The sequence below is a fragment of the Agelaius phoeniceus genome, chromosome 5 (assembly GCF_051311805.1).
Source record: "Agelaius phoeniceus isolate bAgePho1 chromosome 5, bAgePho1.hap1, whole genome shotgun sequence".
In the NCBI taxonomy this organism is placed as follows: domain Eukaryota; kingdom Metazoa; phylum Chordata; class Aves; order Passeriformes; family Icteridae; genus Agelaius; species Agelaius phoeniceus.
The window spans coordinates 11,555,173-12,090,103 of record NC_135269.1 but is presented as its reverse complement, the minus strand read 5'-3'; the positions used below and the strand labels follow the sequence as shown (position 1 = coordinate 12,090,103).

At 40.0% G+C, this 534,931-nt stretch overlaps 5 protein-coding genes across 25 annotated transcripts; 2 read left to right on the top strand and 3 right to left on the bottom strand.

Annotated features, from left to right (window-relative positions):
• The first annotated feature begins 118,790 nt into the window (after positions 1-118,790).
• Positions 118,791-158,908, top strand: PKP2 (plakophilin 2). The gene is made up of 13 exons (XM_054631866.2): positions 118,791-119,285; positions 126,171-126,283; positions 128,704-129,398; positions 134,397-134,535; positions 137,147-137,354; positions 141,517-141,694; positions 148,126-148,243; positions 149,839-150,000; positions 150,410-150,583; positions 152,139-152,292; positions 154,224-154,413; positions 156,295-156,382; positions 157,937-158,908. Exons 1-13 carry the CDS (start codon positions 119,078-119,080, stop codon positions 158,003-158,005), a joined length of 2,496 nt encoding a protein of 831 aa, XP_054487841.2. The 5' UTR covers positions 118,791-119,077; the 3' UTR covers positions 158,006-158,908.
• Positions 158,909-193,645: 34,737 nt separating this feature from the next.
• Positions 193,646-199,101, top strand: YARS2 (tyrosyl-tRNA synthetase 2). The gene is made up of 5 exons (XM_054632188.2): positions 193,646-194,469; positions 195,418-195,585; positions 196,721-196,876; positions 197,202-197,372; positions 197,707-199,101. The coding sequence occupies exons 1-5, from the start codon at positions 193,661-193,663 to the stop codon at positions 197,864-197,866; spliced, it is 1,464 nt and encodes a 487-aa protein (XP_054488163.2). The 5' UTR covers positions 193,646-193,660; the 3' UTR covers positions 197,867-199,101.
• Positions 199,102-201,204: 2,103 nt separating this feature from the next.
• Positions 201,205-237,639, bottom strand: DNM1L (dynamin 1 like). Of its 4 annotated transcripts, XM_054631362.2 has the most exons (20): positions 237,395-237,639; positions 226,044-226,191; positions 220,852-220,890; positions 219,617-219,663; positions 218,465-218,536; positions 217,897-217,983; positions 217,123-217,285; positions 215,707-215,827; positions 214,962-215,093; positions 214,489-214,695; positions 214,168-214,288; positions 213,138-213,293; positions 212,934-213,023; positions 212,093-212,185; positions 210,247-210,303; positions 208,956-209,033; positions 206,619-206,786; positions 205,873-205,982; positions 204,570-204,729; positions 201,205-203,485 (listed from the first exon to the last, which is right to left on the bottom strand). In XM_054631362.2, the coding sequence occupies exons 1-20, from the start codon at positions 237,494-237,496 to the stop codon at positions 203,429-203,431; spliced, it is 2,208 nt and encodes a 735-aa protein (XP_054487337.1). In that variant the 5' UTR covers positions 237,497-237,639; the 3' UTR covers positions 201,205-203,428. The 4 variants fall into 4 exon arrangements, with proteins under 4 accessions (XP_054487337.1, XP_054487339.1, XP_054487338.1 ...); XM_054631364.2 differs by lacking the exon at positions 208,956-209,033; XM_054631363.2 differs by lacking the exon at positions 220,852-220,890.
• Positions 237,640-245,648: 8,009 nt separating this feature from the next.
• Positions 245,649-352,152, bottom strand: FGD4 (FYVE, RhoGEF and PH domain containing 4). Of its 5 annotated transcripts, none has more exons than XM_054631984.2 (17): positions 352,134-352,152; positions 288,324-288,488; positions 279,956-280,127; positions 275,680-276,157; positions 270,105-270,194; positions 268,000-268,145; positions 264,514-264,670; positions 263,289-263,427; positions 262,297-262,355; positions 261,523-261,669; positions 260,098-260,270; positions 257,899-257,929; positions 257,637-257,732; positions 256,628-256,753; positions 253,966-254,106; positions 252,692-252,832; positions 245,649-252,516 (listed from the first exon to the last, which is right to left on the bottom strand). In XM_054631984.2, the coding sequence occupies exons 3-17, from the start codon at positions 280,045-280,047 to the stop codon at positions 252,259-252,261; spliced, it is 2,274 nt and encodes a 757-aa protein (XP_054487959.2). In that variant the 5' UTR covers positions 280,048-280,127; positions 288,324-288,488; positions 352,134-352,152; the 3' UTR covers positions 245,649-252,258. The 5 variants fall into 5 exon arrangements, with proteins under 5 accessions (XP_054487959.2, XP_077034430.1, XP_077034432.1 ...); XM_077178315.1 differs by lacking the exon at positions 352,134-352,152 and adding an exon at positions 315,153-315,518; XM_077178317.1 differs by lacking the exon at positions 352,134-352,152 and adding an exon at positions 313,423-313,562.
• Positions 352,153-361,677: 9,525 nt separating this feature from the next.
• On the bottom strand, positions 361,678-533,238 carry BICD1 (BICD cargo adaptor 1). 14 transcript variants are annotated; one of them, XM_077178301.1, is made up of 10 exons: positions 532,447-533,238; positions 447,737-447,949; positions 411,529-411,681; positions 407,970-408,440; positions 400,798-401,892; positions 394,990-395,141; positions 388,012-388,329; positions 386,863-387,053; positions 373,203-373,278; positions 367,232-367,461 (listed from the first exon to the last, which is right to left on the bottom strand). In XM_077178301.1, the coding sequence occupies exons 1-10, from the start codon at positions 532,657-532,659 to the stop codon at positions 367,374-367,376; spliced, it is 2,970 nt and encodes a 989-aa protein (XP_077034416.1). In that variant the 5' UTR covers positions 532,660-533,238; the 3' UTR covers positions 367,232-367,373. The 14 variants fall into 14 exon arrangements, with proteins under 14 accessions (XP_077034415.1, XP_077034417.1, XP_054487647.1 ...); XM_054631673.2 differs by having other exon boundaries at positions 407,970-408,407; positions 532,447-533,235; XM_077178305.1 differs by having other exon boundaries at positions 386,863-387,025; positions 388,122-388,329; positions 407,970-408,407; positions 532,447-533,234.
• Between the last annotated feature and the right edge of the window lie 1,693 nt (positions 533,239-534,931).

The window sequence follows — 534,931 nt, the reverse complement described above, 5'->3', positions numbered from 1 at the left end:
ATATTTAAAAAAGACAAGAAAAATCAAAGAGTTCATTTGAAATAATTTTATTCTAATTGTTTCATATGTATTTTGAACAAGAAATAAAGTGATTAAAATTATTCACTTTTTTCTGTCATTCTTACAAAAGAACACTTTTCAAAGGTCTACAAAGATCCGTGGATTACAATTCCCCCAAGTTGAGCAGCCCTGTCAACATCCAAGGTCTTTTCTTCTCATGAACCTGTTACTTTAAAATTCTACACCTTGAAGAAGCAAAGGATACTTTTGCCACCAGATTTGCAAGGTTCAAGAGAGAATGCCCTTGAGTGAAAACAATTAAATCAAACGGCTCCATTATTACTTTGTGTAATTCTCTCCACATTATCTTCCATTTCCTGCTATGATATTGTTTACTGTAATCTTCAAAGTCATTAGACCATGTTTTAAATAATGGATTAACTATTAAATTTAATATTTTTAAAGTATTTAAGAACATTGAAGTATCTCACTAAAGAGACACAAGCCTAATTTCCATCTTCCTTTTTTCTAGTTGCACAATCATACAGATCAAATAGGCAAGAACTTTACCACTGTTAAATGGAAAAGAATGGCCAGATTTGAATAGGATTTATGTTTGAACTGAATTGGTGTTGATGACAACACCTTATGAAGCAATGATTATTCAGGGTAGATAGGCTCAAGCATAGCAGATTTTTGCTGGCACTTAACAAGGGCTGTTTAAAGAGGAAAACTAAGCTGAAAGTGTTCAGTATCAGCTGAATGTGATCTATTTCCATTCTACCAGATGCTTAAATTCCATATTACAAACACTGGGGGGGAAAAGCAGCATACAAGCAATTGACCTTCAGCAGAAATATTTAATTCTCCTGAAGAGAAATTAGATATATATATATATATATATATATATATATATATATATATATGTGAGGTTCCCATCCTCTTTCTGATCTCTAATGGCTGAACATTAATTTATCCCAACTCAAGTTTTTGCTAAGATATTAAATACAATTCTGTTCTCTGCTTCAATTCAAAATCTTGGTCCCCATTCGTGATTGAAAGATTCTGTTTCCTTTGGAAAACTGCTTGTCTTTCTCTAGCAAGGGTAATGTCCTTCCAGTTTGCCACTGCTTTTAATCTTAATATTCTCTCTCTCACATATAAAATGCTGATTGTCATTAGAGTGATGGGTTCTGAGGGTTATGAATATTATAGTTTATTTTGAAAACCTGTCTGTAATTTGCGTAGAAGCAACACAATTATCTTTAAGATTTCACTGCAGTCTGTGAAATATAATTTCTGCATGAAGTCCTAATCCTTTTGCTTCAGTCACTTCTGAATATATCTTCATTCCTTACAATAATGAAATTTACTAGCCCATAGAGAAGCTAAGCAATGTGCAGCTTAAAATGGTACAAGAACCAGAAGGAAGCAGATTTGTCAGGAAGAGAGGAGAAGAAAGAAAGGCAAACAAAGCCCAGTAAAAAGTATATATGATAAAATCTTGCAAATTATTGATTATTCTTGCACACATAGAAGAGCACTACCTTTCAGTCACTGCGCAAAATATACCACACCTTTAAAAGTGATGCAGAGAAAATCAGGGATCAGAAGTGGATCCATATCTCCCATCTTCTAGACCATAAAACTCCCATTCCTCTACTTGGATTTGTACTTTGCATGGAATATGTGAGAGTCTCCCAAAGGAAAAGCTGTGATGCATAAGGAGGCAGCAAATGAATTAAAAATACATGTGTAGTAACCTCTTATCCTGCTAAAACACATTGGTTGAGATAAGGAGACAGAAATATGATTTTCACACAGTATTGTTTATATGTCATTCTGAAAGTTGAATAAATGCCCTCCTGCTGCTACTGTTGTAGATAACAGAACCTGTTTTTCAACTCAGAAGACAGACACACATATTTTCAGAACAAAAGGTCCTGAAAGAACTCCCTCCTCTGTGCTGCTTGGATGCAGCTCAGCTGATCACAATGCTGGTTACAGTAATACAAAATATTTTAAAAGCTTTAAGTCTGTGGCATAATGAAGACAGAAATCTTTATTGCTTGTCACATTCTGAATTGTGGCATTTTGGGAGCAGTGCAAGTGCTCTGATTTGCACATGCATTGATTTCGCTTAGCATACCCACCGTGCTTAAATTGATCTATTACTCTCCCCTTGGAATTTCAAAATGCAGCAATCACAGCCTGAACTCTTCTGCTGAAGTGATGAGCATACTCACTCACACTTAGGTGCTTCATTTGCCTTCTCCAGAATATTTCCTCAGCCTTCAAAAAATAGCAATTCTCTCTGTGTCTGTGTTATACATCTCATGGAGTGCATTTCCAGTTAAGGTCACCAGCCACAGTTTCCCATTTTAATTTCTTTCATAGCTGTTCTGTGTAAATTCTCTTTGCTCTAGTGCTGTTTGTCAAGAAAAATGGTCAACACAATTGCCTTGCTCCAAAGAGTGAGACTGACAAGACTTTGTTTTGTGTCCCAACTCTAACAATTTCAAGCCCAGAGCATTTGAGGATCAAAATTGGAGTGACTGAAGACTTTCTATGAGGTTTTCTGTTCTCACATGCTCACTGACTTTCAGGAACCAAGCCAACATATTAAATGCTATATGTGATGTTATATAAATATAAAATATTTGTAAAGTCCTAACAGTCGTGGGATTGTGCAGACATGTTTTATGCAGAATTGATAGTGTTTCACTCATTGAATATTAATTTTGTCGGTATTACGAAAAAAAAATCCCCAAAAATATTGAAATACAAAAATGGTTTTGTACCTAATTATAGATGAAACTAACAGAACAAAATTTACATTTGGGAATTCTTGATTTTTCAACTCTTTATTTCTGAACTCTGAGCCCATTAATTCCACAAAGAACCTGCCTAATAAGTTTCTCTGGCCTTTAGCCTTGCCCTTTAGAATGTGTTTGCTAAATCCCTCTGGTTAAAACCAAGTCGTAACTATCAGTTTTGGACACCTCTACATCATATAGTCATGAAATAGTTTTTTTTAAGGAAACATCCTACTCAAAATCCCTGTGATACCAAGTCTGAAGCAAGCTGGATCACCATCCTAGCCACCCAGCACCTTCCTCATCATTAACAAATTACAGCCAAACAAAGTACCACCCATGCCCAGGTTCTTAAGGTCAGGGGCCTGCCCAGCACAGCAGCCAACCTCACAAACCTGGAAGGCATCCACAGGGACAGCATCAAGCAATTCTTTGCTTTTCTGTTGTAGCTTGTGCCTCTGACTTAAACATGCTGAGGTTTAGACTGTGCCAGGTCTTCTAACTGCTGAGGAAACACCTGGCTGGAGAGCATCACCTCCAGGCAGCACACTAGGACAGGGAATCAGCTGCCCTCTTCACTGGAAGAAGTTGGAGCAAAATTTTGGTTAGGAGTTGTGGCCACTGGCTAAAAGTTGAAAGTAGGTGTTCCTGGAAATGTATGTCTATTTTTTATTGTTAAAATTTTATTCCTAAACTACTGATCAGTTCTTTATTCCTGAAACCTGATAAATTCAATCCACTAAGGTTAAAGGTTGGGAACTGAACCTGTCACCCAAGCATGAAACAGTAGCAAGCATCAGAAGAAACATTTGCTTATCTTCTTCCCAAGCTCCATGAAATCACTTTTGTATTCAAAAGACCTGTCCACTGCAATAACACAAGGGATCATTCTTGTTGTCTCACAAATGTTTTTGTTGGCAGCAGAAACTGAGTCTTGTGCCCTAGCTGTGGCACAAAGGCTCTTAATGAGATCAGCATAACCATAAATTCAACCACTATTCAGGAGGTCTCAGAGAAGAAGCCTTTGAGGTGAGACAGAAGGAAGAAATCCAGGGTAGATAAGAAAAAGAAAATGAAATATATTGTCAAACTATACCATGTTTGGCTGCTTTCAGCTTGCTCCCATTATTCCCTTGGCCTGATTTTAAAGTGGTTTTAAATAAATATCTCTAGCAGGAAAACAAATGTCATTCAGGCATATAAAACCATTTATCTGAGCAGCAGTAGTGCTTGGTTCTAATTCTTTCAAATGAGAGAAGGAAAGCTGACACTGCCCAGCCATGGTGCCACACGGGGTCTTAGCTGGAGGATTGTATTAATCTGCCTACAGCATGGTAATGCAAGCTAATTTTCATATCCATTTAATTGCATAAAGCACTCACAAGCTCATATAAATTCTGATTGATTTGCAAGTGCACTGAATTATGTGTAATTTTGACTGACATTGTAGTCTGATAATATTTATGTGTGTGCTTGTCAGCTGGTAAAAATTAGATTTAAATATTTACATTGAATTCTTATTGAATTTTGGATATCTAAGTTCTATTATGCAGACAAATGCAGGCTGCATACTCAAGTAAAATGATACCAAGCATAGCTTTCAGAAAACTAATTGAACATCTGCAAGTAATGTTTTATAAGTGCATGCTATATGAATAGCTTAGTCAGCATATTAAGAAATTAAAATCTTTTTGGGTCTATTTTTTCTCCTACCTCAAGAACTATATATGTAACCAGGAAACATCTAGATTCTTTCCCATTTGCCAAAGAATCTAAGTTTCTATTTTGTTCCAGCTAGAGACCATACCTCAGCAAGGTGTGGGATTGAAAGGAAAAGTTGTAATGTTCCCTTCTAGGCATGCCACCTCTGCACCAATCAGCTCCTGTACTCCCCCCTTCATGGGGGACATTTAGGGGACTGGATTGAGCCTCACTTCTCCCTCCAGAGACAGAACTTGCAAAGTCCAGGATCAGCCTGGAGCAGTGTGATCTGTGACATTTCATTGTCTTCATGGCGTCTCTCTTTTGCTTCAGAAAGGAAAGCACATGTGACTCTTCTCATAACAAGTTATTGTCTTCTCACAACAAGTTATTATCTTCTCACATCCAGGTCATTTCCATTTGAAATGATGCTTTGAAAAGGCCAAGCTGAGCGCTTTCCCCACCTTCTCTACTTCACCACCTGCATGGAGAGCAAGAACTTGACATGAAAACCACCCCACTCTGCTCTGAATGACCACACACATAACAGAGAGCAGTTGTAGAAGATGCTGTGGGATTCTGCTCTTTCTCCACTGTGTAAGCAAGAGCATGTCCTGTCCTCAGAGCAAGTGGCTGCCCCAGCTCCTCTGTTCCTGCAAAAACATAGTCCCACCAGAACAGCTTGTTTCCTACCAACACAATTCTCAGTTGCAAGGGTGACTCTCTGCCTTGCCCATCAGTATCTGCTCTTATTAAACTCTACTTCCATCCTAACTAGATTGATGAAAAGTTGACAAAAAAGAGGAAAAGGAAGGCAAAGGGAAGCAAAGGGAACATACTAAATTGAAGTGAAAGTCATGTGGTTTTTATTCTCTAAGTGCACCGTGGCTCGTGTTGCTTGGTTTTGTTTATAAAATTCTGCACTCAAATCAGCTCTGCAGATTGCCAGATATGTCTAAATAACTGGTCTGTCCAAAGAAGTTGAATTTTAAAATGGAGCTATCTTTAAACTGATTGTGCAAGGTGAAATGCTAAAGGGTAAGAATATATTGTTTCATATCTTCAAACGCTTTCAAAGTTCCTGCTGATTGTCTGGTGAATGATGACACTTGCCAAGGGCTGGTTTCAGTCCTAGACTCATGAGAGATCCACTAAAAATATTTTTCTATGTTGAATTCAGGCTGCTTGCTGCTGTTGGTATTGAATTAGTCACCAGAATGTGCTATTCTTCTTTCGGTCCACTGGCACAGGGCTTGGTGATGTCAGTACTAATCCAAATGCCCTTGGGCAAGATTAGAGCTACACAGACACATTTCCTTCAGCTGTTTACCTAGGAAACAGAAAATCTCAAGCAGTTTTATCTTCTATCTTCAGAAGCAATGCTTGGTGACAGCAGTCAGACAAATTACTCTGAGTGCTCAGTGTCACTTTGTATTGTTTAGATTTAATACATCAATAAGGCATCTTCCTTTGGAACATCCATTCAAATTGCAAGCATTTTGATTCAAATATAACTATGCATTCCAGAGAAACAAATGAGATATATAGATAGATACAGCATGTCTCTGCATACAAAGGTAGATTTTTCCCAGGAAGAAGAATATTCTTACTCCCTGCATCCAAAGGAAAGTTCCTGAATATGCAGGTGGATTCATTGCAGCTCACAGTCCTGTTTCTGGAACAATCCTATTGCCCTCTGTGATGATTAAGGCCAAGGTAGCACTGTTCAGCTCCTGTTTCTGAGGCACACTGGCTGCTGTATACAATCTGTAAAGGGTTTTCAAATTCACAGATTTATTTATTGCCTATCAAGATTACTGCAGCTTTGGTTTTAATCTTGGATAGGGCTTTTTGTCTGTATAAGGGACAAATGAAAACACAGACCTGCTCCCTTTGACCAGGGAATTGCCAGATAGCTCATGTTTCTTAGAACATACAGTAGTTGTTCTGAGGGATTTGGGGTTTTTTCCCCCCAAAACTTCAGCCTTTGGCCCCACAAGAAGGTACTAGGTCTTAAGCCAAAAAAATTGAAAAATATGCAAATGAATCTGAAAATTGATAATTTGAAAAGTGCAGCTGTAGCATACCTGGAAGGCTACAAATTCAGGCACATGTAAATGTTGACATAACCCATAATTAAGTACCACTTCCATTTTTAGATAGTCCTGTGAATTTGGAACTGTTGGAGCATGACATTTACTCTTGTGAAAAGTCTGTAGTTTCCTTCACCTTTGAAGTTATTTGGCCACCAAAGCTAAGGATTTCCTGTGTGGATTACTGAGGAGATGATGGGCAAGAATTTGCAAAGTAGCCTCTTCTTTCTATGAAAAGCCAAATTAACATCCCTGAACTGTAGAGAGTGTGAACAGACATCAAGTTTAGATATTCATCCCCTCTCCTACCCGTCTTCATGGACAAATATTTTTGCTCATCCCTGAGAATACTTGGTACCCTTCAAACCCCCTCAGTCTCCCCCTGTCTCCCCCAGCTTCATAAACCTCATCCTGCTGCACATCTTTTTATTTTAAAAATAAAAGTAGTATCTTCCTTTTTTGTCACAGCGAATGGAAGAATTTTCCTTTCCCTTTGCTGCATTTTCCCTTGTATGCAAACCTTGGAACACTACAAGGTCTGTCTGGTATATTTCCTCCTGCACTGAAGCCATATGTAAATGAAGTTAATTTATGTCACTGACAAATTTCACCTGCTAAGTTTCCCCAAAACTATATGTGAAAGTAAAGTAGATTACAAATTATAAGATCATCTTCTTAGGCAACAAAACCAGAAAAAAAGCAACCTCAAAAGAAGCCCAGAACAAAACCAAAAATCTTAAATCAGCACAATTTAACACTAGCCACATGTAACAAACATTTTGGTAATGTGGCATCTAAACCACAAAAAAAAATTGAGAATTGCCCATTTATTACTTTAAAAAGTTTTAAATTCTAAAGGCTAAAAAATATATATAAATAGGGAAGGCAAGATAACTCTTAAACCTGCCTCATTCTTATATTGCAGATTGTACAGGCAATTGTAAGGCAGTGGGGAAAGCAAAGTGAATATGAACAGGTCCCAGTGGCAGCACCCAAATCACTTATTTCAGGAGCCCAGCTCTCATCTTCCAGTCAAGTCAAGCTCTGTCAGGGCAGACCTTGGACACAAGCACCATACACAGCTGTGCATGTGCCAATATTCACATCAGGTCATGATCTTACTTCTGTATGTGTCACTAATAAAGAGCTGGATAGTTCAGTTCACAGTGGTTACCTGGGCTAGGAATAGGAGTCTAACTGTATTCCAGATGCAGGATTAATTCCTGAATGAGCAATGAGAACATTTGCAGTAGTGAGAATTTGGAAGCATTCAGTATTCCCACTGCCAATTTATAAAAGCATAAACTGCAGCCAAGAGCCAAAAAAGAATCAAAATAAAAGCAGCAGGATGGAAGAAGTTCTTGAGAAATAAAAGAGAATGCAATCCTTTCTGTTGAGAATTTTTCCCCTGAAGAGAATTAAATTTCCCCTGTGGTTCCTCCTCACATATAAACTGCAATTCCACCTGCAAGTCTGGAGTTCTATGTCTGTGTTTCTCCACCAAAGATGCCAACATTTGTGCAAGCAAGGGCTATACAGAGAGATTCCCAATGGCTGAGTCCTCCAAGAACACTGCATCTAAAACCACTGAAGTTCAATTTGATTTGGTCAATAAAATGAAAATGAGTCCTCTGACAAAGAGCTAAACTGATTTGGTGCCTTTTGAGGCTTTTAAGAAAAGCAAACATATCCCTCTTGGATGTCTTCTTCAGAGCCCCTTGTATACCCAGAGTTTCTCATGTAATCAATAATAGATGCAGGTAATATGCTGCTTTATCTGTTGTCCACAACTGGCCTATGGATATCTGCCTAGGGTAGTAATCTTGATAATCACAGCTGACATTTCACTGTGTGCCTAAAATCAGATGTTTTTCCTAGGTGAAAAAAGAAATCTCTGCCTTGCCATGTGTGGGATTGTTTGATAGGTCCTTTCTGTCACTTAGTCCATGGTGAGTTTTTTTCTAAGATTAGCATCTTGTAAAAGGTGATGTGCAGGTTTTACAGCCACACACCAATGTCAAGGCCAGTGCACAGTTTAGCAAAGAGCTTTGGTTACCATTCCCAATGCACTGAGATCTGCTATGCAGCTGTGACCTCACTTTTACAAAGACTCATCTGGTGAGTGGTTATGGATAATTGAATTCTGAACTCGCTGTCACATGGGAGCTGACAAATACTTATTGTATCAGATCTGCCATTCATATTGTGTCAGCTGAGCATGTGACAGCCTTGAGTGTGCAGGGACACTCAGACTTTCTGCAGACCCAAATAACTACCCCAGTGGAAATTTTGTGGAGAGCATACTTGGAAAGAGGACTAAATTTCCTTTCTATGGTATGGCTTTTGTTGTATTTTGTTTTGCTTCTGTCAGAAAAACAAATAATGTGGTTATCCTTGATCTTGGCCTATGCAGTGTGAGAACAGAGGCTGATTTATTTCCCATCTGACACTGACATTTTGGGCCCAAGTGCAGTTCCTTACAACAATTTCCTTCCTTACCTTGGCATTGCTCTGCAATGTCTTGTATTATACTTGCATTTTCATGATTACCTGATTCAGGTGAATTGGTTTTTGACTCACCCGAGGAACATAGAGTCCTACACAAAGAAAGTTACATCTGATGTTACTGTATTTGTCTATATCACTACTGCAAATAATGGACTCAGCTAGAACAATCCCCACCTCTGCTGCTCTTAGAGCCAATGTGCTAATGCACAGGCTGGAGGATCTCTGATTGCCTGCTGTCTCCAGCCCATTTAGTCTTAAAAATGCACCAGCCAACGTGAGGCAAGCATGTAAAATTTATGACAATAAATTTAATCCTGTTCTCAAAAGGAAGGCACAAATGTAATTTTGCATTCTAATTTATTTGCATGCTCCTTCTCCTCAAATAAATGGTGTCAAACAAGCATCCGTGTAATTTACTTTAGTCACAAACTGCAGCTATTTGCAGTGACTAATATCTTGTTGCCCATCAGGTGGGCTATTACAATGCCAGATATGCTAATTACTTCCTTGAATGTGCAGTACAAAATGTGCTTGGCTTGAAACCATTCTTTAGACAAGTAAAGCACGTTGGTTTTCTTTCCTGGCAGTTTAATTGCACGACTGTCAGCTGCATCAGAGCAAACATCTTTTCTTCCCTCATCCTTCATGCCTTGGTCTGTCTTCTTGCAGTGTGCTTGCAATTTCTAAGTGAGTAAAAAAACACTAAACAAACAAAAAAACCCAAGAAAAATGAAAGAACATTTACAGTTTATAAAGCCACATATGTTGTCTAAATATATATAAATACAGTTGAGTAACACAGTCTTCAGGAAAAATAAAGAAATGAGAAATCATTTAGAATAAGCAAAATTTCTGGAAGTATTTTTGGTATTTCCATACTATGGAGTTTACAAAGCCACTGAACACTTACACAACAGAGGGAGTGTTTGATCTGCCTGCATCACATTGCAGCCACCTGTGTGAAGGCTTTGCAGAGAATTTAAAATCTCCTTCACAAGCAAGTAGGGATGGAGGTCAACTGACTGGCTGACTGCTCAGGTGTGACCAATAAATACCCAAAGGCTGGAGCAGCAATGTGGATCATGGAAGGACATGGATAAATGTCATCTCAAAAGCTCCTGCTTTTTATAAATACCACAAAATATAGATTCATGCATCTAAACTGGCTAGAAATACCTAGCTTTTATAATTTTAGATGCTCAGAATAAGAGTTTTGGCTCTAATCAATGCACTTCCACTATTTTAAAAGTAGTTGTGCTTTAAAGAAGTTTTTCCCCTGCTCCCTATCTCCCTTGTTCTCCAGAAAAAAAATAGGGAATTCTGAGTTCAACCTTAAGATTTCTGCGTTAGAAAACTACCAAGATCAAGGCCAAGTTTTTCGTCCACCTTATTTACCCCCAGGGTTACCCCTTGTCCACAGAAAAAAACTCTTCATGTATGAAATACCCAAAAAGGTTTTAACTCTTCGTCTGTCCCCACAGCCCCCATCCAAACTCTGTGTGCTGATGTCCTGTGATCATGGCAGGTGCACAAAATAGTCTGTCCTGCCTTCCTGCTTGAAAAAAATGGTGGTGAGGGGTGAAAGGGGTGAAAAAATGGTGAAAAGACAGCTGGGTCTGTATTCTCTTGAAATTCCAGCTGAGCATCAGCTGCCAATAAGGTCAATATTGACATGAGATGCCAGATATCCAGAGCATTCTGGGTGTTGAAATAGCTTTTGTTGTCACCAATTGTTGTGGTGTTGTGAGGATCCCCAGGACTAGGTGAGAGATGAGGGTTTGAATCCAAGTTCTCCGAAGGCTGATTTATATTATATTATATTATATTATATTATATTATATTATATTATATTATATTATATTATATTATATTATATTATATTATATTATATTATATTATATTATATTATATTATATTATATTATATTACATTACATCATATCATATTTACTATATTATATTTATTATGTTTAATATATTATATTAAATGCTATACTAAAACCATACTAAAGAAAGAGAAAGGAGACATCAGAAGGCCAGACAAGAATGAATAATAAAAACCCGTGGCAGACCAGAGTCCTGACATAGCTGGCTGTGATTGGTCATTAAACTAAAACAATTCACATGCTGGGTAAACTATTCTCCAAATCAGATTCCAAAGCAGCAAAACACAGAGAAGCTGAAGCTTCCCAGCTTCCCAGGAGAAGAAATCCTGGCAAGAGGATTTTTCATAAAATATCATGGTGACAAGCTCTGAAGGACAGCTATCTCAGATGCAATGTTAACATAGACCTGACTCTTTTTGGATTGTTCATGCATACAGAGCCCAAGAAATGCCCTAATATTTATCCTTAAGAAAATGAATACTTTAAAGTATATAATTTTCTTCATTTCATTCTGCTGCTATGTTGAGATAGGAAGGATCTCTGAACTTTGCTTCTTAAGAGTGTTAGCATCTCTGCAGCCAGACTGAATCCTCTCTGACGTTGCTCAGATCCTCTGTACAGGCTTGTAGATGTCTTCTGAAGTGTTTCTTTCTTTGAAGTTTGTGTTCTTTCACATACCCTCCATGCTGATAGGTTGATAGTGCACATCTTGCCTCTGGCACATTAAGCTGCCTTCAGGTAGCCAACAGCTTAACAGTGCTCCAGCAGTCTAGCATAGCCAGAAAAAAAAAACACAAAATGAAGGCACTACATAACTACTATGGTTCAATAGGGAGAGGGAGAATGGTGGGAAATGGCTTTTGTCACTGCTTTTTTGTCCCACATCCAGCTGCCATGCCCTGCAAACCACATGAGCAGTTGCCAGTGAGGCCACTGTGGTATTTCAGAGTAGTTATGACCACTACGGGTGCAGCAAAAACTCTGTAAATGAAAACTGTGCCCAGCCAAGGAATCCACATTTTAAAAACTTCCTGTTTCACCTAGAATCTTAATTTTAATGTAAAATGGTAGAAGATCTTAAAAGGAGAAAGAAAAAAAGCCTCTAAAAGGAGGTTATAGGATGTGTTCCTTGTTCACTTAAAATTAATTAGACTTCAGACTTCTGTGTGTCTCTCTCATGCTCCTGAATTCCAAAAATAAAATGCTGAGTTAATAGGCACAAAAACAAGAAATAAAGAGAGAAAAGGTATTGTAAAGTGTGGTTGCCGTGATGCATTTTGTCCTGTAAATGAAGAGTTGTCAATCAGGATAAAAGGTTGTTATTTCTTCTTCTGCCATTGTTAAATTGTGCTAAGACTGGAAGTGTGAGCCCTGTGCATTCAGCACTGGAGATGTAACTCATTAAAGGCACATTTGTCACTTTTGCTTATTACAGTGTCATCATGGGTCATTTCCCACTGTGTACTTTGAAAAAGGTGATTGTCAGATCCAGAAAGAATAAGCATCAGCTAATTGACTGTTCACGCAGCCAAATAATTGGCTTCACTGGAAAAGGTAAAAAGAAATAAACTTGAATGAATATAATTTCTAAAGTTCTGCAGAGGGCTGATCTATGTAGAACTGAAGTTTTGTGCTTACATGAAGGCCCATGTCTCAGGAAAAGCCAGTCACTGCACCAGTGAGTCAGTGGTGAGCTAAGCCAGCCCCCCATGGATTTGGGAGCAATGTGTTGCCACGTGTCAAAGGAAATCCTTGCCTGCATCCAAGTGCTGTTCAAGTGTAAAATTCTGGGAGTCAATTCTGTTTGTCTTAGTTTGCTCCACAGTGATATTAAAGCAGCCAGAAACACTGGAACAGATAAGGCATCTTTTCCTCACAAACTCTGGCCTCTTCTTGAGTGCCTTCCTCCCTGATATGTATGAGACTGAGTGGCAAGCAGCTACAAGGTTTTATAGCTGTGATAAACTTCTCTTCCATCAAGGCAGCTCTGCTTAGCAGGCAAATCTGGGCCCTTTGCTGTTTCTGAATGGTACAAAGGGTGTGTTAGCATTGAGGTCCTGTCTGTCTTTCCCATCTCCACTGTAAACACTTATAGCATGCAAAATCTGTGCTAGCTAGCAGATGTTACCTGATTCTCCTTCAAGTGGACGAGGTGTTTGACTTTTGCATAGTTTTGTTTCTATCCTCATAGATCAAAGGTCAACCCATATCTGAATCTCTTATGTGTACCATGATAACATGGTGTAGATTTCACTGAGAGTAACAGTTATGATAATAAATGAGGAATGAAGAGGTCAAGAAACCAGTAAGAAAAAATTCTATGAATCAACACTGGGAGGGGGTGGAAAATAAAGAGCGTAGAAGAATGGACAAGTAAAATGCAACTATGTCATATAGGAAGGCTTTCATGATGTGAAAGAAGTGCCCAAATCAGGTGAACCAAATTCTCTTATCAAGAGAGGTTCTTTGTACCTCTCCTCAGCAGCTGTCTCCCTGCCAGACCTCAGGGAGCCAAGACACAGAAGGGTCCTCTCCACTCCTGGGACTCTGCAACACTGTGCCAGCCTGGGGGGTTTAATGGAACATGGATTACTTTCCAAAACAAAATTTGAAAGGGAAGAGGAGACTTGCTTATGAGCAGCACAGGTTTATCATGGACAGTGGATGACCCTCAAGAGGACCTTTCCTAAAACTATGATTTGAATTCAGTGCTGTTCTACATCTATCATAAGTTTTTTTCTATTTCTCCTCTTCTCTAGAGAAAAACACTAGCAATAATTTTTTTAATAAAGTTTTGAGTCATAGCAGTTCCAGTCCAGTCTTGCCCTTCTAGCAGATTGATGAGGAACATTTTAACATCCTTCCCTGCTGGTTTGCTGTAGATTCCTTTATTTTCTGTTTATTACTATTTTGCTTTCAAATGAAATGGTAATGGTAGGAACTCAGCACCAGTTTTATGACCTCAGTTTCTTCTGGTTTCTGTGTTGTCAGTTTTACTGTTAGATTGTTGTGAGGCTGCAAATAATCCTGGAGTTTGGGGTTGGGCTTTTCATTTTCATTTATGAACAAAGTCATGAAACTGAGCTGTATTCCATAGCCAACTCAAATCCACTGACTACAGTGAACATTTGGCCAGAAGTCATGGCAGAATCTAATGCACTAAGTTGAAGACCACATACTATGTATCTTAGCTAAAATGTTTTCATTTGACAGCTCTGCAGAAAATGTCTTTGCTAGAGGTCAAACAATTCATTTGGTAAACAAGTGATCTGAAAATTAACTGCATAATTATCAGTTTGGGTGCATTGTAAATAATGTCTAACTTCAGACAAAAATAGCTTTAATTGACATGAATTTCCCAAATCCTCAGACAAGACTGGAAACTGACAAGTGACTGAGAGGAAAGGGCAGAAAAATCTAAGAGGTATTTACTAATGTTCTTTTATTTATTAACAGTTTGGGAGTGCTAATCACACAAACCTTCAGTTTGACAGTCTGGGGACTACCAGACATGGACTTCATTCATTTTCTGTCTTTTTACAGTCACCTCTCAGTTACTGGGATCTCTAAGTATCCTCCAACATGCAGAACCTAAAAGTCTTCCATTGGAGGGGGACATCTTTACATAGAAATTTTAAGCTGGAAGACTCACTTTTCTTACCTTATTTATGTCTTTACAGTCAATTTCTTTTCTTACATAACTGTAAAAAATAAAAATTTATCTGATCTTTGCAGGAAGACAAAAGAAGGCCCCAGACTCATCCCAGAATGCCTTCAACTTTCTCTGCAAAGCACAAGGAGAATTTGAACCTCAAAGGAATAGATATGAAAATTATAGGTCCAGGATGTTTTAAATTATTTGATTAGGATATAAATCAATAAACCAAAAAGCTTGCCTAAAGACTAAACACTGGAAAAAATAGTGACAGAAGCTGGAGTTTAATACAAGAGAACCCAAAGTTGCAGCTTTCAAAACATGGAAACATGGATGTTGAAATTTTAATTGTCAGATAGAAGCTTTCTTTCATAACTCTGATACCAGTTTAATTTTTTTTTCCTAAGTCCTGATTTCTGTGTGGCAGAAGTTCCATGAGAAACAGTATTTTCTTAAAAAGTTGATAAAGTTTATAGAAAGATGTCCTGAGTTGATCTTTTACTTTCCTAACAGCAGGGACAGAAATTTTGAAAAATAGGGACCTCAACACCAAAGTCTAAATTTTATTAGGCTGTGATTTTTAGATCTCAACTGTGCAAATGTGGATTCTAACATTGCTTTCTTAGACCTGCATTTGGCAATTGCTTGACCAGACTCTCTGGCAGAACAAATATGCAAACACAGCTGAAGTTGGTGATACTATGCAGGGTGACACCAAGAAAAACTTCCTGGCAGCACTAAAGCTGCTCTTGACTGCCTATATTTTCCAAAAAACCTGAAAATCAAGAAAAAGTGGATATACGATGGCATAAGGTATCTATATTTTCCCTTGGACAAATCAGCAGCTTTTCTAAGATAGAAGCAAAAAATGACAAAATACAAAAATGAAATCACACAAGGGAAGAAAAAACAATGAAAAAATACCTCTGTCCAAGTGCTTAGATATTTATAAAGTGTGTATATATATATATATATATATATATATATAAATTCTTTACATTTTTTGTTTATTATGTATGGAGTTTTGATATTCTTTGAAGTTTTGTCAGTTGTTTTCTCTTGTTTTCCATTTAAAGTGTCAAACTTTCTTCAAGAGGTCCCTAATTTTTAAGTGAGACAGCAATATTGCAGTAGGTTCCTTGACTATTTGTGTAATAAATTAAATAAATATTATATGCACCTTATATAAAACAAACATTTCAAACACAGGACCCAGAGGTACATGCATAATAGCAAGTCAGTTTTTCTAAACAACTCTCTCTTTGAGTCAACCACTTTCAAGCAGAGTGGTTTAATTTACACACAGAAGGACCCTTTAGGGAAGGAAAATCTTGTAGAAGCTGTCTGGATAGATACTTTCTTCTTTCATTTACTTCCCCATGGAATAACACACTTCTTTTCTGCACAGTCAATAGGCTTTTTATGAAGTTTCCTTGAGTTAAATTGATTTCTTTAGCACTAATCAGCAGGTTTTTTAGAGACCAGGCTTTGAAATACATCTTTTCTTCTCTCAGCAGGACATCTTATATTTGTGTTACTTCACTTTAGGAAAATATATTTGGTCTACTCTGATAACCTGTTCAGTGGGATCAATGCCAGCTGCTTGCCTGTGCTTTGTTAAGCTCTGCATATGATGGATGAAGCCTCCCAACAGCTACATGAATTATACATAAGTATAGATCTGTCCCCATATGTGCAAATCCATACCTGCTTATATGCTCACATGTATATGTATGTGCAACTGAAAAAAGTAGACAATTTTCTTATGATTTTGGATTTTTTTCATGCCAGGAGTGTCTTGATGATTGTAAGAGAGTTAATTAGAAGCAGAGGAGAGCTCTGGCATAAGATTTTTTATCCCACCTGCCTGGTCCCATCTGACAACTCTAGCTGAGACACTTGTGCTCAGTGCATCAGGACAAATTCCTGAGTAACCCTAAACACATCTTTGCAGGTCACCAGCTAACATTACACAGGCAGACCTAGGCCATTTTGCTGTTTTATTTTGAAGATTATTCTAATATCTGCAGGGAAAAAAAAGGTTTTATTTTGCCTGCCTTCTTGCTGAACAATAAACTAATTTAAAGGCTTTTTATTGTCTTTGTGCTTGCAATCCATGCAGGTGAGCAATTGTATGGCAGACACTAAGTTTTCCTATAATGTGACTTTGTATTCTTCCACTGTCTCTTGATAAATACTAAAAATTTTAACAGCTTTAATTTTACTCTGTAATAGCTGAAATCTCTAGAATCCTTGAAATTCCTCTATGTTTCCTGAATGGCATGTAGTTTTGGAGTCTATTATTGAATTATGTCTGGAATAAATATGTATGATTTTTATTTTGCTTGATCTGCAAGTGAGCACTCTCTTATACATAAGCAATTGAATTGAATTCTGTCTTCACTAGTAGCCAGCACCCCAAAGTTCACTGAGATCTACAGGAAACCAGGGAAAATTCCTATTAAGAAGTGCTATTCTCTATTAATACTTACAGATCCTTTGAGGTACAATCAATGTTACACATCCACTTGATAGCCAAGGACCATGGCTGAAGTTATGTGATGAATACGTATCCAACTCCATGCTTCTCTGATGACTGCCTACCTGGAATATTTCCAAAGCTCTTGCAGACTGTTTTATTTTCCTCTATCTGCTTGTTAGTTCTTTCTATATGAACACTGTTAGAAAAGTCCACAATGCTACCTTGTTTTCTCTAGCTGTGATTGTCTTTGTGTGAACAATATTTAAGCATGCTAGAGCTGTGTGTGATGTCTTCTACACAAAATGATATCATGACCTTCTGGAAGGACTGGAGACAGTCTGAACTTTGGCCATATTACCCTGCTTCTCTGAGACATAAAATAAATAGGCAGCAATAAATAATGGGATATATAACATTGAATACTTGGTACATTAAGAATGAAATAAGCACATGACCAGGCATTTTAGGCAATGATAAATGATGTGCAATTATATGTTAGATAGGATGGTTTGGATCACTGTATAGTATGATAAGATAAACCAGTATGTGTAAGCCACAGAATTGAAGCAATTCCTTTAAAAATATTTCATTTCAGGGGAAAAAATTAATTATTGGTCAAGCCCATCATCTCTTTCTAATTTTAAAATAGACCAGAAATTATTTACTCCTGAATGATATCAGTGAAATTCTGTGAAAATAGTGTGATATTTCAGTGTCATTTTTGTCATTCTGACATTAAGGTGATTAAACTTATATCTTCACTTTAAAGCAGTGTACTGCAATTAAGCAGTGTTGTATTAAATACAAAGAGAAATACATCAAATACATTCTGGTTTGATTTTTTTTTTAAGGAATCTATCCACATCCCTACAAAATGAAATTTTAGGGAAGGTTTCACTCTTCTAATAGTCATTATAACATCCTTCTGGGTTTTTGTTGAGTCACTGCGACTTCCATCACTTGCTCAGTTCCAGTTACACATCAATTATGCAATTATGCATTCTGCCCCTGATCCATGGAAATTGCTTGTCCTAAGATGCTGCTTTCATGCTTTGCTTTCCTCTTGAGTTGCAGAAGTTCACGTTTTGAGCTGTGAAGATTCAAACCCCTGTCACAGCCAAGATGGCTACAATTACAGATAGTCAGGAATAGCATGGTAGAGGAATTCAGGTAATATATTTCAGTAAATAATTTAGACTGCTTAATTCATTCATAAATGCAGCCTCTTTTCCTCCTTCTACCACCTCCTACTTGGAATATTCTCTTCTGTATGCACTAAAGTAGTTTCTGCCTCTACAGGAGACCAGCAACAGCATAAATAAATAAATAGCCAGAAATGTTCATGTGGAGATTGTTTAAGAGTTATTAACTTGAGGTCTTGGATGCACAAAGTGCAGTTATATAACAGGAAAGCATCAGAAAAAATCAAACTCGTAAAGTGGAAATGCAGCATAATCTGGCAGACTGAACACACCCAAATCAAGCCCAGGTTCCCCCCAGGCCATGTATTCTGCTGGGTTGTCAGGAATGTTGCCTTCAGCTTCTCAGTTCCCCACAAAACATATGAGGAGTATCACTTATACCTCTCCTTTTTCAATCACTGCTTTTGGGACTTGATAGTTTCATCAAGTTATGGCCATGCCCCCAAATAAACTGACTGAACCAAAGAGCCTTTCTTGCTCTCAGTAACAGCTAAGCCTCCCACTGACTTCATCACAAGTAAAGAGCTCCTAAAGATTTATCACACTAATGGCCACACCTTAGCTATTCAATATCCATTTTCTAATTCTCTAAGACCTCAGAAATCTCAGAGGGTACCAAGTTACTCACTCTTATAAAATGAAGTCTTTCTGATATGTCAGACAGGATGGCAGCAGCTTCAAAGTTGTCTTGCCCATCACCTTTTCCCACAATGTGACTAACCATACCCATCAGGTATCTGTCTAGCCTATTTTTAAAAGATTCCAGGGTAGGATTTAGGATTTTTTCAAACAATTTTCTCCAAAGCTTCCCTATCCTTGCAATTATATTATTCTAATGTTTATCCTAAATCTCCCTTTCCATAAATTGGCAGATTCTTCTTGTCCAATTTAAAATGGACACAGAAGAAAATATCTGTATTCAATATTCTCAGCAGTCTTTTTTGCAGATATTTAAGACTCTCACAGTTTCTCTGGTTTGCTTTGCTTCGCTCTAGGCTCAGCAGCACACTTTTTCCAGTCTTTCTTCACAGGTCATACATCCTGAACTTTCCTCACTCTCACTGTTCTTGGTGGTCTGTATTTCAGTTTGCCAAGAAAACCAGGTGGTGCCACAAGCAGTTTCCTCCTGGAGCTCCTACCAGCACTGCTGAGCTGACACAGAGCTGTTGGGTGCACCAGGAGAAATCAATCATGGTGTGATTCCAGATTTCTGTGGGAGCAAGGTGGCAACTGAGCAAGAGCCCTAAAATGACCAAGTGTGCGTTAACAACCAGTAGAGTGCCTTAGGAGAGAATCTGGAATTGAGAACCCAGTGTTCCAACCTCTGTGGGTTTAGGGGTATTACTTTAGGTTAGCTCCAGTCTGTTCCCAGGCACTAAGCCAGTAATTGTAGAAAATTACAAACTCAAAGCAGATTTCCTGGTTTAGTGTCACCCAAAAGTCACCCAGTTCTCCTGCTCTGAAAGTGCTCCATGATGCCACCAGTAACTAAAGATGTCTGGGACATGTGACTGGGACATCTGAACAAAAAATGTAATGTTAAATGCCTCCAGTGTTATTTTTTGGATATGTATTATGGGTTTCATAATAAATGTGCACTATGGTTTTCAAAACCAAAATGGGTCTAGCCAGACCTCAGCAAGGGGGCTGATCACCCCTTGCTGAAAACCCTGAAGCAGGTGAATCAAACCCACCCCACAGCATGCTCAGGGAAGTACATACAAAATGTTAGATTTCCACTTGTTTTCACGAGTGAAGGAGGACTGGAAGAAGAAATTGGGCTCATTGGCAGCTTTTTTTATATTTATGGTTGTTTCTGTGTTTTCTGCTAGATTTCTTTTAAACATCAGAAAGCCAAAAGTTACCTACAATCAAAAACAAAATGTGTCATGTGCATTTTTAATCAGTGGTATTCTGAAATTCTAGTGTAGCTTTAGAAGACTTAAAGGCATAGTCTTCTAGTAATATAGTATTCAATTTCTTGTCTTGGACATTCAAAGACAGCAATTTAATTTGAAGAAGAAATCAGCAAATTCTGGAAACATGAAGGAAGCCTTTCTTGGAGAGAAAGGATGCTATCTTTTGAGATACCACTTGCAACTCAAAAAAAAGGGCACAACACACATTTGATTTTATGGCTTGGCAATAGGGAGTAATTCTTTCTCAGCTTTCTCTTGAGATTCTTCTCACTACTTTATTGATTAAAGAATAGCTGTCTTCCATATCCAGGCTGCTTCTCAAGCTGAATGAAAATTAGCCACCTAGGAAACAAATTTGGTGTTCAACTGGTTTTCTGCTCTGATTCTCTGAAACCTAAGAGACAACCGAGGTTGAAAGGTAGTTGTTTGTTTAAACAAAAAAAAATAGCCTTGTTCTCCTGGTTTTCAGTTATGTTCTTCAAAGTATGGATATGCTATGGCCAAATTAGTAAATTTGGTTACTGGGATTTGTATGAATTGGCTTTTATAGAAATGTCCATTTCAAATGCTAAAAAGGATCAAGACATTTTTCCTTAGTTTACAGGACAAGGTAAATAGAATTAATTCCCTGCATGTCCCATATCCTCAATCTCCCAGAATCACCAAGAATAGAGGGTAGAAGACAAGACTTCAAAAAACAAGTCCTGGACCCAGGACTACTCATCCTGATAGTTCAAACAGATGTTATAAAAGATACTAAAGTACTACAGAATCTGTGTATTTAATTTATATGGTCTATTCAATAAACATTAAATACCCTGAATTTGGTTACAGAGGGACAATGAACATGCATTAAATCAGTTCAAAACCAAAAATTGCGATGATAATAATAAGTACAAGAAAAATAAGAGGCTACAAACAATTTTTCTTTTCCCTTCTCATTGCTCCTGCTCTGCAGCTGCAATGTGTACATCCCTCCCTTTATTTGCAGTTATTGCATGTCATACTGTGACGTGCTAACCCTGTTCATTTGCAGGTTTGTTCTTTAAGTATATGGGACTTCTCCATCACAACATAAGCTCTGCAGAAATAGCCATATGTTAGAAACCTGAGCTTGTGAATATTTAAGTGCTGAAAAACATATTGCTATATTTTTAAACAAACTTGCTGCAAAAGCTCTAATGTTCCAGTGCTTTGAAGCACTTTTACTTCTGAAGACATCCAAGAGGAGAGAAGAGAAAGGAAGGGAAGCAAGCATCACCTTTTACACAATATTAGTGGAATAGTTTGGTGTTCTGAAGATGTATTTTCTAGATTTCTACCACAATGAGCAAATGCTCTGCATGAGCATGCACAGACAGCCAAATAGGTTGTAAGATGTGCTGCAGTAATTTCTTCTTTGATTCTTCTCAATCTGGTCTAAAATGTTAGGAGTGCTGACATAACCATGTCACTGTTCATATTTTCCTTTTTCTGTTCCTTCAGAAGTTCATACCAATACTTCTGATTGTCATGAAAAAGCTTGGCATGACACTGTTTTTCCTCTTGGTTGAGATTTCCAGGACATTGTTTTAGATATAGAGTGATTCCATCCTGGGTGAAGTTATCACAAAAGATCTAAATCAAATACTAATTAAATATTCAATCATTCGATGTGATGGAAGGAGTCAAGTTAAAGAACAGCTGATAGACCAAACCTAATGGTGGAAATATGCCTAAGCATTGCTAAATTTCGGTGATATCACTCAGTATCCATCCAATACAGTTGTGGTAACATTTTTCTACAGTCACACTTAATGGGGAATGTGAAATAGCTCAAAACCTGAATGCTCCACAACATTGATTATATTGTACAGACATTTCTATTTTGCCAACTTGTTAACTTCATTAACCTTCTTAACCTTCATCTTCATTTTTCTAAATTTGGATGGCAAACTTATGCTTTCAGTTTAGCTAAACTGAGTGCAGTTTATGATAGTTCATAATATAAAATAAGCCAAGGTTATAGTCAAGATTATACAAAAATTCATATGCTACGCAGATTTTCTGTAATTCCTGTAGCAATTTCTGGGACCATTTGCTGTGCTTCCTACTGAGACTGTAACAGAGAAAGTGTCTGTGGATGATATTTGAAGTTGTGCTTATGCTGGCACAAGTATTGACAGAACCTATGGGTATTAGAGAAGGATGCTTGCATTTCTCTTATATCCCTTTTATTTTAAACATAGGTTTTCACTGAATATGTCTCTGTCATCTGAAAAATGACAGTCAAATGAATCTTCACCTTTAATAAAAAAAAGTTAGAGCTTATCTCAGAATAATAGTCTTGTAGTTTGTAGGAGAGTTCCAGGGGTTTTTATTACCCAGCCTTTTCCTTGCCGTATTTGGATTAATTATTCCTTCCATAAGAGAGAAGTCATTTTGTTCACCACTGGAGTGCAGCAGCCCTTACAGACCAGTTGTATTTCCAAAACTGACCTAAATACAGGTCAGGATCTGATATCTGCCACACACAATTATCAAACACAAGAAACCGTCTCTCTGAAAATGGTGTTTCTCAAAATGACATTAACACAAACTGGGAGATATCAGTAGAAGCAGGACTGAAATAAAAATGTGGTTCTCACAGAGGAGTGCTCCCTAATAACATAGCCAATATCTTTTATCATTAGTTTCTACCATGTACTGCTAATCTCAGGCAGTGAAAAGCTATTTATTGAGCCAAGCTGCCTTTGGTTTATGAGCCTTTAGGAGGTTTTTGTTTCACAGTTTTGAGCTTTACTCCAAAAACATGATGTCTAGAGACTTTCTGCTAAAACTCAAGATTCCCACTCGGTCTCCTAATTTTAGAGATTGATAAAATGTGGCTTGCAAAAGGGCTAATTCTCTCCTAGACTGAAGTAAATCAGTCTACTGGAGTAGGCAGGAGTGGCAAGAGCAGTTCTTGATTACAGTCCTCCTCTTCCTTTCCTCAAATCTGATGAGCAGGACATAGTGGGTAGCTCATTTCCCACTAAACTCTCCTGCAGGTGAGAAGCTGATGCCTCTGTGTTGAAGAGCTCCAAAAGCATTTAATGTCTTGTAAATTTGAACAGCACTTAGATGATACTTTATTTATAAGATACATTTGGGACATTGTGTCTCATAGACACTGATGGAAGAGGTGAGTGAGTGCCTTTTGAAGAGCTCAGTACAAGTGTCAAAACAGTACATCAGAATATGCAGAAGTTGTTAATGGATCAGTCTTGAAAATCCACATTGCAAGTCAAATATTCATACTTGCATCCAAAACCTTCCTCAAATACTGACAGGTGTGTATATCTTGAAATTACTATTCCATGACTCATTCTCCTTTCTCTTCTTTCAGGAATGTTATTTCTAGTGGAGAGCAGCTGATGTGAAGTGATGAGGTCATATTAAAGCTAGCACATGTCAAGCACAAGAGACTCGGTACATAGCACCAGTCCTATTCCTGGTGTGAATCCTCATCTATTATTTGAGGATGATTGCTGGAAAGGTTTTCATCATGGAGTTAACTGCCTACTGTCAACATATCCTTCATTCCAAGGATATGTTGACAGTAGGCAGTTAACTCCATGATGAAAACCTTTGCATTAACTTCCATTGCATTGAACATCTCCCAAAGACAAAGCAAATTCTTTCCCAGAATCCAAATCCTGAAGATACAAGTATATCAAGACAGAAGTCCCACCAGTTGTCAGCCTACTGGAATTTCCAGATGGTCACTGACCAGTGAACAGTGCTTGGATAGAGTTTCCATCTACTGCCTACCACCGCAGCACAGGATTTTCTAAAATAAACTGAAATAAATTATGCAGATCGACCAAATGTGGAAATTCAGGAATGTGCTACAATCTTAGTTGTGACTATTGACACTTTGTTTAATGAGGAAGCAAAAATGCAGTAGTAATCTCTCTGAGGCAAGGACTTGGTATTAAATCACAATTTAATACCAAAATGTCTGTGTTCCTCCAACTAATAATTTGTCAAATCTATACAAACCAATTCACAGAGAGCAGAAGTCTAGAACTAATATGACACTAGCATAAAGGAAGTCTTGTCAGAAATTTTAATATCTGCTTTTCCACTTAGACATGCAGTGTTGACAAGCTTTCTGTCTCAGCTTGTATGGAAAAAATATGCCTTTGGGGATAAACACAAAACCAGTATGAAATATGAATAGAAGACCTTGTGAAAATATCAAATCAGAATAAGCATTTGGGACAACCATTTTTTTTTTCCCTCTGACTGGAAAATTCTATTCCTGTTGAGCAAATCTACAAGGCACCTAGCAGCTTTTCCTCATTTAAGGCACTTTTTATAATCTGTTAAAGACCATGTCAAAAGCTGGGTCATCATCTCAGATGGTGGTGCCAATCTTCCATGCATGCAGATTCATCATAAACTTTCAGTCTCCTGCAAACAATTGTCAGAAAGGTCCTTTTACATTTGGGAGAGGACTTCTGACCTTGCCACAGCCATCTCAATTTCTCTCTTTTTTTCTATGTTATGAAATCAGTGTTTCCTTAGTATTTATTGTGACAAACTCATTTCTTATTCCAACTTCTCTTTCTGGCAGACAAAAAATTCAGTGCAATTATCTATTATCAGTACATCAGTAAATTCTTAGCCTTTTCAAGCTTTGCATCCATATTGTATATTGAGAGAAATAGTTCTTGTCTTGAAGTACACTGAAGGTCTTTTTTTAAGAACAGCAAATCCTAAACAAAAAAGTTTTGGGTCATAATTACCAGTTGTAAATCAAACAGTCAAAGGTTAAAAAATTACAAAGAGCAGATCTATACACAGCTAAGCTGTGTAGAATCCCAAAATAAGGGATAATATTGTTTTTTTATAAAAAAGATGAGATTCTGTAGGTATTTCTTTGTTTAGCAAGTCAAAACTACTTATTATATATTTACTCTGAATGACATTTTAGGAACCTCTCATGGTATCAGGGGAAGAAAAGGAGGCAACAGAAGGCAGTTTAGAAATCAGTACTTTGAGCATTCTTCATCATGTCCTTTATTTCCTTTAATAAGTAAAGGAAGGCTCATGTAAAAAGTTTTAAATGCAGTTTCTTATTCCCATTATCCAGGATTTGCCATTGGTTTCAGGTATTGTAGGTTTCACATTTTACAGGATAAATCTTAAACTTAACTACAGTGATTATACCTTCAAGTATGCTATAGATATTGAGTACCCCTGAAATAATTGAATTAAGGAGACTGTGGCATTTGAATTTGCTTAGCAAAATGTTCACTACAGCTTGGAAGATGAATTTTATCATAAAACTTTTCCTTCATCCATAACCTTTAGTGGCTCAAGTGTGCCAGAAATCTTGATTTGTCAGCCTAGTTGACACTGTGGTTCATACAGTTTGAGATGATCTATATTGTCCATAAGGGAGCATCTCCTGATGCTGAGCACATCTAAGAAAGTTGGTTTTGGTGGCATAAAATTATGATAACTTATCTGTCACTCTGTGCAATTACATTATGTAATTTTCCTTTTTTTCCCCAGGAGAAAAACTGCCTTACAATTGAGATAGTCTGACAGGTTTAGAGTTATACATGTTCTCTGTAGTGCACTATTCCTGATGAATTTATCAGAAAATTACTTTGTTACTGCAGCAACCATGAAGAGACGCTGAAGCAATGAAAGAGAAAAATAGTTTTGCCAAGATACAAGAGAGAAGGAATATTACTGCAATCAGTTAAATTCCTATTAGTGTTTATTGTTTCGTGTGTATATACATATAAATGGGATGCCCTCTCTATTAATAAATATGATAACAAGGATGAAAAATGAGATTGTAGAGCACCAATTATCTTGGAATTAAGCTTTTCTTAGTTCAACAAAAATTACATTTTTTTAACATTGTAAAATTTAATTTCTGAAGAAATTCTAAAAAATATGTCTCCTTTTCTTGTTTGTTGGTTGGTTAGCTTTGGGTTTGGGTTTTTTTAGTTGATTTAAACACAACGCCATGATCTATCATTTTCTCTACAGAGGCTCCCAGCTCTCATGACCTCACATCTAGATGCATTTTGGGCCTGTTGAAATTAGTTTAGTAAAGCAGGAAGGGCATTTTCTACAACCAGTCTGGGGATGAACTTTGAAACTGCCCCTAGGGTACAATATATGCACAATTTTTATTATCCCTTCACAGAGAAATTTCAGAGCATTTCCTTGACTTAAACAAGACTTGTTTTCAATAAACTTTCATGCTGGACAATATACATAGACCGAACCCTGGGCATATTAAAAACTAAGTATTTTTTATGCTATGTTATCTTATTTGGAAACCATTCTCTGGCATATAAAACCTCTTTTTTTCACCTTGTGTTTTGTGTCCTTTTCTGATTTAACTTTTGCTTCTGCATAGCAGTTGTTTGAGTTTACCGTGATGGCAAAGGTTTCTTGATCATTGTGGTGCTCACTTCATCCTTTAGAAAACATGGAATGAAAAAATAAATGAAGAAATTAAATAATTTCACTCCGGACTTCATTAATTTATCCCTTCATCAATGAGAAATCCAAATTTATGTGGTCTACTTTTCCCAAACCATATTTTTGTGTGTTCATCCAAAAAGAGCAGCAGTCACTCCCTAAAGCAGAGAATATCCCAGACAAGCCTGCAAATGAAGGCAGCTTGTTCAAGTGCCTCATTTTCTTGAGCCTTTTTCACCTAGAACATGCATGGTCCAGATATATCTAAATTAAAGCTGGAAGCTATTGTGCTGGGAGATACAGCTGGGAAACGGCTCCTAAAAGTTGTAAGAAAAAATGGGACATTTTCCCAGGATAAGTTGGAGTGTTGTTCATTATTTAAAGAAGAAAATAATGACTTATGAAAGATCTATTCTCATATATTTGATTCATTTCACATTTTAAATTCACTGCAACAGCTGAGATGCCTTGGAAAATGGCCAAGGACAAATGTACCTGCTAAATTTTCACTTCTTTCATTTAAAATACTGGGGCTTCTGTACATGGGTTGCAACACTTGAGACTCACTGCTTTTTCATTTAAATCATTATTTAATCATTTAAAGAAAATGATTTAACCTTTTAATATCTTGTTGAGGTAGCTCTTTCCTTGGTAAAGTACAGTTAACCATGGCTGACAGTTCAGGCTGTGCAGACATGGAGGTAGGAGGTGGTGTTCCAGTTTCTGTTTTCTTTCCCCTATTCCAGTACCTTGGACTTGCCCAACTTTGTGTCAACAGGAGCTGACAGATGGCACTTGAATTCCTTTTGGGAGGAGGAGTAGGGTCATGCCAGGAAAACCTGGTTTTGCTCTTTGTTTCATAAATGGCCAACATGTCATCACTTGCAGGGAGTAATTGCCCAAACAAGAAATGGAATAGCATAATTTACCTGCATCTCTGCTCTTCTCTGGGTGGGATGGAAAGTGTCTGTGTCTTTTTGCCTCAACTCCACACCTCTGCACTTAGGCTACTGAATGATGCTCCTTGCCCTGCATTCTGCTGAACTGAGTAGATGTGCTGCCTGAGGAAGGGTAGCCACTTGGTCCTGGGGCCCTGCAGGACCTTCACTGACCAGAATCTACGTCCTGGGTGAGTACCCCAGTGATGGAGGAAACCCTTTTCTCTCCTCTTATAACCAGATAGCTGCCAGACTAGTGTAGCTGGGGTTTTTAACATCATTCTTCAACAGATACTCATTTTTCCTTATCCTATAATTCATGTTGTGATTTTTGCATGTAACACTGCAAGTACTTTTGAAAGGAGAAGTACACACGGGGAGGGTTCTTAACCAGATCAAATCTTTGGTGTTAAAGTTGAAGACCATATAACTTCTTGTGCTTAATTTTTGAGTAAGTGGTTGCAAATATTTATCGGCTTGAGATGGCTCTCACAGGCTGAATATAGATTTTGTAGATTTAGTGTCAGCACCAGGGGCACCACAATACCAAGGTTCTGCTGAAAATATAGTAGCACAAGATGGAAATAATCTCCCTGGTGCATGCTCTGAAACTAAAAATATTTTCTATTTATACTGAGAGGATTTTAAAATCTATCCTCTCTATCAATCTCTCCCAAAACCCAATCTAGGGTTTAGCCCAGCCTATCAAATGTTAATTGAGTGAATTTTTCCTCATCCAAGTATGTACAAGAGTCAAGGAAGGAAGAGGAAAAGTAACACAAATAGAACACATGTTTAAAGGTGAACAGAGTGGTCTGTCATTCTGAATGTTTCAAATCACAGAAAAAAATATAGGTTATGCTTCTATTTGAGTATATTATGCAAAATATTTGCCTGTTTTCAAAACTTCCAGGACAAAAGTAAATACAAATCTTACAATGTGCTAACAAAGCTGCAGGAATATAATTAAAGCCAAGCCCTCTCTTTTGAGGCTTATAACTCTGGGCAGAGTGAAAAGCAGATTCTTTAAATTACCAATTGACAGTGGAAGCTTTGGAATCTGAGTCTCCTCCAAGACCTCCTTCATCCTGAGCTCCCAATGTGATTCCAGCAGGAGGTGTCACGGGAAAGAGTAGAGGTACCCTAAAAGTGCCTGAGAGGAGAAACATGACTCCTCTTTGCCTTGCTTCCTGCAACAGTATGTTCAAGTTCAAAGGAATTTCTACTCTGCAGGGGGGGAAAGAAGCACATACGGCCTTTCATAACTAGCAAGGTTAAGTAAAAGGATGAGGTACCTCACAACAAATTGGGAGTTAAGTCAACAGGGAAGCTACCTTTAGATCACAGGACCAAAAACTTCCTGATGGTGATTAAACACAAAAAGGCAATTTAGTCTACTCTGTGTTCATTAAGCAAGCCTGTGTGTGCTGAGGTTTGAGATTTGCTATAGCTGTTAGGTCATACATTATGGCAAAGGAGATTCAATTAACAAGTAATGAGACAAAGCCTGCGCTGGAGATGCAAAGCTGCTCTCAGCCAAATGCATTAAGGGTCTAGCCCAAACTGGGTGGCTGCTGCTGTGTTGAAGTAGTGAGATCAGACAGGTGTAAGTTCCAGGCAGTGGGTATCCAAGCAAGAGCAATGCCAATGGCTGACAGAGTGCTGCTGAGTGCAGCTTTCCAACGCTAATAGAAATTCTCATTAACACAGCAGACAGCACTCACAGCAATGATGCAGCTGAACCTTGAGGGAATGAACTGAAAAGTAAAAATAAATTTAAAATATCTTTACTGTTTGGACAACAAAAGTCTGTATGAAAACCTTTGACTCCCTTAAGTGCCCAAGGAAAATAGGAAATACTTTTAGGCATTGCATATAAAGAGCAGATTACTTTTCCCATTTTCATGGCTATTGTAGCTCTCCTTGGGCCAGTATAATTTCTGCCCTTTCCTGTTTAACTTGTGGTCTGTCTTTACCTCCTCTGACTATGGTAGGGGCAGCAGCAATTTGGTGTTCAGCAAAGAGCAGTAATGCAGATTTTAAACAGGTGAATGAAATAAAATGTGCTAGAATATTACTTGGGTAGACCAAATTTCTGCTGGTAAAGGCAGTAGCATTGACCACATCAGGTAGCTTTTTTAAAAACCAGTACTTATCTCTAAGCCACTGGAATAACAATCAGCATCCCTCTTTTTCATCTAATTAACTTTTTGCATAAATTCAACACCACTGGGTTTTTGTCCTTACTTTGCTGAGTTGCATTCTGAGTCAATCCATAAAAATTCAGAACAAATTGTCCCATGAGCTTCAGAAGAAAAATATTCTGAAATTCAACTGGCCTGTGTTCAGGGTAACACATTGCATGAATGGAAATAAGAATATTAGTGGAGGATGGTCACTTTACTGAGCACAGTGAACTTTTTTTGTGGTTTGCTAATCACCTTACCTACTTTTGTCAGGATTTCTTATGCTTAAGAAAAATATTTCTTTTCTTCCTAAACACAAGCTGGGGGTAAGGTAAGGATAGATCTGTACAAGATAGGGAAAGTGGTATTTGCCTGATGGGGACGAGCAAAATGTTTCATTGAACAGAATCAGAAGATAAGGAAAAGTTGATAATTAACACAGTGAACAAAATATTTTCTTACTGTCATTTTAGAAAAGCAATAAATGAAGCCAGGACTGAAATTTCAGCAGAATATTGCATGACTTTGACATTGTTTTTCAGCACAGCCTGTATCTGCCTTCCTTCAATCACTCCGTAGGGTTTTTTTTCCCTTCTGGACATTTCTCTCCAAAGTAAAAAAAAAATATATAAAAAAATATGTTTTAACATGACTTGGTACTTTGATGTGCTAATTTGTTTCAAAGTCAGAATTTCTAGGACTGGGCATATTTGGTTTCAATGCAAGGGCAAGCCAGAAGATCAGTCTTTCCTGGGGCAGTATTGCCATTACATACATGCCATGGCACACATTTGTGACTCATTTTTATGAGTCACATTTTTTATTATTTTTCTTATAATATTCATCATGTAGAGGAGGAAAAATGCATGCAAAGTAGCAGCTGCTCATGACAGTGATGCCTGTTCTTGAGTTTCTTCCTTTTCCTTTTACAATATGGTAATTGAGGACCTATAGTTTTTTCCAGTCAGCAGGCTGCAATAACCTGTAGTAAATGGGAATTTTGGACAGGCCTGGTGCTGAAGGGGTTTAAGGGCATTTTAAAATGTTGAGACAATTTACATCAAGTCCTCTCAAGGGTCTGGAACTTCCCCTTGGTGCACCACAGTTACTGCTGACTGCCCATCCTGCAGTGTTTCAGCCACGTATCTCAGGCTCTTACTTTGTGCCATGGTGATAAATACCAGACAGAATATCCTGTAATAATGGTAGAAATTACCGAGATTAGGAGCCACATTTGTGTGTGTTGAGAGCATCCAGGGTCCCAGCAGTTGTTAACCATGCAGTCAGTGCTATGGTTTCATGAGGGAATTGTGTTCCTTTCAGGAAGCCCGTGAAGGTTTCAATTAATTGGATCCTTCTGTGCTGAGGTTCCTGTGGCTCATCTGGTAACTTGAAGGACCTTAAGTAATGAGTCTCTTCAGGGGTCAGATAATCTGGGCTCTACCATGAGTGGGATCATCCGGCAGGGAGTTGCGCTGTGCGGGACATGAGCTGTCTGCTTCTGCTGCACATGGACATTGCAGCTCGTCCATTCTGCATCGGTAACACCTCACTCTCCCCGTGTCACTCCACATGCACAGCACATTTGAGGTGACATCTTCTGAGAAAAAGGTCATGAGCTGTGTTGGGAGCAGTCTGGTTTTGTGATGGATCCATCAGATTCTGCCCACTTGAGATGCAATATAGCCCTTGAGTTAGGTGGTGCCGTGGAGGCCACATCCAAAAAATGTGGTGAGGTTCTATGACCCAAAGAAGACCCTGCACACCAAATGAGACTTTGCAAGCTGTTGTGGCAGATTCAGTCCTCATTCCAGTATGGTGTAATTATTTTATAAGCCAAGATATATTGCATGCAGTGTATTTCTTCCACAGCTCAAAGTTATTTATAGGGAAATCAGTAAAACACTTCAAGTCAGCTGTCATTGTGACAATTATGGAAAAAATATTAGCCTTCATTTGCTGGTGGAATATTTAAGTGTTTTCCAAATTAATTATTCCTCTGAGAATGTAAATGATCCAACTTCAAATAAAACAACTGTGAGATCATTTTTATAAGGTATGCAATCTTTAGAAAAATCCATTAGTGTGCTTAAGTATCCATTTTTATGTTGCACTGCCCAACATTTTTATCTGGTATGGACTTTGTACACTGACAGATCCAATACCTCCAAAATTACAGCATATATTCTGTTGAGCATCTAAATGTATAGAAAATAAATACTTTTTATTTTTAGTTCTCAATGCATTCCTTAGCCAGAGTGCCTGGTTTCCAGTTCATAATGATGATGAAGGTAGGCAATGAAACTGAGATCCTGCCCTGAACCCTGCAGTAGCAGTCCACCTGTTTTCCAAGTGAATTATATCTGTCATGTTTCCAAAGCCAATTCTTTCAGCAGGTAAATAATTTTTCACAGCATCCTGCTTGCAGATATGCTGCCAGTGGGGAAGGTCCATGGAATGAGCAGGGTCAGATCAGGTTGGCAGGCAGGAGCAAAGACATCCTGGGGGACCCCCAATGCCACAGGAGCAGAGTCCTGCTCCAAGCTACTCCTAATATAGTGACACAATGTGATTTTGCATTATACCAAGTAAACAGGGTTTGCCTCTTTATTCAGTGTATATTTCACCTGTGGTTAATTCTTTGTTGTCACAACAAATGTAAATTTAAGTGGTTGCCTTCCTGGATTCCCTTTGCTTTCTTATGGATACAGTATTGCTATTTCTGCTCTCTTGCATGCACTAAGTCAGCTTTGGATGCTTCCAAAGAGGGAGAGAATCACATGAAAATGTTGTGTGTTGGGAAAAAAATAGATTTTATTGTAGTGGGTATATTGTTTCAAATGTAGATAATTCTTTGATCACAGTGAGAGTGAAAGAAGTGAGGAACCAACAACACTTGGAGGAATTTAATGAAGGAGAACAAATATGATGCAGGACTTTCAAATGCACTAGAAGAAGAGAAAAAAAAATTGCTCAATACATATGGAGAAAAGATGATAAATGATTTAAATAATTTTAGAAGAAAAAGGAGTAGAATTATGTTCTCAGCAAAATTATAAAAACTTCCCTACTTATCTATTTTTTAAATTTAATTTTAAAAAAAGATACATTAAAAACCATAATTCCTACAGAAAATGATCCTAAGGTGTCAGGGAGCTGAAATAAATGAGACATTGGAAATCAACAGCATTTTCTGATTTTTGTGACTCTAACTTTTATGATGGCTAATAGTGTTCTATTTTCAAATTTTTGCTTCTGTATCATGCTTCTACATAATCAGTTCAGTATACATTTAACAGTGTGCCTAATTTCCCCACCTCAAATTCAACAGTTTAAATAAAATGCAAACAGAAACATTTATCATAACTCCTCAAAACTACTTCTCTGAAAAGGTGATAATGTCTGACAGAGGAGATAACTCTAAGTGCCTTATCTGTGCTTGAAGAAAAAGGTCAAAATAACTGCATTAAAAATTCAGACAAAACTATTTTCTTTGCCAGGCAAATTCATCACATCTCAAAGATAATTTCTGAGGATGGGCAAGGAATTGAAAATAGAAAGTGAGCTAAAACCCTAGTGGGGGTTATAACTTTAAATAAGTAGATCCATAAATAAGTTCTACTTGATCACTGCAGTTTATCAGACTTCAAGGGTAAAGTGTGAAAACAGGGAGTATGACCTTCATCCAAAGCCAGGCTGGACATTATTCATGTGCTAAGACCTTTAGGATGTGATTAGTCAAGTCCCAAAAGAAACATAGAGTTTTGAAAAGTGCAGCCTGTTCCAGAGTGGCTTAGAAGTGATAAAGGCACCCATATCTCACCAGGCTCGCTCCCTCATCACTCCTCCTCCTTTGCCTCACTTGACTGTTCTCCTGGGATGGTGACCCCTAGCCTGGTCTTTCTGGTGGTCTAAGCCTGCCTTCCTTGGAGCCCAGTGGTCAATCATCATGGAAACAGACTGATCTCATTCAACATCTTGGAAGAAAAATCATCCTTGTGGTCCCAGTGCCATTTTCCCCATTCATTTCTGGCTGGATGCTTTCCTGCCCTTGGCCTGGTAATTTTCATTCAGACAGGTACAGAAGGCCAATGTCTCATATCTAAAATTTGGGCCAAGATTGTGTTGGTTTCCAGTACTGTGGACTTTGCTGCCCACTACCTGGGATCAGTAGCACATGGCATGTCCAATGGAACTCCAGTATTTCCTCACAGGCAACCTGCCTTCCTCCACATCTCTGCCCTTCCCTCCTCCTCCTCCTCCTTTCCCCAGAAAATCTGACACCCACACAACAAAAGCTGTTGTGGACACACAACTTCTGAAAGTTTCTACCTTGGGAAAGACAGGGATGACCTGAGTTTGAAATGAATGATGTTTGTTTCATTGATCCTGTAAAGTGCAGGGAGTTTTCAGGCATTCAGGGATGTGAATTCCTCACACTGGTGCTGTGGATGTGGCTGTCAGACCATCTTGCACCTGAAAGTGCAGCAGGTTGCAAAGATATCCAAGCCATTGCCACAATCATCATAGGTTAGAGATATGGAGTTTAACTACAGGTTGTTATGGTGCTGCTTCTTTTATTATTAATAGTAATGAAAATCCAAATGGTATCTGTTGACCTTTTTTGTAAAATTTTACCTCAGAAAACTCCCAGTAACAGTGAAGTAAATGTGTGAAGCACAGCCCTTCCCCCAGAAAAGCTTCAGTAAGGTACTGCTGTGAAAATAAGCTGAATCCTTTTGAAAAAAGAGCTTTGGGCAACAAATCTCACTACTAAAAGCAACAAGAGAAACCACTGCCCCACAGATTTCCAGTCAGGACTCTTTATTTCAGTTACTTTCTGCATTAAATGCTTAGATCCACATATCTGAGAACAGAAAGATAATCTGCATGGTGTCTCTGTAGTTAAAGCCTCTCTTGGAGATTTCATTGGGTCAGTGGCCTGAAGGAGGATTCTCTCTTCACACAAAATTTGTGGAGAGGGAGATCAATTTTCAGCTGAAGAACAGAACATAAATACATATTTATTTTTCAGAGTAAAAAAAAAGTATGGCTGTAAGACTTCACTATAAATCAACTAAATAAATCACTGGCTTCATATTTTAGTTATACTCTAAATTAAAGGAATGCTTGACATGTTTATTTCTTTAAAAGATATTGAGAGCATTTTATTTTAAAATGGTTATATTCATTGTTTTCAGACTACACCTAGGGTGGCAAATGCACTGAAAACCAAACTCCAGTTTTGTTCAAGGTGGAAGGGGAAATTTTCTTATACATGCTTAAAATATTTTCAGTCCTTTGGCAACTGCCATAAAAGACTTATCACATTTTGATCTTGGAGGAGATTTCACTGCCTGGAAATTTCCAGACACAGAAAGTGGGTTAAAAAAGACTTGACTATATAATTGATTATATTGGCTTAGCATTTTTTTAAATTTCATTGCCAAAGTCCTTGAGATTGGCTTAAAGAGAATTCCTATTGCATAGTTTATATATTTCTACATGTGTGCAAGACAAACCTGTCGCATTATGGGGCTTGTTTTCTGTTTAGAGTATAAAATCTTCTCAATCTTACCTAGTGTATGTTGATTTTACAAAGATGATTTAATTTCATACTAAACTTCTGTCTTTGTACTTTTTTCAAGAGGACTTCTTATTGCTTTGGCATTTTCCAATTGTTTTGCCAAAAATATCTGGGCTTTTAGGCTGCTTGCATCTTCTACTGAGATGTCATATACCCTGGCACACTGGAGTGTTTTGCTTGTTTCTAATGTAAATGGAAAGGCTGAAAGCTTGGAAAGCAATGCAATGCCCAAGGTCAGCTCAGTTTGGTAGGAACAGCTTCCAAAATAACAAGTCACTCTTGAATTGTTTCTTTTAGGAAGAAAAAAAAAAAGAGTTCTGTTTTTTCACTTCCTCAGAGCCCTTCTTAGGGACCACTTTAGCTGTGCTTATCAGCAGGGCTGTCCCTCCTCTTGCTGCCAGCTCAGGCTGGAATATCTGTGAGATAAGAATAGATCATACCTGCTGCTCCCTGCCAGCCTAAACCTTCCTTGGTGATTGGCCCTGAGAGCAGACACTGCTTTGGCATCACGCTCCTGATTGTTAGAGAGGCCATAGAGCTTTTGGGCTGTTTGATGGATATAAAGCTGGGGAGATGGATATGAAGGGTGGGGAGAGGAAGAGGAGGATGAGGAGGAATCACAGTCCTCTGAAGCACAGCATCTGTGGGAGAGAGAAGAGAGGGGAGCAGCTGCAGAGCAGAGCACAGGGCAGAATGAAAGTGCAGCTCCAGGACAGCTGTGTGGGACAATGAATAATCAGTCACACACATCAAGCCCCGGTGCTTCTGGCTGGGCTTTTCAGAAAGTCCTCAGTGATTTAAGAGCACAACTGCCATTGACTTTCAACTGGGCTTAAGCACTTTCCAAAATTCACCTCCTTACACATCAAGCTGTTAGCTGTTGTTCTTTGCACCCTTTTAAAGCCCTGTTCTTTTCTTGATTTGGCTGCCTTGGAAACCTACTGACAGTTTCCATGGAGCAGTGCACTACAGTTTATATCTATAATTTTGGCCTTATCTTTATATTTGCTGCTTTTACAGCATGGCCATCCCCAATGGTCATCCCCAAATCTCTGAGAAGCTGAAGGATAACCTTATCCTGGAAAAAGGCTGTGAACTATGGAAAATGTTCATATGTCAGTGAAAACACTGTCCTCTCACTCTTGTCTTGCTTTATCCAGCTCCTCATCAATGTCATATTTGAGGCCATGCTAATTGTACCAGCTCTAAAGCAGACTTCCTTTAACTAAGTGCAGAAATAAAATTTGGCGTTTAGCAATTGCCTTCAACACTCTCCTGCCATGTTGAGGTTTAAGGCCATGCTGGACCAGAGGAGGACAGAGTGTGATTTGCACTCTGATGAATTTGGGTATGGCAGAGAAGCTGGAGAGCAGCTTCTGAGGGCTCAGGATGGAGAGCTGGAAATGTTCTTGTTATTGATATCATGCACCAGCAACCTATGTAAGGAGAATGGGGTTTTTTGCCTACCAAATTATTTTATGATCCTTGAGCAGGTATTGCAATCAGCTAAATAAGGTTCTGAACTCCAAGGCAGAAATGAACTCAGTGAGCTCCTCTCTTGTCTGACAGCAAGAGAAAATGCATGTATAATATCCTTACTTCATTTGAGGTAGTTATATGCTATGGCTTCTACTTAGTATTCTTAAATTCTCATTTATTCCCACATGAATTTGATAGTGTATTTAGCATCAGGTCCATGAAGAAAGGAGTTCATAGATGCTTTTAAAGAGCATTTGAAGTGCTCTTTATTTAGACTATAAAGTTCTTGTGTTATTTCTTTGTGAAATTGTAAAGTGCTTTTGCACCCAAAACAGTACACAAGATCATAATTTTAAGTACTGAAAATGCAAAATTACACAGTTTAACCTGAATAGTAACTTTACAAGTTCTAATGACATTGATTAAAAGATAATGGTTGGGTGTTTTTCTCTTTAGAGAAAAATAGCTACAGGTTGGAGAACTCTGAAAGTGTTATGATGCCGTGAATTATCTTAATTTTTCAATAAAATGTTCTTTAAAATGTGGGAGAGGTAGACTCAGGCATTGTAGATGGATCTGGCAGTGAAGGAATAACATCATCATGAATGTTCAGTAAGGAATAATCCTGTAGATAAAACAGGTATAACACTTTAAAGCCACACTTTATCATATTTTTCAGTGTGTTCTCATCTTGAAGAATTTCTTGCAGGGAGAGGTGCTGTGTCCAAGAGGGCATTCACAGTCTCTGAATTTGTTAGCTCTCATGAGCAGCTCAGTGGTGGGGATGTCTGATATGCTAGAATCAACTCATGGGAGCCAGTATAGGGTAGAAAGTAATTTGCTGGAAGGCCAGGTACTGAATAAAGTACATTGTAAAAAATCTCTTTTAATAGCAATGTTTTATTTTCAAATGAAAAGTTTCATTTGGAAAATTTTGATTGCACAGTGATTTCCTAGCAACAAAACTTGTCTCCTGGGGCAAAGCAGTAACTAAAGGCAGAAAAGTGAAGACTGGGTTGGAATGCATCACATTATATCTTTATTATTAAAAAATGCTTGCAAAATATATTGCTTGTAAAATTACAAAAGCACAGCTGACATAGGCAAGGTATCCATATGTTCTTTCCCAAGAAGTGAAGAACAGAACTTGAAAAGCTTGCTGGTTTACAGCCATCTGCTGGGTCTCCCCCAAACCCACTCCTGTCTTTCCCTGCAAGAGAATGATTTAGATTCATGCACTCATAGACAGATCAGATACAGCCTGACAAAAAACCTCTGTGATGCACAGGCATGTAATGGCCTGTGTTTTGAATGCAGGTTTCAACAGACCTAAATGCTGTCCCTGCAGTACAATTGCTGTATGTGTTACTTGGCTTTGATGGGGTCAGGCTGTCACAGGCTATCAAGAGTTTGTATTTATGTTTTCTCTTCTGCCCAGAGGTAAAGGCAAGATGTAACATTTCTATCAATATTTGGAGTGGATAGCCTGGTTTAGCTTCTAGTTTCTTCCTAGTGGTATTTGGACTGATGCTGTTTGGCTTATTCTGATTTAAGGTAAATAAATATTTCCTCTTTATTTTTTCCATTTAATATTGTAGTTACCCATCTGTCCCTGTAGCTACTTGTGCTCATAAGTGCTTGAGCCCAACTTTCAGCTGCCTCTGCCTTTTTCAGAAACATTGGTTAGCTCCAGCAAAAAAAACCCCAGGTTTTCAATATTCTTTAATGACCCTCAACTCTGATATCACCCCCATCCTCCCCACTTGCCCATTCAGCTGTTGGAAAATCAAGACCTAGTTCAAATGAAGGCTGGAACATGGGATCCACTCAGCAGAGGCAAGGGAGGCAGCAAGGCAGTGCTGGCAGTGGTGTTTTGTGTCTATTCCCAGTCAATGGAGCTGTTCCACAGAAAGCTCACTTGCTGTGTTAATGGAACCTGCTTGGGTGTTATTTTGGTGTCTATCTCCTACTGATTCTCTGACTGCTGAGTACAGTTCAATACCTCCCCCAAAATGCTGTAGTACCTGCTTTTAGTAGCACTTTTAGAGTTTTTGGTAGCTTTTCTCAAAATCAGATTGTACCTAACTTATTTTTCCCATGTAATGCCCGGCATATCCACTTGTGACCTGGATCCATATTTCTCCTTATCTAAAAGAAATGTATCTATGATCACTCCCCAGAGGAAGTCCTAAGCTGTGCCAGCCAAAGTTGTGCATGCTCTTGGCACAAGAGTGAACTGAACAGGTTTATTCTGAATTGACTGCTCTTCCATGACATCCTGCTGTACCACGGAGATCAGATTCTGAGATCAGTTTGAATTATTTGTTTTGCTAGTGTATTTTCAGCCAAAATGACATTTTTATGAATGCAAAAAACATTCAACTCTGGAAGCCTTTGGTACTGTCAAAATCTGCATAGTTTTGTGAAGTTTATTTATTTTTTTTTACCTCTATAGGCAAAAACTTGTGCTCACTGGACAGAAGTTTCACTCCAGTTCTTCCTGCCAAGAATAATATAGGTAGAATTCCAGGCACTCCAAGCTTCTGGTCAGTGTTAGGAAGGGAGCAAGGGCCAAGTGTGTACACACAGGAGGATCCCTACACTGCACATGGAAGAAGAGATGGCTGCACTTGGACTGAGCAATCAAAATGTGTTTGTGTGTGTTGTGCTCATAACATGGGGGAGGTTTCTTGAGAAAACAGCCCTCCTTTTTCCCAAGTGAATTATTATGGTCATATGTTTAGATTTGTGCTGCTCTGTGTGACAGAATTGATGGGATAGAATTTAAGATGCATCTCTGGCTGGCATGCCTTGTCAGAGGCACAGAGTCAGTAAGTTTCCATCAGTTTGTGCCCTACCATATATCCCAGTATGGATCCCTCTCAATCTCCCTGTTTTTTTGGGAACTAAAACTTTTCATGGTGAGAGTCCTCAGGGTTCACCTTGCCTCATGTTATCAGGTTAGACTGAAATAAAGTTTTATCCTTGATACTTATCCTGAATTTCCCAGACAAAGCAGACATGAATTTAAACTACTCAAGCATTTACCCAGATCACCGACTGTGATTTCAGAATTCTTTTTCCTAGGCTGATCATCAATTAAAATGAATATTTTAATATTCATTTTAAAAACAAGTGAATTTTGTGAGCCCTGTTTAGCACAGGTTTAGTGGATGAATTTCTTAATTCTTGAAGGATGGTCCTTGTCCCTAAGATCCAGCAGAAAGGCCCTACTAATTTTCTGCATTTGTTTACTCAGTTTTCAGAGAATATCTACCATGACTCCTAACTGGTAATATTTCATTTTAAGCTTATCATCATCTGTTTTTGTATAAAGTTAGGACTGTATTTTCCTTGCGTGCATGACTCTGCATTTATTGAATAGAAATTTCATCAGATGCTTTATGTCTCGATCAAAAGCCTCCTGCAACTCTTTGCAGTCAATTTAGTTTTGACAGCTGTGAATAATATTACATCACTAGCAAACCTTGATATCTTATGTATGTCTCCACTTTCTGGATTTTTCAGGAGAATGCTGAAAAACAGCAGTGTAAGAACAATCCTCCCCATGGTAATTTCTCTCTATTACAACAACTGAACAATTATTTCTACTCTTTCCTTCCCACCTAACTGCTGATAACTTCAATTGTCTGTGAGAAAAAACTTCCTCTTATTTCTCCTCTTTCTGTACAGTTCAAGTTGTTTAAAATACTCTCATGGTTGTCCTCCAGCCCAAGGACAGAGTCCCACAGGATGTGCCCACACTTCTGCACTGCTGGCCAGCCCTCTGGGCTCCCCTGCTTCCCACAGGACAGCAAAGACAGAATTTGGCTCTTTCTGGACGCTTCCTTTTCTTTCTCCCCTAGCTAGATGACCTATGAGACAAAATTTTCCTCCACAACCCTCCTCCTAACATGAATAACACAACACATTTATTTTTGTTTACTATTTTGTCAACTACTATGTTTATCTTTTGTTTTAGTAGCATGTCAATTTTTGGTTGCAGGCACCACACTTGTGGTGATACAAACAATAAAAGGCAGTAAAGTCTTTAGACATTTGCAGCTTGCTAAGCACAAACCAGACAGGTGTATTTAGCAGAGATTTGGCCTGGAACCATTTTACCTTAGCTCATGATAATTATTATCAGGATGCAGGATTAATTTGGACTTAAAAGTTTCTGCTGCACTTTTAATTATATCTGTCCTAGAAGTTTGTGTTCACACAGTTGATGAGAAGTAACACTTAGCTCTCTGGAGAGAGATTTTAAGAGCTCTCAGTAGCTCTTGGGGCTCTTATGTGTTATGTGTGTGCCATGTGGCACCTCAAAGACTCTGTGGTGTGGGTCACAAACAGGTTGTGCATCAAGCTGTGCACTGCTGGGCTGTAACACTGATCCAACCATGGAATATCTGTCCCAAAAGCAGAGCTGCTGATGAACAGATAGGGAAATGAGCATGTGCTGGAATAGCTGCATTGGATGTAACAGAAAGACTGAAGAAAGAATGGAAGATGCCATATTAAAGCTTGTCACAGTATTATTGGTGTTAATTTTAATGAGCTCAGTTATCTGTGTTTGATTTTACTTCTTTGCATGGCTATATCTCCACAACCTTTTCTGTGAGATCTGTGAAGATCCCTTTTATTACTTTTACTGATTTTAAGTATTTTACTCTTTTTCGAGTATCTTTTCTGAAGTTTTATTTTGTTTCTAAATTTTACCTGCCATGTTTTCACTAAGAAAATGTAAATTGCTTTTGAAAAGGATGTGTCTTGCCTGAGAACCTGCTTTTGGTTTTAGATTCACCTGCCCTTGAAACAGCCTATAAATCAGCCCATAATATGGATCACATACAATCAAGTTAAGTGGTGTAATGACGTTATCTGTAGTCTTAAAAACTGAAGTAAAACAATTCAAAGAATAAAGTTTCCTGATCTGATGCGGAGTTTGACAGATCTGACTCAGTGCTGAATAACTCTGGTTGGCAGGTACATCTTCTGCTAATGCTCTTCTTCTTTAGCTGGATGATTGCAGAAGCATTTTTGATCTGAATAGCCAAACAGATGTAAAATCAATGCCTGTTATTGCTTGGCCACTTCTATCTTAAAAAAAAAAGGAATCTTCAAATATTTGCTGTGTGGAATTCAGCTGCTCAAATGCCAGCAGAATAAAATTCTCTGGCCAAGGTGTCATGAAGAAAGTAGTCCTACAAATCTAAGAATTTTTATTACCTTTAAAGCATTGTATGAATTTGAGTGTAGAAAAATGCCTTCCTCCAAGCTGCTGTCTTCGGGGCTAGTTTTCCAAATTGCAAAAGAGATCTATATATTGGATTTGTCCTCCTGAGAAGAAATATCTTTAGTCATCTATACAACCAAATTTTCTTTCTATTCCTACTGTAACATAGATGTGCCTGTCATACACTGATCATACACGATCATTGTGTATATACTCCAAAAACACAAGGATAAATTTATCAACAGAGCCGAGGTAACTCCCAGTTGTACCCTGCTCTCCCAATTACATGTTAGGGAATTTTTTCTGTTCATTTTCACCACCACCCCTTAAACCAGCCTAGGTAATATGTTTGTGTTATGATCTGAAAACAGATGTCCTGGTAGAAAAATCTGTAGTTACCCTCCCATGTTATTATTATTAATTCTCCTCTTCCATTTCTCCCTTTTTCCCTCAGTTATCTCTTAACTGATCTAGATTTTTCTTGTTCACTTCTATTTTACTTTTGGAGAAGAAAAAGAGACAGACTAAGAGGAAGACAATAGGGACAGAACCATCAGTAGGAACAGCAGCATTAGGCAATATCTGGAGGGCAGGGCAAGCATCTTTGATACTGGCCCTAAATACTGTCCCAGGTGCTAACAACTCCAGGGACTTCTTGACCCTAATGCAGTTTATCTATTTTGTCTAGGCTGCAATGGATCTTCCAAATGTTTAAGCAGTTTCTCTCTTTTAATGTATCTCTGCTTGCTATGTTATTCATAAAATAAAATCTTTTAAGCTTGGCTATGTATGATGACCTTAAATCATTGAAAATGGAGAGATGTCTCTCTTCAATCATGGGATTAAAAGGGCCACAGTTTTATCAGTCAGGGAAAAAAGACTACAAATATCCAATTTGGATTCATGGCAAATGAATTGAGTAATTGGGAAGGATGTGCAGTTACTTTTTCTTTTGTTTTTAGCTGAGAGATGGCATCAAATGAATCTGCTTATGAATATGTATCAACCATAATACAAACTCTTCTGCATAGGAAATTTGACTTAACTGTGTGTTAGGAGACAGGTTGCCTATGTAATTATATCACCACTTAATATTGTGTAAAACTCCACTCTGTACTAATAACACTCAACTAACAGAGTACTCAGTGTTATTATTCCAGGGACACATGCAAAACAAAAGACATTTTCTAATTTCTTGGTAGACAGTAGTAAGGAAATATCATGTGGTTATCTGAATCATACTGGAAATCAAATGTTCAATGCAGATTAGACGTCACATGCATGATATTTAGTTTTCAGATTCAGACAAACATAAAGTGTATTTCCTGACACGTGTTTTCAGCCCTGTTTTTCTAGTAATGTGTTTTTCCTTGGCATTCCGATTCTGTTCTAAAAGGGACAACATGGCCTAAATACTGCAAAGGAGCATATGGGGTTTTTTCGATTTATGACATGTAGAAATCAAGGTCTGAATAGACACCATCTATTTTTTCTTATCTTAATGATATTAATATTGAACATGGATATGTTATAGTTTATTAAGACGTTTATTCAGGGGTAGGTTGGTTCACCTTTCTCTTTGTAGGACAACTACCCGATTTTTTTAAGATTAATATATGCAGCTTTGCTCAACGGGTCAAGAAGTCCAGATTTTGGGCTGGTGGAGAGAGAGAGGCCACAGTCACCCATTTCTTTCCATTCATTGCAAACGGTAGAGGGGCCACAGCTACTCTGAGCCATCGTGTGTGTCTGGAGGAGCACCAGGACCAGTCCTGCGCGATGGCTCCCGGGCAGTGCTGGCTGCAGGAGCCGGCTGGGCCGGGATCCTGGATGTCCCTGGAGCTGCCCCCTGCCCCTGGGAGCTCCTGGTGGCCCTGGAATCTCTCTGGCCAGGCGCGGGCGGCTCGGCGGCCGGCCGCCGGCGCAGGTTGTAGCGGCGCTGCGGGCAGCGGCTGCGGGACCTGTCGGCGGCCATCCTCCTGCGCAGGCGGGTGGGCAGGCCCACCACAAACAGCTCGTAGTCGTCGTCGCCTCGCACGGAGTGCAGCACCTGCTCCAGAGACTGCCGGCACACGGGGCAGTCCTCCCTGGCCCGGGCCCAGTGCTGGATGCACCGAAAGCAGAACTGGTGCATGCAGTAGGCCACGAAGGCCGGCTTCCTCACGGCGCCCAGGCAGATGGGGCACTCTGAGCCCACTGCTGCCTTCAGCGGCCCTGCCCCGGCAGCAGAGCCGCTGTCCCCTGTGTCTTCTTTGTCACCGCCTGCCATGTGCTGCCAAGAGAGACGTGGAAGGTGCTGGAAGTTGCAGACGGGCTTGCTTGGGATGTTGAGTTGCTCCCTCTCATTAGCGCTGCAGCTGCGGGTGTTGAGCAAGCAGAGGGAGAAAGGCCACGGTTGTTGCCTGGCCTGGGGACAGGTGGAACAGATGCTCAGGTCCCCCTGGAAGGAAACCTTCCCAGCTTGTCAGGGTAAGGTTCCCCCTCCCAGACCATCTCTATGGCTATGAGACATCATAATCCTTCACTAGGTCTGTTCTCACTGGTGCCAAAATCCAGCCCTGTGAGATCACAATGGGCTGTCCTCAGCCACAGCTCACATGCCTGGGAGCAGAACAACTACTCACTGTGTCCCACCTTGTCTTGTGCAAAGAAAAGAAAGAAAGACAGAAAGGAAGAGAGAAAGAGAAAAAAGAGAGAGAGAGAGAGAGAGAGAGAGAGAGAGAGAGAGAGAAAGAAAGAAAGAAAGAAAGAAAGAAAGAAAGAAAGAAAGAAAGAAAGAAAGAAAGAAAGAAAGAAAGAAAGAAAGAAAGAAAGAAAGAAAGAAAGAAAGAAAGAAAGAAAGAAAGAAAGAAAGAAAGAAAGAAAGAAAGAAAGAAAGAAAAAGAAAGAATACTTGCAGTCACTTTTGTGGGATCAAATGGTTTCTTTTTAGATGTTTTCTTTACTGATAGAAATGACCTTGGTTCCCCCTCCATTTTAAAAGTTAATCATGCTGGTATTTTGGTGGCGGAAATATAAATGAAGCCTCATTACAACCAACTACATGCAGGGTCAGTAAATTCTTTCTGTTGGAAAACTAGTGAGATGAAAATGAGACTGTTAATAGAATATCCATCACATTGATGAAACTGTTGATTGAAATTCACCCTCACATATAACCTATTTGTAATTTCTCTGTAACAATGTATATCAATGGGGTCTTGTTACTTTCTTATTAGTGTTAAAATGATAGCAGGAAATGTTTTCAATTCAAAACCTTTTTGTTACTGGGTTTTGCAAGAGCAAACCTTAGCTCTTGTATAAAAGTCAATTGCTTTATTGTCTGAATATAACTGAAAAATGCATTGTATAGGAAAAACAAAGGAGGCTTATTTACTTTGCTTGATGTTGTGCTTACATGTGAATTTTCCAGACCTAAAAAAGTCTAAACTAAATTTTTGTTACCAAACAGGAATCTATAGTATTTAAAGGTAGGTCTAAGGAAGAATTTCAATAATGTATTTGAATTCTAATCTAAGACTGAATTCAGTATGATTTTCCAGTTCGTCCCACTTTCTAGGTGACAATTGCTCATTTCAGTATGATTTTTACAAAGACCATATAAAAAAAAGAATTAATCTCTCCTCATTCCTTCTTCAAAACGCTATACAAAATTAATTATACTGGTCTTTTTTCTGACTTTAAAAAAATATAAAGCATGGAAAAGCTAAATTGTCTGAGGCATGGATCTATATGTGGCTGTCATGAAACTTAGTTGAGCCTAAGTTACAGTCAGATGACTTTTGACTTAAGCTATGTAGCACCTTATTAGTTAGGTATTCTTTTTGCAAAATTTTAAACTATTTTAAATCCAAATCTCATTTTTTCTTCCACTGTATCTCAAGGGTTTGGAAATACCCTGCTCATTTTGCCATCTCAAAACCAAGTTCTTTGTTTTAATTTGCTGCTGCATGAAGAAAAGTTCCCTAATTATTGGCAGTGCTAAGTTGTTCCAAAAAGTCTTCTTTATTCATTATCTATTCCCATTTCATTCTGGCCTTCAGTGTTTCAGAAGGTAAACTGTGAAGAGAGTATCTTGATAGATGACAGTATCCAAATGAATAAAGAAGCCATGTTAATTCCTCAGGTGGCATCACTGAAGCAACAAGAAAATGAACATGGATTATTTTGGACCTTTTCTCCTGTGCAGAGCTCTGTGCTCTCCCCCTTTAGTCCTCTGAACAACAGAAACATGGGGATGAAGAGAACAGCTTCTTGTTTCCTCATTTTCTTGCCCTGCTAATCAATCTTGTAGCCAAGTGGCCCGGAACGGGTGCTTGTTAAAAAGCAGGCATCCAGACTTTCTCTGAGTCCTGTTGTTTTCTTTCCACAGGTAACAATGGGAAAGAAACATCAAAGTTGGCTAGACTGAGTTTCTCAGTCTAGAAGAGCAGAGCACACATAAAGTTAAAACAAGGGCAGACAGCAAATCTGAAAGATCAATGCTCATATCTCTAACTCAAACTGTGTGGTGGCTGTGTCTGGCATTACAAACAGCACTGGATTTTTCTAATAGCAGTTTGTTCTAAGGAATTAAATCTGGCATTCTGTACTGCCATAGTAGGGCAGTTAGGGTGTGATCTTCTATTGACTTCACACTCAAATGAGCTGTATTTTTTTATAAATCATCACTTTCTTGGCATGAAGAGCATGCATAAGGAAGGTCTGAGATTCAAGGCATTAGAGAAATGTTATGAAGATCGATTGGAAGCAGTGATTAACTACTTTGTGCATCACAAAGCAGAATTTCCTCATTCTACAAAAGGGCAATACATAGTTACAGGCCACAAAGCGAAAATTATTCTTCATTTGTAAAGTTTCACAGGCTACATTCTCAGGCATTTAAAATATGCTACTTTTTACACTTATGGTAAGATCAACTCCATGCACTTTCCATACCCTGAAGAAGCAATAGGTTACTGTTTTTTCTTGGGAGACTGTGTTATGGCAGATGTTTAGCAGAGTGTTAAGAACTCCAGCAGGAGCTATTGGATGAGTACATGTGCTATGAGTCTGAGTTTGCAGATCTCAACAGTCAATGGCATCTTGTACTGCTGCATCCTTGCTTAAATTGTGCTGTGTAGCAAAATATCAGCAAATGGCCTAGCTGACAAAATGTCATTCATAAACCTCAGCATTTTGCACCTGGCCATGGAACAATCTGCAGTAATGGCACAGTCAACAAAATTGTTTACTGAACTTGCACCCTGCTGCTAATGAGCAACATAAATAAGTGGTCAATACACCTGGCATGAGGAGCTTATCTGAGTGGACAGCTTGTGTTCCACTTTTTGAGTTGAAAATTAAACTATTGTGTCAAAAATCATTAATTTGATAAAAACATAGAGTGCTTCCTTCATGCCCAGAATCAGTATTTTAGAGGAGCTAATTTAGTCTGATATTCAGCCACTCTCAAAATTCCTGCCAACAAAACAGAAACAAGACTGGTATGGAAACAGTAAAGTGTAGATCTGGTGTCTAGAGAAATACACTGCAGGAACTCATGAATTCTAAAAGTGGGGCTGACCCAAAAAGATTGCAATCAAACAAATCTGCATTCAGACAACTGGCAACTTCTGTTTGAGGACTGTAACTCTACAGAAGATTTAAGCTTTTCTTGAGTGAAACCTAGCTGCACCAGCAGATGCCTTAGAAAGCTGAGAGATTTTTCTCGGATTGCACAATCAGGGATCAGAAAAATAATCACAAATGGAACAGAAATCTGACCACCAAGTGAAGATGCAAAAAAACACAGTACAGCTGACTGACTGAAATTGCAGAAAGCTGTCTTGCCACAAAGCAGCTGTTGCCAAACTTCAACTTGCAGCTGCAGGACTGTTTCAAACAAAATGGAAACACTTGAATTGATTTTGAATGTGTTGTGTGACAACAGATACTATGCAGAAGCAGGATGTTATGCATTAAATAAAAATAAAATTTCAGTTCTCCTCCATAAAACCAGAATTTGATCCATTAAGTCTGTTTACAATTTTTATTTTTTATTTTCCTCTGCTCTGAGAAATAATTGGTTGGCCTACCATCTTCCAGTTGGAAACTCAGTCTAAACACATCCTATCATTTTCTCTTTCCTTTATATCACTGGTACCATTCTACAGAATTCCTCCTGTTTGTTTAGGGTATGAACCTTTACAAAATATTTGAAATATTATAATGAAATAAGCATCCTGGTAGTCACTTAACCAAACCAGTTTCAATTTCTTGGTTATCCATGCTGACATCAAGTTAATAGCTTTTGTTCTCTTTTCTCAGACTGCATACATCTTTGGTATTTGAAGTACCAAGAATAATACTAGTTCAGCTCAAATTCCCAACAAACTAGCAGAGACAGGCAATATGTTTTCTCCTACATGATGTGCTCCTGCATAAACAGACCTTGTCTTTTTGTCACATTTATAAAAGGTCTTAAAGTGGTCACCACAATCACCTTCATGATATTTTCTGCAGACAGTTTTCTATTTCTTTTTATTGTTTTTTCATTAACTCTTCCCTTGCCATCTCATTTAGGATAGATCTTGCCCAATTTTAGTTCCTCATATTCTAAAATCCAAATATCTTTCATTTTGTTCTATCTTCCCTTCTAAGTATAGTTCATAACTAGCTGATATCTGCTCCAGTTTTCATTCTTTTCAGGTTTTTTCCTTCTTCTTTCCCTCTTGCCATTGGAAGGTCAAAACCCATTGGAATTAAGACCTCCTCATTTAAGCCCTTTTGTCCCAATAAATATATTTGCATTTACCATTACTTTTAAACTTCTCTGGGCTGAAAAGCACAAGTATTCAATACTTCTTCCCAGGAAGACTGTTTGGGACCACCCTAAACCAGGACTGAATGTTCCTCTGTGAATACAATGTGCTTAATCAGTGCATTTGATCAAGGTTTGATTGTTAGGGTTGCTACATATCATGGTATCTCTGAAAAGAAAAATGGAAACATATTTTCTATCCAATGTTTTTAGGTATTATGCCTATGAATTTTCTTTTCCTGCACCAAGTTGTTCTCCCACAAAGGCACACATTTGCCTAAAGTTTCTCTACAAACTCACTTTCTTGGTACTCAGAGAGGAAAAACAATCTGTGTAAAGTTCTGCCACAGACTGCTTGTTAATTGTGGACTAGCCAATGGATCAGTTTGTACCAACCCCTAAAGAAAGATAATAATCTCATCATTGCCTCATTCACACATCTGTTTAGATTATAAACTCAATAAACAGGACTTTCTCTTACTATCTTGTTTAGCAAAAAGAAGAAAGCCAGGCCTACCACAAAACCAAAATGTACTGTTGGCATAATTCCCCCATTAAAAAAAAAAAAATTCTTTCTTTTTAGGGGATAGTGCATATTAATGCAAGTATAATTATGATAATCCTCTAATTCCTAATCTACCTTTTCAGAAAGGATGAAGACTTCGGCATTCACCCTCTGAGTTTCTCATTGTTTCCTCTTGTTCTGAGGGCTGTCGGGCTGCTGATAACTGAAATCATAGCACACCTTCTGCATCTGCATCCAGAGCATCCAAAGGAGCTTTCAAAACTGGTTTTGAAGAGATGCTTTAATTCTCGATTGCACCGACTCCTGCGCACCTTTGACTCCGGTGATCAAAGACTCAACACCACATCTGCAAACACAATGTCCTTATTCATCTAGCAGTGCTCAGCCCTTGCTGGTTGTGTTGATTATCTGCTGTACCTTTTCCATCGTATTGAGTTTCTGCTTATTAGTAGACATTGATTTTTGGTCTGTTAAAAAAGGGGATGCATTCCTTTTCTTTCTTTCTCCTCTTATCTCCAGCTCTTTCGACTATTCCAGATATGCATCTGGAAACGCAAAAAAACCTGTGATCTTTCCTTTGCCCCATGATTGAATTTTGCTATAATAAATTTCCCTTGGAGTCCTGCCTTTCCCTCTGGCTGTTGCAACCAAATTCAGGTCCAGGTACCAGCTGCTAGCCTTTCTGAATCTTTCAAGCAGGGAGTTTTCACTTATCAGGCAGTGAGACAACAGGACCTGTTATTTTCTTTGGCAGCCCTAGTTAGAGGGAATTTTGGTCATATTTTTTAATCTCAAATCTGTAGTGTTTGCAAGTTTCTCTTGTGACTTGTCCCTGCAGTTGGTAAAGCAAAAATAAAGTGTTCTCAAGACATGTTGTGAGAGAGCAAACATGCCTTTCTTCCAATGGCAATGCTTGAAACAGTGGCCTTGGACTCAAAGCAAAGTCACCTTAATAAACTTACAATTATGATGTGCCCTCAGAATTGCTTTTGCTATGGTATTGGTACCTTCCTAGTACCCAACTATATATATATATATATATATATATATATATATATATATATATATACACATTTATATCCCTGTTTTGTACCATTTCTTCCAAATTCAGTTCTTCCAAAAGCAAACAGGTAGCAAAGCTACTGGTCATATGGTGCTCTATCATTTCTTCATTAACGTTATTTTACTTTGAGTAGAAAAAACTGTCCTGATATATTGAACTGAGGCAGAAGGAGGAAATCACTGGAAAAGAAAGGTAGAAGTAGTCTATTAAATAAGAGGAGGAAGAGGAAAATTGAGCTAAATCAAATGAAAGAATTGTAAAGGATGAGAGACACTTGAAAAGAATAGGCTTATTTTAGAAAGATGAGGGAAAGGCAGAAGAAGAAATGAAACAAAGAATTTAGTGTAGTGGTAAGCAAAGAAATTATGTAGACAGCAAAAATTTCATTTGATGTTAAGTGGAGGGCTAGATTTACTGCAAGATCTAATTCATGCATCAAGGTCATTCTAAGAGAAAGCATTTTAACATCTCATTTGCCATCCTTTCCTTCTTCATCTTCAATCTAACATTAAAGTATGCACATATTTTTTAACGTTCCGTTTCTCTAGAAAATGGTGGGGACAGAAACCACTGGATGTAAATAGCTCCAACTATAACAGAAATTAAAGTGAAATCTGTAACATTTTTTAGTTTAAATACATCATAATTGTTTAACTCATAACAGCTTCTTTTATGCTTTCAAACCCTAGCCCAATGCAAGCTTTTTTTGTCATGATTATTTTCTGTACACTGAAGCAGAGATGGACCTCTTCTGTTTTTTCTTGTAATAACTGGGTGTCAAAAGTGACAAAATTATTCTTTCTTACTGTTCTCTTTGGATAGGTCACAACATATTGAAGCAAGGTGAAAAGAAAAACTTCTGGAGAGTGAGACATTCTCTGGTAAGGCATCTAAAATTTCTTCATTAGTTTTTTCTTTGTATTTGTTTAAGAGGGAGGTGTTTCCATTCAAATTTTGATTTGTCTGCTTTTTAACTTGCACTTATATCTATTTTTCCTTACAACATTAGCTTCTGTATATGATATATAATTTTGTACCCCAGAAGCATCTATCTTACCAAAATCTTACCAAAATTATTCCAGTATTGTCTTGATGGTCAATGAAAGTTAATCTGAAAACAGACATTGAAGTCTTCATTAAAGTTAGTTTTGTGTATCTTTAAAATAAGGAAGAAAACAAATCTGGATAGTAGTTATACCTGTCAAAGATATCTGAACTGGCCAGCTTGCAGTTTTGGATGGGAAGAGACAAAATAGCACTTAATACAAGTTTAAAATACTCTTCTAGAATAATTTAAGATGACCTTTGAGATGTCACAATGCTTGTAACTAATACAATACAATTTATTTTCAGGAGAAAAATTCCTTCTATGTAAAAAAAAAAAAAAATGTTTCTCCCAATTATAATGGTTTGTCTCACTCTGGAAGTCTTGTGAGAAAAGCTTTTTATCCTTTGTACCTCTGTCCAGCCTGAAGAAGCTGGATGCACAGATACACCTTCAGGGCAGGATTACATCCACTTCAGAGAATTTAGAATTACAGAGACAATAGCGCATCTGCTTTCAGCCTCATTCACTACCACAGAAAGAAACACACTCTCTTTTCTACAAGATGGGAAACTAAGATAGTCTCTGAACACTTTAAAAAAAAAAAAAAGAAAACAGAAAAATTAAGAACTTCAAAACATAGTCTAGTTTCTGGGTTTATTCTTGGAACAGACAAGCCACATGCTGCTCCCTGTTCACAGCTTGAAGAAAACACCCAATTTAGTCCTTACTGTGTAACAAAGAAACTGTAGTTTCTACTAGGAAACTGAGGACTGCACACTGACCACATTTCCTGGTTATAAATAACAGATCACAGACTAGAAGAACTGTCTTTCTCAGATTATATTTTTATCTCCATTGTGCATTCCTGATCAAACATCTCATCCTCTGAGTGATTTTTATATCACCTTGCGATACGTTGCCTTTAAAATTTAATGCTTCCAAGTTGTTATTTTCCCCTTCAACTTCTGTCTAACTTCTGGTACTCAGTTTGCAATTCTAGAAACTTAGTTTCTTTTTAAGTAAGCAAAGTAGTAGAAGCCCCCAAACTGAGTGCTGTTATCATAGAATCATAGAATATTTTGTGTGGGAAGGGACCTTTAAAGGTCATCTGATCTGACTGCCCAGGCAGAAACAACTTTCACTAGACCACACTGCTCAAAGCAAATTCCATCTTAAATTATCAATGGCAAAGATACATGCACAAACCAAATCAAGAGCCTGGAATAAATAAAAACAGTACTAGTAAACAAAGCTATTTTTGTTCTCTCCATTTCCAGGTACTATATAAACAACCATCAACTAAGAGAATTGTAGCATGTTGCTGAGCCATCACTGGCTCAGCCTGAATGATGAATAAAACAAAATAAATGTGCTTCAAAATCCAAATTCAAATGGGCACTCCACTAGTAAAAATTGGGAAAGGGAGGCTTTGTAATTATTTATAGCTGCTAGCAAAAGGATATAAAATTTGTAGCTCCTCCCTAGAACTTGCCTTGTACATAGCCAGAAGAGATTTTTGGTAGAAAATGTTCTTTATATAACGCTCAGTTCTTCAAAATACTGAGACGCAAGCTATATTTTAGTGGTTAGACTTAATGATAAATGCACTAGAAATGGAGCAGGTGAATCAATTTCTCACCCCTTGGTACTGTCAGCATGATCTTCTGAAATGGGGAAATGCAATGGAAAAATCTTTGCATCTGGCTATTAACTTCCAAGCCATGAGGGACATGTAACAAGGCTGCATGCTAACAGATGTTCAGCTGCTAGAAATACACTTATTTTGAAGTTAAATCCAATACATGAATTATGTTCTCTGGACACAGTGCTGCATTGATTCAAGGGACATTTTGCTATTGTTTAAGTAGTCGAGGTTATAAAATTGATGGAGAAAGATCCAACATATCAGACAGGTTTCAGATACTGGGAGATCCTCAGCTGTCTCAGGCTGTTCTCTTCTGACAAAATGTGCCTCAAATCAGCCTCAGTGAAGCTGCACCACACATTTGAAGCACATCTTGTGTACCCCACACGACTTCACAAAATATCTGATACCCCTTCAGTGTCTGGTAACTCAAGATGATGGCATGGATTTCTTGTCCTCAGCAGCTCACATATGATTAAACCAACTGCTGCCCTTGAAAAAAGTAACCAACCACATGTTTTCAGTATATTAAGTTCTGCTTAAAATAGAGTACTGAAATTTTCCTACTTTGGAAACAGCTGGAAATGAGACCACTGCTAATCCAGATTTCTCTTTTCTGTCACAAAGCTTGCCAAGAATCATCTGCTAGGTTTGCATGTGTCAGGCTGAGAACTTTTACTTGAATTTGTTATACTTCTTGAAAAATTTTAGAAGAACGCTGATACTCAAGAGCCCATCTTCCATGTTAAGTGTCCTGCTCCAATGTATTACCAAGAAAGAAAAGTGTTTAGGTTATTAAAGATACCTTAAATACAAAAAATTTGACTCTAACATTAAACAGAAACTTCTAGAAAGGGTTAATCATGACATAATGACTAGATACAACTAAACCAGAAGGATCTATTTATGGTTTGTTTGGGGATTTTTTTGCAAGAACAAGTGGTAAATTTTGGAAGCGTAAATTTAGATTTTTTGTCTTTGATAAAGACTAAAAATCTTATTATGAAGCAAATATTCTAGCCAAAGTAAAAATTAATATAACCCAATGAAGACTGTTTATATGTTATTGCAGCTTAGCGTTGTTCAGCTGTTGGCCCTTTTTAACCTTTCTGTACCAAATGTTTAATAAAATGCACAAACTTTGCCAAGCTGTGAAAAACCTGAAAAAGTTTAAAAGTCTTTTGACAGAAGTGTGACAAGGCATTGGGAAGTAGATGCTATGGCTCTAGAGAAAGTGTATACAGGAATTTCTTTTTGTACATGCTTTTATTATGGAAGATCTAGGCAAAATCGAGAAAAATGCACATGACAAAAAGACCTGAATTCAAGACAAAAATTAAAAAGGTGTTGAACCTGTAATCCTTAATAGTTCATCTAACCTGATGTGTGACTTGCTGTTCTTTGAAGTATGAAGACGTTTTTTTCATCTGTTGCAAACAAAATCTGCCATTGAATGAAGTTGGTTTTATCTTATTGTTACTGCATTTATTTTTCACAGTTACTAAAATTAAATTGTTTGTTCTAACATCCCTTGACCACATAGTTTTATGATGAGTAATGCATCATTAACAGAGAAACTGAAAAAAAATTGATACTCAGAGGGTTCCCATAACCAGGGGAAAAAACAATTTTGAACATTTTTACTGTTCTTTCTTGTAATTCATGGATTTCCCAAAACAAACAAAAGAAAAAAAGAAGTCCTCTTTAGGAATACAGTACACACATAAAGCTAACTGTGAAGCTTTCATTAGTGACAGTTATTTAATTAAATAAGTACGTGTCATTTTAATAACCCACAGAAAGTCCCCCAACTAAGACTTTGAAGTGATATATCTGCTAAATCTTTAAGCCTTATTTACCTTGCACTAATCATCTAGCCTCTAATTTATTTTATAAATAGGTAAAGCAAATTTGAAATATTCATTTGAATTACAGTTTTAGCAAGCATAAGTCAGATTGGATGCAACCTTTATCAACTCTCAACTTGTAGTTTGTTATCATTCATCATATCTCTTGAAATTAACATATTAATTTAGCAGAATCATAACTATTACAGGAAAGGTGACTCTAGATTTTTCACCAATACATATGTCATTCACATACATAGCAATCAGTCTCTGCAGACACAAAGTATGTTTTTAATATTCCTCTGGAGTCACCCTAGCCAATGACAAACAACCTTAATGGAAGGCTTCCAGAGGACAAAACAATGTCCATCCTTTTGGCTGACTGAGGTAATGTTTCACATTCAACTGTCTGGCATTTCTTTGTACCATGATAAATGCTCAATGCTGCAGCTAATCCATTCTGAAATTTCATAGTGTTCTCATGGTATCACAGAGCAGATTTTTTTGTGACAGATGCAAACATTAAAGAAATAAATAGGGGAAGAAAAGCAATGAAAAAGTACCTAGGTTCACCTTCCTCTCTAATTTCTGACCAAAGACATAGTGGACTGTGGTTCATGAACCTCTGGGGTAAAACAAAACTCCTGTGCCTGCTCAGTCTTCTCTTCTATTAAAATTTAAAGGTAGAGAAATCTCAAATAATTTCCATTAACTATAGAGAATGGAAAAGGAATACTTTATGATAGGATTGGTAGAGTGAAGACACACAGGCAGGTCTGGATACAGAGAGTGAGAGCATTGCACAGGAAAAATCCTGACTGAACCACTTTTCTAAGAGCTATATTGAATTCAGAGACCAATCTGCCATGGGGAAAATGAGTGTCCCAGAAGAGAAGAGGAAAAACTCAATGAGAGACTGGGAAAATTAAACACATGAAACTTCAAACATCAGAGGAGGAGATGAAGGCAAGTAAAGGGAGATTGATGCATGGAGAACAGGAGTTTATGGAGTGATGTAGAGGAATTTAGTTCAAGAGTGTGCAATAATTTTGTTATCTGCCACTTTCAAAATGGACAAAGAAACATAAGGAAGAAGAAGGAGAACTGGTATAATTAGTAGAGGAGAAAAAAAACTGTATTCCTTGAAAATAGTCTCTTTTGTAATGAAATGTTGTATTTTCAAGGCAAGATAATATGACAAGTCAATCTCCTCTTCAGAGTTTGAGTATAGCTGATTAAATAATAAATCAATGGGGATTTGAGGCTCCAAGAAAAGCAAGTGCTTCTGCACTCAGTCCAATGTCAATCTGTCTGCTTAAGTCCATTATTATTTTAAGTGTGTCTCATCATTTCTTGCTTTATCACTCCTAGAAAGAATACATCTGCAAAATTCATATTTGGGTATGCAAATGCTTAGTTTGCATTCTAAGATGAGGGCAGACTGCACCTGAAAAATCACAACACTCCTATCCTTCAAGCTTGATGTGAATTCTAAGTCTTGGTATCATCTTCAAAACAACCAGAGGCTCACACCCTTACGGTATGTCAATCTTTACTTAGCTGAGTAGCAATCATTTTAGAGGAAAATCATTACATTTTTATTCAAATAACTATGTTCATTAAAGTGGTCCTGCTTGAATTTTCTGTTGCTGGGGACTGTGTAAGAAGCACGAGGATGGAGACATCTTCTCACAATCTTATATTGTTGCAGTGATAACACAACAGACAATACGGAGGTTAATCTAGCAACTCAACAGCTATAAACATAGGGCTTAACAGGTTTATTTAGTAAATCTCTAAAAGATCCAGGCCTGAAGGGATGGATATAATCATTGAAGTCTTGTTTTTTCCATTATGGTATACCAAGATAATTTGCCAAAATATCTAAAAATTTTTAATAAAAGGTTTCACAAATGTGGTGGTGTTCTTGATACTCCAAGACACTCAATATCACAACTCAGCTACACTGCTCACAAATGTGGTATAAAATAAGAAATATTATAGGACCTTTCTAAAGGCAGATTAATCTTTCAAAAACTGACAAGGAAGCTCTGTATAATTAACAAACATAAACATTTCTGCCTCTCTGCTTGATAATAAGTGCATAATATGGCTACTTAAATGTCAACAGCTATTTTTTGTATCATTAACTCACACAAGAGCCAGATGCTAAATAGCCATTTCAGTAGCATAAATGATGGAGCAAACTTTTGAGTAGGAAATAAAAATTTTAATACACAAGCAGAATTTTACATCCCTAGCAGCCAGCAGCCATTTGGAGTTGACAGATCAGCTACGTGCTTCAAAACCTTTGTGACAAAACAACTTACAAAACAAAATGCACAGATAAAATTCATAATGTGTCACATACTAAGAGTTTTCCAAATGTGTGCTAACAGACATATCATTATGGTAAAGGTTAGAAGACCTTCAATATACTCAGCTTTTATTTTGTCAGATAGGAAAAGAGAGGTTGAGGGGTCTTGTTTACAGAGATTTACTTTTCACTGTGTTTGGATGAACTATTCATTGCATATTTAACAATTCATGATTCTTTGTCTCTATAGACTGGCTGTATCCTACTGCAATCTGTTATTATTTTAACAAAACAGAAACTTTCTCCATATATTTAAGCATTTTGGAAGATAATATTGCTCATCTTGATACTCCAATGGATCCTGCTGGACTGTGCACTTTCCTGTGGGGTGTGATGTGTTGGGCATCATCAATCCATCAGACCCACCTCAGATTCTGGATCTGAATTCACAAATTCTCTTTGTCTGCCTCTTCCAACCCCATGAGTCTTCTCCTTCTGACACATAACATATCACTCCTAGCCAGAACACCACTCCAGAGCTGCTCTGGGCCAGTTGTTAGCACAGGCTCATGGAGGAGCCTTAGTCCAGGGGGCTTCTGCTCTGTCAGTCAGCTGTGAAGAGACAGAGCATCAGTTTTGGCAGTGGTAACATCAGTTCTGGTGCCAGGCAAAGCAGGAAGAAGAGTGGAGCAAAGCAGCAGAGTGTGGAGACCCCAACCAGTTGCTCTGTGATCTGATTGAGTGTCACACCTCTTGTGACACTAATTCCTGTCTCAGTGAATTGGTGCAGGCAGACACAACACACCCCAGACATGGGCTGGCCAACAATGGCAGCACAGTTTTGAACAGAGAAATATATTCTGTATGGATACCTGCACACAGCTCATCTTTAGCTGTAGTGACAGTGTACAGTTCAAGGGCTTTTATTAACTTTTTTCATTTCCTTTTAAACCCATTTTTGTTAATTGAAAATTAATTAATTACAAGCAAGATTTTATCACATGCAGCTGGTATTGGTAAAAAGCAACCAACTGCTGTGAGCAGTCCAAGGATGCTGGAAAGGGTCACTCGTAAGTTATGGTTAGTGGTGTTGAGTCCAGGGTTTGTTGCTATGGTTTTGCATCCATTAGTGTTCCAGCATTACCAAAAGAGCTGTGGATGGCACAGCCTCATCCATTGTTGTTTCTACCAAGGCTCTTAATTCTCAGTGCCTTGTAGTCCAAGGTGGGGCTGTTTATTAGGGAGCAGATCTGCGGAGTTTCATCAGTCTGTTACTTAATAGGAAAAGAAAGGTTGTTTCCATGGCCATTACTGCAGACTTCAGAGATCCTTTCTATTTCCTGAGTCTGCAATTCCAGATTTATCTTCTATTTCCTTTGGTAATTAAGTGTCTTGGTAGATATTTACAAGTTCATGCTGTACTGCATTATGTCCAAAAAACGAAAGTCTACTTTTCAGTGAAATGCTGAACTTTTTATCAGGTAAACTTATTTAGCAACTACTTTTGGATTTATTTTATATACTGCTATGACAAAATGCTACAGAAAATATTTTAAAATGAATTTTACAATTACAAATCATATGATATTGATCAAACTGTGAAGCACAATAATTTTGACTTAGTGGATTTCTCTTATCATTCCAAGAACACAGCTACATGAGAATTGCTCATGCTGAAGTACAAGAGGAAGGGCAGCAAGGGATGTGAGAGCCTAAGATCATGTCTGGGAGTAATGAGGGTACTGTAGGAACTTTTCAAGACAGTCTTTTATGAAGAATATCTTTCTTTGTTCCCTGTATCACAGAAGGAAGAGCCAATAATTCCAGGAAGCCCTTTATTTGACCTCGTTAAATCACCCAGCTAGTTGGGTCTACAAACTACAATCAAACTACAATTCAGAAGTTTCATTTCTGAATTATAAATATATTCTTGTTATGCCTTTGTTTTTATAAAAGCAAATAATTGACTATCAAACTACATTTCCTGGTCAGCTATGTATTTCTAGCCCTTGCTCTGCAACATCACACACTCTTTTCATTGTGTCCACATTTTTCTTTTTGACTGAGGTTCTCTTGATCATTTTCTTGCTCTGCTTGCACTTGGCTAAGGAAGATGACACGTGTTTGAAAAGAGCAACTCTCCACATTATTTTTAATCTTGAAATCATGCTTGTATTTTAGTGAAAAGTTTCACTAAATCACTTTAACCTTGCTGATTATAGTGCCCACTACCTTCTTTAATAACCAATTTAATATTGCTTGCTGCCAAATCTGCCCCTTGAGCCACATACATGTGTTAAATAAACTCATAATGCAGAGGGCTCATAGGTGAAGTTCACTTAAAAAATCCCTAAGCAGTTTAAATGATGTTAATATCTAAATCTCCTTGGTAAAAACTAGTTTTCCCATCCTAATATGAGTTTAGATTGTTTACAGTTGGGACTTCAGACATAAATATTTTCATTAATCAAGTCAGAATAACACTGGAAGAAAATTGATGAGGAGATAAATCAGTTAAATGGAGGGAAGATCCTTTAATCAAGGTTGCAAAATATTAATTTTTACCAATATCTTTGTACAACCAAGCCATTATATTGACAATATATCATAGCTTGCTTATTCTGGACTATTGCTGTTTAATTGCAGTCACAAGTTCAATCATTTATGTTGACAGATTCAAACCATTTGATTTAACATCCTAAATTAAAAAATGTTGGCCTAGCTGATGTCACAAAATGCTGTACCACAAATGCTACTAGTTACTAAACTATCTTTGTGTGACCAGACTGTTCCAGAATCAAAAAGAAATCACATTAATTTAGAAGGAATCACTCTTTTACTGATTTCATTCTGTTCAGTAACGAAAACAAAGCAAAAAAAAAAAAAAATGAACAAAAAGCCAACCAAACAAAAAATTCACACAAATTCATATTGTTTAGAAACTGGTTTTTTTTTTCCAATAGGCTGACAAAAAGAAACAAACCCACAAATTGTTTTTAATTGTAACCTGTCAAAAAAAATCTTTAAAAATATTTTGAAACAGCATTCAAATGCAATGTGGAAGGTTTGATCTTGGGGAGCTAAATTCATGGCTTTACAATGGATTTTCTTTCTGGGTTTTCCTTTAAAAGTTTTTCATGTCATAAAGTGAAACACTGAGGGACAGGAGGACCACTTCAATCACATTGTCTAACCCATGAGAAGGGATATGAGCACATTAATGTAGTTATCTGAACACAAATGCTCATGTTGGACAGAGTCTCTTCTTGTCCTGTTGAAAAAAAAATTGACCAAACTAACTTTGAAGTTTTTCTTTAGGAAGCCACCTTGGATTCTGAGTTTGGAGATGACCACTGAAAGAGAAAAGGAGAAAAAAATATGTGTTCCTTAAACTTTGTGTCTATTTTCTGTCTATTTGTTTCAATACAGTATACTCAAATTTCACACTTTTTTACTGGAAGAAAGCAGATACATTCTAAAATTATCAAACCTAATATGATAAAGGATTTTCAATGAGAAAAGGTAAGAAAGTCCTAAGTACAGCCTATGATATTCTCAATTATACCAGTTAACAGAAAAAAACCCATGACATTTAGCCATGGATAATCCAATTTGGATGAGTATAAGACTATAGTACTATATTTTAGTCTAGACTCTAATTATCTAGACTATGATTTATAGGACAAGTCTATAGAAATGAGAGGAAGAGCTATCTAACAACCAATTGTTATTCCAACTTGTTCTTTCCTGATCATACAAAGACTAGATCTGGGAATTTCCATGGGGGGAAAAAAAGACAAGTTAATACTATTCATGAAACCCATGAACAAGGTCTAGCTCAATACAAAACGTCTCCCAGCTAGCCCAAGAGGCACCAGTTATTCATCAAAAAGAGCTCATTAAAAACTGCTGCATAATTAGCTGCATTTTGGAACACTTTTGATTCCCAAGAGTCCCTTTTTTGTGTAGAGCAACAAATTTCTGAGTGATTCCAAACAAGACTCCAAAATTAGTTTGGGAGAAAAGAGGGTTCAATTTTTAGCAAATTGTCTCCTCTGCTCCATCATTACATCTCATGAATCCTGAAAAGATTTACACAAAATTATCACTGTTTTTCCTAGGAGTCTTATAGCAGCACCCTTCTAAAATGAAAATCTATACGTTTTGCTTGCTCGGGCTTTATTAATAAATACAACCCATTTAACATCTTCATTAATGATCTGGATGATGGGACAAAGCACACCCTCATTAATGATCTGCATGATGGGACAAAGCACACCCTCAGCAAAGTTGCCAATAGCACAAAGGAGGGGAGGGTGCAAAGAAGGCAGAGCCAGGCTTTGTCCAGTGGTGCCCAGTGATAGGACCAGAGGCAGTGGGCACAAACTGAAGCACATAGGTTCCCACTGAACATCAGGAAACACTTTTTTACTCTAAGAGTGGCTGAGCACTGGCAGAGGTTGCCCAGAGAAGTTGTAGAGTCTCCACACTTGGAGATATTCAAAAGATCTGGTCCTGTGCAACCTGCTTTAGGTGGTTCTGCTGGAGCAGGGATTTGGGGAAGATGGACCTCTAGAGGCCTCTTCAACCTCAACCCTTCCATGAATCTGTAAAAGCTGGGGAACTGTTCCTAAGGGCCAGTACAAGCAAAAAGTCATCCAAATTCCTGTCACACACTTTAGAAAGCACATCTGGAGAAAAACTTGCACGAAGACCGTAGAATGCTGGCACACTGCAGGAAAATATAAATAACTTCCATAAATTCTACAGAGTACAATTCTCTTTCTGTTTCTAAAGGAAGAATGTGACTTTTTTCTGATGTTAATCATATGGGTGTAGTCAGTAAGGACTGTAAGGTGACAAAGGCAATACAGATATTAATTGGCACATCTCATTAAGAAGTCTAGAGAGAATACGCTGCATGGAATCCTCTGATGCCATCATCTAGAAAACTTGACTTTTCAATCAATAAAATAACCCTCTTCTTCAGGGTTATTTCATTTGAAGAAGTAGTCTAATTAGAAAGTTAAAACAAAGAACCTGGCTTTTCAGATCACAAAGTAGCACTTAACATTTTTCAATTTTTATTACACTATTATTATGGGTGTTGTCCAAATTGGTTTTGAAAGGGCTTTCATGTTTTGTCAACATATTAGAGTACCGGAATATGATCTAAAACTCTATACTAAAACACCAATCTCATGTAAAGGAATGCAGTGCAAAACTGATCCTTTTCCCTGATGTTCTCAGCACCTTTCTCAGCTGTACCACAGGTGCCAATAGACATTTTCTCCAGCTTGTGCTGTGGATTCCCAGACACAGCCAGACTATGAGAGTCAGCAGTGCCATCTGGAAGTTATCAGTGCTAACAAGACATGTGGAGATGTGCCTGTTTTTAACAGAAAGGGATTTCAGTCTCTGCATTGTCCTTCATGATCAAAAAATACTGTCTTTTGGAAAAAAGGCTTAATGTTCACTGTGTTTCTATGCTCCCCATTTAAACTGTAAAGCAAAGGAAGACTACACCTGTTTCAAAGGCAATGGAATGTGCTTGTGCCTAAGGAGATTTGAATTAAATGTTTGATTTCAAACTTTTTCAGCTCCTTGCTCTTTGTCAAGAAGGCAAATCTTGACAATGAAAGGGAATTTAACAGCACCTTAGCAAGACTGTCCTCTCTAAGTCACTGGTTTAAAAATAGTTCAAGTCAGTGTAGAGGAGGATTTAGTGTCTGATAATTGTTTTACAATCTTCATGAACTGAGTTGATCTGAACTCAGAGACACAGAATTTGTGACTTTTACCCTGTGGTCAAAAAAACTCCCTTTAAAATTGGCATTTTACAAGTCTATAACTGAAGCAAAAAAAAAAGCTAGAGAAGCTTTAAAGTGATTAATTTGATGAGCAATTTCCCAGATGCTTTCACTTCCTCAAACCTGCTGTTTAAGGCCAAACTTTCCTAGTCATGCTGATCAAAGAGCTCTTCCTGATCTCCTGTATAGCCAACTCCTGAGCTCTCCTGAGGATCTGGAAGATGCATCTCACTCTTTGGATGCCCTAGAAAAACACACCGTGTTCTGGCCACAGAAAGTCTGAGCCAGGACCCTGCTTTTAAAATGAGACACCACACAGATGAAATGTGAGATGCCAACCAACTAACTGAAGATTTCCATAGACAAAGCATGAATAAAATTACAGCAAATACAAAACATTGATTTCTAAAAGAAACTATAACTGACAACTTACGTGCAAAGATTTATGGAGTCCAGTGTCAGGTATAGAAGCAAATTTGGTCATCTTAGCTTCAGACCAAATTTGAACAGAGTCCCCCTTTCTGTACCTATCCAAGAAGCTGTTTGGAATGTGTGGAGTGAAAAACTTGTTCTGTATGCAATATGCTGTGTTTTGTGATTCAGCTCAAAGCAGTAAACTTCAGTGTGGATAAGCAGACTTGCCTCCATTCCCCACTTCCTCTTCAGAATTCCCCTGCTGTACAATTAAATTGTCAAACAATAATTAGCCCATTGTAAGTAAAAAGATTTTTTCTTCCTGGATGGACAGTTTGACAATCCACATTCAGGCTTTTGCAAAGCACATAATTTGACAGCCAGAGATTATTCAATCATATAAATTGAATTAATACATTCAGTTCATTACTGGTTTTTGTTTGTGACCAGGCAAAACAGTAGCTTGTGAGCTGGCATTCAGATATGGGGTACATTGTCTTACCCCTTTCTTCTCCATCACCCCCTCACTCTGAACCTGATCTCACTCCTGCAATTCAAGTCAGTTATTCCAAATGTCAGAAAACTACCACATGAGAATTTAATGTAGAAAATTGTAAAGAAAGTAACAAATTGATTGTCATCAGAGCTTTTTAATGGAAAATTCAAAATATTCTTGCTTTTAAAAATTAAGATAAAAGCATAATATCCTCTAGTTGGGTAACAGATTTTAGAGATGGCAAAATAATTACAGGAAGTGGCAAGAACCAATAGGTTCTGAAAGTTGACAAGTTTAACATTAAAAAGAGATTATTGTGCTCCTTCATAAAAGAGTGAGTCCACACCTCAAAAGCTCATATTCTCATCCTTAGATTGACATTTTTTCTCTCCTTCAACATTGGTTCTTCCACATGACTAGTAATGAATCCTATCTAACATCATTTCAGACATTGTTCTGTGGTTGCTGGACTCAAAGAGCACCCCAGGGATCATTTAAAGTGATTTCCCCACCAAAACCAGGATCATACAGGCTTTGACCACCCTTCATAATTTGTACCGTGCCCCAATCTTGAGAATTTCTCCCAAAAGCAAGCTCTCTGTATCTTCAGGTTATCCAGTCTTATGCTTCACCATCCTCCCAAGTTTCCCAAGCTTTTGCATCCAAAATCATCATCATCTGTGATAAAGGACAAAATGATTTCTCCAGTCCTTGGAAAACATTTAGTGATCGTTGATATTGCAATGACCACTAAATGATCAACCATATATGATAAAGTCACCCTCTGGCACATCTCAGTGAGCCAGGTGCCTCCTGGGTGGTGCTTTCTGAACCCATCATTCACACTGCTGGATTCTCTTCACTTTGCCTTAAAAATGCATTTCCCAAACAGAGATGATGTACATTCCAAGGCTCCTCTGGAGTTAAGTGAAGAGTGTAACTATAGATGTTTTATGTATAAATTTCTGCTTCATGAATCTAAAATGAAAAATACTTTCCTACTATATCTTTTTCCACTGCAGTCTTTGTTTTCCTTAAGGAAAAGAATATCCTGTTTCAAATTTTAATTTACTTTCTTTTTTCTCACTTTGCTTCATAAATACTTTCAGGTTGCTGACCAACTCTCCAAACTGCCACAAGCATTTTTAGCATTTTCCCCAAAATACTTAAAACTCTTTTCATTTTTGCACAAGCCATAAATTAAAAGGCATAGTCTCCATTGCACTATTCACATTTTTCATGAATATAACAAGTAGAATTTGACCAAATGCTTAAGGGGATTTAGTCAGCATGTCTTCCATGTTTGATGTGGTTTTACTGATTATGAAGTTTTCAACTACTTTTATAGCTACCCAAAGGCAAATCCATGCACACCATATTTCCTAAACTTATAAGATTCTGCTGTTGAAAAAACTTTTAAGGACACTATCAGAGTTAATTTACATCTATATCTACTGCTTTCTCCTTTCTACACCAGGCTGCCACCGTTCTTAAGAAAGTAATCAGAAAAATTTGATATGATTCTTTCTTGACAGTTCCATGTTGCCTGATGTTACAACCCTGATATTTTATAGGTACATAAAATTACCTCAATAATTTGTTCCATATTGTTTCCAGGAACTGAAACCTGACTGCTTGATTTATAATCCCTTGGCTCCTTTTAGAAAAAGTTATGAAAGGTTTTATTTTCCTTCATTCTCTAGGATTTTTCCTGTCTGCATCTTCCAGGAGATAATCACTAATCATTCAGAGATTACTTTGGCTCATTTCTTGGAATGAATTTCATCAAATCCTCAGAATTTTAATGTAACAATTTTACATAAATATTCCCTGAACTATCCTCTTCTCTACTCCAGCCTGAATTCCGAGCAACTTGTTAAAATTAATGTTAAGGTATCCAGCACAATCTACCTTTTCCACAAAGATTAAAGCCAACAATTAATTTCCGTTTCCCCCGATGAAAGAAAATTATCCTTTTCCTCTGAACACTTTGTTCAATATCTTTCTCCTTTTCCATCTTATTTCTAATGTATATAAAAAAGCTTAATAAAAGAAAGGTTTCAGATGCATTTATATACATGGAGCAGTAAAAAAAAAAAAAAAAAGAAAAAGAAAACAAGAGGAATTGAGAAATTGGACATAAACACTTATAAAAAGTCCCATCACAGGGATGTTTCTTCCCAGACTCCCCTCCAGGGCAACAACTCAGAAAGCATCTGACTTCTTGGGGAACAAGGAGATGTGGTCTTGACAGTTTTCTTCCCTCCTATGGCTTTTACCCTGGAGACTGGCCATTTGGTTAACATCAAAGTTATTCTGTTAAATGGAAGTAGTAAATGTATATGGTAGGTAAAATTCATTCTAGATATTCTGACCTTGGTTATGAGGTATAAATTGGGAAGGAATTTAATAAAATAAAAAATCACCAAGGTTGTCTGCCAGGTTGCAAAGGATTAGCATCTAGATCAGAATATGTGACCTGTGCTCTTTTATTTGTCCCTGGCACAAGGGTTTTTATTTATGCAGATTATCCTTGTTCCCTTTTATAACTTATTTGGGCTTGATTAATTTTTTTTTTTTTTTTTTTTTTTTTGGTAGGCAGCACTTGAAACATGTAAATTACTTTTCTTCTTCAGGACTATTACTTTAATGGGGACCTACAAAAGCTCTGTCCCCTAGCAACAGCTCTCTGCAAGCTCTCCTTATAAATCAATGCCAGATAGGTGGAACACATAGAAGGGACAAAGATATTAAATGGATTTTGTTGGTCAAGGTCACTTTTTTGTCCATGTTGAATTCAATTTCATTCATTAATTAATTTTAAAAATCAAAACAAAAGAGAGAAAAATGTGTTCCATCTTCCTCAGGAGGTCTGAACAGTTTTGTAATAATGAAATTATATACAATATTATATTAAATGACTACTTTTTGAAGACTTGATGAAATCTCAGCATTTCATTAGCCGCAATAATAATGATAGATTATTTCAATAACTGTAAAATTTGCTTATCATGGAGAACTGATATCTATATTTTAAAGGTCTTGTTCAGCGCAGTCCAGCTCATCTCTCTATTTAGTTTCCAAAATAATTTGAGCAAGTAATATATTTCAACCTGAATTTCAACTATAAGTGTAAGGATAAGTACACCTATTCTGAAAAATTTTGACTTAATTTAAATATCACATTTAGAATTGTCACATTCACAATTGAGAATATTACATTTTCTCCTTGCTTTCCATACAATGTTCTTTCCTTTTGGTGAAAATTGTTAGGACAAGGAAAAAGAGCATCTGTAAAAGAAAATTCATTTTGCCATCACTCAGATGCAAGAATTTAAAAATGAATCAATAAACTAAGCAAGGTGAAGAAATACTTATAATACAGTTGTGTTATCTCTCTGCATTTGCATAGATTATCAACAGGTGATTATCAACAATTTCAAATGTATTTGCATAGTGAGGATGAAAGAAACTGCTCTGGCTTGACCTTGTTGAATTTCACATTTCTTATCTTAATTCTTGAAGAAGCATTGCCATTCAAAATAATTGGAAAAAAACAACCCATTTTTATATTTCATTCTTAAAAGTAAATAAATTGGTTTTGAGTCAAACTCTCCAGAAAACTTCTAAGAAACATTCCAAGAACAGAGGGCTTTAGCCCTCAAATGGATGGATAAAACTGCAATAAATTCCAAGGTGATGGATAGAAAGCATTGAGTATTATGCCTCAATGCAGCACTGGGTGTAATTTAACTTAGAATTTGTTGGGCCATCTGTAAGTCATTTACACTTTGGAAAAGTGAAAGAACACAAAGATGGAAGAAATCTGCCATGGAGAAAAGCAAAGTCCGGTCTGAGAAAGAGGCAGAAAATTTTCTAGCACCATAAAGGGTCCCATTAACATCTCTATAATTTGATCTTATATCCAATTCTGGTAGAAAACTGATTACCCATTCTGCACTCCCTTCAGCTGTAAATATTTCAAACCTGACTGCTTTATGTCCCTTCCCTATAACAAAGTTACAATCTCTAAAATGTTTGTAACTTATACAGCTTGTTGTAAAGACCGAATGTCATTGGCTGAAGGAAGAAATTGTACTCCAGAAAACCGCTTTGTTGCATTTTGGCAGATTAAATTCAAAAGAAATACAGTATTAGTATCCAAGCAATGCAGTCTGTCAAAATAAAAGGCAGGCAAGAACTGTTAGAGCTGAAGTAATGGGTAATAAAAGCCAAGGGACCAACAGCAAAGTAGCTGAGCTTAATATGAGCAACTTAGAGCCATGAGTGTCTTTCTGAGCTGGGAAAAGAAAATCTGAGAGAGCCTCCACAGTGAGTTGGTGCCAAATGACCCCTTCTGTGCTTCATCTTATTCACCAAACCAGCAACAACATTTTTAACAGTACCACTTTTAAATGTTGGTTTTGCATCTCTAGAGAAAGGAAAGTTCAGGATGGCTGGTCAATAATTTTCTTCATATTTTCAGTAATTACAAAGTAGTAGAAGCAAATATAAGTCCCTATATTTCCCATATCTATGTGTCCCTCCTTTTAGGAATTGTTTTTAGCCACAAGCAAGGTGATCAGTATCAAAAGCAAATCAGTCCTCGCCTTCCCTGCAAACAACCATTTCCTTAAGCCAAACAGTTTTGGTTTATTGTAGTTTAAGTGACATCCCCATGCCTATTTTAATAGCCTGCAGAGACATTCAAAGCATCTTATATAGCTGAAGAGATGAAAATTCAAATAAACACCTGCCTGCAGGACATTTATGTTTGTCTGGAACTGTCTCTGAAATGCTGGCACTAAGCAAGTGGGCAACACCTGACTGAAAGAGCAGCTGAGCTGTTGGAGACCTTCTCCTGCCCAGTCAGCCTGACCTCAGGCAGGGCACAGTCCTTTTGTTGACAGGCTAAATTATCCCTATGACTGGAGTAAAGTCATCTTGGGTGGTTGTGTTTCCTACTACCTCCCACTAATGCCAGCAAGAGTTACAGCACACTTGAAGAAGATCACAGGCTTTGGATAATTTCCCCCTCTGTGGTAGGAGTGCAGCAGTGGCTCTGTGGCAAGGGTTAGAATTGAGCTGCAGTTGTGAGATTTGATTGTGGAGTCACTGGGTATCAGGGCTGTGCCTGTGGGAATGGCTTAATTTAATTTTTTCCAGAGGGTTCTGTGAATCCCCTAACAGTCACATGCATGGATGGAACAGTGAATTGGTTTGCAGCAGCCAACCAGCTTCAAATTTTGTGATTTGCAGAACTTGGAACCACCTTCATAACTAGACAGACCTCAGAGGTCTCACCTTTATAACCCAGAGAACTCTAGGGAGAATTTAGGGCAGTTCTTGTTATTCCCTTAGGCAGATCCAGTTGTATCAGTTCAGTCTTAAGCTAGTATGGATGATGATATGCAAGTAACTGCCATGGCAATATTTACTCAGAAAGTAAAGACATTTTCCCTAAAAATCAAAGCATCATTACTTTCTGGAGCAAGTGAGGGAATGGTTTGGGTCAGAGCATCAAAGTTACCAATAGTTTTATCATAAGACCATGTTGTGTGAAGAGAAAGTTTTACAATCCTTGTGGATTGTCAAATGTTGGGTTGCAAACAGAACATAAAAAAATCTCATAAAAATTCATCTCATAAAAAATATTAATATTATTTCTGGAACAACAATCGTAAGACCTTTCCTTTTGCTGACAACTGTCAAAATATGGAAAATACATTTGCTTCTACAAAAGTGAAAAAAGGTATATAATCCTTAATGTAGGACACTTTGACAGCAAATGAAATTGCTCCATTTTCTGAAATTTATCCTCAGCTGAGATACATTCCAGAAAGACAAAACCTTTGTGTTTTTCCAATAATACACTGGCTCCTGTTACAATAAAAAAGAAAAAGAAGAAGAAGAAAGCTCAGGTAGAAACAGCCTTTCTTGTGCCTCTGATGCTTCAAAGTATAAAAATTTCAAAATGTTCCCATGAAGATTTTAAGCTCCTCTGTAGAACTGGATATTTCCTTTCTGTGCTCTGGACATTGTCTGAGCCTATTTTTCATCTTTCTTTCATGTGGTGTGAAGCAAAGCCCACAGTGCCTGGGTGGTCAATTAACCTCAACTGCACTTGCTGGTCCCTGTGCATCAGCAAATGGCAGTGACATTTCTGGAGACTTTCTCTCAGAAAGCAGATTCCAAATATTAACTGAGCTGCACAGGATATCCATGAGCTTAGAAATAGGGTATATGGAACTGTGAGCAGGATTTCTCAGCAGAATGACAGACAAAAAGACTTCAGCAGCAGTGCCCTGAGGGGCTGCTGTGGCTGGAGATCCTCAGGGAATATCTGTGAAGGCTCAGGCAAAGCAAGCCAGATATATTCAAAGGACTGCCAAGGCCATTCACCAGGGATGGAGACAACCAAATGCAGTTGCTATGCTCTGGTCATCTCTCCCTGTTCCTCTAAAAACCATTTTCCACTTATTTCTGGTCTCCTGAGCCTTATGGAGGTCTTACAGTACAGAGTTCCAGTGAAACCTCAGAGGAAAAGGTCAAAAGGGGAGCTATGAAATAGGCCCACACATTTTTGACCATAGAGGAGATGTACCCTGACTTATCCTGAGGGGAAACAGCCTTTCAAAGATAATAGAGAGAAGAAAACTTCAGGATGCAACAGAGACACAAGGCTTTGGAAAGGTCATTTCCAGCAGAGATTCAGGAACAGTTCAGTATTGCAAAGTCCTTTGCCTTTTCCAGATATAGGGCAAATGCCACTTTTCATAGGAACAGGTTTGATGAAGGGCTGTCTTAAGTTTCTTGGTTGTTTGAGGTTTTTTGGTAAACAAACTAAATTAAATACAGTCCTTAATTCAACTTAGATCCCATTAGCCTGCCTACAGTAATATTAGTAAACTATTGATAAGGCCTTTGAATCTAACAAAAGCAGAAATAAATGCTTGGACTGCATCTTCTGGAGGATGGGAAAGAAAAATGGAGGGGTTTGTTGTTTTTTGCTTTAACTTTACCTCAAATGAAGACATCCTTTCACTTTTCTGAGCAGTTTGGAGCCAGAAGGGGATTTGCACACCCTTACCCAAGGGCAGAGCTCCTGCCCTTCCTTGATCCATTTATAGGGAAAATTTGTTTGCAAGAACATTGAGCAGAGCCATACAGTGAAATTCTATTGCTTTCATAGTATCCTCACTGTTGTCATTTAAATGATTAGAATAATGTTGACTGGGATTACATTGAGCACTGATAGCACAAGATATTGATGTATGATTCAATTACAACATAATTAGGTATGCATCACTTGTTGAGCTGCCTGTATTGCTGATCTGAGTCTGGAGTGACACAAATGTCCTGTGTGATCCAATATGCTTAGAATAACTGAGCTGGGGCTGGGAGAGAGGAGGCTGGTTCCTACAGATGAAAAGACATTAGTGCAACTGTTAGTGGGTTTATGCTTTTGGTTTTTCTTCTGGGGTTCCTCTCCCACACTGGAACTCTTTGTCAACACAGATTCACAAATAATACATATTGTGAAAAAGGGCATTCTGAAAATCCACAAAAATCCACTGTGTATTTCCATAAATTAAGTATGTTCAGATCAAAAGGCCACATTGTAAATTTTTTCTCACTGATCTGCTTCATGTTTCATTTGATCTTGTGGAAGCTCCAATGTATGTTCAGAATGCTTCAGCAGCAGCTTGCCCCCCTGTTCTGGCAGGGAACTGTACTCCTCAAATACAGGCACGCAAAGAGCACCTCATCACACCACTTATAGGACTGACTTCTTAAAAAAAAATCTTACCTTAGCTTTTGCTAGCTTATGTGAAAAATGTCTCCAAATGGATTTCAAAAATCAAATGGCTCTTCTATCCTTTATTTCTCTAGCCTGTTTTACACTACCTTAAGTGGCTAACAAATTGAAGAATAAGCCATAAGTCATTTGGGCAGAGGTAAAACTCTTGAAAAAGTGACATACTAATGATTTACACATGAAATTTGAAATATGAAATTTAAACAAGAAAATGAATTACCAAGCAACATTTTTCATTGTTGACTTTGCTTTAGAATACTTTTCTTTGAAATAAAACTTACAAAGAAATTACATACAAATTTTATCTAGAAAACTCTGGAGGAAGACTTTTTAAATTTGCCACAATTTCTCTGTTCCAAAACGAAACTGGCAAAGTCATACCATTTGCAAAATATTTACACCTGGATGGAGCTAATTAGTCTATAGTTTCTAGGGCCTTTTTTCATATTACAAGTCCTGTATTAGGGAATAATGAGATTTTTATTAGCCCATCATAAGTCTTTCCCTAAATAAGGCAATAGATTCAGTCCTCCTAAATATCATAGAATTCTTTTGTACATCTTTCTGCAGTGACACTATTCCCACTGAGACTGCACTGAAATAATGCATTTGAAGTGTGCAGAAATGACTGAATATGCACAAAGTGATTTAAAAAAAAAAGTCCCAGAAGAATCTTTTTAGAAAGTGATTAAAACATCAATGAAGTCTTTTGGTAGATATATATTAATATCTTCTATTACCTTTATATGGGGTACCACATGTTAGATGTGGTACCCCATATAAAGGTAATAGAAGATATTAATATATATCTACCAAAAGATTTGATATCACCTCTATTAACTGACATTTTATGAGCAGTCACTAAGGCAAGTCTGTCACAGCTCTTCTAAAGGGTTGCAGCCAAACATCTTTGATTGCAGAAGTTAAATCTAAAAGTCAGTTTGGGTAATATCATTATAATCTCAAAATTACAGATAATCTGGACCACAAAAAATCAAAAACCTTTGCAGTGCATGTAGTATTCCTAAGCAATATTAAGGAGACAGGTAACATTTCATACATAGAAAATCTTATAAAGAGGCAGAGGAAAAAAAGAGCATGCACCACATCACCTAGACTACCTATGGCAGAGCCAGGGGTAATTTCTGCAGAGCTAAATCCTGATGTGCTTAATCCTATTGAAGTACTCCATCTGTTTGGCCATAACAGGACTTTTTATTTGAAGAAACAAATCAGAACACTTAAAACACAATCTGGCAATGAAATCTCTGCAGAGAGAGACCAATGTCCCAGCAGAGATCCACTGGCATAAGTGAATTTGCATACAAGTAAAGGGGCTCTCATTGCAATACCAGCTCTCATTGCTTAAATCATAAATCACAGTCTTAAACTGAGACATTTTAACATCTTCCCTCATAATCCTGCTAAATGGTAGCTAAATGGAGAGGACATATCATTTCTTCCCTTTTTATCAGTTAAGGATGCAGGGCTTTGCAATCCTAACAGGTGTGCCTCTTTTATAACTTTGGGGTAAGCTGCAGCCATAAACAGACAAAATTTGGTCCAAACCTCACGTACATGATTCTCCAAGCTTGACCAATTCGTGGTAATGAGGAGCAGACATATTCAACTTCAGCTGCACTGTTACTATTTTTCCTTTGGAGATTCACAGCTCATTACAGAATGTCAGAAGTCTCTTAACTGCTTGTTTCTTCAGTCCAGACCTCCGTGCTTGAGGAAGCGCTTATAAATTACTTTTTCCAGGTATTTTACTCTAGTGACTGGAATCTGTTCTGAGTCAACCAAGAGCCACAGTGCAGAGGAATAAGTGCTCATTAGGATGAGCAGCTCACAGAAAGGAGAAGTCTAAGATATGCAGGACTGGCATTTCTTAATGTTTATTTATGAGATACTCATTCAGAGCACCATCTTTTGCAAGAATATGACAGATATATTTCTAGAGCTTTAGGCTCTCTTATGCCCACATTTTCCATATGAGAATTTAAGCAAGGTCAACTCTGCTACCACTGACCAGTTTTCCTACAATTTCATCTGTGTTTTTTTAATGGCTGTTTTTCCGAAACCCACATGATCAGACACACCTTTGCTATGAATTCTCAGCATGGTCAGGTCTCCCTTCTATTTAAATTTAGAGTATGTGTGGGCAGGAAAGTGAAAATAGCCTTTATGTATTGGCTGCCTTGGATTTGCAGCAGGAGAAGCAGAGGATGCTGTGTTGTTGGGAAGGCAAGGAAAGGTAAAAAGGTCTTCATTTCCCTGTATGCACATAGCTCAGGCCCTAAACTTCCACCCACATCTCTCTCTGCCACTTGGCAACACACAAATAGATGCAGCAGATGTACAAACTCGCAGCCAAAGCTGGAAGCAATGAGATGTTTCTAGATGGTATCTTTGAAGGAAGAGTTTTTAACTTCTAAAAAAGTGTTTCTGCAGCAGCACTGGAGTCACATCTGCAGAAGCAATGCTGAAGCACTAACTTCTGGAATCCCTCCTGTGTCCCTTTCTCTTGAGGAATTTGTTTGAAAGGGAGTGAGATTTGCTTCTGAGAGTTGCCTCTTCACACTGAGTTCAGGAGGTGATGATATTTAATTGCTGTCTGATAACAGCTCCTCATTGTTATTTTCACTCCCTACATTTTCACTCCAAACAACAAGCGGTGTTCCTTCCAACCGCTGGCTTAAACATTTATCCTTGTAAGCTCTTTCCTTGTAGCTCTAAATCCCTTTTTCTCTCTACTGTGCAGAAGGAAGAAAATGTGTACTTTTGTGAGTGTAAACACATCAGTTGCCATGGGAGCAGGTGCTGGAGCTATGATTATTTGCCTGCAGCTGCCACATTTGCTAGGTGCCCAATTACCTTACCTGGTTACTCTAATTGAAGGGAGAACGAACACAATGCACATAATTTAAACAAAATGTTTCTTGAGTGGAAAGTGCAAGATGAGAGGTTCATGATCTGTGGCTTGGAGCAGTTTGTGTCATGTATTTTCATTACAGTCTATGTTACATAAGGAGCAGTTGATTAACAGAGATGAGTGCAAAAGAAAAAACAATGATGAAGAAATGTGTTTATAGAATATGAGGTAGCTTAACAGCTTGAGATAAGCAGCACTTAAAATAGTAAGTGTAACAGGCAGTCTTAGTTTTGACTATTAAAAAAAAAAAAAGAGAAAAGTAAATTTCTCCTCTAGAACCAAGTAGCTTCAGAGGCAGTTTGAAGGAGGACAAATAAGCATCAGTGTAGGATGTTTGTGGGTGTCAGACCAGACCCTGCCTTCCCCTAACCCTCCTCCCCACTTTCCTCATTTTAAATCCATTTTGTTTCTATCATTAAAATTTTCACACAAGGCTGAACCTACTCTAATTAGCCGACACAATAACACCCAAAATCCAAAATAGATATCCATAAAGGGTTTATCTGAGTAGAAAGATTTCCATGTATGCATCAGTCAGAGTGAGAACTGACAGAGAAAGCAGAGGGTCAACAAGAAAGAATGAGCTGCACTCACAGCAAGAAAAAAGCTTTTGAACCAAGCTTTTAGCAAGGCCTTGAAAGTGTAAGCATGTAAACAGTCTTGGTTTTCTCTGAATAGAACAGAGAGAAATATTCCAAGTCTGCTCTTTGTAAAAGTGCAGAGCTGCACGTAATATGTGACTGAACCAAATGTTTGTTTTCTATAGAAAATTGATCCCTCTAGACACCAAGCTCTGACTAGCAAAAGGTCTACACTGCCAGTGTAAATTAATGCTAAATAGATCAGTGTGTAAGGACTGAGACTCTTGAATTTTTCCCAATTGATCTGTGAAAAGCAAAGGACTACATCTGAGCTGCTGCACTCAAGTCTTGCTGGTGACAGGGCACCAGTCCTGGCAGGGCACATCTTGGAGAATTAATCCTTTCCAGCAGGTCTTGTCCATTCAGTCAGACTTTCAGAATTGTTAGCATAAACACACATGGACAAATTAGATGAAATGAATTGCAGGGTGGTTGTAAGTGGCTTAGCCTCTTCTAGGGGGTGCAGTCAATTATTGATACTCACACTTAGATGAGGATATCTCACCCTGAAGGTTAAACATGTGCTTAAGGGCTTTGCCAAATTGGGACAGAAGCTTGTACTTATTTCTGAGGTGTGAGCAGAAGTGCATACATTTAAAAAACAAAAATGTGAATGCCATTTTATGTATTTATCTATTTTAAACTTAAGTAATAAGGTATACCTTCTTATTTTAGGAAAATTGATACCCAAAATATTTCTTCTTTTATTTATTGGTTTTTAAAACTCTCTAGTTTACCGGATTGAAAAGCTAAAGTGAAACTGTGAATATACAAAGTAGAAAATGTATTTAAGCTTCCTATTATACTTTTTAATATCTATATCTTTGAGGGCACAATGAAGTATCCATCAATATTTTTGACCAATACACAGAAAAGTTAGGAAAGTAAATCTGAGATGTGAATGCAAAACTAATACCTAAGTATCTCTTAAAGTCAGCTCTGGATATTAGGCAAATAATTTATATGATAAAGAGCAGCAGAGCTCTCTAAGGCCAATATTGAAGGCATATTGATGATATAAGGTAAGTCTCTGTGCTTGGAAATAAGATCTCATGTGAATAGAGGTAGAAGCTTTGCTACAATAAATCCTTTGTATTTTTTCAAGTAATTGAGCTCATAAAACATTTTTTAAAACCCAAACAATGCCTATTTCATTGTTCTTAACACAGTGAAATAATTACAATACATCCAAACCCACACTTCAGGAAAAAGAAATATAAATTCTTTCATATGCTGCTAATTTAAACAATTTACAATATATAGTACCTAAGTAATTAGCTGGGCAAGGAGCTGTGATAATTTAATCTGAGATAGAGCTAATAAAATTTAAATTTTCCCTAATTACTTTATCAGAGAAGAACTGGAATTAGTTTTAAAACAAACATGAAAAAAGGTCTTTGAATTCCAGGAAAATATTTTGAATATATTTAATTTCTAAAGCTGTGCAAATCACAACAGCTATAGTGTGAAATCTATAGCCTTAGTCAAAAAAATTACTCATTTAGGACTTCTGTTTTACCTTTTATCACCAATTAATGATTAATCAGGTATTTTTGTTGGCAGGGAAGATAGATCTGTGTTCCAAATTTAGGGCAGAACTCTAATGTATGAGACGTTTGTGTTTGTTGTAAATATGAATTAAGTCTGTGATGTTCCATCTCTACTGTACGGAACACCATCGTTTCATCCTTATTTTTTCCTTGACTTTTGTGGAATTTTTTTAACTGAATGGTGCTAATGATGTTTTCCCCAGAATGCAGCTTCTAAGTGCCTCAGACCAGAACAGGCAGTGTCCTGCAGGAGTCCTGCACTGCCAGGCATGGTTTGCACAGCTGGTGCTTCCCTGCCCTTGCCTGGTTACCCACCACAGCCTGCCATGGAAGGGCTGCACACATTCCCTCACAGTGGATGGTCTGGCTGGAAAGGGGCAGGCTGGGGCTGACTCACAGCACTCTGTGGCCACAGCATGGCAGTAGGGAAAGGATTGAACTAAATCAGCTGCCCAAGAGCAATTTACAGCAGTTGCTTTCTAACCTCAAGTTCCCCAGCCCTGCACTGTGATGGGTCTTAAGATGAGGGAAGAGATGAGGATCTGACTCCATGTTTCAGGAGGCTTGATTTATTATTTTATGATATATATTACATTAAAACTATACTAAAAGAATAGAAGAAAGGATTTCATCAGAAGGCTAGCTAAGAATAGAAAAATAATGATAAAAAAGGCTTGTGACTGACCAAGACAGTCCAGACAGCTGGACTGTGATTGGCCGTTAATTAGAAACAACCACACGAGACCAATCCCAGATCCACCTGTTCCATTCCACAGAAGTAGATAACCATTGTTTACATTTTGTTCCTGAGGCCTCTCAGCTTCTCAGGAGAAAAAATCCCAAGGAAAGGATTTTTTAGAAAATATCATGGCTACACTGCACCTCTACATGGAGCATACATGTACATATACATGTTCATTAACCTCCAGAACTCAGGACAAACCTTGTTTTGGCTGTTTCTTCCTCCTCACAATTATGCACATCTAGAAGGCAAAGAATTTTGTTAAATTGTTATAATTCAGAAAGAAATATAGGAAGGAGCAGGCTCCTTCCTATTATGTTCCCAAACAAACTTGCATATCTACAGGACATTCAGCAGCATCTCTTTCCTTCTCACCACTCAGCAACAGATTTCATTTTGTTCTGATTACAATCAAAGGAGAAATCATCTCAAATTCTTTAACCAGACACATCCATAGAGTGGTTTTATGCAGGCTTCTTTCAAGTGATATCAATTGCCTTCACATTCAGCTGTGTAGTCACAAAGCTGATTTCAAATCATACTCTCAACCCAGCAATGGAAACCAACTGAAAATTAAGAAGTCATTTAATTGGCTGAAAGCAATTGAAAGCTACCTGTTACCAAGGCAATGCAAAGCTTCTGTGTCTGAAAAATTGCATGATATTGTGATTCTTCAATCACCAAAAAACTTTATTGTACCTCATGTCCAACTACTGCTTAAATTACAATTTTTTTTAATATCTTAAATGCCTGGTTGTATCCATACACATGTATTGAAATCTGCAGGTATTAAAGGAGATGTTTTTAAAGCACTGGCTTGAAATACAAGGGAACTGAGATTTAGTACCCTCTGTTTTTCCCATGCTATCTTGGGCAGTTGACTGACAACCACATTTATAACAGTATCTGACATTTGAAGATGCAGACAGTTGCCTAGTGAGGTTTGAAAAAGCCCCCATATTGGGTGCATAACTTCCACAGCTTTTTTTTTTTACTTCAGCAGGCACTGGAATCAATGGACAGCACCCTTCCAACCTCAGTGGATTTTAAGTCATTGCTTTCTTTGCCTGTCCAGGAAAAAAAAAAAAAAGAAGAAAAGGTCTCCATTTGGGCTGCTTTATCCCACTGCAGCATAGCAATTAAACAACTGTGATTCACATGAAATGTATTATTTCAGTGATCCCAAATAAGTAAAGGTAATTGCAAGCAGGCAGCAGGAGGGAATAACATGTTATCTTTTGCACTGTGCAATTCACAGCAAAGAGAGTGGGCTCCTGATAAACTGTGGTTGAAATTACTCATACCTGAGGAGAAGGAGGTATTAAAAATCATTTCGTACACATCTCAGCATTGAGTGTACACTAAAATTTACCTATGTAAGCTGATACAGCTGTGGTAGCTCTTTTTGCTACCTTCTCACTAAATAAATCTTTTGGTACTGTACACATTAAGTTTTTTTTACATATTTTTTTAAATATTTTTTACATAACAAGTCCTATTTGCCATTCTTTGGCAAAGGACATGGTTTCCAGGCGCTAAAAACATCATTATTTCTGCTAAGTGGACAGGTTTTAATCTCTACAAAAGTGGCATTTAACTATGGAAGCTTTCACTTCTGGACCAAATCATTTGGTTTTAAACCATGCTGCACACTAATTTGCTGAATCAAATTGCTTCCCTTTCACAGACTTGTGAATAAGAATCTACTTTTATTTAAAACTTGTCTATGCTCCCCTGCATTTCTTACATTTATGACCTTGCCTTTTTGTTTCTTCCATCACTAGATGCAAAAGGAAGGAATGTGCAGTCTCCTCAATTCCTCAGGTTTGCTACAGTGCCAGGTTTTCAATTAGGCACTTAGAGGGATTCTAGCTAACAGAAAATGAAGTTTTGTAATCTGGCCACTAAAACAAAGCAGAAGCAAGAAACATTCACCAGAAAATCCTTATTTCTGTTCAAGTGCCTGCTGAAGTGTGTTTTCTCTGTGGTCTGGTATGTTCTTGAGACAAAATCCTGTCTTTTCTATCAACCTCCAAGGTCCACCAAGAGATTAGCCAGAAGTGACCCTTCTAGCTCCCCTGCACTATTTGCCATGAAGAGGAAAACCATTTGCTGCCATTCTTCCTAAAGCTTAGCCCACAGGTCTGGGAAAGAAGGAAGCTTAAAGAAGCTATGTAGTTCAAATTCCACCTGGTTTTGCTTGGCAATTAATCCAAGCCATGGGAGGGAGGCGGAAGGTTGGCCAAGCACTCAGAGAAGGTCCAGATCTATGTCCCACTGTATCCCTGTAATCAATCTTGTGATGTTTTTCCCTTCAGTGAAGCTTTTCCAGTGTATCTCTAATTTTAAAACTGGATCATATGCCATCTCTAATGAAAATATTCTTTTTGTATTGTTCAGACCTTTTCGTGGAAGTAACAAAGTATTTTGTTTGGGATTTAAAATATCTTCCTCAAACTGAGCAATGACATCTTCACAGCCCTTTTCTTAGAAAACCAGAAGCATTTTTGAGGTTACATGAGGACAAAATGGAAGATGACTCAGACACCTACTGCTTCTCCTCATCTGACTTCTAGCAGCCTGTCTTCTTGTGTTTTTTTCTAGACTTATCTATGCAATATGAAATTTTCTTTAACAACTTCCAACAAACAAGGAGTCTCTATTACTAACACAAGCTCATCTGAAACATCTTATAAAATTTGGAGTAAGGGGTCTCAGGTGTGATTTTTCAGTACTGCAAAGAAATTTAGTTGCAAATGAATTTATACAGGGATATGCAAGTGATCTAGGAAATTTAAATCCTTCCTATGCCATGCTTTCTAACATCAACAAAGTCTTCATTTTCAGGCATCTTGGTACCACTGTAAAATTCTGCTTCTGTTCAAAGGAATGGACAACGTCTCTGAGAGGCACATCACAGTAAAAGCCACTCAGTGTAGCTGATGCTGCCTCTGTCTCCTTCATGTATACAAATTCCCCTGAGCAGTGACTTTCAAACCAACCCTGCATGATCAATCAGCTCTGATGATCCACAATTTCCCAGAAACACTTCTTTAGAAGAGCTGTATTAGCTGAAAATAATTTTGCCCCATACTCCAAGAAACAAACTGTTATCATATTTTCTTGGTAAACTCTAGAGGTTTGTAACAGAAAGACTTCACTTTTTTTCTTTTGCTTTCATCTGTCATAGCCCTCTCGCTCCTCTTAGAAAAGCTTCTTTTGAAGATCCACAAGTGATTTCTTTGTACTGCTACATGGACACAATTATTCATGGTGGATGCAGAGATTACAAGAAAGATATTTATACTGTGCTTCTCTGTCACCATCATATTTTCTGAAAAATCCCTTCACCAGGATTTCTTTTCCTGGGAAGCTGAGAAGCCTCAGAGAAAAAGGAAAACAATAATTATCTAATTGCTTCTCCTGTGTTTTGCTGCTTTGGAATGTGGTTGGAGATTGTTTATCCAACATGTGAATTGTTTTTACTTAATAACCAATCATGATCCAGCTGTGTCAGATTCTAGAGAGTCGCAAGTTTTTCATTAGTAACTTGTTAAGCCTTCTGCAAGCATCCTTTCTCTATTCTTACTATAGTTTAGTATAGTATTCTTTAATATAATATCATATCATAAAATAATAAATTAGCCTTCTAAGAACATGGAGTCAGATTCATCATTTCCTTCCTGCCACGGAGGACCCGGAAAATACCACCCTTCTCTCTCTCTCCTTCTGGTTTCAAAGAAGAAATGAGAATATTTTGAAAGCCTAAATTTTGCCTACTTCCATGGACAAAGTAATTCACAGGGTGAGAGGGATTGAATTAGGAGCTTTCAAGATCAAGCCTGTCAGAAACACTAGATTTAGAGGGTAAGGCAGAATTTAGGCTGACTGAATATGGCCAATAATCTTCAGCAACATAAAGCAATTCTTACAAGCTAACTAAGCCCTAAATCACCAGCAATGTGTTCTCAGTGATAAAGGAGTAAGATTAAATGTTTCCTGCATACCAATAAAATTCAGCTGACATTTTAAATATAAACTAGAATTGAAGATTAAATCTACAAGGCTTGAAAGCCAGATCACCTGTGAAGACATATTACTCTATGCACAACCAATGCTCAGATGATGGCTTTTGGTACTTTGGGACTGAATGTCTCTCCTGTGCTCAGCCCATTAATCCCATCCAGATTATTCCAAGCACTGAAGGCTCTGGCCAGCTCTTAACCACTACTTCGAAACAACATCTAAATTCCAGCTAAACTTTCTAAAACAAATATTGATTAGAGGCATTGGACTGAGTATCATGTAGGTCTTCTGTACCCAAACAAGATTCTTTGAGGCTGAACAAATCTTTAAGCTGCTGTAGAATGGGGTGAGCCAGCTTGACATTGAGACACAGAGTACTGAAGGTTTTAGTTTGAACATTTTCAGATTTGACATTAAGTGACTACAGAAAGAACAGCTCCCCTGGGGAGTTCCCAAACCCCTCAAAAGCCTGTTTCAGTGGTATCTCTGCAGCTCTGATGGGGAGACCAAAAACCAAGATGTCTTTACCATGAACATTGTTGGTAGTACTGTCAAAAAAGGACCTGAAAACCTGTTAGGCAATAAACACATGATGCAATAACACTACCACCCTCTAAGAACCCTGACTTAAAGTTTCTCACTGATAACAAAACTAGCCATACAGAGGTTGGTCAAACTTTAACAAGGCTGTCACACAAAATTAGCAGGAGTGACAGATGTGAAGCTCAGTCATAAAAGGTCCAACCACTCATTATTACTTGACTTTTTAAGGTGGACTTTTAAAGGAGAGAGCAAGTTGGATCAAAGAGAAATGAAGAACAAACATATGTCCTCTCCCATCTGGGTTATGTACAGCAGGGAAATGATTGATTGGTTATTCCACAGATTTATTTTCTGGGTGGTTAACACAAAAATCAACCCTAATGAGAAGCCTTGAAAAATGAATGCCTGAATCTGGATTTTGCTTTGGCAGTTATTGAAGCTGCCAACAGTTCACCATGTGGGTTTGCCTTTCCCCAGCAGTGGCATCATGCCAATGTTTTGCTCAGTATCTGCAGCAGGCCCAGCACAGGGGACTGCAGGGAAGGGGAAGATAAGAAAAGCTCCACTGACCAGCAGCTGACCCAGCTGCCTGGGAGGATGAGCTGCTGCCCAGCTTTACAGGGGAAAACTGATCCGCTAATGGAAATAATTTAAAACTGGGCATTTAAGGCAAGAACCAGGAAGAACACACACAGCTTAATACTTCAGTGGACTTCATCAGGCTTGTTTTTGGGGTATTGTCAGGGGTTCCCTGTGGCAGGAAGGAATGAACCTGACTCCATGTTCTTAGAAGGCTAATTTATTATTATATTATATTATATTATATTATATTATATTATATTATATTATACTAAAACTATACTAGAGAATAGAGAAAGGATACTTACAGAAGGCCAACAAGATACTAACTAAAAACTCATGACTGACTCCTCAGAGTCCGACAGTGATTGGTCATTAAGTAAAAAAATTCACACGTTGGATAAACAATCTCCAACCACATTCCAAAGCAGCAAAACACAGGAGAAGCAATCAGATAATTATTGTTTTCCTTTTTCTCTGAGGCTTCTCAGCTTCCCAGGAGAAGAAATACTGGTGAAGGGATTTTTCAGAAAATATGGCAGTGACATGTTTTGAATAATTTTACACAACCTTGTTGGGGTGTATCCTGAATGGAACAGGGGCTTTGCTTAATTTGTATTGTCTTCACCTTTTAAGGGTGTTCACTGTCTTTTCTTACTGAGAGGACACATAGTTTAGCTCAGGCACACCTTTCATGACCTTACTTACAAACTTCTGTTTATAGTATTTTCAACATTAATACCAATGGCAATATTAAGAGGGCCAAAACAACAACCTTAACAATTTCATAACCAAATCAACAGAGTAATATACATTTGTAGCTAGCTAAAATTTAGAAAAATTTACATAGTAATGTACCTTTTCAGTTGGTTAAACTATATTCTCCTTCTTTCCTAACATCCACTTTACAGAGACTAGAATTTGAGTGGGGTAAGATAGAGTTCTGCTTAGCCTCTGACAGTCTGTCAATAATCCTTGTGTCATTTTTTGCCCAGAAATATTTCTGAGATACAACTTCATGCCATGGCAGTGATGCAATCAATGACAATCTGCTCATGGGCTCCAGCAAGGTCAATGTGTCTTCTTCAACCTTGAGATGAATGGTTAACCTGGGGTAAAGGGACAAGGGACAAAGTCTCATCTATTTAACTAGCTCTTCATGCTTTTCTTGCTTTTTAGTAACATCTCTTCTATAACCATAGTATCATTTACAAAGTGGGTGTGGCAGTGCCTTATTTGACCCAGCTGTCAGCTGTTTGCGTACTCCTACACAGTGACCAGATAAAATTGTACCTAACTGTTTCGTGGGGCTGGGTTTTGCTTTTGTCAGGAAAAAATCTTTTTCCTGGAAGTAAATAAACTGAGTAGCTGCCCTTTTACAGGAATTCCATCATGCAAAGATATGATACTGCAGCACTAAGTGCTTTGTTGTTTTGTTTTTTTTTTTTCTAATTTAATTGTGTTTTGTGCCCTCAGAACTCCATTACAGAGATCAGAAAAACTATTAGCAGCACGGTATGTAAAGTGGAAATTGTCTCTTGCCCTATGGCCATGTTTTAGTGAAGTACTTAAGCCACTTACCCAGCATCATGCAAATTTTTTTGAAAGTGCATTGGCCAGTACTGATGTTGCCACTAAATGTGTGCTTCAGCACCTAGCTGAAGAGGAAAGTAATTACTCATCTCTTCAGAATTAAGCACACCAGGAGCTCTCGTGGTGTAGCAGGTCCTCGTCTTACCTGCCAGAGATGCCTCAGTTATTCTTTTCTTTCTGTCACTGTTTTCTAAGCAGCTACAACCCTACTCTTTAGAAAGCTGAATATTTCGACACACCAGGCAGCCTGGGCCTTCTGTGATTTCAAGTCTGGCTCTTCAGGGTGTCTGGATGCTGGCTGTGCCTGGCTAGGAAATCACCAGCCAGTGTAGGCTTCATCTTGTCCAACTCAGCCATCTACAGGACTTATGTCTTCATTTTTACTGAGGTCCCTTACAGTCAGCAGAGAGAAACAAAGATATCTAAGCAGCCAATGGATCCATGAATAGAGGCACACGGCCCTAGACTGCTGCTCCGATGAAATAAAACTGTTTCATGAGTACCTCTAGTTAACTTCTACACCAGACACACAAATATCTAAAATAGGAAATAAATCACAGCTGCTAAAGTATTTTCTTCCTCATAAATCAATGTATTCCTAGTAAGCAGCTTGGGTTCTTCAAACCCACCCATGTGCATTTGATTTTTATTGAAGCTGAAATAAGGATCTGAGATGCCAAAACACTTTCTCCTACTGCCAGATAAATAACAGGACAAAGCCAAGAAGCCTGTTTTCAGAAATTGTTATTAGAGCACAAATCTCCATTGTCTGCATAGCACTTGTACTAGCACACCAGAAAGGGCCAGGTCCACAGGTAGCACCACAAAGTGTCCCACCACTGTCAGTTCTCATCATGGCCAACCTGGGAAGGAAACCAAAATGTTCTGCATTGAGCAGATCACCCATGTTCCTCCTTTAAAGGCCTGCTGCCCAAGGGAACTTGACATCTAAACAGCATTTTGGCCTTTAATGGTTCTTCTGTAGATGCAGCCTATTTTCTCAGTATCAACACAAGTGGGTTTATGAATAACTATCTTTTGAATGGATCTGGATTATGAAGTGGCTGAGATTGCATGCAGACTTGCCTGTTTTATTTTTTTAAGAATATCTGGAATTTTCAGTTGCCAAAGTGTAAAGCTATAGTGTTTAAAGATTTCTTTAAAAAGACTTATCATTCCAGGATTCACTGGAGCTGCCTAGGAGAGAAATTCTCCATAAACAATTAAAATTTAGCGTATCTGACTTGGGCAATCATTTGATCTGTGTTACAGTGACTTTGTATTATTCATGCTCCTTGATAACCAGGTAAAACAACCCTGCAGAAGCCCTGGTACAGGGCACAGACATAATTATTTCCATGAAATAAGTCATAATAAAAGATGCCAAGTTAATTGAGTCACACGAGATCAGTTGTTCATAAGTTCATATCGATCGACATTAATTATTCTATTTTTACTTAAATTTGTTATGAAACCACTCCATTATTTCAACTGACACTATATCAAATAGACTATAATGAGCCACTTATCCCTTTAATGCTCTTACATTTTGACATCAGCATCAAGCCTTCTAGAACATCCCCTGTATTTCAGTGGAGTTGAACCAGGGCTCACTGTCATGCTTTAGCCCTAGCAGGCAGCCAAGCACCACTCAGGTTTTGTCCCTGCTCACCTTTAGGGCACTGGGAGGAGCAGAAAAGTCCCTGAGACTGTGCAAGCACTGCTTTGGTCAAGGTCAGCATTAGCTAAAACATTGTTTATCAGAGATAGATTTGTACTTCAGAGCAGCAAGTTTGATAATTTTATATTTGTGATAAATTTGGGGTTTACTTTAATTATTCCGTGTGTATTTAACTTCTGAGAGACAGATTTGGTAACAATACAAGGACTGAATTTTACTTAAGGTTGGCAATATAGTATATGCAGAAAAACTGAAATCTCAGTTATGGTTATTGTTATAAAATTGGATGTATTTTGTTAAATTGTTATAATCAGAACTCATTTGTGTTTAAGCCTGTGCTTCACAAACACCTCTAATAAGTAAGCAGATTTAGTTCAAAAGTAAGACTAATCATTTTAACAGGCTAATCAGCATGCAAATATAACTCCATTTTTTGTAATCAAAATTTCTGTTCTGTTTTGTTATCATTTTGGAATCAATTTTGTTGCAATGAAACTAATTTAGATGATCTATACAACTATTAACATATTTCTGTTTTACAAAAATGAAATCAGCATGGAAACAGAGAGTTTCCTGTATTAGCTGATTTCACAGCATTGTTGTTTACACAGCACTAATAGCATTTCTTTCAGATCTCTAAATAACAATTTGGTTTTTCTCACTCTGGCCATCCATATTTTGAAAACCACCTAAATACTATAGCAGCTGCTCACATTGTCAATTCATCTGACTGCTGAACACAGACAGCCCATGGGTCTGTTAATAATTTAATTTATTTCTGTCAAAACCAGGACATCATCACTCTTGTTTCAATACAACTCATTGTCTTCCATTTTTAAAAGCGTAACATTTCAGTTTTCCTATTGATCTGTTAAAATACAATGAGGATTGATTGGTTTTGAGACAGAAATTGGGCCCATAAGTATTTCTGTTTCAAGCAGACCCTGTTGCTATTCTCAACAACTCTGTCCTTTCCAGGAGCCCTTCTGATCAGCCCCCTGACTTAGGAACTCATCTTAGGACCTCTCCTGATGTTATGGAAAATGTTAGAAGAAAAATTAAGGGGCAATACATGGCACAGGCCTGCAAATAGCAAATGTAGCACTATAAAACCATCTCATCCAAATTCTCAGTTCGCAATAAATACATCAAATCTGAGCTTAGGTAAGAATAGAAGGATATCAAAAAGGAAGTGTGGAAGTCATTATGTGTAATGAAGCAGAAGATGTGATGAGACCTGAGCAGGAATTGTTGATGGAGTTAGAGAAAGAGATGAGTTAATTAGAGGTGATTTTATTCAGCAAAATACTGTCCTTTGGCTTTTTCCCTGGAGAAAAAAAAAAAAAAGACGACCTGCTATTTTGATATATTCATCACCATTAGTTTTAACCAAGGAAGGTAGGAGCACTTGGAAAAAATATTTCAATTTGTCCAATCTTTGAAGAATAAAAACAAAACAATGACACAGTAAAAATAACATTTCTCAGTGTGTGCTCAGATAATATTCTCTAATACATGTGTTTTAAACACATACTTTTTAATTGATGACTGGAGCTAACATGCAAAAATATAAAGGGTTAAAACCAATCTTCTGTGCATGGCCCTCCTGGGAAATTTTCAATGAGAAACAAACAGTATTCAGCTGCTGTCTTGCATTTTGTATTCACTTCCCCACATTATTAAATGGATCCTGAGTCTAAGAACACTGTAAAACAATTATTTTGTCAGTGGTTCTAGGGGAAAAAAAATGATGATGAAATAGCATTAAAAATTTTATCACTGCAGTTGAAAAATATCTCATAAAATATGCAGCAGCATCTCTTTCACTTTCAATATTCAGATGGCTTCTGACAAACCTTATTAAATCTTTAAAATATTTGTGAGATGGTGACTTTGTCTGGAAGATCTTACAGGAATGTGTATGGTTATTCCCATTCCAGCAGATCTGCCTTGAAACCTATGCCCAGATACTTTGCCTCTTTGAACTCCCTCTCTCTGATCCAGAAAGAACATGTGTTAAAAATCCAGAGCAGAAAGGTTCTCAGGCAGAATTTTTACCATATTTCTCCTTGTAAATGTGGAGATCTGCTTCATTCTTGGGGAAATCTGAGTTCTCTGGGGTCAAAAGCCATTCATTCCTTATTTTGTAGGATATGAGGGAACCATTTTCACCACGTGTGAGCTCCATAGCAACTCACTGGCTCTTAAGCAACTTTTCAGCTGTGCTCTTCCTGTTCCACTCATGCACAAAGTTCTGGATTTCCAAGCTGGCTCTGGGAACAATCACATTGCATTTGTGAGTACAGCAGAGAACACAAAATTATGTGTCATTTTATTTCTTATTTTTCACGTAACAGATTTTCTCACTTAGGACTTCCTGCTCCAATGAGGCATTTTTAGTAATCCCTATAGGGATTATTTTGTGTTAGTTCCCATTTCAACAGGAAAGGAACTGTGAGTTCATGAAAGTCCATATTTGTAAGGGTATAAAGTTTCCAAAGTATCACACTTCTATGCATTTTTGTGCACAATATAAAATAGCATTTTGAGTTTGCAAGAGTTAAAGATGGAGTTAACATCACAAGAAGCCTTTTTCAACCTGTTCATAGATTTTGAGAGACATTTCCTATTTCATTCAGTTTTTCCTGAGAAAGATCCTTTCAAAATAAACACGGACAAAACTTTCCTGAAGTTTCACTATTTGTTTTGTTCTGATTGCTACTACAATGATCACTCTTGTTGTAATGACAGTATTATTCATATTGATAGTAGTATTAGTAACAATAGTAAGAAGGATTTGCTCTCCCAATTTTACTATTTTTTTTGCTGTCCCATAATCTTATAAAAGCAACTCTTTGCATATTGGTCAATCTGCTGCTGTACAGATTCATTTAGCACTGAGAATGCCCAGCTGATGCAAAAATCATTATGATTTCATCACCCCTCTGTAAGGTTTCACATGCAATATGCTCAGGGAGGTGTCAGGTGGGAACATGAATCCTGTTTCCTCTTCTGCAGGGGTGGCTCTCTTGAGATCACCTGCAAGCAGATAGCAGGGCCCAGGAACTGCAATGAATAGAGTGTGAAACGACTGGGGACAACAGCAATGCAATCTGTTCTTAAAAATCCACTGCCAGAGTCCTGAAGCATCGCCAAGGGGTAACCCAAGTTATGTTTCCTGCATTAACACTTCCTCAGAAATTTGCTGGTGAAGGAAATACAAAGCATTAAGGAAAATGAAGATCCTGAGTTGGGGTTGCTTTCCAAAATCTGGTGTCCTGTCCCGTAGGAAGAGGAGACCACAGCTGCATTTTGATGTGGAGGCTGCTGCCACTTGTCTTCATTAGGATTTAGTTTAATCTTAGCCCTGTTTCCTGAGTGGCCTAACTAGTTAACCTCCATCCTTTGTAAGTTTAATTTCCTGAGCAGCCTGCAGGACAAGAAGTCCATTTAGCTTCATCCTTGCAAATGCACATGAGCTGTCCAGGGCTGCCACACTCTCTGCCAGCATAATAAACCTGTGTGCTTTTATCAGGCTTTACTTTAATGTGTATAATTAAGAATCTGCCCTTTTCAGTAAGGCTGGTTATTGAATTTGAAAATTATTCTATGAAAGCCAATCCTGAAGAATTTTGTGGACCCTTCTATTTTTAAGCATCCCAAAACAGCTTCTTGTCTTGTTTATATCTCAAGATATATTTGAAACCTATTTCAACTTCTTATAAAACTATTTATTTATTAAAAAAAAAAAACTGAATAATTTTCAGAGCAAAGTTTAAGGGAAGATTCAAATTTCAATGCCATCATTGCAAATTTCTTCAGAATTTTTTTTATATTTACAGTATTTCAACGGCATAAGTTTTGTTTATCCCAAAGTTTCACTTATAATTAAAAAGAGATGGGGTTGTCCTTTTATTTTTTTTTTAAGTAGTTATTCCAATGCACTCAAACGTTTTTGTACAGGCCACTGTCTTTTTACAGAGGTTTTAAAAGAGAAAAACATCCTATGCCTAAGTCTTGCTCCAAGCTCAGTGGGAGAGAGGCTCCCTCCTGTGGAATATGAAGTCTCCATAACTTTTCACTTCCACATTAAAAATCCCCTAAGGAAGTAAGCTGGGCTTAATTTTGTTATAAATTAGTTAAATTTTGAAGGAAATCAAGAAAGTAAGGTATTTGGGCAAAAAGCTGTTATCAAATATTTTGAGATTAAAAGATTTGGGCATTAAACACTCAGTGAAATCTCAGCAGCATCTCTTGCTGAATTTATCTCCACAGAGCTGAAATTTCTTTTTCATTTGAAAAGCTTGGTCTGGAACTCTTACTAAAGCTTGCTGCTTTCAAATTTTCTAAGAGAAGGTTAAGCAGCTTTGAAAAAACTCATGAAAAAACAGAGTGATGCAGGAATTTCCATTTAAGAAGAGCACTATTCAATAGTTAAGAGGCAAAATAACTGAAGAATGCCAGAAAGCTCCCCTGATGGCACCCTCTTTTTACCCTCTTCTGTTTAAAGAAAGGAAAGATGCAGACTTTGTGTATTTGAAGATCTGAAAAAATGATTTGTAGATGGATTATGCTGACTTAAGTTAAAATTTTCTCTTTTATTTCAGTGAAAAGGACTTTGGCTTAAATAAGGAATATTTCCTAGGTACACATCTAAAGCACTATATTAAGGGTTTTTTTAAACTTTTTATAAAAATTTTATAGATTAAAATGCTTATTCAACATCATCTCTCTCTCAATTTTCTTCTTTTATCCTTGCATACTTGAAAAATGCTCAGAGCATTTTTCAAGTGTGTGTAACATTCATTGAAGAAAAGGAAATGATGCTGGAATAATACCATTAAATAATGCATTTTTAAATACATTTTGCTTTTGGGTTCTTTTTTGGTGCTTTGTAATGAATGGTACATATGTGATATCATTGCTGCATTTCCAGTGCTCCATTTATTAAAGTGCATCTCATTTTTAAAGAGCCTAGTGTGTTCAGGTTACATAGAATAATCAGAAAATTCAGTCAAGGAGAAATATTGTCTGAGTTTTTGATTAGTGTCGTTAGATTTTTGTGTGTGTGTGTTTCAGTGCAACATTACCTAGGCATTAAAATAAAAAATAGAAAACAAACAAACCCAACACAACAAATAACCAAGATGCTACATCCCTTATATTGTTTCAATTCTTAACAACATATTTCAGCTTACATGAGCAAATTTCTGTGCATTTTATCTTAGATAAATAGGAGCTACCCTAATGAAGATAAGCAAAACTCTCCCTTTCATTAGGAATAGAGTTTATCAATAATTGTAGACAATGGGATTTTGGTTACAAAAGGCTTGTAAAGAACTTGTTTAGCAATTTGAAATAAGTAAACTGCAGTGGATGTTGCTTTTAAAAGGTGATTAATTGCTTTCATTCTCAGGCCAGTTGCTGTTTCTGAATAGGTTGGTTGTGTTCAGGTGTTACTGGTTTATAGAGCAAACACCCCCCAGGACAGTAAGTTCAGTTTCTATTCTCAGTGGCTATGTTCCATTAATTTTGTCACTGGTGCACAGTAGGCACTGGCCAATTTATTCTTTATTCTTTATTCTTTATTCTTTATTCTTTATTCTTTATTCTTTATTCTTAGAGAATTACTCCTTAATAAAGTAATCATACTTTATCTTTGCCTCTTGTCTCTCAACCAGAATGAGTGGGAAACGTGCATGGGGGGGATAATGGAGCCTCCACGCCATTCTTCACCTGAGCTTTGCTGGGCTGCACTTGAGCAGCTCATCCAATACTTCCTTCATTCTTTTTCTTTCTGTTGGAACCCTGGATGCTGAGAATTTTAAACTTTCTGTGCTGAAAGGCACAGACTTGCAAGAGAACACTGCAATTGACCTGAGGCTGTGGGGAAGGCTTCCAAAATTGATTGATAGCACTGGGATTATGGGTGTGTAGTTGGTTAGAAGTGTGTAATATCACAGGGTGGAAAACTTAGAGTTTGGGGTTTTAGAATATAGAAGTAAATATGAAGCAAGATGGAGGTTTTAGGGTGGAGGCAGGTTGTTCTTCTTTACCCTCTTCTTCCTTCTTCTTCATAGGTTTGTGTGATGTTTTGTAATTGAGCAAAAAAGTCTGCATTGGGGGCTCTGTGGGATCAGTTATTGGGTTAAAAGGGAAAATAATCCAGGTGTCCTTTCTTAATTGGATAGTTTAGTCTTAAAAGACCTTGTAACAAGAGAGAGTTAGCCATTTTGTGTCTTGCCAATGAAAGGCTGCAGAACTCATGGTTGTGAAGTTGTTTCAATTATAAGAAATAATAAACACCTGAGTCAGAGCATGAACTACCGTCTCGACTGGCCTCAATCCCGACCTTGAGAAACCAATACCTTTCCACCACCACAATTTTATCAAAACACATCTCCATCACTGGGATGTCAGTCTCATCCTGCAAGATGAGGCTGATGTGTAAATTAGAAGACTTTCTTATAATTTTCAGAGCTTTTAATTTCTATTTGTCACCATTAATTGTAAGAAGAAAATTTATATTTTCATTGAGATAGAAAAATCTATTTTTGTCTTCCAGATAAAGTGTTGAACCTGCTTCATTTAGGCAAACCATGTCTTATTTTTAAACCATTAAGACTTTTAATGAAATATATGCCAGATATTTATAAATAGACATAAACAAAATGTTGTATTAGTAGGAGCACACCACTTCCTTGCATGAAACATGATGAAGCCATCCCCACTGATTTCAATCTTGCAATTTCTAAATGTCCTTTTTTTAAACTGAAGAGTTATTTCTCTATTTGCCCACCGTAAGCCAGTGGTGCACATATATGTTCAAAAAATGACTATTATAATTCTATTCAGAGAAAGAACAGTAACTTAACTAAGCATATATATCCAACACAGCAATCTCCTCAGCTTAAATTCCATCTTTCCATGGTAAAGTGGAAAATTATCTCACTCTCAACCACAATGACTCTTGAAAGCCCCAGTAATCACACATGACATAAGTAATTTCATTTTAGAAACTGCAAGAAGATGAGCATCCACATATTAAAATCCAATACTGCAAAATCAGATACAGCTGTAAAATTAGAACTCAAGTAAATAATCTGCTCAGTGTAGCAATCTGACTGCAAGCATAATTACTCCTCTTGTAATTAATTTTAATTAGATGAGATGAAAATAGGTAGATCAGTTTAGTAAACAAATCTTAATAAACATAATCAAGAATGGCACTGCATCAAAATCTCCTGATAGCACTTTATTTTCTGCTACTAGCTTCTTACAGTCATTTATTTTTTTAAAAGTATATATATTTAACAGAGTTTCTACAAAAATAAGAGTGTTTGTAAAATGTGATTTGTGTTACAGACCTAACTTTTTTCAATTACAATTGCAATATGAATTTGCCCATGCCTTAAGCAGGTGGATCACAAATTAAATTACAGACTGGTTACATATAGCAATTAGACAATATTATTTCAATTCCATTTTGGAGTTTGGCCTGGACAGTCTCACAGAATAGTTGAGCTGGGAAGGGATCTTGGGAGACCATCTAGTGCAAGCCCAGAGGAGGTTGCTCAGAGCTGTGTCAAGCCAGGTTTTGTGTATCCCCAAGTATGGACTCCCCACAAGACCTCTGGGCAACCTGTTCCAGTGAATAACCCCCTTTTTCCCTTAAATTAGCCCATGTTCCCTTTCCTTTTCCCTTTTAATTAGGGAAATTATTGTCTTATTCATGGAGCAGGTGATTATCTGTGCTCACACAGTAGATCACCCTTGGAAAATACAATCCATAGTGAAATGATGGACAGGAGTAGCTCATGAATATGATGAAAGACCATATTCCAACTGGGTTGGCACAAATCAAAGGCAGTCTTGATAAAATGGAAGGAAAATGTCTGTCCAGACCGTACTCATTTACTTACAAATGAATGCTAAGCCAATTTGGAAGTTGCATTTTTGAGCCCTAGGGAGCTCTGCTTTTCTTACTCAGGTGAGGATAAATGCATTTGAGAAAATATACCAATCCTGATACCAGCTTTGAGGCAATGTAAAGCTGGATTTATTTGATCATTGAAATCTTGTGGTTTTCATTTTTCCAAGTACTCATGGCAGTGATGAGAAGTTTGGTTCCAAAGAAAAAAGTGCAAGTAGAACTGCAATGGTTCATTGTATATTGTGTGTGCTGAGGCTGAAAGCAAAGCTCACTTAAAATGATTTGTGAAAATCATTGTTCAATTAAAAATTGGCCTCTTGGCCTCATCTTATCTCACACAAACAGCCCAACACAGCAGAGTGATAAATTCCAGTCCCTGAGAGTCATCCAGCACTGGGATTTTAACAGGGGCTATAAATTCCTTAAATTGTTGGCCCTAGACAGCTTTGATTTCCCCCTTCTTTTGCCTCATGAAAGTCACCACAGTTTGGAGGACACATGCAATATCTCCAACTCTTGACTCAGCATCTATAACAGCAAAAATGAAAACCCTTTCCTCAGCCTTGGCCATCTCCTTGCTTTACCTCAGGTATAAGGTGGAACATCTGAGGTGTCCGTTTTGGAAAGTCTATGGTAGTAGAGCTGTGACTGACTTCTGAGCCTCAAAAATATCTATATCACCTTTTTTACTATATCCTTGGACAGCAAATTACAATATTTTACTGATCTTAAGCCTTCCATGGAAAAAAAATATTAAAAAGGCTCGCACAGAGGAATCTTGAAAACCATCTAACCTTTCTCCCAGAGAACCTTTTGTGACATGTTCACCATATAGACCAATATTGACTAAAAAAGCTGTTTTCCTTTGCTCAGGAGTACAATGGGTTTTGGTTTTTTACTACAGTTGTGTTGACAACCACAGCCCTGCATGTGTTGACCAAACTCTCTGACAGCTAGCTGAGATTTTGTATTAGCATGTTTTGGATTGTATGCTTCAGTTCTTTTTAACTTGAAATTTATGAAGTTAATTAAACAACTCTGAACACAATTAAAAATTCTAACTTGGCAACCTATTAATTGATATCAGCTTGTACATCCCACATAATATTTGTAAAATGCCTATTTATTTGTCAGCTGCAGGGAAGTTAGAGTACTTTGTCAGATGATAGTTTAATAAACTTTGAGCATGAGAAAAATTGCTATTCAAATCAGTCATGTTTTGGTTTGGTTTTTTAACACAGTGCCATTTATCTTTCTCAACAAAAATTTTCCTGTGTAGGTTTGAAACACAAATCAATTTTCAAAAATAGTACAAATATGGCTTCAGAAAGATCTAATTTAACCTAGGATATGAGATTTAGAGCTAATTACACACATACACACAAAAAGTATATGGTAGGAAAAGCCTGTTCTTATAAGGTACCTGGTTTTCTGCCTTCTCAAGTTTCTTTATGCTCATCACCTATGTATGTGATTCAGCTCTGGGACAAAAAATATTCCCTGCTTCACAAGCATAAAAGTTTTGTCAGAGTACACACCATGGCTCATATTGAAGGCAGCTGTTAAAGGAAAAGGGAGAAAGAGAGAAAGAGAGAGAGAAAGAGAGAGAGAAAAAGAAAGAAAGAAAGAAAGAAAGAAAGAAAGAAAGAAAGAAAGAAAGAAAGAAAGAAAGAAAGAAAGAAAGAAAGAAAGAAAGAAAGAAAGAAAGAAAGAAAGAAAGAAAGAAAGAAAGAAAGAAAGAAAGAAAGAAAGAAAGAAAGAAAGAAAGAAAGAAAGAAAGAAAGAAAGAAAGAAAGAAAGAAAGAAAGAAAGAAAGAAGTGAGAAGGAGAGAAAGAGAGAAAAGGAAAAGAGAGAGAAAAAAGAAAAAAAGAGAGAAAAGATATGGCTGCAGCAGTCCCTTAATTTTATCATTCATCGCCACCAAGATCCTATCTATGCCTTTACCAGCAAAATTCATCTGGAAGAGAGATAATGTATTACTTTTGCTGTCTTTAAAAGACTACAGGATTCAACTATCATTCAAAACTACAGAGCATCTTATTGGAAGTACAAAAAACCAATAATTTGTTTGATATCAAAGGAAAGACCTAAGTTATCAATCTTTTAAACACTATGAATCTTCTGAAATTAAAAGAACCTGCATGTTTTTATGCTGCAAATCAGAACATGAAGGCATAGCTGACAACACAAGAGTGGCTGGACTTGAGAAGTCTGATTTCAGCTAATATCACAATCCAACCAAAGCAGAACTATGTGGAACAGACAAAATAAAGTGTTATACTAAGAATGCTGATAGCAGATATTGAGAAAGAATGTAGTCAAATGACCTCTTTTTGGCACTGCTCCTAGTAAATGTTACATACAATATTGAACAGTGGATAGAAATGAATATGCACACTGTATAGAAATGGCTCCTTTAAGGTTTCACACATGTAAGAACACAGAATTGTGTCTCCACTTTATACTTCATTCCCAAAATAATGCTGTGAGATTACATAGAACTACTACAGGTCAGTTTTTACCCATAGGAATAATTTTGTGGTTTATAATTTCTAGGTGATGGCCAAGGCACATACTGAGAAAAGCCCCTTGAGCAGTGTTACCTCCAGATGACATGGAAAATACACACAGAATGTTCATACTCAGCATTTTTTGGCAAAGTCATTTAATTCTTCAGTTCCAATGTCTTCATATTGTAGTTTCTTTCCTTCTTTCTAGTTTTATTTGGGGAGTAAAAATATGCTTGCAAGATTAATATCACAGCACTAAAGTCTTATTTCCAAAAGAAGCTGGAGTTTATTGCTAAAGTTGGCCTATCCTTTATTTGAGTCATTTTGAAAATTCAGTTTAATGCAGCCAGGTTCATATAAAGTTCCTTCAGTGTATTTACTGATCAAAATCCAAAGTTCTTATCATATCAAAAGTCATTTAAACAACAGATGACTCATTTTCCTTTTGTTTACTCTGACCCTTTCCACTGCAAATTTTCCTATAATTTATTTATTGCCAGATTTTTGCTGGCCAGGCTAGAACTGTATATATTTTATGTGTGTCTAAATTCCCACATTTCTTAACTCAAAATCCTTGAATTCATAACCTTAGTGTTCTCTTCTTGAAGTTCTCTTAATTAAAGCTGCAAGCTTTAATTTATATTGTGTGTCAGTGGTTTGAGGGCTTTTGTGCCATGTATACTCCTTTCCAGGGAAAGAATACTCATTCTAGATAGTTATACTCATTTCCAGATAGTTACCAGTGATAGGATATAGAGATTTCAGGCCCTCTCTGCCCTGAAAGATTCACAGAAAACTCTCTAGAGGGAGAAGCAAAATCCACTCAGTGCGGTTATTCTTCTGTTGTTTTTCCTTCAGGAGATGGCATCTGCATGGCTGATGAACACCAACACAAGTGCCCAAGCAGCCATTCCTCACAGTCCCTGTCACTCTGCTGCTCCTTTTGATGCTTCTCATCCTTGCTGCTCTTCTGTCATATTTTCAGGGACCCCCGATGAAGGGAGGAAGGAATGATGAATCTGAATCCATGTTCTCAGAAGGCTAATTTATTATTTTATGATCTATATTATATTAAAGAATATAAACTATAACTATACTAAACCATACTAAAGAATACAGACAGAAGGCTAGAAAGATACTAATGAAAAACTTGTAACTCTCTCCAGAGTCCAACACAGCTTGGCACTGATTGGCCAATAAGTCAAAACCATTCACAGCAGAAACCAGTGAAACAACCACCTGTTGGTAGACAATGTCCAAACACATTCCAAAGCAGCAAAACACAGGAGAAGCAAATCAGATAATTATTGTTTTCATTTTTTTCTCTGAGGCTTCTCAGCTTCCCAGGAGAAAATCCTGGGCAAAGAGATTTTTCAGAAAGTATGCCAGTGACACTCTTCCTTGAACAAAATAAAGCTACTGAAATCACTGCATCCTGACCTCCTGGTTTGATACAGACCTTCAAAGTTGGAAAAGTCACATGCAAGCTATGCAATATTCTTTTGAACTGCACTGCAGACACAAAGAAAAAAAAATTTTTAAACAGCCTGTAAGAACTTGCTTTCCTGCATTGCCTTTCTGGGAAGCAGAATGCCATCCTGTGGTTGACATTGTACTGACTGGAGAGGGGTAAAATCTGACAAAAGATAGCTGGTCAACAACTCCCAGGGAAGAAATTTCATTTTTCACAAAGATCCAAGAGAGTGGGGAAAATCAGGCACTGTGCAGCAGCACAGGAACAACAAAGAGCAGCAGAGCAGAAGGTCCTGGGTGGCATCTGTGTATACAACACTACTATCCCAGAACTGAAATATTTGTGTGATGGTTTAGCCTGTTTCTTCTTAAATGTGCCTGACAATATAATGCAGTAGTTCCCCTGGTTTCCAAGACAGGACTCTGAGCAACCAGAATGAGGTGAAGATGTCCCAGTTCATTGCAGGGGGTTGGATTACGTGGTCTTTAAAGCTCCTTTCCAACACAAATTATTCAATTTTTTTTTTTCAGGATTCATTCAAGTATCTTAAATGGGGTCTTCCATATTTTCCATCACTATCCCACAAAAGGCAGTACCTTCCAATCTTGAAAGCTATCACTGACTTAGCTTAATTTAGCTTGCCTCTGGCACAGAACAGGTGATTTCTGTGAACTGAAGCCTCTCTGACAGATGAATGCCCAAAGTGATCCTTTCATTTTTTCTCTGTAGGAGATTTTTGAACTCCTAATGATTATCACATCTCAGATGCATCTCATAGAGGCTAAATTAAAAGCTAAAGTCTCTCCTGATGGTCATAGTTAAAGTTCACACCTTTCAATATATCATTTTGTTGGACATGCAAGAAGTGTCTTTATTTCAGCCATGACTTATCACTGCTATTTCAATGTAAAATTTACAAAAACAAAAAACAAAGATGACTTTGTTGCTCAGAATAAGTCTTTCCACCTTCAGTGGCCTCTAGGTTGCACAAAGCAGTCATCAATTTATAGCCATCATACTTTACCCTTGTTTCTCCTAAAGTGTTGTACTTGTGCAAATATCCCTTTCTAGAGCTCTGAGGTCCTGGATGGGTTATAATATCCTTGAGTGGAATTGTCTTTTTTAACTTCCAGGTCATTTCAAAAGGCTACTATATTCTATCTAATTTTCAGGCCTCAACCCATAGTTGCAATTCCTTATGTGTGGGATCTCAGCACATCGTTCCCGATGTCCAGAGATGCCAGGAGAACCCTTGGGGGTCTCGAAAACCCTGGAATGTTGCCAAGAGTGTTTGGTGGCTTGATTTTGATCCATCCACAGAAGTAACAAGAGTCTGAGGACAAGAGAATCACTTTAGAGTACAAGGTGTAAAAGAGACACATTTAGAGGGTGAGATATAGACTTTAAGGTTTTTGGTACAGGGGGGTTATGGAGACAAGATGGAGAGATCGGGGCGTGTCTTGTCCTTCTTCTTTCTTCTTCTTGTCCTCCATCTCCTGTGATGATGTTGGCACTTAGAGATTGGTTTCTAGTGAAGGTGCACTTGCCAACATGAGCGAAAAGCATTGGGAAATAAAGGTAAATATTGTATACGTAGGTTTTAGTATAAAAAGACATGACCGCCCCGTGGGTGGTCAGAGAGTGCCTGTGACTGCTTGCAGATCAGACCTCTGTTGGGCAGACAGAAAAATTTTGTAGATAAGAAATAATAAACAACCTGAAGACCGAAAACTGAAGAGTCCAGACTCGTCCTTTGCATCGCGTGCCACCCAAGAACCACTCTACCCGTGTCGGGGCAGAGACAGACAGCCGGACCCGACATTTGGCGTCCCTGGGTGGGCACCCCGTGGGCACCGGCACCGGTGGGCACCCGACGGCGACCCGGGAGCAGCTCGGCAGCAACCGGCGATCCAGCAGCATCCAGCAGCCTTCGCTGAGCCACGGTGAGCTCTGCTGTGCACCTCTTGCACAGGGACAGCCTTGAAGCACCGAGTGGGCAGCTCCCGAGTTGGACTCATTCCCAGGAGAGCCTGATAACTCCTTGGGAAAACAGCCAGAAAGCAGCCAGGAGACTCTGAAGACGCAGCAGCCGCAGAAAACATCGCACTCCACCTCAGCCGAAGAAAGTTCGTAGCAGAACAGCCCGGATCGGAATCGGAAAGGCGCCTCCGGATCCATCTCCTGTGACCTGCAGGCAGAGACCAGGAGCCTCCGGACTGCTCTGACGACAGGAATTCGGTGAGAAGGTCAAGAATTAAGAACATGGGGGGTACACTTTCCCAGGAACAAATAGAAATTCTGTCCGACCTACAAGGCGTGGCAGACACACACACTAAGGGGATCCCAAAGAAAAAGCTTAGAGAATTATTGCTATGGGTGCGGTGTAATTACCCGTACTCCGAAACAAGGCTGTTATTTGAAGTAGGCTTTTGGCAAGAAGTTAACAGACACCTATATTTTCTAGCCATCAATGAGGATAAAACAGCCTTAAAGTTGCTGTCCTCAGCAAGAATTATGTTAGAGGCGACCTCAACTCAATTTAGGGGGTCAGCCAGGCAACAAGTTGTTGCAGGTCCCAGAGGGGCGGAGGGAGCAGAGCAAGGTTCCAAGCAGAAATTGGCTCTGATCTCAATTAGCCCGGGGGAAAAGGTGCCCGAGAAAAGGGTACAGGGGAAAATGTCATTGCCCTCAGTCCCACCATCCCGAAAACCCAAGGGAACCCTAAAGTACCCTGAAACCACAGAGAATACAGGGATTTCAGACTCCGACTCAGACACTGATGATACCATTCCTCTTCCTGATGAAATAAAGTTTTCTCCCAGCGACATCGAGGAGACAGGCCACCCTTCCGGAGTGTACTGTCCCGATTCGCAGGAATCAGGGGGGGAGGAGGTGGAAAACGTGGCAGAGTCGGGGAGGGGGGTTCAAAGGGAACAAGCGGGGAGGGGGGATGCGCTCTCTCGCGGCAGGCGCGGCGGCGCGGAAGCGGCGGCGGCCGGCGGGGGGGGCGGGGAGGCAATGGGAGACACGGGTTTCCATATGGCTCTTGCGAGCGCAACGCCGAAAGTGACAGTCGCCTTTGGAGCGGTGCCAAAGACGCGCGGGTCGAGCAAGGCTCAGGAGACAGCCGGGGAGAGCTCTCAAACCAGCGCGGGAGCGTCAGACACGGGCAGCAAGGACGGAGCAGCTGCAGAGCTCCGGAGAGCTGCTGTGAAGGGACGCAGGAGACGCGCGGTGGTGACGTCAGACCCGGAAGTCTGGACCCGGAGATCGGCTCGAATCGCAGCGAGAAAGGGGGCACCCGCGGGGAGGGGGCTGCGCGCTTCAGCGGGGGGTGTGGATACAGCGTCAGAGGAGGAGGAGAGAGGGGCAGGAACAGACAATAGGGAGGAGACTTCGGAGGTGGAGCGGGACGGAGACAGTGACGTCAGTACAGGGGAGGCAGGGGGCGTCCCCGAAGGCACGCATGCGCGGGAAGTGCCGGCGGAGCGAGGTCGGGGGTGGGTCCGATCCTCTGTGACGTCTGGGGCGAAAAGGAGGGGCCACACTCGGGGTTCGGCATCCCGGGGCTCCATCCCCTCTCTGAGCCCGATGCCTCTAGCCTCAAATCCTATGGTTCAAACCCCTTCCACTCAAAAGAAACGCTCAAGTACTCAACCCTCAATGCCAGCTCAGTCAGTCAGCCGAAACAAAATGTTTGGGAAACGTTAGCCCAGGCAGCAAATTTAGAAAGTATCTGCCTGACACATTCGAAACCAGGGAAACCATTCACGGCATGCATGGTTGGGTTGCCAGTGGGCGAATGGCCAATTCCAGGGCATCCTCCAATGGAGATTTCACAGGTCATCAAAGATCCTGTGAATGAATGGTGTGCGTGGACACATCTTTTACCTGTGGCCTCTACTGAACCGCAGGAATTGGAAATTTTTGGGTCCACAACAATGGAGCTATGCATGAAATTTGAAAATTCGAATGTGTCAAGGACAAACAATAGCATTGATGTCACACCAAATCATGAATATTATAGAAATGCATCAGCTTGGTGCAATCACACTGTGACGACAGCCAAAGGATCAATCCAGGTCCCAGTGCAATTGCCACGTGGGTTGTTTTTAATTTGTGGGGACAGAATTTGGCACGGCATTCCTGCAAATGCCAAGGGAGGTCCATGCAGCATTGGGAGGATTTCAATGTTGTCACCAGATTTAAAAGTGTTGAGAGAGCAAAAACACAAAGAGAAAAGGTCCTTGCAACATTACAGTGCAGACTGTGATGATGAAGTATACACCTGGGACAAGGCAAGGAGAATTGCAGCAGCAATTTTCTCACCTCAGACAGCATCGGGGGTGGCCTTGACTCAACTGGACCACATGGGTTGTTGGTTGAGCAAGCATGCTCAATCAGTTTCTCTCGCTTTGAGTGACATGTTAAAAGATGTAAGCAGTGTGAGAGAGGCAACTCTTCAAAATAGAGCAGCAATCGATTATCTATTGCTCGCTCATGGACATGGATGTGAAGAGTTTGAGGGGATGTGCTGCATGAATCTCTCAGATCATTCGAGATCAATTCATGAAAGCATTCAAAATATAAAAGACAGTATAAAGAAATTAGGCGAGATCACTGGGTCATGGATTGATGATGTGGCGGGATTTTTTGATCTTTCTCCCTTATGGAGAGGGTTTTTAAAAATGGGATTTTATATTTTAATGATACTCTTAGTCCTCATGCTCATCGTCCCATGCATCTTTATGTGTGTGAGACGTGTCATGAGTCAAGTTGCCAAAGAAGTCTTCTTGGTGCAAACAGAAGGGGGAGATGTGGGATCTCAGCACATCGTTCCCGATGTCCAGAGATGCCAGGAGAACCCTTGGGGGTCTCGAAAACCCTGGAATGTTGCCAAGAGTGTTTGGTGGCTTGATTTTGATCCATCCACAGAAGTAACAAGAGTCTGAGGACAAGAGAATCACTTTAGAGTACAAGGTGTAAAAGAGACACATTTAGAGGGTGAGATATAGACTTTAAGGTTTTTGGTACAGGGGGGTTATGGAGACAAGATGGAGAGATCGGGGCGTGTCTTGTCCTTCTTCTTTCTTCTTCTTGTCCTCCATCTCCTGTGATGATGTTGGCACTTAGAGATTGGTTTCTAGTGAAGGTGCACTTGCCAACATGAGCGAAAAGCATTGGGAAATAAAGGTAAATATTGTATACGTAGGTTTTAGTATAAAAAGACATGACCGCCCCGTGGGTGGTCAGAGAGTGCCTGTGACTGCTTGCAGATCAGACCTCTGTTGGGCAGACAGAAAAATTTTGTAGATAAGAAATAATAAACAACCTGAAGACCGAAAACTGAAGAGTCCAGACTCGTCCTTTGCATCGCGTGCCACCCAAGAACCACTCTACCCGTGTCGGGGCAGAGACAGACAGCCGGACCCGACACTTATGGACATCATGTCAGTTTGGTCCCAACAGAGAGGATATCCCAAAATGTGGGAAAATATCCCCCAAATCTTCACTTTCTGCAGATTATAATATGATGGGTATGAAACATGCAGGCTCATTAGTACTTTATGAATCCCCATTTTGGTTTATAGTGTGATAAATTCAACCCACCCTTCCTTCTCTCTTGCATAAAATAACTTCCTTAAAACTTTTACTGGCCTGTGTGACCAAACAGAAATTGTCATTTTTCTTTATTATTTGTCTCAGTAAAAAGTTTAGAAGTATAAATTATAAAATAAATCATTCAAATTTTTAATGAGACATTTTATGATATCCCAACATATTCTACTTTCAGAAATTTGTTTTACATTTTCAGACTTATTTTTATTACAACAATTTAGCATATTTATAGTCTCATTACTATGCTTCTTGTAACATGCAACTTGCCTATATTTCCAATCTTTTATTATTTTCCATTAAAAAGACACTAACAATACAGAGACACAATTCAAAGTTCATTAAAGTTTGGAGTAGATTGATTCAACCCCAAGTCCAAATACTTTCTTGCTATTATTACTCAATTCATGAAGGCTCTATTCTCAGTGTGAATAAATCTAACATCATTTCCCATCTCTTTTTATTATTCTTTCTTCATCATTTCCTACTTATTTCCTCTTGATGAAAAAAGAAAATGTGGCTCTTTCTCCATCTCTGTGCTGGAAGCAGATTTTACCTTGCTCAAGGTAAGCCACAGTCTTTAGCTCCCCATCTTTCCTCCTGCCTGCAACATTTCCTGCAAAGTGTGCACATAGAGAAACCAAAGAGTTCAGTGAGTCTCACAGAACTTAATTGCAATGTTTTCATGTGACTTTGAAGTCAAGTATTATATATGCACATTTTCCTATAACTCCTTCAAAATTGTCATTAGCTATATTCCAAGCAACCTTTTACTAAGTTTGAAAAAGGAAAATAGCACCTTGAGCAATTGCAACTTTAATTGCAATTTAATTCAAAGATTAAATCTCTATGCTTTTTAATTTCTTTCTCAGTATGCTACAAGAGTACATAAATTCTGAAAAGTAATAACACTGTGTAGGAAAAGTGGCTGACAAGTGCAGTCACACTCTTCTTCTATGTACAGTAACCAAGAAATAATGTCAGTAATTAAAAATCAGCTTTTGGAGAACACAGAGAAGATCATATGTTTGACAAATGTAGTTAAGTTTCAGCAAAACAGCCCAGTTTAATACACAAAATCTTTATTTTTCTCAATCACTTTTATTTCACACTGAAGCCCTAATATATAGTTATCCTTTATAAGATGGAATACAAATATAAAATTTGTCTTTTTGAGTACTTTTCCTTCTGGAAGAGATAAAAGCAGGGATAGAAGGCTCTTAACTACCTGAACAGCATTATTGCCATTTGATGATTAATACAAGAGATATGGCTCAAAGAACCATTAAATTCATACTTAGAACAAAGAAATTGCCAGCAAAAGGGTCAAAGTCCAGACTGGATCTCAGGATTCAAGACTTGTGTGACTTTAGGCAAAGTGGAGATCTCCTGGGGTTTTCTATTGTCTCCATTTTCCAGCTGGCAAGCTTGGATTTGTCATGCAGCTTTTTGCTGTCCCGTCTGTTAGCCTGATTTACTGAGGTTATTTTTTAAAAGATAGATTCAGAGTGTTCTTGAAGTGGACACAGGCTGTGACATGGACAAATCTCACCTCATACAAGGATGCAAGTCTCACTTTTTTTCTTTTTTTTTCACCTTTTTTCACTCCCCCTTTGTCACACCTTGGCTTTCAGAGGAAAGAAGTGTGGCTACATGAAGCCAAACATTATATAGTGCAGCCATGTTATTTTATTTATATGACCAAATCCCATTTTTCTTTTATTTTATATAGTCAAATTGCCATGAATATGACGGCAGAAGCCCAAGGCATTTTTGTCCCCAACTTCTATTGCAAACAGCATGAAAAGATACAATGAGCTCTGTACTGATACAGCTTGGGAAATCTGTTGATGGAAAAGGCTCAAACTTCTACTCTGGTTTGGATGAAACATGCATTCCTTGGTCCCACATACAACCACTGAATGCACAGATCTATGCTCTTCATGTTGTAAGTTATTTGCTCTTGGATTTTTTTGTCCAGCTGAAATTGCAACTGATTAAAACCTCGACATCCCTAGAAAACAATTTGCAGTCCTATTTCATAGCCATGAGTAGACAAGAAATGCAGAGTTTCTTCCTCTCCAGTGAGCTCCCCTGGACAGAGGAATGAGAGCATTGGTCTGTGCTTGTCTGTGCATTCCTCTGTGCGCTCATACACAAAAAATGAAGAGCCACATCACCCGTTACTAATAGACTGCCAAAGCTCAGAGCAGAGCACAGCCCAGCACTCAACAGGGGCTCAAAAAGCCCAGAGCAGCTTTCACAAGGGGGAAGGAGAGGAAACTGAGGGAAAAAAAAACCAATCCTAGGAAGCTGATACAACATAAAGAGATCTATATTGACAGTATTCAATTTTCTTGATTTGGGCTATTGCTAAGATGTTGTTTCAGAGCTATGGAATACAGCATAGAAGACAGAGTCTTTCTTCAGCCATGTCCCTATGATGGAGAAAAGAGGAGCTAAATTACTCAGTCCAGGAGGGAATAAACAAACTGTTACTGATGGATCCCAGTAGTGAGAGGAAAGCTGATGGAAAGTAGCTCATGCATGTTTTCCAACTGACTGTAATTTCTACAGACACAAATTTTCATCTTCTTTTCCATTTAAAATGCATAAAATTGGATGTATGCATTTTACATGTATGTTTGCCTATATATATTTGATGAAACAACCTAATTTCCTTTCCATACTGTGGATTTTTATTTTTTTTTAGCATCTTGCAAGAGAGCGCGGTCTGTCTCATCTGGGCCACTGAAGTCTGAGTTGTACTGAACACTGTAGAGAGAGGGAGAAAGGAGAAAAAGGCATAAAGCAGTGACAGGAGAGACCCCCAAGAGAAGTGAGGGGCAGCCTGAAAGAGAGAACAAACCTGTCCAACTTGAGTCACCTGCCAGCCACTGCCAGCAGATTTGGTGCTGCTCCTTCACCTGCCAATCTCACAGAAAACCAACCCAATAAAAGAGAAATTTCTCATTTTCCAGCAGCTGCAGCAAGGCAAGCCTGGAATCTCACCCTGTGACCAAGCTGCTGCTACACCCCCACAAAGGAAAGAACAAAAGCATTTATTGAAAGTGCAAAAAAAAAAAGAGGTGGAACCTATCATTTTGGCAACAACTATGTAAAAGTTGGCATTGCAGAGCACCCTTAGCAAAGGAGAGGAGGCTGCAGGAGTTTCTGCAGTGTCCTCTTGGTGGGCAAGGGGAAACAAACAGACCTGCAAGGATCAGAGTGGTCAAGAAGGAGATTTATTGTAGTTCATCCACTTTAGCTGTAAAAATGTCCTAAAACAACTGTGATGCCCTAATTGATTAATTTACATTCTAAATGAAACAGTGATTTAGCAACTGAAGGCCTTTGGTGCTCTTTCCTTGTTAAAAAAACAGAGTTTGGGAATGAAATTCCCACCTTTCTCTACACATGATTCCAGATCTAGTGGGGAAAACTTTCAGCAGGGCTTTCAGAGAGGGCTGGAAAGGAATCTGTCAGTAACAGAAGATGTCCACAGTTTTCCAGTTAAGATTTTCCAGTTAAATTACTGGCCACTGTGTATTGTGCACTCCCTTCTTCCAAATAAGATCTAAACAAAAAAGAAATGTCCTTGCTGCTTAGACTGCTTTTGGGTTGAATATTCCAGTTTAAATTGCCTGTTGAGATAAGGGCTTTTTGCAGCTGCAGGAAATAAATTAGTATCAACAGCATGTCTAGGGATCAATTAATTTTCATCAATGTCAAAAAAAAAGTAAAACTTGAACAAGATCAGCCAGACTGGATTCAGATTGTGGAGAGACTTACAGATTCATTTTAAAAAATCTCATGTGTGTTGCCAAAACCAAATGAAACAGATTCAGTGGAGGCCAAGACAATATCCATCCATGCTGTATCTGCATTACTGACAGTGGCTTCACATCAGGGAGGTATTTGGAAGCATTACTTCAGATTTTCAGGAAGCACTTTATCCCATTCTGTCATTTGGAATGATGGCCTGGAGTTGCCAAAGGGGAGTGAAATAGAGTGTCTGCTGGCACAGAGAAGGAAATTCCTAGTTACAGTCTTCATGAATCTAAAAATGAATCAGGATACTACAGAGAGCACAATGGGTCTGCACATATTCCTATAATTTATCTAAAAGATTCCACAAACTGGCAAAAAAAGCAGCAGCATCCAAATCTCCTGCTAGCATGACAATGATAGCTGACTTCAGGAGAAGCAACACATAGCAAGGAACAATTGACTGGCACAGAGAACTTCCACTGTCCACATTTAACACCTGGATCAACAGATGGCAGGTGCTGTGATCCAGATAAGTATACATGAATTTATTATGCAACAGGGGAGCAAAGGGGAGGCATGAGAGTGTTTGAGTATATTGATCAAGCCACAGCTAGAGAATGTTTGTAAGAAACCCCCCTCAAGGTTTTGCAGATGGCTGGAAGGCTTTAGGTGCCAAACTCTCTGTTTGGGTGATGCTGTCAAGTTTGGTTCATGAACACAAGTGAAACACTTTGCAGTCTTTGGAACAAAGCAAGCAATTTCATCCATTGCTTCCTCTCTACAGATTAGAAATCTGTTTCTAAAAAATATTTTGGTTTACTCCTTTATACCGTCACAATTTTAAACTGTGTTTACACACTTGACCTTCATCATCAAAGCTGATGTGTAAAGCCCCATGGACATTGTGCAAGACCATCAAAACTACAGCAGTGGTTTGATGTCCAACTGCAAATCTCAAATCTCCTACAGCTGTGTCAGGCAAAATATTTAAAAGCAATCTCAAGCAAAGTCTACACATTAGCACTAATCCAGGTCAAGATCAGGACAGTTAACCACAGGGACAAACTAAGAAAAAATCCCTTTCAGAGAGTCTGCCAGGACTGGAAATACCATCATAATAGTAGAATTTAATTACTCCTATGTACATTTAAATGTCACTCTGGTATTTTTAGACACTCTGCAGGAATGTTTCATGGATAAGCTAGTCAGGCAACTCAAGGGGGAGCATCTGATTTTGTCTCCCTTCCCAGTGGCATTTTTGGCTCGTGTCACAATGTTACTATCAAGGACTATCTCTGTAATAACCACTAAAATGTGTTTATATTCAACATTCTTCAAGGAATGTGAAGGTCAAAAAAAAAAATCCTCTGCATTAGTGTTTGACTTCAAAATGTCTGTTTAGAAGCAGCCAAAAATGCTAACTGAACATAAAGGAATTATTAGGTACAGAATAGAAAGAAAACAAGGAAAGAAAGGAAATAATGACTATATCACTGTGTAAGTCCAAGGTGTCTCAGCACCTTAAATGCTGTGTGCAGTTCTGGCATCCCATCTTAAAAATTGTAGAGTTGAGCAAGAAAAATGAAGGTTGATAAAGGTGACCTACAATCTGAAACAATTTGCATAGAAAGGGAGATGAAAAGGTTAGAGGACTTTTCAGCCTGGAAAACCAATTTCAGAGGAACATAACAATGAACTGTATAATCAGTAGAACAGACAGGATGAATAAGAAACTCTAATTCCTTTCTTTTTTTTTTTTTTTTGTCATAATACCAAAAATAGATTACATCAAATGAAATTATCATCCAGCATTTTGGAGCAACACAAAAGGGAATGTATCTCCCCATACCCTGTAATTAAGCTGTATAACCTGTTACAGAGGGGCAATAGTCATGCAAAAAGGCATCATTCAAACGAATGGGGGAAAATCATTAAAGACAATTAAACACAAAGGTACTGCCTCTGGCTGGAGACACCCCTGAACTGCACATTTCTGTAAGCTGCAGAAGGGTGCTCAGGGAGTACTGTTCCACCCTTGTGCTGGTTTTATACCAGACATCCACTGCTGGCCACCATGACAGCATGGTAGGCTAGTAGGGTAGCCATGGCTCTTGTGCACTCCCCAAACCCTGCTGGAAATGCCTAGGGTATTAACTTTTTCCTTGTATTATACCCACCACTCATTGTGCTAACAGCAAAACCTAGAAAGAGTTATAAACCTTAAACAGTTTAGGAAACCAGGCAAGTTTTTACTGCAAACCTGTTTGCATTTATTTTGAGCCAGGATCAGATTGGACTGTGCGTTTCCTGACCTCACTTACAAAAAATGTGCCCATAAAATGAGGATCAACCTGATTGATCCAAAAAAAAAAAAACCCACCCCCAAAAAAATCTCCCTAAACCGCTGGGAAGTCGTTGTGTCATGGAGCAGCTCCTGACAGCAGTCCTTGCTGGCCAGATGGATCTGCTGGCCTTACACACAGATTGCTTATAAGCTCTTCTGATTGCTTATAAAGTCTTCTGGCAAGCTGGAGCCTAACTGAGGTTTTCCTTCCCCAGGAACAGAGGCCAGGCAGCTTTGTGCCTGCTTTGTGCAGTTAGGAATTCCACAGTGAACAGGCATGTGCACTTCAGTGCCCTTCCAGCTTCACCTCCTGTAAGTTTTAGTGCATTCTGTCATTCTCTGGTGGTGGCTGGGGAGGATGGATGCATTACCTGGTATTATGCAGATGAGTGTCTTTTATAACAAATCTTTCATGTGTGCATCCTCAGGTCGTGAATCAACAGAATGATACAGAAATAGTCTCCCATCACGCATTAAATATATTAAAAGTAGATTAGGAAGATATCTGTTATTTTAGATACAGTTAATCCTGTTTTACAGCAGAAAATGAGCAGATATACTCCTCAAGCCCCCTTAGCATTTATTTCTACAACTTTGCTAAATATAAAAGGAAAATAAATTAGGATATTTTAACGAAAATACAAATTTTCATTTTGCCTGGAGGACAGCTGTTGATAGTTCTTATTTTTTTAAAAAATGTAGTTTTATCTCAAAGTTTTATGATCTTTTTGATGGAGGAAATATGGCCAATGGAAACTCTTTTACTAACACTAGGGAAATAAAAGTGTTTTAAAATTTAACTCTAATACTTTCCTCAATAACCCCATCTCATACATTTCAAAATTAGGAGCCAAAAAATAAGAGATGGTTTTCAGTCTCTGAGATACCACATTTCTTGAGGAAAAACATTTAATTTCTCCATCCCTGCCTTGTATATAAAGATGAGACACCAGCCATTTGGATGCTATTGTTTCCTTGTAGCACAAGGTGAAGCCAAAACACTCACACATGCAGCACCCAGTGAAAGAGGGCCTTGATAAAATTCAGAGCCTCTAGGTGTTACTGCATTCAATAACCGCTCAAATAAACACAAATAAACCCCAGTATCCTTGCTTTCAGAATATTTATACCTCCACCTACATATGCAGCACATTCTTTTACCAAAATGCTAATGCCTGGCAAAGTATCCCCACCTGAGACAACAGAATAAGAGTGCTACCCAAAGCAGTGATTGCAGCTTCCTGGAATTAGCCCCACTCCATCCCTTTCATTCCAAGCCCTGCAGACAGTCAGGATTGCTGCTCTTTATAGCACAGGATCTGATAGCACCATTTGAATGTGTCTTCCCACATCTTTCCTGGCTGTCTGCCCAGCTCCCAGATGACTCAAGGACTGACAGATGCAGGGCATAAGCTTTGTTCCAAAAACTGCTTATGTGCATCTCTGAGGCAGAAAAAGGAGAATGAAAAAAGAAAACACATTCTTTTAAATATTACACTTGATTGTTAAAGTGAGAGTCTTAAAATGATGGGATGAAACAGAGCACAGGGATTTGGAAAGGAAAGAAATGAGGACAAGAGAGCAAGTCTTAGGCACAGGCAATTGCCTGAGTCAGCAGGACAACAGTCCAACACACGGACAGGGCCATGCTGTTACTTTATTGATGCTTAAATGCACCATTACCAGCTTTGCCTGTATTTCCCTGCTGGTCAGTTTTGTCTGCTTTGCCAGCAAGCCTTGAGCCTGCTGTGATAAACTGGGCAAGAAGAGCACAGCCAGGGGAGTTACCCACAAGATATTGACTGGCTGGGACAGAAGGGGCTTTGCCACCTTCCCCCAGGACTTGCTGAGCACCCCACTGTGACAGTGCTCCCAGGGGCCTCAGGTTGAGGGAAGAGTTGAGGATCTGACTCCATGTTTCAGAAGGCTTGATTTATTATTTTATGATATATATTACATTAAAACTATGCTAAAAGAATAGAAGAAAGCATTTCCTCAGAAAGCTAGCTAAGAATAGAATAGGAAGGAATGATAAGAAAGGCTTGTGTCTCGGACTCTCTGTCTGAGCCAGCTGGGCTGTGATTGGCCATTAACCAGAAACAACCAACATGGACCAATCACAGATGCACCTGTTGCATTCCACAGCAGCAGATAACCAATGTTTACATTTTGTTCCTGAGGCCTCTCAGCTTCTCAGGAAGAAAAATCCTAAGGAAAGGATTTTTCATAAAAGATGTCTGTGACACCCCACCTCCAGATCACAGCATGCAGGTGGTCCTGCCACACAGAAAGGATCAGCTGGGAGACAGAAAATTTAGATTAATGCTGTCTCCTCCATTCTTAATCTCTGGAAAATATCTTCCCAATGGGGCTGTGCAGCCAGACTGTCCCCTACCCACAGTGCAGAGGAGCCTACTATCAACTAAAACATTCCCCATATATCTGGGGAAGCTCCACAGGGATTATTCACAGTCAGGCATGTTAAAAACTTTGTCTCAGCTCCCTCTGTTGCTGCTGCCTCCTTCACTGTGACAAACCCCTTTTACAGCATCACAGAGGACAGATGTCACTGTACACGAGGGCAGTCACCCTTTCTCTTGGAGACTGCAATCTAACCCCACAACTTGTGCTGGGCACAGCCTTCAAAAACATCCCTTGGCTGAAAGCAGCCCAGCAAAGCTCTCCAGCAGATCTCTGGCAGCACCAATCACCCCATTGCCATCAGATCTGTCACTCTGTGGCAGTGACACCACACAAAGCTCTCCTCAGACTGTGGCTCAGGCAGAGGTTTTACCTGGGGGCTACACCTGCCTCCCTGCTCCAGGTGGGATAGACACCAACACCCCCAGCTGCAGGGAGAAACAAATCGAGGCCTGAGTGATGAAATGAACTTTGTTAAAGAGGGCAGGATGCAGGCAAGTCCTGTCCTACTGCACAATAAAAAAGAGAAGCCTGAGGAGCCACTGTTATCTGCAGTCCTTGGCTCTCCTGAGACATAAAGCAAAGCTCATGGCCATGCAGCAGTTCTGGTATTGCTCAAGTCACTTAGTCAGCTCTGGGCTATGGCCTGGAATTTCAAAGCCAGCAGTTCCACACCCACCTCATGGAACTGAGAGAAGGTGTGTGACATCTCAGTGAGAATAATTTTCATAATGTGTGTGTGACTGTGCTTTCCCTTTCCTCAGGCAATTTGCTGCTCCTTTGAACTCTGTCTAGGTCAGGGAGAGAGACTTGTGAGAGACAACTGCTCACTTTGAAAATTTAAAGAGGTTTATTAAACCTTAACAAAAATACAACAAAGGACTACATAAGGAAAAAGCTGCAGCACTGGGACCTGCCCCTCATAGATACCACATGGCCAGTTCCTCTTCAAGATGGATGCTCAGTCTTTTATACCCCTGGGGTGGCATCAGCCAGCCCTGGCCCCTCCCAGAGTCTGTCAGTCAGCTCCTCTTTGCCATTGATCAGTGGAGATGCTTGCTTGTAACTGGATTGGAGCTCAGGTGTTGCCATGCTGCCCCCCTAAGCACCCCCAAGCTTTTCCATTCCCCACTGCCCCATGCCAGGGACACCTGTGCAGCCTCTTTGTACCTGTCCTGGACAGCCCAGGCTGTCTGATGGCAACAATACAGGGGGGAAAGGGAACTGTGGGGAGAACAGAGGACATCTAAACTGCAATAACATAACTATACATCACTAAAGCTTTTCTTAATATTCACACAATAGTGATCTTTTAATTGTGAGAGCCAATCATCTCATCATCCATCTATAACAGCCTCAATCACAGCCCATTTATTGCAAAATCTCATTGCAATAAATGGGCTGTGATTTCTTGCAATATCTCTTTCAATTATTGCAATATCTCTTACAGGCAGAGAACCCCTATCACACTCATTTTACCAATGTAAAAATAGCACTTTTCCTCTAGGTGTCTCAGAAAAAAAAATATATATATATTTACTTTAAATTATCCTCCAGGACCAAATAGATCATATTCTTCTTTTCTGTTTCCAAAAACGATGCTAGAGTGAAAAAAAAAAAAAAAAAAAAAAAAAAAAAAGTTACTGGAAGAAGATCCAAACAAAACTGCAACAAAATGCGGTTTTAAAGCACGCAGTTAACTCTTTCCAAGCGCTCTCTGCCGGGGGCTCGGCCGTGCCGTTCCAGCGAGGGGACACGCGGTGGCACTGTGGCCTCTCGCTCCTCCGAGCGCTTCTCCCGGCCGGGAGGAGCGGGTCCCTTCCCTTTCCCTCGGCGGGATCACCAAATCCAACCAGAGGGAAGAGGACACGGGTAGGGGAAAAAATCCTGCTCTTCCTGACTAGCCGGTACTTATGTTAAAAATGGGTTAGAAACTGCTGTAAAATATTTGATAATTGTTAAACAAGTTAGTTTGGTTGTTATATTGTAAAAGGGGTTTAAAGGATAGTTATAAGAAATACAGTACCCAATGTACCATAACACACCTCAGTAAAGTGCAGCAGTCCCCGAGCCAGCCTGGACAGAGCTGTAATGGGCCAATCCAGTGCCTTAAACCTTCATGCAAATGAAGGATCCAAAAAGAAACCAATCCAAAGGGACAAAAACCAGGATAGAAAGGGGCTCCTGGCCCACTGAATGTGCGCTGCTCCATCGGGGCCGGCGCTGCAGCATCCTCAGCAGGAGCGCTCCTGCTCAGCCCGGGCCCCTTGCTTTAGGCCTTTCTTTTCTTATAATAAACACTGAAATCACTTTAGTAGCGGGAGCCTGCTCTCGTTTTTAACACTTTGATACAACACCTTCAGCCACGGGATCCAAATTGAAAACGGGGGTAAAAGCAAACCTTGAGTGAATGGCAATCTGGTTTTCTCTGCGGTCCTACACATTATTCCTGGGTGTATTTAAGACGCTGTTTCACATTTAAATGAGCACATCAGTGTTCATACACACACCCGTTTTTCCTGCAGCTGAAAATCAGCTGTTTCCAGGGCACAAACCTGGCTGCTTCCATAAGTTCTAACAGAGAGAGGGGGGGACTGGGAAGGAAAAAAAAAGTGAAAGCACAAATCACCACAACTTTCATATAAATATCACTTGTGGGAAACTTCTGATGGAGAGATGTTTTTGGTTTAGGCCAAGAACATCTGGTAAGAATAAGAAATATGTCTTATAAAAAAAACTAGGTTTCCTAATCTGCTTGACTGCATCAGACACTGGGCTGAAAGCAAATGTTTTTATATGGTGTTTCACATCCCTCAATCAGCACTTACATTGCAATAAACTCTCTTTTTCAAAAATCTAATGAGCAAACATGCACCACAAGTTGCAATCTTTTAGGGATAGTCCTAGCTATGTTTTTTTCTGCCTGCAGATGACACTACTAAAGTATTTCACTCTCAAAAGACTTGGGGTTTTTATTTTTAATTCAGTTGAGATGTGGGATATTAATCCAAAATGAATCCACTTCAAGGAACTGATGGGGCAATCAGTTACATGATATTTGTTTATTTCCTTCAGCTAAGAAAAAACCTTAATTCATTTCTATTTCAGATCTTGGCTAAGCATTTTCTGAATTGCTGTGCAGGCAAAATTCTTTCTTTCTCCTCTCTCTCCCTGCCCCCAACTTTCCAGTCAGCACTCCTAGTTACAAGGAGAGAAATCTATCTCAGAAATATAATTAAAGATTTTAAAGCCTAGAGCAAACTGCTATTTCTTTTGCCACAGATCTCACAAGCACAAATAAATGCACATACTTGCTAAATAAAGTTAATAACAATTCAACAGAGGTTATGCCACCGTGCCAAGAGCTTGTAAACCTCTCTGTGGTGTCAGCAGCATCTGAGGGCACCCTCTGCAAGTTTTTTCTAAATATTAAATCCATTTCAGGTGCATTAGTTTGTGTTAAAGCAAATTTGTTTTGACTATAAAAACTATCTAGAATTCGTGTTTGTGCTGGAGTTCGGGAATGGAGAAGAGGGCAGGGAAAAGGAGGAGGGGAGGAAATGTTTCACATTTTTTAGACTATTTCTAATCTCCTCACTCATACTGCCTGAGAATGAAGTATCTATTGTTTACTGGAAATGCTTTTGTGACTGTCTGCATGTCAGCAAAAGGGTCTAACATAGCTTCTGACATAGTTTACATTCCTTTCTAGCTGTGATGTGTCTTCCCCATTGTTTTTCCTGCCCTATCCTCTCCATTCTTTCTTTTTTCCACCCTGGCACTTTTCTGTTACAATTATTTCCTGTCCATCCCAATTCTGCCCATATTCATCAGGAGTGTATGATTGACTGATGACATGAACACAGCTTTATTAACAGGTCAGGGTGCAAGTTAGTCCTGTCCTACTGCACAACAAAAAGAGCTGTATGCCTGAGAAACCACTGTTATCTGTCATTCTGCCACATACCTCCAATTTCCCCCTCTCCACAAATTCCTGCTCCTCTTTCCCAGCTGGTTCCCCCCTCCACCCCACCATCTCCAACCTTTCTGCTCCAATATATAATTTTTCCCCATTTATAAGGAAAGGAGTGTGTCACTCATTTATTTTCCCTCAGCCAGTGAAACTATTCTCATGTATCACTAGCAGGACCTCTCCTGTGGGTGCCACATTAGAACAAAGGGGAGTGACTTTAATTCAGAGAAGGGCCAGAGCCCCCTCCTCCTTTTAATGAAAAAACAGAAGAGAGACAAAGAGTAAAAATCAGGGGTAAAAGGATTCTGGACTCAGAAGTGCAGAGCCAGTTCTTCCTCCCCATCCTGATTTTTGTGAGAAGGTTCCCAGTTTCTTATGTTGCAGTGAACTCTAAGTCAAAGATCACCCCAGCTCCTTCCCAGCCATGTGTACCCCCCCTGCTGTCTGAAATTTGGCTAAAAAAAAGCTTCAACAGCTCATTTTGAGTCCCTTGTCTCTGAAATAGCAGTACATGAAGTTAAAAGCCACATTAGTTATACCTACATCTAGTTTGGTGGAATTTGGGAGTTTTTTTAATTGTGTAACTCTGGATCGCCCAGTTCTTTTTCTAAAACCCAAATTTTCCTTTCCCCAAAGCACTGTACCTTCCCTTGTTCCTCCTCCTTTGAACCCACCGTTGGGTAGAGTGTTTGAACATAAACCCAAGCTATGTCCTGAGATGGTGTGAGAATTTCAGCCTTCCCCCAGCAGTACTTCAGGGGGACAAACCCCCGCTCGCTCACGACAGCAGGGGCAGAGCCAGCCGGGGTTTTTCCGAGCTTTAATTGAGCAATTCCCTCATCGCCTCTTTACAACCAAACGGAGAGAAGGCGGCTGTAACTCACCTCTCTGCAATCCCTTAGGGCAGCCTGGAAAAAACCCAGACAGCAGGAAAACCTCCCAAACCAGCAGCCCGCCTGAAAGTTTGGTCTGCACAGCACGGAGCACCGCGCGTACAGCATCTTCTACTTCCAGGCTGAAACTTAGGTACACAATGTGTAAAGGCACAAGAACACAGAATTCCCTCATATATACCGTGATGCAAAGCATCTGTGAGGGACAGCACGCGAGGAGAGCGGATATTTATGTGTTTAAAATGGGTCCGTGTGTTTGTTCACAGGGGGTGCATGTGCCACGGGAACCTGGAGTCCCGGCGGGTGCGACACAAAGACACACAAAAACAGAAACACAAACACAAGCATGCAAACACAAACACACACACAAACACAAACTCACACACAAACACACGCTCACACAAACACACAAACAGAAACGCACACACAAACAGAAACACACGCAAACACACACACACAAACACAAATTCACACAAACACTCACACACACACTCACACACCCGTACGCAAATGCAAGCACACACACAAATAGAAACACTCACACACACACACACAGAAACACACACTCACACACAAACACACACACAAATACAAACACACACACAAATAGAAACACACACACACGCATATTCACACACTCACACAAACACATACACAAACAGCAACACTCAAACACACACACAGAAACACACACACAAACACACATTCACACAAACACAAACACGCACACACAAACACAAATTCACACAAACACACACATACGCAAACACACAAATAGAAACACACACACAGAAACACACATTCACATACTCACACAAACACACACACAAATAGAAACACTCACACACAGAAACACACACTCACATACACTCACACACACACACAAACACAAACACAGCTCACACACTCACACACACCCAAACACACACACACAAACACACACACAAACACACACAAACACAACTCACACACTCACACACACCCAAACACACACTCACACACACAAACACACACTCACACACACTCACACACACACAAACACACATAAACACAACTCACACACACACACACACACACACACAAACACACACAAACACAACTCACACACTCACACACCCAAACACACACTCACACATACAAACACACACTCACACACACTCACACAAACACGCACGATCGCGGCCCCAGCCGCTCCGGGACTGCCCCGGCGGGAGGACGGGGACAGGCGGCGCTTCCCGGAGGCGGCGGCCGCTCCCCGCTGGCGAAGGCCGGGCTGGGCTGTGACAGGGAGCGCTGTGCCGGGCTGGGCTGGGCTGGGCTGGGCTGTGCCGGGGAGCGCTGTGCCGGCCTGGGCTGGGCTGGGCTGTGACAGGGAGCGCTGTGCCGGCCTGGGCTGGGCTGGGCTGGGCTGTGACAGGGAGCGCTGTGCCGGCCTGGGCTGTGCCGGCCTGGGCTGTGCCGGGGAGCGCTGTGCCCTGCCTGGGCTGGGCTGGGCTGTGCCGGGCTGGGCTGGGCTGCGGCCGGGCTGGGCTGTGCTGGGCTGTGCCGGGCTGTGCTGTGCCGGGGAGCGCTGTGCCGTGCCTGGGCTGGGCTGGGCTGTGCCGGCCTGGGCTGGGGAGCGCTGTGCCGGCCTGGGCTGGGCTCTGCCGGGCTGGGCTGGGCTGGGCTGGGCTGTGCCGTGCCGGGCAGCCCCGCCGGACCCTTTCCCCCCGTGGGCAGGTCAGGGGAGCGGAATAGCGGCGCGGGGCCGAGCGGGGCAGGGCAGAACCGGTCCCCGCGGGCCGGGGCGGGGCGGACAGGGGGCCGTGCCTGGCACCTGTGCGGCGGGCGGGGCGCGGCTCGGCCCCGGCGCTGGGGAAGCGGCGGAGGCGCAACAGGTCCGCGGAGCTGAGCCGAGCCCATGGCCCGAGCAGGGCCCGAGCAGGGCTACATCCGCACCGTGCTGGGCCAGCAGATCCTGGGCGAGCTGGACAGCTCCAGCCTGGCGCTGCCCTCCGAGGAGCGGCTGAAGCTGTCGGGAGATCGCGCCGGGGAGGAGAAAGCGCTGCGGATCCAGCGGCAGGTCCAGCAGACGCTGGCCAGGAAGAGCCGGGGCTCGCTGTACAATGGTGAGTGCCCGCCCGGGACGGGAGGGATCCGGGACACGGCTCCGGGATGGGACCCGGCTGGCCCCGTGGCTGCCCGGCCCTGGGGCGTGCGGATTGCTCCGGCAGGAAATCAAAATCGTGGCTCTGTCGCCTCTGCTTTTACTCTTTTCCCACCGCAGGAGTTTCTCCCTCCCAACCTCCGCCGTACTCGATGTGTGCCGGGGCCGCTCCAGGCTCTCCGCTGCCCGAGACGGGAACCGAGTTGAAATTCTGTGCTGAAATTCTCCTAATCCAACAGCCGCTTCACGTGCTTATTTTAGTGCCTTTAGCTTTACCCACCGCTCCGGATTGGGAAGTAAAATGGGAAGATTCGTAGGAAAAGTTCTGCCTTGTTTAACCATGAAATTAAAAAAAAAAAAAAAAAAAAAAAAAAAAGTTTGGAAAAGTAACTCTAGGAAAGGCATGAATGGGGAGCACAGAACGATAACGCTATCAGACATTATTTACCCAGCTCTTTGACATGCGTGCTGCAAATTGACGTCAATCATCCCTCCCTTCCCAGATCTTGTAGCCAGGAGGCCAAACCCGTCAGGAAACCCGCGGCCACACCTTGTGCCCAAGCAGAGCCCGATCGCAGCACCAGGCACCCACAGGGTGACTGCCAGCTGCTGAGGCTAAAGGCAAGGTACTCGAGGGGTTTGGTCTTAACTATTCCTCAAAACTTTATATGCCATGGAACTTTAATTCTGTTTTTGAATGGGAAGGTATGACTGACTCACAGGCTACATGCCCTGTTGCTCCATTGTCCTTAAAAAAGTTGTCACCTTTCGTTTGCTAAAAGCTGTGAGACAAAATTCTTTATAACCATGCTTCACTCATCTATCTTAAGAGTCAGGCAGATGAATATTTTCTTGTTCTTTGTCTGGCCTCTATTTTTAAAAACAACTCATGGCAAAAATGGGCATATTCTGCTTGTAAAAATCAGTTTTACAAATCAAAAAAATGGGTGTGCAATGTGCAGATAAACATGCAAGTCCTTAGCGTGGCTGCTGTAATTTAAATACGGATTCTAAACACTTTTAGGGTAGCTTAATTTCTTTTCCTCTCAGCAGAGAGCCTGCAAAAAGCTTTTTAAGAGTAGTTTATAAATGTTACAGTGTAGTGAACCTGAGCTCATGCCTCTAAACCATGGATAAAACATTATGAAAACAGAGTTCCCCTGCTCTCAAGTCATCCTGGCTTCTCTGGAGTACATTAACAGACCTGATGTATCTGGGGGATAGTTATCTTGGTTTGCTTTGTTTTTCTAAAGGTCAAGTATTTGATGCCCTTTCATTTCTGAGACACCAAAGCTTTTAAACTTCAGGATAAGGGGTGGAAAATGGCATGTCTGTAACATGTCTTGTTCATGCGAAAAAATGAACTTTTCTTCTTTCAAACTTATTTTTACGGGCAAGTTGCTGTACAATTTTTAGTCCCACTGTAAAGCTCAGAAAAAAATAATGAAAACTGAAATGCATTCCATTAATTTATACATATGTCTAATACATGTATATCTGCCTAGATCTTAAATATATATAATGTGAATAATAGCCAGTCTTGTATTTAACATGTTGGCTTTCCTGAAAAATACACATAAACTTGCATGTGTGTCCCAATGTGCTTTCTAGACAGACTTGCTCAAAAATTGACCATGCTTTCAGAAACATTAGAGTTCTGATGTGTAGGGAACTTTTTAAAAATATGCCCCTTTTTACATGCAAAATCATCCCTTTCTGTGAATTACAGCCCTTTCCTGGCTACATTCATCAAGGCTCTTAAATGGTTTGCAGTTTCAGGGAGGATTACACAGGTTCAGAGGGAGCAGGAGCAGCCCCCTGTGACATAACTGTCCTGTCTGCAGGAGTATTTCAGACTCTGCTCAACAAGGCACTTGGTGCATACCGAGCCACAGGGTTCACATGCATGCCTAAAATTAGCCAAGCACATAACCACTGGGTGTGAAAAATCAGTGGTAGGAAAAGGTCTTGCCCAGTGTTAGCAGTGCACACCCATTTTCTACTGACTGTACTCTGACTATACTCTATTGAAACTTTGAAGCCACAAGAAGCAATTTGTCAGCCAGCATAATTTCTCCCTGGAGTTTCAAATTAGAGGTGTAATAGCGTAGCCTTCAGCGCTACTTTTATAAGGAACTTTTTTTATTCCTCCTACCCCCATACTGTTTGTTGTGTCATGCCCTTTCCCACCTTTTGGTAGGCGTGTTTCTTTCTGATAATAGAAATTCAGTAATCTCCAGATTTGAGGATTCCACCTGCTGCCAAAGGAATGAAGTTACATATGTGCTCAACTCTTTTCAAGATGTTCTCAAGCATTGTTAATAGCTTTTCAAGCAGTTCAACAGCAGCTGCAGCTTGTCCAGTTTACCCACTGTTGAGCCTTTATAAATTAAATCACTGCACTTAAAAGTTTTGAACAACTAAAGCAGTCATATCAAATTTCTGGATGCTATTTAGGAATGGAAGTACAATGGTAGGTAGTTCCACCTATCAAAGTAAAAGTGGCATTTGGAATCAGAGATTTTAATGACTGGGGTTTTGTTGCCCAGGCTGATTTTATTTCATGTACATTATAGGAATCTTTTAAACTTCATTCTGTTGATGAGTCCACTTGCCTCTGCTCTTGTTCCTTTTGGATTTTGATTGGCTCTTTAAGGCATCCTTATCAGGATGTAAATCAGGATGCCTTATCTGACTGTAAAAAATGAGGGCAGAATTGACTAATGCATCACACAAAACCATATGGCCTGATGAACTGCTGTCTTGATTCTTTTTCTAACAAGTTTTATAAACACAGCCTGTTTATTAAAAACAAAACAAACAAAAAAATAAAAGCAGAATTCAATCTTACGTGATTTCCAAATAAACAGCATCAGATATAAGATGATGGAAATCAGAGACTTATTTATTCCTCACATTTAATAATTTCTAAAATTCCTAGTATTTTCTTGTTAGAGTTGCTTTTAGGGACTCGGGGCACTTTTCTATCCTTAGCTTTCTATTTTGCAGAATGCTGGCATGTTAACTGTTCCATAGTAAGTTTCTGTTTCTGTCTGTCTGGGATAAGGAAGTAGAAAAAATATCTGGGTTGACTTTCTATTTTTGTTGGTGTTGTTACATTCCTCTGCTTTCTGAGACAGAAGAAATCTTTTTCTTGTGTAAATATCTTCTAACCAAATGTTAGAAGAACTCCTCTGGGACCAGGCACGTGCTGGCAGAGTCATGAAGGAGCACAATCAAAAGGAAGGCTCTTTGATCTGGAGATGAAGGGATTCAGTGATGGTTTTGATATGCCATCATTAAATGTCATCCTCTCAGTCCATCCTGAGTGCTGAAGTACAAAAAGGGATGGGAGGAGGTGACCACCCAGGTGCCCTGAGCAGGAGTGGGCAATGAGCACTGGGCAGGGGGGCACTCTGCGGGTGTGACAGTCCCTCAGGTCCTCTTACACTGATGTGTTCAGGTGCAGCTACATTGATCACTGCACTGAGAAGTTCAAAGCCAAAATTTGGCTTTCATGGTATCCATTCAAATATGAAGACTCGCATCAGAGAGTTCCCCCTGTCTGTGATTTAAGGGGGATTTGATACACCCAGCCCCGTAGTGGAGATAATTGTCTTTTTCATCTTCCAGATATCTTAGAGATGCCTCTTGTCATGGTTGTTTCTGAAAGCAAAGCAAACTTTACATTAGGGTGGTCTGTCTGCAGCCATAGGCAGTGATTCAGTGACTGCTGGGGAGGAATTCCCAAAGCCTTGGGAGGTGTTGGGCTTGTCACCTCCAGGGGGACAAAGGGAACTTGAGAAGAGCCTCTCTGGAGACAGATGGGATTTCTGCTCTGTCATCTGTACAGCCTGCTCCTGCCTCCTGACACTGGAATTATTTTTTCCGGTCTCAGAATTTTCCTGTAACTGTTGCAGAATCAGGTGACTTGTGCACAGTTTTTATTTTAGGCGTGGAGAAGAGCAGAGGGGTTCAGTTTGCCTCCTCTACTGACCACATCCAAGGTGTTCCTCAGCTGTTTTAGTTCACACTGACAGCAGAGAGGGAGCTGATAAGCAGTTCCACTCAGTTGCCCACACATGGGTGTCTGATGCTGTCTGAGATGCCTGGGTTGTCCAAAATACCCTTATGGGTTGACAGACATGATGCAGGGCCTGCAGCAAACCCATTTTTTCCTGACTGGCTGCTGGAAATCAAGTGTGGTGTCCTATGGCCTCTCAAACAGTGTTTGTCCCCTGTGGATGAGGAACTGAACCATGTGCTTATTTCCTGAGGAGAGAGTTTTTGTGAAAGACTGAGAACCACAGTCAGAGAGTACTAGTCCTAACAGAAAATAAGAACATAATATAAATTTTAAAAATAATAATTCTTGGCTTTTTAAAATCAAACAACAAAACATTGCACTGGGTGTGTAAGGGTTTTGCAGTACAGTGAAAATAAACTGAGGGAAGCCTTGCTGGCAAGCTCTGATCAGGTCACCTATTCTGCATCTCATAACTCTTGGAAAGGCACAGCACTTCAGTTCCCACTTTCTCCTTTACCACACTGACTTTTGGCACAAGAAACTAACCAGCACACAGTAAAAACCATGTCTTTTATGTCTGCCTAATAAATCTACAGGTAAAAGACCAGCAGAATAATTTACTGATGTGATAAGAGCAAGCAAGACACAACTGCAAGGTGAAATTCCATGGGTTGACAAGTACTGTGTTTGTCTGTGAAAGAGAAAAAATTTTACTGATGGATAATTTCACAGGGTAAAAAAAGGGGTCTGCTTGAAAGATAACTGCATGGTACAATTTTTGATTTACTGTGTTTTGTTTTTCTAAGAGGGAACTATTAGATATGTTGTTTATCAGCCAGTTAATGGACAGCCTTGTTATTTTTCACTTGTTCTCTTTTTTGTATTTTTATTTTTAGTAAAGACAAGTTTAGAGTTATCTAAAATATGCAAAAATTACTTGCTGAAAGGGCCTTTGTGCCCTAAGTAGGTAACTGAGAATACTTTCTCACTAAGTACAGTAAACTGGAAAAAAATACAAACTGTAAAGAAACAGAAATTTATGGGCATTTATATTTAATGATTTATTGTATTAAAGTCCTTTAATATGCAGCAATGAAGAAAGTGAATCTTTAAAAAGCCAGCACTTAGCTGAGATGGGCTCTTACTGGGCACCTGAAATAGTACATTGCTGTGGGAATTACATGACACAAATGAGACATCCATATAAATCTGTAGATCTGGGATGTTGGTGCACATTTCTGTGAATTTCTTGCAGTAAAAGAGAAGAATTTACTCCTGCCTGTTTCTCATGTGCTCAGGTAACCCTTGGGCTATGGTAACCTTGTAATGTCAGGAAGGAATTATTACAATCCAAATCATGAGCCTGACCAAGCTGCACCATTCCACTCTCATGACACAAAGTTGCTGTGAATGTGTCCTAACAAACCACCTCATACATGTTTAAATTTGCCAAAATGAGAGAACTGGAAAGTATGATTATACAAGTAAAATTATTGCAAGTTCTGTTTGAATTAGGCCTCAAATTATCCCATTCTGCCATTATATTGTATTGTATTTTACTGTATTGTGGGACACACAAATTTGATCTTCAGCAGTTTGGGCAAGGCAGCGATTGGTTCTTCAGATTTCTTCTCTGTAGTACCTCAGGTAATATTTGCTGTTTTGAAAATTGATGGCCAGTTAACTTCTTTATTGACCACTGTTACCTGTTCAGCCTAGTAGGGCCATTTATGACTGATTTGAGGTCCTGCTTCCAGCTTCTATTTCAGCTCTTTAAACCCATGTTAACTACATTCCTATGTGCAGATTCTTGTAGTAGCATCTCATAAATAATTATTTCATTAATATCTGTTGCTTTCAAAAGTTTCATTAATAGAAGCATTCACTCTTTGAAAATGAAGAGAGTGAAAAAAAGGAACAGCCCAAAGGTTTTGTGGGCCTGTTTGGGGTTTTACTGGAAGAAATAATCACGATGTGCTGCTCTGCTTTCAGAGCTGGGTCATGGAAAAAAAGAGAGCAGATAACCAGATAAGATGTGCATCTTTGATATTATTTGTAGGATTAGTGAACCTTTCAGGTGCAGATTAGAAGTGCCACTGGACAGCCCAGCTTTACAGCACCACGAGCCACAGAGTTTGTTCACAGACTCTTTGTGCTGCTTGGGTGGAGCACTGAGACCAGTGAAGCATTATTTGCTCCAATACTCTGTCATTAAATTGGCACCTGAGGGAGAGGAAACAGCAGCAGCTGAGGCAGACAGCTGTGAAATAAAGAGTCTATTCTCAGTGGGTGCTGTTTGTTTACAACTGTACGTGGTGAAATCTGCATCTCTAGCGTGCACAGTAACAGATACAGACATCAACCTGTGTTTCTCAGCTCCAATCTACAGCTGCAATATTTTCATCTCTTGTGTACATAGTCAGCCAGGGTAAACCATGCATTTATATATTTGCATGTACATTCACAGTGGTTACAGTGAAAAATAAGTGTTCTTAGTTCAGTGATAGTGTTTTTCAGCACTTAATCAGTTTGTTATCTGGGATATTTAAAGTATCAGCTTGCTTTGCTAAAACATTTTTCATAGCTGCAGGAGTCACTGGACTCCTAAAAGCTAAAAATAACTCTTAAGCAAAGTACATAGGGAACTGAAAAAAAAATGGCTTGTATCCTTGGGAAAATGCAAATATCCCTCCACGATTTCCCTGTTCAATTTTCAGCTTACATAAATGTCAGTGCTGACTGCTGCCAGTATTATGTATCACCCTTTATCAGAATGCCATGTTTTGGTAAGATCTCACTAATATTAGTTTTTGGTTCCAGGCAGCCTGCACCGTGCATCCAGTGTACCAGAGCGTGTCTACAACATGGGGATCACCGAGAATGATTCTGCACCAAGGTCTCCCTACAGCTTCTCATATTACCAGGCAAACCAGGTGAGGCAAGGAAGACAATGAGTAGAAATGAAAATAGCATCACACACATAGTTTAATCGTTTTGTTGCCACAAATAATAGCATTTAGGTGGTGTTATGAGGTTTGTTTGCTTGGTTTTTTTTCTTCTTAAAACCTGATTTTTAGAAAATGAGGGTTTTACCATGAAATCTCTTAATGTTCTCCCTTCCTTCCAATGACTTCAGTAGCCAGATTCAAGCCAATCATACAGATGGGCTGTTTGCAGTCCTGTTGGGTTTGTGAGAATTGGCATCAGGGTAGAAAATGAAAAATCATATTTACACTCCACTGAGGCAAAGGCTGTGACAAGTCAGATTTTCATCCCTCCCACCAGACAGCAGCTCAGTCAGCACATCTGTACCTCAGGGTGGCCAGAGGCCAGGCTGCCCAGGCAAACAGAATTGAGCATCCAAAACCAAAGGAAAACATATTGCTTTAGTTTCACAAATACTTTAGTTTTCACAATGTGGTTCCTTATAATTTTAAATACTCCTGTTGTTACTTGTTTTATCATTATAAGAATTCCAGCAGTAGAGTCCTTGAAATACAATGGTGTTTCTAAACCATCTAATCATAAAGTCTCTTGTTATTTTGACCAGGTTTTCTTGGGGTCATGGCCTGAACGCTGAGATAAATAATTGGTTTTCTGCAGGGTTTTTGACACAGTTCATAATTGGCTTTGGATCTATTTGAAGGAGTGACTGGGAAATTAACACAGCTCAATAGCAATGCTCCTGCACGATCAGTTTAGTAAACTGAAAGCATTTTGGCTTGAGAACAGAAACATTTATTTGTAAATAACTGTGTATGAAGGGGGCAATTCTTTCCTAATTTTAGTCTACTTGAGAATGGCATTTTGTCATTAAAAGCAATAGCCCATCTTTTGACCAGGCAGTGGAGCAGCTCTGGCTCTGTACAGGGAGAGACAGAAGCATTTACCTAAACACATTTCATTCTCTGTCCTCCCATCCTCTATTCTCACTTGTCCTGCAGTCCATAATATTTGACTTGAATTCATTCCTTCCAGAAGACAGCAACAAGAGGAAAGCTGGAGGTGACATAGGAATCACAAGAAAATAATACAGTTTAGCAGGCAGGGGGTGGGGAGAAAAGAGAAAAAAGGGTAAAGGTTGGGAAAAGCCACAAGCTCTAGTACTTAAAAAAAAATGTTAATTATCCCCAAACAACAGATAAAGATATCCTTGATAACTTCTGTAGAATAAACAGATATATCCAATGATATTTTCCTGAGCCTGCTAGTTTCTATAACCTTTACTCCTTTTGTGAGTCATCTGTCACCCTCAGGATCTCCTCAACAGTGAAATAAAGGGAATTCAGTCTGGCATCTATCTGCTAAGCACTGTTTCTTCAATTAAAAGCTTGTGTAAACTTCTCAGTTTACCTTAAAAAATGCCTTTAATATTTCTAAACTTTAACACAATGTGGAGATATGGAGCTTTCTTTTATGGTTGTATGCCCCTATGCTTACTGATTTTTTAAAAATTGGTCTATGACTCCTCTATTTCAAGGCCAAATAGTTGATTTAGTTCGGGAAGGTTTTGAATGGAGAATGCAAGAAAAAAGGATAAGAATCAAGAGGCCTCAAATGGTACCCAAAAGTCAGAATCTTGAAGATACGTTCTACAGAGAAAGGTTGACGGCCATGGATTTGTTTAGTTTAGAAAAGAGAGAATTGTAAAGATTCTGATCTAATACAGTCTTTCCCCATTAGGTATAGGACGAAAAAATAATCTAAAATTGCAACTGTAGAAATAGGGAAGTCGTTGAGATGGTGAAATGGTAATTTTAATTTTCTTGGAATGTTATACAGTCTCCTTAATTTTTTTAGAAGCTAAACAATGAGAGAAGGGACTATCTCTTTTTACTAGATCCTACCACAAATGAACACAAGTGCTAAATAACTTTATATTAATAAGCTTATTACCAATATCAAAACACTTCAGTATAAAATTTTTTATATCTGATGAATTAATTTTCTTCTGTCTATTAGACAGCCTTGAATTTAGCTTTAGTAGCAGATGTTGGTGTTAATCCCCAAGGAGTTTCAACAGAAGAATCTCCATTAATAATCAATCTGTTCATTACCTGGCTTAATTATGCAACTGGTTTGAGTTCATGACAAAAGACAGGATGCTTAGCCTTTGCCTCCTGATGTTTAGACTGTACTTCTTCCTGCCTCCATGAGGGAGGTACCAAGAAGTGTGGCAGAATCCCATTTGATGCACAATTTTGGCAACGTTGACGTATTTTTTTGCGATTCTGAGAGCAGACTGTAGAATTTTTGCCTTTGATTTGGTTTCTCTTGGTTTGGTTTCTCTGCTGCTAATCCCAAATGCAGTGACCTTACTGTGGCTCCTGTTGTTTCGTGCCCCCTGGAGCAGGTTGCCTCCCCATCCTCCTACACCAACGGCTGGGGGACAAGGATTGCCTACAGGACGATGGAGGAGAGAGCTCAAAGGCAGCCTCTGAAGAGACTGGAGGTGTCACCCCAGAGAAACCCGGACAGGTTGGCCTACATACCCAAGGATTTTCACTACGATGGAGGGATCCCAGCTGGGCTGTCCCTGAGGCACGGAGGAGATGGCCTGAGGTGCAGCGGGACCGTGCCGCCGCGGTACGCCCGCTCCGAGATCGTCGGCTACAGCCTCCATGACTCCGTGCACCGGGGCCGCTCCTTCAGGGGCCGCTCCCGCCTGGGGGCTGCCAGCGACGCTCTCCTCGATGGGGCCTACCCCAGCCCTGCTGCCCCTCTGCAGCACCAGCCTGGCAACAGCCACAGCATGAGCAACCTCCTGGAGAAGGAGAACTACCTGGCCTCGGAGAGCGCCGTGGGACAAGTGAGGTCCCCGGCCGCGTCCCGCTTGTCTCAGAACAGGCACTCCGTGAGGTCCAGCTTCTACCAAACCTCCTTCAGAACCACCCAGAGCAGGAGGGGGGTTTCCCAGCCAGCTTCCATAGGCAGTGTCACTGCAGAAACGGATGGGAAGAGGATGCCAGTGACAGCTGCCGTGGCCGCAGCAGGGAGGAATGGGTTCCTGCAGAGCGAGCAAGCGACCCTCAATGGATCTCAGCTGGGGTAAGCACAGTGCAGGACCTGCTTTGGCTCTGGCCTCTCACAGCTGACAAGAACGTGCTTGTTAGAAAGGGAACTGATAGCCTTTGGTTCAGCAGCCAGCATCATGCATGAAATATCAGTGCAGAGCAGGCAGAAAGTAGATTGGCTTTTAAAAAGCCATATCCAGTGCAACGGAGGAAAGGGGAGAAAAAATGTATGTGTATGTACAGTGCAAGGTGTACACCTCCTGCTGAAGTTTGGGACCCCCTTTTGCCAAGAGTTAACTTTATCAGGAGACATGAAACAGTCACTGAGTAATTTACAACCTAAGTCACAATACACAATTAGCAAATTTTGTGCTCACAAGAGCCTGTACAATATCAGCACCGGTTCTCATGGGAACAGGTCAGAAAAGTACCAGTGGGACATTTTGGCAATTGACAATTTCCAGTTAAAAATCCTCCATGGTTTCAAGGACACCTCTCAGTTTTTATAAACTTTATCAGGAGACATAAAACAGTCACTGAGTAACTTACAATCTAAGTCACAATACACCAAATTGTATTGGCAGATTTTGTGCTCACAAGAATCCGTACGATATCAGCACTGGTTCTCACGGGAACAGGTTAGGAAAATACCAGTGGGACAGTTTTTGGCAGATTGACAATTTCCAGTTAAAAATCCTGCATGGTTTCAAGGACACCTCTTAGTTTTTATAAACTTCAGGTAAAACATGAGCAGAAATTTTTCTTAGCTCTGTAGCACCATCCTTTCCTAGAACAAATGCAAACTGCTCTGAATCCCAAGACCCCACAGCTTCCCACCACCATGAGATCCTACATTCTCTGAGGGAGTTATCTTAATTTGAAACTCTATTAGCTCCATGCCAAAAAGTCTCAAATCTGCCCCCAGACTTCATAAAAATTGTTTAAAATACTGGAAAGGGTCATTTGAGTTTTTTCCCAAAATTACTTCCCCCACCAAAAATTCCTTTCCAAAGAAGATTTCAGAATGTTTAAAATCTCTTCCATTTTCAAAAGAGAAATTTTATTATTTCTGAATTTCCTCTCAGGAGTGAATATCTTTTCATTTTATAATAATTCTGAATGTTTCCAGAGCTGTTACATTTCAGTGGACAGAACAAGCCACTTGGTATACAGGAGAAGGTTGCATATTTATTCTGGTTTTTGCTGCTGTTTCAGAATTCAAATAAAGGTCCTAAAATTTCTGTTTAAGTTAATCATAGTGTCATTTACAACACTGTTATTAAGAAATGGCTTATTCCCATAACTGTGTAGCTCTTAAGTTCATTTTTCTGAAGACCTATCTTTCTTCTTTTTCTGAGTTTCTTGCTTTGTGAGAAAAGGCATCACCTGATATCACTGCCATGTGCAGATCAGGTATATTTTGTTGTCAAGTACATGCTGTATGTTAGGATTATATTTGCAAACATATATTTTATGCTCACTTCTGCTCTCAACAGAAGTTTTCACCTCTGAGTGATGCAGGACTTAGGAGATCTGACATTACTTATGTTGACTTGTAAGAATTCAGAAGAACCAGCTGAGAGCTCACAACAGCTAAAGATTTTGGAGGAGTAATACTGAAAATAGGTATCTGGCTTTGTTTTTCAGTAGGGAGGACTTTGTTTTTCAGTAAGACAATTTACAAACATGAATCCCATTGATTTTATAATCTGCTTAACTTTTGGCACATTCTAAAATGCACTTCTGAGCCACAACCAACAATTTTTATCTTGAATTACATGTAGGAGCAATTTTGGCTTTTCTTTTGCAGGTGCAGACAGTGGAGTCTGGTTGGCTATCTGTACAAACATCAACTAAAATATTTTAAGACCTTCAGATGTAAAAATCAGTCTTGAATCATTATGCAAGAGGCTTTAATGTGACCATGTTAACTCAAATGGAAGATTAGTGATCCGCTGGAAATCTTTGTGATGTCATAATTCCTTAAGGGCCAGTTTTTAGGTTCAGCATTTGCCAGAAGTTCTCTCAGTTCAAAGAATTTGTAGACACTGCTAGTTTTCTTGTTATTTCTCATTCTCTTATTTGAAGGTTGCATTTATCTGACATATTGCTACCTTACTTGTTATTCCCTTAGTAATGTAAATAGGAGAAAAAAGATAAGCTTGTTTTTGGAGTAATTTCATTTTTCCAGAAATCTATACTTCTTTTTTTTTTTTTTTAATTCAGGCCACAGTTTAAGTCTTTCCAGGTGAATTAAGAGAATGTAAAATAGTTGTGTAAGTTTAAATCCGTGTACAGCATTTGAAACCTACTACAAATGCATTTTCAAACTTCCTGTAGAAGAATTAGCTCATGCTATGAAAGCAAAGTAGAAAAAATCAAAGTACAGAGATGCTATCTCTGTATCTTCTGGTCAAGTGAATCAGTTAAGAGCATCCTTATGATTAAGAGCTTAGAAAAGAGAGAGACTCAACCTGAAGCTGTCTGAGAAATGGCTGCTTGCAGAATCTGACCTCTAAATGTGCTGAAAGCTGCCACAAAATGTATTTGTCTCAAAACTGGTATACTTTGGCAATTAAGCTGAAGTCAGAATCTTTCAAATCATTGTTCTGTTGAACAACCTCTGCCTGGCTGACCATTTGTTTGGTGTCTCTTCATGTGTCAGTCAGCCACAGAGCTAATTAAGTTCGCCTGTAATACTTTGAGGGTGGGAATGGAATCTTTGCATCAAATTCTATTTTGCCAAGAGTTAGGGTGCTGCAGCTTTATGAATACCACTGAGGGTCAGAGATGGTATTGCATCCCTTACTGCTGCCAGATAAAATGTTAGGGAATGTTATTTTTGTCCAGTGGAGAGCAATCCAAGTATGGCACTGCACAAGAGGAGAGAAATCCTCTGGCTGCTGCATGAAGGGGTAACTGTGACTGGGGAGCTGCATTGTGTTTGCAGGCACCCCTGTGGCAGGGAGGAATGATGCATCTGACTCCATGCTCTCAGAAGGGTAATTTAGTATTTTATGACACTATATTATATTAAAGAATACTATACTATACTAAAAAATACAGAAAGGATACTTACTGAATGCTAAAATAATGAAAACTTGTGACTCTTTCCAGAGTCCTGACACAGCTTGGCACTGATTGGTCAAAGAGTCAAAACAACTCACGCCAGAAATCCAATGAAACCGTCCCCATGTGGGTAAACAATCTCCAAACACATTCCACATGAGCAAAACACAGGAGAAGCAAATGAGATAAGAATTGTTTTCCTTTTCTCTGAGGCTTCTCAGCTTCCCAAGAGAAAAATCCTGGGCGAAGAGATTTTTTTTAGAGAATGTGAATGCCACAGAGCTGCTGTCAGTCTCAGGGCAGAGCTGTGCCCCAGCACCTAGAAATGCACTGTCTGCGTGTCCATGTGTCCATCTCAGCCTGGCAGTGGCTCCTGGTGGACTTTTACTCCCCTGGGACACCCCTGGCATCCTGAGGTTGAGTTCCCACATAAATTTCTCTGGTGTGCCCTGAGGGATAAGCTCATGCTTGACCTTGGAAAGCCCATGGTGCTATTCCTCTTCAGCTGCTGGTCAGTGAAATGCCACCATTTAGTACATCAGAGATGTCTGCTGCTCACAGAAGGTGACTGAATTTGGCCACAATGCTCCAAAATTATTGCTGTGTCATGGTAGACATGGTTGGTCACATCGGCGGGTTTATAACATGGTCTCAAAAGCTTTGCTGATTTAAGACACAGATAACTAAAACCAAAGTTTGAAAAGCCTGTTTTTCAGTTCCACTACAAAGTAAAAAGAAGGAGTATCATCTGGCTAATTTTCCATATCCCACTTTTTTGAGCATTTTTAATTATTATTTAATATTTCTGCTTAGTTTAAAGAAAAATTTTAAAGTTTCAATTCCAGTTAATCTACTTCCCAGGTGCTAATTTTAATGTAAAAGGCAATTGAGTTAAAATGTCTAACTGCAGATTCATTTACTGAGATGATTATGAAATAAACCATTCTGATTCTGGTAGCTCTGCAGTAGGGAGTAATTGCCAATTACTGCTTACTTTGCTGTGGGTCACAGACTGCCCTCTCATCCCTTTCTGGCTGGTGGCACATCTGCTACTACAAAATGTTCTGAATTAAAAAAAAATATATATATTCTTGTCAACTTTTCTCTCCCCATTTTTTTTTATCTGGGTGCAGCATATTTGAAACCAAAAGTAAATAAAAAGTCTGGGGAGCATAACCACCTGTCCCAGAGCTAATGCACCTGATTGTGCCATTAATTGTTTCATGTTCCATTTACTGGGGGAAAATATGTGTTCGGTGACCTCTCTTTGCATTTTTTTATATGGTTGTCTAACACAATCAATCATTTAAGCAAACATGTTGGAAGGGAGGTGGTGGCACATATTTTGAATATTCTCTACATTGGCTTTCTACCAATCTCTACAATACTCAGTTTAATGAGTGGTATTCTTATTTTTCCTACCTGAAAAATAGCTTTGCCCTTCTATTTCAAACAAGAACAACTTCCTTTTTTGGAAAAATGAGGTTCTGAATCCTGCATAGATGTAGTCTGGGAACTAAGACACTGATGAAAGGCATAAGGACAAATATAAAAAAAACAATCCTCTCACTATTGAGGAGAACATCAAATTATCTTCACAGTCACTCTGGCATGGTTATGGCCTTCTTTTGATCCTCATCCACTTCTTCATCCTTCCTTTCACATTCTTCATTCATCCACTGGATGGAAACACTGATACAAACATCTACTGATATTTCCATTTTGTTATTAGAACTTAAAGCATGACTTGCTTTCTCCAGAACACACTTCTATTTATGGCTTTCTCTTCCCCCTGAATGTCAGTATCTCTTAAAGCCATTATGATATTTTCTGCTACTGGAAAGGAAAAAAAATTTCTAAGAAAAGCTAGAGTGACATGAAAAACACAAAAATCCTAGTTTTACAAGACTGGTAATTTTTCTGCAGTCTTTCTTCACTAGAACTCTCTGTCTGTACTTTCAAGGAGCCCAGAAGTGGAGATGACCCTGGAGCGTGCAGTGAGCATTCTGAAGAGTGAAAACACACAGTCCACCCCCAGGATCCTTGCTGCAGTGACTTTCATTCAGCATGAGTGCTTCCAAAAAGCAGATGCCAGGAGAAAAGTAAGTAATTATTCTTTTGCCAGTTACAATCAGGCAGAGAAAATCAGATTCTATACTGTTCTGTGCTTTATTCTATTCTATTCTGTACTGTGTGGCACTGTGTGTCAACGTGAAAATAAGGAAGGCAGTCTGAGTAACCATATAGGATACTGATGGTAGATATTTTCTCTAAAATGCATTGATGTGTTTTGCTGCAGATTCTTTTGAACCTACTCATTGTACACCCACTCATTTTCCCCTTTTTCAGCCGAACAAACTTAATGCTTTCCGCCTTTATAAATAATGGAATCTGAACTTTTTGTCAGTATAGCAGTTCCTGTCTCCCATTTTTGACTTGCATGCAGAAATATCCCAAAAAAGAAAATTCTAAATACAGTGCAAACTTATCCAAGCTTCAGGGTTTGTTAGGACTGCACAAATGTGTTTAAAAAGTACATGGATTAGCAGAAATGTTAAGGGTTCACTGGAACTGTGCATATGCATTAGTACATTGTTTAGATTTACCAGATTTTCAAGATTTGAAATTTTCTCCTACAAGAAACTTGTTAAGTCTCTTAGAAGTTTTTTGAAAGGGTCTATTAAAAATATTCTCCCTTTTCTTTAAATGTCACTAGTGAACACAAATATGTCTCTCCTGCTGAAGAGTTCTGTACAATAAAGTGTGATTGTTTATTTTAACCATTAATAGACATTATTACACATGTTTTGGTTAGTAGCATGCTCAGTAATCCCAGCCTTACTTTCATAATTATGTGCATGCAGTCCAGTTCAGTGACAGCCAAATGTGTCTCTGTCCTTTTTACTTGCTTTAGGGTACATCAGAGTCAGTTTTGGGAGAAAATAACAGTACAGGTGTCAACCTTAACTTCAAACTGAGGACAGAGCTTCAGAATTGAATGTTTGAAAGTGGATTCTTACACAGACCTCTCTCAGGCAGCTTCCCAGAAAAACAATGGCTCAGTAGTGTCCAGGTTGGAGCAGTCAGCCTGAAGCTGCCTTTCATTTTCCTGTCTATCCCACATATCCTGTAATGAGCTTTTCTGTTTGGTGCCCATCGGATTTGTTCACATTGGCATGGTCTTGTGTCCCCTCTTTAGCCTTTCAGCCTGCATTCTTTGTCTATTGTTCCCTGATACTTGAGAGTTTGTGGGTCTAGCGGTTTTTCTGTTTCTGTGAACTTCTCAGCATTTTGGTGAATTTTGTCTACTAATGAAAATTTAGAAGGACCAGTCAATAGCTGTTGTAAATTCTCGGCAAATTAGGTTGAAATAGCACTCCTTTTACAAGAGCTATAAATGCCTTAAAATTATTGACAGAAAGTCTGCAGAAATATTTTTAAAAACCAAACAATTACAGTGTTGGTGTCAAAAGGGCTGATCTACTGCAATGAAAGGGGTTGATGTGCCTTCAGCATGCTCTGTGCACCACTGCCCTCGCCACAGATATTCCTGTATTCCACTCTGCTGCCATTTAGGTGATTGCTGAGAGATTGCAGGGGGAATCAGCTCAGCAGAGCAGGATAAAGAAACTGTGCCTTCTGTACAGGTGGATCAGAGGAGAGGCTGCCAGGCTGTGCAGTTTACTCCATGAAGGACAAAAGGCTTTGTTGCATTCCATTTCTTCGTGTTGCCAACACCCGCTGGTTGTACTGAATTCTTTTTATCATTAAACTCTGGGCTGTTTAAGACACTTGTATCAGATTTCTGAGTCTTTCATGTGCTGTTGGTTCTGCACAAGGGTGAGTTTGTCCACAAAGCCATATGGCATTTTGAGATGCTGGAGGAGACCCTTGGCAATGGTACATTAATGTAAGGTACTTTCCATGGTAAATTCATTCCTGAGTCAGCTCAGGCTTGCTTGTGTCATGTCACAGTTTGTATGGGATTCTTCATTCACCACAACAAACTATTTGTTTCCATACAGCTACTGTAACATAACATCCTTTAAGTCCTTCATTCATTTGGGGCCAAAAGCTCATTTTCTGAAGATTTAAACACTGAAAAGTAGTCATTCTTAATGTGGGTAGTTTGGTAGATAGCTGGCTAACAATGCTTAATGCTCTACATTTGGATGCTTACTTTTACTATTCTTCCTCTGTGTGGCATAGTTAAGAAGTATTAAGTATAATGTATTGGTTTTTAATACACTTTCAATACATGCATTGGGAAGAACGCTGTCTTTTCATCAGGCTGGTTGCTGAGAAAAAAAAAAAAAAAAACCAAAAAAAACCAACAAAAACCTGTTTATAAATGTTCCAGAATTAAATCTCTAATATTCATTTCACCAACATGGAAGCTAAAGAGCAGAGTGATTAAATGTCTTGTCAGAGAGTACAAATCTGTGGCAAAACTAGAAGAGATTTAGTAGCATTCTCTGATATTAATTATGAAAACAGGTTGCCTCTTCTAGTTGTGGATTTTAAGTATTAGTCATACAAAAGCCCAGAGGTTAATAGTCATGTCCAAATGATTAATGATCTGTGCTTCAAGTCTCTCAAATAGGAGCAAATGAGAGGAGTCCCTATAAATATTTAAACGTTTGCTGGGGCAGGGGGAAAGGGGAGTTTGTCATTTACAGCATCTATCTCTGCTGTGCTCTGTTTTCCTCACAGGTTTTCTCACTTGGTGGTATCCCCAAGCTTTTGCAGCTCCTTGAGGTTCAGAATGAGGACATTCAGCGGGCGGCATGTGGTGCTCTGAGGAACTTGGTGTTTGAGGACAATGACAACAAGCTGGAAGTGTCGGAGCAGAAGGGGATCCCGCTGCTGCTCCGCCTGCTCCGGCACACCAGGGACATAGAGACCAAGAAGCAAATCACAGGTAGTGTTTGCTCTGCAGCCGAGCGTGAAGTGCTTCAAGCGGTGCAAAAGCTTTCAGGGAGAGGTACAGGATTGTTTAGTGACTAAATACAAAAACATTGTCACCTACTCTAAGCAATTCCCGGAGGGTAAAATTCCAAGGTCATTACTCAAGACCAGTCTTTCAGTCAGTAACAAGAGATTGGGAACTGCAGCTTCCTCTCTTACAGCCTCTTCAGAGATGAAGTGAGTGTGCTTGCAGGAAGCTTTAATTCCTTGATATTCCAGGAAAGAAAGTCAGGCTCCCTAGGGGTGCTGGGGACCATAATAAATGCCTGCTACTTACACAGCAGCTCAGCTTTAATTTTTTGACTCTGTGCTGACAGCACTTACTGGAAGTTGAACACCCAGAGCTGTCCTGTGCCCTGGACAGAAAGTGCTTGTTCTGTTCCCCACAAACCCCACTGCCCCAGATTGCTGCTTCATCCCTGCAGTCCCTAGTGTGTCTCTTGGAATTCCACTGCTTGTGACCCACATTCTTTCTAATTAACATGCAAAGGAAGAGCAGGCTTATATTTTATAAATGGAAAACACGAATAAATGAATGGGGCTTTATTTCAAGCGAGCTTTAAAGACACCAGGAACAAAATCCATTAAGAGAACAGTGCGTGAAAAGATACTGAAATTGCCAAACAGCCCTGTCCTGAAGCAAAGACATGTTGAGACTTTCTGCAATTCTGCATTCTTTAAAGTATTTTAAATACTCCACCCCCTAAGCTTGAGAACAAAGCTTTGTATTGTTGGCTCTTTTTTAGCTCAGTTCTGCATCGGTTTTTTTTTTTTTTAGCTGCAGCTCTACAACGTTAAAATGTTTTGAAGTTGTTCACACTCATCAGTTGCAGAACTGGGTCACACAGTAATTTACTGCACAGTGCCTTAACTCTCAGTGCTGTCACAGACCAGTGAGGGAAGCAGTGACAGTGGTGGCAGAGAGGCCAGAAAGCCAATGCTCTTTTCTTGCTAGCAGTTCCATAATTTCTGACAAAAATATTGAATGTGCCTGATAATTCACATGTATATTGTGAATATTACTGTCTTCCCCTTCACCAGTGTGGAAATGGATAAAGGAACATTTTCTTTCAGCAATTACTGCTGTCACTGAATGTGAATATTTACTCACAAAACAAAGAAGACACCAAAAAATATTTATGCCAAGCAGTATGATGTACTTTGTGTAAAGCAAAATATTATGATGTGCTTTCATGCCTATCAGTTGCAAAGGACAACTTTAAAAATACACCAAGAGAGAAATGTTTCTTACTTTGCTCAAGACCAAATGTGCAGCCAGGAGGAAATGCACTGGGTACCTTAGTGAAAATGCCACCAGGGCATACTTTTTGCCATTGCTTGAACAGTTCTTCCAGCCCCTTAGCAAGCTGCAAGGAGCCTACAAGAGCAAAGGGCAGACTGGATGAATAATTTTACCTCTTGCATTGCCTTTGACTTCATACAGGACTAGTGGAATATCATATCTATGCATGCAATCTCTCTAAAATGTGCACTTCCAGGAAAAGGTTACACCAGTCAGCACCAGAAGTCCATGTGTCTTTCCTCACCCTGCTTTGACTATAAATTAGGGACTTCCAAATGTATGGCATCATATTCAGCTAAATGTCTTTGCCCATAAAAGGTTTGTAAAATCATCTTGGTACCTGATAATACCTCATTGAACTATAGTGAAAAATTCCTGGCCAAGGATTGAAAGCATGCAATAGATAATAAAGATGTCTAAGCTCAGCAGAGGGAAGTTTTTTGTTTCTACTGCTGTGCGGGAAGCATGGTACCAAAGCACTCCACCTGACAAAAGTATATGAAATAAGGAAGTTTTAGGAGAGAAGGAAATCAAAACTCTGAGATGGCAGTTTTCTGATACTGTACTTCACTACCTGTCAGAAATACAGTCCTGGTGCACTTGGGATAAGTCAATCTCAGCCTTAGAAGCTTATCTTTAAAGGTCACTGGTTTATGAGGACCATCAGTGTTGATACAGACAAGCACTTGCCTAACATTAATCCATATTTTATCATATGTTCTCGAGGAATACTTTGATGGCCTGGGTTTTCTTCAGGACCCAGGCTTAGGAACACAGAGTGAGCCACTGTGCCTTGCATTGTGCTGTGAAAAGACTGAGAGCATCCCAAGTGTGTGGAGATAAATGCAGATTACAGCATGTGCCTCACAGTCTGTGAGCACACAAAAACCACCAAACCAAAGCAGCTTTGTGCTGAAGACAGGGGTTTGAAAGCTGCTGTGGGCCAACCTGCCCAATGCCCCCCTAATGCAGAAAAGAGCTGCCCAGTTCCTCTGCAGTTTCTGTGCTCATATGATCTCTTCACAAGGGGAATCAGACCTGCCCAAGATCACTGAATTTGACTGAATTTGGGAGCTTCACAAAAGCATTGATACAGATAAAGTAAAGAGAGGCTCTGTCCTTGCTTTGGCACACAAGCTACTTAGAAAACTCTTAGAGAAGGAGTGAGGTTCCTCCTAAATTGTAGGAGAGAATTTCATTTGCAGGACCTAAGATGGGATTGGAGTTGTGTAGTATTTGGAGAGCATACTGAAAATAAAATGGCTGTGGCATGAAAGAACCAAAAGATTTTAGCTTTTAAAGGTAAGCCAGATGAGCCTCCAGGGAGCAGCTAACCTCCTGATCCTGTTATCATGCAGCATAAATATAAGAAATGAAAGAAAATTTTTCCTGCGGGGAAGATTACAGCATGAGCAGAACTGTCATTAAAAGAAATGTAAATCTAAAGGCAGACCCCACCCATTTTTCCAAATAACCATCTAAGGGAAAACTGTGCTCCTCAGAACATAGCAAAGGTGCAAGGAAACAATCCACTCCTAAAGACATTTCCTAATGTGCACAAATTCATCCACACCCAGAATACCACTGAGAGAATCCTTCTGAGCCCAGGGAGACAGTGCCTGTGGGTAAAGGTAGGGTTTTTGTTGGAAAATTTACAGTGAGAGCACTATCTCAAATTCTCTTCTGACAATTCTAAGTATCTGCCTGTAATTCCAAATGTATATTTTTCTTTTTAAACGTATATTCTGTCCTTGTGCCATTCCTTGCATTTGTGCCCTTCTGTCTTAACTTGCTTAGCTTAGCAATGCCCTTTGGACTGCTTGTCTGTTTTCCTGTAAGCCTTACCTATCCTTCAGAAATGCACATTCTTCCTTTCATCCCCTGATTCAGAGGCTGAAGAGCTGATCCCAGAAGAAGGAATGGGCTGCTGCTGGCTGGCTTTTGTTTTCATTTTACTGTTGCTCACAATAACTGAAATTAAATTCAAAGTGTAAGGAGATACAAAAGAAACATTTTTGTTGTTGTTCTTGTTGTGAGCTGATGAAAGGAACATTCACTAATACTCTGCCAGTGTGTGGAGGAGGAGGTTTGTGAAACTTAGAGCAGCAAGCTGGGGGAACAATGAATGTCTTTGTGGTGAAAAGCAGAAATACGTGTTGTTTTCCAAGGGAAGAGGACTTGAAAAAAGAATTGTTGTCTGTTGGAATAGAACATAATGGAAGCTGTTAAGTTCAACAAGTTTATATTTGAAATTAGTCTTGGAGATTGTGAGTGGACAAGGTTTGTAGCATTGCTGAATGGTTTGTTTAGTGACTAATGCCTGGACAGTAGCAGCCAACCAGTGTTGACAGCTTTCCCTCTTAGGAGAAATTTTGCTATCAAGTGTTTGTTAGAGAAACTTGGTAAGGGGCATTTCCTGCCTTCCAGCAGATCTCCTGGAAACTCTCTGCACCTCCCATCTACCCCATTTTTGAGTTTGTTTTCCCTTAGCTTGTGCTGCTTTGCTATAGAGAAGGTGATTGCAGCAGATGGACAATGCAGAGCCATGGAAAGCTGCACTTCTTGGCTGGGCATTAGACTGACTGTGTAGAGATTTTACTTTATTCACACAGGTAACTGTGCCCCCTTTTTTTGCCCTGCTTCCATGTCCCTGGATCAGGGCTGGTGAGCATTCACCAATCCCTTCTGCTTCTCTCCAGATGATCAGTGCCAGGCAGGCTCTTCACTCATCGACACCAAGGGGTGTGAGATTAAGTCTTTCAAAGTGCAGAGCAGTATTTTTGCCTCTCTGATTTCCTTGTGGCTGTTACAGGTTTGCTGTGGAACCTGTCCTCCAATGACCAGCTGAAGCACCTGTTGGTCAGAGAAGCCCTGCAGACCCTGACTGAAGCCGTCCTCATCCCCCACTCAGGCTGGCCAGACAGAGATTACCCAAAATCAAGTGTTCTGCCTGACCCTGATATCTTCTACAATGCCACAGGATGCCTGAGGTGAGCACTCTGTCTACAGCTGCCCAAAGCAATGGTGATGACAAAACAGCTCTGCTCAGTTATTTTTGGATAAATACACAGAGTCCATCTCAAGCCACAATCACCTCTCATGCAAACAGATGACTCAGAAAGGGGACATGGTACCTACAAGCACATAAATATCTTCTGTTTCCAGCTGCTACCAAAGATGCTTACTTGAAGATATCATAATCTGTGCCTAAACTGATTAGAAAGTGATTCAACTTAAATTATGGGACAGCCATGTTTTAAACCGGAGTAAGCCCTGTGCAGCCTTTTGCACAAGTTCAAGCAAGTTGCAGCCATGGGGTGGAGGAATAGATTTATAGTTGTGTATTTAGTACTGCAATCTGCTAATAGACTGTGGGCACAGTAGCAGTTACTACAGAGAAACACCCAAGGCCTCAGTGAACACACCTCTAAATGGCTGAAGTATAAAAATCACATCTTCAATAAAAATATCTTTAACAGCCTATAAACTGGGGGCCCTTTGTGAGTTCAAAGTCATTGCACATTATGTAAGTTTACACATTTTAAAAATGCACAAAAGGACACAGTTTGAACTGCCTAAGGAGTAATGTACAACTGCAAAGGCATGACCTGAGGTTTAAACTCCTTCTAGGAGAGTACAAGGAATGAAGTTTGGAATTTGGAGGCTGGAAAGGTGCCCATTTTGCCTCAAACATACCTGCTATGCTGACATGTCCTATAGCACAGTGTTTGTATGTGTATGGCACTGATTTTTCCTGTGCAACAGCTCTGTACCTGACTTGTGTGGTTTCAGAAGACAAATGAATTTTAAGCTATACAAAATACTCAACAGCAATATACTTTTTCTGCAGGAACTCCTGTCAGCCCACTAACTGCTAATTAACTTCATCTCTAAGTAATAATTAACTTCTATTTACTCTGATGACTCAAAACCAAATACAAATAAATACTGACCACCCATAATAAAACCTCTCTAGCTAAGCCTTAGTGCTGCTGTCTAGGAAATGAAGGAAGTTTTCTTTTTTTATATTAATTAGCCCGAGCTGCATTTGTGCAGAAACCAGTCTGGCTGCTCCTCTCTTCATGTTTGGACTCTGGAACTGTCTCTTCCCTATGAGGCAGCTGATGGTGGCACAGATAATCTCAGGTTTAGCTGGTGTTGCTCTTCCTGAGCTTGTTTTAGCAGATTGACAGGACTTGTTCTGTGACAAATAAGGTGTAACAGTACCTGGGTTCTTTTAAATGAAAGTGTATTCCTGGGTTAACCTTACTCTGGACACAAAGTCAGTGCTTGGGACTGCTCCAGAATTGCTGTGAGCTTTCCAGCCTTAGTTAAAAGTCTCTGCAACTGCCCTTATGTAGGTGCTTAAGGATACATTACCTATTTTAAAAATATGACATCCACATTCTAATCCTTCTCATTTTTAAGAGCTTCAACACTGAAAATTAGAAATAGAAAAAGAAGGGCTTGAAAACTCCCAGGTAAAGATGATCTGCAGGATTGTCACATCCTTTCTAGCACAGAATAGTTTTTAATGAGGCTTACCTATTTGTACAGACTAAATAGCTGAAATCTTTAAGATTAATCACTTTGCATCTCTTCTCTGGAAACTGACTCACCTCCCAGATTAGATCACTAGATTTATTCCTTCCTTATGTATTAGGAAAACAGAAAATCTCTGCATCAATAAAAAGAGCACACCATGGAGTAATGAAAGCGTGCACTGAGGGAATGATGTTACTTATGAATATGTTAAAAGACTCCACTTATTTGCCAGAATATAAATCTGTAATTAGTCTTCCCTTTTGTGATGCTAACGTGTTTGTTGGGTGTGTTGGTAGAGTCTATAGCCTGCAGCTCCTATTAGAGGGTAAAAACACTGCTTTGAAGTGCAATACATTATGCACAGTACTGTATTTAGTTACAGGAGAATGCCAGAACTTCTTTTCAAAAATTCCCATAAAACTGTTGACTGAAAAGGACAAGCACAGCCCAAACCAACCCCAGAACCTGGTGGGGGTATGTGCACTGCACCACACCATTACCAGATTATAAATCAAAGCTTCCTTCATCCTTTGTGAGAAAACAGCAGCAGGAGAAGTGAATCCATGTCTAGCAGATAATATTGCAGGTACTTCAAGCACTGGAATGAGAGCATGACCAGACCAGTCCCCAGCTCCTGCCAGAAGCAGTGGGGTCCTGAATCTCTGTGTCACTGATAAGGAAGTCTGACCTTAGAAGGATTTGTTAATCCCATTCTTTAGGTCTGCATTTTGTCTTAAGACCCTGGGAGAAGCAAAGCCTTACAGAAACCACAGGTCACGAGCTTTATGTAGTAAAAAGAAGCTGTGTAAACCATGGAGTTCTGAATTGGCAGTGAAAATAAGTAATAGTGTTCTTTGGTTGTGAAATATGAGAAAATGCACTCTGCTTGGACCCACAGAGTAAGCCAAATCAGCAGACTTCACTGCCTGCCTGACAATAAGCTGAACAAGTAAAACTGGTGTATTAAACTATCTAGAGGAGTGTTACAGACAATTGTAGACAAGTCCTGTAGGATTTTAAAGGTAAAGTCTCTTTTTCTTGGCCTGAAAGTCTTACACATAAAAGTTCTGCTTCTAGTTCCAATGCAAAGGATAAAAATCTTACTTCCCCATACTCCTGAGTCTGAAAGGATAAGATCCCAGCAGCATGTAGAATGCATGGTTTTGAATATTATCTATATACATAAGTGAACCTCTGGCTTGGTTTTTCCTCTGAAAGGAAGCCAAAAGTAGAAGGCTGTTGGATCACACCTTGAAAGCTGATAATGAACTGGTTCCATTTTTATCTTGAAACACCTTTTCCCAGAACTTCTGCAATGCTGAACTTTCCCAAATTTATACACAGTTATCACATTCTCCCCTGCAAAACATTTAATTTAAGTGCTGAAGCTGCTGTACTTCACTACAGAGCCTTCCTTTTTATCTGCCCTGTAACTGAAGCATCCTCTGCCCCTACGTATTCTAGTTTTTCAAAACTTTCTAGACAACTATTTCCAGGACAGTCAGCTAACCTCTCTCTTCTCACCCAGGAAAACAAAAGTCATCCTTCCTTTTTCATTATTATTTTTCACAGTTTGTCTGTCCCAGCCCCTGTCTGAGCCCCCTGTGAATTACACAAGGACAGTGGAGAGCTGTGTTTGGAGGGAATGGTGTCACTGCAACCCAGGAGGCTGCAGAAACATCTGCTTCTATTTACCCTGGAGAGAAGTGAGGCCAAAGCTCTCCCCATGTGTTGAAAAGCTTGGACTCACAGTGGCAGTTTCTAAGAGAGAAAGTAAAACAAGTGACTGATGATAATAAGTCTTTGAACCAAGGCCTCTTGCATAGCATTGCCATTCCTTTAGGTTTATTTCCATCCATTCTTATCTCCTCTTGCCTCCTCTTCAGTTTATCTGCTCCCCCAATTCCTGAAAGGAATTTTGTTCCTTCCAACAAGCAGTTGGAAGCCTGGCACATCTAGTTACCAAGTGGATACCTTTACCTCCTTGGTGAATTTTTGAACTGTGCAAGGTATGAAGGGAAAAGAATTTCCAAAAATGCTGTCTGGAAATTGAATTAAATTCCTATTACCAGTTTTAGCAGGATGAGTCCCAGGAGCAAAATCCTTCTTCTTATCAGTTACGTGGACCATTGAGAGCAGTTCAAGAACCTTCTCCAACAGTCAGTGCATGACTCAGTGTTGGCTTAGAGGGAGTATCCCTTTCATTTGCTGCCATTTATCAGCTAATTGAACATTTATTATCATCATTCCATTTACTTCAAAGTCACCCTTGGTTTAACTGTGTCGAATGTCTTTGTATCTACCTCACAACTCTCGATCAAAATAACATTTCCCAACAGGAAATTAGCTGATCCTCACCCCAGGACTGTGGGCAAAGAGCTATTTTATATCTGATTACAGTTGCACCATGCATGTGTGCAGGAGGGGATGGAAGCAGAAATGCAAGATGAGATAAAGGAGGCGTGCAGACAGATCAGCAAATGTCACAGTTTGGGCACGTCACCAGGATTACCACAGCCAAGCATGCCCAAAGTCAGGCATTTTTCATAAGTGGGTGCTGCCAAATTGTAAGGTCTGAGTCATTTAGATGACAGCATCCCCACAAAGTGGCAATCTCCCCAAGGCTGTGTTCTCCTCCATTTTACAAGCACTGAGTATTTCAGGGCCTCCTGGAGCTCCACTACAATCAAATCCAGCTCCCGAGCTCAGAGGGTGGCATTTCAATTGTCAGGAACCTCAAATCTTAGGAAGCCAAGATGAAGTCAGTTTTTAAATTCTCTAAGCAAAATGTCTCCATTGTTTCAATATATATATATATTTAAATTTACATTTCTGTGACATTTCTTAGAAATTATTTTTTTTTTTTTTTACAAATTGGATGATATTTATATCTCCTGGAATTTCTCAAGCTTCAGTCAGCAAACAAATTTAAGCTGTCAGCTGAGGTTTTGCCTGAAATGCTCTTGTCTGACCCTGTTTTGAGTAAGGTGGGTACAGCAGTGTTTGGAGGGGTGGGAGAGCAGAAGCTCTTCCCTTCCCAGTCCATGATGTCACCCTAAGGACACAGGGAAAGGGGAAAAAGGAGGAGCCACCTGTGTACAGGTGTGCACAGGGGCACTCACTGATACCTGAATCTGGATGAGCATCAGCTTCTTAATGAAACAGAGCCCAGGAATTCATTTCCCTTGCAGAAAAGGACAGTGCCCCTAACTCAGGCTCTTCTCTGCCTCCTGAGCTAGAAAAGCTCTTTGCTCTGCTCCTGCTGACAGCAAAGCCAGGGCATGGGCTCTCCTTGCACAGGCATTCAGCAGGAGCAGTTGTGAAAAGTTCGGGGGATTTTAGAATATGTGGGACAAAACCAAACACTGCATCAGCTGAAGTGTCTTTGGCAAGGGAAATTCCACACTTATCTTGAACAGTATTTTTAGTCTGTGTGCCCCAGAAACTATTTTTGCTATGCACCAGGAGGGCTGTACACTTCTGTCAGCATAAACATAGGAAAGGGTGACATGCCTTGACTGTGACACATATAGGTGAAATTAAATTCCAAAGGGATTTATATGGCAGGCCATGTTGTGGGATCTGGATATTGATTCTGTGATACATAATTCCATGAGAGAATAAATGAACTCATAAATAGAGACATCATTAACATCATGACCTAAAGTAAAATTGTAATTACAGTATGTAATTACATGTAAAAAATTACAGTAAAAAATTACATGTAAAAAATGTAATATTACAGGTATGTAACCTGAACATGTACTTCCCAGAGGAAAAAAAAAAATTAGTAGAAGTAAAATGACAGTGTATAAAATGCTACATTCATTTTACAGTCATAAGCCACAGGAAAGCTTAAACCTTACTAGCTTTGTCATTAATAAAATTGTAAACATTGTAATTTTTAATGGGCAAAGCATGGAAAATAAGCAACCTGAAACTATCTAAAGAAACACATCCCTCTGTGTTTTGATGGATGCTAAGATTGGCATGGGCTAATATTTAATGTTATTTCAAACAAAGAAGCTTGAATGTCCTTTGTCCAGCAGAGCTGCAGGAGTCAAAAAAAAAAAAAAAAACCACCTGGATTTACAATTCTGGTATTCCGTAATTCAGACTTTGCTGAGTTGTAAAAATAATTATACCTCAAAAGTGGAAGTATTGTTTCTTCCATCAGTAGCTCATTTAGAGCCAAGCAGCTTCAAGCAGAAAGTGTGTGTTTGGTGTGTCAAGAGTTTTTAAATCAGTTTTGTAATTCATTTGTAAGTTGTACTTGGTTTACTACAAAACCCAGGAAATGTTACTTGAAAGGCAGGCAAAGGGTGGGTCTGTGCATGTGGATGTGGAGATGCTGCTGGAACTCTCAGACCATGTGCCTGTAGATGGGTCAGCTTGGATCAAAAACCAGCTCAGTGTAAGTAAATTAATTCTAATTTACTTTCCATTTCCATTCTGTGCATGGAAATTTTTACAGGCATCTCTCCTCTGATATTTTCACCATCCTAGACATTAAAATTATAACCGAAAATGGAATATAGAAAACAAGTCCAAGTTTTGGGTTGGTGTTTTTTTTTTTTTTTTGACTCCTGCAGCTTTTTTTGACTGCTTAAAAAGGATTGACTCAACTTTGAGATGAAAATTTGAGCCAGATCTTACCTTACCCATCCAACCACAGTGGTTTGTTTCCCTGGAGTATTTATTTTTGTCTGAAAGTTTTATCTAGAGGAGGCTCAGATTGTCTTACACCTCTGAAGAAAAGACACAGTCAACCTGAACTTCAGTATCTTTAAGTTCTGGCTGGAAAAGTTTGTGAGAGGAGCACAAGAAAATACCTTTGACTAAATCTCTTCTCCCCAACATTTTCTTTCCCGCACAGAAACATGAGCTCTGCTGGCCCAGAAGGAAGGAAGAAGATGAGAGAATGTGAGGGCTTGATTGATTCTCTTGTGTATTATATCCAAGGAGCTATTGCAGACCATGAGCCCAATGACAAGGTACTCTTTGAGATGAAATGTGTTTTCCTAGAGGAAATTGCCAAGTGAACATTTTTCTGTTGTTGTTTAGAAACCAATGTTCAGAAACAGCTGTGATGCAATTGCAAAACTTCTTTCCAAGGCTTTTAAAACTGCCACCAAAGGTGAAAGTCCAGTAAGAATCTTTTTGAAGTATTTTTACCCTGCAATCAAAAAGAATAGTATAACTCAGCACTGGGAAAACATTTTCAGAATATCTAGAGAGAAAGGTAGAAACTTCTGGGTTTTTTGGGTGGGTTTTTTTGGGTAGGTTTTTTTGGGTTGTCTGTTTGTTTCTGTTTGTTTTGGGGTTTTGGTTTTTTTTTTTTTTTTAAGTGAGATAAAATCACAGCTTTCAGAAGTGCTGGAACACAAAAGAGTCAGATGTTGCCTTTTTGGTTGTCTCAAGGTGCTAGCTAGCTAGAAGCTTAAAAAATCAATCTGCTTACTCTCCTATATATTTAATGCTACTCTCCTATATATTTAATGCTACATAACCTTTAGGAAATGAAGAACCCAAATCCCTTTCGGTGGCAGTGTGATTAAGGAGCTTGCATCATTTAGAACAGAAGTAATTTTCCTAGGTTTTTTTAGAAAAAAAAACCTGCACTTTTTTTCCTTGCTGCCTAAGCCTAAGGCAGTAACTGCAAGGACATGGACACCTCCAGGTGCCAGTTTCTCTCACTCTTCCTCCCTCCAGCGAGTGCAGGTGAACCCTGGACGCAGATTCTGTGAGCAGAGGCTTGTCTTTCAGCTGGGTGAAGTTGGGTGAGAAGAGCAGCTGTCACTGACATGAGCTGCAGCCTGTAGGGCACCTCGGGTGGGCCTGCCATAGCTTGTGCTGTGCAGTGGTAATTACTGCACATTTATAGCTCTCTTCTAGGATTAGTTACTTGAGCTTGCCCATCTCCCTGTAGCCGGTGCCATTAGCTTCAGGGAGAATCCAGCACATTACACGTGTGCCAGTAGCTCCCTGCTGCATTTTGTCTCAAAACCACTCATTCCTTTTTGGCTTTCAGAAGAGGAGCAACTGGTAACAAAAGCTCTTTGCCACTGGACTCATCACTCAGAAATTGTAGACCTGACCTTAGCCACGTTCAGGAAGGAATGTCTTATTTAAAAAAAGCATTCCACCACAGAAAAATGCTTCCTCCTTGGGGAAGATGAAAAGCTTTCCTCTTGCTGATGCTGTGGTGAGGTGTGTACATGATCATCTTTGCTCCTAAGCCCTTAAACATTTCTTGGCACATTTCTGTGTCGAGCAGCACTCGCCCAAACAATTCCCAGGCACAGCTGAGGAATTCTGATGTCCCAGGACCATTTCCAACAGGCAGGCACCCCACTCCCAGTGCAGCCCCGAGTGCCAGCTGCCTGCTGGGCTCAGGAACATCCCAGGGCATGTTTCATTTCTCAGTGTAAGGCACTCTGGTGGATCACTGCCCTGAAGCCTGGCTCTTCCATGAGGCATTAGAAACTCTGCAGTCAGTTACTGAAGATCCACAAATCTCCTCCCATGTCTGTACATGTCCCTTCAACACTTGCCAAAGCTTTCAATTTTTCTTCTTTTGTTATTTTAGGCCACAGAGAACTGTGTGTGCATTCTACACAATCTTTCCTACCAGCTAGAGCTAGAGCTCCCTGAGAGCTATGCCCAGAGCATATATGTGCAAAGAAGAAACATTTCTAACAATGATAAAACACCAGGCTGTTTTGGAACACGGAGCAGAAAAGTAAAAGAGGTAAAGTACACGATTAGTTACATCTCATTTGGTTAATAACTTGTAGCAAACTCTGAACAATAAGGCTGTAATCTAATTAACAGGCTGTTATTGATGTATCTGGTAGGGTGACACTTCCTTGCCCCAAAAATGCAAATTTCTTGATAGTCCTTCTTGATACAAATTCTCTCATTTAGCTTCTGCTGATTGCAATGGCATAACAAATGTTTTATTAGTTGACTAATACTCACTGGATGGACTGGCCACTATCATTAAATACTGAAATTTTGCACATTATTCTTTGAACTCAGAACTTGACAGTCTCCAAATAACCTGGTCATGCAGAGTTACAAAATGGCTAGTACAGCTCGTGGTGCATTAAGCTACAGAGATCACTGTTTCTAAAGGCTTGCTCTGTTGGCATGTTTAGAAGCAGCAGGACACCCCGCTTCCTGAGGAAAAGAGCAATCCCAAAGGTGTTGAGTCGCTCTGGCATTCTACGCTGATTAGGATATACCTCTCCTTAATAGCAAAGAGTACCAGAAGCTACACCCAAGAAGCATCCCTGGGAGCTCTCCAGAACCTCACAGCTGGCACTGGACCAGTAAGTCAGCTTTTTTCTTTTTCTTTTCATTTAGTTCTTGATGTGAATGTGTAGAGTGCATCTGAGCTTAAATAAGCACTGACAAGTCACTGGCTCACTGACACAGTGAAGGAAAATGAAGAACATTGAAGGGAAAGTCATAACCAGCAGTGCAGCTTTTCCTTGCTTGGCAGATAGTGGGGTCTATTTCTTCTCCTTCTGTGTACAGCTCCATGTGTGGAGTTTGCCAATTCATCACACTATGAGGGATGAGCAGATGTTAAAAGCCCTAAAAATGTAATTTTTGTGGAAGACAGTCCTGTGGAGAGAGGAGTGCTCTGACACACCAGCAGATCACTTTTGTGTTGAAGAAACTAATGGTATCTGTCTGAGAGAGCACCTGGAAGAAAGAAGGCTTGCAACTTCTTTTTTATCACCTCCCTTTCTTGTTGCAACTCATTTGTAACTGGCTTAAAACTATTTGAAATATGCTTAAACTGGTGCAGAGAGCTGGCTGTGTGTGGCTTTTTTGAGACTCTGCACTGGTGGCAATGACTCAAAATGCCTCTCCACAGATGCCATTGGCAGTGGCCCAGACTGTTGTGCAAAGGGCAAATGGGCTCCTGAGTGTCTGCACCATGCTGCACATCAGCCACCCTGCAACTCATTTGTAACTGGCTTAAAACTGTTTGAAATATGCTTAAACTGGTGCAGAGAGCTGCCTTTTTTCTGAGGCTCTGCACTGGTGGCATTGAAACAGAAGTGCCTCTCCACAGTTGCCATTGGCAGTGGCCCAGACTGTTGTGCAAAGGGCAAGCAGGCTACCGAGCATCCGTGCCATGCTGCACATCAGCCACCCTGCAACTCATATGTAACTGGCTTAAAACTGTTTGAAATATGCTTAACCTGGTGCAGAGAGCTGGGTTTTTCTGAGGCTCTGCACTGGTGGCAATGACTCAAAGTGCCTCTCCACAGATGCCATTGGCAGTGGCCCAGACTGTTGTGCAAAGGGCAAATGGGCTCCTGAGTGTCCACACCATGCTGCACATCAGCCCTCCTGCAACTCATTTGTAACTGGCTTAAAACTGTCTGAAATGTGCTTAACCTGGTGCAGAGAGCTGGGTTTTTCTGAGGCTCTGCACTGGTGGCAATGTCACAAAGTGTCCTTTCCACACTTTCCATTGCCAGTGGCCCAGACTGTTGTGCAAAGGGCCAACGGGCTCCCGAGCATCCGTGCCATGCTGCACATCAGCCACCCTGCAACTCATATGTAACTCTGGCTTAAAACTGTTTGAAATATGCTTAAACTGGTACAGAGAGCTGGGTTTTTCTGAGGCTCTGCACTGGTGGCAATGAAACAGAAGTGCCTCTCCACAGTTGCCATTGGCAGTGGCCTGCACTGTTGTTCAAAAGGCAAGCGAGCTCCCAAGCACCCGTGCCATGCTGCACATCAGCCACCCTGCAACTCATATGTAACTGGCTTAAAACTGTTTGAAATATGCTTAACCTGGTGCAGAGAGCTGGGTTTTTCTGAGGCTCTGCACTGGTGGCAATGACACAAAGTGCCTCTCCCCAGATGCCATTGGCAGTGGCCCGCACTGTTGTGCAAAGGGCCAACGGGCTCCCGAGCATCCGCGCCATGCTGCACGTCAGCCACCCCGCCGTGAAGAAGACAGCGGTCTCCCTGCTCAGGAACCTGTCCCGAAACCCCTCCCTGCAAAATGACATAGGTGAGCAAAAACTCAGAGCTTACTCTGCTCTCTTCACATCAAAGTTTCCTGCTTTGAAAGAAAGAAATGTTGGAAAAACCCCTGATCTGTGAGTTTTGTAGATTTTTCACCAGATACTTGCGGTCACTGTATACAGGGCTTAAAATTAAGAGTTTTGCCTAAACAAGCTTTTCACTCTATTGGGTATTCCTCTTCAGATACTTCCACTGGTGTCACTTTCAAAAATACATAATTGAAGTAAATTCTACACAGATTTGGAGAGGGAGTTTTTCTTCTGCTCAAAATAGGGTAAAGGAAGGTGATTGCTAAGTTTTGTGCTGCCACAGCTGCATAATGCTTCACAAGAAATCACAGAGCATCTCTAATTCTTCTAGCAAAGATCAGACTCTCTCTTATTAGACACTAGGCTTTAAAAGTTTGCGGCCCACACAGTTTTCATGCATTTTTTTTTTTAATAATGGAAGCTATAAGATGCTATAGAAAAATAGTTAATTCTTTTAAATGATCTCATTTCTAAATAAAGCCATTTCTATTCTGAGTATTCTCATTTCAATCTATTGTGTATTTAAGACCTTCTCCCACTGACAGGATAAAATGTGTTCATATAATTTGTTGTTCTTTTTCGTTTTCCCACCAAGGGAGAAAGGGGAAATTCCAGGTATAAAGATAGCTCATGGGACAGATTACCCTCCAGAATTCTGCAGAACAGTCTCTTGGGCCTTGTTTGAGCCTTAAAGAGCATTCCCTATTAATGAAAATCTTATAACATGTTGTTGGGCTGATTTCAAAGAGATAATCCATATGATATTAGCAATTACAGGTGGTGAATCCCCCTGAAAGAGAAGAAATTAAACTGATAAAAAGTTGTGATGTCATCAGGAAAAAATAATTTATGAGAATATGGGAAAGACAGAATAGCATAAAGCTTTGGGGGCAGGTGCTTCATCTTGCACATTCACAGATGTTCTTGTTTTACTCATAATAGAGAGGACTGGAGGAATTTCAGGTGAACCTTTTCTCTACTAAAAGATGTTCTTTTTGATTGACTGAATGCATGTGTGAATTCAGGTCAAATTCCAAAAAGAAAAACTTTGGCTAAAGGAAAACATTTGAGAGGGCACCCTGTTTTCTCTATTATAAGGGTCTAAATTTATCAAACAAAATGAACCTACATTTATCCAAATTTATCAAGCAAAATGAACCTCCATATCAAATGGAGATAAATTTAATATAAAAGATCTCTAGCAGGGAAGTGGCAGCCTGCAGCTGGCACATGCCTGGCTGTGGTATTTTCTGGGATCCCACCATGGCAGGAAGGAAATGAATCTGACTCCATGTTCCTTGAAGGCCAATTTATTATTTTATGCACTTATATTATATTAAAGGATGCTATACTAAAACTACACTAAAGAATAGAGAAAGGATACAGAAGGCTTAACAAGATACTAATGAAAATCTTGGGACTGCTGCCAGAGTCCTGACACAGCTGGATGTGATTGGTCATTAAGTAAAAACAATTCACATGTTGTGTAAACAATCTCCAACCACATTCCAAAGCAGCAAAACACAAAAGCAGCAAAACACAGGAGAAGCAATCAGATAATTATTGTTTTCATTTTTCTCTGAGGCTTCTCAGCTTCCCAGGAGAAGAAATCCTGGCAAAGGGATTTTTCCAGAAAATATGACAGTGACACTTGGTGAGTTCAGTCCAGCACATGAGCTATTAATGGACTGTGCATGAGGCCATGTACTGGCTGCCCACTGTAGTGTGGGTGCAGCTTCACCTGAATTTTGGGGATGTAATGCAGGTAGGAAGCCATGAGTGTGTGTGTGGTGGGAGCACAGAGCTCCCTGCTGAGGGAGAATGGGAGGAATAATGTAAATCTGCTCCTGTTAGTAATGGAATTGCTTGTCTCTCTCCCACCCTGCAGCCAGAGAAGTCCTGCCTGACCTGGTGTCAGCCCTGCCCGAGTGTGTGCCAGGCAGTGAGGTTGCCTGTGAAACCACAGCATCCATCTGCTACACCCTGTTCAACCTGACCCAGGGCAGCTCGCACAACGCCCGGCTGCTGCTCAGCGCCCACGGCCTGCCCAAGATCATTGCCATCAGCATCAACGACAGGTGAGGGCTCCACATGCCTCAGGGTCATTGCCACCAGCATCAACGACAGGTAAGGGCTCCACAAGCCTGCTCAAGGTCATTGCCATCAGCATGAATGACAGGTGAGGGCTCCATAATCCCCAAGGTCATTGCCATCAGCATCAACTACAGGTAAGGGCTCCATAATCCCCAAGGTCATTGCCACCAGCATCAACTACAGATAAGGGCTCCACAAGGTCATTGCCACCAGCATCAATGACAGGTAAGGGCTCCACAAGCCTGCCCAAGGTCATTGCCACCAGCATCAACGACAGGTGAGGGCTCCATAATCCCCGAGGTCATTGCCACCAGCATCAACGACAGGTGAGGGCTCCATAATCCCCGAGGTCATTGCCATCAGCATCAACGACAGGTGAGGACTCCTCAAGGTCATTGTCTTCAGCACCAATGACAGGTGAGGGCTCCACAAGGTCATTGCCATCAGCACCAATGACAGGTGAGGGCTCCACAAGGTCATTGCCATCAGCACCAATGACAGGTAAGGGCTCCACAAGGTCATTGCCTTCAGCATCAATGACAGTTAAGAGCTCCACAAGCCTCAAGGTCATTGCCATCAGCATCAAGGACAGGTAAGAGCTCCACAAGCCTGCTCAAGGTCATTGCCATCAGCATCAATGACAGGTGAGGGCTCCATAATTCCCAAGGTCATTGCCATCAGCACTAATGACGAGTAAGAGCTCAACAAGCCTCAAAGTCGTTGCGATCAACATCAACAACAGGTAAGGGCTCCACAAGCCTCAGGGTCATTGCCATCAGTATCAATGACAGGTAAGGGGCTCCACAAGCCTCACTCTATCCCCAGGCAAAAAAGAAACTGCAACCTCTGCCACTCTGGGGGAGAAAAGCTTCATCTCAAGGTACAGGGCAGCCCAAACAAGGGATGTGAATAGAATTGCACTGATTGGGAAATACAGAAAGATGTCTTAGGACAACTCTCCCATCCATAGCTAAAGTCACCAGGTTCTGGCATTTAAATGTTCCTCATTTAAAGCATTAAAATAACTATATAATATTAAAGCATTTAATATTATATAAATTAATATAATTAAATTTATATAATTTAGGCATATAAAATAATAATATTAAAGCATTTTAAAAAACTCCTCAGAATATAACTGCACCACATTATCTGTATTCTGATATATATGTAGTGACTGATCAGCAGATCTCATCTGTACCCAAAATGTCTTTCCTGTCCATTGTTATACAGCCCTGATAAACTTTAGCAATAAAGTGCAGGGATACATTTTATAGAACCTATAGATCTGCACTTAAAAATAACATATTGGCATTTTAGAGAACAAATTCAAAATTTAATCATTCTTTAATATGTAAACAAATGCAATCAACATTTACTCCAAAGATAATTAATGTTTTAAAAATAGTAACTATTCCATTTGCCTTTCTCTCTCTTGGCAAAATGAAAAGGAAATCAATCTCAGTAAAAGAGGCCTCATGAGGACCTGAATAGTTCAATTCCTGTCTAACTAACAAGAGATTTTACCTACTGGAAAGATTTTTTCAGATGGTTGTTGTGCTGAGGTTATTTTCCTCAGCTGAAATTGCACAATATGATAGCTGCTGTAAGGTGTAGGCTACAGAGCACTTGATTTCTCCCTAAATCTGAAGAATGAGTGGAGCAGGGAGGCATGTTTCATTTGTTTTAGTAATAAGGACAGCCCAAAAGATGCTACAATTCCTAAAGGGTGGCAAACCAGCACTTAGGAGTAAAGAGAGATTAAAAAAATGCTATGAGGTTATGTTTGCTGAGGTCTGTACATGCACCATGATTATTATGTGGGAATTTAAATACGTTTTATCATTCTTTTTGCAAAATGGCAGCAATATGTTCAGCAAAGCCAGCAGGGCTGCTTCAGTCCTCCTCTACTCCCTGTGGTTACACACCGATCTCCACAGTGCCTACAAAAAGGTGAGCACAAAGAAAAATAATCTTTTCCTTCAGACCTAGAACCCTTTCATTTGTCCTCTGGGGCCCTTAGCACTCCTGCACATTTAAGAATCAACCTACGATAGGATTCAAGTGGTCCCTGAATTTGGTTTTCTTATTTACTTATGCATAAGTAATGCATGGCCTTCATTTTTGCTCCTCTGTGTTCATGTTCTCTCCCTCTGTGGTTTTATACCCACTGACAGAGCTTGTGAAAAGCTTTGCTGCTCCTGCCAGGAGTGCCAGGTGGTGGGAAGTGATGCAGAGTGGAGGTGATGCCCATGCACACTGGCTGAACCTGCCTGGCACAGAGGAGCCACGGTGGCAGCAAAGCCAAGGGCAGGGCAGGCAGCTCCCTGCCCTAAAAGCAGAGCAGCTCTGTTCTCCTCGTTGTTTGCACAGCCTGCTAGCCCAGGTTATAGTCACACAAAACCTATGGCAAACATTTACTGCCATAGTCAGGTCAAACAAAAAATGGCCAGCATGAGTCTGCCACAAACCAGTTTGGTTTTTTTAAAGCTCTCTCTCTGCTTTTTCAACCCTCAGCTGAGTCAACTTCCACCTATCAACCTTCACCCTGCATCTCAAACTGATTCTAATCCTTGTGTGTTTGCTGTTCAGAATTTGTCACTTCAAATTCCCTATAACCTAAAACTGTCCCAAGTTCTCAAGCAAGCTGATAGCATTCGTTATTCAGCTGTTTCTCTTTGTAGATTTTTTTTTTTGTTGAAATTTGCTACAAGACACTTTCTTAGCATAAACTTTAACAGTGTTGCATCACACCTAGCAGGAATGGCCCCACAAGCCAGAAATCTGTGTTCCAGAATAAGGCTATTGTGCCATATAAATTCCTAACTAGTTGTCTCTGGTTTTTTACAACTGCATTCCTGAACTTACCATACAATAAATTTACCATACTATCAGCAATATCCCTGATGGCATGAATTTTATGAATTTACTGATAGTTTAGGAAAGTCTATAGGACACATTTGTCAGAGTTGATTTTCCAAAATGCTGATTATTTGCTCTTCCTATGCAAATCAGGTCCCCTAGAGACACCAGGTATGGCATTGAAAACTTCAGAACCACCAAATGTCCAGACATTTTTGAAACTTTAGTCTAATAAGCCACAGAAATCACTTAATCGAACGAAATTGATAAACTCCTGAGTCATTTTGGCATTGCCCTGAGTCATTTTGGCATTGCCCTGTGTTCCTTGTTCTGACAGGGTTAATCTGAGCTAGGTTGATCTCAGCCTGGTTAATCTCAGCTATTAGTCACCTGAAAGTTAGGAGTCTGTAGAGCTGAGGTGGAAGAACAGGCTCCTGGTACAGTCAGTGGAGGGAGGTCAGCAATTCCAGTTATCCTCTCATCTACCCTGGACTAAACGAGCCTGTTCTGTCTCTGTGACTGCTCAGGACTCTGCCTAGACCCCTGCCATGGCTCCTTATCCAGCTTTTAGGCAGCTGGAGCCACCCTTCCCTTGCAGAATCAGCACTGAAGATAATGAACTGTTCTGTTTCTTCCATTCCAAAGGCTGACTTCAAGAAGGCAGATTTCATCAACAGCAGGACCACAAAAGCCTACAATTCACTGAAAGATTGAGCACAACACCAGGAAAAGAGATCCTACAGCAGCCAGTGTAACCATCTTCACAGGGCTGGTGTCACCACCATGATCCACAAAGTATCTCAGAGAAAAAAAGGAGCTGATTTGCTATAAGGACTTGAGTGGCCAGAGTGGCTTTTTTGAGTTTTTAATCCTCATCACCTCGTTGTCACTGACAACATCAGTACCAGTATATCAACATCAATACAAATGTCAGTACAAGAATAACCAAAGATGGATTCTCCAGGATGTCTGAGGTGAAGTTTCATCCAGGTTTACCACGAGTCAGAGCTCCAGATGACTGCCTTTGTTCTATACAGAGGAGTTTGAAATGCTGGTGGGCAGCAAATTCTTTTCAGACTGTTTTATACCAAAAGTTTTCTACAGTGGGTAAGCATCAAGTGCACTGCTCAGAATTTAGTCGTTTTTCACTCTTTTGTTTCTTCACACAGCTGAATAAGAATCTCCAGACTCTATGAGTATGCACAAGAAGCTGTTTCACTACATGAATTATAAAAGCACCAATGAAGTTAAAATTACTATTTTTGTATTGCTTGTTTTCGTGGGCTCACTGGTTCTTAAGCCTCTTTCCTTTGAGATTTCATCAGCAACAGCAGCAAAACTGATTTTACATAGATCTTACCATCCCTTGCTCCTCTCATCCTCCCTCACATGGCTGTTGCATTTTACAACTGTGCCCAGAAAGGATTTTAACTAGAACCACTAAGTTTGAGGCACTGTGTTTCAGACACTTTGGGCTGAACTCAAGCTCATCATTCTTTGCTAGTTGGTGGAGAAATTATTTGTGGGTGTTTCAGTGATTGCTTTAAGCAAATTGCAATTTCAAAACAATTCTGTTGATAATCTATATATAATAAAGGGAGTGGAGTCTTGCCTTTATTTTTGAAGTAACAGACACACACAAGGGGCTGGGCTCTGTGCTGGTTAAGGAATTCATTTGATCCTGCTTCATATTCTCTTACTTGAAATGATCATCCTCCCTACAGCAATTACATGCAATGTGATAACTTTGGGACTATGCCTGCACAAGTGGAAATAGGTAATAGGAGGGAAAAAAATTCCTGAGGACCTGAAGGCTCAGGTTTTCATTACATGATGCTCAAGATGGTAAAGAAGCACTTAAAAAAAAACCCATCTGCTACATTTAGTAAGTCAGATTTTTCTCAAAGAAACCCCACAAACCCAGGGGTTAGACTGTCCATTAAACCAGCAGGAAATTCTTATATAAATAAGAATTTATTTCTGCTGGGTTATCAGCAGATGTGATCTGGCATTGCTCTTCTGAAATCAGGGGAGGTGAGCTACCTTTATGGCAATGGGTATTTTCTCATGTGTATTTTCAAGCCCTGCTGCTCCAACAGAGCCCATCCTGTGCCCTCACTGCTGAACTTGTCCAGAAGGAGATGCAAAATCCTTGGAGTAGGGACCTCACAGGGGAGGTCACCAGCCCTCTTCATTTCAACACTCCTGGCTAAAGGTCTGGCTCCTACCAGACATTTAGAACCAGTGGGTTGTACCACTGCACCGTGTCCAAACATATTTCTGGATATCTGGGAGCTCAGTTCTGCTGGCAGATGCCCACAGCTCTCCAAGGAGTCCCAGAAAGTCCCACACGTGCACACAGGACAGACAGAATGTGCCCTGGGGAGGGAAGCAAACAACACTGCTTTCCTGTCACTGATCCTTTTCAGAGGGCTCTTAGTCCCCCACATTTGCTCTGAATAACTCAAATCAAATGCACTCCAGTAGGAGGTTTTAAAAATACTATTATTTTTTTTGTAGGATGTCATATTCAAAATACTGCAGGTCCAAAAACAACACGGGGAAAGGGAACTTACAGCGCCGCATGTTGAGGGAATTGTTTTTATAACTTTTTCAAATATGATAGAAAACAGACAATTAAAATCCAACTTTCTCTTCTAGCTTGTTAACCCAAGTAACTCTGCTTGTGCCATGAAAGAATGAATACCAGCAAACCTGGACAAGTCTCCTTTTATGGCCGAAAAGAAGTGGTAGGCAAAATTAATACAGAAAGAGTAAACCTGAATACACAGTAGCATAGGAATGAAGAATTGCAGTCTAAAAGATCAAGAAGGGAGCTTTTAGAAATGCTGCCTTTAGTCTTATTAAACTCACATGCTACTTAAGAAACAAAACAAGCAATGGTGTTGGGTACTTTTAAATACATGTGTACCTCTCAGTAAGATGCCCTTAAAAAAGAAATGCAGCAGTTTTGGGTTGTTTCCATTGGTGCAGTGGTTTTAAAGGTCTTTTTCAACCAAAATGAATCTATGATAGTGCCCCTTTAAAATCAAAGCAGTGTTCAAAAGTCACAAAGAATTATCTCAGTCCTGGCAGCAACACGAGAAACATGAGACACGCCTTATTACAACTGATCTCCCACTTGTATGCAATCAAAAACATTTCAGCAGGGCTCCAAAGAAAACAAAGCAGAGAAATAATAAAGTGCTCTCTCTAATGCAAAAAACCTGTCTTTGGTCTTTTTGTTATTAGTGAACCTACTTGGCTGGGATGCAGCAAATGTATTTTTAAGCCTTAGCCCTTCCTTCAAAAGGGCAAACTCATTTTTCAATAAAATCTAGGTATGGAGACTTAGACTTTCCTGTAACAGCACATTGTTACTGAAGGCAAGCTGTGTAATGCTCCTGTTGGCATCAGAGGCCTCCTGAAAATAATTCCTTTGTCCAGTTTTGCTGATCTGTCAAACCCCCACAATCTGCTGTTTTCACCTCTCTTTAATTGGTATTTTCCAGTAAACTTCACCATGGGCCACTGGAGATCTCAAAAATAATTAAGTCAGCCTCACCATAGTCTTGGACCCGAAGAACATTCCCACTTGCTCTATTCCTGAGAGGAGATTGGAAACCTGGCATTTAAACATGCTGAGCAGTGCCCAAAGAGTTTTTGGCTGAAAAAGGAACTTACCCCAGGTCCTCTCTGTCTTGTGTCCTAACCACAACCCAGTGCAACCACCTTTCACAGAACTGTTTTAGTAGAAACTCTTAAATAGTACAGATAATTTTGGAGTAGATTATAGACATTACCAGAGAATTAATCATTCCTTTCCTCATTTCATCCTTCCACCTTATTTTCTACTATCACTGCTCCTAAACATAAGTACTTTTTCTTTTCCCTCCTTTCCTAAATAGAATTAATGTAAAATCATTCTAGAATTATGTAAAATAATTATTTTTTAGAATTATGTAAATTATTTTCTAGAACTATGTAAAAATAATTCTAGAATTATGTAAAATAATTGCATTCTATTGTGCATGGGCACAGGGTTTGGGTTGCTTGTCTTTTTTGTGGGGTTTTTCTTTAGAGAAAGTACATGCTATCTATTGAGAGAGGTTCAACCTCCCCTTGTGGGTCCATAAAAGAACTGAAATGAGCTGGCAGCACCAAAAGCCCCAGCCCTCCCCTGGCTCCTGTTTAGCCTGGCAATCCCTGCTCCAGAGGCAGCCCATGGAAGCTGGGGGCAGTCAGGCTGCCTGTTTGGTTGGATTTTTGTTTGTTACCATGCTCAGCCCTTTAGGTTCCAGCCTGACAGGAGCATCAGCATTTTCCCAGCTTTAGTTTTCAGGGCCAAAAAGCCCAAGAGTGTCTCTTCACAGCCCTCCTGGGGGATGCCTCAGGAGCTGGCCTGATGAGCAGTCACACACTGAATCATGCTCAGACCATGCCAAGTGCTGAGAACTGCTGCTTCCCAAACTATTCCAGCTCCTGCAGCTGCTCCTCCATTCCTTTACTCAAAGTGCTGCTGACTAAAACCTCAGTTTACATTCCTGACTCATGCTCCAGACCCACCCCGTGGGGAAGATAACACGACCTTAAGGCACCATCTGATAGGAGACAGAGATCTGGAAACAGCAACCAGACCAGAGGAAATGCATATTTGAGCTCAGCATCACAGCACACCAAGGACAAGCCCTGAGACATCAGATACTGGTGCAACCATGAGAGTTATGCCTGGAGTATTGGTGTAGGTGTTGCACAGCCCACTGGAAACCCAGCAGAGAGATTTGCTCAAATACACAAAAAACAGAAAGGGCTTCAGTGCAGACACTGTACACAGATCAGGGGTTTGCCTTTCTCTGCTTACTTTGAATATATGAATAGGTTTGCATATGAAGGGGAAATAAACTAATTTTGTCTTATTTCACTTGTTCAGAGCCAAAACCATCCTAAAATACACATTAGAGGCATTCTAGGCTTATCAGAAATTAGAATTTGCCCACATCCTTCCTTCAGCTGTATCTTCCAGTCCCAATGTGACTGTAAATAATTCAAGTTTAGGAACTTAACATTTCTTTAACAATTTTCCAATTATGCAACCTAAGCTCCCATTCTCTTATTAGTATCTTGTTATTCTTAGTCCTTTCTCAGACCAGCCTAAACGTGCACAGATGCAGAAAAGAGGAAGCAGGTATGTTCTTAGCAGCTACAATTTAGAGCCAATACTGCAAATACCCCCATGGTATCAGTGTTTTGCATGCTCTAATTTGTAATCAGCTATAGGACCATGAGTCAAACTATCACCACTCACCCCTTGAAAGGAGCTGGGTCCCCAAAATCCCCTCCCTGCTCTTATTTACCCCTCTACTAACTTGGCTGTACTTAAACATCTGTAACAATAACTCTCTTATTTACCCCTCTACTAACTTGGCTGTACTTAAACATCTGTAACAATAACTCTCCTCCCGCAACTTCAGTAAGAGACTTGAGGTCTTCCCCAGTTCTAGAGAAATTTAAAGGCATTTTTGGCCCTCAAAAATACATCCTTACTGTGTTTTCACCAGAAAGGGAAATAGCCATGTCTGAGCCACAGAAAAATAATAGTGATAGGCCAAGAAGGAAAAAATCTTTCAAAAAGTGCAGAAACTTTCTGAAGCCCATGAAGGCCATAAGAAACTGGGTTCCAGGCTGTGTTTGGCTTGGAATAACAACAAAACAAAACAGTAATGTTGTAGTATCAGTGTTGAACTCTGCCTGGAAAGCACACTGTGCCTTAGGATACATGGGCACACTTGAGTTTCAACTCAAAACTCTGGACATTGGGCTTAGCCCCTTTACAAACTGTGAATGAGTTTAAACCCTGCACAATTCCTAAAGACTGGAGAAGCTCAGCAACCTTTGCATTGCAGTTGTAACACAGCAGCACACAGGATGCTGCAGTGAGAGCCAGGGAGGTATTATGTCTTTATGAAAATTAAAATAGGGATTCTTAAGAAGTTTTTTTCTTTCCAGATGCTGGGAAAAAGAAGTGCTCTGAACATATGATACACATAGCCTTGAAATACTATTTTCCTAAGAGGATAATATTTGTTATTTTAAAAGTATATGGACAAAAGGTAAGAGTTTTTAACATAAAGGGAGACTGGGATGAGAAACTCAGGTCTGATGATATAAATACCTGGTGATAAAAGGGAGAATCTATAAATCAATATTTGCACCAGCATTGCAGTGGGTTTTTGTGTTTTGCTTTGCTTTAGTGGTATACTACTGCTTGACCTGAAATTACTTAAAACCTGGAAGTCAAAAGCTGGTGTCCTGTATAGCAACAATATTCTTGCAGAAGTGCTATTGGAGAAGATTTGGCACAGTTAAAATGACACAAAGAGATGGAGGGAAGATTGTCTTTTGGGGTGAAAGACTGGAGCAGAGGCCTCTGAAAGAATTCCTCCTGAGCACACAGCATGAATTACCCATCCTCCAAGGACAGATTACCTGATCATATCAGTTATTTTCTGCTGTTTTGCAGAGAGGTGGACAAATTCACCATTACCTCAGGGTTGTAATTAAGTTATTGTGAGGGTTATTAGGGATAATAAATAGGCCACAATAAATTCTACAGTATATAATATGCTCAGCTATAAAAGAAGAGCTATTTAGTTTGTCTGATAATGGCACTTTGTAAAACCTGTGTTTTACAAAGCAACTTCATGTTCTTCACATCCACTGTAGTGGCTACAGATATAGATTTGTTAAATAGGCATTGAAAAAAAGAGAGAGAGAGAGAAAAGCCATGAAAGTGAGCAAACAGCAGCGAGCTGATTGCCAACAGGAAAGAAAACCAAGGTAATGAAGGTGTAGCCCTGGACAGGGCTGATCCCTGATCTCTCACCTGTTCAAACCAACCACCTGTGGTACATGCATATTTTGCTCTGTCACTGTTTCCATTCCTGCATTCAGGCAGTAAGACCTTGGCTAGAAACTTCTTTTTCTCAGTAGACACAAAGCAAAAATAAAATTAAAAACCAGTGTAACATCTCAAGCCTGAAAAATATTTTACCACAATTCTAGTAAAACATGAAATTTTTGTTAAATGTTCATGACCCTGTGGTTTGGGCTAGAAGACACCCTCCTGACTGCTAACAGCATCACCAAAAGGACAGGAAATAGCCCAGAGTTTACACTGGCTTCTGCTGCTGTCCTTTAAGCAGAGTCCCCTTTTTGGAAGGGGACAGTTTAATTTTCACATGCATGCCATTTAACAATTGCTTTTTCAGGGTAAGGAAGAGGAAAAGAAGAGGGGAGTTTCTGTGAAGATCTTGCCAACATTCTTTCTGGGCTGTAACAATAACTCTCCTCCTAAACTAAGAAAAATATGATTCTTGCCCAGCCTCTTCCAAGACAAATCAATTCCTGTTTTTTCAGGATGCCCTGTGTACAGCATGCATGCTGAAATGTGCAGGCATTCTATAAAGTACAAACTGGTTTTGTTCTGCCTTGGGAGACAACCTCTGAAGGTGGCAAAGCTGAGAGCAGAAATAATCCAGCAGTCCCCTCTCTGCTCCCACACCAAAATCCAGAAATAATCCAGCAGTCCCCTCTCTGCTCCCACACCAAAGTCAGTTCCATCTCCTGTACATCCAGCAGTGAAGCCAGAGTAACACTTTGTTTACCTCCATAAAACCCAAAACCTCAGACACAGGAAATTCCCCGCAGGGTTGAGGGAAAGGAAGATCTCAAAACAAAGGATGTTTCAGGTGTGGCTTGAGGATTTTCTTTCCAAAACAAAGTCATATACATCACTTTGGGTCCTTCATTTCAACAGTAGCTGTGCTGATAGAGTGGTGGCTCCCAGGACTACAAGGGATTCATCAGGAGATTCAGCCTTGCTCACTGAAACATCATTCACATGGAAGGAAAGTTCTGAAGGGACAAGAGAGACGTGCCTGGCAACTCAATATTTCCTACTCTGTGCACAGTGCAAGTGGTTACAGCTCCAGTTGCTCCCCTTTAGTACAAACTCTTTAGTGTTTTGAAACTTCTTGTCGTAAAGGTTTTGTGCTCAGTTATTATTCAACATTCCCTAAAGAGCTTTGATGGGAAGCATCTTCACTAACATTATTATTCCAGTTGTTGGAGTCCTCTAATTGCCCATGTGTATTTCTCAGAAACTGTGGCCCAGTGGTTGGTGAAAACAGCCCAGCTCCAGCATTTCTGAGTAAACTGGTATTTGACAGCCCTGCATGCTCATGTTTCCTCCTGACAGCAGGTCACTCACCTGCACTGGCTGTTACCCAGGGCTGAATTTAGCAGACTATTCCCAGACTGCATCATTTGCCATCTGCTCCTTCCTGCTATGACTTTTTCAAACATGTGTGTCACTGTCATGTTTTATAAAAAATCCCTTTGCCAGGATTTTTTCTCCTGAGAAGCTGGGAAGCTTCAGCTTCTCCATGTTTTGCTACTTTGGAATGTGATTTGGACAATGGTTTACCCAGCATGTGAATTGTTTTTAACTAATGGCCAATCACAGCCAGCTGTGTCGGACTCTCTGAGTGTGTCAAAAGATTTCATTATTCATTCCTTGCTAGCCTTCTGATGAAATCCTTTATCTCTATTTCTTTTAGTATAATTTTAGTATACCATATATAATATAATATAATATAATATAATATAATATAATATAATATAATATAATATAATATAATATAATATAATATAATAATTATATTATAATGATATGATATGATATGATATGATATGATATGATATGATATGATATGATATGATATGATATGATATGATATGATATTCAGCCTTCTGAAACATGGAGTCAAGATTCTCACCTCTTCCCTCATCCTGGGGACCCACAAACATTTGCCACACCTGTGTATCTCTGACCCTTGTAGTTTGCAGTTAAGGAGACAGATAAGCTTTCTCACGCCTGTGCTGGGCAGTTCTTTGCATTTATCTGGTTACTGTGTGCACTATAAAGTCTGTTTGGAGTATTTTTTTTTAAAGTCTGCTGATATGAGACATCTGTCCCCATAAACAGCTCTTTACTCTAATGGCTTTTGATGGTGAGGAGGATGAACAAGATGGATATTTTCTGTGAAAGCTGAGTTTGTAGTTTGGTATAAACAATGATGTGGTAAAACTTCAAGTTGTAAAAAAAAAAAAAAAATTAAATCACCACACCTCGGATTTTCAAATTCTGTTAAAGGATTTCCATGACTGAAGCTATAACTCATATTCTTCCCCAGAAATAAAGCAGCATAGCATTTGGACTGTTTAAAAATTCCTCATGCTCATTCGACTGGACTTTTTAAGCAACCTACAAATACTTGCATCTAAGCCCCAGAGATTGGAGAACCAAATTTATTCCACTATAGTGAAGCAACAGGGCAACAGCACCATGCTGAGGTGTGGGAAATTCAGATTGGGCATCAGGAAAAAAACTTCTTGCCAGCACAGTGACGCCATGGTAGAAACAGCAATCCAGAGAGGTCAGAGGTGCTCCATTCCTACCACTTTGGAAGACTTGGCAAGAAAAAAAAGCGGCCTGGCAACTCAATATTTCCTATTCTGTGCACAGTGCAAGTGGTTACAGCTCCAGTTGCTCCCCTTTAGTACAATTTCTTTATGGTTTTGAAACTTCTTATCATAAAGTGAAACCAGTTTATGCTTATGGGGATAGAAAAAAAAAATCTTTGAGGTAACTTTAACTGGAGCCTGGTAAATATTTTCCTCTCGAAGGCAAACTCATCCCCTGGTTGGGAATCCAAACTCCAAATGGCCCTGCCCAGCTACATGAAGCAGAGAGAACAACATTAGTTCCAGCTAACATTAGCATTTACTGGGACTGGCCAACTGACCAGAACAAGATGTTTGCTTCATCCCTTTCTCATTCCCCAGCACAAAGCAGAGAAATTTTTCACAAGTTTTGAATACTTCTGTACTTCTATGTTGTTGCTGTTCTAATCAAGCCATCAGTTCTGCCTCCAAAAAATTTCATATAAACCATACCTGAAAGGAAAAATACAAGTTTGAGAGAAAAACCAGTTGTTTACAGACTTCTTGAAGTGTGTCTTAAAATCACCACTCTAAGAGAGCTCCCCCATATCTGTTCTCAGAATCTGCTGTACTTTTGATTTTCCATAATGGTGACAGCTTCCTTCACCATACTGTTTATCCTTTTATGCTCTCCTCTCAGCAGAGCTCTCACATTACAGCTGGAATAGTCACCATCAGCCAGAGCAGGCCAGGCTGGAAATTCCTTTAATCAGCTCCCTGCTCAGGAGTTCACATGTGAGCCCCCACATAAAGCAGCAGTCACACCCCCCCTTCAGAGATAACTTAAAGGATGTTGGGTCTTGCCCAGCTGGTGAGTGAGCAGCCCAGTCAGCTGTGAAAAAGCTCTCAGGCGCAAGGAGGAAACTTGACCTTGTTCTTGGGCTGTTTCCACCAGCTATAATCTAGATAAATTCAAATCTTGGTCCACCAGTGCAAATATTTGCATAATGTGGAACTCATTCTTCTCATTAAAGTTGCCATGTTAGTTTTAATGAGCATTTTAAGTAGTAAATATTGGAAGTTATAATTATAAGTCTCCAATTACAGATTCATTTTGTTATATGGGTCTCCATTTTTTTTTTTTTCTTTTCCTAAAGAGAGACTAAAATTAGGGGTAAAGCGGAGAAGAATAAAAAAGTACTATTTGAAATTTTGGAGCTTTTTTTGTAATAAATGTGATAACTTAGAAATAGGTTTTATACTATTTATTTTATTTACTATACTATTATACTATAATTATATTTACTATACTATTATACTATTATTATATTTACTATACTATTTATACTTTATTTTTTTCCAACAGCCTGAGTTAGAGGTCCTGGTTCACCTGGGAACCCAGATAAAAGCAAGCAATGTGTTAAAGTGCCCAGGGAGACTGAGAGCAAAATTTTAAACCTATTTAGAGCATATTTTTAAACCTTGTTCCTACTTAAGTAAGGAGAATGGAGAAAGACCTGGGACACACCAGTGGAGAGGATAAAGTTTGTACTGTATCTGTCATTTAGTAAATGCTGTACAAAGAGAAAGGAAAAGACATCATAACTTAGGAGGGAAGAGCCCAAAACTGCATGAAAGAACTTCATACTGAAATAATTTATTTGTTATGCCTCCAAGGCAGAATGCTGCAGCAATCTGCTGTTCTAGCAGCAGCAATAAAGCTGGAGATGTTTTTTCCACAAGATAAATCCTATGTTTCCTCCTTAGCTGATGTAAAAATTAAGGGTTATCTGCTAAAATCCCCAGGTCTCAGCAACCCTGCTGTATTGACCAGCCTCAGTTGAAGTTCTTTAAAAATACATCAACTAATCATCAGTAATTCCTAATAGAGGAGTTGGTCCTGTCCTTACAAACCTGAGATGCAAGCTGCCCTGAGAGCCCAGGCACTGGGACCAGGTACAAGGCACTGAGTGAATTCAGTGGTTCAGGAACCATCAAAAACCTTGTCATAAGAGAAAACTTAAGCCTGGATTCTTCCTTTCAAGATGTTTGAAGCCTTAAGAAACCATCACAAGTTGCATATAAAAATTGGAGTTTTTATTCCTAAAGCATGCAAGAACTTTAAGAAAAAAAGCATATAATAATGCCACTTACGTACAGAACTCCCCTTTAATATTGCACATCTGAGCCTCTGCTTACAAAGTACAAAAGTAAAAGGAAAGAACAGCCTGAACAGAGTGCCTAAACTTCATTCTCTGTGTAAGTGCTATGGTTCAGAATGTACTGCAGGAAAAGAACAAGTTTTACCTGTTCTTGAGGAGTTTACTGCATTCCCACACCCAAAGCTGTTCTGTTGATTGTTGCTCACCTGTCAGATCAATGAAAGCCTCTGGGCATCAGTGAAATCTCCTAGGGACAGGGTGCCCTTCAAAACAAGCAGTTTGCTCTGGCATCAGCTACAAGAGCTGAGTTAACTTCACCTTGTCCACCTCAAACACACAGGGACAGCTCCATTCCTCCAAATATCCACCTCAGATCATTTCCCAGGGACTATCCAAGCCACTTCCTCAGCAAAGCATTGAGGTGGTAGTTTGCTGTTTGTTAATGCTTTGAAAAATCTTATTAAAAGGACCATTTTTGCCCCAAGGGGAGGGAAATTTCTGTGTTTTCCAGGAGCCCACAAGTATGTGAAATGATGATGTGCTGCCCTTCGAAGATGGCAACCAGAAGATGCACCATGCACTAGTCTGGATTTTGGAAACATTGATCACGTCTATATCTATATCAATAGCTATAGCTATAAACATAAATATATATACATATATGTAAATATATACATATATTAATATATTAATTATAAAATATAAATATATATAAAAATATAAAGATAAATATTTTATATATATATAGAGTGACATGAATTGGGAGCACCTGTTTCAGATAAAGTGTTTTATTTTTATTTTGCTGCTTCCTGGTAAATTGCTTTTGATAGCTGTTGAACAAACTTGATATCAGAAAGCAGGAATGCTCTGAGCAGAAGCAGCAGCATTCACAAGCATTCAGACTGCAATCTGAACAGCAGGTTCAGGAGTTGGTTGAGTGTTACTTCACCTTCAAGATTAAATAACTAAAAATTTTTTCTTTTTTTTTTTTTTTTTTTTGAGATTTATTGTTTCTGACAGACAAATGTAGATTAAATATATTCAGCAACTCCCACACATATTTATTTTAGGAGCTTCCTCATGCAAATATGATCCCTCAAGGGCATTCTTTTGCCAAGAGAGAGTTCATATCATCTAGGTTGTTTCTGGAAAGGTGTGGAATCTATTCAAGCACACCAAATTCCAATGTCTCTCTCAATACACCTGTGTGTTTGAGTGTATCTGTACCAATTTGTGTGCAAGGGTTATAATAAGAATGTCCTTGAGAATGAGGGGGTAAAAAATAAGCTAAGTATTGAAAGTTAAGAAGGGCAAACAGCAAAATTACATTTTTTAGTCCGTCCTCTCATGTTTCCAGCAGATGTTCTGCATTGGAACAGAGAGAAAGGGTCTGATCTTCAAATTAAATTACAATCTCAATGACAGTCTAATGTCTGTGTCCAGAAGAAGTCACATTACTTCAAAAGTAACTCAGCCTGCACTGGCAACAGCAATTTTTGACCCAGCCTCAGTGATCACAAATTCTTCATCTGGCTGAAATGCTCAGATGCCCTCAGATGCCAGCTGCACGTTGGCAACAGAGTGTAGCTCTAAAAATTAGTGCACCTTTTTTCCTCTTCTCAGAAGTATTAAAAACCACACAGGATAATTACAACAGTTCAGCAACCCAGGCAGAACGCTGAACCTGCCTGAGCCATTCTCTCACTTGAAAGTGACACACCAACTACAAGTTTCATTTGGCTGGGGGCTTTAATTTACCACATTTCAGCATTCTGCTGAAGCTGTAGCTTTGTTTCCCCCTGCACAGGCCCAGCCCATGCCAGGAGAGAGGCAGATGCAGAGATAAAGCTGAGCAGAATTTATTTGGCAACTCCTCCCCACAATCCTGGAAGGAGGTATTTAGGTGCCAAGTTTAGACAGAAGCTTCTGCTGCATTTTGGCTGTTGCCTCCAAAGCACGTCTGCAGCACATTTGGGACCACAAAGTGAGGCCCCATGCCAAGAGCAAACTGTAGGAAAGTGAGAAAGTGGCATATTAACAATATTAATTTTAAATGCACTCTGCATGGACAAGAGGAGCAATGACTGATCTATCAGCTGTCTCTGCGAATTCACCCTGCACCTGAAAGAGTACAGAAAATGCAGAAAAGCAACTGTTTGTTCCTTATATTGCAAAGGAGAATCAGAAGGGCAAATAGCTCAGGTAAACTAGAACAGCTGGTTTTTCTAGCCCAGTTCAGGCAGAAACAATTCCTTCGTATTTCAGAGTACCCTTCTCATAATGTTAATAATAAAAGCACAGTCTTCCAAAACACTTCTGCCAGAATCAGAAAAATATACAAGAACACATGGCCCAGGAAGGTCTGCCTGCCAGGGAGGACAGGACCCAACAGCTCTTTTAAGAGCTCTTTTTAAGATCTCCTGTTTGAAGATCCTGACCACAAACTGTCAGCTCATACTCAGAATTTATTAAGGCCTCTGCGAATGTAGTTCCTTTAATGACACTACTAAAATCATCTTCTAAGCATTCAAGAAAAATACATTTCCAGCTTGGCCAGAATGGAAGAAGACAGCTTAATTAGAACAACCAGATTTTCAGACAGAGCATAAGATTTGGTATTTCAGCTCTGTAGTTTTATAGCTCTGCAGAAATTACCTTGCAGAAGCTGAGATCTGCCCAGATTTCTCCTTAAGCTAATATGCTTTCCTTTCACAGGGAATGCTCACCTCGTGTTTGTGCTAATAAAATTATTCCTCATTATTTGCCTGTGTTGTATATTCTCTTCCATTTCTAAACTACAAAGACCAACAGAAAAAATAATTCCAGCAAGGCCTGCAGCATGTCCAGCTAAGAAACCATCAAGAGAAGTTAGAACTGTGCTAATTTCAGTGGCTGAACTGTTTTCTTGTTAATCTTGAACAGCATCAGAATTGACCAAATCAGAAGCATGAGACCATTTCCAGCTTCTCCCATAGGCTCAGTGCTTTAAGGGGATGAAAAATCCTACCTGAATGATCTCACTTGGTAAAGGAGATGGATGGAACAAGACAGACTGGATGGAAAATAAATTAGTCACTAATCTAATAAAATATATATTGCAGCTGTCAGGGTTTGGTAGAACACATTCTAGAATGTGTAAACTGCCATAATCTCTGGAAAGAACAAGTTATCTCTAGCAGAAGGTTCCAAAGGGCCACAGGATGGTAAGAACAGGACTCACCATTAGAGAGGGTAAAAAGCAGGTCAGTAATTTAGAGATCAGTCAAACCAACTTGACCTCTGGGATGATATATTAATCTCCATTCCAACAATAAATAAGGTCAGTCTGAAAGTGCCTCATTCATTGCCTGCTGAAGATTTACTAGGTGTCACCCAGATTTGAAAAATGCTTCTCCTGCTGAAATTCAGCAGTGGTACACAAGTACATTTCCTGGTTCACCCTCACCACTGAATCTTCTCACAAACTCAGCAAAAGACTCCCAGCAAGCAGAAAGATGGCCTGTGATTTAAGGTGAGATTTAATTGACTTTGAACTGAACTGAAAGAGAAAAAAAATGAATGAAACCAGAGAGTGATAGCCTCAAGGTGTTATGAACCACCAGCTAATTGCACTTGGAATGCCTTTGTAAAGAACACCTTTCCAGCCTGATACCCTTAATGACTCGTTTTCAACTAGTTGCTGATGGCCAGTACTTGCAATAGTGAGGTTAATCAACACATGATCATTCAGCAGCTTTGTGGAGCACTTAGAAGCTCAAACCTTGCAGGTTTGTGGAGCACTTAGAAGCTCAAACCTTGCTAGAACATATTTACTGTGAAAAGTAAAGGCAGGCAGCAATCACAGCTGCCTTCATCATACAGGACACAGAAACCTTATCGTTCAATCTGGATGTCACTGCTGGGCCAGAGTGTGGTTTTGTATTAGTTTAAACCAACTTAAATGGTTGCTTTTCGCCCCTCATGACTATACTTTCCCTCTGCCTACCCTTGCATCAATTCTGGCATTTATTTGACCCCTCTTTGTGTATTTTCCACCTTGGCTGAGGCTCCTTTGAGGCTGTAGCTCCCCAGCCAGTTCACCTGGGTACCAGGTGTGTGTGTGGCATTCACTGGGGCAGGCACACACAGCCAGGGACAGGCTGAGGCTCTGCCTGCAGTCACCTCTGCACATTTTTCTTGGGCATGTCACCAGTCTTGGCTGTGACTCTGACACTCATGACCTGATGGGCGCCTGACTCTTCAGAGGAGAGAGACTCTTGCTGCCATCCTCAGCAGCAATCCAGACCACAAGGACAGTAACTGGATCTCTTGGATATCCCTCTTTCTTGCTATTATTTCATGCAATGGATTGATATCAAGTGCCTTCTGGTCAGGTGGAGTCCCATGGCAGGTCTCCAGGCAGCCAGATCACTGTGATCCACACCTTCAGGTCAGGGCTTTCAAGGAATGATAGAGTGAGCCAGATCCCCTACACCTGGTGTTACTGATCAGAAGAGAAGCACTCCAGGAAGAAAAGTCTCCAGGGTTGGCATGCTTGCCCATCACACCAGGCTGTCGTGCTCTGTTCATGCAGTGAGCCAGAAGAGTGGGACTCAACATTTTATGTTAGTCTGGACAGGGCTTCTCCCTTCCTGACTCCCTGAGGACAAGAGTCATCCTTTTCAAGTCTTCTCTTGCTCAAAGCCATTTGACTCAGGTCCCAGACCTGTCCCGAGGCAGATGAGAAAAACCAGAAGCTTTGTTGCTCGCACTGCTTCATGATCATGGATGATGTAAATTGCCCCCAAAGCAATTAATTTCAGGAAGCATCCTCTTGCCCACTGAGTCAGGAACACAACCACTAAACAAGACGTAAAGATACACATCACAGCCCATTATTTCACTAATCTCAGAAGAGCTGCAGTAGCATGTCTTACTGGTGAGTCACAAACCCACATTGTTTGTATGCTACCTGGTAACTTAAAGCCTTGAAATGCTGTCCCGGGTTTCTCTTCTGGATCAGCTCAGGACTTGCATCCTGGAAAATTGCAGCCTCAAATCTCCAAGGGGGTTCAGCATCTCAGCCACTGATAGTTCCAAGTCAGAGCAGTCAGCCTACAAGAGATTTAGAAGATTTAGGGAAGGTGCTGACTGACTGACTGCAATGAGGCTTGGGCAAAGTGAAGGTGCCCAGGTAAAAAGCTGACCTTGTTAAGGAGGGGCCTCATTAGCAACTGACAGGACACACTTGGAGAGTTTCTGTGGAGAAACATGAAACAACATATGAATCATTAACAAGATGAAGTGTTCTGTGGCAGGCTGCTTTCCCCTCACCTCTACCTGCCAGGCAGGAGAAATGCTGGAATTCTGCTGCTCAAACTGCCCCTAACTAGTGCTACCACACCTCCCTGCTGCCTCCTCAGTCTTCCTGAAGTGTCAGGACCCAGGCCCTCCCTCTGGCTGTCCTGAGCAGCCAAGACCCCTGCCAGGGGTCTCAGAGCCCCTGGCATAGAGCCCAAGATGCCTGTGGTTTTGATTATGACCCATGGAGCAAGTTACCATCCTTAGATGAAGATCTGCAAGCCATGACAAATTAAGTAGAATGAGAGTGAATTTATCACGAGGTGAAAAAGTAGATTTTGGGGTTTTTAGAATGGGGATTCAGGGGGCAAGATGGAGGGATGTGGGCTTGTCCAGCCTTTCTTCTTCTTCTTCTTGGCCTCTGTCTTCTGCTGTGATGTTGGCACTTACAGATTGGTTTAGAGTAGAAGCTCACTGTCTAACATAGGTGATAGGTATTGGAAAGTAATTGTAAATATTGTATATGTAGTTTTTAGTATAAAGACATAACACCACCCTGGGGGCAGGCAGAGTGCTCTGGACTGTCCTGCTGGATGGACCTCGGCAGGACAGGAGAAAGAATTTTACAGATAAGATACAATAAACAACCTTGAGACCGAGAAATGAAGAGTTCTGACTCCTTCTTCAAGCACTGGGCTGGGAAAAGAGACTTTCCAACACATCTTGGGGTCACTGTGACCAACTAGAGACCCCAACACTGAACCAGCCTTAGAGGAAGGAAACAGAAAAAGCATCTAAGAGGGAGTGTGCCTCAGCTGTGCAGGTTTCAGCTGCTCCAGATGTGGGATGGGAATAAGGCTGCAGGTCTCCAAGTGCCACCCTCAGGAAGGTGCTCTCCTTGCTCCAAGGCTGCTGAGTGCACAGGAGGTAAAAGCTCAGGGTGGGGTCACAGTGTTGACACATTTGGTCTGTGCCATATGTGCTCAGCCAAAAACTGACTGACTGGGTTTCACTCCCTGGCTCCTTTGTCTGCGGCTGTGATTGCTGCAAACCACAGCTGGCCAACTGAACTCCAGTCTGGAACGGCACACCCATCCTTTATTTTGGTTTAAATGGATTGCTCCTTTTTTTTCACAGGTAATTTCCACTGGAAGTCTCTCTGGTGCATTACTGCAGCCACAGAGAAATCAGTGGGCTTTAGCTGGTCAGAGTGACCCCAAGATGTGTTAGAAAGTCTCTTTTCCCAGCCTGGTGGTCGAAGAACGAGTCAGAGCTCTTCAGTTCTCATTCTCAAGGTTGTTTATTGTTTCTTATCGATAAAATTCTTTCTCCTGGCCAGCCAAGGTCCACTCAGCAGGTCAGATAGAGGCACTCTGCCTGCCCCTGGGGTGGTGTTATCTTTTTATACTAAAAACTATGTGTACAATAGTTATAATTACTTTCCAATACCTATCACCTATGTTAGACAATGAGCTTCTACTCTAAACCAATCTAATGGTGCCAACATCACAGCAGAAGATGGAGGACAAGAAGAAGAAGGAGAAAGGCTGGACACACCCAGATTCCTCCATCTTGCCCCCTGAACCCCCAAAAATCTACTTTTTCACCCCGTAATAAATTCAGTATCCTTCTACTTAAACTGCCGTGGCTTGCAGATCTTCATCTAAGGTTGGCAACTTGCTCATAATCAAAACCACAGGCATCTTGGGCTCTGTGCCAGGGGCTCTGAGCCCCCTGGCAGCGCTCCTGTCAATCCAGGACAGCCAGAGGGAGGGCCTGAATTCCAGCATGCATCCATGCGAATTCCCAGCTGTACAGGAAACAGAGGGGAGTGTTGCCCCATCCTGCCAGCCCCAGCCCCAGCCCAGCCCCAGCTCTTCCCTGCTGCTGGGACTATCCCAGGATGTTTTCTGGAAGCCAGCCCAGGGCTGTAACAAAGGGAAGGCATTGGCCCATGCCTGGGCAGTGCCAGCACAGGTGACTCACCTGGCACTGCCACCCGGGCAGGTGAGGGTTTATTAAGTGGGAAATGATTTCCAGGGCAGTCACTGATGCCAGGATCCGGCCTCGCTGCAGGGACCTTGCAGTGCTGCCACCTCAGCGTGGCAGGATGGCTGCAGCAGGGCCAGGTGCAAGGGAACAGCAACGTGGGGCACATCAAAGCCTCTGCTCTGCTGTGCCCTGGCTCCCCAGCAGCCAGGTGGAGGAGGAGGCACAGCTTCAGAAACCCTGATAAAGTTCCAATTAGGATTTATAAGAAAAGAGGAACCATCTCATTTTAAGGAGGGGAAAAAAAAGGCATTTTGGACATACTGAACATAGTATTTCCTACTTCTGGATTTTACTTTTTCTTTTGTGAAAAGGGAAGTGGAGGACACAAATAAATAAAATGCACCAGAGACCCACAGAAGTCTCTAGTGATCTCAGAGATAACTCAGCCCAAAGTTGAGAGATCCCCAGTGAACCCTTTGCCCCTCTGTGGTATTTTCGGGGTCCCCTGTCATGGGGAGGAAAGATGAATCTGACTCCATGTTCTTAGAAGGCTAATTATTATATTATATTATATTATATTATATTATATTATATTATATTATATTATATTATATTATATTATATATTATGCTATACTAAAACTATACTAAAGAAGAGAGAAAAGATACTTACAGAAGGCTTAACAAGATACTAATGAAAAACCCGTGACTCCTTCCAGAGTCCCAACACACCCTGACTGCAACTGGTCATTAAGTAAAAACAGTTCCCATGAAACCAATCAAACAACCACTTGTTGGATAAACAATCTCCAAACCACATTCCAAAGCAGCAAAACACAGGAGAAGCAAATGAGATAATATTGTTTCTCTTTTTCTCTGAGGCTTCTCAGCTTCCCAGGAGAAGAATCCTGGGCAAAGAGGATTTTTCAGAAAATATGATGGTGACACCCCTCACCTACCCAAAGAGCTCACAGGTGTAACATAACTGTTCCAGGAGCAATTTGCCAGGAGCCATCAGTCAGAATTCCTGTAGTGGTGAATTATAGCAAATTTCCAGAGATAATTGCTTCCCCCCCATGCCTCATCCCAAGAAAAACTCAAGGCCAGGTTGCATGGGGCTCACAGCAACATGATCTAGCTGAAGGATCTGCTCATTGCAGTGGGATCAGACTGGATGGCTTTGAAAGGTCCCTTCCAACCCAAATCTTTCTGTGAGTCTCATTAAATCCTTTTGGTTAAAAACGTTCTAATAACCCCACCCTTTCTAGTAAATCCTAAGGGTGGACTCATGTGCTTTCCTAATCACCAACATATTAATCATTTTTCCAGGAATTCTGCAAGAGGAGACTTTGCAACATAAAGCAGATTTAAAAGCAGATTTAGTTAACATAAGCTGGAGCCAAGAGCGTTTTGATATCAAGGTTAGCAGCCTTGACATAACAGAATTAAACTATTAAACTGTTAAAAGCATTTAGGGTGTGGAGGTAACTTGAAGCAAATTTAGGAAATCAAAACCAACAGGCTACCACATAACAAGTTAAGAGCATTGTTTTGGAATCTTGTAGGGCCCCTGATTCTGATAAGAAGGCATCCAAGTAAAACAAGAAGAATTATGAGAGTAAAATCAATGTATACCCATCAAAGTTTAAGAACTATTTCCTCCAGTTTCATGTGCAAGCACTCTTATTCCAGCTGTGAAAAGAATCTTTTTTTTTTTTTAAGCCTGATGAGGTAAACACACTTTTAACCAAATACTCATTCCTTTTCATCATACACCACCTTTGATAGGTGAAATTCCTCCATGACAGGATTATTGGATGGTGTTCAGCAACTGAGACCCTGTGGGGAAAAAGAAAAAGTTATTGGGGTTAGAGAAGCTGCTGTTGGAGCATGCTGTGGTTTCCTACAAAAGAAGCATGCACAAATGACAAGAGGAAGGAATTAAGCCAGAAAAAGTCACTTTTGGCCCAGTTGCTCTATTTAAGTTGCATTACTACTGCTGAAGTATGGGTTTCTCTGGGTCTGGATTGAAGGCACTTGAGATGGTAGTTCATGTTTGGTCTCAGGTGTTAATTATTTCTTATCAGTAACAGTCTCATTACTGTGAGTTTGGCAGCCTTTAATTAGAGGGCACAAAATGGCCAACAATCTCTTGCTACAAGGTCTTTTCAGACTAAACTATCCAATTAAGAACTGACACCTAGATTATTTTCCCTTTTAACCCAATAACTGATCCCACAGAGCCCCCAATGCAGACTTTTCTGCCCAGTTACAAAATGCCACCCAAACCCATGGAGAAGAAACCCAGGAGAACACCCTGTGCCCTCCATCTTGCTTCCATCCACAGCATACTAAAAATCCCAAACCCTAAATTTCTCACCAAGTGATACACCTACACTACTCTCTATGATCTATTTCACACTTTAGTGGATTCCAGTCTATCTTGAAGTCTGGGAAACTTTCTCCATGAATGAGGGTCAAAGTCAGTGCTCCCCTGAGGGTCAGGGTACCCCAGAGCAGACAGAGAAATATTCCCAATGCCCTGGGTTTCCACACTGAAGAAGTTAAAGCAGTTTAACTACAAACTCCATGCATGCCAACAACTGTGCTTTCAAAGGCATGATTGCAGTGCCTTGTATAGCTCTCTGAGAGTCTCTTTGTAGTCACCTTATATTGGGAAACCAACAGACAAGTGCTCAAACCATGGAAAAGGAGTAGCCAAAGAGTTACTGGGAAGGGCATCACTCCCAGCACAAGTGCTGTAATGTCTTCTGAGACAGAAGAAAAATAAATCACATTTCAGATGACAGGAATGATGTAAAAAAAAAACCAACAAGAACAACCAAAACCACCAAAACAAACAAACAAACAAAAAAAGGCAGGTAACATGGAAGGCTAAGTAGGGATCTGCCTGATTAGCACTCCACAAGTGTGAGAGGAGAGCTTGAGCTGCTGCTTCACCAGCAGTCCTGAAGCCATGAATTTCTGGTGCTTAAGGGATAACACTCCTGGGGGTCACCCAGACAGGAGACCTGGGAAGAAGCAAAGTGCTAAAATGAAAACCTCACATTCCATTAAAAATCTCCCTCTGCAGTTGTTCCCTCTGTGCCTCAGACTGAACTGCATTTCTGTATTTTTACCAAGTAGCTTTACCTGTATCATATATCTTCGGGGTTAGCCAGACAAAGGGGAAGTAATAAATTGGAGCATATAGAACAAGATAATAAAATGCAGAAGTTTTTCACTGCTGGCCCATCAGCCTGAGAAAATATATGAGATCTTGGCTCGAGCAATGATCAAGAAACACATCAAGGAGCATTCATTCCTCTCAAGTGCTTTCTTGAAAAACAACTTCTCTTATCTTAGCCCGAAAGTTACCTCTGTCCCTTGCAAATTTCTGCCTTAATTCCAGCAGAAGGATGGCTATGATTGCAGTAGTAAAAAATTATTTGCAGAGATAACAAACCTATCGTAACTGAAATGACTGATGGACCCACTAATCTCAAAGGGAGGAAATTCACAGAACTTAAATTTCCCATTTTATTCATTTTTATGCATCTCTTCAGCAGTTCAGCCCACATTAGCAGTGACAGGGGGATCACAACAAGTTCAAGGCACACTTACACCATTACCTGAACAAGGTTTTTTGTGCTGTGAAATCTTATTTCCTATCTGGGTTACAGGAGGAAACATGACCTGTGCTTCTGAAACTGGTTTTATATGGAGCCAAATAAATGATTTATCTATCTTTGACTTAATCAAAAAGTTATTTCCACAAAGGGCTAGCCTCTGCCTCTTCTGGTTGAAACATCTGGGCTATAACATCCTACAAGGAAGTCTGTTCCACTGCCAAAATTTCAGCCAGATAGGCACAAACAGGCATTGAGTGAGGGTCCTGGGTGTGATTTGTGTCAGGGGAGTGTCACTGTCAGTGCCAGAGCTAACTTGATGGAAGCTGAAGTTCTGCCCTGCCATGAACCAACTGAAAAACTGCTGTGGTATTTTTGGGGTCTCCTGTCGTGGGGAGGAAAGATGAATCTCACTCCATGTTCTTAGAAGGCTTATTTATATTATATTATATTATATTATATTATATTATATTATATTATATTATATTATATTATATTATATTATATTATATTATATTATATTACATTATATTACATTATATTATATCATATTATATCATATTATATCATATCATATTATGCTATACTAAAGAATAGAGAAAGGTACTTATAGAAGTTTTAACAAGATAATAATGAAAAACTCATTACCCTCTCCAGAGCCTCGACACAGCTGGATGTGATTGGTCATTAAGTCAAAACAATTCACATGAAACCAATCAAACAGTGACCAGTTGGTAGACAATGTCCAAACCACATTCCAAAGCAGCAAAACACAGGAGAAGCAAATCAGATAATTATGGTTTTCCTTTTTCTCTGAGGCTTCTCAGCTTCCCAGGAGAAGAAATCCTGGCAAAGGGATTTTTCAGAAAATATGACAGTGACAAAACTGCTGCTGGCTCTGAGCCCCAGCACACTTTAGCTCCTCAAGGGCCAGCACAAGGACTATGGAAGCCCAGAAAGAGCAGCATTAGGCTTTTTACAATGCAGTGTGCACATACAGCCTGTCCTGAACACCCCTCCACAAAAAAAGAGCACGGCAGGGGCAACCCATCAGCTCTGTTGGCTCCCCTAAATTGTTCCCTAAACTGGGCTCCATTTATTGCAAGGAGCTGGCTGGCAGGTCAGGGCTTCCAGGGCTGATTCTGGCATCCTGTAAAAATCACATTCCTACACAGCTCAGACAATGAGATCCATGGTTTTAATACAATGAAATGAAAATTCCAGTTTTCACTCTCTCAAGGCCTGTGTGAAACCAAGCAGGCAGTAAAAAGACTGTTTGCATGGGGCACTGTACACACTTAAAAACTAACTGTATCTTCAATACTGAAAATTGATATAGATTTAATTTGCCTTTTTTGCTGTACTTGAGAAACAGTAATGGGACACCCCACAGGGCTAATTTAATATAGTTTTGTGAACAAAGCATCTGCTTCACATCTCCAAGCAAATGAGTTTGAAGTCTTATACAGAGTGGATTGCATTAACCTTTCTAATTATTTTTCTCCTGAGAAAGCACTTCCAGATTTCTCCTGACAAAACATATTTCACTCCTGAAGTGTATTTACTGCCAATAATTAAAATAAAAACCGAGCTAACACACACACACTCTTGTAAAGCAGGCAGCCCAAGAGCAGAACCACAAATGCTAAAGAGCCTTACAGCTCCACAAAGCCTTGGAGCAGCCTGTAAACACAGCTGATAACAAATTCCACCCAGCACAAAATGTGTGCCAGCCACAGATTAAATAACCAAACCCCTGGAAGTTAAGGCCTGACACCAGCAGTGTGTGCAGTCCTCTCATTAAAAATGTTTGTGTTAAATGCAGAGGCTTGACATGCTCCAGCAGAACGTGTCTGTGCATTCAAGCACAGCAAAGGATCAATATTTAAACATCAAAACAAGCCCAGGAACATCCATGGGGTTGTTAAATGACAGACAGCAGAACGTGTGTCCTCCCTCTCTCTCCCTACCCCAAACTGTGAACTGTGCACAGCTCTGTGTGATGCTGCTCCACAGGGCAGCTGAGACACTGGATGGTGCCTTCCTGTGATAAATAGGCACATTTATTGGGAACTCAGCACATTCAGGAAAATGAACTGAACCAAAGCAAAAGTGCAGTGAATCACCGGTGGCTGGTTCCTTTGAAGGGCAATGGGAATTGGAGATGGCACACTGGAAAGGATCACCTTTCCTCTGCCTCTGTCAATGCCATTTACATGCCACTTGCATTTTTAGCTCAAATCTACAAAGGAAAAAAAATTTTCATAATGGCTGCATTGAGCTGACAAACAATGGAAAATTGCTGATTTGATTCTATTTAAAAGAAGCACAGAATTATTTTGGACTAGGCACAGTAGCACTGAGTTCTGCTTTAACTCGGTATAATTACAACTGGCCACTCATATGCTGAACTGACATCAAAGAACAATTTATTTTGAGTAATAGCCCATAACTCACCCTAACATATGTAATTAGAAATGAAGTTTAATATGTGCCCAGGCTATTGAGAGAGAATGGGAAGTGCAGACTTTTGAATTCATACTGTGTAGGAACTGCTTAATAATATGACAGCTAAAGATTAATCACCCAGCACAGTGCAAAAGATCAGGTAATATTAAACAACCAAACAAAAATCGAGCTGCTGAGCACAAAGGAAACACATTATAAACACTGTGGAAATTATACATGCCAAAGCTAAATTAATTTATGGCATAACCCCACCATTACGAGAAGAATATTTGCACAGAATGGTTTGTCCTGGTTCAGGGCAAATTTGGAGATAAAAGCATCATATAATCAACCCAGGGCATGGCCATAGTCCTTTAGGTAAGCATTAAAGGAGCATACCATAATGTACCAGGCAGGCAACAAAAATAATACATAATCTGGAAATGCTGACCTGGAAACCTCTATGTAAACAGGAAAGGGTGAGTGGAGTACAAATGTGCAAAAAGGCTTTCAACTGTTAAATTGCTGCCTTATGAAAAAACCTGCTGCCTGTGAAATACAGTGAGTTATCTGCTTCAAATAAAAGAAATGAAGTAGAAAAGTCACTGTGATAAAACATCTATATTAGGTAGCACATGGGGAACAGGTACAGCTCATGGCTAATAACTCCCCACCTTTCTAGCACTTTGTCCCTGTAGCTGCTGCACATTTTCTTGAGTTGGTGTCTCACTGAAGCTTTTGTAACTGACTGATAGTCTAATAATTCTGATTGCATTTAATGGATTTTGCATTTAAATCTCTTTTATCCTGATCATTTCTCAATGTATTCTGTGATTCTGCTTTGCTCTCACATCACCTTGCTATCCACCCCCTGAGACAAAAATGCTGTTTTACTGAGGCATTCAGGCAAGGGAGTACAGTGAACAGGAGGATTTCCCTTTGGGTTTAAATGTTGGGTTTGAGGGTTTTTTGGCTTGGCTCTTCTGCACTCTTCCCATTCTCCAGCTCTGAATTTGTTGGTTCCCAGGACTTGTCACCAGCTCAAGCTGAAACAATACCTTGTGGAGGGCACCTTGGGACAGGAGATATGGGTGGAAAGCTCCAAAGAACCAAATGCAGTAAGTCACAAAAGGTAAAAAGGAGGACTTAAAATGTTTCTCAGTCCCTAGTAAATATCTCAATATATTTTGGAGGTAACCAGCAGTTGCTCTGGATTATTGAGCTTTCTGTAGCACTCAAAGTTCCATCAGAGAAGCTGCCAAAGCCGCCTGTGCTGACTGTAGGGACCACACTTGTGGGTCTTTTGGTGTGGTTTATTTTAAAAAGTTGGCTTCTGAAGTTACCGCTGCTCTTCCTCTTTATTCAAATGCATTTGACCAAACAAATGTCAGCAGGCAAAAATCTAATTCAGTGGAAGACAGAGAGCAAGAGCCAGCTGGATTGGTTTTAGCCAGCTGGGAAGGTCTCCAACAGCCAGGCTGACTTCCCTGCTCTTTGCTCTTCCTTCTTCACATGAGTTTCTGTGAGCTTTAACAGGACTACAGGGCTGTATTCATGTATATGTACATATTTATATATATATATATATATATATATATATTTATATATATATATATATATTATTCTTATATACACTTTAAAATTAATCCCATATATGTGTGTAGAGGTATAACCTGCTATACAATCATAGGTTATATAGTAATATATACTATAAGTTATATAGCAATCATGGTTAACCCTAATAAATGTTAGTAATGATCCACTGGTTGTACATAAACACAATACCAAGGCCACACACACAAGAGGCTCCTTTACCTACCACTGTTAATGAAAGTGTTATTTATAGAAACCATGTTTGTTTGTGTGCTCATGATAAAGACTGAGTAATGAATTCCTCAGGGTTATTTCAGGTTCACACACACACACACAAATTTAAAGTGCTTACACAGCTGCACCTGGACTTCTTCCCTTCTGTTTGGCAGCCAGGAGTTATCCTGGGCTCTGAAATAGTTTGTCTTGTTTAATATTAACATTAAGCAATGCAAACAGCTAACAATATCCCACAGTTAGCCATGAGGCTAAGATACACATAGCACTGAGGAACCCTCACTCTCCTTATTGCAAAGACAATTAAGCATTGTAGACAGGGCTATACAGGGCCATTGTTTGCCTGGTTTTCAGGTCACTGGAGTCCCACATAAACAAGGAAGACTGGCCATTGCCAGATCCATTTCAACAGGCTGAGGAAATCTCCTAAGTCTCCATCACCCAAATCATGACTGAGAAGCTTCAATTTCCATGGACATCTCTCAGCCTGCAGCTGCTAAACAGGGATGGCAAAGAGAAGGCAAATAATGGAGCAAACCCCACCACTTAACATCTCTGGGGACATGTGGGACCACAGACACACTTTCAGCTGATAATGAGAATGAGCATTAGGCTGATCTAATGCTCTTTAGCAGACACTGCATCCAGTTCACTCCTGCATGGATTGAACCACCATGGAGTGTGGTGTTGTGAGGTCCCCAGGACGAGGTGAGAGATGAGAATTAGACTCCAAGTTCTCAGAAGGATATTATATTAATTATATTATATTATATTATATTATATTATATTATATTATATTATATTATATTATATTATATTTATTATATTATATTTATTATATTATATTAATAATTATATTAGCTATACTGAAATTGTACTAAAAAAAGAGAAAGGCTACATCAGAAGGCTAGAAAAGAATGAATAAAAACCTGTGACTGACCAGAGTCGCAACACAGCCGGCTGTGATTGGCCATTAATCAAAAACAATTCACATGTTTGGATAAACAATCTCCAGACCACATTCCAGAGAAATGCAAAACATGGAGAAGCTGAGGCTTCTCATCTTCCCAGGAGAAGAAATCCTGGCAAAGGAATTTTTCAGAAAATATCACAGTGACAATGGAGGAGCTGCTATTTCAGACTGCTCTCCCATCTCTGCTGGTTTGGCCTGCCCAACATTGTAATTTCACTTCTGGGCTGACAGCCACTTCACCCAGACTCTGACTGCAGCTCCCAGCCAGCAAAAGCCACTGCTTCTTGCAAAGCTCAAGATTCTGGGCTGTCAGTTTTTAGCAGTGTCACACAGAAGTGTCCCTGCAGTGCTCATGTCCCCAGCTGCAATGCAGCTGACCTTGTGAGCTGCAGGTGAAGGTAGGCACTTTTCAGAAGAGACAAGAAAATAAAGCCCACTCCTCAGAGTCACCTGGCATCCCCAGATATCCTGTGTCTCACTGACAGACCTGCCTTTCCTATACATAACCCTGTGGTGCCCCAGGAGAGGGGACAAGCAGGGGGACAACAGACCTCTGCCACACCGGGTACATCAAGGAATGAGCCAGGACCAGGGGGTTCAACAGGAGCAAAAGGAGGCCAGGCAGGGCTACCCCTAAAAGTAGCCAGGAGAGGTGTTCTGGGCTGTAACAGGGTCCTAGACCTTGGATAAGGTGGGGATGCTCCAGGGCAGGGCTTGTTTCTTCATAGTCAATGGCTGTTTGTACCAACTACTGCTTTACTCTGTATTTAAACTACAAACGCATCTGGGCACAGGTCAAAGTTATTCTCCCTGTTGGCAAATGGGTCTTGTAACAAAGCATTTCTGGTAACAGAAGGAACAAATGTTTTTTCTCTTAGAAATCTTCTAAAGCAGGTTTCAGTTTCTTACAAACCTAGCAGAAACATTAATTTTAAGGTTTCTCCTCCTCCTGAATTCCATGCAGCCTGACAACTCCATGATGGCTGAGAAGCCAGACCAGATATGATAGCACCTCAATAGACAGCAAATCTCTAAACATGATTAGGTTGGAGTACCCTGAAATGTCTATGGGAGCTGATATCATCCCCTCCTCAACAACCATTCACTAACCAACTACTTGCCCACATTGTTTATAGGTATTTCAAACAGCACTGATCTTAACATTGATCTGTAAAGGATTCCAGTTGGTAATCCCCTCTATTGTGAAAAACAAACATTTTTCTCTTTTATCAGTATTTGCAGCTTGCCTTATCACATATCTGAAGAAATCTGTGACATGTTGGGGGAACTCCCACAGGCCTTGAAGATTTCAGGTAGAATCCCACTCTGTAATTCCCCTTTATCACATAACAATACACAAGACATGAACAGCCTGAACCAAGGGCATTGACTAATGATTCCTGGCAAGAAAGAGCAAGCTTCTCCCTTCCAGGAACAGAGCAGGAATATAAATTATTAGCTTTCAGACCACAAAGCCATCAAATTAATAATCTGTGAACATCAATAACAGATATATATATATATATATATATATACATATATGGAAAACAACCATCAACCCGGAATGAACACTGACAGTGTTGTCTATGTCAGGGGACATCATTTCATGTCTTTCTTAAGTGGTCTTAACCTTCTGTTAGGTTTAAATATATACTAAACACCTTAAATCAGAATCAGAAATGAGCAATACAACAAATGTTCAGTATCCATTTCAAGATAAACATGAGAAAAACAAATTACATGATGAGAGAAGACACAGCACTGTCATCATTTGTTTTTCTGGAAGTATATGGTGTGTGGCCTCTCTCTTTAGCACTGTACTTTCAGGCTAGTGGTCACATTCTTCTCCTCTTTTCCCTTTCAAATTCCCCCCTCCCACAGGCATATGCTATTCTGTACAGTCATAGCTGTCAGGGTAACATCCAAAACCCATGGATGAATAGAAGTATGAAATTACCTTTGTCATTTGACACTGCAGAACAATTTAGGTGGAGTGGACAGAAATATTATCCTATCAGCTCAACACTGAGTTATCCTTCTGCTGGTACAACCAGTTCCTTGTTATCCCTGAAAATGGCTCCCACTGGGATCAGTGTCCAGCATCTTGCTCCCAGGCTGGTGATTATAACTGGAGAAAGCTGCAAGGGAAAAGCAGTAGCCATCCAGTTCCTCAAGCATCATGTCCCAAAGCTCACTTTCATTTCTTCAATCACCAGCCAGCTCCTCAAAGCTTTTCTTTATGTAACCTGCCAGAAGCATGGCCTGAGGCTGTGCAGTATCTGAGCAAGAAAGCTGAGACTGCATACAAACAAGCTCAAGAAAGAGAAGAGGCTTTGAGGATTGTGCATGTTTTCTCAGGGGAAATCTGTTGTTATCAGCTTTGAAGACAAAGTTTATTTATCAACTGCCTAAGCAGGCTGCTTGATGTTAACAGAGAGGGTTAGAGATCCTTTTGAAAGGCACCTGGGCTGTGGTGTATCTGCTCCTGCCAGACACAGGTCTTCATTTCTGCAATTCCTGTCAACTGTTAAATCCCACGGTCAGCACAGTGCAGAGGGCAAATCAGCCAATTCAGTTCCTTCAAGCTTTAATAGTTGTGAATCTTGAATTCTGAGGGCACAAGGGCACAAGGGCCATTGCTCCTGGTCCAGCAAAGTGCCCAAACTGAGAGGGGCTATCACTGTCCCTGCAGAAGAGCTTTGTGTTATTCAAAATACAAGGCAGACCCAGCATCTGTGCCCACAGAACTTCTGACACACTGAACACCCAACTCACAGGCAGAATCTTATCTCAAATCTTTCTTAGGGAAGTTCCCTTCTCAAAAGTTATTTACTCTTTCAAGGCTTCCTACTATGCTCCTCTCCTTACATTGCTATTTATTTCCTAAACCACAAACTTGCATGTACTTGAAAGACATATTTGCTAACAGACTTCACAGTGCATTGTCTGATTGAAAGTAAGATTTCCCATAAAGTACTGAGAGGAAAACTCTTTCCATGTCAGGAAAAGACAGTAGCAGGCTGTTAACACTTTCATGTGAAATAACAAAATGCACATCCATAATTTCTCTACGTTCAAATAAACACTGTGGTGAATTTAGTGACATGAGACATCTGCCAAGTCCACAATACATTTCTTGTGCTAGAAGCTTTTTCATCTATCTGAATGAGAAAACAGAGAACTCCACCTTCTGAAAAGCTGTAGCACTGACTGCTACTGAAAGAGCTAATGTCAAAATAAAAAATGTCTTAAAATACTTTCTCCATTACAGTGGGTGGAAAACTAGTCCTTGAAAGTACAGAGATATTATTACTTTCCCTAATGCCTGAAAATGACAAGAAAAGATGAAAAAGACTGGGAATTAGCTATTTCCACCAGACACCAGTGTTGAATGCTCTTATAAGGCAGAAAAGCAAGCATCAGCCCTGATGAGAGGTGAATGAAAAAGACTGGATGGAAAAGGCAGATGTTAATGTTGTGAAGCAATTACATCTGGAATTCCACACATGTGAGGTGTTCAGGTTTCCTTGGCCTTCAGGAAGGTCAGAAGTTAAAGCCAGGAGAAAACTCCCAGTGGGACAGCTGTATGTTACCAGTGCATCCCCTTTCTTAAGAGATTTTGCTTTTAACCACAGCTGAGTTCCTCACACAACATCTCTCATCCACTACTGAGCCACTTAAATAAAGATATCAATTATTAGCCACATAAAAGGCTTCAATCACTGATCCAGAAAATCAGCTTAGTCTCCCTTGGCTGTTGCATGAAGTCAATTATGCCGATGCGGGGCACTGGCAGAGAAAGCCAAACTCTGCAGAAACACTGTAAATATATTTACCTAGCTAATACCCCAAAGCTTCCCCGGCACGAATAGCACCAAAATTCAGCATATCAAGCTCTTGTATTGCCACCTGGTGGCTGCTGCACGTATAACTTGGCTTTACCGGCAGGAGAGTGGATCAGGAATTCCTTCTATTGCACAAGGGAATAAATCGAAATAAACGATTTCGAAGCAGAGTTTTAAAGTCAGTTACATTGAATAATGATACCTTGCAACGGAACGAGGATCTTCTCTGAAAGAAGAATAGGAATCAAATACTGGGTGGAAATTCAGGCATGAAGTGGAAACTTCAGCAAACACCTCACCCACGATGTGGCAGCTCTGCAGTCCCTCAGCCTGCACTCTTCCTGAGGGGGACACAAAAGACAACGGCGCCACCAACAAGTGACTTCAAAATATTTCCAGTTAAGTAACCTGGCTGGGAAATTCTTTTAATAGTTTCCAAGACCCCAGCTGATTTGATATTCAATTGACAGAGAGAGAGTTGTGGTTTCTAGGAAATGTTACCTTTCTTTGGGAATGACATCCCACAGTACTGTGAGGGCTGACTTTGATTATATCTGCATCTGCCTGAGAATAGTGAAGGGCAAGGGAGCCATGGGCTCAGTGAAGAACAAGGAGGAAAACACAAGTGCAGGGGTGCCTAGCACTGGAAGTGACATCAACTACTGCCCAGAGAACTGTGTGGGTGCTCCCCAGGCTCCACCCAGGCCTTTCATACCAGCATTTTATATTTACTCTAATTTCACATAGCAGTTCCCTGAACTGTCCAAGTCATTTCCTTCGAACCACCAGGAAGTTTATACACCTGCACTGGCAAGCAGAGGGAGTTTCAGCTTTCATATTTATTTTTATATTCTGAAAGCAGAAGGGTTTTCTCTTTTCCATCAGCATCATCCAGAATACTAAATGAGCCAGGATAAAGGATTCATTCTGAACAACTGAATTAGAAAAAGAAACATTCTTATTCTCATTATTATGTCTTGTTAGTTCTTGTTCTAATCTGTGTTATTTTTCAAAGTACATTGCCATGAAAATAATGATCCTTTCATGACTATTTTATTTATCATAATGGAAGCTAAGCCTTTACTATCAGTTCTGGATTTTCTTGTGTGAAAATGCTTTCAAAATGCCTGAAAAAAAAATTTGCTTACAAGACTACAATAAATTGCTTTATGATTTATAGGAAGACAATCACACCTAAAGACTGATGATTTATAATGGAAAGACTAAGCACCTTAATCATCTCTAACAGCATCCACATTTCTTCTACTTAGGCTTAGCCTGTCTCCTAATGGGATTTAGTCCTGAACACTTCCTACTTTCCCTGGTTACATTACTGGTATCCCATTATAGAGCCAAGAGAGATCACCCTTGCCTTTGCCTTAATCTTTTAAGAGAATGGTTCTCAGAATGAATAATTTGACCATCACAGTACGGCAGGGTGGCAAAAGAGTCACAAAAAGTTTTTTCAGTTATGTCACAAGCAAATACTTTGTTAGTGAGTGATGCCAACCCATAAGCTTTGGGGAAAAGATCCCGTGTGCCAATACACATAGTGTAATTACTTAAATTCCATGGGACATGCAGAACTTTCTTCCCAATACTATTATCTTATTTGCAAATTAACTCTGTGCATGACTGTTTGTGGAGAATGGAGAGATTTTGGACTTAGGATACTGTCATATCTAAAAAAGTGTGTAAAAAAAGAATAATTGCTGAACACTAACAAGCCACAGATAATAACATTGTCACAACAGTATTTTGAAAATGAAGAGGATTTTTAGAGTTGATTCTGGGTTTGGGGTTGTCTTAGAAAAACCCAATATTGAAACTGAATTTGACGGAGTCTAAAATCAAGGAAAAAAGCAGCTGTCAGCACCATAGTCTGCAAATCCCTGGGTCATTGTAAAGTCAAAAAATTATTTAGCATGAGAAACATGAAAACATATTCCATATTAATTGGTCTGGTGTTTGAAGGATGGATATTAAATCTAAACCGAGATCAATATGGCACAAAGACCAATTAAAAACAGCTATGCACCTATCAGAGGACATATAAAGAGGTCCATGAAAAAGAAACAAAATTAAACCAATTACAGCAGAGAAAGAGAGGAGAAGAAAGGAACACACAAGCACCAAATACCCCTGGGTGGAGAGAGGCGAGGAAACAGGGAACAAGTTAATTTTCAGCTGAAAAAGATGACAAGAAAAAAAATTAGATATACTGAAAAAATAAGAAGATCAAATGAAATAAAATAAACATGAGGGAGGGAAAAGAAAACTATTTGTCAAAGGAAAACTATTTGTTCAAATGCTCTAACTAATCTGAGAGATAAAAGCTGCAGAGGGATTAAGGACTGCAGAAAGTAACAACTGTCCTCTTGCCTACAGACACCACAGAGCCAGGCTACCCCTTAGATGTACATTGAGAGCAAATTGAGCTTTTCCCATCCCTCACAGAGAAAAAAACCCTCAGAGTACAGCATAAGCAATAATAAGAAAAGAGGTGTATTGGTATGAGGTGTGCTCTGGAAGGCAGTGGGCACAGCCAGAGCATCTGCCACCACAAAGTGATTATCCCAGCACCAGGGAATTTACTGGAGGGGCTGGGAGAGGTGGATGGTAAAGCTCCTGATGATGTTGTGGGGCTTTATGTTCACCATCCCAGCAGCCACAGGCTGGCCCTGTGAAATGAAAGCAGAAGCACAGGAGACATGAATAAAGAACAAAATGGCAAAAATTAGCTCTGCAACAGAATTAACTGGTTCACTGTTGGTAACACAACACAGCATCTCAGAGATTTCAAAGAAGTAAATTCCTGGTCCTTCTCCCTTCTCTGGACACGCTCCAGCACCTCAATGTCTTCTGTGCCAAGGGCCCAAAAGTGGACACAGGATTTGGGGTGTGGCCTCACCAGTGCTGAGCAGAGGGACAATCACTGCCCTGGCCCCCTCTTGCTGACAGAGGCCAGGATGCCATTGGGCTTCTTGGCTGCCTGGGCCCACTGCTGGCTCAGGTTCAGCTGCCCCCAGCCAGCAGCCCCAGGCTGATTTTCCCCAGGCAGCTTTCCTGTAGCATGGCAGGGGGTTGTTGTGAGCCAACAAGGGAAGAAAAAGGGATTATGTGAAGCCACTGGCCCCTTCCAGCACAAAGGAATCAAACCATCTGCTTCAGCTGGGCATTTACCTGAACCTACAGCAAGGAAGAACTGCCATAGTCATTGTTTTTGCTAGCACTTAAATAGGAATAGAGAGTGCTAGAGAATAGGAATTTCAGCTGAGTGTGAAAATGGTGCATGGAGAACCAGGCTCATTATGAGACAATGGCTAGCTGTTGGAATCTAGTGTGTCAGAATTACTCTTCTTGTCAGTATTGCTTGGAGAGTTAATAATCCCAGCTTTTCCAGGTCTGCATATTTCCATTTATTGATCTCCCTGTTGTATTATCACTTCTAACACAGAATGGCAAAGATCTTGACAATGTCTATAAAGTGCTTGCCATTGTCTCACAGGTAACCAATGACCAATTGAGCCCCTTTTCCAGTCTGCCACAGCTCCTCAAACATGATGGAGAGTGGCTCAGACATTTCACCCAACCATCCCCTCAGGTCCTGTGAAAGCATCTCATCATGTTCTATGGACTTGTGCACCCCCAGGTGTGATGGTGTTCGCAGGGGTCTTAGGACAAGGGAAGAGACAAGGATAGACTTTATGCTTCAGAAGGCTTGATTTATTATTTTGTGATATATATTATATTAAAACTATACTAGAATAGAAGAAAGGATTTCATCAGAAGGCTAGCTAATAGAAAAGCAAGAATGATAACAAAAGCTTGTGTCTCGGACAGAGAGTCCAAGCCAGCTGACTGTGATTGGCCATTAATTAGAAACAACCAACATGGACCTATCAAAGATGCACCTGCTGCATTCCCCAACAGCAAATAATCATTGTTTACATTTTGTTCCTGAGGCTTCTCAGGAGAAGAAATCCTAAGGAAAGGATTTTTCAGAAAATATCATGGCTACACCCAGGTTCCCTAGACAGGCTCAAGCCTCATCTTCTCCTGCAGGAGGTGGTTCATTCTCCTCACCCTTGCCTTTCCTTCTGCAACTCTGCCGGGGTGCTTGAACACCTGCCAGTGAAGACTGAAGCAGAAAACCCATTGCATACCTCAGCATTCTCCATATCCCAGGTGCTCTACTCCCCTGCAGAGGGCACATGTTTCCTCAGCACTCCTTTTATCACCCAGAGCTGCACACCTCTCTCTATCTATGGCTTGAGCCGCCTCTTCCCATGCAGATATGTAACATAGCTAAAAATTTCTAGGACTATAGCTAATCAATTCTGGTAACATAGCTAATAAATTCTAGGGTCTGTAAATTCTAAAGCCCCGCTGTGACCAACTCAGGCACCCGGTACCCGCTCTGCCAGGCCGATTCCCACCGCCTGACAGCGCCTCAACTCCCGGTACTCCGGGTTGGGAGAAATTCAGCGGAGCACGAGCCAACACACGCCGGTTTTGTCGCATTTTTAATGTGGCGGAGAAGAGCCGCCAGCCGGCGCAAAGCCGACGGCAGCGCCGCCGAACCCCGAGCCTTCCCGAGCCGCTTTCACGGCCTTTCCCCGTCCGACCCTGCCGGTTCCCGGGTGGTTCCGGGGCGGTCCCGGCGCAGCGGCCCCGCCCCCCCGGCGCTCCCGGCGTGCCCCGCGCGCGATGGCGGCGCCCGCACTGTGCCGGCGCTGCGGGCGGGCGGCGGGGCCGTGGGGCCTGCGCCGGGCCCCGCTCCCGCCGCCGCCGCCACCGCTCCGCCGCCAGGCCCACGAGCGGGCGCGGCGGGCGCGGGGCGCGGCGGGGCTGCTGGCGGCGCAGTGCGAGCGCGGGCTGTTCCAGGAGGTGTTCCCGGCGCAGAGCGCGGAGGAGCAGCTGCCGGCGCTGCTGGAGCCGGGCCGGCCGCCGCTGGCCGCCTACTGCGGCTTCGACCCCACGGCGGACTCGCTGCACGTGGGGCACCTGCTGCCCGTCATGGCGCTGCTGCACTTCCAGCGCGCCGGCCACGACGTCATCGCCGTGGTGGGCGGGGCCACGGCGCGGCTCGGGGACCCCAGCGGGCGGGAGCGCGCGCGGGAGCCGCTGCCGGCGGGGCAGGTGCGCGCGCAGGCGCGGGCGCTGCGCGCGGGGCTGGAGCGGCTGTTCGGGAACCACCGGGAGCTGTTCTGGGAGCCGGGGGCCGGGCGGCTCGGCCGCGCCGCCCTGCTGGACAACGCCCGCTGGCTCGGCCGGGAGCCGCTGCTCCGCTTCCTGGGCGGCGCCGGCGGGCGGCTCCGCATGGGCACGCTGCTGAGCCGGCAGAGCTGCCAGGCGCGGCTGCATAGCGCCGAGGGCATGAGCCTGGCCGAGTTCCTGTACCCCGCGCTGCAGGCCTACGACTTCCTGCACCTCCACCGGCACCACGGCTGCCGCATCCAGCTCGGCGGGCACGACCAGATGGGAAACATCATGTCCGGATACGAGCTCGTCACCAAGTACGGAGGAGCGCGGGGCGGGAGGGGATGGGCAAGGTGTGGGCAGCGGGACCGGGGATGGCATTGTCACCCTGTGCTGGGCACGGGTGAGGCCGCAGCTCGAGTGCTGTGTCAGTCCTGAGCCCCTCAGGAAGACTTTGAGGTGCTGGAGCAAGTCTGGAGAAGGGCAGCGATGGAATGGACTGCGCAGGGAGGAGTGAAGTCGCTGTCCCTGGCGATGTGTAAGGAAAGATGCCCCTGGCACTTAGTGCCATGCTCCAGGTGACATGACAGGACTGGACTGCCCAGGGAGGGGGTGGAGTTTCTGTCCCTGGCACTTAGTGCCATGCTCCAGGTGACATGGTGATGTTCAGTCACAGGTTGGACTCGACAGTCTCAGAGGTCTTGCCCAACCTCACCAGTTCTGTGATTCCATGACAGAATGCTGTGCAACTTGGTGCTCAGTCTCTAAAGCAACGAGAGGTTTGGCCACACACAAATCCCTGTGATTTGAGAGGAGTAATTAGTTGGTCTGACCATAAGCTTGGTACATGCGTACATTTTGACCAGGTTTATATGAATTTTTAAGAAAAATAATAGGTTCTCGTATTAGTGAATCCAAGAACCAAAATCAAACACCCTGAAGCATGGGACAAAATTAGGAAAAGTCTGCCAGCATGCACATCCTGGTGTAATCACACCAAATACGATTATGAGACAGTTGCAGTATATAACATATAAATTACTTAAAGGACATAAATGCCTTTGATACATACAAAAAAACTTAAAAACTTATGGTGCTGGTTTTTTCCCTAAAACCCTCCTTCACACAACAGTGTTCTGGCATCTTTTTGCCCATCACCCCCAGCTTTATATCAAGGATAGAATCTTGCAGAATGCTTGTATTTTAGTCAGCTTTACCAAGATATGATTTCTTTTTCTTAACATGCAGTGACTCTTCTTTCTCAGGATGACAGGAGCAGAGGTGTTTGGAATTACTGTACCTCTTATTACGAGTACTACTGGTGATAAACTGGGAAAGACTGCTGGAAATGCAGTTTGGCTGAACAGGGAGAAGACTTCTCCTTTTGAGCTCTATCAATTTTTTGTCAGACAGCAAGATAATGTGGTTGAAAAGTAAGTGTTTCTCCATCTTGCTTTTTGCCCTTGTTTATAAAACCTGATTCTAACTGTTCACTGTAACTGTTTCATTTAATTATGTGCAACGCGAGCTCCATGTAGAAGTATGTGTTAATTATAAGTGTTCATGAAATAAACAGGCATGACTGGTTCTTAAGTAGACAGGATAGTGGAACTTCCATATGCTGAAATATGCATCAGAAAATTAGAAGGAGGATGACAGAGGAGTGAATAACACATTTTGTTCTGCCAGTGGGTTGACTCTCTTATATGGCATGTTTTAGTTTTATTCTCTTATATGTTAGTTTTAGTACTGCAGAGTCACAGTTTTTTTCAGTACACTACATTAGTACATTGATTTTAATACCTTGCTCTGTGTTCTTTTCTGAATCTGTTTTACTTTAAACGTCAATGGCACTGTTAAATGTGAGCTACTTCCTTTTCATATTGGGACCTGCCTTATAACTTACTTACCTCTCTGAAAGGTTTATTCCCTGATAATTCAAATCCATGTTCTAATCCCAAACACTTTTCAGACTGAAAAGAAGGGTATGTGGGTACTTAAGACTAAAATATTTCAGCCATTCAGACTTTTTACCAGTAAAGGTACCTTTAATACACTGCATGGGACTGACAGCTCAATAAAATGGACTTTGTTGTAAAGAGTAGGCTTAGGGTGCCTCTTTAAATTCTTGATTATCCTAAATAATCTTCCTGCTGAGATACTTGCCAGTACAAGTATGCTTCTGTCCCATGATGGCCACAGACTGGCAGTGGGATTTTGCATTTTATTTATCCTAGGAGATCCATATTGTGGATCTACTAGGATAAATACAGAACCTTGTTAGTTGACACACGATTCCAATAAATCCTATAAAAGTTTCAAGAGAAAACGAAGTTGTTGACTGGAGTACAAGCTTCATAAAAGCATCTGACACTATCTTATGCCTGAAGACTTGACCTTAGGCAGAATATTAGGTAAAATACGAGTTTTAAAGATTTGATTGAAAGCACAGAGCATCTTAATAATTGACTAAGAATCGTTTTCATGCAGTTACTGAAGTTTGAATGACAAAGGCAGGAGATCTATGATGATGGCTATATAGACAAAGTATTTTTTCCCTGCTCATAGATACCTGAAACTATTCACCTTCCTTCCTCTTGAGGAGATTGCCCACATCATGGAAATGCATGCTAAAGAACCTGAGAAATGGGGCCCTCAGAAACGACTGGCTGCTGAAGTAACTAAGCTTGTCCATGGTAGAGAGGGGCTGGAATCTGCTAAAAGGTAAAGTTTGATTTATCAAGCAGTTTTGTTTCAGATTTCTATAGGAATTCTCCATAGCTTTTCAGGAACTATTTTAATCTATTAAGTTGTGTCCTAGATGTTAAAAGAAAAAAATTGCAACAATCCTATAGACTTAAAAATACACTGAAAATATTTAAAAACCTTGCAGGACAGTAGGGTACAATAAAAAAATGGGGTTGTAGTTAAAAAGTATTTCTGTTAGTTTGTGGACTCCCAAAAGAAAGTGGGGAGGGGAATCTGATGAGTAGCACTTTGTGTGAAGAGAATACTAGCTCTGTATTTTGAATGCTCTTTGTTCTCACAGGTGCACTAAGGCCCTTTATTACAGCAGTGTGGAGGCACTGGAAGAAATGTCTGACCAAGAGCTACAGGAACTTTTCAGACAAGCTACTTCTGCTGAACTGCTGCTTGAACCTGGCATGACTGTTCTTGACTTGTGTCGCAAAGCAAATGCCATTCCAGATGGACCTAGTGGGTGAGTTCTCACTTGTGCTTGTGGGTAATTCTTAAAAGAGTATTTACCTTTCTCAGATGGTGTGGTAGTAGAGGCTAAGGGTAATTTCAGTCACTGCTGACCTGGACTGGAAATGAAGTGCAGAAGAATTAAAATGTATTCAATTATGCATCCAACATCAACCAAAAAAAACCCACAAAAAAAAAAAAAAAAACAAAAAAACAAACAAAAAAAAAAAAAACCAAAAAAAAACAAAAAAAAAACCACAACAACCAAACCAAACCCAAATGAACTTTCATTTCTTAATAAATACCTTTCTCTTGCAAGTAACAGTTGTTTCTGTTTTGTTTTTAAGGTACCGGAAAATTACAGATGGAGGAGTTTCAATAAATGGGAATCGTGTAACTAATCCTGAGACTGTTCTTATTCTGGGACAGCATATTCTGAAGAATGGAGTATCATTACTTAGGGTTGGAAAGAAAAATTACTACATTATCAAATGGCTGCAGTTGTGACAACAGAGTATCTCCCTAAAAGGACAGGTCTCTGACTCTGCTGCTTGAAGAGGTACTTGAAGATTTTTCTGTACTGGTCATTACGACACAGCTCACAGACTGCCCAACACTTCTTGTTCAAAATGCACCAGAGTTCAAATAAAGGAGCTGAGTTATACCACTGAAGAGATTGTGGATACTCTGCCTTATACAAAGCACCATTCATAAGGATCTGCATAAGAAGAAAATGAAAAGATTCATTTCAAAGTCCAGTGATGGAGATGTGCTTCCCTTCCTGTAACAGCCCTCTGTGTTGTAGAGGAACAGGGGCCAGTTATTCCACAGGATAACCCACAGGAAAATGAGCCAAAGCAAACTCAAACCCACTCCTTCTTACAGCCAGTGTGTGCTCATCTAACCAAGAAACCTTGCTGGGGGCAAAGACAACCAACCTGTGGTCATGTTTCCCTGAACAGGTTTGCTTGGAAGGAAGCTGCAGAAAATTCATAATAAAGATTCATGATAAATGATTAGGCACTAATGTAAGTTGGTTCTTGGTTGTGTATGGGGACACATTGCACCAAAGTTTTCCAGCCTTCCTGTGGGAATACATAGCAAATTCACTTTTGAAATCTGAAAGTACAGAGCCTTTCAAAGCTTAAATCAACCCAGTGAATCCCTTTTAGGCCTTCTGTGTGCATAGTATGACTTACAAGGGGAGTGGCAGTTGTTCCACTTCTTTGGTCCTATGAATGACATCCATGCTATCCAGCACTTCTTGCTGAAGGAATATCCTGGTACTAGTTCTGTAGGCTCTGCAGTCAGCTGGAAGATAGTACATTATACCAGAAGATTTGGAGCTTGTACATGAAAGGGTTTGTTTTCATTTTAGCTGCCCAGGAGTCGTGGTGAACAGCACCACAAGGATCTCTGGACCAGGAAACACATGAGGGAAGCTGAAGTGCTTTTCAGTGTTGCTTTCAAGGATCAGGCCTCACTCTGAGGCCATGGAGAATAATTTCTTGGTCCATGAAATCTTCAATACAAATTTGCAGTGACAGCAGCCACAAGGGGTAAAGCCTTAATCTTAGCTTCTGGAATGTGGTTATGTATTCTAGAGTTGGGTGGGGAGTTTGTTACTGTTTTAGATATCTTTTTTATGTTTCTTTTTACTTGATAAATTTCATGCTGATTTCATTTGCACCATGACTCAAGATTTCAGCAGTAAAAAAATATAGTGGCTTGCTTGTTGTAGATGACAGTTTCTTCTGGCCATGGAACTGAAATAATGGCACTTTCAAAAGCTCAGCATGTTCTTAGTGTTAATTTCAGTTTCCAGATCCTACTTATCTGTCTCATAATGAAACATCTCTAGCCTAATCTCTATTCCATAACAAAGAAAAGTAATTGAGTCATTTCTACCTCAAAGAAAGTACATAGAAGAAAAGGGAGAAGGGAAGGGGAAAGGGAAAGTCCATCCACCTAACACAGCCACCTTGTTCCTTAAATGACAGAAGCATTGGAGCAAATCAGAAACATGCACCTGGGACCAAAATGCTCCAGTACACACCCATCCATGTTCACCTCCAGAGAAATACAACAGAGCCCATTTGAGAGTTTCTGGTAACAGGAAAAACTTCCAGGATTAAGTAGTGTTTCATGTCTGATCTCTTTCCTGCCTGTTTTCTGTCATCACCAAATGGTGCAGACACATATATATATCCACTTCTAATAAATCAGTAAATTTATTTTTTAGCAATATGAAATAAAAAAGGAATAAAGTGTTCTTTCCATGCCAGATTTCTAATAAGATTCACTAACCCAAATAAATTTAGTCCATGCTTGCCTTTGACCAAGTCCTAGGACTCCAAACCCTTCCCTGACTCTTCCAGAGAAACAGCTGGATACCAGCACTACTTGCCATGACCACAGAGGGCCATCACAACTGAGCATTTGAACACTTGGGTCAAGGATGACTGGAAAAAAATCAACAATTCTTTCTTAGCCTGGTCTTAATTCTTATATACAGGCACATTCAGACAATCAGAAAGAAATTGTCCAAACTCATTCAAATGTGAATAAGGAGTAATTAATATTAAAGTATTTAACATGGTTACAGATGTATGATTTAAAAGTGCAAAAAGAAAAGTAATTATTTGGGCAAGATATTTAAAAAAACCTAAAACCAACAAACTAAAAAAGCTCCACCAAAAACATTCGTACAGCACAACCTGGAAGACTTGAATTTAACCTTATTGTGGCACCTACCAGTTAAGAGGTAAAGGGTGAAAGGGCATGCAGCAGGTAAACTCACAACTGTTGGGAGCATGAAAGCACCTTCACTAGTTAAAAGAGTGTCCTTGAGCACAAAACCATATCCAAGTGGTATTAAACTTTGAGGAATCAATCCTCTGCCTCTCACCTCAAAGCAGTGTTTAATTAGCAACAAAAAGCAGATGCAGTGGAGATCCTCAGTGACTACAGGAAACACCAGCTACCCATTGCTCTCACAGCTGAAGGAGAAAACTGCAGAAAAAAAATTACCCATGATAATTCCATTCAAGTTCCCAATAGGGGCACAACAAAGTGGCAAGTTGTTTCTTGCCCCTGCCCTGGTCCATAAAGCAGGGATCTGAGTCTGCCATATCCAATCTGGCATCTGTCGTTCATCCACACGGCAATGAACAAAGCCAGGTTTTACACAAGGTCTGCCCCATTTACTTCAGAGTAAGGTCTGAAGCACAAAGACACCACCACCCCTTCTACCCATCTGTTTCACTAAGTAAAATTTGAACCTGACTACTAAACAGAAACTGTTCACATCAGGAGGATACTGTGTTTTAGTTACAGCAGGACTACAACAGCTCAGTATCTGTCAGACATTTACTAATCTGAACTTGGCTACAGGGATTTTCCCCTCCATGATTCTCTCCCCACTGGAGAGCAAGTTAGCTAAAACTTGTGCACTAGTGACAACATTTTTTCAAGTTTAAATTAAGTAAGGTGATTAGAAGACAGTTGTAAGCCATCAGTCTAATCTGGGAATTTTTCAGTTGCTGCCCTCATTAGGCCTTTTTCCACAGCTTCCCCATAATTTCTTTTAATGCTGGCAGTAATAGTGGCATTTGAAGTATTTTAGCTCAGTTCCAGAACACAGCTTGTTTCAAACCTATCAGTAGGCATGAGCAGCCTGTCCACATTATGAGTTATGGAACTATTCAAGAATGCAGAATTGAGTGAGAACAAGAGAAATCAGCATTAAGGTTGTACACATATAGGTACTTACACTACTAACTTATAAGTGCATGTAAGTCCTGCCACCAGAACTACAAGTCAGTCCAAAACTATTTCTGGAGTAATTAATGTTGTGTATTATCTGTTTATTAAATAACAGGATTGTTACAGCATGGACCTTCAAAGTCTTGCATTAAGGATTACAAATCAAGTTCATTTCTTGGCACTCAAACATTACCAAATTGAAACTTTTTGTGAAACTTAAACAAAAAAAGTCGTAACATTTCAGAAACCAAATTAATACTGGAAATTCCACATAACATTACAGAGCCAGGTATCACTTGCAAGAATTTCTTCAATAAATGAAATTCATTTGCTTTATGCAGCATTTCAAAACTTTACAAATCAGAGTATTTCTTCACAAAGAGACTGTTGACTGAACTTTGAGAGTTAAAGCTTAGGTAGCAGATCACTTATGGACGGCACTACCTTGTTGAAAACTTCTTGCATGTTGAAAGCAAAAGGGAGAGAGGTATCAAACAGAAATGTAACACTTTTGACAAAACTTAAAAAGCTTTCACTGATCACCAAATTGATTTAAATGTGGTTTGCACTTCAGTCATACTTCTTAAATCTGAGAACTACCATCCCTGGATACAATGCAAGAGAAAAGTACCTCCTTTGTACTCATTACATGTAATGCATACACCATGACTTTTTAGGCTGTTTAAAAATACACCATATGTATTTCTGTGTTCTGCACCAATTACCTCAGATCATACATGAAGTATCCAAAAGTTGCATCTGTCAGACTTAACTCCTTGTGCTCATATTGATGCCGAACTGAAGATTACCATGAGAAAAATACATTTTTAAACAGAGCTTCTTGTAAACTGAATTTTTAAATTTTCAATCTTTAGCAGCTTACCATAGGAATTCCTTTTTTGCTAACTGATTTCAGGGGGAAGGAACTGCATATGGTAATGAAAACCTCAATATCGTGGCCCAATACCGTAAAATCAAGCCATGGAGGTTAACAGCAGTGTCCTATTTTTCATGCAAGTTGTGTTAAAGAAAAAGTATCAGCAACACTATAGTAAACATTTTCACTTTATACAAAAAGAGTGAATCTGCTTGAAAAGTACATGCAAGTATGCTGGCTGGAGTTTAAATAAATTTTTATTCATAAAAATTAAAATGTTTACTTTTTCAAGGCTAGTGTGATCAATAGTCATCTGTATGAATTATAATCAAAACAAAAAAAGAAACCTCATCAACTCAATTTCCAACCTACAATTTAATAATTTTACGATTGTCCTCAAAAAAAAAAGCTACTTACAGCACAATAAAATTTCCTCAAAAGCAACTGTAATCTCTGATATAAATATTCCAATTCCACAGACTTTCTTTCATACTGTCATACATTCCAAAATTTGCAGAATTTGCGGGCATCCCCTTCTCCCTGGCCAACTTCATCTGTTTTTAAAAGAAACGCTTACTATCCCATGACAGTTTTGAAATCCAGTTTTATTTTTCAGTTCTGCCAGAGCAAATTTACTAATCAGATGGTCCAGGGGCTTGGTCCCAGGGGGGAGGAAGGGGAAGGTGTCCTTGTGCCTGATTATAAACTCCAACATTCATACACAAGCTCCAGTGCACGTTAATAACTCTGCAGCCACTTTTTAGTGGGCTGTTCTTGTTCACAAGCTCCAGGCTAATTCTTCCTACATGATACTCCATGAAATCAAGTCTGAAGTTTTGTCTGCCATTGAAACATTTGGGGACAAAGAGAAAAAAAAAAAAGGGAACACACATACATAGTAATACGCTCGACATCTCTACTGTGCTATAAAATGGAGACCTCCATCTGCCACAGTGCATGCAATATATTCATGAAAGAAAATACTCGGTGCTCTCTTGTCTTCACAGTATTGAAACTTCTACTGGAAAAGCAGCTTAAAACTATGCCACAAGACTACACTGGCTGTCTTAACCACAGGCAACCTGTTCAGCAAGTCAGGCACTGGAACTTGAATGTTTTTCCCCAAGTTCAAATGAGACTGTCACTGAGACAGAAGACTTGGTCTGCTTTAATTTGCACCAGAAACCTGGTAAGGAAACATTTAGAGCCATTTATTATATGGATTAAATACGACTTCTTTTGCAAAATACAGCATGTTTATCTGTTTGCAAATCAAACCAACTGTCTTTACATGAGCAGATTTACACAGTTGCAGTACACAGATAAGAAGAGTTCATAAATAAAAATTCTACTCCGTATACCATGCCTAGCAATTGTCAAGCCAATGTAACCTCCAATGCATATAAATAGTGTGGCTGATACAGTCTTCACCAAAGATGTGTCTCTCGGATCTCTGCAATGATCTGGCTGGCTCGCTGCAGGGCCTGCACACAGGAACACACAAAAGCCAAGAGTTAGTTATGCTGCAGAGATTTCCCAGGGACAAAACAGCAGCAGTCTGGGAAGTGCAAAGCTAAAAATCAAACCAAAGCTATTCAGTGTCATTACAAAATGTCCTGATTGTCAGGGAAATTGTATTCTATTTGCCATCTGTATGGCAGTTGTCTTCTGTTAAGTGGGCAGTTTTCCTTTAATCTTCCACAACCACTCCTCCCTTTAGGGAGGCATCTGCTGATAACAGGCTATTGAATGTCACTGCATGACTGATAAGAACTACAGCAATACATAGTGAGCTGCTCTGCCCAGAGGTAGGAGCCAAGCATTCCTACCCAGATATAATCCGGAGATTCTGGAACACCAGCACGGCTTCTCCACTGGATTTTCCAGAGGCACAGCTGTCTCTTCTTACCATGGAACTTCAGAGTTTTCTACATCCTTTTCTACAGGATCCCTGCTCCAACAGAACCACTCCTGACACTCCAGGAGGGCTGCAGCCACATTTCCAATTGGACTGCTACCAACCCCCTGACCAACAGGCTGGCAGGTTGTGTTCTGACTCTGTCAGTGTTGTTTTAGTTTGCTGCATTGTTTATTTTATCCTTTTATTTTCTTCCCTATTAAAGAACTGTTATTCCTGCCCCCATATTTTTGCCTGAGAGCCCCTTAATTTAAAGTTTATAGCAATTTGGAGGGGGTGATTTACATTCTCCATTTCAGGGGAGGCTCCTGCCTTCCTTAGCAGGCACCTGTCTTTCCAAAGCAAGACACAAAACAAGTGGCAACCCATTAAATTCTCAAGAAGGGCAGACTTCTTCACCATACACAATTTTAAAAGCCTGCCATAAAAGAGAAACTGCACCTACTTTCTATCCAGCCTGCTAAACTGCAGGTTTAAAAGCTCATATGTAACCCTTTCTGGTCATGTATTGCTTTTAATTCCTCTAGCAGAGAAAATCAATACACTGGCACAATCTTAAAAAACAGTAAAGAAAAAAGGAAAACAAGTCTTCAAAAAGCCTCCAACTGATAAGGTGAACTGCTCCCAGGAGATCCTGATGTCCTCGTTACCTTGAGCATGTCAGCTGCCTCTTTCCTGCGCTGTGCCATGTCCTCAGACTCTGTGAGAAGGTCATCCAACAACAGGGATTTGTACAGCTGGCCCACCAGCTCACTCTGGAGAGTGTCCTTCACGTGGTTCACCAGAAAATGCATCACTGCCTTTGGCACACTGCAAGCACATCAAGATTGTTTCTTTAAAATAATTGTTGAAAACCAGGTCTGTTCCAGATGAAGAATGCACAATGAGGGCAAGCAGCTACACACAGCATTGGCTCAGACTGCCAGGAATCTATCACTACTATAAATAAAAACTCTCTCAAGTAAAAGCATCATGTACAATATCAGAGTAGAACTAATTCATATAAACTTAATTTCTTCCAAATAGAAATGCTGCATTGTAAAAAACATGAACAGTGTAAAACACAAAATGAGAATAAATAACTTTGCTCATTACAAACCAACCTATCTCTACTGTGCATGGGATGACACACATTTAAGTATGTCAACCCTAACACCAAATTTTATGTGTAAATGGGAAGAGAAAGAGGCAAAGAAATAATTCACATTTCTGGTATTACATAGCACAAAGAGTGCAGTAAAGTTAAGGTAAACAAAGCACTCCCCTGCCATGAAATACTAAAAATGATATTGAAGATATTAGTTTACTGGATAGACTAAGGCACCTATGAGTCTCACTAACCTGCTCTAAAATCTGGTTTCCAGATTCCTGTACTTCCCTCCAGACTTCCCATATACATAAAAATTATATATGAAGTTAGACCTTTCCACAAAGACATAAGCAAAAAAAGTTTTATAGAATTCCTTATTAAAGAAAAAGTATGACTTTTCTACAGTAGAAAGAACTTTTTCATGCCATTACTACCCTTATAGCTAAGTGCTAGAAAACTGAGCCACACACACTAGCTCCTATTAATTGATCTTCCCATTTGAAACTACAGGATGGGAAAGCTAAATTCTGTCAGGGTACACAGCACCTAGAGTTTATTCCAGTTATTTGCTGCAAATCTTCCGTCTGAATTGAAGCATCCTCCAGTAAAGCAGGCATCTCCTAAATAATTAAACCTTTTACTTAATAATATACAGAACTTGAAACCATTAGAGGAAACAAGTGCTTCTTCAAACTGCTTCATTCTGTGAAGGGTCAAATTTTACTGCTGTTGTCGCTTCTAAAAAATAAATTTATTTTCTCTCTTCTTACAAACATAAGAACATGATAAAAATAACATGATATGATTCTTGAAATAACACAGTATTTGCATGGTTTAAATATTTCAAGGAAGTTTGGGTTTACCTGTCCTGAATGTTCTTCCTGACAATAAGGAAGTAAGATTTAATAAGTCGTTCAATCACTTCACAATCTCGTTGCTCACGGGCAGAAAGTTTGCGTGCAACAGGTACAGGCTGTGTGAAAAAAACAAAACCCTCAGCTTACCAATTCTGCTCATTTGCATTTGTTTGCATTACAACTCAAAACTCTAACTACTGCTCTTTTAGCCTGAGTTTAATAGATGCAATCTGTCTTGCAACAAACCTATAATTCTTCAGAAATAAAACTAGAGACATATCAAAATCCACATATGTGAAACAAAGGTCAGAGGGCACCACTACATTTTTTCTAAATGTCTCCAAATACTTCAAATATCTCCATCTGTTTTTAACTTAAGTGGGTTTTGTCTTTAATGGTTCTTCTCCTTTAATATAAACACTAAAATTCAGCACAAGAAGAGAAGGAATTTGAGTTGAGCTAAGATTTGTTTCTGTACCATCAGCTATCTAGCCAAGGAGCTCACCTGCACAGGAATTTCTGAAAGGAAGCCAGTTATCCCAATCATAGCCTGAAACTGGAGCAGGCAGGGAGGTTGCAGGGAGATTGGAATCAGGCAAGGAGCAAAGCAGAAGAGACTGGCTGGAGCTCCTTGTTGCAATTATTTACAAAGAGACCACATATTAGCAGCAAAGTTACAAGAGCTGGAATTGAGATGTTTTCTTTCCTGAGACTGAACTACAAAGAAAAGGAATTTGTCTTCCAAGACTCACCACATCTAATAGGTTTACAGCATGTCCTTTTTGAGGACTAGCAGGTAGGGCTGCAGCTGGCTTGGATTTTTCCTCTGCTGATACCTCTTCTGCTTTGGAGGGTTTCAGCATTCCTCTCCAGTTGCCTGTTCCAGACTCCTGAGGTGCATCTGCTCCTACAGCAGGATTCTGCACAAACAGCACATTGAAAAAACATGGCAGAATTAGAACCTGGCCACAATAGAGAAGCATCTGATCAAATCACTACAGGTAAAACTCACTAAAAATAAGATTTTCATAGGTATATTCCTTCATTCTGTTCTTCCCATTCCCCACATTTATTGTCTCTTCGCTGGTTACAGCTCACAAAAGGTACCAGTAAAATGAAAGCTTTTAAAACTCATACTGTCCCTAATAAAGGGTATGAAAATGTCTCACCTGGAGAAGTTCTACAGCATTTTAAGGGTCTACAAATCACTTCTGAAATATGGGGTGGCCTCTAAGTCATTTGGCTTTGACCACACATCCTATACTACAGGATCATTCTGAAAATGTATTTTGAAGATCACCACAGCTCTTGCAATACTTGAATTTAAATACTTAAGTTTTATTTAAATACAAACTTAAGTTTCTTACAGTAACAGCTCAAAAATATGCACATTTCTGTTTTGAGGTAGCACAGCTATGATCATATTTGTGCTGTCAGAATTTACGGAAGGCTTTTTTATAACAAATCAAAACAAAAATCTTCATCCTCTCAAAGTGAAGATCAGAGATTCTGGGGAGTTTCAGACAAAGAATAACTCATGAATCTTCTGAGAAAAAGATGTAACACCCAACTCTCAAACATTAGGAATCACTGAACAAAAGAAATATTAGTGGATGGTATCCACCATATGTTTAATTACTATTAAAAAACCCAAAGTTTATTGTGACGTAGAATAGGGGCAATTTTTATTTTATACCTTTCCACAAGCCTAATATCTCTTCTATTTACTGTGTGCTTTAAAATCTAGTCCTGTTTGAAAAAGGTCATTGAAGGCTTTGTACTTGTCTTGCTTCAGATATAGGAGGAAAAAAGCTAAATTTATCTATTGTGTTTACAATGAAACACCACAGGTTGATCTTAAATCTAAAAAAAAAGTGAGGAACAAAGCATAGCAAGTAGAATACAAGCAGCAGCATATAGGAGGAAACTCAGCTAAGCTGTGCACATCAAAAATTTTATTTAAATTGCTCAGAGGCATTGTACAACACACTAGGAATTCAAATCAAACTCTGCTAATAAGAGAAAATTATTGTTAAGGAAAGCTCCACTGCATGACTTTTGATTGCAAGACAGCTGTTCAAAATGACAAAAATGCCACTCTCATTCTGCATTGCTGTGGAGCCTGCTTTACCTCCAAAGCAGATTCAGAAACAAAGCCACACAAGAGAGTGTGAAATGTATCACCTCACAGAGGACAAGTTTTATGGAAAATGCAAACCAAATCAGGCAGCTTCCTGCTACTTCCTAAGTCACAACACTATCTTCACAGTGGCTCTTGGTTTCTTTTTAAATTTTGCAGCATATCAAAGCCTCTAAAACACTGATAAAAATAAGTTAAAATTCTATTATTTACTAGATTTGTCTTGAACCACTTTGCTCAGGACAGAAATGGAAGCTTTGCATTAAAATCTGAATGTGCAATAAAGCAGAAAGCCTGAGTCCCCTTGGTACTCCTAATACACAAACTTGTGACTGACCATCTTTTCTGACTCCTAGCAAGAGCAATTAGCAGAAAAGCCTTCAGAGGAATAATGAGCTGTTAACACATGAGACAGCATACCTGACATGTAAAAAACACTGCAGAACACATTTCACAAATATAAGTAAACAAGGGATTCAACAATTATGCAAAACAACACAAAGGAGGTTCAGTTTGAACAAAGCCTGTAAAGATTCCCTGCAGGAAGCAGGAAACTCACATTTTAGCCTATCTTCTGTCCTCCTTCTTTAACTGTCAACACATTAAAAACATGCAGTTTAACAGCCATGCTGAAGACTTTTGATTACAGTACTGTTGCACCCAACCATCTATGGACAGTTTGAGGCAAATTAGGTGCATTTTGCACCACAACATATTGCAAACAAGAGTTCAAAGAGAAAGCAGTGACTTGGCCACCTCACGGCATGTCTTGACATGCCACTGCACATAAAACCAGTGATGCCAAGTAATCCACACTGGGGAGGACACCCAGACTGGGTAGGACACACTGTTGGTGACAGAACACCAGGGACAAACTGCTTTCCTTACACCTGGGGTGCACCACAACAGAAACGTGCATGCAGTGCTTAGAGGAGAAATCAAGACAGACCTTGCCATCAGCCTCAGCAGAAGCAGCAGTAACAGTCTCCTGGGAAGCAGGTGCCAATGCACCTGGAGCTTTAGTAGACTAAGGAAGGTAAAAAATGCAGGGAGAGGGAAAAAAAATTCAACTGAAGACCACCAAATTTACCTAGCAAATTGTAAACACTTTTACCTACTAGCATCTTTCAAAATCCAGAAAAGAAATATTTTGAATTTGCAAGAAAAAAAGTAATAGAAGCAGAAAAAAAAAGAAGAAAAAAAGAAGAAAGAAAAGAGAATGAAAAAAAAATAAAAAGCATCTCCAAGACAGTTATTTTGGATTATCTAACCTTCAATTTCATTTAAGCTCCTACACTGATGATTTAACTATGAAATCAATAAAACAAAGGATCAAAGAGCGCTGAAAGCAATCTCTAGACAGCTACCTTAAATTTCCAGTTCATCCATCAGTTGTCTTAGACTCATTAAAGGCAACAGAATTAGATCTACTCTGGGACTTTGTCTCACTTTCTAAGGTAATGAACTTAGTGAACAGATTTCGATCAACTGTAGAAGCTCCTGTTACAACCTCATGAGGATCCTAAACTATGGTCTCAATCTTTGAATTCTTAGTAATTCACAGAGTATTAAATAACTGTCTAAAATTCCAGCTTGTTGTCAGACTGTTACTTTCTACAGCCAGACAGTGTTTTCCATGACATTTGGTTGGTTCTTTCACTCCTGCCATTGCAGTAATCCCAAAACCTGATTAAATTAAGCAAGCTCCAGAGACAGAATACATGAACAACTGAAAATGTCACCTCCAACATCTGCTGCCAAAGAAAGTAAGACTGCAATAAACTGCAGTTTTAAGAGTGACTTAACAAAAACCAACCATAAGTCACTATGTTGGCACTGGACATTTAAAATTACTTGTTTATCTTTTGAAATCAGTGTGTCTCAGCTACAAATTTAAGCATGAAAGTTCTGAGCTCATCTCCAACATCTGCAGGCATATTACACCTTACCTGAGATGACAAAATTCAAGTAATAAGTGTATTATTACATTTATAGACAAGTCTTCCGAAATACCAGATTTAAAACCTCCCAAAAATTGCATCTTTAAGAAAATTATAGAAGAAAAAAGAAAAGAAAATTATATTCCACTTCTATCTTATGAAACTGAAAAGAAAAAACTCAATACCTGGAAGCTCCCAAGACTGTTACTAGAGCAGCATATGAAAATTTCCAATACTTAGATGGGATCTAGGAGAATGCATTCAGCTTTATGTAATAAATAAAATCAAACATTTACTTACCTTGTCTCGTGGCACAGCAGAAGGCAGCTCCCGGGTTAACCTGTTCCGCCTTTGCTCCTTTAAAAACAATCCAGCAAGACCTCAGTTATGTATTACTCTGTATCAACACACAGGCAAGATCCACATTTTACATATGACTTCCATTTTAGTCACAAACCTGGGTAATTTCATCTCATCCAGTGCCATGCTAATACTGTGGGGTCTATGAAACCCTTGATTATTTGGATGCTTTGATTACCTGGTCAAAACTAAATTCTCACTATAAGAAGTTTTGCTAAGTTTTTTTGCACCATGCTCCCTAATCAAAGCCTGAGCGTTTAAAAAACAATATCAAAGCTCCACAATTTGGCTCACCACAGATACCCTACAGCCCTCATTAAGCTGTAAATCCTCCAACAAATCTAAAGGATTTGATTCTGTGGCCAGCACATGATCAGCCCAAAATGAAGGAGGCAGCAGGATTTGCTTCATACCAAAATAGAATTTGAAGCAATTAGGACAAAGAAATGTCTGAATTTGCTTGAAATTAACAATTGATTGTCCACCGAATAAGGCTTGGGTTTACATGGTTTGGTTCTTTAAAAATGCCAATGTCCTGTTTAGGAAAACATTAGGAAAGAACTACTTTAAGTAACACACAATGATACAATTTTGTATGTTCAGCTTCACAAAGTCTTAATTTCTGTACTCACAGCAGTTTCCATACACATTGTTTTTGAACTACATTAAAGAGCAGTCTACCAATCAAATTGAAATGCATGCCTAGTCAGTACAGAATATATGTACAGAAGGAAGAAATTTTATAGATTACAGAAGAAATTGCATAGAGTAGAGATTTTAATGTAAGCATTTAAAAAAGAAATACTACAAGAGCATGTAGTGACAGGACAAGGGGGAATGGCTTCAAACTGAAAGAGAGTAGGTTTAAATTACATATTCCATAGGAAGAAATTCTTTACTGTGAGGGTGGTGAGGCACTGGAACAGGTTGCCCAGAGAAGCTGTGGCTGCCTCATCCTGGGAAGCATCCAAGGCCAGGTTGGATGGGACTTTGAGCAACCTGGTCTAGAGGAATGTGTCCCTGCATATGGCAGGAGGGTTGGAATAAGATGACCTTCCAAGCCAAGGCATTCTATGATTCTGTGATGAATGAAAATGATGTGTTGGACAAACACAAGGGTATTAATGAGCTCTTATTAATGAGATTGCAAAAACACCAGATTGGCTCTTCCAATCTAACAGAGCAGAGCAGATTGGTTGTTGAACTGCTTCCACAGGATGATGGAAGCTACAAGTATTATCAGCTTTGGACTTGAAAACACAAGATTACTGACGGGAGAGTGAGAGAATGTCTCAGGGAGGCTGAAGTGTGGTAACACAGAGATTCAAGAACAAAACCAAAGGCAAGCAGAAATTAGAACCTGAACAGAGGAAACAATACTTGTGTTATCCTTTCATGAATGAGAGGAACATTATTGATACATTGTGTCAAAGACAAAATGCAGTTAGTTCAACATGAACACCATTTCACAACTACATATTTAAAGTTGGCCTTAAAAAATTTCATTTCATAGGTAATACTCAATTAGATGCCCATCTTATTTTCCAGACTGAAAAACAGAATCCTTTCGGTGAAGTACCAACCAGTGATCCTAAATGTAATATGCAATAGAAATTAACAAATGCACAGATCACTAGAGGATACACCATATTCATAATTCATCACATTTCTCATGCCTCAAAATGTAGAAATGTGCTTCAAGGAAAGAAGCTGAAGCATTTGTTATTTTATGAATTTCACCTTCACTTAGAGACAAGAAATTTTTTAACAGAACATACTTTCTTACCTCTATGTTGTTATTCATTAACCCACAGGCATCAGCAAAGTCTGGATGTTTGGTATTGATATAAGCTAACTCAATGGCCACCAGATTATGAACCTGTAATGCAAAATATTCCCAGATCAAAAATTCAGGGAGTAAACCTAATGCCAGTGCAGAGCAATGACCTACAATGCTGGCAAGCACAGCCTAACTGCCCATAGCAAAGATCACTCAGTCAGAAACCACCTACAATAAGTGAACCAGGGGCAGATGGTTCACTGTGAGGGACAGTGAATATAAAAAACTATTTTTGCTTTTCACATCAAATGCAGAGCCAAATACTGAAACACTCTTTACTTCCCAACAGGCAGTCCTAATCAGATTTTAGTATTAAAACATTTATTTAAAGGTACAAGTTGAACTTTTAGTTTTCACTAGGTAAAGGGCATTACAAGCCTCTGAAACACAAAGAATAAGGATTACAATTTAATTTTCATCACTGCACCCCAAACTCTACAGTAATTGCACAGCTTCTCTTACAAGGGAGGGAAATAACCTATATGAGGAAGACTAGAAGATGTGAAATTGAGATTTTGTAGAATTCTTCTTGGGAAATTGAAACATAGGGGACAACATGCTTAACCCTAACCCCACCCCTTTGTTTTATATGTATCTATACTCTAATATAGAAGAGTGTGTACATATTAAATGTGAACACATCAAAACGTGTACATATTAAATAACTATCAATTTAACAAATAAGTTAAGATTCCTTTAATAACTTGGGTTCCTGTGCAAACAGAAACATCAAGACTCCAGAAAACATGCACTTTTACCAGCAAAATTACAGTAGATGGAAACTTACCATTTCATTTGTGACAGGAAGTCTCCTACGCAAAAGACAAGTTACTACTTCAACTATGGCATCGTGCAATTTAGGAAACCTCAGTAATTCCTAAAAACAAACCCAAATTTTACTGGTGAGACTTCCAGAAGTTTTTAAGCAAGTAATCACACACCCACACACAGGCCATGATTACAATCCCAGCTGCAGAGCATGCATTTTTACCTGTGTACTGTAATTACTACAGTGCTGGATAATCCTCTGCATTTCCTCATGAACCAGCTCCACACAGCGCAAGCTCGGTTCTTCCAAACGTTTGATTTGCCTTTTTACCAGCAACTCAAAGGAAACCTCAGGAACAAACAAGGCAGGACGGGGACCCTGGTTCAAAAGGAGGGAAAAAGCTGCTAAATTGTTTATAAAATATGAAGCATTTTTAAAAAGTAGCATTTAATGAGGCCCAGAATAAATCAGGTCACAGTGACACCCAGAGGAAATCTCAAGTATATGTAAAAATAAAAGCTTTAAGTTCCTATCTTTAAGACAAAATGTATTAAACAATGATTAACTAGCATCCTTATACAGTCTCAGAGATTTCTACCTACTTATGTCATTTTAGGCTTACAAATCTGAACAATGCTTCTGCACATCTGAGGATCCAAATTTTGATGAAATCTATTATAAAGACAAAGACATTTTCTTTCTAATTTCAGAGAGAGAAACTGCCATTATTTATTGAACAGTCTTGGACAACTTTCACCAACAAGACAGGTGAATTTCAGTGTTTGGAATAATTTCATTTATGACCCCACAGACCAATGCTTAGTTACATATATAACATCTTTTACCTGAAATATGACATCTTTCCTGTTACTAAATCCTGTTTTTACATTTTACATTTACAGGAGGATAGGAACATACACACAGATCATTGCTATGAAGTACCTTGTGCTCCAAGACCATGCAGAAACCTGCCTGTCTGTCCACACACACCAGACACAGTACAAAAGCAGACTGATATGTCTGACATCCAAAGTCAAGCTTGAAGGAGTGAACCTTTTATTATATACTGCAAAATTTAAAAGTGGCCTTACTCCGTTAATTCTCAGCAACACCAATCCCCATATTAGCAAGAAACCAAATCTGCCAGGAAAACACTGAACCATCTCAAAGTTGTGCCTCTTATATAGAATTAAACCTTAGCTTCCTATCTAACATACAGCCACAACACTCAGAAATACAGAAGAACACTCACAGTGGCATTTCTAATGGCAGTCAGAATGTCAATTGTGTTAAGGCCACCCAGAGGGTCAACAGATTCTAAAGTTCTTCCAAAAGTCTCATGAAAAATATAACAGATTCTGGCTCCACCACATCTGAAAGAAGAAAATAATAACTGAAGTAGCAAATAAAAAGAAGAAAGCTCTCATTGAAAACCTTTTTTACAGTTGCTTGGATTCAAACTTATTTGAATATGTTATGGTCCAGTGTAGTAATACTGCCAGTGAGAGCCAGTAAGAGCCACTGGGTCAACCAAACCACTCAGTCAATACTGCAGGAAAACATCTGTACTTACAGCTCTGAAGTCTCTATGTATTTTGCTGTTCCTTCAATAGTATTACAATATTCTGTGGCAAATTTGGTGATCAGCTGCAATAAAGTAGCACTTTTGTCTTCAACAGGTTCCCCATAGCTGTTCAGTAGAGACTGGTACTGGGCAGCTAAAACATTAATTCTGGTTTTCAGTTCTGGCAAGCAATCCCTGATATGATGCATCAGCAATCTAAAAATAGAAAACAGTCCCTCATTAGAAGGGAGGAAAGTCTCAGCTTTATCATCTCCATCAAAACAGAGAAAAGACACAAAATAACCACCAAAGGAAAACATTTACTTGGGAAAATTACAGTAAATTCAGAAATTGAGAGAACAAGAGTTTGCAACCAAAGTTTTCTTTAATGCATTACTGTACAGCACCAAAAGAGACACTAAGGGCAAAAAGAAAGGTCTGCACATATATCTAACCCATCAGTTTATGTCTTCAAGGAATACCTGTTCAGTGTTCTAGCAAGATACTTGGTTCCATTTCTATTGGCAAGGGAAGGATATTTCTTCTGAAGAAACCCATACTCATCACGAATGGAATCAGCCACACTCTTCTTATTGTTAATGTCCAACTGACTCCTGAAGGTAAAAGGCAGAGTTACACACTAGTTACTGGATGCAAAGTAAAAGTAAGTTACACTTCTGCTTCTCTGGACAGAACATTTAACAACTGGGTTTTGCTTTATACACATAACTCACCTTCCTTAGACTTTAAAGGTTTTTATTTGTTTCTCCATGCAGCATAGTCAACAAATCTGTATTGGTAGCAACTATACACAGAGTAAGCAATGCTCTTACCAAAACTACATGAGATTTGACCTAAGTAAGGTAAAAAAATACAGCAAACAGAACCACAGTCATATGCAGTTAGGACTAATATATACAGGACCTGTGCTGGATCAGAGCTAATGTGAACAGCTGACCAGAGCACCTCTCAAGCTGAAGGACAACAGCAGAAGTGGTGACACTACAGTTCTTCTAGAAGTGTCTCTACTCCTGTCTGCATTAGTAGTTGGTTGAGTGGAAGAACAAAGGCTTTGAGAAGTGAGCAACAAGTTTCTCACTTGCTTATTCAGAAGTTTATTTCAACATTGTCACCTTATTTTTAAAGCTATATTCATGGCTAAAAAAGCAGAAGCATTACTTCATATTAACAGAGTTTTAAAAATAGCACCACTGTGCCCACACAGACCTATTCACTACTCCAATGATGCCAAGTTTCACTGGAATCACTCTTCCCATGAGCACATCCATAGCATCAGTGCCAGCATCCATGAGATCCAGCTTTGTGATAACAGCAAGGGTTCTTCGACCTACCAAAAGGAAAACACTCACAGGGATGTTCTGATTTCATCAGAGTACCTAAAACTCATAATTCAGCAAATGGAGAATTAGTGACCTAAATTCATTAAATAGGGAAATATTGCCCATCTAAACCAGTAGGTTAACACACACAGGATTTGTCTGGGACCTCAATATTTCATAAGCTCTTGCTCTGAAAAAAAAACGTGCCAAGAACCTTTTCTTTAAAATATAACACACTTTTTGAGTCTAAAAAAATAAACCAGTATCTCAGTAAAATCAGTAAATTCTTGGGTCTTGAAACTTTCATGTGACTGTAGCTACTTTAGTACTGTAGTTCTTACTATATAGCATTACTCCTGAAGAACCTGCAACATGATCTGCCACTCCAGACCTTTAAGTTTCAGAATTTTGGGAAGTGGTCCAAAAGACACTGTCAATCATTTTACAGGAGTAAAATAAAAGGGATATCTTGAATCAGGATGGTTTAACTGAGCAGACTGCCAGAAGAGGCTTTCCCTCAAGGTTATGTGGCAGACAAGTCAAAGCAGACTTGGAGTTTGAAAACAATCAAGAAATGTTACATTTTATGGAAAGAAAAATTTGAGGATACCAACACTAAATTTTAGCCTAATTTCTGTATGTTAATTTTCCAAGAGTATTAATCCATGTTCTTTCAAATCACACAATGCCATTTGTTAGTCAAGGGTACTGACAGCACTTTGCAAAAGCAAGAAGCAGGCAGGCAAGTAGCTTCAGATCTGTTTAAAGTCCTTAGGTAAATATAAAATTATAATCTTCCTATTCCATTAAATCAGTGAGTTCTCCCACATAAATACAGGGCACAGAATTCATCTTATCCTTACCAGAAGTCACTAAACTAACAGACAGTCAATTACTTAGGTGGGGGTGGCATATTTTCTCTACCAAAGGAAACAATGTTACACAATAAAGCATGAAGTTGCCCTAAGAGACCCCTGTGAACTACTAAAACTCTGGAAACCCCGACCATTCTTAACACCATTTTGCTGCTGTGGAAACAGAAGTGACTTCATGACTATTAGAACAGTTACTTGGCCTGCTGGCAAGCCAGAAATTTATCAGTTATTGATTCATCCCAGCAGCCTCTTGAGTTGCAGAGACTGCAGCAAGAAGTCTTTAAGCAAATATCAAACTTCTATTTTCTAGGAAATGTGGTGACATTTACTTTTCTTACTATATATTGCTCAAACAACTTCAGTTTTATTTTAGGATTGAGTTTTAAAAAGCAGTTGAATTACAGCATCCAGCTAGCCTTGGTGCTTACCATCTGGGTCCACCTCCCGAGCTATTTTCAGGGCTTCAGAAGTGGCCATGTCTGTGTTGGCAGCTGTGACTGCCAGGATAATGGAATTGGGATTGCTGATGAACTGAAGGATGAGCTCTCTTATTTGAAGTTCAATGTCTTTAGGCTGATCACCAACAGGCACCTAGAGAAAAAACCAAGATGGAACTGTTCAAAATTGTGTCTGTGTACCTGCATGAGGCTTGCTGTCCAAGAACCACGTGCACAACTGGCAGAGTAGGGTGGGGATGTGTGCATGGGCAGGGAAGGAAGTCATCTTGTCATCTTCATGTCTCAGAAAATTATTCTATCTGTAACCTGAACAAGCAGGATCTGAATATTTCTCTTAGGATACCCTCACTTTATACAGCCTCTTACACAAAATACACACAGCCACTCCTGGAGAAGCAATGTGGAAGAGACCTTCCAAGTTGCCAAATACTCATCTATCTGCAGGTACAGCTCTGAGACCTGCAGTGCTACCTCTTCTATGGCAAGGAACACGCAGCCCACACACCTACCATCACTTAGATGTAGAAAGAGGAAAAACATAAGCAAATCTATCTCTGACATCAGCAAAGTGCAGCAGAAACCCAAATCTTACCCCAGAAGACAGTGACATGTCAAATTTACATAACACTACTTAACCCCAGGAAAGCAGTTTATCTGGCATTGCAGAACAAAGACAAAGAGTGAACAGGCACACCTTGTTCAAAAATACACACTGAGTCAGAAGAGGAGCATTCTGCACCTTACCTTTGTCATTCCAGGTAAGTCCACAAGAGTCAGATTTACAACATTAGCTGAAAAAATCTTAAGATGAATGGGTTCAGGACTGATCCCCTGGAAATACATTAATAAGAAGTAATAATTACTGCCCTGGATTATTTAAATTCATCACATGAAAATCCAAAGGCTGTAGTTTCATACTACAATGACTTTCTTTCACCACATACCTTAAAACACATAGCAAGGAAAAAAAGCCAACCATCTGTCAACCAATTCTTTTGTCTTTGTCAGCTGCCAGTTTTATAATTACATAAAGCCAGGTATGTAGAAAAACTAAAGCAAGTTTAACTGAAAGTTTATTTTTTGCACTTTTATTACAGAATCTTGAAGAAAAGCAACAATTCTCTGTCTTTCAGCTGAAGTAATTGTTCTCATGAACACAGTGAAAAAAATCTCAAGATAGCAAGAAGTATTCCCATGTTCTTCATTAGAACAGTTAGGTGCTTTTCACTCCCAGCTGCTGAAACTCTTTAAGAATGGTTTAAGCAGCAAGAAAATCAATAGCAAGACAACAGATGGACAGTACAGGATTTACCTTATTGTTTCCTGAAATCCTCTCTGTTTCATTTTCTATTTCCTGACGAATTTCATCAAAATCTGTATAGATCTGAAGGAAGAAAAAAAAAGTTTAAAAATCAAAGACAGCATTCACTTACTTAACTGCAAAATAATGTTCTCCAAGGGATGGTGAAAAACTCTCCAAGTATACAGAATATTTTAAAAATATGTAAGAATTACTTGTAGTCCTTAAATTGATGTAAACAGGAATGATCAGTGCTAAAAATTACAGAAATTGGTATTTAATCTGTTGACTAATTCTGTGAGATGGCAGTTATTAGCACTTATGACCAATATCAGACACAAGTTGTTAATTTGTGTCCACCTACAGAGAACTCCAAATACTTAATTCCATTTTGAGTCTAGTTGTAATCCTTTGAAGTTAATAAGCAACACGTAGCCTAAATCCTTTCTCATAGTGAAGAGCACAAAGGGCAGTTTCATTTTCAAATTTTTCCACTCTTGTAAAAACTGTTCCGCTGCCACTGACCTAAAAAGGTTAGCACAGAGCTATCCTTCCACTGATTTCCTCTCTATTCCTCTCTAACTTTACTTCAATTCCTAGCACTGCCTAGAAGGTGAGAAAATCACTTGAAAATAATAAACACTTGTATCATTTATCTGCCAACAAAAATATTACTGTCTTCAAGCAAGAATGAAACTTTGACTCTTCCTGAGGTGCTAGGTCGTCTCAGTTTGTGCTCCTTCACCCTGATGCACATGAGGCTCTTTTTTCTCTTTCTCACAGCTTTTCTAACAAACCTCTGAAGTAGCCAATTCTTCAGTGGACTGAAATGACTTGTGCTTACATCTGTCCTTGTCTTTTTGACATCCATTCTGATTTTGGCAATGCACAAAATAGAATAAATAACAAAATAACCCAAAAAGGACTGTGATAACTCAGCAGAATCAATGCCCCACACAACAGATATTTTAACATTTTATGTTTTCAAAAGTTTTCTACTCATGAAAAGCAAAACAAATTCTTCAATACTCTGCCATACAGTACAGCAGGTATAATAATACCAATAAACCTCTTCAGGAAAGTCAAGGGAAGAGATAACAGAATTAAGTATGTATCTGTTAACATATTTATGACACTGCTACTTCAGCAAGAGAGTAAACATACCTTATTTTTGGTATGAAGAAATTTACCCCATTCTGCAGCATCTACCTCTGGAAACAAAAATGGATACATGAGAAAAAAGTAGATTTTTCACTAACATTTTTTTCCAAGGCCTGGTCATTGAAAACTATGAGTTTTTTGGTTTTTTTTTCAAGCAGCAAAAGAAAAATTAGTTAGCTTTCTACAATTAGGTGTTAAATAGCTCAGTATAAATAGATTTATGATTCTGGCTATTGAAACATTGCACCTCACTACTATGTCTAATTTGTCTTACACAAGGTCCACCTTCCTACCTATGACTGAGCTAATCACCCACCCTGCAATCTTTCAGAAATGGTCTTGTTCACTAAATATCAGCTTGTAACAGAAAACAAAAGAATTATTAGCAATAGCTTAAAAACCTGGGAAAGAAAAGGCTAGCATTTAGCATCTTTTTTTCTAAACCATGCAAGTGAGATCAAATTACAGCTGAAAGAAAAAGTTAGAAAAACCTGTAGAACTAAAAGCAAGCAAACAGAAAATACATAAGAATTCTGCATAACGAAGAAGCCTTAGGAGAACATGTCTCTTCCCAAATCTGTCAAGGACCAAACATCTTCACTCTTGTCAGTCACCACTGAGGTCCAGAATTACTTGGGGACTATGCAAGAGCAGTCCCAGAAACAGCAAAGGAAGTTTTGTTCAATTCCTGCTTTGTAGCACAGGCAGCAATTTGCATCACACTGCAAGATACTCACATTTTCACTATTAGGTTTCCAAGTATTAGAGGCAAGTTCCATTTCCAATTTTTAGTTTGGGGTAATTTCCTCTGTGCTCCCTGACACAGCCATCTGCTCTACAAGAACTGTCTACAAGAAATCTGGCCCTTTAGAAAACACATGGTTTACCTACAATTGAGTAATCTTTTCAAAATATTTTTTTCACTTAAGTTGAAATTTAAGAAAGTTGATCAACAAAGGTTTTTTTTTAAGGATTTGGGAATTAAAAGTGCAGGAAGTTCTATGAAGCAGCAACAGCACAGAAGAAAAGCAAAAATTATCTCATTCTAATGCAACAAGGTCAGAAAGCTGAAAATCAATCAGATCACAAGACAGCAAAATAATCACCACAGTAGCTGAAGTGTAAAAGGAAAAGTGTAATCAATCAACAATCAATCATGTGGCATGAAATGTATGTGATTAGTGTATATAAGCATGCACTTCAGGTGTAGGGAGAAAAAGCAAGTGGATAAAAGCAACCTTTAGCAAGGTGTCTTGAATTTTTCCATGTAGCAGGGTCTGCAGTTAAAGAGAAACAGCATTGAATGGTGTTTAACATTTTTAATCATATTTAATATAGCATTTTATTCACTTTCAGTACCAGATTCAATTACAAAGAGCACAAATGCATGCAGACAGATGTGCATGCTATTCTAGTATTGATGAGAGTGTGTAACATATTAGCAATATGCACAGAAAGAAGACCTTAACTAAACAGATATAAATGAGGCCTATTAATCAGATCCTCTGTATAACAAAGTTGACTTGATGATGCTTGTTATTGCCATACACCTAATGCCAACAGCTCAATGTATTTTCTAATCTGAACACAGAAAACAGCACCACTGAGCTCCACAGAGCTGAACTTCTTTGGCAAAATATATTTCTCATAATTTACTCATAGGAAGAACCAGAAAGAGTAAAGAAACATTTCTAATGTCATTGGAAGTAGTGTTATTGTATGGGAAGGAAATCTGATGCTGTGCATCAATATTTTTGAGACTCAATTAAAGAACAACATCAGTTCTGAGACAGATTTAAGAAGAGACAACATATGTATTATCCTTCTCAACTTTTCATTTTTCAAAGTAGTTACAGAAATTTCGTTACAAAAAAACACCCAACTTCTTACTGAGGGGCTGATGAATTTAAAACTCTATTTTCCTGTGATGTCTGTACAACACCCTGAAAGTACAAGCAGCACAACAAAATGGTAAAGATATTTTTGGTTTGGTTTGGTACAAAATTCAGGTAGTACAATAATAATCAACTCATCTGTTTGAAAAGCTTATCTGGAGAGTTGATGTTTTGCTCAGTCAAAGGTGTGTGTATCATCAATAGAAATATGATTTTTATGGACTGGATCTGTTAAGGAAAAATTTTTAAAACCAGACTTTCACCCCTACTCTTCTGCAGGCACAAGGGCTATGAAGAAAACATCATCAGGAAAAAGCTTTTGTTTGTATTGGTTGGCAAATAGGCAAAATGACATACCAGTCTCCAAAGTAAGTGCAAAATTAAAGGGTTTCTACATTCCAGGTTATTTAACAGGTTTTATTTACTGTTCAGAGGAAACAAAGTAAAATGCACATAGAGGAAAAAACTACAATATGTTTGGTAGTATTGTATTGCTCATATGCTCTTGAAAATTAAACCTAAGGGAGTAAAGAGAGGCCTTAAGCCAGGAAGAAAAATAAACAGCAAGATACTGCCAAGTGTTACATTTGAAAGATATGGACCAAGCACTCTTTGGTTATGTCCCTCCTTGGGAGATGATTTCCTTCTCAGACACTGTTTTAGTCTTAAATGAGTCTCCTTCTGGTGGCATGGGAATCTGCACTCAGGTACTAGGCTTAGCTCTATGTATAAATAATTTTTTTTCAGTATTACCTATAAGCTTCTTAAAATAAATATTTAAAAGACACACTCGGGTCAGAGACACTGCATTTCAACTTGCTAACACCTATGGAAAAGTTTCCCAATAGATCCAAATTAATGGAAATTTAATGGAAATTTAATGGAAAGGAGTTTTTAGGAAAGGAGGAAGGATTTGCATTTCTCTAAAGGTAAAAATGCTCAAGGCAAGGAGAAAGTGTTTTAGCTAGCCTACATTCAGCAACCCACTTTTCTGGTTTCCACAAAGAATGTTTTTTTATCACTCATTTAACTGGTAAATCAGTCTTCCCTCAGTTACGTTACTTTTTGGAAGCGTTTCAGGCAGTATCTTCAGAAGAATTAATCACCTGATTATACTAAAGATTAAATGCTAGATAAAGGTGTGACAAAATGACACTTTGGTCATGATGAAATCCAGTATTACACACTGTAAGAAATTACTAAAACAGCAGCTATTAAGAACAAACAGATCCTGCTTTTCAAAAAAAGAAAAAACCCACCATATCTCATGAATAAAGCAACAGTGTGTATTTTTCTGGTTTTCCATATCCTGTAGTAAGCCCTGCAAACCTTAGTTAATTCCCAGGAAAAGCACATACATTACTTGACTTTTCTCAGGACTGCCCTCCACCAAACTGTACTTGTTATGTCCTACTCTATAACACTCCTTTAAGAAGTTCAATAAAATACAAAGATTACTGACTTCAGTTATTCAGGTATCTCCTCTCTAAAGCAATAGAAATGTTACTCACTTCCAATGGGAGAAGCTGCTGGGAGTCATAAAAGGCCACCACCAGAGAGGATTTCCAGCAGCATGGCAATGAGAACTTCCCAAGTACTAACTGTTGTACCATTTTCCCATCCTTGACACCAGCTAGACTGTAAGCACTTTTGAGGGAAAGCTCTTCCTCTCTAGTGCTTCTACAAAGCCAAGCCCAGTGAAGCAGGCCACACTGTTTGGGAGCTAGGGGTAAGAGATTCCTATCTGAAGTAGAGAGCAAAAGGCTAACAAAACAATATTGATTTATCAAGCAATGGATCTGTATTAATTATTCCTGTGTTCTGGATCAATTCTGTCTGCTCAGAATTTGAACAATGTTCAGTTTCCTCTCTTGGAACAAATGAAAAAAAAGGAACCTATAAGCATTTACCACTTGGCCACTGGTATGTTCTCTCTGAGTTTCCATTTCTGAACTACCATTATAGGTCTTCACTGCAAGGCCAATTTAATAATTCACAAGACCAGGCCCAGTTCTCTGATAAGTGTTGCTTCTCTTGCAATTTGATCAGAGAACACCACAGTGTGGTATCATCACATCAAACACACCATATGTGCTGAATCACTAGAGGCCAACAATAAACAGCAAAAGCATGATGAGAACATTTCCTTCCCATCAAATTACACACATTCTCTGTAGAATATACAGATCAGTCTGTTATAAAAATACAGAACTTCCCATTTAATGGAAAATTTATCTTTGGTATTTTCTGACTCTTATTTATTGCAGTGATCACAGTACAAAGGGTATTACTTGTCCCTCCCTAAGTGAACAGCAGAGCAGTCAAAAGTGCTTTGTGTTAAAACCTGGGAAGCTTTCTGGATGCCAACACTACAACAGAGATAAATTAAAGCTTGTAAGAACCACAGAGTAGCAGCTATTTTGAAATGGCTGTGTTAATATACAACACCAGTAGAGCAAGCATTATGATGGACACAGGAGACAATCACAAAACAGAAGTCAAAAGAGAAGAGAGAGTTGTACAAAACTATTTGTGTGCACAGAGAGTTCAATGCCAGCATTCAGAAAGCAGCATGCCAAGACTGATCTCTCTTGTCCAATATTCAACTTGTAAAGAAATTCCTCATCTGGATAAAATCCTTTTCTGCAAGCCTATTTCCCTCTGGGAAATCCCAAATCCCTCTTCAACCCTACCTCAACATCCACCTCATTACAGATAAAATTACCTCTAAAAATAGACCTCTAATGGCACTTCTTACAACACAGCATAGCCAGGATAAGAGGTTGTCATCTTTTTTCTTTCCAAGCTACTTGATCCCATCTTCTCAGATGTAACACCACAAACTGAACATAAGCTAGACCAGATCAGTGACAACACCATTTAGACCACAATTTGCCTGAATTTTGGAGAGAAGACATTACAAACTCAATTGGTAAATCATAATTTCTGTTCTTATCAAATCCCTGTTCTTACCAAACAAGCCCACATCTCTCTCAGAAGAACAAGATGAGATTATAACATTAATTGCATACGTATTGATCGTTTTCCCCAAAAAAATCTAAGTGGCATCATAAATAATAATTTAGCCCAACATCCCTATTAATTTTTAATTTAAAATCCAAATCCCCAAATGAAATGCAACCTAAAACAAAATGGCTCTGCCCTGACTCAGAATACTCCAATTACAAAACCTCCTTTTACACCTGTAAAGTAGCAAAGAAGAGCAAAATAATATTTTACCCTGCAACTTAGACTCCAAGCATTCTGAGAAGTTCTAGAAATACAAACTATACACTGCACAGTACAAGCAACATAAAACTGCATTTAAAGACATCAAATGTGCCATTTCTAAAACTTGCAAAGAGATTGAATTCTCCATCCTTCAAGGTTTTAAGAACCAAGCAGATACAGACCAAAGAAACCTGGTCTGGGCTTCAGAGTTGGCCCTATTTTGAGGAGATTGAGCTAGAGGTCCCCTGAAATAATTTCCAGCCTGAATCATCCGACAATTTCTCACATGGTTTGCATGCTAATTGTTATGAACCCTAACTGTGTTCTCTGCTGGTGACAGTAATGAAGACTGGAGCTTAAACCTTTCAAACAGCACAATACAAGGAACTGTCCTTCAGAAATCAAAGGTCATAAATATTACAGGAAAATAAATGCTGTAAAGAACACCTGATACCTTGACTTACTATTGGTAAAAACAAATTAAGAAAAAATTTAACACAATGAGAATTAATATTTATAGTCCCAAGTTTATCATGCCAACAAAAGCCTGTGCAGTTGTTAGTGTCTACATAAAAAAAAAAAACCTTAAGATTTATCTTACAATCAGAAGGTGGCTATGCCCCTGCTGCTCCTAATCAGGAGCATTAGTTGGTATAAAATGAGCATTGAAACTCCCAAGGGACAACTGAGATCACTTTCTTGATCTGCTGAAGGATAAAATAGAAGCAGTACAGAAGACAAGCTTCAAAGTAAAAACCACAGAACATTTAAAATGCCCTGCTTGATGCACTTGAAGTCTCTCAGTGCAGCCCAGTAGGGTGGCATGTGTAAGCTACAGAACTTGTCAGTTCAATTCTGTTTGCATCTACTACAAGTTTGTTTTCATTTCTCCAGAACTCACTTATTTCCTACCCTCCTTCTAAAAACTCTTATACTCGTCACCCTCTCAATGAAATATCTCATATAAACTGCAAAAGGGGAGGGGATGAAAAACACACATAAGAAAATCATGTTCTCTACACTCCAGACAATTATCTTTGCAACTGAAATGCCTGTTTTTCTCAAAAGAAATTCCCAAGAAGAGGAAAGCTTAAAAAATTAAAGGTATTTTGACTATCCAAAAGATTTTGACTTCATGACATTTGCTAAATGGAAAAAACAGATGTGACAACAGCTGTGTTTTCTTCCAAGCAAATTTTAAAAAGCATACTAGAGTTTTAAGATTACAGCAACTGATTTTTTCGTTGCAAAGGACAGGAAAGACTTGAATAAAAAGGCAAAACACATTCTTGGATCACACTTACCATTTTCATCTCCAGCTCCTTTCCGACCATCCTCTGGGGAAACATGCACCAGCTGCAGAATAAGGGGTCTCCGGGTGACAACTCCAGTACCTCGTGGGAGCAGATCCCTCCCCACAAGACTTTCCAACACAGAACTTTTTCCACTGCTCTGAAAAGTGGAATACAGCCACATTACTTTCTGAAACATAAAACTGCTGTGATGTTTTAGTTTGCTTTCATCTGTCTTGTCCTCTGCTGCAGAGTGCCTGAAGGAGAAGTGACAGACTCCCTGCAGAGCAGTGCCCCTGCACAGGCACTGAGGGACACAGGTCTGCTACAAGCCAGGGACTGTCTAAACCGCCTGGGATACTCAGAACAGGTTTCTGTCTACATGGTTTGTCCCATGTTTTTTATCTCTTAAAGTCAAACTAAACTCACAGTAAGTTTCACAAAAATTAATCTCCTATCGAACATTTTCTACCACAAGTATCAAACTCTCCAGAAACATTTTGGGGAAAAAATGCTTTTCTTTATAATGCTCAGAAAGAAATTTGATGTCTTGTCCTATGTCATGTTCTAACATCTTGAAGTAAAACTGCTGTGTAAACTGAGGAATTTAACCCTGGTTAGTATTTGTTAGAACTAACAAGGGCTGGCTGTATTGACACCAGCAGCAGCCATTACACAAACATATATTAACAATGTTTACCTGAGTACACAGGCTGCTACAATGTTATACTCCTTTCTGTTTGAGGTTTGGTTGGATGGGGGGTTTGTTTGGGTTTTTTTGGTTGGTTGGTTTTTGGGGTTGTTTGTTTTGGTTTTTGTTGGGTTTTTTTGGTTGGTTAGTTTTTGGGTTTGTTTGTTTTGTTGGGGTTTTTTTTGGTATAACGCATTGTATCAGATTGATAAGTACAGACATTGTTTTATACCCTAAACAGAGAAATAAACATTGTTTCATGGCATCCCACTCTCCCTCCCTCTATATATATTTAAGTATTTACATAACAAACTGTAAAAAGTTGTGAAATACTTAAAGGCTGTGTAATTACAAATATTCTTTGAGAGACTACATTTAAAATATTCTCCTGCAGGACTTTTGTGTAAGATTCACAACCAGTCCAACAGCAGCTGTGAAAACCTGGGTCTTAAAAGTGATTCCAAATAAATACCATGTTAAAACTAAGAATAACAAATAGACACAGATATGCCAACATAATACTCAATCTGATTGAGAAGATTTTGTCTTTTTAATAACACTGTATTGAACTCTCCCAATTTTCTACAACTCTAAGTCTACGTAGTGATGCCATGAGAAAACCAGCTCTGACAGTCATTGCCACCATCTAGGAAATATTTCTGTATTAATGCAACTACCAAACAATTCTCTTGTCAAAAAACAAACAAACAAGAAAACAAAACCAAAAAAGGAAACCAATAGATGCTTCTGACAGCTGGAATGTGCATTATGTAACTGCTACAGAACCTCCACTCAGTCTACCAGTTCTGAAGCAACAGATTTGAGACTTCAAGCAAATTATTAGTATATCACCTAGCATAACATGATATAAAAAAGTGATGAATATCCTTAAATCTCACAAATTTAGTGACCTTAGGTGACTTTTCTAAAACTGAAAAATAGATCAGAGGTCAACCAACATGTTACTATCAGACAGTACATTCCTACTAGTGCAGTAAAACAAGACACAAATATATTATATGAGAGCTTTAAAACCTACTGAAATAGGGCTTGTATGCAAAATGACAAAATAAATATTAAAATACAAGGCAAAACCCCTATAAAGTTTGAACAGCAACAAATGAAAGCCTTCTTTTATTGTACCACTTTATTGTATAGGTTTTATGGTCCAGAAAAAAAATTATTTATGAAAAATATCATTTGTCTCAACAGGCAAATAATACACCAACACAGATTATGTGTATTATTCAAAGTAAATCTAAATCACATTTGACAGCAGTGAGATCAATGATTTAGAAATACTTGGGAAAAGAGCAGGGTCAAGCAGAAATACAGCTTTATTAAGATTTGTTTTTCCTTCAAAAGACTCCTCTAGAAAGCTATTAATAATTTTCTTCAACTGTCCTTCTCCAAATCAGCTTTGGACACCTTCCCTGCAAGCAGCTCATAACAGACCATTGGGCACTGAACTCTTACCAAATAACTTAAGAACCTGACCAAAGCATGAACTAGGTCTGCAAGCCTCCCTGAGCAAGTTCCTGTTCTGGCCCACTTTTGAAGAACTACTGATATTATAGACTCTGAAAAAACAAACTTCACAGAGACAAATAACAAACCACCTCTCAACAAACTTACTTAAAAAAAGTGAAATGCCTAACCAAAAAAATGAGAGATGATAAAGGCTCATCTTCTGCATTGGAAAAAAAAAACAAAACAAAACAAAAAACAAAGCCCAGTGCTTCATTTATTAAAAATATTCCAAATATTACGAGGCATCTGGATGTGGTACTTGGGGATATGGCTTAGGGATGATTATTCTGGGTTGATGGTTGGACTAGATGATCTTGAAGGTCTCTTCCAATCTTGGGGATTCTGTGGTCTCTTGAGCAAGATTTTCTTAGGCATGGGAAAAATGATGACTCAGTCTTACAAGGCTGGAGATCAGACTTAGCTGAAGTGGCTTCTCATGAACACATAATCCAAGCACATAAGGGATAGTAACAAATAGCAGGAATCCTTATCAACAACCTCACCATGAAAGGAAACCAAAATCCATGACTGCTGCACACTGTTGCTCTTTAGTCATTCCAAAGGAGGGGGACTGCAGGAAGCTAAAATGGGTACACCAAGCTACGTATAGAAGCAAACCACTGTGTCTTACACCACTCCCAGTTACCTCTGGATGGGGAAGGAACAATCTGGATCCTCTGCAAACACACTAAATGAAACATTACAGTGCTCCATGCATCAGGAAATTCTTTCAAATTGCATTACACTCCCAACTAAAGCAATCTGCTGTTGGAATACAATTATCTAATGACGCACTTCTTAATCTGGACTCCTCAGCATCCATTACCAAGAACTGTCTGGGAACACGGCGCAGGAAGCAGTAAACACAAAGCTGATCTTGTTCTGCCAGTGAGGGGGAAGCAAGGGATATGGGTCTTTAAGAATACAAAGTCAGTTCAGCCAGTCCTTCACAGAATAGATGTAGACAGACACTAACTCTGATAACCAAAGGAAATTTAAGGAACGAGCCTGCAGAAGTATCACACTTGTTTTGTCATCTCATTAAAATGCTCATCGCAATTTTAAGCGTGAACTGAAATGAATTCATTTCATGATGGGTCAAAAAAAGCATTAACAAACTCTAGCTTTTCATAGGGGATCAGGCAGATTTTCCCTCTGGACCCTAATATCTGATCCTAACTTGAAATATCTACTAGTTGTGCTATCTAGAGGAACTTAATAGATGTTGCTCAGAAAAAAGCAGGGAGGCAAATACAGGAACATCTTGTGTCATTCCTTCAGCCTTTGTGTCAAACTACCATGGCTGAGTGCATTACACTCTGCTCTGCCAACCACCATTTATTTCACAGAGAAACACCTGTGTCTGGTGGATGGTAAAACCATTTTCCCCTGAAGTACTAAGATAAAAAGACATGATGCACACAGGACTTCAGTATTTTACACTGTATGTACTGTCGGAGTGTGTTGAAACCATATCAGCACTCTCACTGCCTCTGTAACACCTGTTACATACACCTCTGCATGTTCATCTTTGGTTTGATTAATCTGAAGATAATGTTGACAATCAAGGATGAAGGGCAGTCACTGGGAAACAATTGTGCACTTATGCTCCCAAATTAAAAAGCTGTGAGCTGTAAGAATTGTGATCCACTCCAAATAACCAGCACCTCTACTTTTAACAGTCCTCATGAGGTTGCTTTGCTTCCCATCCTTCATTTCTTCTTTACTTGTCCCTGCATGTTTCAACTGTGCACACTTAAGTATCAAAAGCCATTTGCTCCCATCCATTACACTAATTCTTTAGAGAAAATGTAGGTTACAATCTGCTGCATTACAAACCACAGTTTTAGGAATTCAGAAGCAGCACACAGCAAGTGCATGATGTTATAATTGTCCAGCTTCATTAACAGCCAGAGATGTTACTTCCAAAAGCACTTTAGGGCCTTTGACAAGTCAGATGGAAGAGACTCCATCTCAAAAATGCTGAAGTAACACTCTGAACAACCATTCAAATTCACCCCATCCCATTTACTTCACTGGCTTTCTTATTCTATTTCCAAATCCTCGTTAGTGTTTCTATTTTAAGAGTTTTCTTCCCTACACCAAACAGAATGCAAAGATGTTTTCTCCATATCAAAAAAAAAGAACCCTGACCCAATCCTCTTGCAGCACTGAGCTATTCTCCATTTTTAACCCTGCCTAAAGGGCCAAAGGCCTAGAAGACCCTAGAAGGGCAAAGAAAGGATCCAGCGCCTCAGCCTTGTCCATATTCACTGTCCCTGGATCACCTGTCACAGACAGCAGGAAGCCTTTATTTCCCTATTTCTCCTTTTCCTTAACTCCTGATCCAGTGCTGGAAGTTCCTGCTGCCTTTGATGCCCTTAGCACTAACAGTGGCTTTCTCAATACCATCTCTGCCTATGCAGGCAGGATTTTTACATCCCTGAGCGAGCGTGTCCTTGTTTCCACCTCCTGCACGTGTGTGCTGTGCTGAGCCTGAGCCATGAGTTCCCTCAATTCTGCTCTCCCTAGACCTCCACTCATTTTCCCAAGCAAGTGGATGGACTATTGCTTTGTGCTCCATGGGGCTGTCCTTAAAGGAATGCCAGGTCCCTTGTGATTCACTGCCCTTTAGCTCACGGGGTCTCACCAATTAGCTCAGTAAATAAACAGAGTCTGACCTTACTCTTATGAAGTCCATGAAGCAAGAAGGGAAATTAACACAAGGCTCACCTGGAGTCTCACTGATGCACAAGAAACATCAAATTTCTTACAGTCACATGCTTGGATAGGTGACTGTTGTGTATGTCAAGTATTATTAAATTGATAATGGACTTGAATCAGCTGCAACAAACTTCATCTTACAAAGAAAATCATCTTACAAGAATCTCCTGCCTTCCTTTGTCTATCTTTAGACTCCATAAAGTCTTTGTGGAGCCAATGCACAATACATCACCTGTGGAGAAAAAGCCTTGTTGAGGAAATGTCCAATAAACTACTGGGAAACTTCCAAACCAAAAATTAGTTGAAAGGAGTTGAAAATTTAGCTCATTGCTTTAGAACAGGGCAAACTGGTAAGTTTTCTATTTCATCCAATAGGGAAAAAAATGCAAAGAACTCCTGCAACACAACACAGACTTTTTATAGGAGAGCACAAGAAAATAGAGGCAGTGATGTCAGAATTCCCTATGACTTTTGGAGTGGCACAATACAAATATTCAAGAATGCCAGTAAGGAGCTGTGAAGAAAGAGACATTTCTCAATGAGACATACTAACTCCTGAGGAGTTCTATTAAGGAAAGCAATGTATCTGGCTTTGACATCTGAGATTAAATGGTGGCAGTTCTGCAGTTTCTGTCATACAAGAAGTACAAAAGTCCTGATGGTAAATCCTGCTCTTGGCAATCTGTACAAATGGAATTGTAAAATTTCTAAATTTTCATTTTATCATTGGGAAATAAAAGCTAATAAAAGCACTTGTGCTGGGATGTCATCCACAGGAATATTACCCACATTGATGCTTTAAAAAGTTACTTGAAGTAGCCAGGCTAGAAGAGTTCAGCCTGCTATACCTAAAGAACAGCAGTATTTCTTTTTCTTTCCTTATTTTGCAAATACAAATTATTCTGGAATAAAAGGTGAGTACACATGCAGTTTCAGAGTTCCACAAAGGAATTGCTTTAGTTGGAACAGATAACAAAATTTTCCTATTCAAACTAGGAATGCCCCAAGCTAGGCTGGCTCTAAACAGCTAACAAATTTAAAAATTTATTTACTAATCAAAAAAGAATGTTAAAGCTATAAGCAGGCCAAATGAATTATTTTAAGACATTGTTTGAAACAAAATAACACTTCTAAAAGATGCAGAAGAAACAACAGGCTGATCCCAACTTGAGAAAGCAGTAAAACCAGCATAATGCACTGCTCATTGTTGCAAAATACATGCAAGATCTTGTCCAGACAACAAGACTCTTGTTCCTGCAGGGCATTCCCTATTTACTTGAAAAGAGAACTCTCCTGAATAAGTCAGGGGGAGACTCAAAGTCACAGGAACTACCTCCACATAAAACAGCTTATGTACCAACCATAAAGAACTGGCAAAGCTCAGGCCAAACTCTACAGAAATCCTGCATTTTCACCATATCTACCTGCAGACAAGTGCCAAACAACTGCAAATGCAGCAATGATTAGCAGATGTTTTCTTCCTCAGTACATCAATTCCCAAAGCCCTCCAATAATTGACTTAAGAAAAATTGCCTAATCTAAGTAGAAACAAGTCACAGACTCTCAGTTACATCATGGAACTGTGGTATTTGAAGAGTCACATTTGCAAGCCAGATATCCTGACCTCACACAGTACTGTGCATACTGCTATATTCATAACTTGCAGTAAAGTAAATCAAAACAAAACCAACTTGCATATTCAAATTTTAAAAGTTCTAAACAACAGCACTATTAAAACAAACCCAAACCCCAAATCTCCAATTTAGTCAACCTTCTGGCTACTACACAAACAAATCTTTTCCAAGAACTACCTACACAGGCATTTTCTCTCCAGATTGTGAAAATCAAATGCCTGTGCTGTTTTAATTCTCTTCCCCTCCATCTTCCTGATAATATGTTTTCTTTGCTATGTGCCTCCTGGACAACATACAAGATTCACCTGGTCTAATTAAAACACCAGTTTTCCAAGGAAAACAACTGCCAATCACAAGATGAACACAACAGGGCCCTTGCAGTAAAGCACCAAAACAAAACAAAGCACACAAACAAACAAGAAAAGAAAAGCACAAGACTTCTTTATCCACATCCTTCTACAACTGTGAATTCTGTGCAGACTCTCCACTCTTCCAAAATAACCAGGCATTTGCAAACAATGAAATTAATATCTTCTAAATGGTGTTTAATAATGTTCTCATATTAAGAAACATAAAATGCTAAAATGCAGGATCAAGTTATTAGACCTATAATTTTATTTTAATTCATATGAAGTCTGCAGATAGAAACTGTGAAAATGCCATCCTTTTAATCACAGAAACCTTCAGCACCCAAAAAGTTCAGCTGTTCAGAAACACAGGGAGCCCATGAGAGAAAAGAAACAGCACAACACTAAAGGTTGCTTGCACTATATCATATCAGCAGCAACATTTCCATTATGTCTGGTAAATGCAAATAGCTAATTAATGTCAGCCTCACTTTGCTGCTTGTCTGAAACAAACACAACAGTCAGGGCATGACTTGACAGGAGCAAAAGATGGCAAAAAAAGGAAAACAGTTACACCCAAAACCAGAGACTGTAAATGTCAGATATGGAAACAAAGAAAAAAAAAAAACAAAAACCAAATGAAATCAGGAAGTTTGCAAAACATTTGGGAGAAAAAACAAACTGTCCCCAGCCAGCATGGAAGCAATGCTCTGGTTACATCCTCCATTCAAATGTAGATACAAATGGGGTTTTTTTATCTGTTTGAATTGCTTGAAAGATCCTTGGACAAAACAACAAAAACAAAACCCCACAAAAATCAAACCAACCACCCAGCAAGAGAGGAAGGAGGAAGACATAGCTGTGCCTGGCATGGGGCTTTCCTTGTTGCTGGGTACAAATTGGAGCTTCCTTCACCTCAAACTGGCTTTTTGCCAACACAATGTAGGCTACACTGAATGAGCTAAGGGGCTGGAATTTCTGTTCCCCTGCCAGGAAGAGTCCCAGAAGCTCTGCAGAACACCTGAAGTTCCAGACAAAGGTGCCAGTCTCTCTCAGACAGGACGCTTGATAGCATCTGCTGAATTCATCTCCTCATCCCACTAGCCAGGACTACATCACCTTCCCATTGCTGTCAACTTCCTAACAGCCCAATTTAGCATTCTTCCAACTACTTATCTTACCAGGACATAAATTTATACACATCCACGTGCTCAGGCTGTGACCTCAGATCAAGAAAACTTCCACCTTACAGTAAAAAAGTGGTTTAGCATTAGCATCAAGCATACTTACACCAAACAGTAAAAAAAAAAAAAGGAATAAATGTAATGCTTATCTGTGAGCCAATCCCAGGGGAACATCCAAGAGAATGGATTTTTTAATTAATAAATACTGTAAACTACACCTCCCCATTTAGTCTCAAAATGGCATTGGCAGAAGACTGAGCAAAAGTCAGTCCCTAAATGTACACAAGAAAGGTCACTCAAAAAATCTCACTTGTCAATTCCATCACTTGCTGCATCAATTTCACTACAATGTCCCTACTTCAATTAACACTACCAAGTGCAAAAAAAGCCCAAAAGGTGTTTTTATAATGTCAGTATTAGAAGAATTTTGCTACAAAGCTGACACTAAAGTTTGTATAAAACTAGGTTGATGACTACTAAAAACCCCAAACATAGTCCAGGAATTAATGGCACAAAAAATAAAGACAATTAATTTTTACCTACTTCTAGGCAGGTATTTTGTTGTCTGGCTGGTTTTCTTGAATTTATTCTAAATCTTATGATCACTTTGGTAGTGTAGGCAATTAATTTTTGTGATACAACCTATCCACACAAAGGCCATAATTAACTAAATTACTTTTCTTCCCCTTGCCTCCTTTACTGTAGTCTTAATGTGTTTAGTTGAGGCACTTCAATACCACCCTGTTATCCCTTAAAATACAGAGCATAAAGCATTTGTATAAACCAGAACACTGGGTATTACAACATCACTGAACTAATATTTTTATATCATATTCCTAACCTGGACATTTTTCTTTTTTTGCAATTCAGTCATACAGTTCTAAAAATGGAACTGGAATACTGAATTGGGGAAAAAAATAGAACACCTATCTGGAAATGGCAGAAAAACCCTGAAACAGTGAAGAAAAATTGGCAGTCTGAAGGTGTCCTCTGAGTTCTACCAGCACAGTCCCCAGTTTTCTTAAATGCCCCTGTACTAGGATACAGAAATGACTCACACAATATTTATGGAGAGAATGAGAAGGAATTCTCATATGACTGAATGGCAGGAAAACCACTACAAGTGCAAGAGCCCATCTAGATGGGCAAAATTGACTGAGAAACAATTCACAATTAGCACCAAAATGTATCTAGAAAGAGGAACAATTAAAACATTTCAATTGCTAAGGGCACAAGGGAGGTAGGAAATAAATCCCAAACAACAGAGGTGGGGGAAAGGGAACATGGGAAACAGAATTAAGGCTTATGAACAGCTTCTAGTCCTAAATACTCTAGAAAATAAAGAATTAACTTAATACACAGAATGAGAAGCAGAGAAAGACATAAGCACAAATAAACAAAAGGGTAGAGAAGAGAGAGAAAAATAAACAAAAAACTACTTCAAAAAGCATTTTTCCTCTCCTCGCTGAATATGTAAAAAGGTCATTTAAAAAAAGCAAGTGGCAAATTGGAAGCAAGAAAGCATAACTCAATTAACAGAGAATTACAGAAACCTTAAATGGCAGCATTTGCTTCCTACAAGAAAAATGGAGGTGAAAAATTCAAGACTGTTTATTGTGAATATTACTCAAAGAGAGCAAAGCAAAGACAGCATATACCAGTGGGCTACAGACACACCAGCTGTGTGAACAAACTTAAAGGCCACACAGCACTTCACAAAGAAACAAGACTGTCTAAAAGGCACACATAAAAAAAAAGGAAAAAAGCTACCAGCAGCAAAGCTACCAGCTCTAATGCCATATCTGACACATCTCTAGAAATCTGGTCTCCAATAAGCTAACTCCAAATTAATAGACTAATAATATTTTATTTAAACTAAAACTAATTGCATAAAATAACCATCATGGAATTATTATGTCAGTAAAGACAATTTTTTCTTCCAACAATGCTGACTAAAGCAAACACACCCCAAGATACAGCTTGCTAGATATTTTGCTAGATATTTTTCTGGAGTCCATAGAGGACTTTGTTTTGGCATGACAGGAAATTTCATGCTAATTCAAGAGGGCTCATAAATATCATGGATACAGCACTGAATAGATATTGATACTGACGGGGAGACTACTGAAGGCAAACACGTCAATACTGTTTTAACTCTCAGTATTTACTTATGGAAAGTATTTACACCTAGGAGAAGGTAACTGGGACAGAGTTGATAAAAGTATTTTTTAAAAATGCCACTTCCATATATTTCATAAAGTGAAACTGGAAAAAAAATACTTTTTTAATCTTACATAGAAAAATGCCATTGCATTTACACATACAGCTAGTGGTTTAAGATATCAATAAAAATCCTGAGAACAGAGTACTTGGTCTTGAAGTCTTTGGTGAGCAAGCTACTGTCAAGGAGCACAGCACATCCAATACGCATTTAAATTTCACAGAAACAAAATGAGAGATCCATTTAGCTTCAAACCTTAGCCTCATCTTCTACTCCCTTGTGACCGCCGCAGTTCTGGTCAGGCACATTCAGCTGCCAAAAGTTCTGCTGTAGAGCAGCATCCCATTTGAAGAGATAGAGAGGCTCTGAGCTATCTCCGAGCCCAGGAGCATTACCAGGCTCACACGCACGTGTTGCAACTGTTGCAGCCAACAGTCGCCGGCCTCGCCTCTCGCCCTCACTCCCCGGCACCAGCTAAGACAAAGAGTCCAAACGGCACAAGTACTCGGGGCAAAGGAAAGGACAACCATCCACGCCCGCAAGATGCCGTCCCGCTAGCACATCCCTTCTGTTCGCCCTCGCTGCACGGCCGCTGTCGAAGAAGGGAAGCCACTGACCGGGCGCGATGGCGGTCACGCTGACGCACCGGGCCGGCTGCCGCTCCCCGGGTCCCCGACACCACCCGCATCCCCTCGGTTCGGCCCGGAGCCACGGGGTCCGGGGGCACCGGCCCTGCCCGCAGCCCCGCGGAGCTCCCCGGCCCCTCCAAGAGCTCCGGAGCGGCGCCCAAGGGCGGGCGGGCGGCGGCGCACGAGGCGCTCCCGGCGCAGCCGGGGCTGAGGCAGCGGAGCCGCCGAGGGCGTGCGGGGGGGAACGCGGGCACCGAGGGCGCCCCACCCGCCCTCGCCCGCCGCGTCCCCCCGTGCCCTTGGCGGAGGCAGCCGCGGCTCCGCGGCGGCGGAAGCGCGATGGACACCCCGAGCTCGCCCTCGGGGCGGGGAACGCCCGCGCCCCCGGCCCGGCCCGCCTCACCTGCGTGCCCACCACCACGATCTGCGGCAGTTGGATGATGTCGGCCCCCACCGTGTTGAACACGTCCTGCAGCTTGTTGATGACGGGGATCAGCGCCTCCATAGCGGCGGGGGAAGGGACGGGGCGGGCGAGGCGTCGGCGGTCGATGGACGCGACGGGCACCGGCGGCTCCCTCAGCCGCCCCCTGCGCCTGCCGCCATCGGCGCCGGCCCCCGCGCACGGCCCGGCCCCCGGCAGCCCCTGCGCGGCCGCCGCGCGCACCGCCGCCGCCGCCGGGCACCATGGGAGTTGTAGGCCGTGGGGCTGAGGGGCCCCGCCCGGGCCGCGCCCTGCTCGGCCAGCGCCGGGGGCGCGGGCGCCGTGGTGTTGTTGGCTCGCAAAAACTGCCGGGTTTTATTACACAGAATCAGAGAGGCTGGAAAAGACCTCTGGGATATTTGGGTCCAGCCTGTGATTGAACACCTGCATGTCAACTAGACCGAGGCGCTGAGTGCCACCTCCAGTCCTTCCTCAAACAGTCCCAGGGACGGTGACTCCAGCACCTCCCATTCCAATGCATCTCCCAATGCACAATCACTCCTTCTGTGAACAAATTCATCCTAATGTGAAAAGTGCAGATTATATGGCTCTATGCAGATATTTACTATATGTATTGTGTTGTATTGATTAGTAGTGCTGTATTAACATTTTAATAGTATGGTAAATGCAGTTTTGTACTTAAAATGGAACTTTTGTAGTTAAAATAGATACTGTGTATGTGGGATATTTTTTTAAGGAGAGGAATGAGGTACTCGCACTGGGATAGCAGCCACAGGACACCTAAATCTTTCAGAGAAAGATAATTTATTGCTCCTTTATCAGAAGAAACTAACTTCTTCCTGCCTCACTCAGCCATGAAGACTCTGTCAGGATTCAGAGGAACAAGTTGACACTGACCAGACAGAGCCCTGTGTTTGAATGGAATTTATGTATCATGTATGAGATGTATGAATATGCAACAGGCTATTGTTTTTAAGGGTTAATCCTTAACGTGGGTCCTTTTTCGTGTTTATTTTGCCCAGAAAGAGATACCCGGACTGTCTGTAACTCTTTGTTTTTATTGTCTTGTATTGTCCTAACCTAATTGTTCAAATTTTTATTACTCCAATTATATTACTATTTTTATAACCATTTTATTACTATTAAACTTTTAAAATTTTAAAAACAAGTGATTGGCGTTTTTCACAAGGTATAATGGAGGTCATTTCTGGGGAAGAACAGAACTGGAGATCTGCTCCTACGAACTGCACAGTGAAAGGAATATTCTTCCATTTCTGTTCACATATTGAGCATTGCAATGGACACACGTGGAACAGCTATATTTATTCTGTTTGCTTTCTTGGGGATGTTTTTTGTTTTGCTGTGAGGCTCCTGGATAACCATGTGAAATTCTGTAACCTAGATGTGTAATAATAGGTTAGGTTGAGTTGTCTTAGGAAGTGGGAAACTGTGTGAGATCTAATCCTCAACTGTGTTATAAAAAGAGAGAATGAAACCAGAGGATGACTTGTGATGATGTGAGATCACAACAAATAAGCCGTGTCATCTTCAAATGTCTTTCCTTTGAGTGCATTTTCTGAAAGATAAATTATGAATATGCTGGCACTGAGTTAATTTGGACTTTGTTCTTTCTTGTAAGCAACAGAGTAAAAAGGCTTCTGAAAGTTTCAAGTTTTGGATGACATTAGAATTCTTATTCTTGTTCAATACAAATTAGTCTTTTGCAGTCTTCACATCTTGAAACACTCAAATGTCAATGGAAAGAACAAAGATATGTGTTCTTATTTGTACATCTTTTCAACAAAGTTTCTCATTCTTGGCCAAGGAATTTCACACTGTCTGTCAGAGGGATAATATTTTGTGATAAAAGCATAAAGATGGCTAAGCAAATTGAAACACTCCCAAATTCAGTGTATTCAGCACAGAGAGAAGCAGTTAATGCGTGTAAAATTTTGGGAAGAAGGTCCTGAATGACTGGTGAGGGCTTCCTGTCACACAAACATTATCCAATGATTTCACTCATTAGCTCTCAGCATCCCACAGCTGATGGCTCCCAGAGATCATTAATACCAAAAAGTCATTTGGCATCCACCTCTCCAGCTTCCAGGACAAAAGGAAGTGTTTCCCTGACACAGCAAATAATCTTTTTAAAAGATTAGCTGTTCCCTGTCAAGACTGATCTCCTCTCCTTCCTTGAGTCTCTGGTAGGAAAAGAAGGAAGGAAAAGAAAAGAAAAGAAGAAAGGAAAGAAAAGTAAAAAAGCATCCCAGTTGCACAGGACAAGAAGCTGCTGGCTCCCTATGAAGTGGATAACACCAGCTTATTTCTCTATGCAAATCTCTTTTCTCCTACCACTTTTATTTTGCTATATGACTTCAGGGACACCCCTGTGAAATGGAGAAAGTGAAACCTGGTTTATGTCTTAATTTAGACCAGAAGTGGGACATCTCAGCAAGAGTGTAAAACCTGAAGAGAGTCATAGAAGAACAACAAGGATGATGAAAAAGGTGTGGAACAGCTTTTATATCAAGACCAACTAAGATAGCCAGGAGTGTTCACTCTACAAAAAAAATGGCACAAGGTAGCAAGGACCAGAGGTCTGTGTAATCATTAGCAACCTGGAGTGGGTGAAAGAGAATCAAGTTTCTTTACTCTCCCTTCCAGTAGACAGATTTTGGGAACATTTAAAATAAGAACCAGCTCAGAACAAAACACAGTAGCCCCATACGGCTGCTTTGGTGACCTTTTGAGCCCCTTGCCAAAGGATGCTGAAGGCAGTAAAACTTTAAATTGGTTCAGATGTTGCATGGATTAGTTTAAGAAGGAGAAATGCATTGCATGTATAAAAGCAGCCCTGCAGGGATCAGATTTAGCTGGGGCTGTTTCTGAGCTGGCAGTGTTTGGGAGCTGGGGGAGCAGCATGCAGAAGCAGTGTGTGCTCTCACCCATTAGCCTGCCCCACTATGGCTATTCTTAGAATTTTATCAGTGTAATATTTCAAGGAGCACACAGAGGAAATATCAGTTGCTGAACCAAGCTGAGAGAAGCCAGCTTGCCCAGCAGAGATGTTGAAAGGTTTGTCAAGGGCTGGATGCATCAATGGAGAAGCACAGTGGAGATGGAGGAAGTGAATTAAGGAATGCAAGAAGAAAGTACTAAAGAAGATATAAAGCTAAGAAGCATCAGAATGCTATGTTTAACACATTTTACATTTCTGGCTAAAAAGTGAGAGCCAGAAATACCTCTGCTATGAAGTTTCATGGCCTGCACCAACAGTTACCTCAGCCCTGTTGAGGACTGTGCCAAAGCAATAAATATTTTAACAAGCAATGGTTGTGTGGAGCTTTAACGCTAAATTTCCATGGCTGGCTTGCTGAGCAAGAAACTCAAAGTTCTGATAGAGAAAATAGTAGTCAGAATGGTTATTGAAGTTAATTGACATGAGGACACAGGAACTGCCACACCAAATGTGACCTGATATCAATCTACTTCAGGACCTGGCCTAAGACCTTCCAGCATTAGCCCTCTGGGGAAAATATAAAAATGCAGTAATAAGATCATTCTAAAACTATATGTTAAATTATTTTGATATTGCTGTAAGATCTGAAGTTCAATATTTCTTCCATGTTACTGCAAACTAGATTGCTTTATTTAACATATAATAGGGTTTTGTCCCATCACACTAAATTCTTGGCTCCAATGACAACCTCTGGTGGTAAATTTCATTATCTAATTATATATAATGCAAAAATTCAATTTGATATGAGTTTTGTATTTGTCATCTTCTAATTTCCATATAAGCCTCCTTGGTTTTATGTTTGACATCAGGAGAACATTTCCAGACTTTCTTCTCCGTGATATTAATTTCTTTTTAGTTTTGCATCATCATTTGCTTCAATTTTTCTTAGACAGCTGAGTCTTTTCTATTGGCATACTGACAGTAATGGACAAGTCATTTGCCATTTACTTCATTTGTGCCAGACAAGGAAACCACAAACTAGCACCTCAGCAAAGCTTTCTTCCTGACATCCTCTTTTGTCTAGAGAATTACTACTGACATATATCAAGTACGTAACGTAGCATTTGTGCCTCATACATTCATACTGCTTTATGCTGCAAAAACACCACTAGCAAAGTATTTCTATAAATTATCCCTTACTAATGTCACCTTTTGGAACCATGCAGTACAGCAATTATATGGGTCTGGCAGAGATCAGATTTTATGTGAAGTCAAATTGAAGGGTGTTTCTGTTTTCTCAAGAGCAACCTTGTCACAGATGAAACTGCAACAGTTTCTTACACCAGGCACCATTAGAAGATGAGATAAATAAATTCCTGAAATCCCTTGACAGAATGACCCTTTGTTTGGCTGCTCTACACAGATTTCCCAGGCTGAGAGATTCAAAATCTTGCTTTTTTTTTTTCTTTTCCCAGAAGCAACAGAAGTCAGAGTCAGAAATCCATATTTCATGAATTCTGCTGAGTTGGCAAAGCAGGCTCTCTTACATGCTTTGGCTGGCTATAAGAAATCACAGTGCTGATAGGAATTCCTGAGTGTGAGGAGCATTTACCTGTGCTGACACCCAGTCTCTGGAAAACAAACTTACCCTGGGGCAGGGATGCAACTTTGCTGGACAATATGAACTAAAAAACTGAGACTTCCTTATATTCTCTTAATCTGAACACTGGGAAGTTTTCTATGAAAATCCACTGGCTATTTGGGGTGTCAGAGAACTTCTGGTAAAACTTGTTTGTGAAACTGGAAGCAGGTTTCAAGTTAAGGGAGGGAAGAGCAGAGGTCAAGAGGCACAAGGCAAGCACAGCAGTTGAACCTCATAAATCAGTAACAAAGCCCAAGCACTTTGGTATGTGGAAGACATCAGCTTTTCTCACAGGGCCAATAGAGATTAAAACTTAGGCTGGAGATGAAAGTAAAATCTGTATCCTCGTGGATTCCTGTACAGCAATGCTCCCTCCTTGCTGCAGCTGAGGTGGTCACTTGAAATAACAAACACAATACTGAAATAGTTGCTTCAGTAAAAATTTTCATCACCCCAATGGTTTGCAGTTCAGTTTTCAGGTGAGGACTCTTTATGTTAAAGGTTTTGGGAATAAAAGCAATAACCTCCTGTCTGCTACCAAGTGAGTAACTTTTATTGCTAAACAAAATGCACACTTAGCATTCAACTTAGCATTCAACATAAACAGAAAAGAAAAAATCTTATCCCAACCAAACCTTACCTCAACCAAAACTTGCTGGTATTCAGAAGGAATTGAGCTTGTGTCTTCCACTTCTGGATCTAGTAGTTAAAGAAGACAATCTATCTTCTGTAGTCTTTTTAAGGTAAAATATTGTGCCAAGAGGAGCATTTCTTATTCTTGTGATACACATTTCTTGTGCTTATGATTGGCACAATTTTAAGTAGGCAAGATAACAATTGAGCATATGGGATTTACAACATCCCACCCTGCTTTTAAGAGTAATGATAGCAGGCACTTCATGTCTCACCTGCCATGCTTTGCTTTGCACTGCAGATTCATCTTGAGGCATAGGGATGCATCTTTCCATGTGAAACACAACTGCAGGATGCATCTCAGCACCTAAAGGGCATTCAGTTCATAGGACTAACTTAGTGCTAGTCTGAGATCAACTTCCAAAATGCAGCATAGATAAGGTGGCAGGCTTTTTGCAAATGTTGTGTCCCAGAACCTTGGGCTGTGATATTTGGATTTACTTTGCAAGAAATATTCAAGTGAGACAGAAGAGGTAATGCAGGTGGTTCTACATGCTAGGCAGTACATCGAAACAGAACTACAATGAAATCCTGTCTTCTTCCATCACAGGCTCATTAATTTAATTTCACACTGAGAGAAGGCTCCCCTGGTCAGTAGCAGTCAGAGTTTAAAACCAATTTCCCTAAAGCAGGAATTTCCCCTTACCTAGAGTTTGGAAAAGTGAGTCACAAATACGATGTTAAAATGTTCAAAAGAGAGCACAAACCTCCAGCCTTGTTTCCAAACACAAGCTCACAGAATCAGAGGCACAAGTTGAGTGTCCAGTGAACCCAAGAGAAAGTTCATTTCTATGCTCTCCATGCAAGAGTGCTGCAACTGCCTGGCTCCCAGACAGGAGTAGGAAGGGGCAGGAGAGAACAGGAGGCTACTAGTGGCTAAAGAGAGAGTAATCCCAGATTCTGCTCTCAGAACAATCTCCATTTCTTCAGCCATGTGTTATTTTAATGTTACAGATGCATAAATCAAAGCCAGAAACCTTTAGAATCTGTAAGTTAAATAAGGTAGTATTCAGTAAAATTAGTATGGAGATGTTTTGGGATCCAGAAATTCATCTTTCCCTAGATTCCCAGTTAAGGATCTATTCCATAAGGAAATGCTTCTGACAGCAGTAATTTCCTACATTTAGCAAACAAAAAAACCATTCAAATTCGGCAGTTAAAAAGTATTAATGAATTTTCTTGATAAGATCCTGATGGTTGGAGGCTATGTCAACTCTGACTGGGGCAGGCAGCACATCCTGCTCATGACACCAGAGCATTGTGCTTTTGAGACAGAAACACAACGGCCAGACTTTGGAGTGTGAAGTCATCTCTGGAGAAGATCACAAGAGAAACTTTCTCTTTTTGAATAAATGTATATATCCCAAACAAAGGAGTGTAAATGCCTTGCTAACATTCCACCGTTGGTATACAGATGTTACAAATCATGTTTATATTCATGAATATTCATTGCCTAAACAGTAGCAGGCATAAGAAAGTTTGAATGGGAAGCTTAATAGGAAAAGTCTTGCTTATTATTATTATTTATTATTTTTAAAGTGATTTAATTTTAAAAGCGACCAGCACCATGCAACACAGACGTGGTGTTCCTCAAGGAACCAAACACAAGAACTGGATCTGGTGAGGCTAAATATTGCCATGGCTGCCTGGTACACAGGGCCAAGAAGGCAAGGGGTGAGCAGCTCCCAAATAAAATGGTCACAATCATAAGGATCCCTCTGCTTGTCCATTAGAGACACCACCCTAAGCCTAACCAGCTCCAAATAGTGTGTTTACCAAAGGCTGGTCTGCCACTTCTCTCGTGTCAGGAAGTTCATGCAATGCCAAGAACAATTCCATGGTAATGGGGCAGTGTTAGTCAGGCTCTTCAGGAAAGCCAGAGGAGGCAACACCTTCCACTTCCTCACCAGCTTGATGGGCTCTGGCCAATTTGCAGCCACATAGAAATATCAGTGCTTATTAACCCTGCTGATTTAAAGGAAGTGATTAGGACCTGTGGTGCCCCATTTCCCGTAGTTTGAGTTTTATAATTTTGTTCTCTTATTAAAGCACAGTTTTAGGGTTAATGCTATTATTTTTGTCTCCATGCAGAAGGCATTGCGTTGTGCTTAATAGGGAAAATGAGGTTTGGAACAGAGTACACTACAAAAAAAATCAGAAAAATCAGTAAGTTGGATAAACAGAAAGGGAGGCATTAGTCTCTGTGGTTAATCAGTGCTTATTTCACACCATATGGTTTGTGCAAAGAGAAGATAATGTAGAAATGAAAAAAAAAATCTTGTATGCAATTCTTTCTAATCAGGAACTACCAAGTACTACAGTAACTTTTCCTCTGCTTTGTGTTCCTGTGTTTTCTGCAACACTGTGCCCACCTGCAGAAGAATACCAAGAATAAATCAGATACAATCAAAACAGGTTTAATGTGTGCAGATGATGGAAATCACAGGCAACTGCAACCAGGTTTGGACTCTTAAAGGACAGATCCAGCTAATTACCTGATCATTTTTTGCTTTGCAGCACCACTTTAGTTCAGTGCATGAGATTATGCTGATCGTTTAGTATTGAGTAATACTAATAAAGATTTGAGGCTCTGCTGAACAATTTCCTTTATTTTTGCACTTTTCTATGGGGATGGTGGCACAGAAATCCATAAAGCACTCACATAACATCCCGGTCACATTCCCATTACAGAAATCTGGACCAAACTGTGCAGTTATCGTTTATCTTTCTCACCTAGGATGTCATAGCATTAAATACACACTTTATAAACTCAGAATACACCTTTCACCAATTTAGCAGTACTTGTAAGTAACCAGCACTTCAGCAAAACTGGTCCTCACTGTCACACACAACAAGAAATACAGCTTAAAGATTTTATCAGCAAAATGGGTAGGTGGACAAAAAAAAAAGTCAATCAGCAATACTTATTTAATGATGTTTTTATTTTACAGGATACAAATTTCTGTTCTTTTTAAGTACTCAACATGAATTAAAGTGCTTAATTTTTACAATTCTCCACCCACCTTAGGATCAAATATACATATATTACAGAAAATATGTACAATATCTTCAACATTTTTACATTCATATATTTCTTAACCATAAAAATGACGACTTACATTTGCACAACTTACAATGGCATTTGTATTTCACCTTTTTAATATTATTCACTTTATTGCAAAACCAAAACAAATTTACAACTCTTCCAATTATTTTGTTTTTTAGAAAATCTTTTTGCAATTAAAATCAGAAATGCTTCCATTAAGAAGGGAAATGGACATGTATAGCCTGTAATTCTGATGTCAAACATTACAGCTGATACAGCTCCCACTAAAATTACTGTATTAATCTGCCTTAACAGCTACAGAATAGAAAATACACTAGATAGAAAAAAATAATATTTCTATTGCAAACTGTTCTCTACAAGCAACAAATTTGGCTTAAAAATACCAGGGCACATAGATGCAAAAATTCTTTGATATAGTTCCCTCTTTTCTGAATGTTTCCACCATAAATACTTAATGAATCTACGAGGATGAACTATAAACAGAAGTAGGTTGGTGTTATGCAGTGGCTGAAAACATGTTTTATTCAAAGAAATCTGCTTGAGGATTTTGGGACAAAAGCACATTCTACATTCACTAGGAATGTAGAAGGAATGTGCTAGGAAGAGGAAGGGGTGAAACAAAATACCATAGTTTATTCTAGGAAGAAATTTAATCACAAGGTTTCAAAGGAAGCTGATTGAAATGTCTCACTGGAATTAGCATGTTTGTGAGGGCTTCTGTGTTTGTTTTTATAGGCTGAAATAGTAAACATGCCACAATAGCAGATCTACCTCCATCTTTTTCTGGAAAGCATACTCAACACAATCATTATACATTCTATTTTGAATGCAGCACAGTGTATTTTTTTTTTGATTGTAAAATACTGCTTGAAAACAAGTCATCTGAATAATAGTCTCAAATATATAAATACACATATATACATATACACACATACATATGCATATGTGTATATACACACACATATGTAATCATTAAATTAATGTTATCATCTGTTAAAGGAAAAGGATTTAGGAAACAATCTGACTAGCAGATTAAAACTCCTATCTGAGGAACATACTACAGTCCCATGGGTCAGAACCAGCAGGATAAATTCCTCACACCAACAGGGCCACAGACTAGAGCAAAAAACATTAACCCCATGTATTTAATTTCAGATTTCAAATAACAGTACACCACAGAGACTAAGAATGGTGCCCATTTCACCAATGGATTTACCTTAAGGGTAGTCAGTTCTGCCACAAAATTACTTCTCTCCAGTCATTTATTTTGGATATATATTTCCAGTTGTTTACATTCACCCCTACATCCATTACCTCCATCTGAAGTTCACCTGAGCTGTGTGAGTCCAGGTGAGACCTGGTATCTCATCAGCTCCCTAACTGGTAGAAGTTTCATCTTCCACAAGTGTCCTTATATAATGTAAGGCAGATTCTATGTGAATTTCAATCACTGAAGGTACAATAGCTCCAGCAGCCCATGCTAGTTTATACCAGCTATATGGAGAAAGACCTTTTGTTATTGCTTAGGATTATTTCTACATGGAATGTTTATTTATTTCCAGAAAGCCTTTCCTTCAGTACAAGAAATAACTATCCTCTCTTAATTTTATTTTATCTTTCCTTGAAATGAAAAGCTGATGATTTTTTATGCTAGCTATGTGGTGAGGAACCCAAACAACCTGTCAAGTGTTTCCACATCTTTCCCACTTGTTTTAATATATGTATTCTTTTTCCTTCTGACTCCAGTTGGAAGTCTGTGGAGCATACTTCTATAATCTCATCTAAACTTTAATTAGGTGGTAGTGTATTTACTCTATATTTAATCAGTGCCTTTCTTCATCCATAACTTAAAAACATGAGCAATAAAATTTTTCTTTTCATTGAAAAAGAGTTAGAATCTTTGAGGAGATTTATAAAGCACTTTGAGATGGTTTTGCATAAAAAGGTGCTACTATATATACATGCAATTAAAGTAGTTTAATATTCTATTCCAAATAGAAGAGAATATTTTGTACTCTCAATATCTTTTTTGCACATATAAGTTAAATACACTCAGAAATAAACAGAACTACTTGGCATAAAGGGATTTGAAAATACTGCATAATACAGGTTTTATAGCAGCTCTTCAACCAAGCAGGAGTACCTGATACCAAAAATTAATTTTTAGAGGGCCTGGAGGAATGGTGCAGACATGCAGATATCACTATATACTATTTTCCCATGGTAGGAGGAAAAAATAAGTAATTTCAAAAATATATTGCTATGATCCAAAAATATGAATGATAAATTTAAGTCTTGTTCTGGTTGAACACAGATAAAACCACTAAAATAACTTTTGATCTGCTTTAAATCGCACAGAAGAGTGATCACTTTTAAAGTGAGAAACAAGCATTACTTGAACACAAGAGTTGCAAAACTTAAATAATTCAGCAGAGCCATTCACATGCATTCATGCATTATGAATGAATGCTTAGTTACAGTTTATTCCTTACACACAGAGCTTTATGCTCACAAATTTAATGCCTTTTTTCTTTTCCTTGAAGAATTTAAGAATTTATCTCAAATGGGAACAGCTTCTACCTTGTTAGAATGATGGTTTTAATTTCACTGCTTTCTTCATAATTCTTAAGCCACAGCAGCTACAACTTTGTATTTGTTCCTCTGCAGTCATAATTTACAGTTAAAAGCGAAAGTTTGGGATGCTGTTGTTAGAAGGGCTTGTCTGTGGAGAATGAAGGCAACAGGGTGGTTAAATTTAGAATTTCTCCATCTTCTGATGTCCTTTAATATTGGTAATACACACTTTTCCCACAAAATACACACACAACCATGTATTTGAATGCCAAGGCATTCTGACTCAGAAGAGAACAATTCTGACCAAGCAATTGATTATGAGAACATGAAACTGGTTTCACTGGGGTAAATAAAATATCCTGTGCTGTACTAAATTTAATGGCTGAGAGCAAACGTGAGGCTACCATCCAAACAAACAACTCCCATTTCAAACTGCTTGTGCCCAGATGCTGGGCTTCATCTGGGAGATGCTGCCATCCAAGTAACTTCAACTGCTCAGCACCACTATACCAATAAGGCAGCACAGAAACTGCTACTTCTAATCCCTTAACTGGAATGGGCTTAGGATGAGATTTGCAGGAGGAAACAGAATGTACTACGCAGCACCAAGCTGGGTGGGATGCTGACCTGCTGGAGGGCAGGAAGGCTCTGCAGTGAGATCCAGACAGGCTGGATCAATGGGCCAAGCCAGCTCCAAGAGGTGCAACGAGGCCAAGTGCTGGGTCCTGTACCTGGGTCACAACAAGCCCTGCAGCACTACAGGCTTGGGGAAGAAAGGCTGGAAAGCTGCCTGGTGGACAAGGACCTGGGAGTGCTGGTTTGACAGCAGCTGGACAAGAGCCAGCAGTGGGCCCGGGTGGGCAAGAAGGCTAAGGGTGTCCTGGCCTGTACCAGCAACAGCGTGGCCAGCAGGACCCGGGCAGTGATTGTCCCCTGTACTTGGCATGGGCAAGGCCGTGCCTCAAATGCCATGTCCAGTTCTGGGACATGAAAGACGGGAGAAGAAGGACATGGAAGTGCTGGAGTGGGCCCAGAGAAAGGCAACAGAGCTGGTGAAGGGTCTGGAGCACAAGTCCTGTGAGAGGCGGCTGAGGGAGCTGGGGGTGTTCAGCCTGGAGAAAAGAAGGGACCTTATCACTCTACAACTCCCTGGAAGGAGATGATGGCAAGGAGAGGATTGGTCTCTTCTCCCAGGAAATAAGCAATAGCACAAGATGAAATGGCCTCAAGTTGCACCAGGGGAGTTTTAGATTGGATTTTAAAAAATATTTTGTCACCAAAACAGAGGTGAAGCATTGGAACAGGCTGCCCAGGGAAAGGGTTGAGTTGCCATCCCTGAAGGTGTTTAAAAGGTGTGTAGATGTGGCACTTGGGACATGGTTTAGTGGTGAACTTGGCAGTGCTGGGCAATGGCTGGGCTCAGTGATCTTAGAGGGCTTTTCCAACCTAATTGACTCTATAGTCATATCATCATATTTTCACTATATCTCAGTCCTTCCTATCTGAGAACTCCTTTAAAGCAACTTCTTCCTTTACACTCCACACCTTGACCATGGGAAACTGTTTTTATACATTGGGATGTGGGAAGACAACTCTCCATATCCCACAATTGCACTTGAGGCTCTTGTAGAAGATACCCACTCTTGGGACATGGCCATGAAGGAAAGACAGCCACCAAGAGTTCTGCTTGCTTACCTGAATGTTCCCCCATCCCTTGCCAAGGTATATGTAAGATTACATGTATTAGCTAGGGAGATCTTCTATTACCTTGGCAAAAATCTGATGGTATTCACCAACATGAATCAAACCAGGCTTGAGCTGCCCATTGCTAAAGGTAAACACAGCTGCCAGTAGAAGTGACTTGAAATCTCAAAGAGAGTTACAGAAGAGCTTGCACATCAGATAAAAGCAATACCAGGGTTATATCCAGAACAATCTGGACCCAGGGAGCACCCAAGGAAGAGAATTCGGAATGGACATGCACCAAGTCAGCTGGAGAGTTAGTACCATACCATGTCCTGATCATTATTAACACTGGTGTAAAGCTGTGGAATCTAAAGGATATGGTAGATCCTGGATCTATGCAGGTGAGAGCAAAATCCATCCCACTAACGTTAACTTACATGACATTTTTATGAAGGAATGATGACACTGCATGCTCATGTGTGCCTGACACTACAAACAGGTATGAATCCCTTGCTAAACACAAAATGAGCTGGGTTTTTTTTTCCCTATAATGTTGCAGAAAGAGTAAAGCAGGAGTAGGAGTTCAGTGGATAGTTTGCTTGGCACACTCATTATAAAAACCCAACAATTTGAATCTGTCATGTTACTAACAAAATTGAACCTGAGCTCTTCAGCTTGACATGATTTAAAATACAGATTTGCAGATTTATTGAGAAGTAAGACTTCTGAATGTTCTTATGACAAGCTGATTGTAGAAGTTACGTATTTTCCTTCCTTAAAGGGTTTCAAAAAGGAAAGACAGCAATGATTTTAATTGATAGTCAATCACCTCTGAGTTTGCCATATTTCACTCAAGGATATTACAGTAAAAATTTTATGCAAGTCATTTGTCTCTATGTATAAAAACTCTTGAAGGAATGGAAGTTCTTAAGGAACTTAATATTGTAAAGCCAGTGAGTCCTTATACCCAGAAGCAGAAAACAAATAATGTTAGTTCATAAAATTTCAGATTTGCAAGCTCAGACTTCATACTAATTTTTTATAAATCAGGCTCCACTTTAAAACAAGAATCCTTGAAGATTGTTGTCATAAATAAGCGTTACAATACCTAATCTTCTACAAAAATTAAAAAACTTAAGTTCAAATTGTTCTTTTGCTCCAATAACCATAATAGCAAAAACACACATTCCCAGAAGGTTACTAGAATCTGTTGCTTTTCTCAAACCACATACTGCATTTGAGCAACAAACTACTGCACTCTTAAAAGCTAACAGTGATAGGACACTGAAGAAAAGCGACTACTTGTTTAAATACAACTGGAACTCATTTGTCCATTGCATGCCACTTACATTACTGCTAATTTTTTGATGCATAAAAATATCAAGATCATTAAGTGTCAGCTATTAAAACAAATCATTGAACAGTATTTTTCAATTTAGGACTGTGTTTAATTTCAAATAGAAAACATGCTTTTTAAAAAATAAATTATTCACTAATAAGAACCCAGTATCATGAAATCAAAGCAATAATCAAGTATTGTACATTTTTAATACTGTACATATATTATATATAGTTTTCTCATATTTTAGGTATTTATTTCTACATTGAAAATCATTAGATTGTTTCCTTGATAAATTGAAACCTTAAAAGCCAATATACCTGTGAAAGCAATTTGCATTACTTTAATTAAAAAGATACAAGTGAATACAACATATGTACAGAACTGTGGAAATCAATCTATAAACTACATACATTGAACCAAACTGTCCCTGCATATTTAAGTACAGATCTATTTTGGCAATGTGGAGGTATATCTTTTATCCTGTTGCAAGTCCTAACATGTAAGTAGGAGGCTTCAAATATTTGCATTCTTAAATGTTAACTGAAGAGCAACTGGATTTAAAAAAAATTGCATTACAACGAACAAGTAGTACAGTAAAGTTAGTAAGTATTTTAATAGCATTCACATTTTTTTAAAAAAGTCTCTGAAATGGACCTGTACATCACTTTTATTGACAGAACATAAATATAAGAAAAAGATCCCTAAAAAGACCAGAATTCTTTCCCAAACATAAAGTGCCAAGATGTGTATGGTAGTAAGAACTTTCTTTTTCTTTTTCCTTGATTGAGCAAAGAAAGGTTAACACAAAGGTTAACCACAATTTCAACTAAAATTTTTTAAAAATGCCATGTGTTCCTGTGCTTCAGCATTCAGATCTTTTAGAAGATTCAGGCTGCTCTTCTAAATTCACTTGCAGTTCATTTTGACATTCTGGTGTCTCACCTTTGACAGCTAAATGGATAACTTTTAGCCACTTCTGTTTCAGTTCCTCATTGTCTGCAGCAAAGCTGTGCACTGACTTGGACTGGGTCAGTTTGAAGCTGTGGGGGAGGTCAGCACTTTTTGGAGTGTCATCCACTGTGTAGCCCAGAAGAGGAATTGTAGCCAGAGCTTTCACATCCTAAGAAGGAGAAGTTCTTTATTAAGAACAGACAACTAACCATTACTTCTCATTTGCTGTACAGTTTGGTGAAAGCACATGGATCTTTCCTCCACTCCCAAGCTATTTGCTCTCTCTTCCTCAAATACCAGTGACAATAATTAATTAAAATCTTTCCCATTTCCCCTGTACATACCTGTGGAGCACCATACATGTAGAGCACAAGAGCCTCCTGTTTGGGTATGACACACCATGCCTTCTGCCAGGGCTTGGACTTCTCCATGTACTGAAGAAAGCTACATATGACACTATTTCCAGATACTTCTGCAGATTCAATCTAGGAGACAGTGGAAAGCAAAAAAAGGAAACTAAACTTTCCTTCAATAAAGACTAAAACCAGAAAGAACAGAAAAGCAGGAAATATATTGCCATTCGCATCAGCTCTTGGACAGTATCTGCAAAAAGGCTTCAGGAAATACCCAAGAAAGATTATGAAGGATATATATATATATATATATATATGTATATATTAAACATATGCAATTACAACACACATTCCCTTAGCACATGTAATGTGTTCCTTTTTCCATCAGTAACTTTGGATTATAGACTCCTATATCACTCCAATTTTCATTTTGCCACCACAGCCTGCCTTTGTCTGTATCTGAGTATCTACAAAAATGTCTGATTTCCAAAATAGCACCACGTTAGGCACTGAAGTGCCACTAACTATCCCACATGACAACTTATCTACTTTGGCAGTCAAAATATTACGACAGAATCAAGTTCAAGCACATTTTTAAGAATAACATAAGCATTCAAGCACTAATCCTAGAGAAAAGATTAGATTAATTGCTTAAAACCTGTAGACAGAGTAAAATGCTACACAAATAAATAGTAAACTTGAGATGATAAGAAAGAACACAAAATAATTATGTGCTAAAATTTCCATTGACCTTGGCTTTTCAGACGCCAAAAGCTGAGGACAACCTGACAACTTAAAGGCCCATTTTATACTCTGATCAAAACAGTATCCTACTACTCTAAGGAAGAGGAAAACTCTCCCCCATTCTGATTGGTTTCATCCCCAGTTCTTTCAGTCTGGGTACATATTTTTAAAAACCAACTGGTAGCAGTAAGGTATGGTGTGATGAAAGTTTAAGTGCAGAAGAAGAAAACTGAAAATTTATAAGGGAAGGTTACATCTTGTCACAGGAGCTGATGTAACTGAGAGAAGCAAACAAGCTCTAAGGTTTATAATTCCCTTAAAAATTTAAAGTTGCAAGAAACAAAGCAATCTTGCAAAGGTGAGTACTGGAAACCAAAATCTATGGAATGATATGAAATTGGTCCATGTACTTTTTATTTCTCAAAGAGAAAATAAACTCTGCAAGAATGCTACCATTTTTCACCTACTGACGAGCCAAAAGGATTGCAGCAATACATATACAGTATTTTTGAATTACATACCTCCAAGATGCCCTTCCTCTTCTTTTCTTCACTGTCTGTACAACCAATTATAACATGATAGCAATCCTTACAGACTTTGTTCAATTTATTGCCATCATATTCGAGATGTGCTTTGTAATCAGAACATTTCCAGCAAACCACCTTAGAAAATAAATACATATAATATTTAAGTATTTATAGAAGTTTATTAAAATAGAAATAAAAATTAGTATTAAAGTATTTTGTAGTATATTTTTAATTATACAGAACAAGAAAGATGTCTTTATAATATGTCAGCAATAACTTATTTGAAAATAATGATTTTCCAAATTTGTGCCACTACTTCTTAACTAGAAGCACTTCTTCCTATTTATCTGATGGAAATTTTGTACTTTGCATAAAATCACATTTAGCTTTTAACTCTATCTGTAGTTTCAAGTTAGGTATAGAATCAGAATATAGCCCAAGCCATGCTGGCAGTTTCATTATATGCCAATCTGAAAAGGTACATTCACCACCTGGTTTTCTATGTAACCAGAATGAAATTATCAGATTTAAAAAAACCTACAATTGAGATGACCTTTTAATGATACAAGGCTGATAAAATCAGAAATGGCTACTTTTTTTACTTGTCAAGAAATATTAGCATGTTTACATCTGTATATATACACCTATATATATAAAATTTACAATTTTAAAATCAAATCATAAATACACAGACTAAATAAGCCAATATCCACTGATTTTTCCTGATTTTTCTTCTCAGTATTTCAACTTTGATATCTCATATCAAAGAGAGATATCAAAGTTGTTTCATTAGAACTGATTTTCCACAGAATTTTTCTTTCACATGAATAAAAGATGGCCTGAATAAAACATATGAGTGAAGTTATTTCAAGAAAGAAAGGTAGATGGACTTGAACCATTAACACATCTGAACAAAACTTTGTTGTGGACCAAGGCTTTGCAGTGCTAATCCAGATCACCACCTTCAGCTTGTAGCTCTAGACAATCCTAGTTAAGTATTCCAAATTAGTCACCTTCTGTAAAGCCATCATTGCTATCCAAAATTAACTCCCATGAAAAAAATCTTTTGAAAATAAAGCACAAGGAGATCTGATAGAACTAGAATAGAAGGCAGTAGTTAGGAGTCTAAACAAAAAGGGAAATAAAAACAGAGGGCGTGCTTTCAACATTAACAGAATTTTAAGACAAAAAGATCTGAGGGAAAAACCCTCTATGACAACTGTAAACCCAATAATTTAGAGCATCTGAAAAAGTCTCTAGTGTCCTGCAAAGCACAAAAGCAGCACTATGAATGCAGCAACCCCCCATACCACTTAAAAACATTAGAAAGAAATCAGACAATACACCCTGTACCACAAATATTAAACCTGAGCTTGTACTACCATCTGGTGGAGACAGGCAGAGCTGCTAGGTGGCAAGAAAGAAAGCACAGTGTGTTTGCTGGTTTTTTGTTACCTTCTGAAAACTCACAAGTCATACTACTATTGCCTGATGGCTGCTTTCAAGCTGGATGTGTTACTGTAGTATCCCACATGGAAAGCAGCAGCAAAATTCTCTCCCCACCCTTACATTCCCTCCTTCTCTGATTCGTTGCAAATGTTCACACTTACACACTGAACCCAGCTGGGAGCAGCTCTAAGTTAACCTAAGGAAAAACTGCAGGGTTTTATGGTCTTTTGGTGGAGCCAACCAGTGCTGCCTGAAATAATGCTGGGTTATGCTGTCTTAATATGGTCTTGAAATTATTCATATTAGTAGAGGTGTCTCAAAACTAACAGTATACTGAAATAATGCTGGATTTTGCCATCTTAATATGGTCTTGAAACTCTTCATATTAGTAGAGTTCTCTCAAAATTAACAATATACTGTGTGCAGTGCCTTGGGACATTATACACAAGTGCTTCTAATGACTAGAGCAGGCAGAGGGTCCTTGGTGGTGTGCAGAGCTGCTTCTTGCAGCTACAAGTGCAGCAGCAAACTCCACAGCACTGGCCAGGCTACCCAGGGAAGCTGTGGATGAATGCCCCATCCCTGGAGGGGTTCAAGGCCAGGCTGGATGGGACTCTGAGCAGCCTGGTCTGCTGGAAGGTCCCTGCACTGGGGTTGGGAGTTGTCACTGTGATATTTTGTGACAAATCCCTTAGCCAGGATTTCTTCTCTTGGCAAGATGAGAAGCCTCAGCTTCTCAATGTTTTGCTCCTTTGGAATGTGATTTGGAGAATTGTTTACCCAGCATGTGAATTGCTTAAACTTAATGATCAATCCCAGTCCAGCTGTGTCAGGACTCTGGTCGGTCAGGACTTTTTATTATTCATTCTTGTCTAGCCTTCTCGTTCTTTAGTATAGCTTGAGTATATCATTTTCTTTTAATATAATATCATATCATAATATAATAAATCAGCCTTCTGAGAAGGAGCCAATTCTCATCTCTCATCATTCTCTGACTTGGAGTCAATTCTCATCTCTCACCTCATCCTGGGGACCCCCACAACACCGCAACAATTGGTGACCACAGGGACTGGGTGATGTTTAAAGTCCCTTCCAACCCAAGCCATTCTAAGACTGTAGGATGACAAGGAGCCATGAGAAGCCAGGCAGGTGCCTGGAGACCCTGGCAGCAATGCTGAGCAGCTGCAGCAGGAGGATGTGCACTCACGTGTCCACAGGCTCGGCAGTGGTGCCTCCTCCTCGTCAGCGCGTTGAAGGGCTCCTTGCACTTCATGCACATGGTGACCTCGTTGTCCCGGATCCACCTCGGCGCCCTCTTCCCAAGCTCAGCGTTCTAAAGGAGGGCCAGGAGGAGGAGAAAAGAATTTTAAAAGCCTAGTAAAAAACTGCACAGTACTTGAAATAGGGAAAATAGTTATTCTCATCTGTAGCAGGCCCAGAGCCTGTAAGACTTCCCTGGCGGTCAGAAATCCAAGATAGGAAATGCCAGGTCATGGTGACTGGACTAGAAGCCCCTCTCTTCTGCCTTCAGACCCCTTGCTTATCTCTCTGTAAGACTATAGGTCACTTTCCTTTAACCCTTGCTCCTGGACAATTTCCAAAACCCCTGTACCCTGTATAAAGAGCTGCTTTTGCCCAGCTCGGGCAGAAGAGCTGTCACTGGGAACCTTTGCAGAAGATTCAATAAAGACACCCCTGTGGAACCTCACACAGCCTTCTCCTCTCTCTCCCTGCATCTGCCTGCCTAGGCACCTAGCAAGCTGAAGGCCTGCAATCACAATGAGCTGATCATCACTAAAGAGCTGATATCACTTAAGCTTGCAAAGGTTGCCTGCAGCTAAGAACAGGAGCTCGGACAGCTGTGCCAAGCAGGTCAGAGCTATCCCGGACCCGTTGCTCCTCATCCTCTGGAAAGGAAATTACAAAACATAGCTCAAGATGCATTTTGAAATCTATAAAAGAAATAACAAAGAACCCAGTCAAAAATCGTGATGCATCACTGAAAGGGTGCTCTGTAACGTGTTTCAAGAAAGAAAGAGGCTGGTTTACAAGATTTGGCATTTTGAAGAAAAATAATTACCAATAAGATGACTGCTTTGTGATTACTCTGCTTTAAGAATGACGAGGTTGAAAACAAAGTTTCTGCCAAACTTTTTCCACTTATTGAAGAACACAATGGGTATTAAGAAGGTTACAAAGGAATAAGAGCAGCTTACAGAGACTTCAACAGGCATGTCTTCATATTCTTTAGCAATAGCATTTCTGAAAGTTTCATTCCTCTGCTGAAAAGCTTCAATAGTACTCTGAAGTGCCTAAGGAAACAGTGGAGAAATTCCTCAGACATGGTAAAATTTAAAACACACTCTGCATTCTGACCAGTTATTGATCAGCAGAGAGAAGGTAGAGACAGAAAACATTACTTTTCTGATTGCTTGAGTGGCAAAATGTTTAGAAAATAAAGAACGTAGATGAATTTACCTTTATCCATTCTTCTTTATCCTGTTCAGAACTAAAAGAAATATTTGACACATTAGTTTGAGACTAGTTTAGGAAACATTATCTTACTATCAACAACTTCTTGCAAAAGCCAAGTAACTCTTCAGTAAATGTCAAGAATTTAAACAATACTAATTTTTAACTGTCCAACTTAAAAAAAAAAAAAAGGCAAACAAACAAAAAAAAACCCCGAACAAACCAAACCAGAAGAAAAAAGTTGGAAACATAACACTTCAGAGTATCTGGCTCTCCAATAGTTGCCTCCTCCTTGGGTAATGTGTTGGGAAAAAACCCTAATGCACCATGTAATACCAGTCATACAAAAATTAATTTTTCTATGGATTACTCTGAAGGATGCCAAAGAGAACCTTTACAACATCTCAATTAAAACTGCTCCCCACTTGTTGTTTTGCAGTATTAGCAGAAGTTTCAAGCTGGCTGAAACCTAAAGTGCTGTTGGCCCTTCCCACCTACCATCTGCACATGAGGAAAAAGAAACCTGTCCAAGCAGCCAAAATTATTCTTCCTACCTGCTTACAATAAAAACAAAATGCTGGGCTATTAAGCATAGTGACTGACCAGCAGCCTTCCAAAGAAATAATCTACCAGCTGTTTAAAGACAGTAATTGAAAATGTACTCCAATAAGAGTTTGAAAAATAAATATAATCCTCCTACTAAAGAATATGCCAAGGGTAAATTAAAAATTATTACAGTGTTAATACAAGCACATGAATCAAGGACATTAAGGTGTAGGGTACATTCACTACTCACACATTGATAAAGATTTTTCTAATATAATTGAATAAGAGCTTCGTGGCATCTATTCCTTCAGAGTTTTTTACAGACTTAATGTATTCTAACAATGATCACAAAGCAAAGATAAAAATCTGTGCTTCCCTTACCTAAAATAAACTGATGCAATAAACTTTCTCCGACAGGTAATGTAGGAAAGCTAACAAAAAAACTTACTTTGCTGTATCAATTTTCTTCCAATTAAAACATGCTTCAGGAATGGTATAGCAAGATGCCACCTTTCACCATTGAAATAGGTGCATGGCATAAAATTTACAAAATATTTAGCAAGATATCAGACAGTAATTTACAGCACATATGACTGATAGCCAAAAATCCATCCCAGAAATCTTGCAGATCTTAGTGGAAAGGGTTTATTTGTGTCATTTTTCAAAGTATATATTTAATTTGAAATTGAATGAAAGTGTAGGTAAATACCTATATGCTATTATATTTGCACATTCTCTGCTGTAACTCTCATTAAATATTTACAGGTTTTCCATAAAGGAAAGAAGCTTGCAAGTTCATTGGCTAGCAAGCTATGGTTTGTCCCCAAATACTTGGTGCCAACGCAGAACTATACCCACCATCGACATTTTCCTGCTAATTTAATCCTTGCCTCTCTGCAATGAAACCCTGACTGCTAAGAATAGGATTTTTAAGCAGGACCAAAAGGAGAGAAGGAGCATCTCACTTTATTTGAGTCTAGACAGGGGCAATTTAGCGTAGGCAATGCAAAAAAGTGAGGGGAAGGTAACTCAGCAAAAGGAGGATACAAGGACTAATAAATTGGAGAGCAGAAAAAGTGCCAGTCAGAAGAGTGCATCTGGAGGAAAAGGACCCAAGAACTAAGAGGAGAGCTTGCCTTCCAGGAAGAGGTTAATATTTGGGACTGGAAGAAAACAAGTAGATGGGAAATGGGGCTGAGGAACAGAGGAAAGCAGATGCTCAGCTACTGCTGCAGAAAACTGTTCTGTGTGCAGGTAAACCCACTGGGAGGGAGAGCTTTGTTTGTTGGACCTGCCCTGAGGTGAACAGACTCATTGGTACCAAGGCAGATCCCAGAGGCACCAGTGATTATCACACCCAGTGTCCTAAAACACCTCAGTCAGACAAGCTGCCTTAGCACTGCTCTCAAATCCCCAGCCAGCCCATTCACAGCTATCTTGGGCATTTCTGCAAGGTTAGCCAATGTGCTATGCATCCTAGATGCATCTTCTGCTCAGGGAGATTCTTGGACTGAAAATTCATGATTTTTTGGCAACCTAGGCTATTTCCAAAACACCAATATTAAGATGAAATCCGCTGCCTCGTTCTTCAAATCTATTAATCCACTCTTCTGTGTGTATATATTTGGTCTCAAGGAACTGGCTAAAAAGACTGCTTACCTGGCCTGCAACTCCAATGTCCTCTCTTTTCCAGACACTTGGAAAGTGTGAGGATATTCTTCATTATGGGTTTCTATAATCTTCATGCCATCTATGCCCACTCTGGTTCGAACCGAGAACTTGGATCCTACCAGGCTGAATTTGGGGACGCAGTAGAGCAACATATTGTTAAACTGGGGGGAAAAATAAACACGAGGTTTTGCACTAAGAAAAACACAGATAAAACCACAGTTTGTCCACTGAGAGCTGGACAATATCACAAAGCTGGACTTGGTGGGTGAGAAAGCAGGTTCTTTCCTGATCAGCTGACACATGAGAAGGCCAAAGCTCTAATGCAAGACAACTTCTCTTTCTTATTTCTTTAGGAATAAAATTCAAGGACAGCTTCAGTGAATTTAAGAATAATTGTTCTGCATGTGCAGCAGTCTTCATAGTATTTATTATCAAACTATACTCAGACCAGATATTTTATGCCAATGTAAAGCTTTTCTAACTAAATCTGTTCTTATTCCCCAATTCTGCAAAACCTACTGTAAACTGTAGAATAAGGACTTTTCCTTTCAGTGTATACATTTATATTTATCCTGTACCAAAATAATTTTGTTTTGTACAAGTTCTAATTAATGTTATTCAAAGACATTATTTGTCATTTCTCCAAGACAAAAGAACATTTCTTACAGTTTTTATTCCCTGAAACCCTCCATATCACAAGGGGAAAAAATAGTACAGAGAGCAGGACAAAGATATATTCCTTTACTAAAGTAGAACTTTAAATAATGTTTAAATGTCTAAAGCCACAGCCTAGAAGTACAGTTATTAAATCAGATATAAAGTGTTTAATTTTCTCACTTTTTCCCTCTCTCATTCTTCTCAAAATTAATTATTGAAAAGAAAAATTCACTTCAGTTGAAAAGTCACTTCAGTTCAATCCTATTTCATTGAAACCTGACTAGACTATTGCCTAGTCTGTATCAGAGACACAGCACATTTGAGCTTGTCACCTCTCATAGGAAGGGAACATCATTTAAGTCAGCTGTCTGGCCCCAGCTGAAGTCTTTCTATTGTATGATTTCTTCTTTTGTTTGAAGCACAGATAAGGAGGAGCTGTGCCTGTCACTACCCTTTATTAACCAGAGGAGGGGCCATGCCAGAGACCCCTGAGCAAAAATATACCAGCAATTTTCAATGCATGGGAAGCAACAAACTCCACCAAACCTCTTCCACAGGAGTTGTAAGGGAGCATGGCTGTGCTTTTCAAACTGCAGCTGAGAGGATGACCTGCCATGACAAAAAGCTCCCACAGAACCATGAGACTTACTTACTGGGACCTCAACACCCAATCCATCAGGGCAAAGATCCTAAGCTTTTACATTTCAGTTTAATGAGGGTTTCAAAGTTCTCAGCGGCAGCAGCCACCACACTCACCAGGAAAAGGTAGCGCTCTTGGGCAGACGTGTTGCGAGCAGCCAGTTTAAGGATCTGCCCTTCTTTGATCAGCTCATTTGAAGGGTTCACGATGTCTTCCTCTTCTCCCAGCATCTCATAGATCTCCAACAACTTCTTTAGATTCTCCTTTATGGTGAAAACACAATTATAAGAGTTATTAATTGAAAACACAGGTCTTGATGCAGTTTAAATTAAATGATGGGAGCCGGCATAAATCTGGAGACTGTTAAGATTTGGGAAATATATTTATAGCCAGCATGTGTGGTCTGACTGATTAATTTAGTTGATAAAGCTAGAAATACTTTTAGAAATGTTATATCCTTAGTAATTTTTAAAATTTGTTTTTAAATTGTTTATACAGTCTGCATTATTTCTTGCCCAAAACATCTCACATTTCAATTAAGATCCTATCATTCCAGCCCAGTCAGGCAGAGAAGCAGTAACTGCTCTTTACAAACATTGTCCTGCACTCACAGGAACAGATGAAACATGGTTAAGAGTTCAGTGCAGTATCAGGGATTTGAGCCAGGAGAAGACCTAAGTATGTCCCATTTTCCACTTAAGAGAATTTGTTGCAATGACAAATTTTGTCTATTATTTCCAGGAACTGTATATATACATTAAATAGGAACAATCACTTTGACCCAAGAAACCAGTTCTTGCCATTTTAGGGAAGATTTGCAATTCACTCTCCTAGCCTGACCAAATATTGAAATTTACTGAAAAGTCATCAGGAAAATAAGGATCATTTACCATCTTTCTTATTGCACTGTTTGAGTGACTTGCTGCAGTGGATATAATTTCCAGGGATTCTAGACAGAAGAAAAATCAAATAAGTAAAACCAAAAAGCTGTACTTCTACTTATTTATGTACTACACAGGGGGGGAAAGGGGGGGCACTGTGGTAATTCTACAAAAATGTTTGTTGTTTTTACGTAAATTACAAAGTACAATAAATTTCTTCAGTTAGCAATAAAAAGAAAACAAGGTAAAGTGGAAGGCATAAAAAAAGTCAGGTACCAAATAGAAACAATAATATGGAAAGAAGAAGAGAATTATTGCAGTTTACTCTAGCACTTCAGTACTTAGAATCACATTTTTCTGTGACTAGAACAGTCTTGGTTCTCTCCCTCCTTTTCTCAAAGTAGTTCACAAAGTCAAACTATATTTTTTCAGTTGAAACAGCTCATCTTACAAGTGTTTACTGTAATGGTACTAAAAATGAAACATTTAAAAGAATTATCTTGCAAGTGAATTTGAATACTCCATGCAAATATCTTGAATTGTTCCCATGTAAATACAGAGAGGAAGAAATTTAAAAGTGGGCTGTGCTTTTTCCCTTCAGAAGCTTCAAAATACAATGAGCCTAACTTCACTTTTTTACAAATAGCAGTCAAACATTCCAAATGTGCATAAAGCAAACCAAAATGCCAACAAAAATAAATTAAAAAGCCACCACAAGCCCTGATCATCTGCAAAGCAACCAAATCAAAACCTGTGCGCTATTCCAAAACCAAAGTAAAACTTCTGTGCTCCAGGAGAATACTAAAGGCTTTATGGCTTTAAAATTAACTTAAATTCAAACAGATTTTTTTTTCAAGGAATGCTATGATTTAACTGAAGAAATTCTATCATTCTTTTCATGGGTAAGTCTTCACTTGATCTTTCCTGAAAATATCTTTAATTTACAGTATCCTCTTACTAATATCTTATTATAGCTCCTTTAATGGCCTGAAGATATTTACTTTCAGCATCTTTCCAGTCTAGGGAATCCTGAGGCAATTTCCTTAGGTAGTCCTTTAGAAGCATCTCGTAGCGTGGAATGCGTTGGACTGGTTCTAGCATGTGATGTTGCAATGTCAAATTTCCACACACTTTTTCCTTCTAAAAAATTGTAAACATATTTCAATGAAGCAGGCAAAAATGTCATTACAATACCATAAAATAAAAGTTATGGTTGATGAAACAAACAATGTATTTTGAGACATGCATGATAGATCTTCTGAAAAAATACAGAACTATTTTACCAAACCAGATAATCAGAAAATCTTCACCAAAAAATAACTGCAAAAACTTTTCTAAGTATTTGACAGTCTTACCAAAAAAAAAAAATCTTTTAAACTCGAGTGTATTTTAAAATAGGTTTGTAAAACACTCAAGAGAAATACTCCTAAATTAGTAAGAATAGTTCATGACCACATATATAAACAATCACTCTAATGGGCTACAAAGGTATGTTTTACCTATCTGAGGAGGGAATGCTTTCTTTGAGTTTCATTTACAATGTCAACTCCCTCAGCAGTGTTCCTCCCTTGTATCTTAAGATGTATATTTATTTCCATAATCTTAGATGGAATTAGATTATAAAAACAAAAATTGCATTAAAATCTACATTGTTTCCTTCCCTGGCTTACAACCAAAAGACCCCACAGAGCAGTAAAATTTAAGTAGAAATATTCCATTCTATTTCTAAGTGCTCAGACTGCAGCAGGACACACACCTGCCAATTCCCAGAGACACCCCCAGGGAGCACCAGAGGGTGTGAAACGAGCCTTTGGGAAAGACTGGCATCCCTGGGCTCTTCAGCTGCCTGTGCTCAGCGTTACTGTGAGAAAACACAGTATTACCGAATGCAGTGCAGGGATCTAGGGATGCACTGCCTTTTCACTTCACCCTAAAATGGTATTTACTTTGGTATTTACAACAAAATGCACTATTTTTATAATCTTCAGATATTTCAACCTTTACAATTTGCTCTTCTATTTTGCTGGAGAAAAAAATCTGGATTTTTGTGGGTGGGTTGTGCACATACGCAGGAAGGAGTAGGGAAAAAGGCAGTGTGAAGTGGATAAAAACAACTACCTTAATTCTAAGGGATTTGGTATGTCATTTCCTCTTTAATCCTTTTTTCATCCACAAACCTATGCATTTTATATATCACTTGAGGATCTCCATTGTTCTCCCCATTACCTGAATGTCTTGGATAATGAATTTGAACTGAGGTGACCGTTCAGTCCATGTTTTCACCAGTTCCATCGCGTTGTCGAAATTCTTCACGTACTCGCCGTACATCTTGAGGAAAGGAGCCAACTTCTGCAGAATATCTCCAATCCTAGGGGTGGTGGTCCTGCAAAGTAAGAGGGTGGAATCTCAGAGCAAAATGGAAAGAAAAAAAGTCACTCAAGCTTAAAAAAGGTTTCAAGTGTTTAACTGAGAATCCTTCTGTTTGGGATCGCCTCATATGGAGTTCCAATATAAGCATTAAATCTGAATTCACAAGCAGTGTGTTTATATCCCCTTTGATGATGTATGAGCACCACAGGTCATGTAGAGGACTAAAATAAGAAAATCTAGAAAGTGTTTGTATCCCCCTTTGATGATGTATGAGCAACACAGGTCATGTAGAGGACTACAATAAGTAAAGCTATAAATTGAAGACGTGAAAGATTTTATTTACAAAACATGGCCTAATTTACTTTACCTGCAGTTCCTTAAAATTCCATTATCTTCTTTTGACCATAATTTAATCCTTAAAATATCTAACCTGTGGTTTAGTTTGAGGGCTAAACCCATTCTGTACAGCTTCCACTCTGTGCCTTGTATAAACATATGTATTAACATTCGGGTTTTAATTACTAATTATCTAAGGAAACATATGAAGGAAAGATAATCCCTTGGATTCCAGTCTTTTGTGAGAACTTTCCCACGTTTTTCCCAACTCCTGATGGCACCTTCAGATAAAACAGAATAGTAAAGTAGCAGATGGAGAGGCTGAGAGAAACTGCACTCCCAGGGCACACAAAAAATGTGGAGCAGCACATAGGCACCTCCAAAAACTACAATAGGAAGCACATTTCATGTCTCATTTTCACGAACAGACTCAGAAATCACTATCTCAGTATGGATTTCTAAAAGTCTGAAATCAATGTTCTCATAGCAGTCTAAAGTGAAAAATTCTACAGCCCACTCCAACACACCACTTCTCTGAGAGAAAAGCTGTGCAGAACAGAAGAGTTATACTTGAATGGTGAATATTGCAGGACTGTCAAGAACTGGTCCAGCTGCAGCTGCCTCTGCAGGGCAGAGAGTTCCTGTGTAACACCTGGCAGAGGGCTGGGTGCTGCTGGGGCTGGCAATGAGGGGACAAGACAGGGTGGGAAGTTGGTCTCTAAGTCATGCAGGGCTCTTATGTTATGTTCAAGTACCTGCTACTGGTCATCCTTGGGTCCAGAAGACTCAGGGTGTCGTATTTAATTATCTTGTTTGATAGCCTAGTGAAAGGTCTCCCTGCCCATGGAAGGGGAGTTGGAATTAGATGTTCTTTCAGGTCTGTTCCAAGCCCAACCATTTGATGATTCTATGGCATGGGATCACTGCTGTGCTCTGTTACATACTTTTCATGAGAAATATATTGCAACAATGCTGGTTCTGGTGTTTTCAAGCCATATGTTGTAAGAGATATTGAGCTCCAGCTGTTGCTCAACTCATTCAAAATGCAGGTACCAGACAATTTCACTTTCACTTGGTAAGTTTAGATTCACACTGCCTTTTCTTCCAAAAAAGAAATTGCTTTTGATCTGCTTTACATATTTTTACTCTAAGTTTTCAATTTAAACCACAACTCAAGAAAAAGTCAGCAATTTTTATCCAGCTTTCTTTGCTAGAAGATAAAGAATAATAGAAGCACATAAAGCTACCCATAGAACATACTTAATTTCTTGTGTCTAATGAGAGGAACTTCTGAGAAGACTGTATCTGGCAGAAGCTATTATTCCAGACAATTTCAGAGACCAGTGATGGGGAGAGAAAATTACCCCAGGTTTTACCTTCAGCAATGATCAGAAAAAGCTGTCTTCAACTGCCCCCTTTATTCTAACTCCTCCCAAAAGCACAGTGTTTCAAGGACATTTAAACAGGCTGTCTCAGGTACAGCACAAAGGTTGTTTTCACACAGTTTGGAAAAGATAATATCCTTGTGATATCCTTTATTAGCTCTGCACCAAGAGTCAAAGCTTATCTGCAAAAGCACTTTTCAACCTTTGAAGCCATATAATTATACACACAATAGTAGTGAGCAGTTTAGCATTTTGCAAATATGTAAAGTAAGGCAACCCGTATTCTGTGCTCCATAAAGCGTCTAGAGCAGAATTTTAATATTACACCTTGAATCTCATTTCAAATTACACAGCACTGCCATAATGTGGTGTGAGCTGTTTTTGAAACATCTAAACTGCACTTCTCATGAACATGCACTCTAGTGTTATCCAGGCATTCCTATTTCCTATCAGATTTTTAAAAGAAATGGGTAGTTTTTACTTACTCAAGTCATTCTGCAAGGAACTTCTCATATTTCACAATGCTTACACTTTATTACTTCCTTGCATTATAGACTACCTAGAGGTACCATGTGTTTGTGCATGTGAAGTATTCTATTTTAAGGAACCATCATTTAAAGGGGAATCATCTTACAGAGGCAGAAGATGTACAGCTGCTGTCTAAAGCACCACTGTATGGTCTAAGATTTTCATATATATCACAAAAAAAGGTCTTTCTCCCCTCATTCTTGGTGTGTTTTTTGACAATAAAGGAGCTATATGATAGTGTAGCTGGAAATTATGTATGGACAAACACTTGAATTCCTCATAATAAATTCTAGATAACATAGAATATAGGAGCCAAACAAGTGCTGAGGGGAAATGACTGGATGAAACTGTATTTACAATTTCTTTTTAAATGAGGTTACCCTTTTTCCCAAAGAAGGTAGGGAAGCAGCAATGGTTTGAGACCTTTTCTTTTTTTTTTTTACTTACATAGAAGAGACCAAAAGTGTATGGCTGTGTTTTAATATGTCCAGAATCACACACACACACACACACCAAGGCAGGATAAAGATACTACATCTGTACATGAGTATCACACGGTATATTTACACCTGTTCTATCCTTGCTGGCTCTAAATAGAGGTCAAGGAAAGCTGAGGTGAAAATGGCCCTGAAATATATCTAGCATGGATTTTAATTTCAAACAGAAAACTAAAGCACAGAAGAAGATGATTCTCTCCCACATTATTACAAAAGGCAGTAAAAACAGAGGTTACTGTACTTCAGCATTATCATAAACCACATACGTGTTATTTACCTCAACTTTGTACTCCGTACAATAAATTCACCAGGTAGCACATAATTTGAGTCTGAACCCCTAATTTAGCAACATCATGAGCAATCTCACTGGCTTCAGTGAGGTTACTCATGATCCATGTCCTTTATTTTGAGCAAATGATGCCAGTCCTCTGCTGAGTCAGATCCTGAGGAAGAGTGGAAGAGCAGATGTTCTCTTACTCACAGTGGCTCCTGGGCCTGGAGAGCTGATTTGAAGATACTTTCCCTACCTCAACCCTGCAAGAAAGTTTCTACAGACACAGTTTTAGAAGTGTATTAACCAGTGAATTGCCTCTTACCATTCTTGCATTCTTTTTTCAAGTTCCGGAAGTAAGAATTTACTGTGGAAGGCATTTATTGATGAAATGTTGGAAAAGATTTTATTAATCACTTCAGGTGGAAATGAACCTCTGTTGGCTTCCTCAAGGAGTCTGGAATAGAATACCTGCAATACAGAAAAAGAGCCACAAACTTATCAGCCTATTATATTTAACCAATGGAAGACCACCTATCCACCTCTCCCGCTCCAGCTGAGGCAAGATTAATATTTCAATAATACAGATGGGTAGTGATTAATTCATTCATTGCCTTTGCCTCTCTGGAAGTGAAAAGCTTCCCCTTACACCCCCCTTTTGTTCTTGTAAGGCAGGAGAGCACTGCAGGCAGGGCTGACACAAGGAGAGCCAAGCTGAAGCAGTGCCATTTGGGAGCAGCTCCAGACATTTCATCCTGTCTGTTTTAACAGCTACATCATCTCAGCTTTCCCAGTCTTCCAGCAGTATTTTCCACTCTTCTGTTCTTTGCAATTAGCATGATGTCTGATCACCATTAGCCTCACCAATTCCCTTGAATGATGTATCCCCTTATCCTTTTGAAATCAAAGTAGTTGGCAGACTATGAGTGGTCCCCACGTATCATTTAAAGTACAGAAGAGACCCAGTTCTGAGTGGACTATAGTATCTTTTAAAAATAAATAGTTTTTTTCTCTTTCAGTGGGCTCAATCTGACTAGGTGCACCTACAAAATGTGCATCTGTTAATATGCACATCACAGAAAAACTGTGCTTTTGGAGAGCTCTTGTCCCTCTGCCACCCTCTCCCATGCTTGAACAGATTGTATATCCCTAGAAAAGGCTTCAGAAGTCTGGGTAAGGACTTGCAAAAGAAGAAAAGAGACTGAAGACAGCAACTTTGATCATCCCCACTGAGACAGCTGTAGTGTCTTAAAAGAAAAAAAAAAACATTTTTCTCCACATACACTCTAAAATATGCCCAGTTTGCTGCATTGCCAACAGGACAGTAAGTTACTTTGAAGACCATAAAGATTACACAACTTTCTAACCAAGTTCAGAAATATAACAGTCCCTTCCTAGTCTTCTGCTTTCCTCTCATTAGCAGTAGTTGAGCAGCTGTGTTTTAAACTAATTTTTCAGAATTTTCTCCAGTTAATATTTGAAAAACAGACATAGCAGTAATGCACTTAAAAAGCCATCAAGGAAAATAATTGTACATTACCCATCAGAAAGATCTATGCAGGAAATAAACATATTTTTTTATTTTTAAAGTTCTCTAAATCACTTTTTTCCCCTGCAATATTTTGGCTTTTAAAAGTTACCCTACATCCATCACAATGTAGGTCTGCTGTGTAAATCCACTTTCTTGAGGACAATTACTTAGATCCCCAAGCAGCCTGAACAATTATTGTATCAGTTGAGACTTTTTACTTTTCATCAACTGTTTGTACAAAAATTCTGCACTGAATCTGAGAAATTTAAACTGTAGAGTCTGAGAAAAATATGCTGTAGTAAGGCAATGCAAAGCTAGAGGCACCCAAGTAAAGTGTCATGTGTCATGTGGAAAGCAAACAAGACTTCGGAAGGAAAATTCTCAAGCACAGACTTTTACGTCTAAGAAATATCAGCTAGATTGTACAAAGCATGAGAGTCCAAGCCTTTCCTTGCAGGAAGAGTAACTTCTGCTTCTAAATTTGTCACGTCATTAGGTTCTTTGGGACTAAAGAAAAATTCTGACTGGGTGGTTCAAATTAGGAGGATTTAGTAATTTTCTAATGAGTGGGTGATTGCAACATTCACTCCAATTCACTGGAAGCCAAAACATGCTTATCCATCCTCCTTGTTGGTTACCAGCATGATTGCTTAAAGTGACATCCCCACACACAGAACATATTGCATTAATTGCCACAAAATTCTAATACTTATTAAAACTATAGCACTCTTAAATTAGAAGCAAAGGCAAAACCGTGAGGGAACAGAAAATGACTGGCAGGAAAATCAGCAAATTGTGAAAAACATGCCACACCTCATGTAATTTATACCCACACTTATACATAGCCATTTGAGTGAATTCAAGGCAACACAATAAAAGCAAAGTTGAGAAAAATATACCCCATCTAGGAGGTCCAGTCGGCTCACGTAGGCCTTTTCTGTTTGCAGAAGTTCATTGGCAATTTTGTGACGTTTCTGCTCATCTGTCTCCTGGAAGAAAAGAAGAGCAACTCTAAGGATACTGAAGAAAATATAATTTAATAATAATAATAAAAAATTTGAAAATACATATGACTACCCTATAGTCCAAAAACTGAACTACAAGTTAAACATTTAGTAATAAACACCAGCTTTGAAAAATACATAATTTCTCACAGTTTAATCAACACGTACAAAAGCCAGAGAATGTTAAAAATCAAATTGTGAAGCAAAATTCAAAGCCTAGAAGATGTAGTATTTTCCAGTTTGTATAGGGATCTTTGCCAAAGCACCAACTCCCTACTCAACAGATCAGCTCACATCCTGGTAACTGAGTACCACTGACCTTTCAGAGCTGGAGGAGCTGATTTACAGAGTAAGAGGGAACAGATGGGAGCACTCAGTGCCCACCCCCGCCCCATTCCAGAACTTATTTGAACTGTACGTTCTTTGCACAGCAAAATTATTGAAAAATGTGGTACAAGATGTTTTATGTTCACCAATACATTCATTGCTGAATAATTATTGACTGCAATTAGAGGACTCCTTCATTAAGTCTTTATGGAAGTATTTTTTGCATTTTAAGGGAAGTTTTCATTATAAAATATTTTATTCTGCAAAATATATTTCTGATTCTTCTGCTGAACAGAAACTTAAAACATTCACTCAATTTTCAATATTAAACTAAATATGTTAGAATATGTAATTGTAAGTTGCTGGGCAGAATTACTCCACAGCAAACAATGAAAGGACAGCCTTCTACAATGTCAAAACATTAGGGAAATGCCTCAGGCTTGCAAGTGTCAGGCTCAACAAACTGACACTTCCATTACAAGGTTCTTTCTCCAGATCTAGTGATAGTCTGTTCACATCTAACGACATCAGAGTCTTCCTGAAATAAATGGCAGTATTATCACAGTACTTATGGGAAACTGGTAATTGCTAGACAAACCATAAAAATTCTTCATAAACAAAAAATAAAGAGCAGAGCTTGAGTGGTTTCTGATTTCAAGCCGCACACTGCTTCCCACAAGGCTATGAGAAACATTTGCAAGTACCTTTACAAAAATTGTGTGAAGAATACTGAATATTAAAGTACAGTCTTATATTTAAAGCAGTTCAGCGCATTTTTTCCCCATTTTGGTATTCAATAGGTATTCCAAATTTCAACGTATTTCAGTTCTAATCTGCAGTGTTCACAGTTGCACTGCTACACGGCAAACCTCCTCCCTAAAAACAGGCTTTCAATAGTGACTTCAAAGCTGTTCATTAAATCTGTTTAAATCAGCATAGCAACCACAGTAACCTGCAGAACAGTGTTTTAAGTGCTGTCAAGAGACATGGCAGGGAGCTGGAGGATTAGCTAATACAGCTACAGCTTGCTGCTTAGTGCAGCCATTTACAAAAGATCTCTCACGTGGACTTGAGGCACAAAACCATGGAGGTTACTGGTTCCTCAGTAATTTTATTTTATTTTTTCTCACCCCAGAACCCCACTTTCTCCCTGAAGCAGTGCTATAGAAGCAATCCATAGTTTTTAGAAGGTTACTTGAACTAATTAAGAGAGGGAAAATCATGCATAACAAACGCAAAAAAAAAAATCACATAAAACGAGCTGAGCCCAGATTTCCAATCCTCTCAGTATCAACCTTAGACATCATCTTAATTCTTGAACCTGCACCTCCTTTCTACATCAATTGCACAACCTGACAGAGGGATCTTCTGTGTGGGGGAAAGATGCACATCACAGATGAGTTATATTTTAATCACTGTGGCGTGTTCCTATTCCAGCTTAAGAACACACACCTACAGGGTCAGATCAGTGCAAAATAGCAGAAAACTCTACTACTGCTTTTCTTTCATCGTGTCCTCAGTGGGGAAGCAGGGGGTGCTGTTGGGGGAAACTTCAAGGAACGATTATTTCAAGGAACATTTTAAACTTCTGTGACAATCCATAACACGTGGCAACTCAACATATAAAACCAAGCAGAAATGGCTAGTGTGCTATATAGAGAACATTTACATTACACAGGTACATTATTTCATCCCTGGAGCAAAATATCAGCAGTGTGAGAGACCAAGAGTTGCATCAGCAGGGACTGCAAACCTGAATCTCTATCCAATGCTTACAGTAAATTTGTCAGCTGTAATTTATTACAAAGCTGCACATCCTTAGAATAATTATATTACTATGCAAGAAAAAAATTAAAGTAAGTGATTTTGAACTCTGAAAGTAAGAAGAGGTGTGAAAAATGCTGGTGAAAGTATTAACTTTCTTATTATCCAAACCAAACAGGAGCCATCTCCTGTCAAGAAAACTGTACCTGCCAACATGACAGTGATGTATATGATTCACTCTTACTCAGGCATAGCCCTTGCCCCGAGGGATTTGAAGGAATATATTAAACAACACAGACAGGGTGAGAGAAGTAGAGTATGAAGAAATAAAATTTAAATTAGGCTGTACTTGCTTCTTGCACAGCAACCAAGAAAGCAGGAAAATTTTGGTATCCCTAAAGTAGTGACTGTTCACAAGAAGATTTATGCATTCATATTGGTTGCTGAAGAGACACACCTTTGCTCCCTGTACTATTCCCAAAGAAGACCAAAAACTGTAGAATCAACAAGCTGGTAGAACCTCTCAAGTCTTTCAACAGCAAAACATTTCTTGGCAGAGAATTAACTTTGCAAAACCAAAAATTTTACCCTGGTTAAACTTGTGAAAGTTTACATTTAGAAATCCAGTATCTACACCAGGTTTCTGCATCTGAAACATCAGAGCCCCCAGCACTATCATTAAAAGAAGACATCCTATAAGGACTTGATTAAAAGATGTTCAGTGGATTCTCCCCATCTGTGGCATGCAGGCAGTCTATATCCCTATTTCCTACCAGTCCCACAGCAAACACTGACACATTTGTCCTCTTGTCCTCAGTTAGCTGCAGCAGCAGATTCCCCACAAGATGTTATTCAGGAAGTTAATTGATTGAGATGTTCTTGTACTATTCAGCCTCCGCAGTTTACACAAACCAATTCTTATGACAGGAGGTGTTTCTGCTGCAAGGCAGGAAAGTTTTAACTTTTAATTGTCTTTTTGCTTGTTATGATTGTGTTTCATTACCTGCAAACTAATTCAGTAAATAAGAGAAATAAAGGATACTCTACTCTGGCTGTTTGGGGAAATTGTTTCAGATCACTGCCAAATATAATAAGTTTTGCTCAACTTTTTCCAGAACGTGCAATAATCTGTCTTTAGTAAGATCTACAGTGACTGGGGGGAGAGGGAGAGGAATAATTGTAAGAGCAACACTGTTTCAAAACAAGCCTTCTTTTCCAAGTCCAAAAAGTAATTTCTGCATTGGTTTTGCACCAGTTGCCAATTTAATTCACCCCTTCCAGCTGTGGATTTAGGATTACTTCTACAGCACATGTACACATTTACAAAGAGGGAGAGCACCACTTTCTGCTCTTTCCTGAACTAAGAAACATGACATGCAAGAGACAAGATACTTTGCATCAGCATCAAAATACATATATCAGACTCAAAGTTTGATTATGACTCACATGCATCTGCTCCTTTTGCTTTTATTCAACTGTACTTACATTTTTAATCAAAAGGGCAGGAGAGTGCTGTTATCCTGTGTGGAACAACTTCAACTGGACTGCATCCCAGTTTTAATATTCTATAATGACTAAGTAGGCATTTAGCAAAATCACAGATTGTCTAATGCTCTTACTTCTTACCAGTGTGTGCTTGAACACAGAAACAGCTTAAAGCTCCACCGGAACTCTCCTGGTGCTCATCATCCTTCTCCTAATTCAGACAGCATGGCAGCAGCTACTTAGACCACCACAGGACTGATTTCCATCTCCAGGTTGCATTAATCTAAACTAAATCAGTGTTTGATTCTGTAAAGGGTGGCAGACATACTTCTTAACTCCACCAGACTAAAGGGGAAGTCCTTGTTGCACAAGGTATCTCAGGAAGGGTTGCTGTGACCCAGCTCAGTTTTACAGATTCAGTTCTGCATCAGTGCAAGCTTAAAAGTCATCCTGCATGGCTAGGTCTTGGTTTTGTACCCTTCAAACACCAGTGAACAATATACATCTAGTTACACTGACATTACACCTCACAAGCTGACTCAGTGTCAATGTAAGACACATCACATGTGCTGGTCCCAGCAGCTCAAAGACAGGTTTTAATGAGGTTGCTGCCATTAGCATTTGCCCAGTTCCTTCCTGAACTTAAAAACAGAATTGCTTCCCTTTTCAGCTTTTTTTCTTGAAAATGCTCCCAGCACCTTACTGCGTGACTTGGATTCAAGCTTTACATCGTTGCCCACTGAGAATTCAGCACTTCATAGGCACAGAGAGGGGAAACAGGCATTACCCAACAGGAGACAGAAACATTATCACAGGTGTGGCAGGCCAAAAGTGCCTTGGACTGTACCCAGGCTTATGCTTAGGTGGGGATCATAACATCCACTCATTACTGGAAAAAAAACATTACAGAAAAAAAAAAACAACCCCTAAAAAAAAGAAGAAAACCACACAGCCCATCATTTTCTTATCATTACCTAGGATATTTCATCCACCTTTCCCACTCACAGAATTACAAAATTTACCTCCAGGCATGTATGTATGTGACCCCCAGCTAACCAAACTCAAGGGCTGCAGTGAGCTGCTGCAGGTGCACACCTGACCAGCAGTGAGGAGCTTTTCCAGCATCAGCTGGTTGGCTCTGGGGTGAAAAGGAAGGCTGGGCAGGCTGGGCAAGCTCCCCCTGCCAAACAGGGGATGGCTGGACCAGAACTGTTAATCACATTTACTGCTCTGGTAAAAGGAGGCAAACTCACAAGTCAACTTTCACAAGTGAAAAGTATGCACCATTTTCCAGCAATTAATTTCCCAAGACAGGTTTCCTTCCACCCACTTACTTCACTTAAGCATTTAAATTCTTCCTCACAAGGGAGCTCAAATTCATCATGATATAAGTTCTCCTTGGTAAAAAGTCATGTATTTAGTATACCCTGAACATTGCATCTATCTGATCACTAGCAGACTGCCACTGCCTTTCCAGCTTTGACTTGACAACTACATCCAAGTTAGGGATTCACACAACTCTTCTGCCTGAAGCTCTGTCATGACAGTTTACTGCACATGGCATTTTATTTCATATACACCACTAACATGTGTCCCTTGTAGGCTAGCACAGCTGAAGCATGGTGCTAAACAGGCACACATGTTTGAGTTTCACTTTTTTTTAAACCTCAGATAACTAATGGGGAAAGAGCCAAGGGGATGAGGAGAAAAGCAAAGGAGAGGAGAGTGTGGGAAAAGGCAAGCAAGATTTTTTTCTCATCTTTTTTCAGAGGGAAAATAACCAAAATATTTTCAATTTCTGACCTGCTCCTGGAAGCCTATTTTTGTACATAAAAACCTAGAGAAAATACAAAAAGTAGCGCTATATCAGGAATGAAAGCATTTCTCTCCTTACCTTTATTTCTACAGGTTGATCTTGTTTACTGCTTTCCTCAGCCGGCTCTTCCTTGACATCAGCATCAATTCCTAGAGTTTCATTTTCGGGTGGGAGCAGCGTGTCACTGCTGGGAGTCCTGTGGCAGCTGTTGAGCATCTGCTCCTCACAGGCAGCCACACTTGGCAGGGACTCTGTGTGGGTGCTTTCTCCTTCCCCGTTTGTCAAGCTGCTGTCCGTGGCACCGGCCGGGAGCGGGGTGGATGCGGCCGAGCCGCGCTCCGGCGATCGCCGCTCCTCTTCCTCCTGCGCCGCCACGCCGTTGGCCGTGGGCAGCTGTGCAACCTGAGTTCTGTCAGTGTTACTGGTTCCCTGTGTCTGTAGTGAGTGCTGGGAGGGGAGTTTTGGCTGAGGTGATGGTGTGGACCCATATCTTCCTTGAGATTTAGTGATGTGGAGAACGGAGGGATCTTTCTTGAAATCGCTAGGGTTCAGTGAGCTAAAAACACCAAGCAAACAAAGCATTGATGAGAGGAGAGTTAAATATGGACTTATTGAAAATCCTGGTATGGGAAATAGGAGAAGTGCACCATATAACCAATTTCTCCCAAAAAATCTTTTTTTCCTGTGTTAATATTAGGAAGTTCTGAGACCTGAAATGCAACAAAACACTTACAAACAAGCTTCTCTTGCCAAAAACCCAGACCTCTGCCCATTATGAGCTATTGCATCCCTGTGTGTCCTGAATCCCATGTGTGTGGGAGATTTATATTGGATATTTGGAAAAAACTCTCCACTGAAAAGGTTATCAGGCATTGGAACATGTTGTGGTGTTTGTAGGGGTCCCAGGATGAGGGAAGAGATGAGAATGTTGACTCCATGTTTCAAAAGGCTGATTTATTATTTTATTATATATATTATATTAAAACTATACTAAAAGAATAGAAGAAAGGATTTCATCAGAAGGCTAGCTAAGAATAGAAAAGGAATGATAACAAAATCCTGTGACTGACCGAGACAGTCCAGACAGCTGGACTGTGATTGGCCATTAATTAGAAACAACCACATGAGACCAATCACAGATCCACCTGTTGCATTCCACAGCAGCAGATAACCATTGTTTACATTTTGTTCCTGAGGCCTCTCAGGAGAAAAAATCCTAAGGAAAGGATTATTCAGAAAATATCATGGCAACAGGAACAGGGGGTCCAGCAAAGACTTCAAGCCACCATCCCTGGAGGTATTTAAAAGATGTGAAGATGTGGCACTTGAAGACGGGGTTTAGTGGTTTGGCAGTGCTGGGTTAACAGTTGGATTCAGTCATCTTTTGCAATCTAAATTTTTCTATTCTTAGCTCCAAGAAACAGAGCAGGAAACCAAGAAACTGGTAGATGAAGCAACTTGCCCAAAGTGTCCCAGAAGGTTTTTGGCAGAAATGGAGCAAGGCTTGTGGTTTCCCAAGTCTTAGTCCACTGCTTAAACTAACAAATAGCCCATTCCCTAACAGCTCTTTAATTATTACAAATTAATCAAACAAAATCAATCAAGAACATTTAGCATCCCTTTCCTTAGTTCAGAATATTTATTATATGAGGACCTTTACATTTTTTTCTCATTTCTCTTCCAGTTTCCTAAGTTAGCAATGTCCTTTTTTTCATGCTGCATCTTTTCTGAAGATCTTTTTTCTGCAAAATTTGTCTCTGCTTTAAACATATAATCTCTTGTTCCTGACTGTCCTCTAACTATTCCTGGTGTGGACTTCCATCTTCTGGAAGGATGAAAACTGCTTACAAACTTTACTTTTACTCCTTATTTATAGGATACTTTACACAAATTTTGCAAACATATTCTGCACTTTTGTGCACACAGATCAAAAATAACTTACACTAGCTTTATCTTCTTCCATCATAAAACAAAAAAAAGTTTAAATCACTTTTTCTTTAGTTATGTAAAGACTATTTTTTTTATTAAATAAAATTAACTCCAGGATAAATCTAATATATGTTTTTCAGTTGCCTGCACAAAGAGGTTTAATTAACCTTCTGACATGCCTACAAGCTTGTGGGCTGTACAGACTAATGAAAATAAGTTATTATAGTTGACAATCACAGTTTGCAGTTCATGAACACAGCCATTTCAAGATCCTTAATTAAACTGAAGTTCAGCTTCACAGAAGACATATTTTGTGGGTTTGAGCTCATTCAAAAAACCAAGAATTACCTCCACTGCCAAAGCAGGATAATCCAGAACCCAGCATGCTAATCATAAAAGTTTCTCACAAGCAGAGATCATAGACTTGAGTAGAATTTAGTCACTGGACAGGTATTACTGGTGTACCTAATAAATTATGCTGCCCAAAAACAACTCAGCTTCCCATAGTTCGCAAAATGTCCCTACTTGTGAAGGTCTATCAACAAGAAAGTTTTATTTCTTTCTTTCTAGTTTCCTTTGATTGCATAATATGGAAGAAGTTCCTGCACAGCACAGCAGGCAGGTCTAGGAGGAAGAAATGTAAGGCTCAGTGCTGCAGGGCACAACAAACCTGAAGAGTTTTCTTTCAGAAAAGATAATTTTATTTTTTTTAAGGATACTGCACTGTTTAAAAGCTGGGTGATGCTTTGGAGGAAGACTGGAAAAAAGAGTGATAGCAGGATTAGAGACTGGTGCTAAAAGACTTCACAGCACCTCCAGTGCTGCAGTAATCTTGTTTTCCCATCTCTGAGAACCTGTCATCACCAAGTGCAAGTCTCTGCCTAATGACAGAAGTTTCTTGCAGATGAAGCTCTGAAATTATTTCTATTCCAATGGACAAACATACTTTTGCAATGCTCAGCTGCTTCCATATAAAGGATTAAAATTTCACCCATCTTGAGGGGAAATTCTTTCAATGAAAGCCTTTTTAACTCTGGCTCCACAGCAGGTCATGCATTCATGTACTCTGTTGTGCATCATTCATTCACTCCCACAGGGGGCATCCCTTCTGAGATCCAAAGGATTTCATGTCCCAAGGGAACATGAAAAAACCACATCCAAAACTGGCAATGCACAACTGTCACTGGACAGTTTCTTGAGCTGTTCCTCTGTCATGGGCTTTCTGGAAAGTCACTCTCTTCATACAGAGCAGATGTATTTGAAACTTCTGTTTCAGAGCTTATAATGCCTTTACTTAGAGATGCATCATGTGCATCTAATTAAAGTCACCCAAGAAACATCATTTTGTGAAAGCAATGTTGCCTGTGGTTCTTTTTTCCCAAAGTTCCAAATGTTTCCCATAAACCACAGAACCCATAAACTCAAGAACAATGATTTTTTTGCACCAAAATCACCAAGTACTACAAAGCAAGCCATACATTTAGGGAATGTATGCCATACCACTACAAACAATTTGTAGAGTTCACCCTCTTCACATGAACAATTGAAGAAGTTAAGACAGTATGAAATTAAAACCAGTATTTCAGGTTTTTCTATTTGCTCATAAAAGTATTTTTTTTCTCCTTCAAGAAAAAAAGTATTTAATATTAGCTTCAATATTAAACTTATTTCAAATTGCTGACATTTTTCAGGTTGTTTTTAAAATACTGCAGGTTTCTTTTTTTTTTTCTTTAAAGGAAAATTAGGAATAACGAAAAAGCCTTATGAAAAAACACACCTTGTTAAGCCAAATATACAACTGGCTCTCACTATTTCAAAACACATGCAGTTTTGCCATCAAGTCCTTTAGCAGGGATAGGAGTGAGCTCTACCACAGTACCAATGTTCTTCCTCACAGTGATGCCTCAGGTTTCAGATGTTATATTTTTCAGATTCTGTACTGTTTTGGTGTGTAGTTCTGAGCTTCATATTAGGGTATGGTGAGCTCTCTTGCTCTCTTCACAGAGTAGATAGACAAAACAATTCCCTCTCTAGCCTGGGACCAAGGACAAATGATTCAAATTTCAGGCCCAAGAGCAGAAACAATGTGGACTGAAGAGAGGAAAACAAGAAGAAGGGGCTTCATTAGCTGAAGCTCTAATTGGACAATTAACTCCAATATGCAAATGGACCAGAACTTATAAAAGTGTGAGACCCTGTGCATTTTTGGGGACCATTTTGGGTTCATCTTGGGTGCAGCCCTCGCCGGGCTCTTGTGCTGCCCAAGGTGTATCCATTGAGGCCTTCTAATAAATCCCTACTTTATTCTTTAACCCCATCTAGCCTCTGTTCTAGGTCAGCCTTCACAAGGCATCAACAGCTTCAAGTTCCAATAATCCCCCCTCAACAAACAGAATTACAAACCAAATCAAATTCTATCACATACCTGCCTCCCTCAAAACGGTTGATGAGATCTGACACTTTACTGGACTTTTCCTTTGTGACACTAGAAACAGCAGCAGGTGTATCTTCCTCCATTCTTGGTTTCTGATTTGTTAAAGCTTTATGCCTAGGGGTTTGGTATGTTGCCTTCTGCAGATGAATTGGCTTTGGAGGCACTGCAAAGAAGAACAACAAAAATCAATCACTTTTATTTCTTTGAGTTTCTAGAATACAGAATCATAGAATGGTTTATGTTGGAAGGGACCTTAAAGATCATCTAGTTCCAAACCCCCTGCCATGGTCAGGGATACTTTCTGCAAGACCAGGTTACTCTCACAAATGAGATTTTGTCATAAAGAACTCATTGCAGCAATGAAAGAGAGATACTCTTGGCTTTATTCAACCTCAAAGCAGCTTTACAAATACAAGGACTTCATATAATTCTTCATGCACTGTTTGGTATTAGGGATCTTGTAACATTTCTTGACTAAAAGCTGAACCATATGCTACTTTAACAAGCTAGAAAATTGGGGAGTTTTCTTGTTTTATTTCTGCATGTTTGTTTTCATAGTGTACTGTAGGAAATACAAGAAGTTTATGATTGCAGATTTTGTAATAAAAAAGAATTAAGCACAAAGGAAAGAGAAAGGAAATTGCTGCCCCAAAACTCTGGTGCTCTCATTCTTTACCTTATCCCTAGTGACCTCAATAATAATTATCAGTAGAAAAGGTATTTGCCTTCAGCTTTAAAATTCCCTTATTCACTGAACCTTTGTCTAATTATACTGCTGAAAACCTTCCCCCCTGAAAACATTCTTTTTATTCTTGGTTTTTCCCCATCCTTACCATAAGTCCTTCTAATTAGATTGTTGATGAGCAGCCACTGCTTAATAGAGCAGTGACTAGAACACAAAAGACAAGGTGACACACAAAACAACTGAAGTCACAGCACTAAAATCTTTAAGCAACCATGCAGCATTTGTGGGCAACAAAAGCACATCACAGACTGGTCCCAAATGCATTCCACACTGGAGCAATGAATGCCCAGCTCCATCAAAAGGAAAGACTTGATGGAAGAGGACCTTAATTCCTGAGAACAATTGTTCCTTCCCCCACACATCCCCAAAACATACTGTGGGAGCAATGAAAGCATTTGACATGAAGTTGGAAAAAAAATTATTGAAAGGCCGGCATAAATTGGCAGGAGTAGGCAATATCCTGCCAGTGGAACCAGTGGCCCAGGGGCTCAGGCACTGCTCCACAGGCACCACATTCCAGTGGGACACAGGCACTGGCCCTCCAGCAACTATAAAACCTGCCAGTGAGCAAGGGAAGGGAAGGAGGACTTGAACTGCCTTTTTTCTTTTACCACTCCTGTGGTAGGGACAAAAGCTCTAGTACAGGATACACAATAGGTGGATGTGGAAAAGCCATGTTTCTTGCATTTCTGATGCCAGAATATCTTCCTAACTTACCCTGGAAAACCCATGCACCACAGGAATGGCCTTAAATCCCATCAACCAACATTTGAAAGGGATGTTAAAAAATTCTTTCAAATATACTAATCATAGATGGTGATAAACTTGAAGAAACACGTGATTAAGGGCAATTTTTCATTTCTTCCCTTCATTTACTTGATAGGTAATACAGGAGGTAATATTTGTCTGTGTTTCCAACAACCTAATTGCAATTTAATGGGATTGCAGTGATCACTACAGTCTGAAAAGTACCATGAGAGACTCTATGCAGAAATGAATTTGCCATAAAAAGCTTTAGACTTCAATCACACCAACTGCAAAGGCTGATAGATGAAATAATCAGAGAGAGAAGGAAGACAATTACTCTAGGTCAGATGCTTTTACTGTGCATATGTGCACCTTCAGTCCTCAGAAGCTTTATATTTATTAACACAGGCAAAAAAAGCAAGTTTGGAGAAGGATGCAGTATAGAAGATGACTCAGAACGCTGCTCTTTTGAAATAGTTATTTGCAACCCTGAAACAAGCAGATTATTAAATTGTGCAACTGCTTCAGCTGCAGAAAGTGCAGTCCCTCATGAGAAGCCCCATGCAGTCCTGCTGCAGCTGCAGTGCAGTGGAACAGCTTTCCCCAAATTCCCTCTTCCCAGGGAGCTCGGGCAAGGCCTGGCAGAATGAGGCCAGCGAGCATCCCATAATTGTCCAAGCACTGAATAGCTGCCTGTGCTGACAAAGCCATGGGACAGCTGAGACAAGGAGACACCAGCAGGCTGGGGAAAAGCAGGACACATCATTGATCATAAGCACTGCCATCCCCTCGGGGAGGAGGTGGACAGCAAAGGGGACACGGAGTGGATTTGCTGACCAGCACCACAGGAATTTGTAGGAACATTTCTTGCTCTTGCAATGGACTCTGTATAACCCCCAGTCCTGGGAGGTCTCTTATGCAATGGACCTATACACCTCTCCAATTCTTCTGCACATCTCATGAAATGTTAATATCCTCACAAGGAAATACTAAAACTACTAAACTTGAGGGAATTAATGTCTACTGATAAAGCAGAAGGAATTAGTTAGTAGCTATTTTTATACTGGATCCACTGGGACAAAAATCAAATTCTAGGACATTTTGTGGAAGTGTCACAAACTTGTGCAGCTGAAAAACCAGAGCTAAGCAGCATTTATGTATGGCAAGCAATGAGGAAACTCTTGTCAAACTGGACAATCCCCATATACTGAAAATCACTTTAATGTCTTCAGAAGACAACCACAAACCAACCAGCCAATTCACTTAGGCAAAACATTTTATTCCTTACTCCCTACCAGCTGCTGCTGTAGCTACTGTATGGTTCAGAAATAGTGCCGTGGAGAAAGAATAGCCACAAGATCAATGGAAAGAAAAGAATCATTAGTGCAACAAAAAAAAAAAAAAAAAGGCAATCCACATCCCTCAAACCTTCCTGTAAGGTCAGCCTTGTTAACAGGGATTATGGAAAGCAAATTCTATTAATTCTCTCCTCAATGTACTTCTGTAGTGTTTTGTTTTAATCAGATTATTTTTCAGTGTGAGCAGAGCAAGGATCTTAAGGGGAAAAAAGAGAAAAGACTGCCCTATTGTAGTAACCTGTATAATACAGAGCTCTGTTTGAGTCTATAAATACTCTTGCATCTGTACTGCAGAATTTTGAGCTCATTAGGAGATATGAACTGCTTATTCTGCCCAAAGAAAACCCTTCCATATACTGAGGTAGCAGATACTGTACACTGCTAGCCAAAAGCAAGATTTATGCTGCAGTGCCTGGCTGTGCATTCAACTTTGCATATATACATAAGGAAATGTCAGGTATTGCTATATAAATGGCTCAAGAGGTACAACCACCTTTGCAGACTCCAAAGCACATCAGCAAAGGTAATTAATCTCTTGTCTTAGAAAGTATAATGTGTTCAATGGTTAAAAATGCTGCTATGCCTCGACTCAATGAAAATGAAGTTAAAAGTTCCCGTGGTAAGCAACTACAGCTCTCCTGGCTGAGTCATCCATCATCACCAGGAATATCAGATGAGCACTGCTGAATAGATGCCAAAGATTTATACTCTTAAGAACAGTATGAAATAACCAGTAACCTAAACACAGCAGAAAGAGAGAAAAAAATAATCTTCTCTTTGAGATGTGTGTTTCCACATTTTTGGTTCACGCTACAAGAAGAATCTTTCAATAGTATATCAAGAGAGAAGACCAATAATAATCAGATGTCTTTTGTTCTCTCATTTGTCTTCTTCACAGAGATAATTTGGGGATTTGTTAGTTTTGTTGATAAAAGAGACTTTGTAGCAGGTTTCTTAAAGGACCACCAAGACTGGAGAAGTCTGCTTAGGAACAGCTGTCAGTTTTAGTTCAATTCACCTTTCACTGTACAAGTTTAATTTGCCAGGGAATTACAGTCTATATCTCAGACCTTTAAGAGGTCTCTCAGCTTTTTTAAGCCCAGGCCACTGTCAACTTTTAACCACAGACTATATAATAACTGAGAAAGGAAGGCAGGATTCATGCTACACAGCAGATATGCAGCTAAAATTGAATGCCAAAGTTTAAGTGTTGAATCTGTTACATCATAATCATTTCACAGTAGCACAAACCAGGCCAACTTTTGGAGTGGAAATTCACCTCCAACCCAAACAAAAATGCCTCTTTAGCCTCAGCAGGAGATTCATAAGTACTCCTAAGCTCTCATTAGAAAAATTTGCACAGTCTTGAACTGACGAGGCACTTCACTGCTTTGAAGAAGTGCTGGCATTTCCACATATTTTGCATCCTTCAATAAAACTGCCTGGTACAGACAGCAGTTTCAATGCCCATTATTTAACAATTTGAGATCATAAAAGAACTGATGCAAGAGAATCAAAGAGCAAGGAATAGAAGAAACTAGGGGGAGAAAAAGTCAAGTTTTACATGTCACTCTATATGAACTCTGCTATTGCAAGGTTCAAATATTTGAAGGTAAGGGCAAATTTCAAATTATTTAACCATTTGCTTCTCTCTTGTGGATTCATATGTGGTAGCATATTTTGCTATTTCCACTGACCTCCTCCAGTGTGGATTAGTCCACATTTTCAGGGAATGCACTGCATTGGTGCAAAGGCAAAGCAGCACATCTCACAGCTGGTACAGACACACAGACTCTGACTGCTTTGCTCTGCAGCCCTGATTCCTTTGCTCAACTCCCTCATCACCTTTTCAGCCAGTTTCAGGCTTTGCTTCAAATTTGTTCCGAAGATTTTCCTGAATCAAACTCTGCTCCAGACAGAAATCTGACACATTAATTGCTGACTTGTTGATGGAAGGAATTATTAGAGAACAAAAATTCTGCTATTACTGACAGTGTATCAGACAGGTCTTTTACTCCTTGAAATGCCAGGGGGAAAAAATTAAAATGAAAATAAAGAATTTTATATTGGGTTGCGTGCACAGACTTGACCTAGCTACCCTGAGTGAACTGTTTCCAAATACTTGAACTACTTCTCAGAGACCAAGTACAGGCAAAAGTACAGGGTTCACTTGAAGTGCAAGATTTTGAACATTTTTCCTCAATGTTACAGCTCTATTTCCCTTAATAAAGCAAATTTTACTGAAAATGGCTGTACCACACTTACAACACAACCTCAAAGCCATGTTTATATCTCTTATTTTAATTATTTTGGTAGGTCAGATGAAGGTCATTTTGCAGTTAGCTCCTCCACAGCCAAATACATTGGCATTACAATTCAGGTCTGTCATCTTGTTTCCTTTCACTATTAAAGGCCACTTAGTATTTGCATGACTAGAATAATCATATGGAAAAATGTTTCCTGCTGCTATAAACCAAAAACATTTTTGTACCTCTGCATGAAAGCTCTTTAAAAAAAATAGCGGCCACTTTTAAACCAATAAACCAGAGCAGCCTAGTTTGCTTAGAACATTTAGTCTCCCAAATGCATCTCTCACTAGTTCTGGTTTCTTTTGCTTCAATTCAATAAAAAGCCAAACAAAAGATATAGTATAAAACTTCCATCTGGTGCACATACTTAATATTAATAAATGGAGAGTGAGCCATGAACAAAGGAGACACAAAATACTATTTACAACAGTATTATTGAATTTTGTCTACACAGCTGCATTTCTTAGACTACAACACTATTCCTGGCTGTGGCACATTTTGGAGTACACAATATTGACAAACAACAGGAAACATGGCTAGGAAAGATCAACAACAGCTGTGTAACTTGAATGAATGGGGTCCAATAGTATAAAACTCCTAATTTATCTAATAGCTAAAATTTTATAATAAGTGTGTTGGCTCTGTTTTTGAAAGGTTTTAAATCTTTTTATTGATAGCACATTTCTATTTATCCATTAATGACTTCTAAAATATTTTTCTTAGGAAGAACACATGTTCCCTTTGCTGTAGAGAATTAATTCCAGAGACCTAGGAAATGGTGCAGAAAGGCTCCTCAGATAAGTAATGTTTACATATGACTGGCAAAAAGTCTTAGTTTAGTTAACAATACTGGCAAATGTTCTGTAAAAACAAATAACAAACAAAAAACCAGCTTTATTTTGCTCTCATTCTCCTGAAGGAAACAAAACTTTCTTGACACCTCTGAGAATTTCCTCCTGCCCTTAACTCTAAGACAAACTCAGGACTGATGCAAAATTCTTCAAGGTGCATTTTCCCACTGAGTGATACAGATATTTTTGACTCCACTACATGATGAGTCTGTGTAATTGTAGTTTCTGTATTTGATTTAGATGTGCTCTATTACTGGGTTTGTGCAACCAGCTTTTGGTAGCTGGGGGGGACTACAGAAGTGGCTTCTGTGAGAAGATGCCAGAAGCTTCCTCCATGTCCAACAGAGCCAATACCAGCCAGCTCCAGGAGGGACCCACCACTGGCCAAGGCTGAGTAATCAGAGAAGGGAGTGACACCTCTCTGATAACACATTTGAGAGGGGAAAAAAGTTATTGTACAGACATGACTGTGCTAAGAGAGGAGTGACAAAATGTGGGAGGAACAACTTTGCAGACACCAAGGCCAGTACAGAAGGGGGGCAGGAGGTGCTCCAGGTGCTGGAGCTGGGATTCCCCCACAGCCCATGGTGAGGCAGCTGTGCCCCTGCAGCCCATGGAGGTCCATGGGGTTGCAGAGATCCACCATGGAGGAGACCCACGGTGGAGCATAGGGATGGATGCCTGAGAGGAGGCTGTGACCCCATGGGAAGCCCACACTGGAGCAGGCTCCAGGCAGGGACCTGCAGACCCAGAGAGAGAGAAGCCCACTCTGGAGCAGGCTTTCTGCCTGGGTTTGTGACCTGGTGGGGGACCCATGCTGGAGCAGGCTGTGCCTGAAAGGCTGCACCCTCCACTCATGCTGGTGCAGCTCATGAAGAGCTGTAGCACACAGAAGGACACAGGCTGGAGAAGCTCATGGAGAACTGAACTCTCTCCCATGGGGGGCACCCTGAGCTAGAGCAGGGGAGGGACTCCTGAGTCCCTGCCTGAGCAGTGGCAGAAACAGCCTGTGCTGAGCTGACCAGAACCCCCCTTCCCATCTCCCCCTGCCCCTGGGGAAAGGACACAGAACCTGGGGATGATGTTTTAAAGATTTGTTTTGCTTACCATTCTCCTGTTCTGATTTTGGTTAATAATAAATTCAACACTTTCACCATGACAGTAATCAGTTTGTGATCTTCCCCCTGTCCTTACCTCAACTCAGAAGCCTTTTGTTATATTTTCTCTCCCCTGTCCATTTGAAGATGGGAGTGACAGAACACCTTTGGTGGGTACCTGGCATTCAGCCGGGGTCAGCTCTCCACATCTGGTTTTCCATAAGTAATTCTCATTTCTGTCTTATGAGCACTGTGTCTCAGAATCCAATGCACTGAGCAGCACTGTGATTTATGTTTTCAAAACTCACTTTTTTTTAAACTTCTAAAATAATCAAAGTTCCCATTACATGTCACCTCTAAAAGATAGCAGTCCAGATTTGATTTGAAATCAAGATTTCTGGAACGTAGTGACTCTTAGCTGTGATCAGCCACAGCAGAATCAACAATATTACTGAGAAGACCACATAAAAAAATGGTTTGAGTCAATATAAATAGTGATTTTATATATGTATGATTATACATATATGCATATAAAGTGTGTATATATACTTTATATATACATATATATTTTTCTATATAGGTATATATATATAAATAGGTATATATAGGTACATATAGGTATATAGGTATATACCTATATGTACCTATATATACACATAGGTATATACATATAGGTGTATATATAGGTACATATAGGTATATAGGTATATACCTATATATACACATAGGTATATATAAATACTATTATACTATATATATACACACAATATTTACTATATACTATTATACTATTTACTATATACTATTTTGCTTTTAAAAGTAAAGATATTTATGGACAGAAACAGAGAGAAAGGAGATCTAATTCTAGTCTGTATATATTACTGTCAGCTTTTGGTGCACAAACATGAAGTTCCCATCTTTCCACATACTCCTGCAGGAAGGCTTCTCTCAATCTCTGCTAGAACTCCAAAGACCCTGAATATCTTCCCACCACACTTGCCTTGAAGCCAGACTGTCAAACACTCCAGTTTAAAAATAGTGTCCAAACCTCCCAGCTCAAATACAGCAAGACTTTTGAAAAATAAGCCAGGAATTACAGAATCACAAGGCATTTACAGAACATTTGTATTTCAGCAGCCAGCTTATGCCCCATGGTTTTCTCTCTTTCAAATACAATTCTCTCAAGGCGCTCTGCTGCTCTCAGAAGTCCAAGAGAACAACTTCCCTAAGAAAAATATTGCAGAGCACTTACCTTGTGGCTTTGGACTTGCAGCTGAGCGTGGGGACTGTTTGAGTGGCACACTTCCATTTATTCCCTGAGCCGCTTCGTAGCGGACATTCTGCTCCACCAGCCTGGCTGTGGCACCCGCTGCACAAGCTCTGGACAGTATCAAGGGCTTTGGACAGATGCTGCTGCCTGGAAAATAAATACACACAAGTAGTTATATATAAAATAAGTATAATTAAATAAAAGTATAAATACACACAAAAGTAAGAAACAGGACTGAGTATAGGCTAGAATGACTACAAGAACATTTATTAGAATGCTCACAACTCCCTACAGAGACTATTAAAATATTTAAAGTGTCTCATCCTAAAAACCCTCTTTGCCTTTCACTGAAATTTATTCTGTTGATTAAACCTTGAAGGGTTGGATATGAAGAATATATTTCCACCATGATTAGCCTAAGCTCTTCTACAGGAACATGACAATATCCAACAGACATTTTTCCCATTTGAATTGTTGCTTGTTCAACAGAACTGGATCAGTTCTGATTTTAGTTCATCTATTCTATTTCTGTATTCAAAATGTGTACGAAATGCTATATATTCAGAACACTTATTTAATTACTCGGTGGAAGGATCCAAAAGTCAGCTAAACTAATTGTGTCTTTTTTGGTAGTAAAGGGCCCTCTTATAAGCATTAAAAAAAAAAAAAAAAAAAAGAGAAAAAGAGCACAGCACAAAGCCAGAGACAAATTCTTTCTTAGCTGAATGGAATTTATTCTCATTTTCTCATTCATAGGATCAATATGCTGTTATTGATAAGAAATGTGGAAGAAAATATAAAGTAAAACATATTCAAACAATGGAAACTGTAATAAAAGCACTTATTACAGTAAGTAATGGGAATTATGAAGGCCAAAACCATGCACTCTAGTTTTCTGGCTTAAAAGAAATTGGTTCTCTGAACACAATCAAAAACCTGAAAGGATAGTATGAAGGACTTTGAGATGTCACTTAGGTCAATATTCATTTACCTCTGAATCCAAAATACTTCAGAACATTTTTGTGGGAGGAGCAAGGAAAAGGAGGAAAGCCCATTTATCAATTATTGTGGTGTTGTCATAATTACTTTCATTTAAATAAAAAATATTAGGGTAGAGTTTCTGCATCTCTATTTCCTGTTGTTTACCACCCTTTCTATTTTCTTGCCTTTGCTGGGTTTTTTTTTTTTGCATGTTACCGTAAAAAGCAAATCCAAAACCCACTCAACCATTTCATAAGGTGATCCTCCTATATCTTCTGAACAACAACTCCTCTGCAGAGTTTGGACCCTCTGGTCCCATCCAACTTCCTCTCCCACTGCAAAGTCCGCCCACCCCTAGCTACAGCCAAGCCTGTAGAATTAGAATTAGAACAGCAAAGGAAAAGGATACTACAACTACTGCTCTATGCTGCTTAATGATTCTTCAGCATTTTCTGGATTCCAACAGTACCTTCAAGTATTTATTCTTTATTTCCTGGAAGCCTATTTTTCCTGTTGAACACTGAGCCTTGCACCCAGAGGCTGCCTCTACCAACACAGATTCCTGCAGAGGTCCACGGTGAGATCAACAATCCGTGCTACCAAAGCCCCAGTACTCGGTGATAACACATGCACAACACCCACAGCAGCAGCACAGCATCTTCCCCTCTTCTAGTTCATCCAAGCAGCAAGGGATCTCCCCAGAACATAAAGGGGGCTGTTCCAGAGTGATGAGGATAATCTAACAGGTCCCCCACTCCAGCAGCAAGGTCTCAGATGCCTGTAATCTCAGGCAGAGATTGCTTGACTCTGTTTCCTTTGGTGTCACTCCCATCCACAAAAAGTTGTGTTGTACTGCAGCACTGAGAGCTCTGTCCCACAGCATTCCTCAAAGCCCAACAAGTATAGGCTATATCTGAGCCATATCTGTCTCTCCTGGGGGTGGGAGTTCTGAAAGCTCTTAGAAAGACCAAGCTGATGGTACAGGGAGTTGGACCAGCAAGTTTTCCTTGTCTCCACTTAAGAGCTGACTGGCTGGATTTCCCTCTCTTACAGAATCCCATACAAATACTGCTACAAATGTTGCAGTTTGCACTCTAAATGGACAATTCTAAATTCAGAAACAAATTTAAGAGTAACTCCTGTGGGGTCAGTAGGTTGTATAAATTGGGTAGGCAATTGCACACAATTTATAAATCTATATTCAGATCGGTTATAAGATTGGAATGAGGGTCAAAGTGTGAAAGCTTAGACTTTACTAAAAACTGATTGGTTTGCAGATTTGTCAGCCAACATGCTGCAAAATCCACAGCTCCCAGAGTGCAGCTCAGTAAGGGCCACTGCTGTGTGAACTGCTCAGGCCAAGGCTAAAAATCTCCATCAAAATATTACCTTATTTATTATAAGGATTTCCTAAGAAAATGAGGTTCTGCTGTGGCCAGAATGGGAATTTGCTTTGCACGCACATCTTTATCAAGGCATTCACACCTGTTGAAGGTTATCACTCACAATCACATAACGCCCAGTCAAACAGAGCTGCTGCTGAGAATAGAGCTGCTCTGTGGTCAGCCACGGTCCCCCCCTCCTTGTCACCTTCTGCCCCAGCTTCTGCTTCTGGCTACTCCTTCCCCTGGGCCAGCACCAGCCCTTGTTGCACTGCACTGTGAGACGAGCAGCAGAAATGGGGCAGGTGGAAGCTGGAATGCATTTTGGGTGGGTTTGACCTCACAGCTGCCCCAGCACTGCTGCTTGCACAAGGGAACAGCTGGGAATATGGCTGGAAAGGGACAGGACAGCTCCTCTCAGCAGCAGCAGCCCTTCTTTAGACCTGCCTGATAAGATCATTTCAGCACAACCCCAGTTCCTCAAGCAGCTGTTCAGACTTTCATTCCACTTGGTTTACACATGCACACACACTGCCTTAATGCAAAGTCCAGCAAAAACAGCAACAGCTGAAAAAAAATCTTTAATGCAAAAATAGTAGGTGGCCTTAAGAACCAATTTTGTTGTCAGCATCCCATGGTCCCCACTAGACTGGCCAATATTAGTTGCATTCAGTGGGCAAAAGCCATTTTGTAAAGGTCATCCACTGTAAGACAGAACAGTACCACAAGCAACAGAAAAGAGCACTTCTCTAGAATGGGATTTTTGCAACTGTTTACAGGAAACAAAAGCTACAAGAAGTGTTCTCATTCAAGATGTGCTCTGTCTTCACACCAACAACTCAGCACATGGGGCTGTGGGGAAATAGAGTGACTTCAAATTTGTTATCGTTGTGCAAGCCATTAAACAAATCCTCCTTCCCCTCTGGGAGCCATGTTTGCTCAAGATGGACATGCTGCAGACATTTAACATATATTTCAAACTAGTGATTTTGTTAATTGTGTCACATCCTCAAGCCATGTAAAGCCGGAATGGTAAAAGGCAACAGATCTATCCATGGCATATTTCTATGCAAAACTGAAAATTCTCTGGGCAAAGAACATCCTTTAAGACCTGTGGAAATCTGAGCCCTAGTTTCTAGGCAATGATAATGAACAATATATGAACAATATATGAACAATAGCACCTGCCAGGTGATGCAGACAATAAAATTGTGGCAGAAACACAAACTTGTGGTGAAAATTCCTTTATCTAGTGTATTGTATTCAAGTGTATATACAATGATACATTATGTCACAACAAAAGCCCAAAACAGCCCAAATACTTGCTCCACAATCAGCAGCATGCATTTCAGTAGGGCTGCTCAATTCTCGAGGCTTAAGTAAGCAGTGACACAGTTTGCCTTTTTAAAATACAGTTGTTGCCCCGTAAATATAATGTAAAGTCCCATTAGATATACAAAAATGCAGACATGCTGCAAAAACCTGCACCTTTTACTGGGCTGAAGTAGAACCCCATCATGATTATTTCTGACCTGATTAAAGAAACGCTTGTGCACTTCAGCTACTCTCATGAATTATAAAAACTGAGAAATTTTACCTGAAGTCAGAAATGCCATGCACGACCAAATACTACCAGCCACTTGCTGTGTTGACTGGTACATGATTAAACCCCCTCTCTTATAATCAGAAATAATTAAATACACTGAAGAGGAGAGAAAAGTGGGGAAAGATTTAAGAAGTGTAAGGGAGAAAGAGGTAATAATAGCTAATAGAAAAGAGAAATAAACAGTGCAAATTTGATAAGCACTTAATTACTTTGCTTATCATCTGCAAGGAAATGAGAAGCTAGAATGCTTGCAAACATGCTTGCATCTGCAAGTATGTTTGAAGCTAGGTGATGCATTATATATTTTTTTCAGGGCATTTTAATTAGAAATAACTTGGATCCATGAACATTTAGACAAACAGCCAGCCAGCTTGAAGTGCCAGTAAGATTAAAAAATGGCCTATTTATATTCAGGAAGATTACACTAATGTCTTAGTATTTGATGGGTCCTCCATCAGCAGTTCCATAAGCCAATCTCAAAACCATTAACTCTTCTGTTATGTTTATTTTCATTCCCACTTGCAAGCACATAGTGCTTCTCTGCTGCTGCAGCACTAATTTTTACTGCCACTGTGATCCCACTCTTGTTCATACATTCTGAATGAAAGAAATGCAGTGGTTCTGGATGTAAAAAAAAAAAAAAATCAATGGGGGAAGTATTAATCTCTTATGACAAGAGGGAAAATTAAAGGATGAAAATGACTTCTCTTAAATTATATAGTTAGGCATGCCCCATGTGTTAAGTCCCAAGGGCACCTACCCCAGTGGCTGTGGCTGTTCTACTGCTGGATCTTTTCATGTAACACCAATGCAAAGCCTCACGATTCCTGCCAGCCTTGGACAGAAATGGGTGTTCGGCACATAGACCCTGCCAAGGCACCGGTTCGGGCACAGCAACCAAACCAGACATTCTCCTGACCAGCTCAGAGGAGTGCTAAGTGGCACTGACACTACCAGAGACTACTCCAACCCACCCACCTACTCACCAAACACTACAGGAGCTGGCAAGGGCAGAGCAAGAGTGAGCAGCAGCTCCCTGGTCACGAACAAGAAGGCACAAAGCAGCTTCTCACTTACAGCACCCCATGTTGAGGCTGAGCCAGACATCCAGTACATGAGGTCACAGATTCTGCACACAGCTGTGTCCAAGCCTGCCCTCAAACCTAAGTCTCAAGTAACCTGCTACTTCCCCTTCACAGATTTATCCTTTCTGTGAGAGGAGCTCACATGCTTCTGAGAGGCTTCTACTGCTGAAGCATACCCAATGTCAATAACAACTGGACTAAGCTCAAATTATCTGAGAATTATTAGGAGTGTGAAGGAGGAGAGTAGGAAGTCTGGAAGTCAACATTTCTCTCATGAAAAAAAAAAAAATCTTCCTTCCTCCAATTCCTATTAAAAGCTATCATTCCGAGTTAATGACACAGTTGTGCTTTGATACATCCTCACCTCTCCCACTGCAGTGGTGATAGAATTGTGAATGTTTTCAGCTGCAGAATAGCGCAGAAACTCCACATTGATATTCTGCTCTGTGCAGATGAGCTATAAAGGTTAAACATCAGGCCAGCCTTTACTGTGGTGAGACACTGCTGAAATATTGTAAATAGCTGACAACCAAACACTGCAAAAAGAGAAAAAAATAACTTTTGCTGAAGTCAGGAGGGCTGTCTCACCAAATAAATTAGTTTTCTTCCTGCAAGAAGGTGCTGGCCAGAAAAATAAATAGCAAATAACAGATGGTTTAGAATTATCTTTGAAAAATGGAATCTTGGCAAAGTATAGGGGGCAGATCAGGTTCTTTTAAAGGATTAGTTCAGATACCTATGCTGACAAAATGCAAAAATGTAGGGTTTTTTCCTTGCAGAGCTATTCCTCAGACACAGGCAAAAATATTCTTAGTTCAACAGAAGAAGGTAGACCATTTTCTGGGAGTAAAAAAGATTTAAACGATATAAAACTATATCTCACTGCATACAAACATTAATAGAACTACCAAACCAATATTACCTGCCTCTCACAACTTTTTCTGGATGGAGTAAATAAATCTTCAAGTGAATATGGTAGATATAAATTGTAGATTGCAAAAAGTATATAAATACTGCTGCTCTTGTAGTTTAATGACCCCTGTGAATGCACTTGTAACATGTGACAGTGAAGTTAAACAGGAAACCTTACTGAATTTCAAAATGTCAGACCAAATACTTGCTATATGATACTTGCCAAGAACCAGAAAATATTTAACTTCTTGGTAGATATGGTACCTTACTTAGTAACAGAGAGCAAAGGTTTCCAGACTGTGGTATGCACAACAGTGTGTGAACCACTGGCAACAAATACACAGAGCAGCAATACAGAAGGAAAAGTGAAAGAAACTTCAGCAAGAACTACAGCAAGTGTGGACAACACCCAAATTATTTTAAAAGAAGAAACAACTTCTGAAATAGTTTCATTTTTAATAAACTGAGGAGGGTTGTGTAGAGCATCAGTGACAGAACCCAATACCAAATGTTCCCATACCTACTTGGTCTAAGATGAGACATTACTGCATCGGTTTAATTTGCAGGTATTTAGGAGACTTGCTCATTCCATGCTGCTTTTCCCATGTTTTGCCAAGCATTACAGTTGTTTTGGTTGGAAGAAATCATGCATCTATCTGATGGCAACTTTCATTTCTAGACTGAAATAGAACTTTCAGTAATTTCTACCAAAAAGATGGAGTTGCTATGGATGCCACCACTTTTAAGTTGAATACATATTTAAAGTTACAAATTCAAGATTATAAAGTCCAAGCTTTAAGATGAAGTACCAAAATATTAACTAAATAAGATTTATCAGTAATCCCCTGATCTCAGTCTCAGCATGCAGTGAATCACACAGAGCAAGGAACTGAATGGTGAATTCACAGTCACTACAAATGTCCTGCCAATGCTGGCTACAGGAGGCAGACTCAGTGTCCTTCACTTTGTTGTCCTGTCTGGCTGCAATCTTTGTTCTTTTGGCTCTGATAATCATTTCCTTGCAGGCCAACCTGCTCATCTGCTGGGAGTCTTATTAAAATGAGTCAACAATTAATGGGATTACCTTTCAGCATTTGTTTCAATTTCGGATTAGCACAATAATATAACATGCACCGCTGATGCTGTTCCAATAAAACAAAAAGCACTGTACAGAACTTCAAATTATTGTAGTTTGGAAGTAGAAGCTTATATGACTGAGGTCCTCTGCCAAACAACACCATTGCTTCACTGAGGTTTTTATTATTCACCTACACTTGTACACACTGTGACAATGGTTTTGCTGATGGTGGAATAGTTCATCAGCTATTTAATGAATAATGGGGGTTTCTTAAGTACATAGAGAAAATAAATGTTCAAACCACATCTCCAGAAACACATGACTGAAGGGAGAGTTCCGAGTGCAAGGAGTTCTGTTCAGAGGAATAAATTACTCCTCTTCCACATACTTAGTTCCTGTATTACAATATGTTCCCTCAAAGCCTTGTTTTCACTTTAGCCTTTGAAAACATATTATCAAGCACAAAGGCTAGAGAGAAAATATGCAATAGTATTCTTTTACCTGTAGAGACTTTTCAAGGTTTGTGTTTCATGAAATAATGTCAAAATCTTTCAGCAGATTTGGACAATATTTTTTCTTTGCTTTTATTACGATGACAAGTCTTACAAGCGAATACAGATCCTGCCCCTACAGCCATGTACCATGAACTTCATGTAGCTAAGAACCACAGGATCCAAAGCCACAAAGCAAGAAAGAAAATGGGTACAATGAGAAGCATCAGCTCCATCACTCCAGGAATAGGCAGGGCAAGTTGTCCCTGTAGCCCAAGTCAGCTGCCCTGCTGTTACTGTCTCATTTCTGCATCAGGAAGCTTTAGGTAATTCCTCCCTCCTTGCCAGCACTGCCTTTTGCCAGTGCCATAATTCATGATGGCAACTTTCAGCTCCAGAGCTGCTTCTCACATGACTGCATTTCACAAAGTTGCAGCAGGGCCCTGACCACATCTGTCAACCCCTTCCCCCATGAGGTAATGGGAGCACTGGGGAGTTCTGTATCTGGGGGCACTTCCTCCCTATCCCATGCTCTCTTTACAGATTCCTTCATGTTCAATGAGGAAGGGCTTGAGCAAGTTTTGTGTGGCTCTCTGGAGTTCCTACTGCATTAATAGTCATTTTGATTATGAACCCTACCACAAGAAAAGATTGACAGGATACGCCTCCTCCACATTTTCCCAGAATTATTTTTTCATTTTAGTTTTCTCCACAGAGCTGCATGAGGTGAGCAGTATCTGCTCAACTATTATTTTATGCAACAATGAAAATTTTCACTAAGTTTATGTCACCAGCATATTCTGCACAGATGGCAATCATCACTTACTAAGTGCCCCAAGCTCCTATTTACTAAACAAGACACCCCATTTGTAAAAACAGATTTACTGATCACAGAAGTATCACTTGTCTGGGCAAGGGTTGTTACATTGAACCTGGTGGTTTTTTTCACTTTATTTGTCGACTTTTAGGATGATTTATTTTCTTCTTTATTATATATTAGATAAACAGTACAACACCATGTTGGGCAGCCCAATTTAACTTCATATTAAGGAAAGCACCTGCAATACTGGGGTCAGCTGAAGGGAAAATACATCTGACTATCTCATACAAATCACTGGAATAATTCAAGAGGATTCATTAGCATATACTTACCAGGCAAGTGCAGGGATTACTCAGACAGTGACAGTAAGACCTCCCCTTCTATAATTCATAAGCCATTATAAAATATCAGTGTGCTTAGAGAAATTTGAGCTAACTACAAATTTCATGATTTTGCACAGTATTCATTGCTTCTAAACTTCTCTAACAAGTCACTGACACTTCAATCTTGTTCTCTGCCCAGTTATCTGAAAAGTTATTTCATCTCGACTCAGAGCTATTTTGGAAACTATCCATATGCTTTGAGACATGAAATCAGCTATTTCTGTAGATAAAAGGACTAAAAGAAAGCATTTTTAGAAACAGGATGCTAAACAAGCCCAAGCAAAAAGCCCCCACAGACCCAAAGTGGAAAAAAAATAAAGTATCTAATTCCAGAAGATTGAAACTGTAACTGATGTATTATTGCAGAAGATCTGGGCAGAAGTTGTAAAATACAGGCACATTGAAGTAATTTAAAGAAATAAATACATAATATAGTACATCCAAAATGCAGAACAGGCAAAGATCCAGAAAGAAGTCAATTACTCAATACAAGTCAATAAAATTATCACTGATAGATGGAAACTGTTTCCCTGATCCAGCTGCTGAGGCAGTCCCTGTGTCCTGCCAGCGTCTGACAGCGCAGGGCTCATCCAGCAGCCAGCTGTCACGGACACAAGTTGTTCCACCCACTCCCCTCCCTCCCTCCCTCCTCCTGGCTGCCCGCTCCCACCACTTTGTGTGCACCAGTGTTGGCACCCATCTAGCCTCAGGATGTGGTCTGGGAAAGTTAAGCCATCAGAAATGTAACCCTGCCCAAAAAATAAAGCAGCCAGTTCCATGCTTTCATTCACCTTAGATGCACTGGAGCTTGGGCAAAGACGCAAATTTACTGATAGGGAAAGGAATACAAGATTCTCTTTCCAGAAGCAAGTAGCCACTAGGTAAAACTGATTTTATTGAATCACATCTCAGTGTGGTTGGAGAAGGCAGTAGGGATAGAAAGGGAAAACAATAATAAAAACAAACATTATCTAAAAACGGATGGCTTGAAATATGCTCTAATTATAGAACAGGCAGCAGGGTATTAACTGCACAATAGCACTACAACAGGCCACCAGGCACTGCTTCCTGTTACATGAAAGGTTACAAGTGAATGTACACCCGTGAACTTTATGATAAAGAGGAAGGTGGGGATGCTGAGAAGCGCTGGGGCCCCAGCGGTGCAGCACCACGGCCGCTCCATGGCCGCTGCCTTCCTCCCCAAGCCCGGCTCCCCAGGGGCTCCAGCCTCCCTGCCAAGTCATTAACAACCATCAGCTCCCAAACAAGCAGCTCCCAGGGAATGCTCGCTGCACCAAACCAGAAATATAAAGAACCCGAAGCTGGACACTTCACAAGAATTCAAGTGCTTCCTGCTTTTGACCTGGTTGAGGGAAAAAAAGTGAAGAATAGCTACAAAAAGCCTCGTTTAAGTGCATTTAGAGCCTTCCTGTGTAATCATTCAGGAAGGACCTTCCTTGTCCAGTCTCTTTAAAGCCTACCATAATTATGCCAGCTTTTACATCACCCCCTTTCCGTAAGGAACAAGAAACCAATCACCACTTCACAGTAACCCACTGGCTCATGATCATCCTTATGTAAGGAAGCCAAATACAAGTTGCCTGGAATCCAAATGGAGAAAAAAAATCCCTTAGCCCTTAATTGCCAGAAATGAGCTCTCTTTGTCCAGAATTCACTCCAGGTTAACAGACCTGCACATGAATGCATTTGCCTCTTGAACATTATACAGATGAAACAGCTTTACACTTCATGCTCTGAACAGGCTGAGAGATTAAAATTCAAAAGTATTCTATTGTTTAGTTCTCTCTTCTCTCTTTTCTAGACCTCCATTTAAAATCTTACATGTTAAATAAAAAATAAGAAAAACAACAACTGTATGATGAATTTTGAATGTCATTTCTTAAAACTTATAAAAAGCTGGAGAATTCAAACATCTTGTTTCCATGCAAACTTGAAAATTTATCATACTGTTCCAAAAAGCTTAATATTCCTATGAATATTTATCTTTGAGTATGCAAATGGAGAGAAAAACGCTATTAAAAAAAAAAAAAAAGGAATGTAATGTAAAAAATACACTAAGCCCAACTAGACTTCAAGAAGAGAAAAAAATTTGAAATGGCTGAAGTTTTGTCCAAAACACCTCAAGGATGTGCAACCTTTCAAAACACAAATGTTCGAAGGCCCCAGGACAGACCAAAAAAAGGCTGTTCCCACCCAAACTGCAGCTAGCCCAGAGTGAGCAGCCCCCACCAAGATGAGAAGTTCCAGCCTTCCCATCCCACCACATCCCTGGAATTCCCACTGCTCCCTTCTTACCCACCCCAGAGCTCGCTGGGTTTCTCTCCAGGTCAGGGTAAGCCCGCACAGCTCCCAGGCGAGCAGATGCGGCTTTTACACCAGAGTTTTGTACAGTGGGAGAGAGCTGAGCTGGCTCTGGGTGAGCCCAAGAGCTCCAGGAAGGGACCTGGCAGCCTCCTGGCAGCAGCTGCCCACTGGATCACTGAGCTGCTCTCAAAACTGCAGCCCAACAGAATGCTGCTCACTCCTATGTAATATTTAGTGCTGTCCTTAGAGCCTCAGCTCTTGGCATCAGTAGAAAGAGCATTGTAATAGCCACTAATAAAAGTGGACGGTTTGCATGATGGGGAAAAAAGTTTTCCAAAACAGAGAGCAAATAAACTCTACGAAATTACTCATAAAAGTAACATTTGTTTAAGGTTAAGCATTTAATTTCTTTTTGAATACAACGTTTGGCAATACTCCAATCCCTCTCCACCTCACATGACGTAAACCAGCTGTTGCCTCCCCTTCTTTTTGTTTCCTTTTTTTATAGTGGAGGGTCATGACTGCAGGGGGTTTTCACAGGCAAGCAAGAGTAATCATAATGCATTACATATCTTATGGCAATGTAAAGGAAATACTGTTTTTCCTGACCACCTGTCCTTCTCAAGGTCAAGCATTACCTGTCAAACTGTAAGAAATACACGGGCATTAAAATTCCAAACTCTTAACAATGAAGAAACTTACTTCTTTGTTTTATAATATTTATAAACCCAGGGCAGAAGGGGAGAGAGAGAGGAGAATTGCATAAATATTTTGAATTTTTAGTAAAGACTCAACAAATACACTGGGTTTACAAGCATTGGTGTAAACCAACAGACATTTTCTGTTTATACAGCACGTATCACGTAGAAGACTAACATAAGATTCAGTGCTGCAGGCACAAAGAAAAGCATAATGGTGGCACTAATGAAAACACTGGAGCCCCTGTTGACTTCTGAGTCATGGTATCAATGACCCTTTGAAAAGGCATGGCTTGAAATCAGTTTTTTTCCCTTATAGTGAATGCTACTACTAAAAGAAGATAAATCTATAAAGTTTGAGTCTTCAAAAACATCAATACTCCAGGAAAGGTACATTCTACATATTTGTTGTGGCCTTTAGTGCTTGGAAAAACAGCTTTGCTCAGGTACCTGCAGACACTCAACAGCCCAAACTGCCCATGGTGATAACAATGAATGAACTGCTATGTGAGTTTATACTTCCTGTAGGTACTGTCCCTCCTTTTGCCCTCTCACTCAGTCCTAGCAGTCAGCACTGGAAGGATTTCTTTGTGTTTCAAACTGGAGGCAGCCAACGCTTCAGCAAGAGAATCACTGCTTCTCTGACACTGTTTAGGGGGATACAGGGATATCTGTCCACTTGATTTAAAACCCACACAGACTGGAATTATTTGCTGTCACCCTTTCTCTGTGCACTGTCTATATCCATAGGTCTCCTACACCTGATAGTATAATTTACCTCACCTTAAATCTTGTAAAAATTTATTTGTGCATCACATAGTTAATCTGAAAAAACCCCCAAATGTCACAGCTTCACCACTCTATTTGACCTTCAGACTGCCACTGTTACATGTAAGATTCTGTAGGCCTAGGCCTTTGCAGACTGAAAGCAAGCCAAAGGGAAAGAGGAAATAGTGGTTATAACACCACATTATCCTTCCTGAAAGATCCGTAAGGCTTCCTGTCACATTTACAGGAAAAGGATACACATTAGAAAACAGCTCTTAGGAGAGAGATCAGGGAAAGATCAAGGAAAGAAAGTTTCCTAGATCCACATGTAAATTCTTCTCTGGATACAACAAGATGGTATTTAAGGAGTGGGAGGAAAGCTGTGATTCCCATCCTTTTAGTTGATTATTAAATGCTAGAGGGGAAAGGGCAGTTTCAAACTTGCTCATAAAAGATAAGAAGCAAATACACTTTTTTAAAACAAGCGTTCTTTGTACCCCCCTAAAAAAGGAGATACCCACAAGTACTGAAATCAGGAGAAATGGGTAGAACTATTTGCATCTACTCTGAGCTTCTCTAGCAAATCTCAAACTCACTCTGCCAGTAACTTCCTTCCCTCTCTTTAGCCTCAGAGGGCTTTCCAGAGAGGGAGACTGGCATGCTAAACCCAAACCTTCCACAGATCAGCTTCACCCATCTCTCTGTGAAAAACCTAATTCAGAATATCTGCTGTTTTACATTAAGTGTTAGGGTTGGATATACCTTTTGACAGAACTTACCCCAAGCTGAATTCTTCTCAGAACTGAAAAATGCACTCAGAAGTAAAGCAATATTTTTAATAGTATTCTTTAAAACCCATTTACAAGCATACAATGGAAAAAATCCAAACCTTTCACTGGATGGCGCAATAAAAGGTGGGCTTTTTTTTAAATTCTGGAAGCAAATTCTGTATATTAAGTGTAGCATAAGTATCAGTTAAATGGATTATTGAGAGATTATAGGTGAAAAGCTGGGTATAAGTCATGAGTGTATACCTACTTCCTAAAACAAGGATATAAATCTTAAGCAGGATATAAATCTTAAAGGTAATAAGATATCCATAATTCTTATAGATATGTCCTATAGAAACCTTACAGTTATGAACATAGCTCAGTGAATCTGGGAAATGAACCAGGAACTGAAACCACTTAGAAACACCAAAAAACAGACTGGCTTTTAATAAAGTCCTGAGCGGGTGAAAGCAGCAGCAAAACAAGCCCAAAGCAGCGGGGTTATTGGTGTGGCAGATGTATCAGGCAGTCAGTTCAGGAGACTTCAAGCTCATTTACTGCAAATAGGAGGAAAAATCCACCAGAGCATTCCAGCTGTATTGCATCACAAGGCAGCTGATGTTCACCAGTTTATTTGCCTCAGACGAGAGAGTTTAACTCTTGGTGTCTCTGGACGCCAACACACCCCAAGCCTTGAAGAGAATAAAGTTTGCCAGGAGCATCCCGGTCAGCCTTACCTGGTTCAGAAGACATTGTTTGCAAACGTAATCCAGTACCACTGCACGAGGAACTGCTTTTGCAATGGCAGTGACCCTACCAGAGGCTCACATTTATCCCATTGACAAGCCCTACAAGTTGCCAGAAAGGAGTTCTCCTCAGATGCTCGGTTTGTGCTCACAGTTCACATGCTGGGGCTCAGGCACAGGATGCTCCTCCTCTCGGAGGGCCAGCCTGTGCTGGGGGGAGAGGCGTAAGCAAACCAGTCTGCTTAGAGAAAAGAGTGAAGTCTGTTCACGAGGAAAGAGGAAAAACAAAGAAATCTGCTTATGTAACGTACAAACTGCTAGAGAGAGGAGGAGGAGGAGGAGAAGGAGGGACTGCTGTAAGTTGTTTTGTCTAATACCTCAGCCACTATGAAAGTTTTGTTACTATTCATTGTGTTGCTGTTTGAAACTAAAGCAGCATCAAGGTTAAAGGACAAGTTAGCACATTTTTCTGTTTGGTGCTTTGTTCTCCCTTTATAGTGCATGGTGCTCATGTCAAATCCTCTGCATTTACTGATCTCTCTTTAAATTTATGCCAAGAATTAAGTATATAGGACACACAGGATACCAGAGCACTGACCAAAAGAATCGACATTAAAGAATTGTTATGAAACATTAGTTTATTTTGCATTGCTTGAAATTGATTAGAATAATTTAAAATCTGTTTTTAAATTACATAAACTACATATCGTGCTCCAGGGCACAATACAAAGCTATTAGAATGAATTATTAACTGAAGAAATACACTGTTTCAAAAAGCAAAAGGATTAACTGGAAAGGGAAGTTACCCCGAGTAACTTTCTTTTATTGTTCAGAGTTCCCACACCATGTGATCCCCAGCTGGCACGCATTCATCTCAGCAGGAGGAAAACCGTGGGACTTAAATCCAGCCCTGCCAATTCTGATAATATGAATCAGAATATAGCAGCCAGATGAGATCATTTTCAACCTCTGCACTGGTCCAAACCACAGCTCCCTGCAGCCCCTTCCGTCTCCAGCCGCTCGCAGTCCCCACGCTCACAGCACTGCAGAGCTGCTTGGAGGGGTGAGCACCAAGGGTTACAGGGAACACACTTGCAAAACAATCCCTGAGAATGTGTTTGTCACTGAGGGGACAGCCCTCTGGGCAGCTAATTGTTTCCTTTCTATTACAGATGTTGTACGGCAGAGGGATATTGCCAAAACCAGCACAAAAACAACTTTCCTCCAGTCATTTCAACATTTTGGTGCCTTATTCGTTTTGAGATGAGCAGATGCAAGCTCCACACATATGGATTTGAAACCTAAATGGAACACATTTTTAGCACCTTGGCCAAGATTTACCAGTTTTCTTTCTGTTTTGAGTATTTAAACTGCTGAGCTAGGAAGTTGCATTTCCTCATCCCTGATATTTCTAGCAAGTAACCCCAGGCTCCTTAAAGACACAAAGAAATTTTATTCACCTGGGTCATCAATGCACCATTAAAATAATAAATAGCATTAGCTGAGTTTCATAATCAGACCAAGAAGACTCCAGTGCATAAGTTATATTTGTATTTTGAAAGTTCACCTGCAGGAGTTCAAACTTGCCCCTGTTGCTTGGGCTTGCACATGAAGTGCCTTTATAACAGAACACCTTATTGCTCCAGGAAAGCCTTTGTTAAGAAGATACATTTTCTGCTCAGTTTCCCACATTTGGAATAAACCACTTTCCCCAGGAGTCTGGGTTGTCCATCTGCTGGTGAGTGAGGGCTTTGCCAGCCTTTCTTCAGCCAGGTCTGCCCTCCCCAACCCAGGAAAACCACTGATAATGCCTGTCATACCAATACCTGATTTTAAATTCAGATTGAATCAGCAATATAGGTTTCAATATTGACATAAACAATATAGTAGGTTAGAAAACTACAAGACAAATGGCTACAAAAGAATTTAAGAAGCAATTATTTTAGATAAGCAGCCACATAAATTGTTACTGACCACTGCAAGCAAAGAGAAGAGAAGGGGTCACACAAGGAAAAGGAGGAGACAGACAAGGAGAGTCACTGAAGCCTGCTACCACTCAAAAAGAAGGAATTTTACACACATGAAGGAAACTGGGGATCCTATTTCACTTCCAGAAGTAGCAACATTTGAACGGGTATAAAGAAGTCACCACTGCCCATTTTTGAAATATGTATTTAACTCCTCCTTAAAAAAAAAAAAAGTAATATATTAATTGTTCCATATCTATTTGATTAGCTACCAGATAAGGGGATTTGGAAGAGATTAAACTGCTAGAAGGGGAATATCTCATTAACCTACTACCCTGGTTTCACAAGTGTTCTACGCCCAACTTTGCTTTCTCTAAAAGCAGAAACATGCAAATTGCATAATGCAAGTATAAGCTGCAAACTCATCAACAAGAGGTGCAGCTATGTCTCCCTGTCACCACAACATGCCTATGAACTTTAAAGAAAAGTTAATTTAAAAATAAGTTTAGTTTTATTAATTTTCTCTAAAAGGCAGATAAAGAGACACAGAGAACAACTAGTTAAATAAAACAAACATTCTCATTAATTAATTTAATAAAAGTCATACTACTAAGATAAGAAGTTGCCATCATTTAGTATAATCAGAATAACTACACAGACTAAACACAGTATGCCCTTTAGTCCTTGCACAGCAGACTAGTTCTATGAAACTATGTTACCCCAAATTAAAATTATTGGCTCATATATGACTGCCTCACTCCAATAATTGAAAGTTTTCACAAACACCTCACAATAAATAGAAGGCACTTACTTTTTTTCCACCTCCAAGCACTTGGAATACAAACAAAGGAATACCAGCTTTTGTCAGTACTTTCCCCATTTTGGAGACAAGGGGACTCAAACTGTGTACATAACTCATTTGAATATTCTTAATGTGATGAAACTGAGAAGGAAGTCACATGAGTACTGTTAGGAAACCTGGAAAGCTGAACTAAGAATTAAAGAGCTACGTGAGCAGTGTGTCACTGTGACACTCAATCCCCAAAACCAAACAGGCTCATGTGACAGTGAATCACAGTCCAGCCCCCAGTGTGGTTGTCTTCTGCCTCTCTCCTCCTTCCTGCAGACTCACTTCAGGCACAAAGTGCTTGGAAAGGTTTGCTGTGGATCATGCATCAGAACAGTGATGCACAGTTTGTGTAAACCAGTGATGGGGAGGGATTTTTGTCCCAGCCAAAGGATCAGTAACCCACCTGCACCCTGACACAGAATTCAAAAGGAGAACTTCTGGATTTCAATATGGAAACACCTCCCAGCTTTCTTTTTTCCATGTGAGACATCTACAGACATCTCAGTGAGTCCAAGAGGGGAAGGCCCCTTTCACAGGGCTCCCACAGAGCAGCTGTGGTTGACTCATGCTGATCTCCCCTTTCTCTTCTCCATTACACCTCAGAACTTGAAAATCACAGGATCTGGGGCATGGGCAGAAATAAAAGCATGCTTTTTCCTCATCCCCAAAGAGTTCCTGAGATGCTGTTAAAAGCCCCACTCATGAGCTGGGTAGTATTCTACAGAGGAGTGGATTTGTGTTCCAACTATTCTTAGGGAAATGGGATCAGCTACAGGACACCACACAGCCATGTCCCAAAGTGACCCTCACTTCTGTCAGACCTTCCACATGCTCTCCTTTTCATGACTCATGGCATAGCCTAAAATCAGTAACAAGTGATTTTGTGCAGAAGCCTGGATGGCTTAAACAAATAGATTAAAAAAAAAAACCCAAACCACACAACGTATTTAAAAATGCTGTCTTGTTAAAGTGCATCCTTCAAGCTTTGCCCAGTGGCATGTAAGGAAGGAAGAAACAGCCACATCACAACTCAGGATTTGCAGGCATATAATAAATAAAAGGATAGGGGGAAACTTAATATTAAGGGAGTGAGCTCCAGAGATTAGTGATCACCAGAAAAAGGAGGAGGTAAAGTCCACACAGAAGTGGACTGGGCAAGGAGGATGTCTAGGAATGGGTATTCAGGACTGCTGCAACAAGGAAAAGCAACAATATCTTTAAAAAGATGGGCAGCTAACCCTGAACAAGGTGAGAAACACTAGGGGACACTGGATCTGCAGTCCAACAGAAACACATTTGTTGAAAGGACAATTTCCCCTCCAAATTCTGAAAATAAGGAACATCTATCACTCTCCTCCCTAGCTCTCCTGGTTCACATGCAAGGAGATTGTGCCTTCATTATATTGCAAGAAAAGCAGTCTCAAGGTAGAAGTGATGAACAATTACCATGCCATAATTAGAAAGTCAATAACAGTATTTTTCCATCCTTTTTTCTTTCCTTCAGCTCAGCTGTATTATGTGTCCCAAAGGGAAAGCCTGTGGTTGTGCTCAAAACACACAGCAGAAATTCTTAGAGGAAAAGAACTTTTTGTCCTATGTTTGCACAGCATTTGTCACTGTAGCATCTTGTTGTCTGCAGTTTAGTCCAAGAGTAAGAATAAAACAAGCAACTACAAAACTCTCCAAACAAATAATGAAATGGTTGCAATTCAATGAAATCAGAGAACTATATCAAAGGTCATTGAGTGCCTTCTATTCTATTAGAGTTTACAAAAGAACCTATGGTAACTCTATGTTTTACACTAACCATATAAATCTGGGTTTCTCTAGTTTAAAGTACCTTCCATACCAGGAAAAAAAAAACCAACCAAAAAAACCCCCCAACAAACAAACAAACAAACAAACAAAAACCACCAAAAAAAAACACACACACAAAAAAAAACAACCAAAAAAACCACTCAAACAAACAAACAAAAACCCCAACAACAACAACAACAAAAAAAAAACCAAAACGAAACAAAAAAAATCCCACTAAAATCCAGGAATCTGTGGGTTTTTGTCAATTAATCTTGTTCAGTAAAGATCAGCAATTGTTAAAGGATTTCTGGTATTAGACATAAAAATTGGTCAAAGGGTATGTCTCCAACAATTGGGTGTGATTTGACAATTCTTCTGTTAAAAAAAAAATAGTTTAACAGATTTTATTTCTAAATCCTCCTTTCTATATATACAAATGATAAATATATATCCTACAAAATCATGTTATGATTTAGGGAAGCAGACTCATTTTCCAGTTAATGCAGCTTTTGGTCATACACAAACACACAAAGCACATGTGCATCCCACAAAAAAAACCATGACCCAATCCAGGAGGACCACCACACAGAACTGTCATTGGATTCAGCAGTACAGTGAAAGGCTGAATTCCTAACTTTAAAATTACACCTTCCACATTAAAAATCCAAACAAGAGACTCACAAAATAAGCAGATCAGATTGCAGGGACTGTGATTTCACTTCCCTACAAAAATCAAATCAGGGCAGTGCTAGATACTAAAAATAAAGTACAAATTATTCTTGGTTTGATTTAATAAAACCTGCATGGAGGGTTCACAACAAACAGCAGAGTAGAATGCATTAATACTCTTCTGGGCTAGGTAAGACTACACAAAATATGATCAAGGGAAAAAAGTGATTGGAAAAACAGTCAAATATTCTTTATCTGACAAGAAGCAGTAGGAAATGTTTGGGTAATCCACTGCAGAAGGCAACAAACACACAAGTCCCATGGCTTACAGCATCAATTTATGGATCACCCATGTCGTCTGTGCAACTGTGCAGATGCTGAAAGCCATATTCACCATGAATTTGTTTAGTCTTTCCCTGAATCCCATTTACATTTCTTAAACAGAATATGTGACAGTGCAGGCATTTTTAAGCTATTCCACCTTAGCTCTGACTCCATGCTTTCTGAGGAAGAGAAACGTGAAAGCCCGAGACATTTTCCCCTTCACCCTCCTCCATCCTCCCTGTCACACTACAAGAAATATGAGATGAGCTTTCTCCAGAAGAGGTCAGTTCCTAAAAATCACAGAAGCACAGAATGATTTGGATGCAGACCCTTTAGTCCAGCCCTCCTGCATGGGCAAGCACGTCTTTCACCTGACTGGGACAAAAAAATGTCACCATCTGTTCACAATTCTTTCCTTCAGCCTCAAATATATCTACAGCTCTATCTCCTTACTTTGTCCTGTTAGGGCCAATATAGTCTTGTATTTGCAGGACAGTCAGCAAATTGGACCCTTCTTTGCAGGGTTTTTTCTGCCCTGCCATTAATACATAGAGCTGATTTTTTTCCAGTCCATCCAGCCTTGTGTACCTCAACTGTCCGGAGAAAAGTGATCACAAGGAATTCAACAAACCAATTTGATTTAAAAAAGGAGACGTAAAATTACAGACAGTGGTGACAAATAAGAATGTAGAAGTGTATTTCAGCTTTTGGAACAGTCAGGGTCAAAGATCACAGAGAGCTGTGACTGTTTTTATATAGTGAAGTTGTCCTGATGGTTAAACATAGCCTTGGAGACCACATCCTCACTAATGAAACTGTAATTTCCTTTAAATTATTGCCATCCACACACCAGACCTCATCAGCCAGACAGTAATGACTTTTCATCATTTATTTCAACACAAGAACAATCAATAAGCTTTCCCCCCCGTTCCTTTACTGCTATCTCTGGACTCTAAAAAACAGGAATTAGAAAAGATGCCTGCTATAAAACAGACACAGCCAGGTTTCATTGCTGTCTTTCTTATGGAAGGAAATTCTAAAACACCACCCGATTTTGTGATAAACGGGATTAAAGCAATGCAAAGAAAATCTTAATCCATTAAAACATGATGAACAGACTAGAGTATCAAAGAGCAGTAAGTAGATCACATTGGATTGAGAAGCTTTTCCCTCTCATCATGACTGTGTCCTGGGCATTGTTTTGCACTGAAAATGTTTAGTATCAGATTGAGGGAATATCACACTTCTGCTCCTACAAGCTGAGGACACTCCATGGAAGACACACATAGACAAAAAACCACCTCAGCTGCCAACTGAAGTTTTGGTCCTGTGTTAAGCAGCAACTAAAAGAGTATTCTACAGTTTTCAGAATTTTTCAACAGTGGGAAAATTTTGGAATACTTGGAATATTTCAGGCAAACCAGAGAAACACCAGGAATAAGACTAGTAAAACCAGTGACAAACTTGGAAAATCTAATTTAGAAAGACTATTTTAAAATCAATCAAATCAGCTTTATAAACATACACACACACACACAAATGTTCAGTCTCTTACGATGTAACCAGGCCACAGCTTGCAGAGCAAGTGGGCAAAATTCGTGGGCAAGGCTCTCCATCCACAGTATCCCAGACTAAGATTTTAAAATGAGCATTTCCCCAACATAACAGGGTGCTAGCAGACAACAGAGGGGTGCAGCATTGCTGACTTCACTGAGGGCAAACAGTGCTCACCCTGATAACTGTGAGTAATTCATCCTATTGGATTTTAACTGTTGTGTTTCAGCTCTCAGGCAAGGCTCTAATTCCATCACTGAGCCTTTGAATTTATTTTGACTTACAGCAGCTATCTTTGAGAGTGTTTGTAGCAGCTTCCACAGTTGAAACTGACTTACACACAGAAATCTTGACAAGCCAAGGGACTAAAACACTTGCCAGTTACATTCTAGTGGGTGGCCAAGTCATAACAGCAACATAAGGCTCCAAGCAATGGCGTGAACAAGAGCTACTGAAGAGAACAGACATCAAAATTAGTCTTGGAAACTGCTGTGACACATAGAGCTGCCAGAGAACTATTTCAGCTGCAGAGAAATAGTGGCACAGGATCTTTAAAGAAAGGAAACAGGTATTCTTACATAACCTGTGAAGCCTTTCGATGCTTTACAGAGCTGAACAATACTCGGCCACACTGAACAAGTAAAATGAGCATAAATTATTTCTTCTCTGTCTCAATCTCAATGTAACTGCTACAAGCATGGTATGGGAAGCCAAAAAACTATTTTGAATCACAAAAAGCCATGTCATTCTTTCACTTGTCTTCCTGAGCATCAGTGACCTCCTTAGGAAATGGAGGAGAATAAAAAATAAAATAAATATTGGCTGATGTAGAAAATAGGACAGCAGCGTAGGAGAACACAAAGGATGCTGATACTGAGGAGGAGATAAGATGAAGAAAAATTCCAGGTGAGAAGTTCAGGCTCTGCCCTGCAGGAATGACTCATTAAAGAATCAAGCTGTTCTTTAAAGTATTATTACAATCTCTTGAGTTAATTTTCCCTCTACTACTCAAACAGGAGCTTTGTTCAACACCTCTCCAGGAAATACACCACACCACCCATGGCACTACTTTACAGCTTCAAAACAAATCCCCTGGTTGTAGAAAAGTCTGCAATTCAGGTCTTCTGCAGCCTCAATCCCCAGGTCATAAGCCTCTGCTGAAAAGGTTTACATAAATCTTTGTTTCAATCCTAGCTAAAATTTTTTTAAAATAATCTTAGAACAATAAACCACACCAACACCTAATTGAGCAGGCGAACATGGATTTTGTTTTGGTTTTTGGTAAGTGTTACTACAAGTAGAAGTGGAATAGACAAGTTACAACACTGTTTAATAGCAGGGTTAGCTGCGCCTACACCCTTCCCATGAAGGTAAAGTGCATCTGTGGTAGTGAGAAAACCACAGCAAAAAAGTACAATCTGAAGAAGGCACAAGCCAGAAAATGTCTACAGATAGGCAAGAAGAACTACACAAAAACTTGCCATGAAGGTTCCTCCAGAGATCAGCAGCTGGAAAAGCACTTTACTTGAAAAAGTGCTTCTGCTAGCCATCTGTCAGGACTAGAGGGCTATTCACCCCTCAATTCAAAATCTGGCTGCCCTGGGTTACCATTCATCTGAGGCACTGAAGACTGGCTTGAGCCCAGAAAGCATCATCCTGAGAGCAGAATTCATGTCTCAAAGTGCCTGCTCAAGTTTTCTGCTGACAGGCATCTCATGGCACTGGCAATGAGTTCAACCTTTCTTGTTCAGTTTCTGGAGCATGGTGTAACACTGACTTTTCATCATCTAGCAGAGTTTAAAGTTCTCTTTAAAGTTTGTTTCCCATAGCCATAAGAGTCTGACATTTGCAGTATGCCAGAAGAAAAGCCTGCTGATCATCTAAATAGCAGAGAAGTTATAAGGCTGCCTGTGACTGAGGGTGGCAGTGGGGAAATCCTACACAAAAACCCCTCAGTGACCAAATGGCTCCTTCCAGTCCTGAGCTCCACATTCCTAAATGCACTCAAGGACTTACTTTGCTGAGATAATCATCAAAAAGTAAACAATTCCCATGGCTCTTGTAAGTCCAAGTAGTATTTTTATACTTAAAATGAACAGCTAATTATATAGTAAGAGCAACTGGATGAACTGGGGGGGAAAGGGGGGAAGAAATAATTCCCCTTCAAGATATTCTGTTGCTGGCAGTCATTTCTTCCCATCCTGTTCTTCTTCCAACTTTGAATAGCAATTACTTGGGAGGAATACTTTCTGAAACTATTTGCAGAACACCTCTGAGTCTTCAGGTTCTTCAATTAGACATCTTAACAAGGTAGAAGCACAAGGAAGGACAGAAGTACTTCTGTACTAAATGCAAGCCCCTCTGGAAAAGACTAAAAAAACCTACCACAATTCACAAAAATAATTCATCTGCCAGTCTCTCCCATTTAGTTACCATCTCACTGCAGAGGTTTAGGATGGTGATCAGCTTTAAAGCAAATTCAACCAATTTGATGTTTGCTAAAATCTGGTAGAGCACTTTCCAGCATTGTGGGAAAAAGAAGTGTTAATGCCTGAATTTTGACCCCACACAGAGAAAGCATAAAAGACAGCAGCAATTTTATGTGACTAAGGCCCAGCAAACAGACCAACAGCAGCAGTGCCTGTGTCAGCAGGTTTATCCTCCCACATCCAGAGGCTGGAGAACTCCATTATTCCATGGAACTTGCAAAGAGAACAGTTTGTAAACAGGCACCAGGACTTCCCAAAACAGCTGGCCCTTCAGAGGGAGCTGCAGGCTTTAACCTTGAAACAGCCATGCTGCTGTAAGGAGACAGTCGGGAGCCTGAGCTTTTTTGGTTTTTTGTTTTAGTGTTCACTATACACGAGTAAACGGCAAAAACAAAGTGCATTGAAAATGAAGCAGTGTTTAAAACCTCCACCAAGCAGCAGCCTGAAAACAATGTATAAATAAACCCAAGTCATGTCAAGCAGCATTCCACAGTCATGTGTCAAGTGAAAAGCAGAAAGACTTGTCTGTTTGAAGCAAACAATTGTGATCGTTTATGCACAAGCCACTTTCCTATATATTGACTCAGGATTTTACCATTTAATGACAAGTTTCCTGAAAGCTTAGTGAGTACAGACACTATAAACAAGATTATTATGAGCTCATTATATACTAGGTTGCATTTCTAGACACTATTTAGTTGAGTCCTCATTCAAAATGCCCTTTTATTGTGAGATGATGTACCTAAGTTTAGCTTACCCACTTAAAATTACCCCAACCAAATCACTGCTCAGTATGACCCATCGTCTCTGCTGGCCCCCAAAGCCTGTATTTTAGACTAAATCTCCTTCAAGAGATCATGTAGCAGATTACATTGACAATCATTTATTTGCATTAAGCATAAACATCAGAGCCACTTGTAATAACCTACCTAAGACTAAAAACAAAAAAAAAAGCTCTTAAACAAAAACATCATTAGTTTCCACCAGACATTTAACAGTTCCTCTCTTACATGGAAATGGGATGTCTACTATGAAAGGCCAGATGCTCAAATGGATTAAACAGTGTCTAGCCTTTAAATCCTGCATCCACAAATCAACACTGACCTAGTGACCTAAAGTAATATTTAATAATAATAAAAAAAATCCAACAGACACATATAGACCAATCAAGACAGAAATGTAAAAAAAAATAAAATTGTTTCCCTAAGACTGTTTGGACATTTGCATGGTGCTCATGAGAATATGAGCTGGAGAGCACAGAATGTGCAGTCCCCTATTTATCCTTGACACAGGTTTAGCAGAGGCAGTGGGAAAACAGGCTCCTCAGCACAGCCCCAGTTAGCAATCAGGAGAAATCACCTCTGGAAAGGGTACCCAAGCCATTACCTTCCTGCCCTCAGGATCGTTGCTGTCTCTGAAGGCTTGCCAGCGAGACAGTAATTCACAGGCAGTGACAGTGAATCCTGTGGGCAGCAGCTGCCTTCCTGGAAGCAGAGCAGGGAAGAGAAACACATCCCACAGCAGCATAACCTTGGGAGCGTTGCCCTTCACTCCAGGCAGGTCCAGGATAACACCTGAAGGGTGAAAGTCTGATCTCTTTCCAAGCACAAAAGCCAATCTGCCCCCTTCCTCCTGACAATGCAATTACAGACTTGGCACTTGCACGTGTGAACAAGTCCACTGCAGCCCATTAAGAGCAAGTTTTGCATAAATTATCAACTTCAAAGGCAATGCAATATTTAAATTCTGGGGAAGGAAAGGAATTTTTAAAAAGGGGATTTTTTTTAATTATGAGTTGATACAGCTTTTATTAAGGGTGCTCACCCAATTCCACCAACATGAGAGTGTTACATGATGTCTGAAAGGACTTCAGGCACATATACCAGCCTCCCACAAGCACAAGAAAAGCTCATACACCACAAACAGTTAAAGTACTCAAAGAAATAAAAACCCTCTCAATCTCCCACACACACTTTTGTTAGGCACCAAGACTTGAAAAGCATCTTGTAGGTTAAAAATTTATCTTAGTCAAATATGTTGCAATCGTGACTTATTAACTCTATCAGTAACTTTCCATCCAGACTCCAATGCCCTGACATTTTCAGTGCTTAAAAGCAGAGGACAGAGAGGTTGAATTAGCACTGACACAGTTTTAATTAACAGCCTCTAGTAGTGTTCTCCCCTGCACCAAATAAAAATGGCAGTTCTGGTGAGAGGGATGCAGCATAAGACCTTTATTTGAAAAGGGAAAGCCCATATGTGATGAAAACCATCTGCTGAAACAACATTTTACATTTTTGGGGGGCAAAATTTTCACATCCCTCATTTAAGTCAGCAATTTGAGTTGTAGTAAAATGTTCACCCTGCAGATATTAGGAAAATAATTAATACTCCTAGCTCCTGCAACACAGCAAAAAAAGTATTTTATAGGACAAGAAGACCTTACGAGAATTTAGCTTTAATTTTATTTTCCCCTTCATATTAAATCCTGCCATCAAAACAGTCACAATATTTGCAGAGAATCCCAAAAACTCATGTCAAGTCTTTATACAACTAAGCCCTCTAAGAGAAATAGCCCAAAATGTTTGGTCAGTTGGTGAGTTAGAAAGAGGGAGAGAGGGTGGGAATGAGGAGTGGAAAACCTGCTCCTGCATTCTGCCTCCCTTCCGCTGCTTCCTTGGGCAAACTGCATAAAACACCCTGAACATCCATTGTATCACCAGCTCTGCTCCAATATTTCTCCCTCGTCTCACCCTTCGTGCCAGTAGGAAAACCAAACACGTATCACATCCAAAAAGAAATCACTCAGACAAAAAGCAAGCAGCGTGAAAACACACGTAAATCAAACAGATCTGGCAGCAAACAGCATTTCATAAAGATGAGAGGTATGGATTGCTCCATTTGTGTCAGTTTGGCCAGTTATTGTTCTGACTTACTACTTTAACTACCCCAAATTAAACTGCTTGAACTGCAGCAGACAAACGAAGATCCTTAAAACACAATCCCCCCACACCCTCCTAACAATAAGCATTATTTCCGTGGCGCTGCATCCCCAAATCTTAAAGCCACTACCTCAATTAAAAATTACCTACACCCAAAAAGAATTTAGCACCGACCTTGCAAAAAGCTCGCTCCTCTTGGCTAGAAATCATTAACAGTTTTTGGTAAAAATCCTTTTATGTGCTCCTCCAGCTAGCTAATTCCAGCCTTCCATTAACGCACTCCATTGCAGATAATTGCCGGCAGCACACGCTCCCCTGCTTTTGCTGGTTCCCAACGCAGCGAGGATAATCACATTCCAGCAGGGAGCGAACAGATGGCAGCCTCCATGGTAACCAGCCCTCCCCAGCCAGTGCTGGAGCTGGGAGACTCCCGGGGACCGGGGCAACAAGCGCTCTTTGTGCTCCAGCCTCCCCGAGCCCGGGCGCAGCGGAGCCGGCTCCGCGGCTCACTGGGCATGCCTGGCAGGTGCCCTGCCTCCGCGGGCGGGCACCGCACCTGAACAAAAGCTGCCCACCACCTTTAACCTTGGCACTGCCTGGCCCCGCCGTGTGCAGGGCGTGAAACACCCGCCGAGGCGGAGGTGAAGCTGTGCGGGAGTTCTATTTGTTATTGAAACGGGGAAAACGAGCTGGGAGCTGGTTTTCCCTTGACAAAGTGATTTTCGAAGGCAGGCTTATTTGCCCTGAATGGGTTTGATTTCAGCACGATTGGAAACGTTTGCTGCCTGTATCTGCTCTCTATCTCCCGGACTTTGAAATTGCTCCCCTCAAGACACCATAATCTATTGCTCAACAAGAATTGCACAGACCCTCTGTTTTGCATCAGACCTATCTGCTCCGCATCAGCCGGGATCGATGCTGATTCAGCAGCAGGCAAAACTGCCCTGTCCCTGCTGCACTGCCAGCAGAGGCGTGTCTGGAAAAGCCTTTTTTTCCATATCAAAGGTGTGCCTGAAACCTCTGCTCTCACCGGGCCAGACCCTGCACAGCTCCACACCTACGGTGAAGGTGTGTGCACCAGCTCAGAGAATTCCCACTGATGATGTCTGCAGGGAAAAGGGAAGTGGCTTTTCACATCCAGCCGATAATGATCTTCTCTGCAAAATAAAAGGGCTTTGAAAGAACATATTGAGGTTTAAAATACTGATGAGTTGCACAGTCTCAAAATATTTAAGGTTTGAAACACTGAATGTACAATAGCCTTGACTCACACAAACTTTCTCTGCCTCACTCTCAAAACCACTCAGTGCTTATGACTAATGGCGTGTCAAAAAACTGGGTAATTTTACTTGAAGCTGCACCAAATTTGTACCTCAGGTTCCTGCATGCTAACTTAGAAAATTATTCTTTTGAGGAAGGGCAAATGGTTTCCTTTCTCCTTTAATCTTCTAGCTGGTCCTGCAGAAGAGCTTTGATTCCTCTAAAAGACTGAAAAACCCTGAGCTGGATCTCATCATCACAAAAGCACAACTTCTTCTGCAAGTGGTTTCAGGCACTCTCTCCTATTTTCTCTCTCCTCCCACCCAAATCCTCAGTTTTCCTCATCCTTGCACAAGGATGTTTATTTTGTTTCACAGCAAGCCCAGTGAAGTTTACATTGGTAAGAGACACCACTATTAAACTGCTGGTGCATTACCATTGGAAGCCTTTCAGATCCATGCTGACAGCACAAGAGTATCTGAAATCAACACAAAGTCCCCACCACAGAAAGCTGAAGAGGACCCAGAATTCAGAAGGAACTCACAGAACTCACAAGGTTATTGTGGATACTGGAGAAGGGTGTGGGACAAAACCCAGGTCTGACAACTTGCCCTCCAGGACTAGTACACCATTCTGACTCATGCTGGTAATTTCAATTCATTCATTTTCTTCCTCTAAATAAGCAATGTTTACATCATCAAAAAATTCTTAAGCTTATATGGACACCAAACTTAATTATCCATCAGCGACAGCAGTAAAATAAAGTAAGGAAAAAAAACAGTATCTTATTCAACTTATTAATTATAATAATAAGCCAATTATTAATAATAAAAAAATTTCAGCATTAAAGCATCATGAAAGGCATTTCCTTCTTGCCTCTTAAAAATAAAGACAGTGACTCAGAAATTAGGTTTGATGTACTTAGAGATTTTTATGCATTTATGCATTTCTGGGGTTTAAAAATGGAGCAATTATAATTATTAGCAAAGTTACTTCAAAATTATAGGGATTGAAGTTCCGTTTCGGTCTTTTTTCCATCATGAAAGGGACACCTCCTACAAAACAGTTTTCTAGATTTATGTTAATTCCAACTTTGTATTTAAAAATTAAGTTGTTTACTGAAATATTATAAGCCATCTTGGTATTGGAAAACCTGTTCCATACACATAAAAACCCTAAGACCATCTGTTCTTGAACAAGAACTAGCTGTACTCATTATAGGAGGATTGCTAGCAGAATGAAGGGCAACAGCAGTCAGAATCCATTTCAGCTTCTTACTTGGAATTTCTTTAATTATTAGGTCTAATTTTACAAAGACACAATGGAAAATAAATCAACTACATGGAGCAGCCATCACACAAGGGAAGGGACAATGGGACACACTACAACCTTTGATAGAAGCAATAGGTAACACATATGGACCAATGCTAGAAAAAACTATCTTCTGTTCATATGACAAAAGTTTTATTCAAGCTCCTTGAAAGGGACAGAGGAAAGCAGCACATCCAAAATTATTCTGAGGAGAGGCAGACAAAGAAAAGAGAATTTAGTCATCTCTCCTTCTTGTTTGGCTCAGAGACAGAAGTTTCCTATTCCTAAACTGGTTTTAGCTGGAAGACATGAATGGGAAATAAAGAACATATTGACATCCGGTGTCCTGAACTAATTCCATTGTAAGGATAAGGATTGTCTTTCACAACAATGGCACCATGTGCTTCAGCTTTTCCAGCCCCAGCTGCTATCTGACAGACCAAGGTTTTGCCATTTTATTCAGGTTGATGAAGTCTGAAACTAAGCTTTAGAAATGTATGTTTTTCAAATTGGATGGGGGATGGGGTGTGCCTTTTTGGTAATGACCACTTAAAAATCTATTCACCCAAAACAAGTTATGTGAGTTCAGAATGAGACACATAGACAGCAGTTAGTCACCATTGTCTGCATAAGATTTGAAAGCTTTAACTAAAACCAACCACAGCATCTAAGTGACATGTCAGGCCCCCCACACTCATGGTTTCAAGTTTTTGCCCATTTGTTATATCATTTTTTAGAGTTCTACTGAAACAGGCTTGTAATTCCTGACAGTTGCAACATTTACTGCCAGACAAAGTAAAACAATACCACATTGATCTGCTCTGTTATAGTATCATCTTTGTTTCTACAGAGAAATCAACTTTAATATAAATATAGACTCACAGAACTGTTTATGTTGGAAAAGACCTCCAAGATCATGGAGTTCAGCTGTTAACCCAGCATCACTGTATTCTCCACTAAACCAGTGTCACATCCACACATTTGTTTAACTCTTCCAGGGATGGTGATTCCAGCACTTCCCTGAGCAGCCTGTTCCAATGCTTGATAACCCTGTCAGTGAAGAATTTTTTCCTAAAATCCAATCTAAACCACCCCTGGTGCAAACTGAAGGGCAGTCACTTGTTACCTGGGAGAAGAGCCTGACCCCACCTTGCTATAACCTTTCAGGGAGTTGTAAAGAGTGATAAGGTCCCCCCAGAGCCTCCTTTTCTCCAGCCCAAACACCCCCAGCTCCCTCAGCTGCTCCTCAGAGGATCTGTGCTCCAGAGCCTTCCCCAGCCCCACTGCCCTTCCCTGGACAAACTCCAGCATCTCCATGTCTTTCTCATAGTGACAGACCCAGAGCTGAACACAGAATTTGAGGTGCAGCCCCACCAGTGCCAAGTACAGGGGCACAATATGGTCATGTGTTCCTTTCAGCTCCAAATCATCCAGTACTGAAGAAGTGCACCTCAAGGGAAACAGGATGTCTAGTTTTTAAGAGCATTAAAAATTACATCTATTCTCATAAGCAAGCATAAAGGCTCTGAGGATGGAAAAGGACACCTCAGGCTGCACTCCCGTTACTTTCCCAGCCATTTCAAGCTCTTCAGTGCCACAAGAAACAAGACTATGGCATTTATTTTTCTTTCACAGAGTGCCCTGAGAGGAGATGTGTGCTGGGCTTGGAAAAAAGGGCAGCTGTTTTGCTTTTTGTTCTGACAGGCAGTGTTTGCTTCACATGATGTCAGTGTTCCAGGTGCTGAACCTTCCCCTTCCAAAGTGCTACTGTGTACAGAAGGGGATTTGCAGCAGAGAGAGGAGCCATCTCCTCCTCTCCTCCTCAGTGACACTGCCTCCATCCCCTGCAGCCATCCTTCCTCCAATGTTACAACAGCTGTTCCTGTGGATGCCTATTTTTGGCAACTTTCACTAAAGGACAACAAAGAAACAGGGACAGAAGTTTTACTAGGCCGTCTTAATGATCTCTTTGGTCCACAAGCCTGGAAGTTTTCCTTCCCTCTTAGGCAGTTCTCCAGAATAACTTTCCAGTTACAGAAATATAAGAAACAAGACTTTTACTGTTATGTCTCCAAAGATAGCTATTTTCAGATCAGGCAGGGCACTAGCCTGATACACTGGAACACATTCTGTAAAATGGAATTGCTTTCATTTCCAAGCACCTCTCCCACTGAGCTGTATCAGTACTGCCTTCAAGTTAGTAATGCCTGCAGCAAAGATATTGTTTCTTCCTAAAGCCAATACTAAAGCACATCTAGAGTTATGCAGGCACATTGATAAATAATTTTCAAGTATTAGGGAAAGTAAATGATGTAAAATCTAACTTCAAGGAAATCCAGCCATCTAAAGGCTCTAGATTTCAGCCCCTTCCTCTAGTAAAGAAAATCCTCTTGCTAACTGCTGATAATAAAGACACAGCTAATTAACAGAATTTTACATTGTAAACACTGAATTATTTTTATGTCAACAGCAAAATGTTGTGCACAGAGGAATTGTTAAGGAGAATGTATGATTGCACAGGCTCCCTCAAGAGCACACTGTAGTCAGGCCTTGCACATCCAAGGCATGAAAATGCTCATATTGGTGCTACCTACCCAGCAGCAAGAGGGCTGGATCTGGCTTTGCAAGTGGTGCACGAATGGAGAGAAATGGAAAGCCAACATCAAGAGGCTTACCTCACAACAGCAGAATAAGCTGTCACACTAATGCATTCAATGAAAGAAAGAAAGAAAAGAAAGAAAAGAAAGAAAGAAAAGAAAGAAAGAAAAGAAAGAAAGAAAAGAAAGGAAAGAAAAGAAAGGAAAGAAAGAAAAGAAAGAAAGAAAAGAAAGAAAAGAAAGAAAAGAAAGAAAAGAAAGAAAAGAAAGAAAAGAAAGAAAAGAAAGAAAGAAAGAAAAGAAAAAAAGAAAATAAAAAAGAAAAGAAAGAAAGAAAAAAGAAAAGAAAGAAAGAAAGAAAGAAAGAAAGAAAGAAAGAAAGAAAGAAAGAAAGAAAGAAAGAAAGAAAGAAAGAAAGAAAGAAAGAAAGAAAAGAAAGAAAGAAAAGAAAGAAAAGAAAGAAAGAAAAGAAAGAAAAGAAAGAAAGAAAAGAAAGAAAAGAAAAAAGAAAAGAAAAAAGAAAAGAAAGAAAGAAAGAAAGAAAGAAAGAAAGAAAGAAAGAAAGAAAGAAAGAGAAAGAAAGAAAGAAAGAAAGAAAGAAAGAAAGAAAGAAAGAAAGAAAGAAAGAAAGAAAGAAAGAAAGAAAGAGCAAGAGGTATGACAAAAGTAGAGCAGATTTCAGCTAAAAACTCAGCTTGTCTAGGTAGGACAATTCAGGTCACTGTCTGGAAGCACCCAACAATAGGGCACAGCAACCAGCAGACGTGCCTGATTATTTCTGCAATTTCACAGAGTGTTTCCATGGAAAAGCAGCAGCCTCCTAGGTTTGACATTCAGCGTCTGACAGCTGAGCCAGCCAAAGCTCAGACTCACAAGGCTCAAAGAGAGATCACAGACAGCTCTTTGGATGTGGTTCTGAGCAATGCAGGACTAAATCTAGTTCTGAGGAAGAGCCCAACCCCAGGGGTTCTGCTCTGTGCTTTTTATTTACCAGTTAAGTTCCAAATGAAAGCAGACCAGACATCAGAGCAGCACACGGGTGGGAGCTGTGGCCACAGGGCTTTCCTTTCTCTTAGGCTCCACTAAAGAGTTTCTTAAGTCTGTACAGATGGAAAGACTGCTCTTGGACAGAACTGGCAAAACAAAGCTAGAAATGCTGGAAGAAGAATAGCCTGTACATTCCCTCCTCTATAAATTATCCTACAGTAATGACCAAAACCAGTGGGAGAGTAAGGAAATGTAGAGAAACCAATGCAACCACAGTGAAGTAACTCACGACATTATGGGTACTCAGTGAGCTTGTCTCCTCCATGCAGGTACAGGAAGCTCTCACACTTCATCAATGCAACTTGGAAAGAAAAAAGGTTGTTATAACTCCAGAACTTGCAGTTAGTTTTTGCAGAGGTAATCTGAAGTACAGCAGGATCAGTGGTATTTGAGCAGTACTAAATATTACATCATGCTTTAGCCACTGCATGTGGATAACTTATTAGTGGCAAACAATGGAGAAAAAATTCTTGAGATGCATTCAGCAGATACACTCATATAATACACATTGATTTGATTTCAATTCCTTTCCAAACTCATCAGGCACCACTTTGCCAGAGGTTTCTAAGGTCTAGAGACACCAATGCCAGATCCAGCCCAAACAAGTGCTTTTCTGGGCAGTCTGTAACAGCTCTCAGAACAACACCATATTCATTTTACAATACACCTTGCCTTTCCCTACCCAGAAGCTCCTTCCACAGGTCAACTGAGCAGAAAGCCACCTAAAGAAACCTCATTTTGGAGGGTATTTGATCAGGCAAACTTGGAGCATGCTCCTTCCATGCCCACAGCTGACAGCTCCACCGACAAGAGGAAGGAAAAGCAGCATCACAAGATTTACTGGTGGCTGACCAGACAACACCAACAAAACCTAAAGATTCTACCCAGCTCCCATGCTAGCTCACACAAGAGAGCTAGCTTTTTTTACAACCCAAATTTACAGGGCCACTTAGGCCAACAGCAGCTCTGTGTTCCACTGGAGCCACTCAAAATATTCCTGGGTTTTATTTTTGTTTCTATTTCAATGGCTTGGAGATTTCTTTGCCGTCTACCTCCTCCCACAAGAACAAGTGACCAGTTTCACAGTTGTAGGGGGGGAAAAAAGAAAGGAAAAAGAGGTTTTGCCAGAAACTCTTTAGAAAATTTTGATGAATACTGGGGACCTTGGTCATAGTTAGGGGCTTCCAGGTGGACTCCTGACAAATATAGAGGCATACAGAAGGTTGTCTCTATTTCAGATCATTTTCTACAAAAGTAATCAGCCCAGCACAGCCTATTGATGTACAGTATTGCAGGCAGCAAGCACCTTGTGAAGGGTTGTATTATTATTGCTACTAACACATAATGCAACAAAAAGGGATCTTGCAAGGATTGTTTTCTTTTGCTACAAGGAAACAGAAAAGAATATTAGCACATGAGTCACTGTAGTACCTTGAAAGGTCTAGAATTTTCATAGGTTGCCTTTAATTGCATTTACTGTACATAAGGATAAGGGGAAAAAACCAAACAGCATAAATCAAGACACACCTACAAAGAAAGACTCCACATTCTGAGAAATGAGCAAGACTGACACATGCGCACAAAACAAAATAAGCTGATCTTGTTCACTAAAAAAAATTTTGGAGACATTTTTTAAGTTTTAATTGTCTTTGCACTGGTGAGAAAAATGAGTCCAAAGAATGCAGTTCCGGCAGGGGTGAATAATTAACTGCATTTCAAAGGTCCTTAATTACTACAATATAGTCCAAGTGTGTATATATAGTGTATATATGCACTACAATAAAATATTTTCCATCCAGTCTGCCTGTATTTACATTGTAAACAGCTAGGGTGTATTTTATATTTTAATATCTAGAAATGTTTTGATATCCATAAATACATGTTGATATAAATACATGTTGATATATTTAAACAGCACTCTAGTAAATGTATTACCTACACTTAGCTTCCAGGAAAATAAATGCACTGCAGGGTCATGATGTGGGGGACCAGAGTGATACTCACCCCTTGTCTCCTATCCATAATTTTAAAGATCATCACTATTCTCAGACTGCATGTGACAGAAAAATAGGAAGGAAAGGTCAGGAAAATGTCAGAAACCAAGTTCAAATTTGAAGACAAGTCCATGGTGCGCAATGAGGAAGGTCACAAGCCTCTGCTTCTCTTGGTAGTGGTAACTGCCTTGAATCAACACATTCTTGTTCTGCTTCTGCTGCTGCTCACCCAAGCCATGAGAATTCAGTTTAGTGCAACTGCCTTTGGATGTTAACAGATGACTTGGTCCTCAACAGCAGCAAGCAACAAGCTTTCTTTTTGATATCAGCAGAAAAACTACATCTAGACCACAGATTTACTCCTGCACAGAAAAGTCGTGTCACAGGCTACTAGAGAAGTTACTGGCCTCCTGCAGATTTCTATGTCAGATCTATACATGTATCAGCTACAGACCAAGATGATAAAAACTGTGTGTATCTTTTCAAATATTTCTGAGACTCTCCCAGAGGATATCTATTTAACATCAAAACCAGTAAACTGTTAAAGAAAAAAAAACCCCACAAAAGCAAAAGACAGCTACTTACAGCTACCCATGCCTTATAAAGGAATGCCAGTGCCACAAGCAGAAATCCTCACATTCCAGTGATTCTGTGCAAGTAAACTTACTTATTTGGGAGGCAATCTTAAAAGTGGGCATAGAATGAGCATTATCAACTCACTCTATGAAAAGGGAAGTTCTGAATTTCATAACTTAGTGACATAGCTCAGGAATTAAGCAACAAGAAGCATTTCAACACATACTAACAGCATATTGTGTGAGTGGGCACCTATGTCAAAGGAAATGTATCTTTAAAATTTCTCTTTAAAAAGAAAAAAAAATTCTTACACATTGGGAATCGTTTGTCTCAGTGCCACCAAGAATAGTTCTTTTCTTTCCTACAGTATGGAAGGCATACTCTAATCTCACCTTTAAGGCCTTTTGGAAACCCTCACTTCTTAAGAAAATAATGAGCAGCTCTGGCAATCTCTGTTACTCTGTAGAAGAGCAGTCCTGTATGTCAGTTTGTTAAGAGCTGGAAACACATGAATAAATTCAGAGAATGGATTTCTATGAGTTACTTTCACTTGTAGCCTCACTATTCTTTCTACAGCAATAAACTGTTTAGTAGTAAGTTATTTTCCTGTAGCAGGAAACTTTTAAACAAGACAGGTCTTGTAATTTGCTCCTCTATTTTTGCTTCTCATCCTTGTGGTCTTTATACCCAACTTCAGCAGGAGGCCTCCAACCCTTGCACCATGCAAAATTCAGCAGAAACAAGCATACCCTGACTGCAAAAAGCTCCTGACTCCTTTCTGCATTGACTGTTACCTTATTGAAATGGTATGAGGGAATTTTCAGGCAAAAGAAAAAGATTTGACAATTTCCAGCATGCCTCAATTAAATACAAAAAACCCAAACAAACAAACAAACAAAAACAACAACACCAACCAAAAAAAAACTTCTTAAGATACAATCCCATAGCATCAGGCATGGATGATGCCAGCAGGTCTCTAGACAGCCAAACACTCACCTGCCACAGCACCCACTCCATGCAGCTTCTCTAGAAGTTCATTCCTCAATTTGATTTTTTTTTTAAAGCAGGAGGAGCTAAGAGTTCTAATAAAAAGGGGAGTCTGTGTCTACTGGACTGTTGCTCCATGAAGTGTGAGAACTTACACATCAGAAAAATTATATTTAGTGATCAGTAAGAGTTCTATAAATACACAAACTGAAGACATAACAGGAGACTACATGGTCCAACACCCAGCCCTGAAGCAAAATTGGCATGTCTAACCCATCCTGGGAAGATAAATATGAGAAAACTACATCATCAGAAGTATGAACTATACCTCTCTCAGCTTAATAGAAGAGAAAGAAGAATACAGTACTTCTTAATGGTTCTTCAGTTGAAAGCTGTCTGATGCTACCAGTGTAAATCAACCACTCTCATTTTCTCTTAACTTCCAGCAGGGCAAAGATCCTCAGCATTCTCATGAAAAAACAGAGTTTAAGCATCATCTCCCAATACTGTCCCCTATTTCACCCAGAAACCCCTCTGACCCTTTCATTCAAGCTCTGAATCTATAATCTGAAAGCCCAGTATGAATTATAATGATCCTTTTGATCATATTACTTCTAACAACTTCCTGCGACTGTAACAAGAAAAACATTAAATTTTCACACTCTCTCTTCTTGAAATTTCAGGTTATAGAAGGAAGAGATAGCTGAACAGAAATTAATGAAAGAAAAATTGTGGTTTTCAAAGTTTGTGGTTTGCAGTTACCTTTGACTTCAGCACTAAACCATTAGGAGTGATTGCTGTCATCAACAGGAAAACAGCTGCATCCCACAGTCTGCAAAGGGCACTCACTCACCTGGACTCCAGTCACAAAGAATTCAGTAGCATTATATCAGACATTACATTGCCATTTATTTAAACTTATGTTATTTTATTTCAGCTTCCATTAAGTTTTTTATGACAAATAATTAAGGCTATATTGTAAGACTGGGATTCTTTTTTTTTTTTTTTTTTTGGAGGGGGGGTGTTGACTCTTGAAATAATCTATTTCCATTGCTTCAGTAAATTGTAAACTAATATTTAATTTTAAGCCATCTCACAGTATCATGGGACGCAATACAGCAAAATCTGTAGTCTAACAGGGTACAGATTCAGCTGTTAATCAGTCCCTCTATTCCATAACAAGTAGAAACTTTAATAAGTTGTGACATTCATACCTGAAAGCTACAAAATGAAGACAAAGCACCCCAGAAATTATTTTCAGTTCAGTCCTACAGGATCCAAAACAACCAATCTCCAAAATGCATCAACTCCCCAACTCAGAAGAAATCACATTTATATTTAAGACATGTATTTGTCACAGCAAAGACATCTGCATATGTGATTTATCAGAAGTGATGCTAAAAGTGGCTATAAATACCCAGCTGACCCAACACAGCACAGAGCAGTGGAGGATTGCCAAGCTGACCTCGAGTGCAATCCTCTGAGCACAGCACACATCCTGTACCTCTGCCACCTCCCTCTAAAGGAGCAGCTGGCTGCTAGAAACACCTATGACTCCTATTCAGTGTTCAGTATTTGATTCTAAAAGGGAAAATTCATCCATTTTGTTTTCACAAAGAGCTTGAAAAATAACAATTTTTCAACAAAATAACAATATAGCTGAAAGAGATTCCAGTCACAATTATTTAGACTATGAGGACACTGTGAGCCACAAGAAGCCTTACAGTCTTCCTCAGTGATCTCTCTGGAGAGATGAGGGATTATGATGCTTGGATTTGGAAGCAGAAAGATTTGAGAAATTCTTTTGGGATATACAGGAAGCCTATGTATTGAGGGCAGTACTTGATGATAAACATTTGATTTTTACTCTCTCCTCTTTGACAGCAAGGATCTCTGCTGGACGCTGGTTTAGGAAGGCAACCAACCTCTAACCCAAAATAAGCAAAACTGTTATTTGTGTTCAGAGGAATGTTTCTGTGTTCACACTGTGGTTTCTCCCGTTTCCAGGAATACAACAGAACAATAGCTATGTTTGATTATATTTAAAAAACTTTTATTTTTAAATAAACAACCAAAATCAATGAGTACTTTGGGGTTAGACTTTGTTGCTCATACACTACATCACAGCAAAGGGAGAAAGCTTCAGAAATTCTGGAGACAGTAGCTTAGCAGTATTTTACCCTCATCTACTCAATATCCAGTTTCAGAAGAAAACTTTTTTTCCCCCCTAGCCAATAGGAAAAAAAGTGCTAACTCCTTGAAACAGGAAAATTAGATAACAAAGCTGAAACTCCTCCAGTCCAATCCATAATTTGGCTCAGATTTGCAAGCAAGGAAGCAGAAGAGAAGCTGCTAGAGAACACTGACATGTACATAAGCACTGAAGATTTTTAGTATCTGAGAGTACTGGGGGGTGGGGTGCTGGTGGTGAGGCTGCTTGGCTGGCTGGCTTGAAGCCTATCAACAAGCCAGGCCCTGCAGGGTTATTATTAATCATGATCAAATCACATCAGGTTGTCAACATCTGATTGCCCTTACACTTGTACATTCTTTACGTGTCCCTCTGAATTAAAATGGTAAAATATTAATCAGCAGTGGCAGCACACAAGATATTTTCATGCAGCAAAAGTCAAATAAGGTGGAAATTACTCACAGAGCTAAACAAGAACAAAAGCTCTTTAAGTTTGCTTTGTGCTAAAATCTTTATGCTATCCATATTATTACTCAGCCAGTGCACACTGGAATTTTTTTTTTTCTAAAATTTATTTTAAATAAAAAGTGTTTAGATGAGCAATACCATAAAAGGAAAAAAAAAAAAAAAGAAAAAAAGGAGTGCACACCTCCACACAAAAAAGACACACACTTTAATTTGGGTCCCTTCCCTTTCCTGCAGATTCTCAGCAGCTGCCCAGCTTTTTGCCAAGTCCATGGTCGCATGCACCCGTGACTCTGACTCACCATTTTACACTGCAAACACTGCTACTTATTCTTCAGTTGCTTCCTAATCTTTTTATGGTTTAGGGCATCATCATTATGACTCTGAAATGAGTTGCACACAGAAAGACATACTCTGTGCTATACACTTACACCTTTAAAAACAAAAAATAACAGAATTGTTTACAAATGACAAAAAAATCCAAACAAACAAACAAAAAAACCCCAACCAAATAACAGTTCAGTTTTGCCTTCTCCAAGGATTTCTTTGACCTCTTCTGTAGAGGGCTTGAACATCTTCATTGACTTGCAACATGTCAAAGACATTAATCAGAATATTTTGTTAAGCCTTTCTATCAACTACCATGACTGATGTGAGACTGTGGGGAGGGAATGAAGGCGGGGGTGAAAATTACGACTTTTTACCTCTTCCAGAACTGAAACTATTTATATGAATGATGACATTCTCATAAGACTTTCAAAGCAGATGCATGAAGCTGGGAAATCAATTCAAAATCAAGGAAATAAATACCCAGCTACAACAGGCATGTATTTGCTGTCCTACCTTGAGGAATACATTTTTGCAAGATTTGGATCCTAGAGCTCATTATCACCTTATCTGTTGGTTTTTTAATGTACCTGAACTCTTAGAAGGAAAACTGAAAAATGAGTATTCAAGAATAAATTCTATCTATCTTAAGTCTATAGCTCCTTCAGGACAGAAACTCACAGTAACTTAAAAATGAGGAAGATGTCTCAAGATACAATAACACATATTACATGATATATTCAATGAGAATATAATTTAATATAATTTAAGTTCTTGCAGCTATGGAGCTAAACTAGAGGAAGCAGGAATCATGACCAAAATATGATTTCTTTTGCTCTCCAAGACAAAGCAGATTGTGAATATTTTTCTCCTTTAGGAGGCACAACAACTGCTTTATTTCCCTCACAAAGAACAGCAACTAACAGGAAAGGTTATTTCAGCAGGCCCATGCTTTGTGCCATTTATATTTCCAGTTAAACAGCCAAGCATCTTAAACTCTTAGAGGAACATTTGCAGACCACAACAGGCAAGAAAGTGTTGTCAGACCCTCTCTGGATCGAGCTGCACTACCTGCTACCTCAACTCATGCAGTAGTTTAGTTTTGAAAGAATCATAGAAAGGTTTGAGTCGGAAGAAACCTTAAAAACCACCTGGTTCCAGCCCCCTGCCATGGCAGGAACACCTTCCACCACACCAGACTGATCAGAGCCCCATCCAACCTGGCCTTGAATGCTTCCAGGGATGGGGCAGCCACAGTTTCTCTGTGCAACCTTTTCCAGTGTCTCTCCACACTCACCGTAAAGAATCTCCTCTTCATATCCACCTAACCTGGAGGCAATATTCCAGATGTAGTCTGACCACCAACAGGTTCACTTTCCATGACCCAACACAGTTGGTGCACAAATTATTGTCTCATAAGCTCCCCATTTTTGCATTGCTCTCTAAGCACCAGATTCTGCTATTGCACAAGATTTTCCCATCAGAGACTGTAAAGCTTTTTTTTTGCCCACAATTAACTGCACAGAAGTTCAATCCATTCATCCACTTCCTCTCAATCCATTTTTCCAGTCTGAAAAAGTCCTTCTGAAAAGCACCTTTACCCTACCCATATCAGCTGCTCCCTCTCCATGTAATTTCATTCCCAAACTTGTGAAGATGCTCTGCTTTCCCTTGTCCAGGTAGCTCACAGCACTATGGAACAGTATCAATGTCAGGGTTAACCCAGGAAAAAGGAATTCCTTTTCTTTCCCTGTCTGCCATTTGGCTGGCCTATCAATTGACCAGTGTCTCCTAAAGGACTAGCAGAAGTGCTTTAGGAGCCAAACCACCTCCAGAAACACTGTCTGACCATGGTGTCCATACCCAAAGGGCAACATTCCCTAAATGTAAGAACAACAGCATAAGGTGGCTCCTCCTCTAAGCTCAAATACCAGTTTACCTCCAGGCAAATTGCTTTATTTAGAGCATAATTTAAAGTACAAGAATCTCATCAGTAACTGTTAGTCTCTATCTGTCTCCATCTGCTATGTTTCAAGTGTTTTAAGTTCTTCCCTGTCCTGAACTGTTTGTGTACACGACAGAAAGAAAGCATAAACAAAGAAAGAGACAAGAAGAACTTTGCAAAGCTGTTCTGGTGGGTTTCTTTCCCAAGGGTCCTTTGAAGAGCTTTTGAATTCAGTAACTTCATAGAACAGAAAGAATGTTTACATTTTTGGTGTATGAAGGCATGGCACAACTATTTGTATAAAAATAAATTGATATAATAAATGTCAGAGTAAGATGTTAGGTTTGGGTTCTTTGGCTTTTATTCAGAGAGGGGCAGGGATTAGGAAAATATAATAGCAATATCAATTTACCATTATTCACAGAGAAAAAGTTTGCAGATAATTTCCATAGATGAAGTGCAGCACCACCTTGGAACTTTAAGCTAAAGTCATATGCAAACTGGAGACACATCCAGTGCCCCAGGGAATTTAGAAACTAACAATAAGCACAGCTGCTAAAATATCCCTTCAAACAATGCAATTCATACCATGGAAAAAAAAAACAAATTTGGACTCTTTTTCACTCATCTAGAATTTTTACTTTTGGCTGAGCATTAAATCTTGCACAGTTTATTTAGGATGGAGAGGAATAGCTTACAGGATTACTCTGGGGCAATAGAGAGATTAAGTTTAGATGAGATGTTAAGTTTAGACAAGAGATCATAGATTTTCAAGAAGACACCATAGAAAACATGTAAAGTTAGTTTAAAAAGCCCTTCCATTCAGAAAGGTGACTTCACCTTCTATGAGATGAGGTCCATTAGAAACTATGATACCTTACTCCCTTTCAAAGAAGAAAATTCACTCCCACCACTGTCTCCTTCTCACTTTCAAGTGCAAAACCAATTTAGAGATAACTGCATTTGTCACAGACATGTTTTGAAAGAAAAGAAAAAATGAAACAAAACCAAAACTAAACAAGCAGAAAACTATTAATGAAGAAACGTGGGAAATACGGTAATTCAAACAATGATGGAATTACGATGATATCCTGCATGGAGAACTTAAAACATAAAAAATTCCTATGGTAAACTACTGAATTGCTTCAAGAAAACTAAGTTCAAAATCTTTGTCTTTACAATGAACTTTTTCTTCAACATATTCCTTTCTCAGTTCTCTGTGCAGACTTCCGTGTGCATAACCCCAGCATTAATAATCCCACTGACTATGAGCACAGGAGGAGGAAACAATCATTAATTACTTGAGGCTGTGCAGATATTTATAAGGCAAGAAAAATGAACATGCAGTTCTTGACAGCACCCATGGTGTTTTTAGGCAGTTGCATATGAGAGGAAAAAAATAAAGGCCTCAGGAATCAAAATAAAAATCAGACTTTGTTCTAATATGGGATAGAGGAAACTGCTTTTCCATTAGAGGACAAATAAATATCACCAACTGCCTGACACAAAAGGGAAGAGGAAAACAACAGGAAAACTTGCCAGCTGGGGAAAGCAGTAATCAACTGCCAGGGATCATTTTAGGGAGGCAGCTGCTTGTCTTTGCCAAGTTTCAAGAGTTAGCTGTTCTAAAAGTACATTTGAAAAATGCCACTGGGGAGTTTAGATACTGACCTTGTATGGAAAAATTCCACTGAGAAGACAGCAAATTTCCAGGATCCCGGGAATTTTGTTAAAAGTCATCTCATGATTTCCCAGGTTCAGCATCAAAAGAGCTATTCCAAAAATGCAACCAGTGTTGCTTTTTTCTGCTCACATCCCTACCCAGTCTCCCATGTGCCTGTCTGGATTTAGTTCTGCACATCCCACTCCAAAGGGAACAACTTCTAGACTGAGAATGTTGCTACTACTATATCATCACTAATCTATTTTTACTGGCTGATGCACGGGGCTTCTGGGAAGACAGCAGATATAACATTTCTCTCGGTATTTCAAGATTATTCATGAACAGGGCTCTCAGCAATACTATTTGTTGATATTTTAGAGAAGGACTGTTAATAAGCTCACAAGTATTTTAGGACTTAAAAGGCCTAAATCTAGTAAAAAAACCCAACCAAACAAAAAAATCAAAGAAGAAAACAGCAAGGTTTTCCTCATATAACAGTGTGCTTGAAACTAAACTACTTTTTTCAGATTAAGGATTTTTAAGAGGAAAGTCTGTCTGTATGGCACAGCATTGGCATCAAGAGACATGAAGGGTGATCAAACCACCACTGTGATATCTCTGAGAGTTTAACAGAAACCCCCTCAAACAGGTGATGAAGGAAGAAGTGAGGGAAAGGTGCACAAGCCAACAAAAAAAGTGATTCATCGTATAACATCTGCACTTAGATTTCAAATATATCACAGAGGATCAGCTGGAAAAAGCAGAGAAAAGACAGGTGCAGGAAGAAACCCAGACCCATAAGCACAGTGTCATGCCCTTTAACACCCCCACAATCAGCTGACATTTATTTTAACCCCTCAAGACAACCAGGAAACATTTATTCCAGATTACAAACTTTTAGCCAGAAATTCTGCTACCTTGTCTCTTGAGTCAGAAGCAACCAAATGACCTAAAATCCACCACTTTGGAGGGAAGAAGCAGATGCAATTTTTTTCCTCTGTAATAACAAGGGTGGGTAGTACCCAATGTGTGTGGGGAGCTACTCGGCACTGAAAGTGATAATTTGCAAAAGACTAGATGGCTATCATCAGGTACTGTTATAAAAGCTTAAACACCTATGTAGCAAGCATGACAAAAAGTAGAAGCCACAGGAAACCACAAACATTATACTAAATAAAGAGCAGAATTCTGCTGGAACCTGACAGTTCATTATTTTGTAGTGCTCCCCTCCACCATTATCCCAACAGCAGCAATCCAATCATGGTTATTGTATTTCACTGCTGTTTCAGAGCAATCAGCATGGATGTTACTTTCAGTGACAGATAAATCTCTAAGGCAGTATAAACTTGCTGATGAAAAAGTAGCCAGCCAACCACTTACTGACCTATTTACAGAACAAACTGGTCCATGAAACAGGAACCTCAACATCCTACTTCAGTCTCAAAAGTCTTATCAAGGGGCACAGAAGGAGAGAGACAAACCAAAGACAGGGCACCAAAGAAGCCTTCTTTAAGTACACAGTGGCTTGACTACATTTAAGCTAAATATTAAAAAAAATTAAATTAAGATTCACACTGCAAAAGTCAGTAAAAAGTGCCTTCTTTACAAAATGTGTGTTTCTTAGCCCATTCTTTCCACTGTACTAATATGTATACAACAATGATATTTAAAAGTTCAAGTGTCAAGATGTGTAAAAGTGCAAAGAAAGTTTATCAAGTTTACAATTATCTGTCAGAGATTGTATCTTCTGGAGGTGTGAAGATAAAACACATGTCTGGAATACATTCAAGAGAAGGACAAAAGTTTTAAAAATAAACCTAACTGCAGACACTGACACTGGCTCACCAGTTTCATTTTGACTATTTGACAGACATAAAATACTCATGAGGAACGCTTACTTTTTCTTTAATATTTTTAATTTTTGTTTAAAAATGGACACAAGTTTCCAAGCTATTCTCTGAGATATCTGGGTGATCCCTGGGAACCTTCATCACATAAGGACTGCATTTCATTAAATTTGATTCTCACTGCAGTTACAGTGCTGTGTATCACAGCCTCTATGTTCCACAGATCTTACAATTATAGTACAGTCTGATTTAAAAAAATAAAATAGAATTACCATGAGCTATTTCCAGGCAATGTCAGGATCCTAAAGACAAAAATTCACAGGAAGATCACATATCAAGGCAGTAGAGAAAAGAGCACAGAGCTAGGACTTGAAGTGTGGCAGATATCTCAAATAAAAGGATGCCCAAGAAACCAGGAGAGAATAGAAACTTTTGAGCCAGAAAGTGCCCTGAACAAAGCTATGTATGGCCAGCTCAGATAATTGAGGAAATCAGAGGGAAAGAAGAAATAACAGTAAAAAAGAGCTCATGACAGAACCAAGTTAGCCAAGAGCTTTCCAGATCAGGTGTCTGTGGGAGAACCTAGGAGACATCAGCTGGCTGCCCTCACACCTTGCACATCAGCCTCCCCTGCTGAGGCTGAGCCAGCAAACTGAGAGATGGAGAGTCTGAAACCCAGACAAACTTGTCATATATCCTCACCATGTGTAAATTACAGCTCTCTGACCTTAGCTGGCTTGGCTTGTCTTGCTTGCTTTAGATATACAACAAGCAGCTTAGGAAGATGGGAAGGTTGATTTTTTTTTCAAATGTGTGACAGACAACACTTCAGCTAGAAACAGCAAGTGCAGAAGCCACCTGTGCTTTTGGTTTTTGGACTTACAAAAGCAAAACTGGACTCTCCTACCCCAGCCTGGCTTCTGTAAAATTTACAGAACTGAAATGAGCAACATTAATGTACTTTCCTCTAAGCAAACATTTTCCATTGAAAATGATATTTCATACACATAGCATCAGTTCTTTATACTGTGTCCCCAGAACTCCTACAATGATACAAATGCCTTGTTTAAAGATTCAGTTTCTTTCCTCCTTGCTTCAAACCACACACAGCTCCATTGAAAGAGAAGAACTTCATGGTTCCAGCAAGACAGCAGAGAGAAAATATCTAAATAAGGCTTTTCATCTGTCAAAAAAGTACAGGTAGACCAATGCAGCTCATTCTTTAGTCATATAAGATTTGTGCTTTGAGGTTATGATTTCCCAAACAAGACCCCATATACACTTCAAGTACAGTGCAAAAATTTACCAAAAAAGAGAACAAGTGGAAAAATAAGTCTGAACAGCAGCATTCAGTTTTTGGTGGTGTTCAGTGTACTCAAAAGCTTGACTTTCTACCCTTTTTACTCTCCCCAGGTGAACCAGAAAGACCCTGCCTTTCCTATGGCTCTGGCCTGGCTGAAATCTTAACCCTCTCTCTTTGAGCACACAAGTGGCATTTGAAGTGGGCTCCACATTCAGGTCCCACCACAATGAGTTTAGAGCAGAAAATGTAAAAGACTGAACACCAGTACATAAACCATCTACAAAGAAAACCATTCCTATTAGAGGTCAACAAGTGGTTTCAATATACCACCAGGCAAAACCCACTCGGGTTTATGTGGCCATCTTGCAAACACCATGGCAAAGAAGTTTTAAATGTCCATTGGATTAGGATGGCAATCTAAAGCCCACCACCAGCACCAGTGGTCTGTCACTGACCATCCTGCAACTACCAAGTTAGAGCAGTCCTGACAGAAGTCACTTCCAAAAAGACATTTCCATTACAACAGCAGTAGGATATGAAGTGTTCATTGTTCCCAATATCAATTGAGAAATAAAATATTGTCAATAATTGAAGCATTTTTAAAAAAGAAAAGAAGTCAGTCCATATAGATCACTGCAGGCTTCCAAGTGATATATTCTGGAATGGTGAGCATTGTGAGCCCAGGAGTCAGCAGAACGAAGGAATGTTTCACTTTATGCAAAGCAGCTTTGAGTACTGTGAGATATCAGGACCTTACCCAGCATGTGTGTAGAGTGCTGTAAGAGCTTCTGAAAACAGCCTTGATCACTACCAAATCATGGTAATAACCATAAAAAGCATGATAAATTGAGCAAGCAGAATTTGGGGGGGCTAATACTTGTTTTTCCTGCACATGACATCATACCTACACAGAACAAAATTGGTTAAAACAATGCACTAACACTTCATAGGAGAATTCCCAAAAGTTCCCCCTTTCATTTACCTTGCTCTAAAAGGAAATAAGTGGTAGCTTTCCCTTTTCATGGGAAAGCGAGCAGCTCTCCATCTTTGGTACTTTCTTCCATAATTGTGGAACTAAATAGCATAGCAGAGACCTCAGTGACATGTTCTTCATCTTAAGCCAGATTTAGAACAGCCTTGAAAGGAATGCCATGCAAAGACTCATTTTCTAATAGAGCCCCCTTTCTCCATCTTTGATCCTCACAAACTCGCTCTGACAGCTACAATATAGAAGAGGTCACCACCACAAGCTGGCTATTCTGATCATCACCTCCGAGAAGCTGGCACCCCAGGAAACAGGCAGGAAAGCAGTTCATGGGAACAGCACAAATAACAGAATGAACAAAATGGAAATTCAAGGGCAGTGACATGCCTGGCTACTGCACAGCCATGTCATACAGTTAATGGAATTACGTGGCAGCAGTCTTTCCCAGAGAAGTAAATCACTGAAACATTTCTGAAGCCTGTCTGCCAAACACCTCATATTTCATTTATTACCCTTTCACAGCAGCAAGTTGTTCACAGACTAAATTTCCCTCATTCGAGCTATGCATAAACCCTTTAGACTGATCTATTTAACAAAAATGAAAGTCACATTTAAAAAATAGGGAAATTGTTCTTAAAAGGCCTCTATTGGAGCTTGTAAATCCCACCAAAACCCCTTGTAATTGCACACACACATTATGTACCCATACACCTTGCAGTCCCAAGCACCTTTCATTTTTCCTGAACTATTTCCATCACTTTTTGGAAAAGAGGTTATTTATTCTTAAAGAAAGCACGTCCATTTTTCCAAGGCTGAGCAGAGTGGCTGCTGCAGCAGGTCAATAAGGCACTGCAGGAAGGGCAGCACTGCTCTGCTCCCCCTTCAGAGACAGATCACAAGCACTGCCTTCATTAACAAGTATTGACTACCCTCTCTAATTACTGCATTCTAGACCTTGCATTTTCACTGCAGCACGAACCTCAGCTGTCCACAGAAGCCATTTGCTCAGCTTACATTTAGCTTTTACTGACAATTTCACAGGCTGAAAAGGGGCAGAAACCATTGTTTTATGCATAGACATTTCTGAGTTTCCAGAAATAGTTAAAATACCTAGATATTCACTTACTGATATTAATCCACCAAATTAGATACCTGAATCTGTTGGTTTACATGTATAAAGTTAGAAATAAAAATCCAATATTCAAACTTGTAACTTAGTGAAGCGGTTTTCAGAAGCGCTCAATCTCAATACCTCAGAAAAACAGGATATTTAGCTGTTACATATGCATGTAAAATCTTGGCTGCAGAATAGAAAACTCCAAACTTGCTCTCACAACTCTGATTAACCCCACTGAGTAATACCTTTCCTTTTCCTATGCATAATTTAGAAACAGACAATCAATCCCAATTAACTGCAGGCAGGAATTTAATTCTGAATCACATTGTTGGCAGAATAGAATACTACTTTTCTATTCCCCCCCTCCCTTTTCTTTTTGTCCTTCAGTGTTTCTCAGTAAACAAATCCCTGATTACTTTTTCACTTAAACATTTGCTGCGTTAAATATTTGCCTTAAGGTAAGTAGTTCTATGGAAAACTACAACATCTACACCCTAGCCTATTTTTCTGAAGGATTCTTGTCTATATACAGGAATTTATTAACTTACCAGTGAAGACATTTACGAGCATTTGGTAAGAAATTGGGGATTCACATTTTCTCCTTAGGTCAAAAGAGATTCTTTTTACACCAGGCTGACTTCGTGCTATATCCTCAGAGCCAGCCAAGGTGGCTGCACAACCTGTAGACTGAAGGGCCCACTGCCTCTTTCACTTCCTTTTGTGGTTTTCAAGGCCAAAACGAGAGGAAGAGCTTTTTTTTCCCCACCAGAATATGGCACTTTTCAGTTTTTTTATGAATACATGAAAATGTTTTTAAAGCTAGAGCTTTATTCTTACATTTTGCTCTTATATGTGGGTGCAGAGAAAGATGGCAAGACCCCACACAAGCTCAGAACACCTCCACTTCATGCTCACTGTTCTCTCTGCATGCATAACCTCCTCCAGAAAGCAGAAACTTCAGTGAGTAGCAAAACTCCACCCAGACAAATGGCAAGCACAGTAGTGTGGCTACCAGAGGAATATATTGTCAGGCTGCACTCATCATTCCCTGCAGAGCAGTATCATTGCCTGCTGAGCATTCCCCATCCTTCCCACAGGAATGAGTGAGCTGCCATCAACAGAAAGTGGGATTTTCGTCACCCATACCTGATGCTTGCCAGGTTGCCTGTAAAACAAGGCGTCCACATTGAAAATACTTATGAGATGGTCATAAACACACTTCACACTTCCAGCTGTTTGGTAGAAGGAAGAAGTAATATTTTTGTTCTGAGCTCTGGGGCACAAAGAATGCTCAGTTTATAGCAATTGCTTCTCAGTTCTGCAAGTACAGTAATAAGCTCACATAAACCAGTTTTGGAATAGTCCTGCAGCTGAAACATTCTGTATTCATTTCACACTGGGTCAGTGTTTTGAAGGATGTCTCTTCACAGCACTGCTCTCAAAGCAATCTCAGTATCAGCAGAGCAGGCTGAAAGCAATAATCTGATAAGTATTTACTGTTTCTCTAATGTAATAGCCTGTGGTGTAAAAACACCCTAAAATATAGAAACATCACCTGCAATCTTCTCATCCATACTCCTTTCCTTGCTGTTTATGCAGCAATATGAAGCTTTGATAATTATTTGTCCAATAAGATGGAGATATCAATCAAATAAAACACCAGCTGCTTCCTCTTTTTGAAGGCAAATGGAGTTCTGATCCTTTCAAGTTTCTTTTGCAGAGAAGACAATTCTGAAGGTAAAACTATACTTATCACACAGACTAAGATAAATAGGTCAAAATTATTTTATCAAAGGAAATACTTTCAAAACTTTTGAAGGCTGATTATTTGCTCCTGAGATGAAAATACATATACAAATGAGAACATTACAAATGAAAACATTATGGGTTTGAATAAATAGGTTGTAAAGAGCCTCAGTCCATTCAAAACACTATTACTTGCTATACAGGGCTGCTTGAAAATAAAATAAAAATGTACAAAAATTTACTAAATTTGGGACCCAGTATAGTACAGGATCCAGCATTTTGGCTCACAATTTGACAAAACAGTCCTAAAAATCATTTGTTCCTATTTAGATGGAAGCACACTTGACAAGTACATCTGCCTCACATGTCCAAAGAAACTACAGCAAATAACTTGTATATAATTTCTTATCATGCTGCTCAGTCACAAAGAGGAGGGACAGGAAAGAAAGTTGCTGAGACAAATTTTGCCAAGCATCAGCAGAGTCACCAAGGGATTCAGAGAGGCATTCAACAAGCTCTTGGAGCAGTTTCTGAAGGTGAAGTGTTAAGTTGCACAGACACAGGGAAAACGAGAAGTGCATTACTTTGGGGTTGGGTTTTTTGCTTGTTTTTTTGCCTTTCTTTTTTTAAAGAGCATCAATTGCCATGGAAGCAGAAAGCAAAATTGAGTTTCAGAAAGGTTTCACTACCCAGCATAAGTAACCACACTGCAGATATGAAAAGCATAGTGCAGGAATTACAGCAAAACCACTAAAAGGTTTAGGATATTTTACCTTTTATCCATTTCCATAGGCAATTTATCCTCAATTCCAGATTTTCATCATTGATCTCCAGCTCACAAGTAACCACTCTCAAGGAAAGAAATATGCAGGTAAATTGCTCTGTTTTCATACTAGACTTTGAAATAAGGATAGAAAACAATCATGCTGAGCCAATTGTAACTATTTTACAATTAATCACAGATTAATCTGTGAAAAAGAAACCTTTTGAATTAAGTCTGTGAGAAATAAACCTATGGTCATATCATACATGGTCATATTTTTTTCACCATAAAAAGGCCAGGTCTGATTTTATGTAAATATGCAACAGATAGGTCAGAAATCCCTTCACCTTTCATATGACACGGCCAATTTACTCAGCACAACTATTTCTATTGAATTACAGCTGTATTGGGGACAGCATATTTGCAAACAATTCACAGTTACACTAAACCTTAGGAAAATTAAACCTGATTTACTGGCTGTAGGTCAGTACTCAAGATTTTCAAAGAGTTCAAAAAAGTTCAGTGTATGAACATCCATAAAATTATAGAATGGTTTGGGTTGGAAAGGACCTTAAAGATCATCTCAATCCAACCTCTCCCCATGGGCAGGTACAATTTCCACCGGACCAGGCTGCTCAGGACCCAACCAAACTGGCCTTGACCACAACTTCTCCAGGCAACCTGTGCCAGTGCCACACCACCCATGAATAAAAAATGAGTTCCTAATATCTAATCTAAATCTCTCTCTTTTTTAGTTCCAAACTGCTCCCCTTGTCCTATCCCTATCAGTTTGTGTATTAAGTTCCCCTCCATATAAGTCAGCTTGCTGTTTTGTTAAAAACCATGCTGGAGTGAGGAGCTCCACCTGAAGATACATATAAATAAGACAGAGGAAACCATATATAACTAATGCTGTTATCAGTTTGCCTTTTGTTCCCTGAACATGAAAAGCTCAGAACCTCTAAGGAGTTTAATATTTTGCCCCTAAACTCTGTTGAACGCTGTCTGTAGCTTGAGCCCATGGTTGCCAGTGCAGGAAGGGAAAGCAGAGCAGCTCTGCTGAGCCACAGCCAGCTGGAAATTCAGCAGTAGCCCCTGCTGCCAGAACCCAGCACTGCCCCAGCTCCAGCCCAAGGGATGGCAGCAGCATGGGGAATCTGCTAGCCCAGCCCTAAATCCTGCCATTCCCACTGCTGCATATGCACAGCTGCTGTGGTGAGCACGCTGCAGCCCTCCCTCCCTGGCTCCAGCACAGAGGCAATTTATTATGCTTTTCTTAGCAAAGGGTGGTGGAGAATTCAGTGAGATGCCATGAGGGAAATAAGATTTTAAATTCAATTACAAAGTAAAAAAATAAAAAATTAAAAAATTACTGCATTTACTTTGCCTGCCTGTTTTGAGCCTAGTAAGAGCAGGATCCCTATTTAAGTCTGTGTACAAACATGGAGTTAAATATTCATATGTCAAGACTTGCCTACATGTTGTTTTATTGATATTTGTCAATAAAGAGCAATATGCAGCTGCTCGTATCTTAAATTTACATAGGTATCATGTACTAAGACTGAATTTTCACATTTTCAACACAGGGCACAATTCTGTGGGTAAACCAACATGACTAATGCTTTGAAATATACTGAAGTAGAATAAAGTTATTAAATATAAATTACCTTATTAACTTTCTATTAGAATTAACTTAACAGAAATAAAATAAAATTCTGCATTAGATTTCAAAACTCAGATTCTTGTCATAGATGTAATGTTTTTAAAGTTATCTCCCTTTAATCTCTGAAGAGCTGAAAAATACAGTTGTGCTTTTATCTTATTTTTTTTAATTCAAACACCCGAATTAGAATTAATAGAAAGAATTCACACCTGCTTCCTTTTTAATATCAAATAAATTAATCAGAGAAGAGATGCAGTCATTCCCCATAATCCACTAATCAGGAAACAAACATTATGCATCTTTTCAGAAAGTTATTTTGCCTGTATATTCCTAAGTGTATCTGCTAAGTCCTAATTAGGGAACAGAATAGTATTTAAAAATAACAAACAAAAAAAAATCCACCCCACAAGCCCAAAATCCCACACTGCCAAGTTAATAAGTAGAAAAGAGTAAAAGAGTTGATTTTCTACACTCATCAAATAATTAATTATACAATCATAATTTAAACTGCAGATTGTTCAAAGTTATAACATCCACGTATAGAAAAAAAAAAGGACAGTGGGAGAAGCATATATTCCACACAAAATTTGGTTCTGTATTTGCACATGTCATTCAAAAGCTTATGGTAAAAATGGAGGTTCTTCTTCATGATCAGAATTTCATTATCTATATATTGTTATATATCATCTTTATGCGGCTTGCTAGCAGATGTTGTAATGCAGTTGAGAAGTTTTCATTTAGAGTTTACATGCTTACTAGTTACCAGAGTTCTCCTTCCTTCTTTCAATACTTACCCATGCACCAAGAAAAAAAAGGAAAAAAGAAAATCCTTAGGCATTGGGTCCTTTCAGCACCATGCAGTCCTCCCCATAGTTACTGAATAGCTCCTGCTTTTCTAATCCCTTGTATCCTATACCTGAAAAAAACTCCTTATCAGAAAGCTGATCCTGCTTCTGTATCCTGTGCCACAGCAAATATTGTATTTTAAATTCAAACAACATGCTCTCCCTCACATAGCAAAACAAACAAAAAAAAAAAAAAAAGAAAAAAGAAAAAAGAAAAAAGAAAACCAACTGCAGGATTTAAGATCCCCCAGCTCTGTGTACTTCAGTTTCCAGCTCTGCTAGCTTTACCCACACTTAGTGCTGCCTGTCAGCACACTGACTATAATAAGCATGTAGTCCTTGTCAGTCTCAGGAAGGATAATATATTCTCACTTCTCATATTTAAAAAGCATTTTTCCTTCCTGAAACTGAAGCTAACATTTGACAGCAAGCAGCTACTTGGTTTGACTTCCTGAGGAAGGAAAAGTACTTGGAGAAATTCCTCCATTTCCACCCCAAACTATAGATTCAGGGTGGTACAGGGGCACAAAGAACCACCTGAGAATGAATGTATGGGAAGCAGAGAGGGGCAGGAGTGGCTCTTTTCTCCCATAAGTACTTTTGTACAAGCAAACAGAGCTCAGTGGAGCACTGTGGAAAATGATGATTACTAAATATACGCTCTCTTGTGGTGTCCACAGAGAACAATTCATCTACTTCTGCTCAGGTTTCTAATCTCCTTCCTTGCAGTGAGAGGAAGCAAAGAGTGAAAGGTTTTGTGGTTTTATTTTCTGTCAAGCCAGCAACAGTGTGAGCAATAGCAGTGCACACTACAGGGCAGCAGACTGACCAAATTCTTTTTCCTGCAGAAAACTCTCTCCAAAAACACACTCTAACTCAGAATTCTGTATTTTTTTTCCCTGATCTATCACCTGCCTCCACCTCTAGGCAAAAGGAAACCATTGGAAAGGCTGGTGCTCCAAAGGAACACTAGTGACACTTTATGGGTCCCAGCACAGTAACTGGAATTTTCACTTGCATTGCTCTGGAGTCACCGAGTGAGTGTTTGGATTCTGTAACTTCACCATATTTGAGTATTCCTAATATCACACCTAAACAAATTAACTGGAAAATAGTTACAAGCTGTTGTGCCCCAGAGCTGTTCCCTATTGCAGGTACTTCAGCAGCATCACCAGCCCACATTTATATACACCAGTCATTTCCGCTGTGTCCAATTTAAAACCTCTTTGTTATTTGAAAGGACTACATTAATATTTTCTCAGAAAGCCATAGTGAAAATAATGAGCTTTTAGAGAAGAAGAGTCTGAAGTATCTGGATCAAAGTAGTTTTAGAAGACTGTGAAGACTTTCTGATGTCTCCTATACCAGAATCCTGATCCGTTGTCATATACTGCATGCTGTTTCAGATAAATGCTGGTCACAGATGCCTTGACCCCAGCAGAACACAAGCAATCAGTTAAGGGCTTGGCAGATGCCTTCAATCTGTGTTTAACCTTGTGGGAGGAAAAAGTAATGTGACAGTTTGAGATACACACAACACCCCTAAAATACACCTGTTTTCTAAGCCTCACATAAGCCTTTAAACCAACAAATCATAAGACATGCATGGTGAAACTACTTGATCCCTTTTTCATTTAGAACCTACCACTGTCCTAGCTCAACATTTTCTGTAAGCTACAAGAGGCAAAAAACTCAAATAAGATTCATTTTAATTAGGATCCAGTCCCATACAAGACCTAAATGGCACTTGGGACCTAGCAAAGAGGGCACAATATTCACAGTGATAAGGTACATGATATATACCACGTTACAACACCCTGATATTACTCAGGTTTTAAAATGGTAGGCTACTTTTCTCCAGCAGCTCACCTGCATTTAGTCACAAGAGCTCCAAAAAATCCCATAAAAAGCTAATGAACTTGACAGTTGGCATTGGCCACCTGGGAAAAGCAACCATAACAGTGTTAAAAGGTAACAGTTGTTAAAACCAGGAAATAATAATTCTCTACAGTTATGATGAACAGACACTTGTTTGTTTAAGCTCCACGAAAATCCTTTGAAGAGGTAACTCACTTGGGATTTGAAGTTCCTTTAAGTTCCTTATTAACACACACAATGTTAATATTGTTCTCATTTCTATGAACAAAAAAGCTTTTCATATATCCCGTGCACAAGCAGCCCTTATACAGAAAAGAAATAAAAGGAACAGTTAAAGGGGCAATCCTGCAGACTGAAGACCAAGGTTAGCCCACACCAGCACCAGCCAGGGCTCCTGCTGGCCATCCACAGCACTTGGATATTTCTCTCCCCCTTGACTGCATGTCAGCAATGTTGTTCTAAGGACACCCTCTATGCTTGATCCAGGACAGGGAAAGGATGTAGGGAAGTTTTTAGAAGCATGTGCACAACCCACCTCCTGGGCTGCTGGCTTTGGACCCCTCCCCAAACACACGAGCCAGGGCAGTACCTCCTGCTGCCTCGCTCACCTTGGCAGGCTTAAAGAGCACCTTCACAGCCAGCCCAGGCACCTGCCTGCCCTTGACTTGCAGGTCTGGTGAGCCTGTTTGCCCCCTGGATCAGTTATAGATTAATAAATTATGAGGAACACTGTTTCCTGCATTATCATGCATAACTCAAGAGGTAATTACAGAGCAACAGTCAGCTCAGATTACCAGAACATGCTCAGCTTAAGCTGCTGCACTCCAACCGCTCTGCTTGTTGAAATGGACAATGATTCTTAGTAGGAGATTGGTGCAACTTGCTCTCAAGTTTAAAGTACATCTTAATAGAATTCACATTGTTCTATATTTAGAATTAAAATAAGCCAAAACACAATGCTGAATAATTTTATGCACTGATAGCAATTCTGATTTTATTGTACATACCACAAAAAAACAGGTGTTTTTCAAAGCCTTCCTAAAACCACATTTTCACACAAAAATTTCCAAGCTTTAGTCATAAAGGTATAAAAGCCCTCTTTTAAAGTTTCAAGAATTAAGATTTTTCTGGCTTTTGAAAGCCATTCCCAGGTGTCTCATCTCATATTACTTTCTTGAATGCTCTAGTACCACTAATCCATAGGAGAATAATTGAAGTACAAAAGGATTCTACCCTCACAGATGAAATGCAACCACTTAATAAGGAGAGTTAGTGTCAGACTGAATAAAAAGGAATGTACAGTATGTTTGCATTAAGACAGGGACATTTTGGCAAGAGTCAGCTGAAGAAAAGGCTGATAGCAGTGTAATTGCATAAAACTGAGAAAAAATTCAATTCTATCAGAAACAATTGACTTTTTCTGTATCAGTGACTTTGCTTTGATTCTTAACTCACCAATTCTGAAGAGAGACCTAATTAGTCAGTAAGTTTAATTTCCTGACTCAGTTACTGATGTTAATATAAATAATGCATATATACTAGTATTCAATTAAGGAAATGAAGTATCACAGACAAGACAGTAAATTATGGTAAGTGATGGCAAAGAGGAAAAACATTCTAATAACTCACTACAAGTTGTCATCAAGCCCTTGTGATACAAGACAAAATACTTAAAAAGCAGCCTGCCTTCAAATATTGTTTGCTTTAAAAATTTTACAATTCAGGGAATTTATGGAGTTAGGAGTCTGCTGTAGACCCTAACTTTGGTTTTTGATTTAGACTACCTGTTTCATGGTAGAAGAGAAGCCAGGAGCCTGCTCTCCTGTGAGCTGGCAGGACTACAGCATTCAAGAAAGTCATGTGGCATATGACAGACTCCTGAGCTTAAGCAACCAAATGTCTCAGCCTAGGAGGAAGATGAAGCCTTAAGTAAATAAAAATAAGTCTCCCTACCCCAGCTTTCTAGCTGGAGCTTAAAGTCTGGGCAGTACCCAAAAGGAACAGCAGCTGGTCGGGTCAGGATGCTGAGCCAGAAGCAGAGGCAGTGCCAGGGAGCTCTGCACTCTACCCTAGATTTTCTACCTTGAGAAGCCACCAGGAATGGGCAGGGGGATCTGCCCTCAAGTTTTCCCGGCTGAGGCCCCTCGTGCTGCACAGAAGCAGGAGACATACCAAAGATGCAGTCAGAAACTTCTCTGCTGACTTCTCAAGTGCCACAAAGTCCCCAGTGGCAACCAGCAGAGCCAAAAGCCTGGCACAGAAACATCAAATGCTCAGCTAATAAAAAGCCAAACCCTTAAAAGGGCCAGAAGAAATTCAGCCACTGAACCAGTGACTTTTAATCACTGTTCACCATTGTCCCTCTCCTAGCTTCATCCAATTCTGGCCACACCAGCATCTCTGTGGGAAGGAAAGTGCCTGCAGTTACCCATGAGGGGAAGGCTGCACCTCTAAGCTACATTATCACCTGTGCTGCAAGACCTTTGTTCAGAAGCCTTTAACAGACCACAGAATTTCCCATGCCACAGTACAGTTTCACCACATTTTTCCTTCTTTCCGGGCTATTTAACTTGTTTCACATTAACATCTGACATACTTAGCATTAATACTTATAATGAATGCTATTTCATTGCACTGTCCTCCCTTCCACTCAGCGTCTTTTGCCTCTAATTTTAACACATTTTATGCTCCATTTTACTGAGTTTCAGTGCAATTAGAGGTGTCAAATTGCTCTGAAACTCATTAGAAATACATTTCTTTACATGTCTAGTTTCGCAGACTACTGTAGCAGTAATTTTCCTTCTCCCCTGTTTTTACTCAATTCTCCTCATATTCTGATATCACCTTACTGCTGTGTACCTGCACCCTGGGACCACATCTGATTTCTACATGGCTTGCCAACATTTCAACAGAACCCCACCCTCCCTTCCCTACATTTCCTTCAAAAGACTTTTCTTCTGCTAAAGGCTTATCTCTGTTAAAATGCTATTTCCAAGGCAGCTGGGTGAAGAAACCATTAAAAATCCTTCTTTCAGTTTCCTCCTTTATGCTCAGGTTATTTACACAACCTGGTGCTCTGGGGACACACTCCCTAAGCAGCATTCTCCCTCCCTTTGTCAGGAGGAGTTTGTTGACAATGGCATGAATCTATCGAGCTGTCCTCTGCTACGCATTTGATTAAAATGTTTTGACCATCAAGAGCTGGAGGCAAAGTTTATTCACAGATTTAACACAGATGAAAAGGATCATTCTGATTATCTGAGTGTAAACATTCATCCCAGATCCCCTTATATTTAGGACAGCTAATATACACAGCATCCTATTCTGGAACAGAAAGCCATTTTTTCTTCTTATAGAGTTTCAGCTACAAAATTCACAAAATTTTAATCAGTAATTTGATTAAAACATTGAATTGACAGAAACGTTTCAAAGAAAATCTACCCAATATTAAGAGAACTAGAGGAAAAAGCCCACAACTGCCTCATTTTAAAATTTTCTTGCTTCATATTTTTCCTTTCCCTCTGACAAAACCTTCGTCATGGGAAGACAACTTATCTATCAAATGCATAGTACTGCTTTAAGACACAACAGTGCAAAACACAGCAGTTGGAGGGCTTTATCACAGATCTCACTGCACCCAAGACATACTGACAAACACTGCCAAACACAGCCCAGTTATGAGCAGGATTTTTACTGCAATGCTGGGAGGTGAGATAGTCTCTCACTGGGACTTAAGAAGTGGGGAAAAAGTCTGATAGCTGCAGTTTCAAGCAGCATGGGTGTTGACAGAAAGAGGAACAAAATAATAGCCAAGGGCAAACCACTGGGTTTTGTTGGTTTGGTTTTGTTTTGGTTTTTTTTGTTATTAACAGCTTCCTTTGTCAATATTCGATTTTACTTGTTACCCAAAAGTAACACATTCCCTGAACAAGCTCTCCTCTTCCAATCTAGAAATTTCCCAAGCACATTTATTAATTTATCTACAAAGGAAATCAGATTTATGATCCTGTACAACAAACTAATTTGTACTGGGTGTGCAAATTATTACTTTCAGTTTCAGCAATGCCTAGAAGCATTTCAGCAATGGTACTTACCAGAACCTTACCTGACTTTGGCCTCTCAGGCTACATTGAAAAGAAGCTTTTGGAGAAAGGAGCAGGCAAGTTTCAACAAACCCATGTCAGTTGCAACTCTCCTTTGAAATCTTTTGTGTATTGTCACTTGGAAGTCAATCAGTGAATACAAACTTTAATTTATTTCAGGAAATCAACACCCAGATCACCAAGAAGTCAGTATTACAGGGCAAACAAGAATTATTGGGTAAAGTAGACGTTGTCAGACAAGAATTAAATAGAAACATCAAACCAACCCAAAATACACATAGACATGACTGGATAGTGTATGAACCAAACAGTACACTCTTACTGGCTTTAAGGGCATCATTTTGATCCTAAATGTTTGGAGGAGAAGTGGGAGAAGAAATGGCAAAAGCAAAGTTCCATTTCTTGGCCCTTCCCCACCTTTGCTTCAATAAGAGGCAGAGGTGATTAATTTGGCTTTAAAACAGGAAGCTCTCTAATGAGAGGAAAATGCATTTTCATGGGAGTTCTGCATAAAGCAATTTGTTATGCTTTACTTTTCCTCATTTTTGAAGAGAGAGGAATGTTTGGAAGCAGTTCCTCATATTCACCTTCCTCTCTCAACATTTTAAAGTATCAACACTCCTTGATAAAGCTCAGTTTTAGCAAAATGTCAAAAAGCCTCCAATCCCCAGGAAGGCTTATAAAGCAGTTATTTTTCTTTGTCAGTGGTCTCTAATGTACCTAGAGATGCAAATCACTGCTAAGATTGGCCCTAATGATTGTATAGGTTTCTCCTGAACACAATGCATAGCAAATTTTCAGTCACTATAGACCAGTCAACAAAATGCAGTGGGTAATATAAAGCTAGGAACAAGAAGAATCAAAATCCAATGTTCATTGCTGTATTTTCAAAGGTAAAACAACCATAAGAAATTGTCAGGCAGGGCACAGTTATCTTTCTAGCATTTAAAAAATAAACAACAAAGATATTTTTCATAGACTAGAGCAGCATGCTATTAGAGTCTCATTTATTTATCTCCTACTGCAAGGTGGAAACCCAAAAGATTACTGAAGTTCCTTTAACACAATCCATCATTTCATACCCATTTACAGGCAGAGCTACAACAGCAGCAGCAGGGAACTATTTTTTTTTCCTGTCAGTGTTAGAAGACACCTTGCTGCAGTGAATGCTGTCCTGAATGCAAATTACCTCAGCTCCCCACGAGGCACTCTGCAATGTCTGAGACTGCCAACAAACAGCACAGAGCCAGCAGATGTACAGTTACAAGTCAGTGGTCAGAGGGAAACTTTCCAGAAAGGGTGAAAATTTGCACTGCAGTGGGCAAAGCCAGGGAAGCAGTGCAGGATTTGAATGCCACAAAAGCTAATCTAGTTTATGTGCAGCAAGGCCAGAGGTGACTGTGCTGATGACAGGAGTAAGCTGTTTCTTGCTATGAAAGTGAGTTGCTGTGTCCCTGCATCCTGAGTGATGGCTTCACACCTGGATCAAGTCTGCTAGGGGGAGATAGAACCTCCTAGGACAGCTCCATCCTCTGCAGAATCCAAGGGGTGCCACCCTCACAGCTCGCAGAGCTCTTGGCTTGTGAAAGTGCTGAACAAGCAAGCTGTGAAACACCTGTTTCCTAGTGGGAGCCTAATTTTGAGTTAACATGCACACACACATTTGAAGCAAAGCTTCACTCAAGTCACACAAACTCTGAATTCTGATTCAGCGGGAAAAAAAAAAAAGGCACCAAATCCACAACAGCTATTCCCTTCAAAAAGAGATTGTTAATTATGTTACTCCACACAACACCCTTTTCTAAACTGTTTCCAGATACCTAGCTTGGCATTTTCCATCAATTTCAAAGTATCTCTGAAGATTCAAGTACTCTTTGGACTAAACTTTTAAATTAATGTCAACTTCTATTGAGAGATAAATTTTGCTTTGTCCTGTAGGCAGTTAAACACACCAAGCTTTTTCAAACTCACAGGTTAACAAAATCCAATTGCCACTTTGCACATGACAATGAAGGTGAATTTGGGCTATAGCAAGTGGAAGAGCAAAAAGATTTTTCTGTTACAGGTCCAACACTTTGACTGCAGTGCATAACAAAAGGCTGATGCTGTAACAGAAAACTTCAGTAGCTTGTATCAGCCTCAGAAATACTTTCAAGCAACACCAAGAATGGAAACAATCCTTGAACTTCTGCCTCCCAGCACATAAAAGCTGCACATAGCCTCCTTCATCAGTCCAACGTCAAAAGCTGTGAGGCAATATTGAGTGTACAGGAGTTACAATAGTCTTTATTATGTCGCTGCACTAATTAACACACAATTTACTAGTTTGAGAAGTGCTCTGATATGCTTGCCATATGCATCATCCAGAAATATTTCAAATGCATTTACAGCTCATAAAACAGATCTACTTTCTGGAGTTCCTTTCCAGATACAGATCTGAGGGACTTGCCTGAGAACTGTCCCCCAGGCAGTAATGTCAGTAACTCTCACCTTGCACAACATTTGGCAGAGACAAGGATTGGGGATGGACTACACTAACTCCTTTCCTGTAAGATTTTCAAGCAGGTCAAAGGCATGGTGCTGCATTAGAAAACCCTTTTCACATCCAGTTAGTATTTTATAAGCCAGAAAAGTATAAACACCTGCCTTTCTTTCTTCTTTTTTTTTTTTTTTAATAGAAGAAAGAAAACATCAGGCTTCATGTTGCAACTGTGAATTAATTTTATTGCAGAATCAAGGCAGTCTGGTGAGCTCTTGTCAGCCACAGAAGCAAGTGGCAGTCACATTCTGACTACAGAGAGAGAAGCTGCCAAGCTATCCTGGGTTTATGGGATGCTGAAGCACTGGCTCCAGCAGCTTCTGCAACAGGAAGAAGGGGGCCAAAGTTCCCCTCTGAGAATAGAAGTCCTGTTCAGAAGGTTCCTTCATCTCATTTTCTGAGATAAATAGATTATGAATGGGGAAAAAAGAGAGGCTTTATGAACTTAGATGGAGAAATCATCACCAAATCTCCTTTTTATTTCCCACATATTTGAAATTCATTTCCTTATCTTAATTTGTGAGGTTTTCATACTTAGAAGTCACAATACAGGAAACTACTGTGAGTTTGGTTATTGTAGTGCAAGGACATTTGATTAGCAGGATATTGCTCCTATCATGACCCTCACAACCTTCCTGCAGCCCAACAGCTGATGAGAGCAGTCACATTGAAAGGCTGCATGCATCCTGCACAAATGTTTAGTAGATAAATCACCTGGTGGAGCTGGTGTGAGCACAGATGAAAAGAGCAACAATGAATAGATTGTAGATGAGTAAAAATACACTACCCAGGAGTCTAAGGTAACAGAGAGCAACTGCAGAAGACTAAAGGAACTAAATTGCAAACAGAAAATGCAGAGTCCTGGTTATAAGTATACCTCTATTGGAGGAGATGAAAAATCCAAGTCTACATGCTGCAAACACAATTACCAATTCCTCTTTCCCAATGTAAATGAACACATAAAGCCTTGAGAAAAAAAAATCCCGCCATCATTAAAAAATTGTGGTTTCATGCACAAATCCAAAGTCACTACACATTAAAGCTAAAATAAAGGATCCTGAACAGCATTGTGGTAGTCTGCTCTTCTCTGTGCATACTCATGGTTTAATTAAGCAGGCCTCTTGCCCAGGAAGTCATGGAATGACTGTCCCCAAGCAAAATACCCCACCCTAGTGTTTGACATGTCATAATTCCCAACATGGTAACAACCATATGGCAGAGATTACAAGCTTTATTTGACCCACTTTGCCCTCACACACCCATAAAACCAATGTGCCGTGGCACACAAGCATGAGAACAGCACATCACACTTGCTGTCACACCACAGAGCTTGGACCTGGAAATATGTGTGTGTGGGCATGTGTGTGTGTGTGTGTGTGTGTGTGTGTGTGTGTGTGTGTTAACTTGCTGATAAAGGACACCTTTCTGAAGCTCAGATTTTACCACAGTACTTCTTCAGGGTGGCCAAGGCAACGCAGGTAACCAGCCTGAGTCCGTCTGTCCCTTTCGACATTACGCAGCTGCCTCCTGAAGTGTAACGTGCCGGACAAGTCCAGCACAGGTTGTTGCTGAAGGGGGAAAAGAGGGAGGCACTGGGGAGGGGCAGGTGCAAGACACGGTCTGCCACAGGGGGAACATTGCTTTCCTGCCATCCTAAGAACTGCCAGCACAAAACTCTTAGATATAAAAATACGTGTTACAATAGTCTCATATGGAACAGTGTAAATGGACATGAATAAAAAGTACAACTTGAGTACGTTTCGTGCTGAAGGTATGAGCTCCGAAGGCCCGAGGAGCTCTCTCCCGATGAGCCCCCGAGTTCACCCGGCCCCACGCCGGCCACCAGCCCCGCACGGCGGAAGTGGACAGGGGAATCTCCCCGGCTCTGGCAGGTGAGCAGCACCCTCTGCTCGTTCAGAGAAGGGGGAGGAAGGCAGGGAGCCCCTGGGAGCCCACCCGGGGGCAGAGCGACGCTCCCGCTGCCCGGCGCGCTGCGCTCTCACCTGCGGCCGGGCTCGGGGCTCCGGCGGGCGCTGCTCCTGCGGCTCCGGGAGCGGCGCTGGATTTCCTGCGGATCGCCACCCTCCTGAAGTGCGCTCCCTCCGCTCCGCTGGTCCTCGGGGCGGCCGAGAAACGGAGAAAGACGGATTGAGGCAGGGGCCGGGGGCTCCGCAGGGTCCCCCGCACTGCCCCGAGGGCAGCGCCTCCCTCAGCGCCCGCCTGCATCGCTCGGGCCTCACCTGCGGCCGCTCCCGCCTCGCCCGGAGCGGAGCGGCACCTGCCCGGCACCGCCTCCCGCCCTCAGCCCTGCCCTCGCTACCTGCCCCGGGCCAGCTCCCCCGCCTGCACGGCGACTCACGGCCACTCGCAGCCCTGCACGGCCCCGGCCCGGCCCGCGATTCGCGGTGACTTTGTTCGAGCCCGGTGCCCACGGCACAAGTTCCCCCTGAGGGGACCGCACCCGCTCTGCTTCCTCCGGAGCCTCGCCGGGAGACCCCGGCCCCGCTCCCCTTCCTGTTCCTGTGGCCGGCCGCGCTGTCCCCCCGCAATGCCGGCCCTGCCAGGGGAGGCCCAGCTCCTCCAGGGGTGTCAGACACCGTACCTGACATTAAATGAGCTGCCCATAACACAGTCCCCCGTGTCCAGCGAGAACATTGGTGCTGGGACTCCAAGGTATCTCTGAGTGCCAGCACTTAAAAGTGAGTTTTGATGCCAAGGATGGAGCTGCAATTCTTTCATCAATAATAATTCCATCCTGGCCAGAGCTCTTGCCTCTTTGCCAAAGTCGCTAAATTTTCATCAATGGGAAAGGCAATCAGCAGGCTATGCTGCTTTGAGATTAGAATCGGTTCTGCAGCAGCAGTGCCTGAAAGCAGCTGTTTACCTGGTTAACCAAAACACGATGTTCAGAGGAAAAACATCTCCACCTGTGCCACTGTGAGAGCAAGCCTGCTAAGAGCTTTGAAATCTGTCAGGGAGCTTGATGTGGTGCAGTTTGGGGCAAAGCAGTTGAGAAACAGTGCTCCCACTACACAGAGATTTCCTCACCTTTGGAAACCCAAGGTTTTAGGGCTTCCCTAAAGGTGGCCTCCTGTTTTGGAGCATGCTGCCTCATTTGCCAACAGCTGTAGCTGGAGGATTTCCTCACAAAAGAGGAGTGCAGTCAGCTACGCTCCAGGAGTGGTATCCCTTTGGCAGCAGTCCAACACAACCTTTAATTGCCAGGAAACCATGAATTGCTGGGGCCTGAGAAAATATACTGGGGAAGTTCCCCTCTGTACTTACCCTGCTCTTACATCTCTTTTTGACCACTGTCAGAGATGGAAAGTGGGCAGGCAAGACCTTTCATTTGACACATACAGCCACTCTTAGGTTTTACATATTCCAAAATGAGATTTTATGGACTGCTCAGGCAAGCAGCTGACTTCACAACTTCCTTGAGTCCCAAGGAACAAGGATACCTTTTGTCAGCACCCACAGAGCCACAGATGTGTACAGCACATCTGCAGGGGGGAACCACACGATGGGGCATCAAAGTCCTGCACTACAGGGCTCTGAGGATCCTGCTGAGTCTTTTCCAGGAGGCTTTCTTGGCATGCAGGACAGTAACACACCACCTGCTGATGTCAGGGGACCAGCTGTGTGAAGCACCAGCAGTGTCTGACCCCTGGGGGACACGGCAGGAGAGAGAGGATGTGGTGGTTTTCCCCTACCACACATGAAGTAGTGAAGGATCATAAGGCAGAAGCCAAGTGAGTAAATCTTCTGCTTTCAGTGTCAGCAGTGAGCAGGGGTTGGGGGAGAACTGGTGCAGCTGGGACATCTGCCACCATGTGCCAATGATCTCAGTCTTTTGGTCTCTGTAATCATACTCTGCCAGAAGAGGCTTGATCTCTTACAGCCACCCCCTTCAGTTCCCAATAAAAATGAAGCAGCCAGATCACCTCCTGGATCCTTTTTGTCTGCTTGCAATTGCAAACATTCTGTTTGACTTATGCAAACATTCAAAAAAAAAAGCAGTGGCTCAGAGATAAAAGACTGATTTATGTCCTGACTTCAGTCACCTGACTAGGGCTGGGCATATGGACATGCATGTATCACTTATTACTGAACTTTGTACTTACCTCTTTAAACACAGAGCTTTGCTCCTGGAAGGAAAGCAGCTAAGGAAGCAAGGGCAAACACACCCTACAAATCTTATCCAAATGGTAGGAACTGTGCTAATTTTGTTTGATGTTATCAGTGAGTGGTAGCTTATTACAGTGTCACTCTGGAAAATAAAGGTCACCTCAGAGAATAGACTCATGCCAACTCCGTGGCATCAGAAAATTGGTCACAAAAGCTCCTTTTCTTGAGGAAATCCCCCTGAAGCACGCTGACATATTTAAAGCAGTGACGTGACAGCCTGTGATAGAAGAAATCCAGGCAGACAGCAAGTTCCCAGTAATTGCAAAGCATTTGTGCTCTGCAGTGTGGTGCAGGGTTCCCAGAGCAGCTTACCGTCTCTCTTCTTTTCAGCTAGTTACACACAGACCTGGAGCAGCTGCTTCAAGCTGGCTCTGAGCTGCTGTACACCAGCAGCTGCTCTGTTCCGCCTGCTTTGACAGGGTAAAAAACTTCCGCCCCTCTTGGCACGACCTTCCTCCTTTTCTGTACTCTCAATCCCTCTTGTTCTCCATCTCCGGGCACAGACAGAGTCCTTTGGCAGCGTCAGCAAAAGGAGAAACACTTTAAGTGTAAAAGGTCAGTCAGAGATAAGTATTATCTTGGAAATCGTCACCCTAAATGATTAAAAGATTAGTGTAATAACTGGAGAAGGGATCTGAGAACAGAAAAATAAACTTACATGTAGGCAGTACTGTCAATGCTACTTAAAACATCAAGGTCAGAAAATGGCACTGCTTGGCCAAGAGCCTTGCAGCACACTTCCCACCCCAGGAAAAGGGCAGGAGGAGTTACACACCCCTCTGGTCACCAGCAAGGCACAGCCAACCCAGCATGGGCAATAGCTGGGCCATCCAGCTCCAAGGCTTTTGTGGAAGCAGTGAGAAATGCAGTGGTGCAGACTTGATTTAACTGTACCTTGTCTGCATGTGGGAGCAACACCAGAAACCCTGCAGAAGCCACAGAGGTGGAGAAAGAGAGCAAGGACAGCTGGCAAGACAGCCTCAAGAAAAAGTTGAAAGAGTGCTTCTGGTGCGTGAAAGTCATGGAAGCATTCAGCTTGTGCTGCTGGAGACCCAAAGCATTCAGGGAAACAGGACTTTATAGGCAATCTTGGTTTAGTTTGTGAGAAAACAAATGCATCACTTTGCACGTAAACCATTGTTCTTCCTGTAAACCTCTTTGGATTAATATTTTACTAACGGAAGCAACATTCAGAAGACTTGATTTTCACTAACTCCTTGAGTAAGACCATTTATGTTGTTGCCGTTGGTCGAGATTCTTTTTTTCTGCTGGAATTTAACTTTACTTTCTCCATAGTTGCACTATAAATCTGTTCCATGATTCAGTTCAAGGCATCTAGCTTTGATTTCTCCAAGTACTATCTTGTGCTGTACCCCACAGAAAATCTGTGTAGTAACATAGTTTTAGAGCATTAATCCACAGGACACTGAGAGAGAAGATGCATGAACTCAGCACCTAACACAAGAAGATTTCTAAGACTTTCTAAACAATAAAAACATCAACTTGTTTATAGTTTATTTCAAACTGATTTAGACAGTAACTTCTCAGAGGTCCGAGAGAATGATGCCTTGAGATGTGTTCTGTTAGGTATGAAACTCCAAATAAAAACTGAATTAGAATATAGGCTATAGTATAGAAAATTCATATTAGATACATAGGTAACCAAGCCAAGTCCTGCCTAAGTTATTGTTTAATTCACCAGACAGTTTGAATCTTGTGTGAACTGCATTTAAGCCAACAAACCAGTTCTGCAGGCAGGGCAGTATAATGAAGAACAAGAACCAGTAGAGCAGAAGATTGAGTAGGATACTAATTAGAGAAGAATTTCACTCATCTCAGACCCTCATGCACATTCCAGATGAAAAGTCTCTTCCATGACAGCAGCAGCTAGAGTGCACAAAGCCACTGCAGTGTGTGACACTGATACCCAGGCTAAGCAAGAGGATTTGAGGCAGATACTTGACCTCCCCCAAATTGTGATGCAGGCAAAGGCAGCACCCAGCACCCAAAGCCACAGTGGGGCTTCCAGCCAGGGGCTGCAGGCTTTGCTTCTCAGACTGGGGAGTGGCTCAGAGGAGAGGGACTGAGACCTGGTGCTTGTTCCCTGCATAGCACCCAAGGTGTGTGTGTGTGTGTGTGTGTGTCAGAACAGGGTGGGGAGCCTCAATGCGTGGCATTATTCTGGTTTCCAGCATACGAAAAAGCACTTGGGCTATTTTGTGACTTACTGCCCTATCTTAGGAAGGAGCTGCAGGGCCAACAGTGAGACTTGGGGTCAAACATCAGAAGTAACCCAGAACAAGCAATCTAAGAGGGGTCAGACAAATCCCAAGTATTAACTGCTGGAACAAAACTGGATGGGTAGATAGCCCTCAGGAGAAAATCCATGGCAGGCTTCTTTTGTCCAAACCATGCTTCTAATACAATATCATACAATACAAATCTCTGTTCTGCCTTGCTTGACTGGGTAAGAAGGAACAATATTGTGTTTAATCTCTTTCTCCCTGTTATCATTTTAGGCCCCATTGAAGATAATGATGGGGACTATCCAGCAGCAGGTTCTGTCCACTTTCAGCTACTGCAATAAAGAATGCTATTTATAGCCCCCTAGAGCCAAGACTTCTCCCTCTATCACACAGATGGGTGCTAACATGTAGCCTTGCAAGAACAGCAGAATGATAATTAGAGGAAGAAACATCCCTGCTACATATTGCTTCGTTGGTAATTTTGTCTCACCCCTTTTTTGCAGCACAGAAGCATTTGGTATATTGCAAGCAAATTCTTGGAATTCACTGAAAATAGGTTGAGATAAAGGTATCAAACACATCCCTTAGTTTTACTGAAGGATTGCTGCTTACAGGGAGTAATTGCTCCCTCTAATCAGTTTTGTTAGTCTTGCAGAGAAGCACTCATTGCTTTTAGATTTGGAAAGACTGATTGCTTTTAGAAGTTGGAATATTCCTCATTATCATCACCACAGATTAATGAACTGTGTCTCACTATCCAATTGATGTCAGTCATTTAGATTCCATTAGCAACAGGGCTTTAGCTTTGACTTGCATTAACTACAAGCAAAACCAAAGGTCCATAAGGTCATGTTAGCAGAAAGGAGAGAGGAAGCAAGCTATGCTCCAGAAAATGTTCTACTTTTCTCTCTCATCTTTTATTCTGTAGTGACAATCAACAGCCAGGTTGGAAATAAAAAAAAATAAAAAATAAAAAATTTAAAAGATCTCATCATTTGAGACACCTTAAGTGGGGTTTAGTGGGAAGATGCTCTAGGATTTCCTTGGAGCCTTCACTCCTCCAGGCTGAACAACCCCAACTCCCTCTGTCTCCACAGGAGAGGCACTTTGTTTGAAGAGTCATGTATTGCTAAGGTGCTGGATACATTAAATATTAACCACTGTCCCTCTGTGAACGCTTACCTAAACAGTAAAGCAAAATGTTTTGGTTCTCTGCTTAACAAATCAACACAGGTAGAGCATATGGCTGATAAAACACGTTGTGAAAATAAAGGCCTAATTATAACTTCCAGCTCTGGAAGAAAATATACCAGTCTTAATATTGCAATACTGTCCTAACTTTTGGGTTTTCCTTGTTGTAAAAACCAAGCTGTCAGGTACTTCAAATTACTTCTAAAAAGGCATATGGTACATGCACAGGAGTTTCAGCATACTTCTTAATAATTTATGGTGACTTAAAACAGGAAGACTTCAAAGCTGTTGCTGCATTTGCAGACTCCTCTCAAGTTTTCCTCCCTTGTTTTCCTCCATTCTGTTCTGCATTCCACAGACTCCCTTGGATATTTCTGGGATAAAATGTTATTATATGACTGTGAAAAGGATATAAATGTTGGTCGTATTCAACTTCAACTTGCTGTTTTATCCTGCATCTAAAAAAATAACATTCTATTCATATTTATAATTTTTTAAACTTATTTTTAGCCCCAGATATCTAACGTTGTCTAATTTTGGAACTTAGTACTTCAAACTATCTTTACAGTGTATAGCTATGCTAGGCTTTATGGACTGCAAATGGCTGTACCTTTCCATAATGAAATGTGGTATGGGTTTATATTCCAGGAGAGATAAACTAAGCACATTTGCACAGATGAGGGGTCTGAAACTCCAGAACCTCCAGAATCTCCATTTGTGCTTTGTCACAGATTTATAGTCATGGTTTTGAACACCCTTTTAATGGGTTTGAGTCACTTAAAAGGAAATTAATGTTCTTTACCAGAGTAAGAGCATCTATATTTTACTGAGCTATCATTGTTGGGGAAAGAAAAGTTTTCCCATGTTCAGGCATTATTTTTGTCTTGGGTCTGTGAGTCAAGTTGCCATTTTAGTTTACAAGCCTGGCAGACAGTCAGAAGGAGGGCATAGGTCTTCAGAAATTAAAACCAGCAAGAGTATGTTAAACTCCAGCTATTTATAGTGAATCTCTATCAATACTAAGCACTGCAGAAATAGGAAAAAAAGCTCTGAACCAAGTCCAGCCCTTGAGCAAGGCAGGTTCTGGGGCAGTGTATGTACCACATGGAGTACATAACTCACCTTCCTGCCCACATCTAAAACCACTTTGGTATTTAGCTTGAGCAGGGTGAGGCATGTGGAGAGGTGAAGGATTGCACGTAATCACTTCATTGAGTGTTGGTGTTTTCCCATCACACACTCTTAATTTGCCTATCTGCAGGTGAGAGATAACAGCACCCAACTTGCAGAGATGTTTTGGGAAAGAATTAATATGCATAGAGTGCTCTGAAGATAAAAATAGTTACCCTGCATTTGTCTAAGATAACAAAAACCTTTGAAAGCCATGGTGGCTTCACAGAGGCATTTTCCTTTTGAGTAGTGTAGGAATTTGAGATTGTTGGTATTTTTATTGAGTGCATTTATGTAAATTCTGATGTTATGGTTTGCAAGGCTGAAGTTGAATCACAAACTGGTCACCAGATATTGGGCTCACATCCTCTACATTCAGAATTTGCTCTTCGAGGAAGCTCTGCACCCAATGTTACTTTCCATAACATGTTTCCAATCTGAGTAAATAGCTTCAACCAATATGACAACATTGAATAGCAAAAATCAATTTCCTTGAGACATAATCAATGCTTAAAAATATTAAAACCCTCCACAGGTAGGAAATCCTATGAATTAATGTAAATGGAAACAAGTGTCTCATTATTTATTTCCAAAGGTCCCTAATAACTCAGTTAAAGGATATGAAATTCCTTCTTTCCTCCCCTCACATAGAGCTTTCTCACAAATAATATTTTCTCAATCATAAATTGGTGTTACAATAAATTAAACTTTTTTTTTTCTCTAAAACCAGCCAAGAAATCATATTCCTCAAGCTGGATACTTCCACTGTGATACAAGAGAATATATAAATAATAATGAAGGAAGTATGTGTTTTCTAATATACCACTCTAGTCAAGAAGGAAAGAAGATCCATCTTGCAAAGGTCAATATTTTTTACTAGTTTATTAAGCTTCTGCTGAGTTGACAACTATAGCACTGAGCCTTATTTTTGTGCAAAGTTAAGACTTTCTTCTTCCATCCAGGCAATCACTCAAACCTTCTACTGAAAAGAAAGCAGTTGTGCCTGTGCCTTTACCATAAACAAATAGATGAGAACTGGCTTTATTCCAAATAATTTTTCCCAGGATGCACATAATTATGACTATCTATTTTATCTCCATTTTCCCCCTCCATCTTGTTCTATATAAAAAATCTTCCCTGTTTGTCATTCATGGGCTGCTAGAAGATGTGGCTGTCAGGCCCTCTCCATAATTAGTATCTCTGTTCTTATTATTGGTCAAATGAAACCAAGGTTTCAGCATTGTTCAAAATTATGCTGTAATTTTTTTCCTGCATACCTCACTTGCCAGTGTCCTGTCAGTGTTTTATAGTGTTAGGAGAGTCAAACCACAGCTCCTGCTGCCTTTAGGCACAACTGGAAGTGCTCTGCATTTCTTTATGCATAACTGCAGGATTTATTAAGGGAGGTAGCTAGAAACCAAGAATTGCTGCCACAGGCACTGTAAACTTCAGCTTCAGGATCTTTCCAATTAAAATCTGGTGTGTATATAGCAGAAAACCAACAGTTCACAATGTTCAGAAGTTACCTCCTGCTCCAGAATATGGAGTAATGCTTCCTCCCAAGGCAGAAATCACACAGACATTTTCTTTGGAAACAAAAGTTATATTTTTGAGGGTTTTTTTCAGTTTGTTGGGTTTTTCTCCCCAGTTTATTTCAGTGACCTTACTCATACCATTGCCTCTCAGAGCCCTGCACAGGACCAGCTGAAGGGATGACACAGAAAAAGGAGAAGGAGCAATATGGGTTAGAAGTTTCTCAAACCATCTTTGAAATCAGAACATTTCCACAAGGCGTAGTCCTCTGTGACACTGCTTTCAAAACACACTGAAGAAGAGAAGTCTGCTTCAACTCACAGAAACCCTTAACTCAAAATTGAAAAAGAGGAGTAGCCAGGGTAAAAAAATTCTAGCAGTCCCACTTCTGCTAAATCACAGTGGAACACTGTTGCCCAAGGCACTTCTGCAATGAGAAAAGGTAATGTGGGAGAACAACCCCTGCTAGGTGAGAAAAAGGAAGAAAAGAGACAAGTGGGAAGAACCCAGCTAAATACAGCTCTCAGACTCCATTTCTGTGACCATGCACAATTGTGTTTCTATTCAAAGCACCTCCCCAGCCAGCAAAAAACCAACCCAGCTGTCCAACAGTTCCCACTGACACCACAGCAAGCTTGGAGATGCAACCCTTCCTCCACAATCTTCCTGACCCACTTCTAAAAGCTGGACATTTTCTACCCCTCAGGGACCCTAGGAGCAGGAAGGTTCACTGGAGGAGCTGCAGCAGCCACCTTCCTGCCAGGGCCGAGCTCCTGGATTAACGTAGGGGGATTTTCACCTCTTTGCTTTCAGAGCATGGCTCTTCTGCAAGGCAAAAGGATGTTTCTAACTGTAAAAAAGCAGGTGTGGTACAGCATTCCCAAGCCAAATTTATGTTGACTTCAGCTCTTTTGCTTCCACATCCCCTGAGGATGGAGATCTTCATCTTACAGAGCGTCCTTGTGCTGAAAGTTTGTGCAGAGGTTGCAGCATTTCAGAGATCACACAAATCTGCTAGAAACACTATATGGGGAAACTGTATTTTAGTATCTGCCTCAAACTCATGAAACAGAGGAAGCATCTTGGCTTAATTCTGATTCCCTTTTCCTTTGATTTCCCTTCTTAATTTCCTCTTTGATACCTTTGATTGATCTCTAAGAATGTGAAATTCTAAGCACTGCAGACTGCTATAAATAGAAGTAGACCAGACAGAATGGTGTTAAATGAACAAAAATGGCCAGTTTATTCACTGGAACAGTTATGCATTACACTGTAATTTTAATTGGAACATAAAGATGTAAGAATCAGTATATCAGCTTCTTTTAATTATTTTCTTCAGCACTAGAGTGTTTTTCCCAACCATTTGACTGCATGATCATATTACACATGTACAAGCACAGACTTTATGAATCCCTCACAAGGTATTAATCTAGGATTGTCTACAAGGACAAGGAAAAGTTAACATGAGAATTACTTCAATTTTAAAAATAAAGGATGCATTTTTGGAAACAAGATTTATTTAACTTTTTTGCTTTCAGCATAAAGTAGCAACAAGAAGAGTTTCCAATATTCAGTCTTTAGCAAATGAACATATATACTTTTATATTCTTCACCACCTAGAAACACTTCATCATTTAACCCCAAGAAGGCAGGACAACATAATGTCAATTCAACATAGGAGTAGCTGAGTTATTACAGCAGTAAACATACAGTATACAAATTTGTGTTTGTCACAAACTCCACCAATGCTAAAACTCTTTTGAAAGGAACACAGCAATCTGTATGGTTCATTAAATACAGAACATCATGCAAATGGAAACATTCAATAGATTACAAAAATCACAAAACATCAGTTTTCTTTTTTTTTTAATTGTTTACAAAGGATCAAGTTAATTAACCCTTTAACAGTCAAACCACAGGGCTGAAAATCAATAGGGAAATAAGTAATAAAATGGACTTAATTTATCACTGGCATAGCACACATAGCCATATCTGTGAATAGGAGAAATAATAATAAAACAAGCTAGATTACTCTTATTTCTTGCTCATAGCTGATAAAATACCAACTAGCTAGCAAGCCAGTCTATTTGAAACTTTTATCAAATGCTTCTCTTTATTGATTTTCCAAAATATTTTTGAAATCGAGCAACCACGTATTCAATAAAAACTCCGATTACTAACACTGAGAAAAAACATACACTCTTATCCACTCTTGTACAGCAAATCATGATAATCAAAACAAATAGCTTTGTAGAAAGACACTTTTGAAATACAAGGCTCTATCACCCAGAGTCTGCCCACACATTAACTCCAGTAATGAAATATTGGATTTTTCCTTTACCTTTTGTCACTTTGTCACTTGGTTGCCATTACATTTCACAAAGGGGATTTTCAAGAACTCCACAGGAAACAGATTAAAAACCAATAAGGATTTAAGCTGTGCACCTCCAAATGAAAGATACAGACTCTTTGTGATAGTTCTCTTGCCCTCCTAGCAATAGGAATATGCATATCACACAAGAAATAAGAATTTTCTAGCTTAGTTATGGATATGGAGAAGCTACACGATGTTAACAATGTCATGCACACATTTTCCATTGCATATTTTGATGTATTTGTGCCTGAAGGCAAAAGGCAATTGCTTTTTTATTTCTTTTCCACAGGATGCTTAATTACACTAAAAAAAAAAAACCCTTAATGGTTAAAAAACATCTGAATAGTATCTATCCCTTTCAGACTCACTGCACACACAGCAAAGGAAAACTGAAGTAGAAGTGATGACTGGAATTTTTAAAGAGGTAACTATAGCAATTATCATACTTCAAAGGTAAAACATCAGTCCCTGCCATTCTCAAACAAAGATTCCCGAGGAACAAAAGAAAGAAATTTACTGTAACTTCAGTGGATATGCATCTTCTGCCAAAGAAAGGAACAGACCTCAGAAAGGCTGATGTAATCTATACCTTAGGATGATGATGATGATGATGATGGTCAGTCCAGCTATAAGTGGAGCTGGCAGCACAGCTACTGACTTTGGCAATGCAGGATGAACCAGAAGGTTGGTACCAAAATTAGGGCCCAGACTCTGGGTGTCATTCCCAGTGGGATAAGGACTGTGTCAGATTTTACTAACAGCTTACTTAAGTAGTTCCAACATAATTATGGTGAGCAGCCTTCATAGGTGAGGTCAAATTTCATAAGTGAGGTTATAGTTCATAACATAATCTCCTTTATGTACACACATTAATATGGTAAATGGCTTAAACAACTTCTTCATTGTTTTTAAAATAAAAAACAAACTGAAAATCCACTTGGCATTAAAACTTGCAGCATTAATTACAGTTTCATTCTACGAACTCTGCTGTATAGCTATGATTACATTAATTTACTGTGAAAAATGTGGATAGAGTAAGCACAGAGATGCCAACCTGTCAATCAGATCAATCAGAAAGAATATCACTTCTGCCCCCATTTAGAAGGCAGAAAATTCTATACAATTAGCATGAAAAACAGTTATGTCCTCTTTCTTTAAAACCTCCATATATGTTCTGACTGATAGAAAATATATTTTTCCCTACTATTATACTTTAAAATTTATTTTTCATCTTTTTCTCCTTTTATGTTTGTTTTTTTTTTTCTATTTCTTTCCTTTTCTTCTTCTCCTCACACATTTCCTATTAACTGGATTTCCACAAGCAGATCATTTCACTGAACAAGGAATCATTTTTCACTACATCAGAAAATAAAACCCAAACCAAAATGCTCCTGTTTTGACCTAAATGACCCTATTTTGAGTAGGCTATTTCAAATCCAAAGAAACTTCAAGGCTATCATAGAGAACAAAAGCTGTGTTTCAGACATAAAAGTCAGGATTTGAATTGCCTCCTTACTGAGTAGAACACATAGTAGTGTTTCTAAGTATACTCAACCATTACAAATATATGTATCATTTTTTCTTAATCCTTAAAAATCAGAATAGATATCAACACAACATTAATTAATTTTAAATGGGCAAAATGTAGTATTTTGCAACCCTTAAAAAACCCCAGGCTTTTGTTTCTGGTTTTGTCTGCATGTAAATATTCCCTACAAAATCTCTCACAAAGTTTTATATTATCAATCAATATATAACAAAGAAGAGGTTTTCATCTTAAGTTCAAGGTATGTATTTTATTTTATTTTATACTGGTTAACTGACAAAAGTTGTCCCAGGGACCTACAGAGTTTTATAACTTACAATGCAATAACTACAACCATTTGTACATCAAAGTTGATTTGTTTCTAGTTCTCTCACATTTCCAACAATTACATTTTATTACATATAAAAAAATGTAAATTGAAAACTTAGGAATTAAAAATTTAAAACTTAAGAGAATAAAAACATTTATTTCTATAAAACAGGGCCACAACTTCCATACCACTGGATGTTCTTTCATAACTCTTGATTCACATGGACATGCATATGTTTCTAAACTGTTTTGATACCTTTTTTTTCCCCAATAAATTTGTATCTATGTAGAAAGGAAATGTATTTCATGGAATTACTGCTTAAATAAAGTGTAGGAAAATGCCTTTGATTTGGATACGAAAATAGGAAAAACTATTCCAAGTGCAGTCAGTGGTAATTGCATTCAAAGTGCTAAGCAAACTCCTTCTCTTATTGACAATATACAGTAGCTGTCTTTGTTGGACACAGATATTCTTACACCAGTCAGACAAGGTCAGGAATCTGGAGATGCTTTTTGAAAGCTGAATTTGCCTCAGACAAAATACTATGGGGATTTTTAAAAAAATCAAAATAGCAGCTAAACTCAGTGTCAGACACCATGATGGAGCTGAACAAGTTTTACTTGACCTTTCTATGACAAGACAACAGGCAGTTTAATTATGATACTGAATAGTGATGTAAAGGTATATGAGAAGAATCATGTGAACCCCATGGAAAACAAAGTCACAACACTGCCAAGTGTTACCTGTTTGATCTGATCGGGACTGGGTATCAGTTTGTTCCTATTTTCTCTATCTCTGAGTGTTTTGTTACTACAGCTCAGCTGCTTTGCCAAGGTTACACGACAGACGTTGTTGATGACATAAAATATTTCTATTTACAGCACCTTTGTTCTTGGTACTATGGTAAGAATGATTTGTTAGGCACACTGAGTGGTCACCGATTCTTTCCTCTGCTGATGGTTTCTGTATTGTAACATTTGGTAAGCACTGTTACTAAAAAAACTGACTTCATTTTCTCAGATTCAGGCAGAATTTGAAAGAATTGTTCCAGCCACACCTGCAGCAATTGTTTTCCCCAGCTGCCCTGTACCTTAGGCTGTACTGTGTTTCCCACTTGTCGGTCAAACATGTGCTGCAGAGAAGGAATAAAGACATGTGGAAATACCCAAGCCTCTCTTCTGTAAATAAATTAAGGCCACCTAACAAAACAAGGAGCCTGCTAGTTACCAACAAGTAGGCAGCACTGCAGACTAGTTTCTCCAGCTAGAAGTTTCTCCATGAGCAGATGGGAAACCCACAGATGCTGAACCCTCCGTTTAGCCACTTTCCTCGCTGCCAGGTATACTGTGCAAAATAAATTCCTCTATCCTGAATTTTGTTCTGAAACTCACTGCTTTTAAGAAAAAAAACAGGCTTACTCAGCTTTTACAGGAAAGAATCTTTAACTAGGAACACTGTGCACTGTTGCGATAGAGTCTGCGTAGTGTTGATCACCTGAGTATTTGTCATAAACTGACATGAGCTAAGGTTCTGTGTCTGTTGATTTTTGGCAAGGAAAAAATGCACTACAGTAAAGTCCTGCTGACTTTGATCCACACCACCAACCCTACCTGCAGGAGTTCTTTCTCCACAGAATACTTCACACGAAATGCACACGACTTCCCCACTCAAACTAGCCTTTCCTGGTAAGGCCTCGAGCTAGGATCCTGAATATGGGAGTGGGAGGAAAGAATGTTCTCAATTAGCACACAGCATTTGACTTATTTTAGATTTTCTTTCTCAGATACCAAATAGAAAGTAATCCCAAAAAACAGCACCAATTCATGATGCGAGAAGTATAATTACAATGCAAGCAAACAACTGAAAACAAATCAGTACATTATCCTTTCATCTCCTTCTTAGGCTTAATAATTATCTTTCAGTGAAGAGCTAGAACAAAACCAGAAGCTAGTGTAATAGGAATTAAAAAACAACAAGTGCATAAACAATATCAGTGCAGCAGCAAAATATACAGTCATTGTTAACATTCCAATTCAACCCATTTCCAACATTTTTGTGCAATAAAAATTGGCCGTATGCTGGCCAATGCAACAAGCCTTTTTTTAATATTAACACAGTCATTCTTCACTGAAGCTATTTCTGCTTGGATTTAAAAAATAAAATTAGTTAAATATAACTCTCACCAAAAAAAAAAAAAAAAAAAAAGGACTACATTTTATAAACACAAAATTCTGGTGCAAATAAAGTAAGAAATAAATATCACACCCTTGAAGACAAAAAGAAATTTGAACTGGTTCCTATGGCTGAACTTAGAGGATGTGAGGGTAGGATTTTTGTAACATATTTTTTTTAACATTGGCTTAAGTCTCTCATCATTTCAGAGGTAAAGCCAAGCAGCTGGGAGGAACATTTTTGTTGAGATGTTAAATTTCACTACACTTCAGTTGTGATAGCACAGTTTGAGTACAATCAGAGGAACCATAAAAAGTCTTCTTGATAGGTTGGGCTCTGTGCTTTGTGTTCTTCTTCTCAACCTTCCCTCAGTTGCCAGAGCAGGGGATATGAATCCAGACTTGCCAATGCAGCAACAAGGCAGGATTGTCCACCCACTTGTTGGGAACAATCCCAACCTTTGTTGCATGAGCTCCACTCTGTTTGCATTTTCTCTTACGTTGCATATGAAGATTAGGGGTAAGGAGGAGGCTTAGAGAGACAGCTGAGAGGGGCACACTGAGAGCTGGAATGTGGCTGCTCTTCTGGAAGAGCATTAGGACTGAAAATTAAAAAGAAAAGAGAAAAAGTGCTTAAAATACAAGGCAAACTTTTTACAAGCATGTAAATAGTACAGGGCTGGAGATGAACTTTAAAAAGGGATGAAGCCTCATCTCTAAATCCATATCCTCAGACACACAGCATACATACAGAAAACTCTCAGTGCACAGCAAGTCAGTGAGACCTGGATGTGTTTGTGAGGTGGACCAGATATCCCACTTCACAATTCCTGTACACAATTGCTGTTTGCATGCTGGGATGACAAAGGCTGTGTGGAGAAAAAAATGCATCTGTGAAATGGGAGAGCAAATTTGAAGGACAAGATGCAGGTGCCATCTTTACATGAGTATTAAAGATTTTCTATATGCAGCTGATTCCCTTTTTTGAAATGAAGGACAGTGCCAGGCTGGAAATCAGGTTTCATAGCTCTGTGAAAATGTGGTATCTTACTGAATTTCACCTATTTACTAATTGATTTGTACAAATACAGTGTAGCCTTCTTCATCAGGCCCCTTAACCATTACACGTTATGTAATTTACACTCCCGAAGTGTGGGGATTTCTTATGTTTTGTTTTCTTCAGGGTTTTGTGCTGCTCAATTCCTTTTCATTCTGTCATTTGATTGTTTCTCATGTACAATTTGTCTGATAACAACTTAATTAATTCACCTGTCTAGAGTGCATTTATAGCACTCACTGGCACATTGTGCAGAAAGGTCAGAACCAGCTTACAGGGGCTGGAGTAGCAACAAAGAAAAGGGGCAGCTAACACAACCACACCCCACTTCTTAGTGCAGAGCTGTAGAAAAACAAGATACCAAAACAAAATGCAAAAAAAAAATTCATTATAAAGAGAAGGAAAAGGAAAAAAAGGAGAAAAATACCAAACCCCCCAGTTCTTTAATGTGTCTAGGACGAGTTTTTCCCCTAATGCTTCAAATGTTCTACAGTGTTGAAGTTATTCCAAGCTCAGCACTGTGATGTATGATAAAGCACCATCATTTATGTCTCTGTCTTCAAGAGAATTTGCCTTCTCTGTTTTCCTCCTTTAGAAACTGTGCTTTTACATATTATCTCTGCAGCACAGACTATTGGAGTTCTGGCTGAAGGAATGCAATTAGCCTATTGCTGGAAATGAATCAATTTGAAATGCCAGAGGTGTTTGGAAAAATGCTACTGGAAATGCCAGCAGTACTGAAAATGTCTTTGGTTTCCACACACAGCATTTACTTTAGGAAACAAAGAGATGTCATTGTGTTTGACTGAAGAAAGAAAGTGTGCACCATCACCATTAAGTAACTTGATGGCAATGTCCACATTTTCAAATCAGAAAATCTGAGAGGCTTTAACCTCAAATACACAATTCTACAGGAGCTACAGTCCTTGCACCTCTGGGCTTATTTGAAGGTCATAAAATTGCATGTTTTAAGTTAGATCCTGTTTCCCAGTAATGCTCCTGAAGATGAGTTTCCTGAGTGCAAAATGGGTGGTGAGAGGGTTATAGAAGCTCAGGGTCACACAAGCTTTGTTTTATGCTCAGCTGTCTAACAGTTCAGGCCCAAAGTGTGTAGTGTTATGGACTATGACCCCTCAGAAGAAGTAATTCTTTCCATGGCTGTATCCATCCTTTCCTTCTGTCATATTCTGCCACATGCAGATGCAGATACAGCATCCACAGAGGGATCTCATTGAGATCTTTACCTGCTCCACACCAATGACTGTGTCAGGAGTGACTGCAGATTGACCCAAAAGCTCTGTATTTACTCTCAAACTTATCCACTCATCAAGAGCCAGCTCCTGGCTTCAGCACCTCCTAAGTTTTCAAGATAGGCTTAGGAGAAGCACTAGCCTTAATTCCTTCAGAGACAGAAAACTGAATTAGACTCTTAACATCCCATATGGGGAAGACAAACAAGGAGGTGATTACACAACCCTGCAAAGACTGGCTTAGTCTTCTCCCTTGCTGCCTTGTTTCTTTTTAAACAGGACTCCTATAATTGCCAGAGAGGAACAGAAACTCAGCACACACATTCCTTGCTCAGAGATGTGTTTGCCTTTTGAGGCTTCCTTCCTAACTTTAAAAATAAGCAACAAAAGATGCTCATGCTCTGAGGGAGAGGACTGGTGAGGAAATGGCTGAAATTGCAACTAGTTATGTACAGCATCAGTGGCCTGAAAGAACCTCCTTGAGACACATAAGATTCTCCCCTACACAAATATAAACAACTTTATGGCATGACCTTCAGTACAGAGCCAGCCATGACTGTAAAAGCTGTACTACACACTATCCCAGGCTATGCTCAGATTAGCAATTCTAAGCACTGTGCTTGGAGTTATATTAATTTTCTTTTCCTGGTAATTCTGCATTGCTTCTTACTTTGAAATATAAGCACACTTTGTGGACAGAAGAAATAGAAAAATTTGTCTCGCTATCTCCTTTTCAATCAATAATAAATATTAAGGGCACTAGGAAGAGAAAAAAAATGTCAGGGTTATCAGGCACCTTTATAGTAGCATACATAAACACATCACCTGCAGCTCCACTAGATTCAAATCTTTTTCTAAAACTCTGCTGTTATACCTTTCTCTCTTCAGAAACACAATTCATCCAGTTCATTAATGCAGATTTGCTGTAGCAGTACATAAACTAAAAATATATCAGAATCAGCAAGTGACACGTGGCATTCAATGTGCTTTTTATGGCAGTAGAGGTGCTGGTGGCAGCAGGTCCTGGAGCTGAGCTATCAGACACACTGGCAGTCACAGACAGCAGAGGATGGCAGGGCAGATTAATAACACAAAGCAAGACAGAGACATGGAAGAACTTGAGTTTTTGACTATAAACAGAGAATAAGGAAGAACATTGTTACATTCACCCAATGGGATATGTGTAGTTTTAAAACCATTTGGTTTTTACAGACTTTTTGTGAACATCTCTTTAAATGCCAGTATCATTTGGGGATGTATTCATTCAATTGATGAATAAAGTCTATGCAATTTTTTTGTGTTAGTATTATTGTCTGGCTTTATGCAGCTCTTTTATTTGATTTCCCTGGCACTCAAAATACTAATTATGTATTTCTAAAATTAACTGGAAAATGGTGTGCAAAGCCCTTCAGTGTTTGTAAGTACTCTGTTATGGCTTAGAGATGTCATTCACATGCAACATTGTCTGGCATTGATTATAACTGTAACAAATCACCAAAGGAAAATATAAACAGACCAATGATATTTTCAGAATGCAGAAATTTTGCGTGTGTTAAGTTGCATATTTTACCCTTTTAAAAATTTATTTCCTACTTAATATAAATAAAAGCATTATTTTGTATTACTTTATATTATTAATTTAATTTGAGGTACTGGGGAGTTGTGGTTTGTTTTTGTTTTTTTAATAGATAATTTGGGCCTAGAGTTTTGGCCTCTGATAATGGAAATGAGGTTTTCAATGCATTCAACAGAAACCTGAATGCAATCCAAACATGGGCATGCTCTTTTTGATATTGGACAATGGCAATATTTTAGTCTTGTCCAATACAGTCCATCAGACAGATAGCTACAGGTGCTACCCCAGGGAAGGGGGAATAGAATCTAGTCATTGTCAGGGCAGGCCTGGATTTGGTTGCTTGCCCCATATCCCTAGACCTAGAAACTGAGGTGATGCATGCAAGGCAGAGTGAGATTTTTGGGCACTGTTGCATCAATTTAATTTAAAAAAATCTCATAAGGAAAGTTCTCACAGATCCTCCAATCAAGTTTCAGTTGAAACATGCAGATTCAAGCAAAAAGACCAATGTAAAGCTAAAATGAATTGACTACATCTGCCCTGGAGTCTCATTTGGCTTGAAAATACCTTGCTTATCTAGTGAGATTTACCAAAGCCTGTGTGCTGGAATCACAATTACTAAAGATGCCAGAGTTATCAAGTCCCAGTTAAAAACCATAGTATAGCTAATGAATGAGGGAAAGCTCTCTGTGAATCTATCTGTGCTATGGTCAGGTGTATTAACTGGTTTCAACATGATTAGATATTGCAGGATGTGGAAAACATCTGTGTGAAGCACAAGCCTTAACCAGCTCTTGGTTAGTCCTGGCTGAAATGCCACTCAGAGGTCACATTATTGCAAGAATTGTGTTGGAGACTAGAAAAAACAAGCACAGCTCTCTCTTAAAATGAGTGACTTCAGGGACAATCATAGGACAAGGAATGGTGGGACAAGCTCCTGGCTTCCTTCTCTGCTGCATTTAGAAAATCCAAACCTCAGTAAGTCTAATTGGTCCTCAAATGCCCTCAAATTTTACTCCAGATTCCAATTACTTTATTTAAACAGCTCAACAATTTATGTCATCATGCTGACTTGCATTAAATCTATTGTTATGCTTCATTGCTTTACAGAGCTGGGCAGGTGATGTGGCTGAGGCAAGCAAGGCAGCAGGGTGAAAATACTAAAATCAGTGTTGTTTTGACTTCACCAGACAAGTACAAATCTAGTGGTAAAAAACAATAGCCACCTGAAAGTCAATTTTTCAGCTAAGTGTGTAAGGTGTGTGCTGTTTGTAGGGTGACTGATCTGAAGTTTTTAAAATATTAACCATACTTTAATTCTCAGAACAAGGTAATGTTTGCAGATTTCTGAGAAGATATTTTAAAATTATAGAAGCAATTGATGGTTTGCATGTAGAGAGGGATGGTATTTGAGCATATTCATCACTGGAGAGTAGCTCTGGAAGGAACAGAATAGCCTTTAATTAAATTAATAGGGTTAAAATAAGATGTGTTGATGTTAACTTTCCATGTGTCCAAAAGCACCTATTGCTAATCTCAAATTGCTCTAACATCTAAAATACAGGAGCATCACTTTACCAGCATATGAAGGATTTTAAATGTAACTTGTAATTTTTTTCAGTGAGCTGTAGAACTCCAAAGTGCAAATCAGTAAATTATACTTTCCAGTTATAATGAGTTTACACCAACTTCTCAGTAAAACTTTCATATTGCTCTTACATAGTAAAGAAGATAATAGTACTTCCACTTTGTAGGCAGTAAAAGAAAGGCAATAACTTGGTCACTGCAGTTCAGGCAAATGCCTAAAAACAATGTAAATTATTTCAAGTGAGAGCATAGACATAAGTGAATATTAGCAGAGAATGTGCCATGAACAGATAAAATCGTTGTAATGTCCTTTTGCTTTGCTTAGGTTTGGGGTTGTGCCTTGATTAACCCAACCATTCCAGAAGCATGATGTGGCCTTTGCACCACCTATGAGCAAGGACACCAGGAGTTTACTTTTAAAAACAAGATTAAAAACTGATTGCCTTAGGTCTGAGTTTCCAAGTCAGGGAGAACTGCTAAAATCTCACAAATGCCTTTAAAATGCCACCTTACCAAAGAGAAGCCTGCACCTACTCCTGAAATTAAAAGTCCCCCATTTCAGTAAATCTTTCTAGCAACAAAATAAATTCATTACTACTTTGGCATCATGAGAAACTGCATCAAAATATCAAATGAGGGCTGCAAGATCCAGCTTGGCATTTTTTCCATATTTTTAGAGGGAAGCAAGTGCATGAATGCTGTGACTCATGTTGGTGCTGTCACTGCAGAAATTACCACTGTTCCTCAAGCTGTTAAAGGTTTGCTGTTAGAGAAAAAGTGAAGAGCTTTTGTCTGAGGAGGAGGAGGAGGAGGAGGGGGGTGGCAGGCATGCATGCAGCTCTGTGCAAAGAGAGGAGAGTTAGTGGAGTTTACCTGACAGTCTGGCAATCTGGCCCCCTGGCTAGTTGTGAGCCGTGTGGCGGTATGGAGGCAGCAGGCTGCTGACAATCTACAAGAAACTGATAAATTAGACATATATACAGAGAGATTACAGAGCAAGGGTTAGTAACAGCACTACACAGGCTAGGCATCTCAGGGAGAGATTTAGTGAGGAATGTGCTCTTGGTGCCTTATCTGACAGAAACACCTTTTTTCTGATAGCAGTGACATTGGCTCTTGCCTTTTTCTCCTTTTCAGAAGGAGCACTGGAAACATTTTTGTTTGTTTTCCCTTAGCACTGACAAATTTTGGTTTAAGCAGACAGCAGTAATGGGGCTGTATTCAGGATGTGGGTTTAAACCTTGTACTTCTCATTCTTCTGCTCATCATCTTGTTTTGCTCACATCCAATATGAAAAGTGTCAATAAAGCTACTCAAAATTTATCCAAAAAACTTATATCCATATAAAAACAATTATGTCATCTCATTACAACAATACAAGAAAGAGCTCTAAGAAAATATTTTCAATTTCTGAACAACACTTGTGAGGTTGGGGTTTTTTGTAGGAAAAAGGGAGAACTTGATACAGTCAGTTTCACTGTTTTGTCTCAATTATTTTATCAATTCCCTGTCAAAGAACTTTCCACATTAACCACTTGCAAAGCTGTATTATGGTTTCTTATTTATTAAATAACAGTGAAGTCAAATAATCCTTCATTGCTACGTTTTCCTGTGACATTCAAAATATGAAGACAGCTTTAGACTGGATAATACTTGTGGGGCTTCATGGAAGTAGTTGAACAAGGCAACCCTGCTTTCTAATTCAGTAGTGTTTACTGAGATTTCCAGATCTCAAGAATTTCTCTTTTTCCCTGCAGCATTCTGGCCTTTCATTCTGCTGTCTGTGTGATTCAGATTGTCACACATCAGGATCTTTTCAAACATTAGAATCTATGGATGAAATTCTGAGCCTATGAAAAATTACTGGAGATTATTTTTTGTCTCCAGCAGGACTTGCAGACCTGTCATCCTTCCTGCCTGCTTCAACCTGATTCTCAACCTGTTTGATGGAACAGGGTTATTTTCCCCGAAACCATAAAAACAAGACAAGGGAACTCCACATACTTGGAAAGAATTTGATTTTTTTTTTTTTAATTGGTTACCACTTAAAGCTCAATGCCAATATTCATTTTTCTTTACAATGTAGATGTGTTTCAAAACCCCCTTCTATTCTTTGCCTCAATCAATAGAAGAACACACAAGTAATTTGCTGTCAAGAGTGCTGAGCTGACATCAGGTACTGCAGAGGAACACATCTTCATAGCACATTGAGCATCATATCCACTGTTATAACATTTCCCTTCCATGCCAGCCCACAGGGCCTCTCCCTAGTTCCTGTGAAGATCTGTGCTGACCTCCAGTGGGTAAGAAGCAAGTGCACCCAAATCACTGGCTTCTTCCTGCTTCAGCACAGAGAAGAAGGGTTTGGAACCTATTTTCTAGAAAAATAAGACCAGAGTTTGTGCTGGCACCAGAAATGGAGTAAGAAAGAACACTCTGGCACTCTCATTTACCAGGATTGTCACTACAATCCTCACTACATCTTTTAGCAGAGGAGTGCAGGAGTTGGCAATCTATTTGAGTCATGAATTGAAGGGCCTGTCATTTCAGCACAAAGCTCAACTAAAATAAGAGGTGTCTGAGAAACAGACAGATCAGGATAACTGCAGACAGAAAATGATGGCAAAAAAATTTAATTAATGCTTTATTCTAAACAAAATAGTTTGCAGAAGTCCAAAGTAAAGTCATGCCTGATAGGGTATACAAGGTCATCAGTGAGGAAAGAAATACAGAATAGAATGCTGTATGATGAAAAGGTGCAGAAAGGTTTCACTGATACAGAAGAAATTGTTCTGACAGGCTTTCCCAGAACAACACAAATGCCTGATTTATGATCCTGTTCTAATATCTCAAACATGGTGCAAATATTTTATGATGCATCTTGATCTGCTACATTTGGCAGAATGCTTGAATAGTGAGCCAGGTTCTGGGAGGATTATGCAAGCTGGATAATAATATTTCAGTGAGCATACTCCCTTGACTTTGTGTGAAACACTATTCTAGCTGGTGTCAGCAAAGCTTTTGCAGTCTGGCTCACGTTCACATCAGGACCAGATCTAGTGATCCACATGTCTTAAGATGACTGAATCGTCCTCCCACATCCTCCAGGAGTGAAGTTTCTGAGGATTATGCTAGGAAAGAGCTAAGCAGAATGCATATGGCTTACATAGACACATTTCAAATTCAAAGGAGCTTCTTATCTACTTATGTCCAAGTAGCTGTGCGAGAGCTAACTTTATTCCTTCTATATTTAATCCTTTTAAGTATTTTGGAGGATTTATAACACCCTTCTCTAATGTCATGACAATCATAAAATGACTTCTTTCTACTAAGGAACTCCTGCCTGTATTAAGGAAATGTTTGTTTCTTTCTGAAATATTCTGCTGAAGGTTAAAAGTTTCCAAAAAGTCTTTACTAATTCTATTGTCACGTGCCATAAAGACAAGGTAAGAAAGACATGTTCATTTTTACTAAAAAAAAAGTAAAAATAAATTTTAAAATCACATTGAAAGAACCCTGTTACTTGTACTTCTCAAATATCAGGGCCTGTCAGTCAAGCCACAGAGTGAAAGGACAGTCTGTCATTTATGTAGAAGGTACTTGGGGTACAGACACAGACTAACACTTTTTGCTGTGTCTTCTGACACTATCACCAAGAAAATCATCAATAAAGTTATTAAATACAGACAATCTTATTTCCCCATCATCTTCACTTGCTGTTAGGAAATAAACCACTTTGGGGCAGGGACTGAGTTGGCTGATCTCAAGTCCTTTTACAACTCCATAAACCTATGACAAAGAAATTAATTTTAGTGCTCATTTCAACCAGAGATGGCAAAGGGGAGCTATTGTACACAGGGCAGAAATTCACATGCCAGTTTTCACTGAATTCAGCAGGACTTGTGACACTATCCAACAACACCTACCCCTGGCTCTATTGGAAATGTGAGCTTTGACTTGTGCTATATGTTAGTCCTGTTTCAATTTTTCAGTTCCTGACATTTTAGCCACTTGTACAAAGATGATGTAAAGGGCTCCAAGATTTCCTCTCTCCCAGATTAGCCACTGCTGATTTTTCTTTGGAACCTAATGCCTAGTCCTAATCAGGCTAATCAGCTCCTGATGTAAGAGCATTTAAAAAAAAACCAGGCTCAGAGAAACCACATCTGCTCACATGAGCACTGAATGTGCTGCTATAAATTATCTGCTGAGAGCAAATCTCACCAAAAAGAGAGTATTTTCCTGTGCTTCCCTTTGGCTCAGCCACAAAAACAACACATTTCCCTGGTGTCACAAGATGTGCTCTGCCCTCCAGTCTGTGAACTGGGTGACTCTAACCAACACAGGTCTGCTTTATTGGGTTATTTGTGTCTGAGATGGGCTTGCCTTCTGTTGACATCAGCAATGTCCTCAGTGAAAAATCTACATTCAAGCATTTCCAGTCCCACCTGCTCAGGACCCAGCACACTGCAATGAACATTTCAGCACATTTTGACTCTCAGTAAATTCCTAATCTCTACACAGTGCTCTCAAACAGCAAGACTACTCAGAATCCCAAGATAAGCATAAAAGACTTTTAACTGCACTTTGTTCAGTTAATGAATGAATTTTTTTTCATCTTTTATCTAAAGGGTAAAATAGAGAGCTAAATAGCAAACCAATCAACAGGCACAGTTACATATTTTGCATTTCTGATATGAAAACATTGGGAAAAATCTGTTCTTGATAAATGAAAATCTGTCAATAAATGTTTACGACCAAATGTGAGACTGAGGCTTTTTCAGTCTGTTACAACAAACCTTTCCTAGTATCCCATTAAACACTTCAGGCCAACAGAAACTCCTTCTTTCCTAGGTAAAAGTTTTCAGGCTATCTGACTTTGTGTTAGGCTATCCAATGTCAATTGAACTTGCTCCACCAAGTCTGAGGAATTTGATAACATGTCTATGAAGCTGTTATTGAAAATCTACTTGCCAAGAGAAGCTGTCTCCATTAATATGGTCACAAATTGTTTTCATCCCTGAAATGTCAATTTAATGGGAAAGAATAAAGGGGTTGAAAGTACTGGGGATGAGTTGAAAGTATTGGGCAAAGAACAGATCAGCTGCCTTCTAGTTGTGCAGATGTAAAAATGTGTCACATCACAGAGCAAGACCTACAAAGACAATAAATCAATCCTCTCTGCTCAAAGGTGAGAAACAAGGAAAATTTCCAAACCAAAAGACAAATGTGAGATGTCAAGAAGAATGGGGCAGAGGGTACTAAGATGCTTGCCCTCCTTGCTGAGATGCTTTCAAGCTGCAATCTGAGAGGATGAAAAAAGTCCTCAAACTGCTTATCTACAGGAGTGACAAGGACATAAGTTTATACAATTATTTGACAGCTGTTTTCATTTATAATTTATCTTCACTTTTTCTAATGAATGCCAAGAAAACTTTGAACTTCCTCAAGGCCAAGAGGAACTTTAAGAGGCAATAGTTATCACAAAGAATAAGAGGGACCTTTAAGAGGTAATAGTTATCACAAAGAACAGCTGGTGAGAGGACAGCTGTAACTTACCTTCAGAAAAAGCCACAAACAATGGCACAGGTCAAAGATTAGATGAGTGTCTCCCTTCTCCTGCTCCCAGGGTCAGTTTGAGTCTGTAAATAACACAGTTACCTCTGCCCTACACACAGCCCCAGCAGATCAGTCTGTCAGCTGAAAAGTGGACACAGCTCCATGTTCCTGCAGGCTGCCCTGGAAGGAGAGGGCTCTGGTGGAGCAGCCACTGGGGCTCCACCTGGAGCCTGGATGGCCTAATTAACTCCAGCTTGCCCAGAGCAGGATTGATTCAGCTTGTCCTGTGAGCCAAAGGAGCAGAGCAGGAGGACCCTTTTGCAGGGCCACTCTACCACTCCATGAGGGCCAGCCCCATCCTGGCACTGCTGCACACTGGCAGCCAAATCAAGTTCACCAGGTGCTGCTTAGCTCCTGCACACTTTCCAGCACCCACATTATGTGTGATTTCCCACTGTCTCAATTCTACCTCAGTTCCATTAAACTGAATAATGGATCACAGCTTGGAGATAGAGAAATGTGTCAACCAAGTGTCTTTTTCAGCTTTCTTCATGGTAAAGATAACCTACTATGAAATTCCCGTGTTGAGAGTGTGAGTACACAGGTAACCCACATCTTAAGCTTGCTATGCAGGAAGCTTAATAGCTTAGATTACTTTTAATTGGAGAAGTTGCAACAACAATTAATTCTTCCACTACTTACTTCTTAGTCTTCTTAAAAGCTATTTGAAGAATAAGAGATGTGAGCACGCTGCTGAACTCCCATTAATACCAATATCTTTACATTGCCCTAAGATGCAGTAGGATGCATGTAAAATCCTCGTCTCCTGTCATCTCCCTGTGCCCATCTTCTTTTTCTTGCAAAGCAGGCTCAGGAATGTCCCACTGTTTCTACAATCACAAGCTCCTGACACAGGCCCTCCTTCTGCTCCTGCTCCTCTGGGCACTTTAGGACAAGATCAGGCAGAGTTAACCTAACAGAGGGCTTGCTGTTAAATACTCTCAAGAGTAAGAACAGGTAGGGAGTTTAACTGCTATTTTCTTCTGGCATTTAGGGAACTGCTGTCTGTCTTGGTGATTTCCACAGGCAGACTCATGGGGCATCACTAACCACTTCAGGCCCTGCCTGGCACACAGCACAGACAGCCCTATCAAGGTTTAGTAGGTCACTGATTCAGGGGCTTTCCAGAACATGTCAGGTTCCTTGGCTGAGCGAGTTCCCTGTCCTAGTGAGTTCTTTCATCTATACAGCAGCTATGCTATATGGAGTGCTTTTACCCTTAATTTCCTTATTCTGCTTGACTTCACCTGTAATTTCCTTTTAGACCTGAATTGTCCAAAATCTAGAGAGCTGTTCCCCCATCAGTTCACTTGTTTCAGTGGTAATGTGCCTGCTAGCTCAAAGTATAGTGACAAAGCCATATCCCAGCCTTGCCTGTTCCTGTAGCTCATATTAAGAATAGCTTTTAAAAAAGAAATAATACCTCATTGTTAACAAAATTAGTGAAATGCATTTTTCTCCAGTTACAGACTCTGAACATTAAGAGGTTCCTTGTCAGCTCTGTAGCCTTTTTCACACTTTCTATATCACGACGTGCTTATGTTATTTCTCAAATGGTTTTCTGTGAATGCTTTAAATAATTCCTCATTAAATCTACTGAGAAGCTAAATAATGGGTTAGTAAAATAGCAGAAATGGAAATGGCACAAGCTGAAAAATAGTTCCTTTCTTTCATATACAGTTCATAAAAAGCACATTTAGAAAGGTCTGATGATTCATGAAACACTTACTAAAAGACACACACATTTTAAACATTTCAGAAGAGGAAAAGAAAGGTCTTAAAATTACATAAATTATCACATTTCAATCTTGTTGTTTACCATGGAAACATAAGGACACATTTCAGGTCACAAAATCATCCAGAGCAAAAATACTTGCACTATTATATGGGTAAAGAAGGGCCTGATCCAAAGTTTGAAGTCAGTGGGAACAGTAACTTTAGTAGGCTTTAAAAGAAACAATATAAGTTACAATTAGAAGGTTCTTACACCTCTAAAAAATGCAGACAGGGAGATACTTACAATCAAGGACACTAGTTCTGGTTTTAAGAATTGCTGTGAGCTTCCTCCAAACACCACAACATCCCAAGGAACTGCTCTATTACAGAGCTAAAATGTCAGCATGTCTAATTTAAACAGAGACTCACTTCCCTTTTGCCTAATTTATGAGGCAAAAAGCACAATATTGAATATTCCTGGGTATTTGATAGCAAAAATCAGCAAGTCATGAAAGTGCTTCAAATCTTGTCATAAAAGAAGATAGAGATGGATGAGTTTTGTCACCAACATTGTAAAGATATTTCAATCTCTGTTTTAGCTAATTGATAGGACTGGATTCCAAAGCCTAAAATTTTCAGAGAAAGCAACAAATATCTGGTAAAATGCCTTAAAGATTTGATGTGTCATCTGTGTACTTGTTTAGCTAGACAAAAAAACAAACAAACAAACAGAAGTCTAAATAAGACTTCACTGGAGAACTTCAACAAATGATGCTAATGTAAACCATTCCATCCAGCAATGATGTCATAGCTTAGACAGAGAGAGAAATGTCAATAACCTTTTAATGAAAATATACAGCAGTAAGGCATGGATTTCACTGCAGCCTTTTTTTATTATTATTGTTTAATGTCTTATCAAACAAATTAGGGCTTATATGAAAAACAGATTTTATTTCAGGATTGTTTCGTTATAAAGTGAAAAAACATGAATAAAAACAAACTAAACTTGTAGAACTGCAGTGAATTCATGCCATAATAGCTAAATCATATTGAAGTAGCTATATTATGTTGATCAGCATGAAATGTATGGGTTTGGTCTCATCAGTGGCAACTGGAAAGCTAAATGCAAGAGAGGAAAAGCACAGAGTGAAAAGGTCCTGTTCACAGTGGCACCAAGAGGTAAAAGTACATTTAGCCAGCTGAATTCTTCATCAGTTACAGCCAACCAATGTCCTTGGCAAGGACACTGTTCCTCAAATTCAAAATGGCCTCCACAGGGACTACACACCATGCTTGAAGTGGCATAAATATGCACTGCTCATTAAGCTGAGCTAAATGAGCATATCAGATGCAGGACATGGCCCTGAGAGCAGGAAGATATATACATGGATCTGTATATATGCACTGACACTGCTCATCAAACAATGAACACACACAGACACACAAATATGGCATGTTTACAGAACCCACAGAAAACAGGACAATGCAGAACAAAAAAAGAGAACATAGATAACAAGTAAATAATGATTGAATTATCCCTTTTGTGAAGAGCATCATATTCAGGTTTAAAAAAAACCCCTTACACGTGACTTTTTAAAAAACCTACTCAAAACACATAAAATCCATTTTTCATGAAGAACAGAGACAGATTAAACCAATATTTCATGAGTCTCACAACAGCCAGTGGCCTGTCTGATTGCACAAGCTCAGAGACATCTTGCAGGTACAGGATCATCATCAACACAAGTACATTCCAGTAGATAAAAATACAACATACTTTCTTGGAAGGATCATCCGTGGATCTCTAATGAAGCAAAATGCAATTTGTACTCAGACTAAATTTGTGTTACCAGAATAAAGCTGTGGGGATTTTTTTAAAAAATAATGTTTCTGAAGAACTTCCACGCTTTGGATTGCTTGGATGAAGGAAATCAAACTTTCCTGAGAGAACAATTCAGAACAGTTCAGCCTGACTAGTTAAATATTATATGGCTGCATATCTTATATAATAGTGGTGGCTTGGTTAACCACCTGTCCTGCTTTTCAAGAATAAACTCTTTCACTTAATGTACAGAAAAATTCACATTGTTAAGAGCTCATTATAAAATTATCTGACTTAAAATCAGCACAGAAAGGAGTATCTAGATGCTAATCATGTTGGTTTTCCTCTTCATCGATCTATAAAATTCATTCCCAAAAGAGAAATAAGAAATATTTAAAACTTCTCACTGTGTAACCTGAGCAATCACAAAGATCTACAAAGCACCCCCCTGGCAAAATTCATTTCTGAGCTGACAGTGTTCCTCAAAGGATTTCCTCCACAACCATTTATAAAAGAAGCTGTGCTTTCTGTGTGCAGATTTCTGACAGTCCTGCTGTTTCAAAATTGAGATGTGCATAAAAAAGCAAAGTTGAGATATTAGAGCAATTCCTACAGCAGCAAGGCTTAGAAATCTGTGAGGCACTTTCATTGGTATTTCAGCTCAAAAGCAAAGCTGAAACTGGTTTTGGTAAAATATTCCTAAACAAACAAAAAATGTGCACAGCTAAAAACCTTAAATGTAAACCCTTTTCATCACACAAGGAAAGGACACAAACCTGCTATCAAAAATGTATTTCCCTGACCTGTACACAGGCACACCTCTCCAAACAGCTTCCTCTGCAGAGAGGTGTCAGCCTGAAAAATCTCTGCTCATTTTCCCAACCTCTGCATCCAAAATGGAAGGGAGCTTCTACTCACAACATAGCTTTTGAAGAGGATTTCCCATCTCTTCACACTACTTAAGCAAGACGAAGCAAGCAGGAGGGGCAAAACCAACAATCTTGCCCCAAATGCAAAGTTCCAGTTTAAAGTTATTTAAAGAAAAATACAGAAGGAACATGAGCTTCCAATTGCACAAAGGATAATCTTTTATAGAATATTTTGGAAAGTCACATCTAAAACACTGCACTTTTGAAAAGCTCAAAATCCAGAAAGAACAAATATTTTAAAATAGCATGAGAGTGTATTCCTCATCCCTTGAGCCAAGAGGGGTTACTTAATACCTCACATGGCCAATCAAAAGCCCTTAATTCCCTATAACACTAAGTACCACCCTACTCAGAAGACACTCCGATCCTTGTTGTGTTAAATTGTGTTTGTGCTACATCAAACAGATCAATGCACACCCAGGTTTCTTACCTATTCTTCACATTTTAAACCACTCTCAGTGTAAAGGCAAGTAGCAAAGACAACTCTTCAGCAATTTCCCTTGAGCTCCAGCTTAAAGATTTAATTGTAAGACTTCCTAGGACTTCAACATTTGGATCATTGAAATTTTTTATTTTAATTTTCCTTGTTAGCTTTAAAAATACTTTCCACCTACAGATGCTGTAAGCTAATTCTTGGTGACATTCTAGGAATTGCCTTTGGGATAGAGTTTTTACAAATGAAGCTAAATTTTATGGTAAGAATGCAAACCAACAAATAAGAGCTAGTTATTTGTATCATATTGTGACTCATATTTGATTTGCTGTAAGTACAGAGCTACGTCAGAAATTAATCTTGGATTATTTTTTCAGTAAGAGTAACTATTATATACCCTTAATTATGTATGGTAGGTGGTGAGCTCAGTGCCTGAGCAGTTGCTGTACTATTATGTGGCATTCTTTGTGCTGTCTTTATCTTCCACATCAGTCTCTTCTTGTGGGAATTAAATGCCAGGCTGTAAATCACTCTTGAAAGACAGCTGAAAAGCAAGCGTGCTTTCAGATTTAATGTGCTTTCAGAAATGAGTGACCCTACAAAACCACCAAATTTTGCAGATTTGTTCTGTTTTGGGGTTTTTTCAGAGGTTTTTAGAAGGGGCATTTTATGAAATGGTTTGTAACAATGAAGAACAATTAATCTAAGCACTACAAAAATACACAATTTTGATCATAGCAAACTAGCACGGTTCTCTTGAAATCCATGGGTCTATCTTAGCTTGGGTCAAACAAATATCTGACCTCAGCTGGGCTTGGAATCTGAGGGAAATTTGTTACATTTAAGGCTGCTACGTTCCTTTTTCTATTGTGATAAAATAAAATAGATATGACCATACAGATTTCTATAAAAGGAAGGATTGCTCATTATGATCTCATGATCTGTGTTCCTTCAAAATATAGAATACTTTACTTTTTACAGTGTTTTCCTGTGTGGGATTTTAAATACTAAGCATAAACAATAGGGGGAAGAAGCATCCACCACATTTTGTTTGGACAGCGCTCCAACAAAGGAGATTCTCAGGTGGTTTGAGGGTGACCCTGAGGGAGAACTGCAGCCATTGGTAACTGTCCTTCTCATAACCTGTTGGGAAAACTTTTACTTCAGGTACATCTTCTACATAAGGATCTTGATTCAAATTTAAGCTAAAATAGCAGAACTTTATATTCAACTTTTGGAACTGCCACGCTAAAGTATCTGGCAGAGAAAAGAGTGTTGTCAAGACAGATACTACAGGAGACCTTTTTAGTCTTGTTTTTTTCCTCAAAGAGGTTGAGAGAAGCATATTTTGTATTTGGGACTGTAGTATATTAAGAGGCACCTATTGACTTCATATTCAAGGAGTTTGAACACAACACAAGGAAAGGTAATTTGGCAGTGTTTACACACTGCCAAACCTAGCACTAGGCTTTCTATATGCCCTGACTTTTTCATGTAGTTCGGGAAACAAATACAAACTCATCCAAAGGTGGGCTAGAATTGTGCTGGGCACATACTGGCTCTTATCAGAAGCATAAAGACTTGAAAGATTAAAAATACATGTCAGCAGAACAGAAGCAAAGAAGAAACAAAGAACAAAGTTAAATGCATGCCATTACCTAGGAGAAACGGAACACGATCCTTTGGAAGAGCCCCGAGTGGTATTTTTAGCCCCTGCGGGCAGTTGAGAGCCATTAGTTCAATTAGGAAGCCCAGATCAAGTCGTGCTGCCTCAGCTTTGTGTCAGAGGTACCTGCGGGCTGATCTAAAGCCGAAGGCATTCAAGCGGAAATGGAGCAGGACATGACAATCTCTTGCTTCAATTCAGCTCCTCTTCCTCTGCCCTAAATCATCTCTCCCTCTCCAGGTACCCAGCAGCAGTCTAAGCAAAGGCAGCCTCTTGTGCCAAACACCAAGTCCAGAGGAAGGAGCAAGAGGAACACAGGCACAGCTCGCTACTGGCACAGGGCTCATGGGGCAGAGGAACCTGCCCTGCTTGTCCTGCCACCAACTTCAGCTATTTTGGCTCTTGGTCTCCATCTCCAACCAAACACATTGCCAGTTAAACCCTCCCAGTCCCCACATGCCTGGGAGCTCGTGAAAGGATAGGGAAGCTCTCACATCACACAGGTGAAAAAACCTTGTGAAGGAAATAATTCACGAATTTAAAAGAACAAAATCAAAACGTGTTTCTGTTTAATGTAGATTTGATTAATTCTCACTCTGCTCCTGGGGACTCAGCCTCAAGCCAAGCTCCACTTTGCTCCACAGTGTTTGAGTTTGAATGCTACTTTTTTGCACCCTCTCTAATGAAGAAGCAGGTGTGGGTTGCTACACTTTTTGCTGCCATGCTTGACTGCAAAACTCATCTGAGAACAAAAGCTCTTTGTGAGACAAGGCTTTAAACATTCTTAATAAAAGCAGCAGAATAACATCCTTCACTGTTCCTTACTTTCAGGAAATAGATAATTAGACAGATGGCAAAAAATCCTACTTGGTGCATCATTCCTTTCATCTGTTAACAACAGTAAGAAATCTTCAGAAACTGGTAAAAACAATGATGAATAATTCCCTGCTTAATCCTGAACTAACCTTGTCCTGCCAACACTGGAATCTGAATGCTCAGAAAATCTCAGATTTGGACCTGTCAGTTTCACAGGCTGAGACTAAAGTATGGGATGATATAAAATTCTGACAAATACATTCAGAAAGCTGAGATTATTGCAGATTCATAAGGACAACTGTAACATAAATCAGTGACCTGTCTCAAGACCCTTACACTTTAAATATGTAGAGATGTACCTAAAGTGACAGGTAAGACTCCAGATAAACAACTTTCTGGACAATTCTACCATTCAGGCTGCTTCATCCTTTGGTCTCTGTTACTGGACAAAAAGACTGTGTCAGCATTTCTCAATCTGTGGTCCATGCATAGGTGACATTCCATGAGATATCAGACGCTTCTTTCCCCCCACTCCCACATTTTTCTCCTCAGGAGACAACTCTTTGATTCATTTACTGCAACACACCCTAGGAGAATGTCTTGTTTAGACTCTGCAGTTTTACTTGTCCTCTGAGTGGGTGTTACTTGCATGGCACTCCTCAAAGGCAGTTCTGACACTGATGGCACTAGGTAAGAAATATAACCTACTACAGGGTACTGCTCAGCTTCCCAGAATAAACATTTACTCCAGCAGAAACTACTTTTATGGGTTTTAGCTTTCATATTTTCTACTTACGTTTTTTGTGTATAACATATTTCAAAACAAAGAATTGACAAAATTACCACCAGACAAGACTGTGCCCAGTTAAAGGCTAAAGGTCCTGCTCAGGTGCAGAAGATAAGAAATTATTAGCTGTACTCTCAGGAGAGAGAAAAGAGAGAAAGCTATCACATCTTTGAAATGTCATCCCAGTTTGCATTTTCTTTCTGTGCCTCATTCAAAGCAGATGCTACGTTTTGGCAGGAAATTAAGAGCAAAACCTTCCTGCACAGATTAATTTCATGACTCAATTTGTATAAAAAAAGCCTTCTGTGAGTTGAACACCACCCTTTGGAAAAACCTGACTGGGTGCTCCAGGGTGAGAAGAGGGGTGCTGTGGAGGCTCCTGCACACTGCCAGCCACTCCCTCGCTGGTGCTCACACCTCTGACTCCTCTATCCCATGGGATTTGTGTCTTCCAGGGGAAACTACCAATGCCACCAGCAGGCTAAGCTCCACCCAGGCACAGGGGTGCAGCCTGTGGATGCAGTGGGACTGCACCCACATGTACCACAGCAGGACTTTCCACACTGCATCTGAAACCAGTTTGGGCCACTGCCGGCAGAACGTCATCTCCTGCCACCTGTGACACAGGAGGAGACATTTTGCTTTTCAAGAAGGTGCCCAAATTAAATTGCATCTGCAGTGTTGGGAGGGTCCCCTGCTCTGCTAACCACTCAGCACCACATGCACCCAAGGAAAAAATGTTTACCTGGTATGGCCACGGTTAACCTTTTTTCCTTGCTGAGACGGTGCCCATGGATGAATTCACTCATGGAAGGGGGGCCCCTCAGAAGATATGATTCTGTGGAGGCGGGATGAGGGGGGGCTCTTAATAATTTCTGGAGGTAGGTCCCTGAAGTCCTGGGATGGCTCTGATCACAAAGGGAAGGTGAGAATAGTCTTGCAGGAGATCCAAGAAAAATACATATGGAAACAAAAGAGTTTTACTTTAATTACCTTTCAAAGCCTCACGAATGACAATATCATCTTAACTTGCTTAACAGGTAAAAATCAACTATCATTGACACCCCATGTCATTTCCAGAGCAGGACACCTTGCCTGCATTGGAAATCCTCCTTCACCTTAGGGAAAGAGGAAATGAGGTTGGGTTGTATCTCAGCATCCTCAAGTCAGCTTGTACAAGGTTCCCTGATTGTTCTCTTCATTTTGCATTGTGATTAGAGCATACAAGAAAAGGGGATGATTATCTAGGACTCTCTAACAGAGTCCCCTTCATCTTCAAAACCATGGAGATGCCCACACCTAGAGAGTTTTGGCAGGGGCAGGCACAAGACATGAGCTCACAGCTTGAACAGCAAAATATTTGCATTAGGTTATGAATGGCAGCCATCCCCTTCAAAAGGTTTCTTGCTCCCATGTAGAAAAATTGATCGGAGTGAACACATCCATATTCTTTTCACACTGATAAAGAACAAGTGAGCACCAGAGCTAAACAAAGGAAGGCAGCTTCTTTCATGTTAAGCACTAAAATGCTCATAGAGCACAATCCTTCTTTTATTTCAGATGCTCATTAGGGAAAACTTAAAGAAAACTTGTTAAAGAAAATACATTCACACTTAATATTAAAGACATACAAGATGCACCGAGACACTGACAGAATATAGTTTAAAACACTGCATTCAGAAGGAGGAAATAACAGTGAGTAGGTGGATCAGAACCACATGTTGCCAGGCTTTGAATTTCATACTCATATCCTCCCCGCCTCCTTCTCCCCAGTCAAAGGACAGAAAGAAAAAAATAAAAATAAAGAAAGGAATCATTATGTTCATAATTCAGTGAACGACTTTAATGCAAGTCTGGCTACTGCACTGTACTGTAAAGATCACTGCATGCATACCTTTTCCTCTGAGTGCCACTGCTGACCAGTAAGTTTGGTTGCTGTGGGCCCTGACTATGCAGGAGGAAAGTGTCTATGCTTGGCACGGTGGCTGATGCCTCCTCACTTACTTTAGGGCTGCCGATCTTGCTCTTTCCCAGCTTGCCTTTGCTGCGCCGCGACTGCTCGTGGTCGAACTCTAAATCCTCCAGTCGCTGGGTCAGGGCAAGCTTTTGCTGGATAGCCATGCGCAGCAGAGAGTTCAGGGTCTTCTTCTCATCCTCTGCAGCCGCCAGCTGCCTCTGCATCTCATCCAGCTGTGTGACGTACTCATCACACCTGCAGAAAAACAGGGCAGAGATCTGGGGAAGCAGCCCAAGAATGGACTCTACCTGTGAGCACATTCCCAGGCTACTGTTACAGAGCCAGACTCAGATCCCAGCTTTTGCTGCCCCTAATCCTGGCACCAGGCAGCCTGAATTCTTCTGTTCCCTTCTGAATCAATTTGGACTTGGATCTGAATGTTCCATTCAGCAAGAATGGAACTTCCCATTCCGCAAGACAACCTGTGCCTATATTAACATAGTCTATGACAATGTAACGTGTTTCTGATGCACATAAAAAGTAATTGGAGGGGAGGTATGGGATTATTTCCAGTTCAGACCACAAATAACAAATTTGGGTGCTGCTTCTACCAGTAAGTAACCACAGATAATAATGCTACCAATTACAAATACTATTTTCCACAGGCAGTAATATCCGCTTCAAGAGAGTATTACAAAAAAAAGACTGCAAGCAGTTTGAACACTTCAGATTTTGTGAAATGAAAAACATTCCATTATTTACCCTTGTTAACCACTTATTACCATGATTACCATTAGTTACCACTGATTAAAAGGATACTATTAGGAAACCCCACACCTGGAAGGTATTTCACATTTACTGTTCAATCTCTTGGAGGTGTGTTCATCGCTACTCCTTTTTAATCCTCAGCCTTTTTTACCCACATGAAAAATTATCTTTTCATTTGCTTTAGATCTCTGAGAACTAAAACCACCTTTCTTATGATTTTGTTCCATTTAAGACCAAGTTCAATTTATTTCTGCTTTTAGCAAAACTTCCCAAAGTTAACAGGAAAAGCAAAACATTTCAAAATTGTCTTAAAACACTTTTTGAAGTGAAATAGCCTCAGTTTGATAGCAATAGACCATCTAATCAGTAAGCACCAAGAGCAATAAATCTAAATGTATCCCAGCAGTAAGATGCTTCACAGACAGCAGTACTGCCTGACCATCAGACATTTGTGGAAACACCCAAGGATTTTTCATGTTGAATGATGCAGCTTTCACCAGATCTCCTTCCCACAAGATCTGGGTGAATCAAAATAACTTCGCTGTGTAATTGCAATTGTGTAATGGATGAGGATGTAATTTTATCAGTATCACTTACAGAAAGCAAGCATAGAAAACTCTTTTAGTCTTCCTTATCAAAATGGGTGATGCAATAAACTTGAATTATTGCAAACTAAGGGATGAAAGTAATTTCTCTGAAATTTTAATCTTCCCCTTGGGAAACAGAACCAAAGTATACTTGAAAATGTGAAGTTAGTTATTCTTCACACACAAATACTGACATATATATTGCACTTCGCTTTTGAACAATTCAGGCACTGCAAGCAAAATTACTGTGTCAGATACAGCTTCATCTACCATTTCAGTATTATCTTTCTTCTACAGGACCTTAATAAGCATGACTGTTGCTACCCAGGCCTTGAGGAAAAGAGGTACTTATGAAATGCCAGCTGGATTAGAGCCAACATGTACACCTATTTCTGCTCCAGGCTGTGAGGTGCATGTTGATGCTTAAGTCAGTTTCCTTGACAGAGACATGAAATCAGCATTCTGAATATTATATCCTATTTCAAATTAATTTACTTTAATGTCTCATTCTTGTAACCAGATGGGTCTTGTATCCTTGTCCTTTATTCTCTGCTGCTTTCCTCTTTGTCCAAGAGACCTCATTTGTTTCCAAACATGTTTCCTGTTGAAAATTTTTAGATGTAACACCTGCAGCAACTCCTGTGGCACACGGCCACTAGAGGAATGAATTACCTTCCATTAATATGCCAGTACATCAGTTTTGGTTTTGGAAAAAGACTGATTTTTCTCAGGCATCAGAAGGTGGTTTTGGTATTTGCACATCTGATTTGTAAAACAGCCCAACCGAATCATTAAGAAACACGTGCCATGAAGGTGGATATTCCTAATGCAGTCTTTGATGAACTTGCTATAAACTATATCAAGCTGTCTTGAGAAATCTGCATATACTAGATGCTATTAGCTGGTCTCATACTTGAGACAACACCAGTCTCATGAATACATTTTCCAGTTGTTCTGATTAATTACATGTCCTCATGTCCTTCCTAGAAGTGTCCCAATAAGTGCAAGCCCACTTTTTTTTTTTTTTTGAGAAAGTTTAAAAGAAAGGTTAAACCTAAATCATGCAAGTAAAGGCCTCAATTAACTTTAGAAACTGCTGAATTACCAGCTTTAGATCTCCTGGAATTTTGCAGCAGAGAAGGTTATTCTGTGTAGTGGGAGGTAACAACTGCCTGCAGCCACAGCATTTCCCTTCACTGAGATATTTCCAGCTATGTGCAAGTGTGGGATAAAAGGAGAAGTGTTTCCAACTAAAAAATAAAAAAGCATTGCACACATCTATATTGCCTTTCACCCACACATTTGATAAACATTCATCAAGTCTCACAGAAGGAAGAAAAAGGTTAAGGATCTCCTAAGAGAAAAGGGTAAAGAGCTCCTAGGAGAGATGACTTCTGGCATGGCAGAGACCATTGCAGGGCTGCAGGATACTCCAGGGCTCTGAATGGGTGTTTCAGGAGGGTTCAAATGGTGATAGCAAAATTTATGTTATGTCCTCCTGAGTCAGAATTCTTCCCTAATTTCCCTCTTGCCCCAGGACAGGTTGTAAGCTGCAAGTGACTATTAAATAAACAGCACTGTTTTCTTGCTGTCTGCTGGTGTACTTAGAGCAAAAGTCAAGGTTTCACCTATTTTTCATTTCTCTCATCTCAGAATGCAAGCAGACAGACACATAAGCCCACTTATTTTTTATGAACTGATCCAAGAAGCTTATATAGGATTTTGAGGGATTTCTGGTTCCATCTATCCCTCTCGTCTAGGAACATAAACCAAATACCAAATCAGGCTTATGTGTAATTTAGGTAACATAAATCATAGCAGAGCTTGAGCTAAAACCCAGTGACACTGACAGTGACAGGTCTCTGCTCTAACTAGATAATCATAATTCTCTTCTGTTCAAAAATGTTTTCTCAGCTCCAGCATCTGTTCAATCTTCCTACTCAGTCTCTTCAGCACACATTTTTCTTTTAAAATTATCATAAGAAAATATTTTGATGGATAAAGAATAAAATCCATCCATGCAGTGTCAGGACTATGGCAATATTTCCTGCTCTCTCCTGTTACACATCTCAATTTAGGCTGGCAAAGTAAGCAGACTCAGTGAAGTTTGCTTCCTGAATAGCTTAAGGAACCTGTTTAAAAGTAGTTCCTTCTATCCTTCAGCTCAGGACTTCCTCTCTCAGGACAACACCTCCTCTAGATTGGAAAACTAATGTTTTAAATAATTATTTATTGTTCCTCTGGATAAGTGCTGCTCACTGCTTCACAAACACAAACCACTCTTATCCTGGATCAGAACTCAGGGTGAGAGTGAGGGGAAACAACAGGAGGGGCAGGAAAGGCTTCTTTGGGAATTCCTCATTTTCTCTGGGAATACCAGAAGCAGCCCATGACAAAATAAGCAGGTTAAAGGCTGCAAATGGCACTGGTATCTAACAGAAACTTCAGCTCTGTATTGCCAATCCCTTGAATCCCACAAAAGAGGTTTTATATGCTGTAGCTTTCTTTTTCTAAGAGAGGTGTTCCAGGAAATATTCTTGACAGGTCTGAAGCATATAAATCTCAGAAAGGGATCACAAGGCTAATGAAAGAGGAAGGAGGAAGCTGCAGAGATCAGAATGTCAGAGATTTTTGGATCAAATAAGCTGCTCCAGAAAGAAAAAGGGCAAAAGTAGAGGGACAAGCAGGACAGAATGACTTCTGAGACAAAGAACTGAAAAAAGAGCTTAAGGAGTGAAGGATGAACAAGTGTCAGGAAAAACACAGAAAAAGAAGGCTCCTGCTTTCTGCACAGGGGAGCTTTGGAGGGAAGTGTCAACTTTGCTGTTCAGACCAGAAACAGAAGTGCTGTGGCTCTCCTTAGGACGTGTGCTATGACCTTTATCCAGTGTATTTGAGGAAGGAAATACACAGTTCCATACAACACCAGATGAACATCCACTTGGGGGCCAAAATGATGCTTTATGGAAAGAGAAAGGATATTGTTCTATCAAACAGTATAAGCAACCATTTTCAGATCTATAATACAACTCTACTATCAGAAGGATGATCGCCCTATGGTACAAATTCAGGAATAATTACCATGTGATGCACTATAACCATGGAAACCAGTGTTTTATTCAACTAAAGACTAAACAATTGCTTTTTTATGCTGAGGGTTGCTACTGCATCTAATGTTACTGCACAAAAATCTTAGAGCCTTGTATTTCCAAACAGATTTCTCCTCTTCAAAAGACTTGTAGAATATATCAACTCTCTGTCATTTAAACAAATGCTCTTCCAAATGGACTATTTGGAATGAGTCAATGATTTCACCATTTAGGAAGATTGATTTAATTATAAAGGCCATTAAACTCCATGCTAGGGAAGAAAAATGAATATTTTACAACAGAAAAATCTATAGGAGTATAATGATGTGGAAGACCTTGCAGTGAATAATTTTTTATAACTGTGCTCAGAGAATACTGGGCAAAACTTAGGATGTCAAGGGCAGGGACGTGTCCCATAGGCCATATATTGAGTGTTTAATCACTACTACATGGACTTTACCAACAGCAGTAAATTCTTGGGGCAGGATTTATTGCTACTAACATTAGAAATTTTTAAACTAAAAATGTGTAACTCAGCAGGTCACAGAGACGCCTTTTATAGCTCATAGAAGAGGCACAGAAGTTTCTTTACATCCTACACACAAGACATCTAGAAAAGACACCTGGATGAGTGGCATCACTGAAGCCTAATTCTCGTGGAGGGGATGCTGCTGCCTCCCATCAGCTCCAGGATCTGCCTTGAACCCAACTGAAGTCTGCACTCAGGATGCCCAAATTGGGTAAGGAGCATTCAGTACACCAACAATCTAACATTCCCTTTAACTTCTAAAGCTTTGAAAACTACTTTTATCTCATATATTGATGATTTATGGCCCATAAGACCCATAAATCATCATTTCAAGACCCTTGTTTTGCTTCATGCTCACGAGGCCACTCCTCTGCTCTGGAGTCACCTGCCTTCCACGAGCTCTTACAGAGGTAGAACATTCCTGTGTCTCCTAGAGTAAGGAGCTTGCACAGAAAGGTCAACACATGCATTTCCAACACACACACACACACACACACACACACAACTCTCCTTTGTGGAAGAAAACCTTTAGATGCCAATGAAATCAGTCAGGCTACCTTGGTTCACACCACCTGCTGAGCTGGGTCTTCGTTTCCATTATGTCGCTACACGCGCTCCTCTGACGAAGGACCTATGATGAATTTGTACACAGCACCAATGTCATGACATATAAATGCCCCTTTTCTCCTTCCTTCCCACTTCTCCCAGCTGCTGCTGCCACTGTCACCAAGCAAAAAAGCACCTTAGAAGGCTGGAAGTGGTGAGATGTCACTGCCAGCAGCACTGAAGAGATGTTGGCAGAAGGCACAAAGATATCTTATCATTTATGGACTGAAGTACAAACAAGAAATCTGTACTGTGTTTGACCAGAAGAGGGAGGAAAAAAAGTATTTCTGTATTTCCAAAATAAGAATTTATTTATTAAAACGCTGGAGCTTTAAAAAAAAAATATTTGTAGGTAACCTTTTATAAAGCAGCTAAGATGAAAAGACACAGTCCTAAGCTGTGCCAGGGGAGGTCCAGGTGGTCATTAGGAAGAATTTCTTCACAAAAAGAGCTATCAGACATTGGAGTGAACTGCCCAGGAAGGTGGTGAAATCACATCCCTGGGGGTGTTTAAGGAAAGCCTGGACTTGACTCAGTGCCATGGTCTAGATCACAAGGTCTTGTTGGGTCATGGGCTCATAGACTCAATCTCAGAAGTATTTTCCAACCTAGTTGATTCTGTGATTCTGTGTAAAACCAAAAGCTCTTCTGAAGAAGATGTGGGAGAAGGAAAGATGAAAGTTGATTAATTACTGTCCTGCCAGCAGGAACTATGTTACAGAAGGTAAGTGAAGCTTTTATCCTGTGAAGGAGAAGATAATAAATTGAAACATCACAGTGGAAGAAAATAAGAATTTATGCTGGAGTGGGAAATTACAGCGGCCTTACAATTATTAGCACTGGATTATAGCATAGGCTGGTTGATTAAATAGATTTTACTACTGGTAAGTAATAAATCTCACTGTAATGAAAATGTGGGGTTCTGAAGATCATCATTAACCATATGACAGCTTTACATGGCAGAATCACTGTGTACTTCTGAATGGGAAAATCAGCCACATAAATCCACTATTTGATTTCCACTTTAAAAAACCCTATAAATGCAAATATTCTGTAGGCATATACTGTCATTTATAACACTTTACTCAAGGTTGTATTGACATTGCTATTCTTCAGCTTTATTTTCCAAGACACACATCTCAGCAGCACTTGAAAGCCTGCAAGTTTTGCACAGTGTGCATTCTAGGACTCATTCACCTTCATCCAAGAAACCCCTGACCATGCAGAAAATAATTTCTCTATCCTCCTAAGCACCCAACACACACAGCTAAGTATGTTCTCACTTAGCACACACCTGTTTACAGTGCTGACCCAGATGGTGACACCTTTCCCTTACCTGGTTGCAAACATTGCTCTCAAGGATGAGAAGGTTGCTGCATCTTCCTTCAGAGCCTTGAGTTCATTCCGTAGCTTGGTCATGGTCTCAGTCACCATTGCTTTTTCATTTTCATATTTGTTCTTCAAGTTGGCCAGTGCCACTTCAGCTGTCTGAAAATACAAACAAGGATATGTGCTTATGAGACAGAGATCTGAGAACAGCTAAAATCCCATGCCTGATTTTGGTTTTGATGTCCTTCATTCACACAATAAAAGAAATTAAATCTGATCTTCACTGGACTGCACACTTTAACTTCTTTTAAGTTGTACTCCATGAAAGCAGGAAAAGGGGAAAGGAGCTGAAAGGACAAAGCCCATTTCAATGGCAACTGGCAACAACTCAGCACCTCAAGTATCTCTGCAAAACTGTGGAGCTGTTTTTGGAGGGCTCAGGCAAGTGAATAAACTTAGTACAGGAGCTGCTACCACCTTGTTTGAGCTGCAATAAACATCCAAGTGTGTCCCCTGGCACTTTGCAAACAGGACACAGAGCACATGAGGCTGAGCCTCTGCAGCCAAGTTGTGAATCACTGTATTTGGCCTCAAGCCTCCTGCTGGCTGAGGCTTTCCTTGGACACAGGGATGGCCAGGACCTGGCAGCTTGATTTATGCCTGAAAACTGGCAATGTTCACTGCTGTGCAAACCAGCATTATTTTAGCAGTTTTAATCACCAAAAAAAAAAAAAAAAAAAGAAAAAAAGAATAAAAGAATAAAATTACAATTTGCAATAAAAAAAAATTACAAATTGCAAATTACAGTTTTCATTTAACAGGAAAGCAAAGCTTTGTATTTGTCCCATTCCTAAATTTTTGCTGCACACTTCTTTCTTTTTTCAGTTTCACCCATTAAATTCCTTTAATTTACTACTGTACCGTTTTTAATAGTTACATTTGTCTTATGTCTTCAAGACTTGAACATTCTGCATTACCTATGAATTTAGAATAATTTTGATGCATTCAAAATAGATAGTTTTATAGAGGCTTTGAATGAAATGAAGAAAAAGTTGCTTCCTTTTACATTTATTCAGAGGGTGTTATGGTTGTTTTTTGCACTTCATTTAGTGCATAAGTTGCAGCAATTCATACAGGCAATCAATTTCCTCTGTTGATCTTATGAGCTCTTGAGCCACCACCAAGGGAGAGAAGGTGAGAAGAACATCAGGTTAAAGTAACTAGCAACAGCAACAGGACAAAAGATGGCAATGACCAAACAGCTGGAAACCTATTTCAAAGCCAGTTTTCCAAAAATCCATACATTTCCCACTAACAAGGTCTCTTAACAAAAGGGCACATCAGAATCTCCTATAAATTACAACTTTATTCATTTGTGTCTTGTTAAATAACAGCTTTAAAATAATTAATTTTTTTAATTGCATACTCACCAATAATATTTTCTTACTTTCACACCAATTTACATTAAGAAAACAGATTTTTAAAGGGCAGTAGTAACCACCTATCGTTTTAAATATATGTGTTTTTCCAATCCAGATTTGAAGTCATCAGCAATACATGTTAAAATTATCAATCACTTAGGGATCTATTTAAATCAATTCTGCTTTTTTCAACCTTGCTGATATATGCTTTGGTGCAGTGTAGGATGGTGAACACCAGCCTATGTCTTAGCAGGATAAGGCAGAAATAATCAGCTTTTTGTCTGTTTTCAGCTGTGACCAAAAATGTGCACTCATAAATTACAGTAATTTACACATCACTGAAACTGTGCACCATGATCAGACAGACCATGATTCCCATGTTTTAGTTTGGATGGCAGGGTAAGTTAACAGATGTGCAACACTAGAAGATGAAAATATAGTTTGCTTGGTGAATAAAAGTAACAGAGGAAGGACTGTGTCAAATATTCTAACATTTTTTTCTTCCTATTCAAGTTTCCTATAAAACAAGATAGAGAAAACAAAGCTTAAGTTTCAAATCCTATGGGAAATACTTCATGTCTCTCCATGCACCAGCCAAGATGCTTCAGGATCTCCCTCCTGAAAGTCTCCTAAGTGAAGAACAAATGGGCACAAGGGCTCTGCTAGAGAAGCAAATAAAACAAAAACAAAAACAAAACAAAAAAAAAGTAGGTTTATTAGAAAAACAAAGAAGGGGAGCAGCAGAAGCTGAGGAAGCTTCTCTTGGAAATTTGGGGAGCCTGAAGAGACAGGAAACTTGCTTGAATCCTGAGAACACCCTGAAGCCTGAATATGTAATGGAGAGGGAGACAGGGGATAGAAGAGGAACTCAGCCTCCATCTACCAGAGACACTCAGAGTGTCTGGTCACCTCAGCTGGACTGTCACACTGTGCCAAACTAACAGGGACAAAATGAACTGAAGACACAGCTTCATGTTACTCCTCCAGGGCCAGCTCTTGTTGAAATTATTTCTATTTGTTCCCCATCTCAGCCAATCCCCAAAATTGTACCCATTGAGCCATATATGCCTGGTTATGCCTGGTGCCAGTAGGATAATCTAGATTTAGGTAATCTAGAACAGTGTATACAGAGCATTCTCTGAAAGGAAGGATGGGAGAAAAAAAGAGCCTTAATCTCCAAGTGGTGCGTGCCACAAGGAAGCAGATGCCAGGTCCTGGCATTTTTTAAAGCTGTGGTTAAAAAAAAAAAAAAATCAAAAAAAATCAGAGAATTTTTTTCCACATAAAAATGCAATCTCACAACACACAAGTAGATGGGGAGCACAAGAAAAAAGATGAAAACACAAGAAAAAAGCATGAATATTCTTCAGTGAAGTAAATAATCCAATAAGACAGCAGAGGTGCTCATGACACTCTCTTGTCAGACCAGTCATGCTGAGGAGCTGGGCAAGTGAAGTCCCCAGGCTCTGAGCCAGCCACCTGCAGACATGGGATTGAGATTGATGGCTCACTGTGCCTTTACTGTGGAGAAGAAGTCACCTGGAATTGACAGCAACGCCAGGAGGGAGCAGAGAGCTCCAAGGCCTGGACTTCAGCGGGGTGTGAAATATCAGTGAGGAAAAGAGAGCTGGGGACCACACAGAGCTCAGCTCCCTCCCAATCCCCAAAGCCCAGCCTGGAGGTAAATGGCTGAGGTCAGCACACACCTCAGCCCAGGACCTCAAGCACTGCCAGAACTAACAGGGGCCCTTCCATCCTCCTCTGTATCCTTACACAAGAGATGTTTGCCCAAACTCAGCCCAAAGGCTGCCATCTTTGCTCTGAACTCTGTGAACAGACCTCATTTTCTAACACACCTTTGTATCCCATTTACTTTTTATCAGCAGTGTGAGAAGCAGATAATTTAAAATAATTGTTAATAAATATTAAGTCCTACACTGGTAGGACTTTTATGTCACACAAAAAGCAGAAAACTAGCCTGTATTTTTAGAGCAGAAGTTGTACCTTGACTTTTCATCAAGCCTCTCTTTCACAGCAGAAAATCTACTGTGTTCTGTCCATATAGTATCAGCATTAGTTTATAGATAAAATTCTGTATGTCTGGGGTTATCAAGGTATTTTTTTCTGAAGGACTTTCATGGGTATTGCAGTTATGGAAGCTGCAGACACCACAGTTTATTAACTAATGCAGACATGAAGGTCTTGCTGACTCAATTTTGCCTCATTAAACTATTTACCTATGAAAACAACTGATCAGCTTTCTATCAGAACTTCAGGGTGTTAAATTCCCCTCACAGGCAGCTTTGCTTTCTGATTAGAAATCAAAATCAAACCCATTATTGAACCAGTCCTAAAAATTACTGCATCATTAATTTGATTTTACTTTCTCATTTATGCTATTGTTAATGTTTATTCCACCACTCAGGTGCAGACACAGTAATTTGGGCTATGAACAAATGGATACATAAATCAAGACAAGGTAAGCAAGCAAGCCAGCAAGATCTATGTGCCTTGCTTTCTTGGGCTATTGATTTAATAATCCATTTTCATGGACTTAGGTTTGCACCTTCTTACACCAAATCTTGCTCTCTTTTTCTGACCAGAGCTTTGTGAAAATAAAATATTATTTCTAAAAAATATTTATTTATAAAATAAGAATGCTTATTTGCAAATACTACTGACCAACACTACATACCAACTGTGTTTCCCTAGTAAAGGATGTTTTTTTACTAAAGTTTTTAGTAAAGTCCAAAATACCAGACCTAAGGAAGGGCCCCATAAGGGAAAAACATCCTCAGCTTTTGCTGCTTAGAAACTTATTCTTTTGAAGGGGAAGACCTCGAGAGAATAAATCTTAACTCCTGTTTTTTTGAACATGAATCAAAACATGAATTTGGGTTCTGGGATACACCCACCACTTGAGGCTGGCACATAATGAATGACTCTTCCCCTCTCCAACATTAAATTTCTCCTTCCCTTTACATTATTATGTAAAGGGAAAGAGAACTTTTAGCTTGAAAGTTTGAGGAAGTTGATATCAGGTTTGCATGAACAAGTATTGCAAGTTTCTGTACCCAGCTGTATAGTTACCAATATCTATGCTGCTATCTAATAAATAAAAGATTAGTTAATAGCAGCTCCTTAGCAAATCCATCTTTTCCATTTCAGTGAGCATGCCTTAGGATAATGCATTATTTCTGACAGCAATAAAAGAGTGAGACTGAGATATATCTTCTGGCAGCAGCAAAAAACAAATGATAGCTCTATGCTAATGGGGAAAATCTTTAATTCGGAATCACAGAATGTATACCCACATACATCAATTCCATCTAAATTACATTTTAATTACATGGAAAATCTACATATAATTGCTCAGAGCTATTATTGCTTAGCTAGAGATGGCATTTAATTACTTCAGTTAATATTTAACACGTGTTGTATCAGAGAGGGGGGGAATACTATAAAAGACTCAATATATGATGAAATATGGCTGCAATTTAAAAATCCCCAGTACCCTATGCAGTTACAGATACAATTTCAAGTTTAATTGATTGGTGTAACTTCAGAATAGTTGACTATTGGGAATTTTAACACTGAAATCCTATCACTGTCAGCAGCTAACAGAGTGCCAAGCTGTTAACCAGGATTCAAGCCCCCATGTGGTGATCACTGCACTGTTTTCAGATGGGGAAAGTGCCAGGCAACCTAGAACAAAACCACTGCCACTGCAGCCTTTTGCATTCAGATTTAATTCTGGGCAAACGGAGATGCATCAAAGTAAATAAAACTATTTGCATGTTTAAATTTAGATTTCTTTACAGTGTTTTCAAACCTGGAATCTAATGGATGCCGAGGGCTTGGTAGATATACTATGCAAAGAAAATTGACAGTACTTTTGAAAAACACAGCAATAAGATGGATTTCTTTTGGCATTTGATATGAAGTACTATAATTTTGGCTTCTTTTCATTGGTGAAACATCAAAAATAAAGTGGTTGGATGAATTCCTCTTAAGATTTGAAAAAAAAACCAAAACCTTGAAATAATTCCTTGAAGATTTTTATTTTCCTAAATAGAAGAGCATACGACTGAGAGCCTCTCCAGGGATGTTCTGTTTTGTTTTCCAACCAACAGTTTGTGGTAACAAAAGCAGCATGCCTGGGTTGGTCCCTGCTTACACCTTTGATGAGTGAACGGTGGGTGCTGAGAAAAGCAGAACTGAAGTGTTTAAAGAGGAGGCTGGGAGGGGAGGGAACAAAGGTGTGTCCTTGCTGTGAGTGAGTGAGAGGCTAAATAACCTGTGAGTAAAACCTCTCCTCCATAATACCCCTGGGAAAGCTTGTAAGTAACCTGTATAAATAACACTTTCCTGTTAGTGTGTTAGGAGCACCTTACCTGCTTGTTGGCTTTCAGCACCGCCCTCAAGGTCGCGATCTGCTCTCGCTTTGTACTCAGGAGCGACTTGAGCTTCAGGATCTCCTCCATTAAGGCCTCCTTGTCCTTGTCGATCATGGGCGCCAGCTCACGGGCCGCGGCCCGCTGGCGCGACAGCTGCAGCGACCGGTCCACAGCCTTCTGCAAGTGCTTGATTTGGTCCCTTATTATGGCATTGAGGTTGTAGATGTTCATAGGCTCCTTGCGGATGTCACTGGTGTCAGACACGGGGGAGGAAGGAGGGGCTGTGATGACAGGAGAAATGGAAGGTGTTTTTGTGGGGCTCTGCTCCTTGCCGGGCTCCGCGGCCTCTTTCGTCACCTGCTCGGTCGGGGTCCTGGCTTCGACGGGCGATGCCACCCCCCGCCTGGCAAGGCGTGGGGAAAGGAGACCTCGAGGGTCATCGGGCCCCTTCAGGCTCCCGCTGCGGGTCACCCTGCTCTGCCTGTAATAGTCCAACATGACCCTGTTGGGCGTCTCGTTGTTGCACAGGCAGACGTGGTGGTAGAGCTGAGCCAGCTCCTCACTAAACGTCACCAGCTCATCCTGGGCAGTGTTAAGGGTATTGTGGTTTTCATTTGCTATGCTTGTCATCCTTTGTAACTCCTTCTCCATGTGGACCATTTTTTCCTGGCTTTCCTTGGTCGACTTCTCCAGGCTTGTCACCTGCTCGTCATACGTCTGGATTCTGCTCTCATACTTGGCTTTCTCTTCAGTGTAGTTTTCCACATACTTATTATATTTCTCCTTTAAGGCTTTGATTTCTGCTTTAAGGTCTATCACCTCAGTAACAGCTACTTTGTATTTACATTCCAGGATCTCCAAGCCATTGATGTCCACTTCGTAGTCGTGCGCCTCCTCGCCGGAATCTCGGCCCTTCTCACAGTCAAGCTCAACCTTCAGCTCCTTGTTGCTCTGCAGGCCCCTCATGGCGTTGACGTGCTCCGTGAGCCTGTGCACGCGCTCGTGCTGCTCTGTCAGGGCTCCCTTGGTGTGCTCCAGTTGCGTCTGAGACTCCTGGAGGTTGGCCAGGAGAATGGCCTTCTCCCTCTCCACCTGCAACAGAGTCAGAGTGAGAAACCCAGGATCACATCCTACCCATGCTGAGCACCAAACTCTGCAGTCCCAGTCACCTCTTCCACCCCAACACTGCCTGCAGCTTGAGGAGTCTGAGAGATTTTAGCCATGTACACCTAAAACATTAATTAATTTATAGAGCACTGTGTAACTCTCAGAGGTTTAGGAAGTCCCAGGCTCTGTTACAACCTCCAATACCACTAGATCACAATTTTATATGTTGCCCACTGAAGAATTCCCACGTGCCCAAGCACTGTCTCATCAGCTAGAGTGATGATACAAGATTTATTAGGACATATGTTCCCTGAACACAGAAACTGCATCACTGTCAGCTATAAGCCATTTCTCAATACAGCTTGAATTTATATTTCCCTTTAACAGTTCTACCAATCTTTTGCAATATTCATTTATATCTTTGAACTGCTGCACACTTTCATTAAGGCAAATGCAGTAAAAAACTAGCTGTGCACATTTCCACAGATTGAATAATCTACCCTGTAGAAATGTAGCACAGATCACACAGTTAACACTGAGCACAGGCAACTCCCAGGACTGCCCATCCCCAGCACTTATCTGCAAGCAAAATCCATCTGTTTAAATTCAAGCCAGAAAAAGTAGGACTTGTAGTGCAACTAACAAGCCACTGGTTGTGACCTAGTAAGTTTCTTTCCAAATATCCACATAGAAAAGTGGACAACAGAACAATTGAACAACAGAAGACATCATGAAGGACACCTCTAGAAGTTTTAATGCACAGCAATTTTAAAGCAAGTGAACAAGACAAACCTACAAGTTTGATTTGCTCAGGTATTTGCGACTCATCATAACATCCCTGAAAGACTTCCAAGTTTTACGTGTAATGCTCCAACTTTTTCCTGTGCCTTTGTCCTGTTCTGAGGTGTCAACTGGGAAGCAGAGGAATGCTCACAGAGGTAAGATCCTTCTTCCTGTCATGACTTCTACAATAAGACCCTGAGCCTACCAGGTTTATTGATCTTCTCTTCCCCTGTTGCAGTATCTCATTCAGCACATGCAGTAAAAATGGCACTTCCCTTCATAAGTGCTGAAATTATTAATTCTGAGAATTGAGAGTTTTCAATTATGAAGAAACCTTAAAAAAGAAAAAAGAAGTAAACACAAACTTTCCTTTCCTATCAGTAGTATAGGAAGAGAATCCAATTAGCCACCACAAAACTTAGTAAAGGAAAAGCCTTTGAGAAACTGAGAAGGTATTAATATCCTCTCACAAAGTTAAAAAACCAGTGCCAAACCTCATCATTATTTTATGATCCAGGAAGAGTTTCTCTCTTTAGATATGAAGTGTTCCACTTTTGGCACTACATCATCAGTGCAGAAGAGGACAGCCAAGAACTACAAGTATTTTGGCATCCTTCTTCACTTTTCCTTCCCCCAGTATGTCTGCCAACCTAACTGTTGTTCAGCCCCCATGTCAGCCCACTCTTGCTGAGAAAATCCAAAAAAGGGTAAACTTCCCTTTTGCCAAGTGCATCTTCTTAAAAGTGACCACTTTCTACAGATCTCCTGGTCAGGCCTGTCCTGGGGACCCTCCGAGATCAACGAAGCAGGAGTCTCTTTACCAGCTTTAATCTTTTTTTTCACCAAGCTGCCTGCCCCAGGTCTGCTTTCCCTAGAAACCTTCAGCTGAACTCCAGTTGTTACCACTTGGTATCTCAGGCTTCAGTGTTAGCTACACTGCCCTCAGCAGATGAAGGTATTTATTCCTTCAGGCTGGTAAGGTGAGCTATGCATATGCACAAAAAATCTGGGTTTTGGCTAATTAAAGGATCTTCTAACCTTATAGTGAGAAATTGTAGTGATAATAAAGAACCATATATTACACACCAAGGGCAGTTGGATTATTAAAGTGTATGGGTCCACTGTGGGCATGTTCACAACAAAGAAGCCAATTCACTGTATATTGTACCCATGTAAATATAAATATTTATTTTTAATAATATTTATTATAATAAAGCCTTTCCTTTGAGAAAACACCTGTGTGTTAAAGCAGCACAGTGATTCAGTGCCTGCTTAAATTAAGCAGACAGAATTGATCCTGCAGGACTACTGATCTGAGCCATTATACCCTATCATGAAGAAAAACTGTAGCAGAGCTAATTTGGATCTTGATGATAATTTCTCTTCTGAACATAAACGTGTTCTGGAAACACTCATTTCAAACAGAAAGGATTCTTTCCAAAGAAAACATTTTAAACTTTTAAAACCCATATATCAACTTGCACAGCAAGCAAAAGGAAATTCACAGATCTCTCAATTTTATTCATTCTGGATCAGCAATAATGGATTAAGCTAATCCCCTTCTGTTTAAAACCATAAATACATGCTCCTACTGCCAAGGGAAAAACCCCAAAGCTCCAGCTCAGTCCTGAGCACACCTTTTGCATATTAATGACTCTGCTCTTCCCAAATACAGTAATAATATTTCCTGTTCTAGACAATACTATATTCTTATTTCCACCACAGCAAACTTATGGCAATTCCAGGTATTTTGCAGCCCAGTTGGTGCAATTCTTTGACACTGGAATTGCTAGCTGCAGCAAGGATTTTTATCATCTTAAAATGAAAATAAAAGTAATTCAAAAGTAGCTGTCTCCAATTTTGCGACGCATCCTTCCCTTCAGAGATTTCAGCTTGAGGAGTTTTCCTTCCTAATTTGCATCTATAGCTTGCAATTATGGAAAGCAATTTAACCATAGCCATTTATTTCTTTTCCTTTTTTTTCAACAACACCAGAATTTCAGTGAACAATTCCTGGGGGAGACTGGAACAAATTAACAGGAGAACTCATCTCAAGAACCCTGAATCTCAGCTATAGCATATTTGCCACAAAAGTACAAGGCAGCTGACGAGGAGTGTCAGAAACTGAGCTGGGGGGACTTTTTATTTTTCTGCCTTTTTAAAGAGAATTTTATCTAAAGTTTTCCAAATATGATTGTGGCCTCAGAAAAAAGGAAAGCATGACCATGGGAAGAAACAAAGACTTCAAGGATGCGATAAATAATTTTTTCCACTGGACAACAAACAGGAAGAGCACAAAGGCCTGAGCTTTTCTAAGAAAATCTCAGAATATGAAATTTTTCAGCAGGACATTTGTTACACAGCAGATATATATATGGAACAGGAATAGGTGCAATTAAATGTCTCCAAGGACCAGCACAGCCCATGAAACAGCAGCATTCAAAAGCTGTAGAAACAATTCTATTTGTCATGCTATCTCAGAGAAGTCTTCTTTATGAAATAGAGGAGCAAAAATAATTTGCCAGACACCCTTACAAAATGGCAAATCTGAAGTTTACTTTTATCCTAAAAAGGAACCTGATGTCCTATAGCCATTAAAATAGTCCCCAATAAATGATCAGCTCCTTCAGAAACTCTGTCCTAGTGCAGCCTCTTCACAGAAAACAGGAGGAACTCACACCAAATACTGAGATACAGCTGAATGAACACCATATGGCAAAGACACTGTAGAGGGAAAAAAAAAAATCCAATTTTGCTGATGATTTACCTTTTGTCAGCTTTTAAACCTGATTAAGTCTCACATCTACCACATGGAAAACTTTTGGCCGAATTTTTCACATTTAATCTGTATGATCCAAATTTAATTTGTGTGATGTGAAATGATGTAACTCAACAGAGAAGGAGATCATTTTATAAAATATCAGCATTTTGCAGTGACTCTTTATGGTATCTAAAGGAATCAGGCTCTCACTGAGGTCTAGTCTGCCTTTATAAACCATGAATCTTTTAACAGGATGTAAATGCCAAACAATGGTGGCCACCACTGGCACAGATGTGCTGGGCCCCAGCACCAAAAAATGCTACGACCAAAAATAGTTATAATTTCTTTTATAGGGTCCTAAGTTTGTTCCTAGTGACTGTGAGAAGGCTGCTTCTTTGTTTAAGAGATACAAGTTTTTAACTCAGAGAAGATCAAGACAATTACAGTATCCTTCAAGCAGAAGTTTGCTAACTCATCATGCTCAGCACTTAATGTAATAAAATCAAGAAAAAACATACTCAAAGCAACCATTTTTTTTTTAATTTCTAAGTAATTTTCATTCTTCAAAACAACTTTCACTTTTCAAAATTTATATTGTATATATTTCATTGTAAATTATGGTTTAAAACACAGTGTGTTTTGAAATGTGACCATTTAAAAGCATTTCTTTTGAAGCTGTGTTTTTAAAATTTTAACATTGAATCAAATTATTTCTGAATCAAATTAGAAGCTGCATATAAGGTATATAATATATATATGTATACATACATACATATATGTGGTATTCACATTGTCTGAACAGAGAGAGACATAATTCTCTCTCCCAGGATTTTTCCTGAGGAAGGCAGTGAGAAGCTCAGAGAAGAAGAGAAAACAATTCTTATCTTTACTTGCTGCTCCTGTTGTTTGGCACATGTGGAATGTGTTATGGAGATTGTTTACCAAGAGTGATTTGTTAATTGGATTCTGCTGATGGTAGTTTGGATTGATTGGCCAATTGGGTGAAAGCTGTGTCGTGACTGTCTGGAGACTGTCACAGGTTTTTAGTATCTTTTTAGTATAGCATCTCTTTAATATAGTATAGTATTAGTGTAATATAGTATAGCTTCATAAAGCAATTGTTCAGCCTTCTGAAATCATTGGAGTCAAAGCACCTTATTCCCTACATTGGGGTCACTCTGTATCTATCTATATATATATTAAAAAAATGTATATATTATATATATTCATGTATATGTTCTTCCAGGTGCATATATATACAATATACACTCTGTGTTTACTTTAAAACTGGAAAAGTTTAACGAAATTTCTCATGTAAATAAAATCCTGTATTTGAAGCTTTCACATCTAAATGATGTATGCTTTGTGTCAAAGTTATTGGTGCAAAGCACTAGATATCACCCATGTTCACCATGTCACAGCTCAGATCAAAACATCCCACAGTGAATTTGGCAAAGAGATAAGTAAAACAATTAACTCTTCAGCAAACAGGACAGACCACATAGGGAGTTGTTGTTCTCTAGCAAGCACTGAAAATTGGTTTTGCTCTACTTCACTTCCAAACAACCTTCCACATTTCAAGCAGTAAAGGGCCCATATTCCCTCTCTTTAGAAGAGGTGCTTTTCAGAAGCCCGAAGCTAGAAGATGCTGGGCGTTTCCTTGACGGTGCCAAAACCTTTCAAGCTGCTGTGGCAGACGAGCTGCTCAGCAGCTCGGGCAGCAGGACCCTTTCTCTGCATGGCACCGCACCCCTTCTGAGATGATGGCAACACTGGGGCTGCCAGCTGGAGCTTTCCTCTGGCTCACATCCCAGGCTCCTGCTCTGCCTGGGCACGGATGAGCAGGGAACAAGCACTGGATGAACAGGGAACAAGCGCTGGTTGTCCCGGCCCCAGGCACCCCCTGCAGCCGCGCATCCGCCGGGGCTGCCAGTGGGACAAGGGCACTCTGTGACAGCCCACACGCCACATGCTCCCGGAGCACGGCTGCAGAGAGCAGCCCTCCCCTCCTTTTGTTCTCCCTGACCGCCTGCCAAACCTTGCCTGAGCTGAATTTCATGGCAAAAACTGCCTCTCACTTGCAAGGGACCATAATCAAATCTGTAGACGCAGGTATTGTAATGAGGTTTTTTTCCAGATAGCTTATTCATATTGAAGAATGCCTTATTTCGTTTGCAATTTCACGGACATTTACCACTACGAAAGCAGGAAAAAAGGAATCCAACCTTCTCTGACCCCAGCATCTACATCCCTTTCTCCCCTTTGCACTAAATATCTGCTCGGGTCACACTGACTTTTATGCAGGCATGTATTCTAGGGGTAGAGTTTACTAGGGGTATTTACACGTTTACTAGGGATATTTCTGGCAAAACCTGGATATAAAAAAAACACCAAAGCAGAAGTCTGGAAAATGGACACACGTGGTCAAGAACATCACCAGGAATGATCACTGCAAAAGCGGCACAAGGGTTCATAGGATGTGTCTAAACACTCCAAGAACATTAAATTCAGCCCTTACCTGCATGAGCTGCTGCTTCAGTTTCTGTATCTCTGATATGTTGAGCTCACTGAAGAGGTCAGAGACGGGGTGCAGAGACTCTCCTTTCCTACTCGTGGGAGTTCTGTAGTCACCGTTGAGTTTCACCAGAGGCCCGTGGATGTGTCCGTTCATTTTGTCGTCATTGTTGGGCTCACCCCCATCCTCTGAAAACTTCAACCCATCTACTGATATATTAATATGGTTATTGTACATACTATCATTGAGGTTGATATACTGGGACAGTTCCTTTCTCAGATTGTTCTTTTGCTCTCTTTCATTTTTTAAAGTTTCCAGAGCTTCCTCCAGCTGATGCTCAGCAATCTCCTTCAGCCGGATGGCATCTTCTAGCTGGCTATTAAGCAACACTGTCTCCTCCTCAAATCGTTTAATCTCATGCTTTAAGCCTTCGTATTCAACCTGAATTAGACAAGACAAAGAACATTCATAATACTAAAACTTGAGTTGTGGAAACCTGCCATTTATCAGCCCTGTTGAGATAAGTGTTAGAGAAACTATGGTTTGGAACACCAGACATTGCCTGCTGCTGCAAGGAACTGACTGAGCAAAAAGTGCAAGTGGAGCTCTCTCTGTTAAATACTTCAGTGCTCACTTTTTCAGCATGGGAGACTCAAGAAATAGAAAACCTCTTTCTGAATAACTTATGATAAGCAATGAAATCTCATGGGAAGAAGACTGTTTGTTATCAGATGTCCTGGTAATAGCAGATTTACTATGAATTACCACAAGCAATGTTGGTATATCATGGTATTCAAAGATCTTAGGATTAATATAGCCTGATATATGATTTACAAATATTCTGAAGATGACATCATATCTCAATTCCTACTGGATGTAAAGTCACTCAGGCACAGATACTCTTCAAGTATCTTGGTAGTTTTCAAAAATATGGATGGAAGGTACAAAACCAGTAGAAGAGCCTCAGCTTTCTTCTCTGCACTTTACAAGGCTCTCCATTACCCCAGAGGCATTTAATTTTAAAAATTAAACAGGAATCTATTTGTACAGTCAGTTTAAACTCCAAGATGCCCCGAAATTGCTAGAGATTTTTAAACTACCAGAACAATGCAGCAAACAGCTCATGCAGCCCCCCACAGTCCCTGGACTGCATGTAGGGCTGTCCCTCAGGAGCACACAGGAACCTGTTGCTCCAACCACAGTGCCTGGAATGTGTCCCAGTGACACCCCTTGGCAGCACTGGAGGGGCTCACTGTTCTGTCCTGCCCCACACCAAGGTGTGGTATTTTATCAAGGTATTTATGGGCATTGTGAGCTGAGCTAAACAGCAGCTTCTTCTCGGTCCTTTACAGGCAGCTCCCTTGTTCAGTCCTCTCCATTTCACCTCACAAGAAACAAAGCCTGGAAAAACCCAGCCTAGCTCAAAACCAGTTGATCAACAATAGCTAGACAGTGCAAGAGATCCCCACTGCAGAATGCTTCCCCTTTGCCATCCTTCCTCATCTTCCTTTTCACTGCTGGAAAACCCCACAGCAATGAAAAGGAAGAGCTTTGTTTGTCAAGGTCCATGCCCACACTTGACCAGCATTCCTGGTAAAAATGATGACATTTTGATTTTTTTTAAATTTAATTCTAATCATGTTAGTCATCTGCATCTTAATTTCAAAATGAAAAAAAGTCTCATTATCAGGGGAGAGAATTTAATAGCTTGGTGAAAGAGGGAAAAAATACCAAATTTTCATGTTTCCATAAAAAGCCCGAATTTTTTGCAGTTGATACTTTTATAAGTCGAACGCATTATCTGCAAGCTTAATGCATTGTATAGAATTTTTTAATATTTGACATATATGGATTTTTAATCAAACTAAAATAAGGTTCTGGCAAAAAAAATCTCCACCATTCCTACTGAAGTAGAATATTTATCAACCTGTCAAAAGTCTTCCACTCATAAACCTTTGGAAAGGCAAATTTAAAAACCAAAGCACTAATCTTCAAACCCAGAAACTGGAAACATATCAAACAACAAAGAAAGTCCCAATGTCATAGTGGGCATTCTTAAATAGAAAAGGAAAACCCATGAGAGTTTCAAATCTACATTTGGCAATTTAATATCTTTCCTTACTGGAGAAACAGATCCATCTGGAAAAATTGTGAAATGCAATCAAGTACCTATATTTATAACTTAAGTACATGAAAAAAAGCCAAACCCAACAAAACAACCAACACTTTTTCAATTTTAAATACACATAAAAGCTGAAGATCTATATCTCTATGGTTACCTTCTCATAGACTCTTACTTTAAAAAGCTACAAAATACCCCAACATGTAGGTAATGACATTTTAGCACCAAGATTTATAACATATGGTTTTGTAAATTCAACCATTAAAGTATAAAATGCTCTTAAAAATTTATCTTGTAGATTAAAGTAATTTTAGGAATCACAAGTGCATGAGTCTCTGATGCAAAATGACTGATTTTTAAAGCTCTTCAAAATGTGGCAATGCTTTTTCTCTCCACAGACTGTTGGCATTTGATTTCAGTTAGAATGAAATATTATGACAAATATAAACACCTGCAAATAGATTTCATTTTTGGGGGAAACTAGGACAGTTCATAAAGGGGTGGTTTACTTCCTGAAATTGTGAAAATGTCTCCTATGAGGTTAATGAGAAAAAAATCCAAGCCTCAAAGGAGGAATTTTCTGTCTGGGTAAATAACTCTGGCAACAAAGATGATCTGCTATGAATTCCATTTCAGGACTGTGAAGGACTAGGCATCTTCATAAATAAGGACATTATGCACCCATTTCTATTACCTGTGTATTCCCTGCAGCACAGCTCTGTTGTTTTAAGTGTTTCAATTGCATTTGTGCTGCAGCAGTAAAAAAAGGCAGTAAAAGAGAGCTGAAATAGCACTGCTTATTCCTGCAGGAATAAGGCAGCTTTGTTCCCAGGCTGCCATTAGAAACTGTGACAGGGCTGGCTCTTCCACAGAAGCCCCAAGAGCACCAGGCAATAGGTCAGGACACAACCAGGAGCTGCAGAGCAGAGCTGTGACCCTCTGAGGGCAGGTGAGGAGAGGGTGTTATGAAGTACAATGTTATGATGGCCTAGACAGCATCTAAAAGGCAGGAAGTGTTATACCATCCAGCCTGGATATTTTCATTTTCATCACCACAAGTTAACTCTTCTGACAGGAGACCAAAGCTCTTTTGCTCACTTTAATGGACAACTGGCTGCTGGGCATTGAGTTCCTGAGGGACAGGAAAAGCATGAAGTAAAAATATATCTCTTTTAATAATTCCTCTGTGATTCCATAGTTCTGCAATTAAATATTCCAATTTTTCACAATTTTTCAAAACTGAGATAAGAGCTTGCCCATATTTCAAAAATGGGCGCAAACACCATTTTAGAATAAGTGATTAGCAAAAACCCAACTGGAAAAAAAAACCCCAAACATAAAAAGGAACTTCTATCAAACTGCCCTACGGGATCACTTAATGGAAATTGGAGAAAATAGTGACAATTTACAGTAGAGTGCCTTGAATCTTTCCAGGCTTACTTGATTCTGCTTCAGTGTGGACACCAGTTTCTGTAAAGTGATGTTTTCCTCCTCCAGCTCAGTGTAGTCCTGCAGCAGCCTCGCCTCTCGGAACTTGTACTCTCGAATCTCATCTTTCATCCGTATCCTCTGCAGCTCCACCATCTCGTTATTCTGGCAGGAGACAACACAAGGACATTACAATCCACACACAGCCACTGTAATGCTGAACAGTGCCTTCAGAAAAGGCCAAACAGAAATTAATCCTGAAATAGAAATGATTCAACAGTGCACATCAAAACACCATCACCTATTAATTCGAGGCCAAGCAATCATTTCAGGTGGGTGCTGGCGATGCAGAAATGAGAGCATCTGATAGAGAAGCCTGATTAAAACAGTTTCAAGATTAGAGGCTTATTGAAATGGAAACCCTGGAAAGGCTGTAGCATATCTCATTAGTCTCATTGCTCTCCAATACAGCAGGATTTAAATAAAATTACCACCTGTTTTCCACTGTAGGATGCATTTTACATTCATACAGAAAAGCAGCAAGCACTGACATCTGTTCTCCAAAGACATCTGCTAGGGAGCAAGGTGCACTCACATTTGCATCTGCAGGCACCAGAGAGGCTCTCAGGCAGGCACAGGGTGGAAAGCACTTGTCAAAAGCCTGACAAACACCTGGCTGTGCTGAGCAGGATCACACCCAGCACGCCGGGAACACACAAGGTCACCATTTTATTTTTCCCATTAGCACATACAGAGCCCAGAGAGCCTTATCAGAGAGAACATGAGGGATCAGTTTCACCAAAAATCAATTCCATCAGATTCCAGCTCTGAGTTTGTCATCAAAGGTCAGGTTATTCTGGAAAGACTCTGCTGGCATAACCAGGGTGTAAAAGGCACTACAGGAAGGTGGAGTTAACACACAGCTGGAAGAGAACCGTGACCAATACAGCTGGTTGGGAGGAACAGCCTCCTGCCCTGCTTTGAAGGGAAGCCTGCATTTTTCTGATTAAGAGAAATGGGCATGGTCAATCACATCCCCTTTCCTGCAGGAGGATCCTGAGCATTGCCATAGCAGAGAGACCTTACTGATGGGGCAGAGTCCCCTCACAGCTGGCATGTCAGAGAGAGCACACCTGGGAAGCAGTAATGAATTTCTGTAAAAGATTTCAGTATGGAGAAGGGAACCACTGGCCCGATGGATACCTGAAAAAAAGTCAAAAGTTTAAGCAGAAATTGTAGTCAGGGAGCTCTAAATCAATCAATCTGCACCACTCCCTCTGTGGTACATGAAGGATAAAACCCCACATTCTGAACTAAGGATAAAACTTCACTTAGCATCTTGGTTAAATAAGTACAAACCCCTGGAAAAGAATTTCACAAAGCATGAAAAAAAAAATGTTGATGCAAGACATGACAAGAGTTTTCAAAAACGAAAACTTTTTGTTAGAGAAAACTAAAAACCACCACCCTCCTCCTAGCAGCTGATTAAGAAGTAAAGAAAAACTACCTGATTTCTGAACTGAAAACACCTGAAAAGATTCCCAGCAGAAGAGTCACAGAGCATTCACTAAAAGTAAATATTCCTGCCATCCATCACTGCCTAACAAACCTCTGAACAAATTGTAAGAGCAACACCACAGATGATTTCAAAAGGTGAAGGCATTTCATACCCCCAGGCTGCCTTTATACCTTTTGTTTCTGCCAGCCCAGCTGCATTCCCAGCTGTGGCAGCTGTGGGGGTGTGTGCCACTCTGTGGCAGTGTGGGGACAACACCAAATGCTCAACTCCACTGTGTCAAGGGTAAATTAAGCTGCTCTGCAACTCTCCCAGTGTTTGAGGATGATCAGCCCAGGGAATGAGCTGGCTGGCATCCATCCAACACTGCCAGGAGCCCTGGGAGAGGGAGCATCCTGACAGGATCCCAGAAGAGCTCAGCAGCCATTCCCACCAGCGCTGCCTACACCTCACTGGGGTGAGACCACCACCACCAGCAGCAGCCAGGACAGATCTGCTCATGATCCAAACTCCCATCAGCACTGCTGAGGGAAAGGAGGGCCTCCCCAAAAAGCCAGGCTGGATGGGGCCTTGAGCACCCTGGTCCAGCAGAAAGTGTCCCTGTTCATGGTGGGGGGGGTGGAACTACAAAATCTTTAAGGTCCTTTTTAACACAATCCACTTTCTGATTCTGTGATTCTAAAAAGGAAGAATGAAAGAGGTGGCCAGAAATGGAGGACATGAACAAGGAATTTTTACAGAATCCTGATATCCTGATAGACTACAAGGCAGTGCAGCTTGATAAAGCCTTGAAAATGAATTCTGTAAGACAGGAATACTGCTTTGTCCCTCCTGTCATAGCAAACTGCAACAGAAAACATGATCTATCACCTTGCTGGAGTGCACCACTATTTCTTTAAAAGAGATACCACATTTCTCCACCATTTATAACTGCTGCTTCCTACATAACCTTGGAGATATAAACAGAACCTTCTATTGCTCTCCTCTTCTTACACACAGAGAAACTCCTTCTGCAGTGCAGCCTCTATTTGTCCTTACTCATGGCATTTCATCAAGGAAGAAAGAGCAGGAAAAAGGAAGACTTGCCTGTTGGAGCATCCCATGTGCCATGTTCTGCCCAAACACTGCCTGCTACACTTTCCATGGCCAGGGCCAAGGCCTCTACTGGAAGCAATCCTGCTGCTCTGACACAGGGGCAAAGCAACTCAGCACATTACAGAATAGGGCATCACCTTTTCAAAGCAATATAAAATGTGTGTTTTATCACTGCAAACACCCAGGAGTAATTCTCCATGCTTCAGATCCCTCCTCCTACTTGCAAACATCTGCACTATGCTGGCAAACACACAGCTGCAAAGCACTCCAGTGCCAGGAAAGGCAGTGATTCCACTCCACAGGCCCAAAACCCAGTGTTTCTGAGGTTTATGAGTGAGTAGCCACAGGACATGTGGAGAGCCATTCTGATTTCCTTTATGTAAGACCTCTGTATATTTTCTGGAAGTGAACTAGTCCTGAACCTATTAAAAAAAAAAGCATCATGTTGAGTTTATTCTCTTTTAGTGTTGGTATGAAGGATATATTGGTTTTCATCAAATGCTTTGACTAAATATATTAACTTCTCACAATCCTATTGTTATTTTGAACACTTCAAAATACACATTTATTAAGCAAAATATCTGCAGTTATAGAGGAGAGATCTTGCTGTACTGATACAATGGCAAGAAGAAGCAAATTTTTTTTGGTGGACTTGTATGAAAAGAATATGAGAGGATTTAAAAACACAAGGCAAAATGATTTTGCCAGCAGGGCTGTTATCTACATGAGCCACTAGAGGACAATGTAACCCAAGTTATTAGCAAAGGAATTTGCAATTAAACTTTGCTACTCATCAAGCACTGAACTTGCAGGACAAAGCAATTGAGCCAGATGCTTTTACTAAGGCACTGCCTCAGGACTTTTTACATTCCCAGAGAGAATTCCCCTATGAACTATGTACTGGGTCTGCAGAAGCCAAATTAATCCGAGAGGTGGAGCTGATGACACACGAGTTTTAATAGTTGAAAATTATTTTCAATCCCAGCCACCCAGCTGAACATGGTGCACCAGCTTGAATGGATTGGTGCCAAAGAAGAAGGAAAAGGCCTCTCAGTGAAACTATAGAAAACAAGAGAGTCCTTGTCAGCAATGCATCTCATTATACATGAGCACTAATTGTGGAAGATGTCAGCCCCACAGCACCTCTAATGAACGTACACATCACAGAGCAGACCATGGCAAAGGAAAAACAGGAGGCTCAGTTGAGACAAAGTCTGTTCAGGTCACCTATTTACTGCTACTCAGATATATTTTCAGAATTGCAATATATGAAAAGTGAAAGACACCTCTAGGTTTTGCAGAGGCACGGACAATGTCCACATATACCAGCCATCAATCCTGACAGGTCTCTGAGTATCAGTGGAATATTAAATAACACAAGTTTGTACTTCTTAGCAAATTAAACATAATATATGCTCAGAGAACATTAAATGACAGAAGTTTGTACTTCTTAGTCAATTAAATGGACTATATATTAATATATTGTTCATTTTTGATTCGGTCTAGACTTTCATATGCCACATACAAAGCTTTTCATAGGTTTATTTCATATGCCACATACAGAGCATGTTGGATTAATCACGTGTGGATACACTGCAATACATTGTGTAGTATCAATAAATTGCAAGTGAGAAGGTACTTTAAAATTAAGGAATGGAAGTGGCTAAGGTTGAACAGTATGACAAAATACACAATTTTCATGTCACTCCCAAGTGCTGCCCTAGGAAGCCAATTGTTGTGCTCCTGGAGCCTATCAATTCACCTAAAAAAGCCAAACTGGGCAAGGAAGGGACCCCTAAAGCTAAGTACTCTCATCTCCAAGGTGAGAAGGGAATTGTGAATTCCAATGGCTTCTGGTTTCCTGAACTGTGAAAAAATAGACTGAATTTCTCAGGCAAGTGGCAGCCTTGGGGTTTTTTTGCATTTTTTTAAGCCTTTTTTTTAAAGTGAATGCATTCTCGTTAACTATTTGGGTTCCCCCAATACTGAAGTACATAAAGGACTTTTTATTTTATTATTTTTGTATTTTTTCTACTGCTTTTTACCCCACACAAAAAAATTGTGGAACTAGTGTATGGGCTTTTTCCATCCACTCTGTTCAAACAAATCCAAATGTTCAGAGCCTCCAGGTCCTTACTGCAGTTTTTACTTTTACTGCAGTTTTTACTTTTTTTACAGTCCTTACATACTATTTTTCACACTGAAAAACAGCCTCAAAAATCATCCATTAATTATACACCCTGAACTACCCAGACTAAATCCCTACTTATACGTTGGACCATGCAATCCACAGCAGGATGCTGTACATAACTTTTTAATTTTCATAACTCACAAGAGAGCAAGAGAACAATGATATATGGTGTCAACCCAAACTGTACCCTTCCAATTTAATGGCATTGTTTTCTAGCTGATGCAGGATAAAACCCCACTCCATCTGATGACAGTTTTATTGCACTAGGAAATTGAATATAAGAGAATAAGAATAGCAAATTGAATATAAGAGGAAGTTTATGCTCAGCTTAATATCCATGATCTTATGTGTTTGTTGACAAGTCTCACTGTAAATTTCTCTGCCATGTTTACTTTATTCTGCAGAGGAAAATAAAATATGTATTTTTTATGAAGAACAGCAATAGTGATAGAAAATTTAACTTAACAGGGGTTGAGAGGAGAATGAAAGTGACAACAGAAGAACAAAAACATTTTCTTTTTTTGTCATCAAGCATTTTAAGTCCCCAGAGTCCTCTACAGTAACCTTAATGTTTCCCTCCTGCATATACAGGAACATTCAACTTCAACACAAAGAATGGCATTTTCCATGCTTCCAGGTATATTTAAAAACATAAAAGGATTTTGTGGATGACCTAAAGTGACCTTATCTGACCCTTTTGCAGAATTTGCACCCCAATCCTCCTGATTCATACATGCAGATGTGTCCAGCTAAGAGGGCTGGACCATCTCTTACAAAACTTACTTTGCTATTCCAATACATAGTTATCTCTACATCCCAAAATAAATGATTTCAAATATATTTTCATGACTGTCAGAAGTATGCATCCTCCTTTTTAACCTGAATTTTTCTGGACTCATCCTTCAAAAAGCTTCATTCAGGTGGCTTTGTTAGACTTCATGATATTGTATCTGCTCTAAGCAGCTGTATTGGCATCCTACTTTAAGAATACAAATTCAGCTCCTATTGTCCAAACCCAGAAACCACTGAAATAATTTTGAAATTATATATGATTCTGCCATTCCTTGCCTTTAAATACACCACTCACTATCTAAAAACCAGGGAACGAAAAAAAAAAATTGTGCAGAAGATATTTTTCAAGATGTATCTGTGGCATAAGTACTTACAATCTTTCCCTTCTGTGGATATTCTTACAGAATGACAGCACTATCAAAGGGAAGGATGAAAAAAAGCCAAATATTTGTTGGCTATAGCATACAGATTAGAAGCCAGATTATGATAATATATGTTTCAAGTTCCCTCACCAGCAACAGATCTCAAATAAAGCTTTTACAATACATCTAATAATTTAATCATCTGAAATGCTCAGTGCATTTAATTGGAATAGCTAAATCTAAAGAAGTAGGGTGAATTTGTATCAAGGGCAATTAAATGGCTCATTTATGTACTTATCACAGAGTTTGAAACCCATCATATTTAACATTGTAAATCCTGCCCCATATAAATCCCTACAAAGTAGCTATTTTATTGACTTTCATGTATCATTATATATTAAAGATAGCAATGCTCTGGTGGTTCATGTATTAAATTTTCCTGCCGAGTATCTTGGCCATATAATATTATGATGACTTCTTCATAAGATGGTATGAACCACAAATTATGCATATTATCTGAAAAATAATGGTTTGATTTGACTGCATTTGTAGCAGTTAATGCATTACGATTAGTGCATTAATTACACATAAATTATCTCTCAATGTATTAATTATACTTATTTACAATTAATATCAGCACTCTGTTACAAACACTGTTATAATATTCTTAATTCCTTCAAAGAATGAGAAATTTTACCAAATTAAACTTTATTAAAACAGTGTGAGAGAAAATTCAGACTCCAGTGTTATAGCACTGTTCAGTTAATATGACTCTTCCACATCTCTGTGGAACATATTAACTTCATGCATGAACACATGATCATTGCAAATAGTAAAATATCAATTAGCTGGAACAAATTTTGCCATGAGGAGGACACTGTGGATGCTATGAGAGCATCCAGACAGCTCCTCCTGCAATTCCTACCTGGTGTACTCATCTTAGGATAAACCACATTGCCCGTCAGGGATGGCAAGGGAGAGTGTGTGCTGGAGGAGGGAGGATGCACATGGAGACCAAAGATCTGACAAGATCATGTTCCATCACCATCACATCAAGCACTGCCAAGGCCTCTGCTAAACCACCTCCATAAGTGCAACATTTACAGATCTTTTAATTGCCTCCAGCATTTGCGACTCAACCACTTCCCTAAACAGCATGTTCCAGTGCTTGACAACCCTTTTGGCGACAAAAATTCTCCTAACATCTAATCTAAACTGGTGCAACTTGAGGCCATTTTTTCTTAACCTATCAATCTTTAGTTGGGAGATGAGCATGACCCCTACCTGGCTACAATCTCCTTTCAGGTAGTTCTGGAGAGCAATGAGGTCTCCCCTGAGCCTCCTTTTCTTCGGGTCTGCACTCTCTGAAGCAGGGTTGTTGCTCACTCCACATCACCTTATAGCAGGATGAGTAGTAGTATAAAAATACCAAACCTAAATTGTTCTTGACAGATTAGTTAAGAAAAAAAAAAGAAGGGGTGGATCTGGGGCATTTTGGACTGAATGGATTTTTTTTTCCCCAGTTATAACCTTTCCTATTATGTTGTCACTTTCTATATACAATTTAAGAAGCCAACAGCAGTGATTCTACATGACAATGCCTCAAGGCAGGCTTTTTGATGGAGAAGCTGCACAGGCCTTTTCCAGCTCATCAAGAGGCCAAGAGCTGGTTTTAAAGCCTAACTGATCACTTAGGAGAAGCATCTGCCAGTTACATGTATCTCTTTGAGAAGCCATCTGTCAGGTCCAAAATGCCAAATCTCCTTCCCGACCCAAAAGGGGCACTGGCTAACCAACAAAAGAAAAGTTGTGCTGACAGGGTGTGGGGCTGTGATCAGTTTAAGCTCATCAGTCCCACAGCTGCTGTTCCCAGGTCCTGACCCTCCCTTGGGCCAGTGCTACCTTCCACATCACCAGCCAGATCAAGGGCAGCAAGCCACTCCAGAAAACAAACAAAGATAGTTTTAATGGTGCTTATACTCCCTGACTCTGCTGACAGGCTGGATACACAGGCACGGGTGCTAGCAGGAGGTAGGGATCAGGAAAGCATGCCATTTCTAATTTGGGTATGCTTGCTGCTCAGCAACAACTGTATGACCTGCTCCAAGCTCCAGAGGTGGAAACCCAGCCCTGTTGCTATAGATTATAAAATTAAATATAGCCTTCAGCAGGACTAAGATTTCACTGTATGCACTGAAACGTTGAGGAGCCAGGAGCAGTAAAGTGAATGCCTGAAGGTGGAAAGGAAGAAAGAGAAAAAACACCAAAGCACCCAAATAAGAGGGGTGAGCTCTACATTAGGTTTCATTATGCTTGGCTGGTATGGAAAAATACATCCTTGTTCATTGGCTCCTTGCTTTCACATTGCTTTCTTCTGTCTTTCCCTAACTTTTGCTGTCAGGATGGTCTCAGAGCTCTGGTGGTAACCTGTCTCCACATGTGAGAAACGAGGCTCACTCCTTAAAATTTTCAAAAGCCTAATAAGGGATAAAAGGGACAGTAAACAGCATGCTAGGTGCTTGGCAACTGCCAGAGGCATGTTCCTTTGTTCTTCTAAGTTCTTCTAAGCCTTCTGATGTTTACATTCTTATAACAAACTTTCTCACGCAGTTTTATGTAAATAATTATTGTTTAACATGCCTTTCTGGAGGAGGAGAAACTTGACGGACCATTGGTTTGTCCAGTGTCATTGCAGAGGCGGCACTGTCACCCTCCAATCCACTGTCACTTCTGAAAATCTATAAATGTTGGAGTCAGAAATTAAACTTCCCTTCTTTTTACCTTGGAGGTTCCAATGTCTGCACCATTTTATTTCATGTCCTACAGCAACAGCAGCACATCAGTTACCTTAAAACATTTTTTCTTATATATTTTTCCATTACATTGGTTTAATGCCTATTCATGCAGATTATACATATTCAAAGACTCTTTTGAGTTTACACGTTCTGGGAATTCTTTTGCTTGGTTTGATCTTTGACTTGTCCTCTTAAAGGACATGCCATACTGTAGATGAAATTTATATATTTTATTTCTTCATGAGGCCCTGTTCTGTGGTTTGACAGAATTCTTGATAACCAGAGAGAAAGTGGTAAATTCCTCCTTGCATTCTTTCTTTCAAAGTTTATTTTCCTGGTTCTTGTCAATGTTATCTTATCATACAGATAAGATACTTCACAATTACATTAAACCAATATTATCTAATTTATTCTTACCATTGTCAGTTAGTTACACAAATAAAAGCATTAGCTACTTCTTCAAAAGTTAATGTTACAATGCACAACACACTGTCTCTATTTTAGTATTTTGCCAAAGCCTAAACTATAATATATGCTTCTCACATTAATATATTGGCCACAAAAGCTGACTAATTATACTATATTAAAGCAGTTAAAAGTGATTACAAACTGCACTATATCAAAATTATTGTGATTAATAATAATTTGCAAAAGCCAATACATAACAGCAAAAGCCAACAACTCCAGAGTTATAAATAACACAGGCATGCTGGGCAGTGGCTCCACTGTCCCAGGTTTCAGGCACAGAGCTGCTCCTTGCAAGTTTTCCATTCCCCACGGTGACTGCCTCTCCTCCTCAGGACTTGGAGCTGTTTTAGTTCCAGCTGGCTGCCAGCTCAGTCCTGCCTTCCCTCTGCTCCTCACACCAGTAATCAAGCTGCTGAGGGATGCACATGCCAGGCCAGGGCTCTCAGCTCAGCCTCCCCAACCTGCCCTGCCTTAAAGTACTACCCAAGCTCTGCTTTTCCCAATTTACACAACAAACCAATCTTTGGTCTTGTAAACACCAGCTAGGCATTGCAACATCTATGTCTGAGAGCAAGTGTGTGGAAACCCAGGACACAGGGAATATTTCTCTGTCTGCTCTGTCCTGACCCCCAGGGGAGGCACTGACTTTGACCCTCATTCATGGAGAAAGTTTCCTAGACCTCAAGATAGACTGGAATCCACAAAAGTGTGAAATAGATTCTAGAGAGTAGTGTAGGTGTATCACTTGGTGAGAAATTTAGGATTTGGGAATTTTGGTATGTTGTGGAGGGAAGCAAGATGGAGGGCACAGGGTGTCATCCTGGGTTTCTTCTTCATGCTTCTTCCTTCTTCTTCATGGGTTTGGGTGGCATTTTGTAATTGGGCAGAAAAGTCCCCATTGGGGGTCCTTTGAGATCAGTTAATGGGGTAAAAGGGAAAATAATCTAGGTGTCAGTTCTCAACTGTGGATAGTTTAGTCCTAAAAGACCTTGTAACAAGAGATTGGGAGCCATTTTGTGCCTTCTAATGAAAAGCTGCCAAACTCACAGTAGTGAGACTGTTTTACTGATAAGAAATAATCAACACTTGAGTGCAAACATGAAATACTCAAGTGCCTTCAATCAGACCCAGAGAAACCAACAACTGGGACCCCCACACAAGTGCCTCTGCTCTGCCCTGTTGTGGGCAGGTTGTGCTGCAGGACTGGGTGAGAGCACAGAAAGATGACAGAGGTGACATGCAGAGCCAGGGCTGGCCAGCAGTACCAATAAATCTGGTCCCTGGGTCAGTGCAGTTAAATTAGCAGAGAACTGAGTTCAAATTAATCAAACACGTAACTAGTCCTGATCCTCAGCTTACCAAAGATCATAAAAGTAATAAAAACTGGATCTCAAAGGGGCCCCTAGGCAGCATCTAGTAGTCAATTTATCTTTACCAGGATAAGAGCAACTACATCTATACCATTTCTGATAGCTATCTAATCTCTTATTAAAGACTTCCAACAATCCCATCAGCTTTCCCAGACACTTGCTTCCTGGCTTTACTTTTGCTTTTGTCACAGATCTACTTTGAATGTTCAATCTGAAACAGAGTCTTCCACAGTGAAAGACAAAAACAGTATTTCTTCTCCTACCCACAGAAGGCAAGGATCAAATGCATCTGTTCCTCTCTGCAGGAGACTTCCATTTACCTACTCTATTCGTCTTCAGCCATCTCTGTCCTCTACAACCAGAAGAGCAAGTAAGAAATGAGGATTCCAGATAGCTCCCACCACAGAGCAAACTCTTTAGATGCCCTTGCATGACAAGTGGCGATGGGCAATGATCTACAACAAAAAGTAGATATTGGAGGGGGGAAAAGAATAGGAGACCCCAAATAACAGAGTGTTCCTTCACTGTTCCTCACACTGGAGGAGAAATATATTGAAAGAAGAGATCTTCAATACTTTCTAGAAAGTGGAGTGGAAAAGTGGCTAAAGGAGATAAAAAAACCTCTTCACAGGTACAAATCTATTTCAAGGGGTCATCTGCTGGCATATTCTCTATTGTGCTGCAGAGGAGCTGTGAGAGCTCAACATCAAAGGAGCTCAGTAAGCCCGTGCTCATAGCAGAGCATCCCTCAACAAAATTATTCCTGCAGATCATCAGCTGCAGAGGTTTTAAAAGCTCTGGGAACCAACACCCACCACCCTCCCAATGAAAACAGGCTCTTTCAAGTTCCCCTTGAAAAATATCAATACAGTATAAAGGCTTGCTATAAAAACAGAAACAACAAGAAAGTTAAACTTCGCTAATTATTCTCCTCCAGATGGGCAAAGACATGGCATCTTTAAACAAACACATCTGAGCCACAAAATTTAAATATAATTACGTGGCCAAATCTGTCATTATTAAGGGAGAGTACTTCCTCAAAGTCAGGAGCAATTTCAGTAATTAAAGTCCATGTAACATTACCCATCTGCTGCAAAAAGCAGCACAGCATTCTGCAGCCTATTTGACCTTGTGCTCAGAGCACCCACCCACCCCCACTAATTCTTCTGTGGCATGAGCAGAAACATCAATTCAGAAACAGCAGCTGATTAATATTAAAAAGATGAACATGGCTTGATGTGTAATGGCTTTTTTTCCATCAGAGGCTTAGGGTTTTTATTTTAGAGCATATTTTTGAATGACCTAGGTAGCAAATAAAGTCAAAGGTAAGTCCCTCATCTGTCTGTAAACCACAACTTTCCGGACTGAATTTTATACATAATTGTTACTCATTACAACACACATGGTGATTCATGAATACAAATGCTCTCATAAAAGATTTGCACTGTAGTTACTTGAGTTTATAAAAAGTAAATTGCACTGAAGGTTACTTGAACTTATTTATGGTCAGTAAAAATACCTGTACTCAGGAAGTGTGGCTGTAACAGTGTAATTCTTCACTGTTCAATATAAATTGGTTTGAAATCCAATCTTGGCTTTTATAATCTGCCCTTTTTTTTCATTCTAATACAGACCATAAGTTTCACACACTTATTTATACATTTGTGTACGTAAGTATATCTTACAGTCAACAGTAATAATTTTCATGCTGACAGTTTTCTATCTTTTTCTTTAAAGGCTGCACAAACAAGATTCTTGCTGCTCAGCATGCAGGACAAATACAGATGTAACACTTGCCATAAGAACACAGTGCAAGGACTGACTATTAATGCTGCAGTTCTCACAGAGATTATTGAAGCATGTTGCCTATGGCTGCACAGCCTTAGAATCAAATTATTCCTTTGGGAATTGAATAAACACTGAGTATCATTAACTGCCTGCAATGCATCAAAACGGAAAAAAAAAGTCATAAATCCTATATTTGCTCAGGGAGTAAAATATCAAGCAAGTTATGGGATTGTTTAGCAATGGGTATAAAAATTATGTTTAAATCTATTTTTTTCCACTCTCTTGTGCTCTCTCTTAAAACCACTGCTGTTTTCCTTTCACCATTTGTTTCTACTGAACTTCCACCCAGCTCACAGTGGGTGTTAGGGGTCTGATAGCAGAAGCCTTCTGCTAAAAGAGATCATTGATACAGTAACAAAATACAGATAAAAGAACTAACTGGGAACACCCACAAAAGTACCCTGCAAACAGCCCTTCAGAAATCTAAAGATAAATCTACCTAAAGCACTGATCATTTTCTATAAACAGCCTGTGGCATGAGGAGGACTGTGGCAAATATCAAGTAATCTCGATGATCATTATAGCACACGTGAGCAAAGGGACTCAGCAGCTCTGGGGGCTCATTTGCAGCAAGAAAAGAAAGTTTTCTTGTCCTTGCTGAAGCTGTACTCAATGACCTTGATAAATGAAGGACTACTTTCTTTCCAGATTTATGGAAATCTAGAAAAACACATCCATGTGAAAAGTAGAGGGAAAACACTGAATTTCAAAAGACACGTTCACCTAAGCCTCATCTATGTCAATACCAGTGTTTCCAAATTCTGAACTGAGCCTTCTCTCAAGCCTTCCAGCCTGTCAGTGACAGCTGGGTGAAATGGGGGTGCCAGACTGGCCCTGCTGGTGGCCCTGGCAGCTCGGTGGCCTGGGGGACGAGGGCAGTGTGACAGCTTGATCCAGCCCTCAGCCATGCCCCCAAGGTGCAAGGGCATCCATGGATAACAGGGGAGTTCTGGACTGAAAATCTCCAGGTACTGCTCAGAAACTTCCTTGGCAGTGAAGGATTGCAGTCCAAAGCCTTAATGACTCCCTCTGCTTCCTACCCTCCCATTAGACCACTGCTGATTGAAAGCTTAAGCTCCCTTTGTTTTTTTCTAACTTATTTTTAATATAAAACACAACAAAACATTAGAGGATGGCTCCAAATTCATTGGTGCTCTTAAATTTTCTGAGTTCTTAAAGCTCTCAGCCATGGCCTCAACATGCCATCATTACTAATGAAACTCAGTACCAGTTTCAGCAAATAACTATTTACATGCAAGTTTTTTAGTTCTGATTCTGCTGTATGCCCAATGGCCTGATACGGCACAACTGAACTCAGTTACACACTGCAAAAAAGTGCAGGAGAATAATCAATCTAAAAATGACAGCCAACCTCAGGGAGAAAAAGCAACATCACACTTGAACCAGGTCAGAATTCAGACAAGCAACAGGAATAAGATGAAATTTATGAACTCCCTTTTGTTAACTGATCAATATATTCTATGTCATACCTACACAATTGTCGACTATGGTCAGGTTTTTCATCACTGAAATATTGCTACCAGTGTCCATAGGGAAAACAATCCAGGCTGCAACAATTCCTTGGGCTCTTAATTATTTATGCTGAGGGTGAGTTTACCCAGCATATCAATCAGAGAATTGACTTGGCATCTTCCTGACCCTGTGTGCCTCCCTACAAATGTACATATGGATCATGGGATGCACAGCACACCTGCACCATGCTCTCTGGCAGGGCAATGTAGGACATGGCCAAATACTAGGGCAGAATGGGAAAAATGCCCCAAACAGAACTTCTAGTGTAGTCACAGCTTTTGGCAATGCATTACCCCTTGTTCAATAGTCTCTGCCTTTGATCACATCAGAACTTCCAAAACAGGTATTTTTTCTTCAGCCTGTACAGTACCTCTTGTGAAAGACAGAAACAACAAGGACAAATTAACCCTGCAGCCACATCTATCTGTTCTTTTCCCTCATCCTCCCTCAATTAATGGAGGCTCCTTAAGATCAAGTGGCCAAACTGCCCAGTATGTGAAAATAAAGTGCCACCCATTGTAATATTCCAGAGTAGGGCAGCCATCGCTGTGCAGCAGTTTGGAGTCTGCTGCAGGAGTGCTGTAGCTGCAGCAAGCACAGGAAAGAAAGCTGAACTGCTCTAGGAAAAGAAAATCTGCATGACAAATCAGAGACATTGATTATGCACCTTGAGAGGTACAAAGTCAAAATCCTTGCATTTCCATAAAGTAAGGAATTCTTTCGATGTGCAGTTCAAAGCTTCAAGTTTAAGTTAAAAATCCATTTCTGGCCTCAGTCCTCAGAAAGTGGGAACCATCACTTTCCCTGAGGACCTTCCCAGCTATCATCACTAAATGGGAAGCTTTTGAAGACAGCTCTCACAGAGCAACAAAAGGATAAGAGATGAGCCTTTGAATCCTAAATGATTCCACGCCACACTCTTGAGTCCCTCAGAGATCAGCTGAGATTCAGGAGCACCTAGACAGAATGCAGATGTGCTCTTGTTAATTGGCCCAGCACACTATGGTATCACAACCCCTTCTACCAGGACCATTTTTGTAAAGAAATGCAGCATAAAGCCTGACTATTTTCCTCAGTCCATCCCATTAAGCGATTGGAGCTGCTGCTCTGGCTTTCATTTTCTTTTTTCTCACTCTCTCAGGGATGTGTTTGGGCAACCCAGAGAAATTCCAGTAAACCTTTTCTTAAATCTAAACATTGTACTGAAAGCTTTTCCTGCCCTGATTTGTTCTACACTCAGTAATAAAAACCTGCCACCCTGTCGAACAACACCCCCAATTCCATTTTTGCGCTCACTACCATTTCTGCCACGAGGAAAGGACCATTTCTGGTCCTTTCTCTTCCCACTAAAGACTGTCAAAATGGTTTCTTCTTTTGCCCCTCCAACCTTTACTTCTTACCATTTTTTCAACAGAGGCATCAGTGTGCTGAACTTGCATCAAATACTAATTTCTTCCCAATATCTGACATTTGGGTTAAACAGGCGTTTAATGGAAAACATACAAATAACGTTTAATAACTAAATTCAAGTTGCAAGGAAAAAAGATTGCTATTCTTGCAAGCTGAGGCTTTGCCAAACCCGATCAACAAAATGCATTCATATCTCAATCCTGACAAATGTTTTAAGCTGTTTATTCATTTGCTAAAACAGAAGAAAATATCATGCCCTAATAATAAAGACCAATAGTAGCAGTCTCTGTCACTGTTGTCTGTCTCATGGGCAGAGAGACAAACCAGTCTCTAATAATCCTAGTGAGCCTCAGGATATCTTGTGGCAATCAAATGCCTTTTTTTCCAATTAAAGTTTTCTCCCAAATTCTCCCTTCATTTTAAGATCATGGGTGAGAAGACATATTTTAAACATATACCAGCCAGTGTGTGTTAATCAACCCAAATTAACAGCATACAATGGAAACAGTCAATCATAGTATCATATATATGACATATGATAGATATCCTGTCATATATATTATAATTGGGTTGGGTTTTTTTACAAGGGCCTGAATGTTTGCTTCAGATGAAGGGTAATAAATCAAAACTAGTCAGAACTTGACTAGTCACAAACAAATCTTATTTTCCCTTTATTATAGAGCTCCCTTCACACTTCGGTGTAACCAACTGGGGTAAGAGACACCCCATGCCACAAGCCCCAGCATCATCCCCTTTCTTCTACACAGAAATCCTAAGTCTGACCCAAATCTGGGAGAATCAGGAGAGGAATTCAAATAGGAAACTTTCACACACTGTTGTTGTCCTGTTCTTCTAAGTTCTTCTACACCTTCTGATGTTTACATTTTGGTAATGGAGTTTCTCACACACTTTTCATGTAAATAATGATTGGTTTGCATTCCTTTCTGGAGGAGGAGAGAATTGATGGACTGTTGGTTTGACCAGTGTGGTTGGAGAGGTGGCAGTTTCATCCTCCAATCCATGGTCACTTTTGGAATTCTATAAATATCAGAGTTGGGAAATAAACACACCTTTTTTGCCTTGGACATCCCAGAGTGCAAGTGTCGTTGATTTTGTGTCATATTGTGACATCTGGATTACAAAAATGTAAACATCAGAAGGTTTAGAAGAACTTAGAAGAACAGAGTGACACACTGTCAGTCTGGTGAGCTTTGAACAGGATCCTGTGTTTCTGATGAGTGCAGGACTGGAAGGGAAGGGTAAAGAGGGCAGCAGGTCTCAAAGCCTACACCAGCCTGGGCACAGCAATTTTCCTGCTCTGGCCCAGAGGTCAAGCACCAACTGTGTGCCAGGCTCTGCATAAACCCTGAGGGCTTCTCCCAGCCCTGGCCAGTGGCTCAGAGATGGCCCCACTGGTGGCAGTGCCATTTATTTCATCACCACAACACCGGTGCTGAGTGTGAATCACGCTGGTAAGGACAGTCAAGGCTCTGGACAAAGCTCAGCACAACTCTTGGAAAACACTGAAATGCCACAGTACTTGTTTCAGACAGGAACTCTTCTTTGTTTTCCAAGGTGAAAGGGGACTGTTTTATATAAGGCAGTTTCCATTAGTATGGGCTTTCACAGGAGAACAAAAGCCAATGATGCAACTTTTCCTGCCTAGAATCACAATTAGAAACTTCGATTTAGCCTGGGTACACAGCTTTGGAAGTAAATGGGAAATGGAACAGAAGAGTTTATGTAGAAGGGACTTCTTAAAGTGCAAAAAACTTTTCTTTAAAGAGAAAACAGCAGTAATAACCTGTAATTGAATAACAAACAAAAAAACTATGGGAGATTCTTTAAATACTCCATCAGGGAAAGTGCTGAGTGTTGCTAGTGATTTCCATGTTTAAGCACACAAAATACATGTTAAAGAGAGCTGCTACATGACAGTCTGGGTGCCCTTTTCAATATATAAAGAAGAAACAAACAGATTGATACTAGCTCTGTCAAAAGCATTAGGAACACTGGAAAGAAGATTACAATTTTTGAACTTTGAGTAGGGTAAGCAGCACACTTCAGTTAGTAGTAGGGGTACAAGAATCCCAGGAATTTCTGAGCTTTAGGATGCAACCAGCATCCCTTTTCTTCCAAGCTTCCTCCCTCATCTCACATAGATCACCAAGTGTCAAAGAAACGAAAAACTGTAAGAGGGCAGCCAGTTACTAAAAACAGAGATCTGAGCCTCAGTGCTTCAACATCCCATTACAGGAAAAAAAAAATCACCTCATTAAAACAAAGCTGTACAAATTAAACATCTTAAATTAAAACACTTTCAAAACAGCACAGATTTTCTATTAGGAGTCAAAACAATGCATGCATCCCCCTAAAACACCTCTCTCTCCTATAGAGAGAGGTGGGAAATTGGCAAAACATGTCCTGGTTAAAATAAAATAGTATTATTTCAAACAGAATTTATTTCCACAGTATTTTATCCCTCATATGAATAAGATAAGTGTGTGCTATAGGAACAGATTGGTAAAATTATCTCACCAAGTAGGCAGGGAGCTGAACAGATGGCAGCACCAGGCATCACTAGACCTCACTTATAGAGATGATCTTTATCACTTCCATAAGATTAGAAAATTACTCTCCTATGAAATACAACATTCTGAGGGTGAGGCAGAAATATTTTTTTGTTTTCTGTGGAATCAAAGATTATGGACTGTCCACCATGATAATGTTAGTGGTTCTAAAAGGAAATCCCATTCAGAGACAGCTCATTTCTGCTAATTTGTCTGCTGGTAGCAACTTTGAGTTTGCTTTCTTTGTAGGCAGGGTGTTCTTTTGGAGAAGATTATCTTGAACTGCACATACACCTTCATCTTACCCATAAAAAAGACAAGTTTAGAGCATACTCAACATGCCCAGCCATGACATGTGTGACAGCATTCACAGGGAGCAAATATCCTAGTCACAGAAGGGAAAACATAGCTGGTTTGAGCACTTTTTGAATTTATAAAATTGCTTCTCTGTCTGACCAAAGCACTTTCTCCCACTGCGTGTTTCGTACAAAGCTTCCTTCTTCCTGCCTGTTTATCCCATCCTGCCATATGTTGCAAAGGAGAAAGGTTTTAATTACAGCAGTTACTGAAGCACTTCCCTGCCTACAAAGCACTGCAGAGCCTTTTCAGGAAAAAAAAAAAAAATTGGTTTTATTACTATTATCATTAACAGCTAAAAACTCCATTTGTGAGCTCTAAATGAAGTGCTGCACACAGACGACAAAAAAATTAATTCAGTTCTACAGAATGGATAAGAGAAGCACTGAGGGTTTGTGCAGTTGTTTTTTCCTTTGACTTAGCAAGCCATCATGCAAATGGTTAAACAGCAACACAGAGCAATTTTCAGTAGCAATTTTCAAACAATGAAGCAAACATATGCTAGTCATGGTTCAGCTGATTCCAAAGAGGAAGGGGGAAAAAAACACAAACACTTCAAGTCTCAAAAACTTATCCCTCACATAAACATTAGAAAAGTCAAAGTCAAATGAGGCCACAGACTGGAGCAGAGCTTCTCAAGTCTTCTCAAGATGCTTCCTGTAGCCAGCTGGCTGTACCTTAAAGGAAAAAAGACCTTCTGGGGTGACTCTGTCAATGTAAGGAGGTTGGAAATGCTTTCTGTGCTGCAGAACTTTAGACCAGTGCAAATCTTGCATTGATTTTTTGACAATGACTGTGAGGTTTAACCCGCTGGAATCAGGGGAAGTGCACAAAGCTGATGGATGGTGATTTTTCTGTAATGGCACAGTGCTGGAGGGCATAACCACTGCATTCCCATAATAAGGAGATTCTTAAGGAAGTTAAAAATGCAGTACATGCCCAAGTTTGCCTTCAGGCTATTTTTACACCAAAAACAGTTGGAATGCACTTATCTGACCAGAGTAAGGCATGAAATTATTAAAAGTATAAGGTTGTAAAATACACTGAAAGTCAATAATGCACAGGTAAAGAATGGAAGAGAGTCCTCCTGGGAGGAGATGCACAGAACAAATGTTTGAGTCCACAAGAGAAGACATATCTATAGTTCTCCCTTTACTCAGAAACAACAGCAAGTGACATCTGCCAAAGCCATTTCCTGGCTAAAAAAAAACCTGGAATCAGCTTTAAATGTTGTTTGTTTTTTCCATTAGCTCCCCCTAACACACCAGCTCCAATCCTACCTACCTTACACAGCAGCAATCTTGACAAACAAACAAACAAACCCCTAGCATCCCATCAGTCCAGAGACAAGGCCCAGATACAACCTCTTCATGTTCATTATCTTCATCACAGAAGATGCTCTGTTAGTGCTTTTCATTTTCTTTCATATCCATGACCCCTCATAAGTGTCAACTGCTGTTCTGCTTGTCCACTCCCAGAAAAGCCACTCTGGAGTCACATGAAATTCATCCATCTCCTCTGGGAGAAAAATCCTCTTCAAATAAGCCCCAGGTGCTGCCAAAGAGCCACTCAACAGCACAGGAAACCTCTGCTAGCGCCACGTTTCTGGCAATCAGTGCCCTCTGAAAGCCCAGCCATGCAAAATGGAGCTCAGCACACCCAGCCACATCTCCATCATCACAGGTAAACCTCCCAGGACTGCTACATCTTAAATCTGACTGGATTTAAGGGGGAGACGTGGCTTGGACTGTGTGACAATGATACACGATGAACAATTTGCTTGAAAGGCAATTTGAGGCCTCTTTTGAGAAAAGTTAAGTAGATAATACAGAGAAAATGTTCACCTTGGGAAAAGCATCACTGCTATTAAAAGAATTTGCTTATTCTTTATCTAGCTGCAGAAGTTGTTGAAAGAGGTCACATTTTTATCTTTCAGCAAAGCTTCTCTCCAAGGTATGTGCAAGTACTGGATACTGGTACAGCAGTGGGCTTGCTGTTCAGCTGGCCCAGTGCATGAACACCACACACATCAGCAGAAGCTACAGCACAGGATGAAAGGTGAAGGTGAGAGACACTTCATATTACACATGCACTTTGCTGATGAGTCAAATTACTGCTTCAGTGCTTATTGGTATTTTCTAAATGAAAAGTAGTTAACTTTCTATGAAAATATTAAATAATTTTTTTTTTTCTGAAGGCTATCTTCCGGAGAACAAGAAAGTGCTTCCTAAAACCGAAATCAAAATGTCTGCTTCATATACAACCTCTCTCAGACCAAATTAATTTTCCTCACTCTTGATGGAACAATAATAGGCTATCAAGGCTGTGCAATAAAACCCCACATGATAAACTGAAAATTACAGCAAGAAAAAAAAAAAATCACAGCCTAGCTGGAGAATATCCTCGCTGAAAAAAGAGGTTCCACCTTTGTATTCATGAGAGAAGGCAGCAATAAATCATGTTTAGAAGTTAACCCCAATCATGCTGAAATAATGAAAGTCTCTAATGGATTACAGACAGGACATGGAAAGAGAAAGCCAGAAGAGGAGAAGGCACATGGCTCCTCACCCCAACAGACCCTGAATTATGTGCTTCAGTGGAGGAAGTGACATGTGTGTATTTTACTTTACTATTGTTTTCACAACCCATTTTACCATCCCATTGAATTACACCTTTATAGGCCCTGAACTGTTTTTCAGCTGCAGCACTAGATTTAAAAATAACAAGACCTTCCAGCCCTCAGATGGGAATGATGCTTGGAGCTGCCTCCACTATTACAAGGCACAGCCAAGAGAAGTGATTCCCTTATAAATCTCAGCATAAAAAAAAAAAATCCTGTTAAAGTAATTAAACACATGTTACAAAAACTGACTGTGGTTTTAGGTTTCACTAATAAGACAAGTATTGCAAGATGGTGTAGCTTACAAGCTTTGCTGCAGTGTTGGACAGAAAATAAATAGTCATGGCTAAATTTCCTTAAGCAGGGGCATGTAATAAAGAATAAACCAGCCTATTTTGGTTTTAATGTCCTGGAATTGCTTACAACCCCTGAGGAAGAGGCCAGTGCAATATGATATGAAAAACAGAATGATAAACCAGACCTTGCATTTGCTTCTTAACAGAAAGAAAGATTACCTCCCCAGTTCACTCTGAGTTATTGCCAAGATTTTTAATGAAATGACAACAGGGATGAAAACAATCTCCAATACATTTGCAACCTTGCAAAGGAGCTTTCCAGTTGCAGTCAAAACATTTTTTGCTAACTATCCTAAATAGGTGATCATGGCTCTTTCTGCCTCAAGGCACAGAGGCTGTAGCAGTTGTTCTGACTGTGCCCAGAATCAGTATTTTTGATATTTCTGAATGCAGCTAAGAACAAAAATATAGACTGTGGTAGGGTAACTCAGCATTTCACTTTGCAACATGCAATTAGTGGGCATGGAAAGGAAATATGATTCCCCAAAGTACATGGTTAAAGAATGATTAATTCACATAAATGCTGCTGAAGCTGAGCTGATAGTGGATTTGTCTTGCCTTTCTGATAGCTGCAGTGAGAAGCTGGCTAATAGCTTGCATTGAATTCCTGAAAATTGGACCTTAGCACACCCAGGCAATCCACAGCCTGAGCTCAGCACAAGGCAGGTGGTGCAGCTGCCCTGTGTTAGAGCTGCCCACAAAATAAGAGTTCATTACTCTTGATAACATGCTAAAAGGTGGAGGTTTTCCTAAACAGAAACATCCCCAAGGCTGTGCATTTCTCATTTTAAGTTTAAAGACTCACCTAGTTTTATTTTTCCTTTCTAATACTCTAAAATTTTTCACTTTTTGAACTTCAAAACATGTACAGTCATTACTTCTTTCCCTTGAAAATGTTAATACAATTTCAAGTGGACTAACAATACTGAAATGTTTTTAAATTCTATTAGCAATTTAGGATTAAATTTCTCTTATAGCCAATGAAGTGATTTATTTTGAAACAGAGTTATGGCAGTTATGACTCTAGCATAAAGCTCCATCTCACAACAGATTTGTTTGGAAGAAATTAGGTTGGTTAAGAGGAAGAAAGACTAAGTCAAAAGAGGGCAAGAAAAGGGGCAATGCAAAACTCATAATTGGCTTTTTTAAAGTATTTATAATGGGTAAAAACATAAAAATGTAAACAGAATACATGAAAGCTGTCAAGGGGCTGATTTCAAATCATCACTGACATTTACAGAGCACTAGCCAAACCAAGTTGTATAAAAAACAGCTGTACATCCTAGCCTCCAAAATTAAAATATTCTGATAATGACTCAAAGATCTTCAATAAAATTAATATCAAAAACACACCAATCATATAAATCTACATCTGTAGCTATGTCTTATCTGCTTAGCAATTACTGTGCAGTAAAATGGCAGTGGGAATTGCTGCCAAAATAAGGTGAGCTCCAGCTCCACAATGTGCCTATGAACATCTTGCAAAGGGGTCTGCAGATTCAGTGCTTCTTCCTCACTGCATTTCTGTCTTGGATAACAAACCAAGGACATCATTTTCCTCTCACATTTGTGGAGCACACCAACAGAGTGAGCACACCAGCAGAGTGACTTGATATAGACCAAAATATCAAGTTTTCCCTTTAATATAGTCCCATTTATTTGACAACCAACGCCCATCCATACCTATTTCTTGAATTTTTTACTCTTTCTTCCCTGCTTTTCTCATGCATCTCTGTGTGCCTTGTTAAAGATGGATGATGAGATGATTGGCTCTCACAATTAAAAGATCACTGTTGTGTGAATATTAAGAAAAGCTGTAGTGCTGTACAGTTATGTTATTGTAGTTTAGATGTCCTCTGTTCTCCCCACAGTTCCCTTTCCCCCCTGTATTGTTGCCATCAGACAGCCTGGGCTGTCTAGGACAGGTACAAAGAGGCTGCACAGGTGTCCCTGGCATGGGGCAGTGGGGAATGGAAAAGCTTGGGGGTGCTCAGGGGGGCAGCATGGCAACACCTGACCTCCAATCCAGTTACAAGCAAGCATCTCCACTGATCAATGGCAAAGAGGAGCTGACTGACAGACTCTGGGAGGGGCCAGGGCTGGCTGATACAGCTGAGCATCCATCTTGAAGATGAACTGGCCACATGGTGAGCACGAGGAGCAGTTCCCAGTGCTGTGAATTTTTTCCTTATGTAGTCCTTTGTTGTATTTTTGTTAAGGTTTAATAAACCTTTTTAAATTTTCAAAGTGAGCAGTTGTTTCTCACAGTCTTATCTGGGAAGGGCAGATAGTCATGGCATATGAGAGAAGCTGTTTGTGAAAGAAACACTTTCCTTCCTCCACACCGACCCAGAATTTTGCCCTTTCCACTTTAATCACATCCAGCTACCAAGCAAAGAATGAGAATCCTGTATCTCTTCTTCACTGCTGTTGCATTGCCACTTCCCTTGGGAAAACAAGACACAAGGGATCCATAGGAACAAGTGCAAAAACCCCTGTATCATGAGCCAAACCTCACAGCGTTGCACCAGTGAAGAAGAGCATTGCCTCTGGATGCCCTTCTCGTGACTAGGTGTGCAGGACTGGTGGGAAATGACCCATTTTTAACCCACCTCACTCTGAGCTGACCCTGTAATGCCACAGCCACTCTTCAGGCAGAGTTCACAGTGAGTGTCAGAGCAGACAGCCCGACCATTTCACTGAAGTGAAAAATCACAGCTCTGCAATGATGATGCCTTCAAGGCACATTTAGCTGAAAGAGCCAACACACTGTGCTTCAGGAGGAGAGGAAAGGCCACACAGGCAGAATGAAAGAGCAGTGAAGGCAAAAATTGCATTCATATCTAGTCCTACCTATTTGATGGGGATTTTTTTAACAATAACATCATAGAAGCGGACAAGCTCTGATTATGTATGAGCATCTGCACGTACACATCTAAAATATTTGCCAGCAAAAGTGCATTTCTCTCAATCCTGAAGCTTAAGAGTGGATTTGACCATCACAATGAAAGGGTGATAACACTGTCTGACCTCTGCCTGACTTGCTGCCCACCTCCTGGATGCTGACTGGCACTGACTGTCGAGAATAACTAAAAATAACCAGCTTGTGTCATATATTATAATAAGGGCAAAGGGAGAAAAAGTGGTGGCATATTTGAGGCTCTTACTGTTCACCCTTCTGTCACCTTCCTCTTATAAATTCTCCCCTTGAGAACAGAGTTTGGTGTAGAAAGCACAATTAGTACAGATGATGGGAGCCAAGAACTTATTAATGATTTCATACCAATGATAAACTGGTAATGAGTTTGAGGTCTGGAGGCAGAAGTGGGGAACTGAAGAGAAGAACCTGCCCCACAGAGGATCACATTTAAGGATACCCTCAGGCTGCAATACAGAACAGACTTCAGTTTTGTAAGGTGCACTCTGAATGAACCCAAATGAGAAAACACCAGCATAAAGAGCACAAAAATAGAAACCCCAAAGATGCTGACTTTCCTCATATTTTTCAGGGTTTCATAGGTTTTGACTCTACATGGTTTCTTTTTGTTGGTGGAGGATTTTTGCTACAGTGCATGTGTGGATTCCCAAGAGAGGAGAAGTGTGACCACACTGCTTGTGTACTGATGGCTGGGAATACATCCACATTGCTGTTCTGTAAGCCCAATGAGATCCCAACGAGTACTGAAGGCACTCAACAATTGCCAGGCCCATTCTAACACTTAATGACTGGGAAGAAGTCTCTTAGGGAAGTCTTAACTACCTTTTTTTTTTTTTAACTGAAAACTGCTCAGGATATTAATAAAAAAGTCAAAGGAAAATAATTAGAACAGGGGGCAACAAACCTTCATTTGTTGTTTAATGTTCTTTATCAGTGACACATGTCATCACAATTTATGCCCTGTTTGCTTATGCACTCAGGCAGTGAGGACTTCGAGCAAAAATTTCTCCTTTTCCTTATGCCTTTATCTGGAAGACTGCTTCAGCTTTTGGACTCAAGTTTCAGAAAGTCTGGCACCCAGGGTATTTTTCCTTTCCTCACTTAATCCCGGGCTAATGAATGAAATCACAAGGTACAAGTGAACACAGCTCCTGAGCTCTTGCTCCTGAGAGTCCAGATCACATTGCAAGGATTCTGTAAAAACTGGCAAGGCAGCTAATCCCAGCAATACCAAAACCCATCTTACTCCACAACACTTGAATAGACAAAAGCCCAAGTTATTTTTAACCAGCAAATTAGTACTGAAAAGAATGAGTCAGCACAAGAAGTTCTTAAGAGGGCTTCCTCATCTAGAAACAAAAGCCAGGCAGAAAAGTTATGCATTTTAAAAATGTACAGGCCACAAGGAAAAACAAAATAATGTTTTGACGAGTTCAGAGAGCTGCTAGTCCAATATCAATATTCAAGCAGCCACTGGTGTGTGATACCTGAGAAACAGGACTATCATATGAAGATGCTTTCCCTGGCATCCCCTACCAGCCCTAGGCACTGGGACTGGATCTTCAGGTGGCAGCAGCACTGATGGCCCAACCCTCCAAGAAATGGAGGCCTTACTCTTCTTTAAGCCCAGGAAACACCTCTGGCTTCCAGAGCTGTTCTCTCAGCACGTGCTCACTCAATACCCTGCACAAAGGGCTTGGAAACACCACCACGGCACAAATACGGGGTCATTCTTTCAAAGAACTTATGTAAGACCCAGCACTGCCAGATCCCGATTTGATTAATTACTGCCCAAAGACTACCAAGGGCAGCTGAAAGTGCACCCTCTTTCATTTGCTACTTGAGGCCCCTTTTCTGAAAGAAGGAGCTGGGAATTTGAGTATTTTTAATAAGGGACTCTGTTTTTATGCAACAGTCCCTTGGTTATGCTCCATTATCCCACTTGGCCTTTTTTTGCCCTCCCTAGTGTCCATTGTTTGATTCTGCTATTCCCAGCGGAGCTAAATGCCTGAGCCTTGCCAAAGAAAACAGTGTCATGAATGTGTCAAATCCCAAATTTGTATCCAAAATCCTTGTTTGGGCTCATTAACTGGAAACACAACCCCTCAAAGATGCTTTTGGTAGCTTGCAAGTATATTTGAGGGTAAGAGCAGCAAACAACAAGCTGGTTACCCTAAGAAAACAGTGCCACAACAAAATGTATTTATCTTGAACTCTTGACCTTCCTGTTCTATTACAGTTGGTGCTTATGAGGAGTATGAACTCAGAAACACAACCATCTTATGAGTGATTATAGCAATTTAGGATCATAAACCACATTTCAGGAAACAAAAAGGTGAATCTCACCATAGCCACCTTAGGTTTCACCTGAGTGCTTTGTCAGCCAAATTGTGAAGTAAGAACCCAAAGAAAGCATTTGGTGATAACTCAGTCAGAAGACAGAGCTGAATGGCAGATCTGTAATTAAATCTTTGTTAATAGGAACACTCAGAAGCAGTCTGCAGTGGTCTTACTGCCTATACTCAAAGCCCTTTCTCTCACAGAGAGACAGCATCAGTCTATTAGTACACCCATTAATTTCACAGCATGAAGAGAGATTTGGTAGGATTACAAGTCACAGCTTGCTGTATTTTTTTGTCTCCGAGAAAGGAAAATGATTTTGTTTCTTTTCAGAGGTCCTGTGAACAGGGAAAGTACATGTACAGAGCAGGGAAACCATTTAACAAGCTTTCGGAATAAGCTCCATCTGAAATTTTTCCTGAAAGCAGATGGAAACAATATATTTTTAGCAAATTTTTCAGCCTCTTAAGGCAAAAACATCACCTATTAACACCATCAGCAAAGAAGAGAGAAACATTTGTGAGGGTGGCCTAGAGAATCTCCCTATGGCAGGCTTTTCTAAACACAGGAGAGAGAAAATAAAAACACCTCTCAGTGGGCAAAATAACACATATTATAAGCCTAATTTAGAGCTGGTTCTAACCAGTTGACAGTGACTTCCAAAACAAAGGAATGTAAATATTGTCAACTCCACTGATTATGTTGAAAATGCCCTAAATTGATGTGAGCACTCTCCTGACAGGAGGAACAGTTCTGCTATCTCTCTATCACACCCACTTTGTTTCTCAGACACCTGACACCCACCCCTCAGTCATGTCCATGGGCTGCTGTAGCAGCACTAGAGCTCACTCTATCTCACTCCTACAGCTTCTTTTCAAAAAGCAGTGCTTGCATTAAGGTCCATTAGGTTCAAAACACCATCAACAATGTCCATGTTGAATACTTCAGCATATTTTCTTAATTATTCTCCCTCTAAAAATCATAGAATCATTCAGGTTAGAAAATATCTCTAAGATCATCAAGTTCAACCATTAACCCAGCATGGCCAGTGCACCATTAAACCACATCCACAAATAACACACCTATGTGTCTTTTAAATGCCACCAGAGTTGGTGACTCCACTACCTCCCTGGGCAGCTTGTTCCAATGCTTGAGCACTCTTGTGGTGAAGAATTTTTTTCTTAGTATTCAATCTAAACTCCCCTGGCCATTTCCTCTTGTCCTACTGCTTGTTACTTAGGAGAAGAGATCAATCCCCCCTTGCTACAACTTTTTTTTCAGGAAGTTGCAAACAGTGATAAAGGCTCCGCTGAGCCTCCCTTTATGCACACTAAATACCCCCAGCTCCCTCAGCTGCTCCTCGTAGGACTTGTGCTTCAGACCCTTTATCAGATTCATTGCCCTTGTCTGCACTTGCTCCAGCACTTCAATGCTCTTCTTGTCATGTCTTTCATGCCACAAAACTGGACACAGGAATCGAGGTGCGGCCTCACAAGGGCCAGGGAACAATCACTGCCCTGCTCCTTCTGGCCACACTATTGCTGATACAGGCCAGGTGCCATTGGCCTTCTTGCCCACCTGGACACAGCTGGCTCTTGTTCAGCTGCTGTCAACCAGCACCCCCAGGTCCTTTTCCACCAGACAGCTTTCTTCCAAGTCTGTGGTGATGCACGGGGTTGTTGTGGTCCAAGTGCAGGATTTGCCCTGTTGAACCTCATTCTGTTGGCCTTAGGCTCTGCAGAGCGACCTTGACAGACTGGATTGGTGGGCTTTCTCCCCTCCAACAGAGCAACATTTCTGCCCAACTTGGTGCTGTCTGCAAACTGGCTGAGGGTGCACCTGATCCCCTTGTCCAGGTCATGATACAAGGTCCTTGCTGCAAGTACCACCACAATATTAACAAGCAGATAAATATTTACAATGCAAGCTTTCTTTAACTGGTGTAGGTGCCAAAGCATACTTCTACTCTGGAGAAGACTGAGTGGGATAAGGCTGCGGATGCAGACACTGGAAAGCATGGGAGCAGATGAGGTTGTGTAAGGATCGCATGCATGGTCAGAGTCAACACTGCAGTCACTTAAATCCTTCACTAACCACCAGACCAGAGCACAATCACAGGCTCCCTGTTCTTTGCATGAAGGAAATTAGACAACTACTTGTCACTATGATATTTTCTAAAAAATCCCTTTGCCAGGATTTCTTCTCCTGGGAAGCTGAGAGGCCTCAGAAAATGAAAACAATAATTATCCAATTGTTTGGGAATGTGGTCTGGAGATCATTTACCAACAGATGCATCTTCGATTGGTTCCATGTGAATTGTTTTTAATTAATGACCAATCACCATCAGCTGTGTCGGACTCTGAGGAGTCAGTCACAAGCTTTCATTATCATTCTTGTTAAGCCTTCTGATGTATCCTTTCTCTTTCTTTAGTACAGCTTTAGTATATCACTTCTTTTAATATAATATCATAAAATAATACATCTGCCTTCTGAGAACATGGAGTCAAATCCTCATCTCTCCCCTCATCCTGGGGACCTCACAACACCACAACACTACAACTACAACTAGAAAAGCAAGCTAACAAAAGTGAAGCTCTGTCACTACAGTCAAGCAGCTAAAAGGTGCTTCCTGCAGTACATCATTCCTAGCAGTGATTCCTCTCCCAGACTTAGCTTTTGTGCCCTTTTTTCAAGGCAGAGTTGGTGAAGTCACCTGTGAAAAATGCGTATTTTATGATTGGCTTTTCACAAATATTAAAATGAATATTATATGTGCTGTGTTAGAAAGTTATGCTGTATTAATTCTCTTAAGTAGTGTGTTAAATATAGTTTTGTGTTATAACATAATGTTAAAATAGAAACTATGCTATCTAAGATACTTTTTTCAAGAAACGACTTGCACTGAGATAGCAGCCACAGGACACCTAAATCTTTCAGAGAAAGAGAATTTATTGCTCCCTTATCAGAAGAAATTACCTTCCTCCTGCCTTGCTCAGCCCTGAAGATGCTGTCAGGATTAAGAGGAAGAAGTTGACACTGACCAGAATCCTTTGCTTGAATGGAATTTATGCATCATGTATGAGGTGTATAAATATGGAACAGGCTATTACTTTTAAGGGTTAATCCTCTGTTAACATGTGTCCTTTTTCAGGCTTATTTTGCCCAGAAAAGGTACACGGACATCCGTAATTCTTTGTTTCTATGGTTTCACACTGTCCTACTCCAAACTGTCCAAATTATTATTACTCTAATTATATTGCTATTTTTATAACCATTTTATTATCATTAAACTTTAAAAATTTTAAAAACCAAGTGATTGGTATTTTTCACATCACCTCACTTGGTAGCCCAGAGTTCCCTCCCTCCAGGAGCTCAGCAGTCAGGCCACCTGCCATGGGAGAGCCAGGCTGCAGGCCATGCTCTCTGAGGGACAGAGACAGTCTTTGCTGAGGGCTGCCACCTCACACAGGAGTAGAGGGTGGGGTTCTGCTCTCTGACCCAATTAATATTTAAGTATTTCTTACCCAACATTAATGGAAATAGGGACTAGGACTTGTTCCCTATTCCCATCTGAGTGGTTGAGCCTTTAGGCTACAGTCATTCTCATCAGCTGGCTCAGTCCCACTCTCCCTGGCCCACAAAACACCGCCTCCCAACAATGTGGAACAGCTTCATCTGCAGGAACAAAGAGCCTGCTAACCAACTGCTAGGGCACTTCCTTCAGAGAAAGAAGAAGATTCACAAATCCTAGGACAGAGAATAAACTGCAGCCCCAAACCTCACCACAATCACAGAACCAGAGAGTGGAAGGGCATCACTGGGTGAGGTGGCCAGCTGGGAAACCTCTCCTTGGAAGACCCCAGTAGCTCCTACAGCTCCAACATGCAGCAACAGGGTACTGACAGGCCTCAGGCCAAGCCAGACCTTTAGATGGACAGAAACTTCTAAAAAAGGTAAAAATTGAAACACATAATGTGTGCAAAAGCTTCCAGCAGTAGATGACAATTGAATGTACAAAGGGCCTAAGGACAATTGTGGCATTCACATTTTCTGAAAAAGTTCCTTTGCCCAGGATTTTTCTCCTGGGAAGCTGAAAGGCAGAGAGAGAGGCCTCAGAGAAAAAGGAAAACAATAATTATTTCATCTGCTTCTCCTGTGTTGTGTTCATGTGGAATGTGTTTGGAGATTGTTTACCACAGGTGATTGTTTCATTGGATTCTGGTGTGAGTTGTTTTCACTCTTTGGCCAATCAGGGCCAAGCTGTGTCAGGACTCTGGGGAGAGTCACAAGTTTTCATTATTAGCTTTTTAGCATTCAGTAAGTATCCTTTTTGTATTCTTTAGTATAGTATAGTATTCTTTAATATAATATAGTAAAGTAAATAAATTAGCTTTCTGAGAACATGGAGTCAGATGCATCATTCTCTTCCCTTTTCGGTGGACCTGCATTTACTACAGACTACCTACATTATATAGATGCACTATGTACCCAAATCCAAACCCAAAGCAGCAAAACAAGAATCCGAAATTGATGTGTTTGCCCTGGTTACACCATGACAGGGTTTTGACTACAGGTGTTCACATTTAAAGGTCTTAGGTTTTTACTCAAAATTGTAAAAGAGAAAAAAACCCTAATTTTTCAGATCTAAAAAATAAAATTTCTGAACAGGAAACAGCAAATTTTGATTTAAGCCATGTTCAATATAGAAAGTCCAGTTCTTAATATAACTTTTTAGATGAAAGCCAGCTTGAAGACAACAATTGTAAATTTTTTTTCTGTTTTCAAACATTAGCTCCCCTCAAAAAAATCCAAGCTACCACGTCCACACATTTTCTAATTAGCACGAAGTGCAAGATTTTCGTACTGCTGAAGCAAATAATTGTTTAGCTACTGATTTCAAAGGCAGCAGGGCAGCACAACTTCACCTTAGACATTTTTCCCCCTGCTTTCACCAAATAATCCATCACAAATTTCTATTTTTCTCTTCCCCCACTCTTCCACTACCCTCTTTGCTATTTTTGCCCTCCAGAAACCCAGGTGTGTGCTGTTTCCATGGCCCATTAATATTGCCATCACATAAACCCCTCCATTCATCTGTTATCTCAAGGGCTGCAGGTACCCAGGTGCCGATTTCTTTGTGCAATCCCCACAGCTGCTGCAGTGGCTTTTTAGTAGAGAGCCTATGAGTTTTAACCCTTTTCTTCCTGGCTTTCTCCTTTTCACTAGTTTTAAAGGGAAGAAAGAGCTGATCCATACCTGCCAGCCCCTTCAGACACCAAGACCATTCACCTATCCACCCCAAACAACTCATCAGCCTAGTCTTGTAATACCTACAAATCTTGAACTGTACCATCACTCATCTCCATTTTCTACACTGTCACCTGCTTCAATCTTTGCCTCATTCTCTTTCCCCTCCAGCTGCCACCTGTTTTGAGTCAAGTGCCCAGCTCCAAGGTATTCACAGCCTTCCCATGATGGAGGAGTATATACAGACATCACCTCTAAATGGAGATTTCCTGTCTGTGGGCATGGAAAACTTTCTCCAGCTTCTGAGCCGGGTCATCTGGCCTTTCATAACCACCTCTGTCAGTTATCAGCTTCTCAAGGTGGTGATTACATCTCCTCTACACCAATAAAATACTTATGGTTATCATGAGAAGAGATTTTCTCTACTGGTAAAAATGAGAAAAAGTTACTCATCTCCCAACTGTAAGTGAACAGTGCTTTTAAATAGGCAAAAAACAGACTCCAGAAAATTAGAAAAGGATAAAAATTGTCTTTTTAAAAGATGTTCTTTTAAAGACAAGTATTTTTTAAAATATTTATAATAAATGAGGGCAATTTATACACTGTTGGAGAAGGTTGTATGATCTAATAACCATAATGATCTCTCCATACAGAGAGGCCAACCACCATAAACTGTGTGATGTCTAACATACAGATTTTGTAAATCTAGTTTCTGACTGCAAAATATTATCCTTCTGGTCTCAGTTTTAAAATCTGTATAGTTTTGGTTCAAATTAAACAGCCTACCTTCCCTATCCGAGGCCTTGGTGGGAGAAAAAAATCTACCAGCTTTTCAAAACGTATATTTTATTTAGTTAGGTGATAGTTAATAAGATTCCTATGCAACACTCTAGGGATTTTTATTGCATCAAAAATAAAGCTAGTGGTGTTTTATTCCTTTAATCATTTTAACATGAAGTAGAAAGCTATCTATGTTCAGAGATTCCTGGTTCATTAATGCCCATTAGGGGATTAATGTCATCAAGTTCTCAGAAAACTTCTTTTCCAAGATATGGGTACTGAAATCAGCTTGTTTGTTTTTGCAGTCTGAGGTGCATAATTCTCCAGAGACCTGAGCCTGATACATTCCCTTTTATAGCAAGGGAGATCCAGGTCAAGCTGCCCTGCAGACATCAGCTGTGACTGCAGGGCAGATACTTGCTAAAAGGTATGAATTTTTAAACTCCAGGGCTATGGAATTCCCAGGATTGCTAAAAGCCATCAGCATTCATGGGAGTATATTCTGCTGGTGACAGTAAAAGGTTTTAAAATCATAAAATTCAGGGAATTAGAAAGAAGCTAGACTTAGCTGGGCCCTGGAAAAATGTTAAAAATAGACTCTGAAAACGTTGGGCTTTGTGTTTGCCAGATCATGTGAAATTGCACCTGCGTAAGCAGTATATGATAAATGATATAATTGTTAGATGTGATGATTGTTTAGTAATTAAATATAATTATTGTTTAATCATAAAAAGAATCACAAGATTCATGAGAATCATGAGGGGGATCACGGGGAGCCTATGCTTGAATGAAATCTATGTATACAATGGAACAACATAAGTTTAATAATTAACATGAAAGTTATATAACGATAGAATATAAAAACATGTTCACCCCAAACGCATGTCGGAGTCAGATTTGGGTTTGTACCCCTGACACCCAGAGCTCTTCAATAAAAGCACCTGCATACAATCATTCTCATGATTATGTGTTTCTGAACGCTAACACTGGTTCAGAAAATGCTCATACACATTCATAGGACTATGAATTTCTGTGCAAATTCAGAGAGCACAATGAATTCATCAGATAACTCCCAGGACAGGCTGGAAAGTGGAGAAGCACTGAGTGTATTATTTAGCAGTGTGATACCAATAACAGAGGTCATTTTTTGAAAACTCACCTATCAGTCTTCAGTATCCTAAGTGGATGAATGCATGGAGAAATGACCATACATTTGTGTCATCCATGCAAAAACACTATTCCCAGAACCACACAGCAGCTATTCAAACCTTTCTATTTAGACTGAAAGTGAAAGCAATTATTTTTTGCTTGTTTGTTTAGTTTATAAAATATCTCATTAAGGCCTAAAAAACAGCCATAAAGCATGTTTTTCTTGAGGGGAAGAGGTAAACAGCAGGGAGGGGAAAAGATAGGATACAATTAGGTAACTTCTGTCCAGAATCTACCCATCTATCTTTGCATCACTCAGAGGCCCACGTAAAAATGATATTTTTTCTTCCATTTTTTTCTCTAATTAGATTTCCAGATTGTCTCCTTAGGCAGTAAAATTGCTTCCTCATTGTAGCAATCCACCCACACAGCACCTAATTCTGGCTTTACCCCAAAACATACCAGACACTTCATACTTTTTTCCCTCACCTTTGTAGCTGTCAAGATTTGGAGTAAGTTTAGTCTGCTTTTTTCTGCTTGCAGGAGGCAGAACCAAGCAGACAAATTCATAAACACTTACAGGAGAAGGTCATGTTCTTTCAGCAGGCACTTGGATATCACAGCCACAGGACCAAGGGATATCAGGCTGAGCACAAGTGAGACTCCTTTGAGCACAAGGTGAAATACCAGCGTAATTCAGTGTGAAAAGATCACAAAGAGACTGAAGTAGGTACCAATCACCCACTATCTCTTATTATTATTCAAGTAATTAATCATAATAGCGTGTGGTGTAATCAACTGACTGCACTAATTCCATTTATGCTTCCTACATTGATTGTAGTAACACAAATGAAAGTTCCACTTAGTCAAGGACTTGATACTTGGGGTACAACATCATCTTAGTAATAACAATCAGTTTATCAGCCTTATTTTTATTCAGGTAAATTCCTTTATTGCACTTTAATTAACTACTATGGCTTGATTCTATTTAGCATTAGACCAGGAAATAATTGCAGCTGGCTTCACATTAGGAGTTACTATTATCACCAAGGAAACGAGGACAATCAATATTCCAGGGAGAACAGGTACTGAAACTGCCTCCTGAACAAACTGCAGATCAATAACCATGATGGAAAATGGAAGGGAGATTTGCATTTGAAGGAGTCCCAGAGGAAAAGTATGGAGTACAAAGACAAATGTGCATTTGTTCTAACTTGGCTGTTCGTTCGTGTCTGAACCCCAAGTCATCAGGGCCTGTGAGATAAACCAAACAGGTAGGGCTGTCAGCAGCTGGTGGCCTGCCACCAAGAAGATTCTAGGACAGGATTTTAGGACAAGTAGATCAAAAATAATTAAAAATAGATTTGATTTTCTTTTGTTAACCACTGCAACAGCAATCACAATCCCATATTTTAATTGGAATATGTGAACAGCTGGCATGTGTTTCTTCCTGAAACCTGATCTGTATTATGGGCAAGTGCAGTACAATAAAAATGTTCAGTGGATGTAAAGGCTCAGTTCCAGGGATACCCTGTTCCAGGGCTTTCTGTAGGCTAAAAGGATGCTATTCCATCCAGCTACAGAAAACATGGTAACTGTTAATATTAACGAATTAATGCATCAAGTAATCACTTTCCAGATTCACATAGGAAACATCTCCTTCAGCAGCTGGACAGTGGGGAGAATCCCTATGTCTAAGCATTCCCAGGGAATGCAGGCAAGATGTGGGCTCATTTCCAAGTGCTGCCTTCCCCTGTATGTAGTTGTTCTGCTGCATTCCATAATTTCCAGATTCCAGTGGGAATTCCAAAAAAGGCAAGTTATTAAATATTACTTAATTCTCCATCAAAATTATTCAATGTCTCATATGGTGAATAACTACATCTGGCTTCCTTACTGTTACCCATTTTCTAAACATGAGCATGCATTTTAATTTTGCTTTACAGTAGAAGAAAACCAGCAAAAGCTTCATTTAATTCTAGGCAGTCCAAAATACCTGCAAAATTATGTAAAAGCTGAGAAAGAGAAGAGAGGCAGGAATATCAGAAGAGTGCAGAAAATGTGTTTATGTAAAATTCAGTACTATAAAATACAATGCAAAATGCTAAGGGTGCTCAGGAATTACAACTTCTTGAACTGGGTTTTATTATATTTTTAAATGCTGAAAAAGAGAAGAGATGCATGAATATCAGAAGAGTGCAGAAAATGTGTTTATGTAAAATTCAGTACTATAAAATACAATGCAAAATTGCTAAGGATGCTTAGGCATTACAACTTCTTGAATTGGGTTTTATTATATTTTTAAGGTGGTGGTGCTGTTTAAAACCAACGGAAGTTGTATTTTCTAAATTGTAGCCTTCTCAGGCCACAAGGTTTCTGGGAATATCACAGACTGGGAGTTGAGCATTTTCATTTCCTGTAATATCTTGTTTACTCAGAGCCACGTTATCCATGATACCCAAAAGAAATTCAGCCCCATTTACCTCTTTCAAGTCTTGGACAATAGCAGTGAGCCTCTCATTCTCTGCCTGAACATTGGTGACCACAGCCCTGCTCTGCTTGAGCTCGTTCTGCATCTCCAAAATCTTGCCCAGGTAGTAGGCTTCCTTTGATGCAGACTCCTGGAGAAGAGTCTCTTCCCGCGTTTCGCCATCTTCGGCCACTTTGCGGTGCACGGAGAAGGACTGGCCAAACGCCTGCAAGGGGAAAACAGAGCACAGTAAAAAGCTACTGAAGCAACAATTATCAACAGTAGAACAATCATCTACAGTACAGAGCAGCTGCACAGCCAGCAGGAATGGGACAGATCTGCAAATCCCAAACTCTGACCTATTAAACACCATCCCAGCAGCTGAGGGCCACCATCCCACTTAGCTGGAATGAAGCATCTTGAGGCTGCTCCTGTTTGCAGTCTGGATTTATGGCCCCCATCCAGTTCACAACCAGTGAGATCAAGATGGTGCTAACTGGCCATTAATTAGTGCCAGTGTTTAATCCTCCTGCACGAGGCCAGCCCATAATTCATCAATTCCTTTCTTCTCTGGCTCCGCAAAATAAACACCTGGTTTGTTTTGGCTTAAAGAGCATAAATAGCTGACAAATCTCACTGAATTGCTTTCCATTTCCAACAACCTTTTCCTATAGGAGCTCATCTCCTGCTGTGGAAAAATGTTCCTGGAAGAGCTGAGAATCAGGTAGTAGCCATCAACACCTCTGGGATGCTAAACACAGACTCTGTGAGCCCTGTCACTTCATTTATACTCAGTGGTTTTTGCTTCTGTTGGATATTTAACTGTTTGAGAAGTGTTTAAATAGAGAGGGAATTTCAGTGCTTGTCTGCTTGTTACTGGCTTACACTGATCTATCTAATAAGATAGTATTCCTCAGGGACAATTTGTGATGTTATTTTTGACAGCTCTGGAGCAACCTGGAAGAAAGCAACCTGCAGGCCATGATAGTAGACATGATGGAGGTATCATTTAACTACAAAAATGGGGAAAACCCAGAAATAATATAATAACATAAAAATTCATGTAATAAAATAATAGACACAAAAATAAAATAAAAATAGCAAAAAAAAAAAAAAAAAAGTAAAAACTGATTAGAGTGTATTACCTTTTACAAAAAGACACTTAGTTGAAAATAACATGACCTGATTCTGGAGAAAGACCAAAGAGGGCTTCTAATGTGAAGAATATTAGCCTAACACAGGCAGAAGTTCTCTCATGTATCTTAAATCCAAGTAAACACATCTGAAAGACCACCATTATTTTTTTTCTCCTAATACACGAGAGAAATTTGAGTCATGGTAACATGCTACTTCAGTGAAAAATTATCCTGAAAAGCCTCATTTCTACCCAGTTCTGTGAAACCACAGCACACATTTGAACCCACTGTAAGCTGTGGCCTCCTTTGCCTTGCCAAATTAAATCCATTGTTTTACTGATGCTATTTATAGCCTTCCAGAACACGTTCTAAGCTTTACTGGCACTAGAACTGAAGCAACCCTTAGAAACTTCAAAGTAAAACTCTCTTCAAAAACTTCTCAGCTTTTAAGTCTACTTCACTTGGAGAATCCTGTGAACTCAGCATTAAAGGATTCTAAAAATATTCAATAATGTATTAACCCAGCTGTCTTCTCAAAAAGCTGTAAGTTACTGAAATAGCAAGCATCAGCAACTTGCCAAATAGGATTTTCCAAACAACAAGAAATTCAATTTAATGAAACTTAAGCACTGATATCTGTGAATCTAAGACAATTGTTTTGGGAACACTGCTAATAAATTATCTTCCTCTACATACTTATGGCTCACTTTTCCTAGTTTGAGACTGAGCAAAAAGCACCATTCAAATAAAGACCCTACAAGACAAATGTAAAGGGGTAAAATCAAAACACAGCAGAAGAGCAAGTAGGATTTGCAGGGGTGGAGAAGTTCATGAATAAATGTTACCTGGAGCCCTCTCTCTATCAGAGAGCCACAGTTCAACACCAGCACACAGTGATGACAGCCTCCCAGATGCATGCCAGGTTTTCCCTAATGCACTTTGAAGGTGCACTTTTAGCACATGTGATGCTTGAGAACAGCTATGAATATAGATTTTGGGGATGGTGCACAGCATAGTGGAAAATTCCTGTGTACTTCTCAAATTCACATTCTCTGAAAAATCCCTTCACCCAGGATTGTTCCCCTGGGAAGCTGAGAAGCCTCAGAGAAAAATGAAAACTTTAATTATCTCATTTGCTTCTCCTGTGTTGTGCTCATGTGGAATGTGTTTGGAGGTTGTTCACCCACAGGTGATTGTTTCATTGGTTTCTGCTGTGAGTTGTTTTCACTCATTGGCCAATTGGGGCCAAGCTGTGTCAGGACTCTGGAGAAAGGCACAAGTTTTCATTATTATCTTTTTAGCCTTCTGTAAGTATCCTTTCTGTATTCTTTAGTATAGTTTAGTATAGTATTCTTTAATATAATATAGTATCATAAAACAATAAATTAGCCTTCTGAGAACATGGAGTGAGATTGATCATTCCTTCCTTGGTCTGGGGGTGACCCAAATACAACATGTACTCTAATTTCCTTGTACCTATGACCACACAAAATGTATAAACTTTTTTTTTTCCTATGAAACCAATTTGAACACTACTGTAACACAGAATGGGACAGGTTAGGAGGGCCCACTGTGTGTCATCTAGTCCAACCTCCCTGCTCAAGCAGAGTCATCCCTGAGCACATGGCACAGGATTGCATCCTGATAGTTCTTGAATAGCTCCAGTGAGGAAGACTCCATAACCTCTGGGCAATCTATCCAAGTGCTCAGTCACCTGTATAGTAGAATTTCTTCATTATTTCTTTGATGGCCAAGCCTCATGATGATCCCAACTCATCCATATTAGAATATTTAATTTCTTTCTTAACATGCTATCAAGATGTTAAAATCAGGGGAAGGAAAGCAAGCAAGCATAGTTCACTTTTGATATTGTAATTATGCAGATCAACACAACAAGGAGATGAATATGAAATACCTTTTAAGTATAAGCAAGCAAAAAGTTCTGCTTCTCTGTTTCATAGATTGTACAGAACACCAAAAGGTTTCAACTTTCCAGACATGTCCACTTAAAGTCTTCCATGAGACTGACCACTTTTAAATTAAATCACATATCAATACTTTTCAGCTAGTAGCTAAATGTTTGTTCTATTTTGATTTTATGTTTTAATAATTTGCTTAATACATTTACTTAAGACCTTACAACCTTGCTATGATGTGAAATATTTCAAGTAACTGTGCTCACATGAGAAGCTGATGACCTGGACTGCAAGTTAAAGGAAGATCACTTGCAATTGAGTCATGTGCTGGATACAAACTGGTTTGCTGAAAAATCTTATATTTATAAGTGCTGTATATGTGGGAATACCAGCCTGCCATGGAAGCCTGAGTGGAGAAACAGCTTTCCTGTGACATGACACTGAGGGAGAGGAAAAACAATGCAAAAGCAAAGCAGATGTTCCCTTATTCATGAATAAGGTCATGGTATCTTCATGGAATGGACTCAAGTACTCTGAGTAGGTGCTGTACTAGACTGTGCAGATGTATCAGTTAATTACCACTGCTCTTTTCAGCATGGTTCTGCTTGCTGGGACTCCTCATGAAAACCACTTAGAAATCACTGTTGGTCCCCTGTTGGCTCTTGGTTTCAGCAATCACAGCGTTGGGATTTCCTGACGTTTTCCAGATTCAAGTCTGGACCCAGAAGGGGCTGTGCAGTCCTTCAGGGCTTCAGTTCCTTGAGAAACCCCCTCCCAGAGTGGGCACAATAGCTCTAATCAGCCACAAAGACTGAGGCAAGTTTACTGCTTTAACAAAGACAGTCCTAACAGACAGCAGCCAGATTTTCACCTTACTCTGGTCCCATCACTTCTCTCAAGATTTTTGTTTGGAAGGATGCTCTTGATTGAGTTTTTTTTATAAATTGGTTGTAAAAGTCAAGTAACAAGATACCATTAAACTATGTATACACGTGTATCTCCTAAAACCTTAGAACTGTGTAACACTGCCATGATTTTTCAAAAGCATCTTAAAATTGGAACTTTGAGAACAATAAAATATTTGAGGTCATGAGAAAGGACAGTAAAAGTGAGTGCACACAAGGAAGAGGTCAAATTTGATCATGCAGAAAAGGTGTAACTTTGGAGGAAAAACACCATTTACTGTTGAACTCTAAGTAACCCCAAATAGAAATTCCAGTGTCAGAAGCAAACAAGTATGACAGGAATAATGCTGTGAATAATATGGGCACAGATCTACAAAGGAACAATAGAAAACTGACTGCTCCAGACATGTCATAGTTATATGATAAATATAAACAGCAGTATAAAGCTAATGTGCAGTGACATAAAATGACGTCTAAAACAAAAATTATATTTACCATTTCAAGAAAGAAACTAAAAAGAGAAGCTAGATTTCTAATGTAGGTGTAGAAAGCAGCACACATACAAAAGATTGGTTTAAAACTTAGGCAACGAAGACTGCTATTTCTGAATTTCACCTTTATTTTTACTAATAACCTCCTGGGGCTGGAATTCTGAAATGTCTCACAGAAATTCATTCTTCTACTCTGGGATAATTAATAAGCAGTAAACACGACCTGACTGCTATCAGGAGAAGCAGGCAGCCTGCCTTTATGGCTTCGACACTGACTGTAGTTTTTTCTGATGCTAAATGCAACAGCATTGGACTTCTTCCAATGATTACCTATTTGAGCTGCTAACTTGCTGCAAAGCAGAACCATGTATGTATTATGTATTAGTTACCCCCACATTCATAGCACAAAAGCAGGGAAAAACAGCCTGGATTATCCAAGAGGGTAGCATATTTCCTAGTGAAATGTCAGTATGGCACCACAGATGGAAATCTTTGCTCAGGATGCTATGGGTTAATTCCAGGAACAGGTCTTATTTTGTTGCACAACTTGAATGCCCATTTATCACCAAATATTCCTTTAGTCATTTGCAATCCTGTGTCCTTATGCTAAGACTTTTTTCTTTTTTTTTTAAGTTTACTATATATGGGTATTTTTCTAGGGTTTTTCTGTTTCATTGACAAACTGCTCAGGATTCTTTGAACTTTTTCTGCCAAGGACCAATCAGTGGCAGAGAGGTCTGTGAGAAAATCCCCTCCAGGGAAGGGTGAGCAGCATCTGAGCAGGATCTGCTCTTTCCCTCGAACTCAGTTGGTACAAAGCTGCTTCCTCCATAACTCGTGATGTGGCACTGAATCTAAACCCAACATTATGAAAGCAGATTATATCTGCTTTCATAAAACTTTACCAAGTTTTAGACCTCTAAATTTTGTGAAAACGTAGACTAAATCTTTATGCAGCTGGCATGACTTTCTCACGTTCATTCAAGATGGCTGAGACAGATCAATAATTTCCTTTTGGAAGCCAATAGTGAAATTATTAAAGCCCTCAAATGCAAATACTTGGCACATTGCAATCAAAACACAGGCAGATGCATGCTTAATGATGACAGAAGAAAAAAATTAATAGGCATTCTGTGGATAGTGCATGTGAGATGGACAGCACATGCAGGGAAGCAGATTGAAAACTCAAAACCAGATTGAGAACACAGCCTGAATCAGCATGGGCTTATAAGCAAGAAAACTAGATCATGAACTTCTAGGTTGACAGGCTAGCTGAAAACAGCTGATTGTCTGATTGCTCCTGTGTTCAGCAAAGCAGGATACTGAACTCTTCTGCAGAGGCAGAAGACTGAGCATCTATCTCATCACTAATTTAGCTTTCAGCTCAGAACATGAAACAAAGCTCCTAGCCTTAGCCTGTTCCCCAGTCAAAAGGAATCAGACAATTGATCAAAATTCCATTGCACCCAAGCACCTGGCTAAGCATTGGTAGTTTCAAAATTTCCAGACTCAAGATAATCAGATTTATGCTCTATGGAACAAAAGATGAATGGGATTTTTGTGTGTTTGAGTTTTATTTTCTTAACATAACAACATACCTTTTACTTCATAGGCCCCATCTTGCAGAAAAATAAAAGTTAAATATTTTGCAGTTAATATGAAGCAAGCTAACAAACTGGGGGTTTCTTATCTGTTCTCATGCAAGCAGTCTGCCTTTTGAAAAGGGTGAAAATTAAACTTTAAAGGACATATTTTTTCAATTCATGCTTTACTATAGATAATTGAGGAAGCTCAAGTTCACATATGAAAAGTGTAGAGGAGAGTATCTGCTGCTGAGTGAAAAGGATGCTAGAATAGATCCATTCACGATCTGAAATTTAAGATACTATAGTTGTGACAGGACAAGAGGAAATCACCTTAATGACCCTATGAGCATGGTACAAGCAAGTGAGAAATCTATAAAGGATACTTGAAGAAGCTATCACCTAAAGGCAAAAAGCACTTAGCTTTATCTCCAAACACCAGCTTATTAATTCAACTCTCTCCAATAAAAATGCAAATGCTGTTGCAATGATAAAGTCACATAAGTCAATATCAGCATAGGAGATTTCACTTGCAAAAGGGACTTGCAAGCCAAGGTGATGGAGGTTTTACCCCCTACCAGAAATGCTAAGGAGATCAGCTACATGGAAAACATAACTAATCCTGAGTCTATTTACTGATGTAGAGCAGTAGGACAAATGTCAACAATTCATAGGCTTTTCCCCAAGGACGATTTGGGTAAAAGAGTGAACAACACAGATGCTTCTGTTTGTTCTCAGTGGATCCCTTCAGTATCTACAGTCCTCTTGAAATTCTTATATCAGATGCTAATCAACAAAGCCTTCAGAAAACACAGAGAGATTTATATTCAGCTCAGCTACAGACACAGCCATGCTTCTGCAGTCCCACTACACAGTGCTCTGATTTCCATCAATATGTGAGGCCTCAGGCAACCACTCTGCCTTTTTATAAATAAGGAACAAAACCACTCCTAAATGTGATGGTTAGGAAATATTTATAGAGAAGAAGAAAGCACTACCATGAAAATGAGCATTCAATGCCAATATCCATTGTTCACCTGCAATCCAGCAAAAGGGGGAGTAAGTAAGAATTTCCATTTAATTGCCTTTAACTGCACTCTAGATGGGGATTTCAATTCCCCAGCCCTAAGCATTCCCTGCAGGCACAGAAGGGGGAAGCTTGTAACAAAGAGCACCACTTATCTACAATGCAACAAATTAGTTTCATGCTGGTAATTCTAGAGAAGCTCTGTTCAAAATTCCTATGGCCAATAATTAAATTATTTCTATAAACAAAATAATTCATATCTTGTTAATGAAACATAAGGTGGCTTACAATTTAGCACAAATTACTATCAGACCAACATCCAGCTATTACAAAATTTCAATTAAAACCAATAGAAGTACTACCAGAACAAGCATGTAAGACTATCAAGAGATTTTAATTTTTTTTTAAACAAAATGTGCCCGAAGGCAGAGATGAAACCAGCCTTCCATTGAGGCCCTATTACATTTGCACGGAGCACCAAAATCCCATTTTTACAAAACCTTAATTATTTCTTTTCTAACCGATTTTCTTCTCTTTTTCTAACTATGAAATGGCTGAAATAATTGCACTTCCCTCTTCTGTGCTTGCTTGAATAAAGCAGCAAAGAATTAATGCCAAAATCCAGTTCTTTAGGAGTTGCCAGCCTGCTGGGACATTCTAGTTACTCCACATTAGCTCCCCATATGTAAACTCACATTCCATAGTCAGACCACATTAATGGAGCATTTCAGGGATGGTCTAAGCAAAGCCATGCTGGTAGTGAATAATAAAAACAACCCAGTTGCTTAGGGAATCACTTGAAGGGGGATAGAGCAGAGAGTCAGACCCTTCTCAGCAGTGCACAGGAGAAGGGCAAGATACAAGGCCACAATCTGAAACCAAGGAAATACACACAAAACAAAGAAAAACCCACCCTGAGAGTGGCGTGGCAGCAAAATAAGTGCCCAGAGTGGCTGTGTACCCTCCATCCTTGGAGATATCCAAACTCAGGGTCTAGGACAAGGACCCTGAAGAATACTTAACTTTGAACCCCAGTCAGGTGATGGACAAGATCACCTTCAGGAGCCTCTTGCAAACTAAATCCCAGTATGATTCAGGGAGCAACTCTCTGTGCCGGAAGGACTGGCAGACACAACACTTCCCATGGACCATGCAGCTGAAGGAGCCATGACTCACAGTTGGCCATTTCCTTAGGTATCTTCAACACCAACCTAAAACTGGAAATGACCAAAAGCAAGAACAATGTGGTTTTACTGCAATAAACTAATCTGATTATTTAAATGGAGCATACAGAGACATGAAGTTTTAATGCCAAAGAGCACAAAGGGACCTGGAGTTTTAACTACTTGTGCCACCAACAACCTCAACCAGTTTTATTGCAGCAGTCAAAAATCTGACCCTGAGAGTAAGGCTCCATCAAAGCCAAATTCTACTAAGAAGGGAAGATGAGTCTTGGGCCTATAGCAGTCAGAGCAGAAAAAGGTCTTCCAAAATAAGAATTTCATTAACAACTACACTTAGAGAACACATGTTTTCTGTACATCCTACTAAAGTAATCACATTCATTCAATTTAAAGCCTTAATTTGCCTGGAAACACTTACACTCCTATTCTCTGCAGTTCTTTATGTGAATTGCCAGCATAGCAGTTCTGATTACTCCACACATAATTAATAAGAATTAAGTCTCTCCTTGTGATCACACATGACTCAATGTCAGCGTGTGGAAACCAGAGTTGTGCTTAGCAAGTACCTCGGACAATGGAACACAGGGAAAGAACTCCACATTCCAGTTCCCAGAGATGGAGTGTAAGCTGGCAGGAGGCACACATTAACTTTCAGAACAATAATTTTTTAAACAAATGTTTGAAAGGAGAAAGATTATCCAGAGATTTCTGCTGCTTCAGGCATTTACGGAAAATGCTAAAAAGTTGGAAAAATCTCTAAATAAAAGCATGCCATTCAGAACAAGAGGCCAAGATTACAGACCTCTCACTTATTTTCAAAGGAAGGTTTGATTAGAGTGCTGCCAGCCACAGAATTACCACAGGGAACCTTACGCTTCCATTGGCACTGATCAACGCAGTGCACAGAATGCTCTTGCAGCTGGGTGCTCACTGCAAATGCTGGATAATCTCATGGCTCCAGAGCAAGTGAGTTTTTAAGGTATATGGTGGTATACCTTAAAACTGATAATCATGTTAGAGCAACAATAGTTTGCCTACTCAACCCCCTCAAAAAAGTGAGACTCAAAGACTAGGATTGCCATAAATTGTCCCATTGCAACCCTCAGACAGCTTTAATTCATTTAGCATAAACTAATAAGAAAAAACACCAAGCAAACACAAAATACCCAATTTTAAAAAACCCTGTCCATTTATCCAACGAAAGCAGAGACAGTGATGAAAGGAACTTGGTGTGTTTGCTGGCCAGAAGATCTATTCAGGAGAAGAGAGGGATGTGTCTGACACAGAAGGAAGGCTGCGTGAGAAGGTGGAATGCCTGGCACTGCTCCAGGCACTGCTGCATCCACACGTGTCTGCCTCAAGCCAACCCAACGAGAAATTGAAGAAGACAGACCAGGCCCCATGCTGTGCATTTGTAAACCTACATGTCCAACTGCAGCAGGGCTCCAGACTGATCCCATTTGTCACCCCAACAGAAGCAAAAGGCAGTCATCCAACAAAGATTTGGCTTTACAAGTGAGAAATCTGCAACCCAAGCCATGTGTCCAGCCACAGCTTCCCCAATGCTTTGACTCAAGGGCTCAGCTCTCCCTGCACTATTTGCCTTTTCCTGCATGAACACAGAGGAAGTCATCTGCAGAGAGGATGGGGTTTGAAAACCACACACAAAACAATGAGACCAGGATCAGCAGCAACATCTAGGGTTGCAGGCATGTTTATAGGATGGACCTGTCTTAGGTCAACCAAAATCTTAAGTTCTTGTTCTTGCCAGCCTTGTTCCCTGCCAGTGTCAAACATATGATACTGCCTGATGATGATGTTTGTGAAATATATTGTCTCCCAGTGAGCAGTTTGCAAAGGATAACAAGTTCAAGAGTATAAAATGCTTTTGCTTTGTCAGCAGCTTTGTCTCAAGGTGACCTATCTTCCCAACTGTAAGATAACCACAGAAACTTACGCAAAGTGAGCTTCCATGACTTACCTAGCTCTACTGAAAGAGTAACCAGAGAGATTTCACTGGCTTCAGTGAAGCCCAGATTTTCCCCTTGGGTATTTATTTCTGGATGATATACTGTATTCTGACTCTTGATTCACTGTATTTGCTCACGTGGAAGTAGCCAGCAAATTACAAACCATTTAGACAACAAACTTTTGAAAACCAGCAAAACCCATCACTCTGAGCTCTTTCAGCAACCACTTTATTTTCACAGAGACTTTCAAACCACTTCAGCATCACCAGGATTTTCCCTCTAGCATCTTGATTTTCATAGCAGCAGTTTCCATTAAATAGGAAGTCTTCTTTCCTCTCTTGACATCCATCCGCATGGATGGGCAGCCTGCAGAGCAGAGGATCAGCAGCACAGACAGGAGAACACCTCAGTCAGCAGCCAGCCAGGGAGTGCTTAGCTGGCTGCCTAAATCTGTCCCGGCACTGGATGCAGGAGCTGTCCCTTTCTTTTCCAGAAAGGAAAGCTCTCACACGACCCTGAATGTGATACTTAGCACACATCACAGCACAGTGGGATGGCCATTTGCACAACTGCAGCAGCAGAATGCAAATATCAACACTTCCTACAAATGGAGGTGGATGGTTTCCTGCTTTTCTAAAGAGATTTAAAACAAAACAATTAACATCAGCTCCAATGAAGTACAAAAAGATATTTATAGCTGTCTGCACGTGTTCTCACACACACACCAAAGGAAACAGCAGAACAGGGGTTAAAAGCAAAGTTAGCAGTATTTGCTACGGTATCAGAGATGTGATTTCATGTAAAAGAAAAGGATGAACAAGCTGACCCAAAGATAAGGTGCAAAGATAATGAAGAACAGGAGTGAAACCATAAAATATCCAGATAAAGACAACTCTGAAGGATGAAATAGAATACAATGCACAATATCAAACCCACCATCCACTCCTAATGCACATAAGTAGTTTGTCCTAACCAGTCAGTAAGACACATGCTAAGGACCTGATGTCCCCTGTCCCTTATCACACAAATGCTCCTGATATGACCACATATGTGCACACACACGTCTTGAGAGTTCAAGAAGCCATAAGAGTGTGAAAGAATGAAATCTGTAAAAAAAGGACTGCAGGTCAGTGGAAGTCAGACATCTGATTCATTCTGCAAAATTAGCAACACCTACGCTGTGAACACAAAGCTGTGTTTTGTGTCAGGTACATACAGGCAACGCGTGTATTTGTGATTCTGATATGTGTGGAAACCGACCATGGGACAGTTATAAAGATGAATTCTAATAAATAATTGAGGAAGTAAAGCATGGAAGAAGGCCTTTGAACCTATCTTTTGTTTGCAATTAACCTTTATAAGTCTTAAGTTGATTTAGGAGCATTTGAATTAAAGCATTAAGGATCTTGCTTTTTGACAGGAACTTTCTGTTTGTAGTTAAGCCTTAAAGAGTTTTGCAATAATAACCTTTTGAAGTATAATTTTAGAATATTGCTTGTAGTAAGGGTCTTTGAAACTATTGCTTTGGAATATATAAAAAGGAAACATGCTTATATCACACCTTAACAAAACAGTGAAAAGCAGCTGGAGAAAGGAAGATGAACATCAACTCAAGGATTAATAGTTTTGACCAAGGGAACTGGACATCACTGTTATGAGATTTATAGTCCTTGCAATCAAAAGGTGGACCCACAGCTGAAGAGCTGGACTTCACCAGATGGTATTTGTCTTTCTTCTTTCGGAAACCGGACCACCATCATCTGGGGATACTCTTTTCTGGGATACATCCTGAGAAGCCTAACTCACAATAGGTATAGAATTGTGACATAAAAATTGGGAATAGAAACTGCTGATGAGTAAAAACTGGGAATAGAAACTGCTGAGAAAGCTGATGAGTACCCCTGTAAATACCTGTAAGCCTCAACTATCGGTGTGCAGTTGGAGGGAAAACTTCCCCCACTGTACCCAGTGCTGTATTGCTCATACTTTACCATATCAATTATTAAATTGATTGCTGCTTGAATATTGGCCTAGTCAAGCTTCTCATTTATAACACAAGATTCTTATTTATAATACTCCATAAGGTCTCCAGAAGGACAAATAGTTTGCCTCACTTGGGATATGACTTTTTTTTAAGTTTAAAAAAAGTCTACCTCTCTTAACCATAAAGACCCACTGTAAGACCTCCTCATATTACCAGAAGTACACTGGCTCACTGGGCAGGTAACACAGTGAGTACTTTGCCAAAAGCACACCTCACAATTCACAAGTTTTAATTCATTCTCCAGTGCTGTAGTGAGTGGTGAAGCTGCCAAACTGCAGTCTGGAGTCAGTGACACACAACTTTTCTTCCTTTTCACCTGTGTGTGGTCCCTGTAGCACATCACACCAGCCTGCAATGGCAGACCAACCACCACTTCTGCTCCTGTGCATGCCTCAGATGCTGTGTGGCTGCTCTACACAATATCATAATTAGGGCATGCAAAATCAACGTGCATATGTACAATATATACTCAGTTGTAAGTCCATGTAAATGCATCATCATGTTCTTGAAATATTATATGCACGCTGTACAAGAGCTATCATTCTATTGATAGAAAATAGTGGAGCAAATCATCCAAGAGAATTTTCAAAGCAAAGCCCATCTTCCAAACTTGACCACTATCAGTGATTGATGAACATGTGTTATGATCAAGACCCTCTAAGAACTCCAGGTGAGCAAAAAGGCTGGTGACCCTGAGCATGGATGGAAGGGACACAGGATGCTCTGTGCCATCCTGGGCTTACCCAATGCCACGGCAGGCAGAGTTCCAGCATCAGGAGGGATGCAAGATTCCTGTCTCCCACTATAATTCCCATCTGTCATTGGATAACTTAGATAGCCAATGGCTGTTTATATTTCTTACCTGGATCCCAAAAGAACCAGGATCACCTCAGTGCAAAACAAGCTGTAAGCAATTTCCATTTATTGTTAGCCTCTCATACCCTGAGTTATGAAACACTTCTATTACTGGAAAAGCATTTCTAATCTACATGTGTAATTTATACTGTACCATATCTGATGACTTTCTAGATTAAAAAGTGCTATAGGGATTGCTATAGGGATGTGCTCATTTCCAATTCATTGCTTTACAAAGAGCTTTTTGAGTGTCAGACAAATCCACATTGGAAAGATATGTCAGTTAATTGAAGTATTTGACATTTGAGGAGGAGAAAGAGCTCCCTGTTGACTCCCACTTTGAGGCAATTCCTGAGAGATTCGATGGTTTCTTTTCTGTTGTCTTAAATTTGAACCTCTGAGCTGCTGCACATCTATGAGTTAATTTGTAGGGAACACACATCATTAGAAAAAGAAGCACTATGTGAAAATACAGTGTCATAAAAAACATATTTCTTTTGCATTCATAGGTATGAGTGGATTTTTTTGATTCATAGATACTTCCTTGAGTCAAAATATCATTGCAACCACCTTTACTATCGGGAATCTTAAGCCAGACTTCTAAAGACAATGGTAACTTCATACAAAATCTGTGTAGATGACATTTCAGTCAAACCTCACTCAGCATAGCTTTGAAGGAAATATCAGGGAACAAAGAACAGAATGAACTATTTTTTATAAATTTCAAGTATAAAGTTAGCATACATTTCTGCCCTAATGCCAATTTAAAAGGCTGTCAATATGGAGAACTCAGACTTACAGTGCTAGATGTCTGAAAAGAAATCAATTAGGACAGAATTCCAAGGAAAAAAATGAACTTAACACATCATGATTCTGTTGCTTAAGACAGAAATAGCACAAAGACACTGCTGGGTAATTACCTGCATGTACACCTAATTGCACACCAGTGCTGGTGATTCCAGAACACTCCAAGATGGAAATTGAGTCATTGCCAGATGAAGAATTGTTTGCACCTGGTGGGTTAATACAAGAATCATTTTGCAAAATCATTAGCCTGTGGAGCCATACAATCAAAACTATGATAAACATTGACCAAGGAAAAAAGTAAAACTTTATTGATCTAAGGACCCACAAATTAGTGAACTACACCAGTTATGTCAACTTTTGTCCTAATTTGGAAAGCAGCACTGTGTTCATGGGGCTGTCAAAGTATAAATTCAAGGTCACCAGGAACCACTGGAGGGATCCCTGGGAAAAGGAACCCATGTGCAATGGGAGGAAATATATGCTAATGACTCTGGGGAAATGGTTATCATAGGAATGCTTCTTCTGGAAAAACCTATTGGGAAAAACACCAATCACTTGTTTTAAAAGTTTAGAAGTTTAATAGTAATAAAATAGTTATAAAAATAGTAATAAAAATTAGAGCAATAAGAATGTGGACAATCAGAGTTGGGACAATAAAAAGCAAAGAATTACAGATGTCCAGGTGTCTGGCACTCTGCCATAGAAACACATTTTGCTAACAAAGGATTAACCCTTAAAAGCAAAAGCCTGTTGCATATTCATATATCTCATACATGATGCAAACATTCCTTTCAAACTAGGGATTTTTCTGTTTATTGTCAACTTCCCCCCCTCATCTTGTAAATCAATCCCCTTGGTGCCCACGAAGTCTGGCTTTTCCTGATAAGGAAGCAATAATTCCTCTCTTGAGATCTTTGTGTCTTGTTGCTGTAATCTCTATGCAAAGAATTTCTTGGTTATCGTATCCATTCCATGAGCTAGTTACAAAAAGTATCTTACATCACATAGCTTCTATTTTAATATTATGCTGTAGCCTAAAAACTACATTTACCACATTACTTAAAAGATTAATACAACCTAACTTTCCAACATAACACATATAGTATTCATTTTAGTATTTAGAAAGAGCCAATCATATAATATGCATTTTTCACACCTACGAATATGTATGTAAAAAACAGTACAGGAACAGGAACATTTTCTGTCCTCAGCATGCACAATATCACAGAGGAAATATCTCCTCATGCATCCAGCATTGAATAAAGAATTCCTGCTTCTTAATGCTGCACTGGCATTAAGGAGTTCTTTTTACCAATTTTTGGTAACTATTTTTTTTTAATTTAGAAGACTGTCCAATACTCAAACTGCTCTGAAAATAGCAGCTCCTTGGGGTTTTTTTAGGGTTACTCAATCCATTTTTACTAACATTCTCCAAATAAATTCATGCAGGTCTGTTTGGTTGCAGCATGCTCCAGCACTGCCCTCTCACAGCTGACAAACACAGGCACGTGATGAAACCATTCCCAGAGACATCACAGGAACAGTCACAAAACGGAGAGAAATCAAAAAATCCAGAACCTCCTCACAAGCTATGTCTAGGGTAAAACCCACCACATATTCTAATGACAAAGAGATGATAAAGATAATGGAAAATGGGCCAAAAAAATCCCAAACCAACCATACAATATAGAAGAAGATATTTCAACTCCTGCCTTTATAAATTCTTCCAGACAATGCCTGGCATGCTGCAATTTATGACTCTAAAACTCATGTAGATACTAAGATTCAAACTGAACACATACTAGGTTTATCAGTCTGTGCTCAAAAAAAAAATACCCCATTATGTGGGGGGATTAAAAGAAAAGCAAAATGTTCAAGTGTTTAAAATATCTGACTTCTTGGAAATACAGCAAACAATTGAGGCAACTCTGCTGTCCTAGCAGTATATTTATTATGAGGCTAGTCCCAAGGGGGTGAAAAGGTTAAATGTCTGCGCCACTGTGAGAATTACAGGAGGCAGGAAACTATTTCATTAGATCCCAAGATAATCATGTTTCATTGCTGACCCTGGCAATGCAGCACAAACACAAATATTAGAATGACAGCACACAGCAACCCTCACTGACAAATAGGTGTATTTGGAGAAAAACAGGGATTTGAGCTCTGAACTTCAGTGAAATATAAGAGAGGAAGGTCTGGGATTTCGTCAAGGTCAGAATAAGAATACAACATATTTTGTGTAGAAATACTATAATGCCATTTGTTGAATGTTCTGTTGGGCTGGGCTCGTAACAAAAAAGACTGAAAATGACAGAAAAAGTGGCAAGATTTCATCTTGTGATACAAGCATAAAATTTGCTTCTATTCAGGCTGAGATTACAAGCTCAACATAGAGCAAGGTTTTATATGCCTCACACTATGCAGAAGATTAGACCAAACTTTTGTAACAATTATTAAAAACTGAATGATTCTCTGTTGTAACCGACATTTCTGGAAGCATTTCCTACATAAAAGATTTCAAATGGTGGCACAGAGAAATGCATTTCTAATTAAAAAGCAATTTATTAGTTTTCTTTTAGAGGGATCACCAATGACAGCAAGCCTGCCTAGCAACACTAATTCCTTGCTGTGGAAGAAGGTAAGTTAAATAACTGGGAACATGTTACTCAATCTCTCTAAGAAACAGCAGCACTGCACATGAATTACCAGCCTGTTTCAGCAGGGACTGGCCAAGTCCCTAAATGGACTGAAGAAGTCACTCAGGTCCTGTGACTGGCCATCTTCTTGGTCCATCACAGCTCTGAGAGAAACCCAAACTTTTCAACTGTATCATGACTACCACTGCATCAAAGAGGGAATGGAAAAAACAAAAAAACAAATAAAGTCAATTTTTCATTTCTGCTTTGATAGAAGTAGCTAGTCATAAACTTTTACTTTCACTGTTTCACTGCAAGGTAGTTGGAAACATTCAAGTCATCTACATGATTGAGTGCCACAAAGTTACCCAGGGGATGGTAACCTGACCAGTAATATCCTGAAAAAAAAGATTGAAAATCTCCATCCTTCCTCTTGTTGCCTCAGAAAACAGGCAAAATAAACCCTCAGTTAGAAGCACAGCAACAGAAGTTGAAGGAAATTCAAAGAGCTAGAATAGCAACACCTGTACAGCACATCTTGTAGGCCTTTAGAGCATACTTATTCTCCCCACACACCACTGGAACAAATAAGCCAGATGCAAAAACTTTGTAACAGAGCATATTATTAAATACAGAGAGCCAGGGATCATGAGCAAAGCAGAAATGAGCAAATTACTACTGAAATAAAATTAGATGCCAATCCAGTTAAAACTGTACCAAATTTTGTTAAGGGTTTAAGCAGGGAGACATGAGTGATCTGCAATGGAAGGGTAAAATACAGATCAAAATCAAATTGCTCAAGGAACCAGAATAATTGATGACAGGGTTGGGCTCAATTCAGAAATGCAAGCTAATCTAATAACTAAAAATGAGCTAATAAGATGGACTTGATGAGTCCTGCAGTGCTTTAAAGGCTTGGCTATAATATCAAGATTGCCTTAATGCTGTACATCCCTCAGATCTCACATTTTCTTACTGCTCTTCACAAAAAAAGTGACTGCTGGGAACTATAGCTGCATTTGTGCTCAAGAACAAGAGGGAACATGAATAAAATGAAGACAGCTTCAAACTAACAGTGTAAGAAGGATGAAGTCACCTTTTAAAGGTGACCATTACCCCAGCAGCTATAAGGTGCTCTCTTGGGTGAACTTGCAGATAATTTCTGAAAGATGGAAACATTTTGCAGGAAGACGGAAATGAATTTTTCTATTTTTTTTCAAAAGCATGAAGAAGAGCCTATTCAACTGATAGTCTATTATAATAGATACAATAGATTCTGTGATTTACTCAAATTGGGAAATAATAGTGCCCAACCCAGAAGAAACACAACGGTGGGAGTGTCCAAGTGGATATATACTTCTCACTGGTCGAGCCCCTCAGTGCCACTACAGATTCCTGACAGAGCTGGAGGGACTGCAGTTTAGAACAAAAGCAGCTCAGGCAGCAGCTCTGCATCACACACAGCTCTGCAGTCTGGTCAGGGCTGCAGCAGGCAGGAGATTGAATCCTAAATACACACAATAGTCCCAAATCCAATAGAACAAGCCCTAAACCTTTCCACTTCACAGTTTGACTTGCAGCTAAATCCCTATGACCACATTAGCCAGACATAAGCTTTTAAATTCAATAGAAAAAAATTACTATGAAATTTTATTGCCTGTATTTGATAGCACATTGAGAAAATTGATACAACAGTCTCTTCCAGCCTACAGACTGCTTCATCTCTGAGCAGTCTTGGTCTTTTAAAAACATATATAAAGCTCATTAACCTTTCTCTTTTTATAATTTTAACACTGAAGAACCTACGCTGGTAACTACTGAGTTGATTCCAGTTAACTCAAAGTAACAGTTTAATATCACAATTATTCTGACACTGTTGCTATCCTCAAAAGCCTATCTTAGCTGAGATACTAAGACAATTCAACAGCAAAGAATGCTTTCCATGTAGAAATCAGTTGTCCATGAGTTTCACAGAAGAGAGGTAAAAGTTAGACAGAGTTACAAGTTAAGCAAAAAAGAAATATAAACTAGATTATGAATGCAGGAAAACTTTCTCTGTAACCACACTCATTTTTCATCACCCCTGTGTACATCAGACCTCTCCACTACTCGACTAAGTTAATTATTCATTAACTTACAAAAATTCTTTTTCCTCCTCAGATAGCTGAAACTTACAGATACCACTTCAGTATGAATAAATGATAAGATATTGACAGCAATGTGGTGTTCAGAGGGTCAGGAGGATGGTGGAGATCGACCAATGCCTAATTTATACACTAAGTAGGTACCACAGCAATCATGGCTTTATACATCACCACATCATTTTGATAATGGCTTTCAGTACTGAAGTGAAGGCAATACCCAACATTTTCCAAAGAGCAGCAAGTACCTACTCTGTGCCTCAAAGGTCTTTGAATTTTAAAAGCCAGGCAGTCAGTGCTTTCTAAATATCAAATCCCCTGGAACCTGGTTTCAAACTGGGCACTCATAACTAATTCATTGCTGTTGTTATTTTGGAAGCTTCCTGGAAAGGTTAATGCTAGTTGATATTTCCCCTCAAAAAATGGAGCAGAAATCCTTCTCTATCTAGGACACCTCATTCTTTTAAATGTGAAAAAAACACATTAACCTTTCAGTTTGAAGAGTCTGGGATCTAATAAAGGGGAAAAAATCCAAATCCTTTCCCCACACTCATTTTGTCAATCTGTGGCTGTGTAAACATTTCCTTAGTTCTCAAAAGAGGTGATACCATTATCATGTACTTGGAATACATTGTTCAAATTATCAAACAGGATATGGCAGGGTTAATGTTTTCAACCTGGTTGCTTAATTTGCTATGGAACTTTTGTCCCAAACCAGAAGTTTTTAGCCTGTTTTTAACTAGACACATGCTGTAAAGATTATTAACAGCAGTGACAAAAAATTAGAAATGTTTACACACTAAAGGTATAGTTATAGTCTCTTTTTAAATGAGATAGCAAAAACCATTTTGCTTAAAAAGAAAATAAGCCACAAACTCTATGTTCCCTCTAATTACAAAAAAAATTTTACTTTGTAAGTATTTTGTGTGTATGTCATCAGTTGATGCTGCAATTGTGTATTTTTACTGACTTATCAAAATGCTTCCGAAAAATCCACAAATCTTTGAGAGTAAATCACATATCAAGGAAGATAGAAATGCTATTGTGAGTCTCTGTTGAAACAGCTGTGGTCCCAATAGGCAAAAAAAAAAAAAACCCCAAAACCATTAAAATTATACAGCCAATTTTAATGCTGCTGAAATAGCCTCACAATTTGCAGAAAACATCCCTGATTTTCCCCCAAAGTACTGTGCATGTCATCTGTGACTATTACTCAAACCATAAGGGCTGGTGCATTTCTGTGCACAGAACTCAAATTGGCAAACCCTTACTACAGAGAGCAGTTCTGAGATAAACTAATTAGATTTTAAGCTGTTAAAACCCTGACAGTGAGTGATGGCCAGGGTGCTTGCCCTATTATTTCTGCTGAACCAGAAAGAAACCCTTATGTTAATAACAGTACATTACTACAAGTGTTTTGAGATAAGACACTACCCTGTAATAAGGAGGTCCCATTAGAGCCATCTCAAAGTGCTTTACAAAGGTCCCTGAAAGATCAGAAGGTGACAGTGGGTGTTAAAAGCCAGCACTGGTGACATTCACTCAGCTTATTATGAAGGACAGCACTGAAATTACAAAGCTTCCCAAAACTAGGTAGAAACAGGTAGAATAAGCAGAAATCAGTTTTCATCACTGATCTTTGGACATTATTCTATAAAATAACAGTCTCCTTTCCACTAAATTTCTCTTGCATTAGATTGCTTTTTTTTCATTTCAAGTAGTTCACCAAGAAGGCAATACATTACTGTTATGAGGAAAGCAGAATAGGGTAAAAATAAATTATATTTCATACTTAAATGCTTTATCACAAGTCTTTGCCATATCTTCAGTAGTCACAAAATTAGAGCCTAAAAAACTATCATTAGTTTAAATACTAGATAATGCTACAACACTGTATTTATATACACACACCCCCATGTAAACATATTTCTAGAAGGCAAAAAAGATGTTAATGCCAAAAGCCTGAACCTATTAACAGGACAGAGTTCCAGGGGTGCCAGCTATAGATGTGCCTCACTTTCTTCACTAGGATTGCAATTTTATTTTTTTTTAATAGGCTGCTTGGCTGAATATATATATTTTGACTTTTAGTTTCTCTCTCTTCATGGACAAGGATCAATAGCTTTGGCCCAAATTTTTTCCCAGCACATGTGACCACGGCAAGAGAACCCAGACCTCCTGAGAAATTTCTCCTCCGTGAGAAATTATCTGTATCAGTTGTAAGGTAGCAGAAAGGATAACAGACAAATCAGCAGGAAATGCTATGGGAGAAGAGAAGAAATGAACTTCAGCACTGTAAGACAGATCCTCTCAGATCCTTACCTTTCCCACTCCTGTGATATCTGCTCTGAGCAAGACTAATCCTAATTTTAGAGTCCCAAGATACACAGTGCTGTTAGAACCCCAAATGAGTTTTGACTTCAAAAGAAAGGTGCACTGAATTGGCCAGGTATTTTCCCCATTTTCTCACAAATAGCACATCTAACACCCATTTTGTGAGAAGAGCAAACTGCTTTGTCCAGGATGCACAGGCTCTTCCATGGCAATAGCAATTAATCTCCTGACATGGCAGAGACAGCAGCATATTTGTGCATCCTAACAGCCTGATCAATGTTATTGAACAAAGCTGCTGCCCCTTCCAAAACTGCATCTGAAAGAAATATCCTGAACTGCTTCTTTACACCAGATCCCTCTTTAGCATAGGTCACTCATGATTTTTGAGGCGAAATAAGGAAGGACGCTCAAACATTTAAAGTCACATTTCTTCATCCACAAAAGCATCTCAACACTTCAGAGAGATGGGGAGCTAGGCAGCTTCTTATAAGCACAAAAGGTGCTGACACAGAGAGCTAAAGGAAATTCAGTTTCAAGTCTGGTTAGGTTTCAATTGTGAAAAGCACTGCAGAACCACATTTCTGAAAACACCAGAAGAAAAGAAATAAGGAGAAAAACACTCAGTAATTCTAAGCATGTTTCTAACAATTGCAGACCAATTCTCTGCTTTCACTGATGAAATGCCACTCAATTCCTGCATGCCAAGGACTTTGTATGAAGCTGAAACTTAAGTCTGGAATCTCACAGCACACTAGGTAAAATGAAAAGCTCCTACAAAGATGATCATTCCCCTGCATTAAAACTACACCTGACACATAGGTCAGATGGAAAACACATGCCCACGGTGTCAGCATGGTGGGCAAGTGAGCCTGTAATCTGGCATTTTAAAAATCTAATTAGTTTATCTCAGAACTGCTCTCTGTAGTAGGGGTTTGCCAATTTGAATTCTATGTACAGAAATGCACCAACCCTTATGGTTTGAGTAATAGCCACAGATGACATGCACAGTACTTTGGGGAAAATCAGGGATGTTTTCTGCAAATTGTGAGGCTATTTCAGCAGCATTAAAATTGGCTGTATAATTGGCTGTTGTGTTGTTTGGGGTTTTTTTGCCTATTGGGACCACAGCTGTTTCAACAGAGACTCACAATAGCATTTCTGTCTTCCTTGATATGTGATTTACCCTCAAAGAAAAATGACTAAAAATCAAAACATCTTTGACCAAAAAAAAAAAAAAAAAAGAAAAAGAAAATCAGGGAGTTTGGTATTTTGCTCTCCATTTACTGTCCCTTCTTTCCTTGCTAGGAGCCAGTTAGAGACTCATCAATCATATTTTCAAGCTGCTTTGTGATATGTCTACTTTCACACCTAATTACTCTGCTTACTCTATCAGCCAGAAAACATCTCATTTCCTTTTGCAGGTACCCTCTGGGTTTATTCACAATATCTTCTATAATGGTCTGGGACTGAGTTTATCCTCCCTGACTAAACAAGCTGGTTTGAATCACCTATCCCTTTCTACCTATTATTTCAGAATGTCTTTCCTATTATTCCATGGAGGTTTCATGCCTGCACAGCCTGTATTTTCTGAGCATCAAATTGACAGCATCAGATTCTTCAAGGTTTAGGAGTATTTTTTGGTTTCCCTATATACATCAGCAGCATCAAAAAAAAAAAAAAACCAAACCAAAAAAACACCACCAAGCTGAAATGCCATAGTTGCTTTATGATAATGGTAATGAAAACTTTTCAATATTCATAGATAGTGTTATGCATGGATATGTATGCACATGCAGCAATTATAAATAATATTTACTGCAGAGAGAGCATGCAAGCACATCTAAAGTAGTTGGATCTTGTACTTCACTGAGATGGGGGAGGGAGGCAGGGGAAGGGCTGCTTTTAAGAATTCCCCTCCCTGCTTGGATTTTGTCCAAGTTGACAGCCTGTAATATAAAGTAGCCTAATGAAATACTAAAGGTTATTTTCCATGCATATATTAAGCACAGATCGCTTTTAACTTCTTTTGGAAGAGAAAAATAAAATCATATGGCTTATCTACAGAACAACCATACTTGGATATTACATCCTGCACACTTCAAGCCCATTCTATAGTTGGTGTTACTCACTTCCATAGTTATTTGCTTTGCTAGTTTAAAGAATACATTTTTCATTTTAAAAAAGCCACAATGAAGAAGTGTTTTCCCTCCCACTCACTTCCCTACACAATTTATTCATTCAGCAGTCCTGGAAATTCAGTGGGGAATTGTCAGCCTTCTGTTCAGCTACAGACCAGCTCTAGGGACACAAGTAGGAGGGGGGAAAGAAAAAAATGCACTTGTGAATTGTGGCTGCCATCAACACCAAACCTGACTGAATGACCTTTCTGACAAATTGCAGAAAAGAAGATAAGACAAAGAAAATTATTTTCTTGACTGATAGATGCTAAAGAAATAAGATGGCAAAAACAACATCATACTTCAGCGAATTAGGCAATTTAATAAAAATGAGCCCTGTATGAGTTAGGAAATCCAACCAATTGTTCTGAATCCAAAATGCTCCAAGTAACTACTGTACACATCTTAGTGCTAAAGGAAGAGAGGGCACAGCCTTACATCTGCCAGGGGAGGAAGGCCAGCCTGTGATATTTGTCAGTCCCCTGCTGCTCAGCTGCTGCCTTGGCCATGGGTGGAGTAAGAATCCCACAGGAGGGGTACTGGCTGCACTGCTTACATTCCAACAAGAATGTTTCTAGGAAGAACCAGTGACTGAGCCTAAAGCAGCCCAGAGAGAGGTGCCTCCTCAGGTGGGCACAGGAGCAGACTGACCCACTGCACTGGCAAGGGCTGCAGCCTCCAAGAACATTCTCCAAGCTCCAAGGGAAGAGTGAGCATCAAGTGCCACCCACAGATAAAAATCTGGCACAACATCAATATGCTCAAAGTACAGTTTTTTAGCTAGAAGAAAAGTCTGGGCAAAAAACACTTGCCTTTTTCTGCTTTGGTTGGGTGTTTCGTTTGCTGTCGGTTCTGAGATTTTATATTTTTTTACATTATCCCAGAGATTAAAAGATAAAAGCTATCCTGTGAAAGACACAAAGGCCTCTCCTACAGCTCAAAGAGACAGGCTGTCCTTGTATCAGCCTCCACCAACAAGATGGGGTCCATGAGAAGATCACTGATAGCACACAGCAAAGTGAGATCTAAAACACTGCCCAGTGTTTTAGATGCACCCAGTTAGCTGGGAATGAGCCAGCTCAGGCACCAAACTGAGTGTGAGCTTTGCTTGGGTACTGTTCTCCCTCCAACTCTCAGATGTTTGCAGGTTCTTGGGTCAAGTAGGTTTCAAGTAAAAGACAAATCCTACAGTTTTTCATACATACAGCTTGCATTTACAGGACTCAGGGTAAGGAATACATGGATTTTGAGATGCCTAACCTTAGAAAAGGAAATGCATCTGTCCACCTGAAGTCATCAATGCTACAGAGCAGCTGAAGGTAATGGCAAGGAAAAAAGATAATTTCTAATGATGTCTCTAACAAAGATTTTCCAACTCATTCCAGAAAGCCAGGACAGGAAGTGAGAATTAAGCTAGGCAACTGTTGTTCCTACATGAGAAAATATCCCTGCCAAAAAATGGATTTCATAGTCACATGAACTTTATCCAACATGAGAAACTAGAATAGCTGCCCATGTTATACCTTCATTGCTTATTCAAGATTATTTTTACCATCCCTCATATATTGCTGCCTTGGAATAGAGATTTACCCATATGGATCTGAGATTCAAGAGAATCAGTTTAGATAAGCAACTTCCTGCATTTCTCTTCTTCCAGGTACCTGTAAGAACTTTGCTGTGGAGTGAATTTAAGTCAATTGAGAACAAGATTATATTTAGGTTAGTCACTCACCCCTTAAAAGAAGTAATTTCAGAGCTGTGAGGCATCCCTACATCATGCACTCAGAGCCACTCACAAGGTCTCATTTAGGCAGTTGAATTATGTGAAACATCATTACACAAATCTTGAAGAGTTACTGGGATCCACAGATTTTATCCTGCTATGTTTTCCTTTATGTCATGAAACAAAAGTTTGACTGAGTAATTGCTAAGGTCAGGTAACACAACTTAAAGAATGATTAATTCTGTTCCAGAGACAGGGTCTCCCAGCAGGTAAAGATCACCTTTACCTCATCCCTTCCAAAAAATCTCCAACCACAAACAAACACACCTTCCTATCATACAAATTTCCATTAAAGATGTTCCTTCTGTATTAGAGAAACTGCTAACAGCCTCTATTCTACAGATATAATTTACAGATACATTTTTTGTGATACAAAAACCTCATTCCTAAAGCAAGTCAGATGCAGCAGTTACTACACCTACTCACATAAACACATTGATCAAAGTCTTTAGAGGAAGCTGGATTCAGCCCACTGCCTTGGGCCCAGCATTAATCACAGGTGAGATCACATACACCATTCAGAAATCTTGGCTAGGAACTCTACTTATGCTTTAAATTTGAATAATGAAACAGCTGTTCAATTCCCTAGCAACTCAAGAGATAAGAATAAGTATACACACATTAATCCTGTAAAATGTTGTCCTTAAGCACATTAGAAAACTTAGAATATTCTTTCTTGTCATCTGTCCTCCCTTTTCCTCTGCCCCAAATACAACTGATGTTTCTGTCAAACATGATTTTTCTCTTCACCTGGACCTAGAGAATGACAACTATCGTGAAGCATCTTGGGATTAAAATGGATTTTAGAAATTTTAGCCCTATCAAATTTAAAAGGAAGCTCAAAACATCTCAGCTGATGTTTTAAGATGCAGATTTACTCTCCTACCTGATAAAACATACAAACTTAATGGCCATATGAAGTGGTAGTGATTTTATTCGGCATGTAAGATGAATGTCAACATCACAAAAGTTCCCTGCGCTGACATTGTCAGCAATATCATTGTTCTTTAAGTGTAAGAAAAGCATGTCACCCTAAAAAGATTGAAAAAAAATAGGGACCAGGTTCACTTCCAGTCACAAAGAACAATAAAAGCAGTGCAAAAAAGTTTCAGCATTAGTAGAGCAAAAGCAGCAGCACTGCAAAATCTTTTTTAGGAGCCAAAACGGCAACGAAATTGATCCAGCTGTTATTTAAGTGGATTTTCAATAAAGATGCAAAAGAATTCTCAATCCAGGAAAGCACTTAACACGTGATAACCTTAGCATGTAAATAGGCCTCCAGGTTTCCACGGCACTAACAACAAAGAAGATGTTTCAGTGGATTGGGACAGAACAACGTATTTCCTCCTTGCAGTTACTCAAGTAATTATTTCAGGCTGAATAAGGTCTGGGTTATTCACAGACAGATTCACTATTACTTGATAAAAAGACCAGTCAGATATACCAATCAGTATATTATTCTGGGTGCTTTTCACAATCCCAAAACTGAAAATTTCTTAGTTATTACAGGGGATAACCAAGCTTTTAGGGAAACTCACATCATCTCTAAATACACCAGTAATGCAGTATCATCTATAAACAATCTTTTACTTTTTTTAGACATTTAAAAGAAGGCGATGTAACACAATTCTGGGTACTTCTATTATATTTAGTCTACCCTAGCAGTATTTTGGAAGAATCAGATAATGGGTAACTACTTTCAAAGCAGCCAATCCTCTAGCTATGCTTTAGAGATAGTAATATGCAGAAATGAATATTTCACAGAAGAAATGGGGTTTTGGTCTGTTTCCCCCAAAGAAGCTTAGGGTTCACTTTAATACAGAGAAATAAATGCATGTCTGCTTTGTAACAAAACTCCATCCCATTAACAAATTAGGGAACCACCTCAAAAGATTATGGTATCTTTTTAGACTAATTGAGTTTTATTTGCCATCTGCAGCAGTAACAAAAGCATAACTTAGCACAGCTCCAATGAAAGAAAGAGCTGAAGCCATGTAAGCATAAAAATTCAAAACAAGCTAATTTGTTTTCCTCCAGCAGCAGCAACAAATTTAGGAAACATATAATCCTGAGCAAAACATGCACTCAAGTTTCTACCCACTCTGTCCTATTGTGCCATCACAGCCAAAGCCAAGCCCTATATCAGGGTCCTCACTCTGCCAACCAGCTCCAAATCATTTCCCTCATGCAGTTCTCTCCCAAAAAACCACCCAGGTAGTTTTTATTTCCATTCAGCACATTGCTAAATGGAAATAAAAGTGAAACAGACTTTCTTTTAAAACTTTATAATGAACTCTGTTTAATTAATTAAGGAACATTTGACTCTTATTTTAGCTGGTTTTGATTTAGATCTGTGTTTGCCAAGTGTCAGTAGAAATTGCCTCACTATGCCTGCAGAAAGGAACTCTGTGGACCCATATCCCTTAGAGAACTTAACAGCCAAAGGACAAAATTCAATAAAGAATTGTTTCATGGTTGTCATGTAACTAGAGATGAATGAGATATCATAGAACAAGAGAGATATCTGGAGAGAGTTAGAGTCACAGGTCTATACACCCAGAAAACTTGATTAATACACTGCAGGTACAGCAAGGGAGCCATTTCATAGGCTTGCACACCTCAGAAAACTTAATCAATAGTAATTGTCTAACCAGGACAGCAAATTTAATAAAGCACTGTTTGGCTGGATAAAACTTGGGTTTTCCATTAAACTAAGACAGATGAGATATTCTGGTAGTAACTAAAAGAAACACCTAAACCATGGTGCAATAAACTGCATGGACTTTCTAGAGTGTCTATTAAAAAATCTTGGCTGTTACAATGTATATAAATACCTGCAAATTGTTGTTTCTTTGACCATGGCAAATAAATTCCTGCTATATTCCCAATCTTGACTCAAATCTGTTATTAGCAGTGTTCATCTGACGACAGGTTTTTGCTGTTGGATTTAATCTAAACCAACTTCTCTTCAAATTCACAAAAGGTTATTTTAACCTCTGCACTTTGCTCTCAATAGAGAAGAGAGCAGCATAAGAGTTCCTGTATAGCTTCTTCCAGTGAAAACAGCAAACAAAAGAAAGTATTTTGAAGCACTGTATGTAAGAGAAAAAATTCCAAAAATTATCAAGAAAATATCTTAATGTGAATATTATGTATTTACTGAGGGGATCCAGAATAAACCCCTAGAATAAAGCCACGTCAATAAAGCCAATGAATGTTTTATATTTCTGATGTAATTCAAGCTTGTTTATCTCAGTAAAACTTCCTGTTTTCCCTGCATAACCTCAAATCATTTCTCCTGTAAAAAAGATACAACATAAAGTGCATCAAGTTCCTTATTCTGGTACATTCATCTATTTACTCCTCCTACAGGCCAAACTACAGCAGATTCAAAGTGAGCAATGGAAAATGTAATAGCTCTGTGAATCAATAAGGGTGAGTATAAAGGACAGCCACTGCCTGGAGATCGTGGTCCAAGGATTCTTTCTGCTGCACCTCTCATTTATCTAACACCCACCTGTGTTGAGAGCTTTTCCCTGGGCCAATTTATTCTTTTGTACTTTCTCTGGTGTTACAGTCAGCCAAACTACAAAAATGGAGGCTATGAGAGAGAATGGCATGAGAAATATATTTGCATTGATTTTGCTAATACACATCCTGCAGGATCAGGGAAAGCCTCTGGTCAGCTGGCAGCATGTTTCACTCAACTTGCATACTTTTGGCACATGGCTACAACTCCCCTTCTACCTCCTTTATTAAAAACGCAGCAAAACACACAAGTGAAAGCAATTTTTTTTGCAACTTCCTTCAGGAGAGACACAGTATGTTCGACAGTTGCCTAATCTGAAAAGTTTTCTCTTCCAAAAACACTTAATGAATCACCATCCCTCAATATTTCCAAGGAGACATACACAAAATAATTTGCATCTTTAATTCAGATGCAAATTTAAAAAGTGTAGAGCAAGTAACAGGAGAGTTGCAGTTGCTGCCTATGCACCCATTTCTCTTATTTAGAAGTCACATGTACTCAAAAAGCATCTATTACATTTCAAATACTCTTGTATACTTCACCACAAGAATCAGGTTAATTGGATTGCAGACATTTCATGCCTTTATTAATAGAACTAATATTCATTGCATTTCTGCTATGGCTCATGGAAGGGAATAAAAGCCTATACTGCTGTTCTTAACCCATTTTTGGATTCTGACCTAAGGTTACAGCCAGCCAGCTCCAGCAAAGGCACTGGGTTGGCCCCCAAGTCTGGCCACAGCCAGACAGCTGTAGGATGACATTGTTGAGACATAAGAGCAACTGAGATCCCTCTATTTGCTAGTAAATAGAAGTTTGGGGGTTTTAGGGAATAGAATTAATTTCAAAGTCAATAACACAAGTTTTTATTAACTCAAACATGTTAAGCACTTATATGGAACTAAAATCTTCTGTATTTCAAAGTAATACACATCTGTATAAATAGCCAGTTTAAGCAAAAGAAAATTATAGACAGGTAGTCTCTGGAGGAAGATGCTAGTAATGTGAGATTATATAAAAGCACCACAAAAGAACACCCCCAGTGCCTACACTCTGTGGAGATACCACCCATGAGACACACTCAGTATGACACCTGTTGATTACAAGGAGCAAAGATTCTTTTCCATCAGTTACTTCATAAGGACATAATTCAATTTCAGCCAGAAAAACACAGCAGCAAAGTGCCCTCTGCCTGTCAGCTTCTCTCTGTGACAAGTCTAAGCACTAGACAAAAATAAAGATGGAAATATAATTCATTCTCGTGAAGAAAAAGGATTTGATTACAGCACCCAGAGCCCTGTACCAGTTGTACACATAAACCTTGATTTAATTGGCAGAAATGGAAGATTTAAGAAGCCATAATGGTAAGTACAGAGACATGAAACAAGAAACTCCTAGGCACTGTTTCTGTCTGGAAGAAAAAGGAGAGAATGAGCAGAATAATGAGCTTTTCTGTTACCAAGGTTTTGATGGTGAGATAAGGTTATTGCCTTGTCAGGTATTTAACAAATTCAAGTGTCCAAACCCACAGATAGCAAACAGGAGGGAAGCAGTGCAGTAAAGGTTTTACAGCCCAGGTGAAGATCCTTGGGTTAGCCTGAGCTAGCACAAAAGTGAGCATGCAAGGAAGAAGCCTTGCAGTCTTTGTCCAGGGCACAGCTGGTGGAGTGGCTGATCAGTATTCCCTCTGATAATTGGGATTCACATCTATAAGGACAGCACTGATGGGCTCATCTCACACACACTGTCTTGCATAAACTCCTGCCTTAAGTGGGTTGCAGCCCAATCTGTCTTGAAGTTGGAAGACACTCCTTGAATACTAAAGTTTGGAGTAACACAGATGAAAAAATAAAACAAGCTATTACTTTCTCGCACAAAAATCCCCCAAGTAACTCTTATTGCAGTTAGTTTACGGATGAGGAGGCTGGTATTTCATTCTTCCCTCTTCTATGTGCTTCAGGGGGTCATGACAATGGAATACAGCTGAAGTTACTCTCAAAGCCTGTTGTTTTCTCAAACTGATTCTTTCCATCACAATACAGACATGTTTTCAGTCTATCGAACATGGAGCCCTTCCCATACCATATTCCTCTTATGTCTAAACTCTTAGTACAGTTTATGCATTGTTTCAGAAATATTATCTGCAGCTCTGAGAGCTCTGCTTTTCTGTCACCCTAAAGACAAAATTCGTATTTCCTTTTTATCCTGAAGATCCTCTCAGAACTGGTATTTCCAGTACCTTGACTGAGACACTCAAAGGCTTCAGCAGAAGTTGCATGATTTTTCCATCGTGCAAACAGAGCTGATAAAAATCACATTTAGTCAGAAGAAGAGCCACAGCACATGGATCATATCGGATGGATAACTCCCAGCATGACTGGAGTTTTCAGTAAACACAGCAAATGACATACTAATAAAGCAGATGATAAATTTGGCACTCAGAGGGCTTTTTTTTTTTTAAGTCCCTTCTTATTCTACTGGAAATCTTTTCCTCTACAGCATATAGAAAGGAAAGATAAAATGCCCTGCCAAGGACTGTTCAATGACATGGGCAGGCTTCCACCTGGCTCTTCACTGATTCCCCAGCTGAAAACATTAATTACTTCCAAACACCATCATGGAAAACCATCTTGAAGTCCAACCTAAAATCCAGCCATTTTGTTCTTTAGGAAGAATTTTTATTTTCTCCTGCACATCCTCCACATCCCAAGTCCCAGCCATCTTCACATTCATAAGGACTGCAACCCTGCAATATCACTAAAGACAAAATGCCAGTCCAATTTCAGCTCCTGAGGCTCTGCAGTGATGGCTTATGACAAAGTAATCCAGGCATGGCATAATCTCAGGCCCTTAGATGTGAGCTGGCAGCCCTGGGTGATGTTGGCTCTGCTGATCCAAGCATCTCCAGACAGAAGGACACAAGCATCTCTTGGGTCCTTCCAGTCCTACACTGCTCATGCCTTCCCTTGCCCTTACCCTTCCTGGAGCTGCCAATATCCCTTGCTTGCTCTGTTTGCAAATCTGTCTTTAGCTCCTGCCTGAGTTTGAGCCCTGCCCTGCAAGTCTACCAACCCTCAGGACTTCCTTTGTCACAAGAGCACCTCAAGTGCTGCTGCTGCTTCAGAGATTGCTCCCCATGACACTCTCAGTCCTTTGTCCTCAGCCTGACCCTTTTGTCCTTCCTTTTGTAAAAGTGTCTGTGGCTGAACTCCGGCAAAAATAAGTTTGATTTTAAAAGGCAGAAGAGATGAAAATCAGCTCTTTGTACTCACTCATCGGATTTTGATGATAATCTGTTTGCTTCTCTTTAGATCAAGAGATTACTTTTTCCTTTCCAGGCCATGGTAATGAAAAGGTTTTCTCTTTCTTTTAACCATTTGAAAAACACTACTAAACTTTAAAATAAGGCTGAGCCACAGAACTTGTCTGTTCAATTTAAAAAAAATTTTGACTGAACCCAGATTCTTCAGTTTAAACAGTATTGAGACATGCAACAGTATCTGTGCACATGTACACAAAAAACACACAAAACCCACAAATTTCAGCCATACAGAATAAGGTGCACTCCAAAACGCCACTGAAACCACTGATTTCACCTAAATCTAGAGCACATCATACATTACTACCACTTGCATATAACCTGATGAAGAGATTGTGGGTGCCAGCATTACTTTGGAGGATTTTAACTCAGGTCTCACTGTTGTCCTTGCAAATATCCTCATTTGCTGGCTCTGGCCAGCAGGTGAGCTTGAAATGGAGATATCTGGATATCAGATGACAGATGAAAACATCTATTCAGAATACACCAAAAAAAACCCTGAATTTATTGTGCTTAAAGAACATACACATGCAAAATGTATATTCACCTACAGTTAGTCACCTGTAACTCCCAGCTTCCCCTGAAAGAATAATTTCCATCTGCTTTGACAATGTCTGAGATCAAAGACGGGCTTGATGGCATCTTTTCAGCATGAGAACATCGTGACACACACAAGAAAAAGTCAGAAAGTCAAATTTGGATTTTAAGCTCAAAACAACTATCAAACCACTAAATCCTGAAAGGCAGCCTTTACCTCAGTCCCATCACCTGAAACTGTCCTCAGAGGCAGAGCCAATGACAGTGGTGGGTAGACAAAGTTCAGCCAAGCACTCCACAGATAAAGGGAGACAGGAATTTTATTTCCCTACCTGACCATAATTTATCTGAAGGCATGGGATAGCATAGTTATTGACTGTCCCAAAAGATAAACCATTCCACCCTGGACAGAAGGAATGAATTCCCATTGATTTATTTGCTATTACAGTTTTAAATCTAGGACTGTGTCATGGTTTAACCCCAGACTGCAACGAAATCCAAAACTGCAGCTTTTTCACTGCCCTCCAGCGGGATGGGGGAGAGAATTTGAAGGGTAAAAAGGGAAAAAAACCTCATTGAGATTGAGACAAAAGACAGTTTCACAACTAAAGCAATATCCATACAACAAGGAATTCATTCACCGCTTCCCAATAGTGGCAGGTGCTCAGCCATGCTCAGGACAGCAGGGCTCCATCACACCTGACTGGCTTGGGAAGACAAATGTCACCACTGTGAACATCCTCCCCCTCACACTGCTGCTGCTCCCCCCTAGTTTATACAGTGAGCCTGATGCCATATGGTCCTGCAATACCCCTTGGGTCAGCTGGGATCAGCTGTCCCAGCTGTGTCCATTCCCAACTCCTTGTGCAGCCCAGCCCACTCACCAGTGAGGGTGGGCAAGAAGCAAAAAAGGCTTTGACTGTCTGTCACTGTAGGGGGATAGAATATAAGAAAATAAAGACAGTGTAGAGAGTAATCTTATCCCTAAGGAGTTGCAGCTGGGCCAATTAGCAAAGATTAGGAACAGGCCTGACTTTAACAGCTGTAAGCAATGAGAAGAAGAGTGCTATAAAAGAGTGGGGTGGGTGGGTGAGAAGGGAACTGGAGTCAGTGGCTGCTTTGTGAAGAAGAAAGAGTCGGTGCTCTGAGGAGATGCCCACAAGAAACACCAAGAAGGTATGGAACTTTTGTGATAGGAGACAACAGTGTGGAACCCCTGCAATAAGATGACAACATGTCAGCCCTGCTCAGCAATAACCAAAACATCCCTGAGTTATCATCACTGTTTCAGTCACAAACCCAAACAACCCCAAACCAGCTACTCTGAAGAAAAAAAACCTCTGTCCCAACCCAAACCAGGACATTCTGTTTCTGCTTAAAAGGGAATTAAGGGCAGGCATTAAGCTTACTAATAAAACAGTTAATTCCCAAGAATGATGCTAATGAACTTTACTACAGCGGAAAGAAGAGGAAAACACAGAAGATTAACATTTTAAACCTTATAATTGCAAGAAGAAAAATTCTCATGTTTAACTGAGGACACAAGGTTTGAAATAGCAGTAGGACATCATCATGAATTTGAAATAACAACCAGACTTCCTCTAACCACATGGTAAAGCACAGTGATTATATCATAGATGGCAGAGAACCAAGCTGTACCTCAGCAGCAACACTTGTACAGATCCTTCAACAGGCTAAATTTCTCATTGTACCTCTCCCATTAATTGTATTGCTATACTCCCCCCTCTTTCCATAGGACTGAAAGTACTACTTTAAGAAATGTACCTAACAGATCCTGACATTAGGTTCTTCACAACTTTCTTCTTGAATATGCTTGCCAAAATCAATTATCAATAAAAGTCAAGAAGGTGCAAACACAGACATTTCCTGCTTGTGAGATTCATTCTCCACTTGCTTTAGTGGATGCAGAACCAGCCCTTATTTTCCAGGAATCTCTTGCATCATTACAGTGAACAAGTTACAGATGCATAGTACTGAAAACAATCTGAGCAATTTTTCTTTAATGATTTGCAGAACCATGTAGAAGCATGCAAACCTTCAAAGTGCACGCTCCCAAGACCTATTAGAATGCTAAACCCAGACCTCTGGCAGCTCTGCATCTGCTTTTCCTCATCTTGCAGTATGCCACTTTTTTGCTGTTAGAAGATCAATAATAGAATTACTAGATCAACACTGTATTTCCTACATAATTTCTCTTCTGTACTATTTCAACAAAGGGAGTGCCAGACAGTCTCTTAAATGGGAGACTACTCAATTACCTATATCTTGTCCCAGATAACCTGTAGGCCTGGCCATTAGGACAGTGTTATCCCCAAATTCATATCAAAAATCACCCCCCATGGAACTGTTCTTGCAGACTGCAGTGCCCATGACACACATGATGCCTCCCTCGTCTTCCCAAGAAGAGATTAAGTACCCCAAAGCCTGCAGAGCACTTCACATAAGAGGAATAACACAGTGAACAACAGGGCAAGGACAAATGTAGGAGCAAGAAAGAACAAGGAAAAATCTGCAAAAGCCCTCAATTTCACCCTCCAAACTCACATAAATTCTGAGATATCATGATGTTTTTGAAGTCTTATGCAAACTCCCTTTTTTACTGCAGTAGAAGCAAAAACAATAAAATGGAGAAAAGCATACTGGTATCTGCCAGAAAGCATTATTTTCAATATGCCAAGTAAAGTTTATCCAGCTGCTGAACACAGCATTACATCCTCTGCATCAATGAACTCCAATTTAACTTTTACCCCATGTCTAACCAAAGAAGCAGAGCAAGACCACAGCATCTTAGCTAATGCATGCAAGGAGCTGTAATACCCACAATCATCTGAGAACTGGAGAGTGGAAACAGACTCCTACTAAAGCTGTCACTGAAGAACAATATATTAGGTGCTACCATGAATGGAGTGTACATCAAGAGAGAGTTTCATTTTATATGACATGATAAACTTCCATCCTAGTGAATTAATGTGGTGTTAAAGAAGGTGTTATAGAGCTCTTGCATCTGAACCTTTCCACACAAAATTCATTTACAAAACCATCTGAATATCATCTATACCTAAGAAAAGAAGAATGAAAAAATATTCCAGCAAATAAAGTTGCAGGCTTGGCAAAAGCAAAGTATGAAGCTTGCATTTATTAAAAAGAAACAGTTTTTCTTTCTAATACTTATATTTCATCTGCTTCAATTCTGCCTCTCAGACAGCAATAAAACAGAAACCAAGTATTTTCACTTTACCTGCTACCCACAGTTACATGTAGTAAGTGAAATGAAACTTCGTTAACATTAAAAATTGCCCTTAATTAAATACTAGCTTAGAGATGCTGATACAAAATGTATCTTGAAATTAACCATATCGTGGTATACTGGGATGGAGTTGAGCTCCTTCACAGCAGCCCAGATGCTGCTGGGCTTTGTATCTGTGGCTATAACACTGTTGGAAATTCACCAGTGTTTTGGCAAATGCTGAGCAGTGCTTGGAGAGCATCAAGGTTCCCTTTTCTTCCCCAATTTCCTCCTCAGTGAGAGGGGTGGGCAGGAAGCTGGGAGGGAATACAGCTGGGACAGCTGACCCCAACCACCCAAAGCTGTAACCACAGAACACCAAACTGGGATTAAACTGGGGACAGTCTGCCTCAGGTAGCCATCGCTTCTCAGTCTGAGGGGGGGAGGCAGTGAGTAATTTCCTTTGCATTCCAGGTTTATTTTTCTCTTCCTCATCAGAATTCAGTACATCAGCATTCCTTTCCAATTTTTTGTCTGGTTTAGTTCCTTGTGGCAGCATACAAGAGGCCACAGAACTTTGCTGTGCCATAGAATGGAAGACACTCAAACAGCAGTCAAACAGGAGCATCTCCCAACAACCCCTAAAACCATGACCTAGGAAGTCAGGGAACATCCATTTCAGGAAGCAAAGACTGTAATTTAAAGTAGAGGAGCCAGCAGCTCATCTGCAGACAGACTGAGCAGGGCTGCTGTAGTTCAGCAGTCACAGCCCAGGCTCTCCTGACACACATCATGCTAAACCAGCGAGAGTTTGCCTTTAGACAAGGCTATCAAACAATGGATTCCATCAGAACATGAGTCAAACTGAGCTACCAACTATTCCTACTCCTCATCAAGCTGAGGATTCCTAAGTGAATGAGACTGAAAATTCAGTTTCCTTCCCAGCCCTGCCTCTGATCTGATCTAGACATAAACTGAAATGCAATTAGCAGAGGAGCACACACTGCCACAGCCTCACTGCTGGGTTCTACCTCCAGCACTGCTCCACCCCAACCAATGCAGGTGTGAAACTGCCTGGGCAGGCTTGAGGTCTCTGCTTGGCTACTACCACCTATCAGATCCCCAAAGCATGACATAATTCCCATTGATTTAATCTGTAAAGCCAGAAGTAGCAGAGTAACACATACTGCTCTCCAAAACCACAACATCAGGTTTTTTTTCTTTACTGACAGGCAATTTTAAAAAACAAACAAACATCCCTTTTACTACAAGAGAAAAATGTTAGTAAACAATTGTTACCTCATATCAACATATTATGTTTTATCCTGATTTTGGGAAGCTAATGCTTTTACCTACAAAAATAAGTAGTTGTAAGCAAAGAACAGCAGAGTCCAGGTCCTCCATGTCTACTTCTCCTCTGCCTTCAAATCACCTTGTTTATTCCATTTCTGTCGTGAAGATATTACTATCTATTTTATACAGCACCATAATCTTGCACAGAGATTCCAGGACCCAACAAAAATAAATGCATTATTAACTTATATAATAAAATAATAATAATAAAATAATAACTTATATCACAGTCAGAACAAGTCTTCATCTGAGCAGCTTTTCAAACCTCTTCTGCACAGGATTAAAACCTTCTATTTATTTATATACAGCATATGTATATACATATTTGCATAACTATGCATCTTTCTATATAAATACTTGTATATATACACCCCATACACATTTGACAGATAGAACCTCCAGTTTTATAAATACTGCATATTACAACTTATAAAATTTACATAGATATACATATGCTTCATATATATTCTAGCATATATAATGGTGACTGGTCACCTGCTTCTTCCAGACTGTTAAATCCATTTCTCTGTAGAGAAGCAATTCGTTTTTCCAAAGGAAAAACCACTGAGGGTGGTGCCAAAAGCAGAAAGTGATAGCAAAGTCCAAGAGGTGAGAAGACAAAGAAGCACACTTGCCAGCAGGAGGGCAGGAGCAGCAGGAGCAGAGGCCCAGAGCACTGGGAATTCCATGCAGATGCCACCACTGCACCTGGGAGCCCACACACTCCCTGAGGAGGACAGCAGCAGTGACTGGGAAGCCCATAGAGAATGTTCCAAACAGAACAGCAGGAAAGAGTCCAATATGGACTGTTCCAGAATGGAAATTCTGCCCTAATAACTTTCCCATCAGCCTTATTACCTCCCTTTTCAACTTGCTGCTTTATAAGCCAAGGATGAGGCACTAAAACGGTGCATTTATGGACTTGGTGGTGCTGCATAAGCTTTTAATTCAGCAGACTTTATGGCTGCAAGTCACTTGTATTGATTTATTTACTTCATTAGTGAGGGGAGGATGTAATTCTGCATTGATGGAGAATCAAATTGAAGGAGGAATAGCTGATTAGGCATTTTAAAATCACATTTTGTAGTCAAGTTTTATAATGGTGCATCCAAAATTAAATACTAAGAGTATAAACAATCTAAATCTAAAGTCAGAAACCTAAATCATAGATCTGATCTGTAGACAAAAGAGTTATGCAGCTGCTTTACAAACTCTCACCTCACCTTCCCTACTTGACCAAGTTTTTCAAGATGTGCTAATGTAATTATGAAAACTCTTTAACTGCATGAACAACATTGCAAGCTTTAACTCCTGGGCTTTGAAGGTACTTTGTTGATTGAGACCAATAGTTTCCTATAAACATAGCTGGGAAGTGCCTTCCTACCAGCCACTGCACACAATACAGTAAAAAACATTGTGCCTTTGAATCCCAAACCATTTTGGCATTTTCCTTTGATGCATGTTGGACCAATTATCATTAAAGCAATGATTTGGCAAGCATGAAACATCACCTTTAAGTGGAAAATTCATCTTCCCAGACTAGGACATGTAAATACTTAATTCTAAGCAGCAAAATACAGGAAGTTGGAAAAAGATGTGAGTCTGTGAATAACAACACTCACCACCTTTCTTTGGGCACCTCAAAGTAGCATAAAAGGATAAAGAAGCATTATTTTCTTGATTTACCTATAGGGAAACTGGGGTGCAAATTACTCAAGGCCACAGACAGACAGATGTAACTAAGGAGCAAAGCTGAGGCTCTTCAGCCCCACTCCAGTACCCTGCTTTTGCACCTCATCGTGCAAATAACAGAGGCAACAGAGAAATCCCCTGTCCTGTTGATCTCCCCAGCATCACCCTTGCTCTGCTGGCTCTCTACAGACCTCTTCCCACCTACCTTTCCCTTTTTAGCTCACTCAGCCATCTGGCAACCTTGTCACCTTATTGCAAAAGTTCCACACCTTCTTAGTGATTTCTCATGGGCAGCTCCTCACAGCACTGACTCTTCCTTCACAGCACAGCCAAAAAACTCCAGCAGTCTTCTCACCTAGCTAACCCACTCTTCTATAGCACTCATCCTTATTAGACACAGCTGTGGCCTGGTCCTAATCTTTGGTAATTAATGCAGCTGCAACTCCTTAGGGGTGAGATTACCTTCTGCACTACCTTTATTTTCTTACATTCCATCCCCGCACCTGGCAAGGCCTGCCAGGACCATCCCAGGCAGCACCATGGCCAGGGCAGAGAGCAGTGCTGGGACATCCCCAGGGCTGCAGCCTCCACCAGGCAGCAGCACCATGGCAGGAGAGCTCCTGAGAGACTGAGCTGCTCAGGAGGGCTGAGTCAGCCCCACCACTACCTCTTGGAGATCCAGGAACAGACACCACAAAACATGATGTCAGCACTCAGAGAAAATAATCTGTCACACCAACCTAATGCAGCCTGCATCTTTAATGGGGTATTGATTTCGCTAATGTTCCTCCATGCTGCCATCTGGAAGCAAAATACTTCTTTGCTATATACTAAACCACACTCAGGGTCATGCAGGACAACATCCAATATCATTACGAAGGTTTTGTTTTGCTGCTGGAGTTTTTTGAATTTTGTTGTTGCCTTTTTTTTTTTTTAAGGAGCAAAGATATTTTAAATCCTGCATTCAAAGGCTGTCACTAACACTGTTGGCTAAGAAAAAAATCTGGTCATGCCTCATTCCAGTCATTTGGTTTTCCATCATCAAAGTAAAAGACACCTCCACATGGCAGGCATGTCCTAAGAAAGAGGGCAAGGAAGGCTGGCAGAGCTGCAGGAGTTACAGAACAAGGTGCTGCAACACTAAATCAACATTTCAGTTCTTGCTTCAAGGGCTCTTGTGGTCAGAATATTTGTTCTTTTTTTCCATCTCTCCTCACTATGCAAGTTAAATACTATTTTTTCCATTAAATGGCTAGTCTTACATTTTAAGCTTGCCCAATTTAAATATGCTGAACATTTACCATTTTCCACTGATTTGGGGAGAGGTGAGTTACTTCTGTCACCACACTGCAGACACAGGAAGCTCAGAACTAATTGCAGAGATCCAGCAAATTCTGATGGCAAAAGGTTTTGCTAGTAAACTCCTTCATCAAAACCCAGACCCTTCTCTTCCCAATCCCCTGTAGGACCAGGACAAATTTTAATATAATTCCTTTCCCTTCCTCAACTCAGCCACCTTCTACCATCATTATTAAACAGAATTGTTTCTAATAAGGAAAAGAGAGGGTAAACTCTTTTTGGATGCAAACCTATCAGTCTAAATAACTGTCTTCTGCTTAAGTCTTAAAAACAGCAGCATTTGTGGTTATTCATCTTTGACTTTTATGCTGTAAGTGCAGGCAAATTAGTTCATTATTGACCTGTTTTCTGCTAAATCCCACCCATCTCATTATGATGTATTTGGGGCTGTTTCCCTTCTTCCTTCCCCACATTTGATACCCCTCTCATTGACCTTCTCAGCAAGCAGCAGAGACCACAGCAGGCTTGGAGCTGTAACAATGCAGCCATGGTCCACCTGCCTCTTTTTCTGAAATCCAGAGCAGGATCCCACTTAAACTGGGGCAACTATTCCTTTAAGTGCTGAGAAAAATCTTCATCTGGCAGACAGCTGTGATAACTCCTGTCAGTGAATAAATTATGAAATGTCTCTCAGAAAAGTGTTATAACTATAGTTAGAACATACAAGATGACTCAATGCTGAAAAATGATACCCCCATCTGTCAGAGTCAAAAAGCCAGGAAACTTCATTTAGAAATCATACAACTTTCCTCTCCTGCCAAATCTCTTCTAAAATTGTAACCTGCCTTGTTCTACAGCTCAGAACACTATCTTTGGATGATGCCTCACTACAAATTCAGATTACTTTGTTTTCTTTACGCTTTACCTGGCTGCAAACAGGTAAAAGCCTGGGGGATAAAAGTAACTATTAGTCATCTGCCCAATGGCCAAAATGAAGGATGCAGGGGGTTAAACACATTTCACCTCTGAGGGAAGTTAACTATGTTAGTGTTCTTCTACTTCTGTGTACTTAAAAAAACTACAGCATTCATAAGCTGTCCTATTTTCTTCAGAAGTGCATGTAGAAAAATAATTTTGAAGAATAATGATCAGGTACAGTCAAATTTTAACAGGTTCTCACAGGACATGGATTTTTGGCTATCCAAAGGGAAGTTTTGGAGGGTTTTTTGCTTGTTTTTAAAGGAGGCAAATGCTCTTAAGCAAAGAAATCCTTATGGACATCAAAGTCTCACTGCTCCCAAGAGTTCCTGCTGTAAAAGTATTGATATGGTACACTTTAGGAAACACTTATTAAAAAAAAATAGCTACTTTGCTGTTTAAATACTATCCAAATAGTTACCTTATCACTGAACTGAAGATGCTGTAGAGAAGATACATTTGAAAAAAGTTTATGCTGCAATCTTAGGTACGACAACCACAGATCCTCTGTGATGTTCAGAAAAAGTGATTTTATCAAACCATTCTACTCTTTTTTTTATTCTTAGAAGAAAAATTTAAATCTCAAAAACATTCTAAATGTTGACCAAGTACCATCTCTGCTTCCAGGATCTGTGGTGACCTGAAAACAGTTTAGTGCTTTGATTTGGGCTGCGTTTTGTCACAGCTGTGCAGAAGATAGTACCAGTGAGTCCTCAGATGCCCCCCCACCTCTCCGTTTTAGTTAGACCAGTCAGATTTGTTCCTCCTTTGTATCACAACTCAAGTGTTTCAAAGAGTCCATTTCTTTTTCACTGAAGTGAGCACAGAAAAAGAAAAATAATTGGAATATTTTGCACAAAGGATTGTCTGGGTCATGAGAGCAGCACACCTAGGTGAAAATAAAGTCACTCATGAAACAAGAACCTTTATTCAAGAAGATTCTATAAACAAATTCAATCCTTCATGATTTATGAAGCTGAGTCACAGTGTTTCTATAGTAAAGGAAGTTTAAGTCTAACATAAAAATTAAAAAAAAAAAAAGAATCTATTTACTGCAGCACCAATCTTCACTCCTGTTATTTAATTCCTCAGAGCTTCCATTGCTTCCAACCTTTCAAGGGATCAGGCAGCTGCTGCCACACAGTACTTAGATTTTTTTCCCCATTTTACATGCACCCAAATTAATAATAATATTTTTTTTAAAAAATCACAGTTTCAAGTAGAAGCAAAAAGCAAAACCTGAAAACATTTCTAGCAGTTTCACAGGACAACCTAAAAGGAGTGAGAGAGCTTGAATAGGCAGAAATGTCAGCAGTGTAATTCAATCAAGATGTACTTTGCAGCACAAGTAATGTGTTTCAGGGCACCTTGCAGTAGTAAAGGAAACCATGAGTTTATGGAAAGGGAAAGGTCTCCCTCACATTCCAGTTCAACAATGTAAAGAGCTTCACAGACCTTTGCCATGGGTAGAGAGTTGATAAAAGAAACTGAATTAGCCATGCTAGCTCAATTAAATATACACAGAACTAGGCTAGGAGAAGAAGTGAAAAACCACTACAAAGCTGATTATATGTCAAGCATTAGCTACTAAGAACATTAACATCATGAATTACTATAACGATTATTTTAAATCTGGACAATTAATATTTCCTTCTGTAGGTCTCCATTATTGGCACTAAAATTAAGTAAACGCTATCAGCATTTACACATTACTTTGCAAGTTCTCCTTTTGAAGAGATACATATTATTTTGAATTGTTTTCTTTTTAAAGAAAAAAAATTATGGTGATGAATTTAGATCGAAAATAGGATTTTTAACATGTCCATTTTGCACATACATACCCTGTAACAGGCCAGTTTCCAGCACCCCAAATTGCCATGTGCCATATGAGCAGGATCAGACTTCTACCACATGTTTGAGGGATGACAACTTGCTTTTCAATGCTGTACTGGAAAACACTTTGCTATAAAAAACATTATTTCATACACCACCATTCCTAATGAGCTGCCGGCAATATTTGCATTATTTAATGCAAATTATTTAATGCTAAGCACTATGAGGTTCAGGAAATCATGCAACTCCCTCATCCTCCCTGCAGCTGATATTCTGGGGCACCCAGAGTTACCCCAGGGCAGTGGGGAATGCTGACCTATTTTGTATGAAGTAAAGGGCCTGTCTCTTCCTATATTTCCCAGTACCAGGCTTATTCTTCTGTTCTGCTCTGCAAACACCCAAAATAGAAATCATTTAAAGAGTCCAGCTCTTTAAATGGTTGCTAGGTCACATTCTCAAAGAATGGGCATAAAAGATTTCTAAAGAAGCTTTCCTGAAGCTTCTGAGCCCTGTGGCAAAACAGACACAAAGTGTTTGCAACCTAACTAAAAAATTACTTATTTTAAAACGCCTATTGTAGAACTTGTCATTAATTATAATTTGAGGGTTTTTTTAGCCATGTTTTAGAGATATTATTTGCTAATGTAAGCTAAGCCAGCAGCCAACAGGTTCACATAGGTTTAAGAAACCCTGCTTGTTATTTCATACCAGTTTTCAAAAATCAAAGCAATTTTAATTGAATGAATACAACTTTTGAGCAAAGATTCTGTGTTTGTACCTTCCACAAGCAGGCCAAGGGGTGCAGCTTAACAGAATAAATCAAGCTTAAGCTGCTTGCATAAAGAGCCTTCCCTGGTCCTGCTCCTTCTCTTCCCCCTGCCTTCCACAGCCCCATCAGTGGGATGCATGGAACTGTGCTGACTGCCAGATCAGGGATCCAAAAAAGCCAACCCAGTACACAACTCAAAAAACCCAAAGAAAGAAGCCTTAAATTCCCTTTTCAGCCACCAATGATCCTGTCTACTATTTGCTGAGGTCAAATAAGCTAGAGCCCTACCTGCTTTACCTATAAAAAAGCAGAGCTCTCACCTGCTCCTTTCAAGGCAGCAGCTCTAAAAGTAGCCCTAGAAACATAAGGGATGGCAAGAGGATTTGTTGGAAATTACTACTGTAAACCACAAGGTCTACAGAACAGCAGTGTAACTCAAGGTATTTGTCATACATTCACTTGTTTTGTTTTCAGTGAGGTATGAAAGGCTGTACAAGCCAGGCAAGAGCCCTCTTTTGCTCTCCAGCAGCCAGCAACAGCAGAGCCCCAGGGAATCTGCTCATGAAGAGGCAAAGCATGCAGCACCAGGTCCTCAGAACACACTCTAGCTGGTGAGGCCAGGGCTTTGAGCCAGAAATACCCTTTCCCTATTCAACAGCCTTCAGTAGATGTTCCTGAAACCAATTCTGTCATTGTGTGAACCAATGCAGAGGGCCATGGGACAGCTACACAGCTTAACTACACTGTGCAGAAGAGCATTTCTGCCCTGTGCTTTAAACCTGCAGCCAACCAGCTACACGGGATGCTGCCAGCTCTTCTGCTGGAGAGCACAGCAACACTCACTCCCCAGGCATCCCCTGTGTGGCAGTCACATCTCATCACAGATCTCCATCTCTCCTGTCACTGCAGCTCCTTTCCAGCCTGAAAAATTATACTGCAGTCCATCCTGCCACTTGCAGGAGCCATTCTTTGCTTTAAGCACCCCTGTTGCTCTTGTCCACATCTCCTCCAATGAGGCTGTGTCATTTTAGAGATGATCACTCCTCTTGATTTCAGTTTTGGGGTGGGGTTTTTGCCCACTACTGAGAGGCTGTTTTCATAAGAACGTCTCTTACAATCTTAAGGCATTGCTGCTGAAGGTAAACTGGCAGTTTAATCAATACATTGATTTTCCTGTGACCTTCTGCTGCCTGGTTGCTCAACCTCATGAAGCCTGTCTGCAATTTCTCAGACAGGTCCCATCTGACTGCCCTGCATGCTAAAGTATCAGCAGCAGCTCATTCACTTCACTGTTCCCTGTCTTTCCCAAGTTACCCATCAATACATCGAGCTGCACAGGCTCCAGCAGAGACCTCTGCAGCCCTTTACTGGTGGCTTGATTTCCACCATGAGATTCGCCCATTTTACTGATACCTACATTCTGTCATTTTTCATCCATTATTCATTCATTTGAAGATTTACCTTGCTGGTTCACTGCAGTGTTGGGGTTTTTTAAATTTTTTTTTATGAAGTGTGGTTGGTGATTTTGTCAACTACCTATGGAAAATCCAAATATATCACCTCAGCTGACAATCATCTTTGCTCACATGTGCACCATGTGCTTCAAAGAGCTCCAATAAAAAAAAAAAAACAGGGCAAGCCTTGCTGTTGCAAAAGCCATACTGACTATTCTGCCATCTATTATGTTCACCCAAAGGTGAATTCTGTGATTAAAAGTAAACTCAATCTCCCAGATAAGGACAATGGGCTTTCTGGGCTTCCCTGGAAACTGCCTCCCTCTCATCCTCTACCATCCCTTCAGTCTTCTGAATGTGCAAAATCATATTAAGTGAATCATATTAAAGTGAGCAGCTACATATCACAAGTCATTTTTTCTGTCCTTCAAGGCACACCACACTACAGTGATGACATGTCACAATCTATTTTAGTTATGTTATTCCTCCAGCCACCTTTTCTACAGGCACCAAGACAAATCCTTTGGTACCTGCCACCCTCAAAGGGGAGATTTTGGGGCATTTAAAACTCCCACATTCTCCACTGGGATGGCAAAAGGGATAAAATAATTTGATTTTACTGTTGTAACCTACTTCTTTGGATGTGTTTGAAAAAACAACAGATAGGTACATCATGGAAAAGGGCCTGTTAGATAAATTCTTTTCCTTGGAGTCTCCTGCACTGCTTTAAACCACCACAAAGATTTGACCCTTAACTACTCTTTGAGTATTTGTTCAGAAAAACCAAAACAACCAACCAAAAAACAAACACCACTAACCAAAACCAACCCTCACAGCAAATATTCTCCTTTTCTGCTCTCTCAGAGTTGTCTTCAACTTCTGGTGGGGAGCCTTCTCACTTCTGTTGTCCCTGCAGAGATGCTGAATTTATGCACCCTGTAGCTGCTACCACAGCAGCTTTACTGTGACATTTTGAAATTGCTCTGCATGCTCAGGAACCAGATGCTGCCTCTCCCCTTTCAAATCCCCTCCCTAGTTCATTTATGCAGCTGCCACTGACAGTGTTTAAAGCCCATTTGCAGCATCCCATCCCAATATGACACAGCTGTTGTGCCCCATCCCTTTACAGTCTCCCCTATTTTCCTCCACAGCACTGATGGTAATAACACAATCCTATTACCATGTTTTTTCTTTTCTATGCCTGAACTCACTGGGATTTTTTCTGTTACATGTAGCAGGCTGCTGATCTGATTTGACTTTAAACTCCAAAATACAGCACAGCTTCTCTGCCAGCTCAACCTAGCCCAGCTCTCTGTGTACTTTGACACTGCATTATCCCAGTATTTGCCACCCTCTTGCTACATTTAAGATGCATTTTATATCTCTATCCTCTTTTAAAGAAAAGCATTTAGTTGTGCATTTGAGTACTTCAGTTGCTGGGATTAATGCAGAAATACATAGGAAATGTATCAAAGTAAGTTGATTTTGTTTTCCTCTGTGCATGTTTAAGTAGGATTTCGTTGGGTTCCCCCTTCCCTTCTGTTTCCTACCTAGGTACTGATAAGGGACAACTCAGGAGCTACACAGAGCAGGGCTGAGGAGTTACTGTCTAGGGTTTGTTTCCAGAACCTCTAGATTCACTGCACCATGGGCACAGGCAAGATGCCTTTACCACTGAGTGCTCCTCTTCCCTTCCTAGGAACCTGCCCAAACACCTTGTCATGCCCACCACCACCCCCATGCCCAACAAGCACCTCACCAGGCAGCCCTTACTTGAGTTACACAAGCTGGCTTTAATATTTTCCCCTTAATTTAATGTTTCCTCCTACTTCCAAAAGCCTGGGAATATATTTTCAGTGCAATGGCACATGTTAGAAGGAGAAGAGCTCATGATCACACTCAATTGCCTCACCACCAAGTCACCGCCCTCCTGCTGCTACTAGGGCTGCTGCTTTAGAGATAGGACTGGCATACCTCAGCCCTGACACGTTCCTAAATGAGCTTCTCTGCTTCCTTTCCCCTTCCCTCAGGAACACCAGCAGTGCTGACCCAAAAGCAAACTCCCCCCAGGAACAGCAGTGTCACTGAGCCCCTCCATTCCCAGCTTTCCTTCACATCAGCTTCCCTTGGCTTAGGAGAGCTTTGGCTCCCACAGCCCTGAGCTGTTCTGAGCAGCAAAGATAAACCATGTTTTGCAAAGTCAGGGCAGGAAATTGAGAAGCACAAACATGAAAGTGATTAAATATCCCTACTTCTGCCTGGCAGCAGACACTCCTAAATCCCCAATGACACCCTACACTGAACCTTTCATAAAAATGACAGTGGCATTCCATCGTTGTGAACAACATAAAACCACCCTAAAAGTACACAGCAACACATCCTCTGCACATCATTCAGGGCAGCAATGTACAGACAAGGTGCTGTGAGAAAAGCCACAACTCTCCACTGGCATCAGAATTTGGAGGAATAGGGACGGGAGTGGACCTGACTTTGCTGCCACTGCACTTCTTTCTCCACTACACTGGCTCTGCAATGGTGCCACCATGAAACAAAGAATCACCTGTATGTAAGTCCTTTTGGGGTGCAGGAGGAAAGCCCAGGTACCAAGAGTAGAAAGTGAATGTAAAGAAACCTTTGAAAGCAGTTCTCACTGACATTTACAAATAACTCAATTATTCATGCTACTGAGTGCAGGAAGAGGTGCTGACACAGGTGATTGCTTGGATGAGACATTTTCCAGTCTCCACTGAACCTCTGCTTTTAGATCCATGCAAGAGGCCTCACCCTTGGATAGATGGTACATGAAGCAATTACTTATCTATTCTATATCTAAATTGCTTAAATTTTTTAACTCCTCCAAAACTCTTGTGTGCTTATCTGAGAGAAAGAGCAGATTGCCAGCTGTTAGAGAGCTCTTTAGTTCATCTCTGATCCTCAGTAACATCCCTCCAGCAGGTACCAGCAGACACATGCATACTGAAGGAGAAGTTTCCTTATTGATTTATCCCAGACCTCTGATCCAATAAGCCATTTATCACTGCCAAAAGGACAGGGACAAATACATTTAACATGATGTGTTAAACACAAAGGCTATAAAATGATTGAACCTCATTTTCCAAGGGGCTTCTGCTCAACCTAAGAAATATGGAAGCACAAGCTGCACCTCTATGACAGCCATACTACACTTGCACCTATCACTTCTCCACAAAGGAGGAAGAAGCTGCAGGCACAGTACCAAAAATTTATTAAAAAAAAAAAAAAAAAACAATTGGGTTAAAGTCTCTTGGTAATGTGCTTCCAGTGTTGACATAAAGGCATTTTTTCTGAGATACATAGCTCTTTTGCAGGTGCCTGTGATACCCTTGGAAAGCCTAGGAACAGACCTAGTGACAAATTTGGAATTTCACAAATTACGTGTATTTGTGGCAGAAATGTAAACTAATGGAATTTTAAGACATCTCTAAAAAAACCCAAAATAAATAGTTAAAAAACCACACCCAGAACACAAACTATGCTTTGCTCTCTGCCCAGGCTTTATTATATACTTGTAAGCAAGAATGTTTTATCCAAGAAGCCCATTTTAAAATCAGTCCCTATTCAGACCAGTCACGGGGTTCCCCAATTAACTACATGTCTAAGTATAACATTATCCAATTCATCTATGGACATGATAAAAAGTGCAACAAATCTAAAACTCAGAAAACTTCCTGAGTATATTAGAATATTTAGTTTTATTAAATGAATGCAATTTAATAAATTCACTTTTTCTTATAAAGATATTACATGAATTTCAGCTAACATCAAATTCAAGGCCACACAAAGAGACTACAGTATAGCTCCTAATTTTGCCAGAGCACTACAAAATCTTGCCAGATGAAACCAGCACCTTCCTTGACTTGAAAAGCTTCTTTACTTTTCACCACTTGTTCTTCTACTCTTATTAGAGTTATCACATTTCCTTCCTCACCTCACTTCTTACAGCCTTACTAACACAACCATTACTTTGAAAACCTTCTAAAAGTTCTAAGCTCTTTTCTGAAGCTTCCAAATCCAATAATGCTGCTGTGGTCAAAAAATAGAGTGCACATGTGGTTAATGCCAGAAGCATAAGCATCACTCACTGTGGAATTACTTATTTTTTTAAGACTACTTATAAAGTTTAGCTTCATGATAGGAATTTCTTTGCCACACTTCCGGAAAACCAGTGGAATTCTGTGAAGCTGCATTCAGCTATTACAATTCTTAAATAAATAATTGAACAGATGCACAAACAGATCACATCACCTGCTGAGTATCAACACTGCAGCAGGATGCTCTGCAATTCAGATTAACGTATTTTAGTCTAATCACTATCATACTCAATTGAAATAATTTATATTAATGTATTTGATTTGCCATCCTTAATCCTGCAGGACAAAGTTGTGTAAAGGTTCAATTATACTCCTTAACTCCTCAGATATAAACACTGACTCAGTCTGGGGCTAGGATTGGATCCAGCTGCACCCAGACTGCTCTGTGAGGAGGAGGTGTTGAGAAAGCAAGAGGGTCCTTCTGCACCTCATGACTCATGGGAGGCTCTCCCTGATGAACTTGTGAAGTTTCCACTCTGCCTGCAACACACCCACCCCCCAAAAAGCATTTGGGGTTCCACACCCAGCTGCATTGAATGCAAACCATCAAACCTCAGGCAGTTTGGACCAAGCCCTCTGTCCCTGACACAAAATTGCCCAATTCCATCTTAATTGGAAAAAACACAATCACTTTCAAGAAAAAAAAACAGGGAAGCAGAGAAAATTTTGCCGTGGAAGTGTTTTTTGGCTGCTAACACAAAGTAGTTCATTTGGGAAAGTCAATGCACAACTAAAAGTATATTATGCCAAGTATAGTATGCCAAATCACAATATAAAGCTTTAATTATTGTTTCCAGATATTTTTTGCCCTTTGAATGCTGCAAAGGTCGCTTCACAATAACCCAAGCACGCACAACTTGGATGGATTAGTCACAGCAGTATGCTTCAGATTTAGCATTAATTAGATTCTCCCTCTTAGTTGCTCATCATATTTTCTGTCTTTTAGTTTAAAATGCCAGTGTATATCAAACCTTCAAATACAAACTCCCAAATATTGCATATATTCCCATTTAGACAGTAAACTAAATCCCACCTCTAAGGTTCCTGCCTTGCTTTTTTCTCATGGGCAGGTATTCCATGCTCCAGCTTGGAAAAGCAAAGTCACTTATCCAAGAGGAGCCAAGTGCAGATCAACAATTCAGAAATTGTTTCATCAGTTTATTTTATAGCCACAACAACAATTTACTCGTTGCAAAGGCATATTATATTAAGAATAATGGAAGAAGGAGCCATAAATGAGTTTTTTAAAGGCTCAGTGTCTCAGGGCATTTGGAATAAGGAGCTGGGAAAAACCTCAGGAGTTTTATTAATTGTTACTAGCTGAATCACTGTAACACAAAAGCTCTTGCTATGCTAGATACTCTTTAAAAATACTAAGCTACAAAGCATCCTATGTTTCATTATGAATTATCAAAAGATACAGGCTGACAGAGAGAATAAAACAACAATATTACATACAAGAAGGATCATTAAATATGTTTAAAATCAAACAATGTTTTCTGACCACTGAAGCCCACAATTCTCCTTGCTGCATAGAACAACACTCAATTTCAGACGTTCTGATTCTTGACCATGAAAGTGCCCAAGAGCAAACCTGCTCTGCGAGAGCGAAGGTTTAACTATGGACAGAACAATTAGAGTGGAAACATCTTGAAGTGGCAATTCCTGGAGATTTCTTAGAGATTTTTCCAAAAGGCAGAGGTTTCCCTGACAGCCGGCATTCTCAAAGATGCATTTTCTAAATTAATTCACTGACTGAGCTGTATCTTCCCCCTCTCTGTCCTTTCAGCAAGGTTTGCAGGCTAAGAGCACAAAGGCAGTAAAAGCACTACGCAATCAAGAATCCTCTTTAGAGCTAGCAAGCATTACTAGAGACCCTCAGAGCCCTTAAAACTGCTGAGTTCAGCTGGAGGTGGTTCAGTAGGGTTTATTTTGGCACATCTGAGATTGCTGTGGAGCAGACTGAGCTGAAGAGGGCTACAGGAGCAGCTGTGCAGCTCAAACCACACTCCAGCACCTCCTCTGCAGCACCAGGCTCATCTCAGGTACCGCACACGCAAGGAAACTCCAGGTCAGGGGGCGATCACACAACGCAAGTATCTGGAATCTTCCAGAGAACACACATGCTGTGCTGCCTGTGGGATTCTGGGGTTCTCCAACTGCTCTCTCCCTTTAGAGGTGCTGTCAATATCAGCAGGTAGAGGATTCACCCTGCAGCCCTAGGACAGGACTTGGAGGCAGAGAACCAAATCCCATACAGCTTTTTGCACTAGAGCCTTTAAATTTACAATTACAATCCTTGCGAACAACTCCAATAAGATTTAAAAATGTACTGTGGATAAGATTGGGATCAAATTTTCAGCTCAACCTTCAGATACCAAGATCTGGTTTCCTTTTCCCAAAACCCTTATCAGAAAACTCTTGCAGCAATCAGGTGTTACTTCCAAACAACCTGGATTTTCACCTCCAGATCAGCCTGGGAGATACAGGTGATAACAATTGTGGGTACAAACCATCAGTATTTATCCCCCACATCAGATACACAACAAAGCATCTTAGAGGGTGACTAGAATTCAAACTATCTAATATAACAAGCTTTTCTAGAGGATATAAATTAGAAGTGAGGATGAGCAATTAATTGCTGATATTGTTTAAAATTCTCCTAAAATACCACACAGTAAAGAATTCCTTATTGTAATGGCTGATGCTGGAAAGTTATCCAGCACTGTGGAAGAGCCAGAGCTACTGAACAACAAGCTACAGAAAACCACAGCTGATTAAGATGCTTCCTCTCTAACCTGCACTTCCCATTCAATCATCTCAAAGGCATTGATCCCCAGAAATAGTACTTCCCATCAGTTCAAGGTACTCATTCCTCTGCCTCCCTGTGCATCTGTCTCATTGGGTCTTGGCACATTTGGCCTCTTATTGGGGAATGAGCAGCAAGCACACGCATCACCCATCTTGCCACAAGCATTCCTTTTTTGCATTGAGGTAAAAACCAGAAAGCAACAAGCTTTGCCTCTTCAGGAGGCTTCGGTGCAGAGAGCCAGGCTAGGAAGCAAAGTGAAGCCTCTGCTCCCAGCTACCCTCCTCCAGGCTCGTGGGGGCTCTGTCCCCAGACCCCATTTCTCCCTTCTGGGATCTGGATATCAACAAATTCCAACAGACACTCCCTGGTGGTGTCTCCCTCTGCCTCCATAAGGACAGACAAGTTGGTTACAGCAGCAGCAACTGCTCTGATGGATACTGGGATTTTACTGTCATCCTTTATGACCAAACATTCCCTGGCATAACTACTTCTGGCAGAGTTTTAAAGCATTGACAGGTCAAACTTTTAAATAACTGAGCCCCTAAAATATTTACAAGTGCCCAAGTCTGTTGCTGCAAACTAGTACTTGCAGATAGATCCTGGCTGTATCTTCAAGGTTCAGGCTTAAGAAGTTGTGTTTTGCCACTAAAACCAGGGTAAAGACTCAAGTTAAAAGTAATAAATGAAAAAACCTTCACTGTTGCAAGATGGGGAATATGTAAAAATTTTCTTAAGAAAGGATGTTCTTTGATTGTTGCATACTTTCAAGCATCTGATCAACAAGAATGGAGATCTAATCCATGAAACAGCAGCTAACAAGCAAGCTCTAAATTACTTCCATGTGTGAGAAAACCAGATTACCTGTTGGAAGACTGGCCTTGTGAAAGTTCAGGGCTTGATATGCTTCAGTGGTCTCAGACCTAGGGGTAGGTTAGCAAACCTTGGGAAGAAGGATGCCCACTGATAGCAGACAGGAAGAACGCAGAATTTATGGGCCACAAAGTCTTCAGGCAGAATTCTCAAGATAAGGAAGAAATTGATAAACCCAAGAAAGCAATTGTGCTGAAATCAGCTTCAACTGGAAAAAAGGTAATTGCAGCAGGGGGAGATCAGGACCACCAACCCAAGAGGACTGAAAGACTGAGCAAGTGGACTAACCAGCATGAGAAGCAAGAGAATCATTAACTGATAGAAGACTCTTCATTGGCTACAAGTTACATAGCTTTCCTAGTAATTACTGTTTTTTCCTTGCTAAAATGCAGAAGTAGTAAAACATGTTGATAGCTGATGTGCCTCATTTGTGGAATTCCACCAAGCACTTTGGATTGCACAACTCTGAAATAAATAATCCATGTTTCTCTCCAGTTTGTAGCTATTGGCTTGTTCCACACCACAAAAAAAAAAATCATATTTTTGCAGACAGCCCCATCATTTAAGACTTTAAACACTTTTGATAGTATCCTTAATTTTAAACAAACATGTTCCCACTTGTCAATCATAAGTCACATACTAGTATCCATTGCCTAAGAACTGATTACTAATTAAGTTCCATAAAGTTTTTTATTCCTTCTTATGCGGCTAAAGACTCTGGAAGTAGTGGAGAGAAAATCAGGTATTCTGATAAACATGCACCAAAACCTCATTATTTCCCAAAATGACAGCTATGAAGTGAATCTTACACATGGATTTATATAAGGACTTAGGAGCTTCAGAAGTCTGCTGACTCCTCATTGGTATTCCAGCAATGCTGCATTGTCTGGAAACAGAAATACTGACACTTCAAGATAGCAGCAGAAAATAATGTTGACATTTCAGTGTGGTAAACAAGATTCAGCTGGACAATGTGGTTTGCATACATTCATCATCCTCCTTTAAGCAACTCATTCACCAGATTGAGTCTAAATGGCTTAAGCAAGTGGATACACAAATACTTTTTGGTAAACAAGGCAGTTACTGCTGAATTCTCCTTCTTTCCACAAGCCAGCCTGTAAAAAGGCAGAAGGCACGTGTTTCATGGAACAAGCTGCTGCCATGAGACAGAAGCTGCTTTTTTTCCTTCATGTAACCCTGTGACTGGCTCAGCTGGCATCACAGGACCAGAGTAACTGCTCTGTTCCAGACTACAGCTTGGATCTGGCTTGCAGTGTTATGGAGCCATCCCTTTGTCTGGCAAAGGCCTGCAGAAAGTGTGGGAAGCAAGGAGTCATCACTGAGGACTCCAGTGCCAGCAGGAAGCCACCACCATCACTCTGGTTAATTCTAAAGTGCTTGTTTAGGGTAGGGCTCCTTTCCAGAAACATCTCAGCAAGAGAGCTGGAGGTGGCTGGAACAAAACTGGAGGCATTTTCAGGAAATCAGCTGTTCGGATGATGAGCAAAGAGATCCAGGCAGAGCTAGTTAATTATGTAGGAAACACAAAAATAGAGAACTACTGCCAGGGTAGGCTGCCATGGCTGCTTTACCTTTCTCCTTTTCCTCGTGCAGACACACAGAACCACTGGCTCCAGCATCACACAACCATCTGCTGCTTGATTAAAGGAGTTGTAAGCAGATTTGTTCTCCCATCTCCCATGAATTCAGGCATTCCTCCTGACCTATCCCTCCAGTATCATTTGCATGGCTACAGATAGAAAGGGGGGTGCTTCCATAGAGGAGGATGGGAGAGAGCAACAGTCTTGAGGAGGAAATGAAGAGTGCAGCTATACTGGAGAAATAAACCATCCATTGGAAGGTGTTCAATGCAGAACAAGCTACAATAAGAGATGAGATTTAACTGGCAGGGATTGATTCCACACATTCTTTTCTTCATCTCTCTCATATCTTGCTGGAAGGAAAAATTATATTTCAAAGAACAGCTGTTACAGATTCTGCCTTTTCCATAAGAAATCTGAAGCACTCAATTCCCATTATGATCCATTAAGCCAGTGTCTGACTGGAGATGTACTCATTAGAGCCCATTTCCTCTGCCTGGATGCATGAGGATTTCCAGCATAGAAATGATACAATATCATCCACACAAAAAAAAAGCATCTTGATCATCTGTCTTGATTAAAGTAAAAAACAATTAACTAGTTAAAACATTTGTTACTCAGCCCTGTTATCTTCCACTCCACTTCATTTACATCACCCTCCAAAACAGAGTCACTGCACAGCCTCACAGACCTTAGCCTTTCCTGGTGCTGACAAAGACACTCACCTAAATGATGATGGCATGGTCCTCGTGGGCTAAAAGCTTTGAGTTTGGCCAAAGCCTGAAGAAAGAAGGTCAGGAATTATGTACAAACCTGCTTATTTAGGTGCTGCCACCACCGCCCCCTCATGTGGGATTCTCTCCTTTCATAGTACCAAAATCTCCATTTGTTCTGCAGACCCTTTTTTTATTAACTTACAGTATACAATCTGGCATGCAGCTGCTTTAGTATTTTATTTTCATAACAGTTTATAGTCTGCCTCAAGGACATCCACCACAGATTTCAATAAAAGCCTACCTTTAAGCAGATAAACAGTCCCAACAGAAGAGCTTGCAGCTCTATGTGGAGGCTTTGGCAATGCTACTAAATTCATTTTGTCAAAGCAGGGTAGCAAGAATAAGCTCACAGTAGTTCTGCCTAACAAGTATATGTAACATCAGCCTTGCTGATGCAAACCTGGCAAATAATCAAGTTCTGTACTTAACTGCATAGTGGATTGCTTAATAAGCAACATATGTCTCCATAAAAGAAAATTGAAAGGAAAAATAATTAGAAACAAAAACACTGGAACTGCAGAAGCAAAAATACCAACTGTAATCACATGGTGCAGTGTTATCACTCTAATAGACTGTGCAATGCTATAAGTCATTGAAATAACCATGTTATTTTAAGAGCACTACAGAAAGCTGTTTGTTACTACTGGCAAACCATTCCATGCCCTAAAATCAAAACCCAATTTAAATATTCTGAAGTTTTAAATGAGCCAAGGTGAAACCCCTTTTTGCTGCAGCTGGACCAAACAAAAACAGCAAATGTGCAACTTCCATTTGAGATAACCTCAACTGAAGAAGCTAATGTACCTCTTGTTTGTCACAACAAAGGAGTTCAAAACATATCAAGGTCTCCTGTTTGAGTGGTCAGTGAATTCCTTGGAAGCTTTGTGGTACATCAAACCTCATCACCAAAACCCACATACACAAAGAGTACTTTTCCACTCAACGTTATATTTTTTATTAATGTATGTATGCAGCATTCACATGTAAAAGATATTTTAGAAACAACGGACACATTAAGAACTACTAGTGCAAAAAGGTGTACCCTGGGTCACCTGCATTTAATCTCCAGGACATCAGGGAGCAACCAAAATGTAGAGAAATAGCAGCACTTGGATTGCCAACTGATCAACAACACATCCCACCAGAAACCAGTAACTAATTAGTTTCCAATCAGATTGTTTACATCCTTACTGAAGCAAAACAATTGCAATATTTTATCTTGTTTTAGCAAATAACCATTTACAGGCTATACAGAGCAATGTACTAGTTAACATGCTATGCTTTAATTAATGACAGATTTGAATTTTCCTTAAAAAAAACCCAACCAACCAAACAAAAAAAAAAAAATCCCACAAAAATACCCACAAGACAACATATTTATGTGATTTAAATTATGGTCTGATTGCAAAGCTCATTAGCTACAGAGCTCAAAACATACCAGGTTTTCTACACTGTGTTAACAAATCAGGCAGTTTTCTTTAGATTCACAGGCTAAATTGCACCTGCATATAAATTTAATGGCTTGCACTGTCAAAGCTGAGCTATCCCAGTACAGAACTATCAGTACTCAAAGGGGTAAATAATCAGGGGGTTCATAAACCCAACAGATTTATTCCTCCTTCTACAGCTCAGGCAGGGAAGCAATTTCTCCTGTGCAAACAGTCACTTAGAAAAGATCTTCCCAAAGGGCTCTTGGCACTTTCCAATTAATTTTTCCATCTCAAGCCCCTTACAGGAAAATTCCCCTGGAATCTGAGCCAAATTATTCCTGTCATTCCTTTCCAGCTGTGCAGTCCCTTGACAGAAAGCACAATGGAGTTGTTATCCCTTCATTATATCCAAATGGGAATTCCATGAAGACTGAGCTTGTTGTCCCCTTCTCCAAGTACACTTACACCTTGACTAATGATGGCCACAAGCCTTTTGCCCCAAAAAATTGTCTTCTGAACTTAAAAAGATTCTTCCTCTCTTTCTTCCTTCTGCATCAGATTGCACAGCACGTTTTTTTATTTGTAAGTTTTCTAAGTATCAAAGTAGATAGTACAAACTTACACACACCTCTCTGGACAAACTTTTGTGAAGCAGGACAGGTGTCTTGATGAAATTCCTGTGATAACAAAACAAAAACTCCTTTCTGATGACCTGCAAGGTCAGGTGATTCTCTGCAGCCCTCCATTCACCTCTTGGGATAAAATACTATGACTGGGGAAAGTGATGCTGGTGATGGGTAAGCAGTGACATTGCAACTAAAGTACCAGTTTGAAAAAGGTTTTTCAACAGAATCCCAACCCCAACACCTGTGTGTTTGCCTGTAAAAATATATTTATTCTGCTGCTAAATCAAATGTACAGTTGAATTTGTTTCCAAATGAAAACACGTTTTTCTCTTTAAGTGAGATGCCTCTCAGCTGCCAGTTTATCCATCATTACAAAACCTATTTCAACAAAATTTAAGTGTTTTCATACAAAAAACCTGAGCCATTAACAGTTTCACCATTGGCTCACAGTCTAAAGAGCCACCCTGGTGAGGCCCCACGTGGGACACTGCATCCAGCCTAAGAAAGAGCTGGACCTGCTGGAGCAAATCCAGAGGAGACCACAAAGGTGCTCAGAGGGCTGGAGCAGCTCTGCTATGGAGCCAGGCTGAGAGCTGGGGGTGTTCAGCCTGGAGAAGGGAAGGCTCTGGGAAGATCTTAGAGCACCTTCCTGCTGTGGTGCTGGATCCCCAGGATGAAGTGAGAGATGAGAATTTGACTCCATGTTCTCAGAAGGCTGATTTATTATTTTATGATATTAAAAGAAAATTATATACTAAAACTATACTAAACTAGAGAGCAAAAATACAGACAGAAGGCTGGAAAAGAATTAATAATAAAAACCTGTGACTGACCAGAGACCTGACACAACTGGACTGGGATTGGTCATTAAGTCAAAACAATTCATATGCTGGGTAAACAATTCTCCAAATCACATTCCAAAGCAGCAAAACAGGGAGAAGCTGAAACTTCCCAGATTGCCAGGAGAAGAAATCCTGGCTAAGGGATTTTTAACAAAATATCACAGTGACACCTTCCAGTGTCTAAAGGGGCTACAAGAGCTGGAGAGGGAATTTTACAAGGGCCTGGAGGGACAGGACAAGGGGTTGACTGCTTTCAACTGAAAAGAGGGTTGGATTGAATGTTAGGAAGAAATTCTTTCCTGTGAGGGTGGTGAGGGCCTGGCACAGGTTGACCAGAGAAGCTGTGAATGCTCCATCCCTGGAAGCATATTTTAGGCTGTAAAGGGCTTTAAACAACCCAACCCAGTGGGAGTTGGAACTGGGTGATCTCTAAAGTCCCAACCCAAACCATTCTATGATTTCAAGGACATGAATGATCTCCTAGCCCTGTGCCTGTGCAGGGTTTAGATCAGGGAGGCGCTACTCACCCTCTGGTGGAATCCTGACAATCACCTGAGTTACCATAACCATTGATTTGAAGTACCCAAGCTGGCTGGGGGTAAAATTAGAGGAAACTGAAAAATTAAATTGCACCAAAGGAGTTCAGTGCAAATACAATGCAAGTTGTGCTCCTGCTCATTTCTTCTCAGAAAAAGAGAAAACAGCTGCTTAAGAAAGTGTGATTCAATTACCATCATTCTTACCTCACCAGGCTTGATTTGAAACAGATATGGTGCCAATGAAAAATGACTTCTGCATCTTAAGAGCACCAAGACATCTGCTCGTCACAAAGTTGCTCATTAAAGAGCTGCCAGAATTTCCTTCAACCCTCAGCCCATCTCTTCTCCTCCTCAGTAAAAGGTGATTCCCACCCCCAAAAAAACACAACAAAACAACAAACAAACAAAGAAGATTAAAGAGGATAGCAATAGCACTTTGCTTAGTTTTGAAGTATAGCACTCCAGACCTTTCAGATCACCTGGGAGTGATGAAGCCATGACAGCATTGGCTCATTTGACATTTTCTCTCCCAGCTAAATAAATTTAACTGCTCAGAAAACTCAGATTTGTTCTGATTTAAGCTTCAGCATTTCCAAAACGGAATTCTTCTGTTCAAACAGCCCCAGATAATGTTCATTATTTTAGATTGACATTTAAAGACATTATATGAACACACAGATTTAGATACACACCACCACCCCCATCTTAAAGGGGATTTGGTTAAGAAGTACATTAGTACCCTAAAAGCTTTTTCTCTTCTTAGCTTAGTTAATTAATTTAGTATGATACACTGTCAGGGATATAATGGTGTAGATAAATGCACCACTATTTTGGAGGAGGATACAGGGTTGGTTTGTGGGTTTTTTTATTAGCTTTTGGTTGGTTTCTTTGGTTTTTTTTATTTCATTGTGTAGCCTCACAAAAGAAATTCTGCAACCTTGGAATTTTCTACAACATACAACCTTTTTACAATACTATAAAAAAAACCTAAAAATCATTATCTGCAGCTATGGAATGAGGAAGAATGAAGATATTAGTCAGTATTTTTCATGCTGCTCTTTGAAAGATTTTAGTACAAGATTCATACAATTATATCTCAGATACAAAGCAGTTCTTTACTTCATAATTCAGTCTTTTGAAAAACAACAAAAAGATCCTGGAAATTAGCTATCAAAAATCTTCATTTTCCCTCAATTTTACAGTATTATCCAGGGAAAATTGCATAACTGCAGGCAGATGATATACAAGAGATGAAACACAGGGTCAAAGATGCTTTTTCATTAAACTTTCACCATTTCCTATGGAAGGCTACAGGCTGCAGAGACTGTTCCTAATTAACAAAGCACAGGTCTGATGCTATTCAGTATTTTTATGAATAATGTCAGCAGCTGCAAAAGCTCTGAAGAAAAATGAGACACAGCAGAGGATGAGCAAGTCAGCACAAGTCTCTATATGATTCTTTGTCAGTAAAGAGCAAACATAATCCTCAGACATATAGAAAAGAATTAGGAAGCAAGAACGCAATTTTTCTCCCCTAATAAGGTATTAGCTGCACAGATGTAGGATTAACCAAGAGTTCCAATAACTCACTTAAAAAGGACACCAAAAATCAGGAGATGATGCAGAGAATTACAATTCTGTCTCAAGGTTATAGGAAAACTCAGCATCGAGGGTAAGGAGCTCACTCTGATTTGGAGATGAAAGCCAATAGCTGGGTGACATGACTACAACATCTGGTAAAAAGAAAAAGGGAAGAAGAAAATCACCTTGGGCAGAAATCTCAATGTCCTTGAGGCTTTTTACTCAAGCAAAGAAAAGCACATAGAAAGGAAATTTTCATCTATAATTTAAATTTAAAACCAAACACAATTAGGTACAGAATTTTTAATCAGAGGGAGTGAACTACTAAAATTAATTGTGAAGGAAACAATCAAGTCTACCTTTCAATTTCTTCACATGCTGACTGGATGCCTTCTCACAAGATGCCCACAAGACAAATGCAAGCCATAGGGTTCAGCACAAAGCTAAAGCAGAGTTATACTCCAGCTCTTACTCCCCAGGCCAGGCTACACAAGCCCTAAGCACTTTTTAACCCTTGCACTCCACGAATTTGTTCATCCAGCCAAGAGCAAATCTGAATGGTGCAGCTGTAAGTACTTCAGTAGTTGTTATCTTCCCCAACATGAACTCATCTCAAAGTCTGCTGCCCTCCCCAAACAAGCCAGGGGCTCCTCACAGCAGAAGCACTTCCAGAAGTGACCTCTTGCAGTCCAACTGTCTGTCCCTCCATTAGGTAAGGGGGCAGCCCCAAAGGCTACTCATGCAACATTTGGGTGGAAGAAGGTGAGCAAGATGAACAGAAGCTTTCGTGACAGGATGTAACACTATTAAAGACAAATCCATTAATTGGTTACTCATTTCAATCAAACACAAAAATTCAAATACCCCTTTACATATGTAAAATTAGCTAGTGAAGAAATATTTCCTCTTCTAAAACAATCTCATTAATTTATTTGACACTTAAATAGTCTCTGAGTACAAGCCAAAGAAATATTTTGGAAAATCTAAACAGCTGTACATGATGCAGTTTTCCAGAGATTTACTCCAGACACTTGAGAGAGAAAATCCTAGTAATTGGAAAAAGACGATAAAGCCACTAAAGAACAGGAAATTAGAGAGACTAAAGTGGCACAGCAGGAAGGATGGACAGAAAACACCATATATCAGCATTGTGTGATTTATAACCATGCAAGAAGCATGTTTTGTACGATCCTTAGAGATTATTTCAAAGGACAGTTACATGGTATTACAAGTTTGAAAAAGATCATGCTAGAGGTCTCGCTTCACCCAGAGGAAGTTACACAAAGTAAGGTTCAAAACATTAAAATTACAGTTATCCATTAAGCCCAGTTCTGTTAACAGTCCCCTGGTTTTGAGGGCACATTTCTGCACCCATGCAGGCAAGGCTCTTGAATTCCAGTCCCTGAGCTTTGCAACACAGATACAATTAAGGAAAAAAAAAAACCCAGACGATCTCACACCCACAAAAATCCACACATTCCTTACAGCCCTTGAAAATACGTTTGTAGCTTGAAAAGAATGACAAGATGATAAGCTGATACTGAGCACACAAACTCTCATCTTTTGAGAGGCAGTAAAAAATTCAGACAATGCAGTAAACAACACTGAAATACTGTCACGCCCATGACTAGAAAAATTACCTGCTAGCTGGTATTTAGAAAAACCTACTACAATAGAAATTAAACCAGTATGAATTTACATTTAATTCATACCTCCAGTATTAGTGGCCTCCATAGTGCCCCCTGACATTTAAACCTAAACAATAATTTGGAATCACAATCACATTTTAGGTTTCTATTAGCAGTTTGATCCACCCAGGCAAATAGTAAGGACAAGACTAGAATTTCAAGCTTCCCTATAGACTCTCCTAAAACACAGGTCCAATTAATGGAAAATAAAATAAAACCATAACCTGGCAGTATAATTTCTACTAGGAAGGCCCTGTCGAATCAAGAATTCTTTTAATAAAAAATGTGTTAATGTAACTGTAGAAAATCATTCTTTTCAGCACAACTTCCATTTAATCAGAGCCACTAGCACAGAGACTTGCTAGTAGGCAATTACCCCAAATACGTGTAAGCATCCAACCCCGTTTTATTTCAGGGAAATCATCATAAACTTACCAGCCTGTGCTATCCTTAAGGCAAACCTTACACATTTAACATACACATGTATGTTGTCATCTTATTGCAGGGGTTCCACACTGTTGTCTCCTTATCACAAAAGTTCCATACCTTCTTAGGGTTTCTCATAGGCATCTCCTCAGAGCACTGACTCTTTCTTCTTCACAAAGCAGCCACTGACTCCAGTTCCCTTCTCACCCACCCACCCCACTCTTTTATAGCACTCTTCTTCTCATTGGTTACAGCTGTGGCCTGTTAAAGTCAGGCCTGCTCCTAATCTTTGATAATTGGCCCAGCTGCAACTCCTTAGGGGTAAGATTACTCTCTACACTATCTTTATTTTCTTATATTCTATCCCCCTACACATGTATGCAGAAACAAATGGCACAAAACATAAAAAGCTGAGGCCTAAAAACCAGGCTACTTGATGTCTGTAACAAATTTTGCACCCTAAACTATCAGTTAAAATCTCTTTGAAGACCATCCATGATGAACTGAGGGCTGCATCCAGCACCTTCTTCAGGCAAGGGGAGGTGCACAATACAAAACCCTTAACACTGAACTTGAGTCCTTGGACCAACCCATGCAGCACCTTACAGAACACAGAAGCCTCATCCATCAGATTATGGCAGGAGGGAAAGGAAACACCATCAAAATATTTCATTTCTTAAACTCATTCCTGTAGAGCAGGCTACAAATGTTCACATTCATGCACTGCCTAACACAGAAACATCACTAAATTGTCAGCTAACCAGCAGGAAAGTCAATCTCTATTTCAATTCTATCACATATCTGACACTTAGTTAGCCCAGAGGATCAACTCAGACTGCAGCCAAAATAAAAGCACAGTCTTGTGCTGAAATTATCAAGTCTTCTCTTCCACTGTTGTCTTTCTTTCCCTCAGAAAAGCGGATTAAAAGTTTGACATTTTAGGATTCTATGCTTAGAATTTTATGGGAGAGCTAACAAGAAAAAAAGGACTTCTCTAAATACCATTCCCAACCACTCACCAACAGATAAGAAAGTCACAGAGTTCACCCCTTCCCACACAGCCCCAGAAAAAAAGGATTCCAGAAGCTCAGTTACCACCCCCAAGTTACAGTTCCACTGCTGAGCTACTAAAGCTGTAAGACAGAAGAAATCACATTATTTAAGCCCTTACTTAGCCAACCAGGGCTGAGAATATTCTGATACCTTTTAGGAGGCACCAGCAGAAGCTGCATATTTTACCCAGTCAAGACAGACACACAGCAAAGAGAAGGGCTACACAGGACCAGACAGCTCCCACAGCCAGCATTCCTGACCACACAGGAAACAATGCAAACCAGGTAAATATACACTGATAAAAATGCAGAATCTCCTCCCAAGGTAAGCAGGACTCACAGCCCCGAGGAGACTCCCCAGATATCCCAGCACAGCCAAACCCCACTGCTCTGAGACTCACCCAGCTGGCAAGCTTTGCCAGGCCAACAACTCTCCTTGAGCGCTCTCCCTTTTTCTCTGGTGTGGCATTCACATTCTCTGAAAAAATCCCTTCACCCAGGATTTTTCTCCTGGGAAGCTGAGAAGCCTCGGAGAAAAAGGAAAGCAATTCTTATCTCATTTGCTTCTCCTCTGTTTTGTTCATGTGGAATGTGTTTGGAGATTGTTCATCCAATAGGTGATCATTTCATTGGTTTCTGCAGTGAGTTGTTTTCACTCTTTGGCCAATCAGGGCCAAGCTGTGTCGGGGCTCTGGAGAGAGTAATGAGTTTTTCATTATTATCCTTTTAGCCTTCTGTATGTATCCTTTCTCTACTCTTTAGTATAGTTTAGTATAGTATTCTTTAATATAATTTAGTATCATAAAGTAATAAATAAGCCTTCTGAGAACATGGAGTCAGATTCATCATTCCTTCCTTTGTCTGGGAGCAATGCAAATACAATACTCTGGCAGGGAAATAAGTCTCCATAGGACAGGCACAGCCAACCAAAAAAGCTCCCCAAAAGCCCCAGGAGCCCTCCCCCAGGACAGCAGAAGGCACAGCCCCTTGCTCAGTGTGAACCCACCAGGATGCTGCTCCCTGCCCCAGCAGCATCAACCCAGCATCAGGAGGCTGAAGCCAAGCAGAGGAGCAGAGCAGGCAGCTGGGGAGATGGTTTATCTTATTTCTTCACTGCAAACACAGCAGGGTTGTTTATTTATTTGTTTCAACCTCCCTGAAGCATCAGAAACCTTCAGAATAAGAACAGCAGACCCTAAGCCAAGGCTTAATCACAGCTCCTGTGCTGGCCCAGCCTTCAGGGACACACAGCAGAAGCAGACAGACTGCCTGAAGCTTTCAAACCCAGCTGCTCTCTACTTTGCATGGCACTGAAAACACACAGATCAAAGCACTAGTTATCAACTCTGGTGTGAAAACTAAGGCAGGGAAATAGTTCCTTGAATATTACTTAGGATCAGTCTGTAGCTTTTTAATCAGAATCACCATGACTTCCCTGTTGTAACCACAGGATATCTCTGCCCCTCGAGACCTACCTCTTCTCCCTTCTCCTTTATAGCCTATTTTATTTTGCAGCTGATCCTGTTGCTAAGCCATGCACCAAAAAAAAAAAAAAATTAAAAATCCCCTACAGATCTCTTTTCCACACAATACTACTGAATTTTTTTAGTTAAGGACTGGAGACTTTCCTTGTCACATGATGTTTCCAGAATTGCATTAAGGAACAATCAGCAGTGGGCAATGAGGAGGACCTCCATAGGTAAGGGTGAGTAAGTAAAGGCAGTAATTCCTCATTTTGGCAAAACAACAGCAGGAATAATGTGTAGGACTGCAGGCTTAATTATTCCTGTGCTCTCATGGTGGGAGGGAGAGTGAGACTACCTGGTCTCTTTGAGTTGCTGTAAATTCATTCCTGTAAATGCCAAATGTGCAGAAAAACTGGGTCAGCCTGGTTTTCTTCAAACACTCCAAACCAGCCTCTTATCCTGAGGTGCTCTCTCTGGAAGAAATGCTGTCAAAATTCAACATCTCTTTAGTTATTTCTGCATGCAGAAGATGGGGGACCCAGCCCTGGCTGGCAGCACACAAATAGCTTCACCTCAGTAAGGCACCAGCAATGCAGCAGAAGCCACCAGCAGATTTCATGTACCTATGTACAAAAATTCTCCTCTCCCGTGGCATGTTTAGCACTAAAACTGTCACCTCACTCAGCACTGAATCCCTGTGAATTCAAAATGAGCTTCTTCGTGCCTGTGTACAGCTCAAATCAAAGATGTTATCGCTCAGGACTTGTGGGAATGTCTGTGTCATTCATAAATTATGAACTAGACTTCTTTAAGCCGTGGTAATTACTACAGGTATGCAGCACTGCACAGAAATGTGATGTTTACAGAGCAATGCTTCACTAAAATGTCAATATTATAAAGCCTGTAACTGATTGAATTACTCTGGATGAGAACTTTAGCAGATATGAAACAAACCAGCTTTTTTGATGCTGACAGAGGCAGTACAATTTACCAGCTGTAAATTTCAGCTGTTTTTCTGCTGCTTTCTTGCCCTCTGTTGCATCCATTACAGAGCATGATCACCTGCACATCTGATGAAGACTATCCTAGAAAATAGTCTTGCAATGCAGTTCACTTTCCTTCACAACCCTCTAAAGGTATTTAAAGACAGGCAAAGTATTTGGGGAATGTGTTACATTATTATGGCAGAAACAAAACAAACAAACAAATAAAAACTGTTGCAGAAGATACAAATAATAGTTTAATTTTCAGAAGAAATATTTTGGGAATGTATTATACTATTATGGCTGGAAAAAAAACCCCAAACAAACAAATAAAAACTATTGCAGAAGACACAAATATAGTTTAACTTGAAATTAATACCTACTGCAACCTTTTCCCCACCCCATATTTTTTCAAACTACTTTGCACTGCTATAGCAAAGAAGGTAGAAACCCACCAACTCCAAATGACAAATATATGTGCACAAAATAGATACAGCCTGGGAAATAAAAAAGGCTTCCTTTGGAATTGAAAGGCAGAACCACAATTTATTTTAAATTGCTTTAAGCTTAATTTTGAAACTGTTTCATTTCAGTTACAGATCCAAGCTTAACTTGTAAATTATGGCCAAAGTTATTGTGACCACAAATACAACAGCGATTGCTGCAAATGAAGATTTTTACATTTGTTTGAGATGCCATCTCATTCCAGTTCCTGCTGGCATTTATATACTTCTACAAATCAGTGTGCATAGAGACAGAGAGGACTGGGGAGCTGCTGTTTATTTAACTGTTGCTTGTTAAGGGAAGAAGAACCAACACTGTCCATTTTCTCTCCTGGTAGTGGTGGTTCCCAGAACAGCCCAAATTACAGCCACAGCAGATCCAGCCCTGTGTATCTCAGGGGGAAGGATGGATATTTCAGGAATCCTGTTGGTCCATGAGGATCTACCTGCCCTCTGAATGCTGTTTGTTCCTGGAGAATAACAGGCCTGCATACGTCCAAGTTTCATATTTAGATTACACTTATTACTGCATAATGAGGAAAAATGACACCCCCAGCACTCTCCATCAAGACATGGTTAAACAAACCTTTAGCAATGAGTTCATAAAAACAAAACCAATTAATTTACTGTGCTTATTCAACACCAGTATCTCAGTTCCAGCTAGTTCAGGAGGTCTTCCACAGGTATTAAAAGTTAATTCTGCTAGGGACAATCCAGTATGCAGCCTTGTCTGGTCAGATGCTCCTTTTATAAATCTGACCTCTTGTTCTACATTCCTTTACTTCACCTTTTTGGATGGGATGAGGGAATTCAAACAGAGAATCAAAGATCCTCCATAGATTTCACATGTACACAGTGAGTTTTGAAGCCACTTTTAAGAACTCATTCACTCAGACTCACACCACAGTTGAAGAGGAAAGGACATCTGGAGGTCATCTGCATTTCAGCATGGAAGGTGAGCCAAGTTCAGGAACACTAATTTAGGCCTAAATATCCAGGGCAAACAAGGAACAATTCTTACCCTGTTTTCGATGAAGTAACTTGAAACATCTTGATGGCAAATTATGATCAAATTTGACTAAAGGACACAGATTGCAAAGAGGATTAATCTCTCCTACCAGCTCTGTAAAAACAGGCAGCCAACAGTAGCTATCTTGATATTAAATTAAAAAAAAAAAAGCAGCAAGAATATTAATTTTCCTTTACAAAAAGTACTATGCAATGATTTCATGAAAACAGAGGGGTTTGCATCTCATAAAAACAACAAGAAAGTCAAACTACAAACTGCAGTGCCAGGACACCAGGTCATTTTTGACTCAGAAGGCAGAGCACTGTGCACTGAGTCACCAGTGCTTCCAGTCTGCTGCCAAGTCCTCCCATCCAAACACCTTATAGTTCTGGGAATGCCATAATGAAGTCACTGTCAGAGTTGTGTGATGTGACACTATGAAGAACCAAGTTCTTTGCCAGCATAATTCTGTTGCTTTCAGGAGAGGTGCTGCAGCAGATCATAATTCACACTGCTGTCATGGAGTCCAATACTTTTATTGAAAAAAACAACCTGAAAAAATACTCACTGTAACTGGCTCTGCATACCTAGTGAGAACAGATAGAAATCACATTCTGTATTAGCCCCAGTGCTTTTGGCTGCAGGCCATAACATGACCTTTATAAAAATAAACTGACCACCAGAAGAGATTTTGGGCATGAATATGTTAAAACACAAAATTCCAATGTAATTACAAGGTTACCAGAGTAGAAACAGAACATTAATTTAAAAAAGCAATTCAGGGATGAATATCCTCCTCATTAGACAAACTTACCAAGGATACTTGCATTCTTGCATTGCTTAGTGGGAGCCCAGTACTCTAAACCCCTGAATCATGACTGACATTGTGAGATTCTCAGTCACTCATTTTCAGCATCATGGTACCAGCTGTCAGCTTCCTGAAAATGTCAGCTTTGTGCTCACTGAAGGAAGAAGGTTCTTTTTAGTCATAGTAAAATTTGAAGGAATAACATACCCTTGGATACAAAAGTTTAAATTTCAGAGTCATTGCCATCTTTTTTGGCAGAGGTCTGGCAAAGAATAAAAAGAAAGTTGTGAAAGAAGCCTCTGAAGGCCCCTAATGTTCAGCTTCCTTGACATCTGGGTATTGTATTTATGTTTCCCCCAGACAAAGGAAGGAATGATGAATCTGACTCCATGTTCTCAGAAGGCTAATTTATTACGTTATAATACTATATTATAGTAAAGAATGCTATACTAAGCTATACTAAAGAATACAGAAAGGATACTTACAGAATGCTAAAAAGCTAATAATGAAAACTTGTGACTCTCTCCAGAGTCCCAACACAGCTTGGCCCTGATTTGCCAAAGAGTGAAAACAACTCACTGCAGAAACCAATGAAACAATCACCTGTTGGATAAACAATCTCCAAACACATTCCACATGAACAAAACAGAGGAGAAGCAAATGAGATAATTATTGTTTTCATTTTTCTCCGAGGCTTCTCAGCTTCCCAGGAGAAAAGTCCTGAGCAAAAGGATTTTTGAGAAAATGTGAATGTGACATCTGGGAAAGAAAATGGACAAGAGGAGCTTTCAGACCGGGATGAGGCATGTGGACAGGAGGATCTGTGTCACACTGTTCCTGGCACTGTGCTGCCACTACTCACAGCCCATCTCCATGGGCAGATGCCACCCCTGCTGCCAAGGGGATGAGGAACAGCTGTTGAAGGAGGACTGTGGTGTGACAAAGCAACCAAATGCTTTATCCACCTCTGGGCTCCAGGTGGCACATGGGTGAAGGCTGGGCTCAGATCCACCACACCTGGGAACAAGAGCCTACCTCTTGCAGCTGCAGCAGCTGCATCACCCTGATCCATCACAGCTGATCCTGTGTGTGCCACACATGAACTGGGTGAAGGACAACCAGGAGATCAGTAGTTTGCTTTGCTTCTTTTTAATTCTTATTAAAAATCTAGACAGCTGAAACCCACTTTTGGTGAGAAGAGTCTTTAATCAAACAGGGCTCCATTGCGTAAGAGCTTGATGTTACAACAAAAGATGCACAAACCAGTGAACCATCCACAATTTAGTTTTGTGATTTTCCACCACTGCCTAAACAAACAGAGCTAAAGGTTTGTGACAGCTGCTTGTGTTTCCACTATCCCTTTCAGGATCTCAGAGTTCAAAACCACATTCTAGAGAAGCAACTGGCAGAAGGAAATTATTTCTAACAGCTCATCCACAGAAGAGGCCCCATTTTATTATTAATTACTCATATTGCCATAGAACCTAATTGTCCCAGCCAAGAATAGAGGCTCAGTGTGTTCATTCAGCAGAAACAGGAGGGCAAGGGCAGGCCTTGCCCCAAGGACCTTGCCCTCTACAAACTCCTGCTCCAAGCTCCACGTTAACCACTGCAAGCACTGCAAGAAGCCTCATCTAGTGCTCAACACACCCCAGGAGATTTTAGCTGGCCTGAATTCCCAAAGAACTGCAAAAGTCTCACCTCACAGATGTAAATTAAGATTTCCCACATATTCCCATTGTAAAGGTCATGCCACATGCTGGATCTCACTACAGTAAAGCCTGTCACTTAACTTTTCCCCATACAGCAATAGGAACAAGGGGTACTTTGTGGGGTGAGGCTACCCACAGACAGCAGGCAAGGAGATGCATTCCTTGCAGGGAGAGGTGGTTGGAATTTGGTTTCTCCCACCAGAAATGAACAACTAGGTGTATGGAAAGAGCAAAGGAAATATTAAGGGTTTCAACCAGCTGCTGGCATTAGTAAATGCTGATGTGAACGTCCCAGCAGAGAAGAGTTGTGGTTCAGGAAGAGATAAGTGGGAAGGGGTAGGAAGACTGTAACAAATTGTGGGATGGCAGCCAGAAGCAGTCAGCTTCCAAAGGGGGAAAGAGCAAAGCAGAAAGGGCAGCTCGGGGTGAGAGATGGGGATGTATTCCAGGACCCCAGGTACTCTACACATGCTCTGGATCAGCAGAGTATGTGGGAAGGGGACCACAAAGGGACCCTACAGCCCACAGGGGAAGGATGCTGATGATCTCTAAGGACCAGGGCTTTTGCCACTGAAACACTGCCAAATAATGAACTGAGAAACCAAACGAAGAGGTTTATCTTTGTTTTTTTCATTCTCATTTTTCCTTTAGCTTTGATTGTGATAAAGTAGCAAAACTACCATAACACCATTCCTAAATGGCCTTACTGGTCACCCTGGCACCAGTGGGAGACACTGCCAGTGCACAGCCTGGTCAGTGAGCACAGGGCACTTGATTGCCCTTGCCTTCTGGCTGACTGGCTTTTTTAAATGGAAGGATTTGGAAGATAAATGATTGGACTGAATCTGAGAAAAATCCATGTTTTCCTTGTGATTTAGTCACAGATTTCCTTTTAAATTATGGCTGAACAACCTATCCCACCACAACTTCTGAACCTCTATTACTTGTCTGTAAATCCCCTTATTATTCCTTAATACCAAAACCCTGACTACTTCCACAATAGTGGAAAGTCCTACTTCCACAGTAAAATCACTATTCTTCTATTTATACACCTGCAACTCCTTGTGCCAGGCATTGCAGAATCCCCAGGTGTTACTGCCATGCAATAAATAACATTTATCCACCCTGCTGGGACTCAGTATGCCAAACTGCAGCTCACTGAACGAGCAGCACTCCAAATTTTCAGGCTGTTTCTGCTTTCCCCGAGTGCAGCCTGTGCTGCCATAGGGTAACAAAGAACTAGACCTGCTTACCAACAAAACCACCTTCGAACAACTATGACTGGCATAAGTTGATGTTTTTTTGCAAACTACTCTATGTGCAAGTGAGACTTTTCAGACACACATGTGTGGCATTCACATTCTCTGAAAAAATCTCTTCACCCAGGATTTTTCTCCTGGGAAGCTGAGAAGCCTCAGAGAAAAAGGAAAACAATTCTTATCTCATTTGCTTCTCCTCTGTTTTGCTCCTTTGGAATGTGTATGGAGATTGTTTACCCACAGGTGATTGTTTCATTGGATTCTGGTGTGAGTTGTTTTCACCCATTGGCGAATTGGGGCCAAGCTGTGTTGGGACTCTGGAGAGAGTCACAAGTTTTCATTATTATCTCTTTAGCATTCAGTAAGTATCCTTTCTGTATTCTTTAGTATAGTATAGTATTTTTTAATATAATATAGTATTATAAAGTAATAAATTAGCCTTCTGAGAACATGGAGCCAGATGCATCATTCCTGCCTTTGTCGGGGCATTCCCTGCAAATACAATACACACAAGCAGTGGTTAATTATTGCAGTGGATTTATTTCACCAGAGTCTCCTTCCACTAAAGACCCCAACCAATGTCAGTGCCCCTGGAGGGCTGGATGTGATACTCTGGCAGCAGCCAAGGTCATGCTGACTCACTCCCTCTGGCTTTTCCCTGCATCCATCCAGTGCCAGTGCTCTGCTAAGTGCTTGACTATTCATTACACTGCCACTTGCAAAGCTGCAATTCCTTTCTCCACAGACAGCACAAACCATCGGACTGCAGGCTCCTAAAAGTGTTGCTTATCAGATTTTGGATGCCTTTTCAAGGGGTAGATTACTTTCTGCTACAAAAATAACTGATGGCAGGAGAGAATCTCTGCTGCTGGGTTTTGGGGCAGAATTCAGGATCCCCTTTCCCAAACCTGCTTCTTCAGACTGGAATATTTGACAAGCACATCCTTGAGTGATGGCAACAAAGCAGCAGCTCTCAGTACCGAGCCCAGCATCACCTGGGGGTGCCAACCTCAGGCTCTCACTGGTTCAGAAACCAAGGCCCGCATTTCAAGAAACATCTTGCAACTGAGAGACTTTTATAGAATAAAAAGTGAGCACAGCATGGTCTCCACCTGCAACTCTGCCTGTTATACCCAGGAAAATGGTTATGTGTACCCAAACAAGGCTCATTTTAGGTTTAAGTTATTGTACTTGCAGGGAATGCCCGGCAAAGGCCGGAATGATGCATCTGACTCCATGTTCTCAGGAGGCTAATTTATTACTTTATAATACTATATTATATTAAAGAATATTATGCTATACTGTACTAAAGAATACAGAAAGGATACTTACTGAATGCTAAAAAGATAATAATTGAAAACTTGTGATTCTTTCCAGAGTCTCGACACAGCTTGGCCCTGGTTGGCCAATGAGTGAAGCAACTCACATCAGAATCCAATGAAACAATCTCCAAACACATTCCAAAGGAGCAAAACACAGGAGAAGCAAATGAGAGAAGAATTATTTTCCTTTTCTCTGAGGCTTCTCAGCTTCCTAAGAGAAAAAACGTGGGTGAAGGGATTTTTTCAGAGAATGTGAATGCCACATTGTCTTCCCATCAGTCTAATCTGTTACAAAAGCAAATTCAACAACCATAAAAACACAGGCATGCCTCTGAGTGTCTCTAACATCAGCCCAGGGAACTGTGAGTAAAGTACTTTTCAAACACAAGTGCTAAAACTATAATCAAGGTATCACTGCATTTTCTGCTCTTGAATACCTATCTTTCCACGAGCAATTAGACAGAAAATACTTTAAATTACAAATCATGATGCAGTATTAAATAATTTTTGCAGCAAAAATGCTTAAAGCCAGCAGTCTATGTGTGTAACACAACAATCACTCAGGTATGTGATCTGTAATTTCAAAGTATGTGGGAAAAAGAAGTCTAGATATATAGGTTTCAGTGCAAAGCTGCTCAGACTGCTTCATAAAGCAAACCCAATGTTTTCCAATACAAATAAAATACAGACTTTGGGGACAAATTTCCAAATCTTATCTAAACTTGATAATTCAGTTCTGTTACTTTAATGTGGATTTTATTTTGTGAATACAAAGCATCTAAGAATCTACAACATCACTGTAACATTAAATTCAGCATATTTGGAAAAAATGTTGTCCCTCAACTGTGCTGTTCCAGATTTGCTACTATTTTTACACAGCTGAGCTTACAGCATCTTAAGTGAAAGTTATGTTATTATCAGATGGCAACCATCAGCTCCTAGCTGGCAGAGAAATGAAAAGCTTACCTAATGCCCAAGAAATGGAATTACCTAATGCCCAAAGTAATGTACTCCTAACAATGCCATGAGACTCCATCTCCCTTATTGGTATACACAGACAATTATATTCCATCTAAATTCTGTTCCTCTTCTCTAATGTTATATACCATACACTTTATTTCACAGAGTCCTTGGTACCATATCCTTACAATTTACTTTAAAATTTGTCACCAAGGACCCAGATTTATGACTGAGATTTTATGGATTAGTAATTGATCTAGTGCACATTTTTAGCTTACTGCAGATGGGAAGATCCATGTCAGCTGAAAACTCTTTCCTTCAGATTTCTGCTGTGTTCTGTGTTTGGCTGTGGGGGTTTTTTCACCTTGTTCTCACACATTTGGGGCTGGTCAAGTGCATGCACATGAGCAGTCACAGAAGCTCAGCAGTTATAACAACTCATTAAACTGCAAGAACAAGATCACATGCTTGAGACACAATAATTATAATTACGCCAGTTCTTCCCACTTTGGTGGGAAAAAAATCTGAATTCTCAGTTTGTAACATATTTTATCCCTTGCATCTTGATGACAGTGCTGTTTGCCAGCAGGTGGTAGGCAAGGATTCAGCAATAAATCATTGCTCCCTTTTATCTTTGACTTACCCATGGAGGCAGGACTTCAGCATTGGTCTTGGAGTCATACCTGCTATAAATGACCCTTAGGCACAGCCCTGAATAGAGGGTATATTGTTAGAGATAGCATTCTTCACATGGGATGCTTAAATCCAACCTTTCCTCGCTGTTTGTAGGTGAGAATTTCAAGCAGTTATCAAAGAAAGAAAGAACAATACAAATGTTCCCTTCAACTAAACTCAGGTGAGCTCTGCATGTCTGCCATTGCGGTGCAGTCACCTGGAATTATCCAGAACCAAGCAAACTTTTAATGCTTTGTAAAAACTCTAGGAGGTATTCAGGGTATGAGCAAAACTTTTCCTACTCACCTAAAAAAAATAAGCCCCACAAACTTGTCTTTATTGATAGTATTTATTATAGGAACCACAAGCTACTGAGAGCCCATATTTAATAAAAATAATCACAGATTCAAGTTGGACAATACAGTTGTTAAGTATCTTGGCTTAGCCATCAAATTCAGAACCAGAGGCAATGACTACACAGGCACTTTAACCCAAGTGTGAACTCTCCATCTGCCTCCAGACCAAATGCTCCAGTTCTCTTAAAACTCAAAATGCCAAAAGGTTGAGAGTTCTACCGCTCTGGGCAGGGCCAGGATGCAGCGCAGTTTAGCATCCTGCACCTTGCCTTGTGAGTAGACAATACTCCAGTCCTGAGAAGACAAAATCCAAATCATGCTGTGCTCATGTTTGGCCAAGAGCCAAGCTTTTATAAATTAATTGTTTCACCAAGCCACCTGTTCCCTTTGCCTGACCCAAATTCTTATCTTTATCCTTAAAAGTCTGCTTTGGTCTTCCTATCTGAGCTTTACAACTACTCGGAGCTGCAGCTGGGTTTTCCCCTCTAAGTATCCAAAACAGAAGTTAAAACTGCAGCTATTAGCAGCTTCCAGCTTCCTCAGTGGGAATCAGTCATTAGCCAATGATGACAAACAGCAGCACTGTGCAGCTCATTCTCAGTACACTGACATTTAAATCCATCCAGAGTGCCTAAGGCATCCAAGGAAAGCCTGTTTGGTGCTGACAGAGTACAAGATTTGTACTTCCAAGAGTACAAATCAAATTCACAGCACTGCCCCTGCCACCTGTGTGTCACCTGTGAGCTCTGAGAGATCACAGAATTAAAAACAAACAAACACAGACTGAAAAAACCCAAACCACCAGGAAATAAAGTTCATATAATTTAGCTGAAACATCCCCAGAGGTGACTGACTGAAGTGAAAGGTGACCAGCTCAGCTAACTGAGGATGTCTTTGATGCTTCTTGGCTCAGCAGTGTTGTCTCTATCAGATAGGTAACTACTGGCTGTGTAGAGGGGTTGAAAACAGTGCAGGGGTAACTTAGGTGTGATTCAGGGGAGCAAGGGTGTGGAGAAGGTATGGCAGCACCATGTGGATCATGGGCCCCATTCCAGTGTTGATCAAAAGGTCTGAGTGCATTATCTAACCTCACTGGGCATCAGCTGTCTTGTCTGGGCTTAAACAAATAATTACAGAAGCCATACAATTTTTATTTTTTCTTTAAAAGGGGGTTGAGTTTCCTAAAGCCTTATGGAAAGGTGTCTTCTTCCTCTGCATCCACACAGCCAATCTGATTTTAAAGCTGCCCTAAAAGTGATCTTTCCTAGGATGATTTTAATGGTGAGGCTGCTACAAAGCAAAGTGGACAAATCCTTGGTTGTTTCATTTTCAGTCCATGCTAAAACATTTCAAAGTATTTTGAAACAACATTTCTAGGAGCCCCTCATGTCCTTACAATATCTGAGCATAGTATGGAAGGTCTAATCTGCCAAAAATGGTCAGATCTCTTACATTCACACAATGACAAAAAGGCTCTTTAATATAAAAAATCAGTTCCACATCTTAAGAGAGCAGCAAATGAAGACCAAGTAAGATATAGGGCAAAGATTGAAAAAAAAATGTGAAAGTACATAAACCATCATGAGGAGACAAGAACTGTACAAGAATGAGAATCAGGCTGCAGACAGAGAGGGAGGAACCCCAAGAGAGATGAAGAAAATGGGATTGGACACATTTCAGTCTTAGTGAAAGCCTTTTGGTGTCTCATAGGTCTGTCCCAAAACCATAGATTTAGGACAGTGGCCTGCTCCTTCTTTTAACTACCAAGTTAATTAAACTTTGATAGTGAAAGAAATTCAGAAGCATAAATATTTTAATCTCAAAATTGTTTTTAATACTGCTCTCTGCAGAGAAGTAGAGACACCAACAAAATACTAATCAGCAACCTAGCTTAATTTCTACCTGCCTACCTCAGCTTTAGGCACCTGCCCTTGCTCAGGCACATTTTTCACCTTCTGACTAGTCCCAGCTACTTCCATCTGTAGCTGGTCTGTACTCACAGCCTGCATTCACAGTACAGTACAAAAAATTGCTGGTTTCTCCTCATAAATATCTGCTGTGAGAGATGCAAGTGATAAAGGGACAAAGGGCACATTCATGTCTCTACATGCTATATCAGTTCCTCTAAATTAGGCAAATACTCTCTCTCCTCCCACATAAAATGAGTGGTTTTGATTTCTCAAGGAAATGAGGAAAGAAGAAGGCTATGAAAGTCACAGAAGGAATGTAAGACAATTCAGCAGAAATGAATACATGCTTTTCAGTCTCTGTCATTATAATTTAAAATCATCACTCCCCCCCAAAAAAAAGTACAGTACAGAATTGTGCTGAATTAAACATTACCCCCTCAGGTATCAGACAAAGAGGGAAGGGAAATCTATAACAGAGGAAAAAGGGAGGCAGGAGCAAGAGGTGATTTGGATTTTACTCTCCTTGTCCATATGGAGAAAACACTGATGCAAAAACATAAGAGAGGATGAGGTAATGAAGAAAAACCACACTCAATCTCAAGAAGAAAGCTCTTCTTCTAGAAGCCCTCAATACAGAAAAACACATGATCTTGCATGTATTTTCCTCCAACTGCCAACTGCATAAGGTATATAAAAGTTGCCCAGGTGCAAATTCACTCTATCTGACTTTGAGAATGCTCCTCATTTTACCATGATGAATGCTCACAAATTACTGTTTTATGCCAAATCCTATTTTCTCCACCATTGTTTTGCCCCTCTTGCACTTTCAATAAAGCCAGGTGTTCACCCTGGATGCTGTTGTGCACACAGACTGCACACACACACCCTGAAAAAGAAAATCCACTAGGCAACACAGAAGGGAAGGATAAAGTATTTCACCTAAAGGAAGGTCAATAGATGGTAGCAAATGATTTCTTTTCTAATCCACTATAAAAAGGCCTAATTCCAAACAGATGGGGACCTTCAGATTAAAATCTCTCCTGTGACCCCCAATTTTCCATTCACAGGCCTTACACAGAAAGTAGTTCATAATGATAATGTGTGGCTCACCCATTAACACCTCAATCAGTCATATTAGATTTGGTACTAATCCGATATTTCCTAGAAAATCTATGGAAAATTTACTTTTCCGTGACATAAATCCACTTGTAACTCCCATTTATCTCTGAAGAGTTCAACCCAGATGACTGATTCAATCAGAATTGCTCAGATTAGAAAGATATTTATTTGATGAAAGAATAAAATGAAAGAAAATAATTTAACTATTGGGAGAAAACAAACTGAAGATTTAGATTTGTTTTGTGAATATGTGCTGAAAAGCAGTGCTGAAAGCTGACCATCCCTGCTAAAGGGCTGGCTATCACAGGAGGACTAATATTGCATGTTCATCTGTACTGGCTGCTAAGGATAAAACACAATTAACTGAGAGCAACTGGGAATACAGGTTCCTGGAAAAAAACCCAAAAGCTTCATCTACATTTTTCTTTGCGTGCTGCCAAAGCTCCAACAATAGTTCTAATTTCCCCTAACATGATTCCAGCTGCTTATGTTTTCTGTAGGCTAATGCACAGGATTCATTTCCTCTTGGAGGAAGCAATCCTGATGTAATTCGATGAGCATCTCTTTTAACATCAATAACCCCCTCTTCCCTCTGCATTCACTCCTCTCCTCGTGCTGACTTTTAGGCAAAGGTAAAACAGTTTTTGGGAGGTATTGTGAATCAGATGATGAAACCAATCTGGGTTACAGACAGCAAGAACCCCTCCTCAGTTATTTTTAACCGAGGCTAGTTTCCTATCCTGCTGTGACAGTGTGAACAGTTGCACAGCTGAGAGCCAGAACAGGGGCAGGAATGGCAGAAGGAGATGTAGGATTGTCTTGCTGAGAGATGAGCACATCCAACTCCGCCCTTAGTAACCCCAGGTCACTGCAGACTTATTAACAAGCAAGAGAAAATGAAATTCAAGCACGAAGTGAGGTTGTGGGCCTGCTGACAGTCACTGTTTCCAGGCAGGACATGACTGTGCATAGGGTAACTCACAGCAACACGCCACTCAAATTTAACTGTGCACTGTGGGCACCCTTAAGGGACTTTGCACTGCTCAAACCCCCTTGCTCTCTCTGCCCCCTTCTTCCCCTAGTGCAACCTCCTCTCACAGCAGGACCAGTTCTGCCCTCACACCAGGTTCCTGAAGGTTGCATCCAGTTGGGGCTTAAAAAGTTCCATGGAAAGAGACTGCATGACCTCTCTGGGCAACACCTGTGGGACTGCCTGTGCTCACGGGGAAACAGATCTACCTTAAATTCAGTCTGAACCTCTGTAGTTTCAATTTATGCCAGTTATCTCTTGTCTTCCCACCCTCCACAGAATCACAGAATGGCTGCAGTTGGAAGGCACAGCTGGAGGTCAGCTACTCCAACCTCCCTTCCTCCAGGGAAGGAGATCCCACAACCATTCTGGGCAACCTCTTCCAGTGCTCAGTCACCCGCACAGTGAAGTTCTCCCTCATGTTAAGGCAGAACTTGCTGTGCAACAATTTCTACCCATTGCCTCTTGTCCTATCGTTCAGGACCACCAGGAAGAACCTGGTCCATCCTCTTGACACCCTCCCTATGGATACTACTGACATGGAAAAGATCCCCTCTCCTTTGGCTCAAGGCTGAACAGCTCCAGCTCACTCAGCCTACCCTTGTAAGAGAGATGCTCCAGTCCCTTCATCATCTTTGTCACCCTCTTCTGGACCTGCTCCAGGAGCTCCATGTCTGTCTTGCCCTGAGGATCCCAGAACTGGACACTGCACTCCAGATGTGCCTCACCAGGGCTGAGTAGAGGGACAGGATCCCCCCCTCAACCTGCTGGCAATGCTCCCCAGGACACCAGTGGCCTTCTTTGCCACAAGGACACTTTTCTGGCTCATGGACAGCTTGTTGTCCAGCAGGACCCCCAGGTCCTTCTCTACAGAGCTGGAGAGACCCAGCCAGGTGCATGGGGTTATCCCTCCCCAGGTACATGATCCTTCACTTGCCTTTTCTGAATTTCAGGAGGTTCTTCTGTGCCCATCTTTCCCATCTCTGTCGAGGTTCTTCTGAAGGGCTCACAGCCCTCTGGGGTATCAGCCACTCCTCCCAGCTTTGTGTCACAGTGAACTTGCTGAGGAGGCATCTGCCCCTTTGTCTGAGTCACTGATGAGTTAAAACAGTACTGGACCCAGTACCAACCCTTGGGGGACACCACCAGTGACAGGTCTCCAACTAGAGGTACAGGGCACTTCCACAAAATGCCTGGCTCTGACATCTCAACACACTTTGTGTCCATGCACAGGTTGATGCTGGGTCCCTCACAGCCCTCTCTTTTCCAGGCTGAAGAAGCTCAGCCCCCTCAGCCTCTCCTCACAGGGCAAGTGCTTCAGCTTCTGACCATCTCGGTGGTCCTTTGCAGAATGCAGTCCAGTTTATCTGTGTCTTTCTTGTATTAAGGGCACCCAAACTGGATGCTGTTTTCTAGATGTGGTTTAACAACTGCCAGTCTAGAAGCGATAACCACTTCTCTCAATTTACCAGCTCTAGTTCCGCTACTAAAGGTCCGGGATGCTGATAGAATTCTGCATCAGGACACACCACTGTCCAACATTCCGCTTACTGTCCAAAGGATTCCCAAATCCTTTGCCACAGACCTGACCCATTAGTCAGTCAGTCAGTCCATCCCCAGCCTGTAATAACTGAATGTGCTCATCTCTGAGCTGGGTGCTGGGCAGCACAGCCTTTCTGAGTGACTCAACGTGAGCAGGCACCAAGGACAAAGTGGTGAGATCAGGATGAGATGCCCAAAACGTTTCGCCTCATCCAACACAAGCCCACAGACGCTGCCACTGGAAGGAGGTGTAAAGATATACTGAGATGGCAGCAGTTCACAGCTCCCAAGCTCCATATTTGGAACACATTTAGCTTTGGGGAGAATTTAGAACATCTCAGTGCAATTTATGAGCTGCTTCACACTTTCCTAACCGTCCTGTGATGTAGATGGGTGTGTATAAGAATCCACATTTAAGACGGCTGTATTTGGGATACTTTTTGGGAGGAGTCTCCCTCTCCTCCAGCCTTTTTGAATCCAGAGAAGTCCCACCAAATGTACACTTCAAAGATGGAAGAGGCAGAGATGATTCAAGCAGCAGTAGGGAGAGAGGTTTTGGAGAACAGTGGGGGAGCTGGAGGGGCAGCGTCACTTCAGAAGAGGAGAGGTGGAGCTTGAGTCACCTGTGCTGAAATAGTGCAAGGAAGAGCAGAACAGAAAAGAAGCTGCCAGAGAGACCTTCAGCTCTACTCCTCAAAAAACTCTTTCAGACACAGACCAAGAATTACTTCTGGAAGCCCTACTAGTAAACTGAGTAAGCATTTCATGATCATTGATACAACATTTCTGTGAGGTAAAGAAAATAAACACCTGCCAAGGACAGGGCTACTCACCACTAGTCTGGTTTCCAAGCATTTACTATGGATAATTTGCTTTTAAGTAAAGCAAGCACCAAACTGCCTGGAAATCAGATATCCAGTGTCCTGTGCAACCCAGAAGAGTTTGTCTCCATACAATGAAATACATAAAAGCCAAGAAGCCAAGCGAAATATTGCTTAAATTAGTCAGTCAGAGGGGAGTCAAGGGGAGGAACAGCTGCCATGTTCATGATTTGATTCCCAAAGAGAAATCTCTCCCAGGCCTAACTCTTGCAGAGTTGGACACCAAAGCCTTCCATCCCCATTTAATCATGAGCAGATGCGACTGATAATTCTCTGCTTTAAAAACTTTATGGACCACCAGTGTCCAGTGGCTGATCAGAGAATCATGGAATGGCGGAGGTTGGAAGGGACCTCCATGCTAAAGCAGGGACAGCTACAGTAAACAGGCAAGAAGATCAATATGAAGCCATTTTACACTTCCATTAGAAGAAATAGAACTAACAACACACATTATTCTTACAGCAAATGCAATGTGAACATGTAAGAGCAGATATAATAAAACCACTGGAAGATGCTTTACATAAAATATGATGGTAATTAAACTCCCAGCTCAGCAAGACAATGAAAACAAGCTACCTTCAATCCCATGGCTAATATCAAGTCCTAGTCTCTGAATTTTTATGGACTGTAGATTAAAAGGCACATCAGCTAAAGTAACATTGGTAACAGGGGCCCTAAAATGACAGTGTTTCACCAAACATCCAAAATTCTACTAGACTGAGATGTAATTGACTAGAGAAACATCATTTTCAGACTGAGAAAAAAAAAAACAACCTAAACCCTATGAAAATTAATAAAGCTTTAAATAATAATACTGGTTTTGCAACATAAATTTATTTCATGGCCCAAAACATCAAAATCTTGAGTAAAGCAGAGACCTCTGAACTCAGCAGAAGAAACATCAGAGGTTACCAAAACAATTCATACTGCAGGGTAGATAGCATATATCCTGTACACAAGTATTAATATTTAATGTAATATATCATAATTTGCTTTTACTTCAACATCCTATAATGGCCTTAGTTTCCCATTTCACTCTCCAATGATGGAAAATATTGTACAGCAGAGGTATTGCCATTTATATGGAAAAGGACTGCTCAAGTCCACTGGAGTTTTGGATTGCCAGGGAGGATAGGAGAAATCTTCAGATCCCAGTCTGCCAAACCATGGCTGAGTAAAGTCAAAGATAGGCAGCTCTTCAACTGAGTAATAAATACAATGAGGTCCTAACAACAGAACACAAGCAATCAATAATAAAACTGTTAAAAAAATTAAGACTTGTCTCAAAAAGTCAACCCCAGTAACTGAATCTGTTCAGAGAAGGACTGCAGAAGGAGAGGAAATTGTCCTAACATGATCCTGGCCACCCTCTTGCACCTACTATTCCTTGGGAATGGACAAACTGCTTATTCTAGCACAAATCTGAGGCCTAGTTTCTATGCCCCAATATGGCATCAAAGAGGATGCAAACACAGTGAAGTAAGAGCACAGCACAGATACCTGTCTGTGTGTCAGTCAGTCACTCTTAGCATTCAGTGTCCTACCATTGGGCAGCATATTCTTGCAAGGGCCTGCTGGAGGAAGGACACAAAAACCCTCCTCCACACATTTTGGATGGTGCTTTACTAAACCAAAAATGTGTCTCTGGACTTCTCTGCACCCTTAAGAGCTTTCAGAATTTTGCCTCACTGGTATTGCTGGAGGCACCATTTGCTTCTGTCTCACCAGCACAGGTCTGACTTGTGCTGAGGGAACTGTCATAATGGAGGTGCTAACACAGAAGTAGAAAACAGATTACAGCAACAGCAAGGGCTAAGAGAAAATTCTCCTTTGCAGAGTGCATGTGCAGTAAGAATCAGTGTGGTTTCTGCTATGAAGCTTAAAAGCAAGAAAAGAATTGCTTGCACCCTAGGTGGGGGATGGAAATGCCCTACCTGCTGCTAAGGACAGCTCTGAAATAGAGAACCCTGGCTCTGGACTGGAAACTGGAAAAGCTCCACTCTTGCTTGGTTGGCATCAGGCAAGCTACAGGATTTCTCCTGTTCCTCCTTCTGTGAAAATCCCCTCAGTATCCATGCTGTGGCTGGCACAGCATGAAGGCACGGCCCCACAGGAGGGTTGCAGAGCATGCACCGACTTCAAGGAGAGGCAAACAGGAAGAGAGTTTATGCCCATCTTTGATTTCAATTAATTGCATTGACTAACTAATCCCTCTAGTTTCATAATTTCAACTCTGTTCCTTGCACTATCTCTCCTATCCATGGCCATGTGCCATCCTGGCTTCTCATCAGTCTTCTTTTGTACAAGATCATGGTGGGTAACAGCTACCTGCAGCTTTGCTTATCTCCTTCTTCGTCGTCTTCTTTTTTTTCCCTAGAAACTGCATTGCACTTTCCCCTTTGAATTCTGTTCCTCTATTACTGTCAGGTCATTTCAAACAGCACTGCCTTCATGCCAGTGCTAAGTTATGGATCTCCATCCCTCACTCTGTGATTACTGGTTTCAAAAGTCCTGAGCCTACTCCATAGGCTCAGGGGGGGCAGGGAGGCAGAGATCGAGTTTAAGGAGACCAATAGGTTTTCCTGAAAAACAGCTTTATTCTTCATGTTGAAAATAAAATGTTTTCAACTCTTCTGGACACTGAACCAAGTCTGTGGCATAACTCATATACCTGCAAGTAAAATGAAACCCTTATTTTATTAAAAACACTTCTAAAAGGGCATCAGTCAGTAGTCTAAAGAATATAAAGAGAAATAACCTGAATTTTTTAAAGTGTATTTCCTCCATATGGAATATGTTCATGGTTCCTAATAGAAATGTCATTAATTCTAACAGAATTTCTGCACATTCTATATAGCAGGGTTTTATTGTAGAACAAAAAGATACATTCTAAATTTGGGAGAAGATCTGTTTGATGCCTTCCCTTCTGTTTACAAAACCTAGTCAGAATGGAACTACATTCTGAGGCGGTACAAAAACAGCATGAGGTGCAGAGCCGTGAGTGCTGCATACGTGTGCACACACAGCCCTCCCGTAGCTCCCACGTACGTGCACTGCTACCAGCCTCAAGTTACTTCCTTTAAGGATGAACATAGGGACGGTGATGATTTTTCGAAGTCAAGAGTCATGTTTAGCAGAGCTGAAAGGCAAGGTGTAACACCCACCTACTTCATACTTGGAGTGTTACAAAAACACATTCGAAAGGTTACCCCAAATCACTCCTCCAATCAAATATTTCACCCTTTCAGCATGACGCAGAAGTTTAATTCCCACTGATGGGTGACCTCGAGAGTGCTGTATACCCGCCCCCCCCTCCCAATGGCAGCGGTTCCCCTCACTGGCAGACTAAAGCGGGTCTATAAATAACTTCAAAAGGAATTGTCTCTCTTCTCACGCACTGCAGACAGCTGTTTACAGACATCCCGACTCCTTATGCACTGCGTTGGCCCAGCTCTCATCCCACTCTTTCCTTTGCTCTTCCTAAAAAACCCTTGGGCGATGTGGTGCAGGTAGGACGGGGGACCCTCCCCTGCCGCAAACGCCCGTTCCCACAACTTGAGGGAAGCTGCCGGAGCCGGAGCGCGGCCCCGGGGAAATTTCTCAGGGCAAGGGGGTTGAGATCTCGTGTAATCCGTCCTTAAGCTCCACGGTCCCGGCTGATCCTCGGCCCCGGGAATCCCCTCCTCCCCAGCCCGGAGCGGAGCCCGCAGCCGCTCGGGGCCCGCGCATCGCCCACCTGCAGGGCCGGGCAGGGACACGCGTGTGGGGCCCCGCACCTGCCCGCAGCCCCCGAAACAAAAGCCCGGGCTGCCTCACCTCCTTCAGCTGCTCCAGCTCCTGCTTGAGGCCGTCATACTCCGCCTCCAGCTCATCGTACTGCTGCTTGAGGGTGAGCTTCTCCTCCAGCACCACCAGCCCATACTCCGCCGCCTGGATCTTCTCGTGGGTCGTCTCGGAGAGCTCCCGGGTCAGTCGTTCGATCTCGCTCTTGTAGTGGTCTGCGCCCTGCAGCACCTCCTCCGCAGCCATAGCCCCGCCGGCACTGCCGCGCCGCCGAGCAGGCAGCCAGGGGGCGGGCGCGGCCGAGGGGCGGCACCGGCACGGCCGGCCCGGCCCGGGGATGGGGGTCGGGGCCGCCTGCGGCAGCCGCCGCCGCCGAGCGCGGTCCGCCCCGCCGCAGCCGCGGCCCCCTCCTCCCCCGCCGGCCGCCCGGGACGCGCCGAGGCCGCGCTCGCCTCCCCCGGCCCTGCGGCAGCCCCGGCAGCGGGGACGCCTGGGCTGGCGAGCGGGCGGGCGAGCCCCGCTGCCCGGGGAGGCGGCGGCGCGCTGGAGGCCGGGGCGGCGAGCGGGGCGGCCGGGAGCGCGCCTTCGTGAGGCGGCTCCCGCGGAGATGCTGCTGCTGCTCCTGCTGCTGCTGCTGCTGGCGCTGGCGCCCGCCTCCTCCCTTCCACACGGTCCCTCCCCTGCGCTCTTTAAGATGACAGCGTCCTCGGCTCTGGCATCGCCGCCGGGCGGGCGGGGAGGCGGCGCAGCAGCGGCGGCGGAGCTGCCCGGGCGGTGCGGAGCCGCGCCGGGATGTGGGCGCTGCGCCTGCGGGGCTGCTCCCGGCCGGGCCCCCTCCCTGCCGCTCCCCTCCCGCCCCTCCGCCGCCGTGTCAGCGCCTCTCGGTTCTGCCCGCCGTGATGCTGCTGCAGCGGCGGCGGTGCGGGTATAAGTAGGAAGGGAGATGCAGCCCAGCAAACTGCGGGAGCGCGGCAGCAAGTATTCCCCTGCTATTTCGGGAAACTGAGAAAGCGGAGTTAGCTCTGCTCCATTCCCTGCTCCCGGTGAATTGAGTGCGTTTGGTTCTGGTCAAGGCAACCTGAATGCGAAACAGCAGCGGGGTCGGGGCATTGGGCTAGGGCTGCTCTTCCATCACCATTAGCGCAAGGTCTCGGTGCCACTGATTAGACAGCAGGACAAAACTGATTCAGCTCAGATGCAGTCACACCATTGTTTCTCTGTCAAGTTAACCGGGGGACCTGATGCATAGATTATGTCAGTTTTATGCCGGCTTTATGCTGACTGCGGAAAGACAGATGCTACTTGTCCAGCATAAAATTGGAGTGGTGCAGACAGACAGGAACTGATCTCTTACAAAGCCTGCCAGTAAAAAGTTAACACACCAGACTAGGCGCATTTGACATATTTGAACTGGAAGAGTGAGTTCATCCTGGATCAATGTCATAGCCTTTTTTTTTATACTCAGAGTCTTAGACTCCAATTTAATGTTTCTTCACACTATGGCCTGCAAATAGATTTGAATTTATATGGGTCAATTTTTGCCCTAAGAACTGGCAGGACCTGTTTTTCATGTGTTACAGACTTTTTTTACTTTTATATTTACTCCTTTAGAGGTTGACAACTGAGCTAGAATTTCCAAATTGAGGTGTTTGTTTTAAATAGAAGTTACCTGTAAGAAGATGGATGTCACTGCCCACCAATGCAGCACTGTATTGGAAATCAAAGACAGAGATTTCCTTTCTTGCTGACCTGATAATGTCGTTTTAAACAAGCCACAATCCCTTTCTACCATGGCTTCCCCATGACTAAGAAATAGGTAAAAATTGTTAGATTGCTCAGCAAAGTTATTTGAGATCTGCAAATGGAAGCACTAGTTATACAATGTATGCATACAGTATGTGGCATATATCAATTTTATAAATATATGTGCATGCATACATAACTAATACATTGTAATCCAGCCTGCACAAACACTTGTCATTGTCTAGAGAGCATTCGTGGAAGAAGCAAGCAAAGTAATGGAAGTTCTGTCAATTTTAGCTTGAAATCCTCTTCCAAAATGCACATATTCAATAAATTCTACTGTAGAAGCAAGTGTGAATATTAATAGGAAAGAAACAAGTGTGAATATTAATATATGAGAAGAGTGAGTGGCTGTCATTGATGAGTGAATGTCAAAAGAGAGGAGAACCCCAGTATCCCAACTGTAATTCCCATGATACAGCGAACCTCAACACCCATTTCTTAAAAGCCAATGAGAGATTCCACAAATCAGAAGGAAAAAAAAAAAGCCCAAATTTCAAAGGAGAAGCAAAATGTTGTCTCAAGACCTTTTTAAGTTCTAGTCTAGTTGCCTTCCTCAACTTTGCACCTAGTCCCCTGTGCATGGAAATGTTTATTGAGCACAGGAATAGATCAGAAAACAAACATCTTTGAGACCAGTGCTAAAAATGAGTGGTTGGGTGAAGGATAGTGTGGAAACTGGCTGAAGCACAGGATGCCTACAGCTAAACAAGCC

What these genes read in the sequence shown, in the direction of transcription:
- FGD4 (XM_077178314.1), bottom strand. An exon ending in AACCGTTTTGAGGGAGGCAG is followed by an intron (nt 276,158 to 279,955) that starts GTATGTGATAGA and finishes TGGTGTTTTTAG; the next exon opens with CTCACTGAACCCTAGCGATT. An exon ending in ACATGCCTGTTGAAGTCTCT is followed by an intron (nt 256,754 to 257,636) that starts GTAAGCTGCTCT and finishes GCCCTCCTTTAG; the next exon opens with AACGCTGAGCTTGGGAAGAG.
- PKP2 (XM_054631866.2), top strand. Translation starts at nt 119,078, where the DNA reads ATGGCCCGAGCAGGGCCCGAGCAGGGCTACATCCGCACCGTGCTGGGC. An exon ending in TCACAGCTGGCACTGGACCA is followed by an intron (nt 150,584 to 152,138) that starts GTAAGTCAGCTT and finishes GCCTCTCCCCAG; the next exon opens with ATGCCATTGGCAGTGGCCCG. An exon ending in GCCATCAGCATCAACGACAG is followed by an intron (nt 154,414 to 156,294) that starts GTGAGGGCTCCA and finishes GCAAAATGGCAG; the next exon opens with CAATATGTTCAGCAAAGCCA.
- YARS2 (XM_054632188.2), top strand. Translation starts at nt 193,661, where the DNA reads ATGGCGGCGCCCGCACTGTGCCGGCGCTGCGGGCGGGCGGCGGGGCCG. An exon ending in GGGCTGGAATCTGCTAAAAG is followed by an intron (nt 196,877 to 197,201) that starts GTAAAGTTTGAT and finishes TTGTTCTCACAG; the next exon opens with GTGCACTAAGGCCCTTTATT. An exon ending in ATTCCAGATGGACCTAGTGG is followed by an intron (nt 197,373 to 197,706) that starts GTGAGTTCTCAC and finishes TTTGTTTTTAAG; the next exon opens with GTACCGGAAAATTACAGATG.
- DNM1L (XM_054631362.2), bottom strand. Translation starts at nt 237,496, where the DNA reads ATGGAGGCGCTGATCCCCGTCATCAACAAGCTGCAGGACGTGTTCAAC. An exon ending in ACTTACCTGGAATGACAAAG is followed by an intron (nt 217,286 to 217,896) that starts GTAAGGTGCAGA and finishes TTTTTTCTCTAG; the next exon opens with GTGCCTGTTGGTGATCAGCC. An exon ending in TCGGGAGGTGGACCCAGATG is followed by an intron (nt 215,828 to 217,122) that starts GTAAGCACCAAG and finishes TCCTTTTGGTAG; the next exon opens with GTCGAAGAACCCTTGCTGTT.
- BICD1 (XM_077178300.1), bottom strand. Translation starts at nt 532,659, where the DNA reads ATGGCTGCGGAGGAGGTGCTGCAGGGCGCAGACCACTACAAGAGCGAG. An exon ending in TTGTCCAAGACTTGAAAGAG is followed by an intron (nt 411,682 to 447,736) that starts GTAAATGGGGCT and finishes GTCTCCTGCCAG; the next exon opens with AATAACGAGATGGTGGAGCT. An exon ending in AGAGCAATGTTTGCAACCAG is followed by an intron (nt 388,330 to 394,989) that starts GTAAGGGAAAGG and finishes GTTTTTCTGCAG; the next exon opens with GTGTGATGAGTACGTCACAC.